A 452,054-nucleotide genomic window follows, 5' to 3' on the forward strand; every position below is an offset into this window, starting at 1 on the left:
ATTTAATCTTTGCTTTGCATTTATTATCAAAACTACTTCACGACCTGTGCTTTCTGTGTTTTCTGTGTTTCTATTTTCTCAAACCTCACAGTTGAAGGCCATTCAGACTGAGCAAGTCTGCGGTTGCTTTCCAGTAAAAGGGGATCTCGCTTTTCACTGGGAATGGTGAAAAGTTAATGACTTGTTATGATCGATTGGGTTTTAGTTGTGAGATTTTTTTTTACCATTACATAAAATAAAATAAATCTGACAACATTGGTTAGGATCAAATTGGAATGTATGGAATTGACTTCGAATATTTCTGTATAATTAGACTGAAATTACTACATATTTCTGTGTATAAACAGGATTTTGTTTTCCAAAGTGCCTTGAGACAATGTTAATCGTGAATCTGCGTGATGTAAATAAACTGAATTGAACGGAATATCTGAGCTGTGTTTATTCCTTTCCGGTAACACTTTATTTGAAGGGGGGTGAATAAGACTGACATGACACTGTCATAAACACCTGTTATGAACATGAATAACCCTTCATGAATATTAACCAATAAATCATTACTGTTTATACTTTACCTTTAATAACATAAAGTTACCTAATTTTTAAAGTGCAATCAGTAATACTTTTATAACAAATTTATATCAGTAATGATTTCTTGGTTAATGTCAAGTTGTCATAACAAAGACATTTTGAATAATGTCAACTTTGTATTAAGGGTGTCATAATTTACCGAATGACGCTTTATGACAACAGTCATAAATATTCATGAAGGCTTATTCATGTTCATGATGGGTGTTATGTCATGTTTATGAAAGTGTCATGACAGTCTTATTCACCCTCCTTCAAATAAAGTGTTACCGTGATTCCAAATGCAATATACCATATTTTCCAGACTATAAGGCGCACCAGTTCATAAGGCGCACTCTCAATTATGGCGTCCATTTCTGTATTTGACCCATACATAAGGCGCACCGGATTATAAGGCGCACTGCTGATTTTTGAGAAAATTTAAGGCTTTTAGGTGCACCTTATAGTCCGGAAAATATGGTACTGAAATACTTAAACTTTTCAGTGATTTTTAACTAATGAAATATTGAGATTGGCAAGTACAGCTTTTTTCCCCTCATTTGTTACATTTTTAAGAGCTAGAAGTCAATTCCCGTTGTCCTTTTCCAGTTTTCAGGAAAACATTTTGCACACCCAAACAAAGTAGGATAGATGAATGTTGATCAAGAAATGGGATGCATTTTGTTAAAATGAAGAAAAGTTAATTAATTATTTGCTTATTATAAATAAATAGAATTATTTATGAAAAATACACAAGCATGCATAAACTTACAATTACTATTGTAGTTAAACATTTTACTTTTTAAAATAATTATTTAAATAATTTTTGATTAAGAGTACGCATATCAAACCAAATACATAAGGACATTGCATATCATTGGATATTGTGCCATTATTTTAATTTTTGAATAAAGTACAGCTCCTTATTCAATGCAATTTAATTCAAATTCAGAAATACTTCATTTATCCCAAAGGGAAATGGGAAATTATCTTTAATTCCAAGTGTCTCTGAAAAACATATTTATTGTTAAAGACTAGAAAGTTGTCCCTCCTTGGTTTGCTCTCACTTCACAAAAGCATTCGGGACTCCCAAGTCTTTCAGAAGGGAGCAAGTGGTAAAATGAGGTTTGAGCTGATAAATCTGTGCATCCTGCTGTGACTGTGTTTAAGGTCCACAGCGAGCAAGCGCAGTTTCCAAAGTCCAGTAGGTGGCAGTGAGTGTTCTCAGGTATGGAGGAGAGGAGGACAGGTTGTGTGAGACGTGTGTTCCTCTTGCACAAGCGCTCCCGTGTTGCGTAGTCTGGGAAAACTGACGTGGTTCGGAGCCGAGCGGCCAGGGCGACAGCTGCGTGTGTGTGCGTGTGTATGCTTGGCTGTGTGCGAGTGTGACAGTGACAGAGTTGCGGCGGGGCAGATCAGAAAAGTCCCGGTGGCTGCTCTCCGCCGGCGCCCGCGCACTCTTTCCTCGGTCCGCCACGAGACCTGCGACACGCTCTGAACCTGGTCGGCTGGCCGCGCGTGACCCGAGGACCCCCTACTTTATTCGGGCTGCGCTGGCGGAAACGGTGAAGCTGAAACTACATTCATTGACTTCAGAGCGATGAACTGGCAGTATGGCCAAGTGGTTCAAGGAGCACCTAGGATTCAAAACTACCAAAGCACCCCCTCCGGCGCCACCAAAACCGGACTACAGACACTGTCACACCGGTGTGCCTGGAGCGCCTGGCTTCCAACAAACTGGCACCGGGGCTACTTTTCCGAGTCCAGCTCAGCCGGACATCCTCGCTGCTTACAAACTACAAAAGGAGTTGGACTTCGAAGACCCGTACACTCCGGGTGGAAATATTTCTTTCGGTTCGAGCTTGAACACTGTGGTCCCGTCGGATAACAAATTTGTGTCGCCGAAGCACCGACTTATTAAGGTGGAAACTATCGAAAAGAGCAGCCCAGCTCCAGGCGGGGGTGTCACAGTCACCCAAGCCGTAGCTGTGGGGAGCGTTAAGTCTCCTACTTCTTCACCTCCGTTGGAACAAGACAACAAGGAAAAGGTGGGGGAAGTTTGATTGCAGCAACTTTTTATTATTAATATTTCACTTTTTTTGTTGATATAGTTAGAAAAAAAAAACAAGTCTTATTTTCTCTGTCCAAAGTAGGCTATGGTTTTCATAAAACGATTTTTTTATTAAAAAGAAAACGTGGTGTGTTTTAGAGGCACTTGCCCAACTCCTGTTAGAAATTACAACTGGCAGAACTTGTTATCACAGCCACACAGCAGCATGAGTTGCGCCATCAGCCCCGGTCTAATATCCAACCTGCCCTGCAGGGAGTGCTGTCATATATTACACAACTCTACAGCTCTACATTTGATGCGAGAAAAAAAAAAAAAGCTGCATTTCTCAATGTTTTGAAAATGAACAAATTGAAAACATCACAACTTCATCTAAATCCCCCAAATTTCAGTCCAGGTTCATCAGTCAACTTTAGTGTTCACCGAGATGATCTCTTCTGCTTTGAGAAGAGTTTGTAAATGTTAGGTTATATGACTTTAGTTTGATCCTCTTTATGTGCACAGTGCTTTGAAGCACCTCAAACCCTTCACCAAACCACTCACAAACTATTCAAACATGCCCTCAGCAAGGTGGAAACAGGGAGCAGATACGCAGGCTATGCCTTGGAGCACAGCTGTCATCTCTGGATTCCCAGGAATCCATGTTCTGGGTTCAAGTCTTGAAGGCTGCAGAGATGTTTGGCGTCAGCGAGCTTCACGATTTGCTGAATTACTGAGAGTGATCCATCTGAGGAATGCTTTTCTGTGTTTGTATTGCTTATCAGCGGAGATGAAAGCACATCCCTGTGAATATACACACCCGGCAGCCCTCAGATCATGCTTCAGTCACGACTGAGTGCTGGAATGTTTGGTGGTCCCCCTCGCTTTCACCTTCACGTTACTTCCTCCTCTGAGTTTGTTTTGCTTTTGCACCTGTCTTGTGACATGTGGCAACTTTACAGTTGGTTTTCGTTCAGTGCTTTTACTTATATTTCACAATGTCTGCAGGCTGTCGTAAGGATGTTGTATTAAGGGAGACTGAGATTTTTACTTCCCCAACAGTGGTTTGATGACACATTGAGATAAAAGCGAGGAATTATAGGTTGCAAACCTATAATGCAAATAAAAGCTTAAAGGAATCATTCAGTCAGTCATAACATTTTGTTTTTACACACTGCCACCCAACTGGTTTTACTTTTCAATTTCAACATGCACATGTTTAATTTTAACATAGTAAAATGTTATCCAAAACATACTTTTATTTTTCACTTCACCTTCTCAGGCCGAGGAAAGAGATTGTCTCATGTTAACCAGCGCTTTCTGAAGTCAGGGACTCTGATGCGTTAGCACTTCGAATGTGTCTCTCATCATGAGCGGACATGGCTGACACTGACAGGCAGTTGATGGAATAGTAAGAGCTTGATGTCATGATGTTATGGCCAAGCTAAACCAGTACTGACAGCTGGTGGGGTTTGGGTGTGTGTGGGGAAAAGGAAGGTTGGATGAATACGGTGCCGTTGCAGATCAATAAACCTTATTACAAAACTATTGGCAAAATATATAAACCAAGTTATCAAATTCATGTACCTACTGTTACCAACAGCTGTAACTCTAAGATCGGTGAATTTGTGTATGTTGTTGTAATCATATGCTGATTCAGTAGCTCCAGATCTCTAAACCTTGTTTGGTCTTTAGATTTCCTAAAGGATCATGTGAAGTCTTTATAGAATGAATCACCTTACATTGCCTAGTGCAAAGCAGAGTGTCGGATGCAGCTGCATGCTGCTATTGGACTCTAAAGCAGTGATGATATGATATAGTGATAATTAAATAGATGAGTCGGGTTCAACCATATTTGTGTGATTGCATTTTGTCATGTTTAAAGTTTGGTGGAGGAGACATTATATACCCTGTGCTATGTTTTCACACAGTTCCAGTGAAAAATTGGCATTGGTTTGTTTAGACTGTTGTGATAAAGCTGCATGTGGACCAAAACATTGGACTTTGTCTGCTGTGCAAACAAAAACTAAGATCAAAGCCTGAGAGACACATTTTGTCTATCATCAGTGACTGACTTCAAACATGCTTTCCTCAAAATGTTCCTTTAAAATTGGGGACAACTTTCGCATATGTGTTGAGCTTAAAAAGGGTAGGATAGTCTCATAAAGTCTATGTATCAAGACAGGCTGTCATATCATTTTAAATGTGTGTCTGAGTATGTGTGCAAATACTTTGGTGGTATGGTTTATGTTTATTTTTCATGATTCAGGGTGGAAACTCAGGTGAAACACAGATACTAGATAAATCTGTGTTCCTTCATAGCTGCACAACCTTAACTTTTTTGTGAATTAGGTTGTGTGGGAGCTGTCTGTTTTCTCTCCCACTCTGCTAGTGAAGGTAATTGTTTGTAAATCTATGCTAGATAAACTCTTCAGGTGAGAATAAATTAAAAGCATGAGAATAAAGGATCATACTCCTTCCTATACACATGTTCCAACAATCTATGTAGGAGGATGAGCTGTTTGCCGTGTTTTATTTCCTGTCCTCTAATTCTTCAGATTGGCATTAAAGGGCTGAAAATATTTAGTGTTCCCTTTCTGCCTAATGTTAAAGTACTCTTCATTGTGCCTTTTTCAGCATTTGTTAATTTTAGGGATGCACTGATTAGTTGTCTCTGGGCCAATATCAATTTCTTTTTTTCTCCAAGGTCTGAGCTGCAAATTCAACTTTATTGTTACTTGAGTTTGGAGTACATAAATAAAAAATGTAGGACTTTTCTAGTTTTAATACTAAGCATTAAGTAATGGAAAAAATCTGATTATGTTTTCACATCAGTGACCTTTGGCTTTTAGTTTGGTGCATCTCTGGTTATTTCTAGATGGATTCTGGCACAGCTTCTCACAAACAGCCATGCGTGCCTGCTCATAAATGTGCCTGTCCATCTTCTGACTGAAAAGGCTTAACACTGACTTCTGACTGAGCAGAGAGCACATGAGTGTCTTAACAGCACTGCTCGGTTGCATTGATGTTTTAATTACTTGACTCATGAATGCTAATTATATCACTGCTTACCTAATGCCTGAAGTGCCAATAGCAGCAGCAAGGGAATTTTCTGAGTCCATTTCTATTCAGCAGACTCCAGAAGAAAGAAAAGCTAGATAAAGAACTAAAATCAAACATAAAGGTCTGAATATTTTCTTGTTCTTTAGATTTTTATGATTCCCGTTCTTGCTTTCCTTTCTCTGTAAAACTTTGATGCACATTGCCTTCGCTCACAGTTTAGAGTTTACAGGAAATTGTGATTTGTTTTGTTTTTAATTACGCCGAGCCCTTCATGGTAGAGTTAGCTGAGAGAGATGATCAATTATCATCCTGCCTGGAAACTAATTAAAGGCCTCATCTCCCAGCTCATCGCTCCACTCAGCGCTAAACTAACTCCTCTCAAGGACGCCCCAAAGTGATGACGGGCTCTGTTCGACAAATGTGTAAACAGGCAGTCGGGTGAAGCTGACTGACAGTCTGCTGCTTCCCCATGAAACACCTCACGCTATTGTTGCTATCTGTTTGTTCACCTGGGAAACTTCTGTTTGGCAGCCGCCAACGCTCACAGCTCTACCAGCTTGTAGATTTATCTATGTGAAAACGTGTTGGACCCGACTCTCTGAGGGGCGATTATGATGATTATTATGCATCAGATAGTAATGCCTGTTAAAAATTTGTCTACAAGGCAAGAAGTAAGTCTTGGGTCAAACAATAACTAGTTACTGTATATTGTGTTGCATTTATCATCACTACAGAGGCAAAAACAAAACTTCTCAGTTGGATTGAGTTTTAGCATCCATGTTTTCGAAAATGTGTAATATATATATATATATATATATATATATTCCATGCTAATTGCGTGCTCAGAAAATCGATTCTGCAGCCCAATCAATATGGATGCATATGCAATATGTCTGAAGAGAAGCTCTTCAATTGGAAAGGTTTAAACGTTGTTGTTACTCAGTTGCAAAATATACAGATGTCTTTGATGGATACTTTTCCTCAACATAAAAACATACATTCAAATATTACTTGGATTATTTGTACGTTTTATGTTGCCACGGAAGATTTTTTCAGATGAATAAGCAAATATAAAAAGTATTGATCACTTTGAGTGCACCAGAATGTGAAGTAGTTTACTACCAAATGTACCATCCACCAACTTCCAATTACCAGGAGCAGACTGAGCATGCTTGACAGATTCCTCTGCCTTCTGAGCTTGACTAAACTGCGCACCATCATTTCCTCTCATCCCGAAAGCCTTTGCTCTGCTTTTCAGCCTTGTTACTCGAGACATCAGTGGATTTTTATGAGTGCATCCCACTGGCCGTTCACACACTTATCTTTCCCACAGACAGGAGACACATCCAGCACAAACATCAATATTACCTGGCTCTGTGAAAGTCCTTCTCTTCACAAAACTACGCAACAGCTCAAAACATCAGACTCTTTGAGATTCATTCACCTAGATACAGCATTCTAGGTTGAACTTTTTCATGTTTTGTCATGTTGCAACCACAAACTTCAATATGTTTTATTTGGATTTTGTATGATGGGCCAATGCAAAGTAGCGCATAATAGTAGAGTGGAAGGAAATTGGATATAATAGCCTGGAAAGTATGGTGTGCACATTCAGCACCCCTGGAGACAAGAAGTTGTTGTAACCACCTTCCCCTGCAAATACAGATGTAAGGTTTTTTCAGTATGTCTCCACCAGCTTTTTGCGTCTACACACAATACTTCAGGTTCTGCAGGAGCAGATTGAGAGCCGGTGAACATTTGTTTTAAGTTTTGTCACAGATTGTCATTTGGATTTGGGTCTAGACATTGACTGCACTATTCTAAGTCTAGGATGTTTCTCTCTAACCCATTGCATTGTTGTTCTGGAAGAACAAAGAAGTTGTTCTTCCAGAACAATCTTCCATCGTTGTTCTCGTGGAAGGTAAGCCTTTAGCGGTATAGCAGATGATCCATCATCAATTTTGTGTTTATCAATTAGAATCTTAATAAAATGTCTTTAAGTTTTAGGTTGTGACGTGAAAAAATGTGGAAAAGTTCAGGGGCTGGAAATACATTTTTGCAAGTCACAGAAATTTTATTTGACTGGTCAGATTAATAACAGGCTGAATTGGGTTACGGCTCATCACAACCCTCCTTCATTTTCCCAAACAGTTTCAACAGCAATCAAAGCATGTTGGATTAGGCAAAACTGATTAAGTAAAACGCTGTGGAAATGTATAGCAGCAGCTGAAGTGGAAAAGTCATGTTTTAAGTAATTTCCAATGCTTTGACAGCTTTAAGCCGAGGTTCAAGTCATCAACAGATTTGTGTGAAAGCTGTGTTGTGTGCGTTTTTGGACCTTGCAGCTGTTGTTTTTCATAATCAGCATGATACTCACATCTTTAAGCAAGAAAGTAATTATTTTATTAATTATCAGTTGTGAGAGTAAGTGTGGGTTGCTATAGCTACCATACCTCAGTGTTGTCCCATTTAGACAGTGTTATTGTTGTCATGAAATGAAGTATTAAATTACATCTTGACTCTTGAGACATTAAAGAACGCAGAGTGTTTCCTGAACTATCCTGATTCTAAGAAACTCTTTGAAATTAATCTTGATTAGTTTTCATGACAAGCACATCGTATGTTCAAAGTCCTTCTTTTGCTTTGTGTTTATTGACAAAAGAGCATTTCTATGCATTCCTTACTTGAACACGAAGGGAGTTTTGAAATAAAGAAAATGATAAAGCTCAGCTTCTTACTTACAGATTGACAAGTTCTGTCAATGGAAAGGATACATGGCAGAACTTCTTCTTTTTACTAAGATAACATTTTGGTATCCTATTACATTAGCATCTTGGCAGTGTAATCCTATGCAGTAAATGAGGATAATAACAAGTCATGGTTTAGATTTTACTACCAACCACCTCAAGTGGAGCAAAGTTACAGCTCTGGGAAAAGATGGCCTTTAGCCATTGTTTGCTTATTTTCTTTCCTCTCTCCATCTGCAAGCCTTCTTTCCAGTTTAAAGAGTCCCAGTGGAGTCTGCTTGTGTTTGTGTTGCTCAATTTTCTTTTTCTAACTTTGGGCCTGAACATCAGTCACATGACTCCACCAGGTCACAATTAGCCCTCAGACTTGTGCTGCAGCTCTGGCCGCTGGGGAGTTGTAGACACATGGCTCTGTTTTGTTTAATGACAGTGTGTGCAGCTGAGTGTAGAACGAGGGAGCCCTGGTCTGCAGGCAGATCGTCTCCCACAGATTAAAGAGAAATGCATACGCTTGCCTGCCATATGAGACCCAAGGAACAGATCTGCAAGAAGCTTAAAGCTTCTTATTGCAAAAAAAAAAAATCTAAACTCACTGAGTTGTAAATGAATGGCTCTGTTTACATCAGAAGACGCTATGATGTTGAGGTCATGCAGATAGTGGCTGGTTTGCAATTCGCCTTCTGATTAACTACAGGTCGTTGTTTTTGTGACACACTGTAGGAGGCGGTCAGACTTCTGTGTTCAGAGAGTTCTGACCTGTGATCTGAATGCCCACAGAGAAGTCAATCACCTGGACTTCACAGCAGGACTGGAATTAACTGGAAATGAGTGGATGTGAATAACACATTATTAATCCCTTCTTTGCTTTTTCCCCCACACATCATAATTATTTTATTTAATCATTTATTGTTTTATGTTATTGGATAATGCTGATATGGGAAGAGCCTGAAAACCACTGTCTTGTTGTTTGGTATTATTTGGTATCTCTAGGATTAAGGAAGTGCTCCTTTCCTGACAGGAAGTGTTTACAGCTTGGTGACATTCCCTTCTTTAGCTTGACAAGTCTGTGCTTGCCACTTTGTGTAGGCCGGATTTTCAGGTTGATGCTTGAATGCTGAAATAAAAGCTAAGTTAATTCTCCCGGCTGTTTTGACTTGTCGTGTCCGGCTGTAAGAAACAGTTACAGTTGGCGGCACTCTGAGAACTTGTCCATCACAATACTTTCTATATCTTCACTCAACCTTTGTTATTCTGTCCAGAGAGGTGAGTGGTCAGCCACGTAGCAATGGCAGCCCTGTGGGGCTCCACCCTGTTCTTGCACATTTTCGGCGTTCGCAACGTGCAGCGATCCCACTGGATCGTTGGCAGAGAGGTTATCCAAGGCTTCAGAGTCACAGCCGTCCTCGCATAGCATCACAAAACCTCCAGCTTTGTTTACGGACAAACTGTGGCTTCTTTTCCTCCCTCCTCTGTGAAGAGAGACCAAAATCAAAGCTTCCCTCCCACTGGACCTCACCACATTGTTTCATGCAGTTCTGCTGTCCTAATCTTGTCAGTTTTTCTGTTATGGAAGATAAACGGTTGTGTTGTTTGTGGTGGTACACTGTTATGTAAGAATCAAATGGGAGTGAATTGCATGTCAACAGTCCATACTTGGAGTCAAAAATATTTATCCCTTCCAAAGATGGTAAGGATTTATCAATGAAATCTTTTTTTTTTTAAATAGCAACAGGCTTTGGATTTCTTATGAGTTGAGTGAAGGATAAAATCAACTCTGAAAATGCATAACGTAGTATTTGTTTACAACACTAAGTATTGTTTAGCCTGGCGATTGCCTTCCTATGCAATTCTGCTCGATTGTCATCTCCCTTCACTGATACATCTGGGCTTTCTCCTATTGAAGTGGAGTTCTCCAAGAGAATTTCAAACGGGCCAATCAGCGAACAGAAGGAGAAAGTCTGAATTATGATGTCAATTTTCTGGGCCATTTTATCTTTGCTGTCTGGCTGTAGTTTTAGCAGTGGCAGCAGTGGAAATGAAAGAAGCCATTGACACTGTGTTTACCATGCTTCCAAATATTGAATTAACAGTCATCTCGTTCGGCTCGGCACTTCTCTCTTTGCAGTGGAGGATGGCTGTGTTAAGATATGCATATTTATTACTTTCTAAAGTTTTCTGACATCTCTTATGGTTTAAAGTTTAATTTAATTAAGCGTTTGGGGAGTCAATAATAATGTTTCAGTTGTGACCCATAGACTTTCAATGGTCATTTTACTAGTTACGCTTATAACACAAACTGCGAACAATCAGCCAATTAATTCACAGCAACCAGTGAGAGCCTTCAGCTGTCTAGATGTAGTAAAGATGAATTGTTGAACCTCACAACCCAGAATCAGAATGAGGAAGAAAGGAAACGTAAGTGACTTTGAACATGGTTGTTGGTGCCAGACAGGCTGGTTTGTGCACAGAAACTGATGATCTGCCGGGGATTTCACACACAATCATCTCTTGGGTTTCTGCAGAATAGACTGAAAAAGAAAAGTTGTCCAGTGAGCTGCAATTGTGTAGATGAAAATACCTTGCTGATATCAGAGAAAAATGGGTAGGCTATTTTCAGAGTGATTTTAAAAAAAGCAATTAAATTAAACTCAAAATGCAGGATGGCATTTTTGAATGCACAAAGGCCAAATGTTGAAACAAATGGACTTCAGAAGCAGAACATCACACCTGGTGCCACTCCTCTCAGCTAAGAACAAGACACAGCAGCTATAATTTGGCACTGGCTCAGTAAATTTGGACAAAATTGAACTGGGAAATTGTTGCCTGGTTGAATGAGTCTTGATTTCAGATGGTAGGGTCAGAATTTGGCACAAAGAATTTAAAAACATTGTCCCGTCACTTCAATGTCTTTTTAAGTTGGGTATGGCTGTGAATATTTTTGACTGCTGTATGTCATCACGCAGTTTTTTTTTTGTCTACCCCACTTCTCCTAAATATATATATATATATATATATAAATAACATCTTTTTATCATGACTTTTACCAAAGTGAAGACTGAAATTGGTGCAGTCACAGTAAGAACAAATCACTCGTGCACACATAAAGAGGATTACTATATTTTATAAAATTCCAACATTCCACCGTGACACCTGAATTATTTTCAACTCTTGAGTTGCACCACTAACTGTATGTAGAAAACACTGCCAATAAATCTATCACACTGGGACGGGGACAGAGAAAGGAAATTGGATTTTGCCAAGCGTGTCGTCAAGTACTTAATCTTGAATATCTGTCGCATATTAAGAGGACCTTCATAGTGTGCAACCCATGGGCTCCTCTTTTCTCTCCACTGGAGGTCTTAAGTGGCAATGCGGATTTCGTTTCCATGAATGAGGTCCGCTGGGACAAGTTGAGGTGCTTTTTGTGCTTCGCTGCCTTGGGTGCTTTGACAAAAGATGGGTTCGTTCTTCAGGAGACGTGAGCAGGCAGAATAGGAATTTATCAAGAGGGAGGGTGCACATTTAGCGTTTTTAAAAGTGTGAAAGCCAAAGTTACATACTGCATGTTTTTGCTAGAAGTAAAGGAGAGCCGAGTGTAGCTTAGCTGACTGTTTGTTTGAGGCAATCTATTGATAAAAATTTGACATTTTCTGACTTTGCTCTAGTACCCTGGGTATAGTTTTATTTGTGGTGTGAATTTTTTTCTGTATTTCATCTTAAAACAATAAATGCATTTGTCAGGAATTTCCAAGCTGACATTGATTTCATATTTCTTTTTAGATTATGTCTACAAGATCACCAATCTTTTTCTAACAAAAAGTTTTCTAACAAAGAATCATGAAACCATTAGTAGATGGGAAACTCTGGTCAATTCGGAATTGTTTCTTAACATGCTTAGACCTGTAAATAACACACACATTACACAGCAAATGTCCAACCTGTTATCAAAGAACTGGTTAAAAACTAAAGTCTAAGCTCTGCATACACTCAAATAATTTCGTACAGTGGATTTAACTTTCCTGTCTGACAAAGTTGATTTTAGTGAGAACATGTAATGGACTGCGTACTGTATCTACACCAGTTTACCTGGGAAAATGTGCAGCAGAAATGATTTCATCAATAAGAACAGAAGAGGGAAGACAGCTGTCATACTAACAATAGAAAATGACAGGCGGCTGCTATTTTTAACCTTCTGAAAGCCTCCCTTAACTTCCTGAGTTTCTGGAAGGTTTCAGCGGGTTCACAAGTCTTAATTTTAACTGATTGAAACACTGAGTACTCACAACTAACACAAGCCATTTTATTCTGTCAATAATTACATTTACATGTTTTTAGAAGTGTATATTGACTTAGCAGCCCCACGTGGAACCAAAGGCTGCTTAATTGCTTTAAATTGCACAGTGGTTGTACTTCTAGTAGTGTAGCATGCTTCCACTCCTTTATTTCTCACTAGACTAATTTCTGCATGCACACACAGTTAGACTACACTGTAGGGATTTGTATCAGTAGTTATCACTGCATCTTGAAGTGTTCCCGTGCCAACTGCGATCAACATGAGCCTAAGCGCTCTAAAGAACCTGGTTCACTCTGGTGGCTTGTGAGTGCTGCTTTATCTGGAAAAGGGCAGAGATTAGAAGAGCCAACATTTTATGTGGCGTGAGTCCTAAAAGGAGACGGGGATGCAGTAAATAAGGTGATACCCGCAGTGCAGATGTCTCAGTGGGGGACATGTGCAAAACTGATGGTAGAGCACATTGATGTGTGAAAAGAAGTTTTCAGTGTTACTTAAATTACATACACTTAAGATGTGGAGAAGTCTTTAGTCTGGTTCATATAAAATTATCGTTTTTTGTTTGTTCAGTGTTGAGTCAACAGAGATGCAGAGTTGCACCATACATACTGTTTTCATCTTCACATGATGGATTGAATGGTGACTTCTGAAATATTAAAATCTCGGATTATGCTATAACATAACCTTGTTAAATTTCTTCCTAAATGTATCCCTAGCTTGTCTGCTGCTGTTGTCTTTTTTGTTTGCAATGTAGTTTGTTCTCTAACGTTCTCTAATAAACTTCTCAGGCTTTCACAGAACATCTGGATCAAATTACATGTAGAGGTTGACTCTATTTAGTCATTATAGGACTTACAAGGGTGGCTGGTTGCACTGGATTTAATTTAGGTGTATCAGATTAAAGGTGTTAAATACAAAGATATTCCGCAGTCTTCACGTTTTTATAAAAAAAATGTTTGAAATGTTTTGTCATTTTCATTGTACTTAATTATGTGCTACTTTTTGCTGGTTTACAACTGAAATATCAAATCAAACACACTGAAGTTGTGATTTGTAATGTGAAAAAGTGGAAGGGGAATGGATACTTTTGCAGAGGACTGTAGACAGAATATTAGTTTATCTCTGCAGTGGTCCTCACCAGTGGCTTTTGATGCACTGCAAAGCAACGCCTCTACAGCATATATATATTAATTTGATTAGTTACCTCTCCAGACTCCTAAGTAGGCCTGTGCAGGAGCCACATCACTCTTTGCATCTCCCAGAGAGCCCGGAATGCTCTTGTGGCAACTGTGTTTCGCAGAAAAACATTTCAATAAAGTTTCATTAATGTCAAAGCTGTATTGTGGGAAATGCACTCCTGCATTGCCTCTCCCCAAGAGGCAAAGCCAGTTTTCCATCTGCCTAATCTGTGTGGGAGATGCAGAAGCCAGCAGGGCTCAGTCCTCACAAGGGGTCCTGAATGAATTGTAACCAGATTTGTGCTTGCTTCTTACAAACATGAAGCCATCTTAGTGTTGGAAACGGTGTTATGTCAACATAGAAGCTTTGAGCATTCTCATCTTAAATAAAGTGCCTTGAGGGTGTGTTTCTTGCCAGTATGTTCTTTTAAGAAAATGGCAAAGTTATCTCAGCATGACTGCACACACTGCATTCATCCTGTACATCCCGACAAGCAGAGAATAGAGGAGCCATCAATGAGGCACATTCGACTTTTGTCCCTCAACCCAACAGGCGTAAACATACTTCATACATGTCAGTCTGTTCTACGACTGTGTTCTGCTGAAAAAAATAGCTTCTCCTCACCCATTGTCTCCTCTCCCCTCCCTTCCTATCTCCTCTGCAATGGCTGTCTTTCCTCACAATGGAGGCATGCTTTCCTTTTGTGTCACACTGAAGAACAAAAGAGCAACAGCAACAACAAAAGAGCAATAGCAACAACAAAAAAAGCTTTTGAAATGCCATAATGCAATTGAGCTGCTAAGCACTGAGGTGTATTAGGTTATCGGTGACTAAAATCCCTTGTGGCGTGAGGCATAAATCACACACGTCAGTCCTTTTTCTTTCCCTCCCTTCTCTTTCTACAGCCTGCTGACTTTTCTGGCAGCAGTCTCAGAGGGTTTTCAACCTTGACTAGCCCCTGATGCAGCCAATACTTACAGGACTAGTCATGACATTGAGACCATGATCTGATTGCATTTATCTATCAAAAGAAAAGCTCTATACTGTTAATTTTCCCTGTTGTTTAGTAGAGTTTTGGTTTGCTGGGTTTGGAGTAAAATCATAAGCATACTTTTTTATTGATTATTGTGGTTAATTTGACCACACTGGATATGTTGCTCAAGAAGCAGCAGCCCACTTTCTGTTTAAAAACCACAAAAAAATAATAATTCAATCTCTGTACTCAAATTTCATCTAATGTGGTTTATGAAATTTTTATTCTTTTTGTCCTTGATTATCTGATGAGCCCTCTGAACCCATTATGCATTAAGGGTGTAGCAGGAGAACTGGTGCTCACATTTTCACCGCTTCTAATGGAGGACCTGCACTGAATAAAAGTGTAATCCTAGAAGCTCTTGTGTCATCTGAACACTGAGCCAAAGTGGCAGGTGCCTGCCACAGTCTCCCTCCTTTGTTAATGCTCTTCCCTCTGTTCCCACCGATTTGAGGTCAGGGAGCCGCAGTGCTTTTCAAGAAGTCTTTTCTTTTTTTTTTTCACCGCTTGCTTTGTGAGCCGCCTGAGCCACGGCAGGTATAAGTCAAAGTCAGCCAGGATCTGAGCTACCAAATCCAGTAATTAAGTGGGCCCTTTCTCTCTTCATCTTGCGGACTAGCGAAGGACCCAGCTGCCACAGGGATATGCCCTAAGCCTGTCAGGTGTCTTTATGAGATTCATGTGGACTTGCATCACAGCTTAGCAAAGGTCTGATATATGGAGGCAGCACAGTGCTGACGGGTAGAATTTTACTTTCATGACAAGTGTGGCTTGGCTGCAGTCCTGACACACCCTGGCATGCCACAAGGCAGATGGTGTTCCCCCAGGCACTGCTGCCGTTCTCTAACACCCCTCTCCTCACAAGCCAATACTTCTCCTTCTGTTGAGGAGTCATCACTGTGGTGGGACAGGAAGGAGTCATTGGAACAATTTAGAAATATTAAGCGCCTCCTTTACGGTCGGGGGGGCAGGCAATGGTGCTGCCTAATTTTACCTCAAATCTTCAGGATTTAAGTCCAGGACTAACTGAGACCACTTTTGTTTTTAAAAATCGCTTACATGCATGTTTGGGCCACAAAAAATATAAATTAAAGATGCTCATATCACTGCAATTGACTCTGATTGGCGCTGAAGAGTGACTGATTTAATATTGCAGGATTTTAACATGATTCAACATCCACTTCAGTATTTTTAGAAGGTTATAGCAATCAAAAACGACTTTTGCTTGTGCTGTTTTTCTATAACCAGACCCATAACACTTAGCTGTTTTAGAAAGGATAATCTGTATGGACTCAAAGGGGTATGTGTCTTTTTTTTTTCAAGAAAAACTGCTGCAATGCAAACCAAAGCTTAACAAAAGAAAGATGCAGTGTGTGTTTCGAATGTTAATTTTGTGTAGTACTTTTGTCTTCAACTGCATTGAATCTGTTGGTGTACCGCTATAAGGAGTTTTCATCACTCGCCCTGGATGTTTCCTAGATTATGTCAACAGGAAAGGCAAAACGATGATGTCATGTTTTTGGAGTGCATAACTCAATAAGTTATTTCCATTATTTCCTGAAGCATGTCCAAACATCCACTGGTCCGCGACAAAGGTGCAGTAAGGTGGTTGAGTTCAAGGAATGAGCGCTGTTAAAGATTAATATGGGAAAATATTCAACAAGATCTGATGATATGATTTACACACAGGGACATCTGCCAGTGTAAATCAATAAAAGCAAGACTTTTTTAGGTCACAATTGTGAAAAATAGACTCGAGCTACTTTATTTGAGGGCTGTGAACTGTGTTAAGCTTTAAAAGGCAATTTCTTTCAATTAGCTGTTTGTGTGTACTGGTTCTATTTTCTTTTTTAAGGCATTGTATAAATAAATGCTTAATTACTTAATTATTCCAATGTGTTCACTCCAGAGATTCATCAAATATATTCTTTGGACTTTTGTAAAATTTGACTTTCCATATTGGAAATCTGATGTCTTTAAGAGTCATAATGCAAGAAGATATACAAATTGCATTCAAAATATATTTTTCTAGCCCCCCTGCTATGGATGGTCATTATTTACCTTTATTAGAAGTAGAGTTGACATCGTCATAGTCACTGTAGTAGTAGTAGGATTTTAATAGTCTGAAAAACTATTGTTTTCGCATTTTCATACGTCTTTAGCTTCCAGTCTTATTCCTGGCGTCAAAATTCTGACTGGGAATGTCAGACATTTTGAGTTCATTATCCAGTATAGCTTTCAAACTTATAAAATATACTGAAAGTTGCAAGTGTGAACCACTATCAAACCAGCAGTACATAGTTCTGCCCAACCTCTGCTTCTAAACCTGATTGTTTATTGTTTGCTTCTTGGAATTAGCACTACAATGTTAGGATATCCCAGTTGTGTAATGACTTGCAGTTTGAACGCACCCAACTCATATGTGATGTCATTCCTAGATCCATGCTCCCTCTTCTGAGAGAAATTGTATGCACCTCAAAAAAAGTGTCTGGAGATTATAATTCCTAACCTCAACTGTGTTGCTATTCCTTCATTTTCTGTGACAGATGGAAGCTGAGAGCTCAAATGGAAAAATAGAATAACTTTGCTTTACTTTTTTAGCCTTCCTGTTATCTGCTGAAAGTCTGGTTCTATCTCAACCTGAATAAACTGCACACATGTCTAAACAAAGATATCAGACATTCAATTTTCTGACCAATCCATCGGTCAGCAGTCCTTGTTGATCAAGCTAAAATTTTATTGTTTTAGTTGGTAGCTAAATTGTTAGTTCACTGTTCTGTTATAATGAATAATTTTATGGTAAAGCATTGCTTAGGGGATGTAAAAATCAAGATCTGACAGCTAGTGTCCATTTCTCTTTATCTTTGAAATCATTACTGCCATATTTGATTAGATATAACAGGATATGATTATTATTGGTTGAAGTTTCTTGCAATAAGCTGCTGGATCAAAGTGACAAGTGTGCCAGAAAAGCATAATTACTTAGTTTTCTTGGGCTGTGAAGATTTTTCTCATCTGACCGACTGGATTTTAATCAAACTTGTGAGTAAAATATGTTTATTTTATGCAGATCAAAACAAATGCAGAAAATGTATTTGATTTTTTTCCCTGAGCTTGAATAAGAAGTAAAACATTCTTGAAACCCGTAATTATGCTGTGGCAGAAAAAGTGATTTTCATTTTCCACTCTGAACAGATGGAGAGAGAAACAGATTTAACACACAGTTGTTGCTAAGAACACATCCACTGCACTGACTTCCTCTGTTGTTTTTGCTTAATCCGTGTATAGTTGAGATGATCAGTGCAGAAACATACCTGCCAGGACTACTTTGTCACTAAGCAGCTTATAAAATATCCCCCAGTGAACTTTCTGACATTTAACTCTTGGAAATTTTTCAACATGTGTCTTTAGCTAAAAGTCACTACAAAGTCTGTAATTTGGAATGACTTTCTCAGTTACAACTTTATTGACATGGTTTAGTTGGGTGGCCTCCATATGCAGGCTGGTGGTTGGGTGTTTGGGAGAGTGTTTTTTTATTTTGCAACTTTGGATATAGGCTCTAAGAAAATCTGGCTTTGTGGAGGAGCTGCTTGGTGGGCACAACGCTCGGCCCTCCTCCAGTCCTCCCTTCTCTGCCTCATCCAACAGATGACTGAGGAGCTTGTTTGTAATGAAACCAAATCCCTTCCTGTTATGCATGAGTCATTGGGTGTAGTGCCAGTCATTTTTATTGTCTCACACTTGTTTTGTTGTTTTCTTATTTTGCGCAGTGGTTTTAACCCTTAGATGGTTTTTACATGCTTTCAAACTGAATAAAATTTTGGCATTTAAAATTTTTCCATGTTTGGTCTTGATTGGAACCGAAAGAACATTTGTTTCTCTATAAGATGTCTAAATTGCTGCTTGCCCTCATTAAGACCAGTGGCTAAGACCACAGAAGGTGAAATGGCATATTGTTCCTCTCAAATGAAACTAACATCTCAAGAAAACAAATGCCCCCCTAAGGCACCACTGTCATGGACCTACTCCATTCCCCAAAGCTTTGAGCTGTATTTCTGGGTCTCAGGACGTCCACTTAATTGCTATCCTTTGTAAAAAAAAAAAAAAAAACTCAGCAAAAGAGCAGGACTGCAATTAGCTGTGGCTCACTGCAAGCTTGGCATAAATCTGCCATAGTGTTTCTCTTATGAAAGTTGAGCAGTTGTGGTCTTCTGTCTTCCACGTATAAAATGTAGTCCTGTCACTGGGATATTGTATAATTAGGCAGACCAGCAGTAGCGTAGAGCGTGATTTGAGGTTGTAAGCTGGGGCATTGTGGCTTTGTGCTGAGACATACAGAGGTTTGCTATTATTTATGCCTTTCTCCCTTTATTTCCTGGCTTGTCTCAGTGGATGTCCCCAGTTCCCGTCTTGAGCCAGAGCTGTCTCTCTCTGACGCTTGTCCTAATCTTACTTTTCTTCTTTCTTTGTCTCACACAGCTGATTATCCTCGAAGACTACGCCGACCCTTTTGATGCAGAGCAGGCCGGTGGTGCTCAGACCACAACTGAAAAAGTTGCAACTGAAAACGATGGTTACATGGAGCCATATGAGGCCCAGAAGATGATGGCAGGTGAAGTTCGACTTTGATCATTTCCTTTTCAAGCTCTGTGGTCTCTCAGCTCTCTGTCACTTACTCACTGTTTTTTTATGGTGTGGCTTTGTATTGTGCCGTGTAGTGAAAAAAATATGTCCCTTTCAAATGTCTTTGCATTTCAGATCATCAAACAATTATAAAAAGGCTATTCAAACCACCTTATGTAAAAAAAAAGAAAAATCACTTGCAGTGGGTGGTTTTTGAGTATTAAAAAGTGGCACTGCATTTCAACCTTTATTCAAGCCACTCGAAAGCCTTCATTTTTGCTTAAATTGTTGTTCTGGGCTATTTTGTGATCACATATTTGAGTCCGAGATGGAGTAATATTGGTAGACTTACCTCTCTTTGAAGGTTCACTACTATTCCATGTTTTGTCCATTTGTGGGTCGTGGTTCTCACTGTGATTTGCTAAAGTCTCAAAATTTTTGGTGGCATTGAAACTGATTCCAGACTGCTAAAAATCAGCGGATCATACTTTTTTGCAGCACTATTTGTGTAAAACTGATTATTATTCAGAGTGGATTGGTCATGTGAATTAATGCAAAAGCTCAGATTTCTCCATGTCATTTTACATGACAGGTGCAGCAGTGCAGAAAGGAGTTGTGTGTCACAAACCATGTTGGAACATTTTCAAAGGCAGGAACTTTAAGAGTTTAACTTATGCATCCTGTTTTAATCTGATCAGTGGAATGTGTGCTCTTGCTGAGATTTCCAGGAAGTCTCTCTTTCTTCGATAACAATAGCTTTATGCTAACGTAAGAATTTAGCTAAACCACATTCCCCACTGAATGAGTGTGACACTGACAAAGAACAAGAAAATGCAGAAAGAGAAGAAAAATGTGCAGCAAATCAAAAACGGACCTGATGTTTTCCTCTCATAAGCAGTCAGGAATGTTACAAAAGATGCTGGCATGAATGTCAGACATTAGGTTGATCACAATTTACCGCAAGATATCAAATATATCAAAGCTTGGGTGTTTCCTGACATAGTCATGACATATAACAGTAACCTTTTACCATAACACTACAGATCTTGCTGCAAACAGAAACCTTTTGGCGATCCTCAGCAATTTTCTTTTTAATGGGCCTACAGACAATCTCCTGTTTTCATCTGTCTCAGTGGTTTGACCTCTGGCCGAATCACTGCCTCAGCACAAGTACAAAAACAGGATTTATTGCTGCTCTTAGAATGAGGAAGCTGTAAAAAAGCAGTCTGAACAAGGCTTTTGTGGTATCCATCAACTCTTAGGCTCACTCCATGGTTTTTGTAGCTTTACAAATTGAACTTGGAATGTTTTGATGTGTTGAGAAAACTCCTTATCTGGCAGTTGCTCTCTGTTTGATCTGATTAAGTCATCAGTTCAAGACTACAACCTTTTCTGTCTTTAAAATGACCTCAGGTACACATATTTTCTTAAGTGCATGTTTTTAGTAGGACTTTGTTTTCTGAAAAGCTGGTACTGTATTGTTTTATGTTACATCTGGATTCAGTCTAAAATAGAGATTCAAAGAACAGATAAGTAAAGGCTAAATAAAATTGGAAATTAATGTTATAGTTGGAAATATGAGGGCAGTTTATCATCTTCACCTACAAAGAAATTAGGTGTGCAACTGACGACCATTAACTAGACTTTTATCCGTCTGAATTATAGCTCTAGTAATTCCTGTATTGTTCTCTGCTTAATAGAAAACTTTAATATATGCTCTTTTAGTGCTACCTTCCCGACTTTTATGAAATGGACATAAACACTCACAGCAAAAGTTCTCCACCAAACTCTCCCACCAATGCCGTTTACCCCATTTAGCCCCGCTGACGCATTTATGGGTGTCTTGCCTGAGGGTTTCTGACCAGTATAATGAGGGTCAGTCACTTTCACTTTCTCCCACTGTGCAAGGTCGGGTGCCTCTAGCAATGCATCAGCATACTGACTATGGGCATATAAGGTAATTGCTGCATCTCTCAGTCTGACAATGTACCAGTCCAGCCAAGAAGAGAGAATGACTGAACTGTAGTTCAAAGAAGGGCCTTGCATTTCCAACTGTAAAATTTTATTGCTTTTGTTCTCATTCATTTCATTTGTCATCATCTCAGCTACAATAGTATTTTGATTTACTTATAACAACTTATAAATTTACCAATAACTACATTTTCTTCCATGCTTGCAGTCTTACTCTTTTCTCAGTTCTGCATGCACAGATGGGTTCAGATGGAACCAAACCTACAGCATGTCAGCCTAACAGAAATGTCTTTATTTATAGCTGTAAAAGCAAGTTTTGAATAATTTAGCTACTGACACATTGATTTACGCCACCTATTAGACATAAAAATGCATCTTGGCTCATAAAACAGACTCCCAATTTTCTCAAATCCTAAAACTCAGAGGTGTGCTACCTATAAAAACATGTTCCCAGTTAATCATAGATACGACTTAAATAAGGCTGATTTCACAGACTGCCATTAGGTTTCATGTTTAGGTGCGACAAAATCAAATACATTGCTTAGAGGCGCATACATGCATATATCTAGAATATATTCACAATATGGTTGAAGATCTATGTTGGTTTCACTGTATGTTCACCAACACTGACCGAGTTATTTTTTGTGTTATGTTCATATTTTCTATTTTATGACTTTCGGATATCAAACCCCATGTTTTAATGTTCCACACAGTGAAGAATGGGCTGCAGATATAACAGGTCCAGACGGGAAGCAAAGACGTCCCTCTCCACAGTGACTCTGCTGCTCATTTTGAGAGATGCCAAAACATTCACAGCCAAGAGGGGCCATATACTCTCACTAATGAATTTTTGATCCTCTCTGAGTGGGAAAAGCTAGAAACCCCCCCCAAACACTTCAAATAATTGAACCACTTCTCTGTTTCTCACCTCTTTCAATGCAGAGGAGCAGTGACTCTACTCCATGCTTTTCCTCCCAGTATTGGTATTTAGATGCTATTCAAAGACATTAATTTCAAAGATCACCTCTGCTGAAACCCTAGCATTTAGCTTTTATAAAATGGCTTTAACCGAGGTTTTAAAAAGTTATAGTTTCAAACCCACTATAATGTTCTACTCTGTAACCTAGTTTCTTGTAAACTGGTAATCTGCTAAATGGAAGAAGCCTGTAATACATGCCCCTCCATTACCAGAAAGACAAATCTTTCAGTTAGGACAATTTTCTGGTTGCTATGTACAGTCATGCTTTGGGAATAGGATGCCAACCCCTCGTCTTTATTAGCCTTTATTAAAGTTATTGTTGGAAAACAACGTGCAGCATATCTGACTGCACCCTGGCTTCCTTAGCAGACAGCCTGACTAAGAAACCATCTAATATTAAAAAAGCATGTTTTAAAATTCTAATCAACAAGTTTTCTTGAAAACTTATACTGTATTTGGCATCAGCTTATTCTATACTTAAGTCTCAAAACCAAAATAATAATGAATAGCCATTTAAGTTAACATTGTCATAGCTAATGATGAATGTAAAAATGTTTTTGCAGCCTTAGGATGAATTTCTGGTTTTCATTTTTAAATAAAATATTAGTCTGATATTTTTGATTTTGCTAGAAATCATGAATTATTGTATTTTTAGTTGCTACTGTTAAAAATCCATATCTGCCCATCCTTAATTGGTGTTTATTTCTAGTTAGATGTGTATTGAGTTATATTCTGTCTGGAAACTTTTCATGTATTGCAGAGTTACTATATTTTGGTACCTGCAAAGACCATATGTCATTGATCCTATAGGATATATCATAAGGATATATCGAGACATGAGGTGCACTGATTCCTTCCCCTAACAGTGAAGTCCCCCACATACTCTGGCACACAGTTTGTGTGGCTCACAGAATACGAGCTGTATACACCTGAGTATGTGGGAGCCTTAATTCTGTACTTCATCCTGCTTGCTCCTTTAGCACTCTTACTTCATCTTAAAAGTAATGTTTTTTTAATCTACCAATAATAAACCTAATGGATGAAGTCTTTAAAAGTTTTTCTGTAGAGATTCTGTGAAAACTGAAGGTTTTCTTCAGTCTCTTTGAGCCTATAAAATTATTTCCTGATTATAGAGCATTCACACCTTAAACACACAAAGACAAACACTAGTACATAGTGGAAGGTGTGGCATGTAAGGCCTGAGGCACGGAGTGCCAAAGCCGTTTACATAACAGAGTGAGTATTCCCGCTGTCTGTGTGTTTGTGTTTGTTGGCACACATTACTGGGAATTTGTTGGTGACTGTGTGTGTATGAAATGGCTGAATTGACCATTGCTGACGCCTGTGTGTGTCTGTGCTGTATTCTCCATGTCTCTTTTGAGGCTACTGATTAATGGGTCTGTTGGAGGGGCATGTCACAACTTCCTTAACCTGAAAAAGCCAGCCGCGCCTCATCTACACCCCCACATAGGAGCTGGAAGATGCACACACACCGGCTGCTGGCCAGTGCTCAACACACCACCTTCAGTTATGTGAAGACATGTGCTCAGCTGCCCTGTCGTAACAATGTTCCCAGCGTGTGTGTTTCCAGAGTGCCTCGAATGTTTGTCATGTCCACACGTGCCAGCTATTACAATGGTTATCGCTCTATCAATGTGAGTCAGTTTGTTTTTTACTCCCTGGTGCTTTGGCATGAATTTTAATGCATTTTTTCTGCTTGTATCTTCTATGGGTTTTGTTTAAATTTCAACATAGGTCAATAATGTAATGCTTTGCATTGTGGTTTATTTCTTACACATACACAATAATACTATCTCTACTCATGAATACACATACAGCATCCTTCTTTTCAGTTTTTGACAAGAAAAAAAAATATTTAATGTGATTTATGACCAAAAATACTTCTATTAACTAAATCTCTAAACAGGGAGAGAAATTTAAGGTGCATTCACATCAGCCATATGTAGCCAATTTAATTGAACAGTAGTTCATTTGTCTAGAATGTCTGGTTCATTTGGGGAAGTGTGAATGTGCAATCGAACTCTGAAAAAGGCGAACTCTAGTTTGCCTAAAAACATAGGCATTGATTCGGTTGAAGTGAACTCTGGCGCATTTCAAATGCGTATATGAATGCAAGACGGATCCAAAACCTGGAAGTGAACTATAGCAGGCAATTCATTCTGGGTCAACAAAGCCAAATTAAATGCATGAGTCTAGCACTACAGAGAGAAATGACTTGTGGTATTTTACCAGAGACACCTGCTAAAATCTGCCGCTACAGTTTTGTTTACATTTTGTGAAAAAGGAAGTTGCGCTGGTCTTCTTCTGAGGTTTTTGTGTTGTTTCCTTCAGAAGTTCTTGGCGCTGCGCCACCACAGGCGAGGAGGTGAACAGTAGTTTGAATCGTGTGACAGTGCCATGTGAAAGTGAACTGGTCCTTCTGAAAATGTAGCAAATGTTGCAATTTGGGTCCTCAATAGAACTGAGCCTACCGGACTATCACGTGTGAAAACTCGCTTGACTTTGCTTAAATTCAGAAGTTTATGCGCTACATGTTTCCTTAATGCTTGATAGATTTCCCTTTCAGCAGTATGACTTTGTCACCTCTTGTTTGTATCCTTCCACAAGCTTCATAAAATTGAAGATTATAAATGAAAAAAAAATACTTTAATTATTCTGACATTTAAGGAATTCTAACAATTTTGATAACAATTTTGATAATCTTAACTAAACTAAAACAGGAAAATATTACTCTTGCTTATTGCCAGACAATGGTAAAAAATAATGTTTTAAACAATGCATGTGAGTATCTGATTTTAGCCGTACCATCGGCTAAAATCAAGACCAATCCCAAGAAGCAGCAGCATTCAATCACAGGATGAGCTTTTGAAGGAAATTCTTGAACTAATTCCTGGTGTATTCTTTTGTTCTTTTTCAGTCGGCACAGTTCCGTCACAATTAGTTGTAGCTGTTCAGACTTGTACCAACAAGCAAAAGAGGCTGGACTAGTTCTGCAGCACAGACTACGTCAAGCCATTTCTCAATGAATGCATACTCATCCTCTTACTCCTTGCCGAGCCAGGCAGGTGGTCATGTAAGAGTTTTCCCACGCTGCAATGCAGGCCTGTTGAGCAAACTGCTTGCGTGATAGAAAAAAACAAACTCCGGTGCGCGGCTTAAGCAATGATTTAGTGAATGTACCTGAAGTTTTGATTGAAGATGCATATGTATGGAAAGAGATTAATGGAATATGTAAATCTTGACACCCAAATATTACATTTGTTACTCAAATTTGTAATCTGGGTTTACCCTCATCAAGTCATTTTGCAGTAAGAGAGTTAGGCATTTTGCTCAGAGGGAAAAATCTTGATGTTTTCCATAATGGTTGACTCATGTTAGATGGGTTTTTTTGCTTTTTCCCTTTTTTATGAATGTGCTGGGAAATGCCTCCCAGCACTGGCACCACCTGCACCTCACTCCCAGTGATGCGGAGACATGCATTTGGTGCCAACAAGATGAATCATTTGCTGCGAACTTGATTTTTTTTTTTTTTGTTCTCAGCTTCATGGCTAAATCCCTGTTGAACGTTATCCGTTTTGGCACAGGCCTGAATAGTTGTGAGAACATGCTTGGAGAAAGTGAAAGTAAAGGGAAGGAAATACAAAAACTGTAAAGAAACGGGCCAAGACTGACAAAAAAGTGAAAAGAGAGAGAGGGCTTGAGGCAGAACCAGTGGGAAGAACTCCGTATTACAGCACGTGTGGGTTAGTTTATGGGAACTCTTTAAGAGAAAAAAATGGTGGGATGGTGTGCCAAATGGTTTCCATCTCCTCCTCACTCACTCACAAGGGAGAAAACCCACCCCAGGCAATGGTAGGTACATGTGGCAGCACATTTCTTAGCCTGTAAGCCCGCTTTTATTGCCCCAAGCTGTGACTTGAGGAATATCCGGAGCATGGATCGGCTATTGCTTTTTTTATGTTACCTTTGCTCTGATTTTGAAATTTGCATCATTATCGTTTAATTGCAGTAGTGGTTTCTTATAACATTATAACAACTTGGCAATTATCCTCTTATCTCCGGTTTTCCATACTCTTGCATCTTTCTCCAGGCATTTAATGGTCATTCAAGAACTACCTCATCACACGCATGCATTTATCATCACCCTAGCTGATAATAGTTAACTATATATAAGAATGGACACAAGGAAAGGGGCCATGAACTGGACAAGGAAGGGAATATTAACACCTTAAAATAGCTGTTAAAAGTTATTTGACAGTCAACCTATTGATGTTTTGGTTAGTGGTTTAAGGATTTAAGACATTTATTTTACAAAATCATTTTTGTCAAATAGCAAAGTAAAACAAAGCATGTGGAAATGACTTAGCCTTGACTTCAACAATGGCTGACATTTTCTAATACAGCTTTAGGGCAAACAAGTTATGACAGATTTCAAAGGAGTGCAAATTGTGGGTTAAGTTTCCATGCAACAGCCTTGTTCCTAAACAGGAAAAGTGAGTTAAAGAGCTCTCTGGTCACTCTCAGTCTTTGAATAAAACTGTCAATGCACGACAGTATACAAAAATTCTAAGCAATAATAGGTTGTGAACACAATCTTAGGCAAGTTGTTTTTTTAGGATTGTTTTTGTTTTTGAACAATTACATTTTCCCACTTTGTTTATGTTGGTGAGTCAGAAGGTTTAAACACACAATTACAAAGTTGCAAATGAGCATTTTATTGTCTTATAAAAAGAATTGGTGACCAATATGGCAACCTTATTTTTTCATTCATGGAGTCTTTTAGTATGTCTTGATTTTTTCACAATAAACTCTTCTAGCTTCCACAAAGACCCTAACACTGTTCAGAAAAGCAGTTTTCATTCACCCAAAAGATGGAACCACAAATTCGCTTTTTGTTTTAGTTCAGGTGAGGAGCGGGGCCATTAAACTATTGTTTTCAGGTTATTTATTGGCTAACCACACACTGCAGATTTTCCCAGTACCTCACATTCGCCTTGGTGTAGTTCTACGAATTTCTAGGAACTGCCTAATATTTACATTTACCTTATCATAAGATATTGATCTCCTTACACCACACCTTCCCTCAATGCACAAACACACATCACCTTTTATGCTAAAATAAATAAAGCATACATCCTGGTGTTAAAATATGCTCCTTAAGCATGTTACACTGAAAATACCCACTTTCTGAACAATACTGCTAACTGTTAAAAAGCAGAGGTTTTGTGTTACGTTTTTTGACATGTTTTTGCAGCAGTAACATGTCATGCCTGGAGCTGGGGATTATATTGACACGTCTTTGAGATGAAACTTCAAATTAATCTCGATTTCTTTTGGCTGCAAAGTGGACTTACTAGCTGCATTAACAGCAGCAGCAGCAGTTTTTGCTAGTAAGTCCAGGGTTTAAATCGGGGCCATGACCGGTCTTGTATCTTCCTGCTGTTTGTGCGTGGGTTCTCTTTGGGGACTCTGGATTCCTCACTGTCCAAAAATATGCATGTTGGAATAATTGGATACTAAGTTACATTTTAGTGCGTGTGTGTGTGTGTGTGTGTGTGTGTGTGTGTGTGTGTGCGTGTGTGTGCGTGTGTGTGTGTGTGTGTGTGCGTGTGCGTGTGTGTGTGTGTGTGCATGATTGCAGACTGGTGTCTCAGTCTTGCCCCTGTGATAGACTGGCAATCTTCCAAGAGTGTAAATCCTGCATAGAAACATTGTACAGGTAGAAATAGTGTATTTTGTGTGATGTTCAGTTGTCTGTCTGAGAAATATGGGCTTTTGCTGAACTTCGTCACTGTATCTGCACTGCAATGCATTTCTTTTCTAGGAAAAAAATGTTTTAAAAAGTTTTGTGTTCTTCTGTTCCTCTGACAGTGACATACTGCCTTTGAGTGTGTGTTTTGGGGATCCTGGATTATGGCCAGCAGTCTCTGTGGTGTGGAGGGTCATTTGGCAAAGCTGAAGGGTGGTGGGTGGAGGGTGTGTAAGAGGTGGGTGGAGAGGGGGATAGCAAGAAGACTGACGACTTATTGATGAAAAGAGAAATCTCTAGCAGAGCCTGATAACCTCCCTCCCCCTCACTTAGTGATAAATGCCATCCAGCGCTGGAGCTCAAGCTCTCACATGGCTTTGCACACTGCGGCAGAACTGCGCCACTGTCAATATCTTTGACACCTTTCACACGACATAGTTCTGTGGCACATGTCCTGCATGATCAGTTTTTAAGATGAATTGTTTATGTTTTATAAAATAGAAAAACATAAAGTAGCAGATTGGAAGATGCTACCCAAGTTCCCCATAAGAAACAAATCTGTAGCCTTATAAGAGAGAGTAATATATTTTACGTTGAGGCACACTATCAAGCTTTTTCTCAGATGGTTTCAGCTAAATACATAAAACTAATACTATTAGCATGACTTCCATAAAGTAGTTAAAGTTAAGCCAAAACTGTTAAAAAAAACATTAGGCATTTAAGATAAAAAAAACCTTTGTGTGTAAATATATATTTGCATCTTTTGTAAAAAATGCAAGTAAAAAAGATTATTTTAAAATGTATTTTTAATATTGTATAAAAATGCTTGAGTGGTTGAATCAAAAATCTGCAGAATGTGCCAATTTTTGTAACGTGTAAATCATCGTTAACGTATGCAATGCCTAAAATGCCAAAGACAGGACACCTTTCTGAAAAGAAAAACAAAAGTGTATCACATGCAGTAGATAACTCCCTTGATGTTTTCACTTTGAATGATTGGTTGATTGAATCATTGATTTCTAGGTTTCATGGCTTCAGCAGCAGGAGAAAAGCATATTTCTATCATCTCAAAAATTTAATGTCTTGAAATCTCAAGTTTTTAAGATTTCAGGGTTTTTTTTTGTCTGATTTAAAAAAAAAAAAAAAAGCTAAAAGGAAAACCTCAAAAATATTAATTCAGCAGTCCAGAGTCCAGGGTTTGTAGAGCCAATCAATTTGGTTATGTGAAATTAGGAATATGTTTCTGCAGTGAGAGTTTTGCTAGGATGCTTTCCCTGTAGAAGATTTGTAAGGGTTTTATGAGAAACAGCCATCTGTGCATTAAGAGTGCACATTGTAATTTTATATGCAAGCAGCAGGTCAGAGAAGGAGCGGTGTGTGCTGGCAACAGTTCCTACTGGCCTCTGACATCCTGTTGCGCTTGACTGAGCCAAGCCAAGGATGGATAGGTAGACTGACCCAGTACCCATCAGTTACAGCTGAGTAAGTTAGGTGGGGGGTGGAGCAAAGGAATATGGGACTGGGCAGACACAGTGGCGCTGCGTAGAGGTGCTGAAGTCATTCATTTTTAAGGTGTGATTTATGACATCATTAATCCGTTTCTGGCCTGCTACAGAAGAGGACGGGGGAAATGTATACCTGCTGCTGGCTACCTGGGGCCTACAGCACCTGTGTATGTGCTCTATCAATAAATGCACACTCACAGATTGAGACATACATTTGCTGTAGACACATGCACTCTTTTTTTGTGAGCTATCTGATGTGTCAGTTCTTCATTTGCCCTGGAGTTGAAGAACCGTGTGTCTTTGTTGTGAGCATTTAATTGATGGAGTCTTTTAGTCATATTTACCAGCTAGTATGAGAATATACGGTGATGTGGGAATGTTGCAATTTGTTTTGATATGTGCATTCACATTTTCTTTGTTTTCTCTGCCTTTGTTAACTTAGTGACACTCTTGTTATTATAAAGAAAGAAACTGACATAGTGAATTAGTAGCTGGCCAAAAAATGGTGCCAAGCTGTGAATCACTGTTGTTTCACGGATTTAGGTTAAATTGGCCTGGCAGCAGTATGTTGTTTTTCAACTATCTAATGAAGCCCAAGGCTCCTCTCACTTTCTGAGGAGACCTAGTGTGTAACCTTCCGTTCTTGAGCTGATGTTTTAATGCACCAAGATCGATGTGATGTACTTTTCAGTCACTGTCCTGAAGTTATATTTTCTTTCACTTTAGGGCTTACCCATGAGGAGAACAAAATGAAAGAAAAAAAAAATACAAATTGAAAACATGCACTTCTCAGGAGAGACTGAAGCAGAACTATACCCTAGCCTTTCATTTTATCCACATCTGAATATGAGTTCTCATTTGAAAATATTGAAAAGCGTCAAAATCTTGCAGGTATAAAACATAAAAAAATATCTTTCCATAATTGTTTTCTGATTTGACAGTTATTTTCTGACACAAAAACAGCATTTTGAGCCTCATCTTTTAAAACAGGAAGCATTACCTTACAAGGAAGTTTATTTAGCATCTGGAATTGCACAATTTTGAAGTTTGTTAGACTGGTATGCAGAGAACAGATTGTTCTCTTGTTGGAAAATACCTTTCAAAGTAGAGCTGCAGAATATATTAAATCACAGTCGTTATCACCTTTTCAGTGTGTGCAATATTACATTTGAAAGGACTGCTTGGATGCAGTATGTTATTGGTTATATTATCTTAGATGACCAAGGTGCTGACCTCAGAGTATTGGAGACATTGTGGTGATGAAAATAGGGGAAGAATAAGACAAATGTGGGCTAATCATAATCTGTATTGTCATTGGAATCATCCACTATAATTTCTTTTCCCAATATTGCACAATCCCATTTCTAATACTAGTATGATGTGTAGTAAAGAACTGTATTCTTATTTTTCTATATTTCTGACCCAAATAATTAAAATGAAGGAGAGAGCATATGACTGTTTGTGTATTTTCAACTTCCTGTTTAGATACTGCATATGTAGCATTAGCTTAAAATGACCCTTTAGAGTCAAATGCCATGTTGACAAACTATCTACAGATGGACCTATACAGTTTGAGCTGCATGACAGACTGTGCTTTAGTAATAACATCTTTACAGCAACATTAGTGGAGTGTAATGAAATATTCATGTAAAACAAAGACTGAATATGTGGGTAAAATTGAAAACACTGCTCCCTAATGTACAGTATTCTGGTGACACAGTTGAGTTAATGGGAGTGATGATCCCTGAGTTCATGTGAGCAAGAGTGCTAGTCAGAACCAGTGCAGACATTATGTTTACCTGATTGGTGCCATAAATAAGGTTTTGTCAATTTCAATTTTTAACTTATTTTAAACTGACTGTTCTTAAAGTTGGTTGTAGTCAACAAAACCTCAACACAAGTGATAGAAAAGTTACAAAAAATCTGTCATTTAATACACAATATTTAAAAAAAAAATCATTTGTCAAACTGAATTTATGGCAAACTGCTCATTTTTCTGTCTCAGTGGAGAAGAGCCTGTTTCAGTGTGAGTAATGCAGCTGGAAAGGCCTGTTGACAAAGGGCTTCAAGTCAGAGAGAAAAGCCAGCACACTGTGCTTTACCCAAACCAGATCTAGATATCTCCTCAGGACTCATCTGTGTATATTTTATCCTTTCATTGGAGCCTTTTAACTTATCCATAGCTCTCCCTGTTCCCTGATGTGCCCTGGTTCTCCTAGGCCTCAACTCTGTTTTATCTTAATTTCCTCTGTTTTGTTTCTTTCGATCCATCTACCTCTTCCTGTCCCCATCTGTCTTCTTTACATTAAATCCATTTCTCCTCAGGCCTTCTGTGTCTCATTTTCTGCTTCTGTCTTTCCCCTCATGATGTTCTCAGTCCTCTCTATCAGTCTAGCCAGGAGGCAGTAGTCTGGGACATTCCTGTTTTCACTGTGATAGACTATGGACTAAGCTCTTTTATAGAAGCCTTGTTGTCTTGTAAAATAACAGAGGGGCCTTTTCTCCCTCAGGAACCTGGTTTACTGGTGACATTTATTCACGAATGACCTTCTCTAGGTTTGTCTTCCAGAGACGCCCACTGTTATCTCCTTATACTGCATAAACCAAGCAACCATTATAGTAGCTTGAATATTCCCATTTTTCTTAAAAATGTATAAATCTCTGTGCAGAACAAAGACCACATATGTACTTTATTAGTCAGTTTCCAGTTTTTGCATCTGTTTTGTTTTCCATAAATGTTCCCTCCCCTTTCACAGTTATGAGGCAAGACAGTATTTAAGCTCAACACAGCTAATTAACTAAAATAGGGAACCATAAAGGCACGAGGGAGATTATAACCTTATCAGAGCATGTCAAGAGTGTGTTTCAATATTCTGCATCCAATTAGTCAGATGGAGTGTTATGGAATAACACATATTCCCATCCGATGTTGTCTTTTAAGAATGATGTTGAAAGACCAGAATTATAAGTAGTTAAAAATTTGAAGCAGGCCTCTACATATCCCTTTATTCAGGTCTTGAGAGTTTGTGGAGTTTCTCAATTTACCAGTTTGTATCGATTTTACTTGTTTGATCTCATATTGTAAGGAATTAATAAAATACATTTTACTATTTGGAAACAAAGTACACCATTTAGTTCAATTTGCTCCCATTTCTTCTTCCCCACTGTTTTTGTTTGCCTCCCTTCTTATCAATCACGCAAGATGATTGCAAGTGTGGTGAGGTGAGGCGCTGGGTCTGCCTGCGGCCCAGCTGCTGGGGTTGAGTAGTAATAGTTTGGCGCTGCTTGTTAATTTGATACAGTATGTGACTGAGGAGCCTCATTAGAGGCAGCAACACTCAGAGAGAAGATGTGACTCTGCTTTTGCAGCGGGATGCCTCTGTCAAATGAGAAATGGTTTGGAGGTAAAGACGGAAAAGTAGACTTTTGGTGTGTCTGTAGCAGTGCAGCGTGGGTCAGAGGTGGAGACGATAAAGAAAGGGAAACCCACAGGTATATTGACAGGATTTGTTGTGAAACTGGATGGTAATCTTTAGACTATATGCACAAGCAGTTATTTTTAAGTAGGAACATTTACCTGCTTTACAATATCTTCATCAGAAGAACTCAAACAAAAAAGTACCTTGCTTAAGAATTCATGTTGCTTTATCTTTTAAATTTAGGGAGGAGTTTTATTTGATTAACATAAAATGCATACTTTTGAAAGTGTATTTGTATTCACCACTTTTACCCTGGAACCCCTAAATAACAGCTTAGAAGTGTTAATCTGATGAAAGGACAACTAATTAAAAAAATCCCCTCGCAGTTTACCACTGGCAACATGGGAAAGTTTGGTCAAGTAAGACTGAAATTGAACCTTTTGCAGGATCTTCATGCGTACAGACATATGAGGGACTGCAAATTTCTGAAACTTCCCAGTCAACCAGAATGGGGAAGAAGGCGAGAGCAGCAAGTAACAAAGAAAACACAAACAGGACGTCAGAAAAGGCAAGGATGCAGAGATTGAGGTTGTTAAGGCGGAAGAGGTTCATTTCCATTTAAACATTGCGTTTTCTCACCTCCAATGTGCGCCAGCGTGGTCTCTGAGTCTGAGGACGATGAGATGCACCCACGGGCAGAGTGAATTATTAATATAAAGATCCCCTTCTTCGCCAAATCCAATAACATACCTGTGATTTGACTGTCAGAAGAATTGGTGAGGCTGGATAAGGGATTCTCCTGGATTATGTCCCACCTTGAATTCTCCTTCCAGGGTAATTTACTTGTGCAGGCTATTGGCTTTTGGGTCACGGTGGTTAAGAGAAGCAGAGCTAGAACACACATGCTCTGAGTAGGGAAGCCTCTCCTTGGCCTCCTTTTTTTGACACCAGGGTTAACTCTCTACTCAGTACTCTGAAACACAATGACATTGTTGATGTTCAACAATAAATACAATACTTATTTTCCCAACTTTTTACCATTCTTCCTAATGTCACACATCTGTGTGCATGTTTATTTTATGCATTACACAGACTTCAAATCTGGGATGTTACCAGAGAGGTTTTAGTGTGAGAGATGTTTCTGCCCAGACATAATTTTACATCTAGATTTCCTGGTTTCATTCTATACAGACTCACAACATAGAAATTCTGCCTTCTATGTACGTTATCTTGTTGTTTTAGACTGGCTTGTGCAAGAATTGCACGACACGGATGCCTCCTCCTTTTGTTTTTTGACTCTCTTTCTGCTTCTCTCTTTCTTAAGTCAGCTAGCTACTGCCAGTTCAACCGTGTCAGAGTTGAATCATGACTAGAATGACATGCTTGAAGCCATGAACTTAAAGCTCAAAGGAGGTGGTGGAGGGTAACAGATAAAACGCACAAACAAAATAAATAAATCGGTAAGTGAGAAACACTGTAACAAAAGGAGAGATTTGTGCTTTCCAGTGGAGTGTGAAGTTTGCTGAAAGAAATCCACTGGGAAGGTGACCTCTGTGCAAGTGGAACTTCAGGGGATCATCATTGGGATGATGCACAGGTTGGCTGATCTGCGGTTAGAGCTCCTGTGGCTGACAGGCTTTTTAACTGCACTGGTTTGTGTCTTCAGAATACAGAATAACAATTGATTTTTTTACAGGAAACCAAGGAGTACAAGGTTCTTTTTTTTAATGTTTTACCTATGCAATCATCTGATCCTAGATCATTTAGAAAAAAAAAAAGTTGATCAACAACCCAATTTTTTAGTTAACTAATAGTTGGCCTGACAACAGTTTCTCCTACCTGAGTTGTGAATCTCTGATGCTCCTCAAGAATCACCACTGACCTGTTGGCTACTGCTCTGATTTATGTTCTCTTTGTCCAACCTCTTAGATTGGCTTCAATATCTTGGTGTATATATGTGCAACTTTAATATTTTGTGTGCGGGTATGAGTTTTTTGTAGCGTGTGAGAGACAAAACATAGTTTTTGTCCTAAACGGCCCCTCATAATTGTAGGTGGCAATAAAATATTTCCTAAGCATCTTTCAAGAAGCTTCCCTTTTACTAGTTTTTTTTTTTATATATACAAACACCACATTGTTATGTTTGAGTGCAAACACAACCTACCTGCTTCCTATACACTTTGTATTTTATCACTTAAGTACTTCAACAGTAGTACTAAAAATAATTAATTTGAAAAATAACAAAATTGATATTTTGACTTTTTTTCACTGATGAACTGTTAGCTAGGATATTTCTTCTCTTATGTTTTAGATTGTATGGCCAAATGCTAAATGCACATGTTAAATACCATGCTTAGTATATAAAATAGGAATAAATCTGATGGGATTAAGGGATGAAATGAGTATCACAAAAATGTCAAGCACTAAAACATTGCTGGCCTTAGAACGGGTTAAGGTTTTTCAACCTGCATCAGATTTGCTTTTGTGTATGGCTCACATAAAGCCTGCAGTGATCAGCACCTTTAAGTCTGACTCATCTAGTAACATTTCAGTTTTTAAGGTCTCACTGACAGCAGGAAATCCTCCATCCTGTTAAAAATGGCTTTATGTTGGATGGGTCACTTTTGGATTCAGCTTTGGTCAGTTGGATGCATGAAGCATAGAAAGAAAAAATATTGCTGCAACATGGAGTACCAGCATCAGCTTGAATTATATGCACATCTTTGTGCTGAAAACATGAATGACATCACTTAATCTCCATGCACGATCTGCTTAATTTATTTTTAATTTTTTTGTTTAGGTTTTTGCATGTAGGCAAATGAGTCCAGCAATCTCAGTGATGAGTACTGACAGCGTATGAATGTCTGTTTTCGGGTGGTCCCTTGATGCTCGCAAAGGCAAGAAACCTCATTGCTGCACTGTTCTCTGCAGGCACTAATTTCATTATCAGACCTCAGAGCTCATTAAGCCCAAGCAGATGTGGCACAGAGAGATGTGTTGCGTACACAGGGCAGCAGGTGAAACGCAGAGGCAACTTTTTATCTTGCATGTCCTGTAGCATCTGTCATTGCGACAGTAGATGAAGTAAGCCGCCTTTATGTTGCACTGTCTGTTTATAGCTGTGTGTCTACTTTAATATGCGTCTGCTTGCTTTAATGTATTTGCACAAGATGTATGGAACTGTCACATGCACACACTCTCACATACATTGCATGTCCATTCGTACTGCATTGCATGGTCTTCAGTGTCGTTTTTTCTGTACATGTTTTGCCTGAATGCATTGCTGAGATTTAACACATGACGACAGGGAGCAGGTGGACACTACTTCTGTTTTAAGTTCCTACAGTTCACTAGAAAATATCCTTGTGCAGAGACTTTGAAGTCTGAATAGGGTAGACAAAGTAAAATTTCTCAAAGACTTGACAATTTTGCTGTCCGCAGGCCAAGTGTTGCTGTTATGAATACACACTTTGCATGTTAATTAGATAAAACAGCTGCCAAGGAGGACAGTACCCAAGATGCTAAAGGTCTCAGAGAGGGCATTAAATGTTCCCCTCCTACATCCAGGTTGTACATTTATGAAAACCTTTTTGTACCCATGCATTTAAATTAAGGCATTTTTTGTTGTTGTTGCTAAAATTATTATTAACTATGGAATTACACAAATTGCACATTTAAAAACTTTGAATTCCACTTCATGCTGAATAATATTGGTTCTGATCCCTGTTTGGGTTAGTTAACTCTAAAACATGGTATGCTATTACTTGTAGACAGACTAAAATAGCTTTAAGTAACCTCCTACTGGTGGTTATTAATTACTTTGCTCCAAAAACCCCATTTCCTCAGACAATTTTTAAGATAGAAAAAATAAACGTTAATTGTTGGTTTACAAACAAGGTTGAAAATATCACTGTGTTGGGCTTCGATTCCCCAAGAAATTAACCATTTTCAAATAAAAGATAAATATTTGCACAAAGATAATACAGACTTTTAATTGTCAGCGTTCTATTACAGTGTTCAGCTGAAATCCCGACTGTTTCCAAGAGCTGCTGAAAATTATATTTTTAATTTATTATTAAACATATCTTTCAAATGATTGAGTTGCGGCAATGATTCAGCCCTCAACATCAATCAGAGCTACTCGTGGTCTTCTGTGAAAATTAATGGCACACCGTAGATTTACTCACATTTTTACCAACTGAATATTTATGGGACATGTAATAATACAACTATACTTATAAAATACCATGGCTGGCTGCTCATTTGTTACCGATGAGAAATGAATTGTGCCTCAGATTTAATTTAGAAGTGGGATTAAACAGCAATTGCATCTTGCCAACCAGTGATTATTTGCTTTTTAAATACAATCAGTCACCTTGTTTACTCAGAGCAGATGCAGCATTTTTTCTCTGTTGCTCTTAATGAAAGTTTTAGGCCATCTTGTTACTCATCGTGAAGCAACAGAGCAAGTTTGTAATCTGAGCATGTAAGCTTTTTATCACAGAACGTTTTCAGTGAGATAAGCTCCACAGGTTAATTTAGAAGCCATTACGCTTCCCATCAGAGACTCCACAGGTGATGCATCAGTTTGAACTTTTAAAAAATTTCTTCATGCTGCCAGAGTGGATTTACTCCCCGCAGAGAGAAAGGGTTCAAGGTCTCCCACTCAGAGAAATTGAAAAGTCAAGTTGTAGAAGTTGACGATTAATTGGCTCTCCTTGTCCTTATTATGCCCTTATGCTCTGCTTCTATGTGCACTTTCTGACAAACAAATTCGAAGCATCTATTATTTTCCAACCAACTCAGGGTTGACCCTTATTGAGTTGCTGCATTGTGCTCCTCTCAGCTCCGACTCAGTGCGCCGTCAGCAGGCCCACATGTCGCTGTCAGCGGGCAGCAAGGCAGGCCGTCCAGTCTTAGGCTCCAGGCACATCAACACCTCCCTGGGGGTGCTGGGACCCCCCACAGTTTAGCCGTGCCAGGTCAGTTTCGATCAGTCTTTGGGTAGAGTGAAGGTGCACTGTTTCCTAAGGAGCCACGAAAAAGCAACAGAAGCTCCATCCTGGTTGGAGCATATGGCCTCCCCAGTTACCCTAAGGCCTGTTGGTAACCCTTGAATAGAAGTCCTCGTAAAAGCATGCTTTGTCAGTCTGCGCAACGCAGTGAGGCTGCGCCTGTCCTTCATTTTGGCAGACCCTGGCCGCTCAGTGGGCACTGGGACACCAGAAAGAGCAGGGAACAGCTGGTCCATTCAAAGCAGACTGCTGCTCTACAGGAAACCCTGTCTATGTCCTCTCAGCCTGGTTCATCAACATCCACAAACACGTAAAAAACACTTGGCTCAGGGTCTTTTCCCCTTTTATTCTTATTTTTTATTGAATTTGTTTTCGTCTTCTGTCCCTTGGCTGCCTTCTTGGTTTAGAGTTCGTGAACAGAATTAAAGAGGCAGATAAAGCAGACTGAAGAATAACTTTAGTCAAACTGTTTCTGTGTTTTCAACATTCGAAAGAAGTGGTGCATGCCAATTTGTATTCAAGCGCTAATCCCAAACTTATTTGCGATTGTGACAGATTTTTACCTGTGAGCGACATCCTGGCACCGTAACACTTCCTCAGACAATCCCTCAATCTTTGAGGTGTTGACAATGCTCTTTGTATGCCATGAAATTCATTATTCAGTTTGTTAGGTTGGACTATTTGCACAGAGTTCTGAGGGATGAAGTTGGCTCATAAGATTACATTGATCAAACTTGAAAAGTTATAATATTTCCCCCTTATTATTATTACAATAATAAATAATTTTGTCAAGGAATGGTGACCTCTTTCCCTCAAGCTGGGCGTGCCAAGGTACACATGTAAGTGGGAACTGTAAACACAGAATAATATGTTTGATTAATCTAATACTAAATTATGTTTAGTTTTTTTTTTCTCATACCATTCAAGCTAATTTTTTTACTTCACCTGCAAGCTCTTATGGTCCACTGACGTAAAATATTGGCAAATTACCTTGGGAGGAAACATTTCAAAGCTCCTCTGGGGTTTCTCTCTTCAGCCTCAGCTCAGCTGCCAGAGCTCCTTTTTTAAGAGGCAGAATTCAGCACAACAAAACACTTGAGCAGTAAAGCTACTAGACTTGGATTGCACCAGGTGGGTCATTTCCTGGCCATACAGAGACCCAGTGTGGAGACTTAAAGACAATCAGAATGACAATAGGCACCTCTCATCCTGTACTTTTCTTCCACCAGAGTAGACTGCAAATGAGGTCAAACACAAAAGGGCATCAAAAAAATCAGAGTAGTGCTGGGCAAAATCTCTGAAAGGAAATAAGCATCCAAAGAGTAGAACAGGAAAAAGATATCTTGATGGGAAAAGTTGATGATATTTAGAGGGAAACTTGTCTCAGAGCAACTTTCCAGTAGAAGCTTGAATTACTGTGTTTAGCTATATTAGTATGGGAGATTCTCCTGTTATTTTAAAATAGCTTGATGCCAAAATTTAGCTAGAAATAAAAATGATGACTAGACGTAGTCCAATTACTGGTATCAGTGTACAATCTTGTCGTTTCAGAAATGACCAGTTTGTTTGGTTTGAATGAAGCATAAAATGGCGCCGCACGTTTCTTTCTCTTACACCTGCTGCTTCACACTGTTGGTTAGCTGGCTGATTAAAGGCTGCTACATGTTTTGCTCACTTAAAAGAAATCCAGCTGTTGGGAGCCATTTTTGGTTGCAAAAAAGTAAAAAATTTTAATTTTGAAACTAATGGCCACCGATCATGCTCATTTAGGTAATTCTGATTTAAAGCTGAATATTTATAGCTGTGAAAGCTATAAATATTCAACAACAAAGTGCATATGTATCCAAACAATGATATTTTGTATTTATTTTCAAGTTTGTCATGCTGATTTTCCTACCAGCCAGTCAACAATCAGGAACAAGAAAACTACCAGTCATTTTTTATGGCCTCATAGGAGTTGAACTTTTCTCTTCCTGATTTGCCTTTAAGTCTCGAACTAAACTGAGAAACATCTACAGTCTAGCTTATTTTATTTTAGATAAGCCTTGTATTTTTTTTTCCTAAGGCTGTGTATTTTAGTATGCCTGGCCTGTGTTATGTATTTAGTTTCGTATTTCTTAGCCACAGAGCTTTTCCAATCTGTGTGCACATAACCTGAAGCAAAATACAGCAGCCTGTCTCCTTATTACTTGAAAGATGCATTGAATTTTTAGAGGCCTCTCTTCCTTGGAGCAACTTCTCCTCTTTAACTTGGAAGTGGGATTGTTGGCTTTGAGTGTTACATTTATGCATGCAGGTAGTGAATATTCAAACCACTGCAGACAAGCCATAAGGCGTGTGAGAGTTATTAAACTGTTTTAATTTTTTAAAGACATGTAACTTCACACCTGTTATCACTTCAGACCTCTGGCCACTGGTCAATATAGTACATTATAATTTACTGTAATTGTTGTGGAGGTTCAATGCCGACTATCCCAGCGTAAGCAGCCTGCAGCTTTTCGTAAACGAGTCTGACCTACTATTTCCAGCTGAAGATGGGGACGAGTGGGGGGGAGTTTCGAGGACAGGAGGGGGTTTATGTGCAGCCACCGCAGCACTTTTCCAAAACCTTGTGGCTTTGCCTTTGTTCTCCATTTCTCATTCTAGCTTCTCTTCCCCAGGGAGTTTGGTTATCAACTCCCCCCTCACATATTTATCAAAGTTTCTCTGCTGCTCCAGCTTGGCCCCAGTTTCTTTACAGCCCCACCATCTCTGCAGCCCTCCTCAACGCAAAATACAACTTCAGAATAAGGCGGCTGAGGTATAGGAGTCAGTAGGATACAGGGGTCCAAGAAATCAGGTGGGCTGTCTGTTTGTTTACCTGCAGCCTCAAATTATTACAAGAACTGCACGAATACATGCAGAAACGGTGGTTGCTTCTGTTAAACAATAAAGACAGAATGACTTTGCTTCCCTTCACAATCACACTCCTCATATCCGCACAAAGGAAAGCCACTCAGTGGGTCAGACAGTGACAGACACTTTCTTTCCTCTCTGTTTGTCTTCCTTCTTTTCACTCTCTATCTCTTTCTTCCCCCTGCCCCTCAGCTTGATTGTTGGAAGGAATATTGCATAAGACCTGGACAGCCTTTCCTCCTGGAAAAGAGAAGGATTTTAATTGAAAAGGAGATCCGGTATAAAAACTCCCATTCCTTTTCAGGCCTCTGTTCTGTGAAAGCACGGAAATGTACCAAGGGAAAGAAGTCTGAGTGTACAGGGGGAGTCAATGAAAGAAATAGGTCATGTTCTTAAAACAAACTGAAAGAAAGGGAGTTTGACATCCTGCTCATCTCTTCACTTTCTGTAATGATCCTTGAGTCTTTTCTTTTTCTTAGCTGTAAGGAAGTGATCGCACAGTTTTTTTGTTCTGAGTGAAGGGAGGACATTTCAACAACAAAGAATTTAGTCTCTAGTGCTTAGAATAATAAGAAAGTCTTACAGTGGTATTTGTTATTATAATGAATAGATCCCAACAGAAGCCATGTGGGATGTAGACTCAGAACTGTGTGTTTGTGTTTTGCGTCCTGTAGATATTATGACAGAGATAGAAGCATTTTTCCAAGGTGTGATTGAGCTTGCTCTTATTCTCTAGCTTTCTCTAAAACCTTTTCTCTATTCACCTTTGGAAAAATTCAATTTTGGTTTGAGTTGGATGAATTTGCCCCTCTAAAATTGAATGCAACCATCGTAAATACTGAATGCAAACTGCTCCAGTAGATATGGATGTGTAAATATATTTGAATATAAAATAAGTGTATGCTGTCAGAGGAGGTTGTACATACTTTCTTGCAGAAATAGAATACTGACTTGTTTAAGGATTTTTACTTCGAACATCACATGCTTCATTGTTCTGGGCTGTTGCCTCGATACCTCTGTCTGCCGACTGAAGATGTATGCTGATTGGAATGGTTTGCTGACTGAGATGGGACAGGATCAGATGATGTTATCTCTACTTTCTTCCCAGGTAGCGACAGGCGATGGGTGTACATCGCCACCCACACAGCAGACCTTTCAATCTATAAACAACACTTTGCAAACATGAGACAACTTGGGCTGATAAGTTATTCAACACAACTCAAGACTTTACAAGGTTAAGAGCCAGGGAGTGAAAAGGCCGCTCGTTTAATTGGCTTTGATCCATGGATGATGCATTATTAATATTACCTAAACGATGTAAGGCAAGCCCTGGAAAGTGTTGAATCAAGAGATGAGGCCACAAGGAGGAGAATGGGTGCCTTGCTTATTTATGAGTGGAAGAATGTTGGAGAAAGTCCTGTTATGCCATTACTAGTCTTTTCTTGCTGAGAGTGCCGAGTTGTTGTATCCCACACCCATCGGAAACAGCTGCAGCCAGATCTGTGCTGCTGGATCAGTTGCTCTCCTTTAGACTTGATTCATATGTATGAGCTTAAGCTGCATTGCCCTAAACACAAGCAGTTTGCTTAACTTCCCCTTTTATCAACTCTGTTAAGAAACAACTCCACACATGGATGCGAATAAAGACGTGTTCTGAGTATGTATGGGAAGACTTTCATAAGTGACTGCTTGCAGAATTTCTACTTATGTTCTATTATCAAATTCTCTTCTCATGGAAAATACTTTGCTGCTGATTCAGTACCATACAGCGCTAAGGCTACGTATTTTATTAAGCACAGATTGCTTGTCATGACATATGACGAGGTCAGCGACTAAAGAAGCTGGTATGCTAAGCTGTTACAGCATTCAATTTCACTGAGTTGATATATTTCTTCTTTAAAGGAAGAGAAAAGTTGGAAACAAGAAATGTTTCCTTTCTGAATTTAAACTTTTTGCTCAACTTTGATGTACCAACCCCACTTACTGATTTTTGACAGATACACAGATGGTTCATCGCTCATCCAAGAACCTGCCAAGCATTTTTTAAAGTAGCCGTCCTTTTCTGCACACTTCACATGGACAACTTCCCAGTTCTACGTAACTAACCATCTGGCATGTCAGGTTAGAAATCTGTCCCATTACTTATCTGTTTTTCTTGTTCAAGTCAGACTTCTTCTTTGTGTAATTAATATTAAACCAAGACCACAGAACATCTTTAGTTTTACATTCCTGGATGGATGAGTTAATAGTTTAATATGTGTTTGTATCCTGAAAAGACAAATGAATCCTGAGGGTTTCAGTCATGGTGTCTTTGACGGACTGGTTATATAAATATAGAAGATGGAACATAGATTTGCTGTTTGATTATGCATACTTTTTTTGGGATAAAAACATCTCCTTTTCTTTTTCTATTAGCTTTCAGTTGGTAACTAAATGGAGGCAAATTTGTGTTTGAGACCTCTGGATATTGTGACAATTTTTAGTTGGAATGGGCTTTTACAAACTTCTCAGCCACAAACTTCTGTGTTTTTGGGGGGATTTTATGTGCTCCACCATCACAAAATCATGCATAATTTAGAGGTGGAAGAAACATGTTGCTTTCATATTATTTCAGAAATAAAAGAAACAATCTGAAAATTGTACCAAGCATTATTTGCCCTTGTTACTCTGACACCTTGTTAAAGAATTCAGGTTCAACCAAGTTCAGATCTCATTATGTTAATTGATACAGTCCAGATGTATGCAATTTAATTTCAGTATAAATGCAACTTTTCCGTCAATGTTTCACAGGTTTGTTAGAGAGCATTATAGAACAGACAGACCAGGTCAGGGATAAGTTTGATTATGGCTGCTTCTTAAAACAATACCCCAGGCTTTTAATATTAAACATTACTCAGTTCATCATCTGCAACTGCAAAGACTATATCGCAGCTCCAAACCTACCAAGACATCAGAAAACTGACAGAACAAGCAGTAATCAGAGAAACAGCAAAAACTGCAACAAGTTACATACCCCAAAAGAGTAGCTGCTCTATAGATGCATTAAAATGTGGCCACATTTTTCAGATTTTCTTTTGTAAATTTTTTAAAGACATATATTCTTATCTTTTGCAGCCTTGTGTTGGTCTGTCTCATAAAATCCCAATAAAATAGTTTTGAAGTTTCTAGCTGAAACTTGACAAAATGTACTCGCAAAATACTTTTGCAAACCACTATTCTCTTTGGCTCTGGCTCAGTGAAGGGCTCATCTTCTACATGCTCACATGGCCTACAGATAAGAAGGTAAAATAAGTATGTATATTTCTATTCTGCTACTAGCAATCTTCTAGTTACCTTTCCATTGCATTTACAGTCAAGACGTATTTAATTAAAATGTCTTTGGTGTTCAATGGGTGTGCCAACGTATTTTAAACACCTCTGCTCTGCATGATACTGAATGATAGAATAATGTTCTGCTCTCTTGAACTTCAGTCCATGCGTGATCAGCTGATTGCCTGTGACATATAACGACAAATTTAAGGTATCGACATTGCCTGGATGAGAGCAGGTGTAATAGAGACGCTGCACATGGACAGAAAGCTTACCAAAGGCTTGTGCAAATAGCTTTCAATTGAATGATTTTGTTGCAGAATTAGTTCAGTTAGTGCTCATTGTGTTGTTCAGAATGACAGTTTAGATTTGAGAGGGATGAATAATGCATTATACCCACCTTGTTCCACCTATTAGAAAAGCTATTAAGAAGAATATTCAGTGTTGCACAACAGAAAAACAAATATTGCAGGTGCAAAACACATGAACTGATTTTGCAGGTGTTCACTAGTCTTCTGCGTTTGGAGCATGCCCATATTTTACAAACCAGTTCTGATAATGTCATATGATTTACCTTTTTGAACTCTGGATAACAACTGATTTTGTGTTCAACCGTGTTAAACTTTTGGAACATTTCTAAAGTTATTAAAGAGGAGAAAAAATACTCCCTAAAAATTTAGCACATTTGTCAAGAATTTTCTCTACAACACATAAATAAGTATCAGAGCTCAGTGCTAAGCTGCAGGTGCTGGTTAGTCTACTGTCAATGTCTCAAGAATAACTGCAGAATGAGAACAGCTTTCCTAGCCTGTTGCTGCTGTCCACATTGCAGCGAATGCATAGGGTTGACCTCCACTCTAGCACACGTATCTTCAATACATTTGGCTGGCCGCCTTTTGTTCTAATGGAAGAACTGGCTCCGCTTTTAAAAGCGGTCAATTAGGCTCTATTGAGGGAAGGATGGGTATCTGTATGTTACTTAATGAATATCAGGAGACAAGTAATTATGACGCCTGGAGAATGTGATCGAGGCATGAAAATGAGCTGATCCAGACTGACACATTAGTGAGGATGAGGATTTATGTGATGGGGATGTACTCATCTGTAGCGTGTACCTATCTATGGAGCGTGACATGAATAAAAGTAAAGTAATTTATAGCCTTTGTTGCAGCAGAAAGGGATGGTAATTAATGTCTCCTCATAAGCAGAAGGTCACAGAAGGCCTTAACTCCAGAATCACAGGAACTTACAATGATTGTTTCATCCTCAGAAATTAAGTTGTAATACTTTAATGTGTAAAACCTTTGTGGCACTGTTTCTTTGACTCGGAACATTTTAGATCAAGTCAAGAGCCTTGACCTTTCTTTAGATTTATTGGGATCTCAATAAATCTAAAGAAGACAAACACAAAGTAGTGCATAATTGTAAATTGGCAGGAAAATTATGTTTATTATTTTTACAAGTAGTAACTCCCAGAATTCAAATCCAGTGCATCTCATTCCCTTCAGAGATTCTCTAATATGCAAATAAAATCTGCCTGTGGATGGTCTGGCTGAAAGGAAGATTGGAACAAACAAAGTTATTGTTAACTAAGTCAGTCAAAGTCCCAGCTGCCATTTGCCACAAGCCATGTAACTTAAAAGAAAGCAAAACACTGTATGTGGCAGAAAACTAACATCACAGTAAGATGTGATGGCTGCATTATGCTGTAATGATGTATATCTTTAGCATGTACCACAAAGCTGATTAGAATTGATGGGAAATTGATGAAGTTAAATACAGGGCCAACTTGGAAAAGAGCGCAAAGGATTTAAGAATGGGGTGGAAATTCATCTTCCAGGACAATTTTGCTGCAAAAGAATGATTTAAATAAGCTGTGTTAAAATGGCCCAGTCAAAGCCCACACTAAAATCCAATTGAAAAAATATAACATCCAGAGAAACTGTTCATCCTACATTACTGAGCTTGACATATTTTGCAGTTTATGCAAAAAGAAGTTTCTAGATGGGAGTAGATGTATTCCCTTATATATTTGCAGCTGAAGCTGTGTCTGTAAAGTATTGACTGAATAAATTTACATCACTATAAAAGATGAAAAATCTGAAAAATTTTCAAACCTTCTCTGGTCTTTAACTATTGACTTCAAAATAAATTGGCAGAGCTAAAGACAGGTACATTTTCTGATATTACATAATGTTTTGCTTAAAGATTATGGATATGGTGGGGTTTTCATTATATCAGGAAGGCATTTCTGTCCCTCTGCCAACCCCCAGTGTTGTAAAAACAGCCTCTCTTTTCATCAAAGTACTTCCACAGATGGCTCAATGAAATACTCTCCCTTGTTGTTCCTGTTTATTCAGCGATGCTCATCCCCATAATGAAATAGCTTCATTACAGCAATTTGCACTCGTTCAGCATTCTGGGAAAACGTGCAGATGCTCAGGTTGCAGCAGTAAGTGTTGAGAAAATGAACTTGTCCGCCTTTTTCTACAAACAACCGTTGTTCAAATGACTGAGAAATGTCTATAATGTCCTTGACAAATAACACTTTTAGGCAACAGATGGTCATCTTTTGCACCCATCTGCAGGTAAAGACGTAGTCCAAATTGACTGTAAGAGACTTAAAAGAAAAAAAGAAAAGCTCCAGAGACGATTGAAAGCATCATTTTCACTACTGTGCCAAACAGAGAAACAAAAATGTTGTAGATGAAAGAAAATTGCACCTTGTTCAGTTTTGATCTCATCCATATCAGTCAATCTAATAGCATGCAGGGCCTAAAAACACCATGTCGTATACCACTTTACAATCACATTTAGTTAATATGATTTTATCAAAACCTAAAAAGTGTGACATTAAATCTCTAAACTTTTAGTCTTGACAGAATATCTAAAGTATGTTTTTCAGGAGATGGAGGCAAATTGTGCTCAGTTATGTTTAAATCTGCTGTACCCCCAGCTCAGAAATATCTCATTAAGTCTCAAAATGGACAAATACAAGATGGCCACTGACTAAAAGTGAAGTAGAAACCTAAAGAAAACATGTTATTGGTTATAAATAAAATTCCAACCGATGTTGGGAATTGAAGGTTAAATCTGTTTTAGAAATTATTTACAAAGAAGATTGTTAAACTCTGTATTTAAAACATATTCACTGCTAACTGTGCTACCCCTTTTTATAGTAGATCAACTTTGCTATTTCAAGTTTTAAATATTTGCACACATAAACTCATCTTAAACCATGAGCTCAAGTGTTCCAGCAGGCACTGAACCTTTCCTGCACATCTAAATGCATTGGATACCATTTACATGAATATTTCTCACAGTGCATCTCTCTTCCTGTCACTGATCCAGTTTGTTTTTAAACTGTTCTGAATCACAGTAATTTGCAATCTTCTGACACTAATTAAAGTATTACTTTTCAACAGATTGTGTTTACAAATTAGGAAGCCATGCTTAATTGCATTTTTTCCTTATCTGACTGCCAAATTTGGAAAGCACTTTTTTTTTTTTTTTTTTTTTTTTACCTAAGATCATTTGAGAAAGAATGTATGCTTTGCGTTTCTCTTTCCACTTCCTGTCTTATAACTTTTCAAGAAAATAAAAGTAAAAGTTGATAGGATGTTTCTCATCAAAGATGGATGTTACTGTGCTTTACTTGTGACCATGTGGGTGGCGGGTATTTGTTTTACTCTTTGCTTTTGAACGTGATCCATTTGTGCTCAAGTGTCCTCCAACTGTCACCAGAGATGGAGGATCGCTGGGGGTGTTATCAGGAGGTGGTTTGATCCAGGCGGTGCAGTTAAGAGGGCCCCTGTCTGTTAATTGTTCACAGCTGGAGAAACTGGTGGATACAGTGATAGAATCTGGAGCAGTAATGGAAAAGATGCAAGACCAAAGATAGTTACAGCACATCACAAAGCTGGCCGCTATGTCTAAGATTTGGAAGTTAGAGCCCTGCTGATAATGGACACTTGTGGCTCAAACTGATAATATTTAAAGCCACAGAAGGCAACGTTTATAAAACTAGATTTTGTTAAAACTCTCTTTATGTCCTGACAGTAGAATATAAGACAGCGATTTGCAGAAATACACCACTCCAGACAGAAATAACCAATCAGAGCAGTGTCAATTATGCTTATCTATGTGCTGTCGTTCACAGTCATTATTGTCGGTATGCTGAAAGTGTACTAATAGCAGACAACCATGTTAACATTACTGGAAAACTCACCTTTGTGAGTTCTTGGCAGGCTCCGCAGTGGGGGAGGAGCTACTGCTGACCTGCAGAGACCTGTAAGGTGTGCTGCTTCAAACTTTCAGGCTAAGGCCACGGTTTTCTCAAAACTCCTTGCTGCAGCTTTAAACACATTTTGTATTGTATCAGCTTTATCCGGCATCTTCTCGAGGTCTTTTGCTTTTGTTCTACTACTTCCTGAATGGTATGATAGCTGCACATTCTTATGGTTGTACTTTTATGTTTGTGTTTGTTTGAAGTTGTATCCAAAAATGGATCAGGAGTGTGTCGGTTCATAGTTAACCCATGGATCAGGAGTGTGTCGGTTCATAGTTAACCCTTCTGTTATCATCTTTACTGATGTCAAGATGATAGAAATATAGTAATAGGAACTGGTGATTTTTATGGTCTAAAGTGTTTAAAGAATACCTAAATTTTGACACTTTTTTGTAATTTTCCCTCTTCTCCAGTCTAGTGTTATTTTTGCATGGTTTGTCTCTGCAGACACTGGATTTGGGTTTTGCTTGCTGTCATATGTTTAGCATTTGTGTCCAGCACAAAGGCTTGTGGATGGGCCTGGGGTCTTTTGCAGTGTGGCAGATGGTGGATTATCCAAACAAGTGGACAAATTACCTTGGATTCCCCTCTGCGCCTGGGCACTGTCGAGAGGAGCAGAGAACCCAGCAGGCCGACCTGGCAGCAGTGGATCAGCTCGCTCTGAGGGCTGACCACACACTGCTCTGCTACACTTCTTGGCATATTGGTGGTTTCTCTTTTCCTATTTCCTCATTTATTTAGAGTCGGCTTTCACTTGTTTTCTTCTGTTTGGCTCAAACAAATCTTTTGTTAGCACAAAGGATTTTTGTTTTGTAGAAATTCCTCATAATTCAAAATGAACTGCACTGCAGAAGAGCTTCGTTTGATTGATTTGCTGCTTGCTAAGTAAAGCAGGGGACGACCAACTAATGGTGGCTCAGTCAGAATTTATTGCAGCTAAAACAATGGAAAGATAATTCATTGAAAGGAACATGCATAACTGTGCCATTAATTCTGCTGGACTTCACTTTCAGCAGAGAAGCTAATCTCATTTACCTCGAACAGCTCTAAGAAGTCATGTGTCACCTTACAGAAAACATTCAGGACGCCTAATCTATCCACGCCATACAGTAGGCCCTGATGCTGATAAATTGCACTTTTAGGTTGTGAATCCTAAGTCGTAATGGTGATCAAATGCCCCTTTCCTAATTGAATTGTCCTGCAGGCATTACACGCTCCCTGTTAGCATATCAGGACCAAAGCCGGGGGGAGGCTGGAGATTTTCCTCAGCGGATAATGAATGTTATTAATGAAGCTTTCTAATGGAAGACGACTGCCAATCAGAAGTAACCGTTTCAGAGAGGCAAAACCACCAGGATAGAACAATATCCATGATCCATATCTGCCTCATCATCTGTTGCATCCAATACTTTATTCTTATTTGAGCTCTTGAAGTGTTCTGTATTTTCCACCCTAATTCGCAGCTCCTCAATCAGGACTCGATCCCTCTTTCACAAGCTGCCAATGGAAAGGTCATTCAGCCAGAAGAGAAGGCTGGTGCCACATCATCCACCGTGTGTCCAGAAGAATTTACACAACAGCAGTGGAAAATGTCAGTGCACAGGGAGAATAGTGATATGACACTCTGTGTTATTCTTGTGTAGCTCCCTGTGATTTTCACAACTTCTTGTAAATGAGCATGGTGGGCGATGAATCATGCTGTTTTCCCTGCTTAATGATTACATGGTGAACATATCGAAACATGCAATAATGTTTCACAATAAAACACTTGTTTTCGTTAGTTGGCACATGCAAAGGAAAGAATGACCAGCTTAGGAGAATCTGAGCCAGAAGAAACTGGGCCCTCCTTTTCCTGACAGGATTCTGGTAGCTTCCTATGTCTCAGCAGGAAGTGCAAGAAGTCAGACTTCTTAGTCTTTCATCTCCACACCCACTAGACCAGAGCCTCTGTCTCCTCTGTAATGTTTGGTCGGTTCTGTCGTTTCCTCCAGACCTCACTCTCTCTGACTGGTTCTATCTCGCATTTTACACTTGCAAAGCACATATAGATTTCTGTGAAAAAGTATGTTCCGCCTTTGACATTTATTCTGTTTTTGCTTTTATGTCACACTTAAACGTTTCAGGTCATAAAATAAACATTCAAGTTTAAACAAAAATTATGTTTTAAAACAATTTCATTTCAGAATGAAAAATGTCATCTGATCTGATTGTGCCACACGTGGCAGCAACAACTGTATGTGTTAACTTTCATTGAGTTTTTACATCAATAACGAGGATGAATGCTCCACTTCTCATAACTTTATCAGCTTAATTTTAGCGTTTATGTGTACAAGTGGCCTATTTAAGGTCATGCACAACATCTCAATAAGATTTAAGCGCAATCTTTGAAAAACTTGTATTTTATTTATTTCTTTTTTTAGCTATTTTCTCTATCTGGTAGAAAAAAGTTCATGATCATACTGCCACAATCAAGTTTGGCTGTTGATACGATGTTTTGAGGGGATTTTTAACATTCTGAAGTGCTGTATTTGTTTTACACTTGATGTAACAAGATGCAAAAGTTCTACCTTTGTCTCATTGGTCAAAGAGATATTTTCCCCAAAGTATTTTTTGCCAAACTCTCCAATCGATGCCATTGCTGCCCAGTTTCTTTCTTGTTACTGTATACTAAACACTGATATCACCTGTGGCACTTGAGGTTGGTAATGCTTGAAATGTTATTTTGAGTTCTGTTGTGATCTCCTGGTGAGTCACCGTTGTGCTCCTGGAGTAAATTTGGTAAGCCAATCACTCCTGCGAAGCTCAATCACTGTTTCATGTTGACTCAGTGTGTTGAGATTGGCTCTTGCTGTGGTTTTCTGAAGTCCCGTAGCTTTGACGCCAAAAGCCAATGACTTTGCAATCTTTTCTATACTGACAAATGTAAAATAATTTTGTTTTCTCTCCTGTTCCGGAGGTAATGTTTTTTTTAGATTGGGCCATTCTTTGTTGCTTTTCAAGATATTTTTTGTGGACAATTTCTTGATTCTTCAGGTCAGACTGCAATCAGGCATGACGGTTTGTAAAATTAATTATATCCTTCTGTAACATTTGATTAATCACAGTAATTTGCTAGGATATATGGCCAGGTAGGGTCCGATATTTTTTAACTTGATAAAATGATTATTTCCAGAACTTCATTTTGCATTCCTTCAGGTACAAATTTATTTCATCTGGAAATTTTTAATGTCACAAAACAAAAACCTGTGAGCAGGCAAATACTTATTCAGAGCACATTGTCCACATAAACAGCGCAATAGACACTGAAGATGTGATCCAAACTCATAAATCATAAATCTCTCGCCATGTCCTACGATGTTGGAAATTTGCTCCCACCATTTCTTCATCTGCCTAATTCTCTCTCTCCCCCTCAGAGACTCTTACTCAACATGTTTTATTCATCAGGGGAAAACAGAGAGCTTGAGTTAGAATTACATTTGTCAGAGGTTAAGAGCACAACTGTGCATAGCGGAGAGATTATGACTGTTCGACATTCAGCCACCTCACGAGTGTGGAATCTGGTGTGTGCGTGCTCCCTGAAGAAAACTGATGAGCCGCAGTCAGGAGGGAGGCAGCAGGTGCAAGAATGTGTTAGCGGCTCTGAGCGGGATGGGGTTTGTCAGCCCACACTTGGCACACTGTAGGGAGGCAGAGGGGAGGGTGTATCGCTGCCCTGGTTTGACGTCTCTATGGGCGTGCATGTGGTTGTCAGTTCTCGGTATGCTCCTTGTGTGCTTCTGTACATGTCCTTCAATGTAACTACAGGTCTCATATTTGTGTGTAGGCCAGCTGACCTTTCTTTAATATGGACTTATGTAGGATGGTAGTCGCCCACACAGCTGGAGGAGGGGAGGAATCCACAAGCTCCATGCCTGCTGGTTCTCTCAGCAGCTGAAAGCAAATATGCAACCTCATAAGGCCCTGACGTGGTATTAAGACCTTGGTAATAGATGGTTATAGCCTCCGTGGTGAAGATTTTAGTGTTTGTGTGCGCCCAAGTGGTTGAGTTTATAAATAATTATTGTGGAAAAACAGGCGGTGTGGTATTTCTTTTATATACTGTGACGTAGAAAAGGAGATGGCCTAAATGAACTTTGGCATTCCTTTATAAAACATGCTGTGCAGCTGTTTACAACCTTACGATCAGTCGCCCCCTTGCTCTTGTGCCAGATAGCGCCTCACTCTGCTTAACGGTCAGGCTCTTTTTGTTTTGCTTGCATCCTCATTTTGGCGAGGGGATTTTGGCGATGCAGCACACATTCCTGCTGAGGCTGGAGGATGCAGCCAAACCACAGGGAAGATGATTACACTCCTGAGGGAACCAGTAGATGAAGTAGCTGCATGTTCTCTTCCTAAAAAGGCATCCTTACCTCTTTTAAAGCCTTGTTTTAAAAATACTCTACCAGTCGGAATTGCCTTTACTTTCATCTCTATCTATAGCATGGCATAGTTGATACAATTTAGAAGAGGAGTCTTTTATGTTTCTTTGCTCTGCCAGTAGCATGAAGCACAGCTTGGCACTCTCGTCAACCTTTTTCCACAATGGCAGTTATTCCTTATTGGATCCGGGAAGCAGATGAGGCAAAAATTACTCACACAGCATCATCCGGTTTTATTTGGATGAGTGTTTCTGTTTTTTTTTACAGGATCAGGATGTTTTTCGGGGGGAATCGAACTATAAAACTCAGCTGCGGGCTGATGGACATTTGGCAGAGGTTCCTGGGCAACTAGTGGGGCTTCTGCTGTTGCTGGCAGAATTGGTGAAGAAGCTCCTGTCACATGCTACAACCACATATCTGGGGTTCAGCCAGCAGAGGCATCGTAAACTCAAGCATGTGGCTTGGCACAACAGACACAGACTATCATTATAGAGCTCTGACTGGTTATAAAGGTGGATGAGGCAATTAATGGTTTCCTTTTTATGACACTTTTATAATCTGTTTATATAGCTATACCTTAATTACAATTTTACTGTAGTTTTTTTTTACAACTATCAAGCATAACATTATGACCATCCCATTTTTTTGCCAGTACATCCCCAACCCATCCAGCTACAGTAATTTTGTCTGTTGCATCCAACCACATGGGACAACCCTCACTCTTTAACTGCATAAATGAACCTTGGTTCAGAACTCTTTTTTTCTAACACCACTTGCCATAGATGCTGACTAGGACCACATGGTATTTGAACATTCTATTAACACATTACAGACATGCTATTGTGATATCATTGTTGAATGTAGTGATGATGTAGAGTATCTGCAGTGCTTTAAGAAATAAAAAACAATCTTTTTTTTAATCATTTGCATTTGCACCCTCTTGTTGTCAAAATGAAAAGATAATCAGTGATTCACTTCTCTTGTTGTGGTCATCATTTCATAGCTAATATTTATAAACAGATATGTATATGCTGTATCCAACAGCATATAATCAGTGAGACTACTTTAATTTAGGTGTGCTCACTTTTGCAAATTGGTGTGAGACTATAAAACACATTTGAGTTGTAACAAAGGACGTTTAAAGGCGCTGTAGTGTAAAAAGTCTGTTATCCCAAACCAAAGAGACCCCTGAGATGTCTGAGCACAAAGCAGTTGTACAGACAAATGGCTAACACAATGCTGAAATGAGATTTCTGTTTCAGTTGCACCACATGTCCTGCAGGGATTTTGCCGATGCAGCCGTCAAAATTAGACATACGAATTCCAGTGTCTTTTTTTTTTTCCTACGCTGCAAAACAGCAGCACTTCTCCAGCCTAATGTCAGAGGAGTAATCCGGAAATCTGTTAACTTACACCTACACAATGTTACTCAAGGGCCTATAAACCGGTCCCACTCCAGCAGTTTATGAACTACGGTATGTATATGAGAGGCAGTCATTGCTCATTAGTGGGAGAGCTAGCTAAGTCAAGATTTACATTACAACTTTTGTCTTTATAAGTTCTCATTTTCTGCCATGTGCCCTTAAGACTAATTTGCGTTCAGTGTTATCAGGAGTTTCTTTTGTTTCTTTCCATTATCAACATAAGCTTGGTTTCTTAAGGGAAGCTTTAAGTAAGTGTAAACAAAACAAATCTGAGTAAAATATGAATGTGATGTTGCTTAGATTGATGCTTAGCTGATGTCTGAGTTTTGTTTTGTGCTTTGGTTTCCTTGTGTTATCAACTTATCATTTACTTTCCTTCACAAACTTGATCTCAAGTGGCCACACAACATAAATTGACAATATTACAAAAATGAATTCTTGTCATTTCAGTGGAAATAACATCCTCTGGGTTCCTTGTTTCTCTTCCTTTTTATTAGTTAGCTGTCGTATTGTCTTGTTTACTCCTCAGGGGCAGGTGCTCAGCACTATTGATGTGCAAGCTCGCCCTATGAATTTTAAAGCCCTTTTGATTAACAGTAAGCCGTGTGGGAACTAATGAAATTTTAAAAAATGCATCCCTCAAAAAAAATTATGCATCATTCCACAGAGCTTCTTCAAATATTGACCCAAAAACCAGTGAGGGATTTAGAATTTTGATTTCGATGTGGCGTGACATGAACAACAAATAAGTTATGAATGAAATTAAATCTCAACTCTCAAAGAATGATATAACATAATGTAACTGACAAAAATAATCCACAAAATCCAACAATTTAGTTGCTCAAAAATGTTTATAACACCAGATCAATAAAAGAAAAGATTTTCATATTTTAAAAAAGTACAGCCATGTTTTGTACAACATATAATCTCAATACTTGGTTGCAGCTCCTTATTTATTACTTGACATATTTGGAGCATGGCATGCTTAATAGAGAATCAGTCCACATTTGTTAATAAGCTTTGCCTCACAATCCTCTCTAAAAGTTACATTTGGGAAACTTTTTCACACAGTTTTTCCTCCCATTGAACTTTCCGTGTAACTTACAAGTTTTCTGGACAACTTCAAAACCATGACTCTAAAGTTAGGGACATACAATGTATGTATTAAAAATCCTTTTTAAATATTTAAAGAAGCAGAATTCATAGTTTTCATTAGCTATAAGCCACATTCTTTAATGCAAAAGAACAAAAAAAAATAACTGTACCACTGTGTGTAATGAATCTACTTAGTGTATGGGTTTTACTTTACATTTTTTTAAGTTATTTTAATTTATTGAGATCCATTTGCATATCTGTGCTAACCTTTCAGTTTCACTGCACACGCAAACTGAGATACAGCTCTTCTTCTTTGAAAAGAACTGCCCATTTCATTCATGCAAAGTAAAGTAGGTAGAATCCTCTTTTGGTGTGCAGCATTACAGCCAGATTATATTTTCTGTGCCTGCAGTCCATCTGCCCATCACTCTGAATCAGGCTGGACCGAGCTGAAAGGTCTGACTGGAGTTTATCAGAAGTTTCTCTCTGGGCTATCTGACAGCTGATGTAATAGAAACTGAAGGAGCAGAAAGCAACATGGCAACACACACACCAGCTTGGGTTTGGGGATTCCTGTGCCGCTCACTTTGTACAGGTGGACACAGACAGGGATCAGAGACGGCAGACTTTGTTTAGACAGAGAGGTCGTTGGGTGAACTGTGTCATTTTAATCCTTCTTTAACTTAGGCTGTCATGTTCAACTCTGGTTCGAGTAAAAAGCATGTAGCCATTTTTATCACCACATTTAAAGAAAACACTGACAAAGGTGCTTAAAAATCCCCCAGAATAAATTTTGTATTATTAAAGTAGCATAATCTCAAACTAAAATCAATATAGAAAACTAACTTTTAATTTGAGTATTTGTGTTTTGTTAGTAGGAAAGAAAGTCCCAAAACCACCAATGGAAAAATTGTTGATGCTTCCAGCAATCCCTTTATAATAAGTTTAACTGAAACATTTTTCATGTCGTGCCATTTTTTTAGGTTTCTTATAGTTATAGAAACTTCTAACTAGTAACCAATGACTTTCAGTTTCCCTTGCAAATAAATGACTCAGAGGCTTTGCTTTAACCTTGTGAATGTTATAGGAGAACACAAAGTGCTGTTCTCTGGAAATGGGTTTTGAACAAATCATTAACAGCAATTGCACCACCTGTAATTTTATGTAAAACACTATTTATTAACTTTGTATTTTTCCCAACTGAATAAATGTGAAACATTTGGAGTTTCCCCAACTTGTTTAATGTGAGATTAATATATTCACTAGTGATGCCAGCAAATGTAGCTCAGCACTGTATTTTAATATTGTTGATTGCCATAGCTCACACTTGTGTTAATCTGTTTAGCCTTTTGCTTACATGGGAGTGACATTAGGGAACATTAGGCATGAAAATCTAATAAAACCATCCCAGAAAATGGATTTGGCAAAAACAGCCACTTGTCTGGCTGTTTTTGCCACGCTTTTTGTTGAGGCTCAGCAATAACAGAATTATGTATGAAATCACAATCTGTATTAAGGTAACGTTTACTTTCCTGATTGTAGATCATTTGGCTAAATGGATATGAACGAGCAGTTGTGAATTTTAACTCCGAAGTTCTGCTGAAGCTCATAAAAACCTGTGAATGGTGGCGATGTAATTCCACCCTTTTACAAGCTTTCCTCCTCACTGAGCTCTCTTCAAGCTTCTTTTTGTTTAATTTTCTGGTTGTTGATGTTGTGTTTTATGTGTTTAGAAGCAGGGTGACCGGGATCAGATCACACTCAGCCATGTAAACACTGTTAGCAGCTTACTGGCGTAATCCAGCTCCATGTTATTTACTCTCTCTACGTATAATCATGCAGGGAGCGCTGACCAGGAGAAAGGATTCCTCTGAAGGTCAAAGCAACACACACAAGCAAAAGAACGTGGTCATCGCTTGTGTAACTGTTTGCATTGCCAAAGCTTTTCTGATGCACACTTCCCTGAGGACATGCCTGTCCTCTAGACTGGATGGGATGGTAAACAGGTCCCAGTGGTGCTTCAGCAAAAGTAGCCATCCAGGATAAAGGGAACAAATCAATACCAAGCCTTCCCCTGTCCCCCCCACCCCCCTTTCAGCCTCAAGCTCCAAAACATTTCTCTTTTCTTGACATTGAGAAGATTAATGTTTCAGTATTTAACCAATTAAAATTGTTTAACTGCTTTTGCTGCATCTTTATTACAATGTGTAGTCGATATGACTCCTAATGAGCCTCAACCTTGATGTTGTAACAACACGCTTTGTTTTTTTAAGTGATATTGGTATGTATTTGTAGTTCAGGCTTGCCTGACTATTAGGAAAAAAATTAGGTTGTGCAGAGTTCAGTTTGTTCAATTCTAGCACAAGAAACGATGAATGCTATCGACCTTTGTTTTGAACCCAGTTTGTGTGTAAAATATGTGTGTTGCGTCTCAGCGTGCATCAGTCTGTGCTAATGAGAGACAACTCAGCAAGACTAAAGCGACTGTCAGCTACGCTCTGTTCGCAAGTGGCACAACTTCATTTCCCTGATTTATTCAGTTGCAGCTTTTCGTTTTGGTCTGGCAAGAGATTAGCGGATTATCACATAAAAGAAAAAAATAAAGCATAAAGGGACTTAAGAGCTCATATTCTTTCTAGGAGATTTTTCCACCACTTAAAGTATTAGAATTAGCATTACAATCAAGATATCCCAGTTTTAAACAAACATGCTACATAACAGTAGTGGTAATGTAATGCATACAAGAAATTAACTGAAGAAAAAAAAAACTGGGGGACGCTCGCTACAAAACATAAACAGTCCAATAATTTTCAGTCCAATATAATGTAGTTTGATGCATATTTTGAGTTCAGTTTTGAGGTGTGAAATATATTGAATTGCAATACTAATGTGTGCAAAGCAAGAGAAATGAAAAAGAAGAGTTGGAAAGATGTGGGGTTGCAATCGATGATGTCATTGCAATAATAAGCAACAATGTTATCCTCTCTTGTCATCATGCAGCCCTAGACTGAATAATGCCAAATGCAGTTTGAAGACAGAGCAGGACATCTGGGTTTGTATGACAATAAGTGACTGTGTGATCAGCATAGAGAGGGGTGTATTGTATTATAAATATTCAGACCTAGATTACTAGCTAGTAATCAAGGTCTCCACTTAATAGAGAGCCTTGAGAAGCACTTATTCATCAATTATGTCAAGCCCACTAAATTATGCACTGCTTACATCCAGAAAGATTATTTAAAAACAACCCAAACTCAGCTGAAAAGCCTGGTTCTGAAAACCTCTGGCACATTATGGGATGTTATTCTGATTCAGACATGTGACTCTTGTTGACATCTTTGGCAATTGCAGTTTGTTGTAAGGATTGTATATCAAAGTCCTATGAAGATGTCACACTTGGCTTATTCTAGAAGTTGACATGGTTACTTCCCAACAGCTGCTCTTGGCAACATCCAGTTAAAAAAAAAAAAACTGTCTATAACTCAGTAACTTGAGGCAAAATATGAATAAATGCAACCACTTCATCTACATCACCCTTATTCAGCCCAGGTCTTTATTTGAACACACTTGGCTTCCACTCTTTTTTGTTTCCTCGTCTCATCCCAGCAGAGAAGAGTGGAGTGAGCAGTCTTGACATCCCCTGGGGGAATGTGAGCTGGTTGAAGGTTGAGGCAGGAAGAGGTGCGAGCGGGTCTTTGCTGACTGTTGCTGGAGGCCTATCACCATTAATGGGCTATTGACCCCCATTGGTGCCGAGGCATAAAGTGGCTATTCATCATAGGCATGTCCACGTGTCATCAGCCTCCTCTGCGACCACCCAACCAAATTAGGCATGATGACAACAGGCGCCTACTGAATCCAATGCTTTGCCTTTTTCCTTTACGCTCTGCCCGTTTCCTTTCTTCCTCTCTTGCACCCTGCTTATCTCTTCTCTTCTTCGCCTCTGCCTTCCGAAACCAATCACGTTGTAGGGTTCTCTTTACACTAGCTATACACAACCTGAACTCTGGGTGCACTCTCCTCTAATCCGCCGCCAGTCTTATCTCGGCGCTGGAACAATAGTGACAGAACGAGCGTGGCTCAGATTCGCAGCCTGCAGGAAAATCGCTCGGCTCTTGGAATGCTCTGAGGCACTCCGAATCCAACAGCATCATCCAAGCAGCCTGTCACTGCCTCACATTGAGACATTCTCTGTGTGTGTCGAGCAAAGACGTCAGCTTCTTTGTGCCTGACTGTCATCCAAATGGAGTTTTCACTGCTGCAGTGCAATTGAAGGCAACAACAAATAATTCATCATATGTGTTGATGCCGGTCTAATGCTCGACATTGGTTTGTTCGTTGCAGAGCTGCGTTAGCTTGCTGTGAGGGCGATTCCTGTGATTCATGTAGGGAGATGGGCATCTTTCCAATTCGCTGTACCAATTCATCTCCTATTAATGAGCTTTCACCTCAGTCCTAAGGAGGCGTAATTGCAGTTACGCTTTGCAAAGGATCAATGCCACCATCCATGCATCCACCCTGCAGTGAGAACGCATTTGCATAGTTGAGGCATTGCTAATGTCACACAATGAGGCAGGATCAAATCCGAGAGAGTCGCTTTATAGTGTTGCACCATCTCTCTTTGTAAACAGTAAATCCAGTTAATCCCTCATTACTGCCAGACTTTCTCAATTAGTAATCTTTTAAGAATGGCAGGGAAATGAAGTCTTTTGTTTCTTTGTTTGTCTTTTATTTCTTGACCTCTTGCTGTCTCTCTTCAGATTATTCTTTTATGTTTTGATGCAAGCATCATGATTCTCTGGCAGGATTTGTCTGCCATAATCAACTCAACACCTTGGTCCAATCTTAAATATTCCCATTGCTGATGGGATGATTCCTGCAAATGCCTTCATACCTTTCAACGTTTTTGGTCATTTCGTCATTTAACAACCGCAAAGTTAAAGATATTTGTAGTGTATAAGGATTAAGGATTTAGTTTTCAGTATTTTTAAATACACATTTAATAAGTGTGCAAAAGAGTTCTTACATGTGTATTCATTTCTCTTAAGTCAGTTGTTTGTTCTCCAGCTTTGCAGACTTAAGGAGACTCCGATTTATGCCCATTCTTCTTGGTAAAATAGTTTCACGTCAGACATACTGGATAACGAGCAAATCTAAAAAAATGTTTTGTGTGTCATACTGCAGATTCCATTCCTAATAACAACTTTGGACTGTGACTTAAAACATTCTGAATATGTGTTGATGTGTACCATTACATTGTAGCTTTGGCTGCATGCTTGGGGTCATTGACCAGTATCAGCTTTTTTACAGCTTGCAGTTTTCTTCTGAGATTCCCCTGCATCTTTAAATGAACTCTAACAAGCTTCTCTATTTTTGAACAGTCACGACTGTGTAACACCACAACCATGATGATGTACTTAGGATGATTTGCTGTGTTAGTTTTCTGTTGCACATTGTTTTCTGTTTAAAGGATAAAAAGTAACTTATCAATTTCATCTCACCAGAGTACAGTCATCCACATAGCTTGGAGCAAACTGCAAACATGACTCTTTGGTATTTCTTTAATGATGGCTTGCCACACTTTCATGTGGAGTGTATGACAGAAGCTATCCTGTTGATAGTCTCCCTCCTGACTGGTTGATTTCTTTTGTCTTTACTTTTAAGCAATCTGTGTTGATTAGAATTCCCCATCTGTTTTCCATCAATCCCGCCAACTTCCTGTATCAGCCTCTTTGTTTATTTTTCCTCTGTGGCAAGCTGATAACACCTGCCTGTTTCTTCTTCTCAAATGTTCTCCTCCCTTACTTTATGCACTGTGTCCTGGTTTCTTTTTTAATACATCTCTGACGTCTCTTCGCAGAGCTCTCTGCCTTCTCTCACGCCGTCTCCGTTTGTTTGTCTGGTTGACTCCCGTCATCACCCGCCTCTGTCTTGTTTTCTGCTTCCATTGTGTTGTCTCTTTAGGGTTACGCTCTGCCCCAATGGGGGGATGAATCTATGTATGTGTCATTGTGTTTGTGAAGACAGTGTTCAGATTCTATTCCCTTCAGCCGTCTACTGAAGCAACAAAGGAAATCTAATACACATCAGTGCAGGCATTAAGAAACTGTTTAGCCAAATCTCTTAGTTGATAAAGGTGACCTGGCTCTGTAGATCCTGGCTCTGTAGATCCTGCTGCAAGTTGTATCACTCTGTATCATCAGCCCAGATGGCAGCACAGAGGGCATTTCTAAGAAGACTTGAACCCAAAATAATGTAGGACCAAAAATATGTTTTTTTTTCCCCCTGGGCAAAACATAAAGCGAATTGGTTTGACTCTTTGCTTACAGCCTTCTTACATATACTTACACACATGACAAACAGATGCTTCAGTGTGTTCAGTGTGCAGCCATCGCAGGCTTGGCGCGTTCAGTCTTGACAAAGGAAGAGACTCTTTATTGCTGTTTTCGTTTGGACCACAGGAGGCTGACAAAGACAGAGCAACCCACGAAAACACATCCTCCTTTAAAGATGGATAAATGAGCTGTGTTTACTGAAAAAAACCAACAGACTGGCTGAAGTATTTTAATGCCATAAATTATATCTAAATAAGCCAGTATTGATGTTAATTAATTTTTTTTTGTCTGTCTTCTAATCCCTTAAAACACAAAGAGGTGTAAAAATGAGAGCAACATTTGAACACAAACACTGAGGGACTTTTTTGTATGAAAAGCTCAAGACAAGAGCATCTTTCAGCTTTACTCACCAAGCTGAATGACACTTTGCAGTAAGGCCGCCACGGGTCAAGAAGCAAGCACCTTTGCTTGTCAGCCCACTCTCTAACTGACACTCAGTATTTGTGGACGACCGCTGATCAAGCAGAAAAAAAAAAGGAAAAAAAGTCCCTGCTTCCATCTCAAGATCAACTCTGTTCACTCAAAACTCCAGCAAAATCTCAATGTCATGTCACTGCTTTTTCTTCACGGGCAGACTTTTTCACGTAGATCCACATACTTAGACGTAACTCTTTCACATTGACCATATTGTTTCAGCAGCAGACATGCAACATTTACGCATTTGAAGGCGATGTAGAGTGAATGAAGTCTAGCTTTTCTCTGTTTTTCTGTTAACCTCATTAATGTTTTACCTTCCTGAAAAGATAACATTTTCCAAAGAAAAACTCAGTGGGTGAAGCACGAGGGAAAGTCCTTCAAAGTCTAAGTGATTTTTGCCCATTGTATTCCAGGTGTGTGAAGTCAATTACATTTAATCCTTTACCGCACGCAAGAGATGCCCTCAATCAAACCCAGATATTCCCCACGCCTCTGAAAGCCGGTTCTTTCCATTTCGGCGGGTGCAGGTGGGCGGCAGTGAAGTCCAACGGCAGATAAACGGATTTTCTCTTCACATGTCAGAAGCGTCGGCCGTACAATCAAAGAGCATTTATCCAGTTGTTTTCCTCTTTCTTGCAAACGCAATCAGTTTGTTAGAAAACAAGGACAATCGAGATAAGAGTGGTCTGGCCGATGAAGACCCCGAGGTCTGGTCAGCTCTTTGTGTGCAGCAGGATGCTGCTGCCAGGTTGGTTGCTGGTAATGTTGCTTGATTTAATCCAGAGATCCCTGCCTGTCCATGCTCTGCAGTTATAATAAACTCTGATCCCTCCTTCCTAAAAGGTAGAATACCAGCTTCATCTAAAATGTTCTGAACTAAATCAGGATAACTGCAGGAAAAATATGAACTTTATCTAAAATTTAATTGCTTCTTAAAATACTTTAAGCAACAACCTGTTATTTTAAATAATGATTGACCCTGGTGTTTCTTATTCTCTCATAAGTGCATGTTATATATACAGTGCATGAGTGACAATAAGGAAATAAATCAGACTTGTCGTGCTGCTGTAAGCTATGAATAGAGGAGATGTGAGAGGTTATAAAAAGAGAGGGGAATCGCAGCATCTGGAAAGGAACTTCAGGACATCCGGGGAGAGGAAAGGTAGGAGGAGCAGCGAGGAAGGGGGCGTGGCAGCCTGACCTCTGATCCCCAACAGAGGATAGAAACCTAAGACAGAAGACAGACTGCAGCTGTGTTCCAACATGCAACCCCACGGTCATGTCAATCACCATAATTTCCCTGGACAGATGCGTCCCCGCCCAGGAGATAGACAGAAAATGACAGGAGGAGGGAAGGACTGGATGTAGAAGGGAAACGGGGTCAAGAGGGCGGCTATCTCGAAACAAAAAGTTCTTGATTAGAGCCAGTTCACTGCGGCATTTCATCAAATCGTACATAACTACAGAGAAAGACTCGCCCCAGCAGTAATCACTCATCACATCAATAGTAAAACTTTTTATTTTTTCCGTTTACTTCTTTTACTCTCTTCTAGAGATATCAGTTTCCTTGCAAGCTAAATAAAATCTAAAAATGACATAAGCAATATTTACTTTAGTCATTCAATTCACAAACTGAAACTCAGTTACCATATATGGATCCACTACACACGTGCTTACTTTCATTTTCCTTTAAATATATAAATGTTCTGTTGTTGCTATTCTCCATTTGAGTGTAAGCTATAATTGCGTTTTGCACTTGCAGGTGGCTATTATCAGGATCTGTATCAAAACTTATTAATGGAAAATTGAGTGGAAGGAAAAGGTATTGTTGGAAATTAGTATATATTTCAGAGAAATGTAAAGCAAACTCCATTTAATAGTTTTAGGTAGATTTTCAAGGCAATGAGCAACGCCAGACTATATTTCAAGAGCTTCTACACTTCAGGAAACAGTAAAGAGGTACGCAATTTAAGTTGTTTAAGGTACAGTGAGAGGCTTCCACAGTCAGTAAAAATCTTTGGAGCCACATCATTTCCTGATGTTGACCCAAAGTGTTTTATAAATTTCAAAGTCAGTACAGATGTCTACCAGAGCACTCCATGCTCCGCTCGGCGGACGAGCTCTATGGAGATCCTGGTTTTACTTTTTTTGCAGGATTTGGCTCCTGACCTCACATCCAAAAGTACCTTTAGCTGATTTAATAATCCTACATAAGTATTTTGCACAGCACATGGACATACTTTTCAGTAAGTGGATATTTCTACATTGGAAAATACATTTTCTTGGTGTAATGGAACGCTTAAATTTTCTGAGAAGCTTTGTTTTCTCATTATTCATAATCGTTACAATTGGCAGAAATGAACACTTACTTCTTCGCTCTGTGTAAAATGTCTGTGTTTCACCTTTTTAATTAAATTATGAAAATGACTTTTTCACCCAATTTTTTGTAACTGTATTTTTACTGTTTACATCAAAGACTGCAGGTTTGTCTGGCTTACATTGTGCAATGAGCCTCGCCTCGTTTTGCCTCACCGCAGCCACCACCATCACCAGTAGCGGCTAGCTCCATTAGGCTCAACGCATTGCTCATTTTTCCGCAAGAGCTCCCTTGGGCTAAAAGGCAATTATGCAGTAGTGTGGCATAATATTTCATTCTTTTCACATTGCCTTGCGCTATGATTGTGCTGGTCTCTAACAGCTTCATATGGCCTTGGAGAAAGGGTGCCGCCTCCTAACAACTTTATGTGAGTAGAGGAAGACTGGAGAGGGAAGCGGGGGGGCTCTCAAGGGCACGAGGCTTCATTAGCAGTCAGGTCTTTTTTACCTGCTTGCATGGAGAAGGAAAGGGGCTGGGCATGCGTCTTAGTTTTGGTTTGATGCAGTTAAGTAGATTTACAACGTAAATAAAAAAGGAAAGTATAGACTCAAGGTTGAATCATGATCTTGCTTTTGCTTTTATTATTTACATGAAAAAAGTTATATTTAAGTGTTTTTGAAAAGCTGCTTTCCGTTTCTCAGGGAAGCACTTTTACACCTTCTTTGAGGTGTCTGAGATAAGCATATCTGCTGCATGAAAGTAAATATCTCAGACAGTTCAGCAGCCCACACATCCTTTCAGGGAACTGTATCTTTCTGATAATTTTACACATTTGCAGTTTAAATAAAGGACACTCCAAGAGGCATAACTACAGATAAGATGGAGATCTGGAAACTGATTTGTGTTTTGAAAATCTAGGTTTAAAACATATTATTGTGTGAAGATTACAAAAAATGAAAAAGCAGTTATGTGCACGTTTTCGCACAACCCTCATTGTAGATAAAAAATCTCATGTTGACACAGCAGCTATTTTTGTGTCTATTTTTTCACTTGCCCTCAAATTTCAGCTTCCCTCTAAATCTCCGATTTAGCACAAATTGATCCCTCTGGGAGGTTGCTCTGGAAAGTGCTGGGCCAAAATTAAAAATGTTTTTCATTTTCCAGTGGAGAGGTGGAATTATTATGAGAGAAATTTTGGCTTTTGTTTTTCTTTGGCTTGTACATAGCATGTTGCAGAGATTATTTTTGCCTTAAACATTTTTTCAGTTTTTCATATAGAACCACAAACCTCAATTGTTTGGTTTTTACATTTAAACACAGCACTGTGCCATGCGTTTGCATATCTCAAGCTTGAACATAAATTTTTAAATCTTCCCTCAAATTTTTATTTTAAACCTTGGATTATGATTGTATCTAAATGTTCCCAGTCCAGTTCATAGTGTACATTTGGGATTGTAGTCCTCCTAGAAGGTGCACTTTGTCTGCAGCTTCAAATCTTGTGAAGCCTCTACCAAGTTTTCTTTTATGATTACCCTATATTTTGCTCCATCTTTGCATTCCTACTGTATTTTCCGCACTATAAGGCGCACCTAAAAACCTTCAATTTCCTCAAAAGTTGACAGTGCGCCTTATAATCCGGTGTGCCTTATATACATACACATTTGTAGAGAACGGAACAAATCACATCCCGTTGTGTCTATTCTATGCGCCTTATAATCCGGTGCGCCTTATAGTGCGGAAAATACGGTACTTTCTTTTTCAAAAAGCACCCCACAGCATGATGCTGCCAACATCATGTTTCAACAAGGGTAATAGACAAATGTTCTACTTTTTTCATCTGACCAGATAACCTTCTACTAAATATTTATCAGTATAATTATTATAATTATTCAGATCTTATAATTTTGCTTCAGAACCTAAACCTGTTTCAAACTTCTCCACGCATATCTTCTTAAAGCAGCTGAAGTTTATTTATGTATATGCTGATGGAGGAAGGATAAAATGTTTAAAGTTTGCTGTTTGAGAATTGCAGTAAAGAGTGGCATAATTTATTCCAAGACTTTCATAAACATCTCTCCCTGGAGGTGGTAATAACACTGGATGGAGCTGCGAGTATATTTAGAGTATATTTATGTGCACCTGAGAGCATTAGAACCTCCTGCATTAAATATTGCAATAACTGGAAAAGTTATGTTTTGGCTGCAATTTGACTAACATGAAGATATTAGTGTGTCACATTGAGTTATTTTAGCATATTTATTTATTTAGCTTTTTTCTTGTCTCATTTTTAACCGTTCCATAACATGAAAAAAAAAGCTGAAAAGCAATAAACTAAACAAAATTTGAAAAGAAAAAGGGAAAAAAAACATTAGATGAACAATATTTAGGTACCTGTCATTGGCAAGAACACAAAGTATTGACTGAAAAAAAGTGTAGGTGAAAGCATAAGTTTTTTTATAAATACAGCATATTTTTGTTTGGTTCTGAAACAGCTTGCTCATTGGGACTTTGTCCTCTTCCGTGCATTCATCTTTTCTTATTTGGTGTAATAGTACATGCATTGAAACTTGTTAACTTTATCTTGAAACTTTGTTTAAAGGAAACTTCTCAGTAATGATGGAAATTTTCTTCTGATTGCAGAGATCAGATCTGGCGGTCGATGCTCTAAGGATGGGTCTCTCAGGCAGCTGCCCCTTTACGACACGCCATATGAGCCGACGGAAAACGGCGGTGACTCCGACCCCGAGCGCGTGCGCTGCCCCAGGGAGAGCCGACTCCCCCAGGATGACGAGCGGCCCCCGGAAGAGTACGACCAGCCGTGGGAGTGGAAGAAGGAGAGGATTTCCAAAGCCTTTGCAGGTATAAGCCTGAACTTTACTGTTCCCATTTATGGCAAATATTAAACAGTAGGTGCAGTTGAAACTGGCTGTGGTGTACTTCTGTCAGTAGAGGGATGCATGTGCTCCTTTGGTCCTAACTTAAACTTCAGCTCAGTTCTAAATTCTGTTCTGTTTCTTGAGCAGTGTTGCTTTTCCTTTCTGAACTTAAGACTGTACCTCTTACAGTTCATCTCTGTTTATTTTGCAGATATTTCTTTATAAATAGGTCAAATGTATGACTCAATTCTCTTCTGCTTTACTAACTCGACTTTTGCTTTTCCAGCTCCGACCAATTTTGTGATGGGCTTCTGCCAGGTTCTGATGGTTCTGATGGTGCTGCTGCTGCTTTAGCCTCTTAGATTATACTTCTTTTATGTTTTTTTTTCCTTTCCTGCTAGATTCATTTTGCAGGTGTTCGGGCTAATGTTTGCTGTTTTGATCCATCGCCTTCCATTTCAAACTGAGTTGATACCTAAGCTGCTCAGGGAGGGGGCTGGTCGGTTTGCAGATGCATGTAGGTGCAGGTAGTGACTGTAGTCTGAGAGCTTGAGCATGGCTAACACAGCCATAACATCAAACAGGGCTGTTCCTTTAAAGACCGTGCCTTTGGAAGACATATATATATATATATATATATATATATATATATATATATATATATATATATATATATATATATATATATATATATATATATATATATATATATACTTCAAATTACAAAAAACTATTGAACTCGAGTTAGAGAAAAAAAATCTGCTACCTTGAATATTTTTTTATCACCCATTTTCTCTTTATACGTATTTTTTTCTTTTTTTTTTTTATTCTCGAACAGCTCTGCTTTGTTATGACTGCATTAGCTACGAGGGCTCTGTAAGTGGAACTGCATCAGATCCCCCTGGAAGAAAGGACTCCACTTCTTCTAAATCCCTCACAGGTACCACTGGAAATGGACTGAGAAGTGTCTTTCTTTCTGTTTATAAAGAATGTTCTTTTTAGACACTAATGCCTTGGGGATCCTTAAGATCTTACTAGGATTGCTGTTAAGTCTCCCCACCAAAAGCCGTCTTTGTAGAAGGTTAATTAGTCACGTTTTCATCCCTGTTTGGGTTTAAAATGCCATTTTATCGAAATCGACCCACAATAATCAATGATGTAAAATGTGGCCTAATTCGGATGACATTATCAGGATGCTGCATGGGGTTTGAAGTGGACTCAAAAAGGCAAATGGTTGGGAAAAAATCCTTCAAATTAGCCCTTTACAGACACAAGTGTAGCAAGTGCAATTAACATTTGCTGGTGCTCAGAAGAAGAGGTGGTGGGGTGATGGGTGTTCAGGCTGAAACTCTTCTGCAGCTACAGGAGCACAGCCGAAAGAAAACAATTAACACTGCAGTTAACGGAACACTGACATGCTCTACTGTAGCGCTGCAGGTACAGAAAGCACAGCATATTGTTTCCTTTCTACAGCTGACTGGCCACACAAGCTCAGAATGATGATTCAGAATACACAGAAACAAAATGTATTCTGGCTGTTATGTCTGAAGATTAAAAACAACACACATTGAACGTCATCTTTGCCATTTACAAAATGAAAAAAACTATTCTAATTTATTAAATTGTTGTATCAATCAGCTTTTGTTTAAAAATAATTGGGTTTTCTCTATGTAATGCGAAAATGATTTGTTAAATTTATATTCCAGACTTGAAAGACATTGACGTGATTCATTAATCAAGAAATACTTTATTTTTACAACTACTAATTACTTAAACACTCTCTTCAAGAATATGCAATAGTGTTTTTGTAATTTTCCAACATTTGTGCTTAAGACATTCACTACTTGAAAGATTGGGTGACATACTTACCATGCGTCACAACATACCATATTTATTATTAAAACCAAATCCTTCAGACATTCTCATTCACACCTGGTCAGGGGGGCTCAATGAGCCTGCATGTGTCGTCAGTATTTCCATATTCGCAACATAATTCTGAAATAATTTCTCCTCATCATGTTTAACAGTGTTTCAAGGTTAATTCGACCTGGATGAAGTTATAAAAACCTCTCTGCAGGGGTGCACTTTCTTCCTCATCCCCTGATGATCAGGAAAACATGTACATAAATTCTATGGACATAATGTTTTTTACATATAAAAAACATATTGTCACTATGTCATAATATGTTTGAATTCTACTTAAGTTTGATAAACAAGCTAAGTCGTGAATCTCATTTGTGGAGGAAGAAGAACAGAGTAAGGGGAGTGTTTAGCGCATGATGAGAGTACCGGTCTGTAACAGCCACAGTACGTAAAGATGGTACCACTTGTGAACTCGCTCAGCCCGAAAACACAGCAAAACATCATAATATTTAGAAAAATCTTAGCTGGTTTGAAGATTTTTAGTAAACAGTCGACAACAGACTTTTTTATTTTCCTGTAAGTCTTTCTGACCTGAAAAAATTGCCATGTAACCATCTATTCGTCTGTCACACTCAAAGTTTTGCTCGTCTTTTGTTTGCTTCTTTGATGCCCCCACATTGCTCTGTCTCTGCCTGAGATTAAAAGTTAATCCCATACTTTCTCCCCCTCAATATTTTTCTGTGAAGTGGTACTCAGACGAGATTGTTTAGGGTTCTGCTCACTAACACATTCCTGTTTCAGCTCTCCCTTCAGAAACACAACCCCCTGTTTTGATGATGATTTATTTAGTTCCAATGGAATTTCAGATGGTTGGCTTGGAATGAAATACGTTGGTAGTTAAGTTGTCTCTTTAAAGAGGAATGCAGGTCTGCTTTGATTATTGCACTGGTTCATACAGAGGTCCTGCAGTCAGACACAAAAAAATTAGTTTGAAAAACAGAGGCATCTTAGACACAAGCTTTGCCAAACCAACTTGTTTGCTTTCTCAGGTGTCAGCATAGACCAGCCTTGGATCTAGACATCAAGAGGCTTACATAAACGCTCCTACCTTTTGAGGTGTAAGCTGGTGTGTGTCTGATCTCTGCAACCAGCCTAACTCTGATGTTATTCCGTTGAGCTCTGTGGTATAGAAATGTGCTTCTGGGAACCTGTTCCACCTACTTTATTTCTCTTAACTTCATAGTCTTCTGACACTTGCATTTTCAGGGATCTGAAATAATGCAGGTATAGGAATTTCTAGGCTGTGCCAATCTGTCAACTGGTTTCTGTTAGTAGAAGAGCACATAAACCCTTCAATTTTTACATGATGATGTAAAGTAGCTTAAATGTACTATATTAAAATGACAGATCCTATGGCAGAAATATCAGTGTATCAAAAGCCAGGAAGAAGTTTAAAAAAAATGCCAGAGAAATTTGTTCCAATAACAACTTTGCTTTGCTCTTTAGAGGAAAGCATTGACATGTTTAACCCACCTTTGCTTGCAGAAAGCCACATTCTATTACTCTTACAACTCCATAATTGTTTGGTACTTGTTCTTACTTGTCTCAGCATTGTGAGCTGTTGCTAAAAAAATGGATCAAAGGAAAATATTGCAGTCTTCAACATGGTTTATTCTCGTGATTTTTAAGCATTTTTTCTTCTCTCCAATTTGGTGGCAAAAAAAGTTTTATGTTTTAGGTTGATATGCAGAGAATACTTGAACTGTGACAGATCTCAGATGCATCAGTGTATCAATCACTTTATAACTGTTTGGGAGCTTGATTGCAGTTGGATAGTGCAATGCCCATTATCATTTCTTGAGTAGGATGGTCACTTCCGCTGTGATTAGAGGACCTCCAGATTACTAGGACAGTGATCTTCCACTGATTTTTATCTGGTTTCTGGTGATCCTTTTTTCTTGATTTCCTGGTCTTTTGGTTTTCATAGAAGCATTTTAATATTTACTGTATACTACTAGACATTTTTGGGGGCTTGTGTAACAAGAAGTTTTTAGCAATGATTAAAACAATTAACAGCCTGACTATAATTTATGTTAAAGATTCACCGATGAGTATTTGGTGGTCAATTCAAAATCTCCATTTTTTTGCAAAGCGTTGTCCAAAATCAATTATTATTATTTTAGAGTAAGACTTGTGTACTTTTAGGGAGCTGGAAGGGAAACTTTCTGTAGTAATATGTCTGTTGTTGCTGAAGCCCTTCATGACGTTACTCTGTCAGTGATTAATGTTCAGCCCTCTTGTTTCAGAAGCGTGCAAACATTTGCAGTTTATATGCTAATAAACTTGATGAAAACAAAAACTTCTTTGAAAAAATAGTGGTGATTAATCAACATTTGCAGCCTTAAAATCACTTTTGAAGTTGGGTGTGAAACAACAAACCCCTACCTGCAGTCTGCCTCTATGGCATAACACAGCAGCACAATCACTTTCAGAGACTATTTATCTTTATCAGCAGCAGAAGAAGAGAAGCAGAGTAATGCACCACGCGGCAGCCCTTTTTTCGTACCTTTCACTCGCGTACTCGCCTCTTCACGACACTTGGTCTGCTGTTATTATTCACTACTGGACTATCTCCTGACAGGTATGCAATGGAATGTAAATTTCCTGCCTTGTTAGGGTGTTGGGAGGCTGTGTACTTGGAGTTTGGTTAATCACTCATCCTCAGTCGTGTGCCTCTGAAAACACGCACTCGCCTCAACCCCTTCCTGCCTTCCTCCTGGCAGCTCAGAGGGTGATGGATGAGTCTGGAGATGAAGTGTATGGATACCCAGCAGAATTTCACCATCTACACTAATGCTCCAAAGTTTGGTATCACAATAAACCCCCAAAAGAAACTAATGTATGCAATAAAAAAATCTATTTTACAGTCAGCTAAAATGTATTTACTAACCTTTTCGATGGAAGAAATTCCAAAAATAGGATAAAATCTCATTCAATTAATCAGAGAGCGTCACAAATTGGCTCTAGTGAGGAGTGGGAGGTCCTGGTGCCCATCTGTGTAAGAGGACAAATATCTGAGAGTGTGTAAACAATGACTCAGTGGTCCTCAACCGGCAGCTGCACTAAATTTGATCTGCCAAACTGGGATTTTTGACTGATCCATTTTTTTCACATCCAAAACCAAAATAGATATCTGAGGCTTAGAAATGATCGATCCGATAGAAAAACATAGTGATTAATTAACTTTAGTGTCTCTTTTTTTAACACAGAAATAAATGTATGGAATTATAAATTTATTTCATAATGCTGCACTGCACAGCAAACTTAAATACAACAGTAGCGTCAGAATCTCAGTCAAACATGTAAAAACAGCACAACTTTAATGTATCCATTCAATGCAATTAGGATCATAACAGCTAATACAAAATAAATAATAAAGAAATTGAAACTGACAAAAGTAATAGATTGACTACTTTGGTCAAATATGTAAAATACAAGCTGCAACAAATCTTTTTTCAAATGGTTCAGAAAGAGCAATTAGGAACTCTAAATATAAGGTAAATTAAACATTAAAGCATGACGTCGCTCAGTGCACAAAGCATAGAATTATACTGAATAGATCTGCCCTCATAGATCAGGCACATTGTCACCTGATCTAGAATTCTTTTCAATATCGGGAACAATACATATATCAATACACCAAAATCAGCATCAAGCATGCAAGGACACCTCTAACAGAACCATTGAGAAGAAGATTCAGGTCAGGCTGGACTGGAGAAAGGAAAGAGTAAGATAGACAGAAAAGCTCAGATATTGGATGATAGAAGAATGGAAAACAGCCCCAGTCCCAGTTTGAGTTCTTTGTATGCGACAGAAGAACATCAGTTAGTCAAAACAAATGCAAAGACTCTAAAAACAGAGGATTTGACCTCATAGGACTATTTGAAACAACACCTTAACCTGTGTACAGCTGATTGGGGTCCTTTTCATTCTACAATAGGAACAGATATAATGCTGACCTTGGCAAGTTCAGAACGTTGTAGATCTGCTGTGAGAGCAGCCTGACTGCATGTTGCAAAGGAAGACTCCATCAAACTAATCCACCCAATAACCATGTGATAAAATCTCTTCTGATTACAGATGGACACGTTCATCCTTTTCATTAAAATCTATTCTGTTAATTCACAATCTTTTAGTGTAGTTTTCGTGTAAAGCAACAGTTGTTTAAAAAGAAATGGGCAAGTCAGACAAAGAAAGGGTCTCCTTGCATCTATGGGTTATGTAGTGTCAACCACCCACAGATGAGGAAACCTTGCCTTGGGAAATCTGACCCTCAAAACAACAGAAGTAGGACTGAACACCACTGATACCTCATCTGGTCGTCCAGGGTCCTTTACATTTTCCTGCAGGAGATCACAGGTCTTGGAAAAAGAAGTTTTACGGTTTTTTAATGAACCTTTACGAGGTTAACGACCCAGAAATCTGAAACCCTGAGTTTAATGTTCTAAAATAAATAATTGATTCAGTTACAGTTCTGCTTCAAATCATTTCAGCAGAGGTGCGGCCAGCTGTTTTAGTGGCTGCTGTGGATCTGTTTCTGTTTGCCTGCTCCGGTTTCCCTCAGCGGTGTCTGTCAAAGCGCAGCTCTGGCTTCTCCTGGCGGCCTGTGCTGCAACACCCTGTTGATAACCTTGCTGACAGCCCTCTTTCATGAGCCTCAAATGTGTCCTGCCGTCTTCAACAGACCGCTGCCACTGGTCTTATCTTCACTCACACACATTGGCCACACACAACAACACTGCAACTGTACTTCACGGAGCGCAGAAGCAGGCAAGGCTTCGCCAGCTTGACCCACAAGGAAGCTCCGGCTGGCCAGCTGTCAGTAACCCACCTTTTGTCTTCTCTACATGGAAGATTGGGGGGTAAAAGCTTTGATGTTCATTCATCTCTATCACCTATTTGCCTGCGCCTTTTTTCTTTTTAATACAAACACACCATCTACTCTGTGAAATAGAGGGGGACCGTATAATGTGACGGATGCGGTGTGCAGAGAATTATGAGGTGGCATTTCGGTTTCCCTGGAGCATTACACTGTTGTTATCCGTAATAATTTAGGTGCAGATGGGAAAAACACGTTTTCAGGAGAGCCGAGTTTTGTTTGCAGAGCTACCCTGCTCAGAGTGTGTGGCATAAATATTACCATCTTCCAGCTTGTTGTGAATATGCATGTAATTAGCCAACTAAATTAAGCAGAACTAGACTGAAAGCCATTGGTGGAAACAAGCAGAGCTGATGATTTATGGAGCTGAACTATTTAGAGTGATGGAGTGTCATGAACTAATGAAAGGCTCTGGTAAACAAATACTTTGCATTAAAAATAGCTGTTCTTCTGAAAGAAAAAGAGAGAAAGTAGCTAATATTGAAAATTATAATTTTAACTATGCTGAATATTATAAATAAACAAGCAAGACACATACAGCTTCCCACAGATTTCACGAGGCGAATATTTCATGTGCTGCCAATTTTGTGCTTTCAGTTTGAATGACAGGTGCTTTGTTGATTCAGAATCAATAATCTGCTTCGGCCCTTTTGTCTGTAGAAAGAGTTATTTACTAATGTGGATCGGGGATTATGTAGATGAGAACGAGGCATATTGATCACAAAGCAACCAGATTAGATGGCAAGGCAAACACAAAGCTTTTATGCCAACTTTGGAGGCACTCATTTGAATTTTTATTATTTATTCGTATTTCACAGAGGAAAACTGATGGGAAGGGTAGCTCTAAAGATGTGCCCAGACAGCAATAATGAGTTGTTCTACCCAAGTATTAACTAAAGTTCATCACAAAGAGAAAACTATTTATGACTCTTGTGTTTTGTTACATTGTGTCGTGTTATAGCCACAAGCTGAAGTCTATTTTTGGGGGTATTTTATGTTATAGACGAACATAATGTGGAATTGTTAAGTGGAAAGTAATGCATGTTTGCTTTGTTATTCTTACAAATAAAAACCTGAAAAGTGTGTCACTACAAACCTTTACCTTCAGAAATTACCCAGTTACTAGAGTCAGTGTTTGTGTGAGATTTCCCAAGGAACACATATCCAATAGTTCAATTCAATCCATCATCTAAAAATGGAAGAGCGTATGGAACATATTAAAATTTGCCAAGGAGAGCATTAAGCAGCCAAGAGGTCGGGAGCTGCAGAGATCCACAGCTCAGGTGTGAGAATTTGTTGACAAGGCAATTATTAGTGTTGTACAACACAATTCTGTCCATGATGGAAGAGCAGGAAGAAAGCAATTATTGAAAGAAAGACGGGAAGCCGCAGCCATGTAGGGTACACAGCAAACAAGGGGAAAAAGATGGTCAAAGAACAGGATGCTTAGATTTAACTGAGAAAAGACCAGTTGTGGTTGCACACCTGTTAGACACACGTTTGTGTTGTTCTGCTACATAAGATCACAATAAAATATATTGACATTTGTGGTTGTCGCTTGACAAAATGTGAAACAGGCTTTTAGAGATATTAATATTTTGTAAGACTCTTTAAGGAGACGTCGACGATTCATACGTACTGTGGTTAATTTTGTCTTACCCAAAAAAACTCACAGACCTGCACCAGCCAGGATCTAAGAAAGCAGGTTTAATAGCGTTGCATGTAAATAGTTAACACAGGTCAGTGCACCATAGACTTTAATTTGCCTTTGTTTTGAAAGAAAGCTTCAATATGTAGGGATGCGCTTGTGAACCCTGCAGTAAGGCATGTTCAACAAGTGAAGGCCTTAAGACTTTCAATAATATATAAAAGGTGATGCAATCTGATTTTTATTTAAATGGAAAAAATTGCATTAAATCAATTTCATTAATTTTCACAGTACTAAATGCAATTATTCAGCTGTGCAAACAATTCAGTCTTAGCCACTTTCGCCCACTGCATCTCCTCGTCCCCACAGTGAGGCTGCAGAGTTCAGGCAGCCTTCGGCTCCCCAAACAATTACACGCTAATCTGCAACGTGAAATGAGCATTGGGCTTTTAATCTCATAGCAAGAGAGTCCCCTACTTCACCACAAATTAGAGAGAGTCTTATTAGGTCTTGGAGTTTCTGACCTTCTGCTGCCATTGCACCACCACCCCACACATTTCCCACCAGTATGAACAGCAAAAGATCTTTTCCTCCAGCAACCTATTGGTAGATTTTCCCCGCGACACCACCAGCCTAGCTATTTAATTGCTTGTCAGATTGAATGTTCTCCAGTTTCCCCCTCCCCTGCAATATCAGCTTGTAGATATTGCTTTTCATTATAATATTCAGGATAACCACACTGGTGCATTTTCTTGCAGAACAGAAAACACACAAATCTATAACATCATGTTTGTACTTGTACTGAAAACCAACCACTGTACCAAATTATATTAAATGTTCAGGTAGACAGTAAGGTCTACCTGAACTGAACTGATGTACAGTAAAATCAATCATTCACATTGGTTTTACACCAGGGGTTCTCTATTTTTTATTTTATTTTTTTAGAAACACCACCTTTGTACATACCAGGTACCTATATCTTGTCATTTTAAAACAAAAGTACTTGGAACTTCTTTAGTTTTATGTTATTTGATGAAAAAATAAAAAGGAACAAAAAACTAACCAATACAGGATTGGTTAAATAATCAAATCTTTCACACAAAAACACTCTCAGTACATTTTCGTAAATGTGTCTAAAAACAGAGTTGTAGCAATAGTTTTTTTTTTTTTTTTTTTTAATAGTTGTTAGCCTGGTCATTGAGCATATAAGTTAACAAATCACACTGGTTTTAAAACTTGGAACTGGAACATTTTGTGTTGGATCTGGAATATCCAACGTAAACTGAAGGCAGAAAAAGCAGCCACCATCATTCTTGGCTCTCTCTTTTTTACTTCAGTTTGCACTAAGAATTTTCTTTACACCACTTCTTCAAGAAGAATTCTTAGCTCTTCATCTCAGTTAATTTTTTTCTTGTTTACTTTGCTAATTTATTTTGAACACTAAAGACAGACCAACACGATTGGAACATTGGGATTAGACCTCTAACCAGGGTGCCATGTCACACCATCCTAATTTATTGAAAATACTTTCATTCTTTTACATTTGGCTCTGGGAGACAGTCCAACAGATGGATGGATGAATAGTGCAATGTGGGGAGTAGCTTAATGGACTTAGCTTTTATGGCATAAGACATACAGCTTTAGCTCAATCACACTTCCCTCACATTTCACATTAATAGAATACACAATTTGAACCCTTAGTAAGAAAGAAGATTTTCACAGCTTGAATGTTGCAACTTTTAGACCACAGATAAAATGCCCAGTGCTCCACTGCTACAAGATTAGTGCTACACAAACACCAACAATTGGCCTAATAACATTTCTGAGTCATGAGCTGCTGGACTGACAAATGTGTGAACTAGTTTGTGATTAATTCAACTTTTAAATATTTGATTAGTGGCACTTCTTTAAATAAATACATAAAAAAGTGACATGGTTAAAAGTAACTTTTTCCCTCTTTGTATTGCGCATCACTGAGTTTACATCCTTTATTTTGATATACTCATGCTTCCAAAATGGAGTATCATTGGCAATATTTGATCTTCTATAAAATATACTTTATTTTCTCATGTTGAGAGTCATCAAAAAAATACATGTTGAGAGGCAACCATGTAATAACAGATCAAATAACCCAACCAGGAGCAAAGAATTTGCTGCTGGAATACGTGTGTATTTATTAGTCTAAGTTTCTGACGCAGACATCCTTTGATGAAAGAAAACAAAAATCTTCTCCGGCATCTCATTTATTCCGTATTTTCAGCCATTTAACAAGTGGCCTTACGTTGGAAACAGATGGGCTACCACGAGAGTGCTCGATTCATCCTGCTAATGCTTTGTCCAGACATGAGGCATACATTATCTTGGGGGCAAAAGCTTGTGTAGTGCCCAGTGCATGGATGGATTAGTGTGTGGTGCCTGACAGTGATAGATATTATCTACACTGCTCTTTATCTTAATAGGGAGGCCTAAATTCAGAATAATAACACAATGTCTGATGCTATCATCTGTGTCTTGCACTTTTAACCCAAATCCATTGTATTGCATGTTCTCTAGTCTATTGAGTTGCCTTTTATCCTACATTATAAAATAGACCTTTAAGACTATCTTTAACTTCATCTCTGCTCTCGCTAAAATGGTATTCATAATGGCTCTCATGGATTGTCTTTTAGAAAACAGGAGATTTAGAGAATGAAGAGTGTGTGTTATAAACTAACCTTTCAGTAGTAAGTTGGCTCTAGCATAAATCAGCTTAGTTATTTCTCCAAGTTGGGATGTAACAGAAGGACACCAAGATCCATTTTAGTGTCTTCAAGCTGAGTAACAATATCATCCGCTCTTACTTAGGTCTAACCTTGTTTTCTTTCCTGTCCTGCTGCATTCTGATCTTTTCTCGTCCACAGGTGCTGCTGATTCTTTAATCATACTTTAAACCTGTTCTCTTCCACACGCCTCCACCTTCTGCTCATATCTGCGGTATTTCTAACTTACTTCTTGTATCTTTTCTCTTTTTCCTCACTTTTCTTCTATCATTACTTCCCTTTCTTTACCTTTTGCTGCTGTTCTCTTTTTTCCCCCCTCCACCTCTCTCTCCTGTGGCGACACTTGCAGTAGAGATTAAAGTGATCAAGGACCTACCATGGCCGCCTCCTGTTGGCCAACTCAACACCAGCCCTCCCCTGGCGGAGGAGCTCGAGTCTCCTTCCCAGACAGCTCAGCCGTCGCCCGGACCGACGAGCTGTGACCAGCACCACCATGGTGGGTGTTGGTGTCCAGCATATTTCCCATTAATTGCCCTTCACCCTCAGCCTTCTGTGTGTCCATTATTCCATTCATCTGTGCACTCATTTATTTAATTTGGGAAGTAATTAGGTGGCACATAATATCTTTTTCATTAGTTTTTTGTTTGTTTGTTTGTTTATTTACTCAGGCTGCTGACAGATCACATTGTGGTTTTTTTTATCAAAGATCAAATTTGATTTTCCTCAGCCACGGAGGTAACTCAGAACCACATCATTGCATCACTATAAATGTGTCCGTTAAACATATGTGTTTCATCCTCAATATGAGTGAGGACCAACTATTTAACTTCACAATTTGCATTGTTTTAACAAAAGTCATCTTAAATAATAACACTGAGCAGTTAGCAGTGTTTAAAAGGCAGTTGTTTCTTGCCACTTTTGTCACTTGCTTGGTCATGATGAGTGATTGCTGCAAAATTTAACATTTATCATTTGGGTCATTTTCCTCAGACTGATACTTTTTTGGAATGCATGTAACTAACTTTGATTCTCTTCCTTTATTTTGTATTGGATTGTTGTTTGGATATAAATTGGAATTTTTCACTAGTAAAGTTCCTTTATGTTGCATTTATGTGAATCGGTCCTTTATAAATAAACCAAACTGGAAACTGGGTTAAATTAAAATCCTAATAATTGATTTATTCTATCTGATAATTCCAAGACAGTGATGTTTAAAAACTGAGTCTGAAATTTCAAACTTTGGGACAGGTTGTTATCAAAATAGATAGTGAAAAGGAACAGTAATCAGATTTTATTCCACTGCTAATTCAAAATTTGTATTAATGTTGAACTCGGTTGTTTCCTACTTTTTATTGTGTTGAAATTTGCAGACCAATGGAAAACCAACTTTAAAAGTGGTTCTCACATTTTGATTGGTAGTCTTTATGAGTTCCAGACAAAAGCGATTCTTTCCTCTGGCCCAGATCCTAGTTGGTCCTGAGAAAGCATAATTTTGTATGTTGCTGCTGCAAGACCTTGGCTATGGAATACATCGAACTGGTTCTAAACAAGCATTACCATTAGAACCAGTTTGTTTGGAACGACTCCCCACGAACAACTTTAATCTTCTTCTGTTTAATTTCTGAACTATGGGGAGAAAATTACAGAAATTGTCAAGCATGTGTAACTTAAAAAAAAAAGATTGTTAATGAGGGAGAGTAACATTTTCCTGCTAATGGTGACTTACTGAAAGAGTTTAAGATGCACTGAATAATTTGGCTTTAGGTATTAGCGCTGTAATGATTGCACTTTTCCATCTGGATTACATGTGGCAGAAAATCACTAACTGCTGGGCAGGTTTTAAGATGAAGCCTCATTAGTTTTAATTGTGCTGAACTGCTGTCTCCATGCGTAATTGCCTTTCGTTGTGACCCCCATTTCCTCTTGTCAACATACTCATAACCGTCCCAGATGTCCCCCTGACCTGCTGTTCTATACAAGTGGATGACTTAAGTTAAAACATAAAAACAGACTCCTTCACTGCAATTTTAGTTGTTGACTTATTCATTATCATAATGGACACAACAGACAACTATGTCACCTATTTTTAACAGACAGGCAGTAGTTGATATTGGGAGCCCCTGCACAGTCACAATCTGACTGCTTTAATTATCCAGGGGGAAGAAGGATATGTTTCTGAACTAATGCCAGGAATGGGATTTTCCCCAAACAGAGTGGGAAAACTCAGAGTGGGGCCATGAAAAAGGACACCACTGTGTGCTATAGGCGAGGACAGGGCGAGGAGCTGATTTATGCCCACAGATCCATGGGAAACGCTCCAGTTCCCCGAGTGATGTGAGGGAGTTTTAGAATCCCGTCCTGTAAAGTGATCCGCTCTCCATCCCAGCAAGTGTGGCCCCACTCTACATCTTTCAGGTCAAAGGTCCATGTGTCAGAAACACAGGGGGTTGAAAGCTTAAACTGCTGTAGTGAATATAGTTACAATGGGCTCCATTGACCTTAAAGTGCTGGTAGACCTTCATTTCTACACCAGAACATTAGACATCCATTAAACATAGAGTTGCTTAAATCGTCTGGACAGGCTCAGATAAAGTGAAGATTCTCTGTTTGTTCACAATAGTAGGACATGTTTATTCGTAAGGATCTTCAAAGCTGCTTTACACACAACAAAAGATGGAAGATACAAACAAATTAGGCACTTTTGAAGTGTTTTGATATTTTAATACAAAATTCCTAGGTTTCTGCAGTCTCAGTCGGGAAGTGAACAATTTATTTTCCTATTATCTGAGCTTGACCCTGAATGTCCAGATGTAGGGCTAGGATGTCCTCACTTGAGGCTACAGAGTCTCAGAACCAGGGACAGGGTGGAGCAGTAAGGATGTTGTGTAAATCAGGAGCGTCATCAGTTGATGAGCATCAATTACCTCTTAACACACGCAGGAGACATCCTGCCAACAGAGCAGAACGCACCTCAGCCATGAACAATTTTGCCAGAAGCATCCCTCTGTGACCAGATGTCGCTGTGTATTTATTGACTAATTTTTTAAAGAGGCTTTGGTAATTGGGGGCTTTAAAGGTTAGCAGGAGAATTTTAATTTACATTAATTAAGGAATGGAAAGCCAAGACAGGTTCTTAAGAAAATGGTTGATATATTAACTTAGGCAGGATTGGATAGGAAAATGTGGCGAGTTCTGTTTGTAACAGAGTTTATTAACTAGATTGATGGGCAAAACATGGAGAGTACTGTTCTAGTGATAGGGTCAGGAAGTGATAAATGCATGGATCAATGTGTTAGTAAAAGAAAATAAGCATAAAAGGTGGAGGAAAAGAGGCGAGTTGAAAGAAGGTGCTTTTGGAGATGTTGCTCATGAGGTGGCTACTGAAGATGACTTCAAGGTTGTAGTTATGTGAGAAATGCGTTAGCATAGACTTCAAGTGAATAAGGCAGAAGTGCAGATCACGCCTAGTTGCAGATTTTCACTAATTTAACGTCAGAATTTTTGTAGTTCAACCAGAGATAATCAGCTGGCATCCATGATTGTATGTCTTTGAAGCGGCCGGTGAAGAAAAAAAACTTGCCTGTGAAAGTTATGGATTTAATAGAGATGCAGATCAATGGAACCAGAGTTTAAGGAAGCAAATGGTGTGGCCAATAGGAAGAATATGACATTATCATAAAGAAGGACCAAACAAAAAACCTTGGGGAACATCGTTGAACTGTAGTCTGTTAGACAGATGTAATCTGAACTGGGAAAGAGCCGGGCTGGTGATGCACGTGGTACGTTTGTTAGTTTCAAAGGCTGTCGTAGGGTCAACGAGAACGAACATGCTGAGGAATCCAGTTAGAGAAAGAAAGTTGATGATTTGGTGATTTTTAGCAAGGGCTCTTATCTCCGGGCTTTAGATGGTAAAAGAAGATTGAAGACAATCTGAAGACAATTGAGGCAAGGTTATTTGAGGACAGGGTTGACGACAATGGTTTGAGTCAGTCAGTGACAGACACATAACTGATTGAGGAGTGAAATGCTTACAAAATTCATAAATGCCATTTTATAATCACTTTGTTCTAACTGAGATAAGCAGAAGAACAATGCATTACAAGTCAGCTTTGTCAGTTCAGCCTCATTATCAAGACTGAAATGCAAATATCCAAAGCAGATATTAAATCTACATATAAATTGGGACATATTTGTTTGAGTATAAAGAGGAGCTTGTCTACTTTGTTTTTGTATGAAATAATTATCCACACTTTGAAGAGCTTCTCTTTCTTCGCTTCTTTTGTCTTAGATGTCTTTTTAAAAGTATTTAAAGATACAAAGGTTTTGTTTAAATGGATAAACTAGCTTGAAATTTAGAGACTCAGTCTTTTGTCTGGGAAAACTTAACTAGAGCTTTTTTTTAAAAACCTTCAGGAAAGAAGAACAGATTTTTTTGGACACAGATTTAACATATTGATCAGAGATCATGAACTGTATTGTTACCTTTTATCAAATTGGTCAGTTTTTTCAGCACCTTCTACTTTATTATTATAAAATTAAACTGAGTGGTTATTTTCATATTCTTTCTTGCTAAATGAAAACATTTTGAATGATCTTTTTTTGCATCTAGCAAATTCTGATGAGTTGCAGACATGTGAATTAGGTCTGTAAAATGTAATTTTCACCTTTCAATGCAGCTGTAGGTGACACACGTCGCCCCTCGGAGTAGTCATCCTTTTTGATAGGAGTATCATTAGCAAATGAGAATTAATTAGCTGGCTTAATTAGATAAATTTGCACAGCAGTGTGTGCAGCTGGGGATAAGATGTCATTGCTTGGAATCGGCAGTAATCAGTGTTATTTCATCTTTCATTTGGCAATCAAACAAAATGATCAATTCCAAGTTTCATGTAACGGTGCTATGCAAAAGTATTTATTACAAGATTTTTTTCCCTACATTTTGTCATATTTTACCATTAATTTCAAAGTGTTTTATTGTGTTTTTATGTGACAGAGCATGACAGCATGGTGCATAATTATAAGTTGTAAACAAAACAACTCTCAACAGATTTCAGAGCCTCCATTTGCTGAGTATTATAGGTTATTTCTCTTCAAGATTTGCATGTTGTAAACCTGCACAATGCCTAGAAAATTCAGAAAACCTTTATGGAGATAAGGCTTATAACTAACAAACATTTTTCTGATTTTTAATTCTTCAACAAATGCCTGATACTTGGAATATGTAATGAAATCAAATATTGCCTCCAATAAGTCCTTTCTGATTGTGACACTATTACTGTTACAGTGATGTTTACATCATATTGTGCAGATCTAACATAGAGAAGTTTTTGCTCTTAATTATTTTCAGAACTCTTGCAGCCTGTTGCAATAGCTTTTCTTCCAGGATTGCCCTCTATGTTGTTGTATCAATTTTTCCAACAACTCTGACCAACTTTCCTGGCTTGCTGATGAAAATAATCTCCACAGCATCATGTGGTTCAAAGTGTTATATTTTGGTCTGATCTAATTAGAACATATCCTCCTTCGTGTTTCATGTGTCACTTAATGTATGGCCTATGGAAAACTGCCTACAGGATTTCTAATAGCTTTCTTTCTACAGTGACTTTCTTTTTGCTTGACTCTTCCATAAAACTCATGTTCTTGGATACCAGTAGTTGTTCTCTCAACAGACTTTCTCACATGAACTGTTTGTAATTTCTCTAGTTACAAAGGCAACTTTGTAACTTTAGAGATTTGGGGTTTTTTTTGTTTGTTTGTTGTTGTTTTTTAGAAAACCATGTATAACTTTTTGTTCCCCTCACAATTCTACACCATTTTGTGTGGGCCTACGACATAAAATCCCAATTTTGTTGTAAAGTAGTTAAATATAGAGCGGTTCAAGAAGTTTGACTCCTTTTACAAGGCTCTTCACTTCTGTATCTGGTCTGTTTTAGCTGTGGAGTCCTGCTGTGGGACACATTCTCATTGTTCTTGCGAAAAAAAAAATATTGTGCTGAGCTTTGTTTTGTTCTGCAGGGTAATATTGCTGTGCAGATTCCATCACTGAAATAGCCTTTTGACATTTATGTTTGTTTGTGTCCAAATAAATTAGTTTGCTGCTCCTCACATTCCCCTCTGCATCGCGTATATGTGTTTCTGTGTGTTTGGGTTCGTGTTTCTTCATTGGATTCTCTGAGGGGAGATGCGTGTTTGAAGGAGACAGACCTTCCAGCCATCAGTCACCATCTAACTGACAGTTCAATCTGATACACAGATTCCATTTGCTGCACTTTACAAGCAGCAGGTCTGATAACAATCCCAGATACCCTAACACATTTCACTATATGTCTTAGTGTGTTTATGGGATGACGCGTGTGCATGCGTGCCTGAGTGCGCATGTCTGCGTGCACCCCCGATCCCCCGCTCTTAGGGCTGCCTCCGAGGGCTTTTGTTCACCGGTGAGCCAATCCCCCTGTCAGTCTCCTGTCGGCCATGTCTCGGACGTTGCTCTCCGGAGAAAGAAAAGGGAATTGGTTTCCCTCACTCCTGCTTGTATTCGACCTCAAAACATAATTCTTCAATCGTTTGAGACTGCCGTAGGTGAGATGGCTGGCAAAGGAAGCAGACATGAGTCCATTCACACTTGAGCAAATATAATGATCGCTTTTGTTTCGTTTAGAGTCCCTTCAGAATAATGCTTTCTTCTGGAAGTATGTAGGCTCCCTGCAGAGAGGATTCAGTGCTGACAGGTAAGGTTGATTGGACAAACTCCGTAGAGATCAGGCACTCAGCCTTTAATACAACTGGAGTAAAAGACCAAAGTGTAACCAAGGTCAGAAGGAAACTTATGATTTGGTAAGAAGAAGCATAGTGTTTGTAGAACAGAGGATATGTGAAGAATTGAGGTTAATCAGAGTTGCAATGCAGAGATGGACTCTGTCATAATACAAGATAACCATATTCATCTTCACTGAACTAGTAAAGTTCAATTAACTTTACTAGCCTGTAATGGTTTTCATTTCCTCTCTTTAGACCAACACATTGAAGATAAAATAATAAGAGCCCCTTTTCTACAGTCCATGTTCCTCTTTCTGTCACAAGCAAGTGTTAGGATCAAACAGGGCAAGAGTTTCCGAGTGCTTGCCAGAGGGTGTTAGATGCAGAGATCAAAAGGGAGGGTGACAGGAAGCAGCAGAGGAAGAGGTAGGACCGGACATATGCAAACAGGAAGAACAAAATTGAAAGCGAAGGAGTGAGAGCAATTGGCTGCATCTTCATGTTGTGATCTGTCAGCGCTGACAGGGGCTGAGTGGAGCAAACATGCATCTCCTGTGTCCCCTCGGTCAGTTTCCATGGAAACGCTGTTTCTCACCCGAACACATAAACTGCATTCTCATCTAACTTTCTTTGTTTTCAAGCAGTCAGCACGGGCTGTATGAAGGAAGGGGGATAACTTCAAAATCCTTTCATATTTACTTAGATGCAACACGGGGACATCGTTTCACTGCCTGCAGTTGAAGCATCAGACTGGAGAAAATTGGCGCTGCAGCTTATACTCCTCCATGGGTCCGAGGTTAGACCCACAATTTACCCAGCTGTCATGCAGCGGTACAATTTGGCTCTCGTCGTAAGACTCAGACGTAGCCCTATAACGAACAGAAGTGCAGAGGCCAAGATAACAATCAGTCATTTGGAATAATCATTTCCTTGAGTTTATGTTTAAGGAGACGCATCAACGAGCTTAAGGCCAACGAGTTCAGCCTGGGGTTGAGTGTGGAGGTCAAGGGGGGCCCCTGGTGGTTGAACGTGAGCTAACAGCTGTCTTCCTCAGCAGCCTGACAAGATGATATTCATGTGATGGCGTAAATAACAGCAATAATAAAGAAAATGTGATCTTTATGTCAATTTGTTCATAATCTATTTAAAACAGAATGAAGTAGATGTGTAAATACTGATTAACCATGAAAATTGAATTTAAGTGTATAATTTTCACTTTTTTTACATAATGTGTTACTTTTAAATCCTAATCCTGACCAACTCAGTTGTTTTCCTAGGCTTGCTGAAAATGTTACAATGTCTGATTATAAATTTTTTTTAATTGCCAACCCTTTAGGTCAGTGTAGAGCTTAGAAGTTGACTGACCCACAAACTGCCATGCAAGCCAATCCACTTTAAGTGGACTGCAGAGTCTAGACTGATGTAGGGCTTTCTCCATCGATGTGCTTTTAAGATCTCAGCGCTTGTCTGTCTGACTATCAGCGCTTTATTCCGGCAGGATAATGAAAACACAAAATGCAAGACTGACCATGAGTGACTAAGAGCAACAAAATCAGACATTGTCAAGTTTTCACTACATTAACCATTTCCATCCAAACCTAAGTGCCTTCAGCCTTAAAACAGTCCCCACCTGATGCCAGTTGTGAGTCCGATGCTGGAAGCCTCCCTTCTCTTATTGCTTGGGAAGCGTGTCAGTGGCTGCAAACAGTTTTCTTTCCCCAAACCTTGGGGTGTTTTGACATCAATTATAGTGATGGATGACCGGGGAAAAACAGCTGAATCCCTCCCACATACAGACACAGTTTGACCACCTCTCATGATCACCACTCCAGTCTCCGGTGCCCAGTGTTTCAGGGAACCTTCAGCTGTAGCTTCTTTTTTTTTCTATCTGTAAATGTTATTTTTTCTTCCGTCCGCTTCAGTGAACAAACCTGCATGCCTTTCTCTCTTCCGTGAGTTGATTTGGCTGAGAAAACAGCCGGTGTATACTCTGGCAATGATGTAATGAGAGCAGGTCACCTCAAGCCCCCATCTGCCATCAAACAGTTCCCTGTGGCCTGGCCAGGGGAGCGCTTCATGCCTGGAGCTGACCGTGGGAGTTTGAAAACCCAGTTTAATATTTAACTTGTGGAACTTGTATGTGTGCATTGCTGTTTACTCATAAGAAGTCTTCAGATTTGCTTGTTTGCACATTTACATCTACTAAAGCAGCAACTGCTCACAAATACTGTATTAGGCGTAGAAGTATTTATGGACACATGGAGTTGTTTGAATGTTTTGAAGGAAGTTTGTATGCTTTTTTTTCTCTCTCTCTTTCACTGGAATGTGTGCGCAGACTGATTTATGTGTCTTCCATACTGTGTACACGTCCTTCTGTTGGATGACTTACACAAAGTGGGTGTGTGGGTGTGTGTTTGCGAAAGCACAACCATGGTTTTTGTTCTCACACATTTGCACTGGTGTAGTTTGACAAATACATGACGTCGTAAGCCTCACAAATACCTACTGTACATAAGTGACCTTAACCTGACTTCTAGCTGGAGTAGAGGAAGTGAACATGGGCCAGTATGAGACACTCATGGTATGATAGCTTGAGTAAATATGAAGTGGTTTACTCAAACGTTTTTTTATTCAAAAATTTAAAACACACCTTTATTTAAAACAGAAAAGCAACTGAAAAAAGTATTTCAGATGCTACTACAAAAACATAATACATGGTTAAGTACAGCTTTAATTAGGGGCATGCCATTGCAATGCATAAGGAGAGCAGTACTGACTTGCGAAGCAAGTCAGTACTGCCTCCATGCATTGCATGGCAGGCACCTATTGTTCTACACCTAATAGAATGTCTCTTTATTTATTTTTCTTCCATTACCGTTAATGCGGCTCGTACCGCTGCGTGCCCACCCACAAAAGTGGTATCAAATCGTGCGGCTCGATGCCGAGAAGGGAGCTATTATTTTTATTGGGGATCGGAGTTAAAATGATTACATAAATTAATAAAAACGAAAAAATTTCAGATTTTGTGTCTCACAGAATCAGTAATCTTTCTCTATGAAACACACACACAGGACTGTTTATGGCTGACTCAAAAACCCTTTTTAAATCCCCCTCACAGGCATAAATATCGCCCTATTGGTCTGAAAGTTGGTCATAACATAGATACACATGCCTGCTCATGTACAATGTTTACAAAAATTTGCTAGGGCTTATGCTTTTTGTCAGGGTCCTTCAGACTGACGCCTGGTGTCTCCCAAGTATAGAAACTGTGTCTGAAGAGGATTTCCCGCTCTTTGGCTCTCACAGCTGCAGGGGATTAATTACCATAGCAACAGAACAGTGTCTGGAACTGCAGCTCCCAGGACTGCACTGTAGGGTTTACTGGTATTTACAACTGCTTGTGTTTTCAGCATTATACTACTGATTCAAGACTGATTCATGTTAAAATCTGACATAAATAAGAATAAATAGTTGATTAAAAGTCTATGGACAGAAAATAACGTCGCTGCTCCTTTAAGGAACCAGCGGCACAGACGCAGCGCCTGCGATGCTACAGATCACAAACCTGACAGAGAGAGCAGAAGAGGATTCGTAGGAAAAGAGCGGTGATGCTCAGCAAGGCAGTTCATTAGCATTTGTACAAAAGTTAGCATTTCACTGTCTATGACTAGTGCACTAGCACTTTTACCTAAAGTTAGCTTTTACCTAATTTTCTCATTAATTACACATGTTTAGTATACTGAATAGAGTAGTAAAATTAAAACAACATGGTCGTGTTGCTCCACATGCTACTGCCAGCATTTAAGCTAACATTAGCATATTGGCTAATTTTAGCTTATGCATCAATTCTAACATAATGAATGGTACAACTACAGTTTATTAAACATGCTTCTGCCTCTCCAAAGGTTATTGACTACGTTGCAGCTTTCTTTAGCATTAATGCTAATTTTTAACATCATAGCGCTGCGTCAAAACCGACGGGCACACTTTGGCATGCCCCTTTAAAATTTCTGCAGGAATTTTCTAGTTTTATTATGTTCTCTGCTATGTTTACATTATGATTTTTGACGTATTGATGTAGAAATATGGAGTTAAGCACTCAAAATGAATTTATTGTTTTCAAAAGCTTATTGCATAGAATGTTGTACCCTCTTTGCTGTTATATGTTAAGACCAGTTAAACTAATTTGTCTGTTTAGGTTGCAGGCCTGCAGTTGGCTTATCAAAAAGCACACTACTTACAGCATCTCAACTTTAGTTTTAAATCAGCTTTACTTTAATAAGAGTGATATGTATAGTTACCCTAGCATTGTCCGTTTCACTGGAAACTGGAAACGTATTGAAACAATTCTTCTTGAGCTGGCCAGCAGTGTGCAGCACATGGGGGGAAGGTCGCATTACATTCTAGTCTCACTGGGACTTTTTCTGTCTTATGATCAAAAGCACTTTAAAGAATTTCAAGAACAATATAAGAGAACATTTTTTCCCCTAGCATTTAAAACTTTGGTAGGTCTTTATACCAATCCTTAGCCCATGTCTGCTATACATTTTTATTTACTTTTATTATATATTTAAGCCACATAAATCTGTTCTTACAAAATACTTTTTTCATTGTAGCTCAGTTTGATGGAGTGGAAAAGTCTCGAATGTCACCCACCAAGGATGGGAAAACTCGCCCGCTGCAGCGACATTCCAGTGGCTGTTTGGTCAACACCAAAATGACTTCACTGGACCACAGCAGCTCCTCTCTCGGGGAACGTATTGACCCCACGATGCCTCTAGAAAGCCAGTTGTGAGTGTGATTTTTGTTTGTTTGTTTGTTTGTTTTTGTCTTTGTTGCAGTTTTTTTAACCTTGCCATATTTTTGTTCATCCTTCTTCCCTGCTGTTGGATGCAGCTGGTACCACGGAGCCATCAGCCGAACGGATGCAGAGTCTCTGCTCAGGATGTGCAAGGAGGCCAGCTACCTGGTTAGAAACAGCGAAACTAGCAAGAACGACTACTCCCTCTCCCTTAAGTAAGAACAACACATTTCTCCACCAAATGGCAAACTCTTAACAGTATATATATATATATATATATATATATATATATATATATATATATATATATATATATATATATAAACCTAGTCTTCCACCAGTAATTTGCCAAAGGCAAAAGTAATAAATATCTTTGTTGTTGAAGGTCAGATTAGTCTGAATTCACTATATATACGTGTGTGTGCAATTGCACAATAAAATGTAACATTCAATACCTAAAATTTAAACTTTTTTTACACTACTGCAAATAATTGTTTCAGAGACAATTCTGACCAAAAACATAAATAGCAGATCTGATATTTCTGTTTATGTTTGATCTGATAATGTTCATTCAGTCTGTAATCCCTGAGAGCAACAATCCTTTCCGAGTTACTTTACCTTGTCACTTTAGTAAACAAATATTTAAAAGTAGAACTGCACCATTTTAGGATACTCTAACACTCCCTCTGTAACAATTATCATCTGACTCATGATGCCTGTCCACTTCAAATGACTTAATATGTTATTATTGGAACTGACAACTGGAAATAACAACCAACAAATATTGCATCATCAACCATTCTTTGCAAACATATTTAATGCTCACTCTGTTATGATGATGATATGTTGAGCAGCCCTTACTTACAAGTCCATGTACTGTTGAAAACTCTGTACTCCACATCAGACTCATCAGTGGTGGTGCAACTACCTGATGCAAAATATAATATGTATTGTAATAGTGGCTTATAATATATATGCAATTAATATTTTGTGCTTGTTTAATTAGAGATTTCCAATGTCCACTGCTGTTGAGGACATTTATAGTGCCAGATGCCCGTGTCTGTTAAAGAAATTTTGTGGTTTCAAATACATATAATCTAGTGGTATTAAAAGGATGGAACATTATATCTACATTAATTTAATTTATGGTGTCTATTACAACCAATCTCTTGCTGTAAGAGTAAGTATGATATGACAGTGGAAAGTAGAGCAATACCTAATAGTGAACAACAAACCTCATGAAAATATCAATGCGTCCCATTTTGCCTTCACAAAGGAATGCTTTATTTGAACAGCTGCAATATTTCAGGTGCAACATATTGAATATTTGGCCACCTGGATGTCCTTTGTGCCTATGTCTGATATAGACCTTAGTGGCTAAGGTCATAAATCTCAAGGAGTGTAGTAGTAGCATTGGAGTAACTTAGGTTACTGAAAAACACAATCCTAATTGCAACATTGAGCAATAATATAGAAACTCCGTGTTTTTCTAATATCATGTGTCCCAAGAATGCCTCCTTTTGAAAGGAAGCAACCTCCAGTTGGACCTGGACCTCATTGTGAACAACCATCTGTTAAAACAGCTGGTGGCTGAGAGGACATCACAAGCAAGTTGTTTACCTGTGGTCTGTTGTGTTGCTGATTCTTACTTTCTGGATGGAAACAATTTGACCCTTTAACCTCTTTCTTCCACATGTTGTGGTTCTACTCTGTCCTCCACGTCACCTTTGTTCCCTTCATTTCACAGCATCCCCTCCCTAATTTGCTGACGTGCCCAGTGCCCATAGCTTGGATACCGGTTACCCTATCGTTGATGACCCCCTACTCTTTGATGCATCCTGCTGGGGGTTAAAAGGAGCCTCTCTAATTGGCTTAGACACAAATGTTTTCTCGGGGAGAGGTTATCTCTGTGTCAAAGCCCCGCAGAGCAGTCACTTTTGGTTTCCCTCTACAAGCTAATAAGGACAAACTGACATGGAAACATATCCTGAAACTTTTAACCCTCCAAAGCTTTCCAAAATAAATATAAACAGTATCAATTCAGCTTTAAAATCTCAGTATCTTGGTTAAATAAGAACGGTTTGTTGATTAAAAAAAAAAAAAACAGTTAGACATGAGTAATACTCTGCAACCCTCTGTCAATCCTGATATGAGATGAAACCATAATATGCAAAGAGACACTGATTAGCCTTTGCAATAGCAGCAGAGCTCAGCTTGCTTGAGGCTCATATGTCTTGGAAGAGAAAACGATTCTGTTCACTGCTCGTGTAGTTTGTTTTTTTATATATGCCACTGTTGCTATCTGGGTTACTTTCTCTTGCACTGAATGATCATCTGCTTTTGCTTCAGCGGCTGTTTGTTTTCCTTGTATAACTACTGATAAAAAGATGAACAAACTCCTAAAACACAGATCCGCTGCCGTTCTGAGCATATGTCTAACTGGAGAACGAGCTGAAAGAGCCAAACATATGTAATGGTACATACAATTAGGTGTTGTAGAGAGAAATGGACCTTACTTTAATCCCTCTTCTTCTGTCTTTTTTTTTTTTTTGGTTCCATTTATAAAGCCTGACCTCAAGAGAACTCTCAGCAGGAAATTATTTGAACTTGTATTTCTATTTCAGAAATGTACAAAGAAAGGAGTGAGATCTCTGATTATTTGAGCTTGGAAAAGTGTAGCTGTTTCACTTTATAAAATGTAGATGAACCCTGTCAGTCAGCAGGCTTATACAACTGAATATGTGTGGGAAAATATATACAGAAAAGCAGGTAAATTAAGGATTATAACCTTTTTTCCAAGAAAATATATACTCACAGTTTTGGAATTGCATTCAGATTATAATGTTCTCAATATTCTTAGAGTTGATGTCTTTCTGATTCAAAGAAAAATTTTGTTGTTTTTACAAAGTTTTAATTTTCCAAGTACTGTTCTCACTGTCTTCAAAATCTAATCTAATCTAAATCAAAATTTAATCTAATAATATGGATATAAATCCACTATGGCTAAGTCACAGAAAGAACAGACATTCATTCAGTTTCGATAAAGCTTTTTCTTTTAGTAATAATTACGAAGCTACCAAGCATCCATTCTCCCCTTTGCACCGTAAGGATGAAATACAGATGAGCTAATGCTCTGGATTTTACAGCCGCAAATGAAATATGAGATTGCAAGATTATAGGATTTACTGACAATATGTGGCAATTTGTGGTTGTTGTTTTCCCCAGACCAATTACAACCAGGCAGTAAGAAGAGCTTATTTCAGTTCAGTTCAGCATAAGGCATTAAAACAAGTTGTAAAGAGTTTTCACATTCTTTGACATTTTCTTACATTTGGTCAGGTAAAATCAACAAACTTCAATGTTTTTTTTTTATTGGAAATGTATGTGATGGACCAAAACAATAAAGTGCATGATTGTGACATAAAAATTAAATGACACATTTTTTTGTTTATCTGTGTGGCATGCACTTCTATTCATCACTCCTGATGAATATATTTTCTTACAGCCTTACAGCTGATTCCCTTTATACTTCACCACCTTTTTATCCCAGACTTGTTTAGTGTATTTAGTTTTCTCTATTAAGATATTTGTTCACTAATATTCCCTAACAAACTTTTGAGGCCTTCATAGATCTGCTGAATATATATTGACAATAACTTTCACGCTGTTGGATTCTGTTTACTAATCTTCTGAAGGCAATTGGCTGCACCATAGTTTCTTTTGGCATATGAGAGGGAAAGTAGATGAATATAAAGATACATCACACTTTTTTGATTTTTATATTTATTCTGCTTCACCCATGTTGCACTGTGTGTGTTTGTTTTACACATAAAATCCAGTGAAAGCACATTAAAGTTTGTGCTTGTAATGTGACAAAATTTGTAAAAGTTCAGTGTGAATACTGTGTGAGTTTATGCTGTACTGTACAGTATCTCAGCTCCTGGGTTTCACAGAGCAACTTGTTGTGACCTTGACTTCAATCATGTGAAACCCAGAGACGGATCTGACTCGATGGAGTGACAGGTGCCACCACCCTTACAGGCAGAGGTGGCTCCGGGTTCAGCCTCCTCACACATGTTCCTGCTGCCACAGAAAATGAGCGGAAGCCCAAGGTGAAGAGCCTCCATGTCTGAGGTCGCTGAAAAATGTATGAGGCCATGAGGTGGCACAAATGTGCATTGCATTATTGATAAGGACAGGCGTCGCCAAGACCTCCTGCCTATTCAGCTATTTGGTCTGAACAGAAACCTTTTTTTCCTCTTTTTTTAAGACCGTTTTCCCATTTTTTCTTCCTTTGGCATGTTTGAAACATTTTTAAACCCCTCACAGGTTTTTAGAGCGCACCATTGTCCCATTTTTCACATCATAGAACAGATTTGTGCAGCTTGTCTCAGCTGTCTAAGTGGAGAAGTTAGAAAGAAAATCAAATGTTTCCAGGTGAAAACTTGCAGACGTAGAAAAGCTAAATTCAGCTGGTAACAAAAACTTGCATATGTGTATGTAAGTATTTTTCATAATATGCAGGTGTATCTCAACATATTACAATATCATTAGAAAATGAACATATGAACAGTGTGGATATAATGCATGCAGTTTCATTACCACTTACAGCTAATAAACACCACAAATTCTCAGAATATTTTAATATTACATATAAGACCAATAAAAAGGGATTTAATACAGAAATGATGCATTATGTCACTGTTCTCTTTACCACATTCGTCCAACAATCACTGACACCCTTCATGAGGACGGTTAGGCACAAAATGCCACTGATGCAAAAACTGTGTTCAGAGTGCTGTATCAAAATATATTAATGGAAAGTTGAGTGGAAGGAAAAAGTTCATCCATACATGTTTCATTAGAACCTTTAGGCAATTTAGAGACTATTTAACCTAAACAACATCCAGTAAATACCAGACTCTTGGTGCTGTGTCAAGTATAGTGGAAGAAAAATATGTTAGAAAAAGATGCACAAACAAGAGTTAGAACTGTTCTCTTGACTCCAAATTTCTTTTTAATGAACAGCTTAAAGGAGATACTGATTTCATTTTCTCGCAGCACATGCCTCCAATGCCAAAAGTATCAGTACTTTGGTATCTTTGTACATGAGTGACCACCAAACTCACCCACCAAAACCTAAGAGAAAATCTAAGAGAAAAAGAGCATCAGATGTAGCAATGCAGACACGCTGAAGGTCACTAATAAAGCAACTTGGCCTTCCTTAACATATCAACAGTGAAATTGACCAGTCGCCTTCATTCCATGCCTCATTGCTGCAAAGTTTTATTAAAAGGAGACCTGAATAGTTATTGAGTGCATATACAGTATGGCACATAGACATAATTTTCAGTACACTGGCATTTCTACATTATCTAATGTTCTAATTTTCTGAAAACGGATATCTGGGCTGATTCATTAAGCTATAATGTTTAAAATGACAAACATTTTGTGTATAATGAATCTAAATAATGAGTTTTACTTGTTAAATTGGATGTAATTTGTTGAGATACAAGTAATGAAAATATCCAGTGCTAGGTTGTTATTAAATAATATTAGTGACTAATAGCTTGGCATGGATCATCCCAGTTATTTTACAGTTTGTCCATATTTGAAATAATAGGCACACAGTATCTGATGCCTGAATAAAAGTCACACGGGGGTCATCATCATTTTGGCTGATGACTTCTCAGTTTCAGCTGCTGTGGATTCATAATGCAGAGAGCATCATTCACAAAGCAATCCAATATGCTGGAGGTGGAGATAAGCTGTCAGGCTGTTCCTGCTATGAGTGCCGCTCGGTTCAAATCAAAGTCATAAACCTCAATAAACACGACAGCAGACCTCCCTGGTGAGATTCATCCTGATTACACAAATAGAGGGTCCACAAACACAGGAATATGATAACGCTACAAAGACCTGTCAGCTCTAAAAACAGCCCCACATTCATTTTATCAACAACACTGCTGTGTCCTGGTTTCTGTCTCTGCTGGACCGTAACGTGATAAGGAGCTCTGAACTCCGATTGGGAAACCAGCTGGGAATCTAAAAATGCTGCTATTGATGTGTTTGCCTTTTTAAGTGTGGCTCTGAGTAACCTAACACCCTCCTACCAGCGCAGTGTTCATGCTGAAGATTCATCAGACGCATTTTACAGAGCTATGTTTTTTTCTTAAATAAGTGTTTGCAGAATCATGAAACTGGAAAGAAATGCATTAGGGGAAGTATTTGTCCCATTCCCTTCAAACTGTGATAGACTTAATGATTTTGCTCTGAAATGGAAGCCAGAGGGGCAGTAATGGAGCAGTCTCATAAAGTTTTGTTTGCTTCAGTTTGTAGCTTAGCAATCCTGCATTTCTGACTCGCCTATGAAATGCTTTTTAGTTTTGAAATATGCCCCCCATTCAGTCTCCATAAAAAGAAACTTGAATCTTGATGTATTCTCTGTAATCTCTGAATTTACAGCAAGCGAATTCCTAAAACTAGAACTGCACTCATCCATTTAAATCTGTATTTATATATTCTTCTTTATTCATTCTTAATGGTTGTCCTTTAATTGAACTCTGTAGGTTTTTTCTCTGGTTTGTTTATTTGCATGCAGGAAGGGAGAACGACCGCCAGCTCTATCTTGAAATTACATGATTTGTAAAGTACAGACTTGCATAGAAGGTGCCTAAAGCCTTGTTTATGCTCCTGTTTGTCATAGATAACACTATGTGAATATGCATATAAATATACCAGGATATATTGGTGGGTGGTTACAAGTAAGAATTTTGTGTGTATTGATTAACCCTTGTGTTGTCTTGTGGGTCAAAAGTGACCCACTAGCATGTTTAGCTGTAGAAAAAATACCCTAAACAATCTTTTCCTGACTTGAAATTTTATGACTTTTCCTAAATTGACCCCATCATTAGAAAAAGTGATACTTTGTTTTTGTTTATGTTTCCATTTAGGCTGTACACCACTAGGGTACAAGGATTTTCTTATGGGTCATTTCTGACCTGTGACTTATAAAACCACTTAAACAGCAGAAAAAAGTTCAAAGGTCACACAGAAACTGTCTCTAATACATACACACACACCTACACACGCACACTGGTACACTAATGTGTGTATTCGTGTGTGTGTGTGTGTATATATATATATATATATATATATATATATATATATATATATATATATATATATATATATATATAACATATATATATCACATATCAGAAATATGTGCCTGTTTGATTCTCGTATAAAGCAATCACCCATTCCTTTTTTCTTCATAAATACACCATATATCTGCTATTTAGCACCTTAAACATGCCTGCTCTGTAGTCTTACAGTAAAACAGTGACTTTCCAAGGATTCGATATCCTTCAATAAAAATATATTAGATTCACGACATCTTTTTAAAATAGTATGTTTAGCAAAATTTTTATTGTGTTCCTTTTGTAGAAAAAAAATAGGTGTTGGAGAATTAATTTAAAAGTTGTAAAAGTATGACACTATTGAAGCGTTTTCCAAGTCTACATAAGCATGGAAAAAGAGGAGTACTGGGAAAAAATCCACCAATCCTTTCATCTATTGTTTGCTTATTGGATTGCTTTATGAATTATCATAATCCCTATTCCTTTTTCTGTCATTTATTATTTTCCCTAATACAAACGCTGTAATTTTCTCTGCTGTCTTTTTTAAGTCCAGAGCTTACATTTCCAATAAGAAGAAAAAACATGGAATAGATGAGGTGGAAGTTCAGTGAGGTAGAAAAAACCCCATTTCAGATCATGTTAAACACATGTCTACAATATGTCTACAATATGTCTGAGTTTAATTTGAAGCATTCGATGATTGAAAGAGATTTTATGTTGAAGTGTTGTGCAAGGACAAATTCTCATAATGCATATTTTTGTTGCATATAGGAAACATTTATGTATTTTCCTTCACTAAAGCCTAGTGTTGCATTACTTAACACCTCCCACACTGCTCAAAAAATGTTCTATTTTTAGGCAGCAGATTACTGGCACACTGTAAAATGTATTGATCCAAAGCTCCTGGCACGCTGGGGGCTTTTAATTTGCTGTGCCATTATTGCTGTAGCTTAAGTGATTTATCCAAGGGGTTCATCAGCCCAATCTTTATGTGCTGCTTGAATTCTAGGGACCTTAAGCATCCTTCCCTTTTAGTCTGCGCCCCAGGTGGCCCCGACCTTATCAGAGGTAATCCGGCTCTTAGAGCATTGTTATGTTTTGGATATAAAAACAGAAGCAGGTGCCAATCAGGAAGAGATGATCCACAGAGAGCTCTATTCTTTCTACCCTTATCTCATTAATGTTTTAAGCCATGAATGTATGTGATTTATTTCTAATCTCAGTGCTGGGCAGTCTAAAAGATTTTCTGTTGTATACTTGCTAACGGTTTGTGTTTTTTTTTTTTCCCTTGTCTGTGTCCAGGAGCAGCCAGGGCTTCATGCACATGAAACTGTCACGGACCAAGGAGAACAAGTACATCCTGGGCCAGAACAGTGGCCCCTTCGACAGCGTACCTGAGATCATACACTTCTACTCAAGCCGCAAGCTGCCCATTAAGGGGGCTGAACACATGTCCCTGCTGTACCCCGTAGGCATCAGGACACTATAGTGCTGTGGGGCATGTGGCAGGCGTCCGACCCAACGCAGGACTCACTGGGCCCGTCCTCATGCCTCTGGGCTGAAATCACGGGAACATGAACATCGGCATTCAAAACTGCTGATTCTGACTCACCTCACTGGCTGACGGATTCCAAACGGGTTTCGAAGGCCACTTTCATACTATCATACAAACAGACTCAATATTCCAGATGTTTTTATTACTTTGTTGTGTTTTATTTATGCGGACGTACTCTTATCACATTGGAGACTGATTATCTGATGAGCATCATTTCAGTAATTGTTGAGCTGAGAGCTCATAGCACTTAACATTCAAAGAAAAGAGAGGTACAACACATCATTGGTCACTGGGGTCAGTCTTTTCTCCTAAACTATTGTACCTGTTCCAGCTGTTTGAGCGTCTCATTTGGATAGGCACTGTTGTTGCTTTACTTTTATTTCAAAGGGGACTTGAAGAGAAAACAAGGGCGACAACATTTATGATGCCTGTTGCACAATATTGTCCACGCAGACCTTGCGCAGCAACCCAGATATTGAATAACGTGACCGGGTATGAATCCCCAGCTGCGGGTAAACAACAGGCCTGCGAGCTGAGCAGACTGATGTCTCTATGTTGTCATAGTGCATGTTGTCTGCTATCCATCACTGGGTGGGTGTATCACGCCAGTGACAATGTAAGTACCACGATGGTGAGACAGGCAGGAAAAGCATGATGGATGGGTCAACCCATCTGACACAGTAAAATTGGCCAAGGCTGGAGACCGGAGCCTGTCCAAATGGACCAAATTATCCCCCTACCCCTGCGTGGAATGGCTTTGCATGGGGGAGAATGAAATATGCCTGCATTGTCTACCTCAGAAAATCAATTTCATTCCCCCATCTGCAGATCAATAGGTACAATGGGACATCGAACTGCTCTCCCTGTGACATTCCCAATCACCTTAAAACTGTGTCGTTGGTTTTAGGAACATATTTTTTTTTCTTTCTTTATAAAAATGATCAGAATTATAAGAACAAGCCTTTTTGTTTCAGATCAGGAAATGTATGTATCGTCACTGTTATAAATACTATGTGATGTCAGTAACAAATGTTTGCTTAATGCCTTATAATGCATGGGGTCAAATAAGTCAGCTTAGATCAGCTAATTTCCCAATCCTGCTTTCAGCGATTGTTCTGTGACTGTTATTTATTCTGGGTAATTATTACCGACGTTTTTCCGCTTCAACCTGTTCGCCCTCCTTGTTCTGATGGAATCTTGGGGTTTTTAGGAACTTTGCGTTGTTTTCTTGTCTCCTGCCCTGCTAAGTGCACGCTTGCCTCTGAGACACATGTCCAACAAAGTTGTCAAGCACTCGCCCACCCACCAACCCACCCGGCCGACACATCAATCACAGCACTGCCTATCCGAACCATTTGAACACCTTCCTTTAGCCGATCATGCTACCACTTTGCATTAAAACCTTCAGATGTCCACCTGTACACTGTTTAAATGCAAGAGAATGTGTTCACATTCAGTCTAACCCTGCAGAGACCTGCTTACTGCTTGTGCTCAAACATTTCTGGATGCTAGATCTTTGTTTCACCTCTAAATTCTAAAAAGAAGCACTTATAGGTGATTTTTTTTTTCTTCTTTTTTTTTTTTTTTTACTTTTGTTATGTATCTTTTTAGCACCTCAAAGCAGCACTGTTAGGCTTTTGGTCCAATCTTTCTACTTTGTCCCAAACCAAAAATCATTCTTATGACAGAGCACATGGATTTGTTCAAAGCGTGACATCATAAATGTAGTCTAATACGCATGTTTCAAGTACTGTATAGTGCTTTATTGAGCACGTAACAGCAAAATGGTTTAGGCTGGAAATGACCCAAGATATCTGAAACAATTTATTTTAAAAGTAGAATACATTTTGGCTTTCACCATTACTCCTGCTGTGTGCTATGCAACTGTAAACTGCAGTCATTAAAAGGGGAAACTGGGTGGAGTTTGTGCCTCAGTGAAAAGCTTATGATGGTACAATAGGTCCGGCAGGAGGAGGAGGAGACGTAATCGGGAGAGTGACCCGGTTAGAGGCGTCGGAAGTGGGCAGACAGACGTTGCATTCTGAGGGTGTGTCTTTGTGCTTTAATGAGGAATAGTATGTTGTCATTGTGGACCTGTGTTCTCTTGAGAGAAGATATCTGAAGATAGAAAGCTAATTTTAAGATAAACTATGTATCATGTCTTTTTTTGTCGCGAATGTTCAGGGTTTAGCAGATATGATTATGATAGAAGTGGCTCTTTATTTAGTTCCTGCTGCTGATGAGTACTACTCTACTAAAGGAAAGAGCCCATGTATGATGGCAGCACTGCCTGCTGAGAGGCCTTAGCTTTGGGAAAAAGGAAAGGAGACTTGTAGTGGAGCTGGAGAACAAGGGAGTTGGAGGGAAGGGAGTTGTGATGAGGGAGAGGAATTTGCTGCAGTCAGCAGAGACATTCTTAACATCCTTGTATTTCTATTATAGAAACCTGAAAGAGCCCCTCTCTCCATCGGAAGTGTCTTAAAGGTTATGTGTGTGTGTGCGCGCGCGTGTGTGTGTGTGTGTGTGTGTTGAAAAGCTGTTGTGCATGCATAAAGCCATGAACTGGGTGTGTGAATGCGCGTGTGTGTCTGCGTACATCAGCCATTGACTCGCCCCGGGTCTTCTCTCTTGTTATTGCTTTATCGTGGTAACGTGGCATGTCTGAGTTTTTCTTGTGTACATTTTCGTGCCACGTATGTATGCACTAGTGTAACGCATCTCTGTAAAGTCCCCCATGGCCAAATGTATATACTGAATGTATTAAATGGGGACGTAGAGGCATCATGGTGCAAAATAAATAAAGTTGGGTTTATGAGTTTAACATGTACTATGATATTGTGTTTTTCCTGTCTGAACCCTCACACAACAACATCAGAAGAAAATTATTTTGTGAGGGAAAAGCCTCCTCCAGTATCTCTACCAGCACTGGTTACCATGGTGAAGCCTCTCAATATTTAGGGAAGATGAACCACGGTTTGAATCAAGGACAGAATCCAGCACCAGTATTCAGCCACTTGTTGTTTATTAATCCTTGTTGCTGCCAGGTTATACAGGTTATATTCAGTGCTTTGCAAAAGTTTGTTGCTATTCATCTGGCTCACAAATTGTCACATTTCAACCAAGTCTTCTATTTGGATTTAGACTAAGGCAAAATAGTGTCTAACTTGGAGAGGAAAGAAACTGTTTTTATCACAGTATCCAAAACTTATAAATGCCTTCAGAAGTCTCCCAATTGGTCAATAGGTTGTGTGTTATTTATTCTTCTTATGAATCCTCTTCAAGGAAGCATAATAGATTCCTGTAAAAAAAAAAAAAAAACTTCACTAACTGCTTGAGTAGTGTCAAATACACAGTGGTGAGATAAGGCTTTTTAGTTTTACTTCTGCATTCCCCAGTCTGCAACAATGCTAAAACAAAATATTCAGTTTACTTTTGCAATACAGCAGCAGTAAAATCTATTTTCAATGCGTTCGTTTGTCACCAAACACAGCCCCACTGTTCACCTAAAGGCTGGCAGTTTAGCGCTCATTACAGCTGAAGGCAGCTTAAACAGTTAAGTCCCTTGCCTCCTTCTCTGTGATTGCTTTTGGAACCACTGTATTGTGACGGTAAAGCAGTTTTTACCAACACATTTTGGCCAGAACGCAGCTGGCTGACATGCGGAAGGAGCACACGCAGGGGGCTGATGAAAGCATTTCCAGTTCTGTGATTGTTGGCAGAAACCTGTGCTGCACAAACCTCAAAGTTGGCTCGCACAATAACCCCAGAATTTATTTGTTAATTTGACTGTGTGCAATATTGAATTTTAATTTTCTCTCTGTTTAAGCAAAACAAAACTTAAAAAATAAAAAGAAGAAAACAAACGTCAAAAATCAATGGAAATAGAAACTGTAATTTTAGATTTTGCCAAGAATTTCACAATACTCAATTAAATCATCAACTTCAGTTAAAACAAAACCTAGGGATGGTATTTCAGACTTACTTTGAAGTGCAGTCTTTGCCCTGCACTCTGCTGCAGTCTCTTTCTCTTCCAGAGAAACTCCATCAAGGGGTTAAAGTACCTGGGATAAAATGCATCAAAGAAGCTTTGTGGACAAAGTAAGTGTTGAAAAAGAGGCAGAAAGAATAAGAAGCCTGGCTTGAAAGCAATGAGTGGGCGATGAGGGTACAAAACAGCCTTGTATCTAACGGAACCGCATTTCATATTCTGTTCAGTCATACCCAGTGGAAACCAATCTCAGGTGACAGACCTGACGTCACATGAGTTGCCTTCTTTCAGAGAGACAAAAGCGTACGGAGGCCATTATGCTAACCCGATCCTTTCCTCCTGCTTTGAGATGTTTGAGGATTCCATCCACATAGAAGAGTGTCTGCATTGTTCTGCATGTCTGTGGAGGCTTGATTAGACAAGCTTCCTCACAATTTCAACACGCCTGGCGCTGATTATTTCCTCTGGCCCGCTATGCTGCCAGTAATGACAGAGTGCAGGACCCTTGCTCATTATCTAAAAATCCCAGGTGCCATGGGAGTAATTGGGCAGAACTGGGCCTAGTTCAAAACACTGGGATTGATTCATAAGGGACGCTTCTTGTTTATGCCGCTTCCTGCCTCTGCCCACAAGTGGTCTTTCAAAATGATCCATCTATCATTCAAGCAACATCATAGAACTGACGAAAACATGCTGGACAATTCTAACTCTCAATTATTGTCTCCTCAGAATTACTGAAAACTTCTATAATCAAAAGTTCATTGGAAAGGCAAAACACAGTTTGTCACACTTTTTCAAGGTAAAAGTGTGACAAAACTCTATATAAGTCCTCTATGATTACGTGTAATTTTAGCCTTACAAAATTAACATTTGAATGTTTTATCCTATTGTAACCACTAAAACATCTTTTTGCACCAGTTTAGTTGAACACACTAATTAAATGTTTTTGGAGTTAGTCAAGATTTTCGTATTCAGATGATTAAGAAAAGAAACAGGTAAAAAGAGCCTCCATGATGTTGATCCGTATCTATCAGATCACACACAATCATCTGCAGTCTTACATTCAGAAACAAAATGGACCTTGATGTGGTGTGTCAAAGAGTCTTTACAATCACATCCACAATAGTGTTCGGTGCACCATTTATGGATCTCCAAGACAACTTTGTAATGTAATTTGGCTCAGAAAATTGTCCACAATAGTGTGAAGGCTCTGCTTAGAGTCAGTCGGTGTACTGAAAAGCATGTAAGTGATATGCTACCCTGGATATACATTGTATTTAATGATGCATCTGCTTTCAAAGCTTAACAGCGACTGAAGTGTTAGAAAGCAGGTCTATATATTTTATCTGCTTAGTTTAAATGCTAGTGTCTCGCAGAGAAACCACATCTGTCTCCTCTTTAATTTGCTTGAAAGCCGGCGTTGCTTTTATTCTCTACTGCTTTTATTGAAGCGGTGACACTTTTTGCTTCAGCACAATAGAAATATCTTGTTTTTTAAAACACCCTTGAAGGCAGTTTGAGGTGGAAATTGCCCGCAGGTGCCTACTAAAAAATAGTAACAAGGACAGACGGACACAAAGCGCTGTTTGGGTGCCGTGTTCATGAAAGGCCAATCCACTGATTGAGCTGTCACATTCACAGATGCAGCAATAAAACTAAGCAGGGCAATTACTGTAGATGGAGGATGGTGGGCTGTGGAAAGTCATGAGAATGGGGGGGGGGGACGTACTGTGTCTTCCCCTAAAATACCCAAATGGGAGACAACAAGACAAAGCAAATGTATCTGTCTGTAATAAGGCTGGGAGGGGGTTTGAAAAAAAGAGGGTTCAGCTAATGGTTACAGTGTTCTAACAATGAGAGTTACATCTCAGCGGATGGTAATGAAGCTATCAGCATATCTGTGCAGCTTTTATGTCCCAAGCTGGATAATCACGATGTCCTCTTTGAAATATGAGGAACAAAGCTATGATTAAAAAAAATTCATCACCAAACGCTTCAGCAGAGGGTACGTCAAGGACGTAAATTTAAATTTGGGAAAGAAAAACAAAAAAAAGATAATACTGACATGTTTGTTTTGGTGAACAACTACATTGCCATCTAGTGTACATGTTGGGGGACTACATCGCCTGCATATTTTCCTATAACTTGTCACATTAGTAATTATAATCACTGAAAACAACGAATCTGTTTCTAAGACCTGTGGAGCTTCGTTTTAACTGTTCTGTTCATTAATTAAAATTGAATGGTGCCCTGGTGCAACAACCACACGGTGTAAAATGTAATTTCCTCATTATTTGTTGGCATTTAGACATCTTCACCATGTATTTCTGCTCTTGTTGTGTCAGTGGGATATGGATTTTGAGTCTTGAGACCTCCAGCAAATATGAGCCTGAGGGCAGTCTGGACACTGCCATCTGTTGCCTCCAGCGCCCTCAGCAGCAGCTCCATGTCCTCCATGTCCCTGAACAGTTGATGCTGGAGCTGCCAATGGTGAACACAACCCAACAAATAGTCTTTTTTTTTTTTTTAGACATAACCTGGGGACCTTTTAGCATCATTATCTCATCAATGAAATGATCACAATGGGGAGTTATAGTTGCTTTGTTCACTTGAGGAGAAGACTGTAGAGTACATCACAACTGACCACTGCCAACTGAAATCTGGGCTGTGTCACTGTTATTATAAAAAGCTAAAAAAAAAAAAAAAAAAGTAGGTTTTCAGGAAGGAGTTCTGAACATTGCTGAATTCTTACTAAATTATTTATAGTAAACTCAGGGCTGACTGGAGCAATACAAAAAATTCAAATCACTTTGTTACAGAGGCTTGGACTCCACTCTTTACACATTTTCAAAGAAAAATGATTGAAAGTTATCTGTGATTCAGAAAAAGAAAACGAAAACGTTCTGCCAATAAACAGATAAAAACTAAGTTGCTGCATACATTTTTTACCCCCATCTTTCATTGCTCCTCTCAATTCTGCTGACTTTGAGTGAACTGTATCCCTTACTCTATGCATTTTTTCTAAAAGAGAGGTAAAATACAAGGTGAGGGAAAATAATAATGGTTTATAACATCTGTCACGGATGTCTAACTGGGCTGGTTTCAAGATTATTTTCAACTTAAGGTTTAGCTTTCGTGGATGTATTTTGTCCCAGACTGCTGTTGTTTATCACACATTTTAGAGGAAGGAATTGGTATTGGAAGTCTCTAAAAACAGTTTACAAAAACGGGAAAGAAAAATTAATAAATGTAATATTTGCCCCTTTTTTTAATTAAAAACGTTTCACCAAGCAAGTGCTGGAACCTTTCAGTGCAACATTTAAAGGTTTAGCAGGCATAGATAACAAATTTAGATCTACACAAAAAGAAAAATATTAAAAAATAAATAAGTAACATTCTGTTTGAGTGACAATGCTAAAAGACTAAAGCCCAAATTTCATCATAACATGAAATAAATTTTACAAAGGTTTGTAAAATTCTTAAATGTGTTATTGAATCTAGTAATATAATATCAAGAAAAATTACAGAAACAGAATATGTTTTCAGATAAATCATCCATGTTACAAGACAATAGCACATGAGAACATGTAAAACCAGACGGGGGCGGTAGTGCGTCAAAATAAAACTACATAGGTATCAGTGGAATACCAACGAAGAAGAAGCTTGGCCGTGATTGGTCGATTGGGTAGCATGGCGTTTGAATGAAAGCAGGAAGAGCTGTAACAGCAAAGGAAAGAGGTTATCTCTATTTAGCTACTCTAGTGAGTTCTGTTACCCTCCAAACCTGTCATTTCTAGTCTTATTTATTCTCAGAGTATGACTTAGAAGTCAAAGACGGTATGTCCGGTGAGGTAAGAACTTCTTAGTGTTTATTTTCAGTGATGCTAACAGTTTGTATCTTAGAGTTAGCTTGGTTTCAGCGAACACACACGGACACATACGTCGGGTAAAAAGCTGCTATTCGTAAGAAAAGTCGTTGATTCCTGGTTGTTCAACTCGCTTTCACTATATGCAACTATTGTCACTGGATAAAAACCAGTCAGGTCCGTCTCCGGTTTGAGAACGCTGTGTCCTTTGGAGTCCAGGGTCAGCCCGAAACCCACATGACCATATTTACTGTGGACTTTTCAGGAGAACAGGCTTTTATTGAAACAGTGTTATAAAAATAGCGCGTCTCTGTTTGCTGTTGGCCAGAGCCGTTTGATTAATTACCTTTACAAAGTTAGCTTTAGCCAGTCTTGACCTTTGATCCTGTGTGACAGATAAGTGATGCATTTGTTTCCAAATGAAGCCACAGTTTAGATTATTAGATTATTTTAGCATGCCATTTTATGCTGGATGAAACATAAATGTTAGGCTGTGAGCACTACAACCCACTGCTCTTTACTAAAGTATTCATACCTATTAAAGTCTTTAACCCACAGTTTTCAATGTATTTTATTAAATGGGTCAATGGAGTATTAACAAGGTAAGATGCCTAGTTTTCGTTTTTATTTACAAATAATAAGCTAAATATTGTGGCATGCATATGTATTCAGCCCCTTGAATGCTTTTTTTTTGAACAATGCTAAAGTGGGAATAGAATAGAATGTCCCCCTCTTATGGGACAATAAAGGCTATTTCTGTTTCAATATTTCTTAAGAAATATTTACAGCTGGCTAATATTTATTAAGTGTGAAATTATTCCCCACTCTGCTCTAAAAAAAATATCTCCAGCTCAGACAGATTTGACGGGGAAAATGTTGGGCCACAGATTCTCATCTGGCTTTTGGACATCATACTTGTCTGTTACATCTTTAAACAGCTGTTTAATCCTTATTGATTTGTAGTTGTGGGATATCTTTAAGTAGATTCTGACCCACTGTTTTTGTTTTCCCCGCTGTCAGGCAGCTACAGTCTGATGAGGGGGGAACCACAGCTGGCAGGATGCAGCAGAAAGGGAACATCCAAATCATCGAGTGGGAGGACCTCGATAAAAAGAAATTCTACTCCTTTGGGATATTTATGACGATGGCCATTCGGGTCACTGTCTACCCAGCTACACTGATCCGCACACGGTTGCAGGTGCAGAAGGGAAAATCTCTCTACAGTGGGACCTTCGATGCCTTCTTCAAGATCCTTCGGACTGAGGGCGTCCGAGGCCTGTACCGCGGCTTTATGGTGAACACCTTCACAATCGTCTCAGGCCAGGCGTACATAACCACCTACGAGCTGGTGAGGACGTATGTCTCCCAGTACTCTGAGGCCAATACCATCAAGTCGGTGGTGGCCGGGGGCTCTGCCTCCCTGGTCGCTCAAAGCATCACTGTGCCCATAGATGTTGTGTCCCAGCAGCTGATGATGCAGGGCCAGGGGGAGCACCTCACACGTTTCCGCCTCGGTTCCAACTCGGAGAACAGGAAGTCAGCCAGGTTTTTCGGGCAAACCAGGAACATTGTGTCTCAGATTTTTGCTGCGGATGGCTTCAGGGGCTTCTACAGGGGATATGTGGCTTCGTTACTCACTTACATCCCAAACAGTGCCGCCTGGTGGCCTTTCTATCACTTTTATGCCGGTAAGCATTTTTACTTTCTATATATTTTTGCTGATCAGGAGTTTTCAGAAACCTCTGAAGAGATGTTAAACTTTGTGCTGTCTCCATTGTCAGGGCTTCAGAAGAGTGGTAGTTGTGTCTAATAGCTTTGGGTCGGGTTTAGGTGATAAACTGTCTATTTGCGATGTTCAACAGAGCAACTCTCCATACTGGCTCCCAGTGACTGCCCCCACCTGGTCCTTCAGGCTGTGGCTGGACCTTTAGCTGCAGCAACTGCCTCGACTGTCACCAACCCCATGGATGTGGTCAGAGCCAGAGTACAGGTAGTTGTCACTGGTCATTTGCCTGTCTGCATCTATTTTGTCGTTTTTGTGTGAACAGTGGCTGAAATCGCAGACGCAGCAATTTTAGTTTCAGTTTTGAAAGCATGTTATATAATTTATTAAAATAGCATAGTTTGTCCCTGTGAAATCTTTGGTTGGTAAGTGAATAAAAAAACAGACATATTGGTTTTGTATTGTGATGTAAATTAAACCTTGATTTAGGGAAAACGGGAATATTGTGATTTTGGTTTCACACAGTGGTTCATTCAACCATACAAATACAGCTGCATTCAAAAAAAATATATTGATGCAAGTAAACCAGCAGCTCTTCCATCACAAAAATGCATAATGAAAGCACTTGCCTCATAAGAAGCGTTTCCTGATTGATCATGTGTGTTCAGGTTGAAGGGAGGACCTCGATCAATCAAACGTTCAGGGAGCTGATCAGAGAGGAGGGCTGCTGGGGACTGACCAAAGGACTGTCGGCCCGCATCATTTCATCAGCACCCACTGCCATCGTCATGGTGGTTGGCTATGAGACACTGAAAAAACTGAGCCTGCGACCAGAGCTGGTAGATTCAAGACACTGGTAAAAAGAAGAAACAGAAAGTATTTGGACCATGTGCCATTTTTTTAACCCTCATGTTTGACCTCCTGAATTTGTTTCAAGTACAAAACGACATTGGAACTTTATAGCATTGATAAAGTTGAGTTGGTTACCTGTAAAGACGAAGGGATCAGTTTGTGATGCAGCTGAACAAGTTTGTTTCTGTTTGACGTCAACACCATGCCAGCAGTAGGAAAAACTTATTTTTGTTATGTTCAGCCTTCATCGATGAGATGAAATCATCTTTGTGTGACTATTCTCTTGTGTTTGTGTTGTCCTCCTGAAGCAAAGAGCTGATTTTCACTAAAGTTCAGCTCAGAAAGTCAAACTACCGTCTGCAGCAACTAACTTTCTTTGTTTTTTGCCAAACTGTTATTTTTAATTGCCTTTTTTAAAAGGCAATGAAAAATCTGGATAATCTTTGTTTTCATTTCATCTCTGTTGCATATACAAGTACACTATTTTATGAGTATTTTTCAGGAATATTATCCTAGTGTTGGTGATCATTCTGGGTTTATAATTTCTGTCTTTATTATACAGGAAGGTTTGTGTCATTGAAATGTTTTGCTCGTTAAAACTGTCCAACTCTGAGTGAACACCATTACCCTTTTGTGAAATATTTGAGTGCAATAACGTTTTGTCCTTTTCAGTACAAAATGTGTGGATTGGTATATCTTAAAGGAACTCATTTTACCTAATTTATTTTCATTTTGCTGTGATAACCATAGAGCATTTGATGTCGATGTTATTTTGTGAAACTATTGTGGTTCAATGCTGTTTATGCAGTTTGCTGCTGTTGTATGAATGTCCTCATTGAGGAAAAATGTGTTGCAGCTTAGAAGAGAGATTATATTTTAAATGGTCCGCTTAATTTATAGAAATGATCCTATTTTTATGCGTAACATAAATTAGATGCTGTTGAAAAGGAGTGAAAGTAAGAGCAGGTTTTAGTGCGACTAGCAGAAACTTTTTTTAAATTGAAGCCAGAACTGCACAGGCTTTATTTCTTTATATTCAGATTTGTTGAGATTCTGTGAACTACTGAGACGATAGAACTGCAACTTGCTGATCTCCAGTCAAATGATACTAACTTTCAATTTTGAGTGTTTTGTTTTGTTTTTGTACAGCTCCGAGTATCACTGAAAGTGTTTTTCATTTTTTGTGATTGACCAGTGCAACTGTCGTTGATGCCTCTCTGCTCTAAAATACATGTGGTTTTAACAACATTTCTGGTCTCTTATTATTACCATATGACTAGTAAACATATTTTTAGCTGGATGTCGCTGCTGAACTCTACAGAATGCAAAAGCAGATCCTGGTAAACTTTTACCTGCAGTCTGTAAATTCTTAAATCTACGTTTGAAATATTTGTAACTAACATAATCACTGACTAAAACTGGCAAAAGATTATAAAATGTTTGTCTGTGTGACAAGTTGTAGATTATTTTGAGACGTTTCTCAGTATCTAGTGGAAAATATATCAACAAATATTCCATTTTGCCCTTTTTATATTCTGTTAAGCCAATCAGGTCTGACAGGCAACTTGCAGCCAAACTCATTCATGCATTTGGTTCAAATTTTGTCAGTTTAGTTTGTTGCTGTGGTGTGGAATGGATCGCAGTGAGATTCTCACCAACGCTGAGGTAATACAGTTATGCCACCTCTAACACTTTTAGGTGAATTTCATAAAGGCCTTCAGACTTAAAATATAGAAAAAAACATCGGCTATGATTAAAATAGTTTTCTGCTCCTATCTGAGTTTAACAAGCCATTAGCTGGATTATCTGCATGGATTGTTTAATTCAGAATATATATTTTCTAACATTGTTTAGAAGCTCACCTGTACAATACGAACAGTAACACATTTGTACACATTGCATATTATAGAACAACCATTTACAGACAAGTTAATAACCAAGGGCCTCTTGCTTTTTGTTGTTAGTGGATCAAACTGGCTCAGGATGTGATCTCATCTGTAAGGTGTGATGGTGTTTCTCAAACTTTGGCTGATCATCTGAGAGCCTCTGATCTAAAGAAAAACTGAAAAAAAAAAATTCTAAAGTTGAAATTATTGATGCCTCATAAATTTTTACTTTTCTTTACATAGCTTATCTGACTGGGTAAGGAGTGGAATTAAGGTTTTACAAGTAAGATACTGGGTCCTGCTAAGAACTCCGCAGAACTTCATATTTAAAAAAAAAAATGTTTCTTTAGTGCCTGAACTTGTTGACCTTCAATAATCTTAAAGAAATAGTGGAAATAGCCTTTGTTTGATATAAGATATCCTGCATATTTTAGAGGAAAGTCAATAATGTTCCTTCCTATTCTGTCCTCAGGGGGGTTTCTGATAAGGTCTGAGGGGAAACATCAGATTGAGCCACTGTGTTGTTAATGTGTTTTTCTGATGTGAGCATAACCGTGGGGCGACCGTACATCTTATGAGAAGTGACTCCCTGACACCAAAGGTCGTATCTCATTATGCTGGTTTGAAATTGAAATGAAAGCATCTGCAGAGGATTTCAAACTGTTTAACAGAACGGATGTGGCACTTGAAATGACATATATTATTTTAACCTGCAGTTTAAATCTGCAGTTCTTAGTCTGTTTGTTTTTTTTTTACACATTTTCTAAAATTAGTCAATATTTTAGTCTTTAAATATTTTTTAGCTAAAATGTAACATCTGTATAAGATTCTGAAATACTCCTATTGTTGCATTTATAATGCCTTTACTTCACTGTACTCTAAAGCTAAACTGCTTACGACTTATAAATCAGGAAGAGTAACGTTCTTACAAAACTTTCATTAACTTGCCAACAGAGGGCAGCAGACTTCACTTTCACGACTCTAGTTTTCTCCAAGTTTCACTTCATATTTTTTTTAAACAATCCCCTTTTCATTCAAATGTCCTCTTTGGGAAGTAAAACCACCCAGAGACCGGCAGACAAATCCACAGATGAATGAAGCAAACAGGGAGGCCCTCTTTGAGGCGCGCTGACAGTTCCTGGTGGGATGACAGAGTGCCCCCCTTCTCTGCTCTGTGCCTTAATTATCAGGCCATGTCTGGGAGGCACTTTGTCAAAAAGATGGATGAGAGACTGTCAGAAAGGGAACAAATCTGACTTGGCCGGGGTTAGAGGAAGGGCCCCTCATTCTCATGGGATGTAAAGGTGGCTGTGCAAGAGATCGGCCCCAAAATGATGGAAAAGAAGGAGAGCAATGTGAAGACTGTTTAGAGATTTAGGAAGCTCCAGAGACCCAACAGATTTTAAAAGGAGGGCTTTTTATTTATGTTGGTGTCTAATCGTTATAGTCCCTAGTAAGAATGCACATAAAAATCTGTCTGCATTAGATACAAGTTCCACATAAATGTAAATCTTGGAGTCTTTTCTTTGCATTACAGCAGCTTTAGTTGCATTGAAATGTGGCTTTTTACTGTAACCATAAAGTAGATTTGTTAGATCGTTGCACATAGAGCAGAGAGATAGGAAACCTGCTTAGGGGAGAAAAGGAATCTAGCCATAGAAAATAAATGTTTTAATGAGACTAGTCAACAACCTTCTGTTGTTGCCTTCGGTGGGGCTTTACATAGAAGGTTATCAGTATTTTTTATGCGCATTCTGTGAAAAGGTGATCAGTTAAAATCTTAATTGAATCTTCAGTTTCCTCCAGAAACTGAAGAGCATTTATGCAAGAAACTTAGAGCGGTATCAATCTTCCTGAGTGAAACACTTCAGAGATTTCTGTTTCCACAAACAGTGAAGAATAAATAAAGTAAAACAAAAAGAATGATCAAGTTCCAACAAGACACACAACACAGAGCTGATATGTATATTATTATTTGTTAGATAAGTCAATTCAAGAAAATAATGGATAGCGCAGAGGCAGTAGATTTCATTAAGCCATAAAAATTTGTTGACATTTTCCTCTTTTGCCTTTTTGCGTCTCAAAGCTCAAACAATCCCTAGTTCTTTTTAAAGGTGGAGCATTTAATCTTCATAAAAGTAAGTATGTAAATATGGTTTGCTGACAGACTAGCAAGACTATTTCTCCTGTAAAAAGTAACAAATGACGGCTTTCATATTAAACTCGAATATCAAAAGTTTGGACATAGATTCATCTTCACTCTGCCAATTTGTAAAATGAAGCAGTCAGTCTGGCTGTAGGTGACGATCACTGACGGCCTCCACTTTAAGTTTAAATAATCATCAGTGTCTATTAATAATCACCTAATTCAAACATGACAAAAGTTCATTGGTTTGTGAAATAATGTTGACACAATGATGTTTTTGAGGATGGAGTTCTTTAGGATGAAAGTTGTTCACTTTGGTCTTAGACTTTCGCCGATTAGAAGTTATATTTACCTGATGACCTGGATTTATATCAGAACGCCAAGAGATACAGAGTGTTGTAAAAATGAAAGGGTGTCTGCAACATTAATATGAGGAATATGTATAAAAACAACATTCAGCTTTCAGGTGTTGGGAATATCATCCATGTAGTAAAATGATAGTTTAGATTTTGTTTAAATGATGCTAATAGGGAGTTACTGCAGTGCTGTAAATAAATATCACATTACAAATTTCTTTTTTCTTTTTTTTTTGTTACGTTTAAATGTTTTAATTCTTCAATAAGCCAATCAAAACTACTGACTACAGTACTTATCAAAAATACAAGTGATTCCCTTTCTGAGCCATGATCACCTGCAAAGCCCCTGTCTGACAACATGAAAAAGGCTAATAGATAGACATATAGATATATAATAATAGATAATAAGGCGATGTCTAAAGAAATTCAAGAATAGATGAAAAGCAAAGTCATTCACATCTGTCAGTCTGGAAAATGTTGCAAATGCTGTTTCCATGGCTGCAGGACTCCAGTGAACCACAAAGAGCCCAAAAATGAAGGAAACATGGATCAGTGGTGAACCTTCCCAGGACTGCCTGTCCTTCCAAAATCACTCCCAACAGCACATGGACACATCCATGTGCTGTTGGATGACAACCGGGGTCGCAAAAGAACCCAGAACAACATCTAAAGCTCTGCAGTCAAAGTTTCCCTCTGTTAAGATCAGCATTTGTCAATAAACAATAAGAAAGAGACGGTGCAAAATGAATGGGAGAGTTTGAAGTCCAAACTAGAGGTGGGCAGATCGATTCAAAATAGTGATAGTTCCAATACCAAGTCAGTATCAGTACAAGATGTATACTTGCATGCTAACCTTGATACTTTAGTTTCAGATTCCATGTTGAAATTATATTTTATTTTTGAAGTTTCTCAACACTACCCCCAAATTTTCTTTTGTTTGAATTTGCTCTCAAATTATAATATTTTGCCCTTTTTTTATTGAGGAAAAATGTACAAGAATCATGTAAATAAGTATTTGGTAGATAATATAAGGAAAAATCACAATCATGTTTAAAGGTCAGACACTTGACAACATATCAAACTTAAACAGTATTGGTATCGGTCTTCCATAATAATAAAATTTGAAATCTGTGTTACGTTTCCACTCTGGTTATCTTTGTCGGATATTAAATAAATGTTTTTGTTAGTTTAATGATGAATTTCCAAGCACGGTTTTCAAACTTTGACAATCACAAGTTAATTGTCAGCTGAAGTAAAGTCTATGTACGGAAAAGGAGCCCATTCAAGAGAGAGACTCTGGTTTAAATAACCGATAAATGCAACAATCGGCAAACATTAAAAGCTCTCACAGAGCAAACTACCAGCAAAGTGTGCAAATGTCTGTAAGCACACGTCTGTGTGTGTGTTGAGAGGAAGCAGAGGTGGAGGCGGGGTGGGGGGGTTTGGTTTGATGTGTCGGATCATTACGCCCTGGGAGGAGAGAGGGAGGGAGAGGAGAGATGGATGGATGGAGAGAAATAACCTAAAGAAAAGCAGCTGAGGAGTCAAAGGACAGGAGGCGTCGGCCGGCACACAGCAGGACGAGAGAAATGGCAAATTTTTCAGGCACCTGGAAAATGAAAAGCAGCGAGAATTTTGACGAGTTGCTCAAAGCTCTGGGTGAGTGTTTAGTGTTTTCTTTCATGTTTTTGTGTTTTAAGATGGCTGTGAAAATAAAAAAAAAAGTCTGTAGCAAGCTTTGTTTGCTCAGTGATAAAACTGGAGAGATGAACTATTTACAGATTCAAACTTTAAGATAAGAACTTTTTGCTGTATCAAAAATACACTGTGCACATAAATGTTCTTTAGTATTTTACTTTTAACTCAAAATTGTTGATTTCTGTCACAATTAAATTATATTGTGAATAAAAATCCGCAAGAAGCGAGACTCTGCCTGAACATTTTTCAGAATGTTTTTGGTGTATGCATTAGTGGAAGGGAACTCTCGGAAAAAGTGGGAACAGACCAAAGCAGTCTCACATCTCGCTCCGTGTCTCCCTGACAGAGGGTTAATAGTTTTTCCTCCCATTTGGAGGACAGAATTCATCACAACCTACAGGAGAGTCAAACAAAGTGGACAGCATCAACATTCCTCCCTCTCATCACCTTGTGCTGTGATCTCCACATCTGCAACATCTGCCGATGTTAATCTTACATGCAGCTGCTGGTGGATCCATTTTACTTTTTAAACACAATAAAAAGATTAGCTGAAAGTGATAGATTTTACATTGGCATGGCTGCCTAAAACATAAAAGCTAATACAGGGGGTAACGTTCCAGTTATTATGACCCAAAGGCAGCTCTAAGCAGGCAGGGTTTTAGCCTTGATTTAAAGAATGTCAGTGTTTTGGCTGTTTTGCAGTTTTCTGGAAGTTTGCTCCAGATTAGTGGAGAATTAAAACTGAATGAATTAATATTTTTTTCACCAGAGTCAGAAAGGTGACATACTCTGTCACCTTTATAAAAGAAGAAGGCTTGAACTGAATTTTGTGTCTGAATCTGAGGTGTGAACGCCATGCTGAGGAAGGTCGCAGGGGCGGCTGCATCCAAACCCCACGTGGAGATAAAACAGAGCGGTGACCACTTCTACATCAAGACCTCCACCACCGTACGCACCACGGAGATCAACTTCATCGTAGGCGAGGAGTTCAACGAGGAGACGGTGGATGGCAGAAAGTGTAAGGTAACTCAAAAACCAACGGGTGGCAAATCTAAACGGGCACCAACAAAAGTAAACACTCACAAAAATGTATAAGAAAATATAGGGTATGAAATTAAAACCTAAACACATCAAACTTTAGTTTCCTTATTAGACTTCACGATAGAGTCACATTGAACTGGCAACGTTCAGATGCCTGGTAGTTGATTTTACTGCAGACAGGTGAAGCTGAAGGTGGAATTTCAGTAAAACGTCTTGGACTGAATATCTTCTGCAGAGTTTGGCCACGTGGGAGACGGAAAACAAGATTTACTGCAAACAGACTCTGCTGAGCGGGAACAGTCCAAAAACCTTCTGGAGCCGAGAACTCAAAGGGGAGGAACTCATTTTGGTAAGAGTTTAATTCAGATAGCAAAATGGTGAGGAAAAAGAAAAAAGAGGGAATCTGGAGTTTCAGGCAGTGATTACACTTTGAACTCTTCAGAATGGTCTCATTTATATAAAGCTCTTTTTGTTTGCTTTTCCTAATCCGTGGTTTTCAAACACGCTCATCTTCTTAGTGATGGATTTGGACCAGAATCTTAGACCAGATGTTTGGATGCTTCACAAAGTGACAGACTTGGAAATGGCTGCCTTTATTCACAGCGGGGCACAAAGCACAGGGTTTGGAAAAGGGAACGGTGTGTACTTTATTTAAAAAAAAAAACAACTTGTGTGATGGGAATCAGATTGTAGCAGGGGGAGATCATCATGTATTTTTATGTGATGAAATATGCAGCATTGCAGAAGATGTTGTCTTTGATCAGGTCCAAAAGCAGAAGTATTGGTTAGGGGGGTTTTTTTGGTGATAAGATTCATAAACCTAATCATTAGTAATCACAGTGACCTCATACAAATCATTTTTTGCTGTAGCTGCATAGTCTCACACTACAAACTGCAGCAAATACCAACATTAGTAATAAGAAAACAGTTTAAAACAAAAGAAAACATTTCTTTTAAGTTTATAAATGTTTTCTACAAAATCACCAGCAGCACACCTATTTGTACTGCTAATGACTCCTACCAAAAAGAAATGAATAAATGTTTTTGAGGGAGTTGGGAATTTAGTAGATCTATAAATGCATATTTTAAATGCTCGTGTCATTTCAGCTTGACAGATGTGTGTTGCTCTTCATAAGTGATGTGATACCAACTGCAAATGGCTTCATTTAACTTAAAAACATAACATGTCCAAAGCGTATGAGTTCATTCAAGAAATCCAACACAAAAGTGACAAATCTGTCCTAAATCATTACAACCAGTGTGATTATTTTTTGGGTGTTCATTTCTCATAACTTTGATGATTATGGCTTTCAGGTAATAAACACCCAAACATGAGTTTCTGAGAAAATTAGAATATTAACATAAAACCAATAGAAAACTGATTTTTTTCCACACAGAAATGTCATGTTATGCCTTTGCTAGACGGTTAACTTAACAGTTGTAGAACTGACAGTCAATGACAGTCATCTTCCATGAGGAGAGTAACAAAACATCACTACAAAAGACGCTTGGCTCAATCCAAGCACTTTAATGGAAAATTCAGTGGAAGGAAAAGTCTTTAAGTGAGGATGCAATCTGGGGCATAGGTTATAACTGTTGCATTTCCTGTGATAAGACACTCCTGAATGAGAAACAAAGTCAGAACCTCTAATGTCGTCTTTTCAGAGGCAAAGTTTATCTTTCATTTGTAGGTGAAGGTCACAGAGTCTGGAAAAAAAGCAAAAAATGAGAATCGCTGGATGTCCATGGTGAAGTTTCCACAGTCATTGATGATTGGTGACTTTATGTCACCTTTTTGAATTGGTCTGCTGTATTTCTCAAGTCCACAACAGAACAGTCGTCTATCAGGGAATTAATGAGAGCTTCATCTTTTCATTTTCATCACAAGCTTTATGGAAATGCTACCTGGCCAAAAGTATCAATACCTGCTTAAGACCATGATGTCACTGTGTTTGACTGGTCAGCAAACTGGCTTGACATAAATCCTGCCTAAATCTCTGATCAACAACTGACCATGGGTATTCAGAATGTGGATTTGCCTTTCAGCAGCACATTTCAGTACTTAAAATTATATTGTATTGATTTTATCTACTATTTTAATTAGCATTTTTATTTTCTGAGCACAACAGTGATCAAAGGGAGCAAAAGTAAACACTAGAAATGTATCAGTGTGAATGTAGCAAATCCACATCAAACTGAAACAATGGAACTGGTTTTGTTTTTGGATTCTAACTTAATCAGATTTGCCTGCAAATGTATCTTTACAAAAAGATACATTTTAGTTCTTTCCAAACTACAATGGAAATGTTATGTAAAGAAAAATGTGACAGGAAACAACTGTGAGAAGTGAAAAGAAGTTCATTCATTAACAAAAACCGTGTCAGTTCCAGGAAGTGGTTTGAAATCTCACAGCAAATTGAAAATGCCAGTCATTTATTATTTCCCCATCTCAGATCCTTCATAAACATTCCTTCATAGGTAAGGCATGTGTTAACAGAGCTTTACGATTTTATTTCCAAGGAAAACAAAAACCATTCAGTTTTCTCATGACTTCTATAAAGAAGCACTTTGAAAAGATTGAAAGTCTCGCAGACATACGTTTGTTGCTGCATTCCTCCTATCATTTCATGGCCTTGCATCCATCAGAAACACGTCTGCTTCCAGATCCTGCCTTAAAAAAAAATATTGTGAGAAACTTATAAACATCTGTTCTGGGTTTACAGGCCAGATGGACATGGAAAAAAAAAACAAAAAAAAACAAAACACTAAAGCGAGACAGAAAAGGCTGTCTGATTTGGCATGGACGGAGATCTCTGTGTGGACACTGACTCACCTCTGCAGAGAGGCAATCAGGGAAACATTTGGGAGAGGCAGCAATTTGGAATGAATGTAGGTTTTCAGATGTGACAGAAAGATTTCTTCTCTCTAAATGTGTTTTTGTTTAAGACAGGGGTGTGTTTGTCTGTTCATGTTGGAGTGATAGACTATAATCTGATAGGCATGTTGGAATAGAGTCGTTTGGGGGAGAGGGAAAGAAAACGATTTCACAATAACAAAAGGATCACAAATGTAAGAACAGAGGCCAGACAGATTCCCTGAACGTAGGAAGGTTGGGTGCGCAGGCTCGGATTGTTAAAATAATAATAATTACGCTCATTTTAATTACCTAAATAAACTACAAAATGCCAGTTTCAGCGCAGAATAATTTGGATGTTTTGTAGGCGTTTAAAGTGGATACCCGGATGCAGTCAGTTTCCTGAATACAAAAAAGTGAAAAGAACAACAACAAAAAAACAGGGGTTAAGGTGTAACCTGATATACTTCAATATGAATTTATATTAAGGCATACAAATTGCAAGTTATAATAGTTCAGACTTTTTGAGTTCTTGCAGAAACTCATAAAAAAGAAAGGAGGGGGAAAAAATCAAAAACTGTGCTCTGATTTTCTTTCATGTTTCTGTTTGTGTTGAAAAAAAGAATTTATAAGTCAGATATTATAAATCAGAATTGGAATTGCCAAAGTTTGGAAAAGCTACAGCATTGTAGCTGCCATATGAAACGCATAAAAATGATGTTTGTGTATTCTTGGACAAATAGTCATTCTGCAAACCACTTAGATCAACATCAGCTCATAAAAGAAGCTGGCTATTAAAAAGAACTTTGTTCAAGGTTTAAATACTCTTTGTTGCAAGCGCAACTAATGAGTATAAATGTGAAATGGACTTAAAATGGCACAACCAGCCATTTAATTTCTGGAGAAAAAAAAAATTAACAAACATCAGGGTTCAGTTAAGATTGGCGTTCAGCAGAGCAGCTATAAATTTCTCTTATTTATTATTCTTTGAATTGAACAGAATTGTGTGGAAGCTAGATCTAAACCTTGGGTGACTTTTTTTTTTTTCCCACTGCAGGAAAGAGAGCAGATCGGTTAGATTAACCTCCGACTCTAAACCAGACACAGATCAAATGTAATTATCAGTGGCAGCAAAATTATTTAGACCAAAATGTACATTTTCAGAGTCTTCATTCTAGCAAAAACTGTCATTCTACCACTGTAGAAAAAGCATTGGATGGTGACATAATGGTTTCTACTCTCAGTGAGGAACAAAATGACCATTGAAGGGATTCCTGAGGGGGGAAAATGGGGAAACTAGACTTTTCTATGCAAGCAACTTTGTATACATTTTGCTCATATTTTGAGTTCAAATGTATTCTTAATTAAATTACCTGAAGAACTAAAACAAAATAAGCCCCTTTATCTATTTAATAGGAAGCCAGGTGAATCTGGCCTGAATGAGGGGATGCAGCTTTCTCCTCCCTGATGAATGGCGCTAATGAACCCTGATGTTACCTCCAGCTAATGACATCACACCCCTCTGCCAGATGGAGTCGTCACGGCTCAATTAAACCCCCCTCCAACCGCTCCCCCCCCACATCCTCCCACTCCGCACCGCCTGGGGTAATGACACGTACTGTTGCTCTAAGCCTTTTTCTGCAACACTCCCTAAGAAGCCCATAAATCTCTGGTGCTCCGCTGTTTCACTTGTTTTACTCCAGACAACAAAACATGTGAAGAAGAATGCAAACCTGACAGCTGCCGTGCTTAATTAAAGTCGATTTAAATAACAAAGGCCTCTGCTACTGTCTGCCTGTGTGTTGGAGGACAGGTTTTAAAAAGAGCTTTGTCCATTATGGAGATTTCAGGATCTAACCTGTAAATTAACCAACAACAGGGGAGCAGCAGAGTTTAAAAATGTGGGTTCCACTTTTTGAACTTATGATGATCTGATAAATGTATTTTGATGCTGAGGGGATTTAAGCTCAGGAATGGATGTATATATATCACAGTTGGACATGTTGACTGAAATAAAACATTTTTTTTCTTAGCAGAAGGTTGTGACAATAAAACATCTACATGATGAAAACGCTTTGGCTGTTAGTGCTGTGAAGAATATTGTTTTACAGACTCAAAGAGTTTAATCAGCTGATTTACCCGTTTTTATTATGCCTGTCTGACATAAAAAAAAGAAAAATAAATGGTTTTAAATTATACACTGCAAAAACACAACACTCTTACCATGTTGTTGTTTTTTTTACTAAGTACTAGTTCCATTGCCACAGTTAGATCACATATGACTGTGGCCTTACTTCACCCATCCTGGAGCAGATCCTCAGCTAAGTCTTCATATCAGTTCTAGTCTGATCCATTAAAAGAGGAGTTTTGTTTTTTCCACTCGTTATTCCTGACTTTGGTTTCCTCCAAAAAGTATGAGATCATTTTATCAGAGCAGCATAACATGTCCCACATTTCTTTATTTTCCCGTCTGCTTGACTTATTCACCAAGCAAGTTATTCTTTTTTTATTTGATTTTCAGATAGGAATAGACAGTCGTTGGCATTTATGTTTGCTGCCTTCATCCTTAAATAAGATTAAATTGTTCTACAGCTCATAGATTTTTCCTAAAAACACTGATCTGGTTAGGAGATGTAGGACTGCTATTATTCTGGACCACAGCTGTTCTCACCTATGCAGATGGATGCTTGTTAAAGGAATCCTGACAAACATAAATATCAATTTACTGTGAAAATCATCCGTTTTACCTTCAAACTGGTTATTCTGACTTGAAGGGAAATGTTTGGGACAAACTACTTTGAAGCACATGTAATGTCTTCTAAATTGAATAAGAATAAAGATCCTAAAGATAAACAAAGGATATCTAGGAAAGATGATAAAGTTGTTCATTTTTTTTCCTCTCTCATTTCCTTTCAGATCTTTGGAGCAGACGATGTGATCTGTACGCGGATCTACGTACGAGCACAGTAGACATCTCCGTTCCTCCAAATTAACTCACAACTGACACCCTGTTGATGTCTGAAATTTAGCGCCTTGCAAAAGTATATATAAACCAACAACTTTTTTTTGTTTTACTTTTTTTTTTTTTTACATTTTTTTAACTACAAGAAAAACTGACATTTGTATTGTGCTTGTGGATAATTGGGTAGTTAAAACAATACCAAGTTTTCCAGTCTAGAGTATTTTTGCCCTGTCTACATAGCATCCCCCAGCATGATGATGCAATGTTTAACATAGTATTTAATTTGCTTAGTTTAGGGTCACATGTCACATTTTGCATGAGGCATCATCTGTTCAGAGCACCTTCCTCTCTTCTGCTGTCTCCAAACATGGCCGTGGCAAACTGCTTTGGTTTCAACAACGGTTTTCGTCTTGCTGCTCTTCCGCTTTCACCTTTTCAGATAATAGATCAAACGGTGCTCAATTTAATCTTCAAAATTTGGGTTTTCATTTCAGAAGCCAAGTCTACTTTTTCTACTACTAACCTGTCTTTAGCTTTATCCCTGATGTCTCTGGTTAGTATATCTTTTTTGAAAATAATACCCCCCCTTGCTGTCACAAAACAATGTTAAAATTATACCCTTATCCCACCTTGAAGTGTTTTCTTGAAAGAGGCTAAAGAGGTTTGTGGCCATAATGTGACAAAATGTAAAAATGTTCAAGGAGTATGGATACTTTTGCAAGGCACTTTAACCTTGATGGTGTGCTGCATTTTTGTATAGAAACATAATTTAGAAAGTTGATTTTTACTTTTTCTTGTGCATAATTTTGTGGTTTTGCCTTTTTATTTTTCCCACAACAAAGGCAGAACTACCTGTTCTAATCTGAATAGAAATGCTCAGAATGTTTGATGCTGAATCCTCTATCCATTCTTCTGTACACACATATCCAATGGAGATGAAAAGAGTCTTTTAGGGCAGTTTTGGGTCGTCATATTTTGACTATAAGACTAAGCCGGAGTATCCGAGGGGAATCCGGACAAGAACATGAAGAAAGAGCTAAAACCAAGATAAACGGCTGACATACAAAAAATGTTACTAAAAACCAAGGCAAGCGAGTTTCTGTCTACTCAAAGGATATTTTAATGCCAAACACCATACTAACACTCATGTACAACATCATATAAGTCAAGAGAAGTGACACATTAAACAGGGTACAAACAATCTCTGTATGTACAATCGGCTCCCCCGGGACTTCCTCTGTAATTCTGTAACAAACACGGCAAATAGAAAAATAAAAACCCAGGTATTAAACTATTTCAAGATTGTCTGCAGCTGGTTATATTACCGACCGCTGCCTTTAGTGAACCTTCAGGAAAACAGACTGTCTAGGAAGTGATGCCTATGTTCATCTTAACTTCTCTGTGTCCCATGTAACATTTCATGTGTGAAATTAAATGATATTCTGTTGCACACATGTACAGTTTTAATGTGAGACTCTCACATTCCAGCATTAAATATGAAGGATTTCCCTCTTCCATCTAATCTCATCTAAAATATCCAAAAACATTTCCAATTTTATTAAAAGGCAAAAAAAGGGCCAAAAAATGTCTTTTTATGGGCATTCCATATCCACGTTTGTATTCCAGCAAGAAATACAAGTTAGTTTCAATAAACTATGACTCAAGAAATTATTGCTTGTGTTTTTTGTCCTTAAACTGCACACAATTCATAACGTTGACATTTACCCAAAGAGCTGTTGTTGACGACAGACTATGAAAGATAAAACTGAATCCAGCTTTTTAGCGATCGTCTGAGATACCACCAACCATCCTGCACGGATTGTAAATATTTTTGAAAAGTTCATTAACAAGAAAAAGTTTGAAGTGCTGTTCCGACTCAGCTACATTCAATCATCTTAAAACTGTTGTCCTAAAAACCGACAATAGAAATGCACATAAAAGGGATCCAATTAAGTTATAAATGTGTAATTTTTCTCTTTTTTTTGTTTTTACTAAACAAAAAGATGTTCAGCACACTAAAATAAAAAAAAGGTCTGTAGATAACCTCCTTTGGTAAAAAAAACAAAAAAAAAAACAGTAAAACTTTGCCTTTTTTTGATAAAAGTCTTTGCATCTTCTGGCTAAATGTTGACACTATATATATTTTTATAAACTGTATGCTACACACCAATGACACCTGATAAAAAAAAATCTAATTATAAACAACATATTTACAAGAAACATTTTGGGCAATTATAAATTACTGTTCTTGACACACAGAGCTGACATGGTACTAATGTCGACCAGGTGCCAGAAATGTTGAATACATATTTTTATACTGTATGTATAGTGCATCGTTTTGCCTTCACCCCCAACTGGAAACATTCAAAGCCTAAAGAGGTTTACAGCCGGAGTTAACAGAACATCAACGGTTTTATCCTTCAGTTGTTTAGTTTTGGGGATGAGAATCTTAATTCAACGTTAGCCCAGATGAGAGCGAGAGAGCCGCTTCCTGTGTTTTTATCGAACATATTAGCACTCTGATGGGTGGCTTTTTCCAATAAATTTGTTGCAGGAGTTGCAGCAAAAATCTTGAACTAGAAAACAAACAAGTAAAAACCAATATCGTTTGGCAGCAGAGTCCAGTTTTGGAAGATTGGAGAAAAAACCTCTGGCAGTTTTGACATGTGCAGGCGTTTAAACTGTTTGAACTACAGTGTCCTGTACTGCACCCGGTACTTGTTGATGTTGAGATAGTGGAGGACTTCGGGGCTGCAGGTGGTGGTGCATGACAACAGTCCCTCTTCCACATCTCCCATTAGCCACTTGTGAGTGTTGGTGGCCATTTCAGGCGTCACGTGCTTCTGGGCCCAGGAGTCCAGCCAAGTCTGGAAGCGGCCGTGCAGATGTGTGTTCACCCGCTGGTGGGACTAAAGCCACACAAAAGAGAGGGAAAAAAAATAAGCAAAAAGTACAGAAATTAGTTGAAAAATCATCCGGTGACTAATTGGCCAGTTTTCCACTTGATCTGCCCTGATCATCCAGGCTGCAACTGAAAATCTGTTGTTTTTTAAAAAAAATCCGAACATTGAACGAATCACAACCAGGAATAAACATAATTAACAATCAAACACGCATCGGCAGCATGAGACACATGTCTGATGCAACTTAATTATTTACTATAAAACAACACACACTGGCAGTGATAGGGTTCAGCAACCAGCGTTCCTTTTTGAACCTGAGCTATTCAGATGCATCAGAGATCCTCATAAAATCCAGGCTGGAAACAAAAAGGATCAGTCCTGTCTCAGCATACTTCATTCATCTGATTTGTGTTAAAGACATCAACTGAGTTCATGAGCTCCCTTTAAAATATTAAGTTGAACACAGCTGTTATTTATTCTGAAAACAAATTTTGAAGCAAAGAAAACTTTTATTCTGAAGTCTGGAAAACAGTTTGTGAACTATAATCTGTCTTGTGAAAGACTAAAGAAAGTATGTAAAACACAGTCTAGCAGTCTAGCTCCAGTGCTACATTAGAGAAGTCGCTATGCCCAGTTTTTAACTGTTTTAACTGAGTATGTGTTTTGTAAATTTTTTCTTAATTACAAGTTATAATTTTTCAAGCTGATGGAGAATGACATTAAAAAAAACAACTTAATTTTCATAATTTCTGTTAATTCATAAACCTCACAAACCTTTTCCTCTCTCACAGAATCCCCATCTTATTGAGCTATATATATATATATATATAATTATTATTATTGATCCATGTTTTTGGATCAAAAACACACTCACTGCTCTGAGTGTGTTCTTTCAGAAAATTGTCTTTTTTGATTGTGTATATTCAAGGTAATGATTAATCCATTTTCTCAATAATCAATTCTTCACAATTAAATCGACTAATCACTTCTGCCCTAATGTAAAATCCATGCAGAAAGACTGAACAACTGTGTTCCAACTAAGGACTTTCTTGCTAAAAGACAACAGTGGTGATCTTATAAAAAACTAATTAGCTGCAAATGAGTTTAAGACACACAAAGTCCAATTGAGAATTAGCAGCACCACCTTGCTGTTAAAGGATCGGACAGCAATTATCGACCGAGTGGAAACAATGATTACATTAGTGGTTATATTTAATTTAGTAGAAAAAAGCTGCCTGTTCTCACCTGATGAGCTCTTGAAAGCGCAGTGTGTCTGTACATGTAGTCCTCTGACTTGCAGACGTAAACCATTTTGTAGGAGTTTAGTTTGAACATGCACTCCATCTTCAGCTCACTGCTGCCATCCTGCGACTTGTCAGAGGAGCCTTTAGTGATGCGTTCTTGCTGCAGCTGCTCCCATCCTCTCTGGCATTTCCGTATCCGTCTCAGATTCCTTAACAGGAAAATACAAAAAACAATATTAGATTATATAAACAAGCAGAATAGAGTAAAAAAAAATACTCTGAAATCTGTATCATACAAATTGATGAGTACAATTCTTTAAATCACTTTTTTTAAAAATATGTTGTTGACACAATATGCAGGCAAAGAAAAAAAATCATATTTTAGAAAACAGAATTTTTCCAACCAACGCATTCCAACTCACCAAGTATCAGCTTTAATTTTTAGGGAGTCAAATCATTCGAGGGAAATGTGGATCTAAAGGAGCAGCAGAAGCACGAGTCGTAATAATTCTGCACTGTGCTCTTACTTTTTTTTGCACAGACACATTTTTCAGATTTAAAAAAAATAAAATTATAAAAACTAAACAAGTGTTGATTGATCCCATTTTTGTGCAGGAGCCAAAACAAATGCAATTATTCATCCCACTGGAATCAAGGTTTTAAATGTGTACTTACCGCTGAGGGGATAGATGAGTGAGGACGGAAGCCGTGAAGCATTTTTTTTGCATTCAGGGCTCCACTTAAAAGACATGACAGTGAGGCCAATTTATAAAATAAACTGTTGAAGAGAAACACTAGAAAACTGCTGCCTGACATATACATATCTGAAATATGTATTGAGAAGGATGAAACGTGACAATGGAAACAGAACTTTAGGAATTTCCCTCCCATTGGGAATCTATGCAATGACTTATTTCTTTAATCAAATATGCTAGTAATCCCCTCCACATTTGATGATACGGAGGAAAAAAAAAAAGATGGCTCCGATGAAAAATTATAGCCAAGAACCAGTGAGTTGAGAAAAAACACAACAGTGAGTGATTTTGTTTGTGCTCAAAAGAATGAAAAACAGCAGAAATAACAGATTTCAGAGGCAACATTCCATCTTTCTAGCATCAGGAAAGAAACGACTATGAACAAATAATTTAAACATCCATTTTATTAAACCCTATTTTTCTGTACAGATTTTTCAGACCATTTGTTTTACCAACATTTTTTTTCTATAAAACAAACAAAATTATTACAATAACCATTATTCTTTGACAGAGATGAAAAATATATTCCCAAAAGCTGCAACTGTGGTGTGTGATTTACCCCAGCAGACCCTGGGGTAAGAACCTCCGGCCATTTAAAGTTGCAAACAGATGTCAAATACAACACTGTATACAATCACAAACAAAGAGTATGACAAGATTAAAAAAATGACCTCGCTATTCCCAGATTTTAGATTTGAGTTAAGATAATAAAGTTAATAGTTTGGTCTCTCAAGCCAACATTAGAAGAACTAAAGAGAAACTTAAATTTAACTTGAGCATTAGGAAATCAACCAGAAAACTAACTGGTGCATCTCTCATTGAATTGCAAAGTGAAAAATCCAACTCATTCTTCCTTTTCTTTAAAAGTAAAAAAAGTTTCAACTTAATCAACCCAAAACAATATATATTTTAAAAGTCCTTCATAATAAATAAGATTTCTGTTAAAAAATAAAGTAAATAAATGAATAAGTAGATTTTTTTTTTCTAAAACGATGACCAAAAAAAGTGCAATCTCCCATGAAAGGCAGTGTTCATCTTTAGAAGTGAAAACAACACTAAGAACTCAACCGTTACGCTCTGGTAAACTCTAAACTCCTGCAACCCGTGTGGCTCTCTTACTAAAACAGTAGAGCTTACAATGTCCACATTATATTTGATTGTAAAAAGCTCTGCATGTCTGGCCTTGCATTTATCTCTGGTAAAGAGTTGCTTTTGGCAGCTTGTTTGACATGTTGTAAAATGATGCAACAAGAGCCTCAGAGCAAAGTCTGATGAGAACAGACAGGAGGGAGACATGTCTGGAGTCTCACCTGGGGAGGAAAACTGGTTTCTGGGCCAAATGCTCACGTAGCTCCGGAGAAGCAGAATCTGAGTTCAGGTACCTGCTCACGTAGTCTGACCATTTCTGTGAAGAGAAAGAGGAGAAAACAAAATGAAAAAATGAGGAAAAATTACACACAGTCTTTCTTATTTTTTTGGCTCTAAATTCTTAATTTGTATTGTCCCATTTTAAAATATTATGGACAAAAAAAAACATAGCATCCAAAAATGGCTGACAATTTAAATTATTTAAAAACTCAGACATTACACCAAAAAAATGAAGAAAAAAATTCTGCATGCAGATTTCTTTGTAAAGATGACTTCCTTGAGCCAGAAAAACCATGCAACACCAGTGATGAATATTAGCTGATCCGATACTGATGTTGGAAATCTGTAAAATATCAGCCAAAAAATTATCATCAGATTTTATGGGCCTGCATCTATAATCTTTGATATTGGTTAATAATAAATGGGTTGGCTGTTCTCATACCTATTGTTGACTATTGTTATGTTTGACTAATATCACCTGATCAAGCCATTCTAAAATTCCAAAATACAAAAGAAAAATAAAAGTATGCATGATTCATGCCGATATCGCATTGAGTCAATATCAGTATTGTCCCGTACTCAAATCGGCAATATTGGTATCGAAGTGAAAAATTAGCAACGGGACACTCGTACTAGCTAACATCATCTGCAAACTGGGATCTTAGCATGTAGATTGCATTTGCATGGACAGATCAGTAACATTATAATTGCTGCCATGACACACAATTCATCTCTCACCTTTCAATAAAGTTTAACTGGTGAATGTTCTGATTAGAGTGCAGATAAATACACAATACTCAGCAATCAAAATGTGATTTTTTTTTTTTTAAGTATGTATTCACTTGCCAACTTGCAGATTAACATGACGAGTGGGTTAAAAAAAAAAAAGAAAAAAAGAACAAGCCTAATCTTTTTGATTCCTACTTCTGCATCTGTTGGCTCATCAGAGTTCTCCTCTTCTGTGTCCAGGAGCTCCATCGCCACGCTCACAGATCCTCGGTTCTTCGTGAACATCAGCTGTGCAAAACAGCAGCAGTCAGTGGCTGACCTCCTATAAGGACTGCTGTACAATCCTTTTTAAACTCCTGTTTGATACCTTGAAGCAGTTTTCATCTGTCATCAGCTGCTCCGCTTTCCGCTGGTAGGCCCCCTCTGCTGTAGCTCTGGACGTCTGTGTGGAAACAGCGCCCCCTGTAGCTTTTTTGGCACTTTCAGTCAGGTACATGTCCGTTACACGCACGCATATGTCATCGGTGACGAGGTGCTGGAGCTGAAAACATATTGGTTTTAGTATGCAACACATTTCTCAAGTCAAACATGAACTATAAACAACAACAAGGGAAAAAAAAGACAATTTAAAGGGAAAAAAAAAAAGAACATTTCTTTCTGCAGTGCTTTTTACAGTACTGACCTGCCGGACAATGCTCTGGATCAGCTTGTCCATGGTGAAGGCGATGTAGGCGTGGATGGTAAACATTTCCCTCAGGGAGTCCTCGTACTGAGCCGGCTCCATGTTCCCGTCCAGAAGATTTCGCACCATTTCCAGAAACACGGAGTAGTAGTCTTCAACATCAACATCCACTGCAGACACAAAACAACACCGAGTTACTTGGGTGTAGACTGTAATATAAACTGTAGCTGTAATATAAGGGAAATCCTTAGTTAAGCTCAGATCTTAAAAAAAGAGTTGTAAAGAAATGCATTTCATTTTAACGTTTGCTTCTTGTACGTTAAAATTTCGTCAAACATTTTTTTAAAGAGTTTTAAGATATAAAGACAATTTTATTCAGTCCATACAATTATAAAATACTACACAATTTTTGAAAAATTATAAACAATTTTTTTTTTTGCTGTAGTATATGTTTTTTGTAGTATATATTTTTCGGCAATATCTTCTACAAGAAAAACAGATCTTAAAAAAAGAGTTGTATTTTTTGTGTTACTTTGTTGTTGGAATTAAATGCAACTGCTTCATGAAAAAAACTGAAAAATAGCTAAAATTAACCATTTATTGACACCTACGACCAAATATTTACTGCAAACAGAAGTAAAAAGTTAAACGTCTAAAAGATTTGGTTCATGTCTACTTCAACACAATCTGATGTTCAATAAAATTATTTTATCTTCCAATAAATGGAACTGGGAAGAAAACAATTTCAGGAAAGCATGCAACCTCAACATTGATGAATATCATAATGTTTAAGAATGCTGTGAGCATTAGCAAACTTAAGTGGACTGAAGATATAGAAGCTCTGTGCGAGTTAGAAAAGAGTTCTAAAGATAAAGTTTAAAACTCGTTCTTACTCGGCTCTCTCATCTTCAGCTGGATGGCTGGGTTTTCGTTCTTGTCTCTTTTCAGGCCCAGCACTTCCTTTTCCCACTCTCGCTCCCGGGTTTCCTCCTCAATCTGTTTCTCGGCCTGCCCGTAGATCCGCAGCAAACGGGAGCAGAGGATGTGATGAAGGCGGAAGAACACATACCAATAGTTGTTCACAAAAAACAGGTTGTAAGCGTCGTCTGTGCCCCGCAGTTTTTGAGCTGCCGTGTTGGAGAACAAGAGCTTGGATTTGGATGGGCTGCGGCCCGGCAGGCCGTTGTGCTTCTTGGGGCTGTCTTGGTTCGTCTCCATTTCTTCTTCCTCCTCCTCCTCCTCCTCCTCTTCCTCCAGGTCGGAGAGCTCGCCACGTCGCGCAAACAGAAGGTCGGGGATGAAATGATTGATGATCTGTTTGATCTTGAACTTGTCTTCTTTCTGAATGCCCACTTGTCTTTTGACGTGATGAATGATGAGAGCGGCGGCATCCTCCAGGATCTGGCTATCGTCGTAGGTCTGAGTCATGTGAGGGCCGCTGGGGGGCGGGGCGGCGGTTTCCTCCGAGGCGCGCTCCTGGCGCTACAGGACACAGCACAGAAAACTGAAGTCAGTTCTGAAGTTTTTCCATTTACGTCTTATAGAAGGTAACAAACATAAACGACATAATTTCACGACTCTAGTTTCCGTCAGCTGTAAAATGTATTTTTTACACATACACTCCCTTATTGGTCTGGATGCTATATATTTTCAGCTTGTTGTTTACAGGACTTATAACATACACATTTTTTTTTTTGCATTTTGTTTATCTAGGAAAAATGCACACAAATCATATTATGTTATTAAAATATTCTGCAGATACTTATAAACTTTGTACACTTTCTATCCAAGGTTTGAACAAAATAATTAAAATGGGGGGAAAAAAAACACAAAAACGTCTTAAACTCAGTTTGACGATTTATCAAGCTTAATCAAACAATATCTGCATCAGTATTGTTATTGCCGATGCGGTTTCTGCATTTACCTGGTATCAGTTTGATACCAAATTAATATGCAGTATCGCAAACCTCTAGTTTCAGTAACATACAGAGTTGATTATGCCAACAACAAAAACCTCCAAAGCAATTGCAATCAAGTACACATAGAATAAATATCAGTAAAGTTACTTACATCTTCATATAACATCTCAATTTCATTAAGTAAAGACTTGGAGCGCAGCACTTTGGTGTCATTCTGTTTGAAGTTTATGCCTTGGTGGTCAAGTGACTTCAAGTAGTATTTCTCATTCTGTTCCCGCCAGATTTTGTTGAACCCTCTCTGTGCTTCTTTCCACTCTTCTTCCTTCATTTTTAACCTGAACAGGTGATGAGACGAGTTAGGATTCATGGGGTTACGGCATGTTGGGGAAGTTAAAAGTGAGACAGTTACCTTTTCAGAACGATGGGTACAGACACGGCAGGGTTTCTCTTGAGGCCGTCAATGATGTCGGGAGCTTTGTCTCCGTATATCCTCTGAATGGCTTTGCGGTGAATGACCTCGGAAGAGCCGCCCATCGTGTTGTCCAGCCTGAATCGCAGCTGCTCCTCAGCCGACATGCGGGAGAGCCTCTTTTGCACCGTCTCCAGGGCTCGTATTGTGGCGAGGTTGTTTTCCAACACAATGTCCAGCTGCAGAGAATACAGTGAAAATACATTTGCTCTTTTGAAAGTGTCAAGTTGTCCCTGGCTACCCAGACGTCAAATTGAACAGAAAAAAAATTATGTTTTCCATGTTTTTTTTCCTCCCCAAGTTACAATTACAAACCTCAAAGCCTTTTATTGTGATTCTATGTGGCGGCACAATACAAGGCATATCCTACCCACAAAATGCTATTTATGGAGAAAAACTAACTTCACTCAAATAGTAGAGGCAGTGTCATGCTGTGGGGATGCCTTTCTTCAACAGAGACAGGGGTAATGGTGGTCAAAGTTGGCTATAGAATGGCTAAAGCAGAAAAATAGGGCAATACTGGAAGAAAACATTCCTCAATTTTCACAAAAAAAAAAAAAAATATTTGAAACTTATCCAATCAATGTATTTAACCTTTTAGGATGAGAGATGTTGGCACATATTTTATTCACTGAGCCTGCTGAGATCCATGTCACCTTTAGTTTTGCAACGATTGTTCTATGTTATCACCTTAGAATGACATGCTGCCTTGTGTTGGTCCTTCTCACACAACCCCAATAAAACACATACAAGGTTGCTAAGAGACAGAATATGACATTGAACCAGATCTGCAAAAGACCAGGATGATTATTCCTCACCTCAAAGCGCTCATCTTCACATCTGTAAATATGCTCCTCATATTGAGTCTTCTTGGAGCTCACAAATGTGGAATCCTCCGACCAGGATGGAAAAGACACCCATGTATCATTCAAAACCTAAAACAAAGAATTTAATTCAGATTGAAAGATAACGGATCAACTAATTTCATTCATTTAATTTCTTATTCTGATCAGTAGACCTTTTGTCACACAGAAAAGAAAAAAAAACTTGAATATCTAAACGTATCTGACTGCAATGACAGATTTAACATACACAAGATTTTTTTTTTTTTCCAAGTTGTCTTGGTAACATGATGGGACATATTTAACTCATCTCTAACCTCTCTGCACAGTGGTGTTCTTCCTGTGCACTTAGGCTGCTGATAGCTCTTTGGCAGTGCTCTGTAGCTGGATCCCAGCCTCTTGCAGGAAGCATAATCGATCTCCATGGCGATGCCCTCTGTCGAACGCTCCTTGGGTAAACTCTCTGCGTGGCTCAGCTCCCCGTGACTAGATTCACGGTAGCCCAAGAAGTTCTTAAACCAAGTAAAAAGCTCTGGGAATTTTCTGTGAAAATACAAGGATAGTCTTGAGGTTAACGTTACTAGACTAATGTCTACAGGTACAAGAGATATCCAAGAAGCCACAGATTTACCCAAGAAACGGGATGACTAGCTGGACCAGCTCAGTGCGAGAAATCACTTCCTGGTTGAAGATGTGCAGACATCGGAGGAAGTTGTCATATGCCTCTGAGCTCCGTAGAGCCTTCTTCACCTGCGTTTTATTGTTTCAGAAAAAAAAAAAAAAAAAGTTGATTTTAGATTATTTTATATCATAAACATCATCAAAATTTTACTTCCAGCTAGATTTTTTTATATTATTAAATATAATAAGGCTGACCTTCTCAAAGAACATAGTTTCAGTGCTTGTGTTGAGTTTACCGACTTCAGCCATGCCGTGGGCCTTGCCGATGACAAGCGCCTTTTTCTGCAAGAGTTTAAATATGTTTCATAAGTTAAACATTCGCTAAACTACAATTCATAACAGAATGTTCAACCTTTATTTTATTTTAAACATCCACTGATAGATGTCTTAGTGTACCTTGAAAGGTGGTGTGGATCCCACTCCAGCAGGTCTCCTGATTGGCAGACCATTTTGGTTCAGTCTCTGTTTGTTGTTCAGCGAGGGTCTCTTTACTGTGGGACCGTGATCATTACGGACCGACTCTGCTCTGTCTGGAGGACTCTTCCCCAACAACTACACAGAGAAGTGCATATCACGATCAGACAAAACAAAAAAATAGAAAAAGAACAGAAATCCAAATGTATTTTTGTTTCAGAAAACATTTCTGAGAACCTTAACAAAAAGGAATTCAACAAAATATAAACAATCATGTTAAGTAAAATATCTGGATTATGCCATTAAATTTCAAATAAAAGCTTCAGAATTTTCTTAAGCATGCAAGACAAAGACAATGTCTTGCATGTCAAACAAAGTGTTTGACTTAACATCCTCATTTTGGATAAATTGTTATGAAATTCTGAACCAGAGACTCTGAGTCTTGGTTAAGATTATCACATGTTTTATCTCAATTAAATTTCAATTATGATTTAAATTTAAAACATACATTAGTCCAGCTTCATAATTTTGTACCCTGCTCGACTTGGCACTTTTGTCTCCGTTATGAGAGTCATAGTGCAGTTAGCAAAGGCCTTTACACAGTAACATTGTAATCACATGTAAGTTATAGGCAAATACCAAAATTTCAGTTATTTCAGCTAAATATATTAAATCTAATTTAACTTGGTCAGTGTGGTAATGTATTTAATGTTGATGACAAACAAATTTAAGGTATAACTAAATGAAATTTAAGATCTATTTGGGAAAATCTGGAGGTATTTAAGATTTCTTCTTCTAAATCTTTAACTTTTGAAGATCCAGTGGTACTTAACAGCTGAATAATTATTTTTATTACATATCCAGTGACTAATAAAACACTGACCCAGTTAGTTTTGCATAACGATGTTGTGGCTGCATTCAGAGACTCACCACTGAGCTGTTTGCATCTGGCAGGAACTGTCCAAATTCTGACAGTAGGTCCTCTTGGTTCTTAAAAAGTCTGGCCACTTGAGTGTAAACCTCCTGTTCAGTCAGAGCTGGTGTGTAATTCCCCCCAGCCTCTTTAGCATTCCGCTGTTCTTTCTAAAATATTTAGAATCCAAAGAAAGCAGGAGTGAGTTGAACATTCTTCAGAAGCTCCAGAGATTTTAAAATGCCATATTTTTCACCTGGTAAGTGTGCAGGATTTCCAGAAAGGCCTTGTAGATGTCCGGCTGGCCCTGGAAGCGGTTCTTGATCTTGTTGACATAATTTATGGCGTGGTTAAACTCCACAGGTTGGTTGTTCTGGAGAGGTGGCCCGCTGGATGGGGTGCTGCTGACCGGAGTGTGGGGCTGAACTGAAGGAGAACGTGGTGAGGCGTACGACGGGATGGATGGATTTGGCTGGCTGGTGGGTGTGTGGGCCGGAGACTGAATAAGCTGCTGAGAGAAACGACAACGCAAAAAATATGTCATGCCACTAAACCACCACAAGCTACTACAATCAACAGACGGGTGAATAAGTATTCCACCTTGCTGGCTTTGTTTAAAGCAGGTTGAGTGGCGATAGTTGGGGTAGTGGTGGTGTGCGGGCTGGTCTGTGGGAGACTCTGGTGTTGTTGGAGGCTAGTTGGTTGGCTAGGTCCTCCAGTTGCTGGGATGTTTTGTACCGATATTCCTTGAGGAGTAATGTAGTGTATCTGACCAGGTGTAGTTACGTTCACCAGATCGTTGGTTTGAACCTCGATTTTATAACCAGGCGGCAGGAAAGTGTTAAAACCCATGATGAGGTCAGGGTGGCCCTTAAATAGCTGCGACACACGGTTAATGACTCCAGGAGTGTCAATGCTGCAGAAACAGAATCAATGACACCATATTATCACCTAAAGTACTTTTAACTAAACTCAAAAACATCAATTCTGAATGTGAATTTGAAACACAGAAGTATTATTGTTTATTTTTTGTTGTTATTTTTCAGAATCAACCCATGAAAACAACGCTGACCTCTGGGATTTAAACTCTTTCATAATGTCGAGAAAATCATTATAAACTTGAGGTTGATTCCCAAACTGCAGTTTTACTTGATCCAGATAAGACAGGGCATCTTCAACCTACAAAGCAAAAAGTAAAAAAAATATTAGCATATTCCCTGATCTGTTTTTTTGTGGAAATGCATTATCAAACAAATATTTTTTGACATCTTAAGCCAAAAGCATTTGGTTGTTCAAACCTTTAACCGCTGAAACTGCTGTTGCTGCTGCTGTCCTTGAACTGAAGCTATGGGTGTGGGGGGATGAACATGACCTGGGACCACTGCAGGTCCCTGAGCCTGCACAGCCAGGCTATGTGTATGAGGGCCAATATGTGGTGTGGCATTGTTGTGCCCATGTCCACTTGTGCTTTGAGGCATAGTAGGCACCTTTAAGGCAGAAATAGAACAGAATCAAGTAAATACTTGTTGCATAAAAAGCAGGTTTCTAACTGTCATTGACTTTTAAAAAAAATGTTAGAATGTAAATATTTGCCTCATATCATACCTGGTAGGCCTGGGGCAGAGAGTACTGTATACCAGTTGAGGGCTGCATGGTGTCTGCAGCAGCCTCAACAACAGGTGGGGCCGGGACAAGGGCCCGTTGAAAGCCTTCTCCAATAGCTTGAACTGGGGGACGGCGTGGTTGCTGCTGCACAAAAATCGGTTCTGGATCTTCTGCACGTCTCTTCATGGTATACACATACTCAGACTAGAGCATACTTTACTAGAGCTTAAAAGAAAAAAAAACAACAACATGAGAATATTTCTTAAACTTTCTCACTTTCTAAATGTAGTCATTAGGGCAGTGCAGGATTTAAAACTGTGAAACGCCCACTGACACACCTCAGAAAACAGTGAACAGCGCAACTGTCCGTGTTGCTGGATTATTAGCCTATTATTAGCGACATAGTGAGTAATATTTTTTCAACCGGCAATGATTAATAGGATATGCATCATTCATAGCAAGTAGAACAGCACAATACACTAAACTGCAATCACCATTTCAATAACAACAGTCTAGATTCTGTACAGTACTGCATCCTAAGTACTGAGGGAGCACAATCGACATGCCAATGATATATTTGTTTATTTAAGGATACCATATCATAGTAGAGAATATTCTTCCTGGGTCCAGACCAAACAATACAATTAAATCATCATTCAGAGACATTACAAAACAACCATTATGTTATTGTTAGAGGTGTGCCGATCGATCGACCACCGATCATAATCGGCCGATTTCCGTGAAAAGGTGTATGATCGGTAATCGGCGATCACGGTCTCTTGTTGCCGATCACACAAACAGATCACCTGAATCTCATTTCGCAGCCTGCCTGTGCAGCTGGTCTCCTCTTTCCTTCACTCTGCGCAAACGCGCAGCAACAAATCCTAAGCGATGTGGAACTATAACGCACTGAGTGAATGGGGAAGTTTGCGTGTTGCGGCGGAAAATTTAAGCACGTGGGGTGAAGCACTCAAAATGCATCTACACAACGAATCTAATATGGCATAAAAACAATGCCATACTTGACGGAGTTTGGCTACATCGAGGCTCACTGCAGTTAAAAAAGACATACGGAGGATCAGACAGCAGGTAAAGCAGCGCACAGATACAAACACTCACCCGGATTAGCATGACGGTCAGAAAGCTAAACAAATAACCTGCACTTTATAGTCAAAGCAAATGAAACTTTAAACAACTAAAAAAAAAAGCGCGAAATGGTGGGGAGATCATGACAATGAGTGAAAAGTGAAGACAGCAGGTAAATGTTACCAATATCATCATCATCATCATCACAATCTTAAACAATCACAGAATTTCAACTGCATTCATTTTACCCTACACAGAAACTTTGTAAAATGTACAATTTTAAATTATTTTAAAGCATTTTCAGATGAGATTTGGTTTCAATATTTTTGCTACTTCTAATAGCTCCAAATTTATAATTTCTCATAAATGCTATTTAGTTTAATATTTATTGGAGATTCATTTATTGATTAGGTGGCTGCACATTAATTCCCATCCCTTTACATTGGTCCAGATATGATTTGTTTTCTGCCGTTTCCAGTGGCACACGATACTGGTCAAGCTATTTTATAGCTGGTTATTCAAGCCTTTCTTCGTGCTTTAAATATATCTTACGTTTCTTTTTTCTTTCTTTTTTTTTTTTTTTTTTTTACAAAATAGCACAGCTGTACATAGAAAGTAATTTCTTGACGGTCCCTAAGTAAACGTCATCGGATTTAGCTAGAGGAGGGTAGTCTTTGTGCCTCATTGCCCTACACCACCGTCTGGGAAGAACACGGTGTTAGAGCGTAAACGTTTCAGTCGCAGATAGTGTGTCTTTGTCACATCTAGCTTCGGTTTTTCTTCTTCGAAACGAGAAGCAAACACGCCAGACGGCGAAAGGCTGCGATATCAGTACAGCAGCGCAACAAAAAAACGAACATCTATCCGATTTATGCCTCCATTTTTGCTGGCACTGTCGCTCGCTGCAGCGCTCTCGCCTCCCCTCCCCCTCCGTGCTAAACACCGAGCTATCCGTTTTCGGCAAGATGACCGCTTTCGCTGGTCTGATGGCTGACGTTGACTTTCGTCCGTTTCAGTTTATGTGGCAAGCAAGTTATGATGGTGTCTATAAGTTGGCAGCGAGACAGAACCAGAAAGTACTAACTTGTCACTGTCGGGTTATTCCTGAAAGAGCACTTTATTCAAACATCTGATGAGCTTAACTGACATTACCCTCTCCTCTCTGCTGGGTAGAAGACATGTAAGAAAACTTACTTACAGTCGTACAGTAAGCGATCGTTTTGTCACTTTTCGTATACAGTACACCACGTTGCCTGAATTAAGTTATATTGATAGTCATTCATTTAGCTAATCTTAAGTATCGTTAGCTCACGGAGACCGCTAGCAAGCTAATGCTTGCGCTTTCAAACGTCGCATACACATTCAAATGAGCGTTAAATTTGCTGATAAAGTTTCAAAAAACAGTCTCTTTCAGCAACAATAGTCTCTTAACAAAACTCACTTAAACATTTAAGTAGAAAAGGCAAAAACCAACTAACAGTAAAATACATCAGGTTAGCCTGCTTAACGTTAGCCTCTCGGCTAATTCACGTTGCTAGCCTCATTGGCGACTAGCTTCAGTAAGTTCTCGGCGCTGCAGCCTAACGTTACCGCTGCTGAATTCCTCCGTTTTAAGATGGAATAAAACAGAGCGACACGATTCCATCACAGTCGAAAAGCGACTAGCGCCTGCTTAATTTTTACGTCTTTTCGGCAAGGTTATGTTGCTGCTGGCTACCTTAGCACAACAACCAAACCCCATTACCACAGGAACCCTCGGCTAACATAAATTAACTTACCTAGATCGGCTGCCAACAACTACAACTTTGCACTCCGATGTAAAGGATCCCCGACTGGAAAACTGCTACTCCAGCATTTATCAGGCGGTGATGAAAAAAGAAGGAAAGTTTTGAGAAGCGTTGGCAAACGTAAATGTGAGAAATGTAACTGACTGTAGTGGCTACGTCGCTAACAACAGTGTATGTATGAAGCGCTGTTCCTTGAACATAGGGGCGTGGTCTGCTGTGAAGGCGGCAAAGTCTCCGCCCACATCGAGCTGGGATTGGTCAGAATTCCAGAATGAAAACAAATACAGTAACCCTAGTGAGCAACAATCTCGCTAAAGGCATCAAAATAAGGGCTATGAGCGCGTAAAGTGCGAGGGTAGCTGTCAAGTAGATGGACATGCAGACAGGGACGGATCAGTTTCCGATGTGCATGTGGCCGTAGAGGTTCAAAAGACACACCACTCATCCTTCACACCTCTGACACTTCTAAATATTGCATAAGTTGATGTAAAAAAACATTATTTAGCAGCATTTTGTGCGGAAAAGAGAAGACGAAATCAAGACAATAAAAAATCTCTAAAACATACAGCACAGTGAAAAAGGGTTTGTTACAGGTTTGTTACATGTTTTGAATCAAACACTTTTGAATATTAAAGGCAGCCAGGATAAATTCATAATATGGTTTTCAAATTATGATTTCTCTTTTTAAGGGGGAAAACATAATCTGTCGGAACATGTTCCCAAATCCAGTCCCACTAGACAGATCCAGACCTGATTTCTGGTAGTAATCTGGTCTGATTTCAGAAATCCCCAACTAAACTATACTATATCTTACAACATAAAGATTGGAAATCCCATGATCTAAAGAAATTTGACCAATAAGAACCAAAGACATTGACATCTATGAGTCTAAAAAGGATTAGAAATTTTTATAAGGCTTTGGGACTCCAGCAAACTACACAGAGAGAGGCATGACCCACGAACTGACAAAATATTGAGCAGTAGTGAATCTTCCAAATAGTGGCCAACTTTATACCCCAAAAGTGCATTGATGGTTAATGCAGAAGGATTAGTTGATGGAAGTGCTCCATGAGATTTTTGTGATGGTAATTCCCTTTCAGAAATGCTGCATGTTTTATTAGATCAGGTGTAACAGCGTGCACATGTTACAAAAAGTAATACTAACGAGATAAGACAGACCTTTATTTTCTCAAAGGTCTGTGGGATAATTAAGAGGTATTTTTCTTTTTTGGATAGAAGTGAGACAGACCTTTTTTTTTGTCAGCAGGGATTCTGGCCTTGGAACTCTCACACTGATCATGTTTTTGTCCAGCCTATTTGTGTTTAATTGATGAATAATGAATATGCCTTAAACCTAAGTAAAACTTGAATTAGAATGGCCTAGCAAAAGTCAAGTCTTAATTCCGCAATATGACACAATGATAAGGTCAACAATAATTATTTCGAACTGCTTTTTTCATTTAGTAAGGTTATCTTTGTCCACAAAGTACCCAGAACTACATCTAGTGCACTGCAGACTTTACTTGCATTTATTTAGGTCAATAATCTGAAACCTTTGTGACAAAAAGTGTGACAAAACAAAATAAATCTGTAAACAGACACTTTTTCACAACACTGAATAAACTAATATGGATGTAATGCTTCACAAAATATGTTAAAATTATGATTTCTTCATTTTAAGTTGCTTTTAATAAATAAAAAACCATTTGCCTAAATATCAGTGCATTCAATTTTGAATTCATTGTAGCGTTTTACTTTTTATTCATGCTAAAACAGCTTTGTAACAAAAGTCAACATAATGTATGTCAATGTTTGTAGAAGTATTTATTATCATCAACATATAGCAATAACATATGTATGATTTATATATAAGAAAAATATTTTTTTTTCAAGGAAAGTGAGCAGGTATGCACATTTTCAGTATAATATGTTAGACAAAAACTGGAAACCAAATTGTCTTTAAAACATAATGATCACATTTGTAAAATCTGTAGGAGAAAAAAATCACAGGAGGGACGATGAAGAACAAAACGTTTTTATCTGCTCAACTAAAAACATAGCTCATTTGGCTTTAGGTAATTATTTGGCTTTCATTGTCAGTGTTGTATTGAAATTTATCTGATTAACAATGTGATTCTATCAGATAAGTTTAACAAATTTTGTGAAGTAAGTGAGATAATAACAAAAGCATTTTACATTTTCACTTTAAAGATAGAGATAGGGAAAGATGAATAACTAAATAGTGCAGCAATGTACATTAGATTGGCTATGCCTCTATTGTCAGGTTAATCTGGATCAATTTCTTTTATCCTGCAAAGTTACATAACAAAAACATGCTGTGCTCCGTTGTCTGACAGGTCTTTGTCCAGCAGCTTTTTCATTGAAGGATGGTCATTTGGAGGAACATGGCGATAGTCATTAGGATCACACCAGCTATCCTGGATGTGGCCACTTCTGGAGCTACACATGGAAAAATGGCAGGAGTTGGATACAGCGTTAGATTTGTGTTATAAATGTAAATGGTAACTACAATACTATCCATACCCCTGGTTGATTTGGCTTTTAAATTATTCTGACTCAGTTGCTTGAAAATATTGTTTCTGATAGGGAACAAGACAGGCATCTCTCAAACAGTAATTAAATATATGTTTTTTCCCCTCCAGCTTGTTGTAGATATGACAAAAATGTTTATATTTTGAATAAAAAATTATGAACAAGGTCAGTGCTCAACGAGACTGAGTGGGGCTAAAGACCACTACCCAAGGATCTTTGGTGTAGTTTTGGACTGTGATCTAAATTTTAGCAGCCGCATCTTAGAAGCTCATCACCTTAATCTTTAGCTCCCGCCACAGATTTTCTATCTAATTCAAGTTAGCTGGATCAATCAAGACTAATAATTTTACTTCCAATCAGAAGAAATGTTGGTAAAATAAAAATATACATTTAATACAGGGTCTGCCAGGGGTATGAATTTATTTTGGTACAACTGTAAGTTATTGAAACTGGCACAGAAATGTTAGAAAAATGCAATAGTTTCCAATTTTTTGTAGTAATTTGTAAGTGTGAGACATTAATATGCCAAATATTGCATAAATTGTCTAATATTAATCAACTGAAGCATTGAAGCTGATCTCTTACCTTGAGATGCAGTAGTATTTGTATTTGTATTTGTATTTGTGGTTACACTGGGAACTTGAGAAGCTGGTGGAGTACGTCCTGGCATAGTAGCTGTTTGGGAGGGGTTTGGTCCAGGAGTTGAGGGAGCATTACTTGGAGGAGGGTCGGTTGCATTTCTGTCCATAAAATCAGCGACCAGGAGACTCACAGGCCCAGAGCGGATAGAGTATGTGCTAGTGAACACACTGTCAATCAGTGTGCTAGTAGAACGGCTTGAGTTGCTACACAGATCAGGGCAGGTGCCAGAGGGCATGGTGGCAATGCACAGGTTGACTTTGCATTCAATATACATCTGGAAGTACAAAAAGCTGCTGTTAACAATAAGATCAAATTGAAAAAAAATTTTATTTTAGAACATAACATAGTAAATGCAGACATGAAAGCAAACCATACGTATTAATATGTTTAGCTAGGATTTTATGTGGTAGATCAACAAGCACAGCCGAAATATGCAGTGTAAAGAAAAGGACGTATGGCTTTTTACATTTTTACCAATAAATATAACAAAAGTATGCATTTATATTTAGTACCTCCGAGTAAATACTTTATCAAACCAAATATGCCAGCTTTACATGCCTAAAAATGTAAACCTTTGCAAAGAAAAACGAAGTTCTAGAGCTCAGTTTTTTTCCAGATTTTTGCCGTCTTCTTTTATCTTCCTTCTTTTACTCGTGTTTTAATTTTTCTCATTAACGTTCTCCACATCAATAAAATATAGTGATCAAATCTTGTATAGATTTTGTGTTTGTTCTTTTTAAAAGATTACAATTGAGAAGAAATTTTTATTATGGTAATTTTTATGGAAATAAAGAGTTTTCTAGGATTTCATCAGGGGGGCTAATATTTCTGTCTGGTCAACAGAGTTCTGGGTTTCTGCTACTCTGACTAAGTACTTCAACAGACAGTAAAGTGTTTGCTGTTTTCTTTTACTTTTTCTGTTGTCAGATGGTGACTACAGTATTTCTTATGTTTTAAATTTGTCCTTATTGTATAGTATCATTTCTTTTCTTGTTATTTTAATCCCGTACACATAAATTAACAAAAACAAGATACATTTCTATAATTAATCCAAAGTGATGGACCAACCAGTATTTAATTCGCATCATCTAACTGTAGATAAAATAAAATAAAAACGTAGACTTGAAATGGGCAAAAAAAAAGCATAAGATGTGACGTAAATGTTGTTGAGTGGGATTCCAGACCTTTGTTCCTGAGACTGAAAATGAATTTATATCCAGACGGTAAATCTTGAAAGTGTTTTGCTCTGTAATTATCTCCAGTGTGTTGTTGGACGTCATGCACCTGAGCAGAAATTGAAACCAAAGGATCTGTTTTAATGATTCCTTCTACTTAGGATATATCATTCAGTATCTGTCAGATTTCCGTGGGATGTAAATAATTAGAATAATAATAAAACATACTTACCCTTTTTCCATGATAGGACGGCTGTCTGTTAAGTTCTCCATCTCAGATTCCCTGCATTCTGTCACTATCATCTCAGCTCGATCAATACTGCAGTTAGACAACACATACAGGTCCAACGTCTTCACCGTCTCCTCAGGTTGGACACCAGTCTGAGTGCTGCTATTGGAGGTGCTGCTTTCTGAGCCTGTATCCCGACGAAATCTTGGAGATAAGACATTGGAACGAAACCTGGGAGAGGATGTGAGTCGTGCCCTAGGCCCTTGTCCTGGAAGGTGAAACTCTAACCAGACCATAACCTCGCCAAACGTTTCCCTCTCTGTTGGAAAGTTGACGGCAAACTGCGACCCTTTGACCTGGGCTCCTGGGATCCGGCAGGCCAGAGGGAGGATGAGCGAGGGCCGGCGGCTGATCACGGTGTGATGCACGCTTTTCAAGGTGTTGGTATAAACCAATTCTGTACCAGAGTGCTGAAAACAAACAACATAGGATAACATTTTTTTGGTGCTGAAAATGTTGGTATCTGAAGTGACGTGACAAAAAGTTTTCTCTATGACTAGATTTGGGTAAGTAAAAAATATGTACTTAGACTGTAAAAAGCTAAACATTCATTAAATCAGAGACATTGTTCCTTTCTCACAGACTAAACAATAAAAATATCCTCAGATTCTGCGGAAGTTTTCATTTAAAGTCTATAACCATCACTGCTACCAAGAAACTCAGTAACTGTTAACACTCCTGACAGTTTCTGCACTATAATTAGCTAAATTTTTACTTATTTTAAAAAAACCTTTCTGCTGGTATTGCATATCTCTGTTTTTTCCAAATATTAAACTTTTCATATATTATAAACAGTCTGTTGTCTTTTAATGCACAAACACATGCACATTTTGTCATTGATCTCTTGAATTTTCCACATTTGAACTTTACATTACAAACCCAAATGTGTATTGGGTCTGAAAACAAGTATTTCTTTTCTTCCTTTTAGCTAATATGCATAATCAATCAAATCTAAAAAAAAAAGAAAACAATACATTTTTACATAGTATCTGGTTGTTCAGTAAAAAGGCTTTGAGTGCTCATTGCTTTCCTTTGAACCAATTTCAAAGCCCTCACTAACGTAACTTCAGGGAACCTGAATTGTAAAAAAATATATATATTTTTGTAAAATTTACATATTGCAATTTTTAAAACCCTATGAATTAAAAAATATACTTGTGTGTAAATTTAATATTTATTTTTAGTGTTTCAGGCTGTCTGTATGCCAACTTCGGTAGGTGTAAGACTCGATGAGCCTACTCTGCAAATTTGAAGATTTAAAGCAAAAATGTGCCTTGATGTTTGTTATTTGGAAAGGTTTTGAAAATATACAACAACAAGGAAAAAGACATTTTACCACAGCCTTTGTCCCGCAGCCACCTAATGGTATGTGCGCAGTCAAGTGTGTGCTGTTGTGGGTGACGGGACAGGTGGGGCTGTTGAGCTGCAATTCATCCAGGTTCACATTGGTGAGGGAGGTGACAGGGAGCAGCAGAGACATCTCTGTCTGATTACACCTGAGCTCTATAAGGAAATACCATCAGCAGATTGTTCATTAGTTTAACATTGTCACAGACACAATTAACATTCATCTCACACACACACAACAGTGGAATTTAGCAAAGTGTTGCAGTAACTTAACCAGTTCCATCAGGCAGAGTCCTCATTTCCCCTGAAATAAACAAACAAACAAACATATTTTAGTAGTCTATACAAATGAAACCATGCAGGAGAGGCTTACTGTAACTGATAACCATCATTATTCTTGTATGAGTCTTACTTTGGTACAGCCACACACATCGCAGCCCTGACTGAAAACTGGAAAGACGAGAAGAACAGATCAGACCATTTTACAGTCTGCAAATATTTTTGTCTATATTTGGCTAAATGTACCATTAGAGTAAAAGGATTTCCATAACAATTGTACATAAGAAATATTCTTTAGAAAATATATATATCTGCGTGGAAAAGGCAACGGGAATTTAGCATGAAGGACATGACATCAAGAAAAAAAATACTACAAATAAATACTGAACTTTTACAGCTTTGTTTCAACTTTGTAGCAACAAAATAATTTCTATCAACTTAACAAACCTGTAAAAGGATAGCAAAATTTACAGCATCAAACACTCTTCAAATTGTTAATAATTGAGGATTTCACGTTAATAACAAACCTCTTGGTGTTTGCAACAAAGCAGACAGGCAAAAGCTGGGTCAGGTTGTTTGCAGAGCGGATCCAGGCCATAGTTAGTTTCGCCAGGTTGCTGATGGATACAAAGCCAACTCTGTACAGGTCAGGGGGGCCGACCACCGCTATCTCCAAAACACTGCAAGAGAACAAAAACGACGTTCCCACAAGTTTACAAAATGGGCTTCTGGCAAAACTCTATCAAACCAACAGCCTTTTTATTATAAGCTTTGAAGTGGCAACAACCACATGAGTTAATCAGTTAGTTTTATTCACCCAATGCAGACAAAAGAAAGTTTTATATTCAAAATATTAAAATAAAAAGCTCAACATTATAAATAGTAGTTGTTATTTAAAGATAAACTCAATGTGTATATGGACATATGTAATTCAGCTGAGGCACAGTAAGTTCAAGAGTACTATTTCTGTAACGACTGAGCCCCAAATATGCAACACAACAATCAAAACCATGTCAGGTATATTGATTCAACAGATTTCTGAGAATCACAATGTGAGAACTCTAAAGGTAAAATATGGGGAGCTCTTTAGCTCTAAACAAGATAAGGGAATACTTTTTGTAAAAATCCACTGACACAATATGTATTAAGGAGTGTGCATCCATTAATATTAAGTGAAACATTAATTAAACACTCAGGACTGTTCTTTTTTTTGCTGTACTGTTGAGATCTTATAAAAACAAACATTTAAAAAAGATTGGATCAGTTTTAAATACTTCAACAACAGGAATTTTCAGGTTAAAAAAATGCTACAATTTCTACATAAAACCCCCCAGCAAGCTGCATCAGTGACAATAAAACAACAAAGTATATTTTTCTGCTGTTGGGTAAGCTCCTGTTATGTCTTAAGTAAACAACACCACACCCTAAACACTTTTACGGGAAGAAATATTAAAGGCTTTTGATGACGCACCTCTCCAGGTCCGACTTGTAGTTAGCATTGAATTTCCCCTCCTGAAACGGCAGGACAAACTGCACAGAGTCTCTATCTGGAGTCCCATCAAGGACCAGGGGGTTAGAACCGCAGCCTGAAGCCGATTCCTCCACTGAAGGACAGCAGAGATGTATTAAAAAACTTCAAATATTGCAATTTCAGCATGAAATTACGACAAACGATAATCTACTTAAAAAAGAAAGATCTAAAAATAAGCTGTCCTGGTAATATTCCTCCTTTTAAAATTTGATCACATTCATTATCAGATGCTTTTAACCAACTTTTTATCTAAGAAACTGATACAGACAAAAATAAAGTTGGTGATACCCTTACACATTTTTGAATAATGCTTCTTTGTTCCTGCAAAATAATAATAATAAAAAAACGGTTGCATACTTTTGATATGTGTTAAGATTAACAACAGGCATTAACAAAAGAAATTATTTGTTGTTTATTTAAAGATATGCTGAAATAGATTTGTTGGTATTCCTGGAGTAAAAAATTAAAATTTGCAATATAGTTATGTTTGCAACTATTAGTTTTTCCTCCACAAAAGGTGGACATAAGAGGAAATGCATCTGAATGCATAAAGAGTCAAGGAAACTGTCCATAGTTGATTGCTGAGATCAAGGCTCTGATTGAAGAAGCAAAGAAAGAAAGGATGAAAGAAAGATGAGATACAGCAGTAGGACAGAGAAGAAAATCCGTAAATATGAATGTTTCTTTTTCTCTCTTTCTTCTTTTACCACACTCATTTATACCTTCAAATAGAGAAGAACAAATTTAAATAATCTTGGAAGACATATAAAAGCATTTTTCTCCAAACATGGAGAAGCAGCATTCAGTTTTTATGCACCACTAATCTGGAACAAACTTCCAGAAAACTGCAAAACAGTTGAAACACTGAGTTCCTCCAAATCAAGGCTAAAAAACCCACATGCTTAGAGTTGCCTTTGATTAATAATTACTGTAACACTGATCAATATATTTAATGTACATTATTATTCTCAATGATTTTCTTCATTGTGAAGCACAGAGATGACTGCTGCAAAAATGTGCTGGCACAAAAGTATTAGGCTTATATTTTTTTACGCTAAGTTAATTAGTTTAATCATAAGAAATATTCAGTTGAAGCAAAACTTGAGGTATGATTGGTGTTAAACAGAGTAAATAATTTAACCTTTGTCAGTTCCAAGATGATTCAGGGGTAATTGGTACTAAAATATCAAAAAAGAAAATGAACCATGCCAGTCACCTTCTAGTCAGGCCTCAGGACAAATTTAACTACTAATACATTTCTACTGAACGTGTAGTTATGAAAATACATCATCAGAAGCACAAAACATAATTCTGTCATCATTACCTCAAGAAGGCTAAGCAGAAATTAAAAAGTAGACTGAAAAGTATCCCCACCCTTCCTGCTTCAGAAGAAATTACAAAGCTTAAGGTGAAACCGCATGCCTATTAAGGAGAAAGTTTTTCCTTTGTGCCATTCTGGAACATTCAGTACAATGTTCTAACACCATGCCGGGGTGGAAAGACATAATTGGTGACTTTAAAACAGCATTTCTTTTGTCCATACAGGAAGAAATATAAGAGCATTTTCCTAATGGTTCAGAATATTTTTATGATGTAGAATTCTATAATTTGTAGTTGGTAATGGGAGGATTGCTCAATCAGATGTTTTTACCTGAAGTGTAATTGGAGCTGAACGAGGATGTACTTTGTTTTTGTTATATAGCTGCTGCACCAGGAAGAGACTCACCAGTGAGAGAGAGGTGCACAGGAACAGAGCTGAGGGGAGAATTGTATAAAATCTGTCTCGTTGGAGGCGAGGGAATCAGGTCCTCTGCCATCAAGTAGATGAAGTATTGTCCTGCGGCTGCTTTTCCAGTGAATGTCAGAGTGCAGCTCGCCTGTTAAAAATAAAGTTTCACCAAGCAGTTTGTAGAGTATGACAGAGTATTGATGAACAAGACAAACTTTCTGTAGAAAGTCAGGTTAGAAGTTTACAACATAAAAATCCACAAACAGGTTACTTGAATTCTTTCAAAATCTCATAGATCACGCAAAGATGTTTAGGTATCAACTAAAAGAACTAAATGTGCAATCAGAACCTTATTTTACTGCACAAATATTTATTTGTCACATGAGAAAAAAGTGTTTTGGCAGGCAGCTAGTGCTTCATGATTTCTTAACGTGTTTCTTCCTAAAAAGTTTTACACAACTCAGCTAAGCAGTGAGATGAAGAAATGAACACAGAGAAAATGTGGTCGGGACTTCTCAATTTAGTCTGTGAAAACAGTCATTTGGAGCTACGCAGTCGATAATCTGATTGGTTGGAAGGTGAGGATGAACATTTAGCAACAGGATATGTAACCAAAGAGCTGCAACTTTCTAGAATAATGGGGAAAACAGAGTTATTTAAATCCTAAGTGTCCAAAACACACAACAGTTTTCACAATTACAATATTTAGCTTGGAAACATATGTACACTTGATAAGTTAAGAGTTCGTAGAAGGGACAGTCAGCAGCGATTATAAATGTTTCTTTAAGATGCTTTTTGTCACTGTAGTACTGTAAGTAGGGCCTCTTTGAGATTGCCCTTTCACATTATGAGCAACCATCTTTAGCTTCTCTAAGGTCAGTGTTGATGTCTTTCTGTCCTGGTATTGTTTGAAAACACAGATGTAGGCTCCACACCTAGAAACTGCTAATTGTGTCCCTTTAGTGGTTTTCACATTGACGATGACGATGATCTAGGGTTGAACAATTTTAGAACCATATCCATGAAGACCATATCCTACTTGAAAATATGATAAACATTTTTCAGTTTATGAAACCCAGAAGATTCACCTCATCCAGTTCCAGGAAATTGTGAGGAAAACAGTCCCGGCACTCTCCAGTGTCGGCACGAGCAAAGCGGCACCGGACATTGTCCCCATCCAGGTCTTTTGTTGAGATATGGAAGTCAGCGGGACAGTTCACACTGGCCCTGATAATAAAATCAGTGTCAGCAACAAGTAATTACTCAGTCTCTAAGGAGATCAATTGTTGAGAACGTACAGGCAGCAGAAAGATTAATTTAGATATAGATTCAGACTTTTAAAAAAGCCATTTGGTAACATTTAGGCCTAATTTAGCTTGTAACTTGAGTTTTAGCCACTGAGGTCCAATGACAGTGATGAAGTAAACAACTTCAAAATTCGAAACAGGTGTTTTCAACTTTAGCGGCATCATTCCAATGTAGATGAATAACTGAGAACTTTAAGGCTTTAATAAACCTTTGACGTGTGGGCTTTTTCTGGTCCCATAAATTGTTGAGCTGTGTAGAGCTTAATTTAATGTAGTTTACAGTAAATTGTGGTCACTGTGAAGAAGTTGTTAGTAGCAGATGAGTGTGTTACCTCAGTGGAGGAGGGAGAGCCACAAAAGGAGGCCTGTTAAGTTTTCCATTATTCGCCCGAATCTTTGGGTCTGCTTTTATCGAGACGTAAAACTCTGTCTTGAATCTAAAGGAAATAATAAAAGAGCTTTAGAAAAAGTATTTTACTTTTTTTTTTTTTTTACTTGACATTACTTGAACAGTTAAATAAAAACCCATCTGGAATTACACTTTTTAAGTGCTTTAAAAAGTGGAAACTAAAAAAAAACAACAAGTTCAAATTCTATGTGTATTTTCAGTATTACACATTTTGAAGAATATAGAAAACAATTTAGAAGTCCTAGTTTTTGCATGTTTAAAATTTGGGAGTGAAAATTTGAGATTTCATACCCTAATTTGAGAAAGGTATTGTAATTGCTAGGTACGGTTTTCTGCCACTGGCGGACACACCACGCGGGGCTGGGTTTAGTGTAGCTGAAAGGTAGGGCGGTGCGGTGGGCCTGACAGTCCTCTCCTGCTGCACAGACTGCTAACAAATCAGGACAAGGAGAGGGAGTAATGACGCTAAAATGAGCCCGAACCTGCAAGAGAAAAGGGACAAAATTATATAGTGCGTAGTTTTTTCAGATTAATTTCCTTAATAGGCTTAAGTTGAGAAATACTTTCCTTTCTGGAAAGCAAATTAAAATACAGCTTATATGAAAACAAAAGTACAGCATAAATGACATATTTTGGCATAAAACTTTAATTTTAGCATATTGACATAAATCATAAATCATTAATATCAGTGCCTATAAAAATCCTTTTAGAAGAGAGGAATATTTTGCCCACCGTTTTCCCTCCATACTCCTCCAGAGGCACAACATGCACCGTGAGGCCCAGGGACGAGGCTTCGTAGGCCGGACTCAACAGGAAGAGAATCAGCCACTGCAGCAGGACACCCAGTTTGAGTCTGTGCAGCATCTCAACTCCTCAGTGAGACATGGAGTCTGATGGACGGCAACAAACTGTTTACTTTTCAACAACAAACGATGGATAATAGTCTTACAACCAGGGTATTACAAAAACATGAAGGCAGTGTAAGTCTACCCAGGATAAAGAGTCCATCTAAAACAAACTGCTGTTTGATGTCTGTGAGAAGACGGAGTGAATTAAGCTGTTATTGGATCTTCAAGAAAAGGAAAGAGGTAATGGGAGCTGTTCTGATTAGGCTGAGAGGAATGAGCTCCACTGCTCTCACTAAGATGTCTACGATGTGCAATCCAGAGTGTTTGATGTGTGCCACATCAAAGCTTACATGGTTTTAATGAATAATGTGGGAAAGGTATTGTAATTGCTAGGTACGGTTTTCTGCCACTGGCGGACACACCACGCGGGGCTGGGTTTGGTGTAGCTGAAAGGTAGGGCGGTTAGAAAAAAAAATGTTAAAAGGGACATATTATGATTTATTTTAAACAAGTTGTAGGTCTAAATGCTATGAATGTAATAAACAAAACATGTTTATTACAATTTTAAAACTTTCATTCATACACGTGAAAAAGGTTGCAAACAGATGAGCTGTTCTGCAATCGTACATCTTTGAATCTGAGTCAGACCCAGAATCAGAAGAAATGGAGCCTCCTGCACAACCATCAAGGGACGCGGTAGTGTAAATTAACAAAACAAAAAAAAAAGAAACAAAAAGCTGAATTTGACTGGATTGTTTGATAACTGGGATGTGAATCTGTCTGTATGAACTGAGAATTTTTCTTGAGATATTTGAGGTGAATTGGTGCAATATAAATAAACAGAATTTAATTTACACTCCTGTGGCGTCAGACTTGACCAGTTCAAGAGTCGATCTCTGTAAATGTGGTTCTGTCTATCAAACCTGGGGCACTGTTTTAAAGTAGTACCATTTGCCTTTTTTCCATTTTAAAACCAGAACATACCAACATATCAACTCAGCCTTAAAACTAATCTCTTGGTTCCAAACAACTGTTTTAGTAGAACTGCTACTATTGGTTCTTGATTCTAAAGAAGAGAGGGGTTGGAAATTTGACATTTTTCTGAAAGCTGAAGTCAACCACATTAAAAGTGTTCTTTATATTTTTGTAACTGTTTCATAATTATTTCAATAATTACATTCTCCACACTAAAATAAACCTGAACATATAAAGCAGTGATTTTGAAATTTCATAAAAAATATGCAATGCGCCCATCCATAAACCATTTGTTACAATACTCAGTGTAGACGGTTTTAATTGTTTAAGCAGATCTTAAACACTTTAAGATAGTATTTAAAATTCAAAGACATGAAATAAGTAAATAAATACCTAATTTAAATTATGCTAATTTGTAGTGAGAACTTTTCCAAATCCTGTTGGTTTAATTTGATAAACATTTGCTCAGTTTCAGGATAAATATACAGCTCTTATCTCTGTACTTTAATACCTTCCATAAGTTTTGGGAGGCATTAAGTCTATTTTATCATTGTCTTAATTATTATAGGTAAAAAATATATCACAGATTTTTGTTTTATATAAGGAAGATAATCACATCTTAATCTTATAAATACCCCTACCCCCAAATGGAGAAATGTGTTTGATGGTATAGTGCCAAATTGTATATTAATAAAACTGAATTTTGGTTCAGCACACAAATAAAACTTCACATTATACAATAACAGAAAGTAGATGCTTTTATTCATAGTTTTTCTTATAAATAGGGTTTTAGATGGTTGAGGTTTTGTTGAAAGGTCACTTTCATCCTAGAGGTTCAAGTGACAATTTTAGTAAATTCCAGTAAATTCTTGTTACGAGTCTTAAAATGTTTTTAAACAGAAGACTTTGGACAAACTAATTTGAATAATTTTACTCTTCAGAACTTGACACCTTTGGTTCTTTTATTGCTAACCTGTCACCCTTCACTGCTTTACTTTCTGTTCGCATTGCTCTGTTGTTCCAGTATGAAAATCACCTTAAGTTTGACAAAGGAACATTTCCCCCTCTTTAACCAATAGCTACCCAAGTCTTAATGTCATGAACATTTTATTGTACAGATACCATCAAGTCTTATCAATACAGCTCAGCTGTATATTTGATGGTGGTTTCATTACCATCAAATATTAAGATAATCTTGAATTTTCAAATTACAATAAACTTAAAAACCTCAAACTGATCCATTTACCTTCAGCTACTGGCCTCCGTTTTCTTCAAGTCCTGCTTGTGTTTAAAATGAAGGAGCTTTTCCGTGATGTCTTGAAAAGAAAGGTGTTGCTTAGCCAAAATTTGGGCAGAGAATGGAGTTAAACAGGCTGGACCAGGGCTTGGTGACGAGGCTGTACAATAGTTGCATGTCAAGAGGAGGGCTTAGCGAACAAGAGCTGGATCCTGTTCTCTGTTCAAAATGCTCTGCATATTTTTATCGTCACAGTCTGCATTAAGATACTTCAACCTAGTGGTGCTGAACGCACAGTGTCACAACAAAAACCACAAGAACATCAAGACAGAAACGAAAATTATTTTCATCAAGAGTGAACTTTATCATTATTATTTGCAGAAATAACGATACAATTATCTTTCATACATCGTTTAGAGCAAATATCCGAGTTGATAAAAAACATTTTGTTCTTGCATGGTTGAAAAGTTTCTACTGTCCCTTCAAGTAATGAAATAATCCAAGTCTAAGACATTTGTTTCTTAAATTAAAAATCACCTTTCAGGGCAAATTTCAGATGATTAAGCCATTTTATTACATCCAACGCCCATTGACATGATTATTTATATTTGGTCAGAAAGCAGTCCCACCCTCAGAGAGGAGAGGCGTTTAAGGAGATTGGTCCCTGGAGTTGGAGCAGAGGGTAGAGGAGGCTCCTCCGGCACTTGGAATGTCTCCTGGGCATCTGGACAAAGAGGGGATCCTCTCTGGACCCTGTACCTCATCAACTGCAGCTGGACACTCCAGATCCTTCCATTACTGGCCGTTTTTCACACTGAGCATTTTCTCCTGTAATAACAATTTCATTATAACCCCTTAGGAATCATTAGTGCATGACTTTACATTAAAAAAAAAAACATTATTCTTACTTTGATCATAGCCTCTAGCTTGATGGCGTCAGCAGCAAACTTGCGGATGCCGTCAGACAGTTTCTCCACAGCCATGCGATCCTCGTTGTGCTCCCAGCGGAAAGCTTTCTCATCTAGGTGGATCTTTTCCAGATCACATGCCTTAGCTGCAAAAAACAAAAAACAAAACAACAAAAATAGATGTGAATGCAAAAACGCCAAAGATTGACAGGTTCACAAGCTAGCACCTCGTAGATGTCCTCTAGTTGATTTAAATAAAGCCTCATTCATCCTACAGATCAAATTATGTATGGGAATCCATTTTAGTCAAAACTGTATCCGTGTATTCAATACTTAAAGATATCTTAATTTATTTGGCAACAGGTTTTTCTTGAATTTATCAATTTTCAAGCCGTTTGTTGAATGGAGTATAAACACTTTCTATAAATATACAGTACAGACAATTAAGGCATTTCAGGATTTTATAGTCTTAACGTCTACACATGATTTAGGTCAGGATTAACTTTGTTCATCTTTGAATAAAAAAACAAAACAAAACAAGAAATTGATTTTAATTTGAATTTATACTGAACAAAATTAGATTACGACATTAACCAAAAATTATTTAGAAAAGTCTTACATTTCTCCACAGTGAGCATTGCAGTGATGGCACTGTGATCCTGACTGAGTTCTGCCAGCAGTCCAGGGGAGATGGTGAGCAGGTCACAACCAGCCAGCGCCTTCACTTCCCCCGTGTTTCTGAACGAGGCCCCCATCACCACAGTGCTGTAGCCAAACTTTTTGTAGTAGTTGTAAATCTTGGTCACACTGATCACACCTAAAATGAACAAAACAAAAACATGCTCAAGGTTAAAATGCATACAATTACAAAAGCACTGGCAACTAATCAAGAGCTACTTTGTTATTGACATTTATAGTTGGCATAAGACCGCCATAAAAATAGTGCACCCTTCTTCAGTTTAATGAGTTATCTACTGATTTTAGCTAAAGTGCTTAAGGCTGAAACTATAAGTATAAATATGATTCAGTACAGCCATCATTACCTGGGTCTTCATGTGGCTCAAAGCTTTTGCGGTCTGTGTTCTCCTTATGCCAGTCGAGAATGCGCCCAACGAACGGTGAGATGAGAGTCACCTTTGCCTCCGCACAGGCAACGGCCTGAGCAAAGGAGAACAGCAGCGTCATGTTGCAGTGGACGCCATGCTTCTCCTCAAGCTCCCTAAAAAATAAACAACAGACGACATCAAGAATATTTCAAGAGTTTTCCCACCAACAGTTTTTAAAAGACAAGAACTTGAGAATATGGACAATCAAGAGAAACCAGGTTCTACCTATGACTGATTCAGTTTCTGGAATCAAACACAGTTGTGCATTCTCTGCCCATTGCAGATTCACTGATATGCAACCAGTAAAAAAAAAAAAAATCTGTTTTATCTGTAAATATCCTAACAGTACATTAATGTCACAGCACTGAGGCACCGTTTCCCAGACATCATGCAGGTTTACCTGCACGCAAGCTGGGGCCATAAATTTTAAGGTTGTTTGAGAATGTGTTGTGAGAATGACCTCCATCTAAAGAAAGTCAATTAGGAAGGAATTTTCCATCTTTAGTCCAGGCCCTTAAGGTCAAGAACTTGTGTCCGTCTTTGACACCAGAAACAAAGAGGGACTAATTTATAGGAATGCAAACTAGAATTCTCTGCATTTTTCTCAACATCTAACAGGACAGAAGTGATGCACTCTTCCCCTTTCTGAAGCAAAGACATGTTGCATTTGTCGGAGACAAATTTGCATGAAAACATTGACTAACGCATCTCTTTCTGCGTTAGTCAGTTTCATTACGCCAAAACCAAGATTACATACAGTGCCATACAAAATCTCGCTTCAAGTCATTGCCGTTATTGTATATTCACAAGATTGTAGAAGTTTGTTGTAATGTGACAGTGTGAGAAAGTTTTTAAAATCGACAGGCAGCTAACAGTTTGAGCTTTGGGGAAAGATTTTACCCTCTATGTATAAAAAGCACCTAGAGATAAAGCAGTGAAACGTTATTGCTAATTGCCAATTATCAAAGACCATGTATTTATTCACACTTTAAAACTTGAGTTTTGTTTGTAACTGGACAAAAAGTGAAAAGAGATAAATACTTTTGCACAGCAGCCTCAATGTTTTAGTTTTTACACCCTGAGACAAGTGTAGAGTCGAGATTTAAAATAAAATTAAATAAACATAATTTTTCTGCCTGACCTCACCGAATCAGGGCAGGAAGGTCAATTATAATAGTTTATTATTTACAGATTCACTTCAGTGATCAATAATTTGGACTAGATTAAACCCACAACTTTTCCTGTCAATTGCCAAGTTATCAAATAATTAATGGAAATAATTTCAACATTTGTGGTTAAGCAAAATAAAGGCATTAACAAAAATTTCCCTGCCTCCCTCCAAAATCTGCAGGTCAACATTTTTTCAAACTACGAATCTTTTTGCACAGTTAATCTTGGGTCTTCATTGTGACAGTTTAAGAGGCAATAATTTTACTGTTAGAGTAATTGGTATGTTTCAGTGAGGCAAAGATTGCTGTGATCAAGTGAATTTTACAAGGAACCCTTTAATCATCACAATCACTGATTAAGGAACGGGAACTAATAATTATGTAGGAAGTGTTTACTGGACTGCCCAGCTCAAATGAATTTTGCACATCGATTAAATAAGGTGCATCAAGGTCCATAATTCTCAAGCTACACACAAAGAACTGACTTAAGGTGAAAACCAGATTTTAGACTGTAGGCTTTAATCGAGGAGCCGAGTTCCCTGTTTGAATGCAATTACCCTTCAAAAAATGACTGACATAAATCTAATTTTAAGTCTGATTTAAAAATTTGATATAGATTGTATTATACTCACACGCACACATAAAGAATCAGACTTCTGTATATTAAAGCATAATTAAGAGCAGATGGACATACTTAAAACCTGCATACTCACTTCCCAGCCTGGATTCCCTCCCATGTAGAGGACAGCTTGATGAGAACGCGGTCCTTGCTGATGCCTGCCTCTTCATAAAGAGCAATGAGCTTCAATGCTCTTGCCACCATCTCTTCTTTATCAAAAGACAATCTGTACAGAGGCAGGAAAAGGCCAAAAGCGATGATTTGTATGTATATGTTTTACAAACATGTAATACGCATGTTTCATCCTATGCTTTATGTCACAAGTTTGACTTTCCCCATTCTTATTTATCAAAACCACTTTTTGTCATATTAGCTTGCATATGACTGCTGAGCATCTTCGATTTCACTGCATGAAACAATTTTGTTCCAAGTATATTCTAGCAGGTTTATATGATTAAAAACTTTTTTTTTTTAAATCACAATCGAAAAGTGTCAATTTAAAAATAAAAGAATAAAAAAAAAAAATTTCAATTAAAAAGACTTGACATATTTAATGGTGCCGGTATTTCATCTACTTTGTGGTGCTGTTCAATTCGTTTTACAATCTTGAAAAAATAAAATGATGATTTTTGTAAATTTCATGTTTTATTTTGCAATGTTTCCAGACTGATGCAACCTTCTGTTCATTTTGATGCCTGAACCTACATGTGTTATGCAGTCCTGTTTTGAAAAATCAGCTCTTGTAAAGATGTGGTGTGAACTGACACACACTGTATGAAACTTCAGACCAGAAAAATCTCAAACATGAAATGACTAAAACTGCAAAGGCATGAAATAAAGCTTTAATGAGCCGCGCGCACATGTTAACAGCAGCATTTAGCAAACAAATATTTGTGCCTTCATGCACAACAAAATGATCCTTATTTTCCTTTAATCGAGCAGCCCTGCTTCTCCCACTCTACACTGCATAGGCTGGTGTCTGCACCCACCTGGCATCCACCTCCGTAGAGACTCTGCCTGGAACCTTTTTCAGGATCTCCAGTCCGAAACTCACAAACAGCTTGTCCATGGTGTTGGCTACCTGCTCCTCTTCAGTTCTGCAAAACAGAGAAACTAATTTATGTCAGAGTTACAGTGGATGGAACAATTAGTTAACACTTAGACAACTCTATATGACAGACTAAAGAGACACTTGATCATTACATTTGGCTTTTCTTATGTTGGAGAACAAATTCTTACCCTCCATTGGCAATACCATATTTAATGGCCTGATCCACAAGGTGCTGGTAGGCTGGCATCTTAGCAGCAGCCAGGATCAGAGATGGGTTAGTGGTTGCATCCTGAGGTTTATACTCATCAATGGCTGCAAAGACAGAAAGAACAGATAAGTGTCTTGAAACCTGAATTAGATTTTAACAGAGGCAAAATCATGAAAACAGAAGAGTGAGGAACTGTTTGTACGTTTCAAAACACCACAGATTAAACTTTTGCTTCATCAAAACTTAAAAATCCATGCAAGATGAGAGAACGTTTAAGCCCGACAACTGAAACATAAAAGCTGAAGTCAGTAAGAAGTGCTGCCATCTAGTGCATGAGTGTTTCTCCCCGCTCTATTCTCAGTAGTTCTGTGTTTTGTTTACAAAAACAGAAAAAAAGGAGCAAAAAGGCAATCACAAATGACTTATCCAATAAAGAAAACTTTAATGAGATAATGTAACGCTACATGTCAGCACCACTAGAAAATAGTATAATTTATCCTAAAATGTGCAGGAAACTAGGTTTTCCACTGAAGTCCAAATTATGTTTCAAGCTCTTCAGCTTCAGAACAAAACCAGCCTCTGTTCAGTAGCTGGTATGCTGCCACCTCTTTCAACACAGGGGGGAGGACAGTGGGAATCTTTCAACATGTTGGTGCTTTTGGACAAGCTGTGTCAAAATAATGGCATGTGATCCATCCACTAGTTATTATTCAGAAATAAGTTTTTTGGCTCAAATTATGCAGCAAATGTCACATTTTATCTGAGGGAAAGAAAAAAAATGTATACAATAGTTGTTCTTGCATCGAGTAACTGGATTTCACGTCGTTTCTCAGCCCCTTCAGTTTACCTTCAAACTTCGCACAAGTCATTTTTTTTCCCTCCACACGTTGATAAGTGTTTAGTGGCACTCTATATTGAACAGACATGCTGCTAATGTAAACATGTCTGAGCTTGCAAAAGCCAAATACAGATCTCTTACAGCATCTGCACAAAACCTAGATTACACAAATCAAACAACCAGTGGAAATCCTGAAAAACTGCTTCTGGCCGTTGTTTCATCAGTGACACTCCTTTCAGCAGTAGCCAGTGCAATTCAGACAAAACTGCATCTTAAGACATTACTGATGTGTATAAGAAGCAGTGTTTGCTGACAGGAAAGCAAATGGTCAAATTCCGTAACACGTGAATTTCTCAAACTTTGATATTTGTAGTCCAACAGCAATGAAACAGTGATTTACATTCAGAAGGTCAATTATAAACATGTCACCTTTTTTAATTGCCTATTGTTAAAGTTTTCTAGAAATTAAAGACTGTGCAAAAAAACCAATTACTTTAAGTTATAATTAAAATGAAAGTTATCACATTTAGGAATTTCTATTAAAAGGGTGTGTGTACCTTTATCTTCATCATGTTACAATCATTAAATATGTAGCTGCTGATTTTACTCCATTTAGTGATAACACCTTAAAAATGTTTTCAAATTCCCATTGCGGTTTACAGTTTGGAGATGTTGATAAAGTAAACCTAACAAGAACATAATTGTCCATATGTCCATTTAAATTTCTGTTAATGTTATGCCTAATGTGAAAAACTTTACTTTATCCAACAGCAGTAATAACTAGAGATGTGCCGATCAGGTTTTTTTCTGCCGATTCCGATCACCCATGAGGGCCGCTCACCGATACCGATCACATAATTTTTTTTTTTTTTTTAATCAAAAGCACTACCGGTTACATTATGTGGAAAAGGGAACCATGAATTCACCTTAATTTAGACAAAAAATTGTTTTTAAAAACTTTTTCCAAGAAAAAAACGGGCATTGTGCAAATTGTACTGCTATCAGTAATACTATCTTTAACAGACTGAAAACATATGAAGGCTCTGAAGAGGCTAAATAATGCAAAAAGTCCAAATAAAACCTCTCAACATTGCCAAGAAATTCAAGTATAAAACTTAACATTCAAAGGCAAATACAGGTTCAATAAACAATCCTGAGTTACTGAATGAAAACTTCCTGATAGCATGGCGGCTAGCTGATTACTGCTAGTTCTGATTGGCTGTTTCTGACTGAGCGGAGTAATTATGCAGAACAGAGAGGAGATCAATTATTTTTTTCAGAGATTATTTGTCTCATGTTAGGAGAGCGAAAGTTTTAATACGCATGTAAAATTTATTTTTTCAGTTAGATGCTGCAGCGTTAAGCATGATTTTTATATAACTGTATACTGGTTATAACTGTAAACTGGTTGACTGAAATTGATAAGAGGCATGACAAATTAAAACAAGCTCAATAATTTCTACTTGCATGATTTACAGCTCTCCTCTTTTTTCCTCTCCCTTTCTATCAAAAACTGCATCAAAAACAGTCTTCAGTTTCAATTAGTTTTTTTGAAGGACAATTTTGTTTACAGAGACAAATATTATTCATTCTACATTTCTATTTTGTTTGTTTATTTTGGATATTTTGGAACTGCCTTCCAGTCGCAGTGTTAAATGTTGATTAGAATTTAAAGTGTATTGATCTTGGAGACTTTGTTCTTGCATTATTATGCCAGAATCATTATATTACTTGAAAATAGTCTAAAAACACCATTTACCAGAATAACTTCTTGGACCATTTATAGTCCAACCAAATTAGTTATTGCGACAGGAAAACTTTATTTTGTGCCGTTTTAACTTTCTAAGCGATAACGTACCTTGCTATCATACAGAAGCTCTTCAATACCTCCTACAGATAATTTCTATCATCATACAACTTAACTGGAAATGTTGCCATCTCACACGCAATTTCTAATTAATGTTCCACATTACTATTACAATTGAAATCAACTAAAATTAGTCAAAAGCTGAATTTAAAAAAATCGTGAGCAGCAAAAGAGTCCATGCATGAAGTTCATTACTGCTCAGTGATTTCAGTAGCAATCTGCTTTCTAGACTCCACAAACCAGTTCTGTCATGTCATCCTGAGTCTGCAGGCTGTGCACAAGGAACTGAGTGGTTTGCAACACAGTATTACAGCAAACCGTTCCTCATTCTGACCTATTGAGTAAAACAACCTTGCCCGTTGTGGTATGAGAGATAACCGGCACAAAGGATGAAAAAGAAGAAATGTATACAACCTCCTGTTGCGTGTCGATAAGTACATAGTAGTTTGGCGTTGTTGGTATATTTCTACCATCATAATGCTAAATGTTTGGGGTCAATTTTAATGTAATATAGTTTGTGTAAGTGACTGAAAGCAACATAAAAGACTCAGTTTTAACGTTGAAAAGCATTTTTTTATGCAAAATGCAAATACGCAACAACAGCTAGCATACTTAGCGGCTACTGCTAACTGAGATGGTGGGATAACGTTAATAAGAAATAATGGGATTATGAGGCTGTGAGTGTTTAGTTACAAAGTGCTAAAAATTAATAGAAAGACTCGTAAAAATATTTAACTGTTAGCTTTAGACTAACATTACTCTATACGATTAAGCACAGTTAAAGCCAGATATATTAGAAACACACCCACTGCTGATATCGACCTAGCGGTCAGTTACATTAAAACCTGGATTCTTCTTGCTAAACCAGTTAGCATGCTAATGAGCTAACAGGAACTCGCAGTGGACTAAAATGTTTACCGTTAAAGTCTCCCGTGTCCGCCACCACCACGGTGAGCTTCTTCAGCTGGTTGAGGGCCGACTCCATCTTTCTGCGTTTGTCTGGTGAACTGCTAGACATAATGAGCGCAGACTGGGACCCCTTTTATACACAGAAAGCACGTGAGAACTATTCGGAATATCAGGGAGGCGAGAGCGCGCCGCGCAAGAGGAAGAAGTCATCGGGAGCGCGCAGCCAGAAACCACTGAGAAGAAGCGAATAAGGAACCTGCGTGAAGCTGACACCCCACCCACGTCAAAAAATCCAGCAAATAGTCTGAATGGTTAGTGCTCCGTTTGTGCAGGTTTGTGCCGTTAAAATTTTCGTTTGTGCAGTTTTGGTTTCTGAGATATTAAACATTATTTTTTAGGTCATCTAGAGTTCACCATCCCCCCATATCGCTCCAAAACAAACCAAAGTGGGCTAGTTCGTTAGTGCTCCGTTTGTGCAGGTTTGTGCAGTTAAAATTTTCGTTTGTGCAGTTTTGGTTTCTGAGATATTAAAAGTTATAATTTTGGCCGATGACGTCACCATCCCCCCATATCGCTCCAAAACAAACCAAAGTGGGCTAGTTCGTTAGTGCTACGTTTGTGCAGGTTTGTGCAGTTAAAATTTTCGTTTGTGCAGTTTTGGTTTCTGAGATATTAAAAGTTATAATTTTGGCCGATGACGTCATCATCCCCCCATATGCTCCAAAACAAACCAAAGTGGGCTAGTTCGTTAGTGCTCTGTTTGTGCAGGTTTGTGCCGTTAAAATTTTCGTTTGTGCAGTTTTGGTTTCTGAGATATTAAACATTATTTTTTAGGTCATCTAGAGTTCACCATCCCCCCATATGCTCCAAAACAAACCAAAGTGGGCTAATTCGTTAGTGCTCTGTTTGTGCAGGTTTGTGCCGTTAAAATTTTCGTTTGTGCAGCTTTCGTCTTTGAGATATTAAAAGTTATAATTTTGGCCGATGACGTCACCATCCCCCCATATGCTCCAAAACAAACCAAAGTGGGCTAGTTCGTTAGTGCTCCGTTTGTGCAGGTTTGTGCAGTTAAAATTTTCGTTTGTGCAGCTTTCGTCTTTGAGATATTAAAAGTTATAATTTTGGCCGATGACGTCACCATCCCCCCATATCGCTCCAAAACAAACCAAAGTGTGGGCTACTTCTTGTAATTCTTCAGATTCTCAGCTGTTGTACAATGTGTACATTTTGTTTTGAACTTCAATAAAGACTTAGAACAAGAAAAAATGTGTCTCATTTCAAGAAATGTTTTAAGATAGCAATGTTTTTTCACGAACGTAGCGCACAATAATTGAATCCTGCTAATAAATGACATGCAGCCTGACCCTAACGTAATGTGTATAACCTGTTCAACTGTGCTTTGATTTCGGAGGTGGTCTGAAGAATTATATTCACATTGTTGATGTACTGTCTGCTGATTATGCAGCAAACGTGTAAAAAATTACATGAGCCTATAAAGGCTAATTTGCTAGTTGCTTGAGCAAAGATTTTGCCGAGTAAAACGGAAATGTGTCATTATTTCAAAGTTCATCCAAGTAATGTACTTAATATTTAGTAAATATAGTTTCAATGCAACGACTTTCATTTCATCCAATTTCTTAAATTAAATGTGTATGGGCTTCAAGGAGACATGTTTTGCGAACTTTGACATAGTTCTCACACAACTGGGATTGGCTCCACCCACACTGTAGTGAGCCTCCTGCCCCCCCCCCCCTCCCATCTTGTTTTGCAGAGCAAGTGTAATTTCAACCTCTCGTTAATATTCTAGCGGTCTCAAATCGTTTTGAATAAGTCATTTTTGGAATTTTTTCAACCCCGATTTTGATTTTTAACAAGGTAAAATCAAATTAATGCTCAACTAGCAAATTGGCCTTTATAGGCTCATGTAATTTTTTTACACGTTTGCTGCATAATCAGCAGACAGTACATCAACAATGTGAATATAATTCTTCAGACCACCTCCGAAATCAAAGCACAGTTGAACAGGTTATACACATTACGTTAGGGTCAGGCTGCATGTCCTTTATTAGCAGGATTCAATTATTGTGCGCTACGTTCGTGAAAAAACATTGCTATCTTAAAACATTTCTTGAAATGAGACACATTTTTCTTGTTCTAAGTCTTTATTGAAGTTCAAAACAAAATGTACACATTGTACAACAGCTGAGAATCTGAAGAATTACAAGAAGTAGCCCACACTTTGGTTTGTTTTGGAGCGATATGGGGGATGGTGACGTCATCGGCCAAAATTATAACTTTTAATATCTCAAAGACGAAAGCTGCACAAACGAAAATTTTAACGGCACAAACCTGCACAAACAGAGCACTAACGAACTAGCCCACTTTGGTTTGTTTTGGAGCATATGGGGGGATGGTGACGTCATCTGCCAAAATTATAACTTTTAATATCTTAAAGACAAAAGCTGCACAAACGAAAATTTTAACTGCACAAACCTGCACAAACGGAGCACTAACGAACTAGCCCACTTTGGTTTGTTTTGGAGCATATGGGGGGATGGTGACGTCATCTGCCAAAATTATAACTTTTAATATCTTAAAGACAAAAACTGCACAAACGAAAATTTTAACTGCACAAACCTGCACAAACAGAGCACTAACGAACTAGCCCACTTTGGTTTGTTTTGGAGCATATGGGGGGATGGTGACGTCATCGGCCAAAATTATAACTTTTAATATCTCAAAGACGAAAGCTGCACAAACGAAAATTTTAACGGCACAAACCTGCACAAACAGAGCACTAACGAATTAGCCCACTTTGGTTTGTTTTGGAGCATATGGGGGGATGGTGAACTCTAGATGACCTAAAAAATAATGTTTAATATCTCAGAAACCAAAACTGCACAAACGAAAATTTTAACGGCACAAACCTGCACAAACAGAGCACTAACGAACTAGCCCACTTTGGTTTGTTTTGGAGCATATGGGGGGATGATGACGTCATCGGCCAAAATTATAACTTTTAATATCTCAGAAACCAAAACTGCACAAACGAAAATTTTAACTGCACAAACCTGCACAAACGTAGCACTAACGAACTAGCCCACTTTGGTTTGTTTTGGAGCGATATGGGGGGATGGTGACGTCATCGGCCAAAATTATAACTTTTAATATCTCAGAAACCAAAACTGCACAAACGAAAATTTTAACTGCACAAACCTGCACAAACGGAGCACTAACGAACTAGCCCACTTTGGTTTGTTTTGGAGCGATATGGGGGGATGGTGAACTCTAGATGACCTAAAAAATAATGTTTAATATCTCAGAAACCAAAACTGCACAAACGAAAATTTTAACGGCACAAACCTGCACAAACGGAGCACTAACCATTCAGACTATTTGCTGGATTTTTTGACGTGGGTGGGGTGTCAGCTTCACGCAGGTGAATAACCACAGTGGGAAAACTTGTGAAGGATTACAAATAGATCCTAATAATTATTTCCCCACTACGCAAAAAATAAATAAATAAAAAATTCAAGTAGAAATGACTAAATTGGGTTTATACGTAACGGTGAGAATACAATCAAAATCTTAACTAAAGCGTTTACAATTGTTAATTATAAACCCAAAATTCGGGTTTTCAGAAAATAAACCTTCCTGAAAGTGACTAACAGAGACAAGTATTCTGTGTACATATGTTAAATTTAATTTGTTGAATCAAACTACTGGAAATGAATAATTTTACAATATTATTTACCTATTTAGCACCTAGCTCCGTAGTAAACCACACTAAAATGTATTATTCAACTCTGAAATTTTAGATTCATTTGGAAATCAGCAAAGTAATTTTTAGCAAGAAATAAAAGTAATATTTTTCAGTGCTTTTGTGCAGCTTGTTATGACTATATGAATTTTATTAAATATAATGCAATTTTCAAAACAGCCATATAAACATGACTTCAGTTAATTTAATTAACAAATTAATAAAATATACTTTAATTAACACATTAACGACCTACCCAGAGAGCGCACCTCTCTCACCGCGCAACCCTGCGGCCAAACGGGTAATCATAATGAATGAATGGATGGCATTGGGTACACGTTTCCACTCTATGTAACTTTGATGATCAGTTGATCAGTGTTGTCTTTTGGACAAGTCAGCAGTCTTTCCCTGGACTGATAATATGGCCATTACATTCTATTTATCAGAGGTGTACCCAAAAATTGCACTCAAGTAAAAGTTGCACTACTTCCAGATATTTTTATTCACGTAAAAGTGAAAAGTAAGAATTCAAGAAATGACTCAAGTAAAGTAAAAAAAAAAGCATGTGTCAGATGCTCTTGCAGTACATTACTAGTAAGGGACACTAGAGAGCAGTGCAGGGTTCAAGATTTAGCCTGAGGACATTTTAACATGTGGACAGTCAAGTAGGGCTTCAAAGTAAAAACGCTTCAACTGAAGAAAAATGGAGTGGATGTTGAATATTATAAAGGAGTGACCTTATTGTGCTCTAACAAATTGACCAAATCTGATTGAATAACTTGTCACAAATACATGATTTCCCACGTTCAAATTGCACTTAAATAATACATTTTGTTAATAAATCCAATTAAGCAACATCTGCTAAAGTCCAGTAGCAAGTGAATTTGTAAATTATCATATATCTGGTACTACTGTTGAGTTAGAAATTAGGCCAACTAATTGCACTATGCAAAGGTCTCCTTTGGGATTTTACATCTATGTTAGAAGCATAAACAACAGTAGGTTGTTGTCATGAGACATTCTTTTGCTACATGTCTAGAGGAGGCTAAAGTTCCCTGGAGACAAAACAAACAGAAAAGGGTAGATGCTTGTCTGATGTCTAAATATTCTTATGAAATACAACGCATTTTGGATGCATTCATATTCTGAAGATTTGCATTTTTCTATTGCAATATTGGCAAAATGCCTTCCGACCTATATTTTACTTCTTACGGCATAATTTGAGGAATTTAATAACAGATGGAAGAAACAATCCAATCAGGGGCGACCTTTTCCAGCTTAAGATGAAATGCTCTTCTAAGTTTGGTCCTTATAGCTTTGTAGCTTTTATAAGCTGATCTCATTCTAAAGTACAAAAATGAAAAAAATATATTATCATTACAGTGAGAGCTGTATCTTTGAAAACCTCAGACATAGCACTGTTATGCAGTGTTATACCCTTATCCTGATCAGTTATAAAAACTTTGTTAATTCTGCTTTATCCTTCTGCCAGATTTGGTTTATAAAGGATTTCTTCCATGATGAAGGGGATTATTCTACTTTGTTCTATCAAACTTGCTTATGAGGTTACATCTCTCTGTTGTTCTAAGAATAGGCAGTTAAAAGACCATATAAAATAAACACATTTCTTAGACCTTAGACACTATAAAATGCCAGCTCTGAAATCTGAGCTTATAATATGACAAATCAATCTGAACTCTAGAATATTGGCTCCATAAATGCATCATTTTGGATACATTATTTGCATTCAAGGTGCATAATCTGTTCAGTAAATGTGCCAATGGTCATCATGTTGTCCAGATTGCTAGATTATGTCATTTACTATGATAGCATAATTGTTTCTCTCAAACTGTTGACCCCTCCAGTAACAGCTTGTTCAATGCCAGTTTTATTTGCAATAATACAAATTCTATTTCAAAAACTATTACAGAAGTCCAAATCACCCTACTTGCCTTTCAGCGAATGTGCTTGTGTTCAAAAGCAATTCATTAGCTCGTCAGCCCTCAGGCTAAAGAAGCGCAACAGTGTTGTGTGCATTCACATCCTCTGCAAATAGGGTTCTGTATGTAACCATTGATGCATAGAGAATAGTGAGGGATACAAGTTAATGGGTTTCAACTATTGGCAATGGTTGAAATGCAACAACAGTTTGCTAAATGAGCGTCTGAGGCTACGTCAGAATTCAATAACAATGTTAGGGGAAATCTTCCTAGAAACTGACTTCTTTAGTCCAATTTTGCTGTTTACTATACTAATTTTAAAAAGCTTGCTCATACCTTGAGTTTGATGAGACACCTTTGCTGTGTGAAATCATTTTTAGCTCAGAAAACATCTTAAAGGGTAAATAAATTACACATTTTACAAAGCATTTGTAGCGCACCAGGAAAAAATATTTAGTCTTTTAAAATCTGAATTGTGATTAGATTGTATATAATAGATGCCTTTGAGTTGTGCAGTGTGTGTTAGTAAAACAGGACTGCTTCGATGATACAGTGAGGGTACAATGAAATCTTCTAAAATGTGCACTAGTTGAAGGACTGTATAAAAGAAGGAGAATAAGCTTAACTCTATTTCCACATTCTGGTAGAAAAAAAGTATGTGTTGGAGGACAAAAGATCCTGTATTCACCTAGATAAAAAAAATGGAAAGGAATGTGTTGTGTACATCCCATTGTTCTTTTTATTTTTTTGTTTTCATTTTGTACTCAGTCTGTTTAAATAGGTATAAATTAGAGCTGACTTTGTACCACAGTACATCAAGATGCCATTTGTAAGTCTACACTTATTTATTACAGTGGTCTTTATTACATCTATAAGTAATAATAGATGAGCTGGGACTTAGTCTGTGAACCGACTCGTGCCCCTGGTAAGGTAAGGGTCCACCAGAGGGGAGGGAGGGAGGCCCCGGAGGTCGGCCGACAAAAGGTTGGATCGAGGGCTGACTCTCAATGGATCGCAGCGAGGGAGCTGCTCTGCCACGTACGAAACCCTGACCCAGAATCAGGTCGTCTGCAAGTCATTTAGCACCACGTTCTCCACGAACTGTAACAGCTAATCTAGTGATATAAAACCTGTTGCCTGCTCTAATTTTAGACTAGCAGATGGACCTACTTTTTCATCAATATCAAAGATTTGTTGATTTAAAACAACTACATCACATATTGTGTTTTGCAGTGTTGAAATCATTTGTGAAAATATTCTGGATTGTCTTCAGGAAGGTGGATGATGGAGCAGGTTCTACCACTGCTGCCTCGCTGCATAAAACTCAAAGGTTCAAATCCAAACCAAAGTCTTTTTGTTTGGGTTTTACAAGGCGTTCTCTCTGGGTACTCCCCACAGATTCCAGAAACATGCAATTAGGCTGATTGCACACTCTTAATTGCCCTCAGCTGTGCATGATTGTTTGTTATGTGTTTACTGTTGGCTCATTAACTGCTGGAGTTTGGCACCAGTCCCCCTGTGACCATGCAAGGACTAAACAGGTAAAAGGTGTTTGAATGATCATGCAAAGTAATTATTCTTTATCAGTGCTGTTGCTTTGTTGGCCGCTAGATGTCCTCATTTCGCTTCTTAGCTTCTGTGAATGATAGTCACATGTGCACACATGTTGAGTGAGAGAGCAGAGAGGGAGGGAGTGTTTGAAAAGGACCAAGTTGAGAAGTTTTGTCAGTTACTAAGTGAAGAGGAGGGACAGCTGGGAGCGCAGACTGACAGATAAGTTGGAGGTAAGTCATTCTCACATTTGATCAGCTGTGTGGCAGCTTCTTTGATTTTCTCCTTGATTTAGTAACCTCTAAAAAGATGTCTGTGATCGGGTGAATAATAAGCCTTTGTTGGGGGTGGGGTTGATTAAAGGGATGAACTTCATCCTGATTCTATTAATCTCACAAGAATTGCTTAATGAATGTTGCACTGTTTACTCTGGGGCTGGATTACATTAATCACACTTAATCTCACTGCTCATATTCATACATTAAAATCCCTCCTTAAACTCTCCAGGGTGTTTTCTTCTTTGTAAGCTACTGTCCGTTTAGCCCTCTGATTTATCAGCATGTTGTTGTGGAGGAGAGGCGATGTTGTAAGCATGGAGCGCTCTGATTGGCTGATGAATGTTTTCCTAGATTATGGTAAAACAGACAGAAATAAACTTGTGGAGAGAAACAACATTTCAGAATACCAACCATTCCTCAAGGCATCCCCTCCCAGCAGCTCGGCTTTTCTTTCCTTCTTTTTTCTCCTTGGGGGTTACAGGAACTTAAGGCCCTGCTGACTTCTCAGAGTCATGGCTGGCCTGCTGGCAAAGAGCAGAGGAATTTTCTGCTATACAATGTGCTCTTATGTTAGGTTAGCCAAAGTTACACGAATCTGCTCCATATTACATGCGGAACATAAAAAATTAATGGAATCTTTAATGAAGGCAGTGAGGCAGCAATAAGAAAGAAATACGTCATAAAAAAGGGAGTGATGCCATTTTATTCCCAGGTCTCTGTTGTTTCTGTTCATGTTGGTTTTCTTTGGGGGAAAAAAAAAAAAAAGCTGTCCAGAAGCATCAAAAATGAGTCTGAAAATTGGAAAAGATGTCTGTGTTTTTTTCTGTCTGAATCAAAGAGAATAATTTTACATTTTCTATGTCTCAGCAGTCACACATACAAGACCATTTTTTACTGAATAAGGAGCAGCTTTATTTACTCTGTCAGGAATAACAATAGAGCAGAATGCAAGGTAACTATTAGGTATTTCCATAAGAAACAGCATACAGCATCATGTTTGTCAGCTAGGAAAAATGTATTCTTTATGCAGATATTGCGTTAAAGATGATATGTTATTGATTAAAGACTTGCTGTGTGATGCAAGATGTTTAAAATGTTGCCTATATTTCTTCCAGGAGCTAGAGCAACATTATTCGCTCACATTTCCTAGTTTAATTGTACTGTGAGCTTCACGAAGGTTATAATCTTCATCCAGGTTGCAGAGGTGTTGATGAGCAGCAAACAAATGTCTTTTGTGGTTCAACAATATTAATCTGACCTGTGTTTATTTTATTAGTGACTAAAGCTGTTCAATCGCATCATCAGATTTATGGTCAAGGAAATATGACCATGAGTTTCTAACAGCACCTCTCTCCAGTTACATAAAAATGATCCAATATTATTCCAATACATTCGCTCAGTAAAAAACAGGAAAGCAATTCAATATGAATTTATTCATCTATCCATGGGATTGGAGCTGATTCCAGCTGTCAACATTTGAAATGCTGCAGGTTGTCAATCTGTCGCAGGACCAGCACAAAAAAATGCACCTCAGGGCAATTTTTGCTGAGCTATGTGACCTAACATGGATGTGTTCTGACTGTGCAAAGAAGCTAGTGTAACAAGCATGCACAGGTGAAAATGGTTTATATTCTAATCAAATAGGTGACCTTCTAGCTGCGAAGCAAAACACTGCTCCATCATCCAGCTCTGGACCTCTTAAAATGATGTAACCACTGCTGTCTATAAGTGGCAAAAGTGACTAAATCAACATTTGCCACTCAGTCTGATGTTAAACACATCAGACTGAAGGAATTTTAACTCGCAGCAATTCAGTCTGGTATGTTTGTGGATTTTCTCTCGTAAACTGTTTTTCTTGTTCCTGCATAAATTAGGAGTGATTCTCTTTAATGGGGAGAATCCAGGCTCTACCTTCAGATCCTCTGATTAAAGACCTCCCAACTCCTTTGCTAGAGGAGCATTGCCCAATCTTATACAATTATATTCATAACCCAGACTGAGGGTCATACTCTACGTAGTATTCTTTGCTAAAAAGATGAAGCAGACTCCATCCCCGACCAGTGGAATTATAGTTTGTGTCTGGCACATTTCAGCTTCAAAGCATCAGACCAAGACCTTTGTGTTAGATAAGCATTTAGCATCACAAAGGCTTTATGGTTTATTCTTTGATAGAACAATGACCCTCCTGTGAATGCACTGTCTCATCTGCCCACAAAACATTTATGAACAAGCTTTCTGGTCAATAGCTCGGCCTGTTCAAATGAACCTTGGCAAACTACAGACATGGAGCAATGTTTTTGTGAGGGAACTCTGAACTCTTACATGAATATTAATGCCAAACACTGGACAATAAAGGTGACCATGAATTCACCCCATTTCTTGAAGTAATTATTTCCGTTCAATCGTTTTTAGGGAAGGTAACATTGGTTCAAACCAAATAAATGTATTCTAATTTGAGTGGACACTAAAACAAAAAAAGAGTTTATTAGTGTTTTCCTAGGACCTGCAACAGATTAGAGTGATAATCATTGAATAAATAGAAACACAAATACAAAACAGACAACAATAAAATGAGGCACTTGGTCTTAACAGGAGTTTATTGTTTTTACAAGCTTGAGGCACAAATGTGTGTAACAGGCTGGTGGTTCTGCTGTTGATTCTGTTGTACAGTTTTATTGATGGGAGCAGTTTCTAAAGTGAATGTGAGGAGTTTCTCCTTCAAGGCCCTCTCGTTCCTAAACATTTATTGCTTACAAAAACCTAAATTAATTCATTTGACAATCTTGTGTACCTTTACACCTTTGGTTCTTATTGCACTGATTCCATTTTGATCACTTGTAGGGAATGTTAGACGGTGATCTGACAGTCTGGCTTAGAACTCTTGATGTTTAAGATAGATAAGATAGCCTTATATTTTGCATTTAAAATAGAAACCTTTTCTCAATGTACTTTTTTGCTTGCTTTAGACAATTACAAATATTTAATAAATCCTCAGGGTGGATTAATACCTAAATTCTTTACTGTAGTGCAAAATATGAAGAAAAAAAAAAAAAAGGTTTATTAAAGTTTTGTTGTAATCTTTTGAAAGTTATGGTAGATTTACCAAACTGTAAATTAAATTGTTAGATTTTTTTTTTTAATTCAGCAAAAAAGTAAAAAAAAGTCAACTATCTAGTATAACTACTTTTCTTTTTTCCCATTTTTTACATGTACAAATGATTACATTATAAGATTAAATTATGATTAACAACATTTGAGACTGCAGGGCTGCACAGTGGCGCAGTTGGTAGCACTGTTGCCTTGCATCAAGAAGGTTCTGGGTTCAATTCCCGGTCTTTCTGCATGGAGTTTGCATGTTCTCCCTGTGCATGCGTGGGTTTTCTCTGGGTACTCCGGTTTCCTCCCACAGTCCAAAAACATGACTGTTAGGTTAATTGGTCTGTCTAAATTGTCCCTAGGTGTGTGTGTGCGCGTGTGTGTGCGCATGGTCCTGTCCTGTGTGTCTCTGTGTTGCCCTGCGACAGACTGGTGACCTATCCAGGGTGTACCCCGCCTTTCGCCCGGAACGTTAGCTGGAGATGAGCACCAGCACCCCTCCCGACCCCACTAAAGGACAAGGGTGTAAAGAAAATGGATGGATGGATGGATTTGAGACTGCTGCGATAAGAATAATTTAACAAAAGGAACCTATTCAGATGAAAATGCACCAGTTTCTGTGGTTTACAATGTCTGAATGGAAATGAATTGAAGCTGAATCTGTGAATATTGTCTCAGCAATCCGTTAATTACTCTGCTCAAATCTGATTATGATCATGAGCTGGACAAATGGCAGCAAACAGGAGATTTAGACAGCATCAGCTCTACTTTTGGTCAGGATTGAGGGATAATTAGCATTAGTTTGCTGCTGAATTTGTAATGGAGGCAACAGTGGAGGCTGCAGGTAAAAAAATTGTGGTAAACAGAAACCACTGAGGTAAAGTAACTCAATTAAAAATGTGCACCGTTAAAACGCATTAATTACCCATGAGCTGAATGAACCACAGACTGACAGATGAAACGGAACAAACTCACTGTTTAAAAAGGAACTCCTCCTCTCTCTATATATATGTTCTAATAAGTGCAGCTCATGGAATCTCTCCTTCAGCTCCCAGTGACAGTCAGAATGCCTCGACACATTGCAGGATGTGCACACAGTGAAGAGACAGAAGCAGCTTCCCCCCTCACGTCCTCCCACATCTTGTCAGCTCCAGCTCGGCTGAACTGGTGACAAAATTATGTTTCTGGACAGTTAGCAGCTGTCCTTCGACTACATTTAATCCACAGATACTGACCAAGCACCAACCTGCTTTTAATTTAGTTTTTTTTTACACAGGTTTAAAACGAATATTTACCAGTTTTTGAATGCTTTGAAGAAGTGAAAACATGTTGGCAGAGGACATGTTGACTGCTTCTAATTGTTATGACTAGTGTCTGTCCCAAGCATAGCTCTGTGGTTGACTTGAGGATTTTTTTCCGAGGTGTGGCCTCTCCCTCTCCCTGGATGATTGCCTTGAACAGTGAATGGGGTTATAACAAGGCTGCAATGTGCTTCTGCGTGCAGGTGTGTGTGAGAGTGTGAAAGAGACGAAAAGCACAGCCGTGCCTGATGAGGTCCTTCACTGTGTTTTATCTTTGTGAGCTAGATCTTAGCTGGTCCTCTCTCCCTTTGTTCTAAAAATGTGTTTTTACACCTGTAATTTTCAGTCTCATGTTCTCGTAGTGCAGCATTCTTGAGGGCAGACTCAAGAAAAAGAGGATGAAAATGATGCACCATAGTGCTTTATTTGTGGGTGTCATAAAAGCTATGTTTTGTGGTTCTGATTCTGATCCTTACTTTTTCACCAGAAGAAGAGGCTGCTGAATAATGGGAAGGGAGGGGAAAGTATACATTTTACAGAAATGAGTGTATAGAAAAAAAAGAGAAGATACATCTATGTTATCTTAGGGTAACTGAATGAAGCTCATTTTTTTAACAACCCTGGTGAGAATGTGTAAATAGCTTCAACACGAAATTAATCTCTTATCGCAAAATAGTGTACCATTTCCTGTGTTTAGAAATGATTCTTTTTAACAAAATTGTCCCCACACAGCGAATACATATTTTTGGGATCCCAGACAGTAGCATGGATGTTAAGGCAGCAAAAGTGTAAGAGTGACGGCAGAACGAGGAAGAGATAAGTGGAGGAGAAATTAAACTTTAATTGTACTGATGGGTTAAATTAAGTAACAGCAGCAGATAACATTACAATAAATTAAGTATTATATCAGCAAGGTTTGGACAGCGATGGACAAATTAGTTCTCTGTTTATGCCAGGTGTGTTATTAGACCATCCATTATGCCTGCAGTAAGGGGTGATTACTGATCAGTTGGTCTAATAAAACACAGATATGTTTGGTCAGCACCCAGCTCATATTTTGTGATGACATACTGTATGGGGTGCTTCTTTCTCAAAGATTGACTGTGGCCTACAAGACAGTTTTATAACACGTTGTCTTTCAGTTAGTTTGCTTTACCCTCCTGGGTCTTTCCCAGCCCATCTTTTGTTCTACTATCAATCAGTCTGACACGTCCCAGAGCAGAATGTGGAAAATGTGAAGACCCTAAACAATAAGCGAGAGAAATAATCCAGAGTGGATTTGACAGCCGAAATCAGACCGACAATAATTTGCACTTAGCGGCTTACGCTCAAAGCCGTAAAGATTATTTTTTTTTAAATATATATTTTTTAAATAGTGTGTTCTTGCAGGGCTTCCAGGAATCGGTGCCCCCCTCTTGCGTTCAGAAGGGTCCGTTTGGTGTATTCCTTCATGTAGAGAGCTCTGCTGAGATGTTAGTGCCCTGTGGAAACCACAAGCCATAACCACACACTCTCACTACTGCTGACTCCCAGTCTCACACCCAGTTTAACACAGATAAAATACAAGCCAGGGTGTTTTCTTTCTCCCAACACATCATTTCGTCCTCTTGCCTCACCTCGTCACATCCTGTATACTTTACTCTGTTAATTATAATCTACTCTCCAGATCTGGTTTATTCAATCAGACACTTTACATTAAACTGCATTTGCAAAGATTCTTCAGCTCCCTTTGCTGGTAATAAAAATAGTGAAGGTCATTTACATTCTGTAAATAGCTGGTTTATTTTTAGCTTTGTTTCTGGTGCAGACTAATCTTTGTGTAACATGCAATTTGCATTGCATGTAGGCATACCACATATTTGCCTTCCTTTACACAATCCCCTCCCAACCAAGCTTCTTTTCCTCAGAAATCCACTTGTGATGGGTTTTTACTGATCTAAATAGAATTATGCTAACCTTAAAAACATCTAACTCCCCGATATGGACAATTCTATAGGTTCTCATTTAAAAATCTAGTTTCAAGACCTATGAGGTGAAGGCATCTCTTTTTTAAAATTTAAAAGTGATGGATTTTAGACATTCTGAAGTTTGACACTTTGAATCTAAAGTACAATGACACAGAGTCCCTTAAAATAAGATTGAATCTTCTATTTTTTTTTAAAGCTCATCTTGTTCAATTTAAGCTACTTTGTTGTTCAAAGAATTGCATATGCTGAATTATTTGCTTGTGACATCTTAACTATTCAAGCTGTGTAATTTTTCATCAGCTCAATAGGAGGCCTTTTCAGACTGCTTCATTTTAAGCTCCTGCAGAGATTATGATTAAGATTTAATGTTTATGCTTTTTTTGCCCTTGTGGTAATCAGTCAACCACTTTAATTTTTTTGTTAAACCTTCAAGATTTTTTTGTTCTTGCATTCTTTAACAAAGGACCTGCAAAAGCTGCAGCTTTAAAGTCCAATGTAAAAATATTAATTTAGAATACAAAGTACATTCAATTGCTGCTTCATTCTCTGCTTATCACTATACATAGACTCCTTTCCTTTGTGCAGCATGCTCATGGGAAGTATTGGCAAAACTGGCACTTTAGTTTTTACGTGAGTTTGTATGTGTTTGTTGAAAAGAAACGGGGGAGCATATCTAATTAGCAACAAGACCCTACAAAGATGAATATTTGTGTGTATTGCAGCTAGGTTTGTCACAACAACAAATTTTGCTAGACAATAAATTGTCCCAGAAATTATTGCGATGAACGAAATTGTTGTTTTGAGACCGCTTCAAGTAATACACTGGTAACAGCATAATAACTCAAGCACACCTTCTCACAGATAAATAAACTTTAATTTCTGGCAAACATTTAACACTTGAACTGGAAGACATTATAATATCCAAAATAAATAAACAAAACAACAAAGAAAATGGATGCTGAAATCTTTGCAAACGAAATTGTCCTTCAAAAAAAGAGGCTAGTTGAGAACAAAGAACTGAAGACTTTTGTCATCTCGACTTTGGTGGAAAGAGATGGAGACGCAAAAACAATCATGCAAATGGAAATGATTGAACTCGTTTTAATTTATCATGCGATTGTCATTTCTTATTTCAACCTGACCCTGAATGAAGCACAAGGTCAGACACCAAACTCTTGTTTTTGATGGAAAATGTCACAACACTGTGATGCCTAAAGTAGCAGAGTTCTAAAAGTCTCTGCAGCAGCTGCTCACTTTTAAGCAGAGTGTCATTTAATAACGCAATAATACGCTAATTTCAAGTTCCTGAGATAAAAAAAATAATTGTTCCAAAGCAATCGATGCAAGTGGTTGCATACACCAATCTCATATTTATTGTATTTTTATGCCTAAAGTCAACTTCAATGTGGTGATTTAATATCAGCGCTATATAAAATTACAATCATCAGAATTTGATGTGACCACTCGCCTAACATAAAAAATCTTTTTAATCTCTAATCTGTATCATCACCTTGCTCTCGCAGCTTAACAAAAGAGTAATGCATATTTATCTTACAGTTTTGGCCATGCCTCAAGCTGCTAAATATAAGCTCCTAAAGTTGAGGCAGTCCATTCAGTCATTTAAATTGGATCTTTTGTATATATATATTTTAACAGTTTGTACTTTTTGTCCTGTTTTTTTCTCATGATCTTCACAGGGCCTTTTTCCTTTTGGTTACAATGTTTGGTCAGATGGCTGACCCTGACAGGAAGCCCCAGCTGTAGTTTCCCTTTCCCTATAATGAAGCTACATGCTGGGTGGCTTCATTTTAGGAAATATTTATATGAAATATTCAGCATCAAATATTCTGTTCTTCTAAGACGCAGTGAATGCTGGGTGGTTTTCATCTATTTTTATCATTTCAATTAGACAAGTTAATGCAAGACATAATCATTTTGTTGTAGTAAGTAGCTCTGCTGTGTTTAAGTAAAAAAAAACAAGTGCATATGCTTTCATGTTCATGCATCTGTGTCAGAAAATAAAGTTCAGTTGTCAGTGAAAAGCACCTTCAGCGGAGCCCTCGCCTTCATCTTCTTTTCATGTTCTGATTCGTCATGAGACCCTTACTGTGACAAACCTCAGAGACCGCATGTTTTGCCATTTTTGTATCTTTTTTCATAATTACAGTGAACAATACCACCATTATTTTCTCTTGAATAGTGCTCATTATTGGATGTCTCTTAATTTGCTGAGTTTTTTAAGGCAGCATAACATTAAGAAGGCTGACTGATGGAGTACTTTTTTCATGCCGTTGGGCTGATTCATCTAATTGTGTTCTTAGTCAACTCACAGTTACTAATGTCACTTGTCATTAGTCCCTTTCAGCAATAACTCCCAAAGCACTGTAATTAACCCCCATATAGATGCCTTTGTTGCCTTGATTACAGTGTCCTTTGTAAGGTCTCCTCTGTCCTGGTCAAACCTACTCAGAGGCAAGCTATTTTTTATTTCGTCATTTAAAAGCTATAAGTGGATTACGACTCGATCTTGCTGTGCATAAGTCCAGCATAAACTTATAGCCTATGGCTAAATCTAATTAGTTTAACTTTTACTGCAGTTTTTCTTAAATTAAATGGCAGAGATGTACAATAACCATAAGCAGGCTTAATATGTAGACCAAAATAACCCCCAAAACATAACTAAAAAATAAATGTAAAAAATGTGTGAGATGCTAATTAGAAGCACATGCATTTTAAAGAGAATGATAAAACGGCTTCCATTTATAAGCTCCTACTGAACTGCAAACCTTGGGTCAAATATCAAATGATGATACAATATGACAATACTGACATGTGTTGACATGTACAATAAAATAATCTCAATAAAGAAACTAGGAAAAATGATTGTACAAACTAAAGGTACTTTAATAGTGATAGGTTAACAGTTTTTAACCACCTTCCTTAACTTTAAGTTTCTGTGTGTCAGGGAAAATTATAAAATCATCTTCCTCAAACAATTAAATAGTGTGAAAATTTTAAAAAGATCCAGGATTAGTTGAACATGTTTGCCTAAAGATGTTGTAATTTAACTATTAACTAAAATATTGCTGTTTGTGAAACTCACAATTACTACAAAAATATAAACTTGTGTTATATTTTACCCATTCATTACCCATGGAGGTCGCCATTTTTTCACCGATGTGGTTGATGAAGTCATTAAGTCCATTCTGCACTGGAGTCAACAGAGTAAAGGAAGGCTAACTTTACCGGAGTAGTTGTCCATCATATTGCGTTTGACTGGTGTAATTTTACTGTGTCACTATCGGCTGTAATTCATTTATACCAGCAGAACTAAGAAGGTTCTAACAGGTGATCGTTACCTTAAACCTGTAACGATCACCTGACATGCAGAGCTGGACGCTCTTTGAGATGCTAACAGGAGCTTTACTGTCTGCGGTAATGACATCACCGATCCTACTGGACCCACGGAGGACCGGTGTCACCGTTACCACTACACCGAACTCTAAGCAGCACAGCTGTTGCCGAACTGGACACAGCGCTACAGACGCTGGGAGAGACGTCAAAGACGAGTAGCGCTAATGGAGCTATTACTACTGGAAATGCTAACGGAGCTATTACTACTGGAAATGCTAACGGAGCTATTACTACTGGAAATGCTAACGGAGCTATTACTACTGGAAATGCTAACGGAGCTATTACTACTGGAAATGCTAACGGAGCTATTACTACTGGAAATGCTAATGGAGCTAGAACACCGGTACTGTGAAACCACTACCAACACAGGACGAAGTTCGGACCCTATATTGCCGAACCGGACACAGAGCTACAGAAGTACTTACCGAATCACACAGTCCAACCAAGATAAGTGTCATTCATTGTTTCAGTTACAAAGCTGAAGGCAGCAGCAACTGCTACAGACAACTCTGTCCTCTTCCTCTGTTTAGTCCTCATCATCATCATCATCATCACCTCTTATTATTTCAATGCACTCCGGTTTAATTTAAAAAGACTAAATAACGTTACTAATCACTGTTTTGGCTGGAGGAGGCAGGCAGCTGGACCAATTTGACGTAATTTACCCAGAATGCATTGCAGTGTGAAAACATGACGAAGTTCAAGTGACAATATAATAAAAATGTATAAAAACTAAATAACATACAGCATTATTTTAACATTTAAAATGAATATTTCCCAAATAAAGTCGACTGTTGCAACTAATTGTGGATCCCTTTAAGGCATTTGCTCATCTTTGCAGTAGAAAAGGTCACTTATTACAACCATGAGAGGACGGATCAGTTCGCGTAAGTGATAGTCAATAAACCCCATGACTTCTGAAGTATTGTCCTTTGGACGTGTCAAAAAGTAGCACTTCTTCCACCAACACAATCAATCCTCTCTGTAATACATTAACCAATATGTGCATGTAATAAGGAAAGGATCTTCTGAACATTCTCTAGCTCAACAAGACCCAATTCCTATAATCAGCAACTAAATGGGGAAAAAAAAAGTTCAAAATATTTGGCATACTATTGCACAGGTGCTGACCAGTGAAGCAAATACGCTTTTTAATTGGCGTTTGTTGATACAAGTCCAGTTCCACTAAATTAACTTTTGGCTTATGCTTTGTGACATGAATATCACCTTGAAAGTATGTAATTGCTGTCAAAAACATTTAGTTTTCTGAACCAACAGCTTGAAAAAGAGAAAAACTAAGCTTATTTCATTAAGGTAAAAACATAAATTTAGTCTCATCTTTTTCAGAAAGTCAAAGATTCGTCAGGACATCTTTGACGAGACTGGGACATGAAGCCTGGGACATCAGGCTTCATGTCCCAGTCTCACGAGCTGGGACATGAAGCCTGATGGACACCAGCACACATCGCCTCACCAAGAAAAAGTGGTTAATGAATAGATGGGTAAATGTTGAGACAGAGAGATGAAAGGTGTCTAAAAATCAAGTCTCACATTGGAGTCTCCACATTTGTTGTTGTCCTATCTGGGACTTTCATGTAATTAACATTCAGTCTGCCTCCTCTCAGTCCACAGTGACTTGTGTCATTGGAAAGTTCACAAGATGCTTCTTTACTGCTGCAGCCTGCGGATTAGTTCCCATGGAAACAAAGCTATCAGAAGTCAGAAGGAATATCCAGAGTAGTTGTTTCCTTCATCCTGCAAACGCCACACAGAAACATTTGAAAAATGCCCCTGAAGGTCGTTCTGCAGCTTTAGGGGAATCAATAATTTCCAACAGAACTTTCCTGTTTTTTTTTTTATCCAACCCTTGTGCTTTTCCTGTGTACAGTAAATTTTAGCTTTTATTTATTTTTTTAAATTGGAGGATAAAGTTACTGATTCAACTTTAAAAATCTAACCTTAGCTTTGAAAAATATCTAAATTCCTGATTCCCCCCCCCCCCCATCATGTCAGTAATGTCTATTTGCTGCCTTTGCCGTAAATTTCCTACATTTTTTAAGAGTTGGTAATGGTCTCTAATTTGCTATCATTTAGGTGAGCTTTACCATTATGCAATATACTGATATTGGTTAATGTAAAACATGTTTTCATTGATCTTGTTGGCAGAAGTGCTGCTGTACCTGGTACCAGGACCGCAGGTACCGTTTCTCTGTAGATTAGAAGCAAGTAGACATTGATTCATATTCTATTTGTTTCCCCTGTAATTTGTAATAACCTGAAATATTTTCCATGTTCATTTTTTCTTCAAACAGTAAATTCTAAAAATATAAGCAATCCCCAGTTCAGTTTTTGTCTCATTAGAAGGGTAAAAGTAATGACTCAGAAGGGTTAATGGCATTGATAAGTTGTGAAACTAATCCGATTTTTGATAACCAGTGAAACTGGTTCAGTTATGAACACAAATACATTTCAAAGTATCTGAAATCTACATGGTTAACAGCATTTGCATAGAGCTTTAAGTGCAACTAATTTAATTACACACAGATGGTGTGAAGTACAAATATTTTGGTACTGGTGCTATCCCAACATTTTAAGCATCTGACAGCATAATTGATTAACATTATTTAAACATTTCACATTCTGTGGGTCTAGCTTATCCCATTTTTTAAATGTAATTGCTTTTTACAGTGCACTTCAAAGATCTTATAGGGATAGAGCAGCCTCTTCATAGAGGAATATAACGACAACAATCCATCATCCTGATCACTTCTAGTTAAAGCAGGATACCTGGCTTTTTGGAACTCATAGCCACAGGGAAACATTCCTGTATGACTTAAAAAAAATGCTCAGCTTACACATGCATTTAATTGGTGAAGAGAGGAGTACCTCAGAATATCTGCTGTTGGCAGTTTAAGATGCAACACATAACAGCTTATTACAGCCTCTGCCAGTTATCAAAGCAACACGATGTTTGAGTGTTTTGCCAAAGGAGGAACAAATAAAAGCAAAATTAATGGATTTTTTGTGATATTGTTTTGTGGTGTAAAGACAACACAGACTCGGGGAAAACACATTGACGACGCTTTTCAATTTCACACTCCTACCCTTTGTAAAGAAAAATTATTCTACTCAGTGAAATAAGTAATTGCATTCAAAAGTATTTCCCTCGCATCCCAGAGAGCTGATAAGCAGGTGACCCTGATGGATCAGGGGAGATCAAGTCCACCTCTAAGGGCCTCTAATCCCTCTTGAGGCTTTTTACCATGGATGTATTACGGGGGATATGTGGGGGTTTAGAGTGATTGCTCCTGTTGATCTTTTGAAGGAAAATGTCTCCGGAGCCAACATATTTTATAGTGCTGAGGGTTTGTGTGGATGCTATGGGACTGTATGCAAAGTAGTATATTGTATTCAAGTGAACAGAAATTGATTTATAAAATGTTTTATTAAAAGTTAAAAAGAATTTAAAAGTGCTGTACAAAACAATGATAAAGAATCTAAAAATACAATGTGCCTAACTCATGACATTATTACTCAAAATCAGTGTCCCTTTGTCAAAAATTGGGAAATGCAGGAAAGGAAGCAGATAAGGATTGACTAAACAATAACTTTGTATTTGTAAAACAAATCAATGACAAACTTTATTACTGATGTAAAAAAGAACCCAACATAATAATTTTGACAACAGAGATGTGGTAAACTACAGAATAAATTCAAATGCAGTCGCTGCTTTCTTTCAAAAGTCATTTTTTGGATCTAGAAATATAATCACCTTAAACTTGATCAAAATGGGTTACAATGCAGTAAATGCACTATTTTAGTTATGTCTCAGAAAACTTGAGTTAAAAATGAGGAGAATGGATCCAAAAAGTCATTACAACTGACTGCTTGGCTCTGAATTTATTTCACCTAAGCTTAATCATATGTTTGTATAAAATAATTTTGCTCTTAGTTGCTTATTATAGGAATTGGGTCTTGTTGAATTAAATGACAAAATCTGCAGGCTATACTTATTCTGTGTTCTTCCAGTAGTAAACGATATGTGGAGTTTTAAAAATAAGTAAACAAGGGAATATGAAACACAGCTAAGGAAAAAAAAAATTAAATAAAAAAAAAAAACCTTGGAAGTCGACTATGAGAACACAAACACTAGCAATGAACAGTACCATTATGAATAGAACCCCATAAAACCAAATCATGGAATAATTTCTTGCCCATAAAATCCCTTTGGGCTCCATCTTCTAGCAGATGATGCCCATCTGTACCTTTTATTCTCGCCAAATGACCCCGTCGCTCTCAAACTGAATCCGAGTTTGTCACAGACGAGCTGGAGGAGAATGATTTCAACTAGTCACAGATTAATCTATTGTTCCTGTGTGCCAGCTAGTCCATCCAACACATATTTATCCATCAAGAAATTTCCTCCTAGATTGTCTGCCTGACTGAAAAGTTGGTGGTGTTTTTGTAGCTTTTGTTTTTCCTTGATATTGCAGGACGACTATCTTCATTTCCATTTCCTCTGAGTACCAGCGGCTGCCATCAGTGCGGCATGTTGTTAAAATAGTTTTATTCCTTGGGAAAATGTTCAGTGCCTGAAGAGAGGATTTCTTAACTCTTATGTTCAGAAACAGATTTTGGTGGATTGCTAAAATGGCAGGTGTTTTAAGACCTGTGGTGTAATAAAAGCTCAGAGAGCTGAAATGAAATGGTGTTGAAAAGAATTGATAGAAATGTTGCCACATTAGGTTCAGAACAACATTAGCTTTTAGTCCAGCTTCTTCTCATAAGATGTAGTTTGTTTATTACATATTTTTTAACATTATTTTGCCTCTTTGGATTTGTCTGATTTTGAATAAAAAGATTGCTTTTTACATATGCTCTTGCATTAAAAACACACAAATTGTGATAAGTCTCCATGCCACTTAAATAGGTAAGACATGATATTTTCTGTCTTGTAAAACAGTTTGCCTTGCAGTAATCCCCCTGTTACTTGACACTAACAATACTGCTGATGGATGACACCAGTTAGCGAAACACAATGGCTCACCAGACTGTTATCCGCTCAGAATAAAAGAGCTAAAATGCAGAAACAACCCTTGATATCCACTCAAGAATGTAAAATAAATAAATTTGTCACTACCATTTTTTGTCCAAGCAAACATCTCTTTAATGGAGATCTTTTGTTGTTGTATTTTGGCCACTTTATGGTTACACAACTGTGCTGGTGCATGCAGCACAAATAAAAAAGAGCAACATGTTCATTACATGCATCAGTGCTCACCAGACAAAATCAAACTGATGACTAGTTTCGTGTTCTTGCTTCTGTTTGCAGCCATGAAGGCATTCTGGTTTGATCGCCTCGAATAACAAGTTTCATTTTCAGTGTCTGTGAGGATGATGCATATTTTATAGGAACTGGTGGTCAGCTGCAAAGGTGACAATGCTGCAGTCTGATAGTTTTTTCAATTTTTCATGTGTACTTTTTGATTTAGAATCGGAACCATAGGAGAAATGCCTGTGCAAGCATATAGACCAAATGGACAAAGGGAAATATTTAAAAAATACAAATTACTTGTCATGGTTTTGTGCAGTGGGGAGACAGAAAATCTGGACCCCCTCGTGTCATCCTCTCCAGGCCCTGAATTGGTAGTTTGCAGACAATGCTAAATATATGCAAGCCCTGTCAGTCACACTTCAAATCAAATCCCCAAATCATCAGAAAGTGCATACAGACCCATTCAAAAAATTGGATTTTTGGAAAGTTTGTTAATTTCAGGAACTCAATTCACAAAGTGAAACACATTATATAGATTAATTATACAAATGAAATGTTTTCAAGCAATTATTTCAATTAATCAGGATGCTTTTATGTTTACAGCTAATAAAAACATGACATTTAAGACTGGAATATTACTCCAGACGAGATGAAATAAAAAATACATTTTTAGTATATAAATGTGGTCTTAAAGTATATTTAATACCTGCTTAAAGGTTATCTTCAAAAGGTACTTTAAATTGAAAGAACAACCCTCATCGGACTATAATTTTTTAAACACGACTTAAGTAAAAAATTTTATCCCTTGGCAGAATAAGGTTTACGGTAGTCTTTTAATTTATTTTTACCTAATGCAACACATTAGTTATTCATATCTGCTAGGCGTGTAAATAATTTTGCTCTTAACTGTAGCTTAAAGACCTTCGGTGCATCATTTCAAACGAAACAATCATGACGATCCATGATTCTGACTTTAACAGACAGCCTAACTCGGCTCCTCGCAGCCTGTCAGGTCCAGCGAGGCCACATCCTGATTCCCTCGAGACTCAGACTGCATCTAGTTTTATTGTCTCGTGTTTTAAACTCTATCAGGCGCCCTGGGAAAACAGGAGAGACAAGAATCCTCGAGGAGCAGTGGAGCTCACACATCCATAGCACTACACACTGGCTCCAAAGGAGGTGCATCAATCGATGCAGCTTGGTCCGCTTTCTTTCATGCTGGCTCCAGGGACATTATCTCTGTTTATTTCTCTGGTGTTAACTGTCTTTTGAATCAAGCAGGTCTGCCTACACGCAGCCACCTTTCAGAGCGCGACTCTGATGAGATTACTCGCTGTGGGATTTCAGCTGCTTGGATGCTTGTGATTTCCTGCGACTCTTTTGTAATTCTGACAATGACAACTGGCATATTTTTCCAGTTCTGGGTTAAAATAATTTAAACACTATGTTTGTGTGAAAGAGATTGTTATCAGTACAAGCCTGTGTCAACAAAATGATGACTGGCACAATGCAAATGATTCAATTTCGTGCATTATGCACACATTTATCTAAATTACAGCATCCAGTCTTCAGTGTACACCTCATTAGGCCTGAATTTCTGTGCGAAAAAGTCATAGTATTTGTTGATGGGAAAGAAAGTCAAAGAATTTTGGGTAATCCTCATACGTATTATTCTGATGCCAATCAAATTTGACAAACACACTTAAATAATAGCAAAAGAGAAACCCCAATTACTGGGGTTTCTAGTAATTGGGGTAGGGTAGAAAATGAGTAGAAAGTATTATATAAATTGATTCATTTATGCAATTCAGTTCAAAAACTCAACATTAATGACATGTACTTTCAATTCATAGTATTTCTTCAAAGAGTTTTAGATGGCTGTTGGCAGAAAAAGTTGGCAATAAAGATCTTTTGTAGCAGCCTGCATTGCAGCAGTTCTGAAGAAGCCTCTGACTAAAGAATATGTTGTGTAACAGTCTAATGAAGTGGATGCTCAGTCTTTATTAGGTTGTTTAGTCTTTTTGTCACTGGCTCTGATCCTGCTACCACAACCATTGTGGCAAAAGAGATCACACTCTCCTCAACAAATTTATAGAAGATCTGCAGCATCTTGCTGCAAACACTGAGGGAGCTGAGCTTCCTCAAGGAGTGCAGCCTGCTCTGTCCTTCCTTGTAATGGCTTCACTGTTTATTGCAATACCATACCAACTTTATTTATAAAGCACTTTAAAACAACCACAGCTGATACAAAGTTCTGAACATTAAAACAATAGCATAATGTCACCTGCACAAAGAAAGTGAAAATCCAATCTTTCTTGTCCTTGCTATGCTTTTGCAATTTCATGTCAATATTTGCAGCATTCTCACAAAAAATTATTTAACTATTTGTTATACACATTTTACAGTGATGGTCACAATATTTCTCTTGGCTTACTTTTCTGTCCTGATTAAAAGAAAAACAAGATTCCAAAGTTGACAAATTTTGATTTACCCAAAATAAAATATCTATATGTTTGTTTAAAAACAGCAGTACATTTATTTTGGGTAGTTATCAAATTTCTCCTAGGTTTGAATGCAGGCATGGTTGTTTTGTATTTCTGTGTTGCCCTTTGATGCACTGGTCTCGCACTGACCACTGAAGATATGAAAATAGTTTCGGCACATGCACTTCTGCTTGTATGTAATATTAATAGTCTAAACCACTATCCATGTAAGCATTCCCAGATTAACTGTTGTCATCAAATTTGGCAATTGATCTATTTTTTCAACTGACCAAAGTTATGCGTAATATCTAGGTTTTATTCCAGTAGATTGTGGCGCTTTAAAAGTAACAGAACATTTAAAAATCTACATCTCAATGGGACAACTTTTCCATAATGCAGCAAATGGCTCAATTATAAAAATGGATATAGGAACCCAGAGAACAGAGGTGATTTTAAATAGCACGCAGGGAACACATTATTAATTGGCTTGACTAATACAGGGTGTCGATTCTAATTATGTTTGTGTTTTTTCATGAAAATGGAACATTTAACAAACTGGAGTTCTATTCGCTCTCTTTCTAAAGAGTATAGCTATTTTTATTGCAGTAAGTATAGGAATATGATGTGGTAGGTGCCTTTAATGCTGCAGGAACAACTGCAAAAGCCATCCCATTTTATTCTTCACTGCCTAGATGGGCTTTTGTATGTAAATGTATTGTCAGGGTGTGCTGTTTCTGCATGCATAAGGTCAGTTTTATTGTTAATGTTACTACAGAGTAGTTTGCTGGTGACCATTTACTAGAAATACTGTTCTAAGTTTGATAACGTGAGATTTAATGTATATGCTCAGTTACAAGGCTAATCTCTTAGTGGTGCATGCTTAAAACAATGTGATTCCTTTTATGTTTTATTGCACAAGTGAAAGATTAATCAAAATACAAATCACCATAGGTGCAAATAAAGCAATTTGACTTATTCTACCGCTAAGTAAGCAGGTAGGTGGGTACGTATAGATGACAAACATCAGACTAAGCAGACTTTGGCTAAATCAGTCTCATCTGTGTTGTATGACATTGCTTTCATATAAAGAGAGTATCCAACCCTCAGGTAATTACTGGATTATTCACACCCTGTTCATAACTGCTTCTTTCATTTTTTAAACAGCTCTAGAGTACTCATGATTGAAAGGTCATCCTCTTGTGCTTCTTAACACAGATGATTTCCAAAGCTTAAAATGATTGAAAAGGGAAATTTTAACATCAGTGGTGATGAAGCTTTTTACCTAAGTATGACTCTTTTCATTAGTTAAGTCATTTATTAATTTTCTTTTACTGTATGCACATATATGCTCTCTTGAGCTGTGAATAAAGTAACCAGGAACATAAAATAAAGATGATAGGAATGACTGGCAATTTCAGTTTATTTTTTCTTAAATGTAATGAACTTTAATGAAGCAGAGTATATTATTTATTTCATGTTCAAAAAAGGGCTTGTGGCTCCATTAGCAACCATTGTCATTTATAATGCATTTTAAGCTTTTCATTATACAAAAAAAAAAAACTTTATGTAATGAAATCAGTGATTTTCTCCAGTCAAACTTTACTGTATGTGCAGGAAAATGACACATTTGTTTAAATGCAAACAAATATGTCTCAGATTTGTTTGCATTTGCATTTCCTTGCAAATATGACACACTTGTATGGCTTTCCATGCAAACACTTTAAAGCACTACACCGTTTAGTCTGTTTTGCTTTCAATTCAACACTATTCAGATCAACAGTCAGCTCACTCAATCTGCTGTGAATATTTATGCTGCTTGCTTAGAGATGAGCTATAATCTTGGAGTGGAAATGTTGTGCTTTTTTGATGAGATAATAATGACTCTCCATGGTGCAGACAACCTAGACCATGATGAATCATTCAAAACCGATCCACATATAACTTGACCTGTACAATAATGTGTGTGTGTGTGTGTGTGTGTACAGCATAACTTGTACAATTCAATTTCAAAACACATTTATTAGAGATAAACTATAAAAAACAAAAAAGGGTGCTCTAGAAATTACTGTTTCATTAAGGCATCCTTTAATGCATATATCATAATGCAGTCAGTCTTCTTTGGTATGAGACAGACTATAAAGATCCCACACTGCCTGGCAACATTCAGCTTTTGGTAAATACCTGTGTGAGCAGAATTGTCATAGTGCTGTCAATCAAGCTTGTGTGTGTGCTAATTAAATGGTGTTACCATTACAGGAAAACTATTCATCTGTTGTCATATGAATCATGTTAAGCAGCTTAATGACTGTTGGAGCTGCTTGTGACCTAGAGGTTGTACAGTAATTTAGATGCCAAAAAAAATAAAAATCAATGAATGCCTGAAATCTTTTGCAGAATGAAATGATAAGAAGCTACTAATGAGTCTAAAAGTATACAAGTTTGCTTTTGCCACTGTACTCATCATTTTGACATGCTTGTGAGTTTTTAAAAAAATGAGAATACAATGTAACACACAGTTTACTTCTGAGAGCTGTTGACATTTTGCTTTAGAGTAACAGTCAAAATGTCAGTTTTTATCAGCATTTAACATTAGGCGTGACTTGTCACACCAATAAACTCAAATAAGCATCCAAGTTTACAGGATGGACAATATACACAAATATGAAAGCAGCATCATAATGTTCCTAATAATAATGCTTGATAATTGTGCACACAACTTCAGATAATAACCCAGTGAATTTTTGTCAAAAGAAAAGAAAAACCCCCCCAACAATTTTGCAGTCCCACACTTCAGTCCAGACCTTAGGAGAACACAAAATAGTGTGACATGTAGAACAAAACCAGCATATTTCAGTAATCCCTGCAGCTCCTTCAGTGTCTTTCAGCCTGGAAATCTCCTTAATCTGTTTTATGCACTGTTGAGCGATTGAAGCATGAGACTGAAGATTAAATATGCCTTTTAGCATTTGTTTCCCATTTCAACCTAACTTTTAAGCTTTTTGTTAATTTAGTGATCTTCTTTTGATTTTCTGTGAAGTATTTTGAATCAGCTTTTGCATGGATGGGGCTTTAGAAATTAACTTGTCTCTGACTTGCCTTTTCATTAATTGTGGGAAGAAATCCCCAACTGAGGCCGCTGTTCCAAATTTTGTTCTGTATATTGGTAACTGAATCCATTGTGCAATGGTTTATACGAAACACTTTTTTATATCCTTCCACTGTTAATGAGGTCCTTATGATCTATTGTCACCTGTCTGCAAACTATGGCTTAAGCTGAAAGATGAAAATGAGGAAATGTCAAGAAAAATCCTACTTGGGCTGCAGGAATTTATTTCAGGTTAATCAGATGCACTAAAATGGATGACAGTTGTGAGCTCACTCATGCACCCCGATTACTGGACCTTTTGAATGTTTTATGATTTTTTTCTTTAAATAAAATTGTAGGTTTTTCATTAATTGGACAGGATAAATTCCACATAAGTGCAAACATTTAACAAAATGTCCCCATTTTTACATCACAGAAACCATGCATTTGTACAGAAGCGTGTCCACTTTTGAACAACAGTGAATATCTGATGTATTGTCTGTGTCGTATTGCTACATGTTTGCAATGCTTAGGTTTTTTCATGTCAAATTCCTAGTTGTCTGTGTAGTGGATAGGCATATTTACAGCTTTGCTTTGCTTCTACTTTTAGCCCAGATGGATTTTCTCTTCTTTGTGACCATAAATAAATGTCCAAATCATATCTGCCTCTACATGAGCAGAATTTGACCGACAAGCGGGGTAATAATCTTTTCAGCTGGGAGGGATTACTGTTGCAATAAAATGCAAATAGCAGATGCAACCCATATGCCTACATTATGATTGCAGGTGCACAGGTTTTCCAGTTGCCTGTTCAGAGGTGCAAATCAGAGATCAGGCCTGGTCATAAGGCTGCCGTATCCACGTGCTGGAGGAATATTTGATGTCTTCGTGGAGATGAACAGTTGGAAACGTTGGCAGCGATTGTCCCTTTTTTATTAATTCAGCATCTGGATGCAATTTTTCGTTCAACCTGTAACGTGAAGAAGAATGCCATGATAAACTCGGAGAATTAGTTTGTTTGCTTTTCCACAATCATCATCCAGAGGTAATTATATTAAATGGAGTGGACTAATGGGAGGTGTAAATAATTGAGCAGTCATCTACAGTTTATCTTTTTAACAGCTTGGTTGTGTTAATCACTATGCTTCTTCCATTATTTACACACAAAGTGACAGGTTTTGGCAATTAACCTGGAGCACTCCATGCGTCGAAGTGAGTTGTCACATCTCCTCTTTTAATGTATTCATTTGATCCAACCCACTGCTCCTGCTCTCGACTGTGAGTAATTTTCTGAAGTTCTGTTCTGAGTGAGGTAAAAAAAAAATTACGCTTTTTGTGCAGACTTTAATTACAATATGAGGTTTTAGTTCAAATATGTTTTTCTTGTTTAATTGTGGCCGGGCTTTCATATCATAATAGCTCTCTGGACTTTAACAAAAGCATGAATCATTATCTTTACTCTTTGGAAGTGTCCTCACTTATAAGAAAACCTAGACTAAAAATATTGCACCTGGAAGAATAATTTTGCACATCATCAATTTTTTTTCCAAGTTGAGAGATTCAATTACAGTTTACCCCAGGACATGAAAGAGTGTCCTTCTACTGCAACAAAGAATTTTGCTGCCATAAGCGCTATGCTTGATCAGCATTAGCAACAGATGAGTGTGAGTACGCACTGCAACTGCAGCGAAGCAAATATTTTTGGGAAATGGCATTGATTGAAGTAAAGGGCGACAAAAGTTACTTTCTTATGACTATTTTTGTCCAAATGTTTGAGAAATTTGAAAAGTCGAGTGAGTAATTGCAGCTATGTTTTGTCTCGACAGCAATCTGATACAATACATGTTTGATTTTGCTTCTCATCTAAAGGAGTGATCTTCTCACAGCTCTACCCAACAACACTGTCAAGAATAGGGATAGAAATGTCAACTAAGAGCCAGTCTGTCTAATAATCCTGTCACAATTTAGTGATGATCTGTCTGTTTCCAGAAGGATGGAAGGCCATGTGAGCAAACAAGAATGTTTTTTTTAAAGTTAACAAATTTTAGAGTGACAGCCAGGAACCACAGATTGTAGTGCCATTAACAAAATGCAATTAAAAATCAAAACAGAAGTTGCTCAAGGAAAGACGAGTTGTGTTCAAGTCCAGGCAATTATGAAATATTAATGGGTCCAGAGATGACGGATGAGTTTGAGAATCTTACTCAAGTTGTACTTGAGTTGTAAAATTAAGACTTCAGACTTTAGACGTGTGCCCTGTAAAAGAAATGTAAAAATGTAGAAACTTAATACATTTGGCAGTCACTGTAAGCACTTGATACTTAGACATACTGCCAAACATGCTGCTTTTCTGTCGTATGTTTGGTAGTTTAGGTTTGCATACTTGGATGTAGAAATAGTTTTCAGGCAATGTACAGTGCACCCAAAGATCTGTCAACCAACCTGGGCCTGTGTAAGAAAGCTACCATCAAAAATATATTTTTTTAATAAAAAGTTACATACTGCCAGATTATCTATGCATCAATCTATTCAGGGTTTCTAAAGTTAGTTTATAACACAACACCTTTACAGTTCATGTTAACTTTGTGTCCTTCAGTTTTTATAGACGCACTCCAGTTATGACTTGCTTGGATTCTTTTTACATGTTTGTTAGGGAAGTGTTGGATTTTTAAAGCCTTCTACTTGAAATAACATGGCCTTGTGGTTTATTGTAACAGATGAATGTGCAGCTTACTCTCTATTATCAGGATGGAGATAATTCTGGGTTTCTCAGAAAACCTACAAGAACTGATTGACATGGAAATGTCATTTGAAATAAGACTTCCTTCAAAATCTAACTTGCTGAAGGGGTTCATAGTCTGGCATTTCAGAAATTAGCTGACCTTCTTAACAGATGCTAAAAATCACAAAATATATCTGGTATTGTATCTGTAAAGGGTTTCAAATTTTTTCCTAGGCAGACATGAGCTTTCATGCTTGGTCCCTGAAAAGGACAGTTTTTATCCAATATGCTGCTAAACATGTTGTAATCGGATGTTGGCATGTACTCTTCAAATATATATATAGTGCAATTACTCATGTACGTTTAATTTACTTCTCAATCTACTATATGTGCTACAACTTCAGCTGAGGACACAGAGGTGTATACATGCTGAAAATAACTTTAAAGCTAATTTTTTTTTTCTGATAAGTTTGTGGTGAAAGCTGTAGAATTGTTATAAATAATTAAAGTTCAATTTCCCCAGTTCACCTTTCCTGATAACACTGATGATGGGTAATTTACCTGCTGGTTGCCTGAAAACAAATGCTGATTGTTTCTTTGGTAGTTAACTCTTAATAAAATTGTGCAGAGCTATATAATAAACCCTACATCAGAGCTTGTAAAAGGAACTACATGAAATAATTTGAGCTGTAGTGCCCAGAATGCTGTCTCAAAACATAGAGAAGCTAATTGAACAGTGTGTTTTGTGTCAGGGGTCTGAATCCAGTACATTTGGGGTTATAAACACCATTATCAAACTGAACTTGTAGTTCTTGTACAGCATTCCTCATTTCTATGCTCTGCCTGCACATCTCATGACTGATGTGGACTGATTGCTGGAGCGAATCAAACAGATGGAGAGGGAAAGAAAGCAGCAGATGGAATGGAAAAGGAAAAAAAAGAGAAGAAAACAGCAACTTTGCAACAAATGGTCTTTCAACCTAACTTACAAAGACCTGTACAGATTCATGTGGTAAAAACATGTATGATTTCTATCTACTTCATCCAGATGGTTGCTCAACAACAGCTTTCTCAAACAAGCAACTTAAGCTGCAGCTCTGAAAGAGTGATCACGGCTCACATGGTATATCTCACACCTGTGTTTGCAACACATCAGCTATTAGCAATGGCTTCATAAAAATTTACTGACAAGAAAGGAAAGGTGTTGGCAGACTGATAAGGTTAATAAAACTGCAGTAGTAATAAGCTGTCTTAATGAGATGGATGGACTATCGAGTAAACGAGTTGAGATGGCTACTGCCTTACATTTGGGCACACTACATTTCAAAATGTAGAAATTTCAAGACATGTTACTCACCGGGTTTAAGAAATTAGAGACAAATATTTGCAGAAACCCAAGTTGTCATTAAGTTTAAGAAAACATTGAAAATTAGAGAGTAAAACTTGCTTAACAGGAGTATCATTGCTCATGGTCTTGTGTGATTTAAAATTTAAATCACAAAGTCCTTCTGTCATTCAGACTAAAAATATATTATGAATGTCAGAGATTAAGTCAAAGTAGATTTTCAACCTCATTTTCAAATCATAGAGATTCGTTTTTTTCTCCATAGATCAATGACTAATTATGCCGTGGCACACTTGATAAGTAATACCCAAAGATCACATACCACATGTTTATAAATTATTACTAGAAGCATTAAGCATTTCCATTATAATTTTACACATTCTTTTTCAATTTTGACTGGAGACATCTTTTTAGGACCAAAAAATTGGCCACCTATTTAGTGACATGTGGGTGGCCATAATGTTACTGCTAATAATGTATGTTATTTGTAGCTAACAAGCACAAATAAAGCCTTGTCCAATATGATTTGTGCACAGCTGTCAATTTCTAAAAGAAAAAAAAAAACATTAATTGCATCGCCAGTATTATTTTGACAACTATCCAAATCCAATCTGAAGGAAATGTGAAAGTGTACAGCCAAATGTCTTCACTGAATCTGTTCCAGATTAAAAATAGCAAATGAAGCTTTGGCATAATACAGTTATGCTTCGAGGCAGTGTTGGAATGTATATCCTTGGGAAATCCTACTCTGAGATGAGAAAATAGTGATTGGTTGGGGACTAATTATAACTGTGAATAAATACGCAGAAGGAAAAGAGAGGCTAAGCACATTGTATTGCAGGAAGGAGGCATCTAGTGCATTGGTGCGGCTGACTGATGTGCCTAATTGCACTTGTTCTGGGGTGCAGCTTGGAGGTATAAGCCTCTCTTGGCTGATAGAGTGACATTAGCATTCATTTCAAGATGCCTCTGACCACCTGGTGAGTGTATGTCTAATATTCAGTTTCATCCTCATGATAACTGAGCAAAATCTAATGAAGACGCCTTTGTTGTGAACTGAATTGTGGCACACATGTATGACTGATGCTTTCAGTTTGAGGAGTATACACTTTTTAAGAAAATCACATACTGATGTAACTTTTACATTTGAATCTACACATGAACTTTGCAGCTTTTTATATGTTAATATGGAACACTTCATATTATTCCTGATTTATGTTTTGTAGGCAGCGGGATATTCTGCTCTAAATCTAGAATCAAAACTCTTATGCCAGATGAACACAATTTTATGCAGTTCATGTCTGTGGCTTTTGCTCTGACACAGGGATGAAATAGATAGTTTAGTTATTTTAAGTGTGGTGTCTGATAAGAGATTATGGCAAGAGGGCATGCTGCAAAAAATTAACTGAAGCATTCTCAATTAAATCCAACAGAAAACAATTGTCCACTTACCAAGCAGCCAGACTGATAGATTAATTACACAATTCTGTGAAGTTAAAACAACAAATCTCAAATTATTCTGGTGTTAAATGCAAACTGTATTTACTTTTTTACTTTACTGTCATCAGGTTTGCATTAGATAGTTAGCAATGGTATCTTACCTTCAACTTTAGAGTTGGTATTGTGTTCTCAGGCCTGCAAACTGCAATTCTTATCATTCAGTTTTAGTTTTATTAGACTACTAGTCAGTGAATGTTTTGCCAAGTGGAATATGTAGCATTTAGTGTTATAGTTGATTCCTATGAGTATTTTATTTTATTTTTTTTTCAAACCCATGTCATTGCACTTTCTTACCAGCTTTGGGAAAGTAATACAAAATTTGCTTAAAATGTCTCTTGTCATTCAGGCATTTACCGTATAGAGATGATTTCAGTAATCCTGACTGACATGAAATAGGAAATCCAATCCAACTTTCCAATGTCAGGCAGAATGAAAAATGATTGTCAATTCTTTTTTTCTTGAACACAGAGAGAGAAAACTTTTCAGTTGCAGCAGATAAAAAGCTGACGTACACATTCAGGTTCTATTTATGTTTGAAACTTTTAGGAACACCAAGAAACTAGTAACGGTTTCCTCAGTATTTTACATAGTTCTACTACACATGTCTTTTTATGTGAGGACCATTTTCTCTACAAGGGTTTTAAATGATTTAATGCATAATATTTCTCATTAGTCTTTCCCCCCCCTCTTTTTTGGAGAGCTGATTTTAGTTTATAATACTGTATTTTCATTTCTCTGCAGCTTGTTTTACTGTCCTTAAATTTCTGTTTCATCAGCCGAACAAATCTTAAAATCCTTATGACTTTGCACAGTTGGATGAAGCTCGTTTATTTCCCTGTGGAGCTGCTGTGATTTATCTTCATGTCTCTGATTCCTTGGTGAACCTTGGTGTGATGCTGTTGTGAGAATGCTCTCTCTGTCTAACCTTCTGCCTCACACAGATATGTGCTTTGAAAGTGATATCCTCAAAGCTAATCCCAGCCATTTGTCACAAGCGGGTGTTTCAGAGCTGATGGTAATGATCAGTTTTTAAACTACTGTTTGTGTATTAACTGTTTGATGAAAGGATCTGTTTTCACGCTTAACCTTGACAACAAATCAAGGTTTTTGTGAGGATTTTTTTCAATGTCCTGTAGAAAAATGTATTCTACTCTAGTCAGACATGGGTTAATACCTGGAGACGATGTACTTCGTGCCAAGATTAAATCAATGATGTGAAAGATGAAGGCATTTCTGCAAGATATGTATGTACAACATGTGACAGATCTTTACTAATAAATGACACAGGATATCTGCAGCAGATAAAAAATACCTTCAAAGAGATTTGGCCTGCTTTAAGAAAAAAAAAAGCGAACTAGGAGGAGAAAAATGGAGGTTGTGGTTGAATCTTAAGTCGTAAGAACTTGTAAAACAATTTACGAGCAAAACCAAAGTTACTCCTTCCCTCTGTCTTGGTGTAAATGAACAATACATTTTTAGTTAATTGCTTCATTTAACCTTAATTTATAAAGTCCTTGTGTTTAGAGAAAAGAGAATTTTAGAGTCAAAAAGTTTAACTTTCCCAGAATAGCATCATGTTAAAACCGTGAACTGGAACGATTATTTTGTGGTTGCATAAGCTAAAATTCAACCAGGCAAACAGCTCTAAATAATTTGACAGACTTGAGAAAAGCTACTCTCATTCATGAGCCGCTCAGCGTGCACTGATGTTATCTTTTCGCCTGACTGTCATTTTGTGTAGGTTTTAATTGGAATCTCCCTCCTCCCCCTTTTGCTTTGATGGTTATATCTGTTACAACATTTCACATTTCATTTTAAACTTTTCAGTTTCAACAGACAGTTATTTCATCATGCATTGTGTTTGCTGGCTGCAACCCAAACTTTTTTTTTTTTTTTTTTTCACCATCAGTGTATCTGTAAATACGGAGGACTTCAAAGCTGCTGCCACCCCCCAGGGTGCCTCTGCACATTTACTTTGATTGTGTGTCGATGTGCACTTGTGCAAAACTGTTTGTTTCTGCAGAGGTTGGATTTGTGTTAATGAAGGGCCACAAATGACAGGAAGGCGTTTTCCTTCATGATGTCACAATATGCTAAAAACAATCGATTTATCAGCACTTAATGAGTCTGCATGACTCAGCTCAGTATTTATATTTCATGAGAGTGAGAGCAAATTGTGCCAATTAGAGGCTCAACTTACTAGAGATAAGAAAAAGGATCTCTTTCTGTATATGAAAAAACACCATTTGACATAACGTATTTTCCGCACTACAAGGCGCACCGGATTATAAGGCACACCTTCCTTGTAAAACTTTTTACTATTTTTAAACTTTTTTCATATATACCGCATTATATGGCGCATAGAATAGACGCTACAGTTAGGGTTGCCAACCGTACCGTACAAATGTGGATGTGTATAATAAAGAAGTGGTTCCCGCGTACTTTATATAGTAGGCTGCCCCAGTCATTGTTTCACTCACGGTGTTGCAATATTGTGCCCAACTACTTTCTGGGTAACATAAGACCAACCGACACGCTGCCGCCGCAGACTGTCTCTCTTCCGGACTCAATTTCTCTTTTGGACTCAATTTCAGCTGCTGAATCTCTCTGAAGCTAGAACTCGTCGGCTGAAAAACTTATATAATCTGCATGTCTGCATACATAGTCATATATACATTTCTGCATATAGAAAAACATAAATATATATATATATAAACATGTACCCAATATATATTATTCAGAATTAATCATTTATTTGTGCCATTATTAATCATTATTTTATTGTGTTTGTATAGTTATATAAGTATGTATTGTATGTTTTTTTTTTGTTTGTTTTAATAGCGGATGGCAAGCAACTTAATGGTGTGCATTACCGCCACCTACTGGTATGGAGTGTGGATCAGGACGCACTAGACCTGTTGTGGCTCAGTATTGGTCCATACATAAGGCGCATCGGATTATAAGGCGCACTGTCGGCTTTTGAGGAAATGGAAGGTTTTTAGGTGCGCCTTATAGTGCGGAAAATACGGTAATTATGACATCATTTTGTCTTTTACCTCATGATTTTTAAATATATTCGTCAGGAAAGCAGAAATTTCTATATATATAAAAACGGTGCAACTCCTTAAGCGTGTGAATGTGTGTGTGTGAATGACTGAATGTAGTAAAATATCTTCAATTACTCAATAAGAAATTACTTTATTTAAGTAGTGTTTTTACAAAAAACTGTTACAGGAACCTATTGAGGTTAATAAGAGGAGTTCATCTGGAAATTACATTTAAAGGATGTCTTTTCTTTGTATTTGGATACAAGTTGCAACTTATATCCAAATACAAAGAGAAGACATGAAACAGTTGACAAGTCAAATCAGTATTTTATACTCCCAACAGAGTTTAGCATTAACCAACCATCCATTCATCCATCCATCCACCCACCATTATCTACCACCTAATCTGTGGTTTGGTTGCAGTGAACTCATGATCATAGATTAGGTTAGGAATGCAGCTTGACCTTTTGACTCTGCTCTCTCTTCACCATATCAGACTGGTACAGCATTTGCATCACTGCAGACACCACACCACTCTGCCTTCCTCTGCTTCATTTATCTCTCAATAGTGAACAGGACACCGAAATACTTTCGCTCCTTCACTTGGGGCTGTACCTTTCCCCTGACCTGGAGAGGGCATTCTAGCCTTTTCTGTCTCAAAATTGTGATCTTGGATTTGGAAGTGCTGATTCTTATGCCAGCTGCTTCACACTCTGCTGCAAACGATTTGATGATGCAAACAGAACCACATCATCTACAAAAAACAGAGCCCTAATCCTGAGGGCACCCAAACGGATCCCCTTAATTTCTGTCTGTAATTATAAAGAAACCCAACAGTTGGTAAGAAAATAAAATTGATCTTTTATAATTTAATGGAGTACATGTGGGTCTCATTTTATTTTACCGTATTTTCCGCACTATTAGGCACACCGGATTATAAAACGCATAGAATAGATGCTACAGTAGAGGCTGGAGTTTACGTTATGCATCCACTAGATGGAGCTGCACTAAAGTGAATGTCAACAAAACAGTTTGACTCCAGTCGAGTCTGGCTCAGTGGGCTCAGTCGGCGAGGAGAGCCTTCCGGGGCGTGGCCGGACGATGGTCACCCTTCTCTGTTCGCGCTCAGCATGTTCGTGGAGAACGTGGTGCTAAATGACCTGCAGGTGACCTGATTCTAGACGGTCGGCAGGTAGATAGGTCAGTCAAACTTTATTTATAGATTACAAACCAGCGTTCTGACAATTATCCCAGCATGCACCGCGTGCTTCTTCTTCTACGGGCGAAAATGAAGTCGGCGGTAGCTTACCGTAGTTGCTTGACCTGTTGTGGCTCAATATTGGTCCATATATAAGATGCACCGGATTATAAGGTGCACTGTCGGCTTTTGAGAAAATTGAAGGTTTTTATGTGTGCCTTATAGTGCGGAAAATACGGTACTTAATCTGACAGAAAGATCTCCTGTTTGAACAGGCAACTTAGTTTATTGTTTATTTGAACCATATAATTTCTATTCATCTTAAAATTGAGTAAATCCTATATATTAAAAATCATGCCCAGAAGCTATAATGGCGCATTCACTATTGCTTGAAAAAAAGAGGCTTTAAATTCAACCATTGACTGTAAAAACTATGTAAATACCACAGTGTTCTCGTATCTCCCCCCACAGAGAAGAAGCTAAGATCTCATTTATGGGTGCAGCCATAACACATTTTATTTACAGTTTGTTAATTCAACTTAATGAATTGTGGGGATTTTTAGGGGGGATTAATATTAATGTGTCACGATTTGTAAACAGCAGCTCCTCTTAATTAACAAGGTAAATAAACAGACGCAAAAGCAGTTTATGAAAATAATATAAATATTTCGTATCTGTTAATGCTTTTGTGCATTTAGCGAGTAGTTATCAGTAAATAGGTAAATAATAGGTGCCTAAAGACAGTTTGTGATTAAATAAACATCATTAATCTAACTTAAATGTTTGTTGCCCTATATGTGCAAATCTGTCTAAATACATAGATGCAATGTTGAATGAGGATGATTTTACCTCAGGCTTTTTAAACACAAACTCTCAGTTCACATTGACAACTTAAAGACTGTATTGAAAGTTAGAAATAATGTGAAAAAGTGCTAAACTTAATGACCACCAAGGAATACCATTTACCACTTGGAGTAGTGGCAAATGGTGTTCAGTTGCAATATCTATTTATATGTGATTGTGTGTCTTGGATAATTGTGAAATCACCTTAAAGATAATATTAGAGAAAAGATTTCCCTAACAGATGCCTATAATATGCGCATAGCTTGATATTTTAAGGGTGCATTCACACTAACCCTATTTGGTCCACTTTATTCCACTTTAACTCTGGTCTACAAAGTGTAGTTCGTTTGAAGAGGTGTGAATCCTTAGTCAAACTGATTTGGACCAAAGAAGCATACTCTGGTCTGTTTTTATACATTACATGACGAAGCAAGTTGCGCCCATATGTTGTTTAGAGGTTTTCATGTTTTTTACAGTGGTTCTTGTTCCAGCGCCATCAGAGGCAAGGGGTGAGGAGACGGGTTTCGGTTCATTTGACACAGTGCAGTGTGAAAGCAAAGTGCACCAGCTGAAAATGCAACAAATGTTGCAACTTTGATTGCAAATTCAATCAACTGTACTGGACTAATTCTTATGAAAGGACCATAAAAGTTGGCATGGCTTACATGGTGGCTGACCTAGACCAAATGTAGCATGTGGGAATGTGTGGTGGGTGTTGGATATGTGGAAAAGAGGACAATGAATCTTTTAAAGAGAGGGATATTAGAGTCTCTGTTGAGGTTCGGTGCTTGAGAAAGAGAAGGTTAATCTGGGTGACTGATGTCAGGCCAAACAATGGAGAGTAAGTTAGCAGGAAGAGCCCTGTGATAAGCACCAGTAATTAAATGAAATTACTAGCTGAAGCTGAATTTCATGCTGTTTTTAAATACTAATATTGTGCAATTACTTTCTTTGTTACCACAATTTAAAGGATGTTTCTCTGCTGCGCAAATGTTCTTTTCTTAGAGATGTGTTCAAAATCTGTCCTCTGATGCTCCCTAATGAAAGAACTTGGTCTTTCTTGTCCTTACAGAATTACCCTCCAGGTTAACATGGTCTAGTCACTGTTTCCCAGACCAGCAGATATGGAAGAGAGGTGGTTATTATGTTTTTCCCTGAGTGGGGCAGACGTGAGTAAAGAAATGAAATGAGATAGCAAAGTGTGGAAACAACAGAATTTGGGTCTTTGACCCCAGAAGGTGTCACCACTTGAGAAAGAAGAGGTTTTACAATAAGGGTCCAAAGTTCAGGTTAGAAATTATGTTTACCTTGCACAAATTATCCTCAGCTATGATTTTACAACAATGCAGTGCATATAATAAAATCTCTAAATGCTGATATTAGAACTTTTAGGCACAGGGGAATAGAGGCAAACATTGATTTTCATGGGCTTCTATTGTTGCCTTGAAATAAATCTTCAGGCTTCTTATTCTTCTGATTCTTATATAAATCAGAGATATAGGTGTTTTTAGTAATTTTTTCCCTTCTTGAAACTCAACTTTTTAACCCCCATTTTAATTCATTTAACTGTTTTCCTTTCCAAAACTAACTCAACTCATCTTGTCAGAAAGTACATCATCTTGTTTTGGAAGCATTTCAGATGGGAAAGATGCATTTGGAAGAGTCTGAGACATTATGCATATTAGGTTTATCAAATCCAAAAAGCTTTAATTGTTGCTTTAGACAATCAATGATGCCAGATGTAGAAGCAGATGGTGCCCTTCGCTATGTTCTTTTACCAAATGCTTCTTATTACTGTAACTAATAATCTTTGAACATTTCATAATTAACATCACCATTAGACTTGATTGTCTTCATTGCTCTAAAATCTGAAAAGATTTCATGGCAAGTGTATTGCAATACTAGCCGTCTCCAGTTTGCAGCCTTTGCTCTGCAGTACTGAAAAATAAATCGCCTATATCAATGCATCTGTTGATGGCGAAGCCCTCTACATTTCTGAACTTTAACATTTCCTGATGTGTTGCAGTTTTCTAGAAAAATACAATAATAATGCAACATGCTCTTCACGGCAATTTTCGCTAGTCAGAAAGTCAGACTCACAATCCTAGACTGCTGCCGCCTTTACAGTCTGACGAAAGCACACTCAGGAGACAAAACAGAGATCCATTAAATACTTGATGCAGCCATTAATATAGTCTGCACTCTCTGCAGATTTGATATCTGCTTGTGGACTCATAAAGCCAGTGACCCAGATGGCTACAGGGTTGTGGGGAGTGTGCAGTAATTTTTGTGTGAATGTCAGCAGGAGGGAGACTTGTTCTCTATGCATCCATAGAGTCACACTTCAGGTGAGCTGCTGGTGTTGTGAAAATCTGTGCTGAGGCAGATACGCAGATATTGTGTGACCCAGGTCCAGGTCTGAAGGGGTTTGTTAGGGGTGGAGGGGCATGCCTGACACAAAGCATACACAGAGATGAGTCTGGTTTGTGAGTGGGAACAACCTCTGCATGTGGAATGAGAGGCAGCAGGGAAAGGAAGAGGAGGAAGAGGAAGGACTAACACGGGTGCAGCCTTCTTCTCAGCTCTGTCATGTTAATACAACACCAGGCTGTGTGTGCGTGTGTGTGCATGCCTGCGTTTGTGCATCCAGAGAGCTATCCGGTAGATTGTGGTGTGCTCGGCAGAGAAGATGGGAGCTGCGAGACATTGATTGGTTGTTGGGTTTCATGGGGTGTGGCTAGAATTTGAATGCCTGCCTTTCGCACAGGCAGGTTTCGGGGACAGTGACCGAAGAGGGATGGAGTGTTTGAGCCTGTGTGTGTGGTGGTGGGGAGAGTATCGGAGCTTGTGAGAGAAAGGAGGAAAGGGAAGAAAACAGGGGGGGCATATCGAGAGAGCGAAAGAAGGAGGGAGCTTCTGGGAGCAATTCTGGACTACCGCTCAAACACTGCAGTCTTTCTTTTGCTTCTCTGAGGAAACAGGGTTCCCCTTCTTGCTGCCTAATGCTCCTTCTTACTTCTTCCGTGGCTGCGTTGCTATGACCCTGATGGACACCTTGATCTCCTCACCCACCTAAAGAAGAGGAAAAACGAGCTGTAGCGGAGAAGGGAGAAACAAGAGGAGGCGAAACCACACACTTTGTCTCTGTGATGAGAGTCTGGAAATTAATTATCTACCGTCAGCACAGAGGGGGGAGCGCAGAGAGGTGCACAGTTAATAGAATAACTGAGAGTTGAAGAGGGTGACTTTGTAGATGTGTGAAGAACAGGCTGTGGCGAGGTGCAGAGAAACCCCTAGGCACTTCTCAGAAACAAAAAAGGGACAAGTTTGGGTCGACGCGTGAAGTGAGGAGGAAATTAGGCAAGGAAGTAACTCCACAGGGATACTAATTCAAGAAGCCAAAGAACTGTCCAATTGCAAGCATCCTTCATCCTTTCATTCCTCTTTCCAACCTTCCTCTTAAATCCATAACTACATCCCTAACGCTCATCCCCTTGTCTTTTTTTAGTTCTTTTTTTTTGCATGTCAGCAAAAGCACATCATCAGCCACATTCACGTGCTGAACGCTCAGATGCACCTAAGACCCACAGCGCAGCGTTGTATTGTCAGAAATAGATGTGTCATCTGCTGCTGAGTAAAAAGTTGATTTAGCTGTATTACGGGTGTCATTACTTGCTGGACAGGAGCACCTGCTCTGGAATCTCTTGTGAGACCAGGTAGGACATTTCTGGATCATTTTGGGTACTCCAAGCAGGTGGGGATGTGTTAAGCTCTCCAGTCGTTCACCTGATTGAAACGTTATGAGATGAAACTGCAGACCGGCTTATCTCCCAGAGCACGACACCTGTGTTTGAGGGATTATGCTAAGGGAAATAGGGATGTGCAGCTGTACTTGTGCATGGCAAGACAGTGTCCGAAATACAATGAATTACACAGGTTGTGTCGCCAGAATGTGCAAGCTCTCATGCTCAATGTAATGACTCTAAAAGATTAAAGACAACTCAATTGGGGTGACACATTTTCTTCAATAGATTAATTTAAATCACATGTGACCCCATTTATGATATAATTAATCCAGCATTGCTAGGCTTTGTCAGGGGGGGGTCATAATTGTCTTAAAATCCATTTCTCTGTTCTCGGAGGAGTAAGTCGTAGTACCTCGTAGTGAACTTGCATCAGAGCTGAAGCACACAGAGTGACTTTTAAGACTTTCTAAAGACTAATTGTGCTTCCACAATGAGACGCTCAAGCACAGATGAGACTCCGTACCGACGCAGTCCATCTCTGGACAGCAAACCTGACACTCCGCCCTTCACTTCTGGTTTTCACCGATTCAGTGGGGAGTTTGAGTATAAGAGACCCCCTTTTGCTTTCGGCTTCCACACAACAAAGGGGCCAAAGAACTCCAACGGGCGCTACGCCCAGGGGAAGAAGTATGTGGTGTTTTACCTGGACCTCTCCTTCATATTCCTTCTAGAACTGCGGCGCTGCAGGATGGCTGAGGGTTGCATGATGGCCCTACGCTATGGAATGGTCTTCTTCAACCTCCTTTTCTGGGTAAGTTCTTCATTTTTTCTTGCATCAAAGAGCGTATGAATAAGTTTTGAAAACTGACAACAAAGCCATGTGTTTCTTTCTATACTTTATCTCTGTTTCTCCTTCACTGTGACTTTTCTGTCCTGTTAGCTGTTTGCTGGTCTGTGCAGTCACAGAGATGTTATATGAGAAAGGAGGGGCAGCATGAGGAAGAGGCAGATCATGCATTTAGATCTTGTGTACAAAGCCCACTGTGTGGGTGGGAGAAGCTTTTTCTGTTACCAATAATGTACTTTCAGTGTGGGTGTACTCTGAATTATTTTCCTTGTTAAGCTTTGGCATATTGGAAGCTTGCATTGTGTGCAGACTTTAATCACAGTGGCGTTCCAGTTCTTCTGCGATACCTCTACTATACCTTCCTTCCTCCCAGTGCATTGATGCTGCTTAGTCCATCAGAGGATCTGCTGTCACTCTGCTCTATCTGATGGATTGTATCTGTTTGCTGTGGGGATGTTTGAGCTCCAGTGTGTCTGCCTCTGTCACTCTCACTCTGATAGCCTCACAACAGATCACTTTCATTTGCACAGTGACGCCTGTCGCGCTTCCCTGCTATGCTTCACATTTAAACATCTTTAGCTTGTGTATTTTCTTCCCACAGACTCCCACAGTGCAATCCAATGCAACTTGTCACAGAGTTTTACAGTCAGTCTTGCATCTGCGGCTATTTCTGTGGAATTACTTGATTTGTCAAATGTCTGCTTTTATCAATATGGGAATTAAATGAACCCTTGAGTGCTGAAATGAAATCTGGCTGCCAAAATGCAACCCCCTTTGAGGAATAAGTGACCTCTTCTTTCATTATTTTCTTGTCTTTTGGTAGAGCCTTTGTTGTGTGGTGCAGGAATGATTGCCATTGTTTGGAAGCATATTATTCTAACCCTGTCACTCACATGAATGAATGCTCAGATCTGTTTTTCATAGTTTGCTTACATTTTAAATTGTAAGCAAAATGGTTGAATTGTTGAAAACATGCAATTTCTTGAATGGCTCAACAGGTTGTCAACTAGAAAAGGCTGAAAATCTGTCAACATTGAAATGTAAGCATAGTAAAAAAAAAAGAAGAAAATTAGACTGTCAAAATCACTCCAACCGCATTTTGAGATTGGAGTGATTTTGCTTATGCTAAAGAGTGTAACTATTGTAAAAAAAAAAAAAAAAAAAAATACACATTTTAACTCCACAGCTTTACTAAACATTTTTTAGAGAAAGAAGATCAAAATACTCTCCTTTTCCCCACATTTTTAGAGTGGGAAAATGTGGGAAAAACCCTAGTTCATACCTTGGGTTCATGCCTAATCCTAGGTATGAACTCGAGAGTTGGGGCTTTCCCCAAAAGACATTCACATTTAACCAGGGCCAGGTCATACCTAGTTCCATGAAAGCATGAAAGAACTGATTTGCATTCCCACTGTTTGGGAAACTACTAGAAATGTATCTTGTAGTGAAAGTTTGTTCCTCTCTTCTTCTGTTGTATTCTGAATCTCTGCACTAGGCTACAGCAATAAAGGGACCATTTGCACTAGAGATATGAAGAATAACTGATTTGTGCTGACTGGGTATCAGATGTGTTTAGATGCTGCTGTTGGTTGAAATCTATTCCATTGGCTTTTAAATCCACCATTTTAATCTGTGTCCTCTGAGCTGTTGAAAAGAAGGATGAAAGACAAAAAACTTCTAAAGATTATCTCTTCCACTGATGTCCTTGCTATACCGGGCTATTATTTTTTTCTCACTAGTGGCTGCTACTGTTTGCAATGAGTACTGCAGTGAATGTGGCAAAATAAAGGCTGTGCAGTACATTTTGTTTCTCTTTGATCAAGTAGATAAAATAATACCCCTGAAGTATTAGCGTATTCTAATGCATAGATTAAAGTGCTGACCAATATTGAATTTTTATATTCAAATATTCAATATTGAATTTCAAATATATTTATACCTTGTTTTGGTATAAGTGTGATTTGGAATAAGATTATATAAGATTTGGAAATTCCCTGCAAAGGATTTTATCACATTGGATTGTTTTTAACAACAGTGAACAGCAAACTGAGCCATATCTACTAAGCTATTGACAGCAGCCTCACCATCTGAGCAGATAACTGGACTAACCACTCAACTATCATGTCGTTAGACTGTAAAGAGCAAAATGGCAAATATAATGAAACCACTGTATTTTTACTTAAGGTTGTATAAACATTAGAACCTCATGTAAATCCCATGGCTATGTAATTTCAACCAGTAGCAAATAGAGGTGTGCCGATCGATCGGCCACCGATCATAATCGGGCGATTTCCGTGAAAAAGTGTATGATCGGTGATCGCCGATCACGGTCTCTTGTTGCCGATCACACAAACCGATCACCTGCATCTCATTTCGCAGCCTGCCTGTGCAGCTGGTCGCCTCTTTCCTTCACTCTGCGCAAACGCGCAGCAACAAATCCTAAGCGATGTGGAACTATAATGCACTGAGTGAATGGGGAAGTTTGCGTGTTGCAGCGGAAAATTGAAGCACGTGGGGTGAAGCACGTCAAAATGCATCAAGACGTCGAATCTAATATGGCATAAAAACAATGCCATACTTGAGGAGTTTGGCTACATCGAGGCTCACTGCAGTAAAAAAGACATATGAAGGATGAGATAAAGCAGGTAAAGAGATAGCAGGTAAAGCAGCGCACAGCTACAAACACTCACCCAGATTAGCATGACGGTCAGAAAGCTAAACAAATAACCCGCAAAAAAGTCTTCGAGCTGCGATGTAAGACGCTGGTTCTGTTCTCGCTGTTGAACCGCTGCTACGCGCTACAGGTAGTAATATTTCACAGACGGAGCTTCGCTTCTGCTCCACCTGGTAGTGACTCTCACACCGAACCTCTGCTTAAAGCTGCAGCATCTAACTTAAAAAAAATACATTTTACATATGTATTAAAACTTTCGCTGTCCTAACATGAGACAGATAATCTCTGAAAAAATAATCGATCTCCTCTGCCTCCTCCCTTTTCTGCATAATTACTCTGCTCAGTCAGAAACAGCCAATCAGAACTAGCAGTAATCAGCTAGCCGCAGTGCTATCAGGAAGTTTTCATTCAGTAACTCTGGATTGTTTATTGTAATGGATCCTGTATTTGCCTTTGAATGTTAAGTTTTATACTTGAATTTTTTGGCAATGTTGAGAGGTTTTATTTTGACTCTTTGCATTATTTAGCCTCTTCAGAGCCTCCATATGGTATCAGTCTGTTAAAGATAGTATTACTGATAGCAGTACAATTTGCACAATGCATGTTTTTTTCTTGGAAAAAGTTATTAAAAACAATTTTTTGTCTAAATTAAGTTGAATTCATGGTTTCTTTTTCCACATAATGTAACCGGTAGTGCTTTTGATTAAAAAATGAAAAATAATTATGTGATCGGTATCGGTATCGGCAGGAAAAATCCTGATCGGCACATCTCTAGTAGCAAATATTTCCAAGATAATCGGACTTAAAAGCTATAGAAGAGTTAATTAGGTTTTAGATTTTTGTCTTACCCATCAACTCGCTAGCTATGCAGAATTGTGACAAAGTATCGCTATTCTCTTAATTCACCAAATATACTCTTTATCTTACAGAATAAGGGCTTAGTGCAGAAATTCAGCAGAAGAGAGGAGTCAGTGTTTTATTATTAGCACTCTGTAGTGCCACCTGGGAGACATTATAGGCACAAAGAGCAACAGTCCTCTCCTCTTGTGAAGTCAGTTCTTTTCAAATCATCCAGATAAGAAGAGAGGAGCTCTTCTAATATCAAACCTGTCATTGAAAATGATGAATCTCAGATAAAATGGTTGTAGCTGTACGTTAAATTCCAACCCAACTTTAAAGGTCTCGATTTTCATAATAATCATTTAAGAGGAAGTGCTTCTTTTTGGCTTGACTGAGATAATATGAAAACTGATTTGAAAAATTATATTTGACTTAAACTTTTTCACTTTGAAATGCAAACTCAAAATCTGATGTGAGAATAAAGAAGGTGCACATTGACTCATGCATCTTATATTATTTATGTTAGTGAGACTTCAGCACCTCCACCTTACGTGTTAATAAACTGTCACATCATGAGGAAGTAATCTATTCAACATATCTTACTCCTTGAAGACAGAAGAGGTGCTATAAAATTCTTGTGAAACCAGATTAAATATACCAGACAGAACCCTGTGTTAATAGAGTTATAGCAACTTTATGCTGTGTGGGAAAAAAAAGGGTATGATTAAATCTCTTATTAGCAGTGTTCATGCATAACTGTTTTTACGTGTTCTGTTTTGAGGATAACTGCTCGGCATCAAAGCCTCCACAAAGTGTATAAAAAAATTGATCTAAAGAAGGGACTACTTTTTAATGTAGCCTCTAATCAGTTGAGATTTTATATATTTACTGAAGCAGCTGCTTTTACTGGCTGAAGGACAAAACTTACACAACAACGACAAGAAACGGATTTTAAAGCAGAGCAGATAGTAGAAATAAAGTGTCCTTCCATGCATGGGAGCGTTTTGAAAGTGAATTTTGATGCATATTTTTGGAATTTACAGTTGGAGATGAATGGTGTTGAGAATAAATATGAAACCAGATTTTGTTTTTCATTATATTTGAGCCAATTTACGGAGCCTTTCAGTTGCCACACTAAGAGAACATGTTGCTTAGACAGACCTTGAACAAATTTAATTTCTTTTTGGATTACTGGACCAGAAAATAACATTTTGACATCTGAATGTTCACAAGTATCTGCTATATTTACACTATCGCGGCTGACGCCAAAATAATGTCATCATCCATGTTACAAAAATATTAGTTGTTGTTGTTTGAGTTATTGTTATGTTATTTATTGTCTAGTGAATTATGGTCAAGGCAACTGTAAAAGTAAAACAAAATTTAAAGGAAATATATAAGCATGTTAGACTTGATTTAGCTAAAGCTAAAGTTTACCCCTAGAACACCATTGTGTACATTCGCATCAGCATTAAACCATACTGTGCAATAAGCAAGAGCTAGCATTGTGCTAATCAGCTACTAATGTACTAAAATCACTATCATTGTCATTAGCTTAAAGCCTGTCAGCAAAAACACTAATCCAGGACAAAAACACATTTATCAATAGATTACAACATTAAAAATAAACTCACCACTTTGGGCAATCTTGAAGAATGTTAGTAAGAAGTAATTTTAAAGAATATTTTAGCTTGCTTGCTTCACCTGATGACAGGATAAACTACTTCCAGACCGCCATCAACACACTTCCGGTTTCCCATCAAGTAACTTGAACCAATGTAAATAAACTGTGTAGCTTCCTAGTGGAACACAAGGAGTGAATCTAACAATCCTTAACTGAATCCTGTCCCATTACAGAAGAAGCCTTCACAGTAACGGCAACATAAAAAGCTAGATTTGCAATTGCACTCAAGAACAAAGATATTAATTTCTGAAGATATGTCCTGTGATTTCCATCCATCCATCCATTTTCTTACACCCTTGTCCCTTAGTGGGGTCAGAAGGTGCTGGTGTCTATCTCCAGCTAACGTTCCGGGTGAGAGGCGGGGGTCACCCCGGACAGGTCGCCAGTCTGTCGTAGGGCAACACAGAGACACATAGGACACACAACCATGCACACACACTCACACCTAGGGAAAATTTGGAGAGGCCAATTAACCTGACAGTCATGTTTTTGGACTGTGGGAGGAAACCTGAGTACCCGGAGAAAACCCACGCATGCACAGGGAGAACATGCAAACTCCATGCAGAAAGACCAGGGCCGGGAATCAAACCCAGAACCTTTTTGCTGAAAGGCAACAGTTCTTCCAACTGCGCCACTGTGCAGCCCTGTCCTGTGATTTGATGAAACCAAAATATGTTAACTATTGTTAGATTTGGGGGACAAAAGAGGGAACTTTCGAGTTGAAAAAGGAAGCGTGAGCAAGGCGACCTACAAACCTGACCCAATTACACAACTACTGTCAGTAGGAATGGGCCAAAATTCCAGCTAACTGACCTTAAACAGGACACATTTTATTTGATTTAATGTCAGTCAGTGAGAAAAATAGTTGTATGTAACTTTTAAGGAGATTTGATTTCAACTATATGTTTAGAAACAGAAAATGTTTCAGTTCTAGTTGTCATGGCCTGTGTGCTGCAGATGCATTAAAATACATTTGGCATTAATATAAAGATATCCATCATACATCATTTTCGACTTGCTGTAAAGGAGACGGAACTGGCTTTTGCAGCACAGTTTTTGCACTGTGTCTCACCTCTTGCACACTTAAAGCAGATGCTTCCCCTACACCACGTTTTTCACATTTCATGCTGTGAGAACTCCATCTCCTGCAGCAAATCTCATGCCATGAATTACTGTACATGAGAGGCGGTGGAAACAACTTTGAATCATGTGCTCAGGTGTGAACACATCTTAAACTAATGTCACTGGGTAAAATGGTAATGCCATCCAGTCACAAGAAACATTTCCCTACGTGTAGTTTCTGAGAATCCATTGTACATGAACTAGCTGGAAGCTTAAAGGCTAAATCACAGCATGATTTTGTGCAAAGAGAAAACATTAAACACAGTAAAGAACTAAGAAACGGGTATGAAAAACACAGAAAAAGCTGCATAGTGCATTTAAAAGGCTATTCACCACTGTAAATGTCACCAGGTCAGATCTTAACATTGAGAATTTATGTATGTATGTTTACATTTCCTGCTTGTGCATACTAAAGTTACCTGTTGAGTCATTTTGAAGCCTAAAATCATCCACATGTGGTTGTTGGCCATCACAAATTAACTCTACCGGCCAATGTGAGCCTGCACTGTTTTTTATTAAATCAGTGGTTAGTAGGTAGCCTATACAGAACGTACCCTGCATGTGTCGAAAACAGCTAAGACTACACATTGCCCTGAGGACATTATCCCCATGGTGACACATGGTGGTGGTGGCAGCATTTTGTTGAGGGGATGCCTTTCTTCAGGAGGACCAGAGAGGTTGGAGGTAGTTGGAGCTAAAGTTTGGGCATCTGCTGAGCTCAACATACAAGCTACTTCTCAGTGAAACGCTGGTAAAAAAATATTGTGAAAGGGTTAATAGAGATGTTGTGATGACTTCCTGAAGGTGAAGTGTCAGAAAGAGCAAGCATCTCTGAAAGAAACAGAGGCCAAATTTTAAGGCATTAAATTGCAAAGTCTAATTTCTTTTAAGTCTTATTTGAAATATACATTATTTTTATAATGACTGAGGGTATTGTACTTTCTTGATTGTGCTATAAAATGACATAATGTGGCTAGAAAATACATGATGCTACCCCTTTAAGTTGTTTTACAAAAGGAATGGGCAAACAATTTATTCTCTATGCATAGAGCTAGAGTTCAGATGCCCTAAAATGGCAGAAGTAGGACTTAATACATATTCATTAGTTGTAAAAAAAAAAAAAAAAAAAAGTATATAGGAAATAATAAAATACAAAACCATGTAACCTTTTCCTTCGATTTAACAATAATGGGCTATTTTGTGCTGGCCTATTCCAGATAATATTCCAGATTTAATGTGATAAAATGGGAAAAAAAATTCAGTGGGCTCTGGACCTTTTAAAGGCACTGTATCTTTATTGCTGTAGGGTAAAAGTAAAGCACCATCAACCAAAAAGAATACTTACTGAATGATTTAGTAAAGTAGACAAAAAGAGACCTTCACAGAGAACTCAGTCATGGTGCAAAACTCAATTCAAACAAGCTGCATGGTTCTTTTTCATCTTCACCCCCAGTTCAAGATAAATGTATGCAATATAGTAGGTTGATGCATGGATCTTACCCATTAAACATTGTGGTCCAGCTTTTTATATGTGAGCTAAGGCTATTTAAGCAGATTGCAGAAAAAAATATCTATATAATGATTTATTGATCTTCATGGAACTAATTTTCAGCAGTGATAAAGATTTAGCTTTGGTTGTTCTGAACAACCTGGCTCAAGTTACTACTGGGCGGACTTCAAGTCTTCTGCTTTTGAACTAGAAACCCTTCGTTACACAAATCTCTATTTATATACAGAATCAAAGGACGTGCAAAGGTAAACAGCTGGAGCTCTCCAGCACGTCAAAGGTTGGTTGGACACACACACACACACAGCTAAAGACAGCAGTGCAGCAGGGCACCTGTCATGCAGCTGGAGTGAAGTTGATGAGTACCATCATATTATGGCCCTGCTGAGTATGAAGAGAGTCAGAGAATGTAATGCAATTCTAAGCCGGAGCACTGTGTGCTATTTGGACGATTTACAAAGATGAAAACAAATTCCCACCTTATAGTAGAAACACTAATAAAAATCTGCCAAACATATCTCGTCTCTGTAGGCTTTCAGCATCAACGACAAAAATAATCAGTAACAGGATCAGATTGTCTGCCAAAGGCAGTCAATGTACAGTGGTTTAGTGTGTTGTAAACACACATCGACACCTGGATTAGAAAGTGACAAACAGGATTCCACTGAGAGAAACTGTCTTGTTGAATTGTTGATACTGTCAACTGTAATTAATACCATTACAATTAAATACCTGTGCTGTAGGCAGGCAGGCAGGGTGATGATGAAAAAGAACAATACGACACGCTGTGGGAGAAGACGGGAGGAAACGCTGCATGTTCTTTATGATAAACATCCAGCACATCTGATGTTTCGTCCTTGTATTTCATTCAGCAAATATCTATGTCCTTCTGTAGTTTTAATGCCCAAATCTTTTCATCTTCCTTAAACCTTAGAAGTGGATTAAATTTTGCCCTTTCATGTTTTTCTATGGCTTTCTAGTAGGTCTCTATTGTAGCAGACATCTAGTTCACTCTGAACACAGCTTAGTTTTTTTCAGCTTTATTGTTCCTAATGACATCAACTTACAGACACTTGTAGTTTTTTTTCCTGTCACCACCTTTTCCAACTGAGTCTGTCAAAAGTGGCTCAAACCTGCGGCATCCAATTGATGCAAATGATGTGTCTGCAGTCTCGTCAGTGTTATTCTAACATCAGGGCAACTTTCCTAAATTTGGGAATGCTTGCCCTGCTAGCTTGTCCAACTAAACATTGCCTGGGCTAACAGGATAACAGCCCACAGTGATTAAAACACCAGACTGGTTGAATTTAATTTGTTGAACTAAATGATGGTACGATAAACAATACGATAAATTACAGTTTACTTTCATTTAAATGTAACTCATAAAGACATAACAAGACAAACATTTGCTCTTCAGACTGTAAAAAGCATTTCTCTGCATAAATGTTGCAGTTTGTCAACATTTAGATGAGGCATATTTAGGCTATATTTATGTGAAATTCACCTGGGGTAAAAATCATTCTACCACTATACTTTTTGTGACACAAAAACGGCTGTAAAATTTGTATGATCTTTTGGAAACCTGTGGATACTGCACTATTGGGGAAGAAATGGGAAATAAAGCAACCTGCTGAATTCACTAAATCATTATTGCAAAGATGATTTAGTGTAATCTGCAAATAAAATTATAACAATGTATCTAAAAGCTAATTGTTACTAATTTCAATAATGCATACCCAGATTACATGGTAATGCTAAAAATGTCTGTCTACAAAATATTTTCTATGTTTGAGTGAATTTTACAACCTCTGGCTATGAAATCTGAATGCTTTCTCATTCAAAATTAAAAGGAAAATGTTTTTTTCCTATATTTTTCTTAGCTGATTTGTATCTCCTAATTTGTGGCAATAAGTAGCATAAGATTGGGAATCAAGGACAAAAGGAGAATAAACCACTGAAACAAGCAGGACTTGATGGGTTTGCACACCCAGATTTTGAATGAGATAGCAACCAGTTTGCTACAGAAATGTGCTAAACATTCATCTCCTATCGCAGCAGCTATGCAAGTTATATAGAACTGCTAGGAGAAAAAAAATGTTTTTTTCAATGCATTTCTTGACATTTTCAGTCCTAACATTTTGCAGTATGATGCACATGTCTCTTTTTGCACAAGATTCAGGAGGCTGGCCAGGTTTCAGTCACATGTGCAACTGTAAGCTGTCAAAAGAATCAAAAAGCTTTCAAAGTTCTCAAATCCTACATCTGGCTTCTCTGTTTTTCATTTGACCTCTTTACATTTTCAAGGAATTCTAACTTTGCTTTCTGTGTCTAGAAGGCTGAGTTAAAGAAGCTTAGAAGCAGGCCTTGTTAATTGTTTCTCAGCTCTCCCTCAGAGGCAGGTTTCAGGTCAAGTGAGTACTATTTATGTTTAATGATGGACCTCCATCCAGGTTTTTTTTAACTCCCAAATCGTTATTGTACAGTCCCCTTGTGTTCAGAAGCAAACTGTTAATCACACATGCATTGCTCCTTGAGATGAAAAAGAAAATAACAATTGTAGGAAAAAGTTTATACTCTATTTAAGATATTGACTTCATTAAAGTGTTGCAACAAAATTAAAAATTAAACAATAGATTTTTTTTTGTACTGAAGAGCGTGCAGTGAATTTTACATTAAAAAATTCAACATATATAACACGGCATCAAGAGAAAAAGCATTGACTTTCTTACAACACAGCTAAACCATTTGTCAATTGGTCAAAAATAGCAAGCTGGTTGCCATGTTTCTAAAGCAACACAAGCTGTTCTCTCTTTCAGGTAACAGGAGTCATAACACAACAACACGATGTATCTGGGTTTTCTGGTACAAACTGTATTTTCATGTTGGTGCCAGTAACAAATTGGTTCTCAAGAAAACAGCAAGATGTCAAAGAGTCAAACTGTGAGGGGTTAGTGGGAACGGTGGTCATGATTGAGTTCAAAGCTGCTGGTCTGCGGCGGCTGAAAGAGCACGATGAGTGAGATGAAATGTCCCTGCTCCAGAAATCAGTTACAAACAATGTGCTGAATATTACACTAAGACCGCTAAAGCTTTGTCACATGCTTCTGGACAAATATGAAACAATTTTGTTTTCATACTGTCATCATAATAACCTTTTAATCCAAAGATGACCTATTTTTATTGGTTGATGGATTGGATCAGATTCATTTTAGCTCGCTTAGATTTTAGACCTCAAGGGAATGAAAGGGCATTTTCCACCAAGCCTGTTCCAATGCTGAACTCATGCTCGTTGGTATGCATTCTCTGTGTTTCCACAAACTCTGGATTGGTCACTGAGAAGCTGATGTTAGCATAAATGGACCAAAGGAAAGAACTTATTTTTTCGGTATTTATCAGTTAGTAAAAATATTGGAGGACCATGTTTAAAACTCTAGAGTGTAGATTTCCCTGTTTTGTCATTGGATTAATAGAAGAAAATATTGAGAAAACTGAGCTTGAACAATGACAAAAGGTTGGGTTAGCATCAGAATAACACAAACTACCTCCTATCTTCTGTTTATTTTGATATCACTTGCCAGAGTTTAGGTTAATGTGCTTTAAACACCAAAATAAAAACTGCAAAAACATTTCTGAATTTCTGATATTGATTTGAAATTGTGTCACAGTAGTTTTGTAGCGTTTATTTTGATAACAATAAAAGTGACGGCATGTCAGTCCTTTCAAAACCCAAAACATAGAATGATGTCCTTCAAAAAAACTTACCCATTTTAAAAAGGTCATCCGTGGGACACCAGTGGCATAGAAGTGAGATTATAAACTGCTCACAGTGTCTGCATTTAATCCTATTTTTCAAATTTATTCATACTTAGGAACATTTTTGACACTCTCGGCTATCAGTAGAGCAGAAAGTAAATATAACAATTCCAACAAAACAATTAGTTTTTAGGCATAATCTGTGATTTATCAGTGTTATGATTAATCAAATTTCATATGATAATAATACATTTTTCACAATACAGATTACACAATAAATGCTCATCCTTTGTGTCAGGCATACAAGGATTTTAACTTTCCTTGTATTGAACGTTAAAGTACAAGGACTACATGTCTTAAATAAATGTGACAACCCTGGGATTTTAAATTAAAATAATAAAATGGTAATAATAAAAAACAGACTTTGTGCAGCAGTATGAGCAACATAATGGAGTAATGCTTGGGCCAGCTCTGACAAACCTGTTACATGTTTACTGGAATCAATTCTGATCCAAAAACAAGTAACACAGCCATTAGTCTGAACTTCAGTTTTAAGCTTTCGTGTCATTTAAAAGGTGCATCAACTTCCACATTGTCATGGAAACAAGCCTTTTTCTGAGTGTTACATGAAAAGAAAACACCAGGTCTGTCTCTGTGGGCGTGGATGTGTGTTCGCGCCCACATTCATGTCACAAACTGTGGTGCAAAATGAGCCGACTCCGGTTAACGAATTTCACTCAAAATGGACCCCAAAGAACCTTCAGCTGATGTAATTATTTCAGTAATTCCTGTGACTTTAATTGTTGAGGAATAAGTTCAGAGTTTTGACCTCCTACATTTACGCTTGTGTGGGCGATAACCCCCTGGCCATTCTTTCTTTCTTGAAAACGTGTGAAAAAAATGGAAGAAAACTGATTTCTGTGCTTAAGAACAAATGTTAATTGTTTCTTAAATTATTTAACAATGACTCTTTCAGAAAATTGGCCAGCTAAGGCGTATTCACACCATTAATTGTTTTTTGCTGAAATCACCACAGAGCTAAGAAAACAACACCCCAGAATTAGCAGATCTGAAATTGAGACTCTCATTTCCAGTCATTTTTCAATTAATCTGGTGGTCATGAATGTGTTTGTTTTTTGTTTTTTTTTCTCACGCTGCGGGGGGATGGAACCCAACAACACTGGGTGACACGGAGACCCATAGGAGAAGATAAAAGAGAAGGCAAAAGGAAGAGATTGAAGTGATGGCCTCTGATGTTGTGTTTACTTGTCATCGTAATGTAGGTCAAAGCCCAGTGGAGGATCCGCAGATTTCTGGAGTTGTGAATGGGTTGCATCTGTCTCGCCTGATTTAGCCAAATCAATAAAAATTGTCACTGTGCTGATTTGAAGATCTGTTCGCCCCACCTCTATCGTCCCCTGGCACCACACAGCATATCGATTCGCAGCTGCAGCACTGAGGGGACGTGCACAGCATGAACGGTCCGGATAATAAGGCCAGCAGTTTGCTGACTTTGGCATGTTGCTGCACAGCTCTCACAGGCTGCAGTGTGAAGAAATATTTGTGAATGGGAAACAAGAGGGTCTTTCAAATTGCTTTAGTGTTTTAGTCTCTATTCATATTATCATTACATTCAGAACGGCGACCACATATTCATGTCCTTTTGGAGTCTGTCCTTTTAGTGCAGCAGATGGTCCTGCAGTGAATGAGCCCACTGTCAGCTACATGCACCTACATCCTCCAAAAGTTTATTTATTAATGTCTTTTTTTTGTGTGTTTTTGGCTCATGGTGGCGCCTCATGTCTACAGCCCTTTCTTTGTCTATGCTGCCAGCTTTATACTCCAAATCTTTTGATTTCAGGTTTACAGCTCTAACACCCTAGATTTTGGCATCACCACAACACTGACCTACTTGAAGGCTTCACTTAGAATTTTATATATATATTTGTAATGTTTCATTTTTGTAATGTTTCCTTGGTCGTAAAAAGCAACAGTCCCATAAATATTTCATGCATGATTTCAGGCTAACCAGAAACATTATGAAGGGTTTCATTTCTTATCTTATGAGAGGATTACCACCATTTGCAGCTGTCAGGAAAGAAATCTTTTTTAGACTGCATTGCTCTTCCTTTCTAAAGGTTAGCAGATTAGTAAAAAGCAGGGATTTGTTTATTGGATTTGTTTCACTGGAAATCTGTGTTAAAATACATTCATAAGAACATAGTTCTGCTTATGCTTTAACTCTGCAAGGATCTTTTGAGCGCTCATTCCTGTCTAACTAAAATGGTGTGTCTAGAGATTTTGGGAAGTACAGTAACAGGAGTCAAGGTGTGCCAGTAACCTGGTTGCGTTGGGTTTAAAAAATATCTTAAATTTTATGCATCCCTTTTCAAATGTTGAAGAACGCATCACTTTTACCCTTCAGTTTCCTATTTGTATCATACAATGTTGTGCATTAGTGGCTCCAATATTTTCTGACATCTTTGAGCTTACCAAACCTGTTTTTACCTGAGAAACCTTTAACTGAGTGTGGTTCACTGTTTCCAAGAGGAAACTTGGACAGAACTGATATGTTAGGTTAGCTTGGTCAAGCAAAAACGTTGCCAAACTTAATTTGGCAGACAGGGTGTGGTTGTGTGCTTACTTACATTTGTGAATTCCTGTCTAAGTTTACCTTGTATTCTTCAAACACAAAAGTATATATTTACAGAAATGTTGTGTGGAATTTTCTTGAATTGATGTTTTGTTAAAATAGCAGAATTCTAAGTAATTTTAAAACAATTATTAACAAACTGCATTTTAGTTTGTAATTTAGAGGTTTTGTTATTTCTAAAAATGTCAAACATATAGTAAATTGTAGCAAGAGCAGCTTTGCTATATTTTTAGTCATATTAAAAATATTTCACACACTAGAAAACAAATTTGGACAGAAGTGAATAGATTTACTGTAAACTGGCCAAGATGGAGTGAAACAGCCACCTGAACATTGAGGAATTTGTGAGTGATGGCATCTAGTTCTTTTGATTAAAAAATGTGAATTAGATTGACTTACAGTCTAGAATTGTAAAATCAACTCAAAATTGGGCATGGTCTGTTAACTTTGAGTAAAAATATAATTTTTGTAGTATAACCAAGGAGAAAATTAAAGAAAATATCTTTAACATTTACTTCTTCATGAATTGTTTTGATTTTGTCCGAATAAAGCAAAACTATAGATCACAAAATGTACTAGTAGTTTTTAAGGTTTGTGGTGCAGAATAATAAAGCTTTTCAGAGTATAACAAGCTGACATCAGCTGGTTCATTATGTCTGTTGTGGAACTCGTTTGGTCTCCGTCCTTTTAGTGACCAGAAAACGCCCAAACAGCTGAATTTGTCTAGCCATTAAAAAAGTCTAATAGCTCTCTATCAGCCAGCTGAACTGTGGTTCACAGAAACGGGTAGGGGAGGGGGAGCACTGCAAAACTTTATGCTTCACAACTCTAAAGAAAAAAAAATTCTCCAGTACTTTTTTCTTATTAAAACACCTTTCAAATGTAGAAACAGTGTGTCAAAAAATTTCAGAAGTTTTAAAATGTTTTTTTAATAGTTTCCCTTCACTACCAACTCATCTATTCCTACTGAGACAATTTAGGTGTTGAACTGCGAATGTGAATTAAACACATCACACGTTAGTGTATTCTCTGCTAAATTTGAACATTTTTTGTAAATTCAATATAAAACAGAAACAATGTTTTGCAGACAAAAGCCCCCTTTGCTTTGATCGTGACATTATTTTCAAACTTTTGTATAAATTACCAATTCTTTTCTGTATTTAAGAAAATCATGTCATGTTTGGGGTTGGGAGCAAAACCCCTGTCTGAAATGTCTCAGACGTCTCAGTTGCCCCATCCTGTCCCGCTTTTTCTGTCTTTTTTTTTTGGTTGTACTCAGAACGGTGCTACTGTCAGATAATATTAGACTCATGCAGTTACAAATTAGAAGATAGGAGGAAACATAACAAAAAATGTCAAAAATCTGAATGAGAGAGTCGTATGAGTGCAGTTTGTAGTGAATATGTGTAGAGAAATGACTTGAATCTTTTATTAGTGTAAAAATATTTCATGTCCTCTGGAAATGACATGACTAAAATAAACACATCATGAACCTCAGAAGGTCAAAAGTTTAATTAACAAAAACTACTTTTAACAAAAAAGTTGGAAACACAGACCATAAACCATCAAAAATTTCTATTAATCTAAGCAAACTAGGGTTCTGGCTGTAGCTTCACTTTTACCATCCACAAATTAGATGGAGGTTATTCTCTTCATTTATCTCTTGGCAAGAGAGCAAATAGGGATATTTTCTAACCACTGAACTTCTACTTTAAATGTAAACAGCCCCATTACCGCCATTCACTGCATAATGTGCATGTTTATTTAGTGAATACACCATTTAAAAGAGGATTCATCATCAACCACACTTTACCCTGAAAAAGAGCTTTCACTTCCCTCCATCACATTTCCATATTAGCCCCAGGACTGAGTGGAAGCACTTAGGGAGGAATGCGCTCAGTATTTTGTCAGCATTCTGACACCAAATTATTTCCTCTGCGTCTGTCTGGCATGAGGATGCAGGGAAGCTGCTCGCTGTACCCAAATGGGCTTTTTTAATGATGATAAAGGGCATCTTTTTCAATAGATATACAATAACTACAAGGGGAGTGAGACAAAACTTCCTCTGGCAAGGTTAAAGCCCCGGTTCATGATCTGAAACAAAGCGGTCTGGATTGACACTAAAACTGATTTAGTTCTTCTCCTGATCAAACAGAGAAACGGTGGAATAACCAACATAAAAAAGAGGTAATAACATTTTTGAATTGCTCACATCTATCATCAACACCATTATCAAAACACAACCTGTTGGGGTCAAATATTTACAACCACCTGTTAAATTGATTCTCAGCTTTTAGTGATTGCTGGAACCATTTTTTCAAGAGTGGAGTCGTTTTTAACCATCTGCACAGGGTCAAAGAGATCAGTGAAGGCTCAGATATATACATACACCCCAGCTAGTGTTTGGATAAATGTCCCCTAGCATAATGTTGTTTTGTAGTCACTAACAAAGCACTGGGTGGAGTCTACTCTTACCAGAAATTTTATCAGAGTTATATTTACTGATTCTTCCTGCCATATACCTTCCTGTATTCTATTTGTAACTAGTGCCTTAATTCCAGGAAGTTGATGTAAGCCTGTTTTATCTATTAAAGAGCCAAATTTGATGTATGATTGGGATCATTGGTGTTTGAAGCACACCACTGTGTCGAAGTTCTAACCATCTAGTTGGTAACTAAAGTTGAAGCTGAAGGATTTGACAGTCATTTGTGCTCATTCACTTCATCTACTATGTGCATGGAACCTTTACCTCAAGCAGTGATGCAGCTCCACAGCATGATGATGCTACCGCCATGCTTAACAGTTGGTAAAAGTGTTGTTGTAGGTTTCATAATCTCCTGTTTACTCCTCCAAACAAACGTCATGTCATTGTGGCCAAATAGTTGTCTGACCATGAAACTTTATTCCTGAGGATATTTGGCTTGTCCAACTTGGCCAGGTGCAAATTTCAGTCAAACTCTTGGTTGGAATACGAGACAGGTGTTCCAGCTGTTTCTACTTTGTGGTGGGTTTGGATATCTACAGTTTCTGGATTGATTTTGAACATGTTGAGCCTTTTTCTTTCATTTGAGGTTGATTGAGTCAGATGGTTGGTAACTGGACACAAAACTGGTTTTGGACTAGATAAATTGACTAGTACCTCCTCAAAGGTCTGATCTTCTGATTTACGCTAGGAAAAGAGAGCAGTATTCATAAGTGTGAAGCTGAAAAACTTTTTTAAATGTCATTGAAAGGCAGTCCAAGTAATATGCCATTAAAATTAACTATCAGCCGCTCTCTGAGCCAAGAGCGGCCCAATTTCCTCCCAGAATTATGCCAGAAGCTTGTAAATGGCTACAGCGGCTACGCAATAAAATTCAAATTTGTGTCTCCTCTCAAACCTACGTAAAAAAATAACTGCAGTGTTATGTTGTATAACCATTCCAACCTGAAAAAACAACAGTTCAAAAGCATAAGAGACCAAAATTAAAATGACAGTCATGACCACAATGACGGCATCAGTTCTGAACTTCTCTAAAGCTCTTCTGGGCTTAATTGGCAGGGCAGCCTAATCCGGCACCAACACTTTGTCAAACAGTGTTGGTGTTCCTTTAGGGTCTCTTGGCTGGGTGTGCATTCTTTAACTCAATAAGTCTCTGCAAGTGTTCTAAAATGAATAAGTGCTGAGTAATTACAGCTGACAGATCTGAGTCATGAAGTTGCTTAAATATTCATGAAGGACACTTGAAGAGCAGATGTGCTAATGTAAAGTGCAGCACCGTGTAAAACCAGTATAGGTATTACTCTTAAAGGAGTTTCACTTTTTTCAGGCTGGTGTAAAAGAATTAAGATGTCACTAGCTGAGATTAACATAGGCGCACCTGCGAGTCGGGATGCATTTATTTGAATTATCATTAATTTCAGGGAGATTTAACCTGAGTCAAGAGGCTCCTGATTAGTTTAATCCCACCTGATCATGGTTTGATTTACTCATCTGAGTGTAAGCGGCCATTGGAGGCAGCGGAGGATGATTAGCCGCAAATCTGGCTTCGAAATTGACTCTGCTGTAAAAGTACTGAGATGTTTGTAAAAGAGAGAGCATATGGAAATATTTTGTGTATTAGTATACAGGAGTGGGCCGTTAACCTTCGCAGGAGCAGGAGACCCCTGTCGACTTGTCTTGCTACAGATGGAGACCAGATTGCTGCAGCTAAGTTGCACAATCCACCAGCTCCATTGATGCAAAGTGGAAAGCGTGGTCTGCTCCAACTAAGTGACAGTGTGGTGCCATTGCAGAGTTGAAAGCTGGACATACGGGAGATCCAGGAGGAATGCATAAACAGCTAAGAGACACTAAACAGAGATTTGCAAAAGAATGCTGTTGGGACTTCAAAAGATAAACAAAGTTTCTTAATTTTTAAAACTGCAATAGGTAACTTTTATTTTTTAATAAAAGTGTTTTTTTTTGTTTTTTTTTACAAATTTGTAAAAAACTGCCGCTATGTATAATATGAGACAGATAAACTGAAAAATTTGAGTTCCTCCTCTGCCTCCTGCTGGTGGGCCTACAATCTGAGCCAGGACAAGGGTCTTAGTGTTGTCAATCATCCTTGTGTATGTGTTGCTCCCACCTTCCGTCTTTCTCTCAGCTATGCTACCTCTCTTTTCTCACAGCGGAGCCTACCATGAATTTGCAGGCCAGTTAGCATGGCTATAAATGACTTAAAATAAATAGTTTTCCTGTAACAGTAGGTTGTTTCTCTGCCATTAACACAGTTGCAGCAAACTGGCAATCTTGAGCAACACGTACATGAGCATGATTGACAATGTTAAGCACTCACATGACTCTGATGGGTTGTTTCTAACCAGTAGAGATTTATTTGACCACTGGACCACAGGATGGAGGCAGAGAAGCTTAATTTTCTTTCATATATTATCCGTCTCAAGTAATAGTGTCAACATAATGAAAGTTTGAACAAACATGTAAAAAAAATACTTGTACAAAGTTACCAACTGAAGCTTTAATTAAAATGAAAAAAAAAAATGAATTTTTAATTCTCAGCAGTTCCCAGAAGAGTGTGGCAAAAAAATGAACTTGGATTTTCTTTAGTTTAAATAAACAGTGAGGAGTAAAATTCAGCAAATAACGGGAGATAAGTAAAATTTATCACTCAAAAGCCAGTTATTCCCAACTGCAAGTCATGTTATGTGGGTGATGCTAATTTGAAAAGAGCTTCTTTCTGAAATGTTTCTTTCTATCTGCAAAAGTGCTTGTCTGTAAAACTCTTCTTTCTCTTACCTTACGCTATTATTCCAAGGAGACGTCCCATTTTTCACATTATGCCTTTCATGCGTGAGTGAAGGTAAATTTGCCTCTCAAATAACATTTTAATTGCTTTCGAATTGAATAAATGCTTGCATTGGAATGTATTGAACATTGATAAAATATACTTTCTCGTTTTCCTGCTCTACCATGGACTGGGTACCTGTCCAGGGTAACTGGACAAGTAACTGGCAAATTAAAAATTTCTTTGCATTCTCATCTTAAATTGTGGAAACATCAACAATCTTAAACTCAAAAGATGAGGGGGTTATGTGACAACATAGCAAAAAGGTTTAACAATACCCCATCAGAGAGACATTACTGTGTTGCGGACTCGAGTCATAGTCATAATTTTGACTTGAGGCACAAATTTACTGCCTTTACACTTGAAATGATGAAGTAAAAAATACCTTGAGACCCTTATCAGAGTCTAACACCAATCACCTTGGACTTTGACTTTAAATTACTTTATATCTTTTGGTAAACAAAATTGTGAAGGCAAAACTGAAAAAATATGGTGATGTTGCTCAGCAGCATTTAGACAAATTAGAACTTATTTGATTTATTTAGTTCACATAAATTAATATTATGAACATCAAAGCAGTACAGGTTAGTTTCTCTCACTTTAGATAAAAAGAGAAAATCATTATAAAGCGACATCTTTCTTTTTTTCATCTAGCAAACAGTGCAGACTTCAGATTAATTCAGCTACATTTTAAAGCAGAAAATCTTTACATTCAGCTCCTGTTATAAACTGCAACACTTAAGCAAAAGTTGTTAAGTAACCATTTTTCCACCATGAAGTAGGTGAATAAACATTGTATGTTCTGGGAAGCATGTTTTGTCTGTAGCATCATCTTTGGAAACTGTCATTTCAAATGACTTCAGACTCATGATTTTAAGCCTAGGTCTAGTTTTTTGGACTCAAATTGAGACTTCCACATATTGAAACATAACTTGAGATGGGGGTAAAAGGACATGAGATTTACTTGTGACTTGTAAAAATAATGACCTGATACAATCACCAGATAAAACATGCAAAAAAAAAAACACACACACACAAAGCAAGTCTGAAAGGAAACAGAGATTTAGCACTAACGAAGTGTCTTGCATATTTTACATGTTTCTCTGCTGCTGTTAATGAGTGATTAGCAGGTTTCTGAAGCACTATATATCATGCTGAGAAGGTTACACATTCATTTGAACAAGCTCTACTAGGAGAGAGACGGATCTAAAACAAGGACCAGGACTGAAATCCACCGCAGTAGATGCTCAACAAAAAGATGATACATCCCATGTTCTTTACTGGATCTGCTTAGTATTTCTCATATGAACAGTTTTGTTTATCTACTGTAGATAGCTTGTTAGGTCCGATGTTTCTGCTGTCATGGATAAGTACGGCGACTGAAGTCAAAATAAGCAGAAAAGCTCATAAACCAAGTAAAGTCCAGAATCTTTTATGGTGTTGTCTAAGAAAGTTTGACTTGAACAGCTTAAGTTAGACTTCAGTCCCAGGATTTGAATCTCAGTAACGTCTCGACTCTTTAGAGCACAGATTTAGGTCCGGTCTAGAATATTTTTTGGGATGTAACTTCACTGTCAGTCATGTACAATGGAAGAATCATGCGTCTCTCAAGCCTTTGCTGGGTTGTTTTAGTGTTTCTTGAGAACCTGATTTTCTGTTTCTGTTAATCTGCTATAGGTTGCTTGCTAGGTCTTACACCTTTGCTTATAACCAAATACAAACACTCAAGCGAAAAGGAGCAGAAAAGCATTCAGTGTGAAGAAAAAAAAATGTTAGAGAGCTTAATCCTCCTTTGATCAAGATCACTTCAAAATATCACAAAGTCTGGCTCTTTGGATTAAGACTATTAATAGGTTAGCTGGAAAGGTTTATAGCATTGTACAAATTTCCACTGAACTTGGCATATTTGGTCGACTAAATGCAAATTTAATTTTGCTTGATTTGTTTATTGATTCTTGTAGTGTTAGGGTAGATCTTCAAAAAATTATCTCAAAGTACACTATGCTGTAAAAAATAAGCGAACCAGTCTTAATCAAATGTTTTCTCAACAGAAACTAAGGCTTGCATATAAAACCAATCTTATATTAATTAGTGAAATGTCTCAATAAAATAATCAGGTTATAATTGAGTTATAATGGAGTTATGATCAGGTTATAATTCCATCAGCTCCATGAGATCCTGAAAGTGACATTTCTGGATATCATGAATGTGGCAATTTAATAACAATACTAAGAAAATCTTTCTTTTTTAGACTAACCGCACAATGCTTATGATGAGGCATCGAAGTGATATATCAAAATGGCATTTTAAATCTTCTCCTTTCCCTATTGAATTTAACTTTTATCAAGCAGTGGAAATATGCTTTTTACTTGAATAAAATTCAGCAATCAGGGTGTGCTGTAGTGGCGCAGGGGCAAAGCACAACCCAAGTATTGAGGCCTTAGTGCTCATGTTGGTGGCCACAGGTTCAATTCCCGGCCTGGTGACATTTGCTGCATGTCTTCCCCATCTCTCATAACCCTCTGTCCTGTCAAACTACTTTCAAATAAAGGCCACTAGAGACAACAAAACCTTTAAATAAAATAAATAAATAAAATTCAGCAATCAGATGGGATGTTTCACTTGAAGAAAAAAGCCATATTTCTGTTAATAATTAAAGTTATTTCTAAGGCTGAGCCAATGAGATGGTTTATTATAAAGGTGTTAGAGAAGGCCTCATTAGGAAGAAACCGTAGCTGGACATATCTTCTGTGCTGCAGCCAGTGTTATACTATTAGAATCTTGTTCTGGTGTTCACTGAGGCAAACTCATCTGTCCACTTCCATGTGAGAGCTGCACAGAGCTTCTGTACCGAAGTGACAGGGAATTGTCTCAGGAGTACAAACTGCCTTATTGCAGGAAAACTTAGAGGCACCACATCTTCACCGGGAAATCTCCCATCTTTGAAACGTCACACTTTCTACTCTACCAAGGCGTTTGAGCAAGACCACACACTGCAGAATACACTTCCAGGCAGGAAATGGAGTGAAATAATTGAGAAAGCAAAGAAAGTCCAGTTAAAACCAATTAAAAGGCCAACAGAAAATCTGAAAGGCTAGTGATTGAAACTGAAAAGATCACAGGACAATCTTTTTTATTTAGATAGTTAATAAAAATAAAGATTTTAGTTCAGTCTCACACTAAGGAAATATATTTTGATCTGAAACCAAATGCACTTCCATTCAAGTATGTTTGTCCATTTAGCAAAAAACAGACTGTGAAATGGTAACCAAGGTGACGCCAACCTGTAGCCACGCACAACCAATGCTTTGCAGAAGTATCCATTCCTTTTCAACATTTATACATCTTATTGCATTTCAACTACAAACTTCAAATCAAGTAAAGTCAAGTTTATTTGTTGAACACATTTCAGCAACAATGCAGTTGAAAGTGCTTTACGCCATAGAAACATAATACAATAAGCAGTTATGAAACAAGCAGTAAGCATTACATTTTATCAAACACCGTCATCACAATCCTCTCAAACTTCTGTGCATCTTTTGGGGTTTTATGTGATAGACCAACAGAAGGTAGACCATAAATGCAAAGTGGAGGAAAATGTCATGTGGGTGTTTTTGTATTCATGTCCCTGTGCTGTGAGGCTCATGAAAAATTTGGATCCACTACAACAGCATATTTGTTTTTACAACATATTTGGACATTATGGATATTTAATGTGGGCAGCGCTGTGGCGCAGGTGGTAGCACTGGTGCCTTGCCGCATCAAAAAGGTTAAAGGTTAAAATTCCAGATAGATAGATAGTATTTACAGTTTTAATAATACAATATGCAAGAATTTTATCCATTTTTGTCACACTGTGCCATTGTTTTGTTGTGGGAAATGCAGCTGTAGTCGTGAGTGAGACTGTTGAGAGCATTTGTCACTGAGACACAGTAGAGAGGAGGGTTAATGTTGCTCTTGCTTTCAATTTGAGCTCTCAGCTGCTAAAAGCTACAAGTTTGGTGTGGGGTTTTGACAGCTCCTGCCCTGGAGCGGCATCCATTGTTACAGTCTCCCTTATCACCAGTATGGGAACAATCAATACCTCCTACACGTTCCTCGAAATATATTCAAAGAAAGCAAATAAATGTTGTTCTGGATCTTACAAATATATATATTTTTTGTTTCAGCTACTGAGCACGAGCATCCAAGGCTGTATTTACAAAGATGTGGGATATACAATATGTCTGAATAGTCTCTTTAGACCAAGTAAATTTTCCTCTACGGAGAAAAGTTTGGAAGCAAAACGGCAAAACCCACGCATTACCTTCAGCAACCCATAATAAAACAATACCAGTTAAAATTTCTTTTTTCCCTACAACATCACATTTGAAGCATTATCCATTGCCAATTGTTAATCGGCGATGGCACAATGATTACATATGTAACTGTCCTGCCAGTATTTGTTTTAAAGCTATTTCTCCTCAGTCACCAGTAATTTAATTAGCTAAATGATCACAGTGTAATGGTGTTTTTCTTGTCTTTATGCCTGGGTTCTTCTATTCAATACATTTCATGTAAGGTGACTTGATTTCTCCACCAACTCGTTCCTTTTGCTTTATAAATTCTTAATGAATTCGACCTTCCAGTGAGGGTTTATGCAGCTGAAGAATGCTTGGCTTTGTGAATAAATTTCAATCTCAAAAGAATGTGAGCAGGAGGTAAAAAAAAAAACTTTAAATAAATCTCAGTCGATTAGTATGTAAACTTTAGATGCAGCTGATAAGGCACAGCTCCTGAGACGTTCTCTGCTCATCTCTGTTTGCCCTCTGAGACCTCTAGTCATACGCTTGCGCTCCCTTTTTATTTGTCTCTCCAGCACAAAAAAAAAAAAAAAAACACACACACACACTAGCAGTTACTGCAGTGGGAAGATGCAAAAATGAAGCTGCTTTGCTCTTCGCCTGGTTATAAAAATAGAGCATTTTATTAAGACTGATGAAAATATTTTATCATTTTATCGACAGGGGAAGCAGAGAGGTGGGAGAGTTTTTGCTGCATCGCTGCTTCAAATGAGGATTCTGCTGGTAGGAAAGGCAGAGAGAGGGAGAAGGAATGATTAGGATGCTGTGGGGGAAAGACGGGAGAGAGTATCTGTATTAAAGGGAAACCAAACACGGGCGTAATGGGTCCAGACAACACGAGGATCAGACAGTGTTGTAGGGGGAAAAGAACTATAGGCAACAGGAAAGGGAACGTGGGGGAGAACACTAACTACTAGAGAGACTACAGAAGGAGGGACAAGCAGATGGAGAAAATTGATGGAGGCAAGAGGGAGGCTGGATTTGTCTTTATTGTCCTTGTTTGGTTTAGTTGGAGCAGAAAAAAGGAAAGAGAGACTGCAGTGTGGTGCAGCACGGTCCAAACAGAAAGGAGACGAACTGGGGGCGGTGGGCTGCCTGTACACCTTGGGACCTGTGCTGAATGCAGGTGGAGCGATGCAGGAGAGCTGACGGACATGGAGGGGAAAACGGTTCGGGAGGGGTCACATGACGAAGGGACAAGGGGAGACGGGCAGATTTCAGGAACAGGTGGGGAAACTGCAGGAGGTGAGGGGTAAAGAAAAAATAACCACTCAGATTGGGAGCATCATGGAGCACCTTGGAGATGCTTTAATAACCCAGTCATGTGTCTCGAAGGGACAATAATTTTATTCCAGGGATGGAAAAAGAGCACACAACTCAAAAGATTATAGTATGTTTTAATCTCATCTTTATTCAGTAATGTGTTTAGAATACAGAACAGCCATGCAGTGATTTTCTGAAACGGCAGGGCTTGTTTTGAACTACAAATGCACATTAATTACCTTGTTGCAATTCTAGTTGGTATTAGAAACTGTCCCTAAAATTAAGCTTTTCATTCAAGGGCATAACCATCTATTGAGAATTTGTTGCATATTATTACTTGGTTAATGATGGAATAGTACCATTGCACTTTTAAATATATTGTCAATATTAGGTGTGCACATTATAAGATGAATGCATTTGATAATGATATTTGGATATTTGAGTTAATCCACATTCAGGATTCTCTTTTGTTGCCATCATTACAAGCCGCTACTTCCTGTGAACTTTAGCATCTCAGTCACAATAACCTAAGCAAGGACATTGAGGGCATGAGGGGTCATCCAAATAACAAAATACATTATTAACCATCATAAATTGAAAGCTTTTCAATTAATATTCAGTACTATACCAGATTGTCTGTTTAATACTTTAATACTATGTTAAGAAAGCTTGTAAATGTGAATGTTGCGAATTTGATTTTGGTAGTGATTATCCCACATTTTCTACCTGCCCTTTTGTCAACATGAGAAAAGCTCTCCATGCTTTAGCATCACAGGCAATACCACTTTCTATATAATACGAGGGGATCCAGAGATTACGTAAATGCTCTCTTGAAATAAAGTATTTATTAGACTGTTTTGTTGTCTGATGCTGTTTGGACTCCGCTTAATGAGTCTGCTATTCTGTTTAGCTGACACCAGAGCAGCCAGTGTTCAAAGCTCACTTCATAGGTTGAGCCAGTTGCAACTTTGAACTTGTCAATGAATTATACATGTTCAGATCTTTTGTTCTTTAAACTGAGTGACAGCAATTTGTTTCATGCATTTATTATAGCTGTTTTTGTGTAAAAGGCCTGTTGCATATCGAAATCTGTACCAATTTATTCTCTACCATAAAAGATGCTGGTCCTCATCTGTCCGATATTCTGAATTCATAATAAAGTACTCTGTCCTTGTTAGAAATACTATAGCGGATGAGATGTCCATCAGTGCAATTCCTCTTTCATTTCATCCGTGTTGAATTATAGATGGCTGCTGTTTTAATTACGCTCGGATGATGGTCAAATTGAAAAGTTAGAAATGACAGCTAACTTTTCAATAAGTTTCCCCCACATCTCTGCCATGAAAAAACAATGCCTTCACTCCATCTCTTCCTGGATCTGGCTCCCGTTATTTACGAACAGACACGGTTCAGCAGTATCTGTAAGCTTTGGTGTTCTGTGCATGATTCTTCAACTTTTTTAGTGAAGTTCACAGCAAGCAGCGGCCACTGTTGATAACGTTAGTAAGGCGGAACAAATACTGAGACAAAAATGTGTTTGTAGCATCCCTAACCTAACTTTGTACATATCAGAGGCCTAGTTCCTGTCCTTCAGGGGAACTGCTGTGACTCATTTCTGCATTAGGTATCTAGAGCTTGTCCTAAAAATCTCTGTTTTTAAAGCAGCTGCTTACTCTACTTTAGAACAGTGATTAATGACACCATAATGGGCTTCACTCAGTTGTTATAAGATGAAAATATGTCTGGTCAAGGTTGCGTTTTCAGAAACTCGCATTTGTGCAACATAGTTAGTAATTCCATTTTTTCTTTTCTCACTTAATTGCTGCTTAAAATCATGTGTCAATTATAACTTTGTGGTTGGTCTAAAAGAATATCAAAAGAGACATTATTTATGAAAACCTTTTTGTTGTAGTGCAATATTAAAAGACTGGTGCTTTTTTCTTACAAGGTGCTATCATAATAGACATGTCATTTTAAAATGTGACTAGAATGGAAGCTTGATATAAAATTGTCATTGTTGTATTGTGAATAAAGACTTTATAGTAAAAGCTTCTGTTTAATTTAGAGCATTTAATTTTTACATGGAAAGTGTTTCTGATGGAAAATGAAAAATTTAAACGAATAAAAAGAATTCTCAGTAACAAAACTAATATATCATCTACATTTTGATTTTCTTGAAAGTTGTTTTCAACATCTGATTTTATAGAGGATTCACAAAATTCCCTTAATACCAAAAACACATCCTGAAATGTGATGGGACTGCTATGTCTCTCGGATAAAAATTATTTTATGAATTTTTCACTCCACACTCATGTTTGATTCTCTTGAATATTTTACACAGTTCTTAAATGCTTTGTTCACTTCTTGTGCAGCTTGATATTTTCATTAAATTTGTCAGGTTAGTGCCACCTGTCTGTCCACAGCATAATGGAATAACGCCAAAGCACTCCAACGCCACAGCATCTGACACATATAGATGACTCTGTATTCAAGTGTCCTCTGAAGGTATCAGTGTTATCACCTGCATCATTGCTCCCACTCACGCTTGTCTGGCCTGGATACAAGTCAAAGCGACTCAGCTTTAGACACAATCATAGGCTCCAGTTAGATTGAGAAATTGCTTTCCTAAGTAGACAAATGCTTGTTCAATCAATCTTGCAACAAAGCCGGGTTCTGCCTGAATATTTCCAGGAGGCACCTCGACCCTCTCCCCCTTTGTGGTTGCCACAATAAAAAATCCTCAGAGTCTCAGAGTCTAGCACTGATAAAGGACCACTGCCTCCATCTTTTAGATAAAAGTAAAGTACATCTATTCATATTACATCCTCTATTGCCTCTTATTGAGACAAGCCTGACTGTTAGAGGGAAATTGTGTGGGCACACAGCGGGATAAAAAAGTGAGACTGCAGGGCTCAGCAGCCACAGAGACAGCTTTGTTAACTGGTGACAAGATAAACATGTAGACCAAACCCAAGAGTGCTCATGAAATATGTATCTTTCCAAAGAGATGTGGAGCATGCTTAACTTAAAGGCCATGTGCTGGAGGTGCCAAAACACGAGAATCCACCAGTGGCCTTATTTGCCACATTTCTGGGCTGGGGCCATGGAGACAAAGTTCTCTGCAAGCTGGTTGTTTACTTTAACAATCACATCCTGTATCTTCTTATGGTTCATGTATTTCTGTGCATTTCTGAGTGTTGTTTTACTGCCAAATAATAGGCATAGAAATTGTATATGCTGAGTCAAATCCTAATCTTTTTTGCTTTCTTCAAACTACAATGAAATCATGACTGCTTCAGGGTATTTTTGTCAGCTGAATTAGGAATCTCTAGTTTAAGTACTTACTACCTCAAAAAAAAGAACAAAAATCCACAAAATGTAATGATGAACAATTCACTTTGATTACATTTTCTTCTTAAGAGTTTCTACCCTTAATTAACAGCTTGTTAATTGTTTTCTACGGTGTGGCTAACAGTTATTTTCAGGAAAAAGCACCGGCTTGAGAAAAGCTGGAAATGAATCAAAATAGTTTTTTTCTGCTTTGAAACCTGGATGCAAATATGAGTAAAATGCAGATAAACCATATTCTTCTCCAATGAGACTCACTACAAAAGTGAAAAACAAATTCCCTAAAAAAAAATTTTCTCTGAAATTTTTAATATCTCTTCCAGCTGACGAATGTAAAAAAAAAAAAACAAAAAGCAGCACTTGAGTACCATCTGCCATATCTCAGAGGATTCCACGTGGCTTACTGATAAAACAGTATCGGGGGATGGCTGGTTTTAATTATAGTACTGACTTTTATATTTTTCAAATGACTAGGAAACCAATTAAGGCATGTGGTGTGCTGCCTCCAACTTTTATGCTATACTCATCGCTCCTTGGACTCTCTCGAAAGCCTCTTACTGGTCACATTGTGTGCAGTGTAATATTCTTACTAATAACCAGATTCTTAATAAGACAATATTCTTATTAGGGTGTTTACATGACTTGCATGCAGGATATTACATTTGTATTCCCCTGCACATGCTGCAAAACATAGCGTGATTAATGTCTCAAGGCAGCATCATGTGCCCAGATGGCCCTGCCGTGTTTGCTGCCCTGCAAATATTTATTTACAGCACAGCGAAAACGTGTTTGCCCCTCACAGATTTCCTGTTGTTGCTTATTTGTCACACATCCGAAATGTTTTAAATCATCAGATTTTGATATCAGATAAAGACAAGCTCAGCAAATACAAAAGTGATGTTTTCATTTTTGGAAAAAACCTACAGTCTGGCCCCATCTAGTGAAAAGTACATACTCCCTAAATCTAAAAGCTTGTTAACGACAACAGCAGCTGCAGAATTGCTTTACTTAAACCACATTGGAAGTGTTTTTTTTTTTTTGTTTTTTTAGCATGAAGGCAATTTCACAGCAGGTAAATTTGAATTATAACTAGACTTTGACTACATCTGTCCAAAATGTTTTTTTTCTTTCTTTCAGGGTGTTCTGGTAGAGAGAAAAATTCATATTTTCAAAATTCAGCAGTAATGCAGCCCCATCTTTTCTTCTGAATACTGGGTTGATTATGCCAAAATTAACGGGACGTACAACTTCCAGAAATGTCATATTTTAGCAAAATAAGAACAAAGCCCTTTTCACATTTGACAAAAAAAAAACATTTAATATTTGTACATCTTTTGTACATCAAATTAGAAAACAGTAGTTTTCTAAATTGAATTGTTACCTGAGGCAAGTGAGCCCTACAGTGCTTTGGCTGTTCTAGTTTTCTTGGTGACCTCCAGATGAATTGTTGGTGAGACTGATAAACATTAAGATCCTCTAATTGTAATATAACCTTATGAAACTAATTACTCTCTGTTGAAGTAAAAAACTAAACCTTTTTTACTTCAACAGAGGTAAAAAAAATAAAAAAAGGGGGATCCAAGCATTTCAGAATTTGAAAGTCCACAGCTGAGTAGGCCAGCTTGACAGGGTAGCTCAGACCGACAAAACACCTTCATTGGGTTGTTCATGTCTGTGAAGCTAATATTTAAACAGATAATGTGAGCTTAAGTCATCTATTACTACTTTACTGCTTTACGTACCTTTTTAAATTGCTCTCAAACATCAGTGTGATAGCATTAGCTTGTAGTACAGCTAGCATGAGGAATCCTTTAGCATTTCCCTTTTTCCTGCTCTTTTCCTTGGGAAATTGCCTCCTAACACTATAATAAATTTTCCCCTAAGTATTCATATTTTATTGCAGGAGCTAAGTAATTTTTTTCAAACCTGACTTCTTTAATTCCAGCTAACTTCAGCTATTTAATTAAGCATCATTTACTCATGTAGAAAACCTGCTGTGGGATACATATTTCACATAATTTAGTTTTGTTTAATTTCAGCGCTACACTAAAAAACAGTAATTAGTATTAAATCCATGAAAAATACTATTAAACAGAAATATTTAGCCCTTTACAATTCTTTGAATGTAGACATGCTAACAACTCCCCAACTGTGCAAAACACTCCCACTGATTCAATTTGTCTGACTTGTGGTAAAACCGCCATACAGACATTGTAGTATAAAAACAGTCATACCCTTAATGCAAAAACAGAATCCCACATCATGTTCACCCTTAAATTTACATAAATTCATTTTATGTTATGTATGTGCTTCCAATACTGAATTGGATTTCCTCTGAAAAAAAGAAAACGGTTTTTCTTGCACATGCATGAAAATGGTTTACAATTCTGTGGATATGGTGTAAAAAAATAAAGAAGCATGCATTACAAATCCATGGTTCTTGGTCTTTGACAGTAAAGCAGCCGTGAAAGGTTTTTTTTCCCCCACCATGCAAATGAGTTTTTCTACAACATGAACTATTCTCTACCAAGAGACTCTGAAAGTATGAGGGCTATTACAAATAAACAAGTACTAAAATGAGAAACATGTTGCCCAATATTTAGTAATTACATTTTCAATTACCTCGCTAGAATAATTTTCCCTCCGTTTCTTCCTGTAAATGTGTAAACACACTTTCATTAATGTCCAGTCTTATGAAGGTTGTGTCCTTATTTTATTTTAAAACTAACTTTTAGGCTGCATCAGTATGTCAGTCAGCCCTCAATTAAACTATTAGGTTTTATTTCAAATTGCCTGGTACTTAAAAAAGTTAATGCCATGCAGGCATGGAAAAGAGAAACAGACCCACAGAATCACCACCACACTTTACAGCACACTTCAGAATAAGCATGAGGTGCTTTTAGATTCATCTCCTATTTTAGACCCCTCTGGAAGTCACATCGGTCACCAATGCATGTGTGGCTGTTAGGTTAATTAGTTTCTATAAATTGTCCTTAGGTGAGGGTGTGTGCAAGATTGTTTGTTCTGTTTGTCTCCATGTTGCCCTCTGATATGCTGGTGACATGTCCAGGGTGCCTGCCTCTTGCCTAATGATTGCTGGAGATGACCCTGTCCTGACCCTACAAGAATAAGTGGGTAGGCTACGGACAACGAATGGATGAACTTGTATTATTAAACGAATTGCAACTTTAGATTTCTTTCTGTATTGATTTGTTATGGTGAATTGCCTTAATAATAATTCCCAGTGCTGTTATACTGAGAGCAGGTTTGTTTACATTTTATCGTGCTGCACAGGGATTAAAACGCCTTAGTTGTCTGTCGAAATAAACCAATAACAATCTTTTTGAAATACTATTTATACTATGCTAATTTGCATTCTTATCACATTCATGAACCCAGGCTATACTCAAAGCTAACTCTATGGGGGTGGTTTATTTTGAAGTAAAAGCTAAAATGTTAATATAAACATAAATTAATAAATTACTGTACATATTCCCTCTTCAGTTTGCTCCATAATATGTTAAATGTTTTATGAATGTAAAAAAAAATAGGATGAAATGTGATTCAGGTTTTTGTTGAAGGTTTTGTTTCTTCCACTACTGTTTTCTCAAGCTGACACGTCTCTAAGAAATAACCTAGTCAGGCCAAGAAAAGTCTGGCACGCAACACCCCAGTGCGACGAATTGTCATTTTTACACTTTGGTTTTCATAGGGATTAGGCAAACGAGATATAACATGTTAATCATAGAGGTTTAGAGCTGCTGGTAAGTACGTTGTTTTCCTTTTCTTGGTAGGAGCCAGCAGTTTTGTTTTTCTTTTTGGTTCTTCATGTTGGGATGATGCAATAAAAGAAGCTCTTTGTGTTTAAAATGATAAAAATTACATCTACGTAAACGTAAATAAGGAATTGGTCTTGAAATGCCCTCTTCAATTGTTGGAGCATTAAATAAAAAAAAAACAATTTATTACTAGTAAAACATGAACCAAGTTTTCCCATTTTATCAAGTCCTCTTGAAGACTTATTTGTTTTGCTGATTCTGTGTCATTGTCTTGCCATCTGGTGCGAGGGGTCTGACAAAAAATAACAAAATAAGTAAAAACTACAATCAAAAACCTAAACGGTAAATAAATTGGTGAACAAAATGCAAAAAAGTGAAAATTACAATAATATGACAATTTCTGCTATCTACTGGACAAAATTGGAGGCGAAACATCAAGAGTGTTTTCTACTGAAATTATTGCACATGACTTTCTGTAATACTTTTTTTTTGTCAGATGCGCCTGGTTTTCTTTTTTGACATCTTTATTGTCATTGGCATTTTATTCCATCTGTTACGCCATTTTCTCCCTTCTCATTTTCCCAAAAGTGGCAAAAAAATTGAAGATGTTTGAAAATAAAAGATAATTTTTGAACACAATGGAGCAACATTTCAAACCTCATTTACCCCATGGAAAAAAGCAACGTTGCCTTCCTTTGAAATGGTAGAAACAGATCGGCAACCTGTGAACGCTCACTGGGTGTATTTGCAGCTGTTAAACTCACTTGAGACCAAAGAGCTTTCATAATCTAGATAATTGCTGAAGAAGACAGAGCGATTCTGTGGTCATGAGGGGGGCTTCTTAATTAGAAAAGCAGGCTTGCTATTTCTTCAGAGGCTGATTAGCCCCTTGACATTCACACAGCTGCACTGATGACACTGAGGATAGTTCAGCTAAAGATGGTGTTGTCATGTCTAAGACTACATTGTTAATGATGCTGAGGAATAAAATAATCTTTTTTGTCCAACAAGTTGTCTGCTATTGTCTCATATTAGTTCATTACCGTTCTATTAGCCAGAAGCGGATCTAATTTAGTCTTGTGTTTTTGGATTTTAAAAAAAAAGTAAACTGATGAATGTGATAAACCTTTTATTCAAGAGGAATTTAAACCAAATGTAAGAATTTTCCAGCAGCATTGAGTCTTAGCGGATAAAATAGTCACATTAAGGAAACATTCTTGCACCTGTGATGCAGGGGAGCAATTGGATTTATATCATTATTAAAACTATGCCAAGTGTCAGCACTTCCTCAAGCCTGACAACGAGCAGGGTTGCGTTTGATCACTCATCTCCCTTCATCTGCTCGACTTTCCCATTCCTGGCACAGTAAAACTTTGATTTTGTGAGGTAACCACCATCTAACCTGCCTCCCTTTTTTTTTTTTTACAATCTATATTTTCTGGTCTACCTTGTTCTATTTGATGCATATGCCTTTTGAAATATGCACTGTTTCAGTGATGTTGGCTTTGAATGTGTGTGGATATAAAGCAGCAGAAGGCTCCCTGCGATGTAGCAGAAGTGTCTATGTGAGAGGGGAAAGCTCAAAAGCATCCTTTTATTTTATTAATCCTCTTCCTAACACCACCTCCTGTGTTTGCTCATCTGAGAAGCGTTGGGTTGGAGGAGTCAGCTCACTCTAAGCCCCTCTCAACCCAGTTGGATTTGCAGCATTGAGCAGGATGGTGGACATGGCAGCTTGAACTACTGACTGTTAGAGGAGGATGGCAGAGAGGAGCAGGGAGGTGAGGACAAGATGAAAGTGGGGGCGGGCGGAAGGAGGACAGATGGGTAAAGACTGACATGTAATGACTGCTAAAGAAGCGGGTATGGATAAAGTGGGAGGAGACGTGTGAGTCGGAGCGGGAAGGGGAGCTAATGATAGGAAAAGGGGATGAAGGAGGAGTGTAGAAGTCTAGCACTTAACAGAACAGGTTAGAAAGGCTTAAATGAATGAGGTGTTGAAGTAGGTGTGCATGAGAGAGAAGGAGTTAAGAGGGTGAAAGGAGCTCAAATTCACAACAATTTAGAACAATTAATTAAAATGTCACAGAATTTATCTGGAAGACAAAGTGAAGGAGTGTTCAGAAGTTTATAGATGACCTCACTCGGCTGACGCATGAATGCTCCCACTGAGAAATAGTGGGGTTAGTAAATCAAGTGATGCAGTCATGGCTAAGAAATAATGTATCTTTAAAAACAGCTGGTGGTCAAAATGAAAGCAGCTGCTCTTGATTACTTAAGAGGCTGTTTGAGTCATGTCATAAATGTGGATTCTGCAATTTTATTTGAAACATATAAATCAGTGCAGCAAGAAAGTTCTAGGTTCAAATTCCAGCTGAGGCTGTGTGCTAACGTGGTCTCTATAAATTGGTGTGAGTGGGTGTGTGCATGGTTGTTTTCCCTGTATGTCATTGTCACTGTGCTGCCCTGATGGATTGGCGACCTGTCCAGGATGTACTCTGCCTCTCACCCAATGAGTGATAGGACACAGGAGAGATGGTAGATAAGCACCACTCCCTCCACAAACCATTCATGGATAACCAGGTATAGACAATGGATGGATGGATGGACATACATTAGCTTACAAGTGATAGACATATTGATTGGGACCTCCCTGGCAGTAATGTGGGTGTTCAGTGGTCCATAGTCAGAGTTTAAATTTACCACGCCTCTGTACGATGATGTGATATGGATCGTTACCTGAGATCCTGGAAATAATTGGCTGAAATGAGCTTCCATATTAGGGTGGCTAGACTCAGCTTTGGACATAAGGTGGTGAGCTGAGGTTGTTTGTACCTTTCATTTGGAGTTTTCTAGGAACATCCTATGTGGTGGGAAACCTCAGAGGAATACCTATAAATTTCTGGAGGCACTATATAAGCCTTTAGGCCTGGAAAAGCCTTGGGTTCCCCCCGGAATGAGGCAGAGAATACTGCTGCGAAGAGGGACAAAAGCGGGGACAAGATTGGGCTGCTGTCACATCAGCAACCCAATCTTGTATAAGTGGAAGACACTAGATAAATTTATAGTAAATTGTGTAACAGCATCTTTGCCTTTTATTTCTTAAAGATGGGAGACAATTATTTCTAAAGAACTCTTATCACTAAATAATATACTGCAGTGAGGAGGTGCACAACCAACAGTCAGAAATACTGAGAACCAATGTATATAAGCCTTAATACCTAAGTAAAAACAAGCCTGAAGCCAAAAATAATCAGCACCCCTGAAGAACTATTTCCCTATTTATTTATTAAATCAGGAATTTGTTATGACATTACATGCATTCATGGCAAATTAGGGATTGCTTTAAGTCTCATCCTACAGACCACCATTGTTTAGGTTTTCATCTCATTTTGACACATCAGCACAGGATTTGTGGAGGTGTTGTTTGATGTCTCGAAGCCTCATATTGTCAGCAGATCATTTGGTTCCTGTGGGTTTTATACATTCTGCTTATGCTGACACATGCGGCTGACGCTGAACTTCTGCATGGAGGCTCAGGCCTTTGGGTTGTGAAGAGCACATTGTCCTGTAAATTTTGCTGCTTGGTTTACATCACTGCTTTGGTGGGTGGTAAGATCAACAGGACCTCCAGGGTCTGGAATATTCTGCATTTTTTAACAAAACGATTGTTGAATAATTTTATCATTTTAATTTGCAGCTGCAAGCCGTTTACAGACATAGATTTGCACATGTAAAGACTGTAAAATCTTTGCAACACGCTTGTAGTTCACAATGGAATTGTCAAGTCGACATCAAATTCTCAAGTGGTTTAGCGTCAGGGCTAACTTTGACTGGGCCATTCCAAGACAATGGATATTCTTAGACCAGTATGATTTTATAGCTCTGGATGTACGTTAAGGTTTGTTAGCCTGCTGGAAGGTGAATCTACATATTAGAGTCTTTTTCAGCCTTTAACATGTTTTCTTCTTGGATTGCCCACCCTGTGTTGAAACGCCATTCACTTCCCCATCACCTTTGATAAATGTCCCTATCTACATTACACCATGTTTTGCTAATAGGACAATATACCATGCCATTTTCTTGGTCAGAAAGTAAGATTTTTGCTCTGACCAGAATGTTGCAAATCGTTACAAACTCTTTATATGTCTTCCTATGGCTTTCTTTAGACAATCTTTCTTCTAACCACTCATAATGGCAGGAAAAACAAAATAATGGTCAGATGTGTGGAGTGCACAACTATTTGCTGTCCTTTGACAGATACTCCCATTTGAGCTAAACAATAGTTTGAACATAGCTTCATGAGATGTTCAAACCTTGTTGTTGCTTTGAACCTTTCTACAACTTTACCCCTGTCCTGTTCCTTTGTCTCCTGACGTGTTAATTCATTAATTATCTAATAAATCTCCCTGAAACCTTCACAGAACAGCTGTATTTAGTGTACGTATGTAGTGAGTATAAATTATTCACAGATATAATGCTGATTCTGTTGGGTTCTTTTATGTGCTTCAATGTAAAAGGGCACCAAATGAATAGTTGTATGCAAAACATTTTTGAGATTATTTAAAAGCCACTTTTTAATCTAGTCTTATTCTCAATAGAATACATAAAGCTTTGTGGCTATAATAAGAAAAAAATAATACTTGTTTTACCTTCACTTTATTTCAAGTGGAAAGTCAGCAATGACATTATGTAGACACTGAGTTTTAAGAAATGTCAACGTTGATTCATCCTGGAGGACAGTGTAAAGTGCAACATCTTTTACTGTAAAAGAGGTCTCACGGGGGCCACTTGCTGTTCAGCAACACTTTGACTGAACCAGCTATGTGGACTATTTGTCACCTCCCATTGCCTTGTTGATGCTCCCTGATTATTTCCACCCTACCGCCCTACCTCTTTCTTCAACCCCTCTCCGTCTTACTTCTCTCCCCCTCTTTCTTGTCACACTTGATGTACGCTGATACATTTTTGTCTTGTAAGTCTCATGGGGCAGTCTTTGTTATTCTCTGCTCAGTGTCCCTTTAACTCGCTCCATGGTCTCTTTACAACATGATACGCTTCTCCTGCTCTACATCACAAGTTCTCCATGGTCTTCTTTTCTCCCTTGCCCTCTTCTAATTTGTTCTGCACTTGCCATTTGCTTGTACACGTCTCATTGGTCACTGTCCGCTGAACTCTCTATTACCCTCTCCATTCTTTCTCCTTCTACATCCTTCCCCTGTGTTGTTTGATTTCATACTTTTGCTGTCATAGATTTGTTTCTCTCTATAGCTTGCTACAGATATATATTTCATCTGTGATGCCTTTATCAGCAGAGACCAGGAAGGGTGTGCTGCGTTGGAAAACAGCTCACTGGGCCAACGGCTTCAGATTCCTCCCTATCTCAGTTCAGGGACAATTATTTAGAGGCTGCTGCATTCACAGTGAAGGTATTGCCGTTTCAATCTGTCATTAGTAACAATTGAATGCATCAAAAGGCCTGAGAGAGGGTAAAAAAGAGGATGCAGGTTCTTTTGTAAAATACTGCACTCTTGTTAAGGGTTTAGATGTGCCTGTATAATTGCATGGTTGTGAGTGTAAGCGCACATTTATTTGAATTACAATGCCAGTCCAAGTAATTCTTTAGAGTCAGTAAATCCCAGTCTCACATACTGTGCAGCGACTCAGACAAATCACAAATCAGTTCTCACTGAATGCTGATTAGTTGGTAGTGACAAGAAGTGGAATAATTTTTCTCCTGAAATGTGAGAGTTTAAAAGTTCTAAATACATCAGTTTATTTCATAAAACATGTGAGTCATACGTGCAGAGAACATCTGCAAAGTTATGTAACCAGTTAATTGAGCTTGGAAAAAGCACAATTTCTTGTCTTGTGAACTGACAAATGTATGCTTTCATCTCGTTTGCTTAGGCTTAACTTCTTCTAGTCCCACTACTTTTCTTTTTATTGTCTCCTGTGTTTAGGAAGAAAGAAATATGTGTTGATTTAAAAAAAAAAAGAATTATGATTTTTTTTTTCCTCTCTGTTACAGCACAGAGAAGCCGCTAGCACTAAATTATTTCCACATAGCAGGTGTAAATAATGTAATGATTTTGAAGCCCAGGATGGAGAGAAGGAAAATAGCAGCAGCCAGGCAAAAACAACCTCAATACCCCCTTCACATTACTGCTTAGCACTTCAGTGGCTTATGAAGATACACAGCTTCAGGTAAATTATGTTCCAGCATCACCTTTCTATAAATCTCATACTGTAGCACAAGCGATATTGGTGTGTTTCAACATAGAGGGATCATATATTTCACACATATGATCAACCACTGTAACATACCAGGGTTGTAACAATGATCTAGTAATAATCTCACTTAATCTCAGTCTGATCTATCTTTAATGATGAAGATTCATTAGCCTTTGTTGCCTAGTGCTAACCTGGAACCTTACACTGATGCTAATAAATAAGTAAAATTATGGATCTGTGAGCCATTTGGAGATGGTTGAGGTCACGAGGTAACGAAGGCCAGTCATAGAAAGTGTGCTTGTGGAAAAACTTGTGCTAAAAGTTTGAGTTACTGTATACATTGAGGAATACCAAATAGGTTACTCTATATGTGCTGCTAATCAATAAATTAATCCATGTCTATAGATCTACAGGAATTCCTCTGTGATTTGTGAAAGTTTTCTCATGATTCATTGGCTGATACATACTTGAGTTTCAAATAAAACCCTTCACGATTCAACTGAGATGATGTGTGCAGAGAGTATTTCCCGAAAGCATCCTCACTGGCGGCTTGAAAGTGATCTCGTCATACAAGACAAGGTCATTTTAGCATGCTGCATCATCTGACTGGAATCAGTTAGAAAAAAAAATGTGTTTAGATGTTGTCTCCATACAAACTTTACTTTTCAAAAGATTTGAAAGCTTTAATGTGTGCATACTTTCATTGTATGCTGTTAGATTTGAAATTTTGTCTAATACCATTTCTATGCTGCTCTCTTGGCCAGGATTCTTTTGTAAAATATCTTTTTTTTAACCGTTGAGTGTTTCCTGGTTAAATGAAGGTGAAATGAAAATGAATGGAAGTAATAATTATTTGACCTTTTGCAGCGACTCAGACTGTGAATAAAGCAATAAAGTTTCAGCCCTGGTTGGACAGGCAGTCATTTAATATGGAGAAAGGCTAAAACAAGAGAGTAACACAACTGCAAAAAGTAACTTAATTAGTCCTTAAGAAGTATCACAGTGTACATTTTTCACTTTTTTCTAACATTCACCCAAAGAGGTACATGATAAAACAAACACTAATAAACAGACTCTCAACAATCACCCAAAGACACTGGTTTGTTGAAGACATAGAAAACTCTTTAGTTTGTCTTATCAATGTGAGAGTATAGGTAAAAGTGAATAAAAAAGCTAAAAGTATTAATTGATGTCTACATTTAATTAAGAAGTTGTTGGGGTTCATAATAAAAATGTCATAAAAATCTAGCCTAAGAAGTCCAGTTTTTTACTGGTGTCAATGAAGCTAAGGGATCACTGCTATGAAATCGCCATGAAAGTGATGTGCATGAAACTCCTATGTTTAGAAAGATGGAGTGTCTCGAGATCATATCCCCGAAATGAGAAGGAAAGTGATGAACATCCCATTTATGGCACTCATCTGTAGTGTATGTTTTAGTCTTTTGTTGAATTCCATTTCTGGGTTCTTTTTCTGAGTTCCCTCACTATAACATAGTTGGCTCGAACCTGTGATTGCTTAAAGCCTCAGGAGGCCATCTGTTATTAACATGTAGACATTTTGGTTTTTGACATCAAACTGAAACGCTGACCTGCTGTTTCAAAGTCAGTGATCGAGAAATTCCTTCAAAAATTACTTGAACAAGTTCTTACTGTACTAATACCTCGTCAAAAATGTTCCATTGTGTTGAAATCTGTATTTGAACTTTTTTCTTACCTTTAGTCACAGCTGTCACAGTTCAAAAAGGCACAAGTATAATTTTGCTTTATTTTTCAGATTCAACATTCAGGCTTAAAATCAAGTCTTCTGTTCATTGTTGAATCCTGGTTTTAGTTTCTTATCATCACACTTGTTGCATGTTTTTCTTCCTTTCCCTTAGGATGCATTCTGAATTTCCTTTGTTAAAACCATGATCATTGCCTTTTTTCTTCCAGCTTCAGCTCGTTGTGTCTGCCTTTTGGACTTCGCTCAGCTCATATTTTCATCTGCTTTTGCAGCACTTTCAGTTTTTTGTTTTTAATAGCACTGACGTTTATTAACTGCAGCCTTATGACTTTTAGTGGTATGTTGGGGGATCTTTCCACCATTATAACATCATCACATTTATATACATTTTATGGCCAACATTTGCAAGTACAAGCTGTTCTATTTTTGTAGTTATCCTGAAGCTGAGTAGCTGTTGCTATTTGGATAATACATATGCAACCAGTTATTTGCTCATTTCAATATTGCATACAAAATAAAAGCAGAAAAATGCCAACGAAGTATGTCCTTGCAATTCAGGAAATACAAAAATTCAGCACTTTGAAATAACGTATGATTGATGAGATAATGACCATTATATTAGGGCATAATATTAGTGCAAAAACAATATGGTGATTACAGATGAATAATTAACAAACTTTAATTACATTGGTGAACAAATTGGTTTGCTGATGAGAAAATTCATTTGACATGGATTAAGCTGTTCATAGTTGGTTCTAGACCAAATTTACCATAGTATATCACCATAATAAATTAATATAGTATTATCTTTTCAGTACATGAGCCAGAATAGGGGCCAGAACCGGTACAGGGGGAATGGTCCTGTCTACAACTCCCCATACCCATAATGCACCACAAATACTATGTGTGACTCAGAACAAGTGTGGATGCAAGCTGTGCTTATGGGAGAGCTTCAGCATAGTTGCAAAGAAATAACAAACCAAGTTTTGCTGTGAAATTATGCTATGTTTCCACAGCTTCACACTTAGGACCAAACGTTAATGAACATTTTGCCAAGAAATTATGCCAAGCATGGACCAAATAGCAGACAAATGTGATTATTGCTGTGGAGTTGTGTTTCCTGCATTTTCCAAGATGCCCGTCTCATTTCTTCTTCCTTACTCCTGGAAGAATACAAAAAAATCATTCTAAATCAGACAAAAATACAAATATCCTTTGGCCTATTTGTATTTATAATATTGTCCCACTTTGGGATCCTCTGACACCTATCGAGATAGTTGCCTGACACTGCAACAAGAAGATATAGATGATGGAAGGATGAATATTAGTTAAACAGCTATTAAGATAGGATGCAATTTATCTACAAGATGGTTGGCTAAGTTGTATAATGAGGAGGGCTATAGATCACCTGGTAGTATTGTCGTGTCCACTGGTGTCTTAAAGGTAGAATTGTCTAAACTGATAAAAAGAAATGTTAAAAATATGAAGACTTCACAAAGTTGAGTGCCATTCATGTTGGTTTTGTGTGAGAAAACATTTGTGATGGTTCCCCTAGAATTATTTTTTGTGAATAAGGGTGGTTAAGCTTTTAAGGAGGTGAAGAGGAAGAGCAAAATAAAAACACGCAAAAACTAAGGCTAGATTGGACAGGATTGTTTAAATAATGATTATTTTACACTTGAGAACAAATAAATGGTTGTGAGTTTACCACCTGTAGGTAGGTGGACGTTTAAGTAATCCGAGGCTTCAGACACGCTTGGAAAATCGATGTGAAAACACCTTTTATAGATGTAATTATTTTCTCACATCCACCCTGGTTTGAACTATTTCAGCCAACTCTTCCTTACTCTTGCTGCAGTTAAACACGAGGAGGTGGATCATAGTTGGCATTAGTGTCCATCATGTGGGAGTCATTATATTTGATGATTGTTCTGTGCAGTCGAATAAAGATCAAGTTATAAGAGGGCATTCTGTAGCACCTGGTGTGCATTAAAGTGCAAGTACTGCTCCCCATAATGTTCTGTTATTCTATAGCCATAATCTCCCACTGCTTAATTATTAATCAATTAGATTCATGGGTTGCTTCATGGACAATTAGTGCCTTTCATGGGTAGCTCAGTCAAAATCTAAACAGCATTGAATGATTAATTGTTCCCTGCAGGAGGTTTTGTTTCAGTACTGAACAGTAGACTTTGAAAGCATACATGAAGGATGAGTGTGTTCATGATGTCTCTCTTCAAATGTCTTCTCCAAACGCTTTATGACACACTCTCTCACGCTGTCAAACTGTTATATGAAGAAACATCTTTACTGCATGAGACCAGATATTAACTGGGAAATTATTTCTTCCCATTTTCCACATTTATATTTCATCAGGTTATGCCATTGCCAGCTGTTCTCCAGTATTAATTGGTATTTTGTGGCAAACAAAATACTTGCTTGAAATATGTTTTTATAAATTAATAAAGTGCAACGTCAGAGTGACTAAGTATTTAATATCTTATGGAAATGTACCCAGTAACTTTTTGCATGAAAACTTGTTATGGTAACAACTTCAAGGCGCCTCCTGTATGGAGGAACTAATTTCATGAACTGCTCTGGTAGGATTTCAGCCCATGTTTCTATGGGTCTTGGAGGCATCTTCTCTGTGTCACCTTCTGTATTTTTCATTTTTTATGAATTGGATTCAAGTCTGCTCATTACTGGGACATTCTAAGAGTCTTCTTTTACTTGGCTGTGTTATTGGGATAATTGACTTGGTAAGGAATCCCATCTCATTTAATTCTCAAATTCTTAGATTGTCTTTGTACATTTTTGCATCAACCCTTCCTTTAATTATACATTTTTATTGCTGTGTTTTGTGTTTTGGGGTGATATGAAGTGTAATTCTTTTCTTGAGTATGAAACTTGGAGTGACATCCAAAGAGTGTAACTTTGATCCCTTCTGGCCAGTCTATATATCCTCCCAGTATTTTATTTGTTTATTAAAATGTTCAGCAACTGCACCTGTTAATCCCAGGTTTTTCTAAAACTCTGTGTTCCTTGACTCCTAGGTAGTAATAAATCCTGTGAGAAACACCTGGTTGAGGCTGGTTTATGATCAAATTATGAGTATTTCACTTATAGTTCAAGAAACATCCACTATCATTCACAATGTTTTGCAACAAAACATGTATTTTGTGAGCTTTTTCCACTTATTCATCATGACATGTACATGATTGTACAATGACTTGGCAGAATCGTTTTACTTGTAGTTTGAAATATTGATAAATGTCAGCTGTCTTTTAGCTTTGTGTGTTTTTAAACCTGCATATTTTATTGATGGATTGTGATTCATGGATACAGAGTATTGAGTTCTACATAATATATCTACTTTATTATTGTTCAAGTTTCTATTACACTTTAAGAGTTGCTGGTTAAGCCTTACAGAATAGTTTGAATGATTACAATTTGGACATAGAAATAACATGCTTTCTTTTTCAGCTTTTGCAAGGTGCCATGCCAAAAAAAACAAAAAACAAATGTTACATAACAGCATAACAATTCTTTGTAGAAGCACAAGGTTTCATAGTAGCTAACTGGGGTCATTTTCTGAAATATTATTCAGAAGAGTGTGATTCTTGCAGGCACATTGGAAGGCTACTTTTCCTGGGTGAGCTGTGTGCATATTCTGCACTACATTTCATTGTAAGAACTAACTTTTGTTTTCATTGCATATCAGTATCAGTGCCCCAATACCTGTAGCTTCTCAGAGGCTTGTCAACTCACAAAGACATATAGCATATGACTTGCTCCAGGAGAAAATGCAATAGTTCTGCTTACATTGAAGCAATATACTGAGCCTTGTCAGTATTGCAATAATTGAACATACTCACTATATGTATTTCCCAACATTTTGCTGAAATAATGACCAGATCCTTAACAACATTCCATTAGATTAGTTTCAAAAAGCAACATTTCCTACTTCCTGTACAGGCTATCTGTGCTGTAGTGCTATTGTTAGCTTGTACATAAAAAGGAACAGCTACTGGACATTATTTTTTTTTGTCCTGTTCTACAATCGTCATGCATATATGCAACGTTACATTACATATCACATTAATGATGAAAACATGTATAATTTTCTTTCCTCAAGCCTTCCATTTTAACAGCAACATATAATTTGACATCTACTGTATGTACCTAATGGCAGAGTGTTCTTATATGAAGGCACATTAATATCAAATAATGCATTGAGGACAGAGAGTAATTCATTTCAGTGTGATCCTTCTATAATGAATTCCAAAATATTGTTTGAAAAGTTTTTCAAATGCAAGCCTTGGTGACTTCTGAAGGCTTTAATATTAAGTCCCAAGTCGGGGGAGCATGAAAAAGCAATCTCACCAGGTTGGATGGCACATCTCTCTCACTTACTCAGTGGAGAGGGGCAAATTTATTTACACACTAAAAAAGGATGAATACCATTTAAAAAGGACAATGCAGGACAGTTTCAGGATAAATAATGCCAAGATATATGCATTTTCCGTGAAATATTCTGGAGTGTAGCGGTTTCTTACCCTCTGTCTTTTCTGTGAGGCTGGATGACTCCTGTCATCATGTGTGACAAACGGAGTGATGAGGCAACAAATCAGTCTCCTCCAAATAGCAGTCAATATAATACAGCCAGACCTGCAGGCGGCTGTAGGTGTATGCGTGAGTGTGTATGTGTGTTCCCCAGCTGCTCAGTGGGAAGGAGGAGGAGAGAATACTCAAGAGATTAGAGATTTATTGATTACCCTTTCTCCCACTCTATCTCTTTCCCTATTTCTCTCTCTATCTTCTCTTAGTCTTCCATTCTCTGCAAGTTTATTTATAGAGGGTTGTAGAGGGCTGCATTTTTGGCTCACTGGTATGATACAGACTTCTCTTAAAACATCATTCCAGTCTCAGTGTAGTGTAAAGACAACATGAAGGCTATGATCTGTTTTATCATGCGAGCTGCCTCTTTAACTCTTTATAAATGCTCCATGCCTCCTCTCTCGGTTGCACTTTGAACAACATTAAAATGTAAATGTCATCTTCTGAGAGCAAAAAAAAAAGGATGCAACGTGTCACAGCACCTCTGATGGGCATGGAGAAAAGGCAAATTGTAGGGATGTAGATGATTGCACTGAGCTCATGTTGGTGCCATTTGATAATGACTGTTTGGAATATGAATGAACAGAAACTTAGGGGGCGGGGGGAGGCGGGGGCAGGCGTTGGTTGAGACTTGGCAGTTTTTGTGAAGATTTGCTGGAAGCCGAAAGCTTGTTTCACCAAGATGTGTCAGCACTGAAAGTCCCCTATAAAGGCACAAATTACGGCATAATATGAACTCAGGCTATTGAATCTTGTCCTCCATCCCAGTTTGAGATGAAAACGCGAGGCTGTTCTTTCTAACAAAACAACAGCATAATACATTTCAGCCAAAGTGACACATGTTCACATCTAAGCCCCCAGGCCTCTAATTATGACTCGTTTTCTTTTGGAAGTAAAAGAAGAAAGTCAAATAACATTATGACAAAGCCACAAAGTGAGACATTTTGAGGTTTGTAGACTTTGCAGTCTAACCTAATGTGTAATACTAACGGAAACATATTATTGCTTTATTTTCTGCCAGTAGACACACGAACTAGAAAACAAAATCGTTTTTTAATATTGCTTAGTGCAGTAAACAGGATTAACTTGTGCGTGGAAAGGTCTGTGCCATTGTTTTGTTATTATATTGTTTTAGGAATTATCAAAAGCAAATCAGAGAAAGTCTTGATCCAAAGGAGTTGAGTGGTTAGATTTCCATCTTCGCCACTTTTGCAAATCACTAACTCTATAAAAACATGAGATCTCTGCTTCTGCTGACTGCAACGTTGAGTGCCATTGCACCATTGTTTTTATTGTAAGACACAGTTCTATTATATTTTTCTCAGGCCATTGATGCCTCCAATTCATTTCTGTCTCAGAAGAATCTTCTCAGATGGCTGCTACATTATAAGTAAAGGTGGAATGGGGTCAGTAGTATAATTTACTCATTAACTTTTCTTTTGTGCAGATTCAGGAAACAGTATTGCTTTAAATATCGGTTTAGTAACGGGATTTAGTGTGATACTGGTGCTAATTTTGCAACTTTCTTACATGGTACTACTTTATTACTGTCCAGCCAAACTTCGGCAACCAAGCACTTTTTTTTTTTTTGCTCACACTGTAATATTTATGAAAACAAAATACAGCACTTTCTGTCTCTTTTCTTTGTACCTGACTTATGAAGAAAACTGAATTTCACTCTATTCTTTTCCAAGAGATGTGGGTCTTTCAAGGTAATTGCACACAGAAAATACAATAATTAGCTTTTAAAGTACATAAATTATAACACAAGAAACAAACCCTGCACATTTTGTGTTTAAAATTTTGTGAAAAGAGTTGATAATATTCAATATGTTGCATTCAGACTTCAGCATCACATCACTATTGGAAAGTTGATGCCAAGTTTGATTGCATAATTATTTAGTGAAGAATAGAAATTTGGCCTACTCCAAAGAAAATCACTTATGCAGTAATCAAGATTATAAAAATATTTATTACTGTCCCAAGATTTATTTTCAAGAGAATAAACTTTACATTATTTCAAAAAAGTATTTTATCACCACATATACATAACTATAGGATTTTAGAGTAGAATTAATTTTCACATCTAATTTTGTGACAATGATTGTCTTACAAGGAGAGAGGGGAAACATTAATACAGGAGTTGGTGCCAGTCTAAACTCTATTTATGTTTTTAGTGGGATCTAATTCCTGATATCAAAAAAAGGCAGTTATTCTCAATCGTACTAATGACTGTGTTTCTGTGTAAACCTGAATAATAATAAACAAAATACCTGATTTTGGCCACGGGGCCAAAAATAGAATACAAAAATAAGTCCGAAAATAAAATCTTGCGGTACATCCCAGCAGATAAAATAATTGATTCTGGCACAAAAACTTGTATCTAAAAAGATATAGCCTTAAATCATGTTCTGTGTCCCTCACTGGACCAATACTTAAATCTATTGGAAACTAAAATGTCTTGAATGTGTTCCTTTTACAACAAATGTTGAAGAATTGAATATTTCTTATCATTTTCAGTTCAGTAACAGTAAAAGACATTGAATCCTTAGTTTTCAAGATTCAATATAATCCTTCATTTTAGTCCTAATTCTAAAAATGTTGAAGGAAAAGAAACTAAAATTATATAAATGCCTCTTAGCATAACCTAGTAATAGAGACAAATCTCAAAAGCATCTGTAGCTAGCTTTCTCTTGCTTATTTTATTTTAGTTTTTTCATTATTGGGTGTATTTATTTTATTTTTATGAGAGAATTGAGATTACTTTTATTATGACAATTAAGATTTGGATAAAAGTTTAAAACCTGTTGGAAAATATTTTGATGGCAATCTCTCTCAAATCCACAAATGAAAAGCCTTTACAGGATAATCTTCCATGTTTGGCAACTGCGGCTGCAGCTCCGAGTCCACAGTTTACAATAGAACGATGGAATAACGCAGTCAGAAGAAAAGACATCTTATTCATTGTACTAACGGGAGATTGTCAAAACCGTGTACTTGTCAAGGGACGTGGCAAGCATCCATCCAAACACCCTTGGGCTTTAGAGATGGCCTATTCTTAATCTTGGCAGCAAATGTCAGATTTAGACAAAACCTTCAGCCCAAATGAGTGTGTTTATAGTTTCTGAGTGAAAGTGGGAAGATAATGGCACAAGGCTGCAGCACGCAGCTTGAATGTGAGCAGCTGCAGAATGATTTTATCACAGCACATCAAACACCTGAGGGGAGATCTTTCTTTTATCCCACAGCACTCTCCTCAAAGATGGAAGATATTAGATATTGTAGTACAGACGTGGTTTTACCATTCTGAGCCCCAACAGAGCGGTCCGAGTTAAAATCTGGGTTGTTAGCTATAAACTGAAAATGACAGTATGAACAAAACGTCACCCTCATGTTTTTATTCATGGAAAATGTGTTTGCATACATTTTATATGTAGAGCAGATATCTGCAGTGATCTTGTATGTACACAGCGTCTCTCTTGTTCCAGTATTGGGTAATTTAATAAAGTAAGATTTAATTTGGATGATTAACAAATTCAGTTATTTCATGCAAACAGGTGTGTAGTTGTAGCTGCCCACAACAAACTGGAAATATGCTTCCAGCACTTTGACAAGAGGGATAAACCTCAAAGCGAAAGAAGTGTTATTTCAAATGACTGAATGTAAGAAAATGAGTAGCGATGGAAGAGCCAGATTTACTGATTGACAGATTAAATGAGGTGCACTAATTGGACAATGAGACTCAAAACCAATTTAGTCTTCCGTCAAAGAAGTAAATCTTTAAGTAGTTTGGTCTTTTTCCAGCTGGGGGTCAAACAACGTCTTTAAAAAAAACTAATTGGTGTTTGTGGATGGCCATTATCTTCCGGCATTCTGCTTCATAACAGGGAAGAGGATGCTGGAGTCATATTGGAGCATTTTATCAGTTAATTCCAGCTGTGTCTGGCGTGAGTTTATAAAACCAGCAGATAAAAAATTGTAATTTGTGGAGGAAGCAGATAGTGAAAGTGATTCTCAGCTCTCCATCACATTGCACAAAATCTGTCAACTAAATGTCCTCTGACTGCAGTTCCCTCAACTGGTTCTAAGCTCTCTTACTTCTGCAGTCAGAATCTGCTTCTTCAGAAAATTATTCCCTGGTGTATGAGCATGTGCATTGAAACATGGTCTCCTGACAACAACAGATGTTGCTATTCAAGCAATTTACTCAGCATAACTCTGGTAAACTAACCTGATTTTCAGCCCACTTCCATCTCTAAGGCTGTATTTCCACTGTATTTCCTCACACAATGAGGCAAAGTATTCAATTTGGTTTCCTTCTGCAGTTTAAGCAGGCAGCACAAATCGGACACTGTTTGTGCATTACCAAGATAACCAAAACTTAGTCATATTTAGTTGATTTCAAAGCTATTTCATGTCATTTCTATTGGCAAGACCAACAAAATGCATAGACCATGTCTAAAGTTAAATGAAAAAGATATGTGACAAAGATAAACACGTAAACGCAGTGTGCATGTGTTTGTATGTATTAAACTCTCTACCTCTTTGCCACCTAAATAATACCCTTAAATAAAATCCAATGCAAGCTGCCTTAAGTTTATAAATCACTACACTGGCTTCCTGTTCGTCAAACAATAGATTAGAAAATTCTGCTATTGGGCCGAAATCCATTTCTGAGGTGCTTGTTAAATGCAAATCAAGTCTTCAGAGGCCTACTTACTCAGAGGACCTGAACCTGTTTAGCCTTTATTCTCCTCATCTATGAAAAAAACTCCCTGAAAACTTGAGGGAAGAAACTGTTGGTTTCTTGATTTAAAAAATATTGTCCACAGCAGCTTTTGATCAGAGAATCGATTAATAACTTTCTTGATTTTTTTGATTTTTTTACTTTTATTTTATGCCTCCATTTTAAAATTTTACCTAGAGCAATTTTACAAGATTGTGTTATGTCTCTAGATGTGGAAATCTGGTACAAATATAAGCCGAAGACTGCTGCAGGACTAATTTGTAATGAAACATTATTACAGTTTTCACACCGGAATGCATGCCACACGTTTCACATTTCATTTTTTGTGGAGAAAAAAAAACAAACATTGTTTTATGGGAGGGTGGGTTTTGTCAACGTATCATGAGAAAATGTGGATAAGACCAAAGGGTATGAATATGTTTGGAATACTGTAAAAGCCTTTTGCTACAAAGACCCATTCATTCTCACTGCTGCTTGAGTTCTGATGTAATTGAAGCTTTTACCTTGGCGCACTTCAAGTTGATACGAAAGCATCATTTTAAGTGCTTGAAAGTAAAATGCAAAATGTTCTAAATGGAAAGAGAAAATGGGAGCTGTGAAGAAGGCATGAGGGATTAGAGTGACTTTAAATCTGATTACTTTTGAATAAAGATCAAAACTTTGCTTGCCGTGCAAATTCCGCTCACTGACTCTGTCAACTCTCCATAGCCATCATAATTTACACTCTTATTCTGCTGACTAGACCCAGCTATGAGTCTTCTCACCTTGCATCTAAGAAAGGGCATCGGAGCACCAAAGGAATGTTAAAGGCAGACTCTTAATGGATTTATCAGGACACATCTTAGTGAGCCTCAGCCACATTTAGAGAAAATGTAAGAAGCGTGGGAATGTGACAGTCACACACTCGCATGCAGGAATCATTATAATAAAACAAAAGCAAACAATGTTGGTTCTGATTTACATATTGCACAGCTATTTAATTGCACTACACCAATATAGAGGTGAGAATTTATTTTAGACATAAAATGACTTACTCAGAGCTTCGCACACCTGATTGACCCTCTAAAGCACGCCAGCTTTGGCTGGTGTGCTTTACAGTCAGACCCTGGTCTGACTTAAAACTCCTTATGAGAATAACAGCTGATTTTTCAAGCTGAGCCAAGCCCTTTGGGGTTTCATGGGCAAAAGTAGGTCAGCATTTGAGCTTTAGATTGGACCTTTTTTCTCCTGCAGGTATAAAATGGTAATTTGAAGAGGTCGCTCTGCTGACTGAGTGTGACTTTGCCAGACATGATTAGAAGCTGAAGTTTTAGACAATGTCACAGGCATGCTGCAGTAAAGTCAAAGTTTCTGTTGCTACGTGGGTGTGCCACAAAGTTTCAGTTTGAAGCTGCTGCACCAAGGACGTTCCAGCTTTGTGAATGCATTTTGTTCCATTTGTTTAACTTGTTAATCAGATTCACATCATTTTGCTCTCTGATTTTATTGAAGATTAACTAATGGTGAAACAGCCAATGTCTGCTAATCTGAATAAGTTTTTACTCGCATATAGCTTTAATGAGAGACATTTACTGGAAAACTCTACATTATATTATGTGATATGTTTAAAAAAATGGAGCTGCCCACTTGAAACGGTAGGAAATGAGCCTTTTAAATGAGTGCTAATAAGGTTTAATTGACCACTTTGGTACTACTGATATAAAATGCTCTAGGTCTTTTTTTGCTTCGTTTTTAACTCACCATTGCTTGAGCTGGTAGAGAGAAATAATTATATTCACATTTGCTCTGTGACGTGAAAGATTCCATTTAACAAACCTCCAACAGATGGATGAATTCCCCACCAAGCCTTCAATGTTTTTTTTTTTCTTCTTCTATGTATCTGATGAGATTTGTGGACTTCAACTGAAGTTGTGTGACAAGTGTTGCAATTAAAGAATGATTGATGTGATTCATAATGGTGGGTTGTCATGGTGGCTCATTGTTAACTTTGATGCCACAAAGACGGATCTCCTTTGTGAGACTGAAATTGATCAGTGCGCGTTTTATTTGTAAAGATGTCAGTTGAACGGGAGGCTCCTCACAATAAGCAGACTGTTTCCTGTTTTCTTGCATGACAGGCCCTTTGACTTTATTACTGCGAATGTTGAAAAGGCAGCATCACATTACATCAGTTCTTCAACTAAGGAAGTGTTTTGATTTAAGACAACAATTATCCCCTGGAGTTGAAGGGAGGAATTTATAAGAAAAGAAAGGAGACTGTGAATTCTGACGTGAATTTAGCTAAAAGCTTGGACTTAAATTATAATAATTAGTATTTTATTTTAAATGTAAATGTAGTACAAGATTTGCCAGACACAGTTAAGTTTCTTATCTTAGGCTGGGTGCAGCCAAAGCAGTATGAAGCAGTGTTTTTCTTTCTACATTTGCCTCTGACTGCCAATGCAGCTCACAAGTTTAGCTTCTTGACCACATTGTTCTCATATGTTGTATAACAACCCCCACCTCAACAAATTACATTTTTAAGTATCGTACATATGTAGTAAAAGCATAAAAAAAACACTCTTTTGCAATGAGTGTTTTTTAAAGATATAAATATAAATCTTTACCTTCACTGGCTTTTTAGTTGTAGGCTCCATTTGTATTCATACATCAGAATTTCCAAGGTCACTGGTGCACAAGTAAACATGAAGTCCTCTGGATTTTAATTGTAAGTAAGAAAATTGTAATATGGCTGCCCATGGTTTAAAACATTGACCTACATAGCCAAAATAAGTCAGAGTGGCCACTAAAGACAGCAATTAGCCACTGTTAGTTTGGTATGACATCACAGATCTAAGTTGTGTCTTGAGAGGTAAACAGAGAGGAGCCTAAGTAGGCCAACAGCACTTCTCCCTAGTTTCATGGTTTCATTTACTTCAGTTTAAGGATCTCTGATGTGTGATCCAACGACGTTAAAAACACAATAAAATCCTCAAAAAATGGTTTTATTAAAAAAAAAAAAGCTATATACAACAAATGGAAAGTAACATTTCCATGTTACTTTGCACAGTGGCGCAGTTGGTAGAGCTGTTGCCTTGCAGCAAGAAGGTTCTGGGTTCGATTCCCGGCCCCAGTCTTTCTGCATGGAGTTTGCATGTTCTCCCTGTGCATGTGTGGGTTCTCTCCGGGTACTCTGGTTTCCTCCCACAGTCCAAAAACATGACTGTCAGGTTAATTGGCCTCTCCAAATTGCCCCTAGGTGTGAGTGTGTGTGTGCATGGTTGTTTGTCCTGTGTGTCTCTGTGTTGCCCTGCGACAGACTGGCGACCTGTCCAGGGTGTACCCCGCTTCTCGCCCGGAACGTTAGCTGGAGAGAGGCACCAGCAACCCTCCCGACCCCACTTAGGGACAAGGGTGTAAGAAAATGGATGGATGGATGGATGGAAAGTAACATAAATAAACTGAGATTAACTGGTAACAAAATAGACATTAATTCAACAAGCTGACCTAGCAAAACGTAACAGTGGAAAATTGTACTGGCTTGGTATGTTTATCGCACATGGTATGTTTACCACAGATAAGCATGCCATGTTTATCTGTGGTATGTTTATTGCACAGATAAACATACCAAGGGGTATGTTAAGGTAAATTTTGTAATTTCAGTTAACAGGACAAAAAAAAAAACCTCGTAGCTTTTCAGATCTTCCTCCGCTCATGACTTCTTAAAAAAATCTGTTGGAAAAGTGGTTCGCTGAAATCTCCAATGAACTTCTAATCAATCTCCGGTTTGGCCAGCGATAGCTGCATCTGGCTCATTTTCCCACTGAGCTTAACACTCTCGGCCGTCTTTAAATGGAAAAACATGTTGCAACATTTGCTATGACCTAATGACAGCTTCAAACAAGCAGGCACTCAACAAAAATGTAACTAGATGTAAATAAAAGGACGTTAAAACTCCTAAGATGAGGAAGGTTTGTTTACTCTCTGAAAGATCAAGGCTTGAAACAGGAAAAACAAAGATCACACAAGTTTTTTTTCTTATTTCTTTTCCCCCTTTTTTTAGTAGAGCTTAGGGCACATTTTCACCCTTGACAATTGTTGGGAAAAATATTAAAGCAAAGGAAACAAAAAAACAAAACAAAGTAAAACTTTATCATAGCACTAATAGAAAGTGAGCAGGTTTATACTCCACTGTATGCTACCTTCTGGCTCTGTCATATCTATTTTGTGTATCTAAAATGTTATCCTAGTAGAATCTATAAAGCTTTTGTCTTTTTAAAGCTAATCTGATCACTGCTGAGGCTTCACTGTTACTGTAAAAGATTATATTGTGCTTTTCCTTTTTTTTTCCTTCATGCTTCAACTTCATGGTATCTCCTTTGGTAATTAAATCTAGGTCTCTCTGTATTGGAGGTGAACTTTTATAATATAAAGCACTGCATTGAATTTCTGCTTCACCTGACACATATTGTATCAGTATAATATTACTGCTGGGACTTTTTGATTAGATAACACTATATCCTCCTGGCTCTTTATATTTCATCTTACAATCTCGGTCAGGGGGTGAAAATGGATTAGCTTAACTTGTAGACTGTCAGAGGAATATTCAAATTTAACACACTGGAGTTCTTTCTCGGAGTTGTCAGGCGTACCTACGTAGGATTTTATCAATATTCAAAATTAAATATGTAGGTGACAATGCTATTTGAATTTGGTACCATTAAACAAGTGAGCTAGCAATCACTTTTTTTGTCTTGAAATATGCAAAAACCCAAAGGCTGTAACAAATGAAGCCAATTTTCTAAAGGACATTTTTAGTCTCGAAGTTGTTAGACGTGCACAATTTTGTCTCATATGGAAGATTTAAGCCTAATTCGAGAACGTATTAAAGTTTGATTAGAAGGAATGTTTTGAATTTATGAGATGGGTCCTTGTTGATTATAGAAGGGGGAAGCTCAGTAGCTGATTCCTAGCAGATTTCTTATTTATTTTATTTCAGGATGTACAGAAATGTCTGATATAGACTGTAGAAGACTGGCAGTAACACGGTTGTCATTTTGGACTTTTTAATGTAACATAGTGTAACAAGATCACATTTGTTGGTCTCTATGATTGTAATTTGCTTATAATATAAAGGTGGGACTTACCAAACTAATATCCCTAAGCAATATTTTCTTGAAAAGACAGAAAATATAACATCCCCTTCCATCCAAACTATGCAACATGTAGTTATAAAGTGAGGTGGAAATTTGACAGTATGGAAATGTCTATTGGGGCATTAATGTGGTTAAAAAGCTCTTAGGGTTGATCAAGTAAGAATCCTGACTTTTCTGGTTGTATCACACACAATCTATTTTACAATATACCTATGATTATACTTGAAATCATAGGTCAAAGTAGCCATCAAAATTAAACTATTTTTAATTTACCTCCCCAAAAAATTTACTTTATCTGCAGCAAGAATTCAACTTTACTTCTTGTATTTTATGACAAATATGCTTTATTAACCAGTAGTTGAGAGATTAGATTTCATTCACATCTTTCCTGAAATAAATCAAGCGACTGTTGTGTCGCGACCTTCTATTTTCCATAACCCAAATTTTCCAAGAAAGGCGGTGGGTGGCAACAGGTGGTTTGTTTCTTGAACGCACTTCCGACTTGATTGAAAAAATATAAGTAGTTTATTTCTTGCAAAAATATGTACAAAATAATAACTAAAAATCTGTTACAACATAGATAAAAATGAAAATTAGCTTAATCTGATGTTTCAACTTCAAAACGTGGTAAAATAATCTTTTTACCAAAACCTCCTGTTGTCATACTGGACCTGACAAACAAAAAGACAACCACCATGCCCCCCCCTCCCACCCTTCCCCCCAGTTGTGTTCTTAATCACTTAAATTATTAGGAGGGTCTAAAAGTCACCTAAATAATCTAAACGATTACAAATCTAAGAATTAATTACAGATTTTTTAAAAATCACACTTTCATTTTGAAGCTTTTGTGATTTATGTCTGGCATCAAGACCAACACTAAAATATTAACCTTGTTTTAATGAGCCAAAAAAATGAACAAAAGGTAACTACAAAAACATATTTTCCAGCTGAGGAATAAATTAGGCCATCCTATTTTATAATAGAACTAATATTACCCTCTTTGGCCAAAATAACTCAGTGTGACACTTTTTATAGCCATCTACTGTCTCTGCCTCAGTCTGAGGAATGTTTTCATTGGTCTTCACTTTCAGCTGTGAGATGTTTGAGGGCTTTCAGGAATCTACAGTTCACTTCAAGCATCTCAATGAGCTCAAGATCCAGGCTTTGACTCAGCCGTTCATTTTGTAATTTTCAGCCAGTCTTTGATGGATTTACTAATATGTTTTGGGTCATTGTCTTCTGCTTCAGATTTATTTAAATTTTACGAATTGTTTCACAATGTCCTCAGAAACTTAATATTGTATTCAGTGATGTTTTTACTGTGGTTTTCACTCTCATCTCAACAATCAGTAGCACATCAAACTGTGATCTGAAGATTCCTATTAAACAATAAATCTGTTTTTTGTTGTGTTTTCAAAAGCTTTGACATGAATGCAGACGAAAAGAAAATTGCTGAAGAAATGTTTGACATTTTTTAAATATCTCTTTTCTACTCAACATGAATGTTAACGTTAAATAAAAGGTGTGAGATGAATTGATTGGACTTGAAAAGTTTGGTACTATTTTAATGAGTGAATGTTTACTAAGAAACTTATCATTTATGAATTGTGGTGCCTTGACAATGAAAAGAACACCTCAAAAATTAGCAAGACAAGAGAAAACCGTCAGATAAAGAGAAACATCCTGACTATTGATCATAACCTGCAGTAATCTACAAAGTAATTGTACAAGCTTGACAATGTTTCATATAAATTCAATTTTCATACAATAGCTAAGCTGGTGCAAATATATGTATATAGCTCAGGTATTTGATTTTCCCAAATGACTTGTGCAGTCAGCTGTATTGTGTTGTAATCTCATCTATTCTAGAAAGAAGCCGCTGAATTACATAATTATTGAGGACCTGCAGCGGGATTGCTATCCTTACAAATGAGCTATTTGGCAATAGATTTTTTAAAAAATGTAGTGCAGTTTGCGTCCTTTGTGTCTGAAGTTTGTAAAGCAACTCCTCTTTCTGCTTTGTCAGAGTAAAACAGCCTCTTCTGTTCACATCAATAATTGGAGCATAATAGTCTACCTCCTGGTGAAGTCAGGATCAATATGATATGAATGCATCTCAGCACTTCATTATTGACTCTTTGATTTAGGGCTCAGTCATGTGTGACCAAGCCCCTCCCGGTCGCGAAGAAAATGCAGCTGCGTTCCTGCTAGCTGCGCATGCAAAAATTGTGTTTGTCGACATGAAACGAGGAGGGTGGTGGGAGGACTGAATAAATTTGTCTTTTCAAAAAGCTCATGATCTAGAGAGAAAGCAAAGGGGAAAAAAAGTATGCATTTATTTTAATTAACCATATTTTTCATTTTAGAAACATATGTTCAGAATGTCCACATTTGCTTAAAGACCTTGGTGTGTCATGATTTAGTAAGCGGCTCTAATTAGCTGCGTTTTCCGGTAGTGACAGACATCTAACGCGCCGCTAGTTGTGTAGGTTTAAGTTTGTGCTGAAGGGGTCCCTCTGCAGAGATGCAGAGTGAAAAACCAAACAAGAGCAAAGTCTGATGTTTGTGCCGGATGTGTCACATCCTAAGTCCCCAGTTAGACTTTGAAGATTCACAGCAATGCATCTGCACCTGCTCCAGAAGCCAGAAAAATGGAAAAGATTTTCTAGCATTGGTGCATTTTTATTGATCAAGACACTGTATGTACAAGAAGCTAATGAAAATTGTGAAAAATCAATTTCAATTTTCCTCGTTTCGCAGAATAGCTGTCACGACGGGATACAAGTTAACTCGGAATAAAAGACTGAGGCATCTGCCAGAGCTGTAAAGAGGCTGAATGATGAGCAAACTTTAGAACAAAACAGCTTTCCTGCTGACTCCACCACCGGTTCGGATATAGCATGATGGAGGAGTGCGCACTGCCTAAGGATAGCTGATGGATGAAAAAAAATCCCAGAGAATAATTCACCTTCAAACATTACTGCCTGTTAGTCAAAAAATATGTTCTTCACTCAGTCAGGTTCATATGCTCATTTGAGATGGTATTCAAAAAGATGCGATGGGATGGTTTTAAAAACTAATGAGAAACTGAACGACATATTAGGGTGAGGAATTTAACAAATTAGTTTTTATTGATTATTTACGTAAAATGCAATGCATTAAAAATGTTAAAGCGATTAATTGCATTTTTGCTTTGGCCACAACCTTTATATTTACACTCCCGTAAATCTGTTGCCCAACCAACATCAGTGGACAAGGTACTGCTTTTGGGCCACTGGGGGTTAATTTTTGCTTCCAAACAATCTGATAGGATTCTGGAAAAGAGTATTTTTGTGTGCAAGTTGTGGAAAAAGGAGTTGGCTTATCACCAAGCGGTAACCTAAATAACAGATTAGAAACAACAAATATCTTTTTTGTTGAACTCGAGTGTCTATGTATTAAAATATTTATCAGCATAAAGGGGTTTTGAATTGAAAATATTGCTTATTTGGTCAATATATATTTTTGATTAATTAAGTACAGATCTAAAGCTCCAAAATTACTCATAACCATCATCACTCTATGCATGTGCAATTGCTCAGAAAAGCATTAATTTTACAAATGACTTTTCTTTTCGTCTTTTGATTGCAGCAACCACTTTGACACAGAGAAAACAATAAAAATAACACTCCGTTTTTTTTCCTCTGGACTCAATAATAATATTTTTGCTTATTTGGGATCATCCAACACATTCACCTTGGATTTTTCACCTCATATAAATAATTTATTCTTCAAGGGAAGAGAGAAACCATCTGTTTACTGGTGAATTGATGGATTTTTCTGACCCCGTCTGAATGTATTTGGCTGCTGAAGTTGAAGCAGAAGATTTCAGAAAACACAACCAGAATTTGCAGGTTGAAAGACAGCAATGAGGTGAAATTGTTAGTTTCTTTTCTTTTCCTCAGGCAATAAACTCTAAACATGTTTAATAATAGAACTGAACCCATTAGAATTTGGTGACTGATTTAAGATCTTTGGTTTTTATAAGTTAACCTACCATAAGCAATTTCAACTAATTCTGATTCCTTTTTAAGAACTGTAATATATAAAAAACACATTAATCAGCAATGAACATATTTTTTCCAGGCTTCCAACTGTGAGCGGTCATTAATTATTTATATTAGTTGTAGAGACGATTTCCCCTGCCTCTAAATACCAGTCATGTTTTTACTATTATCTCAAAACATGCAATAATTACAGAAACATTTTAAACTATGAATTGTGCAACTGATAGCAGTTTCCTTGACTTTATAAAGGCTGTTTCTAACTTTGGCCTTCTTGAGATAGCCTAGTTTGGAAAAAACAACCATGAAGAGATTTCTGATCCGTTTGATGAACCACAATCTGTAAGCCACTAAAGCAAGACAGCTGATAATAATATATAATATTCTATATTGCAATAAATAGAACAAATAATTAATATTTTATATTACTATAGTTCTAAAAAAACAACTCGCATTTTCATAGGTATACAAATTCTTACACACCTCAAAAATTATTAATAAAGTGAATGAAATTAGCCAACCCGTAAACCAACAGAAAATGTGTATTGCTTACTTTCATATTGGTATTTAAACAATAAAAACAAAACTGGTAAGAATACTAGTACTCGGAGAGACATTGTTTGGATCGGTTACTTTTAGGCCATTGCCCCTGATAACCAGATATAAACGTAGAGCAAAATAACAAATACAACCAATCTACTTTAAACTGTAAAATTGAAAACAATGCTAACTCTAAAATAACACTGGTAATCAGGAATTTAGCTTCCCCCGCTCATAATTGATTCTTATTAAAGGCTGACTAGTGAGACGACCCTGTCCCCTGGATGACCTAAGCTAGGTCTAAGCTGTTCTCTTCTGAGACGAGGTCACAGAAAGAGTGGAGGTGATTCACAGGACCTCAAGAGGTTTTAGGGAACTTACAGATCCTGAGGTTTTAAAGAGCCCTCTGTCTAAATGCCTGGAGCTTCGGAATAATGGAGTTATTTCAGAACAGTAGAAAAGTTCTTTCAGTGACATTTTACAGAAATTCTTACTTTTAATATATTTTTTTTTTACCCATTTACAAACCTTTCTCTTCAAAATGTTTCTGTATTTATTTACTTATTTTAAGATGATCGATTGATGTGTGATATGCTTGAGTATATTTTACAACGCATTAAAATGTAGTCAAATTGTATTAACTGGTGATATGGGTCTAATATTGTAGTTCTAATGTGTGCAGAGATAATATTCATATATAGGTCCGTGACACTTGTTTCAGTTTATATAATTCTGTTTTGGATAAACCAAAATAGAACAATGAAAACTTAGCTCAGCTGGAAGAATGGAGGCAGAATTGTTCAAAACACCAATCTGCACTGTCACAATAAATATTCTAATAACTGTGGTAAGGAGGGACTCTGCAACTAACTCCATCATCACTTTTGAGCTACATTCACTGTAATAACAGGCCAACAGATTCAGCAATAGGAATGCTAAATGGCCTGTTTTTGTATAGAGCGTTAAGTCCAGAGGACCTCAAAGCGTTTCACACTCGTATAGTGTTGTTGCATAATAAGTAACTGGTGTTATTAATAAAGGTGAAGGAAACATTTCTTTTAAAGCCTTATAAAACACACGTCAAATGATCATTTTGTCATTATTGCTTTGAAAGATATAATCAATTACATGAAGCAAACATTAAAATTGGGTGTGTGATGTGAGCACAAAGCTAACCGACCTGACACCTGTGAACTAGCTCCAACAAGAATAAGAAAAAAAGTGCTAAAGCCTTGTAATTACACATTACATTACATATTTTCCCGATTCACACACATACACAAATGCCTTGCCTTTAACCTTTTCTCTCTATTAATGTCTGTGTTATCTTCTTACATTGTTTGAAAGCTGCTAAACAGAGTTACGGCATCTTTCTGGTGCCATGACACTGTTTGCCATTTGCAACATTTACTTTTAAACCTGTAAGGGATAAAGACGGGTCATTTTGAACATTCAGCCTTAGAGTTTTCTGGTGCCTTGTTTCTTTATAAATAGCTTCTTGCGTGTCTGTGCTGACTGTGAATTCTCTTTAAATATCCTATTGATGATGAAAATAACTTTTAGCCTTTTCTCAGAACTAACATCCTCACTGCATAATATTCTTGTAAGTGTTTCCTGTTAGTTCTTCATATGGTACATTAGGTGATCAGAAAAAAGGATTTGACTTATTTGGATTTTGACTGGATGGTCACTGATCAGGGGGCGTCCATTCTTGGTGCTTAATTATTTACCTTTAGTAAATACCTCAAATCACAGATCATTTATTTTACCCCTTTTCACTGGACCAGAGCAGGACAGCTTCAGTTGAGCAACCTCCACTACCTGTTATGTGGCAGATAAACTTATATGGAGGTAAACTTCTTCCTTATTCAGCTTCCCTGCTAAAACAATTTAGTATGCTTGACCTCAGCGTGATAAATCTGTAATTTTGCCCATGTGGGATGCCTCTAATATGTTTTTACTGTGTTTCAAAAGATTAAAACTTTAAGGTAATTTTCATTTAATAACTTGCTTCTAGCCTGCAGTATTTAAATATTGTGTTTAAGCCTGTGAGGGAAAAGAGCGCTACAGCAGCAAGGTTTTACTAGCAACTTTGCTCGTGTGTACATGACTGTTATATACTGACACACAGGCATGTCTGCTGGGCATAGATAAAACAATGCAATTTGTAGTTAGTGTTGATAATGATTTAGGACAATTCCTGAACTTCCATGCAAGTGAGTGTTGACACGTCGGTGCCTTAATTTCCACTGACACATAAGTTGCTTTTTACCTGCTACTGGTGATATCTTCAGATACGGTATGTAATTTTAGCATAACTATAACAACAAGGGACTCAACTGCTATTCTCATTGTGTTGTAAATGAAATGCAGCCTCCTGGGTGTTGCATACAGAGCCTTGTCTGCAGCTTGTCTCACACATTTTCAGTAGAAAATCTCCAGCTGTGAGATACAGCGAGTGAGGGGAAAAAAAAATCTAGCTCGGATTGTCCACACATTCTCCTGACAGATCTATGTCGAGCAAAAGGGGAGAAAAATGCTTTATACAATCTTGGTGTGTCGGTTTGGCCCAGGGAAAAAAAAAAAAAAGACAGCCACAGTATTGCTGTGATCTGCTTGTGTCAGAAGTCTAATCTCTGACTATCTGGATAATGTACTACCTGAATCACATGCATTGTGGTTGCAAGTTGCAAATAAATATTTTATTCCTGCAGCTTTGACAATGTTTTACATATGTGGCAGCCTTACTGAATACTAAACCCATGGCGGTTCTCAGACCTCCAAGTTGAGAATTTCACATGCACCTTGGATAATTGGCCTTTATGTAAACGTCTGTCAGGCAGCGTTTTTATTCCACTCCAAGCTTCTTGCTTTACATAAAGTCACATAATATTTCAGGCTGCTTTTCTTCATGTTAAATAACGTATGTTTCTTTCATGACATGAAAATATTTGATTTCTTTTAACACTCTTGGTCTGTGTTCTGTGTTCAGATTTTTATTTATTAGGTCAGTTTTTGTTTTAATTATTAAAGGGATCCACAATTAGTTGTAACAATATACTTTATTTGAGAATTATTAATTTTAGATGTAAACCCCCCCCCAAAAAAAAAAAAAAAAAAAACAGGGATAATACTGTAGGTTGTTTAGTTTTTAGAAATTGTAATAAAATATTGTCACACAGATGTCACCATGTTGTTGACGGTGCAATGCATTCTGGATAAATGGCGTATGCTTAGTCCAGCCATCAGTTGGCCCAGTTCATGTTACTCCCAGCTGCTATGTAATCAGCCTAATCACTCACCTGTTTCCACTCCAGTAATCACCACAGTACATTTTTTACTCATTAAAATCTGCCTGCTTCTTGTCTACAATTAGGTCCTCCTTTACATAATTAAATGGCAGCTTACAGGTAACCTTTGATTCAGGAAGCTGCATATGGACTTTTAGACTCGTCATATCAGGGAATCCAGTTTATTCACTGAAGTGCACATAGATGTTGTTGCACTCAACTGTAATACCGCTAACTATGGCTACTACTGCTAAACTACCAAGACAAAGTAGTCAAGAACAAGATGTCAATCTGACTTGTCAAATTAATATTTACATGCAAAACAATAATGCATGTTATTTGAAATATAATGCATTGCCTCCAAACTGTCAGTTGTGGTTGGGATATTCCATGCATTATTATTGTGATGATGATTGAGATTTAATAGACATAGACATGCAAAGTTGCTCTAAAAGTTGCATTTAAAGTCCATTAAAAGTGCCAACTTTGCATGATTTTGTAAATGATGATAATTTAATGCAAAGTTGGCATTTTTAATGGACTTTAAATGCAACTTTTAGAGCAACTTTGCATTAAAAGTGTCATGATTTACCAAATGACACTTCATGACAACAGTCATAAACATTCATAAAGACTCCTTTATGGTCATGACAGGTGTTATGTCACGTTTATCACAGTGTCATGTCAGTCTTATGCACACCCTTCCAAATTAAGTGTTACCAAACAAACTAGTATTTATTGCTGAATTAAAACCAATGAAAAGGAAGATTAGGAGACGTTTATGTCAAATAAAAGGCCAAGGATAACTGATATTGTTTAGAATATAAATATATAACAGAGCTGCTGGTTTTCATTAATTTTTGAATTATAGTTTATGTAATTTGAAAAAGTGACATCTGAATACAATTGACCTTGATTGAATTTTGAATTGAATGTTCTATATGTCAAAATATCTATGTATAAAGTTGCTTTTCCTGTTGACTTTGGTGATTTTAGGTTTGAAACAACTTCAAATTTTAAATAATAAATTACTGTGTAATTGCCTCACAAGTACAGCAGTATGCAAACTTTTTAATCATCTTCCATTTCAGCATACAACAAACAAGCATTTATTGTAACTTGAGTGGTTTGCATCAGTAATTATCCTGAAGGTCTTTTTACTATCATGTCTTTAGTAGAACCTATTAGAAATTCAAAAAATAACACAAATGAACACAGAGCAACATTTTAGCTCCAACTAAATGCGGCAAGAGCTATTAGCTGAAAACGTGGCATGCAGTAATGATTAGCTGAAGGATGATGCCTCTCTGAGGTCCAATGTCATTAAATTCTGGCACATTTTTACAAATGAACATCATTGGCAAAATAATATCATTTTTGAGCAGGAACTTATATTGACCAAAGTCTTCAGTATTTTAGTTTCTTACATTTATGTTTGAGCAGATTTTCTCTCTAACCTTTGAAACCTCACCAACAGGCTGTGACCTTGAGAGCAGATTACAGGACAAAAGACCTCCCTCGAGGGTCCAACTGCATACATGAATCCAACATCAAAGAATGAGGGGGGAAAAAAAAAAAAAATTATATATATATATATATATATATATATATATATATATATATGGAGCGCTTTCATTTAAACTGAAAGTCCCCCCTTTTGCTTTACCTCATACTTTTTCAAACACTAGGGAGGTGTTGTGTATGTATATAACTATATGCATATATGTATTAGTATGGTGTTGCCATAATCAGCACATATTTTTTTCATGCATGAGTAAAACGCAGACTTTGACCTGGATTATATCAACATATTTATGTTAACGGGCACACATGTTTTAGATGGAGCATTCCTAAGTTGGATGAGATCAAAGTGATGATATTCCTCATTGGTGAGTGGAGTCATTAAAACTTTCAGCTTGTATTATGCAGGAGGCAAGTTTAAATCAGTCTTTCTGTTTTTTATGTGTAAAGTTAGCCCACTCAATAGGAGTTGAAGAAAACTGCGTGTTTGCACACAGTCCTGGTCCTAATCAGTGGCTGGATTCAGACACTGCCGTGAACACAGTGACGTGCTGTGAGAGGGGGAGGCTGTGCAGTTGCCTCAATTCATTTAAGCTCTTTAAAACAGCGTGACAGCAAAACATTTAGGCATCTGTTCTTTTTTGTTGTTTTCTGCTCTGTCTTGTTTTATTGCAGATGAAAACTAATCAGTTTGAAATTATGTTGGTATATAAAAACACATACAGAAGTGTAAGAAAGAAAAGTTTTTCTGTTGTGCTGGTTTTTTTAATTAACTCTCATGAGTTTCTTGTCTTTTTTGTGTGTGGGTTTTTAATTACATTTTTTGCTGTTTCATACAAATTAGATTTGAACCAGTTGTAATATTTTTTTTTATGTTTTGCGATTCCTGTGATTCCTGTCAACTAAACTCAGCTCAGGCTAGATGTTGAGATCAGGTTCCATGCCAGTTTAAGGTGGTAGAACAAAAGCTTTGCTGTGCTGTTTTGTGTTTAATGATGTAGTGTGACCTTGAGTTCCTGGAAAGGTGCCTATAAATAAAATGTGTCATTATTATTATTTATTATCAATTTCTGGGGGTGTAATCTAGCTTTAAGGACATGGAATGTTACCTCACTGATGGGAAATGAGGCAGAGGTGCTGTGTGTCTGTACGATTAGATCTCTGAAACCCAGATGGGCTGCAATGGACGTGTGATGTGGTCATTTATTAAATTGAGTCGTGATTCATTCTTTAAAATATTGCTGTCTTTTTCAGTGTGTGGTTATGTTCTATTTGCCTGTCATGTCTGAAGTGAAACATACGCCTTAAATTTTCAACAGTTTTCTGATGAATTTGAATCTCGTTATTAAAGAATATATCTATGACGGTTAGCCTGAGAAATAATTTACCCCTTCTGTATTTTGTTGAATTACTGCTGCATAGCTGCTGTTGAGTCTGCCTTTCTGCAATATATTGTTCATTCATTTGAAAATGTTATGTAATAATTGTTTTTTTTTAATGTTCAGCTCTTTCAGTTTAGATAAATATTTTAGTCATAGTTGAGTATTAATTTCCATTGGTGTGCTTTGTTAACTATTGAGTTTTCCTTAAAATGTTCATCGCCTACTTAATTGGTTCCCATTCTTTGCAGTTTTTAGGGCTGCTAATCTTTATCAGATAACACACATGATCATCATCATTAACATTGCCTGTGGTTCCCATCAGAGTATTGACTGTTAACAATCTCTGTCCAAGAATCTTCCTCCTGAAATGCTTTAAGGCGACTCAAAGGCCCTTCACTTGCATGCCTCCAAAATCTCTGTGGGGGTATAAAAGAGAAGAAAAGCTCAGTATGAACATTTTTATGGTTAATTTTTCTCTTTTCCTATTTCCTCAAGAGCTCATTAGGTAGGATATCATGCTACAGCTGAAAATGGAAAGCAAACAGAGTGTGGGGAAACAATACACATGTATTTATCTGCATAAATCTTACTGCCTTTGGCTGCTCCAGCACACAGCTGTACATTTATTGTGGAAATGATGGATGTTTCCAATAGACATGCTGTATCTGAGATCTTTGCGCCTGGCATTTTGCAGTCAAACATGTTCTGAATGTGAACTATAAGACTGGAAAGAACTAAAATGAAGTAAAGCAAATAATTCTTGTTGACTTTTGACTCCAAATAGAGCAGATTGCTTGTTTTAACACAAACAAATCTTTCATAACTGATTCAAAATAAATGTTATATTTGAATAAAATGAATCTAATAATGCGGTTAAGCCTGTTTAATGAGGAATGAATTAATATTTTCCTTGAAAGATGTTAAATTTCAGTTCTTTCAGATTGAAATTTAGCCTGAGTACTGCACAGAAAGCTAAATGTTTTTTTCTATTATGAAGATGGTTGTTTATGCCTCATCTTGTTCCTTACTCACAAAGAAGTTGGACATTAAAAATGCATGGTACATACGCTTAAATGTTATCTATTTGTTAATGATACTACAGAAAAACCAGACTGTATTGCAACAGACGGACTAACCTCAATGTTGAGGTGGTTATGTTTCCCATCTTCTTTGTAGTGTAATAATGTTTCAAATAAACGGATAATCCAGAAAGAAGATGGATAATATTTTTGGCTCAGTTACACAAGAGATAGATGAGCTCTTGGCGAGTCTTGTTATTATGTTGAAAATATGTTCCTCAAAAGTATAAAATATACATCAGTGTTAACAGCTGATCAGCTGATAAATGTGACTCACACACGTTTATTAAAATCCTTTAATATCACAAAAATATCACATCTTCTGATTCTAATATATTGCTTTTATTGTTGGTATGAATTTACACAGATTGCATCAAACACAACATTCACCTGAATAAGGTTTTAAAAAATGTTTAAAAAATATTTAAAATATACGAAATGGCCTGACTCTCCTTTGTTTATTTTGGTAAAGTGCAAACCTGAACACGAAACCCTGCAGACTACAGAGTTCAGCACACATTGGCTCATTTTCCTCAAAAATCATATCCATACTTCCAAATTATGTATTCAGGAGCACGGTTTACAATCAATAGTATAGATTTACCCATGGGGGTTTGTTGTTCCTTGCAGGCTTTCGGTGAACTTTGTTAACTCAGACTATAGCTCACTCTGGGAATGTGTTATGTTCATCAAACTGTGCATTCATTCACAAGTATCGTTCGTGGCAAACAACAAATATCTGTATCTCCTGTCCTTTTTTGTACTTTTACATAGGACATGATGAAAGTATGATGATCTTACCATAAATGGTGAAACTATGAATTTCTGCTTGTGAGAACATCTTGAAGGAGAATCTTGAAGGTCAAGAGTTTCTTATGGTTGGGCGCACTCAAGCTTTGGACACCAGCAACTCCTCCTCTGAATGGCGAAAAGGAAATAAAAGGTTTCCAGTGACCTGAGCCTAAACCGAGATGCTGTATCATGACCCTAAATAGTTTAAGTTTAAAAACGTGACTTGATTGAAACAATTTATTAAAACAGGTCTGCAAAGGAGAGTGGGCCAAATTCCTCCACTGTGATGTTAAAAAATAGGAATTTGCAAATGGTTGCTAGCTTGATAGTTACCAAATCAAATAATTATTTGAAAGATTGTCTGATGCTAAAATATTTTTAATGATCTAAAACATTTAGACGTGAGAAAGAAACAAAAGTAGAGCTTTTCTCACCAATAAAGTTAATATTACAATTTTGAAGAGTATAAAAACTGATCCACCTTAGCAGTCAGACAACATTCATTGTTTCTAATTTTGTCAGATAGTCTTCAGAATTAAGTTTTGAAGAAAGAAGCAGCGCACTGAGGTTAATCAAAATTACTCATCTTAGTGTTTAAAACAAAGGAAATTATAAAGGTTAACGAACTTTTATAAAAAAACTAACTCAAAAATACCCTGGCTTTCTTTACCTATAACAGAGTAAAATGGAAGGAAAAGAAAGCAGGCATCTAGTTGTGAAATACTTGTCCCCTAGATGCACATCGTTAAAGCTCACAAATGTATTTATTGCTCTTTTTATGAGAATTTTATTAGCCACCTTTTCTTAGAGAGAGTTTATGTCGAAATGTTCTGCTTGGTTGTATTTGACCTCTTTAAGTTGAGTATGAAACCTTTCAATCCCGTAGTGTTGTGAACTGAACAGTAACACTGCGTTTTTCCCCCTGACTCCTCACAGTGTGTCACGCTGTCCATGCAGAAGTGAGATGTTGCAGAAATTCAAAAGCTTATTCAGAAGCATAATGTGTTAATTATGAAGAAAACAAGGTATTCTATGTGATACATGAGTTTTTAAAAGACTCAGTTCTCATGTGCTCATTGTCAGTCATTGGTGAACAGGCTATTAGTGACTCCATAAGAGGTACTTAGAAGGAGCAAACCATGTATGATGCATTAATTTGTGGCTTTCTGGCAAACCTTTTACCGTTTCTCTTGCAGCAAAGAAAGCTGCCTCTTTGCTTCTGTCTAAACTCTTTAATTAACTGGACAGGTGCAAAATAGTTAATTAGGTCTTATGCTACATTTTACAAGAAAACAATTACTACTTTTTTTTATTTTTTATTTTCCTAGACACCTCACAATAACACCATATAACTGCTTTGTTTGCCGTCTTTAACCGGACTTATTAACAGCGATTTGTTTCTTTGGGTTTCATCTGCAGTTGGGAGGATGTGGCATCCTGGGGGTCGGAATCTGGCTCTCAGTGACCCAGGGAAACTTTGCCACGCTGTCATCATCCCTTCCCTCTCTGTCGGCAGCCAATCTGCTCATCGCAGTGGGGACAATCATCATGGTGATCGGATGTCTGGGCTGCGTGGGAGCTGTCAAAGAAAGCCGCCCTCTGCTGCTGGCGGTGAGTTATTTCCTTTAAATGGCTGCTGGCTTTACACTTTAGGTTGCATTGAGGTCATGATGACATTTTCAATTTGTGTTTTGTTGTTAGTGGTGTGACAAACACTGTCACTAACTTTTCATGAAGCAGCGAGCACCGACACTTCTCATCTGGCATGATTGTATGTTTTTAGTCGATTCTGACTCACTGGTGACTCCACAAGTATCAATTTAAGAAAACCTTTTTATTTAGTGCTTTGATCAGCTACAATGAAAGCTATATTGGAAACATTCAATCCTACAATGACAGTTCTATAAAGCAGAATTGGATGTTTATGATTTCCTCTGGTTGCCATTGCAGTGAAATAAAAGAAGGGAAAAACAGTGATTGCAGAAACATAAATTATATCACAAATCTCGAAGGGGAAAACTCTGAGTAATTTGGTTTTAGTTTTTAGTGTATTTCGGGTAAATAAAATTACTTGATTGCCTTTTATAACAGTAGTAAAAAAAGATAGTGTGGTATTATAACCACATAATACTCAAAACTGAAAAAAGGTAATGTCTGCTTTAAGTCTCCTGAAATCCCTTAATTTTCTGTTAGTTTTCAAACTATTGTCCCTGTCGAGGAACCTGTAGCAGAACCTTTAATTTCATTTGAAAATCTGATTATATTTAACTCATGAAGCTACCAAAATGTGTTTTCATTTCTTACCAAAGAGCTAGTAATTTGCAGGTCAAATATCAAACAAAATCAGAAACTGATACAGACTAGAAAAAGCCTAATTAGAGCATTTCCAGCAATATTCTGTCAGATGACAACAGTTTTATTCGAGTATTGTAGACCTATTACTGCATTTACCAAAAGAAAAGAAAAAAAAAAAAACAAGGAACTATTCTTTGTACATTCTTAATATTATAAACAACATGTGTGCGCACTTGTTACAACAGTGCGGCTTTGGACAACACCAGAGTTCCCTTTGGGTCATTAATCGCAAATTATGGTTTTGTCCTTCACTTTTTGCTACAGGGAAGCTTTACAGAAGAGATTTTCTCAGGAAATCCTTCAGCTTCATCATTAGCAATAAGCACACACTAAATCAAACCAAGCTCTCCCTGGCTTTGTTTTATTTTAATAGGTTTGCTACAAGATGAATATCACATTAGTGGAAATATTGTTTCAAATATATATTGTGCATAAGAAAAGAGCAAAAGTTGTATCTACTATTCAGATACATGCTGTTTTAGTTCCTTAGCTTCAGGGTGTGTAACTAAGAATTGAAGAACTTCCCTCTAAAGAACGTTTGTTTGACAAGAAATTTCTGTTTTCTTAGTCCTCCGGGTGAAAACTTTGCAACGTATGAGCCATATGGGGTGGTGGACTTGTTCTCACCTCTGAAACCCGTCTGACATGGTGGCTCTTTTTTTGGAAATATTTTCCCAGTTGTGTCTTTTTGTTTGTGTGTGCCAGGTGTTAAGAATTATGTGGAAAGTGAAGCACAGCAAAAAATAAACTAAAAAACAACCATGCAACATAAACTGTTCTCAAAAGTAATTTCAAAAGACTTTGCACCAGCTGTGCTGGATGCTTTAGTCACCTGATTTCAAGAGCAAAATGTGGATGCAAACCAACTTTCAGATTACGGACGTGATGATTTAGTTGAAAAATGTTGGCAGAAAATAAGTCCAACATTGTGCAGCTGTTATAGAAAATACCTTTCAATTGTGCAGGGAAATTAAATATGAGGTTTTTGAGACTGAGTATCTGCATCATCTGCTTTCACAATCCATTTACGTACTTTCTGTGGTGACCAGACAAATTTACTGTGCTGTGTCTAAATGAAAGGAACATCCTCTCAATGAATGAGTGACAGATCTGTTTGTTCTAAATGCAAATTGAAAAGAGGTTCTTACTTCAAATACCAACGTTAATTTACATTTTGGTCATTGATGAGGGATTGTCAGGTTTGCAGCAGATACAACGCAAGAGGAATTATTGTTTTACTCTTTGTTGGAAAATGTATAATTAACTTTTGAAAGTCTTTTAATTTATATTATCAGACATTAGTTTCTCATTTACAGTGAACAAAATGGCATGGCAGTTCTGTGATCCAGACAAGTTTAAACACATTTTTAGCAACAAAATCAATTGAAAACACAGCACTAATATTTTTAGCACATATTCAATCACTTCCTTATGTAACCTCATTATTAATGTTCAGCATTAATACAGCAGAAGCCTTTGATTAAGTTTTCTGTGATGAAGCTAGAGTTACAGTTTCAGTTGGGAAAATCTCTCTCCCCCAAAAAGAGCTTTAATGTGTGTAAAATGGCTCATGATCTAGTTAATTTGCTTCAAACTAGAAAAGGAATGTTTAAATTTGATGTCTCATGAATATTTTTACCCGTTTAATCAGTTTCAAGTACAGTTTGCCAATATTTTTGCAGTAGCGGATCTAACATGAAAACTTCTCACAGATTCAACACAGTACAAGGTACAAAACCTGCAAATTTCAGTTTGCTTGTAGAATATCAAAGATATTTTTTAGCAGCAGCTATGTCCTGTTTTAAGTACAGGAACTAGGCAATCCAACTTTAGAATATCCATGCATCCTTCAAAAATAAATCTGATACTCAAATAAAGAAAGAAGATACTACAGATTAAAAATGACATTCATGATGAAAAAAGAAATTACAGCTGCATAAATGTATAAACTCATTGACAAAAACATTAATATAACCTTTGATTTGGTTTCAGCATTCAGTCTTCTAAAGTTCACACCTTTAATCAATTATAGAAACACTGATGAGCCTGAAATGAAATTCAGTTGCCGTAGCATTTTTGTGATGTTTGCTATTTTCCATCCTCGCTAAAACCATAGTTGGCAGGTTGCAAAAGGATCAAATGATTCTTGTTTTCAAGATAAGAGTACAAAAGGCAGAAAGTCAACAATGCCATTACAAAATCTGGACAATTCTCTGAAACTGGTCTCAGGTGCTACCAAGAAGCCCACAGCAACACTGAAGGAACTACAGGAAACAGCAATAACCCCTGCAAAATAGCAATAAAGACACACAACAAGTTTGACCCCTTCATCTCTATTGGTGTACTTTGATCAGGCTTCATGTAAAAAGACAGAATAATGTAACAACTTTTGGCAAATAAAACTGTAAAAAAGTAGACGTGCAATGCTTTGATTGCAATTAGCAAGCATTCCGAATCCAAAATTTCCTTTAAGTCCAAAGGTCTTTTAAAGTTTTGACCACTTTAACAAACACAAACACACATACACACAATTTAATTATAGTACTTTAATTGGTAACATCTGCGTTCTCTATATTTCCAGCCAAAGGATAATTGCCACTCTCTGCAGCAATGTGTGAATGCACTAGCAGTTTGCTAAAAAAAATATAAAATGTTATTATATACAAACCTGATTCAGGCCATTACACAGAACATATGATTCTGTTTGGCTTTTAGTCCTGCTGAACTTTGTAAGCTAAGCCAGACTTTGAGTGAATTGAAATGATGAATCTTTAACTGGTGGTGTGGACTCAACTGAGCATCAACACCTTCACTATTTAGGATGCTGAGCTGCATCTACCAGCTCTCCATGTACAAATTAAATTATATATTGGATGATTTTGCTGTCAGGATCATTTATGACTTAAGCAAAACTGTATTTGTCAATTTTTTATGTTTTACTTGAATGTTTAAATCTGCCTAATATTTTTAACTGATCACCAGCAACTCCATCACATCTGGTAGAAAATTGTATGTTTATTCAAAAAAGCATTTTTTTTTACTCTTATTAGTATTCTTAAGTAACCTATACCTCATATGAATAAATTACACCAACTGCGTGGCAAATTAAAAACCCTGTACACTGTTAGGTGAATCATTGGGGGGCTCTAAACTTCTCTGGAAAACATCACAGTAAGTGGTGTAATGGGTAATTAAAGTCATGTTTTACTTCATTAAATTAAGACAGTCGATACTGGTGCAAGTCAAAGGGTACAAAGGTGCTGTGACAGGCTGGATTACCCAATCTGCCCATAAATTGGACATAAACATGAGATCACTGCGATGGAAGAGGAAGCAGACTGACCACACTAAGAAAAGGCTGGATGTGAAAACAGAAGATATGAAAAAGCACATTTTATCACTTCTTAGGTTTTCCACTACATAGACTAAAGGCAGAAAGAGCCAAAAAGATATTGAAGGTATTGATTTTTGAGGCGCTTCTCGACTACGTGCCCAACATGACTGGCTCACCCATCTTACTGATTTGTCAACACACACAAAGCCACTGTAGTTTTGAAACTGCGTGGAAATCACAGCACAGGACGAGCAAAAAGGAATCAATCGCTGCACCTGGACTTTGATTATCGCTCACCCTGAAGCTCTGCTGAAACATCAATCTCAGCTAAAGTGGGACATCAACACTGTTGGCCACACGGCTCATAAAATAAATACCTGGGGTGTATGCAAAGAGGCTTTGGGGGTTTAATATAAATTTTTATAATGTGTGCAATCTGTATTTTGTCTTTATGGGCCAATAAAACCAACTACTACCAAGATATAGAGCTTATTTAAATGTAAATATTAAAACACATAGTAAATATGTAGTCCCAAATGACTAATTGCAACATTGATTTTAGAGCAGTGAATTGCTGTTTGGCTATAAAACTCCTGGATATACTTCGCAAAAGAAGAAGAAGAAGAAAAAAATAGCAGTGTTCTGTTTCTCCAGAGTCGATGTCCTGCAGCTTTATGTTCCTCCCTGAAGGCGTCAGTTAGAAATAGACCAGCTGTGGCTCATTAACTCTCATCGAACAGAAAGTGTAATGGAACAAAAACCTGCAGGACACCAACTCACCACAACAAGAACCCTTGGCTTTGAAAAGCACCACTTTGAATCTCCTCTAATGCACTTGCATAATCACACACTTCATTACCAATGTCAGTATTATCTGTCTGGAATTCAAATGTCTTTGTTTGGGTTAAATTCTTGGTATTATGAAGCTATGAAAAAATGCCAGAGGTCTTGAGGTCAAAAAAGAACCATTTATGTTCTTTGCTTGCTCACAATCCCCCACACAGTCGGGTATCTTACAAAACTATTCATTTAGTCAAGGAGACACAAGGATGTTTTTGAGATCAAATGTTTCATCTTATTACATTTTCAGATCAAACTAGTACATGAACCAAAATGATTGAACTTTCACCATAAATAAGCCCCATCAGATTGCACTAATTAAATAAAGTCAGCAATTTATTTACATAGACTTACAGAAGTGCAAAATGTCCAGGATTGAAAAATAAAAAAAAACTACAAAAACCAAGGCAAACCAAGGTCAAAATTACTAAAGTAAACTATTCTCCTAGATATAGTGCTCTTCTACCCGTATGAATACATTGAAACACAAAGACGAGCATGAAAGCTAAATCTAAAAAAAGAAGAAAACTGCTCAAAAGAAAATGGTCCCTGCAGCCTTCAGTGTTTCTGCAGCTCCGGGCAAAAACTATAGAAACACTACTCAAAAGTGTTCAATTATTTTAACATAAAAAACTGATATGGCACACAATACTTTAATTGGAAAACTGAATTCTGGTAGCATAGGGTGTATCCCAAAAATATTAATTAAATTATATATATTTTTAAGTTGGGGGGAAAAAAAAGACTTCTTGCACTTTGAATAAAAGAAACCTACATACATGTGCCTAGTTATGTAAATTACCCTGCAAGTCAAAGAATCTTTATAGAATTTGAAGCACAGTTGTATCAGGCTGAATGACAGAAAACGAGGCAAAACTATATGCATGTTAGTTAAAACAATGGAAAGGATTATAAAACTCCCTAAAGACGGTGAATCAATAGTGTGGTAAAAGATAATTCCTTGCAGGCTGTAGTTAAAGGAATATGTCCAGTTAAACCAACAAAGACATCAAAGTGTCAGGACAGCGATGCGCCTTGAAAACAGAAAATACACAACAAAAGAAGTGGAAGACAAATAAGCAGACACATGAGTCAACTTGTGACCAAGTTGTAAAAAATCTGCAGGGACATGGGATTTAAGTGGATAAGAAACAATTGCAAAGTGTTACTGGTGCCTAAACAGAAGAAAACAAGGAACCAGGGGGCTGCGGAGAAGTATTCATGGACTGTGGCTGATAAGATTAAAGTGGGATTCAGTGACGAATTTCAAATCCTCCTTGGTAAAGGACATGATGCTGAAACGTGTGTTTGTTGCCATCCCAATTAATCAAACCCACTTCCACAGCCACTGATGATCTGGGGCTACATGTGTGATAAAGAAGCAGAGCAGACGGTTGTCGTTACCTCTGCAGGAAAAGCACGGCTGCACACTGAAATTTTAAGAACTTCTTATTGTGTCCATTGTTGTCCACTTGTTTGAGATCAGGTTGAGTGATTGATCCCACATCTCCATATGAAAGTACAAAATAATACTTAATACTGATACTGCATGTTATTGAGAAAAGATTGGCAACGTTTTCCTTCAAGAAAGGCAAATTAATGCGACTTCATGGCCATCAACCAGTCCAAATTATAATTCAATTAAAAATTCATTGTGGAAAGTAAAAATAGATACACATTTTTTAATTACTGTTGCAGAATGGGGCCTGACCTGCCTGAATTACAAAGAATGTTGTTTCATTACCAAAGTTCATGTCTCATGACAAGAAAGTTATTTTGATCATTTTTTTTCTTTTGCTTGATCCGAAATAAAAATCTGCACCATTAAATTTAATATAATATTTTTTTATTTTCTTGATGTTCTACAAAGCCAGAAAATCCTCAGAGTAGTGAAACCTTATGTTATGACAGGAGTTATATTCAAAAACACATGCACACACATGTGCTTAGACAGCATACGAATTACAAATATTCACAAGCTGATTCACAGAGAGAGCACATGCTGCTTTGAATATAAATGTTTAGGTAGCCAGAGAAAAACAAAAGTGCTGCCGGCGTTGGAAAAACAGGTCTGTAAAACTGCCAGATGGGATCCGGGATCCAGCGCTTCTCATTTCAGACCCTCGGAGGCAGCGAATCTTGGAGGAACCTGCAGAGAGCACACTCAAAGGTCTTCTCTAAAGAAAACATCACATTCTAACACAGAACAGCATCACAAATCAGGAAAAAAGATCAGCACCTAAAACTGGCCCATTTCAGAATCTTTTTATTAGATTTTTTTTTTTATATACGTGTAGAGAATTATTAAAAATTATAGTCCCAGTTGTTTTATTTTTGAGAATACATTATGGGCTGTTGCACCTTTTTTAAATGTGGGTAGTCATTAAACGTATCATTGTTGGCTCCAGATAAATTGCTGAATATTTGCTAATCTACATCATCAGTTCCTCTGAAGAAGAGAGCGATATTTTTGAAGTTTTTACATCCTTTGAGATCTTTCTGAAAGTTTTAAGAACCCACAACAAGCCAATAAAGTTGAGCAATAAGCCACATCCTTTGGAGCGAATGTGAATTCCCACTTCTGTCCTCATCAACTTTTAGTAGGGCACTGCTGAGAGCATCTTGACAAGTGGCTTCACATCCTGCAGCAACTGCAAGGAGACTGTCTGACGATGTAGTGAGAATGGCTGGGAAAGTCTTTAGGAGCTCATTCCCCTCCTTAGAGACCGTTTTCAAGGACAAATGACAGAAGAAAGTTCTCTGCAATCTGTCCAGTGTATACTTTAAGTAAGTCATTGGCAACACTTTATTACAGAAGCCCTTGGTTTCCCTTTAATTTTAAATAATTCTCAACTCTTTGGAACATTCAGAGATTATGATTGTGTCATTGTGATTTATTTTAGGGTGGCATTCAGGGGCCCCTATAATGGAAAAATATTAATTCTTCAGATTAATTTGCAAAAGATATGAGTCTTTATGAACATTAGTGTGATATAATATCGCATTAATCTCGTTACAGTCTAATGCCATTTCCTTGCTTCATTACAATTCCCGAAAAAACAAATTCCTTTGACACAAACTGCAAGTTGAAAGTTTTGCAAAAATAAAACTTATGGTAATATATTTAATCTTTTTGTATGTCTGGCACACAAAGAATTTCCTCAGGAAAGTCTTATTAGGGAACAGCTTAATAATTAATTCTTCAAAAAATATATTTTCACCCTCTGGGTGGGAAATTACAAAATTACATTAATTAGAAACAAACTGTTCAGTCGTGCTGCTCTTGATTTAATTGTTATATTGTGATTGCTTTTATTATTGCCATCCGTACGCCTGTGTCTCACAAAGGGATTTTTTTAATCATTTACAGTCAGTTCATGCAGCCTCTTTGATAATAAAAAGCCATTCAATGCAGCAGCTTGAAATTCCTTAAGCTGATTTGATAGCTTTCCTGTAGAATATTATAAAACCTGAATGTCATCCATGGCTCTATTGTCTCAAACCCAGAGGAGTTAAATTCCCTATAAAGAGCAAAATAATGGGAAATATTCAGCGCACCACAGGGGTTGAAACTGTTTGTTTTCCAAGTGGTAGTGAGTATCAGTTCTCATACTTACAATGTCTCTTTACTCTGGGGTTTAATTAATTACCCTCGGTTTTAAACTCTGGAACAAGCTGGAAATAAACTGCAAACAATTTACAACTAGTCCAACTTTCTTTTATTCCCTGTTTGGTAAAAAATATGGAACTGTCTCAAACTCACAGCTTGAAGATCCAGCAGAGCTTTATTACTAGGATTTGTTGCCCTCTGAGTTTGAAAATGTGCATACATTTCAATTTATAAACTTAAATTAAAATGGAGTAATGTCCACCACTAGCAGTTAATAAGCGAAGTAATTATAAATGTGCTGTCTTCAACCTATTTAATTAAAAGTGAGAAAGTTAGCAGTTAGCATGCTTAGGGAGATCAATATTTAGCAACATATGAGCCAGATGTTTCATTTAGGGGTTATTTAAGAACCTGAGCCAAAAGGAGAGTGAGTTCTTGTGATCGAGATCCAAGCTAATTAAAAAAAACTAATGGTGTGGCCCTGAAATGAATCGTCGATTTTTGTTCATTAGTGACCACACAGCTTTGCTAAAAGATACATTGGTGCCCAAATTTTCTAACAAAGAAGTACATTATTGTGAAGTGTAATAAAAAAAGATACATGGCTGTCATATTTATTTCAAAAATAATAATCTAAAAAGAGTGGCAGGCATCTGCATGCAGCCCCATCTGCTTTGATTCTCCCACAAAAAAAATCAAGAGTGACTGCCTTCAAAAGTCCATTCATTAGTTAAGTAGAGTTGTCAGTGGTTTGTCTGCTGTAACAGAAAATTTGTGGAGATTTTTAACTGAATTTGGTTATAAAACAGTTTTCCAAGATGGGATATGTTCTGTCATCTGTACATAGATAAATGATGGCAAAACTTTATATTAACAGGCTGGGAAAGAATTTATTTTAATTGTATTTATTGATTGGGTGATATTATGTTATTAATTAGGTAACCAGATTATTAATGGTAGAAGGAAAAGGCTGCAGATCTACAATTTAGCCTTAAAAAAGTTATGTTTGCATGTTGGTATGAGACAAATTTATGGGATAAACCAACTGTGAAAAATTGTGCACTGTTCAGATGAGACCAACCTGAACTTTTTGTCCCAGATGCACGAGGTGGAAAACTAACTTTGCACATCAAGTGCATGTCAGTTTTTAGATATGTAGGATTTGTAGAGACATAGCCTAAAAGACTTGGAGCCAAAGGTGTTTTATCGATTCAGGATGACTGAATTAATGACCGACTCTTCAAATGCTTATTCTTTCTAGAAATAATTTTCTTTCTACTTCACAATTTAGCCCTTTTTGTTTGGGTCTATTTGCAGAAAATCTAGTTACAAAACAATTTGACATTTACATAAATTTGATCCTAATACATTTAGTCACATGTCGGTTTATAACCTTCAGTTATTGACAGGACAAACATCATGCCTGCTGCTCCTGTGGCAACTCCTGTTGTCAGTTTATTTTTGAGTTTTTCTTATTTTAGCAGCATGCAAGAAAACGGCAGAATCCAAAGGGAAGCTTCTGATGCCTACGGCCAACACAAGCCGCATGTTATTTTTTTGACCTTCACACAATAGGATCACAAAAAGGGAAAATGTCATGTATCAGACATGACTTTTCCACTGGGTTCTTTCCGTGTCTGGACTACAAATGTCAGTTATCTCCAGACAGGTAAAACCGTTAAGAATTTTTATTCAATACTGACATTGCATGGCCTGTAATTCAGCTTTTAAAACCACATTAGAGCATATGTCTATAGTTTAATTGAAACACCTGAACATTTCATCCACAGACAGTAAAGCCTGAGATGATATTAGAATATCTTTTCAAATGTTTTTTTTCTTTTTTTCTTTTAAGAGCATCTGAAAAGAACACGGGTGAGTCAAACACAGCGTGGGTTTTACGCTGCCATTGTCTTGTTACCTAGTTGTTCTCTTGCCTTGCAGCGTTGTCACTGAGGCTTTCATCCTTTCCACATGAGGTGATTCATTCATGCAGGGGCAGCCAAAAAGACCTTGGGGGCCTTTGACAGCCCTGCTCCATGCCAGTCCTGTGAAGTAGCAACAGTCAAATCCACTGTCAAGGAAAAGCCTGGAATACACAAAGGACACAATGACATGATACCCTTGAAAAATGAAAAAAAAAAAAAAAAACACATCTTAAACTGAAATCCACTTGACCCTCTTATGATCTCCTGCTTCTTTGTCTCACTGTTACAACTGTAATATCATTTAACTTAAACACCAATTTATTTTTTTTCTAACAGCTTTATTTGCTAAATAAAGTCTGCAGCTACCCTGTTGTTGTAATTCTGGCTATTCAGTTCAGTCAGGACAAAAGGAAAATAATAGTCCACAATTGGTGGGCAAAAATAATGATTTATTGTTTACCAGCAACAAAAAGCAAGGGTTGACAAAACCACATGCAGGTTGCCTATAAGCTACCTTCAGTTATAGATTTCTCGAACAGACTAGCAAGTGATTAACTGACTCTGTATCATTTGTCACCTTGTTAGTCAGTCAATGCCATGTGTGGTTTACACACTGTTTCAAACAGCTCCTGATGGAGTGAATCCTGCCTAGAGACATGGAGTGCAGAGTATCTGAAGGTGCTTCCAGTGGGAGCAACTCAATGAACCAGTGTCAATAAATCTATAACAAAATAACATAAATATTTATCTAACAATAATGCTTCGCAAAGGAAGCATTTGTAATAAGAAAGTGAAAACAACAACCAAGTTTGAACAAGGCCTCCAAAATCGCAGGAATTCAAAAAGAGCTGAACAAAATGTTCCAAACATAAACAACACATACATACTTATTTACATTAGAACTATCATTTAATTACATTATTTTTAGAGCTAACAACAGCCTCTGGGTTCCGCTTGGGTTCTTGTTGTATTTAAATTATTTGAAATGTTAAGCATTTGAGATTTAGTCTTTTGAGACTCACTGTGGTAGAACAAAGTTGTTTAAACAGACGTTACACTAAAAAAGCTTTATGAGTATTGATAAATAAATACGCTCAGCATTAGCTGAAACAAACTGCTTTAGTCATAGCACAAATATGACCATGTACACTGTGAATTTGAATAGCTAGAGATCTGCTACAGATACTACTTTTATGTCTTTTTTATGGTCTTTAAATGTGTCAGATGAACAAATGGACTTCGCATAAACTTTTAGAATACAGCTTGAGAAAATGGTTTGTCCTTACAAACTGGGCTGAATTATTAATAAGCACTGGGTCTGATTTTCTCTTTCAACCAACAAATGGTGCTGTATGATAATGTAAATGAATCACACATAAGCTACTTTTTCTAGTAGTAAAAAAAATGCAATATAAACGCTTTAATAACTTGAAACTAGTTGAGATGTCATTAAACTGCGTTTTACTTAGGATCTGTTAAAGTTAATTGCTGCTTGACTTAATGTTTGAGACTTGTTTGTGTATTCATGTTCAGTTTCTTTGTGGCGTAGTTTTTAGTTGTCCTCAACTTCCCTGATCTTGTTACTGCTGCCAAGTCATCACCCACCAATATATAATCTCCTCAGCTGGCTCTGTTCTTTGTCAGATTCTTACTGTTCCCTTCGTGTTTTCTCACCCTATTCAGTTTCCTTTTTGTCTCATTTTGAATGGTTGCCTTGGCAGAATTTTTGGCTTGATTATTTTTTTTTCTTCCTTTTTGAAATAAAGACCTCTACCATTGAGCTCTTTGTTGTATTCTGCATCAGGTCCAGTTTTGCTCACATACAGCCTCTACAGTGTAATATTGTTTCTTGATTTTATTCCTGCAATCATTAAAAACTCTACATTTTGACCTGAACTTCAGAGTATATTTTGCACACTCATCAATTCTCAAATCATACAGATGGACTGTGTGTAGGCCACACACTGAACAAACTCTATCCAAAATGTGTGTTACTGTCACACAACTTTTTGAAAAAGACAGGAAATGTTTATGTGTCATGTTATATTATTGAGCTCAGTTGTTGTAAGGATTATTGGGAGCATGAGAGATGGATGTTTCAGGGTTCCAGCATTTTATGTTGATTAAAACACTGCACATGTTCTGCAAGATTGCTTTGTTTTATTTTTTCACCTTAATGCATTTCTTGTGAAACAAAATCTTTTTTAACTAAGTCGGACACTGTAACCATACATGCATCGTCGCCATCAATTTCAGTCTAACTGTGGGTAAGAAATTCGGATAAATGTTTTAATTTGCCTCCAAATGTGTAATTGTGTCACAACCCAGTCACTGCTCATTTGTTTTCTTGCATCATCGCTAAATACAATGCCAGGTCAACTCTTGGACAGTGTCGGGGACCAAGCAGTACAGCATGGAGGACACTGGTGTTTAATTCAAAAAGTGGGTTTTTTATTTAACCCAAAAGTATGAAAAATATTTCACAAATCCAACACTTAAACAGGCATGCCAATAAAGGAAATGAAGCATGTGGTCCAGCAGCACTTCAGGAATCTCAGCCCTTAGAAACACATTTTACCAGCCAGGAGGGAGAAGTGAAAACACTCAGATAACTCAAAGAAAGATATTAATATAACATCATAGGGTGTGATGGAAAAATAAGCTAAGAAACGATGTATTGGAGAATGAGTGATGCAGTTAAAATACAAAGTAAACAAAAGTGAAACAAAGTTGTGGTGAGGTGCAGATCTTACCCTGTGTGGCTTCCCATCACAGACAGTATAAACATGTTTTGCTTTCTTTGGGTCTATCAACAACCAGTCTTTGGGCAATTCGGAGGAGTCTCTGCTAGATTTCTTATTCCATGGGGGGCACAGTGGATACCAATCTGCATGAGCTGAGGACCTGATCGTGGCACTGCATTAATTGTGTGGGGATAATGAATTGTTCATTACAGCAGATCTGCTAGATCCTTTTCTGTCCAGCTGGACCAACGAAGTGATGGGAATCACATTTCTGCCACATCAGATGAGCGCTACAATAAATTACTTGGAGTGCTGCCAGCCGTTGTGGGTGTGACAGTGTATCAGTCTGGTTAGCGTGGAAGATCCTGCTTCAGAGTTTCTCATAACCAAGACTTGACAATACATGCTGGTCACACATCATGTTTGAGGTGCCAATGCTGCTAGCAGGGTAGTGACTGCATAATTATTTCTCTATAATTTATAAACGAGGATAGAAATTACTGAGAAAATCTCTGATGGCTTGGTTCAATATTGTGTAAACCAACCAGCAGGCTGGGCTCTTCGAGCTCAAAACTGATTCGTAGTTCTTTTTGTAGAGACTTTGGTAGTACTATCCTTATGCCGAGTTCATTTAGTGACCCCTTGGAAAGACTGTACTGTTGTCTCTGGAAATATTTCCCTCCTCTGTGCGCAGTGAGTCTTCTTGTATGTGTGAGAATCAGAACCGTGCTATAGCACAGGAGTTGATGGATGAGCTCGTAACTGTTTTAAACACTCAAATGAGCCTGCAGGAAGATGTATGACCCATCAAACAGCTGAACCTCGCCACTAAAGCGAGGCAGGGTTGGTGAGGACTGGTGGAGAATAAAACGTGGCTCCTTTTACAAATTCAAAAGTGTCTAGAGGACAACTGTAAATCACCTAGCCATTCTGTTCTGGTCGCTCTGATGGTCCTAACTTTTCTGCTTTGGCACTGTCTTCGTTAAAAGTTTTAGTTAAACACTAATTCCTATAGCCTTATTTATGTATTCTGCTACGTTTGTTATCCCCAAAAGATGTTTTTCACATATTGTTAAAATATTTGTCTCACAAAGTCCTTCTCTCATTTCTTTACAGTTCTTCATCCTTCTCCTGCTTATCTTTTTCCTGGAAATTCTCTCCATCATGCTTTTCTTCATATACCAAGATGAGGTAAGACACACCGATTACTCTGACGCTACATGTGATTATTTTCTCTGCCTCGACATGAGAAGGAATATTGCCGTGGAAGAGGCCTGTCTGGTTTCTACCCTTCACAGGTCACATAGATTGCTCACTTCTCAGATTGAATGTGGCATGTAAAATCATCGGTCTCCACAGTGAGGAGGGAGGTTTTGAAGACTCTGGGAGCAGAGCTGAGCTTGTCAGCTTCCTAAAAAGCTTAGAGAAAGTACTTGGCAATATTTTTCTGTAATGTCGTGAGAGCTAAGGGATTCTTGTGTCACTGGGTCACAGTCTTGAGTAAATAATTTTCTTTTCCTTGTGAATACATTTTAGGAATCTCGGTTGATTTTTTTATTTTTTTTTCAGCTGCTTTTTTTCTTGTAAATAGACAAGAAAGGGGAAATTAAAATGAACTGGATGAGTAAGCATTGCATTTGATTCCTTTGAATGCTTTGCTTTGTGGACTAGTTTCAAGACAGAAACCAAGATTGTGTGACTTTTAAATGAAATAGACAATTTTCCTTTCTGCTTCTCAATGTAGGAGAATAAAGCAAGGTCGGGGTATTTGACAGCATTAACAGGATTAGAAGGTTTTAGAAGGGAGTGGTGCACAACTGAGGCGTGAAATAATGTATTAATCAAGATTGATTTAAAAATATAATCCCACACAACATTCTTTCATGTAGGACTGATAATTATATGTACTATCACTTCTAAGAAAATTTAGGTTTTTGCAAATTTGCATTAAAACTTTAAATATTTATACGACATATAAATAAAATAACATTCAGCCTCTGCGAGGGGTAGGCTGCTTTTGTAAAAGTTGCTAATTGATCCCTCTATACACTTCATTACTTTTAATAGTACCATGTATTTCATGTTTTATGTTAAGCAAATTTTAAAAACCTTCTTTATGGTTTGCAGTGCTGAGTAAAGGTTTCCATACCCCTTCCACTTCATCACATTGTATTAAGTTGCAATTACAAACCTCATTACATTTTTTGGGCTTTCTTGTGACAGTTGCAGGTAAAATATGACATAACTGTGAAATGGAAGAGAGAAACATTACATGCCTTTCAATATGATTTCAAGTAAACACCAAACATAAACAGTTTGGCCTCCTTACATTTCAAAAATATTTTTGATGAGAGAATAACATTACAATAAAATATACTGCTAAAAATAAGTTGATTTTACATAATACACCCATCTTAAGGCAATTGGTTGCACTGCATTTTATTTTAAAGTATTAAAGTAAAAGAGGTTGAATAAAAATGCATGCCTCACTTCTCAGATTTTTATTTGTATATTATTTCAGTTTGTAAAAACTTTCCTCTCCTTCATTGCGTCATGCCTAACTGTCAAAATGCCTAAACATTACAGCTAATGTGAGATCTCATCACAACATGAGAGGCCGTCTTTAAAAGGTCCCCCACAATGCTTTAACAGCAAAACAGACAACTGGGCTTATTATGGCTGAGGAGAACTCAGATTTGATTTCCAGATGTCTAAAGCTCAGGATGACTCATTCCTTTTCAACCAAGGTTATTTATTTTTTTTATTTTCGTCTTTTAGTTTTAAAATAGCAAACATCGTTGCCAAGTAAAAGTATGTCCTGCTCTCATTTGGTCCATATCACAGCTTGTCAAAGCTTTTTGTTGCAAGCTGATTTTTCTCCATTTCTAGCTTGGAAGATTTTCACAGACCCTCTTTCAAAAAGCCTCTCTGTTAGTCTCTTTGGCTGCTCTGCGTGTGCTGCTCTTTTGATGTCCATCCACAGATTTTCAACAGTTTTTAGGTTGAAGCCCACATGCAAAACCTCCAGCTTGCACCTGTAGCAGTGGTTCGTTCTGGATTTTGAGATGCAGGATCATCCTCCTTTCATGTTTAATGTTTGGTTCAAAACATCAGGATCACTGCCTTCATAATTTTGCAACGTTTAGCATGATCCATTTCCCCCAATGCAAACCGATTATAGTTGAAAGTGTAAAAGATGACCAGTCAATCTTTTCTCAATCATGAAAGCTGCGGCGCTTTTATGTGCAAATTTGTTCTCCAAACCATTGCTGAGTCAAAAGTTTGATTTTGAATTTGGCTTTTTCAAATGCTAATTTGCAAAGTCTCGCCGTTATGATTAATGTAAGTTTTTTTTATTTTATTTTTATCACTGTCCCATGAGGACAGTGGTTGTGTATCTGACGGGCGGAGTAGGGAAGCTTTGACAATGATAAAGTTAAATGAAGGTGTTTTACAGTAAAACTTGGATTTTTATTTGTGTGCTTTGTAATTATAGTCAGTTTTTCCAAACCTCAGTTCACTCTTTCTGTTGTTTGCTATTTTATAATAACATCACAAATTCACAAGACAGCAATCTAAAACCTTTGTTTATCTTCTGCACAATGAATATAGATCATTCAAGTCTCTCAGGTGAAATACGGCAATTAAAGTACACAATAGCTCTAAGATTAGCATTAACAGAGCATCTCTAAAGATGTCTGCCAATCAGTTACTGCTAGGTTCACTGAAGTCTGACAATTTGGTAAAAGTTAATTAAGTCTTTAATTCTGAGGCAGATTTAAACATTTTGGGCCCATGACAACCTGGATGTGGACCTCATTGCCTTACTCTTTGTGTCAAACGTTTTAAACAATTAATAATCAAAGACATAGTCGTGCTTTGTTGCTTTTGAGACACGTTTTAATTGCTAAGTGATTCACTGTTGTAATATGCTCATTATTTTTCTCCCCTTGATCCATGGCAGTTGATGTTTGCAGTTTCCAATTTTCTTTGTTGTAATTTAATCAGCTTTCATGACTGGTGGTCCTTTCTCTGTAGTTATTATTTAAGAAATCATTTGAGTTCTTTCTTACGAGGACACGGTTACTTACAGTATCAGAGTTATAATTTAGGATATCTATTTGAAACTTAAAAGAAACTAAATCAACATTATAAATTGTTGCATGCATTCAATGCAGTAGATAATGAATACATCTTCCTGATTAAGAATGTCAGGTTTCCAGAAGTGCTCTTTTATTTTTCCTAATAACTTTGATGATATTTACAAATTCATTTTTGTGATGTACAATTCAACATGATTCATAACAATTAAATTGCAAATATAGAATATTAATGGAATTTCTGGGCCCTGGTATACATTCTTCCTTTGCCTTTGGCTAAACTTTAGCAAAGTATTTACTTCATTTTGTGTGTGTGTGTGCGTGTGTGTGCGTGTGCGTGTGCGTGTGTGTGTGTGTGTGTGCGTGCGTGCGTGCGTGCGTGCGTGCGTGCGTGTGCGCGTGTGTGTGTGTGCGCGTGTGTGTGTGTGTTTTCAAACCCTTCAAAGCCTCGTTAAATGATTTAAGTAATAGTTCATCTTCAGTGTATTGTATCCAAAGATTTCATGATCATCCATTTTGACTGAGGTCAAAATGAGTTCTAAAGTTTAAATTAAATCACTGTTGAATAATTTACTATTAGAGTAATTCAAGTAGTCAGGCAGGATGGTATTAAGACAAACATTTTATATCTCCCTCTTTTACGTGATTTATTTTTAAGACAGTTTGTTATCCATAAAGACTGAGGCCAGTTCCAACGCTGCTGTAATTTATTTGTGTATTTTGATAAATAACAGCCCGCTTTGTTATTTTTCAAGTCTCTCTTTATTTTGCTCCTTAGATATTCACTTTGTTCCTGCTTTTATCTCTTAGCTTTTACAATTCTTACGTTATTATATAAATTGCCTAATTTGTGTTATTTCCAAAGCTGTTTGTCTTTGATGATGTAACTCACTTTTTTCTTGTGTTATTTTTTCCTATTCATCCACTCAGCTCTGTTCAGCCTTTAACAAATGTCCACCTTTGTTACAGCAAAACTTTCTCTTAGTATATGTGTTCCTTAATGTTCATTTTTCAGAGCCTGAATAAATTGTTTTTCAACCCAGGGGGCGATTAGCGACAGAACACGGTAAAAAGTTGTGGAAGGTATGCTGAGCTGTTGCACTGTGGGAAATCCATCACTGTAAAGAATGGGTGGCCATTATGGGGACTGTCTGATGTGCTTTTTTAAACAGCAGGAACTGAACAGTCCCCTTGAGATTTTTTTTCTACTTTGGAAACTGAAGAACTGGAAACAGAATATATTCTGTAAAGAACAGTTTCAAAGTCTGGTAAGACCAAGGTAACTTTATCCAGTTATTGTGCATACATACATATGTTATACATTAAGTAGCTCATTTTTAACATTATCAAATCTTAGACTGCCTCATAGCATTTCAGAACAGAAGGGCAAACCCAAGAAGAAAAGAAATGTTTGTGGGTAATTATTTGAATGTATGTGGAAGTTGCATTGGATGGTAAAACTGTTCCTATAGCTACACATTTGTTTAAGGGAGACAACCAACTTTTTTTAAAAGATTAAGGTGAATCAGCTTGGTTAGACTTTGAAGAGTAGTGTGCGGCAAAGCAGACAAAGGTGACTCAGTTATGATGTTATTAGCCCATATATGACTTTTTCACATCAGTCTGATCAGGGCAATTCCAACTTTTGAACACAGAGCATTCAAACGCAACTCTAAAGAAATGCCTTTTATTAATTTAAAAGAACTCAAGGTTTCAGTATTTTTGCAGTGTTTTGGAGCGTTGTTCCAGATTAGTGGAGCATGAAAACTTAATGCTGCTTCTCCATATTTGGTTCTGATACTCTGAAGAGTAGACTTAATTCAGAAGACCTGAGTAGCCTTGAAGACTGATATTGCAGTCTTAAATGTACTTTGGTTCCCATTCAGTGATTTATAAACCAGCAAAAGTATTTTAAAGTCTATTCTTTGAGATACAGGGAGTCACTGTAAATACTTCAGAACTGGGGTGATGAGCTCTGTTTTCCTAGTTCCAGTGATTATATGTCCAGCAGAGATCTGGATCTGATTAGAGTGACCAGTAAACCTAACAATTAGGGTTTTAGACAGTGTAAGGAACCAAACTGTGCAAAACAACTATTCACCAACAGAGCACTGTTTCTCTAGCTTTTAACAGATTTGGCTGGCAGCAAAAACATTTGATTCCAAGCTGGAGGAATGTTTATTTTGGTGGTGAATAACTGTAAATGCTGGAACAAACACTGACAGCATCAGTACCGCAGTAGCATCACTACAAAACTTAACAAAACAAGCTTGCTGCAAGAACTTTCAGCAAAAATCTATAAACACATGATTGAATTAAGCAATTCTGCACTTTTTACTCATGGTAGCCATTATTAGGTCCTTGTCAAACATCTTCTGTCAGTGATCTGTGCTCTAGTACCAATGCTACCTATAACAAGTGGTGCTTTAGTTTCAGAAGTGCTATTTTTATTTCATTTCTCCTCTACAAATGTGATGGAAAAAACACTTTTAGTACCATCTCTTAACTGTAAAATACTATATTTTTTTGTTGTAAATGCTTCTGTGAAGCTGTTTTGCCCTTCACCTGCCACAGGGAGGGACGCAGCCCCCACTTTTATGTACCAGTTCCTGGCACAAGTGGGAAGCGCTCATTCTATTGTGTTTTAATTGCTCTATAGTGCCATCTTAGCACCTCTCCTGACAGAATATTTTGATATTAAACACTCAAAACCTCTATTTCTATCCTCAATTTCTAATGTCCTCCTCTTTATTTGTTGAGTAGGGGACAAAAGGTTACAATTTACAATATCTGCAAAAAGAAATACCCGGAGGTATCGGCTTATTGTCAGATACTAGAAAAACATTTTATTGAGCTGAATTCCAATCCTGCTATATCAGATTACAAGAAGCAAAATACTATTTCAGTTCCCACCAGGATTGCTTTGATTTTTATCTGCCACTTGGTTTTCAGAGCCTTTCTTTATCTGAGATTATCTGGACCCTTTCCTCTTTACCCCCCTCTAACACCACCGTTACATCCTGGAAGCGGGCCTGCAGAGTAAAAGTAAATGCCAGTGCTTTCTTTTTCTAGACGTTGTAACCTAAACAGAGTGCAACAGTAGGTGCATGTTGATGAACACTATCCCATGCTTCAGGGATGGTCATGCTCAGTGGTCTGGTTTATTACACCTGCTTTAGACCTGATAAAGAGCTGAGTGTCGCAGCTGGAAGCTACATCAAGCAGCTCACAGATCTTCCAGAAGCCTGAAACTGTTGCTGTTTGTTGCACTTTGTTGTTTCCTAAGGATGATGAAAAGGTCTTGTAAGGTTAAATTCAGTGGAACCAGTGTGGATTGAAGTGCCACATAGAATAAAAATGAGCAATGCAGTGTCGTGATTGTTGAAAATAAATGCTCTGATGTTTAATAGCATCTGTGGGTTGGTTTATGACCTTGTGGTGTTCTCCTTTCATGTCAAAAGGACGATGAGCCAACAAGTTTTTAGCAGTTTAAAAACAAGTATCTTTCCATATCTACACAAAATATGCCCAACAGAATAAAAAGACCACATTTACATTTTCCTTAATGTAAAGACAGATTAGGTCTGTAAATAAAATAATTGTCAAAATAATAATTAAAAAAAAAACATTAACGATAAATATTATTATTTTTTATTTAAAACTATCTCAATGGAAACCACCAGCTTTGTACATACATGATATTCGCTCACCTGGCTTGCCACTGTTTTAAGTCTTTTTCAGCCTTGAATAGTTTTTCTCCTGGCATCATCCTTGAATTAGCGCCACCTATCTTCCTCTGGGCATGGTGCATCATCTCTGAGGCACCACTACCTCAGAGATGATGTCTTCAGATTGATGTGTAGGGATAAAAAGATCTTCATGACAGTCAAAAATGTCAGTTTTTGTTTCCTCTGTGGCAAATGGCAAATAGCACTTCCTCTTGCTTTTCCCAACAATGATATTGTTCCTGCCACCATAAAACTAAGCTTTGAGGAATTAATGACTTAGAAAAGACTAAGATGGTTTTTAAAAAATCTGTTAAACAAGTTGCTTTGTACTCATTATCAAGGAAGGCGAATAATTGAGCATTGCCTGCTGGTTTGTAATTTGGTTTGCTTTGTTTTATTGATATCTGAATAATGACTTGCCTGACATGTATGTAATTAATTGCAAAACTGGCATTTCACTAATTTATAATCTGTTACATCATACTGATTACATAAATCTGTCAAGGACTCCAAGTGGAAATTAGCATTTGTTGCTATAACCTCATGCCATGCATTGTTCTTTGTAGAAGGTTAATGAAATGTGCATTTTATCTGTGTAAATAAATAAACAGCATAAAAATCATAATAAAGTAAGTGAAGGAATTGTTTTCTAGGAAGGTATTGGAAATATTAAGAGTGGGGAAAACAAAATGTCAGGTTGCCTCAGCCTGTTTATACCGACTTAGTTCTAAGGAGAGAAATAATTACAGAGTGAGTTAATGAAAACATCTGCCTTACCACGCAGGCGTGCGTTGTACAGAATGAAATCAGAAAGAATTACAGAATGCCAAGATTAATAACATCTTGTAGTCTCTTTCACATTATGTTTTTGCAGGAGACATATAATCAAACTATTAGCTTCCATGCATATTCACTCTGAAACACCCCCAGCAAAAGAATTATACCTGTCAATGAACAAACTAGATAATGACTATGTTTTTCACAAGATATATTGACAAAGTATTTATTATAATATGTATTGTGTTAATATTCTTCTAATAGTCTACATGTTATGCTTTTGTTTGTTAGGCAAAGAAACATTCACAGTAAAAATTGTCACCACTGGGCAAGTGTTAATTGTAGCAATACTTCCTATGGAGTGATAACTCATTACAGACATGTAGGAATATTAAAAATTCAACAATGAAATAAAGCCAACCAATAGAAAGTATTCATACTGGAAAGATCAATACAGGTGAAAGATTGTATGGGCAATGAACAATTTACATCAGACTGTAAAAATAGAAAAATATGTAACACAACATAGGCTCAAATTATTGACATTAATCTTAGATGAAATATTTAAATCCAGCCCTGTTTTTTTTTTTCTGAGCAATCTTTTGATTTTTTTTCTTCCTTTGGTTTAAAATGCAATTATTTATAGAGGAAAATTTCAGGGATAGTTAAACTCCTTTGATCAAAATGTTTCAAATTTTTGACTAAAGTTTTGTTTTATAAATGAAACCACCAAATGGAGGAAAGTTAGGAGAACTGGCTTTGGAAAAGAATAACCTTATATTGGTCTATGATGTGTCGCAATTAACACCTCAAAGAGTCAAATGATTCATGAAATAAAAATTGCATTGCTGAACATCAATTGTCCCACTTAAACTGCACTTGAGTAGATCCCTCCCCCCCCAACCATTAGCTATTAAAATAAGCAGTTCAGTTCAGGTCATGTGGTGCGTATTGTACAATGAAAAGGCATTTAAATGTTTCTAAAGCTGTGAGTGCATTGAGCCAACCTATCAGATTAACAGTTTTATGTAGTTTCAAGCATTTAAAACCAACAGTGGTCATGCTTTATGACGCCGCTCTGTCTCTCCTGTGCCTCAACTGTCTCATAAAAGCAGAAAGGCTAACAAACGACCCCAACACAAACCTTTGCAGTGTTGCTCATCCTGCCAGGAGTATTTGTGTTCTCACCTCTCTCTGCTGTCATTAGGTCAGTGCAGCATGAGGTATTTCCTCTGCAGCTCAATGGCTTGTCGCTGTTGTAGGGTTGATTTTCTATCTGCTTATGTGCTCTGGGGTGAGTCAAGGTAAGGTTATGGAGTTGTCATGTGAAGAAGGAGCTGTGGTCATGCTGGATCTCCTGCAGACCCAATCTGTGAATCGGAGGGTTTGTGGTGCCTTCAAAGTTAATCATAAAGTTAAAAACACAGGAGGCCTGGAGGCCATGTTTCTTATTTTGTGTAGCAAAATAAAGTAATATAAAACTTTATTTTGTTTTAAATAATTAAGGTCAAATAAATAAATTGCCCAAAGTGGTAGGCATATTTGGCAAATAATGATGCTCAATAAATAGTACTAAAATTGCAAACATTTCAACTCAAAGCAGGGGTGAAAGTAAGGGGGTATGGCAGGGTACTGCGTACCCTTAAAAGATTTAGTGGGGGTACGCAGTACCTGCAAGAGAGAGGAGCGGCTGTCTGCTGTAAAAAAATCAACAGTTCACTGTGCAGCCGTGAGAGCACCCACTACTCAGACGTGACTGATTAGTTTTTCAAGAACAATCTAAAGCACGACTTAATCAGTTAATAAATAACTTGTTTCCCATTTCATATTGTTTCTGAACTCTTCGTGCTTTGCTAGAACAGCGGTGCAATACGTCGATCGTGGAAGTTTTTGAGTCGATCTCGGCATTAGGTGACAAACTGAACGCCGCCAGGACGCTGAGACCAGCACGTCCTCCTCTGACTCCTTAAAACGTTCATAACTTTATTAAAGAACAACAAAAAAATCAACAAAAGGTGTTCAAATTAATGACCCAACAACAATAATAATTTCAGTGATTATCTCACTGAGGTGATGATTTTCTATGATATTATTTTTCATCATGGAAAAATAATATATAATAAAATCATTTATAAAGATATTTTCACCCTGTGGTTTGTACTATAAAGTACCTATTTTTCATTTAATTTAACCAAATCTGATGTTATTTTTCTTCAAAATCACTGAATTTTCCCATTCAAATGGTTAGAAGCGAAGCCAGTGAGGCAGCAGCGAGCTGAGCCTCACCTGGGATTGCGAAACCTCTCGCTAACTGCACCGGTTGCCACTCTATGAGAGCATGCTCCTCCTATCTGTACGTCGCCAATAAAATGGTTAAAAACATTTAATGTATGAAGTGATTTTCCATAATTTAGCTTATGTATTTAATGTGTTTACTGTGTTTTTATTATCAAATTTTCTTGTGACTTCAATCAACATTTTTATTTCTTCTAAAAAAAATAAATAACAGGATCTACTTCCTGTGTCAGTCACGATTTCACATTTCTGTCTTCACCTCTTATCTAGTTTCCACTTTTTATACACTTATGAAAAATGGTGCAATTTTCCTTAAAAGGAAATTGCATTCCAAATGGTGTGAATTGTTTGTTTCAAATGCAAGTAAAATTTCAAGCACTCATGTGTGACCCACTGAAAGACTGAAAGTGTGATTGCTCTGCATCATTTACATTCTGGCATCAGCCGTCGAAACATTTCTGATTGTCAAGATATCAAAATGCAGCTCTGCTGTCAGAATACATTTCAAGCCTAGGAAATTTTCATTTCAAGCAGACTGCAGAAACGCAATTAGGTAAACACCCCTGGCTAATCCCATTACTAAAACATACCCACATCAGGGCGATATTAATACCAGTGACAAATTGAGATGATCAGCAAACAGACAAGACATTTGTTTGTGAAGACTTGGGATAAAAGTGACAGGGGAATTTGCAGTTTTTAACTGCTGTAGATCATATCAGAGAATTGCTAAGGTGGTAATTATATGTGATTTAAATTGCAATCAGGTCAAGATGTTGATAATGAAGGAAGACACCAGAGAGATGCTTTCAGCAAAATTGGAAAACATAAACGCTCTTAGAAAAATAATAAATAAAACTGTGTGATATTACAGTCGACAGGATCAGGCAGAATCACAAGTCCAAACTGGGAACATGGCAGTGTTTTCTTTGATTCTTTTGAGAATTAAGTTAATTTTGCATCAACGAATAAGGAGTTTAGGCACAGCTTCCATTTTAATTTGCTATTATGTCCATTTTGACTTATAATCTAAAATGATTTGTCAAAATTAGTTTGATTTTAGCTTTGTTGTAATGTGGAAAAACAAAAAAGTCCAACATTAATCTAGAAAATAAGAAACATCACAAAGGTAATTTGTGTGTTAATGAGTGAAATAAGGGTTTAACCTTTCAGTAAACATACCATGTACTGTTGGTTAATTGTTGCTTTATAAAGTAAGTGATTAGAAATTGAACTGAATGGTGCATCTGAGCAATGTATACTTGAGCTTGTTTTTATTACAATGTGATTTTTCTTTGGCCACTCCACCGATCTCTTCATTGAGTCCTTTCACCCTTCATACCTGACTGTTGAGATTTTTGTTTTGTAGCTCACACTCAGGTTTTCTTTGCCTTCAAAAACAGCATGTTGAGTTGATGGCAATGAGTTGGTCTTCATTGTGACCTTTAGATGTCTGCTGAAAGACTCGAGAAAAGCAGCAAGATGAACTTTGTGTTCGTCTTGCTGCAATATTTCAATCCACAACGCCATGTTGTCCTACTAAAAGGTGTTGACCATCATCCCAACTGCTTTACCATCATCAGTGATCTCCTTCTGTGTTTATCCCTCACTTTTCTCATGACCTTCCTCACTCCATTAACCAAGATCCTCTATGAAGCTCCAGACCAATAATTTTATATTTCTGAACCTTTTCAAATAATCACACCAACATTTATCGCTGTCTAACCAAGCTTTTTGCCGATGGTTTTGTAGCCCACTTCGGCTTTGTGCAGTTCCATTATCTTGTTCCCAACATCCTCTAACAGCTCTGTGGTCTTTCTTATGCTTGTGCTGGAGAGGTTGGAATAGAAGAACCCGATCCTGTGCACAGATGTGCTTTGTATGTATAATGGGTTGAGACCGGGGTTGTCTGGATTTAGATAAAACTAATCATGCAATCTTTTTCCCACATGAGCAACCAACCAATCTACGAAAGGAGAATTCTATCTAAGTTAAATACTTATTTAATTCATGCTAATCAGTTTGTAACTAATGTTGTCTATGTATGATGAGTGTTATTGTGGATTGTTTTAGCCAGTATTCCATCTGTTTTTATCAAAATTAAACTACCATAGCAATGAGAGACTGTTTTATTTCTTTTTAAGTGAGAAAATCTAATTCTTTCTCCCACTTTGACAGCAGGTGTTAGATTATTGTAGATGCTTTTAGATTTTAGTTGGCATTTTGGGACAACATAGCAAGCAACTGACAGCACAGAGAGCAATTTAGAGCAATGTAAGGTGGAAACATAAATTGGATTTTGTTTTGTAAGACCTACATCAATATCTTATGTACAGCTAGCATAAATACTATATCTTTTCATGCTGTTTCTCACTTCTGATAATGAAAAGGCTTTAAAAGGCTATAAACTGCAGTCTTGTGTTTATGTTTCTATGCACATTTATTGTGTGAAAGGATGAGACAGGAATATAGCACACAAACTAATTTAAATCAACAGATTTTTTTTCTTTCCAATCTTTACGAGACATTTTTTACACTTTCTCTCTAAATTTAGGCAACAAACAGCTTCTCAACACTTTATTTGCATCACTTTGTCAGGAGGTGGGAATAACATCAAAACCTTGGGTTGAAAAAATTGAGTTTGCAATTTTCTCGGTTGTCTGAGCGGTGAAAAGTGAACATTTTGCTCTTGCAACCGAACTTTTCTCTCTATTCCTCTTTTACTGTCTAGTCGTCTCTCTCTTTGTCTCTGTATATACATACATATATACATGTGTATACATATATGTGCATGTGTGTGTATGTATAATTCACTTTTTGCATCAATTGGAAAACCCACGAACAGCAGTTCTGCTTTAGCACTTAATTATACTTCATAAGGCAACATTGATGGATATTAATGTTAAGGATATTTTACCAATTTTAAGAAGAAGACAGATAACTTGCATAACATAAATGAATAGAATTGAACCCAGAACCTCTAAAAATAATAATTTTCTCTATCTGTGGACCACAGTCTTGAGTCATCTCTGTCTTTGAACATTTGCTGAATCTGAAAGCTGTCCCCTGTCATTCATGGATGTCATTTGTGGATTTTCCCAATTACAACCACCATCTCAGTAATAACCAAGCAGACTCTGAGACACTGTCCCCTGGGGTTTGAACTTATTTTGTTTTCATCATGACTCATTCTTAGCATCAAACACTGAAACAGCGGCAGCTAAAAGGTGATGAAACGTCAAAGGATAGAAATAGATCTGCTTTGATGTTGAACAGCTGACAGACTAAAGCCACACAATGACAGCGAGATCCACCTGTTGATGCCAATAGCTGCAGGCGAAAAACTTTAAGAGAAATCCGGCTGCACATTCAAACCTTTTCCTTCTTCACACAGATTTCTGGAGTGTCAACATTAAGACGTAGTAATCTTTGTCAAGTTTTTGGCTTTACTAAACATGTAAAATCCTGAATCCCAAAGTTTCTTAGATTATGAGTCTTGACTTTTTGCAACTGTCTGACATGCATGATGCTTTCCTGGATAAATCCTCACAGGTATTATTCCTTAAAGCCTTGATTCTGCTGGCTTACCGCTTCTTCCTGTTAGTGACATTGATTGTGTACTCAAGTTTACCAAGTATGCCAAGTGTTAATCAGGCACTGATTAGAAGGAGTGGAAGGAAAAGAGTTTGAATTGCAATTGATTCTCCCTGGCTAAGGACTGAGATTAGTCTCTAAAAGGGGAGAACCAAGTGCTTTAATAATTAACGTATGTTATTGCTGCCCCAGAGTAAAGAATTAAAAGTCAGAGAAAGAGGCCCTAAAACCTTGGCACTTGCTTGCCTCATTTATTATCTGTACAAATTTAAGACGAGGCACCTGAGGGGATTATTTAGGAGAAGAGTTGTCTAAATTTACAGATATTGAACAATCTGTCTTGAGGCAAAGGAACGACAAATGTTCATTCTTCGAAAGGATAAAACCCCGGTCCTGCATACCTTCGATTAAGGGTTAGGCTTTTGTTGTAACCTGAGGAGAGCAAAGAGTCTGTGCAAAGTCCAAAAGAACGCCCTTGAAAAACATTGACTTTGGTTCAAATTGGTTCGATGTCTAGGGAGTTTAATGTTGGCTCGCTCAGCAGAAAGATAAAACGGTACCATTTACAGGAAATCAAGTCTTGCCAATGGGCAAGAACACTGTGGACAGACTAGGGGTACATATTTCTGTTGCTTTTTTTGTTTTGTTTTTGTTTTACATATTTTGCTTAGTATGATTCTGAGCAGGTGGAAATAAGTGTTGAACACAATGTTCTTGCAGCAAATGTATTTCAAGTGAGGCTATTGACATTAAATTAGCCTGTGATGTTAGGAACATCCCAAGTAATCCACACATATCAAAAGGGGAAATAACCAATGAATATGTTATTTGCAATAAATTTACATAAGACAGGGAATCAGTATTAAACAGGCTTACTGTAATATATTTTATTATATTGTTGGATCATGAAAGTTTCAGAGTGTCTCCTGCATGAAGGATGTTTTAGATGTTTCCGTGCTTTAACACACTTGATTCAAATTATTGCAGTTCAGCAAGAGCATGTTAATCAGCCATCTATTGAAATCAGGTGTGCTGAAGCAGGGGGACATGCAGAGCTTTGTGCCTTGAGGACCAGTGTTGGGAAACACTGCTTTAGAGTCCTGTTAATGACCTAATTATGGGATTCAGGTGTTTTGACACAGAGACGCATCTAAAAGTAGCAGGACGCCTGTCCTCAAGGACTGGAGTTCCACTTCTGTGGTCTAAACATTGCTCTCTGCAGCACTCAGTTTAGAAATATACCATCGGTGAATTGCTACAATCAGATTTAGAAACTCTTGAGAGGGCCCTTTTCTGCCGAAATGCTTCTTATGTGGCGTCTTGGTAACAAGAAACCTTTTTACAGGCCATGAATTCAACTATAAACCAGCAGATATTAATTAGCACTGAAAGGAGCAAGATTGCTTTGAAAATGACAAGTTTCAGCTATTTCAGTTTTTCCATTCAGCTTCTGTACTGCGTGTGTTTCATACTTATTCTCTGTGATATTCCGTTATGTGCAAGTTTATTTATAATCCTGTGTGCTTTTTAATTACTTCACATGCATGGATTACCGCGAAATACGCATTTTCCCCACTTTACATTAAACTGTTTGACTCACAGGGCAACAATCTACATTACAGGCAGGAAACAATAAATCAGTAAAAACAAAAATCTGTTTCTTTTTCTCCTTTAAGTACCATGACTCCTGGAGATGAAATATGTCATGTTTTATGCAGTTTGGCTTCTTAGACTGAAATAATGTGGCCATACGAGCCCTACAGGGACCATTATCATAGAATTTTCTCTTTTTTTTAGCTCCATTTATCTGCCTCTCTGCAATTCTTATGCTGTCTGTTCTCGACATCTGTGACACAGGTAATGGATATCCACTGTTTGGAGGGAGCAACTAAATTGAGGCATTTTTCTTTATGCTATTTCCTCTCCTCAGAAGACACTGCCTTGTGTTCCTTGTAGTCATATTGTACAGTCTTTGTGCTGCTAATACTTCTTCTGCAATCTAGACTAAAGCAGTTGTATTACTGCATCATCTTCCCTTCAAAGTGTTTTTAGATACACTCCCCTTCATTCCTTCTTGGCTCATCCCTCATTTGGCTGTTTACTTTTTCAGCTGCCCCCCATCTTCCTTCCTTCACTCCCTCTCTCTTCCTCGTCTTGTCTCTCCTCTGTTCTTCTCCCCAATGTACATCTCTTATCTCTCCTCGTATCCCTACCTTATAAATAATTGATGGCCCATCTTTCACTAGCCTTGTGTAGCTAAAGGGCGACTGAAGTCCTGAGGACAACATCAATGCTAAGCCACAAGTACACCCATTTTTTGTGCACCGTCTACTTGCAGCAGTTTCGCAGGAGTCACTCTTAACTAACGACCTACTTAGATTCAAGTCAAAAGTATTTTTTCTGTCTGTTTTTAAAATAGCTGAACTTCAGACGAGTTCTGGCTTCAGCCAGTCCACTAGACATAAGAGCTGCATTCATTCTTACATCAGTTTGGAGATAACTTGCATGTGGGTGTCTGGTCCACTTATACTGGTGTTTGTACAATTCTGGTCTGGTTTATAGACAAGTTTTTTTTTTATTATTGTTGCAAGAAATTACATTGTGTGTCATTTGTTGTTTCATTCAAAGTTCCCTTTCATCTCAGTTTCTTTCATGCATCCTCTATAACAAATGTTTAGTTTCATTCCAAGTTCAACATTTGATTTCTTTTTAGCATAATTTCACACTAACTAAAGTAATCAACTGGTATAATAAAAAAAATGTCAAATTATCACATAAAACTTAACTAAAAACATTATACAACTTTTATGACTAAACAAATGTGTTGTCAGGAACCTTGGAATATATCAGCAGTTACAATTTTATATTTTACAGACATTTTAATCAGAAGGATGTTATTTATTTTAATTTAGCTTTCCAAACTATTACGAATCTCTTAAAGTTTGTCGTTTCCCTAAGATTTATGTCCAGATGTATTGACCAAAAGTTACTTAAATGAATCTAAAAAATAATTTTTGTTGCATTTGTTTGTCTTGAAATATAATGATTACTTGCATTCTGTCCACAATAACATCGATATATTTTGCAAAAATTACATTTTCTCCTTTGTTTACACCTCAAAAACTTTCATGAGAAAAAACTGGCGTTTCAAACAGATTTAGGGATCGTTAAGGATTCATCCCAGCAGTTCCCTTGGCTAAAGATGTCCAGAAAAAGGTTAGCTGCAGCTCGCCATAACAATGACATCCAGAACTTATGCATATTTCAGAGATGTTTGTATTGTTAGCTATTTCACAGTGTAGAGAACGGACCTAAAAAATTACCACAGCTGGACCCAGATCTGGACATGGGGTTTCTGTTTGTCTTCAGGCTGATATTAACACTGTGACACATCTAGCGGCTACTTGTTATGTTTTAAGTGTTGATCTTACGTTGTTGCTTTCATGTTAGTCAGTTTTAATTGTGATAAGTTCCTCTAGCAAAATGCCCTGTTTTTGATGATGTGTACGCCTTCAAAACCTGATGTGATAATTTACCATTAGTTGCTTATTATCTTATGCCAAAAATACGCACAAAAATCCCTGAGGAGAAATTTGAAAAATAAATATATAATGAATAAATGACACTTTTTCCAGCTGGTCTGAAATGCTGCTCAGCTGGATGTGTCACCATGATTCTGGGCTGAAGAAAGGCAGACAACCAAGTTCATACAAAATTAATCAGATTAGATCTAAATCTCGCACAGAACGTGGTGCTTTCACATTTAAAGAGCAACATATGCATATACTTATTTTATCTGGAATACATGGAGACCAAGAAAAATACATAGTTTTATTCATTCATTCATTTATTTTTAAGATGTTTTTTTTTTTTTTTGTCATTTTGAGGTTCACGGATTTGTATTAGCAGAATAAAAGACAGTTGAAAATTATAGCTGCATTTTTTATCTATCCCTTTCCAGTCAGACAATACATAAAATAAATTAGTCAGCTTTGAAACAAAGAAGGTTTCAATTTATTCATCATTTCAGTTAGATTGGAAGTAAAGTTAAATACAGTCTGCAAAGTTTCTGTGAGAATACCAGCATTATCCAGGCTTAAAGAAAAGCAGCTGTTGTCAGTCAAACGTTTGTTGTCACGATGAATTCCTGCTGCTCCCATTGCAGCCGAGAAACAATACAAACCAAGAACGTCTAAAAGTTAAAAGTTTAAGTTTATGTTTACTAAAAGTAAAATATAAAGTTGAAAAGTTCCTTGATTCAACTGAGAATGACTTAGCATTTTAAAGACTGTTCTACACTGACCCTGTTTGTTCGTCTCTCTCTCGTTGGATTGCATTTTCCCCACATTTCTACATCTATTTTATTGAACAGAGCTTTTCTAGTGTTATTTAAAGGATTACAGTAAACTGTCAGGTGATCTCAGTGATATCAGAGTTGTTGTAAAGGTAAATAATGCATGCGTGTAGATGTAGTAATGACTCTAAAGAACGAATAAACCGAGTTGAAACACAAGGATCATCTTTCCCAAGGGCCGTTGACTCAGTTTTCTGACACCAGCCACCAGTTTCTCCAAACTCATGCCTGAAGGGATGGTATTGATCTTTGATAAATCTGCAATGAATAAGGCCATTCTCAAATGCATTTGGAAACTAGTTTGACATGATGAAATTTCCTGGCATTACAGAGCGCAGGAAAGAAACCTCTTCCTAAAGCAAACCAAAGAAAGCGTTAGACACACATCCTCCCCAAACACTGTGATCTCACAAGAGCAAATATGCAAGTATTTTAAGTATTCATTATTTACATCCTCGTTTGCTTGTTGGCTGTCTGCTTTTCCGTTGCCTGAGGTGACTCGCTGTGTTATTTGGCACATTTACAGTTTTATATTTGGGGAATCCTGTCATAAATGTGACCTACTTGTAAATAATAACACTTTGTGGACAGAAACTCCAGCTCTGTTTCATTTAGAATCTGCAGCTAAAAGCCTTTTTATTTGTTCACTGACTGATTTAAACGAAAATATCATGAGGTCCCATCAGATTGAAATGTATTCAGGAAGAATCAAACTGCAATATGAGGAAGGAGGAAGAAATTATTTATATTATCTGAGAGATGAGATTCAGCATTTAAATTAGACTTAGCAATGTATGTTTTTTTTGTACACAACGTTGATGCTTGCTGATTAGTATGTTAATTTAAATGGGTGTATTTCACTGAGTTTTTAAAGTTTGTTTTTGACAATTCAAAGCTTACAGGAAAATCCGGTTTTGTTCAGTGTTTTTCATCTTGTTTGTTTAGTTTCACAGGCCTGAGCGTGTAGGTCTAAACAAAACTGAACTGCATCTATTTGCTTTATTGAACGGCAGCTCTGCAACATCCCATGAAAATCCAATTTGATCTCCTTACTTCTGACCTTGGTTTATTTGTTCTAATGCTACATGAAAAGTGCAGCCTGATACTGAGCAGATTGCTGGTTTTCTCTCTTTTTACTGAACTCAGTTTGACAAATCCAGAAAATGAGCCACACATTGATCAAAATGTACTATTGTGCCATGAAAACCTGAAATATGTCTAAAGCTCTCACAGTGTACGTATTCTATAGCAAAATGCAAGCAGTCTTTGACCTTTTCATCCTTTTATTTGTCAGACTTTTTTTTGTGATGTGTGTTTTTTTACTCCACTGCTTACATAAGAAGTTCCTCAAGGTTCTACTCTGGACCCCGTCTTGTTTTAGTCTTGCAGGTTTTCTTTGTGGTTAATTTTAGCACATATAATGCAATCAAAAATAAAAACTAAAGGTTATATCAATTCTTATTAGTTTTCTAAACACCCCAAAGTTACAACTTTTTAATCCGATATATATTTATGAACTTCACTTTACAAGAGGGCTTTTTTTGTTTGTTTCTTTCTGTTATATAATTTTGAGTAGTTCCTTTCAAAAATATTTTCTGTCCAAAACAGTGCTGAAGCTATTATTTGAATATAAAGAGCTTTTTCCATTTTAGTTCACCCTTTTATCAGCTCTGACACCATTCTGTGCTACCATTCTTAGTCACTGCCATTTTATCCCAAACAATTTCATATCCATGTTATTATTATATCAGATTGTTTTTATTTTCTTGGTTTTTGAGTACTTTTTGATGAACTGTGGTATAAATAAAGTAAAGATAAAAATATTTATTTAGCTGTATATATTTTTAATTATTTTATATGTAAGTTTTATTTCCGTAAATCATATAACACATTTAGGCCAGTCTACTTCGACAAAAATACAATTATGACTGCAACCCGACCAAATATGGAACAGCTTTCTTTGTGAAGGCCACCATCACTTATAAAATTATTCTTTAATTTTTTTATATATAATGTCCCCGCAAGAAAAGACGTAATATCAGTGCACAAAAACACCCTATATTCACCAGTTTACAAAGATTTGTTTCATAGATTTCAATAATTGGTCATTCTAGAAATTGCTGGACATCATTGGCAGATTTCTTGTAAGAATCTTTTCTTTTATTATTTTTCTGTGCTTGTTTGCTGTCAGTTTACCTGAAATTTTGAAAAAGCAGCTATTGACAACATAAACAGATGGCTCCAGGTTTTCTACAGTGTTTGAGAAAACTGAATTTAAAATAAATTCAATGCAGTTTATTTGTATAGCACCAATTTCCAACAATACGCATCCCAGAGCACTATACAGACAAAGTAAACAGGTCTTCCAAAGGAGTATATACATATATATGTGAACAACAATTTGTTTCTGTTGGTTCCTTCCTAACAGATGGCACTGCAGATTTTCTTGAGATTCTGTGTGCTTATTTGTTTCCTCTTGAGTCGAAACCATTTGCTGCTGTAAGAAAAAGAAAATGGAAATATCTAATGAAAACTCTGCCAGAGCCAATACCGATGTTTGTTCAGTTATCTCTTTTTAAAGCAGGCCTTTTTCCCTCTCACTCTGTTTTCTCCAGATTGATCGCTATGCTCAGAGGGATTTGAAGAAGGGCCTGCAGCTTTTCGGCACCGAAGGCAACGTGGGTTTGACCAACGCCTGGATGATCGTACAAACTGATGTAAGATGTGAAATGTCTGTACTAAGTGCATTGAATTGGGGAGGTGATAAAACACTTAGGTCATGCTGCTTAAAAAAATATGTGCATACCATTCAATATTAACCTCGGTACCATTTAGCTACATAAGTTAGAGACTCTTCTGTCAAAAGAGATACATGACACTATGACTGCATTATTAATGTGACAAGGGTTATTTTTGCTTTCGACATGGTTTCACTTTATGTGACACATTGAAACACTATTTTACAATGCATGTCCTCATGGAGGGCATCATTTATATTATAGTGTCATTGTTTTTGTCAACGAATGGATCTGGACATTTAAAAGCCAGCTGGAATAAACATATGAAAAACGTCATACAGTGACTCTTAAACATGCACGCATCCCTTTGGTAAGCCATTTATAGTCTTTTCCTGCTTATTGCTGATATATCGGCATTAAGCAGGAAATGATTTTGAAATGTATATATACTTGAAATGTATATATAGACTTGAAATGATTTATATATATATATATATATATATATATATATATATACTATACAGAATTCAAGTTAACAAAAAATAATGCAACATAAAAGCTTCATGGTGTTGGCAGCATCATGCTCTACTTTTCTTCAAATGCAATTACCATCATAGTCAAAGCAGATTAAGTTGTAAATAGTTATACCAGCCAGCTTTGGTCCCCAAACTGTCTATTTTATAAATAGAAAGTTTTGCATAAAGAGGGGCTATATTTCTTAGGCCCAAAGTGCCCATGTATCCAAAACAACAAAAGAATGGAAAGAGGAAAACTGGGGCTTTTTTTTGATGTCCTCTTAATCTCGAAACTCTAGAGAATTTTAGCAAGATAGAGTTGACAAATATTGCCAAGTCGTCATGTGGGATGCTGGTGGACTCCTATAGAAGAATGTATCATAAAATGAAATGGAAAAAGTGATTCAACAAAGTATTAGCATAAAAGTGTGCACACCTTGGTATGCAGAATGTAATTTTTTACATTGCAAAAGCCTGGAATTTTAATAGGAGTGTGTACATTTCTGAAAGCCACTGTAGTCATTCTTCTTTGGTACAATTAAAGTGTAGAGGGCTTTGTCTAAGAAGGGTGGTAAAATGCAGTGAAGGAATATAATGCAAACATCATAGCTAATCTGTGTTTCCAGCTCAAACTTTGATGTGCTTTTTCCTTTTGTCTTTTTCTTTTTTTATTTCCTCTGGAAAGAAAACACAATATGAGAGGCAAAGATTGGGAATTAAAGGCGGATGCTGCAGCTGAAAAAAAACCCTTTGGGAGACTTCAAATGATAAATTGCACTCTTCAGGGCTCTTGAATACATTGCTGTAGCTCGTAGTTTTAATCCATTAGCCAAAGTTTGACTCTTGATTGCATGTGTGTGTGCCCACATGCAATCAAGTGCCTGGTAGGTTCGCTGTTTGCGTTTGTGTTTGCGTCTGCGGCAAATGAACAGACATAAACGATGACAGTGGAATCTATTGCTATGCAAATCAATGCAGGTCCGCATCGCTTCGTGTGGATGATAACCTGCAGAGCTCTTATTTTCTCTGCATTCAAGATGAACAGAATATGCATGAATAAGCCATCGTTTGAAACCGTAGGTACGCAAATATGAGTGTGCACTTTTATCCCTGTAGGATCAGCGCCGCTGTCTACTGGAGAGGAAGACCATTAAAACGCAGCTCTCATTCTGGTACTCCCTTCTTCCCAAACCTCTTTCATTCATGCTGAGTCACTGAATGAATAATAAGGCACATGTCCTCGGACCAAAGGACACCTTGGATAATATTTATAGCCACTTTCAGGACAGTGTATGTACAGCTAATGTTGAATATTTACATGCACTATAATAAGACATGTGACCTTTTGTTAGGTAAATCAGACACAACCTTTCCTGCTTGAATCATTTAGGATTGCCAAAATTATTTCTGTTTATTAAATGCCATATTAACAAGAAGTTATTTGGAGATTTTTTATATTCAAATTTCTTCACATTCAGAAGTGGACATGAATTTCCTTTGTATTTGGGGAGCAAAAACTATATGACCTTAGTCAAACATTTTGGATATCCTTCGTCAAGCTTCTCAGTGGTTTGGTGAGATTCCTTCTCACCAAACCATCAACTTTGTTTTCCTTCAGTCTACTTTCGTACTAATTTGGTCCTGAAATCGTCTTTTTTGTTTGTTAGTTTTGCTTGTGTGTTGATCTTGGAGTATTGACTTCTTTTTTTCTAAGTGGCTCTTCAGCCCATCTATGTACAATGACACTTCTTTTTTCCCCCAATTTATTCAAATGTTGTGAAATAACTTCTTAGATGTTTAAAAAGAATAAACTTTGAGCCTTTTCCAAAAGGTTTAGAGGCAATTTAAGCTTAATTTATGACATCTGGATTTGAAGAATAGAATAAAACTATTTATCATTCTACTATTTAGCAAAGGGAAATTACAGGAATCAAGTGTTAGTTTTGGATAAATCTATGGAGAGTTGTAGTTTTGAGTAAAAGAGTAAACTGTGGAGAGTCTTAACACCCATAATTATTTATAATCTTAGCAGGGAATACTTGAAGTTCATCTTTAGTTTTTGAAAAATTGCACACCTGATCTACTCATCAAGTGGGTGAGCAAGTTGTAAATTAACACGAGTTTGTCATTCTGTGCATGCCGTGCAGAAGGGAGGTGCTCCAGCAGCAAGGGACACTTTATCATTTCACTGATGAATCGGATTTCACTGAAAGTCATGATGTCCTCTTATCAAAAATCTATAACAATTACAATGCAGAAAGATGTAGATTAAAATAAATAGGTGAGTTTCAAAACTGTAAAAGAAGGTTTGGAAAAAATGTGCAGGAGAAGCCGAAGCCAAAGATCAACGTCAGACATGTTTGGCAAATATAAAATGCGTCAGTCTTATTCCTGGTAATGGGAAATGGTATAGCTCCCATATCATAAAGTATAATCATAAAGTAGAGATTTGAAGTAGTTGATTTAATATTCCATAACTCTGCTGCTATTTCTTGTACAGTTCCGTTGCTGTGGAGTCACCAACCACACAGACTGGTTTGAGGTTTATAATGCCACCCGAGTCCCAGACTCCTGCTGCCTGGAGTACAGCGACAACTGTGGACTGGACAACCCAGGAACTTGGTGGACTGCAGTAAGTTGGGGCATTATAATCCGTCTAGTATATGTAAAAGCATATGGAAAAAAGTGTTTTTTTTCCCTGTTACTGTTTAAAGAAATCTGTTTAGATTATAGTTGAGTCTCCAGATTCCACCGTCATACTTTCTTACCGTGTCTTTAAAAAGCATTCTTAGCCCTTAAATTTTTTTCAAATTACAGCCACCATGTAATACTGTATGTATTTTACTGTGGTTTTATATGAAACACCAGAAAACAGTAATGGCTTACAAATGATTTTAGATTCATATCTGCAAACCTGCAAACTGTGGCTACTTTGAAAAATCTAAATACAATAAAGTGCCTTCAGAAGCCAGAAGTGTAAATAATTAAGAGTCCTGCCTTTTGTATCTTAAAATCAGTTTACCTGTTCTGCCAAAACGTCAGAGGTTGGTCAAAAACATGACTGTTTTTATCCACAGAGGGAGGAAAACCATCAGCAAAGTATTCAAAATGCAAGATTCTCCTAATGATTAAAAGAAGCAATTAGCTTATATAGCAAAACATGATCCACAACCAAACTCCTAGAGATAATTCCTAAAATCAATTTACAATCTAAAAAAAATACAAAGCTTATCTGCTTAGCAATAGAATGAAAACTCCACATTGTGAATACCAATGCTGGGGTCATATGAGGATCTGATGGGAGGGAGGAGAGAGTGTTAATCAAACAAATTCAGGTCATTCTGTGGCACGAGCAGCATGGCGCCTTAAACAGCATGATTCATAGAGAACATCTGCTTTCCTATCTATGAAACCCACAATCTCCTCCCGTGCCCAGCATGTTCCACAAAGACAAATGAAAATGCAATAAAAAAAAGAACCAACACATAGCAGCAAACCATGTAGCAACAGAAAAGGTGGGAAAAGGTGCTCTACTCCGATGATAACAAAACAGAACTTTTTTTTTTTTTTTTTACCAGACAAAGAGAAAAAGTAATACAGCACAAATCTGAACACACCATCACTGCTGTGAAACATGGCGATGATGTGGGGAGGATTTTCTGTAGCAGGAACAGGGAAGCTGCTCAGTGTCAATGGGATGGATGAAGCTATAGTATTCCTAAAAAAATACAGAAAGAGTTACAACAAAATAGGTTAGATCAAGCCATGTTCATGTTTTAGAATGGCCCAGTCAAAGTTCAGATTTAACCCAAAATTAAGAAAATTCTAAATTGATGTTTAAGATTGGTGTCCAATGAAGCTTGAGCTGTTTTGTAAAACAATGGTCAAAGATGCTATACTCTCTAGAGATGCTGTATGCCTCCAAAAAGCAGGAATTGAGTCAAGGGGGCTGAATACAAATGCATTTAAAACATTGACAACTTTCGACCTTTTTCCTTCTACTTTACACTAATACATGGGTGAATTTAGTCACAGAAAATCTTACTTAAATGTATTTTCAGAATTGTAACATGAATCACATCTGGAAACCTTCAAATGGTATCTTTGCAAGGTACAGAGTGTTTGTTTTAAGTGTATTTTGTGTTTCTATCCCTGTCTGAGGTCAATTTTATACAACAATCAATATTTTCAATATTTGCCAGAGAAGAAAAAAAAAAGATTATTCTGGACCTTTTGTATGGATTTTTAAAAATAATTTCAGGCATCCACAAGCAAACAGCTGGGCCAAAAAACTTTTATTCATTATTACTAATACTGAATTTGCCACATTTCCCAAAAGGGCTGACTGCTGCTGCTACTAATGTTTTATTTAACACATGATTAGCTTTAGCGTTATTTCGTTTTAGGCAGTTGTACCGCATGGAGAGTTGTTTCACTTTCAATTTCTGTTATAATATGTTTAAATAAACGTCAGCACAGAATGTGAGAAGCATGCACATTTTCAGGCCTATGGTCTGTTGTGTATCTCCTTAAGAGCACTTATTAAAGGGTCACAGTGATGATTAATCCTGTCCCAATAATGTGAGCCACTAAAACCAAAGTAGAAAGCATAAAAATGACTGATTTACAAAAGGAAGCTTCACAGCAGCATACGGCACCATGACTGTTAAACAGCAGGTCAGAGGAATAGAACAAGTTCTGTCATTCTCTTCTAATGAATGAGGAGCTGTGTCACTACTGTGTGGACAGTATGGAAACACATTAGTCTCTGTGTAATTTAGGAGCACTAGAAGTTGCCACTAATGAGGAAATTGAGCGTGTTCAGATAATATATTTGGACAGATAGAATTAGTTGTTTTATTGCACCTTAATGAAGAACTAAAATTACTCCACCTTCATGTGGAACTGTAAATCAAAGCTGCAGACTGTGGAAATGAGTGTGTTAATGTAGCTATTAAATCTAGTCTAACACGTTTCCCACAAGAGTGTCCACTTGCTCCCTTAACATTCTCCGTACAAACTAGAAGCTTCGCATTATTTCAAGTTCTAAATAAAAACCTGGCAAAAGTTACTTTTTGACTTCTTCATACAAAATGTTTTACACCAAAAGAAGGAAATTGAAACTTTTTTTTAAAATAAAATCCCTTCCAATATTCCCCTTTCTCCTCTGAAGTCTTAAAATAAGATTTGTTGAAGCCGTCTTTTGCTCCGGATTCTCATCTCTGAACAGTCTACTGTGGTTTCAGAAGTCTAATCACAGTCAGCCTTAAACAATGATCTTCTCTTGGCAGCTGGGGCTTTTTTGCCCTAAGCTTTTGTCTGCTGTGACACACTAAACCCGAGGCTTCCAGTTTTATGCGCCCTTAAAACAATGGATTCGCACACAAAATTGGAGTGACAGTAAGAATGGCAGACCTTTTTGTTCTCCTAAATTATACATTTGGGGTTAAAATTCAAGACATGCTTTTTGCTCCTTTATGAAGTAAACAAGAACAACCTTTTGCTATCTGGAAAGACATTTTAACTAATATGCCCAAGATATGGAAAAAGGAACTTAAATCAGTGCTTTTGCTGTATGCTGTATTTCTATCCATTCATCTGTATGTTCATCAATCCATTAGATCACTAAAGTAACAAGTTCAAGAATACCTCTGACTAGCAACACTCTTCATATTCTGATAGTTCCCAAATATTCACAGACCAGAAAAGATATTACCCTCTCTCCAGTGAGTTTGAGTCTGTCTCAGGTTCTGCTCCCAGTGGGAAGTCCCAAGAAAGAATCCAAAGAAAGGATGCTAGGAGGCATCTTGCTACGGTGGCTGAACCACCACAGCTGACTTATTTTGAATCACTGAATGACTTTATTCCCTGCTACTCACAGATGCCTGAGCTCTTCACTCTCTACCTCTGAGGCTAAGCCCAGGAACTTTGCAAAAAGTTAATTTTAGCCACGTGGATCTAGGACCCAGTTATTTCAGGCATTATCTACATTTTATGACTATAGATGAGGCACGGGTGGAACATCATCTGTAAAAAGCAAAGATCTGACCTTGGGTTTTCTGAGTCACATATCCCTCTCTCAACTATGACACTTTGAAAATCCACCAATAAATGCTACAAACAAATTCAGAAACTAGGGACAACCTTATGGTAGTTTTTATTAGGACCAGATAGCCACTAAATGCGCTTGAACAACACAACCAACCTCTATGGGTGCTTCAGCTGTTTTGGTAATGATACCACTTTTCCTTGGAAAAGATGGATCAAACGCCATTTTGGAGACTTCAAAAGACTCAAACATTTTTTCTTTGGACAGCTGCTGAGTTTTTCCACTTTTTTCAGTGAGATCTCAATCTCCTTAAGAAAGAGATAAAAAAACTGCAGCATTTAAAAGCATGTAATTTAATGGTCAGATCAATGCTCAGTCTGTACATGTTGACAACTTAAAACTGTAAAATAAATTTTTAAATGTATCTGTATTCAGAAAGTTGAAAATATTTCCAAAAGAAAAAGAAGTAACAGATCCCTAAAATTTATCCACAAAATGGAAAAGGTTGCACGGATCCAATGACATTTATCTTTTTTTATTTTTACCTCACAAATTAAAAATATTAAGCTTTACATTCAAAATATTTACCAGTGCGTTTGAAGAACACCTATCATCCTCAAATACACCACATCTAAGACAGATGTGCATATGATGCATGTATGAAAAACATAGCCATACATCACAGAGGATGCATTCATTTACTAAACATCAGCGCTCCTCAAATTAAACAGATGGGGGGGAAATGTGTCAGGGTATCAGCTGAGCAAACCGCAGACAATGATTATTGTGATACTTTATCAAAGTATCTTTACATCATAATAATCTGCAAGCAGGAGCAGTGAAATAAAAAATGTTGTTTGAAGTTCATTATCATCATCAGGGTCTTAAGAGTATGACAAAAATGAGATAGTCCAGCAGAGCAAATGCTATAAAAGAACGTCATAATGAGTGAAGATGATGAGGGAAAATTGGCAATGATGTCTGTGTTTATCATCTAATAATGCCGTTGCTACAAAATGGTAAATGGGCTGTTTCAGAAAGCACATCCAGTGTGCCAGATGCCGCCTCAAGAAGCGTTTCAGTTTGTCAACCTGCAGATTGAGTGGGTGGAACTTCACTTTTTTAAACATGTCACACCTTGTGAGTTGTTTTGTCGCTTGACATCCATACAGTATAGAGTATGAGAAGGTATTTATATTGAAACCATGTTTCGAGTCTTCTGAGCCAAGAAAGTTCATGTATTTTATAAATAGATGCTCAAAAAGAAGAGAAGAGAAAAGCATGATGAAGCTGAAATTTGAAAGTACGCCACGTGTGAAAATTGACATAAACTTGGCACTCTGTGCTTGTAAAGCTCTGACTACAGTACAGACATTCTCAAATAAAGTGGCCGCATTCAACTATGTTGAACGAGTTACCGTTAATTGATAGGTGCATTTCATACATTTTTTGTTAGGTGAATGTACTAACTTCTTCAGCATTTTAAATTGTGCTTAGGTTAAATCTGGATAGAGGGAGTGTGTGAGAAGTTTGACGAAACAAATCACCATTCAGCATGCAGCTTCTACTTTCATGAAACCTCCATTTTATTTTCCAAGAATTCATAGTATTTCTTGTAAACTTACAAAAGCCTTTCTGGAATTTTCAAATCACATTTGAGATATTACACGTGGTTTAGACAGAATTTGCAGCTCGCTTTCTGAAGATACTCCAGAAATCTGTTGGAAATTGTAGTTCCTCGACATTTATAGGACATACTGGGTGCATTCTGGTTGTTGTTATGATATTTTCTAGCTGTTAACAGTTTAATTTCTGGAAATCACAGGGTAGTTGTTTAGTATTTATAAGATACTCCTCTGTAACTTGTACTTGACAGGACATTCTGGTTATTTTCTGGAAATTCCTAGAACTTTAAGGCTATTTTCGCAGAATCAACAAATAAAACAAAGCATACCTTGCTTTAAAACATTAAGCGTTTTGATTTTGTACTTCTTTTTGTATTTCCTTAGTTCTGTATTATTTACTTAAATATTCTACTGGAATGCAACTACAGTGCATTGCATTTCTCTATTTGATTTTTAATTCTATTTTTGCCTTTCAGTCTCACATGAGTGATTTAATTTCATTTGTTTTTGAGCTTATACATTTACTGTTATTGTGATGCAAATATTTTGAAGCATTTATATCAGAAAATGTTTCCTTCTGAGAAATGCTGTGATGATTTCTCAAAAGTTGAGGATGCAGCAAGCAAAGTACCAAACAACATAAAAAGGTAAATGTCTACCCCTAATTAATAGGTGTTTTTGTATGGATGAGTTAATCAAATGAAAAAGTTGCATGCTAGAAACAGATCAGTCTTTCTTTTTCAATCTTAACTTTGAGACGATTCTTGCACTGGAATGAATGAACTTGCACTGGAAATATTTGCTGTATTACAACTAGGATTTTAGAGGCAGCTTTAAATCATGGTAAAGTTCTGCTGTTTAAAGCAGCAAAGCATATGCTCATTATGTCATGTGTTGTGGAGTTGTTGGAGGACCCACCTGCAGGAAGGAGGACAGCAGGATCATGTTTGAGGTGATTTACAGGAAACACAAGCAAACGCTGCAGAAAGAATGAAGAGACGAGAGAATATGGAGTACACAAGAGCAAACACAAGGGCAAATAGCAAAGAGATCTGTCAAAGAGTGACTGAGACAAAGATGCTACATTGCTATGGAGGTTGATTGCTGGGAGCAAGTGCAATTTATCAGCAGATGCGTTGGAGGGAAAACAGGAACTGAGGCAACTGAGGTAGAATGTCTGGAATAAACAGCATGAATACACAGAAAAACTAACTAAACAGAACACTTTGCTCAACTAATGGCCTAAAATGTGACAAAAAACAATGAACGTGTAACGAAAAAAAACATAAAGAAAGTAGAACAAATTACACAAGAAAACCTAGTCTATTAAATGAAACATCAACTAAGTACTACAGTGAGAAAGAAAAACTCAAACTAGAGCTTTTATATATGACAAACAGAACACTGGCAAGCTACTGGAAAGGAAAAAATAACTAAATATGGACTTAAACGTAATAAAACAAAAGCATTTTTACTGTCTTGCTCTATGTGAGACCAAGACATAAGATGCATGTTGAAGATGCTGGTTGCAGGTTTAGAAAGTGTGTTTTCTGATTCAAAGGCTTTCCAGGAACAAACTGCATCTGTTCCCAACCTGTGAGCTTTTTCAGCACGTTTCTGAAAGCTGTTCTCCACGAACCACTGAAAATGAAATAAACGTGTTTTGATTCCTGCAGGAAATTTTGTTGGCTTCCATGTAGACCTCTGAATTCCAGCTAAAAAGTATTTGTGCGTGTTGTGCATAGGCATAGGAAGCGGAGGGTTCGGGGGGGACATGTCCCCCTCAATATTGGAGAGAACCACATTCGTCCCCCCCAATAATTTCACTGCAGTTGCGAATCATTTTAAAATCTTCCACCCCCATGCTTTTATTTTGAAGGCGCATAACAGCGCATTCAGCAGAGCGCTTCCTCCCTCCTCCCCTCTGAACGGCTCAGAGTAAAGGCAGCAGCAGACGGAGTCAGAGAAACTCTGAATGAGGAAAACGATCTGCCAGGAATGTTGACATGAATATCGCTCGTTTATAACATCTTGTCAGTTTACTTTCATATGTAGAACTAAATCTTTTTGATTAAGCCGTTTTAATTCTGGAATAGTCGCATGTCCAAAATTTTACTGCTAACTTTGTTTAAAAGTTAGCTAGTCTAGTCACAATGATTTAGAATGAGACTGAAACAGCAGCAAAATTAGCCGTTTTATTATTTAAAGTGAGCAAAACCTGATCATACTGACCACTTTATGTGTATTTATATATTATATTATATTATATTATATTATATTATATTATATTATATTATATTATATTATTTAGATATTTAGGAGACCGGCCGTGCTAGAATGATGTTGAAGAAAGGTGAAGAAGCTCTGGTGAGGTCTTCATTTAGTTTATTGAAATATGTATGAACTGTTTTTGATTTTTAAATAAACTAAACTATTTTATTATGAGAGGAGCAGATCAGGCATAGGAGAGCCAGGTGGAGTTTCAGAGTGTGAAGATATAAAAATTATATTAATTTCAATAAAACCAGAAAGGAGAACAGGTGAAGACTGATGTCAGGTTGATTTCTTTCAACGTTTCAATATTTTTTTCATTATTTCCACACTATAAGGGTAATGGTTAGGAGACAATAAGAAAAGTGCTTGAGGAGAGGTTTAAAAATAAATTAGTGAAAATTTTTGCTACAAAGTAAATAGAGTTGAGATGTATAATAATGTATACATCTGAAAACAAAGTTGTTTAAATTCTCATTCTGTATGATAAAAACATACTTTTTATATTTCGTTCTCATTCTGATCCTGTAAATTACTGTAGTGTCTGTTGTAAATCCATGAATCCATGCAGGAACATCAGGCTGCAGAGAGTCAGAGGGAGGCAGAGACAGAAACACATATCTGTAGATATTTCTAGTTAAATGTTTGTGGCTAAAAATGACAGGAAAATAAAAACATTTAGGCTTTTTGCTTCAGTGTTTTTTATGGCTCATGTTTGGTAAGTTACTGAATGCAGAGCTGGAAAGTGAGACTGAGTTAACAGTGAGGAGCTAAGGTGTCTGTTAGACGTGAAAAGTATCATTTTTATTTATTTTGTAGATCAAATTGTTGCACTGATGTAGAGAGTTGTTCAAGAAGAACAAAACTTGTTTTTTAGGTTTTATTTTTGTTGGTCAAACTGCTGTATTGAGTTTAAAACTGCCGAGTCCTATTTTATTATTTGTTTTTTTACTTTGGTTTTAGAAAGAAATAGAACCAGTTCAACTGCAAGTCAATTTATATTAGTGTATTTTGACCAATAATCAAATGTCTTTTGACCAATGAGATATATCAGAATCTGTTAGCCTGTCTGTGCTACCAGAGTAGGTAGCTTGCTAGTTGTGAGGCAAATGCTAAAGTGAGTGTTCAACCTGGAATGACGGCCATTATACTGTGCATAACTTTAATCTGATTATTGGATTGTAAATAGTAACATGTTAGAATACGTGTTACTGAAACAAGGGTCAGATTAGAGTAACACATTACTGTTGATGGCATAATTGTTTGACATTTTTGCTCAAAATATTTACTGATTTGTCAGGTTTCCGATATGCGTCCCCCTAATGACAGACTCGTTCCTACGCCCTTTGTGTTGTGTATCTGTTAATTTGTTACCTCTGTTCATGCCATGTCTCCGTTCCAACAAATAGCTGCATTCACATCTTGCAAACACCTCCCAATTTGAGACATCTTTTTATAATTACATTCACATTCCCATGCCGCCTGTGCTTTGCCAGTAACATCCGATTAAATTCATCTTGTCAAGCGTCTCGGATTGAAATCAAATCCACGTTCACTCCAGTGATTTCTCAATTGAGTTTAATACTGACGAAGAGAAGTCAGGCGTGCCATTCAAGGCCAGCGACTTAATGTTACTGAAGTGTCTTGAGGCAGATATAAACGTTTCCTTTTCCTCGTGCAAAATTAATAAAAACATACAGCATTTCAGTTTTATGATGAGCATGGTAGAAATAAACGGCCTGTGCAAGATACGTGTGGAAGACACGTACAGAGTGGCAATATTTCTGCCAAAGCACAAGAAATATTTTTACTTTTTCTTTTATTGCTAGGCAGAAAATGAAATCCTCAACCGTGTGATGATGTGAACCCACAATGAGGCAGTTTGAAGGCTGGATGGATTCGTGCAGACAGAAATAGACAGGTCTCAGCAGCAAAGAGTGAGCAGTGGCAACGAAGGCTGGCGCAATTAAGTCAATGAAAGCAAATAAAAGTACAGGAGCTACATTCACAGAGATGAATCAACAGCAGATGAACACTTGCACTTACTTTTCTAAGGAATTAAAGGACAGAGATAACTAACTTGACTCTGAACTCGAAGTTATCGTTAATAATTCTAGGTTGTAAAACTGTTTTTTTCAGAGCATAAATAGATCTCTGCTCTTTTACAGCCTTTTTCCAGGGTTATCACATTTTTGACTTCATCTATTTAGTCTGACTTTTAATTAAAGTTATTTACTAACCCATATAATTATTATTTCATTCGGATTCTTGCATCTTTCATATTATGTTTTAATAGTTGGTAATAATCATGACAAGTAGTGCTGTAACAATCTCTTGGGCTACACGTTTTGCTTTTGTAACTTTGGTCTAGTTAAGGTTGGTTTTTTAGTGTTTGTTATGCTTAAATTTGCAATAATTCTTGTGTTTAGTTTTTCTGTCTTCCCTGGTTTACTCGCTGCTCTTTCTCAGTGACTGGGGTTTATAGTCTACCGTAAATGTTCCTTCTATGTGCATTTACTCTTCTGTTGTTCATTTAGTATTCAGACTCCGAGGTGTGAAAACTGAATGTTTCGAATAATCCACACCTGCAACATGACAGATGTGACCTTCAAATAGTAGCTGTATTTATACTGAGATTAAATTACACATATGGAGACTATTTACTAATTAGATACGTTGTTGTCTAATTTAGTGTATTAGATTAAAGGGAGGAAACACACATGGAAGCCATACATTGGGTTTCTATCTGTAAGGCATCATTTTCCTTTCAGCTCACATTTCTCCTCTACTTTGTTGGAATGTATGAAATTTTAAGGGGAATGAACAATTTTACAAGGCATTGTACAACAGTGCTTCTGGGAGAATCAGAAACATCCAAGATGCTTTTTGAACCTGCACAACATTAAAATATGGTTCATCCTGTAGGTGTGGATTAGATGGAGTATGAACTACAAAATGTCCTAAAACTGACAACAATGCCCAATCCATGTTTGCATCCTTTGGGACATGCAGTGCGGTTGTTTTGCCAATGGAATAGCTAATAAAGGTTAATCTAAAGTTGGATGGGTGCTTTTGTTTTCTATGCGAGGGGAAAACAATAGGGATGAGTAGCTGTCAGTTCAGAGGGGCAGCCAAGATAAAGAAGATAAAGGAGACATTGATAGGGTTCCCTTAAAGAAAGACATGCTGCCATTCAGCTCAGAAAGCATTGAAAGGCCCAGTAGGATTGTTGGCAGAGTTCCATGAAGTCAACACCAACCACGGCTTTAAACTTTTGAAAGGGTTAGACACAGAGCTCTTCCTGTTGTTTCTGTGTGTGAACATTGATTTGGTTTAGAAAGGGCTAGGGTCAGTGGTCAGAAGTCAGTGGGCAGGTTGAGTAAGATAATGGTTTCAGCAACCATCCCTGCCTCTCAAAGGAGTTTTTTTTTTTTCGTTTTTATAAAACGTACCGTCAGGACTCCTCAGCTTCATGAATTTGGTTAACTTTTTTCCTTCACATTTCGGCTTGACGGGGCACAGCCTCAGCTCAGCTTCTTTGGTTTCCTGCTGTTCAGAGAGAAGGAGCTGCACTCAACAGCAACGTTTTCTACTCTTACACTGTGAAGGTCCTCAGCACATCAGATCTATCTGTAGCTCCCTATTGTAACTGTAAGATCCAGGCACAACTCAGACATCTATCCATCAATAAGACCTTAATTACTCCTTTTGCAAGAATTCATGAGTAAGGTCCTTTGATTACTCCTCAAAATAAGTATTTATTTCATTTGGTTTAAATAAATTCGTCAAATGCATTTTATCAGCCAGTTCTGCAAACCAAAATTCAGAGTAACCATTGAGTCTGCAATCATGTAAGCGAAGATACAAACCCTTGCTTATTATAGTGTTGTCACTGTTTCCAGTTTTTTTATTTTATTTATTTCTTATGCCTCAGGTGACACATTTTGCTCAGCTTACGCTTGCACCTCTGAAGGCCCTCACTGAGATGTTTGCACGCCCACTATGTTTTGTCGTTTTGTCCCTGAGAGTCAAATCTGGAGCTAATCAATACCTGTGAGTGCAACCAAGTAATTTCACCTTCGACTGAAAGCCCGATGTGTTCTCTAAAACTGATTGTCGGTCACATCTAAACAGAAGGTGTAGTCTGGTATTAGTGTCATGTTGATATTACGCCAATTTTCTGCTGATTTCTTTACAGCGGCAAATCAAAAAACACATTTTATTTCCCTGAAATCTTTAACCCGATTGCAATTATAGAAAATTCCACATGCCAACAAACTGACATGTTAATAGCCGATCAATCTAAGAAACAAATCAAGCATCAAATATCCTAAAATGTTAAAGCAACACAAAATAAAAACACATTGCTCTATATTTGTATGCAAGATTGCTCAGTAGAGACTGAGCAAAAAGTTTTGAATGCTACTTTTTATTTTAGACTGGACATCACAATGAACAGAAACAGAGAATTAGTCTTAATCTTTAGGACATTTTTGAAGGCTGTGGTGGCTACAAAAACGCAAACTGCTCCGGGAATGTTTCCAGGAACATTTCTCTAGGAGGAGACCTTTGGGCCAAAGCAAAACTCTCAGGCGGCGACATGTATCTAATCTGGCCTAGGAACACTTTTGTATCTTTGGGAACAATCTGAAGGCCGTTGCTTTTCAGAAACATGTTTCATTTCCATGCTGGATCTGTTACCTTGATGACCCATGACGAACAGACTATTTTTATGCATTTATACATGGCAAGATCAAATTGTAATTTCGATGCAATGATATTTAGTATATTTCTTTACAATAAACAGACTACCAGTAGGAAAGAGTTCATTGGTTACAAATAAAAACATCATAACTCTTCTGGATTTAAGCACTCACTTCACTTCAGACCTGTCTGTAGCTTTTATGACTTCAGGAGAAATTATCTTTCTTTATCTGGTAAATGCCTCACGTGAGCTCCTAACAAACCACTGGTGCTCAGGTAGACTGATTAAAACTATTTTAAAGTTTACTATTTTGATGAAGCGCTTGATGGCTGTAAATGGGCTTAATCCCAGAGCTGAGAGTTACACTGAAAGGTCACAAATCTGTTTTATGAGAGTTTGCAGTGGAAGTCTAACCATAAAATATAAATTTATATCAATTCCATTGCAACTCTGGGATCCAGGAGGGTTGCAGTTGAACAACAATGTGATAAATACCCCCAAACCTGTCTTAAATTCAGGCCCACTGCATGACTTTCCATATTGATCCAACCCAGCAGCATTTTTCAGGTATATATATTTTCTGGTTCACTGACACTTCAAGCAACAGTAAAAAGGAGAGAAGATTGTGTTTGGTTTCCTTAGCTCTGACTCAGCTTCTCGGTGTAAGAAGATTTGAAATATAGCACAATCATCGCGTCACGTCTTCTGAAATGAATAATTTAATTAGAACAGTGCAGTGGCCTGTTTTGATAACACTCCTCCTTCCTACAGTGCATCAGGCCGAACATGCTGCAGTGTATTAATCATAATCCAACACACAGTTTGACACACATGTCAGTGAAAGGTCTATTGAGCCATATAGCAAGTAACACTTAGAAAGCCACTTACTTTGCTTTGATAGTAGATGTCCTTTTCATCATATCACTGATCTGGGAGACGTAGCTCTGTAATTGCATCTCTCCTTTCTTTGCAGAAAATGTTAGTTTCAAAAGACAGTACTCCCAGAGACAATTTACACCTTTGCAGATTTTCACAGTTTTTGCCTTTTAAACATATTTAAATGTTTCAGGTCGTAAAAACAAAAAATGTCAAAAACAATGGGTAAATTCAAAGGATGATTTCAGCCCTGTTTTTTGATCTAATGATGCGTTCATGAAATAATTTTGGTAGGTTCACTATGTTTTCTTTCCCCAAATTTGTAGATCATGACTTCTTTTGTGGTTTAAAGCCTCAGAGAGGGTTTTTGGACCCTTTCCAGACTGATACAAGATATTATTCTGTTCTTAAACATCTTTTGATTTGGAAGGGGGGGGGGGGGATAAAAAATGTCACAACTTACATCTGAAGGGGGTTAAAAACATTTTTTTCTGCTTTTAGTTTTCCCAGCAATGAAATGACAATCATTCATCACAAAATAAATATATGATTTGAATGCTTTTTTTGTAAAACAGACTCAAAACAAGACCTGTTCAGAGAGGAAGGAGAAAGTAATAAATGACTCTTCTGTTTTATTTGATGTGTACTTGACCTTTATCTTAAAAAGCAAAGCTCCTGGAAACGAGCAATCCTTTTTAAGAGCAATCGTTATGGAGAAGATGTTTGCTGTCCTAAGCTGTGTTTTCTTATCATCTATTAAGGTTGGCTTAGTCTCTCTGGTTATGTGTCTCCGCAGCCATGTTACGAGCGAGTAAAGGACTGGCTAAACGACAACCTGGTGGCACTTTGGATCTTTGCTCTATGCACAGCTCTCACTCAGGTAATGACAGCTTTAAAAATGAATGTTTTTTGTAATAAGCTTTCTCCTGTCTTTTCCATTAAAGCAGCTTAGTCTACGACATGAATGAGTCTCACACTGTTGGAACATGAAGACTTGAACTCGGGGGTTTTGTGGGTAGCCTCCTGAGGACCACATAGTGAGCTTGGCTTTGCGTAAAATTCTCTTATCTCCCCTGCAGCTGAGTGATTCGTGATGTGCTTCCTTAATCTGAGAGGATACATACTCCATGTTGCCTGAAAACATCAAGTGCAGAATGCTCCCCTGATGCTGCAGGCTTATTTTCAGTCAATACCGTTTTTGGAAAAATGAAAACCGGAAAGAACATGTAATTACTGGCAGATTTATCTCAAAGATCTGTGGTGTTTGCCGGCTGAGTCAGAGCATTATATCAGCCTGTTCTCATTTCCAGGGTGCCACATACTGTCGAAAGTGGAAGAATCTTCTGGTGTCACAACAGTTGAACCAAACACTGCCTTGTTGGTCAGCAACACCAAAACGTAACAAACTAAAAACATTGCTGGGAAGTTTAGATTGGGGCACCCTGAATAATAGTCTCTGTTTTACGTATGTAAAAATGCAGTAACACAGTAGACTTGCTTAGTAATAATGTAAAGTACATAATATGGCTTCTGCTTACTGTAGTTTCTACAATCTACCTACTGACAGATTAGTTTCCAGATTCCTTGAGATGAGTTTTGAAGTTGTAACTTTGAGAGTCTGCAAGCTGCAACTGAGATTTTACAAAACATCTTCCATAATTAACACGATATCTTCTTAAAATGTGTAAAATATTTTTCCTAGAACCTGTGCTGGTCACTTTTGTGAACAGTCTTATTTAACTTGCTCAGTTTCAACCTGATATTTTCCAAAACTCCCAGAACTTAATTTATGTGGTTTTGAAGTGACCTGACAATTTCTGAAGCATAATAGTCACACCCTGAAATCGTACCTACGTTCCAGATTTTAGAGGTTATCTTTACAGAATGTACAACCTTTTTTCCCCAGAACATTTAGGTTCCTGAAATGTGAAGAGTACGTACAGGAAACAGACTCTTTCATTCAGTAACTGATGATCTAGCACTATCAACAATTTTAAAGGTAACTTCTCAGAACTACAGTACACTGTTCCATAAAAAGCAACGTGTAAGTTCTGGAAAGTATTGTGTAAGCTCTGGTAATGTAACCTGTAACCTGGGTTACAGGTTACAGGTTATTTACCTGGAACCTCTAAGTTCCAGGTAAATAACTCAACAGTTTCCAGAAATTAGTTTGTGAGATCTGGATGTGTATTCTCTTACATTTAGACAGTTATCTAAAAGATAGCACAAGAAGACAAGCATCTTGTCTGTTCTTGTAAAAGTAAGCTGTAAACTTCAGAAAGTAATCTGAGGTGTCAGTAAATACCTTGTAAGTCTCCAGGTAAACAGCATGTAGGTTTTTGGAATAGCCTCTATGTTGGGGTAAATACGCCTGTAAAATCATGAAAGTCTGTTTGTCCAGTTAAAGCATCACTCAAGTTTGTAAATAACCACTGAATTTAAAATAAAGGACCTGTGCATTCTAGGAATGAAAGCAATACATCTCTGTAAGGTCCCCAAAAAGGTTTCAAGTATGTATACCATGCATTATTTACTGTATGCTTTTCCTGTATATGTATTGCAACCTTAAACTGAACCGTTTTAGGTTAAATTCTCTCTTCTATCTTAGCTATTATTTCTGCTTCTTTCTTGTGTCATCTTGAGAATATGCACATACTGTACTCACCGCTCATTTTTCCTCTATAAGTGCAACCTTGTACAACTGTGGGGTGTTTTATGCTAGCATTGGTAATGCATCTAGCTACAAGTCCGATTATAAAAGACAAGGCTGCATAGAGTTATTCCCACAATGTAAACAAGAAGCACATCGAAGTGTGTTTCTCTTTTTTGAGAACATTATCACAGTTCCAGTTTGTGAAGGTGGTAGAAAGCTTCATTTTAGAAGCCCGAAATATTTATGGCACAGTTTGTTTTCTAGTGTTGTTATAACTTGCAGCATCAAGGGGAAAGAAACGGTATTCATATTTTTTATAATAATCCCCGGTGCTTCTAGCCAAACGTAAGTGATAACCAAGGTGTGGTAGAGCATTTTTAAAACTCGTTAGAGATCCTGTTAAGGCCACAAACTGCAGCCTAACTGGTTCTCTGCTGAAAAATGTATGAAATAAAAAGCTCAGGGACAATTCAATGAATGAAAAGAATGTTTATTTATGAGCAAAAACAATAGGCTTTCTTTCAAGGGTATTATTTAATTTATTTACACATTCAAATACATGAACACACTCAGTTCAGAGCAGCACTGAGCATTTTAAATTTTAAAACTGTATTTTTTGTGAGAGATGATTTGTGTCGAGATACGCATTTCTGTTTTAGTTGTGCTCCACAGTTTAAACCAAACAGCAACATTCTGTGGAAGCTCTTTTAGCCCTACACTCAGTTAAATACCAGTCAGATATTTTAAGGTTCATTCAATGTGAACGTAAATTTCCTTTAACCTGTATAAACATACTATAGAATGAATGTAAATCTAATAACTTTACTGATCATGCTCGTTCGAACTGAAGGTGAATATTAGTGCTCCTCTTGTTACAATCCCAGGTTCTGCAGGGAAATTTAGAGTCTCAAGGTTTGTGTGGCTGTTACTTTGACATATACCATCCATCTAAAACACGGTGGCAGAAAAGGCAACCCACTGACAAATGGAAACAGCACAGCTCTGACAGCAGGGGCTTCCCACAGCGGGACAACACGGCCCACCACACTGCTAAAACTGCTCAAACAGCTTGAGGAACAAGACAAGGAGCTTAAAGTATTCACCCAGCCTCCAAACTCCCCGGGTCTCAATCCAAACCAGCTTCCTGCAGGGTGCACTAAAAAAAAAAAAGCCAAATCTCACAGGACTCCAGAGTATTAACTGTTGACATCCTGCTGCTTAACAGTTCTTGACACCCCCAGAGATGTGTTTATACCCCACGAATAAGAGCTGTTTATAGCAGCATGCGAGCAAACGTAGTTTTCATGAAGTCAGCTATTGTAGTTTTAATTTAAGTTTTGACTCTTTATATAACTTTTTCTTCCATTTGTCACCATTTCGCTGGAAAATGTCAAACTTTTTGCTGCAATAAAATATGATAGATTGAGGTTTTTGCAGGTAAATGAAAATAAATTTACTTTGTTTCAAGTTGGAGGGCTGCACAGTGGCACAGTTGGTAGAGCTGTTGCCTTGCAGCAAGAAGGTTCTGGGTTCAATTCCTGGCCTGGGGTCTTTCTGCATGGAGTTTGTATGTTCTCCCTGTGCATGCGTGGGTTTTCTCCGGGTACTCCGGTTTCCTCCCACAGTCCAAAAACATGACTGTTAGGTTAATTGGTCTGTCTAAATTGCATCTTTCTGTCTAAAGGTGTGTGTGTGCATGGTTGTGTGTCCTGTGTGTCTCTGTGTTGCCCTGCGACAGACTGGCGACCTGTCCAGGGTGACTCCGCCTCTCGCCCGGCACGTTAGCTGGAGATGAGCACCAGCAACCCTCCCGACCCCACTGAGGGACAAGGGTGAAAGAAAATGTATGGATGGATGGATGTTTCAAGTTGAAGAAAAATCTATAAAAAGACATTAAACTTTTAAACTTGTCCAAAAGTGCTTAGAAAGTTGAATAAGCTGTAAAAGGCCTTTAAAGAGTTTGTGAAACCCAATTCATGATTCACTTCTTGAATCATTAAATTAAAGAACTGAATCATGACGTAAACCATGTTAAATTGCCTTGTTGTTGAAATGCTTTGTGAAAGTAAAGTTGATTTGACTTGAAATGTCATCAATGTGATGTTGTAAAAAGATGGAAAAAACTGCAGTTTTTGTAAGAAACCAAGTTTTATTTTTGCAAAATTAGGTCTGCTGGTTGTTCTGGTTGAATATACTGTCATGTTTTATCCTACATGGACTACAGGCACTAAAGTATCCTTAAACATTTGTTCGTAAGGAAAAAATCCACTGCAGTAAAAACAGCATCTTTCTCTCTGCTAACATATTTTACCATCATGTAAATATGGGTAGTGTGCAGCATGCATTAGGAGAACCTTAGGCCATATTTAGGTATATTTATGGAAAACATTCACTGCAAAAAGCATCCAGTTCTCAAAGATGTGCTCTGCTTGCTTTAGAGATTAAGCAAACATAAATATCCAATGGCAGCAAAAGAAAAGTGATTACACTGCTGACTTTACGAATAAATGGCAGGAATATGTATGAATGCATAATTTTGCAATTTGTTTAATTTATTTAATTTAATCGTATTTAGGGCACTCACTTTACAAAGTGAGTTATTTAGAATTGAATTCAAATTCAGTTCAGATCAGTTTAACATATTCCAGTATAATCAATAGTCAGATTAGGATCCAATGACATACAGCAGAATCCTAACTTCATTACGCTGATTATTCCCAGTAATGCAAATTGCTAATGTCTTATTTCTCCAAGAAAGACCAGCTGACTGAGTCAAGTCATTGACTCAAATCTTTCTACTTCTCCACTATAGAAAGCCATTATACAAACCATATGATTATTTGCATTGAAAGTGCTTCACATATAGAGGTTAATGAAGTGAACTCCACTAAATTAAGTCTTTCCTTTGAGGGCAGAATTACTGTGGTGCACTGAGGACAGTCTGTCCCAGCTGGGAGTTGCATTAAGTGAGAACTGCCACTCCCAGCAGGTAAAGGGCAAACTGTGCACAGCTGTTCCTCAGTAATAGGAACTAAAACTCCAACTTGTATTTATTGATTGAAAATAACAGAATGCACTGACAGAGAGCAGAAGGACATTTATATTTTGTGTTTAGAAACACAGTCCTGACCCTGAGTACGTCTGACAAATTTAATGGTTCATTTTGCAGTCGCTTGGTATTGGGCCTCATGAAAATGAAAGTGTGGGTCTCACCTCATTACAAGAAACTACTTTTTGTCACTTATATACCTGCTGTGGTTGTAATAGAAAGTCATATTTAAATTGTAAAGCAATCGCAAATATGGCTCGCCGCAAAAAGAGTTCAATTTGCTCAAATCTGCTACACTTCAAGGTATTTTATCCTGATGTGTGGCTGCACCGTACTGAGCTGAAAAGCCTAACCGATAACAAGGAAGGCAAAAAAGCCATTAGCTGTAAATCTGATAGGAGACATATTAGTAATGTGTTAAATGCTGCAATGTTCCAATGGCATAAAATAACTCAATGTGCCTGTTTGCAATGCTTTGTAAATAAAGAAATAAAGCAGAGAGTGCGGGTAAAAGATTGGAACAGACTCGCGTTAATAGCATATCTTAAGGAATCCGGTAACACTTTATTTGAAGGGGTGTGAATAAGACTGACATGACATAAACATGACATAACATCTGTCATGAACATAAAGGAGTCTTTATGAATGTTTATGACAGTTGTCATGAAGTGTCATTCGGTAAATAATGACACTTTTAATGCAAAGTTGCTTTAAAAGTTGCATTGAAAGTCCATTAAAAATGCCAACTTTGCATTAAATTATCATAATTTACAAAATCATGCAAAGTATCTTAAAAAAACACTTTATTAAAACTACCCAGAGGGAACCCATGGATGAAGGGGGTCAGAATAAAAAATAAATAAATAAAAATTCTACCAAAGAAGAAGATAAAGGTTCTCTGGAGATACTAGTTGTTTAAAGAATCAGTGAATGCTTTAGAAATTCTCCTCTTATTGTGATCTAAGAAATGTTTTGGATGCATCACTTTCAGAAAATGATGGGTTTTTTTTTTGTCATTTATGGTTAACCAGCAATATTACAAAGTGCTAAATGATCCAAAGCTCTCCTTTTATGTCCACCGCAGCCATCTTCAGAGACATGTGAGTCCATTAATCCCTGCTTTTTGTGTGTTTCTGCAGATCCTGGGTCTGGTCTTCTCTATGACAATGTTCTGCCAGGCAGTGAAAGTAGAGACTTTTTACGCCTAGCGATCGAACCCTCCGCCCTTCAGAGTGCTTGGATTGTTTCTCATCTAAAAGGGACTCAAAAACCTCCCAACCTTGCGTCCTCCACTTTCTCCAATGAAAAACTATTTTTTGTTCCTAAGCTTGTCCTCTCTGTGACATCGGCTCTCAGATGTCACCAGTTCACAGTACTCCTGCTATCGACCAGCACAGTGTCAGTGTTATCTCTCATTCATTATTTTGCTCTGTGTTAAAAGCTAATTTTTTGTGATATATTTTATCAGACAGTATTATGAACATGTATAAAACAAACGTAACCCTTTTTTTTTTTTTAATATGTGTTTTGTTTAAATTATTTTCAGGTTTGTATGTGTTTTAAAAATAGGAGCTTCAGCTGAGAAAAGCGCACTGGGTTTTGTGCTGCAAGTGCATGTCTCCTGCGATGATGTGAATTAAATGTTTTGACTCGACGGATCAGCGCTCGTCATGTTTTCATTCCTAAAGCTGAAGGTCTTTAATGTGCAGTTCCGTTAAACCCGCAGCTGACAAACAAGGATAATAACGGAAATTTCTCAGGAAGCAGCGCTTAAAATGGTTAATTCAGTCCCTCTGCTGAGACGCTCCAGATTCATTAAAACATTTTGTAATTACCAGACTAATCACGCATTAATTCGATACGTTTAACACACTTGCTCTGAATCCCGTGGCTTATTTATTAGCTGCATTTACATGGAACGTTAGGGTTGCACCAAGTCTCAGTCAGAGAATTTCAATGAGCTGTGCAGTGGCAGAAGCCCTGAGACTGGCCTGGGGCAGTTTCCCCCCAGCACCAATCACCGCTCAAATGACAAAGACTCATCTACAGTCTTTGAAGTCTCCTCTGGCCCTTTTTGTGACTCCCTAAGTTTCTTTTTTTTTTCTTTTTCTTAAATTTCCTATCTTGGGCAGTCAAGCATAATCTAGCCAGTGAGTACGCCAGAGACGCATTTTGATTAAATTGGCCCATAGGAGAGAAAAAGCTTTAGTGTTTTCTGCCTCAGTTTGAAGTTCAAGTACTGCAGGTGCTGGACCCCTTTCTTCATTTGGTAAGAGTTTCCTTCAATTGCTTCTCTCTTTTAATGCCTCCAAACTATATGGACCTCAAAGAGCAGAAGTTCAAGTGCAATCAAACTGTGGGAACTTTTCAAATTCCTCCCTAAAGTCAAACTGAGTATGTTTAATTTTTTTTTTTTTTTTCAGAAATGAAACAAAGAACTTTACAGGGCTTTTTATTACTTTAAATAGCTAACCAGCCATAAAAAAAGATAAAGAAAAGGGTAATTTTTTGGGAGGGTAAGTATCTTCTGAATAATTGGATAGAGAGAACTGAAGACAATCCGAGAGGCAGAACCTTTCCCAACACAGCAAGGTTATCTCAAATTAAGCAATAGATGATATATTTGGGAGTACAAACACATCCAAACTTATTTTAGAATGAGGAGAGCAGATGAGAAATGACCCAAAACTCAACCCTATTAAAAATGTACAGACTACGATTGAAAGTTGAGTTTGTGTCTGTAAAGCAACCAATTAAAATTAAATTTACGACTTCTCACACGTCCATCCAGAAATAAAATAGGCCCCAAAAGGTGCGAGGTATTCCGCAAATCAGAAACATTAAGAACTCACACACACAAAAGGTGCGTGATATACAATAAATCAGAAAAAAAAAACTTGCAAAATAGTAGTGTAAAATATATTTTACAGTTTAATGCTATAGATGGGAGTGGATGCTTTAGGAAAACATTTGAGCAAAATGTGAGACCATCTGAAAAAAAAACAAAGAGCTTGAAGCAGAAATGGACCTTCCAAAATGACAATGACCCAAAGCATACCAGTAAATTCAGCAAAGACCATCTGACTTCATGAGATTCAAAAATGGAAAATCCTATGCCTAGTCAAAGCCCAGATTCTAATAAGTTAGTTCAGCCACAGGTGAGAACACTGGGTGAGTGTCTTAATTTAATCCAATTTCACTAAAGAATATCTGACTTTTTTAGTCTCTATGTGGAATTAATTACTTACATCTTTGCATGTAGATATCATTGTTAGAGTATATTATATATAATATACAGAATATTTAGACTGTGTGATTCTCATTTTTTAAAGTCCTGTTTATAATATTAAAATCAGTCCACAATGGAAAAAGAACAGTTGCAAAACGTTGCTAAATGCACAAATTTAAGATGAATATCATTTGAACAAGAAGTTAACAGAAACTTCTGACCAGAACTGTAGTATGGATGTAAAAGGATAGTCTTGCTTTTTTTTTTTCCCCTGTTGAAACCATACTCATCTCAACACTTATTGTTCACTAACCAAAGGCATATACTATATTTCCACCCATTCATATCTGTTCATGGTTTTCCACCCACAGAAAATGAAGATTCAGAGGCTTTAATTAGACTCTTCCCCTCTGAGCCTATGTGGCTTCCTGCTGGTTACCAGTTCGCAAGAGTGACCCAAAAACACTGCACCTCCTGCTGCTTTTGCTTTAGGGAGTTTCCACTGTACCCAATGATCAAGTAGTGATTATGCAGAGTATTATTATCACTGATGAAAAGAAATCACGCTGCATTATGTTATATGGTAATATGTTCTCTCATTGTTTTCAATAGAAGAAAATGATCCTGCAACAGGGGTTATTACCAATTGTGTCAAACTCAATTTTTCCACAATGTCTCCAACAGACTCTGGAATAATTCATGCTATTATTTGAAGTGGGAGGGATTTTTAAGCCAACCTACATTCCCTTGCAAAAGTGTTCAGACCCCTTGAACCTTTCTCTCGTTGTTTCAAGTTAAACCTGTTCCAACCTCATTTCACTCCACAGTTAATTATTATAATCATAGGTGACAGACCAACATAAGTACTTTGTGATCCATATATAGTTTTACTCTTTTTTTTTTACTTGTAAAAATCCGAAAGTGATGCATGTATTTGTGTTAAGTTTCTCTGGGTTAATATGATGTGCTGAAGTTACATTTGCAAGGTTTTTGGGATAGTATGTTTCTTAAAAGCGCTGCATATTCTTGGACATTTTTCTGGACATTTTTTCTTAGAAAATGTGTAATAATTTTCAATCTTTGCCTCAAACAATCAATCGGATTCAACTCTGACAAGCTTCCCTTTCACTCCTGAGTAAAAATAACCTCAAACTGTGATGCTGCCACCACCAGGTTTTACCACGCTGATGGTGCGTTTAGAGTGATGTAAATATTCCGTACATTTTATTTAGAGGTATCTGAGTAAAGAGAGTGGAATGATAAACACATGTTTCAACTTTTATTCTTAAAAATCTTTAAAAACCATGTATGATTTGCCTTCCTGTTTATTGTTATTAGCTACTTTGTGTTGGTCCATCAGGTAAAACCAAAGTGAAAATTTTGAAATTCATAGTTGCAAGATGAGCCTATTTCTGCAAGGTACAATGTAAGCTTTAACTAAAGGAAACCCTACTAAGGCTTTATTTTGTATAAGAAAATGCCATATTGAAGATGTGACACATGAATGTCTTTGGTGTTTGCCGCAGAGTACAGTAAAGCCTCTGCAGGAAGCTGACATTCGAGTATTAATCAAGTCCTGCTTCCTCCCCCAACGTCTTATCTATCAGAGGCACGCATTCACACATCTGTCATGTCCGCATTATGTTTGTGTTAAACAGAACCACAAAATCATGTCAACTGTCCTTTCACTTCATTTTAACATCACTTTATGTCACAATATCTGATTGAATGAAGGCCGGAAAGACAACAACGTCGCTAACAGAATGTCAAAGGAATGCAAATGTAACAATCAATAAAAGATTCAACATAGCAGTGAAAAAGGGAGCCATGATTATGCAAGATCACAGCTGGATGTATTCTGTTTAACATGTAAAGGAATCTAGAAATGTGTGTTTTAGACACAAAAAATGAGAGGGGGTGAGTCTGTCTTTTTATTGTTGTTGCTTTATGTAACTTTTACAGGGCAGAAAACATCCAGTATGTTGCGAATTATAATGGATACCAAGGCTGCCAGTGTGCATGCATTGGTTTTAGACATTTCATTAAATATACCCTTTGCATCTTTGCTTCCTTCAATTGTTCTTATTAAGACATAAGTCCGGTTTATGCTCAAAGCTGCCAAGTGCAGGGTTTCACAGAGTTAGCATTATGAAACAATGAAAACGGATATCTGTAGGCTTACTGTGGAGGATAAAACATGTTCTACAAAACTTGACAACAGAAGACTTAGCCAGTTCGGTTCGTGCTGCCTGTCACTGTGTCCTCTTCTTGTCAATAGCAGCTCAGTTACTGTGACAGCAGCTAGAAAAATAAACTATTCTGGTGGTGAAAATTATCCTTGAATGACCAAGAGTAAAAAAGAAAGAGAGAATGAAAAAAAGGTACACGCTGGCCTAAGTTAAGGTTTCGAGACAATACAACCTGAGGATGAATGGATTTCTGAGAATCTCTAATGGACACATGCTTTTATTACGTTTTCTGTGCAGGCAGAACTCTTTTGAGGAGACACAATGAGAGAAAATTAGGTGTAAAATGACTGCAGAGATGGAAAAAAAAATTGCACAAGGAATCTCAAAATGCAAAGTGACTGTTGCAGGACTTAAGATGAACACAGAGAGAAAAAAAATCTCATAAAATAGACAAATTAATTACAAGTAGATATAAATGTTTAAAAAGAAAGAACTAGAATGATTTAAAATTGTTGGAATGATGCAATCATAGAAGCACTAAGCGATAAGAAGGAGATTAACTTAGTAGAAATGTGTGTTATAATACCAGAGCGATTCCCAAACTGTTCATCCCATATGTGTATGATTTATTATAATCTCTAATCCTATGAGTTTTCATCTTTAGAGATCTAAAAATTTATAAGAATTAAGAAAATTCAGCTTTCTTAAACATGTACTCAAAGCCATTGAAAGGCTGTTTAAAACAAGTGTTTGGGCCCCTGCAGATTTCTTGCTTTTCTGTAGTTCTTCTCTGTCTCACATAAATATTGCAGATCATCAAAACAATTTTTATATCATGCAAAGATAAAGAGACATTTTTGATTGATTATTTTATTGATTGCGGAAAACAAACAAACAAAAACAAAAAACCTGACCCTATTTAAAAAGTATCTTGTAAATCAGTCTTTGCTATCACTCTGGAGGAATTGAATTCATTCCAAATCAAAGTCCCAGTACATCATATTCATTGGATTTAAGGCTAAACTTTCTCTAGGCCATTCCAAAATATCTATTCTTTAGAGTCATCTTAACATGATGAGCTTCTTCTGAAATGTTAGTTTTAACACAATTGCATCGACACACACACACACACACGCACACGCACACACACACGCACACACGCACACACACACACACACACACGCACACACACACACACCTCCACAGAACATCTTATCAGAAACCTCAGGGCTTACGATACATTTTGGCTAACAGGGAGGAAGAGGTTCAAAAGTCTCGTGCATTCATGAGTCTTTGGAACCGTCTCCTGGATGCATGTAGAGCATGCAGTGCTTTAGATGTTGTTTTAGGCTCCTTTGTGACAGATGTGCCATCAGTGAAGCAAATTTGACCAGGACAGGCCTTCCAAAGAACGTTCACCTGTGGGCATGTTGAGTTTTGATGTGCAGAAATATGATGGATTGCTTTTTCAGATCTTTTAGTCTTCTTTATGTTCTATTTCAGTGGTTCTTGGATTTGATGGGTCTGACAGGAACCAAGATTGGGTGTGTGTGATGCTAAAAGTGAATCTGGCTTTTTAAAAAATGTTTTTAATCACAGTTAACAGACTGTGATTTTTGTTGTAGTAGTTAGTAGTAAACTTCATTCAGACAGGGACAATGTGCAGCTCAAACATAATGCCACTTTTGTAGTCATACGAAACATTTCAGCCACATTCACAAATCCTCAGACATCCATACACTAATACACAGATTGGTTGGCAACTCAACAGTAATTGCCTTGGGGCCAATGGACATATGGTAGGAGGAATCTGGAATCAAACCCATAACTACTCTTCCCACAGCCCTCCCCCGTAAATGAATGATTTAACAAGGGGCAAATTACTCTTTTCCATAGAGCCAGGTTATTTGCTGTAGTGACCCCTATTCATGAAAGGTTTAATGATGTGACTTGACAAGGGTCTCTTTATCCACCTGTGTACTGGCTCCTTTTGTCACACCATTTTCATGGACAGACTGGAAACAGAAACATTGCACCCTTCAAATCACCTCAACAACCTGAAAATAGCAATCCAGCTCTCGAAAGTGCGCGCATCAATCATGAAACAAGCATGAAAAGTCTCGCTGAGGCCACGGGCTTATGATCTGCAGCTGCCTACCTCACAACAAACCCCTCTCGAAAAACCCCAGCTCCGGCTCTCATCCCTCTGTTACTTCTCAAATTCACCTCACTGCTTCAGCAGATCTCTGTTTCCTTTCCACGCTGTCTCATGCATTATTCACAAGCGTGTTCGCAGGCTTTCTCCCCGTCTTGTGCTTGATCAATAAAACATACCTGCCCACTTGCTCCCTCACCTCGCCATCCTGGGATCGCTCCCAGACCCAAACCTGGGAGCCCTTTCCGGATGGATAAAGCGGCATGGATGGGTAGCCTTTTCAAACTGGGAGAAATGGCTTTAATCCAGGTCGTCACTTGTCAGCATGAGCTGTGTTTCTAATTTGGAGAGACAGGGAGTCCCTACGATTCCCACTTGGTTTGGGCTGTTTTACTGAAAAAACATCCAAAAAAGTGTTGAAAACTTCTGAAAAACATGCTATTTGTGCTGATGTGACCCGATATGAAGTGGAAACGCAGTACAGAATATTAAATCGGCCAGCTGAGCACTAACAATGTCAGGTTTGGTCAATGTTGTAGAAAAGAGAGAACAAACTGAGCCTTTTAGAGGATTTTATACAAATCTGAAAGGCATTTCATCAAATATAACAGACTTTACTAAATTAAGCGACATATTCCTTCACCTTCACTGTCAATTCCAAGCGGTTAATACGCCATTTGCATTCATATTATCATCTTTGTTCATAGAAGAAAGGTAAATCTGACAGAGCTGATCATTTTTTGAACTTTATATGATGGTAATGAAATCCCCCTGGGGTATATTGTAGCTAAATGGAAATGGCCATCTATCACCAGGGAGGCTGACATTTTGGATTCCTTCCCTCGGAATGAGAGAAGAAAATCTCCGTTCAGCATCCATTTGTTGTAATGGGAGGTTTGACTATGACCAATCAATAACGCTGCTTCATGTTGGTGGGGAGGCCATAGCTTGCTGCCAAAAATCCCCCCTATTGTTGTGCTTGGAAAATGGCTGCAGGTTCCTGAAGATTAGGATCTGATTGTGCGGTTCAGTCATATTAATTCAGGAGGATCCATAAAAGTAGGATAATAATGACAGATTAATTTGTAACAACCCACTTGAGCTGAATGATCAGAAACTTGAATGAATCACTTTTGAGGCTTTTATACAGGTTCAGATGAGTCAGGCTGCTCCCACGTGGATCTCTGGGAAGTTCAGCCTCTGCTAGCAAATTATTTATCTATTATCAGTCAATCACAATTAATTACCCATAACTTTCTTCTAAATGATAAAAGTCATGGTTTCGTGTGAAATAGTCTCTCACACAGCTAAACAGTTCTTCCTTGGTGTGTCATGTTTTTAGAGCAATTCTATCCATTTCTTATTCTTTCATTTCTTATGTAAAGCAAACGTCTTGGCTGGAAAAGCACTGTTGGAGCTGATAAGCTTAAAAAATGACTGCTCACAATTTAAAAGTGACAGTTCGTCTTTTAGTATTGTGCTAAATCTTTCACGGCTCGCTGTGATTGAGGCTAAATGTTTCCTTTTCACCTGTGGCTTCTATGTTTTTATACTCAACAGTTTTGGTATAAAAAAGTTCAGTCCTTAATCTGTAGGCGGTTAATGGTGACTCTATGATATGCTGGATATAAAACTCAATAAAGATAAAATTTTATCTCCAGCAATAAATATTATAATGCAGTGGTGAACCATCCCAGCCTTCAAAGTACTCAGAAAAAGCCTTGAGTAGATGGAGAAATAAAGAAATAAAAAAAAATAAATCACAAAATGATTAGAGTAGTTTTGGGTTAGGAAGAACATGACAACATCCACAATTTCCAGCACTTCTGGTAAACACAGTGCACAAAAGGCTTAAAATAAATGGCAGTTTGGTCACTGCAAGATAAAACACTTTCCTGTAATTTTCTAAGAGTAAGCTTTAGAAATTTCCGCTCTCTATTGTAGGTTTGATGGTAAGATAAACGTAAATTCTCCTCCAGCCTTGTCTGATACAATCCTAATCCTTTTAAACGTTTAGATTATTTCTTTTAATGACTGAATGCTTACAGTGTAGAAAAGAAGATATTTTGTTGCCATTTTATGGCTCATGAAGAACAGCTTGTATCTGCTGCACTTGAATGTCAGATTCTCTCATTTTATCCCTTTGGAAGAGTTGCTAAGAGAAGGGCTGCACAACATGATGATCCAAGTTCTTGAAGTATTAGAAACATTCTTTGCATTTCAATTCTACACTCGTGTTCAGATGCAAAGGTTTTGTTTTCCTCACTTTCTTTCTTACAGGAAAATTGTGATGGTGGTTTTACAGTAAAAAATTGTGATCGCTGGCGTGAGCTCAAGTTTAAAACAAAGCACAGGATTTTTGCACTTGTCAAAGTAAATTACATCACAGTCTTTGATAAATGCTGCTCAGGGCAGTTCCTACATAAATCTTCAAAAGGAAATGATGAGGACTGATGTGGTGGACAGAGAACTTGGCCTCATAGTATGATGGTCAGAACAGAAAATCCTGGACACGCTGGTTTCCATCTTGGATAGCACAGTTACTGGATCCAGCGGTGAATTTAGGGACAGAGTTTTGTTCAAGTCCCGTTTAACAGAATGAAATCTGTTCACTCTTCTTTGAACATTATGAAAATGTGACGATGGATCTTAAAATTGCAATATTTCAAGCAAGAATGACTTTACTTTTCCAGCTTGTGATTTTCAGTCTAAATAGACATCTTCCTATTTTTCAGTTGTATGCACTGTTTTCATTTCTTTAATAGTTTTATTTTTCCATCTTGCAGAGAACTTACCTTCAACCTGAACACAGACAACACTGTCTGCTGTTCAATTCACAAATAGCATCTGATTCTCTGATTGTTCTGTATGCAAACAGGCTCAGCTGTGTGATATTTTAAGTTTGTTGATCTAAATTAAGTTTTTGAGTGCTTCTATGCTGACCTTGAATGTTTGAATAGCCATCCAAGAGCTCTGACAAGCTGAAGGACAAACTGAAAACATTTGTTTTTTCCAAGTCCCAACAACCATTCTCATGTGTTTACAAAGAAATTCATGCTTAAAATTAGAGTCAATTCAAACGTATATAAATGCAAATAAGAACAGATTTGATGGGAAAAGATCCAAACAGAAACGTTTTGTTAAATTTAAATGGAAACACTTTTGAAGCCACCGTCCCGATATTTTGCTGAAATAGCAAAAATCCTTTATAAGATAAGGTGATAAACAGGTTTCCTAACATTTATTGTGTGTTCCCGCATTTTATGATGAACTGAATTTGCTTCCTGGCCCAGTTTCACTTTTGAGTGACGGTGCATGAAGGAAAGTCAGACTTGGCAGCTGCTGTTGCAGGTGGCCATCCATCAACGCTGACTGCTTTTGTTTAAATATCCACCAATCAACTGACACGGCAAATTGCAGTTCAATTTGTAGGCAGTGCAAAATAACTTCTAGATGAATTAAAATTAGGTTTTTCAAGGCAAAAGGCAGAAAACACCAAATGACAGAATGCTGACCACATTAATAGTCCACTAATTGTTTTTCCACTGTGTGGTCCTGAAGCAACCTTTAGTTCACAAACTTCAGACACATTAACTCTCACTTTTTATGCTCAGGTGTGATGTCAACAGCAATAATTGTCTTGTTGGTGAGCTCAACAGGGCGCCGTGGCCTGCTGAAAGCAGAAGACACTTTACCTCATTAGAAATCCCCCTAAAGTGTCAATGGAGGCTCTTCTAATTGGTTTTCCAGGAGACACTGTGTAACAGTAATAAGAGCTGAAGTTATTAGGCAGATCACAGCAGGACTGTTAAATTATTTTGTTGCTCTTCCTGTAGTGACACTGAGGATTTGTGAGTTAAAATTCTAATTATAGTTGTCAATTATTATAATTTGTAAATATCCAACTTGCTTTTCCTGTAAAACTCTGATTATTGAATTGTAGAGAGGAAATTGTTTTTGCTGTATTTTTGGTTTAATTTGAAAATGTGTTAAATATTATTTTTACAGAAACAGCTTTGGTTATTATCTTGAATTACTTATTATATGTTTCCACGGAAAAACATTAAAAGCCTAATTCTTTTTCTTTAGAACAATAAATACCTTTTGTGCACTCACACAACAAATATCCCTTTAAAACCAAAAATAAGACAAAAATAAGAATAAACCATATATTTGTTCACTTTATGGAAGGTTAAAAACTGTGTTGCAAAATTAAACTTGAACTTTTGTCACATTTATGCAGCAGCTTTCCTGTTACAACCAACCACTCAAAGTGCCTTACACCCAATCAAATTTACAAATGACTTTACTTCCATACACTGATACACAACCATACACTGGTGGGCAATTTGGGGTTAAGTGCTCCCTCTAAAAAGAGGGAGCTGGGATCAAATATGAAACATTCAAGTTTTCAAGTTTTTCCACAGTTTCTCTGTTGGATTCATGTCTGGACTGGTTGGACCACTCTAGGATGTAAATAGTCCTCCTTCGTTGTAAGGATGTTGTTTGTACACTAGTATTCTCCTTGAATCCTTCTCAACAGGCTGAATCAGATCTACACATTTTATTTTCATCACCTGTTTCCTTGCACATAACACTCATTCTCTGATTTTTGCTGACAACAGCAATAATTGCCTTGTTGGTGATGTTTATTTAATCAACCGAATGCAACCGAGCATAAAATCCACTTTTACCAGTCACTCCATGTTGATCCACCAGCTGCACTGGAAATGTAAACTTCTGATAACCTTACTCTATGACCTGGGCAGAGACAGCACTGAATGATTCAAACTTCCTCCCATCAGTCAGCAGGACAAAGAATGACCTGCAGGTTGATGTTAGGTAAGAGACCAGTGTGACCTCTTATCTAATATTCATGCAGTTGTGCGCCTGCAGGCTGCTTGACAAATCCACATGCGCAATTTCGGTGCACTGTTAAATTTTTTAAACATCCTTAAATGAGAAGGGGTCATGGCTTTTGTCACAACAAATTCATCACTGTAGCGAAGGTGGCATCAGAAAGATGCACACTGAAATATTGTATTTAGTCCGCTAGTGGACTGGTTGTGCACTGTACATACAAAAATAGATCCTAGACGTTGAATTATTTATTTCTTTTAGCTCAACGATTTATTACTTAAAGGAAAGGTCTTTTGGAAGCACCTCATTAAAGTTAGATGAGGACAGAACATGCCCTCCTACAAGTTATATTTAGTCAATAAACTTTTATTAAAGGGTGTTTGCAATTAAAAGTTTCCTATCAGTGTCTGACCAAATGAAAACTAAGCTGTTAAACAGAAAAAACGAGTCTCTCCCCATCCTCTATGTCTAGACAGTTAGCATCTATGTCTATAGAGGATGGGACGAGTTTCTCTCTCTCTCTCTCTCTGATACTCAACCATATTAATTTTGGTAAAATAAATTTCAAATAAGTGCCTGTGTCTGTTAGACTCAAAATATGTGCTAAAGAAATATATATTTAGATAGGTTTTCTCTATACGCGTGGTGCAAATTTTAGTAATTAATTTCATTTTTCTGCAAAAAAAACCCCCAAAACACGCATATGATATGTTCTATTCCATATATTAATTCTAATAATCAATGTGAAATCTATGAATCTCATGCATGCAACAATTGAAAAAGAAAAAAATAAACATAAAGTTCTGATAGCATTTCCGCACCAGAGAATGTAGTACCGACGTTGGCACTGGTCCTTCTTTCCAGACAATGAGGGAGCTGTTAGATCCTAAAGCATTTTTTTCATCCACTTCTCAGAGTTCTACTGCAATCTCAAAAGTTTGTAAAGATTGGTGTTGATGTCCATACCACCTGTGGTTCAGCCCTCTCAACACTGTACAAAGTGTTACAGAGAAAGATAATAAACCCCATTATCTTCCTGAGACATTAACTCAGTAAAATGTATTGAAGAACATTGTAGCTGTTATTGTTAAGCTCCAAGAGTGTCCAAAACTACCAGAGAATAGCTCTTATCTTGATAAACACTTTTTTATTTACAAATCTGACCACACTCAACATGCTCAACAACATGTGATTCCTTCTGCATCTGTGTGCACTGTATTTTTTTTTGCCCTAGTAAATGCACTTGTATCGTACACTGAGTGCTGGAAGATGTCTAGATTTCCCCCCATGCATAATAAAGGCATGTTTGGACTGCCAGATTAGCATCTTAACATGGTTATCAGAGTTGAGCGGTGGTATCACACACTCGCCTCCAGTGTGTTAAGAAAATATAAAAAAAACATCCATCGCCTAATGTAGGGCACCTCGACTTGAATATTTCATGCTGTATGCCTGAGCATCAAATCCAATCCCATCTAAGTTAACGTGATTACAAGCACTACATTATTAACACAATTGTGTGGAAATGATGTGCAGAGAGAGCATTAGTGATCTCCAGATCAGTTTTTCATCAAATGTAATCTTCATGGTTGTATAATTTTGGAAAATGTCAGGGTCATTCCTGTCTCTAATCTTAAAACGGAGACGTCTGCTCTTCTTATCACCAATACACAGAGAAACACTCAGTTTCCTTTTCAAAGAGATGATGAGGCATTTCATGCATTTTCAGTCAACTCTGAAATACTTCAATCACTGTGTCAGCGCTCACATGTCTCAATCTTCCTTTATTGTTATGGATAATTGTTGGATTGGGAAGACGACGCACAGAAGCAGAACTCTAATCTTCTGGTAATCCAATTCTTAATAGTTCTGCAGGGTACTAAAGGTCTAAATTTATTACTGCAAATAGACATATTTTCTAAGACTAGAAAGAGGAATGAAATATTACTATTCTCAAATTTAAAATCTTAAGGTAGTTGCTCTGGGAGACATACAATAGTGCAAACAAAACAAAAAGGGGATGCAGTTTCCTCCCAATGGGCTAAGAATATTTTAAGCAAATGGAAAAGACAAAGAGCCCTCAGTCAGGACCTGCTTTATTGTATCATCGGCTTGCAGCACAGTACTGCGACAGGAGAAAGACATCCCCTCAGCTGCTGCAGAACGAGAATGGAAGTCGAAAATTATGTGCCAGAGAGCAGAGGCATCCTGCCAGAGCCCAATGCATTAACCATGCTGTTTAGACTCCATAAAATAGTCCACTTGTTTCCTTGAGGGAAACGCAGAGTTCATCCGGGTAAAATTGAGGGGTTCTACCCATTTGGGTTTCTGACAAAGAGCAGAGGTTTTCTTGGGGAGTCAAGAAAGTCAAATGAAACACTCAGACACACCCTCAGTAAGTGCCAGATTTAACTGTGAAGAGTCAGGAGGAGACAGCTGCGGCAAAACATGTTCTCCAATGAAAAGCCACATGAGAATAAAAGGTTTGACGTTTGGTGCACTGGACCCTGACATCATGGGGGAAAAAAACGTATCCATGACAAACCATGTTTAAACAGAGTGTGAGATCTGCTGGGAGTAGAAACTTCATGACCTTGACTTACACCAAAGAAGAAAAGTAAGCATACCAGTCCTTCATTAATTATGACTATCCATTAAATATTTATACATATGCGACGGATTATTAAATATCTGGTTTTCAAAGTGAGTTTTGTGTTTTGTATGAAACTGTTACTGAAACGGAATAAGCATGTTTTTGTCCTCTAACAAAGGGTTTTACTTTCTTATTGTTTCTGGTCTCCCTGCTCACATGAACACACTTTCAAATATAAAAGCTTCTTTTAACATATGAAAACATAAAACATCAATGTCCCACAATGTCTTTATTTGATAATGACAAATGCAGCCTAAATATAAAAATATGAAGTTTTGCCAACTTTTTTCCTCTTAAGGCTTCATTATAGAATTTATTCAGTTTAATGTCAGGACTTTGACTGGGCACATTGATTTTTTTCTTTTTTTTTCTCAGCTGTAATGCTGCCAATTCAAATTTGGGCCTCTCATTTAATTTCAAGAATACTTAATGTAGAGAGGAGCAGATGATTGATTTATTGACTACAAGGACTAAAGGTCCTGAAAAACTTGCCAGAATCAGCATTTCTCCAACGACCTGATTGATAGTTATGACATTTTTGTGACGATATTCTGGTCTTGGTTTTCTCCAAATATGTATAATACATTAAACTTCTATAGTTTGAAAAACTTCTAGATTAGCCAGATGTAGCCTTTCAAATCTATGTCCTGCTGCCATAAGCATTTTAAGACAGCATTTTTTTTTCTTCAGCTCTTCTGATTTAACTGTAGTTTCAGTCTTTTTCCAAGTCCCTCTTGAAAAATGTCATCTTTTACTACAGTAGACTTCATCTCAAACCCTGAGATGAAGTCTACCTTCATGTCACATTTGCTTTCTACCACTTTGCTGTTTTTGCAGCTATTTTACTTCTTTTCATGTCAAACCTTGGGCGAATAATTATATTTAGTGACTTTTATTACCCAGCAAAATAGCCTCTCCATGAATTTAATTGAAAACTTCCATCAAATCACCAAGGACAACTGCCCATTATTAATAACCACACCGTGATTATCATGATGTAAAAACATTAAAAGTATCTGAAGTTATTACATAATTTATCCCTGAAGTGAACATGTTGTACAGTTAATGTACATGTTTATACATTTAAAAACATAAGAAATTATTCAGCCATAACAAATGAAAACAGACACAGACTTAGAACATAATTAAGGTTTTTATTTAACATAATAAAGTGAAAAAGTATTGTACAATTGTGAAGTGAAAGAAAACTAGACGTGGCTTTGAAATAAAAGTAAAATCTGAAAATTGTGGTGTGCATTTATATTTAGCCCACCTGACTCAATACTTTGTAGAACCAGCTTTAGCTGCGAGTCTTGTGGGTCATGTCATTACCAACTTTGCACATTTTGGAAACAGACTTTTTTTTTCCATTTTTATTTGAAAAGCCTCTCAGCCTCTGCAAACATCAACTTCCAAGTCTCACCACAGATTCTCAATTGAATTTACGTCTGGCCTTTGACTGGGCGACTCCAACTTATGCATATGGACACTGGAAGGTGAATCTGCAGTTGAGTCCTGCAAACTAACAGTTTTTTTTATTATATATATCCAGGACTGCTCTATAGTTAGCTCCAGAAAATGTAAAAAACATTAAGTTTTATTAATGCTTAGTTAGGGCAGTTTACATAACTGTGTTAAAAAAAAGGAAATTATGGAGACAGTAATGTCAAATTAAAATTGAATATTTGTACTGATCTATTTTACATAATGCTGTCATTAGTTTGAATGTCCAAACTAGAAACACACCACTGTGGTAAACTGGCAGATAAAATCTGTAAATCAATATAAACCAGACTCACCCTCATTTTTCACGTCATTTGAAATGGAGACCATTTTCAGAATGGGGAAGCTGAATTAGAGCTACAGATACTGTGGAAAAGTAAAAAGTCTAGTTTATGACTGTGACGTTGTCTACATTGTTTTTGTTTTCTTGGGTAGAAATATGAAAGTACATTCCTGTCAAAAGTTTGTCCTTTAATCTCCCAGAGCTGCTGGAAACCAGTGGCAGGTGTCAGGCATGTCTATCTGGGAGAAGTACATCCTGAACTGTTTTTTTCCAGCGAGAACTTCCTATCAACATTTGTGTTTATCTATTAAGCATCAAAACAACAGAACAAAAAATATTGCTATATGCATAATAAACTTTGTGCTACCTGAATATACAGAACTATGCAGCAAATTTTCAAACATCCATCAGAGTGGCACACTACAGAAGAGTAGTTTTCATTTGATATGTCATTTAATACTGAGAGGGAAAAATGTTGATAAGAAAACATGTCATATTTATCATTTAAAGACTGCTCTGAGGAGAGCTAAAGACTTAGGTGGCAGACGGAAGTTGGGAAAAGAATAAACAGAACAGGGTGCTGCAGTGGGGGAAATCCCACCTTTTCCCTGAGGAAAATTCGAAAGAGTGTAAATCTGCCGTTTGAATTTAATCAGGGCAGGACTCTGAGCACAGCTGCAGATGCTCTTTGGATTGGCTGAAGGTTTGAGGCGCTAACATCAAAGACTCCATCACTTTCAGTGCCAGGAAGAGCCAGGAGGGTCATCCGTCTCCGGATAAGTGTAATTAAAAGATGTGAGATGGAACAGGGAGGGATCTGGGCTGGGGTGAGAAACTCTTGACTGGGTTTACACCTGTTTACTCTAAAGATAACCATGTGTCAAACAACCTGAGGAGAAAATACTTACCTCAGCCTCCCAGCTGCTCCTGCAAAGCTTCTTGGTTTAATCGACATGCAGCATAACCCGGAGTAGGCAGAACAAAGCTGACCGCCCCTGTTCAATATGAGGGACTGTCCCTCATCTGTGATGGTTGATACCTTGGAGGGCTTATTTTACTTTATAATTAAATCTCTGTCATTTTGGGTTATGTGGCATTGCATTGTTTACCTCACATTTACTGCAGAACCTTAGCTCTTCTACATGTTTTCATGACCAAACCTCACATTTCAGTGTATATTAATTTATGTGATAGAACAATAGAGTGATGCATTATTGTAAAGTGGAATACATTTTTAAAGTGTCTTTCAAATAAACTTGTGGTGTACAAACTTCCATACAGTATGATGCTGCCACCACCACGTTTCATAGTGGAAATGACTTGTTCAGGGTTTTGGGCTGTTTTATGACAGAAACTGATCCAACTGTGTGTTAATGATAGTTGTTGGAAGTTGCTCTACTCATAGTAGTCATGGATAACAAAAAAACAATTTGCTGAGGAAGACATGTTTTATGACTGCTGTATTTTTTTTTCTTTTCCTTAATAGAGTGAGAATGTGGTGAATTGTCTGTCGATTGCTTTAAAATGTCTCTTTTGATTTCTGAGTCAGTTTTAGCAGAACTCCCAACACATTCAGAGAAGGCACAGAGAGCGGTATCTCTGTCTTTAACTCAGTACTCCATCAATGAAATAGACATTTCATCACCAAACCATTCCTGTGTTGTGCAACAAAGTTTCTCTTTGTCTGTGTGGGGGAATCAATCTTTTAACTTAATTTATTGTTTTTTTCTTGTGAGAATCAATTTGCTCTTTTGATAAATGTTCAGAAAAATCTAAGCAAGAAAGTAATTTCTTTTTTTTTTTTTTTACTTTCTATAAAAATATATTTCTGGAAATACAATGTCAGCCAGGAACATCTAGCAGAAAGCTTGTATGAGGTAATATATCAGTTTTCAGGGAGTGAATCGGGTAGGGAATGCTCACTCTTTTGTAAGAGACAAACTTCTTACACCTTTCCATATCTGGAAAAATTGCTTTTTGGAAACAGAAGGATCATTAATATAATACAATACAGGGGTGTGCAAAAGTGTTCGGAGACTTACAGATTTTTTGTTGTTGTTTATTCTTTTGTCAAACTTGAATGTTTCAGAATACACAGCTGGAATACTGGATTAAGATCAATTAAGCAAAGAAGCGGTTTTTAAATGGTAATGTCATTTATTAAGGAAAGAAAAAACTTTCCAAACAAACCTGGCCTGATTTAAAATGTAATTGCCTCCTACATCTAGTAACTCGTTCTACCACCATGAGGAATTTTGACTGTCTTTACCTTTGCCATATTGGAGAGTATGAGTATGAACAGCATACTTCATACTTCAGGATCTAATCTGGATTTAAAACTTTTATATGTCTGGTTTTCATCAGTCATTCAGAGGTGGCCATTGTCGTGCTGCATGACCAAACAGCGAAGCTTGATTTAGACATTCTTCTGCAGGTTGTTCTGATAACGAACAAAATTCACGATTCCACGAGTTATAGCAAGTCATCCAGGTCTAGAGGAAGCAAATCAACCCCAAACGCTCTGCTTCTCTAATGCTCTGTCACATTTTAGGTCTGTCATGTAACATGAATCATGTCTTCCAAATGTTCCAGTTTTGTTTCATCTGTCACCAGAATGGCTCCCCAAAGGTCTCAGCGACCATCAAGATGTTTTTGGTAAAAGTGAGATGTGCCTTCATGGTTTCTTTGGTCAGCAGTGGTTTTGGCCTTTGAACTCTCCCATGGAAGCTACTTTTGTCCAGTCTCCCTTTCCTAATGTTGTATCTTGAATATGCAGTGAGGCCTGCAGAGCTTTAGATGCACTAAGTTGTTTTGTAGCCATCTGGTTGAATCACCGATGTGCTCTAGGAGTAATTGGAGTAATTTTAGTGAAGTGGTCTCTCCTGGGAAGGTTCACCACTGCTTCATGTTTACTCCAGTCATGGATTAAGGCTCTCCCTTTGGTTCACTGGTATTCCAAACTCTTAGAAATGGCTTTGCAACCCCTAAACATGTCTGGCTATTTCAATTGTGTTCGGTCTGTTAGTGATTTCAGCTACACTCTTTCACAGATTCAACTATGCTTATAATAGGTTTAGAAAGAAACTGCCATACCAGTAAGTGTGTATCATCCCAAAGAGAGGCTGTGCAAACGGATTTGGGGACATTTCCCCAAAACAGCCTCTCCTTTCACTAATAGCCACCAAGTGTGTGCTGCAGTCCCAAACGCTGGCTGAGAGAAATCAACACTCTGTGACTCTCTGTGATGCGACCCCCCCGCCCCCCACCGGCCGACTCAAAAGGCCTTTGTGCCAGTATTTCTCACCCTCTAGACAGAGGTGAGGCGCTGCTGCTTGATGCCAGCATGATCCCTTGAAAGAGAAGAGATCGGCGTCTTCAGCAGCACAGAAGGGATTGCTGATGTTATTGGCCATGGCAAGAGTCAATGAAAGAAGGAATCCTCAGGGATGGAGCGAGCAGTACCACTCTTCCTCTCCGACCCTCCATTCCTTTCAAAAGAAGAGAAATCTTACCACAAGGATGTGGGAAAAGTTCTTAAAGCTTCAATGGTTCGGTCAGTTGATGAAGATTCGTTCATTATCCTACCTGAAACAAGTAGTTTGTTTTTCCGGTTTGTCCCAGTTGTGTCTGATTTGCTACTTGGGTTTTTATTCAGTATACCTCTAAATACAGGGTAGCGATAGATCAATAACAAATTTACACTTTGATGAGGTAATAGCTTTTAATGATTTTTCTGGAAGACAGGTTCTTATCTCAGATGGAAACAAATAACAGTGCTGAGGCAAAATAAATTCATTAATGTTTATTTAATGTAGAATAATTATTTGATCAGCGGGAAAGGAAAGGAATTCACCTCAGATTGATAATTAGATTATTTAATTGGTTAAATACATGATGTACATATGAGTCGAACAGTATTTTAATTTAAAATTGCACTAATTTGCACAAGATAAAGTACAAACTTGAAATTGCAATCTTGTTACTTTATTATTTTGATGCTTCAATTTATTTTGTTGTCAATCTGGAATAAAATAAAAAAGTGTGGTGTAACCATATAAAAATAAACATTTGGTATGATTATTTAAAACAGATCCAAGAAGATAAAAAAAAAGTACAGTTTCTGTTGAAGAGGAAAAAAAGTCTGTGAAATCTGAGAAATAAATAATAAAAAGAAAAAAAAATCTTGTTTCCAATTCCGCATTATTTATTTCCAACATATTTCTACCAAAGCTGAGCTTAGTTTGATTTAGCCAAATTGGGCCTCTAAAGGAATAACGTTCGCACATTGGACCTGCAGAGCATCACAGCTAACTGATCCCCAAAAGAACGGAGCCAGAATTCTTACTGAATCTTGCCAAAGTAAAGCTGATTTGATTGAGCGAGTTAATTTCATTTATTTTGTGTTCAGGGCTGCTTCAGATCAGCCACTGCCAGGTCTGCTACAGTGGCTGCTGCTCATTAGGATCAAAGCAATCACCCTGTTCTCCTCCAAACAGATTTCGGCCAGCATCGTTGACTGCTGCCAACGTTGTGTGAAGGCACGGCATCTCTTTGAGCGGAGGAACGGTGGAGGTATGTTGTTGGTGGGGATGGGATCTGACTGTACTCTCTAAACTGGTTCTGTGTTCACAGCTTGCAGCAGATGGGGCAACAGCAGTCGTGAAACGCTCACACACCGGGGACTCGACAATCACTCTCAAATGAAGTTGTGCAACCAGGAAACAGAAAAGGGATTTCTTGGTTGTGGTTAAGGCTAATATCTTCCCTGTTTTTCGAATGGATTTAGTTAGAAATACAGATAGCTTAGTTAAGCATTGATCCAACTGAAAATTAAAGAACAAAGTTCTGACTTGCAACTATTCATTTTTCAGGTTTCACAAGACTTGTTTAATGTATTTTTCATGCATAAAAAAAAAAAATCCACCAGCACCTACCAGTCCGCTCGCCGGACCTCAATATCCCTCCCAGCAGGTGGTGTGTCCACATGGAAGGGGTTTCCTGTAGTTTCTTCAGACTGAAACCATGTGCGTGCTGGCAAGATATCTCCTCCATCCTGGCTCATGGCAGATGGACTCATTTTAAGCAGGGAGAATATATTGATTTCTTCTGTTTTCCTATGTAGTCACAGCCATCATGACTGAAAGAACAAGAACCAAGAAGGGGAGCGTGGAGTAGAGTTACTCCTCCTCTGCATCCCATCAGGATGTGTCCAGGAGGCCTCCATCTGAGCGTTTCCTAAGCATATTCCACTGGGAGATGGCAAGGCAATTTTATTTGTTTAGCACATTTACATGATTAGAAGAAAATAAGCAAAAAAGCATTACATTACACTGACAATGTAAGGTAAAATGTAGACTTAAAAAAGTCTACATTTCATGAATTCCCAGTTGTTACTAATCAAAAACTGTTCTAAAAACAGTGAGGTTTTAGCCTTGATTTAAAAGAAATCAGTAGTTCATAAAATATGGAAGTTTGTTACAAAAAAAGAGAAGCATAAAACTGAATGATTCTCTAAAAAGTGAAATGTACTGACCGTCGAACTTGGCTTAAAAAATTTTAACTAATGCATTTGCATGAATTAAGCATGAACTATATAATATCCTAGCAAAATTGCCTCAAAACAGTCTTTTGAAACTGCAACATTAAACATGTTGATACTGTCATAATGATTGATGTATTTTGATATTTTGTGCAACTTTGGTTTAGTTTCATGGCATTAGTGTCAGCCTGTGCTTTTACCTTCAATGCAATTAACACAGTAGTTCACCGAGACCTTAGCAGGTTCTGCAATATTTGGTTTTGTGTAATGTTTCAACAAAAATAATGTCCAGTAAAACATGTCATAGAAATTGATAGGAAAAGTAAATATTGCTATTGTTTTCTTGTCATTAAAATATTCTTGAAACAGTGCAGGTTTTTTTTTTTTTTACATTTCAAATCAAAACAAGTTAATTCAGTCAGTAATGTGTGGAAAAGTTTTAGCTTTAGCTTTTCACCTAACAGGAGTCAAGTCTTAAACTAGATTCCTTGGTAAATAATACAAACAATGTCAACATACTGTAAAACTGCAGGTATTTTTTTAGAATGCAGCCTGGACATTGCTATTTTATTTCCAGAAACCCTGCTGTGTTGAATAAAACATAATGCAATAGGTGTATTTTGTTTGCTGGTATATCCTTAGTAGAGAATCACAACGGGGTGGCTGTGTTTCAGTGGGTTAGATTCCAGCTTGGCCCTGGGCAAGGCACTTAACACCAAGTTGCCTACAGTTCTGCGCATGAAAACATGTTTTAGTGTGACTGGGTGAATGTCTTTCGTATAAATAAGTGTGAATAGAAAGGTGCTGCATAAACTCAGACAATTTAACATTACAGAGTGAGTAAACACAAGAAAGAGAAACTGCATTTAAATCACAATGAAACAAAAATAATAAAAAAACATTTCCCTTTGGAGTTTCAGATAATATCCTAAATTTAACATCATGGGAAAGGTTTTAAGAGACTGATTAAATTTCCCACATTGTTTTTTAATTAAACACGAAATTAGATTATGATTCATGCACCTCTGCAGTTATGAAATGGGACTATTTACCTAATAGTTTATAAGGAGGTTTAACTGTTAAATGATACAAAACAAAAAAAAAATCCAGTCTGAATGGCAACCAGAGATAAACAAGAGTCTCTGTGCCTCAGGAAGGAGAGAGAAGGACAAAAATAGCTGCGGAGAACTGGCAGAGGACTTGGACTGCCAGTCATGACCAGTTTCCTTCAAATCCTCAGTGCAGGGCATTATTACTGAAACTAGATTTCACTGTCACTATGGCTGTACCCCGGCCTGCAGGACCTCTGTTTACTCAGACAGAAAGAGCATGTATTCCTATTTCACATTGTTGATGCAGGCGACATAAAATATGTACACAATATAAATTAATCAGGCTCTTCAGAAAACAATGTAGCTTCTGGAATATCAAAAGGTTTGATTCACAAAAAAAAAAAAAAAAAAGTTATTTTCCTCCCTCCTGGTGGCTGTTCATTAAAACTGTGTGGGCTAAGAGCAGCAGGGCTGCATTAACTGCAAATCAGAGATCCTGATTTAATTCAGTAAATTAGGGAACCGCAACAACTTTAGGAAAACTTTAAAAACACCCTGCAATTAAAGCTCATGTAAATGTGAGAACTAGAAAAAAAAATTGACAACTGGTTTTGTTTGAAGCTACACTTTTTTAAAAAAAAAAATCTGCTACAGTTCCAGTCATAGGTTTGTTAAAGTCACTATTGTGTCTTTTTTTAAAGAATTTATTTGACATTGTGTTTTACAGTCTGTCAAATTCAAACAAGGTCAAAGTCATGGAGAGGTTCAAAAATATAAATAAAATCAAAACCACACCAATATTTGATTGTCTTTTAGCAAGTTACAATGAGAGTATGGGAGATTTTCATGTTAATTGCAAGCTTCAGTTATGTAGTTGTTGATTTGAGGTGAAGTTGGAAGAACCTGGAGGTCATCAGTCTGTCCAACATACCAGAACTACTGGCATAAAAACAGGCTCAACAGCTGGAGCAGTGATTTTGGGTTAGAAAGCTTCACCCAGACTGTTGGCAACTTTCCTCATATTTTTAACAAACCACTCAATTTTTGTCTCCTAAGTCATGAACTTTTCTTTGAATAACATTCTGGTTCTCCATGTAAGCAGCTGCAAAATTCAGTCAAGTTTGAAGGTGTTGATTTTTGAGCAGATGCTTCCTCTTGGATCAGGTCATGCTGACACTTGGGTTCATCACATTTCCAATATTTATTTCGGTGAGCCCATGCACACGTGAAAACCGGTTTTGGAACATGCGTGAGCGAGACTTCGATCCTATCGAAAACTTCTGGAAAGGCTTTAATGCTAAACCCAACAGTACTCAATCAGTTTAATCAATTCTTCTAAGAAAAGTGGTCAAATATTAAGCCTGAATCACAAAAAGCTTCCTGCTTTCATTTGACTCGATTGGACCTGCTAACATTAATTTTAATCTTCATTAGCACAAAATTCAGGCCCATATATTTGTATGTAAACCTTTGATTTAAACTGTATGTTTGAAATCTTTATTTAGCTTCTGATCATAAAATATTTGATTCTGTCCATAAGCAATATTATATTAATTTTATAGAAGACAGCTCAATAACCTTAAATACAGCAACTAATAATTTTAGAAGTTAATTCAGAGGAGTCCGTTTGTGGTCTGACAAAACACAGCAAACAATGACGATTAATCTAGAACAGATCAAAGACCGAGACACGGAGCAATACTAAAGGAAGGTTTATTAGAATAAACAAAGAAAACATCACAAAGACAAAATAGCTATAAATCTATCAATTTCCTCATTTTATTTCTTATACAGTGTGTTTATTTCAGACTTCAATAGCAAACAGCCGATAATGTGAGTTGAAGAGGATTGAGAAACCTTTAACCTATCAGAAACTGCCACAATTATCTGGGAGCATGGATGTGTCGAGGAAAGCTTCAGGTTGTTCCTTTTTATAGCCACATCCCATCACACACACGCACACGCACACACACACACACACACACACACACACAAACTCACATTCAAACTCACTCAGACCAAGGTCGTCACTTTGGCCGGTAAGCATTTCACCTGAAGAGCCCCACGCTCGTCACGTAGCGCCCTTCAGGGTCTGAACAGCCGGCAGCTCACCGAAAGGTCAAAACACTCACACACACCGTTTATAATTATTTACACATCTGTAAAGCCCAAAGCGTTTCAGCCCCCACTCGCTCCCAGCAGGGATCAGAATGGTGAAAGGAGCTAGTGGATCCTCGTCAGCTCCTCTACGATCTTAATCACCTCGTCCACTGTGGCTTCACGCTTCATGCCGCTGCCATCATCGATCTGAAAATGGAAGACAACGAGCGGTGAGCCGAGACGAGTAGATGCACGAGCAGCAGCCAACTACGTCCGCAAATATTTCACTTGGATAAAATGTTATTCTCCTTTCCATTGTTTTCAGAGCTTTATTTCCGATGTTTTGAAGTGCACACCTAAACGCTGGGAATCTTTTATCTTTCCCACACAGACAACAGACTGCAGCTTTTTCCCTCTGGTTTATTTTTTATTAATCGCACCAGAAGGTAAATGTAAAGACTTTTCCAAAGAGACAGGAACCATTTATAATTTAAGCACTGAACAATCGTGATGGAAGAAAAACAAAAAAAAAAAAAAAAAAAAAAGCTATTCGAAGTCTGCTCCATTTAAATCTGACCTCCTTATAGGTGTAAACTGATGTCAATCTGGATTTCTGTCTGTTAAGTTCACCCTGAAAATAAAGAGATTTCACTCCAGATTTCACACAATTACAGTTAAACTAAAACATAAATATTTAAAATATGCATATATTCAGTTTCTCTGCGATGCAAATTAGTTATTGCAGCTGTGTTTAAAGCAATGTTCCACTTTAATTTTGTGGGAGGAAAAAACTAACATTTTGTTGCTATTATCAGCTGCTCTTCACAAGAAAACTTAAGATATTTTCAAGGCAAAATAATTTGAATAGGTCCTTTAAGCTTCAAAAAGAGAGCAAAAATGGTGCATCCACCATTTTACTGCTTCCACTGGATGTAAAAAGGAAAAGTAGAAGCAAAGTCTCACTAGTCAAATGAACAAGATGTACAGACCGCCTCAATAAAAGCAGGAACTATCAATTGTGTGGATGTTCCACAAAATTCAGCAGGAGGAAGCCTCGTCTTTCTCAAAAACAATATGCCTGCAGAAGCTTTCATAATAATAGCTAGAAATGGAGCCAGAACCATGATGATCATGGGCTTGTTATGTCATTTCATTATGTGGCAAAGCATCTGCTGACCACATGCCCAAATATTGTAAAATATAACATGAGGCTAACTAGTAGCAACAGTTTGGGTAAATTAGGACATGAACCAGAACAATGTTTCATACAGGGTGTTGCAGTGGCCCAGTCAAAGTCCAGACCCCCACCTGACTGACTGAAATGGGACATAAAGATACCTGTCCAGACATTATAAACTTACAACTATTAAAACAAAAATATTTCTCTTTTATCATTTCTGCTCTGATTTCTGATTTATACAAAACTTCTTTATTAACCAACTTGTGTGTCAATTTAAAAAAAGGTTTTATTGCAACTCTTTATCGAAGCTATAATCGACAAATTTAAGAATTATGTTTTTAAAAGCCAAGCTAACGCATCCACTGGCAACAATTCCAATTTTCTTCCCCCTTCAAGATAAGAGAGGGAACCAGGAGAGATACAGATGCTCCAGGGGAGCAGACTTCAAGAAAAGGAAATAAATGGCGATTCGTTTCCTAAATCTGATCTTAATAGAGCTAAATTGTTTCTTCTCTGTGGCTTTGGGTTTAGTAGTGTGTAAACAAAACAATTTGGTTTGTGAATGCCAGAGTCCAGACAGAAGAGTGTCCACTTCAGCATGTCACATATCAGGGAAGGATAGCTGAGGCCAAAATGACTGAAGCTCTTAACCACTAAAGTGAGACTCAACCTTCAAATCTTCCCCCAGACAGTTTAAGAGAAAAAAGCACACAGACAGAGACAGAAAAAAAGAAAAACATCCAAGCAAAAAAAAAAAAAAAAGAAGAAATAATCCTCTTTGTGGGTGATTGACTGTCAGTCAGTCAGCTTGACAGACAGATAAATAAATACCCTTAAGAGATAAATATCCCCTGATAAAAATTATATCACTATAAACAGGGGAGTTTGTCCCCAAGAAACTTTTTAAACATTGAATGCAATTTTATAGAACTGAGCTTGATTATTGCTGGAATGTTCTTAATAGGCTTTCCGTCGACCAAACGAACAAACAAACCAAAGAACATTTGAGAAGTAAAAAGCATTCAAATTTATACGTTTGTGATAAATCTAGAAATGTTAAATGTATATGTTAGAAACATGAGGTGAAGTGCAGGTGATTTGAACTGGAAGAGGAGAAACTGCGCCCACCAGTAGAGTGCTGACGACCTCCTGCATCTTTGCCCGACTGAGATCCAGGAAGCTTTCAATCAGGTCCCCGTCGATGAAGCCTGTGCCCTGCTCCGTCTTGCGCTCCGTGTGGAAAGACCTCCAGGTGTCACTCGGTTAAGGATAAATCATTACCAGGCAGCCGATTCAGCCCGAGGTCGGCCCTTTGGGTGTGACCATGCTAACTTTACCTCAGGCAGATTTAATAAATATCCAGCAGATGACACCGTGTTCAATGCACCAGATAGATGGTAATCATAGAGGCCCTCTTGAGTCATATTTTATAAACAAAGAGTGAACAGAGGGCCTTTGAGCATTAAATAAAATGATGATTAAATAAAACCACAGGGTAGCATTGTCAATTTTCTCTAAGAAAAGGAAAGTCCCTTTCTTATGCAGCAGGATGGAAACTAATTATTTGAGCATTAAAAATGTATCAATTGCCTGTAAAGTCTGTAAAAACATCATTATTGGTTTGTTGTTCATTTCCAGGGCCGTCACCAGAACAACCCCGGCCCGTCCAGGTCTCAGATGGTTACTGTACACAGGAGTTCAGGACATGAAGGATATAAGCTGTGCTCGATCTTGCCCACGCTTTTGATGACCTTGGTGAGGCGGTTCTGTAGGTCAAGCAGGAGGCTGTACCAGCCCTCGGACAGAGACGTTACCAGACCTAAAAAAAAAGCACAGAGATAATCTTTTATGAAGGTGTGAAAAAGCTGAGGAGAAGAGAGAAATGTCATGTCTGCATTCATTAACAGTTTTAAAGCTGTAGTTGGTAACTTTAGTAAAAAATGTCTTTTTATATATATATATATATATATATATAAATTTGTTAAAACAGTTACCATGTTGTGAGAGTATGAGACAAATAAACAGTGAAAAACCAAGCTCCTCTGACACGTCTCTGTGGTCCTACTGCCATCTGCAGAACTAAACCACACCCTGTCAGAAACGACCAATCAGAGACATGAGGAGGGTCTTAGAGCTGTAAATCCTCCTCATGTACACGCTGCTCACATCCCTTTTTCTCTGCTGGTGGTTATTTCTCCACCATTAACACAGCTGCAGCACAAATACGAGTTTGATTGACAGCATTAAGACACGCCTCCTGGCTCTGATTCATTGTTTCTGATCAGGAACGGTGTATTTCTGCAGATGGCTATAAGACCACTGGGAGGAGCTAAAGGAACTAGATATTTCATAGATTATCTATTATACTGTCAGAGCATAGTGACAATTTAAAAAATTTTTATTAAAAAAACAATTTCATAAAAGTTCCATAATGAAGCTTTAAGGCAAGTTTCCCCCATGAGTTTTAGAAATGCACTCACCTCAATTTCCATTATGAACTTTAAAGATCTACTTGGCAAATGTTTGTTGAACAAAACCTTTATCTTTACCGAACTGGATCAATGTTGTTAAAAAAAATATTAAATTGTACTTGCGTCTAGCATAGGCCAGGGTAACTATAAATGCTAGCTTGTTTTCTCTTTTGAGCACATTTTTATTTATTATTTAAAAAAGTTTTTTTTTTTTTTTTAACAAAATTTCCATTAAATAAGGTTTATCAACTGATTGCAAACACAAGCAGGGAGTTGTTAAGCTGCTGAGTTTGTTTTTCTACACGACACCATGAGGGGGGTTTAGGAAAACGTCGAAAGCAACAATTATAACAAATTAAACTAATTACTATTTAACAGCTGGGGTTTTAAAGGCCAAATGCTATTCAATACACATTATCACTTATTTGTCAATTATCTATGTTGGAATTACATTTTTTAAAATGTTACTGTTCTTGTTTTTTTCAGCCCTCTAAAATCGGGGCTATTAATTATAAACAAAAGAAAAGTAATGTTAGGATACAATTTATTAAGAGCTTTAAACTGGTAATGATACTTTCAGATGTACATTAAGTGAAAAAATGGAAAACAAAACCTGGGGATCTGTTTGAGAAGACAAGAGATTTCCACACAACCCTCGTTCATTTGAGGCTTTGATGCTCCCGTAATTACGCTGGTATTAAACTTTCTAATGACACGCGAAGGCGGGGGGGGAAGAGACCCTGACAGCTGTTTATCTGTCAGCATCTCAGCAGTGGATGGAAACATGAATGTCTTGCTTGCCTGGAAGTTCAACCCAGTTCAAGTGAGCAGAAACTTAATATATCCACATTATTTGTTTGGCATGTTTTTTTTTGTTTTTTTTTGTCTGAACCAGTTAGTGACTAAAAAAGACGATTTAAAAAGTCATCCTGTCTGTGGAAAAAAAATGACTGTAAACTGACTGCAAAAATTCAGAAAACAACATGACCCACCAAGTTATTGGAATTTTCTCTGTTGGTTTGAAGACATAAAAATACATTTATGATTGATTTTTTTTAAGATATGATCAAATAATTTGGCATGAGAATGAATTTCTGAGTCAACACGCAATCTCTGATTGTGATCATCTTTAGATTGCCATATCGGAGTTTATACAAAAAAAAAAGTCTTTGAAAAGTTTGGATGCATATATTGGCTGTTATTCTCTTTTAGGGGAAATAATCCCATCGCCTTGCAGCTTTCTCTAAGAAACATATCATACATCACAGCATCTCGCAGAGCGATAAGACCAGCAGTGGCGTTTTATCTTCATTACACTCTGAAGCTCATTTTAGTTTGAGGGTTAGGGAAAGTTCTCACAGGGAAGGGCGACAGTGGTTTTCATTTCCTGTGAAACTTTCCTCCGAGACTTTTTAGAGAATCACAGGAGGTGCAGAGGTGAAATAATGTGCTGTGTTTGGTGCTGTGGGAGTGCTGCCGTGTCCAAATGATGAGCACTCCCTGTTTTTCATCTCCCCGTCACCACTGCCAGGCTGGAAGTTACTGGTTTCAAGCCAAGTAATGAGAGGTGAAAACGTGTCAACTGAGTGATGAAAGTTTTACATCATTATTTGCTTGAAGGAAAAAGGATTTGAGGGATCTTTGTGTATTCAATTAGTCTTGATACCTCTCTGCAACCTAAGGCAAGTTAATTCCAATTATTCACAAAGTATGTTAAGAGCTGGATTTTATTGTTAAATCCCAAGACCTGAACACTGGCTTCTGAAAGACTGTGAATAGATTCTCTGGTGCCAGAAAATGAAAAATATCCGCCAGCAGAAGCAAATAAAAGTTCAGCGATGTTTGGGATTCATCCTGAGCAGCACGGGCAGAGTCTTAGGAAAGAAATAAAGCCGGGGAGTTTACGGCTCTGCAAACTAAATCCTGCTCATATCCACTGAATCAAGACAGGAGTGAGCTGAAGTCTCAACAGTGAATGTCACAGCATAAAATCAATAGCTGCTTGTATGTGGAGGCACCAATGGCAGGGAGAAAACAAAGAAAATCAGGAATTTAAACATTTGTTTGGGAAATCTTTCATTCACCTAAACAATGCTGGGAGAAACAGCTACCCATGCATGTTTCATGCACGGAAACAAAATGAGGAGCTGGAGTTGATACGGCTCAAATTTATGTCCCGAGCTGGAGCCAGAACCGAAAGGATCTTTGTGTATGGGAGAGTCATCATTACAATACAGAGAGACATTTTTATGTCCTGCGCCACCAAATAAAAACCATCAGTCGTAAAGCACTTTCCTTTTCCTTATGATGAAAGTTCATGAGCGGAATATGAACCCTTTTTAATATAAAGAAAACTTAGATTTTATTACTTATGGTTTCTTTGGAATGATAAAAAATAAACTAATCTATGTCATGACATGGTATAATGTGGTATGCAGTACTATACTGTACTACAATACTATGGTATGCTTCATTATTTCACTTATATTTTTGGTCAATACAATACTTTGCTATATAGTATAAACTACTATACTCTGCAACATTATACCACATTATGTTCAGCTGTACTGGCAATACTATACTGTACTATACTGCAACATACTACACTATCCCCTGCACAGTTTAACTGTACTATATCATATAGCACTATATTGTTTAATGACACACTGCATTATGCTATGTACAGTTCTGGGATACATTTTATTTGTGCAATACTGTTACCATCTTCTATAATATACTACATACATTTTGTGGAAAATCTATGGCTTCACAGTACACTTTCTCTGCATTTGATTTGGACAATTCTTACTGAATACTCTTCAGACCAAAACAAGAATGAGTCGCTGCCAACAGGCCAAAGAGCTGCATGCAAGCAGCCTAATGTCAGAGGTTGCATGCCTCTGATCTAGTGTAAAAATTGTGATTAAAGCCAGGTAATCCTGAAATTAGATGCTTGCAAAAACCATCAAGCATGCTAACAGGGTGCTCTCAGCAAGCAGGAAAATGCTTGAATATTTTTAAAACATGCTAAAAAAAAAAAAAGGTTTGTTTTAATTAAGGCGCTTACCGATCATGCCGTTAACGGTGCCAAAGAGTACGGATCCCTGAGTGGGTGTGGAGCTCTCCCCCAGGTTCTGCAGCACCAGTGAGCCATGGCAAAAGACATTTACAAACTCGCCTAGGTGAAAGACCCCGACCTCCTGCAGATGCTGGCGCTCCTCATCGGTGGTGGCCGCACTGAGTGTGGCAAGGACAAACGGAGAGAGAACGAACATGAAGACAAAATGATCTCAAGGTCATGACTGGGGCTTGTTGGGGGTCAAACCATCGATCAATCAAATGAAAAACAAGATGGGCAGAGACACAAGAAATGTTGGAAAAGGTCAGCACATGATAGAGAGGTAATGGCTGAAAGTCTGAGAAACAGTGAAAAGAGCAACAGTAACAGAGACGTGCTGCACAAATAAAGGTCAAAAGCACCGAGACGTCCGCTCTGACATATTAGATGGATAATGAGTGAAGGCATGGATGTAACACAAGCTCCTTCAGACCTCATCTTTCTTCCTTTTCCTTAACGTCAACATTCAGTGAAATTACAACAGAGGGAAGAAAAAAGCAGGAGAGTGGCTAAAAGCTTGGCTGCAAGATGAATCATAATTTCCAGCACTAATGCAAGGACAATCCTGCAGTACCACAGTCATATCAATGTTGGTCTAAAAGCTATCATGGGACTGTGCGTGTGAAAGGAGCAGCATCCTAATGACAGCATCAGTCTGAGCGAGAAAGTATTGGGCAAAGACGATTTAGGGGCATTTCTGATCTGCAAGAGCAGCTATGGTGGAATATAATGATCATAAGAAAATGATCATTGAGCTTCCCTGTCTACATGCAGAGAGAGGCTACGCCGTTCTCACCTATCTTTTTGGCAGACGAACAAGTTGAAGGCGTTCTCTGCTCCCAGGAAGTTGTCATCGTCTAGAATTTCCACGGCACTCATCCAGTTTGGATTAAAGTCACGAGCAATCTGTTGAAAATATATGAAAAAAGGCAAAAACATGCAGGTTTGTCTTAAGAAATATACCTTTTAAGCAAAGATAAGCCAACGCTAACCAAGAGTAAATGCTGTCATCAAAACCCCTAATTGTTGCTGATTGTGTTAACTTTTGACTTCTGGTTTATACTAGAATTTGTTTTTATGTCTATTAGGGCTGAAACAATTATTCTGATTAATTGTGCTGAACTGATTACTGAAATAATCGTCAACTAATTTAGAAATCGGTTAATTGACAACTGGATTATAAAGACTCAAAAAGGCAATTTTGTTGAAAGAACAAACTCAAAGCAGTAATTAAGCCAAAACTGTACAAAACATATTTGTTTTTTTCTTTTTTGCATTTAGTATAAATGCAAAAAACATGAGTAGAACATGTTTGTAAGCATGTTCTACTCAAAATGCATCAAGTGGCATAGTTTTAGCTTCAAATTATTTAATGATAATAATAAAAACATCCTATTAAGCACCTTGTGTCCCTCCATATTTATCAATTATTCTAAAAAAATAGTCAGCAGATTAGCCTTACACTGTACTGATGCCAGGCCAAGCAGAAAAGGCTGAGCTGTTTTAGTAGTAGGTTTTTAGCTGCATGATCAAGCATACACTAAAGGAAAGTTATGTTATTGCAGTATAGGCAAAACAATTGTTTATTGTCATATTTTAGCAAGGTATTGAGTAATATGTTTATTTGCATAATTTAATATTGCACAAAAAAGGATTAAGAAATTCATAAAAAAATCTGCAGAATGTGCGATTAGTTGATTAATCGTCAGAATAACTGATACATTAATCGATTACTAAAATCATCAGTTGCAACCCTAACTTCTATTTATGGTTTTATATTGCAATTTTTTTAGGAGAGCCAATCAATTGAATAAAAATTATAGCTGTGCAAAACTGCTGCTTTCTCTCTGCAAATTATAATGAACTCCTTTAATACTGAAGAGAGGAAATCTGACACATAATCAATAGATTCTGCTCTATAATTGCGCAGGGAGCCTGTGACAGACACACGGTATCTGAGGAGACAGAACGCTCTTTCATCGTTCTCCCTAATGAGTTTGTAATGTGTCCAGTTTGTTTGATTTGAACAAAAGCTCAACTGTAAACTGACAACTTTAGTTAGTTTCTAATGATTTGTTTCCCAATTTTACAAGAAAGGTGCAAAAGAGTCAATTGACAATGTGGAATAATAATAAAAAAAAAAAACGAATTAAAATGTTTTACTCATATAATTTGCACTCCAAATATTAAGAGTTACGGTAAGAAATGTACACTGGAGCAGAACTTAGCCAATACAAATAAAGCGCTGTGGGTTGAAAGTGAAAACTGCTTTGTGATTTTGTATCAAAGCAGCAACACGCAGTCTTCAATTTCCCCACCTTTTCCAAGTCTTCAAGCTTTTTCTCCTCACATCTCACCTCTTCAAAGTTGCCCTCCATGGGTTTGTACGCCAGCAGCAGGACAGACCTCATCAAGTCTCCCACCAGGATGAAATCCCCTTTGGTCTTCAGGTAGAGCGCCATGATGTTGTTATAGTGGTTGCACTCGGTCCTCAGCTCTTTCTCGGCCGTCCACTCGTACAGACGGACCTGAAAAAGAAAGGCAGCTCTCATTTTAACCGTTATTGTAGTAGTTATTCTTGTAGGACATTATTAACTTTATATATATTTCAGTTTTACACTGATTAATGTGTCTGAATCTGAGGGTAATGTCTGCTTTATAAATGAACTTTTACCAGTTAATGAACATGTCATGCTGTGGTTGAAATTGGTGGGAGAGCCAGGGGTGTGTCTCAACTAAGTGCTTTCACAGCATCACTGTTCATTTTACAAACACCAACGGGCATTTTAATATTAAATGCAATTCTTAATAAATTAGATCAAGCAAAAGGTAACATCATAACTGTGCCCATCGGATATGTTTGAAAAGTATAATGTTTCCTTAAAAAAGTTCATGACCAATAATTTTATAAATTGAAAAATACATTTTTTGAACTAGGAATGGCAAATATTTAATTTATCATTCACTGGTGTAAAAATACACTAAGATTAAGTTACTATATTGGCAATTAAAAAAAAATGTTTTAATTAAATTTGCAAACACAAACAACTGATTCCTTTAGATATTTTCTTTTGCTGTTTTAGTTGCTTTAAGTTTTATTACAGCACAAATAAATGCTGTGCTTGAGTATTAAAATGTTCCTCAAGGCAAAGCATTCTGTATAGCAATGCTTAAATTGTGATGTAGGAGCCAATTAGATACTGGTTAAGCTCAATTTGAGAGGAATCCACGATTGAGAGGCTCAGACTATGTGCAGTGAGCCAAAAAGAGATGAAATCCAAAACAAAAAACTCCCCCAAAAAACTATAAATATTAAACAATAAGCATAATAAAGTCTTAAACCATTAGTGCTCGTCCACATATGGAACACAGAAAGACAAAAAATAAAATAAAAGGGAAATGTAATTATATTTTTTGGTGAATAGAATGAAAAAGTCATTGGGTAAATCAACCAGGCTTCAATTAAAGCACAATATTCTGTCATTTTTTATAAACTCGTCATTTTTAACAGTATTATGATTGTCTTCTAATCCCCGAAACCAAAATTGAAACATTTACTTCTCCAACCCCATTACATACTGTGTTGTTGTTTTTTTGGTAGGTCGTTCTTGTGTTGTAAACATCTGGGAGGAGATTCATGTGGCAGACTGAAACATTGAAGTTGTTTTTTTCTTTTTTCCTTTTTCAGACAATTAAAATTAAGACACATGAGAATTCATGAGTGTTTGTGCGTAACCCTCAAAACTCTCAAACCTCTTAAGCAACTTTTTATTCTTCCATGATCCGTTTATGTTCTGTGTTTCAAATTAAATAGTCAGCAAACTGAAATACAAAATTGTGGAGACCAGAATCCACTTATTTATTTCTCTTTAAGTGGACAATAATAATGTATTTATGGACAGCTAATTCAGTAAAACAGTTTCTTTCAGCAAAGGCAGAGTAGGATAGGAAAGCAGTCGGAAGTGAGAGACTTTGAGCTCCAGAAATCTGAAATCCATGACAATTGTATCCTTGATATCTCCAGATAAAGCTCCCTTTCATGTTTTTAATCCCTTTAATCTGTCTGTAGCTGATCGTGATGAGCCTGGTATTATGGGGCAGCAGGGGAAGACTATTTGTTTCACACTATGTCAGGTGATTTCACTCCAATACACATGGGGTGGATTTATTTAGACTTGGCAAAATGTAATTAATAGAACAGTGCTTTTCTGCTTTGAGAGATCATGTGGCTCTTAAAATAAATCTAGGAGAAAAGAAACAGGTCACCTGGAGCTGAACCCACAAAAGCACAGCATAAGGAGCACAGCAAATAATTTGTTGATGAAACTTGTTTTTTTTTATCTTGATTAGGTCAAAAATAATAGGATATAAAATGTTAAGCGTTATAACCTCTACAGCAGGTCAATGAACATTTAAGACAACTTAGGTGGAGGTTTTTAGACAGTTTCAAAGACAGAACCAGATGGTCCACTCTGGAGCTCCAGATTGAGCTAAAATTAGACAAAAGACTTAAGAGAAACTTGAAAAGCACATAATATGCACAACTTTTTATTTTCAATTGTGTTCAGGCTCAAAGCTGACAGTAGTTCTTTTTATTTCTATTAAGATAACAATGAGAAATGTGAACGAACAAAGGCAGAGAACTAAGATGAAAATCATTGAAAAGTGATATTTGCTTTGGGAAACAACTTCAGGCATCAACTTATGTCCTGTCAAGACACTGTGGCAGTAGAATTACCAGCTCCAACTCCGTTCATAAAGTGAAGACTTATATGGCGATTTATCTAGAGAGCAGGAGGATAAATGCTTTCTGAGTGCAGTAGCTGGGAACGTAACAAATCAGGACACGACGGTTACATTTCGCTGTATTTCACCCTGGGTGGAAAATGATCAATTTTGGAGAAAAATTGTTAAATGAAAACACTAAAAATTCTGGCAGCGTTTCGATAACATTAACGTTCATATACAACCAGATCACATCTGCAATCAAACACTCTTAATCTGGCTTAGAGATGAGAAAAAAAACAAAAAACCAATGAGATGCAGCTGAAGCAAAGTGGGCTTTGATTTAAAGCAACTTCTGGTATTTTGTAATGAAATGTAAGGCACAGCCTTGATAAATGTTTTGTTCTGCATACTTGACATTCCTGGCAAAAGTATTCATGGAATCCAATTTCTGTGTGGCCATTAAGTGACCGCAAATGCATTTGACATTTTCCTTTTAAAGAAAAGTCTTCTTTAATTAAGACATGAACCTCATCCTAAATCTAAAAATAGTCCAAAGGACTCTGCAGACCCAGATGACAAGCCATCATACAAAGATGGTTCTATTTTTTATCTTTGCAAGTGAAGCCTTAAAGCAGGTAACTTGGTTACCTGCCATATAAAACAACAGACATGCTGATTGTAATTTACAGAATGTTTTATGGCTATAAATTATTATATTTCCCTTTAAAATAGTTTCATATTCTATTTTAGACTTTAAAACATGATTAAAACAATATGAGGAGGAAAAAACTTAAGCGAAAGCTCTGTACCATCACTTACTGTGCTATTGATGCTGGCCAGTAGTTTTCCATTGAACTCCACCATAGAATAGACGGCTCCTTTCACTTCTTTCTCAGCCACGGTTTGCAGCTTCCCTGCAGGAAAGATCAGTCAGTCAGTGTTCATTCAGTGAGCTTTCAAAGTGCCACACATGCAACGCTGAGTTAAATTAGCGCCTACAAGGTCCTAGAGAGAACAACTGGGAAAGAGATGTGAGAAAAATCTGAAATTGAGACAGTGCTGCATTCAGAATATAAGTATAAACACCAAGCGCTGGACTTGGATAAACGACATACAAGCAACGCATTTTGTCAGAAACAGTGTGTGAGGAAAAAACAAAACAGTGCTGGTGAGAGGGGGAATGTTTGAGAGGAAGTGATAAGAAAATGATTGAGTGAGAAGGGAAACAGGAGCCCAGTAGGACACAGTGTTCTTGCCTAAAATACAATATAGAGTGCAGGGAGGAGAAAATGAAACGGGATGAAGGATGGAGAGAACAAAGCAGGCTGATCTGGGTGAGAGGACAAACATGAAAAGACGAGAAGAATCAAAGAGCGCAGTCGGGCTAGTTTGCTGAAACCGTAAAAAAAACTAAGGGAAGCTCTGGTACTGACCGTCGGTGTAATGGAAGACAATGATTCGACCCTGCTTGGGCTCGGGCTCCTCTGGGTAAACCATGGCCGTGCCGACGATGAAGTAAACAGATGGGTCTTTTCCCAGGCGACATGACACAATGCTGAGAGAATACTCGCTGGGGAGGAACTGATGGGCATGAAGGACTGGCACAAACACAAAGCAGGAAGAAACAGGGCAGAGTGTGAGAACAGATCGAAACTCCTTTATGAAGCTACTTAGAGAGACTACCCTATCAATTACACATGTTAACTGTGGTGACATATTTGATCACTAAAAATCAAAAAAGGCGTTTTCTGGATTATTGTGACACATTTGTGTTTTCATACTAATAGAAACGTGACCTCAGCCAAACCGAAGTACCACCTGCACTTCTGACTCCACCAAACAAACACGAAACAAGCAAAACATGAGCGGTCCTTGGTTACAGGTCACTGCACAAGAGTCATGAATAAAAACTGCTCAACTACCTCATTAAATGGTGGAAAGAATCCATTTAAAAAAAGAACAAACTGATTTTAGTTAATGTTAAGTGAATTAATACTATAAACTGTATTATAAATTTAAAGGTGGAGTGTAAAGTAAAGTACTTGTACCTGAGGGTGAGGGGAAAAAAAACAAAAAAAAAAACAGGTTAATCGAAATGTCTGTTTTCCAAGATTAAATTTCTGGAAAATCTGGATTTTCTTTTCACCGATGCTCTCCTTGGGTTTCTATAGGTTCACACTGTGTCACCATGTTTTCAGTCATTTATCATTTTTTAAGAAGGGAAAGCAAGAAAAAAAACCTTGAAATTGGAAATTAGACTTGGTATGTCAAGTTCAGAGATTTTATTTTGAAGCCGCATCACCCCTTCCTACCAATAACCCTTGAATCAGATTCACATTAGAATCAGAACTCAAAATGTATTTTATTGGCATTTATGTAACACACCAGCAACGTGCATAATTGTGACGCTAAGCAAAATAATACTTTTCAAAAGAAAACTACACATCAGTGACTTTTAAAGGCATTTGGCTACTGTGTGTTTATTTAGGGGTATCAGAGTAACAGAGATTCATAAACACACACGACATAGCTTTATATTTGGAAAATAAGTTGAATATCACATAATTTTGCACCAAACTTAAATTTATGAACTACTTTGTGTTGTTCAATCACATAAAACCACTGAAAAATATATTAACATTTGTGATTATGATGCAACAACATGCGAAAATGTTAAGAGGCTAAAAACTTGGTGTCCAAAACGGTACAACAAGATGCCAAAGTGCCGTTGAAACAGTCAATTAATGCTGTTCTACAATAAAGGTCAAAACAAACAAAATGTTGATGAAAAGGAAGGATTTCTGTTTATTCGTTAACTATTAGCTGTCAATGTTCATTTATCGTCAAAAAAAAAAAAGAATCCTGCAGCACACCTAATTTTATCTTCTTATATGGTCAGGCTGCCTTCTTTATGTGATGAGTTTATATACAAAGTGCCATGAAGAAATGACTCCAGGAGAAGGAAAATCACTTCAGAGCTTCTTATTTAACTAAATCCATATTGAGGATCCCAGAAGGGATGTGCCTCATAGTTTCTGTCAGAGAAGATTTGGTGTCGGGTGCATTGATTTACTTATTATGCAAAGACAAATGCATCTTCACTTATCAATATTTTCTCTGGGATATTATTTATCAATCTCTCCTTCACTTCTCTCCACCTGAGAGGCTTTTTAATAGCTTCATAGCTTCTTTCTAATGAAGATCGGCCAATAACACGCCTAAGTAACTGATATACGAAGCGGCTCAAGAATCAAAATCTATGTCCTCTGCATCCGAATGCTTCTCATATTAACAGTGTAGTCAGCTGCAGATACATTGTGCTGGAACAGTCTCTTATTTACATATTGTTAACAGGTGACATACACTAATTTATGAGGGTAGAGCAGCAACCGGCCTTTTAAAAGGAAGTCTGGGTGCAGAAATAAAATCTGCAATGCAAAACAGAAAGGAGCAGGAAGCAGTCACCTCCACTTGGCTTCCCTATAAAACGTGTTCATTGTTAATTTAGAAACCGCATACAGATATATGCATACTTTTCATTCCTGGTATTAAAGACTGAATAGAGAATCAACACCAAACTGCAGTAAGTGGTAAAAATAACCTAAGTCTTTTAAATGTAAGAGATTAAATAAGGAAAATTTAGTTGATTAAAACGGCACAGTCCTTATGAGATCAACTATTCCTCCAAGCTGGGAGCATTTAGCCACCAGACGCTTTGCATGGATGCAGCAGCTCAGAGTTCAAATGGAAATGCAGCCTCGGCTGTCTCACCTTCAAAGGTGTGTTGATCCACGACGAGCAGACTGTGAACCTCCACCTCCTCACCAAAGGAGGTCTCATGTGGAGAAGTGCTGCTGGGGAAGAGCTTGCTGGAGCTCACGCTGCTGGAGAGCGCCTGTAGACGTACGAGACGGGATGCAGAGAGAGAAGTGAGGGCAAAGACATGACATGACATGACAAAAAAAAAAAATAAAAAAAAAATAAAAAAAAAAGCACAATACACAATGTGTCTGCGTGGGAAGCGCCAACGGCACAGTCTGCACCATCTGCAGCAGCAGATGTGCAGCATCGAAAATCAGGTAAACATCATTCTGGTCATCAGATGTGAGAGGCTCGGCGGCGGTAAACACAAACAAATGAAAGTACACACCTGTCCCCTTTGGAGAATCTATAGAAACGAGCAGGACAGGTAGCACATGCACGCGGCTGAGAGGACTTTTTAATTAACTCTCCAGCTGATCCGATTGCTTCGAAATGCTGGCAAATAATTTTTTTAATGAAAATATTTAAAGTTGACTTAGACTTAATTAGGAAAAAATGATTTCATAGATGGCTCTGTCCGTATCTCGCTATGTTCTTACTAAAGAATGGTTTGAGGTACATCTGGCACAAGATTTGGACAGACTGCTTCAGGGTTTTTTTTTTCCCAGCTGCCAAGGTATATTTGGCATGTAATTTAGATGGAAGATTTATTTACTAAACCATATGCACATATTTTTCAACTTAATTATAAAAAAAAAGAAAAAATCAAGTCCGTTCCAAATAAAAATAGGAAATTATGCTTAATTAATTGGAACAAACCACCGAGCTAAAATATTAAGGGTATTTTCAGGATGAATCAAGAAAATTATTTAGCATACACAAAACAGTAAATTTATTTTCATAAATAATTCTCACAACAAACTCTGAACTTCGGCCTATTTTAATTTGCCTGGACGGCGCACCGTCTCTGAGACAAACTAGTCATAAAATAAATAAATAAAAAATAAAAAAAAACACAATTTGACTGACTCTCCTTAATGATGTTAAATGTCATTTTTAAGGGTTCTTTGGCAGGCACTGAGGCTGCTATGTGATAATTATGAACATGACCTTCATTATGGAGTGTTTACCAAATAATATTCTGATAGTGATGTAATTCAGAACTGGGCTTCAGACTGGGAACGTTGTCTCTTTTCCAGCCTGAACAATTGGTAGGATTATTGCTGCCATTACCTTTGTGTACTCTGCTTTTCCCCCCCACTATGGAAGGTATATTTCCAGCTGTGTTTGCTCCTGTCTCCATCTGAACTGAGCCACTGAAACTTTACTTATTCTTCTTTCCAACAAAAAGTACAGCTGGGCCAACAATTCTCATCTTAGCTAAGCTTTATTGAGGTTTCGATCTTTGAGTAATTTTTATTTCCCTACAGTAGAAAGTTGTGTCTTTTATTCCGGGAGTAATCGTTGACAAAATTTTTGCAGCAAATTATTCCTGACACAGAAATCCTCATCTATGTTCATCAATAGCAAAGTCGATATTACCTTAACGTATTATTCTTTTTTTACCTGTATAAACTTCTATTTTTCCAGCGCTGCTCTGTTTAGCAGAGCATAATCTCTACTACAGCTATTGTTGGCAATGATTTTGTGTGCTCTGTTTTATTCTCCATATTTATTAATACCCGTTTTTTTTTTATCTATTTAACCTGTATAGCCACAGGAGGTCCTTTGAGATAGAATCTCTTTTTAGAAGGAGAAGTGGCCAAGAGGTAATAGAAAGTACTCCTGGGACACTGTTGTTGTGTTTAGCTGTGTAATTCAGCTAAACACAAGGTAGTCGTTTAAAAAGCAGTTATTGTTGCTATTAACTTCTTGTTTTTGTACGTCATCAAAAGTACTGTTTTGTTTTCCAGTCTCACTGCCACCTGGTCATGACAGACAGCAGACTGAACCTGGTGGAGGTTTTCATTTTTTTTCTTATATAAAGTAAGCGGTATCTCTTCACTGTCACCATATGCTTGCTTAGAAAGAAGAATTTGATGACCTTTTTGCCACATTGAAGTCTACGATCAACTTAATGTGACTGGATTGTAACACATTTAAATTAACTATGTGGAACTGGATTCAAATCTGACTAAATTATTAGATTTAATAGGATGGATCTGATTTGAACCAAACTGGATTATGTTAAAAAAGAAAAATGTGTTGTTAGACGTAAAGTGCATTCAAGTCCTTAGTCAGCCGGGTTGCTTATATGAGACAGCAAAATGAGTCCCATGATGCAGTACCTGTGTGCTTGCACTAGGCCGTACAGCAGACGTGGTGCCGCTAACATCCTGGATCTCCACCCGGCTGGACAGAACCCCGAAACATTGCGAAACCTCCTGGTAACAGATCCGCCTGATAGTGAGATGGAGACAAGAAATTACCATAAATATAAGCTGAAGTAGAATAGACAATAAATTGAGCAGCTTTTGCCATTATCAAGGCTGAAAAAAATACAGCCACTACAAATGAGAACATATTTTGTGATAAAAGTTGTGAAGCATTTATTTTGAGTTTTTTTTCCCCAACTTATTGTTTGAATAGACGACTGACCTTGGAGACTCGTAGAGGGGAACTGTGCGAATATGAAGTTTTTGAATTTCATCAATGGTGCCGATGGTCAGTGTGCTGTTGTTGGCCAAAGCCAGACTAAAGAAATCACAAAAAGAGAAACGGCAACAAAAATAGTAATTTACAGGGGAGAAAAGAAAGAAAGCAAAAAAAAAAAAAGGATAACATTTGCCTGTCCTACAAATCCAACCAGACTGACTGTATAGGTCAATGCAGTCTGCGGGAAACGCATGCAGAAAGCTGCGTATGCTAAAACAAAGTGCTCATATAGATCACTCTAAAAACAAACAGGAAGGAGAGAAAACACTGTTGTAGCGAAAAAGTTTCCCTGCTGACCTGTCTGGGTAGCCCTCAGAGTTGAGTGGGCACATGTAATTGACTTCCTTCAGATTGACGTTGGAAAACACCAGCTTGTGGTTGGACGAGTAGATAACAGTGGGCCGGTCGGAGCAGGCGAAGACATTTGAGGTGGACAGCGATCTGAAGGTCCGCAGCACGGTGGGCTGCGTGCCAAGAGTGACCTTCTTACGCTCGCTGAGGGCTCCTGGGAAAACACAATGAGGTCAAGACTTATATTTAACTCCAGGTGGAAAGGTGGTTGTTCTAGTTGTTGTTAAAGTCGGAGGAACAATTTGCAGTAATGTTTGTCCTTGTGTGCTCAGCGAGCCCTGAGCTTTGTTTAGAGCCACCTGCCTTTACTGGTTTTATCTTGTTTTTAATTCGTGTGCAGTAAAGGCATATATGGCATACTCAGCATAGGGCCTGGCTCTGTCTTTTGATGTTCTGGTCTCCTCTCCCCTCTAACTAACATACTATGTCTGTGATCCTGTGATCTGAGCAAACCAAAGTTAATGAGTACATTTATATGCACACTCATACTGCAGTTTCTGCCTTGGTTTTATTCAATTTAGAGCAAGAAGTTTACAGGAGAAGTGATCTGATTATTTTTAAATCCCTGTGTACGTTCTTGCAGCATTACCCCAGTCCTGAGTTGGGGTTTGAACAGGAGCTTCTTACTGTCTGCAAACATTCGGAGGAAAAACGTCTATTTATTGTTTACTTGGCTGAAAGAAAAATCATCTGCAACTCTGATATTTGATTGATTGTCAACAACACTTCCAAAGTTGCAGCACTTCTCTTCAGTCATGAGGCAGAATGGTATTTCAGACAGATGATATGACAATACAACGTCATCCTGTGCAATGAGGAAATTATGTTATAATCTGTAATGACAATAAGATGCAGCTCTAATGGACTACATTTTAACACTTGACTGCACTTTGAAATCTCATCACTTGTTAATGTCCTGAGGGGTAAATAAAGTTGGATGCAACTTATGTACCATTTAATGTGCAAATAATGAAACAAGAACACAGAATTAATCTGGTTAATCCTGAGAAGTTCATAACAGTTCTCATAATTAGAAAGAAAAAAAAAAAAAGAGCAGCCAGTCGGGCGTATTCAAACAACTCAAAGTTAATTTACAGCTGGTGAAATCTGTGGTAAAATGTCTTTTTGCTGACAATTGTCCAATTATATGCAGTCAAGTGTGGACTTTGACAGGACAAAACCGTTTTACTGGCATCTTTTGGCTTCAGAGAGCCACAATAACAAAACTGGCAGAGTGCAACACGTCTTTCAGAACAATATATTTGCCTACAGGCAACTTACAGTTAGCTGAAATAAAAGTAAACACAAAAAAATAGGGTAGACCAATAAAAAATGTTTATACCTGTGTCCAAATTAAAGGAAGATTGAAAACTGCTCTTGTACCTTAACAAGCTACTCGTTACAGTTTTAATTAGATGAGATGTGCTTTGTCGCCATGAAAACAAACACTAAGGTCGAAACTAAATGTTTTAAACTGTGACTTTCATGAAGAATTTAAGAAGCACGCTTGCTAAAACCTTCACACTGAGAGAGTCGTGTCCTCCAGCTGCTAAGCAACAAATATGATGCAGTTAGGGAATGTCTGCAGAATTGGCTCGAGGATTTAAGCCTAAACACAAAAATGGACTAAAACTGGCCTTGAATGCTATGAATTCTTAATAATGCTACTCCTCTGTTACTGGTTGTGTAAAATATAAAATGTTCTTCCAACACATTTCCTGCAAAATCTACAAAGATGATGCAGAATGGAAACTGAAAAAAAAGAAAGTTAAAAATGTGAAAAGTGAGCTTAGGTTTTCCTATTTGAACATCTTCTCCTGCTGCACAACATTTATGAATTTTTTACATTTATCAATGCCATGGACTTTATTCTCCACATTTTATCTAAATATTGAAAGTATTCCTGGTTTAATTCTTTTGTATTAAACCTTTAGTGCATCGGCCCACTGAGTTAATGCTGCCATTGACAGTGTAATATCTATTATTAATAAATTCTATCAATTATTCTGATGATTAATTGGATTAGACAACTGGCACATTCAGCAGACTTTTCATTTAACTATTTAAGCCATTTTATACGTTACTGGAACTACATAAAATAATGCAAATGAACAATTATTGTCTTGTTTTGAGTCTGTCTATTCTAGTTAATGACTGATTACTAAGTTAGTTGACGATAATCTAAATAATGGAATAATCTGATTGATCCTTTCAGTCCTAGTAACATCTATTTTCCATTGAAAACACTCCTGGCTCAGAGCTATAATTAATTATTTATAATCAGATATAAAGTTCACATTTTCATCTCATATTGTGCATTGGGATGACATCTGTTGGTAACCAGCTTAAAGATACTGAAGTTCTTGGATTTCTACAGCCTTTAGAGTTATTTTGTGATAAAAGCTTCACTGGTAGTCCTACAGTTCGGATTGAAATAATATTCCTACAAACAGATCGATCTAAAAATGCAACGTTCTCAGATGTAACGGGCAGAGCGTTTGTGTTGGTGAACCTACCAGTCTGTAGGTCAAGACCAAAGTAGAAGAGTGCTCCATCTCCCAGGGCACACAGCAGGTAGTAGCTGCCTTCAAAGGTGGTCATTAGGATGGAGCGAGGGATGATCTCTGAGGACATAAACAAACCGCTCATTTAGTTTTCTTCTGCAGGGAATAGTTACATCATCACGGCGCTAAATGACTGCCACACAGTCTTTGTGAGAGGAATTTTATAGGGTTTCTTCATAATTACATACTGCAGGACAAACTTTCTTCTTTGACTTTGTAATGTTTTCTTTGACTCAAAGTCTTCTTACATCTGTGAAACTTTCTCTGAAAAGTAGCAGTTACATTTTTGACTGAAATTGATTTGATCATTCTAAAGAAATTGTGTGTTGCAGACCAGAAAACAATACCATCAAACAAGAAAAGAGACAAAAAAACAAAACATTCAATGGTAACAAAACCAGCAAAGAGTAAAGATGGGCAAAGTGTTTGAGAAACACTTCTCGGCTTTCAGTAAAATAATAAAAAGGTCAACTTTCAAAGTGTTACATAAACTTTCTACTTCAAGTTTTCCAGTCCGAGTCCTGCAGACAGGCTACAGGATACCCTTTTTAAAGAGAGAGAAAAAATGCAGACAAGTTTTAAAGGCTTAAAGATTAAACAACTGCCAGTCAAATAGAGATGGAGAAACTGCAGCAGCATCAAGGGAAAGCAGGAGAGCATTGCAACAGAAAGGTAGAATCCATACAGCATCCCTCCAGCATGTTTTAAAACCCATTCTGTCCAGCTCCTGAAATTTTGAAACAAACTGAATGATAGGCTAAAAACACAAGCATTTTGTTTTCTTCTTTTTTTTATTATCTCTAAAAATGAAGTGATTGAAAAAAAAAAATCCTTCTTAAGCAAGATAAAAATGGTTTGAATCCCAAATAGCTGCACGTCAGGCTGCAGTGTCTGTCCCAACGTTTACTTTAACATTTATCTTTAAAATGAAGAGTATAAAGTCTGCCTCACAAGATGCTGCCCACATCCTAAAAGGCAAATAAATCCTCACGAGAAGACAGAGCGTCTCCTCCCGAGGCTGACAGAACAGCTCGCTCCTATAGAACCGCAGCCAAACTCATTCAACCTCACACAGCAAATGAGGTTCATTGGGAAAAGTCTAAATTACTAAAGATTTTTGAAATATACATATTACAAATAACTGTTAAAATAGTTCAATATTACAAGAATGTTTATCGAAACCAAACCCAAGTCATCATTTGGCTTTTAATAATGACTGAAATTCCAAAATTATTCATAAGAGCACATATAAGACGTGTTTCATGGGATTGAGATCAGGACTTTAAGGTGGCCTCTCCAAAAGTTTAAGAGTTTGTTATTCTTAAGCCACTCTGTAGCTGTGATCTGGCCGTTTCTTCTTCATGAAATGTAAACAGAAGTAGGATCAGGCCTTAGAAGTTGTAGGATTTCTCTTGGCAAAATACCAAAAGCTTTTTCTTTCACGTTTGCTTTTTTGGTTTGCCTTAGATTTCACCTGCACATTTACACCTCCTCAAATGAACAGAACTTTCTGGTTTCAGTTTCATTAAAAAGCAAACTAAATTGGCCTGGTGTGGATGCACTCTTTATGTCAAACAAAGATAAAGAAAAAAAGGTAGGTCCTCTTACATAATACATTTATGTCTCACTGTGTATGTAAAAACATCACATAATAATCGCACAAATATGATATTGGTTTGTTTTACAAACCTTTCGGTATTAGTTTCCATGTTGTTTACATGGATCTCTGATTTTGCAGAACTAAGCACTAAACTGTGCAACATAATACACCCAGCTTCATTTGACAACATCTCCACCTGCCCTCATGTCAGACTGATTTCCCTTTTTCCAGTAAGCTCGGCTCTATTTTCCGCTCTCACCTCCGCCCAGCATTTCCTTGTGCAGAGCCGTGAAACAGGGCAGTTTGAGCACACGTGCAGAGATGTCGGTCCACAGTCCCACAGCGCAGAGCGTGGACTCGTTGCCACCCTCCCCCAGAGGTGTGATGTCCAGGCAGGCCACCTCATGCTCCATCTCTGTGGTGCTGCGGAGTTGGAGGAGGAGATGAGAAAATCGTAAGCGGGCTTCCACGCATGTTCCATGGAGGAGTGTGCGTGCATGACGCACAGCAGACAGAGATGCATAGAGATAGTTGGGGATAACTGTGTCAATGACACTGAGCAAGACTTTTGATACATTTTTCATCTCGTGTGAGCTGCAATTTGTTAAATATTAAAACAATCAGATGTTCAGTCATACATTAAGGTCAGATTAAAAATTTAGGACAATGTAATTGTCTGTTTTAATAACATTTCCAACAAATTTTTCCCCCTTATTTTTTCTCTAAAATGATACCGTAGGTATTAAAATCTCAAACTAGATGTATGCTGACAAAGAGACAAAAACACTGGAGATACTGGTACAATTCAATAAAACGTCTGTAATGTTACACTCTGCACTATCGCACTGTAAATTATCCAAATGATTCCTATAAGAAATGTAAAGATAATGAATACTTTCAATTTGCAGAGTACATGCGCGTTAATTGCTTCTGACAGGAGAGTTTCAGTCTTCAACATGTGATTAAGCAAACTAGGCCTGTGTAACATTCAAACTCGTTTGTGCCCCAGAGCAAAGCAGCACGTTATTGATGCAATCCAAACACTTCTTCATAGCCCTGATGAGTCTCTCTCATCATTTTATTACTTACAAGCACTCAAACAGGAAACCAAACATTGTGCTTCAAGCGGCCCTGTTGGCCCTTTTACAAGCTGTTTCTCTCTCAAAGAGAGAGGAAAAAAAAGCAAACGGAAAAAAAAAAGAAAATACATTTAATATTTTCTGTTTATTAGAAAGGAAAAGCAAAGGTAAACATTTATGATGCACCACGATGGTAAACGCCGGGCTGAAACACCTTGAAGCTGCACTCAGATAAAAACAGCATCACGGCGTGCCTCAGGACTTCTTACCAGGCCTTCAGGCTAACACAAAACCTCAGTCTTCAAACTGAAGGCAAAAAACTGACACATTAACGAGTTTAAAAACATTTAACGTTAAAGAGCTACTTTAATGCATTTAATAAATAAACATCAATTCATTCCTTTTTCTACAGCGGGAAGTTATTTCTACAAAAGGTATACCACTGAGCACAGTGTGTTCTCATTATACACAGTATACTAATGGATGTACAAGCATCACTCCCACCATCACATTATGATTATGATTGTATCAGCCTTATCATAGCTGATACTTTTATTGGAGGTATTGGTTACACATTTGGACATTAAAAGATTCAGCTTTTTTTTCTAATAACGCATCTGAAATTAAATAAATCTACAGCAAGATATTTGATAGAGCTAATAGTTTGGAATTACCAGATTAGAGACAAACATTGACTTGAACTAAATGTCAATAAAGCAAATCAGTAAAACATGCTGTTTTTCTTTGCAAATTGAATTAAAGCCACATTTTTTGACTAAAAATCTTAATCATCCTTCAAAATATTTATTAACCATTTTGAAAGTGTAAAGATTAGCAGATCAAGCTGTTCACTTATTAATCATTTTATTTAATAAGAAAACATCTTGACATGAATTTTCCAGGAATAATTAACAGACTGCAATCTGTGGTATTAACTTGTTTTCTTAATATTAGTTTAAACAAACAGCAGTACGATGAAAATAAATACTGGAACACTTTTACTTATTGAACCGATACCAATATGTTAAAAAAATGACTAACATAGGTCAAAACAGATGTTACTGCTGACACATTATGTATTTTTATTTAAAAATAATAATTAAAAAAAAACCCTCCTCCAATGTGACTGCATTAAAACAATTGGTAACACTTTATTTGAAGGGGTGTGCATAAGACTGACATGACACTGTCATAAACATGACATAACATCTGTCATGAACATAAAGAAGTCTTTATGAATGTTTATGACGGTTGTCGTGAAGTGTCATTCGGTAAATAATGACACTTTTAATGCAAAGTTGCTTTAAAAGTTGCATTGAAAATCCATTAAAAGTGCCAACTTTGCATTAAATTATCATAATTTACAAAATCATTCAAAGTTGGCACTTTTAATGGATTTTTAATGCAACTTTTAGAGCAACTTTGCATTAAAAGTGTCATTATTTACCGAATGACACTTCATAACTGTTAAAAACATTCATAAAGACTTCTTTATGTTCATGACAGGTATTATGTCGTGTTTATCACAGTGTCATGTCAGTCTTATGCACACCCCTTCAAATAAAGTGTTACCAAACAATTCAGTAAAGAACAACAGACAGTGAAGGCAGTGATGTGACAACAAATCTTTGATGGCAGGTGATGCCAAGCAGGATGGTACAACCAGTTTTTGAGATAAATCACTATTTAACACAGTGCCAGATTAGCATAGATACCCGTTATCCGTTGCCAAGTAAAAATCAATATTCAAGGCAAACTTTTTGAATTTGCTCGAGCTATCTTTGAAATTAAAATTGTTTTGATGATCTGAGACCTCCAGCTGTATGTGGCGAGTGATTCCCCAGGTATTCCTACCTGATCTGTTTGAGCTCTCCTGCGAGGATCTGCAGGTAGTACAATGCTCGTCCCACGGCGAGCACCACTTGTGTGTGATTGCAGGCAGCTACGCTGATGTTCTTGCCCTGCGGCTCCTTCCATTCACTAACCAAGGCCTTGCTGTCCTGGACCACCAAGCGCACAGAGCCTGATGTGATCTGGAGGGACACAGAGACCTTTTAGGAACAATAACTTGGCTGGAAAGACAATTTAAGAGAAAATAAAGAGCTAAGCTTTTCTTGTGGAGCTTAAGAATGAAATCTTTAAAACGGAGAAAGGATTTTGAATAGAGTTGGACAGAGCAGAATAAACAGCTTTCTATTGTCGAAGGAGATACTAGAACAATGCTTTAACAGAATTACCTGTAGAGCAGATACACACTGAATGTTGAAAACAAGATAAAAACAGATCACAAACACACTGATTTAATAGGAATTATCAGAATTTACTGTCCTTTATTAGAAAATTAGGCACTTAAATCCGACAGTTCATCAAAAATGGCTTTTATTAAGTCTGCTAATAGTGTGTCTTCTTATATAAAATATATGATAAGGAAACACTCATCTTTGTTTTTTTACAAACATGTTGTTTATTTTCCTCCAACTGTATCTGTAAAAGCTTGAGAATACAACGCCTGAGGCTAAAGCAAAACACACATTTATTATTCCTAACTGTAATGATTTAAAAAGAGCCATGCAGCAATGAAGAGATTCGAAAACAAAAGAAAAGGAGCTATAGAGACCTCATTATTAGACTGCAGCAGGTACAGAGAGGAGCGGAACTATAAATGGAGGTTTTGCGCTGTTTGAAAGGCCCGTAATACGGCTGTGTAATGAGATGTGAAAGTAGCACATATTTGATACAGGACGCTTAATAGAGTACTTGAAATCAGCTGCAAAAGATGGAGAACAAAATGGTTCAGGTTCTAAGGTTTGTTTTACTTTCCATGCAAAAAAGAAAGAGCTAGTTTTAATTTCTATGAATGTTTAAGCTATCTTATTTTCTTATGTTCTTTACATCCTCCTGTTGTGTATCAATATAGTCCCTAAATAAATTTGGAGTTTTATTTTAAACAAAATTAGTGTCCTTATGAGGGTGTTTTAACTCAATCTTGCTTTAAGCTACAAACTTTCATCTCCAGGCTCACATGCTGAAAATAAAATGCTACACAAGCTATTTCTACATTGTACATGTTCACTTTTTTATTTATTAATTTATTTTTTTTACCACATCCAACTTTTTAATTAGTAGAATGCATTAAATATGGCTGATTTTGCTGATATAAGGTAACAAAACAATTTTGGGCAAGATTTGCCCTGGAGAACATTGAAAGGAATATGTTGGGCAATCTCCAACACTGTAATTAAGTGCCTTGGCAAATAAATAACAGCCTTTGATTTATTTTATTTGGAATTTTTTCACATTGCGTATAAAAATTTGCATTTTAATGTGACATGCCCAATCTAAGTAGCATATAATTAAAGTGGAACCATGATGAATGGTGGAATTGTATTCAGTTCCCCTAGAGTCAATACTTGGTAGACTCAATTTTCTCCCCATTCTTTGAAAAACAACCCGAGATAGACTGGATAGACAGCTTCTATGAAAAGCAATTAACAAACCCGATAGTTTTGTATTTAGTTCGGGACATTGACTAGGCCATTCTAACTGCTCTTATTTACACCAGGGATGGCCAACTTCAGTCCTCTATAGACGGGGTCCTTTATGTTTTAGATATGTCCCCATCACCCCGACACAGTACAACGAATGGTTGATATACTTCCTCTGTATTTTATCAAGTTCTGCAGAGGCTTCATAATGAACCATTCATTTCATTCAAGTGTATGAAACCAGGGGTGAATCTAAATCACCCGATTTGCACCATTCCTTTGTGACTCTGGCTTTGTGGTTGCCGTCCTGCTGCAGAAAGAGCAGTCAGGCCAGTCCAGGAATATTTTTCAACAACTTATTGCTTAATGTACATGGATATGCTTTTATGATGCTGTTTGTTTTCTTAAGTTCTCTAATAAACCTTTACAGACCAGCTGTTTCCATACCAACACTAATTAGACAACTTATGAAGGAAAATAGTTGCTCAGTCAACATAAAGAGGCTGAACATAAATGTATATTTGTTACATTTTAATTTGCGAGTACAGCTTCATACCACTTATAATCGTCTTAACTTCACAATTATGAGGTATTTAGAGATGATTTATCACTAAATTTTAAAGCTAGAATGTTACAAAACACGAAAAAGTTAAAGGAGTATGAATACTTTTGCAAGAATGATGCTATGGTGATGATACTAATGGTTTATATCAAACTGCCAGCCTCCAAATCTCCAAAGGGAAAACAATACAACCCAAGTTAGCAATGGTGATACAATGCCAAACGCAAAACACTAGAGAGACTTTTACAAACAAAAATGTGATGCTTTTTGTTTTTGTTTGTTTTAAATCAAATGTAGTTTTATTTTCATCTGGAACAAAATAAATATGCAGCAAAGCCTGTGTTGTCTCACAAGCGCGACACATATCTCATAGTTGTTGTATTTATGACCAGTTCCGCTGTTTGTCCCACATTAACTTGTCTGAGCTCTGACTGGCCCCTTTGAGGGGAGCACGTAGGCTTTTCTTGACACTCAGCATTGTTTAAAAGCTGCGCCTTTATATGTTAAATGCTCTATAACATGCTGAGGAAGAAGGCACAGTCAGCCTGCTTGAACCTGTTTACCAGAATAAGCTGCACACAGTTTTTACAGCGAGGTTAATTAAAACAGCAAAGCTGGTGCAGGATGATGGACCAAAATAATGAGCTGCACCGATGCTAAAAGGCTGCGAAGGCCTGCAGAGTCAGGCATCATACACATCATGCATTATAAACAATGCTTTGATGTTACATGAAATCATTTTATTTATAGTTCATACAAAAGTACTGCTGCGCACACAGATTTTTATGTCTTTACATATTTAAAAAGACAAATTTCTGCATTCTGTTGCGGTTGATTTATTATATTGCTGTAAACCATCTACTGCTCAAGTTTTCTGTTATTGTCAATGTGACAGCTAAAGGAAAAACAAAAGCATGTCTCATTCTGAAACTTTATAGATGAATTTAAATGAAAGAGGTGTGAGACCATTTTTAAAACCTGAATAATATAAATAACTACTTTCATTGCGAGGTAGTAGAAATCTTAACATTTTCCAGTATTAAAGCATGAGCAGAGCTATCACAAGAGTCTAAATATTTATTTGTAAGAATGGCCTGCAGGAATGATCTTCATTTAAAAAAAATACAGGCTTAAAGTTGAATTTAAATGAGACACAATATTCATTACAGGCAAGTATAAAATGCATGAAATCGTTTTGCTGCCCTTATACTCTGGACTATCCAAATAAATCACTTAAAAATCAGATTCAGCATAGTGTTTATAAAATAATCAAAGACCACAATTAAATATACATGTTTAGAAATTAATTCTGGATTTGTGAGACAATCAAGTCGATTTTAAGTTGGAATGAGTAAAAATTGCAATTAAGATCAACAAATCTCTTCTGTTTTTCAGATTTAAATGTTTTTAGATAGTCAAAAATAGACTTTAATAGACAAACAAAGAGAACCAGATATATATACATGAGTCATCCCTTGACAACATATCACTTAGTGGTTATAATCTTAAAGTCACATACTGCTGGGAGGAATTGCGTGGAAAAGGGTTTCGGAATTGGATTTTACATAGACTGCAGTAATAATCCACAGATCTTTAATAATTAAAGCCTCGTAGGAACAGTGACCACAGAGATGCTTTCATTAAGGCTTAATATTGATGAGATCAGCAACCTTAATGGTTGTTGTAATTCATATCTGAGGACATAAAGATCCAAAGTTCTTTGGCACAGCTTCATCAACTTTTACTGCATTGAAAGAGACAGAAACCTGGTGATGCAACTCCTGAAGTACTGAGAAATTAAGTTAGCATTGGAGTTTGAGCTTGTGCCTTTAAAAAATAGCATTGGTAAATTAATGAAGTAGTTATTTCATTTGTTTTATATATATATATATATATATATATATTCCAGAACATAAACTGTAAAATATTCCAACTTTATCAGTTCAAATCTCTTAAGGGTGCTTTAGTGAGTCTTACCACCTCGGCCTCCACAAAAACACTGAAATCAGAAGGCCCTGCTTCATTTGTTCAATTATCCCCACTAAGTTTGACTGACTCTATTTATGTATTTGAATACAAACAACAGACTTGGATAGTCGTTCATTCATTAATTGATATTCAGGATGGGTTACAAACCTGAATGAGTTGTTTGTGTGCAACATTTCCACAGTAAAATGTCTGCTGGTTGTCCACAAAACCTGGCAGCTCGGTTTCCTCAACCTCCTCTCCGCTCAGCATCAACACTCTGGGAGGAGAAGAAGAAAAAAAAGTAACAATATAGCAGATTTCTACAATCAGACTTTATGCCATAAATATCCGGCAGGTTGCACAGTAAACCCTCACCTCGTCTGACCCACGAAAGACAGTACCAACATATCATCTGTCTCCCGGCCCGCCTCAGAGCGAAGTGGCCACAAACCTGGAGGGGAAGGATTCAAGGATAAACTGTAATTATAGCACCATTCTGCAGTGATCGAACTCAATCTTTAACTATTCCATTTGTTGAATGCAAACATTTTTGAAGATGAATCGGCTGCAGATTCTTCTCAGAGAGCAAATCGATTGGCAAGCAAATAATTGCCCCTCCTGGCGAAACAAGGGGGCAGGCCAGCAGCTGGGACTTTCGGGGCAGCCGGTGTCAATAAACAGCTGGAGCTTAACAAGTGCAGGCGGACCTCTTAATGGCCTGTGTGTCTTGTTTAGGCATCAGACAAATCCTTAGAGAGGAACCTAATTTTGTGGGATTAAAAAGGTCATTAAAACCCGACGGCATTTCTCCACTTGACAGTTTCCCCACAGCGGACGCCGTAGAGTTCTTCGGTTCACTAAATGGAAACAAATGTCGCCAAAACCCGACACTGGCAACTTTCCTGGTGCTTTGAAAGCAACATGCCAAGACCTATGACATGCTTGCCATCTGCCCGGTCTCGGGTGCCAAGCGTGGATGAGCAAACAGCTGGCACCTTGGCTGCTGGGGCAAACAGATGTGCAGGTTGAAGTACCTTCTACTGGCGAGTCAGTGGAGGATTAAGGGCTTGATAAAGTCAGGACTTAAGAGGGAGCCGCTGGATGAGACAGAGGATTCAACAAACAGGAGACGCAAACCTTTGATTCCCGGCAGGTCGATGCTGGCATGCTCGTGAATCCCAATGCCGTTGCGGATGATCCGCAGAGAACCCTCCTTGAACGCGCCAGAGCATGTCACCAGCTGGAAACAATAGAGAAAGATAAAGCCACAGAATAACACCAGCTTGAGTTCTCCGTTCTTAAATTCTAATGAAATCCATCCACGTTTTATGACAAAAGTGAAGATTGCAGGCTTTAATAACTGAGAATTAACTTAAAATGTGAGAGCTCGGTGACATTAGAAATAAAGGCAAACTAATGGATCAAATCACAAGCAATTAACTTCGGCTTTAGTTGAAGCGAAAAATATTTCGGAAGCTGAAAGTTATTATTCATTTTTCAGAAGATCTTAGTATTTTAAAATAATGACCTGTTTTTAATAAACAATTGATCATTTCATGGGATTAGGCGCAGCTTACATTATATCAAGTAGTGATAGATTTTAAGTGGTTATTGATGCTACGGCTTCAGCTAACAAAAATGCCACAATTTAGTTTCTGAGAAAACATAAATTTTACATTAGACCAATAAAAAACATTTTTAAAAGATAAACGTGGTCATGTTGTGACCACATAACGTCAAAAATGCCGGTCAGATGTTCAAAGTCCTCTTTTTGCATTTAATTTGGAAATCAAGGCCTGAGTCTTTAGAGGAAGAGCAGAGAGACACACAATCCAAGTTTTGGATTGTGTTTGAGGTCCATTGTGAAGCTTCTGATGATTTAGGGATCCGTGCAATCTGTTGGTGTCGGTTCAATGTGATTTGTCACATCTAACGTCAAGCAGGAAGTTTCAACCTTCCCTCTGATGAAAAGCTTTATGTAGTGGGAGTTGGCACTTGCCCACGCTGACAAAAGTGTCAGAGAAACACGCTGCATCAGCTCAGTGTCGTATATAAAACTCTTGGTTGAGAATTCATCTTCATTGTCTTTTTCTTAGGTTTATTGGCAGTTGACAAACAACCATTCGGTGTGTATTACCTACTCTAACAGGTGAGGGGGGTAAGACTCAGAGTGGTAATATAGTTCAGTTATACTTAAAATGATTATGATTATGTCAGTTTCTACAAAAAAGAGGAGAATTCTTTACGTTTGCATACTTTACATCAACTTTAACACAGGACTCTATATTAAGCACAGGTATTATTATGGTATTGTTTAATTTTCAGATATTTTACTGCTCAGAAATGTTTATGTATACACTATTAAAGTAATGTGTACCATCATACTGTTCAAATGTGCAGGAAAACTTTAAGAGCCAAGTAATATTTCAAATTATTAATTGGTAATCCAATGAATTATTTGAATGCTGCTTATTACTAAATCAATACTGAAGTATTTAAAGTAATTTTGAATCAAAACAGAATTGTAATCAAAAGAATTAAAATTGAATTGTGAGGTTCTTAACAATACTCTGTCCATTGTGTAAGCCATGATTGTTAAAATCCCACAGATAATCATAATATGACTTTTAGCTTTTACATTTATTTTTTAAAATAAATTACTTTTATGAGGAGATTCTATATCATTGATAAAATCTTCAAAACTTTACATTGAATCAAATTAAAATGCAACACGCCGCCCCAGATGCATGTCCCAGTGGAAGAGCCGTCACCTATCTGCATTTCAGCAGCTCTGTGCTGAATCAGTTCACCGCAAAGCTTCTGAGACCGTCATTAAGAAACATGACAGCATTATGATCCAACACCACAGAGGTTAATAAATCTGCTTTGCTGTGCAGCCTGACTGCAGTGCACCCGAATGTTATTTATTCATCTAGTCATGGTACACTAACAAGATTAACACCAGGCTCACATAATCTCACCCTGTACCACCTGCCACCCAACAGTTTCATCTTGATGCAAACAGTCATGATGGACCTGGCAACCCCCCCCCCCCCAAACATGTTCTCAAATGCCCTGACATAGTCAAATTCACTCTCAGGCAATGCCCAGGGCTCTGATAATCTTCTCCGTTTTTTTTTATTTAGCAAAAGCCAAATATTAAGCTGCACATCTGGGCCCATAATATTCTGCTGGGACTACACGTTGAGCTGCTATGCTTTTTTTTCCTGAGAGAGGTCAAACTGCATTTTGTCTGGAAAATTGTGCCTTAGTCCTTTGCGTCTGTTTTTTTCTCCCCATTAACAGTCTTGGAATGCGTGTGCATCAATTAACTGAGTAAAATGCTCAATGGATTTGCAGCAAATGGCAAATTAAAACAATTGGGATTAGATTTAGTTCTGGACCTCAACAGAATGAAATGAGACAGACAGTGTGTACGGATGAAAGCGGTAGGTGGCTGATGGCGCGCTCGTCTCTGCCCAGAGACTGCTGCCTTTGGAAGCGGATCCAGTGCCCTGAAGCCTGGAGTCGAACCCTGCCAACAAAACCTTCTGCACAGCATCTCTGTTTCCCTTTATTCCACTGCTTCACTGTGTCTACACAAAGTGAGATAAATGGTCAAATAAGAAACCTGTTTTTACAAAACTATGAAATCTTGATGGGAATGTATTACGGTCATGCCAAAGGCTCACACAATCCTTCAGTTTGTGGTTGCATATAAAGAATGGATTAGATTTTTGATGTAGCAAAAAAAGTGCAGACAAAAAAAAAAATATATATATATATATATACCTGCATTTTAAATGTGACATTAAAATCCAATCCGGGTTAGCCTGGCTTATTTTCACAAAACACAGTTTGACATTTACTCGAGGTAAAATGAAATGAGGAACGGTTAGCATACATGCAGATGACTAATATGAAGTCTTTAAAGTTACAAAGAGTGTTGGAAATACCGAAGGAAAAGATCTAAGCAACAATCTGCCTTTTGCAAATTGAACATGAAGAGCAATTGAGGTGTGTGTACTCGAGAAGCATTTTAACATTGAAAATAACCGCAATCCAAGGAAATAATAGCTGACCCAGCTTGGATGCCACAACACTAGATGAATATTAATGCAGTGCACCAAAATCACTGGCAAGGTACAAGACCCTGAAGGAGATGAGAACAAGGGAAGTTACAAAGTCTTGACTTTAAGATGAAAGAAACACAAAGACAGAACGAACCAAAAATAAAGAAGATCTGGATATTTACCTGGCCCTGACCCTGCCTCTCCAGGTCCACCACACACATGTCCACAATGGGCCCCAGATTGGTGAACGTCTCCATTACTGTGACATAGGAGCCCTGCTCGTTGCTGTCCACGTTAAGCTGCAGGCAACAAACAGCAACAGAGAATAAATGGTGTCATTTTTTACTAAGTTAGCAACACCGGAAGTCTGAAAATAAAATATAGTAAACTTCAAATGAAAGACTAAAGGTGTACATGTTTAAACTAGGCATGAAATCCAAAAATATACAAAATATATGTTTTAAAGTTTTCAAGGACTGATCTGGGATCAAAGGGTTGGGGATTTGGTCTGGGCCAACCTATGTGTAGGCGAGATTAAAGCTGTGAATTGTGGGTTAGTGTTCAGACTTTATGCAGCTTTATCTGTGCTGCTTTTGTCCGGTTTAAGCGCCTTAAACTTCAATGGACATTTAAACCAGACAAATTGAAATTTATTGAAATCTATAGTGTTTTATGTATTTGTTTATATTTTTGTGGCATGCAATGAATGCAGAATTTAGATAGGAAAATAACTGAACCAAAAAACTTGCTTCTGATTTTGGTGGGAAATTTGCTTCACTAGCAGCCTTAACCCTAATGTTTCAATAAACTTAGCCATGTGTTAGACTTTGTTTTCTTGCTACTTACCTTCACAAGCTGGGAGTCTCCCAATCTAGATCCAACAAACACCACACCATTGTCCAGGTAGGTCAAGCACTCAGCTATAGAGGTCTGCCAGCAATGAGAGACATACGTACAATTCTATGTTAGGTCAAGCCAAAACTATTGTACTCATAAATTATGCTTTCCACAATTTCATTGTCAAAATTACAAAAGAAAAAAAAGAAAAAAACACTTTACATTAAATTCAATAATACTTTATTTATCCCAATGGAAACTAAATGTCGTCCTGACTCCTAACATCCAAGTATCTTCAGACTTCAGTCATTCTGGATGGTGATTCTTTAGGCGAGAAGGATTTCCAGTAGTCGTCAGTCTTGCAATGAATCTGGATAAGCCTCTGACTGAAGACTGTTGTTGTATGACACTCTCAAGACTGTCCTGATTTTCAATTTTCAAAAAGTAGATGATATTTCACAGTAACCTTTAGTGAATGACACCATCACTGAAAGACAGAGTTGTTAGCAACACTGCTAATCCGCCTCATTTGCTTTTAGCGCTCCTTTTTAAATGTCTGTCTGGTTGCATGATTAGAAAGCTAGGCAGAAAGAAAAAGACATTGATCATCTTTTTCATTATGATTAATGAAAAAGATGGATGAAAACCAGTTTTAACTTCATATGTTATAAATAAGAATACACCTGAAGCATCTTAATTTTAAGTTTATAACAAGTGGGTTGTTATAAAAAGACTGAAAATGTTTGTAGAAAAGAACTGCTGTCCAACTAGCTAACAGAAAGGTGAGTTCAGTTAATATATGCAAAACCATGTCTGCTGTAATTAGAATATGAACTTAAGTGCAAGTTAACTATTTACCTAATGTAAAATTAGGAAAACAATTAGGATTTTCATTTCATTTTCTGGCATGAGAAAAATAAAAACTGAGAACTGAGAAAATAAGAACTGTTTTTGCAGTTTGTTTGGCAAACTCATTTACTGAGCATAAAAAATGCATGATGTTATTGATGCAAAAATATCTGAAGACTTTTCTGTTCGACATTCCAATCAAAAGCTGCTCATGTCTGCCCAAACTAGCTTACAGTTCTAAGTTTTTTTTTTTGTTTTTTTTGGAAAAGCAATCCATCTCTTGCTGAACACTCAGTCTGCTTGATTGCTTCTGCATCACTCAGAACAAGAAACGAGGGTTTTCGCCTCTCCAAACGCACAGGAAGGTCGTTGCAAGAAGAATGCTACACTAAAAGCTGTATATTTCGAACATGGGATCAGCTTTGAGCACAATATTAAAATACTCATTGTCTAAAACCTCCCGCTTAAGTGATAATTGACAGTTTGGCAAAAGACAACAAGGAGCAGGCTCAATTTTTTTCCTCCTCATCTTCCGTAGAAGTACCATTAAAGAGTCAATCGTAGCAAAAACAGGGTAGATAAATAGTTGGAATAAAACCCAGAAGAGGAAAAAAAAATCAACAAGCAAGATAATGGATGACTGAAACAGCTTGAGAAACAAATGGCAGAAAAGCCAGAGGACAGTCGGGTGGATAAACAGAGTGAAGACAGACTGAGATAAGGAGGCAGGGTGGAGAAGACAAATGAGCACCTCTCCCAGCAGCTCCACATGCAGGTCCTTCAGAGCCACGGTGCCGTCCATTAGCTCCTCCTTCTCCAGGAGCAGCATGAACAGACGACCCTCCATGTCTCCCAGCAGGTAGCGCGACCCATTGGGGTCCACCCGGTTGTGGCAGACGATGGTACTTTGCTGCAAGGAAAAGAGCAGAATTCAAATAAATATTTCAAAAAGAAAATGAAGGGTTCATAGTCGTTTTAAGGAAAATGATTGAATTCATATCAAGTTGACCTGTAAAGGGCAGAAATGTTATATATATATAAAAAAAAGAAAAAAAGATTGCTTCAGGGTTCATCTTGGAAGCCACATTTATAGGCACTACTGTAAAAAATGCATAAAAAGCCTAAATTCTAGTTCTTTCATTGTAGTAGGACGATCTCAGAATGCCAAATTTAGAAAAATATGATCTTTAACTTGAGTTCATTTGTAGAGCGGGCCATGCATTTCAAATCAAGTTTATTTGTAAAGCACATATCAGCAACAAAACAATACATTAATCAACTAATATACAAGCAACAAACATAACATTTTGTGAAATACCATCATCAAAATAATATATATCAAATATAATGATCAATTTTCCAGCTAGAAAGATAACTCTAAGCAGGTGAATTTTTAGTCTTGTTTTAAAAGATTGAACTTTGGGGGAAACCACCAGTGATTTCTGTTTTACGTAAGGATAAAAACATGCAAACAGCTGTCACAAGTCATATTGGTCTGAGGATTAGTAGTTATCCTTTCACATCCAACTCTGAGGAGGATAGCAAGGGTTAACAATCCTCCATGCTCACTGTTACCAAACAGCAGCAAGGAGGAGCATCCTCAGGTCACCATGTCTCCATAACAACCATTAGATGGTGTCTACATGGAAAGGTTAATCATCTGACTACAACGAATTCTGACACAAAAGAGCATTTTGAGTCATGCCCTCTGAAACAGGAATCATTTCCATATACAGGTGATGACAATAATTAGTTACAAATATGTGTTAGGTTTATTAACTGGATGTTTAAAATTCCTCAAATGCTCTTTACTCTGTAAATTATTGTGAAATCCCACATGTGTTTTGTTTTTTTGCTCTGGATCAATAGAATTAGTTTTCATACATATCAGGAACAGCAACATAAGCTCGCAACATTATTATTGTAATCAACATTATTATCATGGTTTCAGGTAGTTTTTGGTGTGGATGGGTCTTTAGATACCAAATCTGTTTTTTTCAACAGTCACACAACACAGAGAGCACAGAGGAGGAATTTTAAGTAGTTTTTACCTCGACCAGCTTTGGGAATGTTTGGAACTAGTGTCGAAACTGACAGGGACAAAACATCGGGAGTGGTTTGTTTGCGTTTCTGCGGGACATGACTGCACACAGTTACTAAAGACTCTGTGATGCGTCTCTGCCAGCCTTTCAGACAGCACTTCAGATGCTCTTTCTTTAGCGCTTCTAAAGCGAAGGACTTCTCCATGAGGTCATTCCTGCCCAACGTACTACAATGTAACAACAGTCTCCTTTCTTTAATGAAACCATTTCTATTTTAGAAATACTTCCTTCTTTTTTCATATTCCTTTTGGGAATCACAAAAGTACTTTGCAGTTAAACTATTTTTATTAAATACTAGCTGTAGCAAATTTTATACTTTAGTTTTAAAAAGAGTTCTAAGATCAAATTGGAGTACAAGAAAGAAAGCAACCAGTCCAGAACTGCACAACTGTAAAGGAAATGAAGAAACAATAATAGTTAAATACTGCAAACCACATGCAGACTTTGGATACAAATATACTCAATTGTAGAACTTCCTCTACTGATCCGATAGTTTTACCAATTTAAAATATTCCTAAAAACTCTCTGCTGAGGATTTATTCATCTGATTCAATGTTGAATCCTTTTCTAAGGGAGAAACAACTTTTCCATTGTGGTCAGCCTCTCACCATCTTTAAAACTACAATATTTGGCTAGATGACAACAGCATAAGACATTTTAAAGACCACAAAGTACCTTTAGTGCCCTCTGCAGGACAAGGTACGCAATACTACTGCACGTAAAGAGAGGTGCATTTCTACCTTGTATTAGAATATTACCACAACGTTAATTAATTTCAAGTAGTTCATATCAAAGTGGTACTTATGCTCATACTATGCATGCATTACACAAGCAAAGACATATTTTAGACCTTTGGTTGTATTATCTTTTAAGATCATGGGTTCTAGCAAATAAAAATCCAACACCAAAAACAATAAAAAAAAAAAAAAGTTTTTTTTTTTAAAATGATGTCCATGTATTGTTCAGTATATACACTCAGTACTTGGTCAGGGCATGTTTTGTATGAATTACATCCTCAATGCAGAAGGGATGGATGTGATCAGTCTGCAGAGGTGTTAAGAAATGGTTGCTTTAATATCAAACTTCAGCTTGAAATTGTGTTAGCCGGGGGCCAGCATGAAGTGCTCCAAGATGTCCTGGTAGATGGATTTCCTCACTTTTAACTTGACAGAACACTGTGGAACAACACCAGACATGGCCTGCCTTCCAAATCAAATCATTACCAAATTTCCACTCCTTTACTTCCAAACCATGACCAGATGCTTCTACGCATCTCTTCTGCAACTCCAGTTTCAGTCAGTCCTTGTTTACTTCCAAATTCTTGAATTCACCATATTTTGGTTGTCCTAGTTGTGTGTGCATCTTTTTTTTCTACCACACTTTTTCCTTCCATTCAACTTTTTATTGTTAGGCTTGGAAGTTTAACTTATTTGATTGAAGTACTGAAATTTATTGAAAACATCAAAATCATATCATATATAACAATATTTTTTATTAAGAGGAAAATACTCAAGAAAGCAGTCGATAATGCTGAAGAAAAAAAATTACTTAACATGTAATTAAAAACCACAGTGGTCCCAGAGGGGATTTTGAAACAAATTTAAAAGTCCTTTACGAAAATAATAATAACGAGAGATTGCTCCACTTTTCAGAAGAGGATATTGCTGTTGTCACTCTGCTGTACAAGCCGAAACAATTTCTCATTTACCTGCATGTAGAATTGTTAGCTTATTATGCTGAAACTTATTGTTTCGACAGTTTTCAAACCTGTGATGCTCATCTTGGCTGAATCAAAGTCAAACACCTCATGTATAATTAACTGCATCATGTATATTTGGCAGACATTCCTCCTCTGTTTTCACCTTGGTGCTCCAGGACAACATTTTATAATTACCTGGCAAGAAGTGTAGTTTTTCAGTCAACTCCAGTGATTACAAGAAAACAACAAAAAAAAGAACTAAACATCCACACCTTTTCAACATTTTAAAATAGACTGACAAGTCAAATTTACCCCCAACACTCCTGCAACACAGCTGAAAAATGAAGCTCTGTCAACACATGTGTGAACCTGCAACAGCTGGAAAATCCCAGCGGCTGCTAGAAGCTTTTAAAGATAGAAAATACCAGCAGGATGCCAATTTGAGATCATGAAAGAACAGATGGATCAGATGGATCTGAAGCATCAGTCCTGCCCCTCTGCCCCCTTTTGTTCCTGCTGAAACTTTCCCAAACAAAAGTTTAAATACCAGATACATTTTTAAAAAAAGCAAAAACACTATAAACAGCTGCTTTGTGTGTTTAAATTACATTTCTTGACGAATTATGATAAAAAAATAAACAGGCAGATCCCTGAAATAATTCCTGTAAACTGCTGAGACAAGAAGCCTTTTTTTTTTCTCAAAATGTCAAATGTGAAAATCACAGAAAGGCTGGCACTGCATGAATGAGCCTTCAAAGAGGCACAAATGCCCTCCACTCCTAAGTCAGACTGATAAGTTACTAAGCAGCAGAGCCAAAGGCCTCGACACAAAGACACAGGAGGATAACAGCTGCGTAACTCCAAATTAGAGGCTTCTACATCAGAAGAATTTAAATGTTCTTTCCAAAATTTATGAAACCCTGGCACTCCAGCACACAAAGAGAACAGCCTCTAATTATAGAAGCAAGCGGCTGCTGAAGAGCTCCTCTGGGCATTGAGAATGTGTTCCGAGTGCTACAGACTGCAAGTTAATCTTAAGAACACTAAAACCAGTGCGGGAAGTGAAGTCATCGGTAAGAAACTGCCTCTGGATGGAATTTAACACCTATTGCCATATTCTTAATGAGTAAACATATTCACTACAGGCAAAGATGCAAGAATATGTCCAAATAATACACAAACACATCAGATAATTCTGATAGATACACAGTTTTCCACTATAAGGTATGCATACATGAATCTGTTATGCAAAGACAATGCATCAGATTTCAGACATGTTTTTGCCTTGGATGTAATATCAACCCTATTTTTATTAATAAAGTGTTGCTAAGGTTTCAGTCAGCATAATTGATTATGCCTTAGAGGAATCAGATAACCAAAATGATATTTAAAGCATCAAACAGCTTCCTCTGTTGATGGATTTAGTGAGATTTTGTTTTGTTTTTCCTAAAGTCAGCAAGAGGAACAGACAACACTGCTTCCAGTACTGTGACACTCTGTTATTTTCTATTCAATTTCTATTATGAAATGTCATCTAGAGTCATTTATTTACCTGGTAGGGCAAAACAGGGGGAAAAAAAGTCAGATGTAGTACATTTAGCAGGTTGATAATGAACACTTTGATGCAAACTGAATATTTTGATGCTTTTTACCTTGATTGTTGGTGGAGCAATGGCCAGGTATTTGTCCCCATTGTGGTAGGTGATTGACTCTTGTCCTATGATTATAGCACCACCAAATGGCTCTGGCACTAAAACACATGCACAAAGGGTAAAAATGATTGCTAAATTAAAGCATTTGCACATAATTTTTCAAAAATTATAAAGTTTCGAAACTCAGATGTTCGTTTTTTTTTTTTTTGTCAATTTTCAGCCCATTTATGATTATATTTAAAACACACACACACGCGCACGCACACCTATGATTTAAACATTTAAACTGCAAATAACAAAAAAACAAGAACTTTAAATAAAGAAGGAAATAAATTAGACTGGAAGTAAGGTGTCTTACTTTACATAAGCATCTGCAAACACATGAACGCGCTTGGTTATCCAGGTAGTTTCACCCAAATGAAAAATAGAAATACACAAATGACAATAGTCTTAGCTGCTCATAATCCAATTTGGTTCCCTTCTAAAGGGACTACAAGGCACAAAAGAAATAAATGTGCTGCACAATCTTTGATCACAATTTATGCACGATTCTCTGACCATTATCTGATTTATATTAACTTCACAAAAGTGCTTTAAAGTACATTGTTGTTGATCCGTGTATTTATTAAGTAAAATGCTTTTAACTGTGACTAGGGATGCTCCGATCAGGTTTTTTGCCACCAATTCCGATCACCCATGAGAGCCAATCACTGCTGATCATCTGGATTGGTTGTTAATTTTTTGCGTTAGGTATAAATTCTACTGTGTGATCTGGCAAAACTAAAAAATTATCCGATAATGAATTCAACTAAGTTAGACATAAACATGCCAAAATATGCAGGTTTTAATACATATGTAAAATATTATTTTGTTGTTTTAGTTACATGCTGCAGCTTTAAGCAGAGGTTCGGTGTGAGAGATCACTGCCAGGTGGAGCAGAAATGGTGCTACGGCTGTGAAATATTACTACCGGTAGTGCGCAGCAGAGGTTGAACAGTGAGAGCAGAACAAGCGTCTTAGACTGCTAGCTCGTTGATTTAAATTATTTTTCAGGTTATTTGTTTAGCTTTCCGACCATCATGCTGATCCGGGTGAGTGTTGGTAGTTGTTCGCTGCTTTACCTGCTGTCTGATCGCTCTACATGTCTTTTTGTTCTACAGTGAGACTCGATATAACCACATTCTGTCAAGTCCTAGTTTTATAAATGTCGTATTAGACTTGTTGCATTGATGCATTTTGACGTGCTTCACCCCCGAGGTAACTTTCCGTTGCAACAAGCAAACGTCCCCATTCAGTCTCAGAGCGTTAAAGTTCCTCACCACATTGCTTAGCATTTCTTGCCACGCGCTTGCATAGTGCGAAGAAAATTAGCTGCACATGCAGGCTGTGAAATGAGATACAGGTGATAGGTTTTGGTGATCGGCAATACGAGACAGTGATCATCGATCATACACTTTTTCATGGAAATCGGCCAATTATGATCGGTGGCCAATTGATCAGTACACCTCTAACTGTGATGCATTTTATGACATGAAAAGGAAAACAAAAACTCTGCTTTGCAGTATTTGACCAGCTAATCACCAGTCACTGACAATTAAAAGAAAACTGACAATTTCCATTGTTTCTTATGAGACCAACTCATTGAGGGAATTTCAGATATTTCATTAAACAAATGAAAAGGAGGCTATGCTCACATTTAGCCTCTAATAGCTCCTTTTTCTCATTTCATTTGGATAGAAATTTTTTGTTTTAATGATTTAAGCTTGAAGATAATGAAACACGAAATCAAGCCAACTGACACTTGCAGTTCTGATTTACCTGGAATAACCATGGATGCTTCAGCCTCGACATTCTCCTGTTTCCAAGGGCCCTTGTTGAACTCCTTCTCTCTTAGAGAAACTTCGTAGGTCTTTACATGACGTCCTTGAGGGTCCTAAGACAAACAGGAATGGTTTAGGTTAAGGTAGGACACAAAAAGTTCATGCAACTAAACCAGTTGTTCTTAACCTGGATTCGATCGAACCCCAGGGGTTCGATGAGTCAGTCTCAGGGGTTCGGCGGAGCCTCTGCCGCGGATATAAAAACACACTTTGTAAAGTCGTGATGACTCGCCCCGCTTTGCCATCACTTGCTGCAGAGGATCATGTTACATTGCTTAGCCAATCAGAGCTGCGGAGGAGCCCTGATTGAAGGAGCTCCACTCTCAGCACGGATTTGAACTTGTCTTCAATTACTTCAGCAAAGCTCACAGTTTTTACCAAATTCTGTAGCCTTCGGTGCACTTTTAAATCTGCTCTCTAGTCGCATCTTTTCGGGCTTGCTACTGCCTCTAGTGGCGTGGGGGTGGTAACACAACTAATATTACTAAATCAGAATACCGCAGTCTTTATTTATTATAAATTTTTAATTCTCTTAAGAATGTAGAGCTAATTAAATGACCTAAACAAGACCTTAAAGTGGTTTCAGTTTCTCTCGAAGGCCAACTTGTTGAAACTGTGGCAAATTTTAAATACCTTGGGTCGTTCCTAGACAGTCAGCTCAACTTTGCTGAAAACACTGACTATATTTTGAAGAACTGTTCTCAGAGACTCTACCTCAGAGACTTAGTGATCATGGGGTGACCCAACTATGTCTTGAATGTGGGGAGGGGGGAATCATATTTTATTTATCACTACAGAAGGGTTCAGTGAGTGCGCATATGTTCGGTACCTCAAAAAAGGTTAAGAACCACTGAACTAAACTGATGATTAAACCAGTCAATATTGTGCAGTTATGTTTAAGCAAATGGAAAAGTTGTTTGAGTTGTTGTGTCAAAAGGAAAGAAGGCTGAGATTGGGGACAAAGTCTGGAAATCCAAATATTTTGACGTGCTCCATTTTCTGTTTTTATCCTAAACCAGGCATGAAAAAAACTTAAACAAAAATTTTCATATTTTTTCCAGACTGTGTAGGAAGCTTGAGCTACTGTTAGGAGCTGCAGCCTTAAAAAGATTGCACCACTCAGAACATCACTATAAATAGTAAGCACAGCTAGGTTTTTGGAGGTTGATACCTTGTTTTTAACACATGAAGAGAGAACAGTAATTTCTCGTGTTAAACCATTACTATCTTTTCACACTTGAAATATCATCACCTAAATCTGTGAAGACTATTACACGAATTCAAGGAATACAAAAACATAGTAACATTTCTAATCAGCCGACAAAAAATAAGAATCACTAGAATGACAATAATTCTGAAGTCTGTTGTGACTATGGTGATAATTTTTGATTCAATTTGCAATGCTTGCAAGACACCTCAGCAACACGAGGTGATTTTTATTAGTTTATTTAATCTAATATCAGGGAATATAACACATTGTAGCTACAGACTACAATTATGATATATTCTTTAATGTGTCAATTATGTTTTGTGCACCATACATAAATGTTGGTGCATTCATTTACCGTCTGATACCAAAACAAACCACAGTGACCCCTGCAGGCCTGACATTCCAGGCGCTTGCAGCAAAACCATCCACTTCCTGGTAATGCTGTCCAACTTCTGCTGTTGCTGTTTTGTCTTGCTGTCAGACACTTTGGCAACTGACAACCACTTACTATAAACAAATACCCGTACCTATTGTGTAACCTATTCTCATCTGAAGAGTCTTTTTTTAAATCGAACCTCACAGTACCTGGTAGATGAAGCAGACGGTTGGAGCCTGGCAGCCATACAAGAAGTGAACGTCGATGACCTGCAGCTCCTCCAGCCGGATGTTGAACGCCTTCAGCTCTCGGTTGTCCCGGTCCAACGGGATGACCTTGAACAATCCGTCGTACAGCCTCAGACCGATCATGCGGCATTCTGGGTCAACAATCCCAATAATCCCCGTTTCTGATGGACGTCCAATGCGATCCTGAAGAACAGGTGTGGAAATGTTTGAGGTTGGACAAAAATATTTTTAATTTTGCAGCTTCTACTGGAAATAGCAAAGCGTGTAAACTTCCCCCAATGTAAACACTTCACAATAAAAATAAATGAATAAAAAAAAACTGACTAGAGTACTTTTAAGGCGTTACCCACCTGGACGTTGCCATGGGCACGGGTGATGATGTCAATACTCTCCCCGTTCTGTTTGTATTCCAGGATACATGCGTTGTACTTGGATGTGAGAATGAACAGCAGGTCTTTGCTCTCACCCTGGAAAAAAAGCAAAAAACATTCAGCATTTCATTAACACGATTTGGTACAATATAAACACGGAATAGGACAACATGAGCTGTTGCAGAATTTCTGGAAATAGACAAATGGAAAAGCTAACTTAGAAATTACTTTTAAAAGCCTTTGAACTTGCTTTTTATTCCCTCAAGTCCCCCCAGGAAACTTCCAATTTGAGCTCTTCATAAACTATGTTGTTCCTCTCCCTTTGTCTTTTTAATAAATAAGTGAATGTAACCGAGGCAAGAAAACTTTAAATGGCTTATGCATTTGTGTAATTCCTACCTTTGGACGGAAGAGCTCCATGACAGCAATTTTGCCGTACATGCCAACTTCCTTGACAGGTCTAAGTCCCTCAGCTGTGACCACATAGATCTCCAAACGTGTGTTTTTAGCGATGAGCAAATTAAGGTCCTCAGCAGAGGTGAAGTGACCTGCAAAAAACATTGCAACATTTACAAGACGGATATTACATTTTGTTCAGCAGAGAAAAGCGGAAAAAAAGTTTTTGACACAGTTATCTGTCAAAAACTGAAGGCCTCTCTTTCACAGCTCTAGTTGAGAATTTTAACTATATTCATTTTAAATGAATGAATGCATTATAAATTAAAAGAACCAAAAGTAGGACTGCAATTTTTGAAAAATATATAATCGCAATACTTTTGCCTATCAATGCAATACCAATATCTATTATAATAACATACATTTTTCCTTAACTAAAATGTGCCTACAAAGTTTTATGAGCTTCAGTTTCACAGCCACTACAAATAGTGGTTGTGAAATTAATTTGATCTCCAAATATTGTATTTGGAGATCAAATATTTTTAGATATTTGATCTACAAATATAGATCAATTGTGGGCATCCAGAGCAGTAAGAGAATATCCCAAAAGCTTCGTATATCCCGAGTGTGCAGTATTTGCATTCAAGACATTTGAAATAATATGAAAAAAAGAAGACACTGCAATAACTACTGAATTGAGACACTGAGCAGGTCTGTCAAGACTGCAGATAAATGTAATTACAAAATTCACACCAAGGAATAAATGTCTCAGCAGAACATTTTAACCTCTACCTGAGTGAAGCTCCAAGAAGGAGCTGGTAGGGGTTTGTCTAAACATGGAAATATAATTTAGAGGCAATTTTACATAATGAACATATTGTACAAGTGTGAAAGCAATCCAGAGTACTTCATTCACAGAGAAAAGAGGAAAATAAAAAGTGTCAGGAGAGATCAGAACCCAAAGACTTTCTGGTAGATATACGTTTTCTTAGTACTATGCAGTCCAAAATACCACTCAGACATTAAAATACAGAGCGAAAACGTGTAGTTTTACCTTGAGCTTCCATCTGACTTCCGTATGTACTTCTTAATAAAAGTAGTGTATAATTGTATAATGTATATGTAGATTGTTTTTTTTTTGCTCTAGTACACACATTTCTCATAACTTGATTGATAATCTCTCCTAGAGTAACTGCGTAAACCAAGTCATTATCTAATGTTTAGTTGAAAGTGAAAGAAACCATGCTAAGTTCTAAAAAATAAATCACAAAATGTGAGATTATGTTTGATAGGACGTAATTTTGAGCATTGTTTCGACTTTCTTGTAACCTATTTTAAGCCAAATGAGATTTCCAAGTGCTACCAGAGTTATGTTTAGAAGATTGGAGCGGCTATGTGCAATTTAATTATCTGCTGTTGTATAAAAACAGCTAGCCAAAAATAATAACCACGATTTAATCGATCGTATTTGAGTTGCGAAAATAATTACAGATAGCCATGCCGTACACTGCATATAAAGCACTCCGCCTAATATTACAGGTAAACATTTGAGCTACAAGCCAGCAGCTAAGTGCTACAACAGGCCTGTGTGGAGCGCTATGGCTGCAGCGCGGGAGCTCAATTTGCCCGCAGGTTGCCAACGTCCCAGTCCTGCACGGATCAGTCATATTTACCTGTGATGCAGGCGTTCACTGCCGTGGGCTTCTGCGCTGTTACCACGTAGTTATAAGACATCTTCACAGCAACGGACAACAAACACCGTAGAAGTGTTTCAATCTCACACGAGTGACAAAATCATTGATAATAAAACTTCCGGAAACAGTTGGGGAAGTCGTTTAGGTTAACGACGTGCACTAATCCAGAGTTGGAGCGCCCCCTCCGTACTGGAGGGTATTTTACAGGGTAAATTTGAGATGTTGGTGCACTTGTCACTCAAAATCCAAAAATGCTTAGGTTTGCCTTACTTTATACAGAGATAATTTAAAACATGCCAATGGTTCTTAGGCACAGAAGAAGACGCTGTGTAACAAAAACTTTTTATGCTTTTTGTTTGTTTGTTTGTTTATTTTGGTGTTGTTTTGAATTATCCAATAAATCACTACAATTTACTAAGACAATTAAAGTCGACTAATTGTATGCAAATGCTCAAAGTATTTTATTTTATTTTTTATTTGAGGTATGGCGGTAAGGCTTTTTGCATTTAGTCAGATTGAGAAACAGTGACACCTGCTGTCACGTTTACTTAATTACAAAATCTAAAGTGGCAAAAGTTCTTGTAACTTTTAGTAAAAGTAGTAAACGTCGTTTTACTAACACTTTTTCTCTAAATTAAAAAAAATACAACAGTCCCTTTTTGTTTTTCTATTTGAGGAAGAAATACCATTACCCCAAGACGATCAGTAAAAATATGGGCTCTTGACTTTGTAAACTGTCGTAGTGTGATAACCGAGGTTCTTGAACCCACCATTGGCTGAATCACTGTTGCCATGGACACGTGTTTATTCGGCCTGCGTTAGAACCTAACTGAAAGCGTTAGCTTGTTAACTTTTTCTCCGTTAAAAATGTCAACAGTACACACACCTGAAGAGACGATAAAACACGATAGAACACATGTGTTGATAAATATAACTGCAAAATGCGGACGTAACATAGTAAGTCATTTGAACGTTGGTTAAATTGTAGTTACAGCTATCTGTCCGTATGTCTGTCCGACTGCCCAAACGGCAGGAATATTCTTAAATGCTATATTATATGTTGATTTTGTTTTCAGCAAGGAAAGAAGGGAGACAATTTGGTGAGTTTCCTGCATGCTGCGATAGAAGAGATGAACCTGGGGGAGTCAGAAAAGAAACATGCCAACCCTATGAAGCACACTATTGATTACGACTTTACTTGCACCTATAACTCACTAAATGACGCCCAGTCTTTCAGTGACATCCTCCAAAAGTCAATCATATGTAAGCTTAATGTATCAAATATAAAACCTAATGTCATCCATGTGTCTCATCATCAGTAGTGTTTAATTCGTTCTATGTGCAATCACAAGTGCAATAGTTTTATATTTTGTGGTCAGTTACAGTGGTGGAGGTCGTGCATGAGGGAAGAAAAGGTGAGCTGAAAACATCGGTACTGGGACAAGCTGTGGTGGATTTGTTCCCACTATTGCAAGGTACAGTTTCTCCTTTAAGAAATTACTATTTTTTCTGCTCTGGTGCTGCTATGTCAGAAGAGTGAGTCTTCTTTTAAACCAGATGTAGGTGGAATAAACAAAAACTGATTTTGTAGAATGAGGAGGGAGGACTTCCAAGGCTTTTATGACTTTCTGTTGTCCTTCAGGTCAATGCAGCTTTTCAAGTACGGTTCCAGTCAATCCAATGGTCAGTCCTGGGATTAAAGAATCTCGGCAGGGAATCAGCCGTAAAGTTAGTTACTCATTACATTTAAAAAAATACAAAGTCTTTATTCAATAGAAATAGATATTTTTTTAAATTATTTTTATATATGTAGTATATCATGACTTGAGTTGTATCATATGTTTTCAGTTTTTGATAAAGTGTTGTAATAGTTTGTTTAGGGTGGAATTCAAAGAGGATATAAATTAAATCATATTTTACTTTCTAAATATGTCTATAAATGCTAAACAGTGGCTTGCTGCATCATTTCATCCCATTTAGCAACCAACCCTGGAAGTTTTTGTCAGCGTGTTGGAACCACTGCTCACTGAACCCGAATTATCAACCTGTATCATCATGAAGGTAACTGTGGAAACAGCGTTTTCAGTGCCTGACACATGGACGCTGCCGGCTGGTTCAGCTCACAGCCCCTTTGCATACTTCGCCGCTCTGGAGGTTCCTCTAACTGCAGAAGTGAGTTTTACTTTTGTATCCTAATACGTCATGTTACAGCTATTCCATTAAAAATGTACAGGATGACAAATCAATATGTTTCTGTGATGATGAATTTTAAAATATGGGAATATTTCCCTCTCTCTGTGTCTTAGCATGATCAAGCACTGATGTTTTCTGAAGGCCATCTGAAGCCAGGGGGTCTGAGGGAGGGCAAAGGCCGTCGGAAGAGGAGACCCCTTCTATCTTTATTGGCACCAGGGAATCATTTTTTACCTGGGTCATTTTGCCAGCCAGAGCCCATTGATCATGAGGATGGAGAGCTAACTAGTTTAGAGGTAACAACAAGCACCTTTTACTTGAATTTTCATTTACTTATACCTTTAAACAATTGTAGAAACAAGCTTAGCTATAGCCATCAGAGTAAGGTTTGAACACACAAGGAAATTTTAAGACCTGAATGTTCATGCAGGACCTACCATTTCGTCATGAAGCAGAGATTACAAAGAACAGAGTGAGATGGGACACAGAGATTCGATGCTTCCTGGATGCCAATGCAGCTTCCAGGTCAACCGAACATTCAACTTCTTTTTTGTTTTTTTTGCAAAGTGAAAGTCAGTAAAAAGGCATTTTAAAATCCTAATACATTTGTCCTTAAGAACAAAAAAGATAATCTCCCCCAAAACTAAAGTAAACTTAGGTTTTTAACAAAATTCAGTTTCCAGAAAACAGTGAATTTTGCTCCATGATTCAAATGGAGGAAAAATATTGCTACATTGTGAGCAAATTAAGAAACAAGCCAACTGGAATACATTTGTTTAGTTTGAGATACATTTAAAAAAATGTATCTCAAACTACTGAAAATTGTATTTTGATTATATTTGTAGATTGAAAGAAAAAATCACAGATAGCCGACTGTGGCCAGTGGAATTAATGAGGACTTCGATTCCACTATCAAGGGTAAAAATATACATTTTCTATTTTCTGTGGATATTTTAGTACTGCTAAAGAGATATCTGTTTGTGGCAAACAAAGAGGCAGCAGTTCAGTTAATCATACTACTGTTGAACTGCAGATGAATGTTTTAATTGTCTCTGTTTATAGTTAGGTGATGAGAACCCAGAGATCCCCTTTCATGGTTTGATATTTGTTGACACGGGGCGGTTGTTGTATCCTGGAGTCTCCCGCATCAGAGGAGCATACACTGTTCATCCTTTCTATGAGAGCGAGCTTCTGAACAAGGTCTCAAAAAACACTGTAATAGTAGTCATTTTTTTGTTTTTTCATTTGCATAGCTTCTAGTGCTGAAACTTATATTATCTATAAAACAATATATTCCCATATACATACAAGCCAAATCTTTCAGCAAGTGATGCTAAGATTGTGGATTAATCTTCCTCCAAAGATACATTTAACTGACTCTATGAATTCAAAACGAGCCTGTACATTTTCTTGTTTTAATTTTTTCTTAATATTTATTTTCCCTGTGTTTTATTTTATATTTTATATGGGTGGTTAATATCAATAGTTATTTTCACTTTGTGATAGTTTTGTCTGTGAAATGGGCTTATCAAAAACTCTACTTACGTTTTTACATTTTTTTTCTGGTTTCTTCTTTTACTTCTTGTTAAAGTGAACTATGTGTTGATTTTAAACTTACAGACCAAGCGGAAAGCCAGTGTGTTAAAGGAGCAGGCTAAAATAGCAACTGTCCTGGCCAAATCTCGAGCAAGCATAGCAATGGGACCTCCCAAAAAAGGAGCAAAGAACTATGATCCAAGCAGCAAGGGAGTCAAGGACCAGTCTAAAAAGGTCAGGAATGTGCTAATTGTCAAGGATGAGTTACTACTGCAAAGTTAAATTCACACTTGCAATGAGAAATGTTTTGTTGTATGTGTAATAATGTGATCTTTTTAAATATAGCAGCAGAGTGTTGCTCCTCCCAAGACCACCACATGTGATGAAGCTTCTGAAAGCACATCTGAAACTGAGACAAAAGTCAATGTAGAAGGAAATGTAAGTTTCTGATAAAGAAGGCAGCTTGGTGCTCCAGTAGCTCCTGACAAAAATATGATGTTATTAAGTATGCTGTGCTGCACACTTTGATTTTAGTTGCAGCATAGAGCAGCAGAGACACATTCAAACTTTTGCTTTGCAGATTTTTACTTTAATCTTTTACCTTTGTTGTCATTGACAGATGTACTTGGAAGCCAAAACATATGTTATTATTGAGATGTCCTTGAGTAGACCACTGGTACCAAAAACATCCCCTGAGGAACTGGCTCGAAGGTAATATGCATTAACACAGTTAAAGTACTGCAATTAATCCCCATGTCTGTAAGCTCATCTCTTGTGAAAAGTTTACATCTTAGCACACATTAAATAACAAAAGTTGAATAATTTCTAAGGTTACAAAGATTTTCATTTTCTTGAGACAGTTACAGTAATTGTGTAACACTTTTGTATTTTATTTCTGCAAAAAGAAAAAAAATCTACATTTATTTGATGATTCAGAATTTGCTGTTATTATTTACTTTCTTCATTTTGTTTTGGCAAAAAATGTGAGCTAGCTTATATGTTTTCTCAAAATATGAAAGCACACAAGTAAAGACACACAAGTTGACTGTACAACCATCTGTTATGTATTCAAAAATGGAAGTTATAAAAGATGTGCCATATTTCAAAAAACCTGATAATGACTACAGCTCATTTGAATAAAGAAACTCAAGAATATAATAAAAACTAATTCACCATATGGAGACAAAAAAAATAGTAATATCTTTATTTTTGTTCCACCTTTCCCCCAATCTCTCTCAGTTTATTCACACTTATGCAGTGATCATAATTATTCAGACAGCTGCTGTAACTGTATTTGCACACGAGGAATCACTTTTACCTGACATGGCTCATCCGGTTACCATGAAAATTAAGATTTGACGAATGTGTAATGGAGAAAGAAGTCCAAGTGGTAATACTGAAAGACTATACATTAGTTCTACAGTCAAAACATTTAAAAAAGCGCCCATCATGACACCTTTGAGGATCACTAGCATAATCTAATGAGTTACCAACAACTCTGGTAAAGATCAAGTGAATTGTTTGTTGGGTATGCAATTTGAGGAAATCTCTAGATTACATATTTGGTGTTGCATTCTTTTCTGAGTTAACATTATCATTCACGCCTTAAACAACTGTTAAAATGTCCGTTTACTTCCTTATCTGTCTTTCTTTTTGTTCCTTTCTGAATGTGAACTTAAAATAAGTGTTTTCAAATCCTACAGGGTGAAGGTACTGATCCCCCCCAAACCCAAACGTCCAGCTGGTCCTAGCAGAGCAGAAAAGGTGGGAAACCCATATACATTTCAATAAAAATATGCATATATTATATCTTGCAGTCAGGAAAGGTTTCTCACTCTCAGATTTCTTGTCTCTAATGTGTGCTCTTGTAGGCTGTGCTGGACTTTCACACCCAAGTAGGCAATGCGGTGGATGCTGTCTCTGAACAGTTTGCCGAAATATTTGGAGCAAAGAACGAGCTGCAGGAAAGCGTTAGCAAAGAGCAAATTTTGGCCGAGGTGATGGGAGGTCTTAATGTCTCTGGAAGATACTTCACCTTCAAGGAGCAAATCAAGGTTTGAGGTTTAAAATGATTTCTTGGGCTGAATCTATGATATATCTATTAATAAAATGTTTTTGTTTTGCTCTTTTTGTAAAGGAATCTTCTTTCGTCAAATTCAATTAAAATATTTGCATGTTTCTGGCTTGTAGCGAGCAGTGGTAAAGATTGTACGTGACAAAATGCAGCGGTCCAAGCCTCTCACTGATCCTCAAGAGGTGAAAGAATTTGTCAGCAAGCTCTACGTCTACCTAGTGGATGAAATGCATGTGGCTCTCAACAAGGTATTACCATCGCCATTCCATCCATTTTATTTACACTCTTGTCCCTTAATGGGGTCAGGAGGGGTGCTGGTGCCTATCTCCAGCCAACGTTCCGGGCGAGAGGCAGGGTACACACTGGACAGGTCACCAGTCTGTCACAGGGCAACACAGAGACACAGGACAAACAACCACGCACACACACACACTCACACCTAGGGACAATTTGGAGAGGCCAATTAAGACTATACATTAGTCATGTTTTTGGATTGTGGGAGGAAACCAGAGTACCCAGAGAAAACCCACGCATGCACAGGGAGAACATGCAAACTCCATGCAGAAAGACCAGGGCCGGGAATCGAACCCAGAACCTTCTTGCTGCAAGGCGACAGCTCTACCAACTGCGCCACTGTGCAGCCCATTACCATTGCCATCATTTGTTTAAGGATATTGTTTGGATTTTTTAGTGATCTTTATCTTCACCTTCTTTGCAGATTTATTCCAGTGACGTGGCAGAAGACTGCACTGATGAAATGAAGTTGGAATCTAGTCAGCTGAGACATTTTGCTAAAGAGGCACAACTTACAAGCAATTATCAACAGGCGGCTCAGTACTACCAAGAGGTACAAGAACAGGAAAAAATGAATCTAAGATATTAAACACAGCAGTGAAGGAAGCTGATGAATCTGGCTGGCAGACTAATTGGGGATCTGTGTTTTTTTTATCTTCAGTTAGTGGTGAGGCACCCTGATGAACCTTTGTACAAGTTTGAGTGGGGAAGCCTGTACATGTTGACCGGGGACTATATGAAAGCTAAAGAGTGTTACCATGACGCTGTATCCATCCAGCAAACACACCAGCCCAGGTTAGAAGTGCTTCATTTATGCTGTGGATTATGAATTTATCTAAACAAAGTTACATTTTAATTAGTCAGGTTTGTATAGTTAGTAATGTGTAAATGTTTCTCTCTTTGATGATCAAGTCGTAAACCACAGAAAATCATCAACCTTTGTTGTTGCTGTATAGTTGATCATGTAGTTTGTTTCTGTTTTTACTTATTTGTCCAGTTTGATGATGTGTGGGGTTGTGGCCGTGATGTTTGAACGTTACAATGAAGCTCAGACCTTCTTGGAGCGAGCCACCAGCCTAGAACCGCCCAGTGTGGAAGCTTGGACGCTGATGGGTCAGTTCACAATCAGGATTTCTCACCAATGTGGGGACCACTTTACATAACATCCTGCTCATATTTTCCACAATGGAGTGAAGTCTAGTGGTCTGCAACAATATCTGAATGATCTGTGCTCTGTGTCTGCTATTTTCTTAAATGCATTTGCTTAGACTTATATACTTACACTGATAGTAGAAATCTGTCTGAAAGGTAGAGGTTTTTATTTGTTTTTTGTGATAAAATCCTAAAGATTTGAATTTCCAATGGAACCATTGCTTATTGTTTGATATAAATGTATTGTCTTCAAGTCAGTGCACTGTAGGGTCAAAGTGAAAAAAGTGGCAGACCTTTGTACCGCTGTTGTATGTTATGGAGGATCTACATACATCAGGATGTTTGCAAAAATATAGGACATTTTAATAAAAATGTTGCAGTTTTCATGCTGCATGTGAGATTATACTACTGAAATAAAACATTTAGATATGTAGAATGTTGAGGGTACTCTACAACAATTATGTTCTGAAGTTAAGCAATTCTTAAACAGAAGATGTATACAATTTTTACATGACAATGTTTACAGAAATGCTGCAAACAACAGCTCAAATAAATTACAATGAAGCACAGATTTTAAAATCAGCAACACTGAGGTGTACAGTCCAGAAACTAGTAAAGTCCTAGTGCAAATATTCTTAAGAAAATTATATCCATCTTTGCTTAACCTCTAACAAATGGTAATTAAAAGCAGGGGTAATGTACACTACATATTGTAACTTGTTTGGATCCGCCTTCTAGGTTTGCTCCATTTAAGTCTAAACGAAGCCTTCCTGCCTGAAAGAGCATTTCTAGAGGCCAAAAAGGTTTTTGGGGCAGAGGAAGCAAACGGGGCATATGCAGATGACAAGACTAAACCAAGCGATGACAGCACTGAGGAAGCAAAGGCCCAGCATGATGAGCAGGAGACAGATAATCCTGCACCACCTCAAATAGCTGAACAAGGTGAGGTGTAACATTAGAGCAAGCATCCAGGCATACGGTAAAATATAAGCCACACATGACAGCGCATTTAAGACTGATGGTGTTTTTCTGACAGAGCCTGAGTTCCCAGATCACGACATGGACGACAGCAGAGAGCCGTCAATTCATAGTGACAAATCGTGGACTACTTCAACTAAACTCACCTCTTCCATTTTCACACAAACATTGAAGTTCTTGCTGCAGAACAATGCCCTACAGGTATTCAAACCTATTTGATTTAGCAGTGTATAATCCCACAACAAGAGGGTCCAATTGTTTAAATGCTGTCAAATCATTTGTCCTCTCTAAGTTATAGTCATAGTCATAGAAAGTCAAAAAAATTAGTTTGATGTAATATTCTATTGCAAACACTGCATCATTCAATAAATAAACATTTGGATACTCTAATTCTGAGCTGTAAAAATCAACAAGATGAAATAAATAGTTTTAGAACTAACTGTGCTCTTTTGGCAGATGGCAGAACACGCTTTGTCCCAAGAGCTGCTGGGTTCTAAAGGAGGTTGCAGTGTGGCCTACTATTATAGCCTAGCCCAGTTCCAGCTGCTCAAAGGTGACTACAGCAGTGCTATTGACAGCGTGAAAGAAGCACTGTTTTACAAAAGTCAGGTACTTCCACATTTCCTTCTTATTGATTTAAGACAGAAAGACCATTACCATATAGTTTCCATGTTATTTGCAGCTTTTGGAACAGTCTATTTTGGTGACTCCTCTTTTATTTTAGATTTAACATAAATCTTAAGAAATAAAGCGCACATAGTGTTTTATATGATGTTGCTTACTGCTTAGTTGAACTCACTAAAAGGTGAAATATCACCCTCTGGTGTACAAAGTATTTCTTCTCCGGTTGTAAAATTCAATTTTACTGCTTTGTTGTTCTCAGCAAAAGCCTATAAACCTCTGAAGTTTTAAGATTGGATCAGCTACAATATATGTTTGGGTAATATCACGGCCCTTTTAAAGTAATAAAATAATTCTCCTTTAGCAAATCGCTGCAGTTCTGCAGTGATTTTTGTGGAAATGTTGTACATTTAGATGTACACTTAAGCCTCCATTTCTCTAATAGAAAGGTGTTAATCAGTTTCCATAAATATAATGGCAGTGTAATCTAGATCTTTCTAACTTTAATTTCATAAGATTTCAATTTAAAGTTAAAGTAACATTATTCAGAAAAACTGAAAAGCATGTATTTTTAAGTTGGAAAATGGGATTTAAGCTATTTATTCTGTCTTCTTATTTAATTGTCCATGACATGATCAGTACCCAGATGCCTGGGCCTTGAAAGGTCACTGCCACTACCTGCAAGGCGCATTTACTGAAGCCCGGGAGTGTTATGAGTGGAGCATGGTCTTTCCAGAGCCACCTTCAGACACTCACATCGTTTTCCTTCGCCTGGGAGCTATCTATATTCTTGAGGAAAAGGTTAGATGTTGGTTATTGTGTTTTGACCTGAGCTGTAAGTGAGATATAAGATTTAATTTTTCTCCACAACTCTAAAATAAAATAGTTTTGCTTTTTTTTTTTACATTTTTCAAAAAATATTTATTTATTTTTTTTTTTTTTTGTCACTAACACTATGTTTATGATATTTATTCTTCAGTTTATGCAAGCCAAAGAAGTCTTCCTGCAGGCATGTGAGCAGTCCCCATCGTGCCTGACCTGGTTGGGCCTCGGCAAAGCCTGCTACAGGGTAAAAGTTCACATTGGTAATCGTGAAAAAGTGGCTTTAGTTAAATTTTCTTAAGCTTTTAAATTAGTTTATTGAAGATTTTCTATATTGAGCAGGTTTAACATGGTATATTATGAAGTGTTAGATTCAGTTTAGAAGAGCTGGTGAGCTGGTGACAGTGGAGGTAAACACACCCAATTTAGGACTATTTTATTTTTGTTCTGTCAAACAGACATACACTGTCTCTGAACTCTGAAGAGTCTTGTTGACATTGAAAAAAATTAAAGTCTTGATTTGTTTTTGTGTAGTTGGGGGAGCTGTGTGTTGCTGAGGAAGCTTTAGCTGTGGCCACTCTTTTGAACTCAGCAAATGCAGAGGTGTGGGCTTACCTGTCTTTAATCAGCCTTAAGGTGAGTGATTACTACTCTTTAAACCCACAATCAATTTCAGTTCTGGTCTGACCTCTGTGGGGTTTGCAGGACAGGATATACCAGAATGTTGTTAGACTGAATTTTTAATTTTTTTTTGTACTTAGCAAAAACATTTTCTTACACTAACATGGGGACAAAGCTTGCATGAAATAGACATTGAAGTTCAAGTCAGAAATAAAATAAAAATAGTGGATGGGGTTTGTTGTAAAGCTGGAAACGAACTTTAAAAGAGTTAAATTAGTTCATTTAAAAAATCTGTTTAATTCTGAAGGACAAAAAAATACAGTACATAAAATGTTTTTACCCTAACCCTCATTAATCATATATTTTGACTTTTTTTCAGTCTGGACAACTAGAAGAGGGGGATAAATATTATAAAAATGCAATCAGTGTAAGTGAGTTTTGATTTATTAACACACACTAACACATCACACAATCTTGTCAACAGCTAAGCAATTTCCATTTGAGGATCAATAAAATATATTCTGTTCTAATCTATTTACTTATGAACATTGTGTCAGGTGTTTCTGATGTTCAGATTATTTTTCCAGACTTCTTCAGTTATCTTTCCAAGTTTTAAGTTTGTATTTATTTACACAGAAACTGTTGCCCTTCATTGCATAGTTACCCAGAACATTTGCATAGTGTTTCTTGTAACAGACAAACAAAAAGCCATTGTTTCAAACTCTTTTTCTTTTCTTTTTTGATTCATAGTTTGATTTCCAGGACTCATCCCTGAATGAAGAGATCAGTGAGGCGAAGCGTCAAACTCGGATGAGTAAACTGGCATCATGCTTCAATGCAAGTGCTCAAGCAGAGGATGAAACACTTTAACCAAACACATTTTATGAAGACAGCACTGCATTTCAGATGAAATTTTATTGCATTTTTATTGCGTTTTGAAATAAAACAAATGAATGTGTCAAAAATGGGGCTGATCAAGCCATAAAAATTAAACTCAGAGCGACACAAATAGTCTTAATTACATATAAAACTATTTAGTTTTTTCAAAGGACTGCAACAAAAAAATTTTGTTTCACAAAATAACAAGTAGCATTGTGTAGTGAAATGCAAAAATCAGTCACCTGGTTTGTATATTTGAGATTCTGTAATTCTGCAAAGATGTATAAAAGAAATGTGAAAATTACAATGCAGTATGTTATTATACATTGTCATAAACATTAGGATAGCATTTAAAGTTAAGTTGTAATATGTTGTGACACAAAGCTATTGTGTAAGTAGCATATAACAAATGGTAAGTTTTACAAAATATTTCTACTCTGTTTAGGCAGTCATTTTACAATTTCAATACATACCTGAAATACCTTAAAATTTGGCACAATTCTCCAGAGAAAGAAAATGTCAAATGGATTATATTTTTGGGCTGTCATGTTGAACATTTTCTCATGTTTCAATAAATGTATTTCAGACTTTCATTTGTGTTTTCTTCCAGTTTGTGAATTAGTTATTTCCTAAATTCTAAAAAGATGCCAAATAAATTTTTCCTCAACCTGAAAACAAGGTGAATTAAAACAACCAGAGTTTGCTGAGATTAAAATTTGTCAGCATTATTCATGGGTAATTTCTTTACAGTGCCATTAGAGCTATGGCTTGTGGTATCATTCTGTAGATTCCTCTGCAGATCACTGCCTGGACCGAACAAACACTTCTCTCAACCATGGTGAATCCTCATACAGACGAGGGTCCCCCAGGTACTCTGCGGTCCGCTTGTAGAAGTAATAGTACAACACAGAAGCTACACAGATGGAAAACAAACAAGATTAAGAAGGTAGTATACTTACTATAAAACATCTCCAAATGCATCGATGATGCAATTTGAGCACTTTTTTATAATCATCAGAGGCATAATTCTATATTTGTTAATTGTTAATTTTACCAGTATCCAGAGACAAATAAATAGGAAATCCCTATGAAAAGGCAGGGTCTAAAAGTGAGCCACACAGATTAGACATAAGTACCACTAAACCTGATAAAGTTTATGGTGTCATAATAAACAGAGATTTAGCAGTGAGTCCCACACAAAAGTCTAGATGGCTCTTATGCCACAGACTAAACAAGTAGAGGTGGCACTTAATAAGGATTACATGCTGTTTAACTACTAATGAGCTTATAACAGTATGAAATAACCACCACATGGGGAGGTGATATTAAAGCCTGGAGTCTAAATGCATGAGACGGGACCAGTTCCCTCACAAAACGCTCAGAATAGTTCAAGTTTTTCTCTCGAGGATCTATGATGGATATTTAGAGTGGAGTCAAAAACAAGAATGCTGTAAAATATCCAAAACCTTCCATACTTATTTGTATGAGGTAAATGGTATTTTAAAAGGTGGATAAATGACTCTAATGTATAAGGACAGTGCCTTGTATTGCATTTAAATTTTTCATACTTATTATTTCATATGTATTTTTGGAGCTCTGAAATGATATACCAGCACAAAGCCCCCCCTCTAAGTGCAATAAGTCTTTCTCTATAATTACAACTGGAAGAGTTTTGGATGTCTCTACCAACTTTATAAAGACCAAAGCTTTGTCACATTTTTCTTCACAAAATATAACAGATACAATAGGGACTGAACACATAATAATTCTCTATGTCAGTATATTTCTGAAGGTGCAATTGGCATGTAATTTCCACAATATGTCGAGAAATAATAGCTCCAGTCCAGGAATGCAAAGAAATCAAGCTATAGATGTTCATAAGTGTAATAAAAAAAAGAATACATAGGAAAAAAAGATTGATCGTGAAATTTATGTAATACTTCAGGCAAAAGCTTTTGTTTTTGCCTGAAAAAAACGGCTCATGCATGAAGAAACTAGTCACACACATTGCTCAGATGTGACTTAGATCCATTCTTCCTAGCTTCAATCCCATTTGGGATTGAACAAGATTATATTATCTTGTACTAAATGTACATGACTGTTTTGTAATTATTGATTGACTTCAATAGGTTTTGCTTCTTTTCTTCTTAAGTTCAATATTTTTCATCTGTATAATTCCACCTCATTACACTGTGGTTTTATTTCTTTGAATATGAGTGTATGAGTTGATTCACCATCTGGAGAGAATTTCATGTCATTGGCATCTTCATAAATATATTTACAGTTGTGTTTTAATCATAACACAACTTTTCATAGGTTTAATTCTTATTTTGCAAGCGGTAATTAGTTTTGCTCAGGGATTTCAGAGTAAAAGAAGCTGAATAAATAAATTATGAAATGACATTTATTTAACATTTGCTCCCAATTTCACAATGTTATACTTGCTTTGGTCTGACAAAGCAAGTACAAAAAACACTTTGAAGACACTGGGTTGTAAAATCAAAACATTTGAAAATGTTCAAAAGGAACAAATACTTTTGCAAGGCACTATAATTTCAATTTGACATTAGACTAATGTGAATCCAGTGTGTGGATAAAATTTTTAAGATGTAAAAATTAAATGATCTTACCAGATCTTTGAAACACAAACAGCACCTGCAGACCGTCTGTCCAGATAAATCGGTTTGTGTTTAGCCAGCGCAGATTCTGAAATCAATGTGTAAGAAAACATAATTGATGCCATTCTTTTAGTTAACATGTATGTAAAACCATGCTGTACTTGTATCAATCACAACAGATAAAAAAATTGTTGAAAGATAAAATGATCATCTGTCTTTTCTTTTCCCAAAATCAAAAAGTAGGTTTTTGCTCTTTATGTGTTTTTGTTCGTTCTAAATAGTCTCTTATACAGGATCTCTTCAGAAGTTTTTGATAAAACAAAAAGAAAACATATATCAAACTTGTGTTTATTTTTATGTTGTTGTATCCATTTGTTCATGTTTTTACCATAAGCCAGGAGTGGAGTATGATACTGAAGGTCAGGTAGAGAGCGGAGAGCATTATCAGGGCTCTAAATCGTTCCAGCAGTATGGCAACCAGGCCAACCTGGAACACGTAGGTGTTGAATAACATCAGCAGAATGATGATCAGGTTAAATAAGATGCAAATGTCCTGCATGCTGTGGAAAGGAAATATATTTATGTAACTGGCAGCCATAAGAACAACAAGGACAAAGAAGATCTCATTCTGGTATCAATGTAAGTGGGCTGTTTCTAACCGTAGAAATGTTTTACTCTTACTGCTACCCTGCTGAAACCTTAAAAAAAGTTTGACTCACATGAAAAGCACCAACTGCACTGCGGGTTCAGTCCTTAGCAGCTCACTGAAGGAGTTGACAAACAGGTCAAAAGAGAGCAGACTGAGCTGAATCAACAACACAAGGGAGTAGTTGCTGGCATGGAGCATCTCCGACCCGTAGGCTGGGTGCCCTGGCGGATTGTGGTTCCACTGTGGATCCAAGGCTGCAGCACTCCCTCAATCCCACCACAGAGAAACATCAACCTGAACGCGGCAGGTTTGACAGTTTGGATGCCTCAGTGAGGCATTCAAGTGGTCCTGCTCTCCCAAATACAGATCTAGCCCGTTTGATATAACATTAGTGCTTCATTCCATGTTGTTTGGTTGAATTCAGTTTACTTTGGAAAAACAGAAGCACTCTCAAACAGGAAAGCAAGTTTTGGTCTGGAGATGAGCTGCCAAGCATTCAGAGATGTCAACATGTTACATTTGACTGCAACAAAACCCGCAGATGCAGCTGTGCAGTTCAACCTGCAGACTTGCATATCAGAACTGGTGAGACATCAGTGTCTTGAGGGGAAAAGGGCAGATGTCCTGTGGAAGGAAACAACAGATTCATTCAGTTAAAGCAGTTGTAACTTATAAAAAACATTTAGAATGTTTTATATTTTGCATGCTTTTAAAGACTGAGGAAAGAAAGCTAGAGTTAAAAGGAATCTATGTAATAAACATATGTTGCAATAAACGCAACATATGTATATAAATATAAATTAAATGAAACACAATTATTGATAGCACTTAGAGCATCCAAACCAAGAAACTAGTTGGGAATTAATTCAGTTTTAGATCAATTTTCACCAGAAAATTGGTCTAAATTTTTGACAATTACTTTTTAATTGTCAAAAATCAGCTTTATCGTCATTTATTACAGGACTAAAAAGAAAAAAAATGGGTTGTCTTTTGCAGATTAAAGATAAATTAAATCCTGTCTTCACTAATATTTCTGTTTCTCAGTGTTATTTTTGTGGTCCTTGCCTCTTCTCATGAAGCTGTCAATATGGAGCTGCTACAGTGACACCTGGTGGATCCTCTCACGGTCCCAGTACTTATAGCTCAGCACGAGCATGACAGGTGTGAGAAAGATTAGGGGTACTTCCAAACACTCGGCCATGGAGGAGACGGCTACTTACTCTTGAAAGCTGGCCTACTCAGATTTTCGGTTAGTGGTATTAGTGGCTTCTTTGCACATGAAACAGCACACAAACCACATGCAGGCAAATAAAGGCATCTACATTTTTTGACGGATCATACAGCACATCAGACATTTTTTTAAAAGAATTAGAAATGTTGTCTTACACCTCTTTTTGCATACACCTTTTAATGAAAAATATTGAATTCTTCACCGGAAAAGAATAGCCATGTAACCAAGCAAGCAACTGTTGTTAGTATGCACTCAGCCTGCAGTATTGAGTACTGTTCTACTACATTTCCTTATTTCAATTTTTTTACCTTCAATATATAGAACATGTAATCTAGAAATTTACATACAAACTTATGCCAAAACAAAAAACAAACCTGTACTGGAGGGTTCATTTCAGTAGCTGAAGTTCTCTGTGTCTCCCTGAGGGACGCATGTGTTCATAAACAACATAGTGTGCCGCAGACTGACAGCTTGTGTCCTTGCAGCAGCTTTTATCCTTTCACCTCTCTAATAAACACGCAAGAGATTTGTGTCATCATGTGCTTCAGGTCAGTCTTTGTATACAGACTCATGTACCAGCAGATTATGCTAAATTTCTGTTTTTATGGTTTTGTCAATTTAAAAATTTTGGCTTTGTTTTAGTTCTCAATCAGGCCATGGGGAAATGTGTGGCTATCTGATCAAGCCTGATTAGATTCCCTACCTGCGCTGTTTGCGTTTCATTTCTTTTATAGCTTAAAATGTTTCCATAAACTTGTGGATTTCTTCTTTATTTCCATGTATATGCATTATATTGACTTGTTTCGTAAGCCAAACTGATATTTTACAACCTATACTCTCCTATGAAGGATACAGTTCATGTAAATAAAGGTGATCTGTTTTCTAGGTCATTTCCCCTCAAGAATACGGTAAGGATTGCAGCAAACTGGAGTCAAGCTTTAAAGCAACTGTTGTCATCTAGTGGTAAGCCTGTACTATTACACACGAGAAACACAAAATGTTATATCCAAACAACTTTGCACTTTCCTTTCCCAATTGTTTTGTTCTTTTGTAACAGCATCCATGGATAATTCAGAGACACTAGAACATATGCTTTGTTAATTTGCCAGATTGGCAGCTGTATCAATGAAACTTAGAGGTATGTATGACCAGAAATGTGATTGCCACAAAGTAAACCACACATTCTGCAACCACTGAATGGCCCATTTGAAAAATGACTGAGATGAAAATGTGAGTTCTGCAACAAGGCTTTTCCCCTTCAAAATTACAAGGAGAAAAATAAGAGCACAATTCTGACTTTTTTCCCCCAGAATTCTGAATTTTTTTTTCTCAGAATTCCAACACATTTTAGAATCCTGATTCTGACTCTTTGAATTTTTAACCAGAATTCTGGTTATAATCAGAATTATAACTTTTTGAATCCTTTCAAGTCTTTATTTATTTATTTCTAATATAGCCGATTAGTCCGAATCCTCTGCCGTGTGGAAGACTTTTCTGCCACGCCTGATGAAATCTGCTCTTCGCCTCAGGACATGAAAACCAAGAAACAAGGTGGCATAGGGAGGAGTCTCCTAAAGCAGCTCCAGCCTCTTTTTCTGAGCCTAGCACAGATTTTTTTTCTTCCTCCTTTTAGTCTCCTCTCAGCGAAGCTTCTATCAAACTTAACATAGGCGACGTTTAGTAATATATTAATCATATTCATCTCGTTGTACTAATAGAAGACAGAAGAAAAAGCAGGTGAGTGAAAACAGGAAGTAGTATGTGGTCAACATTAGCCCAGACTGCGGGTTAGTTAGTAAACACTACAGACGGAACTGCTGTCGACCTTGGTTTAGTCATAGACATAATATGGGTTTAGTTGAGGAGACGTTCCCCAGTTTAACACAAAAACTGTGTCTTCATTAGTTTTTATAAGACTTAAAAGTGGGCTGCGTTGATTAAAAACAAACCATTTTCCCTGCGAGTTATGTCAGCCCATTCAGCATTAGCGCTAGCTTGCACAAAGCTTGGCTTTAACAGTACAGAAAACTGTTTTTGTTTTCTGGAATATAATCATGTAACCAGCATTTTGGTGGAGTCATTTGATATATTGGCTTTAATCAAAAAAATTAAAATGTTGATTATAAGCCCAGAAACTTCAGGAAAGTTGTACTTTGTGTTCCATTCCAGTGGTTTTCCAGGTTTGTGCATGACTCATTGGAGCCATATTTAAACTTACTGCTATTTGGTCTGTGATTTCATTTATGCCTGTTTCCATTTATGGTTTATTTTGCATTTTGGAAGAATACACCATGCTTGATATATCAATGTTCAACATATGACCTGGGTAGAAAATGATCACTTTGAGTAGAAGAACCGTGTTTACACACATCAACCCCGTTTTATTTATCCGACCGACACTCATATGTTAAAAAATGACCAATATTTTATTGGCTGAATATTATTAGGTTGCAATGCATGCAAGTTATGCTACTAACATATTCGCCCTTAGTGCACTACTCTTCATGTATGTTTTTAGGAGAAAAACTCAAAAAGAGGTGAGAAAAAAAATATTATGGCAGTTTTAAGCAACTTATTGCAGTTACCCGTTTTTCCTGATGTTGCAAAACCTGGAGTAATGTCTCTTGCTAGTTTGAAAAATATCCAAAAGTTATCAAGCAAGCTCAAATTTGTACATCAAAATCGCTTGATAAACTTTGCTACAATAAAAAATGCATTTAAAAAAACTCAGAATACATCTTTACATTGATTATCTTTTCTTTTTTTGCTGAAATTGTACTTTATTTAAAGTAGTTCTGGCTTTCATTAAGCTATAGCATGGATATGATATGCAAAAAATAAGTTTTTTTCTTTTAAAGTTGTGACTGCTATTTTTCTCTCTCTAGATCTAAACCTTTCTTTTCTTTTAATATTTATTCAGCGATGATCTGGTGACGTCAAGGTATACGGTAAATTGAGTGCATATTGGTGAAAGCAAAGTCTAATCATGCATAAAATGCAGTCCACAATTCATAAAACTTTTTAGTTTATCCATAGTATGCCTCAATGACAGAAAGAGGCTAATGTATCTAAAAAAAACAACATAAAATTTTGTTTTTTTATGGTTTTGAGCCTAAATCAATCACATACAAGTGCTACTTTTAAATACTACTTTAAAATCCTGATTATTTTGTTAGATGTAATATCCTGGCATGACTTTTTTTATATAAACTATATTTTATAATTTTTGATTTAATATTATTCACTAAGTAATCAGACAGTATCTCAACTGGAAATTATATGTGATGATATTCTAAATAATGACTTAATTTTTATATATGTTCCCAATGATACATTCAGTTTTGTTTTTATTTCTTTTAAGAAATAAACAAATGGTACAAAGTCATATATTTAGATTTTATATGTAACTATAGCAAATTACAGTTGAAGCTAAAAACCAACAAATAATCCCAGTGTCAGATTACTATGGCATTAATTCTCTAAAAGTGACAGTGGAGGTAAAATAATTGGATTGAAAGGATTACTACATTTATCATGTGTCTTGTCTAATTTATTTAGCTTCTGTTGTGCAAGTGTACAATGGATGGTTAGTCTGGCATTGTTTAAGACACTGTAAATCTTCAAATCAATCCTAAGAGCTGAAATTATGGTGCTGTTGCAGCTCTGTCAGAGACAGGCAGCACTGGCTTTAACAGAGACATTTCTTGCCTAATGCTTATCTGAGTAATGAAGAAAATGCCTAATTAGATCCACAAACCATCCAGATTCATTTGAAAGAAAAGCTCACAGGCATTCAAACAGATATCTTTATTCAGCAGTTTTCGTGTTGTGCACTGGAAAGAAAAAGACAGCGTTGGCAGTTACGTCTTGTTTGAATTTAATTAACAGGAGCACACTAAAAGGCCCCAGTGTAACAGATGGAGAGCAGCCACACTCCGTCACTCTGTCATATGTGTGGCCACATAGAAACATACTGCATTGTAAATGTGGGGGTGGGGAAAGGAGAAGAGAGAGTCAGGATGAGACAATGAAGTGGAGAAGGAGGCACCACGAGTTTGGGCTTGACTGGGAAGTTATCCAAGAAAACTGGGGGTTTAAAAAAACTAGGTGTGAAGAGCACAGTTACCAGAAAGGCAGCTTTAGTCATTGCAAAGTGTTTTATTCATTACTCACTCCTCAAACCTTAGCTTGTAGGGTAACTGTGATGAGACGGCTCTCTAATTAGAATATTGTTAGTGTGTTTTTAAAATGGATTCAATCAGATTGGTTATATTTCAAAACATGGGATTAATTTATTTCTATAACCTCTTTATGGCTGAAAGTAGTGCTGGACAAGAAAACAACCTCAATAATTTAGTAAGCAATAGAAAATATCAATAACAATGATTAAAAATAGGTTTTAAAATTTAGTAAGACACATAACGTCTGTGGTTCAGCAAGCAGCACATGAGGTCACCATGCTTATCTGAGTAATTATTATTATTTTTACAAAATGGAGAAGAAATTAGAAGTTATAAAAGAGATTAAAGAGGTTATTTATAGTATTTCCTGAGCATGTTTGCCCCTTTTAAACATCAAATTACTAGTCTAGAAAGTGCCATTAGCAATCCATAAAGTCCTGCAATTCTTAGGAAATTTAGATTACAACAGTTCTTTTTAACTCTTGAAATAGTATCTTGGAGACTAAATTGTTAATTTAAGAACATAAAAGTTGGTGAAGATGTTCAACATTAGAAGAAAACAATGTTTTGGGTTTATTTTTTGTTAATTTTTGTCACTAAAAGAGTAGATGTCCACCACCTGAGAAGTGGGTGATTATTCATTAATTCCAGCCTGCTCCAACCTTTAGCTCTTACTCACCTCTTAGTCATGGAGCTATCTGCATTCAGATGTAATAACTCAACTTACTGACTCTGCCCACACTTCTAAAGTAATTCTGACTTCTCCACAGTCTAATTTAACAGTGTAACAATTCTTTTAGTGGAAGTTGTTCACAGTGACTGTGAAGTTAGTTTTACTTGGTATTGTGTACCAGCTGTGGAAATAACTGTGTAAATAAATTATGGGTTAATAAAAAAAACTAAAAAAAAACTGTTTTAGTCTTTTTATAAACATCATTGTCAAATATCATGCCCTTATGTTGGCACGGACTTGATAAGTTTGGGTGCTTTTTTGTTTTAATTGAATTTTTATTGTATATTAATAGTGGTATTTGTGTTGTATATTAAAAACAAATCACAAGTTGGCATCACAGTTTGATTATGGTTGTCTGTCTAATGTTTCTTTCCAGTATGGGGGCTCATGAGGAGAAGAAGGAAGCATGTGGAACTGTCTGCCTGAAATACCTCCTGTTTACTTTTAATTTTCTCTTTTGGGTAAGTTTCCATTTGGGTACGCTGAGTTGTCACAGATGATTTTGTAGTAATGTCTCTGCAAATATGCACTTATGGTAAAAATACATTTGACTTAAACAATTTTAGCGGAGCTGCTACAGATTGCTGGATTTGGAGTGGAAAAGAAATTAGATGATCATAATAGTTATTGTTTAAAACTTAAAGTTGCCTGGTTTAATCTCACTGCTGATAGTTTAGACATCTCACATATTTTTAGCTGTTTTTGTTTCAATATTTACTGCCAACTTTAGATAGCCTGACCAGATTGATCTGGATTTTAGAAAAAAAAAATATTTTAATGTCAACTAGCAGATTTTCTTTTTTTTAAAACTTTGCCATTAAAACAACTTTTGACATTTACCAAAAGGGGAAGACGATGTAGCAGAATTCACATTTGTTCCAACAAATGTGCACAATGTGGTTTAAATATAGAGATGCAATCAGCATAATGAATATGTCTGCTTGATTGTAGCTCATTCTGAGTTTGAATGAACACTTTCCACTCTGTGATAATGAATCACTTCTCTCTATTGAAAATAATGATGTAAATTACGTGTAGTTACACGAGCAAAGATGTCATAACATTTTTTTTTACTAAATCAAAACTGAACACTCATGTCTTCTTCATTTGTATTCATAAAACATATGACCTTAAAATTCAGGTAGATCTTTTTACATTTCTCAAGAACAGTTACATTAGATTTTTGAGAATTAGTGAAATTACTACATTTTGCATGTGTATTTACAGGGTTCTTATATAATCCAGAAATGTATGGAAATTATCTGTTATTGTTAAATATGTAGTAATTATGCCTGAAATATGGATTAAAAAAATACATGTGATTCTGGACATTTATTACTTCAAAAATGTAAAAACATTTTTTAGTACATGACTCAAACAAGAAACTTGCTTTTAAATGGAAGAAAACCAGAAATTTAAAAAGATTAGACACCTTTTTATAAACTAAACCTAAAATTAAAGTCTTAAACATTATAGCTTTAGAGTTTGTGTGAATATTACCCTAAAATCCACAGAATAATGAGAAAAGTCAAGTCTGAAGCTATAAAGTATGCACATTGTGTGGCACAGGTGTGCATTCAGACACTGAACAGAAAATATAAACTTCTTCCTTCAGTTACTAGTCGTAAGTGATATTACTCATTGTGGGTACCTGTGAGTTTCTAGCATGTTTTTGTGAATGGACAAATTCTCTTATCCAACATGAAATTCAGACGTTCCTCTCACTGCCACTGGGTGTCCCCAATGTGTGAGTTTCAAATATTTGTGGATATGTTCTAACTAATAATCCAATTGTTTGGTTTTTAACTCGGAGTTAAAAACCAAACAATATTATTACTATTATTTTAAAGCTTAAACCTGATTCTCTTTAATTCTAACGGATTAAGGCATATCTTACTCATGTTTCTGTTACAATGTAAAGCAGGTACTTGCTTTACATACAGCTTTTTCAGTTCTTGCGTATTATTTTTTCCCCCCCAACTATTATGTAATTAATGAATCAGTGTTAATTACGTTAGATTGATGTGACTCTTTATTCTCTCTTCTGAATTGTGATATGTATTTGCTGTCAGGATCTTCCTATTTTAATTTAGATTTGATTAGTTTGTCTTGTTTCATGCTCAAAAACATGTAAGCCGTATCATTGCTTTTAGAAGTTGTGAATACTTACAAGGCCACAGTTAAAGTTTGTCTTTTTTTGAGAATCATTTTCTCTATGCAAATGTTTTATCCTTTGTTTCTGGGAAGAAAATGTTTTTCCCATAGTTGAAAATCCCTTTTTGCCCTTTCAGATTTTTGTCCAGCTCTGTTCACTCTTTCAAATACAAAGCAGAATTTTTATAAAAATAACCACATAAATTTTTTTTTACCTGAATATCAGTGTGAATGTTTTACTGCTACATTCAACTCAAAATTTAAAAGGCACTAAAACAAAACTAATGAAATTATCCTAAACTGACTCAAACTCAGCATGTGTTTTAATCCAATGAAAAGTTATTAACGAATGGAGAACTAAATGATACCAAACAGACCACTTACTTCATTTTAAGTACCTAGCAGAATGAAGCACAAGTAAATGAGAAAACCTGGATTGCTTTGCACTTTCTGTTAATGAAACATGACTGCTGCACATATCCATCAATTTGTTCCATTCTGTTATTTCAGAAAAGAAAAGAAAATTCAAGTTCTTCTCTTTAGTTATTCTTTAGATTAACACATATTGTGCTAATCCCTGTTTTTGTCCTTTAGATTCTCATTTAGACAACTTCTCCCTGGAGAAGTAAACTTTTTCTCTCTGGAGAAAAAGTTTACTTCAATTATTACAGTTTTTACAGCTTTCTGGACCAGAGTGTGAGTTGTTTTGCTTTTACGCTCTGTCCACTGAAAGAACCCTGAATCCATCTTGTGCCTTTTTCTCCCAGCTGGCAGGAGGAGTTGTGATGGCAGTGGGTGTTTGGACCTTGGTGGAAAAGAGCAACTACATAAGCCTCCTCCCCTCCAAGACCTACGCTGCCTCCGCCTACATACTGGTCCTGGCTGGAGCCATTGTCATGGTAACAGGCGTGCTGGGCTGCTGTGCCACTTTCAAGGAGCAGAGGAAGCTGCTGGGAGTGGTAAGAGATCACACCAAGGTAGAAAGATAATGGAAGCTGCACGCAACTTCAGTGCTGTGAAAATATCACAATGTGTGAAACAGTAGTCACTTCTGATGTTCAGCGTCAACAAAATAAAATCAGAAAGTACAAATATGTTTTTTTCTGCCACTAAGCACAACTGTGGAAGCTGAGTTTGTAATAACGTGGAGTGATTCTTTTTTTTTTTTTTCTTGGCATGTGAAAAGATTTTCCCTTACGATCAGTAAGCCAAAAAGTATTAAGCAAGTATTAAAACCACAGTTCTATTTTTCCAGTACTTGCATGTTATGAGATCCCTGCTAATATATTTCAGACAAAACAGACATTTGGACTTGGAACATAGACACAGCACAGCACAGAGTCTTCCAATAAAATCACCTACAAAACACTCTCAAAACACTTTTCTCATACAGACATTTAACTCTTGTGACTGTGTTCAGAGGGTGACATGGGGGGACAATGTGGTTAGAACCATTGCCTTACAACAAGAAGGTTCTATGCTGCTTCTGCATAGAATTTGCATTTTGATAGAGAGCTCATCCATGTACGGTTTCCTTCCCACAATCAAAACACATGACTGTTAGTTTAATTAGGTTCTCTGTATTCCCCTTAGGTGTGAGTAGGTGTGTGCATTGTTGTTTGTACTTCATCTCTCTCCATTGCACTGTGATGGAAGCTTTTTACTTTTGAATCGTGATCAGTTTTAAATTCTTGCTAATAGACATGACCATATTTGGCGTTATTTGACTTACAGTCTGACTTGTGACCACTCAGAAGTAAGCACAAAAATTCCATCTTTTTCTAATCATTGAACATACCTTAGTGCTGTCAGGACCTGCTAACCACAATGTGATGGAACTTCTCTGACCTCTGAGAAGAGGTCTAGTCTTGTCTTGTCCCATCCTTATCATTGATCATTGTAGTTCAGGGACTTTTGCCGCTGCTCTCTGGCAACAGCCGCAGATCCCCCCACTTATCTTCCCTTTGATGTTGTCCATCCAGTTGTCTTTGTTTTCCCCTCAACCTCTCCTGCCTATTCTGTACTAGAGGATGTAGGTGCAGAGATTCTGGGCCTTGGACCAATTCAGTGCAGCTTCCACCTTTTGACAATTGCCACAAAACCCTGCTTAGCTAGAATTGTAAGCCAAAAAAAATATTTTTTTGTAGAAAAGATTTAAATAGAGCAAGTATTGGAGTGTCTCTGCTTTTTAAAGGTAGGCTGTTTCAGAGCTCAGGGTCCACAACAGAAAAGACTTAGTCACCTCTAGTTTTTAGTCTGGATCTGAGAGTAATTCACCAGTGGATCTAAGAGCCATTGGTCTCTTCTTGATAGGGAAGAAGATCCGATAAGCAGTGTGGTGTTAAGCCACTTGCAGGTTAACAGTAAAATATCCAACTGAATTCTGTAAGAAATAGGAAATCAGTGCAAGGATAATGTAGATGCACCTTTTGCTTTCAGACAGGAGGCAAGCTGCTGCATTGTGTACAGACTGCAGATGCATTAGCAATGCCTGATGAACACAAACATACAAGGAGCTGCAGTGATTCATGCGAGATGTAAGATATTCATGGGTTACCTCTTCAAGAGGGATCTAGCTCTTAATTTTGTTTTGTTTAAACAAACAAAATTAATTATTCACTATGATAAATCATACAGTTTTCATTGGGTGTGAGCTACTAGTCAATTTATGGTTACATTTTCATTTTCTTTCCTCATTTGTTCTTGCAAGCTTCTCAGTGTTTCTGTGGAATTGGAATAAAGTACTTAAAACTTGATATTCTGCTCTTAGTTTCAATCTATGTATAGCAACCTAAAAAAATCCACATTAAGTTAATCAATTAGATTTTTAACTCAGAAATGTATTCGCATGTGACCTCTTCTTTTCCAGCGTGATTTCAATGCTCTTTCAATGCACTCACCTTGATGCATTCTGAAGAGTTGAGATTACAGCGATGAATCAGCATGAACGAATATACTTGTCGGCAAGGAGAGATGCTATCTGGATTGTTAATAGAGGTTGAACATAAGGACAGGAAGGAGGGGGAGAGTGGAAAGGTAATTGTTTTTTGTGAGGGTATGTGGGGGTTCTCACCTGTTTCTTGCTGAGAGCACACATGCACTGATTGGCACCTCTGTTGTGTAACCTGAAGGTCACAAGAGCTGATGTCTTCAAAACGATTCCCTCCACAGCTTCACTGCAGTATTTTGCTGCTTTAAGGCCTAAATAGACCAGCTGCTGTTTCCTTCGGCTAAAGAACTTTTAGGGAGGATATGGATGATGTTTACATTACATAGAGGTCAGGAGAACAAAAATCTAAAGAGCAAACTGCCAAAGGCCTGGCGAGGGAGGTGTGGTGAGTTTCTCCAAACACTCACCTTGATTGCATTTATATTTGAAAGAAACAGAACGGGGAGAATAACGACACGCAGTATTCAGTGTGTCTTCTTAAGTTTAAGAATTTAAATGGAGTTTAATTTTTAGTGGCTAGATTCAGCTGTGGAAGAGCAAATTCATTCAGTTTCTCTTATTTTTTATTCTCGTTTACACTAAATGAGATTTTTGCAGAACAGAAGATGTCAGCTTTGATTGTGCTAGTTTTTCCCTTTTTTTCTTTTTTTAAGGAATAATTAGCTTAAGCTCAATTTGCATGTACTGTGGGAGAGTAGTACTTTTTCTTTATAGTTCTTGAATAGAAATTAGACCTGGCTCAAACCTTATTGGCAAGTAAATGCTTTCAAAAAAGTCAGTACATCTCATCTTGTTGTTTTGTCTTTTCTGTTTGCTCTGTTGTATACTTTTGTTTTAACGTTTTTAATGTTTTGTCAAAAAATATTTCCCTTGAATAAAAGACACAAATTTAACATAATAGCAATAAGACACATATTAACTTATCAAAAGATATTTGAAACATCTAGCGATCTTTTGCAGATTGGTAACTTAGTTCTCTACCAAATCTAACAAGCAAAACATGCATTCTGTTCTGTTTTACAATCTTTTTCTCAACATCCATGTCTTCTTTGTTCTTTGCCATCTTTCCTTATCTAAATGTATTTGTTGTCTCCCTTTGCTTTTTATTGAATGTTTTTATCTCGAGCAGCAGGCTGGGTGCAGAAGCAAAGGTTAAAGAGATTGCTGCTTTGGACTTCATTTCGGTCAGAGCTGCTGCTCAGAAACCTGATGAGCCTTTCGAGACTAATATGTTCACTGGTCATGAACCACAAATGAAAGCCTTTATTGAGTCAGCCAGGGTCTTTGAACAATCGCCTAGCCTTAGATGCGTCATGCCCAGATCAGCTCTTGGGATGATGAATTATAATAAATGCATAGGTTTAAATACACTAGATCGAAGAAACCTGAACAGGATAGTGGCTGAAGCAGAGTCTTGGTTTGAAATCTATGAACACATTCTGCTTGTGCCTGTGCTCCTTGATGCATAGTGAGGAGTGGAGATGAAAGTCATGAATCACAGAGAAGGAATGAAGTTGTCAGGTGGGAGACGGCCAGAGATAGAGTTAATCAAGGGGTCGTTTTGTATGTTTGCGTGACTTTAGTCAGGTCCAAAAAGAGGCAAGTTTGTGAAATAAGGTGTTCTCTTTAAATCTTAAAAGCATTAGCATTTTGAAGTTTAGTGTTTCTTCATACAAAATGTTTTATTTATGAAATTCAGATTCCAAAAAAACACAAAATCTGAGTGATCATAATGGATGAATAATTTACTATATTTTCTTAATCTTGACATATTTTTAATCTTTCAGACTTAAAGAAATGGGGTTTATTGTTATTGCTAGACCCCTCAATAAAATCTCATCCATAATTATATTTGTAAAATGTAATTATTGACTCACTTGTACCTGGTATAAATATGTAGTACCAAAAATAACCACATTTCATGTTTACTCTGATTTATGCCTCTGTAATCTTCAAACTTTTAGCCAAAGCACTTTATTGATGTTGCACAAAAGTTAGGAAGTTTCAACTAAATTCATTTAAATTTGATCAAAAAGTGAATTGAAATTAACACAAAAAAACCCAATTAAGAGACCAAGAAAAGGGATTTTTTAAATACACAAATGTTGTGTTATCATATTATGATGTATGTATAACTTGACAGATATCCAGCAGACAGACATTGACACCCTGTGCATGTAGAGTAAGCTACAAAAGTGGAACATTGAGTGGAAGGAAAAAGTGTGGTAGATAAAGGTGCAACAACAACCAGGATAACCACAGCCTCTATTCTATCAACTGAGCCTAAATAGTCAAATTCAAGATTGATATATTTGCTGTCTACAAAGAAAACAGTTTTTTCAGACATACAGCTGTTACACGATGCAGAGCTGTGGGAATCAAAACTTCAAACAGGATTTTTGCCATGAGCTGCACTGTGCCCTGATGTATACAGGGAGAAGAATGGTGACTCAGATGTAAAGTGACAGTCTGTGAGAGAAAATGGGTCTGAAATCATGAGAGGCCCTTTTAAATCTCTGCACTCAGTCATTCAGTCTCTACAGGCGACTACAGGTTGAATATCACACCCTGCACATCTACTGCAGTCTGTGGAAGACAGAGTAGTTTTTATTAGGAAATATAGACACATTACCTTACTTTGTTGTGTACTTACACTTTAATTATAGCAATAAAAACATCCATCTTACTACTAAAAATCAGAAACTATATGGGAAATCTACTAATGTTAAAATAACCAGACACAAAATACATGTTTTTAAGTATATAAGTAAATGTATAGATGAATAAAATATTAAAGGAATAAAAGCTATTCTTGGAATTTAAAATGTTATGATTATATGTTATTTTCATATTCTGTGTTGCATTATTACGATAACCTAACTCTTGGTGAAATGTTAGAGTAACTTCACAGAAACACTCAAAAACCCTGTGTTAAAGGCCTTGTTTTTCTGGTAATGTCCCAATCAACCGTTTTCAAAATTATTACATTGAACGTTTGTATTTTGTTGAGCTTCTAAACGTTTCCCTTCTTCAGCATTCACAGAGCTGTTCAAAGATTTAATCTGGCTGAGCCATCAAAGTTGGAGACTAAGTCCACCACAAAGCTGAATTTCTCTCTGTGATCGAGGCAGACAAAGGGAAATTCAGGCCAAGCTCTTGGTCAGATGTTATCGCTTCTTGTCTCCTATTCTGAAGAGAGACGGGCTGCTTTTTCTTTTGGCAAGAAATGACAAAGCCTCACGCTCCCTCTTTTTTCTATAGTTCACGAATCAGATTTTGGTAATAAACTCTGAACAACAAACCTCTCTGAATAAGCAGAGATTATAACTGTGATAAAGTGAAGGTTTGAAGCTCTATTATCTACTACGTTGAGTCAAACTGCTGAAAATTCAAATCATCTGAAAAGGAAGGGGGTTATTTTTATAATTTGGTTTTTATTGTCTGCCATCAGGCTTTACTTGTAGCACAGTTGTACATGTAATATGTGCAATCATATTTTCATGTTTTTATTTTTATTTATTTTTTTACTTGTGTGCCCACTGAACTTGCCTCATTGTTTCATTTTAACACCCCACAATTTTGCCCTGTATCACTTTCATTGCAACATTCCCAAGCAAATGCCTTCCCTCTAGAAACGCATACACAAACAGCAACAAATTAGAAATAGGTATTGGTTAATATGTGCCCATTTTACTTTAGGATCACCTCATATTAACACTGATGTGTGTGCAGTAACTATATTACTTTTGTATGCATTCCTAAATGCAGAGTAATGCCACATTGCTGTTCCTTATAGCTTTCCTTAGCAGCTGAGTTTAGGAGGTATAGAGAGACACACTTGAGTCCACGCTTCTCTTGTGTGCAATGTGGGTTTCGAGGAGGTGAAACACACATTGCACACAATAGACTGTACAGTATATCCTTTAATAGGTTCAGTTTTCAGTCTGACAGTTCACACAATCACACACAGTTCACCAAGCACTGGCTAGAGCTCAGTGAACTGTTAGAAAAACACTTTGTATTCTCCAATAGTCATGAGTCAGTTATGCAAAGGATTTTGCAAAGTTACAATTAAAAAACTAAAACTGCAATAACCTTTTATAAAACTGCTCTTTGGGTTTCAAGTAATTTTATTTTGTTGAATCCCTCCATTGTGGTCTGCTTGATGAAGATTGGAGCAGAGAGATTGGCTGAATCCTCTGTTGCTGTCAAAATTGTTTTAATTGCTAACGTTACAGAACCAGCAAGGTTTTGGAAACTTTTCTCCGTTTCCTTTTGTGTTGTTTCTGGCAGATTTTATTGGCAGAAAGTGTGCCTGTTTCATTTTCCCTATGTTTGTTCAGGCATTTTCATCTGCACAACCTGAAATAACTAATTGGGTATCCTATCCTCTGTTTGGAATACAGAATAAAGGCTGTTGCAACTGTTATCAGTATATCTGCTAGTATTACTAAATGGTATTAGTGCAGATTTGGGACGCTTTGTTGGTTGTTAAAATCTCGTACCGTTGGCCAATGTCTAAGAGTAGTATTTCTAGAAACGCCTTTCTAGGAAAGGAATGCCGCCAAACTTCTTTGTTACTACAGTTTTGCTACTTTTGTAGCAGTGCTGCAGCTTAAGTAAGGATAACACAACGGTTTTGTAATAGAAAAACTATTTGAGATAAATCAAGGGAAGCAGGATTAGACACAGCCACTGAGCTGTCACATGCAATTTATTAGTAAGTTGTCTCTTCATCTCATTACTGTCCAATAACTGTGTGTTTCTTCTCCTCTGTTCTTTCTGTACTCAGTACTTTTTGCTGCTTCTATGTATCTTCCTGTTGGAGATCCTGGCTGGTGTCCTGGCCTACATCTATTATCAGCAGGTAAGCCATATTTATCAAATAGAATGAATATAAAATCAGCTACTTGCATTCTGAAAATTGGTGTGCAAAAAGCACGAGATACTCAGGTGAATATCTCAATACAGTACAATTTTGAATCAAACCTTATTAAATCTACACTGCAGCTGTAAGTAGATGTGATTGTACTAAACAAAAAGTGATCATCTGGCTTCAGATGAGTTTAAGGTGTGTAGCAGTACAAAGTGTGCTACTATAAAATCAATAGAGCATGCTGGCAGTGTTTTGTGGCTCCTAATCCAAGCACGCAGTCAAAAGCCTTGTAACAGAACGTAGACAACTGTTTCTTTTCCCACATGGCTTGTGCTCTGCTGTAATCCTAAGTTCAACAAAACCAGCATGATAAATGAGATTGCTGGAAGGAAACATGGGACAGCCCATTAAAAATATGAATACCTGACTGCCCATATTATTTGTGATACATTGAGTCCAAACGGAATGAAAAACGCCTCCAGTAGTACACACATCAAGGCTGAATGCTTTGCCAGCGCTTTATGAGACCATTTGTTGAGTTTGAACTTTTCTCACCTATATTAGCAACAGGTTTAGGCTTTGTTTCCACACCTGAATGTATAAATATTTGGTTTATCTCATTTTAGCTCTTTTAAAATCCAAGCTGAACCTCACAGCCGTCTCTGTGTATTATCTTCCCTTTGCTGTTAACAGGAGCAAATTAGATGAGTTTTCTTCTGTGTTGGCAATGTTGACTTGACATAACTATTTCTCTAGAGCTAAAGTTGAATTGACTGAAGCTCAGCAACTGGAGAGTCTTGAAGTGTACTGCAATCAGTATAGCTACTACAATTATTAAACATATCAGCAGCTTACAAACATTATTGGTTCATGTCTTTCCCTTACTCTGGATTGAAACAATGTTCATGGTTTTAGGAGCCAATTTCTCTCAGATAGCTGACAGCCAGTTTTCACATTACATGGCCCAGTTTCCTTTATTTCATACCTGACTCCAGCAGAAGGTAGCCTAAGGAAATGGGCTTCTTTAGGTGAGTTACAATAAAAAATAAATAAAAAAGTGAGGAATTTCTTTAGTTGTTTTTTTCTTTCTTTTTTTGGGACTGACTTTTCTTTACAGCAGTATGATGGAATTTTTGGCTAAGGCGAAGAAAAAATAAATAAACTGGGATTCAAAGACAACATAGGAACATGGATGCTGCAGACCTTCTTGCTGGGTTAGTTCTGATATGACGAGAGCCTGTAGAGACTCAAATTTGGCTCTTTTTGTTTTCGGCATTTCTTCATCTGGAAAGGTCTTGAGAGTGAATTTGCTGGGTGCCTTTTACTCAGATGACTTGATTTTCTGGTACACCTGTGACTAACCCTTTAACTATACAGTCCAGGCATTAAGTTGGCCAGTGCAGTGCGATATTTACTGGCTATTCCATGGGTCAGGCAGTTACAATTACACTGTAACTGCAGATGAGATGAAAAGGAAATGAGGAAAATCTGGATTTATTGAAAATTATATCTTCATTGAGTTATTCAGGAGTGACATAGATACTGCAAGATTTTATAGCATTGTGCAGTTGTATCTACATTCATTTCTTTAGGGACCATTGCTGATGTCTTTCTATCTTGGCATTGTGTTAATAAAAACCTGAGTGCTCATGCTGTGTTGCATTTCCCTCAGAACAGGATTTGATATCACAACTGAGCCAATGCTCTACCAGTCTTCAACAGTCTTCTTGTTAAATAAACATGTTTCCACCACAGCTTACTGCTGTTGATGCGAGAAGCGGCCATGTTGAAACACAACGTTGGACTTACAAATTGTAACTGGTCATAGTCAGAATCACTCCCACTTTCTGAGTGGGCAATCCAACGTTGAGGGGTATTCCTGTTATTTTTACAACTACCAAGTTGGAGTTTCCGAGCTCCAACTACAAATGATACGCACCATTAGAGAAGCAAAGTTTTACGACATCTGCTTTTATGGAGGAACTCGCCTGTGTTTGATTAACTACACCTGTCTTCTTCTTTCCCTCTTAAAGTTTCAGAACGAGGGAAACTCCTTATTTATTTGATAGCTATTCCATAGAAAACATTTAAGCTTAAAAAAAATCTGGGGAGCTGCAGCTGTTTGGTAACATTAACAATGCTGTGCTTGCTGTGCCATACTGTCTCTGGATGTTTCCACTTCACTCCGTTTCCCAAACTATCAACAGGTATTATGGAAATCTTAACACCCTCATTTCACTTTCCTATCTTCCCTTCCATCCTCTCCTTTTTTGTCATCAGCTCTCTGTCTATTGTCTCTCTCTCTTCGTCTTCCATTCATCTTTTCATCATTCATTCCCTTGATATCCCCTTCATGCTTTGATTTCCAGTGGTTCCCCAGCTGGCTTGTTGCCATAGAAACTGAGCCCCACAGACCTCCTGCTCCTCCAGTGAGCATTTTTCTGCCACTGCTTAAAGAATAGAGAGAAATACAGACTTTATTTTCCTTTATACTGGCTTTACTGACTGCAGAACTGCCATCTGTGCCATGCATTGATACAACATAGGTTTCATCCCCAGTGTTACTTGTGTGCTATATTTAGTAAAGTTGGCGGTTGCAGCTAATTCATCACTTACGTTCATGCTTTGTGCTCAGACGCCTATTGTAATTGTACTGGGTAGCTACAGCATTTATATGTGGCTGTCTGTTTGGATTAACAGCTGAATGACGAGCTAAAGCAGAACCTGAAGGCCACTATGATCAACAAGTACAGACAGAGCGATGAAAACGAGCACATCACCAAGGCTGTTGACGAGCTGCAGCAAGAGGTAAGTAGATGGATGGATGCACAGATGGGCATTTCTATAAATATTACAGCATAAAAGTTGCCATATTTTTTTGGCAAGACCTGAAAATCTATAAAGCTCTATGAATGTGATAGTTTTTGGTTAGGCTTGTCTGTGTGTCACCAAAACTTGCATATAGTTTTTGATTGGACTGAATTTTGCTTACTTACCATTCCATCATGCTAGAGATTTTTATGATTGGTTGAGTCAAAACAAATCTAATTGTTCTCTTTATGTCTTCAACTAACCCTGAATGACTTTCCCACTCTTTGTGGAGGCATTCGACCCCTAGCTATGCCATTTGTCAGCAGGAAAGAAAAAATCTCAGATGTAGATGGAATTGATTAGTTTATATCACATTGTGTGTTTTTCAAACCCTTTGTGGTCTTTTGGATTATTTTACCTCCAATCTTTTTTTTATATCCTTTTGGCTGGAAAAGCAAACAACTGGACTTTTGTCCTTGTATATGTTGATATTTTATGTTTCGCCTCTGATGTTCTGGATTATTAAAACTATAAACCAAAAGTTTTTTTTTTTTGTTTTTTTTTAAATTGACACCCAAGTATAGCTAAAGTGCCTTGTAAAATAATGCTTTTGCAAGACAAAATAGGCTTATGATTTGTGAAAAAGTCTGTAAAGTGTGGCATGCATTTATACTTTGCTCCCTCTAGCCAATACTTCTTGCAATTAGTTTCAGTTGTATTTACAGCTGCAAGTCTTTTGTCCAATGTGTCTATAAGGTTTTCAGATCTATAGACAGAATTTATTTGTCTGTTCTTCGCAAAATTTGCTCAGATTAGATGGAGAAGTTGTTATGGGTCCGTTCTTTCAGATTAACGGACCCATTAATCTGAAGTTATCCTGTGTCAATGACATATTTTGCTGGATGATAAATTGTCCCAGATAATATCTTAGTTAATGAGCCTATTTTCAAGTAATCTATTGATGACATTTATCAAGTTTGTCTTCTCAAAGGCAAAATTTAAAAAAAGTTTTAATTTTGTTAACAGCACTTAACACCAGAACATATTTTAAATATCCAAAATAAAATGCAACAATCAAAAAAAATGAATAAAACTAATCTAGTCTTTGTACATTGTACATGTTTGCTGTTTCTCTTACATGCAATGGCTTTACGCTCGTCACTCTTCCACAAAGGCAGGATTTGTTAACTTTTTGACAAAAAAGTTGCTTTTTTTTCGATTCTCCTTGACTGTGACAGTTTTATATGTTTTGGTTTGATTAAATTTCCTAATTCAAGATGCATAACTTCCTTCTTCTCCATCAGTTCAAATGCTGTGGGAGCAACAACTCAACTGACTGGGTGGAGAGTGAGTGGATCCGCAGCGCAGATTCAAAGGGCAGGAAGGTCCCTGACAGCTGCTGTAAGACTGAACTTGACTTGTGCGGTCAAAGGGATCACCCCTCCAACATCTACAAGGTGGAGGTGAGAACATGTTGCTCGCTGAGGGCGATTCGGCTGTCTTTCTGTCCTGAAATTTCAGCATAGACAGTATGTGCGGCAGAACTGTACTGCATATATAGCATTTGTTTGAAGTGAGATTTCAACAATACTCCCACATGTACTGATGTAACTTGAAGCCACTGTTTGTTTTTTCATTTAGGGCGGTTGCATCAGCAAACTGGAGAAATTCATCCTGGAACATCTGAAGATTATTGGAGCTGTCGGCATTGGGATTGCTTGTGTACAGGTGAGTGTGTATATATATTTCTTCAACTTAAGGAGGTATTCAGTAAACATAATAACCTATGTTACCTTCCTTCCCTCTGGTCTGCAGATTATTGGAATGGTGTTTACATGCTGCCTATACCGAAGTCTGAAAGTAGAACCATACTAAAAGAGTGTTGGTGAAGGAGGCAGCCTTATTAGCCATGTACTATACTCAAATAGCTTGTAGGTTCTTTCTTTATTTTTTACACTGGAGAATAAAAAAAATGCAAGGGATCTAATTGCACATCAGAGAATCTAATTTTAGGAAACAAAGGGTGGAAAAACACTACAAACCTTTTTTTATGCAATTAGTGCACTCAGATTGCAATCTCAGCCTTGTCTTCAAAATCACAGCATGAGGAGGAAGAGCCTCTGAAAGGAGCCAATGGGAATTTTAACACAGATTGTTTGAATTAGTTAGGAATAGCCTCCTAGAGACTTAGGCAATGTTGTTTTCTGCCACACCAATTTCCATAAAGTACTCTTAATACACATGGGATGGCTGGTATGTGGGAGAGTGGCGTAAAGATCAGTAGAGTAAAACTGGTACTTTTAGAAAGTGTTAATCCTGAATCTCAACAGCTTCTTTATACCAGTATCATGGGCTATAATAAGCCCAAATCTTTAAATCTGACAACATTTTGTGTCAGTAGTAATGCAAAAGTCATGCATTTCAGAGTCTTGATTAGAGTGGCCTTTTAAATATTTAACATTATTGCAAATCATTTCAGGATTTTATGTTTTGCTTTTACTCCCTGAAGTGTCTTTATAATAAAAATATGTTTCTAATCAACTTTATTACATGTTATTAGAGCGCTGCTGGATTAGTTGGTGTCCCTCATAGCTCATGTGCTGTTGGACTGTTGAAAAGCTAAGTTAAAATAAATTATGTTATGATGCATGCAAGAATAACGATGCTTGTTTTTGATTTTTGCATCTTTTGATATAACTATGCCAAAGTTATAAACAGCAAAATTAAGCCAACTGTATCAAATGGTACTGATGTTTTCTTATTGATTGTATTTCTTAACTTAATGTTTTGCTTACTTTTTTTTTTACAGCTTGACTAGCATTTTGTATTTAACACACCTGTAGGAAATTATTTCCACACGTTTGGTAGAGATAATTTAAAGTGTGCCTTAAGCGTAGCACTGAATTAACCTACTGTATTTCTGTTTCGATTGTATGATGTTCTTTGAATAAACACTGATCCATGCTAATATTTGTTTTTGTGTGTGTGCTTTCCCAATCAAATCTGCTGCAAAAAACATGCAGTAGTGCTGCCACTGGGCAACAATCTTAAAGAAACAATCAGACGTATAATGGAATGGTTTAGATCAAACCAAGTGAAAACTCTCGACCCGTAGGTCAAATGGAAATATTTTGACAACCGTATGTCCTCTCCCATCTATTAAAGCTCCAGTATGTAATTTTTATTTTAAAAAGTTTGTTTTCATGTTTATTAAAACTATGTTGTAGCAGTATGACATGAGATGGATAATCTGTTGGAAAAAAATCAAGCTCTGCCTTCTCCCAGGGCAAACAACAGAAATAAGGATCTTAGCGCTGGCAATCAAGCTTATGTACTCGGTACTTACACGTATAATCAGACACTCCTTACTCTGATTGATGCATTTCTTCAGATGGCAATATCCCTGGGAGGAGGTAGAGGAGCTTGATTTTTTTTCCCAGATAATTTGTTTCATACTATCACAACATAGTGACACAAATATGTATTTTTTTTTTTATAAAAGTGACATACTCCAGCTTTAAGTGCTACTTTGTTAGTTTGCAACATAAACCACATAGAATTTTAAGGTTGTAACGCAGTAGCTCTTCAGAGTTAATTTGATTTAGTTTAACAGACCATAAGCTCACACAACTCTGTTTACAAACCACGTTGAACCAAAAATTACATTATTTGCACACAATAAAACAAAACCACGTGGCCGTAACCAGTGGACCTTACACAATTGGCACCAGCTTTCAGGTACATTAGTGTATTAACTAAAAGGCAATTCCCTAATGTTACAGCTCTGTGTTGTTCTGATGGTGATGTGGGATGTGAGCCACATTCCCGACAGCTGCTCAGGAAGTGTATAATGGACTCTGATGAGAGTTCCTCTGTTGTCGGGTACAAGGCCAACTTGTTTTGAGTCGAGGTGACTGCATCAGTGTCGTTATAGCGAACCAGCTGCAGTTATTGAGTGCAAACACAGTGGGGCAGCACTCTCCAGGCTTTCACTACCACAAACAGCACATTGATTAAAACAGGCAGTTAGTGTGTGTGAAAAACACCCAGAGGTTGTTGTGGATTACTGCCTTCCTCGCTCAATTACTCAGCTCTGTATCCTAAAAAGCCCAGCAAAAAGTAACATGTAGAATGAGCTGAGGAAAATGCAAAAATCTTAAATAGATGATCTGGTTTGCAGTCGAAAACAACACCCACAATGAATTGTACTTACATTTTAAACCTTGTATTTGTATCTGACATGTAAAGAGAGGAATTCAGATTGTCAGCTCGTTGCTCAGTACTCCTAATTTCCGCTGAGATGGCTAACAATCTAAATACAGCTGTTTTCCAGTTAGTGTGCCTGACAGCGTTACCACATTTCCCCTCTGTGTACCAGCAACACGTGTTGAATAAAACCCACAGGAATCAGTGGTCACACTACCCTTGAAGGTGCTCTTACGGCGCTCTTTGTAAAAGCTGAGTCATCCTGGGCAGATTGAGCAAATTATTTTTTTTCCCCTGCTGTCTTTCATGAGGGAGATTCTTTCAGCTTTTACAGTTTTCATTCAGTGTAAGTAGCTGAACACGTGGCGGTTTGTACAGGGAACTTTTCCAAGGATCATCTGTGGAATGCAAGTCATCCGTCTTGCTCCTGACACAGTCATTGCTTTTCCTTGTTCCCTGAATCTGACTGAAGATACAAGGCAGAAATGATGACGACCCTTTCACCAAACAGTGTGTCCTGAACAAATGCGTCCTACGAAAGGAAAGATATAATAAATCTTCCTCTGGTTCTGAAGGAGAGCAAACGTCTTCGCCCGTTATGCTTGCATACAGTGACAGCCTGCATACAGACTCGTACAAGGGGTATGCTAATAATCCCAGTGCATGACATTTTCAAAAATATCTCCTCCACTTCTCTCTGAGCAGCTGTCCATTCAGTGCATGTCACCTGCTGCTTCTTGGTTGTGTTCAGGAGAAAGGGATGCTATTTTCGGTATGCGCAGGGCCTCACAGACCCTTTACCTTCCACCTTTTACCTGGGAGGTGATGTGAGGAGCAAGCTGGGATCTGTAATGCAGTTTGCTTGCAGCTGGTGACAAGAGGATGAACATGCAAGCATTCGTTTCCAGGGTTACCCAGGAGCTGTGGTTGTATAGAGACTGTCTAATCTCATGTTGCACTAAAAGCTTTAAAATTTTCTGCTTAAATCTGGTGGGGGATTTAACCTCTGGGGTAACAAATTAATTTTCTTTTCTATTTTACTTAGTTTCACTATATTTTGAATATGTTAAACTATAACTGTCATATTTACTAACCCTCTGGAGACCAATGGGCCTTATGGGGGTCAAGCCTGGTCCAAATATGGTAAACCTCCTGGTTTAGCGCTTGGGGTTGGGTTTAGAGGTAAGGTGTGAATTAAGTTTTGGTTAAGGCTAGGATTAGGAATAAACTAGTAATGGTTAGGTTTAGGCAAAAATGCAATTACTAAGATAATTGGAAGTCAATACAAAGTCCTAATATAGGGAAAAATACAAATAGTGTGTCCTTGTCTTTAATGCAGTGCAAAGACCAGTTTTCCAAATACTAATATGTTGTGAGGACCGACTGCTCCTTATGAAAAGGTGCTGTTTTATGGGTTACAAGTTAGGTTTAGGACTAGGGTATGAATTAAGTTTAGCTTTGTTTTAGGGTTAGGCATGTACTGGTAATGCAAAGTCCCTGTGACGATGGAAAGGCATACTGTGTGTGTGTATGTGGGCTCATGTGTGTAGGTAACAAATGGAAACTTGGGTCTGTAGATGGTAGCAGCACTCTGGACCAATGTGTCACAATAAAAAAAAAGTGAAATTGAGAAATACTGTACACAATAAGTTGGAAAAGTAGAAGGACATATTCACTGTTTGTGGTACACTTGTTGTGTACTAGTGAGACTCTAAAGCCAGATATTGTTTCTCAATATTTTTTTCAAGTTTTTCATATAAAAAATCAAAAAGATGCACAGAGATTAACAAAAAAATTCATCAGCTTCTAATTTATTCATATCATGTCTTTAAGTTCGCTGCACTATGAGTTCCAAACAACTTCTTGCTTGCTTGATTATTTTCAATCACTTTGACTGAGTTAGTACAAGTGTTATAAAGTGCTGACTCAAGTTATTTAGGGTGAGAGAAAGGAGGGGGCTGGTTATGTAAGTCATTTACATTTCCTCCAATTTGGGAGTGATTGCCTCAGCGAAGTAAACGGCTGAGCCTCGGCAGCTTTCAAGCACCCTTCGGACTGAAACCAGGGAGCTGCGGGGAATGAAGACTCATGCTGAGCTGCCTCTCAGCTTCTAGAAGTTGTCAGTGGTGCATCTGTTGCAACTAGGAAGAACACGGATGGGGTAAAAGCTGCTGTCTGCTGACAGGAGGCTTGAACGTGGCTTTCATCCCCCAGCATGCTGATACCGTACTGTACACACCGCCTCCATCACGCGCTCTGTCACTCACTTGCTCACTCAGGCTCAGTTCAGCTCGCCCCCTGAAGCGTGGCATTTCAACATCTGGCCTCTCCAGCTTCGACTTCTTCTGGGTCACACCCTCATCAGGCAGTGGAGATTCTAAGTCTTGATGTCTCAGACCTCCTAGCTGCATTTTGATCTCACTTTGGAGCAGTGGTTACCGAAAGGTCAAACAAATCAATGCTCATAAGCTGTTTAAGGTGTTTTTCTTGACACTAGGATCATTTTTAACTAACTTTTTATTAAAGTTTGTGCACTACAGCCTTGCATAGCTGGCGCTGCAACGCTCCTCCACTGTTACTGTCAGAGTTTGCAGCTGAGCGGTTTTGGAACCACTGTTCTTGGAAAATTGGTTGGATGTGTGCCCAGTCGGATAGCAGGAGGACTGCATTTGCAGATCTGGAATGAGGAGAGTGTGAAGTCACTGCTGATATAAATCCACAATAAAAAAGGTGCCTGGCATTATCCGAGCACATTACCTGAAGAATACGGAGCGCATTTTCATTTTTAAAATACTTTTAGGGCAGCCAACTTTCAGGTTCAGTGTTGAGCTATCTGTTGGTTACTGTGAATAGCGGATACCTGCAGTACCTTGCAATACTCACACCTTATGAGTATTGCATTATTCCATAAGTTTCATAAACTTATGAAAGTTTATGCAGTTTTTCACTTTACAATCACAAATCTTCCTTTATTTTAGGCAGGTTTTATGTTCTAAACAAGCAAAAAGTAGTAAATAAATGATCCATGTTTTTTTTAAGGTAATAATCTGCATTATGCTGTGAGGGTGCTTTAATTCAACACAGACAAGGACTCTGACTAGATTTGATGGGAAGGTGGAAAGAGCTGAATACAGGGCAACCCGAGCTTAAAACCTGCTAAAGGCTGTGAAAGACTTGAAACAATGAAAACAATGACTGAAGCAAACAACCAAAGCATTAGTTGAATGATTTAGACCAAGGCATATTTATTTGTTTAAATGGCCTAGTCAAAGTTGAGCCCTAAATCTAACCAACAATGTGTGGAAACACTTATAAATTACAGTTCTTAAAACTCCCATTTCAAAATGACCGAACTTGAACTATTTAGAAAAGAAGAATAGGTAAAAGGTTAAACCTCTAATTCTTCTGTAAAGTATTGACTCACACAATGGAACATTTTGTTTATTTAATAAAAATGCATGCAACACTGCTCAAATGAGCATTTTATTGAAAACGATGTATCACTGTGCTTCACAAGTCTATCACATAACATCCCATTACTGAAGTTTGTTGTTGAAGCCTGACAAAATGTGAATATGTGGGGATACGGTGCAACATTAGGATTGAAATTACAATTCTAAGTCAGTAGACCATGTGTTGGGAAACATTGTCTGAAATCACCTCAGTAATAATAACAGACAATTGATCTTTTTTGCTTGTAGCTTTGTCTGAGCAATTTCATCTTCAAATATACAACAGTTAATGCATTTTAGTCAGATCAAATTCAAATGAAGAACATTACACCCTAATTATAGACAGCACTTTTTTAAACTTTTACCTGCTAACAGAAAATGTCCTAAAGTGGAAATGGAAGACCTATGAAAGCCCTGATCCCCCAGCAAACACTGTAGAGTTTTTTATTTTAGTTTTGAGCACCAGTGCTTCTGTGGAGTAGATTTACAATGTACAGCTCAAGGGAATGTGAGAGACATTATATTTATACGTCCATTGAACACTTTTGGTCACTAGATTAATTGACTGATTTTACTTAAGTGGCACAGTATACTGTCTATGTATACATACTAATGAATGCACAATATTGTCGTAAATGTACTGGATTTAGCAAAAACATTGTTCATACTTTGCTCATGTTATCATCAGCAATATTTTCCTTTTAATCTCTACATAAATCCTTCCACTGAGATAAACCCGGTATGCATAACAGTCTGCAACAGTTTCTCTTTCTGGTTGACCTTTCATTACTGAGCTGCAGATTCAATATTTGATCCAAAAGCCCCTCAGGGGGCTTTGCTCCGCAATATTGGCACAGTTATACAGTTGGTGTTCTGTGACAGTTCCTTTGCTGAAAACAAGTTTTTTCTGTTTTTTTTTAAGTTTATGTTTGTAGGTCATAAACACTTTATGCTATTTATATTATTTCAATTATTTGACTAAAACGTGAAAATGTGACCTCTCTGACCAAAATTACAGATAAACAGATGCCTGGATTGTATGTAATCCAAACAGTTCAAACTATTGTAAAGTAGCTTGCAAATTAAATGGGACTCTGGAACAATTTCTTGGTTTATGAAGCTGAATATCATTTCCTATTTTCATTTTTTAAATTAAGTTTAAGTTAAGAAGTAAATTAGCATCTTACATTGTCTGGCAAAAGTAATAATACCTCTTAATCCTTTTCAAGCATAACCTCCACAAATTTAAAATATTTTATTGTGAAGTTTAGTGATAAACCAAAGCATAATAATAAAATTAGGTATCAGCTTCATAATTCTCAAGCAAACATTTCAAAAGTGCATCTGCCTGATTAAATATATTGTAGTGACTACAGTTGTAAGCCTTTTATGGTTTGCCCACTACCAGCTTTGCAAATCTGGTGACCGTCTTGCCAAAATTTCTTAATTAAGTTTACTATTTTATCTTAATTTGAGCAATTGCATTGTAGCATTGTCTGTACGTTTAGGGTCATCATTACTCTGCTGCGAGGTAAACATCCAACTCTGTTGCTGAACTTTTGTATTTCGCTACATCCGTCTACCCTTGAATTTTTTCTAGCATGATGCTGACACTGCCAGTTTTGATGGTGAGGATGGTGTGTTTGCACTACATGTTTTAGTGTTTTGCATGAAGCAAAAATAAATTACATTTTAATCTCATCCATTAATCGTTTACATGTTTGCTGTGTCCCCTACATGAAATGTGGAGTTCACAGCTCATAGTTATCTGATTCTCCCAATAGATCTGTGGATCTCTGTAGCTGCTCCAGAGTTTAAGTACAAAACGTGAAAATGTTTTAGGGCTATTGATAATAATTTTGCATAGCATTCATTGATAATTCAAACACTTGTTGCAGCATCACAGACTTTGAAAAGTTAATTTTCCTTCCCCAGATAGCATTTTCATTCAGAAATAAGATTTTAACAAGCCAGTGCTAAGCCACATTCTGTTGTCAGAAGAAAATTAAATTACCCTGGATATGAATACTGTAGACTAAATTTAGAAAATAAAGAATTCCATGACTTTCATGATCAAACAATTGTACTTTGGCACTTTCCTGCTGAAAGAAAACCTTGGGTGAAAAAAAGTGCTCTGTTTGGCCACTGATGTCAGAGCTACAGGCAGGAAAGGTCAGCAAAGGAACGAGGTTTGTTTTGCATCGGGATGCTAAATCAGTTCTGCTGGTGAAACCGAAGTAGAGGAGACAGACGATGGTACGACTCATGGTCATTATGGACAACACCTTCCACCATCATAATGAAACCCTGAGAGAGTTTGGCAGCTTCTGCAGTGACAGGCTGCTCCTCTTGTGGTGCGTGATGAAACGCAATTGCAATCTTCACTCGGCAAAGCTGCCAATTTATAATTCAATCATGCATCTCAGCTCTTCAACTCTCTGCTTTATGTCTTTCTGTTTCACTGTGTGTGTTTGGGTGTCAGAAGTGTTCCTCACAATGTGTTCTAGAGAAGGATAGTTCAGGAAGTTTTGGTATTCTAAGACTGAAGCAAGATTACTTAATTGCACCGGAACAATCTGAAAATATTATTATTTTTCATTGTTTACAGTAATGAAAGCATAGTTTCGTTATCTTACTACGTAGAACTTTCAAATACTTTGCATTCTGTATTTTAAAATGCTAACTTTGGTGTCATTTGCTATTTTGCAAGTAAATTATATAAAACTTAAAAGCAGTATTTACAAAGCATTTTATTATCTGGAATATTTTTCTTAAAGGAATGATGTGTAATGTATATGACAGTTGAGGAGTTTATGAATAACTACTATGTTTGATAAAGTCATAAAATGTGCATCTGAGAGAATTTTTTTTAGGATTAAATACATTTGGGATCAGACACAGCAAGCTTAGCAAATTTACCTCTGTTATTTCTTGGACACCCCTATGCCGGATCATTTTATAGATCTTTTATTATTTACTACACACGATAAAAAAATAAAATAATGGTAGAATGATAATGGTAAAATAAATAATGGTAAAATGAAATAAGGAATCCCAGGGCTCTCTTCAAAGTTCTAATAAAATGTTTTGAAACAATCAAGCTTGTTTTAGAAATAGACTTAATTATTGTCTTCCTTTCAGAGATGGTAACCTGTTATATGTACACTTTAAAAAAAGTCTTTTCTCTAAGAGGAAACTTACAACACCATACACCAAGATCATAATGTTAAAGTAATAACATCAAAAATAGAAGTAATTTAACCTTTAAAACTGTAATTTTGTTACCATTTATATTTTCTTCCTGCCCAGTGAGTCATCACCATGGAAGGACTTTATTCTCTCAGATTACAGCTGTCTTCTCTGTATCATATATTACTTCTATGTGGTGAAATTCATTTTCTGTTGGTTGCTTTTTGCTACATTTTGTGCGGCCGAGTTTCAAATTGGAAAGTCTGTCGTTATATTTATTAATTTGCTATATTTTGTGGCAAATGTGAGCCCCGCTGTCTACGAGGGGTATGAGAGGATTTCCCGAATTTATATTCATCTTTGTCAGTTCACTGGGTTCATGATGCCTCCCATCTGATGGGCTCAGCAGGGTAATGGAGGTTTGTGGATGATGATGGATGCTTCATACATACAACTGATGCTGGGCCTGCATGTTCTGGGAACATCCATAATGGCTCCCATGATAGCTAAATTGAACCAAAGCTGTAAAAGATAATTGTGACATGGAATAAAAATTATATATTACACACAAACACACACATATTATGTTCATGCCAGTTAGTATTAACAAAGCCTAGCACTACCTTTTTTATATTGATTTTATTTTTGTTTTGCACACTAAACCACACTTTTTGCTTTTCCTTTACTTGGTTTAAGTTTACATTTCCTTTGTGCATTTTGGAAAAGCTCAGATAATGATGTCACAACTGTATAACCCTCTAATGACATCTGATGACATTTGTGTCAAATGGAGGCATACCAGTTGATGTGTTTTACGATAACACCTCAAGCACACTTATTTCTTATGGGATGTCATAAAAAAAAAGCTGTAGAAATTCACCAAAATATTAGAAAAATGAGCGTGGACCCTAAGAAGTTTGGCTCATCTGGGGTTACTTTTTCCAGATGCCTAAACGCACCACCTGTTAAAAAAATTTTAAAGCAAATGGAAATGCTTTAACTGCTAATGCTATGAGAATGGCCAGCCATCATGTTGCTCAGTTTCTCTGTCTCCTGCAGGAAGCTAAAGCTTAAACTCAACTTTTTCTTTCTTTCAAATAGACAAAGAGCAATTAGTTGCACAAAGGCTTAGGGACAGCAAAGTTTATGTTTTATTTATTTGGAGAATTATTCAAAATATGGTCCAAGCTATCAAAAGAAATTAGCAAAAGAACAATGTAGTCATAATTTAGAAAAGTAAGAAATTATTAATGTCAACAGTAGAAGTGGGATAGAAAAAATATAAATTAAGGTTTTACAGAGATAATATTTCCTTCACTTGCTTGGTGCATACATCTTCATTCATTGAACTTTGATTCTTATTTTTCCCATAAATCACATTGAATAATCATGTTCATGATTTGGCAGAACAAATAAAGTTACTTTGCATTAACAGCTGACACCGTGAGACGTTGTTCACAGTTGTTGACATGTATGTCTTTGTGGGTTATTTTAAAATCCCCAGTAAGGAAAAGGCAGACGGTTATAGAGTGCCTGTTTTAAATCGTTTCTGTTATAAAAGTTTTGCAGAAAAATAAGCGGTACCAGTATGCCGCTACAAAATCTATAAAATCAAAACGGCAGGACAAATGAGATTGTTTTATATCAGTTTGCAGAGTTACATTATTAATCTATTAACCTTGTTTTTATTGACAAGGCTTATTGAGATCTAAGTGTATCAATGGAACTGAATGTTATTGGGATTAATTGTGTGTAATCGAATGTGTGGATTATGTTTTTATATGAGTAAAAAATGACATTTGAATGTCTAAAACACTTCCTGTCTCTACATCCATTCACATTGGTTATTATACTGAAGTAAACTCACATTATGTTGCACTGTTTTGTGTGCCGTCACTTTTTTTTCTTCTTCTTTTCACGCAATCCCAGGAGCTGTTGATAAGCTGTGCCTCCAATTTTGTGTGTGTGTGTGTGTGTATGTGTGTGTCATCTGCGGGGAAAAATAGATGAAGGAGGAGGCGAGGGTGCCGAGGGGAAGAGTGTTGAAGTTGGCGCTGTTGTGGTGGTGGTGGGGGCGGGGGCGGGGTTGAGAGTAGCTGGGGCATAAAAAGTCCACTACTATTTGTCACCGTCCATTTCAGCGCCTGGCTGTCAGTGGCGGCTGCCTGTATGCGGCAGTGAAGGCCTCTGGGAGCATCTCACTGTGCGCATCTGCCAGGCAGGAACGTGAATGCCTGTTGCTCGCTTTGCATGTGAATGCCTGCTGGAAAGTGGAGCTGGGATTGGGGAGCGAGAAAATGTTATTTATTTCACAGCCAAAGTAGGGACCTGAACCATAAACCAAGTGACCCCAATGATCCACAGTAAGTTGTTCTCTTATTTGGGGTTATGTAATACATATTTCAACTAATTATAACATTGCAGATCATGGCATGTTTAAGTGAAAAAGCTTTATGATCTTCCTTACTCTGTACAAGTAGAGACTGGCTTAACAGTGGCACTGACAGCAGCTTATTAAAGCCTTCAGCTGTATCTGTCTCCAACATGACCTTCGCTGTAAGTGCACCTCATTTTGCCAAAAGTCTCCAATACAACTGCAAAACGCTTACACAACTGCAAAATAATACAAATAAAAAAAAAAACCTGCACGAAATAGTATCACAGAGCATTTTTTCATGTGAAGGAACATGGGTCTACTTAATGTGAGAGGGCATGTAAGAATGGACATGAACAGTAGCATGTCGTTTCCATAAACGCACATGCAGGACAAACACTGCTCATCCCGGAGGCCTGTGCTTTCCCACATGATTCATCTCTCTTGACACTCAGGTCATCAGCTCAACATCGGAATGAATGAATGAATGAATGAATGAATGAATGAATGAATGAATGAATGAATGAATGAACTCTCCAGTAGGGCAACGGAACGTTATATAACTGGAGGAGTGGAAAAGTGCATGTATGCATGTACCTTTCCAGTACTTTTCCAGTGCATATATATATATATATATATATATATATATATATACGTGTGTGGGTGTGAGTTCATCTTGTTTTATTCACAATTGCATTCTGACTTTGCTGTGCTGTGGATTACGGAGGAGTTGGATGACTTCAAAGAGTTTCTATTCCAAAGGTCATTATGAAATATTTGTACTCTTTTCTTGTGATGTAGTAGAAAATACAACATTCTCCTTTGTTCTGAATTTCTACTGGCTCCTTTGTTATTTGTTGGCCAAACAGCACACTGCACAAAAGTATTATTGTGGGAAATAATAAGAGCTGCATCGTAGCCTAGTATGCAATCCTGAACACGATACCAATGTGTGCAGCAGCCATGGGCCAGGATTAGATTCTCATTGTATAACCTTGAGTAAAAAACAAAAATACACCATCACCTTATCGTGTATACACAATTTTAAATAAGAATCTATTACATAATCTATCTTTGTTTACAACTGAAAAGCAAATGATTCCTACTACTGTTATTTTTAACAGTAGTAAAAATACTACTGTTATTTTTACTACTGTTTTACTACTGTTTATTAAAGGTAAACAG

The 452,054-nt window shown here is 37.4% G+C and overlaps 11 protein-coding genes and 1 long non-coding RNA gene across 22 annotated transcripts; 7 read left to right on the top strand and 5 right to left on the bottom strand.

Annotated features, from left to right (window-relative positions):
* The first annotated feature begins 1,771 nt into the window (after positions 1 to 1,771).
* On the top strand, positions 1,772 to 101,924 carry shf (Src homology 2 domain containing F). 5 transcript variants are annotated; one of them, XM_081605429.1, is made up of 8 exons: positions 1,772 to 2,612; positions 19,404 to 19,536; positions 67,405 to 67,623; positions 68,479 to 68,580; positions 79,199 to 79,345; positions 90,222 to 90,396; positions 90,502 to 90,621; positions 98,851 to 101,924. In XM_081605429.1, exons 1-8 carry the CDS (start codon positions 2,178 to 2,180, stop codon positions 99,035 to 99,037), a joined length of 1,518 nt encoding a protein of 505 aa, XP_081461555.1. In that variant the 5' UTR covers positions 1,772 to 2,177; the 3' UTR covers positions 99,038 to 101,924. The 5 variants fall into 5 exon arrangements, with proteins under 5 accessions (XP_081461555.1, XP_008403859.1, XP_008403857.1 ...); XM_008405637.3 differs by lacking the exon at positions 79,199 to 79,345 and having other exon boundaries at positions 1,773 to 2,612; XM_008405635.3 differs by lacking the exon at positions 68,479 to 68,580 and having other exon boundaries at positions 1,773 to 2,612; positions 79,202 to 79,345.
* A 4,808-nt stretch (positions 101,925 to 106,732) lies between these two features.
* On the top strand, positions 106,733 to 110,780 carry slc25a44b (solute carrier family 25 member 44b). The gene is made up of 4 exons (XM_008405639.3): positions 106,733 to 106,942; positions 107,978 to 108,645; positions 108,820 to 108,947; positions 109,349 to 110,780. Exons 2-4 carry the CDS (start codon positions 108,018 to 108,020, stop codon positions 109,538 to 109,540), a joined length of 948 nt encoding a protein of 315 aa, XP_008403861.1. The 5' UTR covers positions 106,733 to 106,942; positions 107,978 to 108,017; the 3' UTR covers positions 109,541 to 110,780.
* A 4,627-nt stretch (positions 110,781 to 115,407) lies between these two features.
* On the top strand, positions 115,408 to 124,146 carry LOC103462699 (cellular retinoic acid-binding protein 1). Of its 2 annotated transcripts, none has more exons than XM_081605431.1 (4): positions 115,408 to 115,579; positions 116,463 to 116,641; positions 116,895 to 117,008; positions 120,930 to 121,084. In XM_081605431.1, exons 1-4 carry the CDS (start codon positions 115,510 to 115,512, stop codon positions 120,939 to 120,941), a joined length of 375 nt encoding a protein of 124 aa, XP_081461557.1. In that variant the 5' UTR covers positions 115,408 to 115,509; the 3' UTR covers positions 120,942 to 121,084. The 2 variants fall into 2 exon arrangements, with proteins under 2 accessions (XP_081461557.1, XP_008403862.1); XM_008405640.3 differs by lacking the exon at positions 120,930 to 121,084 and adding an exon at positions 122,430 to 124,146 and having other exon boundaries at positions 115,410 to 115,579.
* Positions 123,572 to 140,069, bottom strand: LOC103462700 (paired amphipathic helix protein Sin3a-like). 3 transcript variants are annotated; one of them, XM_008405642.3, is made up of 21 exons: positions 139,864 to 140,068; positions 137,000 to 137,224; positions 136,693 to 136,881; positions 136,467 to 136,573; positions 135,995 to 136,310; positions 135,651 to 135,902; positions 135,412 to 135,564; positions 134,464 to 134,619; positions 134,263 to 134,349; positions 134,018 to 134,136; positions 133,704 to 133,929; positions 133,363 to 133,479; positions 132,485 to 132,723; positions 132,227 to 132,410; positions 131,050 to 131,638; positions 130,157 to 130,326; positions 129,842 to 130,015; positions 129,670 to 129,762; positions 128,688 to 128,782; positions 126,624 to 126,831; positions 123,572 to 125,384 (listed from the first exon to the last, which is right to left on the bottom strand). In XM_008405642.3, the coding sequence occupies exons 2-21, from the start codon at positions 137,183 to 137,185 to the stop codon at positions 125,166 to 125,168; spliced, it is 3,879 nt and encodes a 1,292-aa protein (XP_008403864.1). In that variant the 5' UTR covers positions 137,186 to 137,224; positions 139,864 to 140,068; the 3' UTR covers positions 123,572 to 125,165. The 3 variants fall into 3 exon arrangements, with proteins under 3 accessions (XP_008403864.1, XP_008403863.1, XP_081461554.1); XM_008405641.3 differs by having other exon boundaries at positions 135,651 to 135,905; XM_081605428.1 differs by lacking the exons at positions 123,572 to 125,384; positions 126,624 to 126,831 and having other exon boundaries at positions 126,957 to 128,782; positions 135,651 to 135,905; positions 139,864 to 140,069.
* A 1,606-nt stretch (positions 140,070 to 141,675) lies between these two features.
* Positions 141,676 to 154,439, bottom strand: LOC103462701 (uncharacterized). Its single transcript, XM_008405643.3, has 15 exons — positions 154,203 to 154,439; positions 151,866 to 152,023; positions 151,425 to 151,615; positions 151,057 to 151,161; positions 150,506 to 150,644; positions 149,415 to 149,565; positions 147,629 to 147,761; positions 146,685 to 146,837; positions 146,291 to 146,328; positions 146,153 to 146,182; positions 145,868 to 146,034; positions 144,475 to 144,941; positions 144,252 to 144,351; positions 143,011 to 143,341; positions 141,676 to 142,332 (listed from the first exon to the last, which is right to left on the bottom strand). Exons 2-15 carry the CDS (start codon positions 151,995 to 151,997, stop codon positions 142,250 to 142,252), a joined length of 2,220 nt encoding a protein of 739 aa, XP_008403865.1. The 5' UTR covers positions 151,998 to 152,023; positions 154,203 to 154,439; the 3' UTR covers positions 141,676 to 142,249.
* A 94-nt stretch (positions 154,440 to 154,533) lies between these two features.
* On the bottom strand, positions 154,534 to 163,075 carry taldo1 (transaldolase 1). Its single transcript, XM_081605430.1, has 8 exons — positions 162,878 to 163,075; positions 159,235 to 159,358; positions 158,985 to 159,092; positions 158,090 to 158,221; positions 156,145 to 156,320; positions 155,721 to 155,918; positions 155,102 to 155,247; positions 154,534 to 155,021 (listed from the first exon to the last, which is right to left on the bottom strand). Exons 1-8 carry the CDS (start codon positions 162,975 to 162,977, stop codon positions 154,989 to 154,991), a joined length of 1,017 nt encoding a protein of 338 aa, XP_081461556.1. The 5' UTR covers positions 162,978 to 163,075; the 3' UTR covers positions 154,534 to 154,988.
* Positions 163,076 to 170,197: 7,122 nt separating this feature from the next.
* Positions 170,198 to 333,456, top strand: tspan4a (tetraspanin 4a). 3 transcript variants are annotated; one of them, XM_081605433.1, is made up of 8 exons: positions 170,198 to 170,352; positions 206,151 to 206,230; positions 275,082 to 275,273; positions 289,590 to 289,664; positions 309,937 to 310,038; positions 313,075 to 313,206; positions 326,897 to 326,980; positions 332,942 to 333,456. In XM_081605433.1, the coding sequence occupies exons 2-8, from the start codon at positions 206,168 to 206,170 to the stop codon at positions 333,008 to 333,010; spliced, it is 717 nt and encodes a 238-aa protein (XP_081461559.1). In that variant the 5' UTR covers positions 170,198 to 170,352; positions 206,151 to 206,167; the 3' UTR covers positions 333,011 to 333,456. The 3 variants fall into 3 exon arrangements, with proteins under 3 accessions (XP_081461559.1, XP_081461558.1, XP_081461561.1); XM_081605435.1 differs by lacking the exon at positions 170,198 to 170,352 and adding an exon at positions 204,151 to 205,389; XM_081605432.1 differs by lacking the exon at positions 170,198 to 170,352 and having other exon boundaries at positions 204,136 to 206,230.
* Positions 333,457 to 348,508: 15,052 nt separating this feature from the next.
* LOC108166179 (uncharacterized) lies at positions 348,509 to 355,363 on the top strand. The gene is made up of 3 exons (XR_001776448.2): positions 348,509 to 352,227; positions 353,171 to 353,246; positions 353,307 to 355,363. It is a non-coding gene; the product is annotated as an uncharacterized LOC108166179 (long non-coding RNA).
* A 1,598-nt stretch (positions 355,364 to 356,961) lies between these two features.
* ddb1 (damage-specific DNA binding protein 1) lies at positions 356,962 to 404,425 on the bottom strand. The gene is made up of 27 exons (XM_008405646.3): positions 404,255 to 404,425; positions 402,585 to 402,733; positions 402,165 to 402,281; positions 401,776 to 401,997; positions 399,919 to 400,033; positions 398,101 to 398,198; positions 393,399 to 393,557; positions 391,808 to 391,891; positions 391,144 to 391,260; positions 388,026 to 388,128; positions 387,264 to 387,339; positions 387,057 to 387,165; positions 382,728 to 382,906; positions 380,054 to 380,217; positions 378,147 to 378,254; positions 375,577 to 375,784; positions 375,223 to 375,318; positions 374,913 to 375,024; positions 372,634 to 372,757; positions 370,296 to 370,460; positions 369,682 to 369,776; positions 366,492 to 366,662; positions 364,931 to 365,040; positions 364,084 to 364,253; positions 360,262 to 360,364; positions 359,674 to 359,797; positions 356,962 to 357,572 (listed from the first exon to the last, which is right to left on the bottom strand). Exons 1-27 carry the CDS (start codon positions 404,313 to 404,315, stop codon positions 357,489 to 357,491), a joined length of 3,423 nt encoding a protein of 1,140 aa, XP_008403868.1. The 5' UTR covers positions 404,316 to 404,425; the 3' UTR covers positions 356,962 to 357,488.
* A 631-nt stretch (positions 404,426 to 405,056) lies between these two features.
* On the top strand, positions 405,057 to 416,038 carry cfap70 (cilia and flagella associated protein 70). Of its 2 annotated transcripts, none has more exons than XM_008405649.2 (26): positions 405,057 to 405,232; positions 405,352 to 405,538; positions 405,655 to 405,750; positions 405,918 to 406,003; positions 406,256 to 406,447; positions 406,582 to 406,764; positions 406,899 to 406,993; positions 407,314 to 407,386; positions 407,531 to 407,668; positions 408,089 to 408,238; positions 408,350 to 408,442; positions 408,624 to 408,715; positions 409,708 to 409,768; positions 409,876 to 410,058; positions 410,195 to 410,326; positions 410,797 to 410,925; positions 411,034 to 411,167; positions 411,370 to 411,485; positions 412,263 to 412,466; positions 412,561 to 412,703; positions 412,959 to 413,111; positions 413,763 to 413,924; positions 414,103 to 414,192; positions 414,480 to 414,581; positions 414,946 to 414,993; positions 415,317 to 416,038. In XM_008405649.2, exons 1-26 carry the CDS (start codon positions 405,143 to 405,145, stop codon positions 415,434 to 415,436), a joined length of 3,252 nt encoding a protein of 1,083 aa, XP_008403871.2. In that variant the 5' UTR covers positions 405,057 to 405,142; the 3' UTR covers positions 415,437 to 416,038. The 2 variants fall into 2 exon arrangements, with proteins under 2 accessions (XP_008403871.2, XP_008403872.2); XM_008405650.2 differs by having other exon boundaries at positions 408,353 to 408,442.
* On the bottom strand, positions 415,474 to 421,079 carry LOC103462704 (transmembrane protein 138). Its single transcript, XM_008405647.3, has 5 exons — positions 420,318 to 421,079; positions 418,783 to 419,336; positions 418,452 to 418,623; positions 418,076 to 418,151; positions 415,474 to 416,358 (listed from the first exon to the last, which is right to left on the bottom strand). Exons 2-5 carry the CDS (start codon positions 418,908 to 418,910, stop codon positions 416,246 to 416,248), a joined length of 489 nt encoding a protein of 162 aa, XP_008403869.1. The 5' UTR covers positions 418,911 to 419,336; positions 420,318 to 421,079; the 3' UTR covers positions 415,474 to 416,245.
* A 423-nt stretch (positions 421,080 to 421,502) lies between these two features.
* Positions 421,503 to 440,616, top strand: LOC103462706 (CD151 antigen-like). The gene is made up of 8 exons (XM_008405651.3): positions 421,503 to 421,680; positions 425,234 to 425,318; positions 427,779 to 427,970; positions 434,754 to 434,828; positions 437,538 to 437,645; positions 438,953 to 439,111; positions 439,290 to 439,376; positions 439,464 to 440,616. Exons 2-8 carry the CDS (start codon positions 425,235 to 425,237, stop codon positions 439,521 to 439,523), a joined length of 765 nt encoding a protein of 254 aa, XP_008403873.2. The 5' UTR covers positions 421,503 to 421,680; position 425,234; the 3' UTR covers positions 439,524 to 440,616.
* The last annotated feature ends 11,438 nt before the right edge of the window (positions 440,617 to 452,054 follow it).

This window comes from Poecilia reticulata, chromosome 3 (assembly GCF_904066995.2).
Source record: "Poecilia reticulata chromosome 3, P_reticulata-male-v2, whole genome shotgun sequence".
Lineage (NCBI taxonomy): Eukaryota > Metazoa > Chordata > Actinopteri > Cyprinodontiformes > Poeciliidae > Poecilia > Poecilia reticulata.

Coding starts and splice junctions, on each gene's coding strand:
- slc25a44b (XM_008405639.3), top strand. CDS start 108,018: ATGCAGCAGAAAGGGAACATCCAAATCATCGAGTGGGAGGACCTCGAT. Junction 108,646..108,819: donor TTTCTATCACTTTTATGCCG/GTAAGCATTTTT, acceptor GATGTTCAACAG/AGCAACTCTCCATACTGGCT. Junction 108,948..109,348: donor TGGTCAGAGCCAGAGTACAG/GTAGTTGTCACT, acceptor ATGTGTGTTCAG/GTTGAAGGGAGGACCTCGAT.
- tspan4a (XM_081605432.1), top strand. CDS start 205,910: ATGAGACGCTCAAGCACAGATGAGACTCCGTACCGACGCAGTCCATCT. Junction 310,039..313,074: donor GGATGATCGTACAAACTGAT/GTAAGATGTGAA, acceptor TTTCTTGTACAG/TTCCGTTGCTGTGGAGTCAC. Junction 313,207..326,896: donor CAGGAACTTGGTGGACTGCA/GTAAGTTGGGGC, acceptor GTGTCTCCGCAG/CCATGTTACGAGCGAGTAAA.
- ddb1 (XM_008405646.3), bottom strand. CDS start 404,315: ATGTCTTATAACTACGTGGTAACAGCGCAGAAGCCCACGGCAGTGAAC. Junction 402,282..402,584: donor TGGAGCTCTTCCGTCCAAAG/GTAGGAATTACA, acceptor CTTTTTTTCCAG/GGTGAGAGCAAAGACCTGCT. Junction 365,041..366,491: donor TGGAGGGCAACTTTGAAGAG/GTGAGATGTGAG, acceptor TATTTTCAACAG/ATTGCTCGTGACTTTAATCC.
- LOC103462701 (XM_008405643.3), bottom strand. CDS start 151,997: ATGCTGCACAGACTCAAACTGGGTGTCCTGCTGCAGTGGCTGATTCTC. Junction 150,645..151,056: donor GCTCTCCCTCCTCCACTGAG/GTAACACACTCA, acceptor TTTTATTATCAG/GGCCAGTGTGAACTGTCCCG. Junction 142,333..143,010: donor AAATACTACTGCATCTCAAG/GTAAGAGATCAG, acceptor TTCCATGTGTAG/CTCCAGAAGTGGCCACATCC.
- LOC103462700 (XM_008405641.3), bottom strand. CDS start 137,185: ATGAAGAGACGTGCAGAAGATCCAGAACCGATTTTTGTGCAGCAGCAA. Junction 130,016..130,156: donor TCCAGAGCATTGTCCGGCAG/GTCAGTACTGTA, acceptor ATATGTTTTCAG/CTCCAGCACCTCGTCACCGA. Junction 125,385..126,623: donor CGCTTTCAAGAGCTCATCAG/GTGAGAACAGGC, acceptor GTGTGGCTTTAG/TCCCACCAGCGGGTGAACAC.
- LOC103462706 (XM_008405651.3), top strand. CDS start 425,235: ATGGGGGCTCATGAGGAGAAGAAGGAAGCATGTGGAACTGTCTGCCTG. Junction 427,971..434,753: donor AGAGGAAGCTGCTGGGAGTG/GTAAGAGATCAC, acceptor TTCTGTACTCAG/TACTTTTTGCTGCTTCTATG. Junction 437,646..438,952: donor TTGACGAGCTGCAGCAAGAG/GTAAGTAGATGG, acceptor CTTCTCCATCAG/TTCAAATGCTGTGGGAGCAA.
- LOC103462704 (XM_008405647.3), bottom strand. CDS start 418,910: ATGCTCCATGCCAGCAACTACTCCCTTGTGTTGTTGATTCAGCTCAGT. Junction 418,624..418,782: donor GTGCAGTTGGTGCTTTTCAT/GTGAGTCAAACT, acceptor TCCTTTCCACAG/CATGCAGGACATTTGCATCT. Junction 418,152..418,451: donor TACTCCACTCCTGGCTTATG/GTAAAAACATGA, acceptor CATTGATTTCAG/AATCTGCGCTGGCTAAACAC.
- cfap70 (XM_008405649.2), top strand. CDS start 405,143: ATGTCAACAGTACACACACCTGAAGAGACGATAAAACACGATAGAACA. Junction 406,448..406,581: donor AGGTTCCTCTAACTGCAGAA/GTGAGTTTTACT, acceptor TCTGTGTCTTAG/CATGATCAAGCACTGATGTT. Junction 410,059..410,194: donor CCTTCAAGGAGCAAATCAAG/GTTTGAGGTTTA, acceptor TCTGGCTTGTAG/CGAGCAGTGGTAAAGATTGT.
- shf (XM_081605429.1), top strand. CDS start 2,178: ATGGCCAAGTGGTTCAAGGAGCACCTAGGATTCAAAACTACCAAAGCA. Junction 2,613..19,403: donor AACAAGACAACAAGGAAAAG/GTGGGGGAAGTT, acceptor TGTCTCACACAG/CTGATTATCCTCGAAGACTA. Junction 79,346..90,221: donor CTGTGACCAGCACCACCATG/GTGGGTGTTGGT, acceptor TTTTCATTGTAG/CTCAGTTTGATGGAGTGGAA.
- LOC103462699 (XM_008405640.3), top strand. CDS start 115,510: ATGGCAAATTTTTCAGGCACCTGGAAAATGAAAAGCAGCGAGAATTTT. Junction 116,642..116,894: donor TGGATGGCAGAAAGTGTAAG/GTAACTCAAAAA, acceptor TATCTTCTGCAG/AGTTTGGCCACGTGGGAGAC. Junction 117,009..122,429: donor AAGGGGAGGAACTCATTTTG/GTAAGAGTTTAA, acceptor ATTTCCTTTCAG/ATCTTTGGAGCAGACGATGT.
- taldo1 (XM_081605430.1), bottom strand. CDS start 162,977: ATGTCTAGCAGTTCACCAGACAAACGCAGAAAGATGGAGTCGGCCCTC. Junction 159,359..162,877: donor GGACACGGGAGACTTTAACG/GTAAACATTTTA, acceptor CTGTCTTTGCAG/CCATTGATGAGTATAAACCT. Junction 155,248..155,720: donor AATGCTCACTGTGGAGAAAT/GTAAGACTTTTC, acceptor TGTTTTTTGCAG/CTAAGGCATGTGATCTGGAA.